General features: G+C 39.8%; 2 protein-coding genes, 2 long non-coding RNA genes and 1 other non-coding gene across 13 annotated transcripts; 2 read left to right on the forward strand and 3 right to left on the reverse strand.

Annotated features, from left to right (window-relative positions):
* Positions 1 to 32551: 32551 nt before the first annotated feature.
* Positions 32552 to 32694, forward strand: LOC120101268 (small nucleolar RNA SNORA48). Its single transcript, XR_015679332.1, has one exon. It is a non-coding gene; the product is annotated as a small nucleolar RNA SNORA48 (small nucleolar RNA).
* A 60791-nt stretch (positions 32695 to 93485) lies between these two features.
* Ntng1 (netrin G1) lies at positions 93486 to 457801 on the reverse strand. 7 transcript variants are annotated; one of them, XM_087620421.1, is made up of 10 exons: positions 457029 to 457801; positions 449538 to 450280; positions 249465 to 250105; positions 189393 to 189565; positions 168063 to 168089; positions 157669 to 157734; positions 154896 to 154955; positions 148100 to 148267; positions 143129 to 143263; positions 94551 to 96362 (listed from the first exon to the last, which is right to left on the reverse strand). In XM_087620421.1, the coding sequence occupies exons 2-10, from the start codon at positions 449781 to 449783 to the stop codon at positions 96133 to 96135; spliced, it is 1746 nt and encodes a 581-aa protein (XP_087476547.1). In that variant the 5' UTR covers positions 449784 to 450280; positions 457029 to 457801; the 3' UTR covers positions 94551 to 96132.
* LOC120100921 (uncharacterized) lies at positions 246907 to 262283 on the forward strand. Its single transcript, XR_015672442.1, has 2 exons — positions 246907 to 247155; positions 257723 to 262283. It is a non-coding gene; the product is annotated as an uncharacterized LOC120100921 (long non-coding RNA).
* A 9009-nt stretch (positions 457802 to 466810) lies between the features above and the next one.
* LOC147996492 (uncharacterized) lies at positions 466811 to 489865 on the reverse strand. Its single transcript, XR_015672443.1, has 3 exons — positions 489755 to 489865; positions 479542 to 479591; positions 466811 to 469294 (listed from the first exon to the last, which is right to left on the reverse strand). It is a non-coding gene; the product is annotated as an uncharacterized LOC147996492 (long non-coding RNA).
* Positions 489866 to 558212: 68347 nt separating this feature from the next.
* Prmt6 (protein arginine methyltransferase 6) lies at positions 558213 to 563223 on the reverse strand. 3 transcript variants are annotated; one of them, NR_172023.1, is given in 2 exon segments: positions 558213 to 559990; positions 561909 to 563223. NR_172023.1 is itself a non-coding variant. In NM_001393859.1 (2 exon segments), a coding segment is annotated over 1 exon segment (1128 nt). In that variant the 5' UTR covers positions 563205 to 563223; the 3' UTR covers positions 558213 to 559990; positions 562042 to 562076.
* Between the last annotated feature and the right edge of the window lie 13493 nt (positions 563224 to 576716).

Consider the following 576716-nt stretch of genomic DNA (forward strand, 5'->3'; position numbering starts at 1 on the left):
ACAAAAAAACCCTCATGTGATAGTGTTTCATTTAAAAAGAGAGATTCACCAACTGGAGTGGGGGCTATCCTAAAAGCTGTTGCCAATACATGGGGTATGTTCTTCTAGCTGGGCTGCCTTGCCTGGTCTCAGTGGGTGAGGAAGCACATAGCTTTGCAGAGACTTGAAGTGCTTGGGTAGGGGGTTACCTGGAGGGTTTCCAACCCTCAGTGGAGAAAAGGAGAGGAGATGGGGGAAGGAGTGTGGGAGGAGGTGACCAGGAGGGGGACAGTGAGTGGGATGTAATGTGAATAAGTTAAAAAAATTAAATTAAAAAAAAAGAGAGAGGTTCACACGTCACATAGGTCAAAGTAAGAAGTGTTTTCATAGGTGTGCCTATGCAAATTTTTCGAAGTCCAATGAAATCTGGCTACATATTTAAATAAATAAATAATATTATTATCATATGATTATACATACATATATATTAATTTATTCATTTATTGGTTGTCTTAGTTAGGGTTTTACTGCTGTGAACAAACACCATGACCAAGGCATCTCTTATAAAAGACATTTAGTTGGGGCTGGCTTACGGGTTAAGAGGTTTAGTCCATTATCATCAAGGCAGGAACATGGCAGCATCCAGGCAGACATGGTGCAGGAGGAAGTGAGAGTTCTAAATTTTCATCTGAAGGCTGCTAGGAGAAGACTGACTTCCAGGCAGCTAGAGAGTTGCTATGTGCTCAAAGTGGCAGAGCCATAGAAATGGAGCTGACTAAGCCCAGTTAAGTTCCCATCATGACACTAGAAGATCCAGACCCTATACATGGAGATGCAGGACTTAAAAGTGTGCTGTATTGGTTTCAATCTTGTTTTCCCTTGTTATCCTTTTATTAGTCCTTTTGGAAGGGGAGATATTTGTCATGTACCACTGTGTACTAGGAGTGTGTAGCTGAAATGAATACAAGGGTTCATGGATAAAAGTTTCCCTTGCACCTCGGAAAAGACATGGAACACTATATTTATCTTTAGGAGTTAAATATACTAAAAAAACAGAATTCCAGAAGGTCCACTGTGAAATAATCTTTTAAAGGAATAGTTGCATAAAGAAGATCTGAGCAATTGCAATTTTAATAGATAGGAGTGGGAAAGTCTTATGGGTCACACCCCTGGTTAAGGAACTACAGGAAACTGATGACTACTGGAAAAGAATAAGTAGCCTTGCCCTGGCATAAGCTGCCTGATTGATTGTCCAATTCAAAGTGATGAGCCCTGAAAAAATCATATATACACAAATGGACTCAGCAGTCTCTCTCTCTCTCTCTCTCTCTCTCTCTCTCTCTCTCTCTCCCTTTCCCTTTCTTCCCCCTCCCCCATTTCCTTTTCTCTTCCCCTCTCCCTCCCTCTCCTCTTCTCCTGTTCCTCTCCTCCTCCCCAGTCTCTCTCTCTCTCTATGTAACAATAATTACTAGGGAAGAAGAGGCTATCAATTTGAGAGTTGAGATGACACGGAAGGAGTTGAATAAAGGGAACTTGGGATAAGCTGGAGATAAGAAAGGAAAGGGGGAAATCATGTAATTATATTAATAAAATACATAAAATAAAAATGAGTAAAATGTAAGGAAATAAACAAAAATGTAAAACAGCAAGATGTTAAAGAGAATCAGAGTTGATGGTAGGCTGACCAGGAATGACTGCAATGGTTACTCTGGGTTGCCAACTTGACAGGTTCTGGAATCATCTAGGAGAGATGAAATCCAGAGAGAATTATTACATGAAGTGAAAAACCTATTCTCAGAGTGGATGTCACTTTTCAGAAGCCCAGATACAAAGTTCTTAGGACACAGCAGTAATGCTTTCCGTCCTTGGACTCTTCCTGAGCCAGTGGGGTGGTGCTGCTGTCTCAGTCCCCATTAACATAAGACTGAACCCCACCTTCTCAGAATGGTTCAGGCTTTCATCACCAGTTAAGGACTGCAGAGGCAGTCTTGTGATCTGAGCAGCTGCAGGGTTCTGTGTATATTGAGCATGAAGAGAGCTGGACTGTCTAGGCCTTATTGTGTAAGCCAATCTGATAAATCCTCTTTTATGAGATACGTTTATATATTATATCAGTTTTGCTCTCCTCTGGAGATCCCTGCTCAACACAATAACTCATGCTGTGTTATGCTGCATTGCTTTGATTGCTTTAAGCAACAGATTTCCCAGAATTCTATTCTCTAAGCGTTTTCAGACTCCCACTGAAAACATAAGATACTTGCATGATATCTGGAAGCCAGCAAGGAAACAATGATTGGTTCCATTGGCCTTGGTCTCCTAGTGTGCTGAGAGGTATACAGAGGAGACCGGCAAGTTCTAGCTTTCCCCCACCTTCCTTTACTTATAGCTCTTCTTTCTGCTCATAGGCTTGTAGATCAAAGGCAATGGCCAGACCTCATATTTCCCTGTGGATCCTAAGAGCTAGTGGTTACAGAGGCAGGAAACACTTTTCCATACACAATCTTCCTGAGTGTCTGTCAGTCCTTATTACTGCTGTAAGCTGATTGGCCCATTTCCAACTTCTCTCTCCAACCCTTTACAGGTGCTGTAGCATGGAGTCTAATTCCTAAAATCCGCTAGTTCCTAGTGCTCATGATGACTCCACTTTCCTGACTGACACACTGACTGAGCCACTGAAATTATCCATGAAATTATCATAACCTTCATTAACTCCTAGACATAATGGCTCTCTATGCATTATCATATAAAAATATACCAACACTTCCTGGTTGCTGCCGCTGCAGAGAGCCCATGGGCAGCACCCCACGAGCGAACTTGAGCCCCGGGACCACAGGTAAGACCAACTTTTCTGCTGCAAGAAAATTGCCTGGTGAGCTTGGGACACAGGGAAGCAGAATTCCTCTAGGACGGGGCACGTTCTGTGTTTACCGGAAGTCCCACACCCGCGGATCCCGGCCCGCAGCAGCTCTCTGACCCCAGACCCTGTGAGAGAGAGACCCAACCGCCTGATCAGGTGGGCACTCCTGAGGTTGCAGAGCGGAAGAGACCACCAACACTGCTCACCCCTGCCCACATCCCTGGCCCAAGAGGAAACTGTATAAGGCCTCTGGGCTCCCGTGGGGGAGGGCCCAGGAGCGGCAGGACCCCTGCCTGAGACACCTCCGGAACCTGAAGGAAACAGACCGGATAAACAGTTCTCCGCACCCAAATCCCGTGGGAGGGAGAGCTAAACCTTCAGAGAGGCAGACAAGCCTGGGAAACCAGAAGAGACTGCTCTCTGCACACACATCTCGGACGCCAGAGGAAAAAGCCAAAGACCATCTGGAACCTTGGTGCACTGAAGCTCCCGGAAGGGGCGGCACAGGTCTTCTTGGTTGCTGCCGCTGCAGACAGCCCGTGGGCAGCACCCCACGAGCGAACTTGAGCCCGGGGACCACAGGTAAGACCAACTTTTCTGCTGCAAGAAAGCTGCCTGGTGAACTCAAGACACAGGCCCACAGGAACAGCTGAAGACCTGTAGAGAGGAAAAACCACACGCCTGAAAGCAGAACACTCTGTCCCCATAACTGACTGAAAGAGAGGAAAACAGGTCTACAGCACTCCTGACACACAGGCTTATAGGACAGTCTAGCCACTGTCAGAAATAGCAGAACAAAGTAACACTAGAGATAATCTGATGGCGAGAGGCAAGCGCAGGAACCCAAGCAACAGAAACCAAGACTACATGGCACCATCGGAGCCCAATTCTCCCATCAAAACAAACATGGAATATCCAAACACACCAGAAAAGCAAGATCTAGTTCCAAAATCATTTTTGATCATGATGCTGGAGGACTTCAAGAAAGACGTGAAGAACTCCCTTAGAGAACAAGTAGAAGCCTACAGAGAGGAATCCCAAAAATGCCTGAAAGAATTGCAAAAATCCCTGAAAGAATTCCAGGAAAACATAAATAAACAAGTAGAAGCTCATAGAGAGGAGACACAAAAATCCCTGAAAGAATTCCAGGAAAACATAAATAAACAAGTAGAAGCCCATAGAGAGGAGACACAAAAATCCCTGAAAGAATTCCAGGAAAACACAATCAAACAGTTGAAGGAATTAAAAATGGAAATAGAAGCAATCAAGAAAGAACACATGGAAACAACCCTGGATATAGAAAACCAAAAGAAGAGACAAGGAGCTGTAGATACAAGCTTCACCAACAGAATACAAGAGATGGAAGAGAGAATCTCAGGAGCAGAAGATTCCATAGAAATCATTGACTCAACTGTCAAAGATAATGTAAAGCGGAAAAAGCTACTGGTCCAAAACATACAGGAAATCCAGGACTCAATGAGAAGATCAAACCTAAGGATAATAGGTATAGAAGAGAGTGAAGACTCCCAGCTCAAAGGACCAGTAAATATCTTCAACAAAATCATAGAAGAAAACTTCCCTACCCTAAAAAAAGAGATACCCATAGACATACAAGAAGCCTACAGAACTCCAAATAGATTGGACCAGAAAAGAAACACCTCCCGTCACCTAATTGTCAAAACACCAAACGCACAAAATAAAGAAAGAATATTAAAAGCAGTAAGGGAAAAAGGTCAAGTAACATATAAAGGGAGACCTATCAGAATCACACCAGACTTCTCGCCAGAAACTATGAAGGCCAGAAGATCCTGGACTGATGTCATACAGACCCTAAGAGAATACAAATGCCAGCCCAGGTTACTGTATCCAGCAAAACTCTCAATTAACATTGATGGAGAAACCAAGATATTCCATGACAAAACCAAATTTACATAATATTTTTCTACAAATCCAGCACTACAAAGGATAATAAATGGTAAAGCCCAACATAAGGAGGCAAGCTATACCCTAGAAGAAGCAAGAAACTAATCGTCTTGGCAACAAAACAAAGAGAATGAAAGCACACAAACATAACCTCACATCCAAATATGAATATAAAGGGAAACAATAATCACTATTCCTTAATATCTCTCAATATCAATGGCCTCAACTCCCCAATAAAAAGACATAGATTAACAAACTGGATATGCAACGAGGACCCTGCATTCTGCTGCCTACAGGAAACACACCTCAGAGACAAAGACAGACACTACCTCAGAGTGAAAGGCTGGAAAACAACTTTCCAAGCAAATGGTCAGAAGAAGCAAGCTGGAGTAGCCATTCTAATATCAAATAAAATCAATTTCCAACTAAAAGTCATCAAAAAAGATAAGGAAGGACACTTCATATTCATCAAAGGAAAAATCCACCAAGATGAACTCTCAATCCTAAATATCTATGCCCCAAATACAAGGGCACCTACATACGTAAAAGAAACCTTACTAAAGCTCAAAACACACATTGCACCTCACACAGTAATAGTGGGAGATTTCAACACCCCACTCTCATCAATGGACAGATCATGGAAACAGAAATTAAACAGTGATGTCGACAGACTAAGAGAAGTCATGAGGCAAATGGACTTAACGGATATTTATAGAACATTCTATCCTAAAGCAAAAGGATATACCTTCTTCTCAGCTCCTCATGGTACTTTCTCTAAAATTGACCATATAATTGGTCAAAAAACGAGCCTCAACAGGTACAGAAAGATAGAAATAATCCCATGCGTGCTATCGGACCACCACGGCCTAAAACTGGTCTTCAATAACAATAAGGGAAGAATGCCCACATATACGTGGAAATTGAACAATGCTCTACTCAATGATAACCTGGTCAAGGAAGAAATAAAGAAAGAAATTAAAAACTTTTTAGAATTTAATGAAAATGAAGATACAACATACCCAAACTTATGGGACACAATGAAAGCTGTGCTAAGAGGAAAACTCATAGCGCTGAGTGCCTGCAGAAAGAAACAGGAAAGAGCATATGTCAGCAGCTTGACAGCACACCTAAAAGCTCTAGAACAAAAAGAAGCAAATACACCCAGGAGGAGTAGAAGGCAGGAAATAATCAAACTCAGAGCTGAAATCAACCAAGTAGAAACAAAAAGGACCATAGAAAGAATCAACAGAACCAAAAGTTGGTTCTTAGAGAAAATCAACAAGATAGATAAACCCTTAGCCAGACTAACGAGAGGACACAGAGAGTGCGTCCAAATTAACAAAATCAGAAATGAAAAGGGAGACATAACAACAGATTCAGAGGAAATTCAAAAAATCATCAGATCTTACTATAAAAACCTATATTCAACAAAACTTGAAAATCTTCAGGAAATGGACAATTTCCTAGACAGATACCAGGTATCGAAGTTAAATCAGGAACAGATAAACCAGTTAAACAACCCCATAACTCCTAAGGAAATAGAAGCAGTCATTAAAGGTCTCCCAACAAAAAAGAGCCCAGGTCCAGACGGGTTTAGTGCAGAATTCTATCAAACCTTCATAGAAGACCTCATACCAATATTATCCAAACTATTCCACAAAATTGAAACAGATGGAGCACTACCGAATTCCTTCTACGAAGCCACAATTACTCTTATACCTAAACCACACAAAGACACAACAAAGAAAGAGAACTTCAGACCAATTTCCCTTATGAATATCGACGCAAAAATACTCAATAAAATTCTGGCAAACCGAATCCAAGAGCACATCAAAACAATCATCCACCATGATCAAGTAGGCTTCATTCCAGGCATGCAGGGATGGTTTAATATAAGGAAAACCATCAACGTGATCCATTATATAAACAAACTGAAAGAACAGAACCACATGATCATTTCATTAGATGCTGAGAAAGCATTTGACAAAATTCAACACCCCTTCATGATAAAAGTCCTGGAAAGAATAGAAATTCAAGGCCCATACCTAAACATAGTAAAAGCCATATACAGCAAACCAGTTGCTAACATTAAACTAAATGGAGAGAAACTTAAAGCAATCCCACTAAAATCAGGGACTAGACAAGGCTGCCCACTCTCTCCCTACTTATTCAATATAGTTCTTGAAGTTCTAGCCAGAGCAATCAGACAACAAAAGGAGATCAAGGGGATACAGATCGGAAAAGAAGAAGTCAAAATATCCCTATTTGCAGATGACATGATAGTATATTTAAGTGATCCCAAAAGTTCCACCAGAGAACTACTAAAGCTGATAAACAACTTCAGCAAAGTGGCTGGGTATAAAATTAACTCAAATAAATCAGTTGCCTTCCTCTATACAAAAGAGAAACAAGCCGAGAAAGAAATTAGAGAAACGACACCCTTCATAATAGACCCAAATAATATAAAGTACCTTGGTGTGACTTTAACCAAGCAAGTAAAAGATCTGTACAATAAGAACTTCAAGACACTGAGGAAAGAAATTGAAGAAGACCTCAGAAGATGGAAAGATCTCCCATGCTCATGGATTGGCAGGATTAATATAGTAAAAATGGCCATTTTACCAAAAGCAATCTACAGATTCAATGCAATCCCCATCAAAATACCAATCCAATTCTTCAAAGAGTTAGACAGAACAATTTGCAAATTCATCTGGAATAACAAAAAACCCAGGATAGCTAAAGCTATCCTCAACAATAAAAGGACTTCAGGGGGAATCACTATCCCTGAACTCAAGCAGTATTACAGAGCAATAGTGATAAAAACTGCATGGTATTGGTACAGAGACAGACAGATAGACCAATGGAATAGAATTGAAGACCCAGAAATGAACGCACACACCTATGGTCACTTGATTTTTGACAAAGGAGCCAAAACCATCCAATGGAAAAAAGATAGCATTTTCAGCAAATGGTGCTGGTTCAACTGGAGGGCAACATGTAGAAGAATGCAGATCGATCCGTCCTTATCACCCTGTACAAAGCTTAAGTCCAAGTGGATCAAGGACCTCCACATCAAACCAGACACACTCAAACTAATAGAAGAAAAACTAGGGAAGCATCTGGAACACATGGGCACTGGAAAAAATTTCCTGAACAAAACACCAATGGCTTATGCTCTAAGATCAAGAATCGACAAATGGGATCTCATAAAACTGCAAAGCTTCTGTAAGGCAAAGGACACGGTGGTTAGGATAAAATGGCAACCAACAGATTGGGAAAAGATCTTTACCAATCCTACAACAGATAGAGGCCTTATATCCAAAATATACAAAGAACTCAAGAAGTTAGACCGCAGGGAAACAAATAACCCTATTAAAAATGGGGTTCAGAGCTAAACAAAGAATTCACAGCTGAGGAATGCTGAATGGCTGAGAAACACCTAAAGGAATGTTCAACATCTTTAGTCATAAGGGAAATGCAAATCAAAACAACCCTGAGATTTCACCTCATACCAGTGAGAATGGCTAAGATCAAAAACTCAGGTGACAGCAGATGCTGGCGAGGATGTGGAGAAAGAGGAACACTCCTCCATTGTTGGTGGGATTGCAGACTGGTACAACCATTCTGGAAATCAGTCTGGAGGTTCCTCAGAAAATTGGACATTGAACTGCCTGAGGATCCAGCTATACCTCTCTTGGGCATATACCCAAAAGATTCCTCAACATATAAAAGAGACACGTGCTCCACTATGTTCATCGCAGCCTTATTTATAATAGCCAGAAAATGGAAAGAACCCAGATGCCCTTCAACAGAGGAATGGATACAGAAAATGTGGTACATCTACACAATGGAATATTACTCAGCTATCAAAAACAACGAGTTTATGAAATTCGTAGGCAAATGGTTGGAACTGGAAAATATCATCCTGAGTGAGCTAACCCAATCACAGAAAGACATACATGGTATGCACTCATTCATAAGTGGCTTTTAGCCCAAATGCTTGAATTACCCTAGATCCCTAGAACAAACGAAACTCAAGATGGATGATCAAAATGTGAATGCTTCACTCCTTCTTTAAATGAGGAAAAAGAATACCCTTGGCAGGGAAGGGAGAGGCAAAGATTAAAACAGAGACTGAAGGAACACCCATTCGGAGCCTGCCCCACATGTGGCCCATACATATACAGCCACCCAATTAGACAAGATGGATGAAGCAAAGAAGTGCAGACCGACAGGAGCCGGATGTAGATCGCTCCTGAGAGACACAGCCAGAATACAGCAAATACAGAGGCGAATGCCAGCAGCAAACCACTGAACTGAGAATAGGTCCCCCGTTGAAGGAATCAGAGAAAGAACTGGAAGAGCTTGAAGGGGCTCGAGACCCCAAAAGTACAACAATGTCAAGCAACCAGAGCTTCCAGGGACTAAGCCACTACCTAAAGACTATACATGGACTGACCCTGGACTCTGACCCCATAGGTAGCAATGAATATCCTAGTAAGAGCACCAGTGGAAGGGGAAGTCCTGGGTCCAGCTAAGACTGAACCCCCAGTGAACTAGACTATGGGGGGAGGGCGGCAATGGGGGGAGGGTTGGGATGGGAACACCCATAAGGAAGGGAAGGGGGGAGGGGGATGTTTGTCCGGAAACCGGGAAAGGGAATAACATTTGAAATGTATATAAGAAATACTCAAGTTAATAAAAAATATATATATACCAACACATTTTACCTTTATTTTTGAGGCTGCTAATAAGCAGAAGGGCAAGCATCAAATATTTCCTCAGTTAAACTTTGAGGTGTTGCTCTGTTTGAAAGCTATTTGCTTCAAGTTGGTGGTCATCCTGCCTTAGCCTCTTAAGAGCTAGGACTGGAGATGGGTAACACCCCATTACAGTTTTGTATATTTTTGTGTCAAGTTGCTAGACATTGGAAAGACCAACAAAATGTCTAGTGTTTTATCAGATGCCAGAGTGAGAATTACCAATAACCTCAGTCAATACATCTAGCAGAGTTATTTTAAAGAGGCAAAGGTAAAAAGAGAAAAAAAAGACCCTGCTGGTGACATTAACTATATTTTCTGCATTGTACTTTATTCTGTTGAGTTATAGCTTGCTGTACAACATCAAATCATCATTCATGGTCATTTGACATTTCTTCTATATCACCCTTTGCCTTGCTTGAGAACAAACCTGTGTTTCAGGATCTCATTATCCATCTCTTGGATTAGAACTAGAAAGGACAGCAAATAATGAAGAATCACATTTTGTAAAATATAAACTTCTCCGAAAGGCAAACCAAGAATTTCTCGACGAAATACAAATAAATTACCTCATAGTCACGTGTTTATGTCTTGAGTTTGAATTATGGTGAGAGTGATATTTCTTGTTTATCTGTGGGATTGCATTTTGTGCTGTTTGATGGAATATGCATGTGATGTATTGGTGAGGCTCCGCAAGTGACGGAGAGTTTGACAGAGGAGTTGTTCACAGATCTCTAGTCAGAGCAAAGTGAAAACAGCGAATGCTGATAAGGTCTCCTGAGCTAGGAAGAGTAGAGGGCAAAGATCAGACACAGGAGCAAGGAGACTGCAGGGAAGGTGAGAAGAGAATTTTGCGGTGGGTCACTGCCAACTTAAGACCCCAGAGACTCTGATCCCTAGAGACTTTAGCTTCCATGCCTCTCATGCTCAATCATTAGCAACAGGACATAGGACTGCAGTTAGTACAGCCTACACACCTGGGTCTCAGAGCAGATCTGGGAAAGGTAGAGAGTGAATCCAGGGAGCCAACCAGAAAAGGCCTGCTCCGGACACTGGATCTAAAACAACATCACCATTGTTGGTGCTATCCTTCCTGCAGCAAATGTGTCTGAAGTAGAATATCTCACTCTGTAGGGTACATTCAGGCTCTGCGTAAGTTCCACTAAGATAGTAAGTGTCCACTCAAGGGAAAAGTCACTTGGCTTGAGTTGTTCAGTGTCTATTTTATTTTTATCTTTTTAAAGATATTAAGGACATAAGTTTTTAATGTAGCCACCATATTCTATGAATCAACACTCATTACTCTTGTCAAGAGTCATCTAGTAAAAAAAACAAAAAACTAAATAAAAAATAAAAGCATTGTCATTAGGAAAATTAATTGAAGAGCACATAAAATTTGATGATGCCTACACAGACCCCTAGTCTTCTTAAATAAATTAAATTGGATATTGCCTCTCCTGCATTCAACTTTAGCATTTTCATTGAATGTCACAGCATTCTAAATATCAAATGATTCTAATGAGAAAAACAATTCAAGCCATTTTAATCAGAGAAATGGCATTCAATAATGCAAAAAGTCTATGTGGAATGATTTGTGCTGGGAATTATCAAGATTTCCCTCCGGCACAGGGTACGCAGACGCTCGCCTTCTTCTCTCTGCCCATCTGTTGGCAATGGCAGGTTGGGATTTCCCATGGCAAAGAACTGGATCCCTAGATTCTGTCTGTCAGTAGAAATGGTAGGTCACTGTTCTGTCGCAACTCCTCTGGGGTAATTTGTTTGTCCTTGTTCAACCCACCTGGTTAGTATCAAGATCTGCTTTAGCTTCCTGTTCCCTTTCGGGCTTTTTCTATTCTATGCCACTAAATAAAATTCGAGCATGAATTGTCATAGCCATTCTCTTGGACCTTCAGAAGGAGGAGGATCCTGGATAAAAAAAAAATCAATTTGGATCTTGGAAGATGGCTCGGCAGTTAAAAGCACGTAATACTCTTGCAAAGAGCCAGGTTTTGGTTTCGAGAACCAACATGGTGGCTCACGAGTGCCTCTAACTTCAGTTCTAAGGTCTCTAGGGCTCCTCCATGCTCGTGGTGCACACGTGCTCATACAGAGTCTCACACATAAAAAAGTCAGCAATTGTTAAGAACTTTATTTCTTGAAGTTTCTACCTACAGAGGAACTTTTTCCTACCAAGGAAAGTAAGCTTGGGCTTCTGGGACTTTAGGAAGGATTGGAACAAGAGGAAGACAGATGCTCCTTAAACATGGGAGTCCTCTGTAGGCCTGCGCTTCACTGACGGAGTCTGTACAGACTTTGTTGTGTGTGCCATGATATCATGAATTGTAAAAATAATAGCATTTTATAAATTTGAAAGAAATACAGCTCCATCAAAACATACCATATCTCTCTATGTGTTCTTAGAACATTGCTATTAAATTATATATGTACATAGCATATATTTATAAATCATATATATGTGTATGTGTTTATTTCTGTACACACATAGATACACACTCATGGGTACACAAATAAGATGATTATAAGAGTATGAATCATCAGAAATAAGCTTTTTAGAATGAATTTTATGAAAACCAGTCAAACTTCCATAAGCTCTGACTCTGGAGTTCGGCATCAGGGAATTACCCTAGAAACATATTCATAGATGCACATAAACACAGAGCCACAGAAGTGTTCATTGCAAAGACACCTGTCAGACTGAAACCTCAGGATGAACCTAAACATCCATCAGTGAAGAAGCTGTTGGGTACATTTTAGCAAAGCCACCACTGCCCTAAGTACCTATTGGCCGATCACTAGCAACCATTTTTCACTTTTGCTTTCTTAAAGGATCTACAGTTAGTTCTCTTAGATACTTTGAATTCACTCATTGCTGGCTGTCCAAGTTAGTGGTAAGTTTTAATGAACTGCTAATAAAAATACATATTTATTAAATGTTTGTTGTTGAATGAATAAATATATAAAGACATTAACATAAAACATATATACTTATAAAGAAATACGTTTGTTCAGAACATGAACAGACTTTTCTTCTTGCTATTATTCCCTATATCAAATGGTACAACAACTCACATAGCATAATGTATTTGGTATTATAAATAATCTAGTAATGCTTTGAAATAGTGGCATGATGTTCATAGGACACATGCAAATATTACATCAATTTATGTTAGATTATTGATCTTGTAGATATTACCACCTGAAGGGACCCCCCAAACTCCTGTGCTTAGCTCCAGAGAACCAACCACCATCTTCTGCTTTAAGACCACTATTGGTTCAGGAACCCAGGCTTAGGCCAATCAGTGCAAGCTGATTTTTCCATAATGCTCTTTACTCATTAAGTTGAACACAGTGGTGGGAAACTTGGAAGATGATTGGAAGAAACCCCAGCACTCTATGATGTCAGCCCATCTGTGTCTCTGTGGCTTCCGGCATTCTGTGTGCAGATTTGTAAGGCAGTAGAGGCACTAGACAGACCCCTTGCATGTGAGCAGCTGAGCTGCTTCTCCTGCCCTCTCTCTCCACATTTCCTGTCTTCAACGGTGTTGCTCATCTGAGAGGTCTAAGCATTCTTAGCTACAGACGATTATTTCCCTCATGACTTCTGTCAGGAATCAAGCCTCTAGTTAAAGAAACTAGCAAAGTGCATCCCAGCATGCAATTCGGATCCCACCTGCTCACACTCCAGGTCTGTGACACCATGCCTGTGGCTTCCTTATGAACCAAGTCTGACAAGATTCCAAACAATAGAGATTCAATTTTCACCCAAGAGAAACGAAATAGGGGCTGAGGGACTGGAGAGCTATTTTTGACTCTGATCCTTTCTAACCGTGACCATGGGTAAATAAATTCACCTCTCAGGACCCCTGTTAACTCATCACCGGGAGGGTCTGAAATAGGTGTTCTCAGAAGGCATGTCCAATTTTAGCAGCACTATGTATAAGTGAGACAAAATCGTTGGGAGTTTTTATGCAAACTTGATTTTTATGTAACCAAGGTCAGCCCTGAAATGTCTTTATTTCACATACATCTTTTAAAACATGCCCTTTAATAAATTTCCTACCGAGCACAAAGCATGAGGAAAAAATAACAATTAAAGTGCAGTTCTCGGAATACCAAGGTCCAGGGCATATTATAAGCTGACCTCTATGAAAAGTGCTGATATTATATCTTATTTGACCCACAAATGTGCAATTTCATGTAGCTGAGCCTAATAAAACATCAAAATAAAAAAAAAGAAATGAGCCGTATTCATCCTGAACATCAGCAAATTGGGAATAACCTAATATAGTAATTCATGTGTTTCTCTGTCTTCATGCCTTGATGCCGAAGTTGTTTGAATTTTATTTCTTTTGGTGGGAATGGTACATTTCAGTTTCTGTTTGAGACAAAAGACAGTGCTGGAAATCCCTCTTCATTCTACAACCAGAAAGCCCTCCCAGGTCATTTTCCCTGGCACAGCAGTGTTTAGCATGTGCCCAACTTGAGCTCTATGATGTTTTATCCTGCTTGTGTTTGACAGGCCTCTTCATGATAACAAACACTGAGATCCCTAAGCACTGTGGGGAATGTGTTCTACACCAGTACTTTGGGAGAATAAACACAGAACTCATGTTCATGGCAATGAGCTGATAATTCCATAGTAGCCACAGCAGTTACTATACTTGTTCTGTTCTAGGTACCAGATAAACGTGGACTGTGCATATTGAATCATTTAATCTTTATTTCGTTTTGAAATATGAACTCACTATGGTGGCCCACTTTACAGATTAGGAGACCGAAGCACAAAAATCTTTCTTGCCTAAGATCACACAGCTAGCATGAGGCCCTGAGTATACCTGTGCTGTAAGCTGATGGTCTGCTGCCCACAATCATAGCCAAGTTATTAATTCATATTAAGATGAGTAGCATGCCTGCTCACAACATTTTTGTCTCTTAATGCACTTCTTTCTGCATCTAGAGGCAGGTCAGAATTTCCAAGGTTTTGTTGCAGGGGAGGGGTGTAGTAAGATGGCTCAAGGGGTAAGAGAAAGTGCTGTGCAAGCATAAGGACCTGAGTTCTGATCCCTGGCACCCACGTAAAAACAAAACAAAACAAAACAAACAGAAGGATGACTGTGGGCTCATGTAGCAGGAAATAATAATAATAAAAAAGGAGCGCAGCAGTGTGGGGGTTTAGAAAGCAGAAAGAAAGGAGGATAAGAGGGGCTTGCTGGATATAGCTTAGCTGAGAATAGTGAACCTCAGGTTCAATGAGAGACCCTTGTGTCAAAGGGCAGAAGATGGAGAGTGATGAAGGAGGACACCTGACACCCTTCTCTGGCCTTCACATGTGCACGGAGACCCCCATGTGTATAAACAAGCATATATCTTATACACACACACATACACACACACACACACACACATCGAAATTAACTAATTAACAAATTATGTCAACTAATTTGTTAACACAAAATAATTTCCAGGTTTGTTAGAAGCCAGTTTGGATTTCATAAATAACTCCCCTCTCTCAGATGGAAAGGTTTTCTTAAGGTAGTAATATTTGAATCTCTGTCCTAGATACTAGTGATCGATTCTACTTGGAACTACTTCCATTGTTCTTCAAGGCTTAGAAAGACAAGGGAATGCCTTATTAGTTAGTAAGTTTTCTACCAAATTACTTCTTTTCTTCTTAAATTTCTACTGTTATCTACCTATTCTGCATGAAAGAACTATTAAAAACGTGAGCCTGTATTGGCTGTACCTCTCTAATGTGTGTAATTGTCTCCAAGGTGCCCCTTTGAGGAAGCTTCTTCCCATTTCATTGGTGTTAGCTATAAAGAGCTTGGAAATCTTGTCACTGATTAATCATCTGAGCTTATTTAGGACAGAGAATCCCAGCTAGTAATCTGTTGAGCATTCTTGTGTTGAGCACAAGAAAATGCTACTGTTGTATTCAAGTGTGGACACAGCAAGTGAGGCACAGTCCAGGTTGCCATGGACACTCACCTAGAACCTTGGCTCTGTGGGCACCTGAAGAAGAGGATGAATCTGCTCAAATTGAGGCATTAAATGTTTTAATTGACCCAAGATTTTTCATAAAACCGTGCAGGTGGGTGATGGACTATGTGTAGAGCTTGGCTGTTTTCCTCAGCTGAGCTTCTGAGTCTGAGAAATTTGCATATCTTTTTCCTTAGCAAGCAAGTTATTTTAAGGGAAGAAAGTTGTTTTTTTCTGCACTCATAGACAAACTTAAGGTAAAGCTTTTGTCCATTTTCAGGTTGAGATTTTGTAATTTATTTTAAAACTCTACTTGTAACGTGACAATTGCCCTCAAATTACGCACAGAATTTGTTTTGGGGACTTACTGGACTTAGGTATCCCATCCTTAAATAATAGGTGTTTCGTTACTTTGAGAAGGCCTGAAAGGACATTATCTGATGATGTCCTCAGTGGCCCAGGCACAATGATTTGAATGTGTGCCCATAGTTTTCCCTTGCCTTCTTCATCCAGACTGAAGTCCTTTCACAGCCCCATCTGGAGCTCTTGGCTCGGTGTCATAGTGGGACAGATTCCTACCAGATGGTTTATCGGAGGACCTGGCACATGCTTTGTCCAAGAAAACCTTGTCTAATACTTATGAGTTTGGGAGGCTTTAGAGGAGAGACGTAGCTCCAAGCTTCTGCACAACCAGGAGTGTTTTGCTTATTAGAATTTTGAAAAACATGCTTAAATATCTAGACAGCAGTAGTTCTAAAGACCTGGCTCCACAGACTACACTAAGATATCCTCATAGACCAACTTTGTGGCATCTATGAGAGTTGGGACGAAGCCAAAACCTTGCGTCTGAAAGAAATGAGGCTAATTCTAAACTGTATCATCCATGCTGACAACTGATAACTTAATACAGCTCTGTTCACCATGAGAGGTCTTGACTATGGTACACACTCAAGCCTACTCCTTCTACAGTTTTCTTCATGGAAACTCTTCCTATCCATTGGCCCAATCCAAGATCTTTAGAACTATGACTGAATCCTCTAAAGAAAGATTAACAGCATCCCATCTAGCCCTACTACCTGTCATCTCTCCCTCTCAAGTCTGCTGCTCGTTCAGTCTCTCTGCCACCACCCTGCTTGAAACTAATGTACCTGTCAACTGTATCACTGTAGAGGTCTACTCTGCTCCTCTGTCTCTCAGGGTTTTTTGTTTGTTTGTTTGTTTGTTTGTTTAGTCTAATGACAACAGAATAATCTAAGTGAAACTGGTAAAACTCAGAGGTCTCTGTGCTGAAACTCTTCAGTAATTTCCGTTGCTCTCCTGAAGCTCCACAGACCTACCAGGCCCGTGCATCATTTATGCATCTTCTCTCTTCATTGAGCTCTCATTGGCATCTTCTCTAGCCACACATGCCTACGTCTGGCCCATCAACTCTAAGGAATCAGGATATGCCTAGCGAGGACCTTTGGTGCTGCCCATTTTGCTGGAGGTCTCTGTCTGCAGACTTCCACCTAGGTTTTATCCATCTTCTTCTCTGTTCCCATCTAGAACTTCTCGAAAATTAGGTCTTTCCTGAGAGCTTCTTTAAAATTCCAACCTCCTCTTAACACATGGTTTTCCTTTCCCACTACTACTTAGTATTTATGACCATAAAGTGTACAAAATATACCGTTTTAAATCATGCCAAATATATTACATTCATTATATATGTTCATTTTTAACTTTGCTCTTATTTGTTTGTTTGTTTGTTTTCACAGGAACATAGACCCCTTAAATCAGGAGGTCTCCTTTTTCCAAAAAGGAGAGGATTGTTTGTTTGTTTGTATTATCAGTACCAAGAACAGAACCTGAGACACTCGACATTCAAAAGTAATTTTTGAATAAGTGAATCATGTGTCTCCCAAACATGTGGCACATATACCACTCAGTCAGCATCCAGTAGCATATAAAAGAAAACGGTACTCATTGTGACTTTATTGATTTTCCCATCAAATGGAAAACAATATTTAGAGATTAATTAATTAGACACAGAAAGGAGAAAGAGCTGAAGAATCTGAGAAACTAAAAACGTTGTTCGGGGCTGGAGAATAGAGTCCGAGAAGATGTGGGAGTGATATTAAGTCCTGCTGAGGTTAAGGTGTCATGGAAGTATTTTAAGTGGGTGAGTGACATAGGCTTGTACACATTATCACCAGCGGAGAAGTGAGAGGCGAGGAAACTATGGCCACTCAACCTGTCTGGAGGAGCAGTGGTCCAGTTTGATCATGGGAATCATGGAAGGACTATAAGTAGATGAGAGCCATATCCCTATGTACACTTTGTTCATTCTCCTCTGACTGCAGCATGATAATAGGTGGAGGAGGTAAGATGATGGATGCATGTTAAGTGGTGTTTGGTAGATTGCAAGAAAGCAATGCTAGTCATAGAACAGGAAAATCTCACACGGAGAGTGTTTCCAGCACATACTTAGATAGCATTTGGATGGGAATGAGTAGTTAGGGAATGAAGAGACAAAGATGATTGGCTATGTTCTCCCTCTGTCAGGAGGATCTGTAAAGAAGGTCTGTAATGGCAAATTGTTAAGAGTAAAGGCAGAAAGAGGTGACAGCTCGAGGGTGGCCTGTGGGCATGCAGTTCCCTTTGGAGATGTCCCTATGTCAGAACACATCTGAGCAGAAACTATTGAACAAGAGCCTTAGTTTGCACATAGATATTATTCAAGACCTTGAGGTAGATGGGGCCACCGGCCCAGAACTGAGATAAAAGATGCTAAGACAGAGCACTGACTAGCTCCAGCATTGCCAAGTTTAGTTGAACAGTAGTAAATGTCTATTGTGGATGTAGGCAACAAGCACCATGTCAAGAAAGGCAAGAGAGAGGACTGGACAGAGAAGAGTGTAACCGATTGTTCTAATTATTAGTAAAAGCCCAAGCAAAGTAGAGACTAAAAGCGAATATAAGAATTAACAATATGGAGGCTGATGGTGAGGGGGGAGTTCATGGCTGTTGGGGGAGAACAGGAGAGTTGGGACAATTTTTAGAAGGGAAGGTGAAGAAGTGGAAGCAGAAACAAATGCTCTTTGTGAAAATTAGCTGTGAGGTAAGAAGTGCACACTGCTGGGGAGCGAGAATGGAGGACTGCATTGTTTCTAAAGAAAGTGAGACTTAAATAAGCTTAAGCATCTCCAGAGATAACAATGCCCAGGGAGTGGTGGCAAACAGATTATCAGCAGCATAAAGGTCAGAGAGAAAGAACTCACCAAAGGAGAATGGCCAGGGCTTAAGCAGGATTGGATTTGGCCTGGCTGAGAAACAGAACCATCAGAAGCCTGTTGACAAAGGGATGGAGATGACCTTGACTACTTCGGCTGTACCCAGAGTGTCTTCACAACTGTAGCATGACACTTGTCTGTCTATTAACTGGGACACTAAGCCCCGGGATAATCTCCACCAGGAAGGTATAATCAAATGTCACATGAATAAAAGTGTTTGTTACATGGCTCAGGTGAGGGAAGACTTTCTGACCTCAGAGTAAGCGTCATCCTCTCTTTTAAGTGTCCCTCTATTTCTTCGGCTAACTTGAGCTCTTCAATATACTCAGATTCTCAAATTCAGAAAAGCATGCAAGACCAGCCTTGCACGGCAGTAAAGCACGCCATTCAGAGAAGGAAGGATTTGTTATGCATGTAATTGACAGAACACCGCGTGGATGCTGGAATATAAGACCACTGAAGACCACCCCTGTGGACGTAGACAGATATGACCCTCTCATTCTCTCCTGTCTGCTTCACTGATATTGAGTCAAGGTCCTTCTGACTTGAGAATTGTGGTATTCTGAGTATGCTGGGTCCATATTTAACTCAGTCTTCTCTCCCTCTGGGACAAGGGAGTTCCTGGTACCAAAGCCTAAGCCTGCAGCTCCATCTCTTTCCCTACGAATCTCCTTGGTTTTCCTCCTAACGGTACTCAGTCCTTCACCACCTTTTCCAGCATTACTAAAGTTTCAGTACTTTTAGCAGAAGTCCACTGTTCTTCGGTGTAATGTCTATTTTACTTAATCTTGCTTAATGCCTTCTCCTCCTCTGAAATTACAGCTCCATGTGGGCAGATGGTTAGATCTGGTTTCTGTACTTGTAAGTCCCTAACACTTAAAGCAGGTAAGTGGAGTTTAATTGTGCTTGAACACTTTAAGGAGCCAGTGATGAGGCTGATTTGTAACTCTGGCACATAGACAATCATTAATTAACTGCTGAGTGAATGAGCGTGTAGGCATTGGTCTGGGGTAGGAAAAAAAAGGACATCTCTTTTGTTTGTACAAGACCGGAACGGGAGGATGAGCTTAGAGATTTGGGAGAATAATTCTCAGCTGTTCTAGTTGGATGGTTTCTGCTTTCTTTGCAAAGTCAAAACGGAAGTATGGATAGAGCTGAGAGGTTGACAGAAGAATGGATGGGGAAGATTCACAGTGGGTCTGAGGGCACAAAGCAAAATTAAAAGACCATACAGATAACAGTGTTAACCGGCAGTGCCAAGGATAAGGCTGAGTCAGGGGACTGTGGGTTTATAGCAGTGCTGACGTGCTTGGTTCGGAAATGTCTTACTTGAGCAATCAGCGGGCCAGGTGCAGGTGTGCAGAAAATAAAGCACTAGAATTGTGCTGTGGAGCTGATGTGCCTGCAGTTGGTGGGAGAGAGGAGCCGTAGAGGAAAATCAGTGAGCCAGAGCTCGATTGGTAAATGCAAGAGGAGTTGGATAGAGGAGGGGCTGAAGATAGGACATTGGCTCAAGTCCTGACAATCTGACCTGTGGAGCAGAGTTTTGTCCCCTGACATCAGTGTTTGCTCTATATATTTTATGCTAGAGCCCCAAAGTTGACAAAGATATCTGGTTCTATTACACCTACATGCAACCCAACACTCTATACAGAATATAGATCAAGGGGAGTGTATAATTAGTTCAGTTGGAAAGAGATGTTTATGAGTTGCCCAGGTGGAGGTAATATACACGGGTCTTGATTATAGCAGACTACAATGCTGGGGCAAAAGATGGATATTTCTAAATTTGTATTTCATGTAGGTGGTGAAGGTGGCCAGGGGAGAGGGTCAGAAAGAGACTGGGCTAGGGCATAACCCAGAATGCTTGTGTTGATGACACATTAGAGGAACATGCAAGCAAGGAGGCTAGAGAGAAGACTTGAGAGAGGTAAGAGGAAACTGGGAATGGTGAGCCAAGACAAGGGGATGAACACTGGGCAGAAGGGAGAGAGTCAACAGGTACAATTACCACACGGGGAATTCTAACATGGGGACTGAGAGGCCAGGGCACAAGGCAAGGACCATGGAGAAGTAGACACACTGCAACTTTAGATGAGCAGCATAGATACTGCGGTAATGTCCTTCGAGTTCTACCCCCAGCTCTAGACTTGCTTCAATTTTTGTAAAGCACGAACAGGAGGACGTTGGACTTGATGGTTATTTCGTTCCTTCTGGTTCTAACAATAAAGAATTGCCCTTCTTCCACCAAATGTTTTAAAGTTGGTTCATTAGAGTCACCCTCTGAACAGCCTGATATAAAAAAACTTTGGTCTCCCAGAAGACTTTTCTATAAAGAGAGATAGTGTGAGCATTCCATTTTGTCTGGGAATGCTCTAATCTAACATCCCACCCTACCCCAGGCTGCCCCCTCTTTCTCTACTGTAAGTCTGTCCTAGGAAGCAGCGGGAACTTTAGGGGTTTCCTAAGTCATGCCATTATTGGCAACAGCTTCCACAGAAAACATGGAGCTACTGAAGAGGCATGATGACAGTCCAAAGCTGGGTTGGAAATTTTCAAGCCGTCAGTGGCATCTGGAGTAGACAAGCTTGTGTTATTTTCAATACAACAAATTGTATATCCTACAAGGGAAGCCTCATTATGGTTTCTAATTCTGTCAACTTTCCCAGGGGGCTTCTTTCACAGAAGACATCTTTCCTAGTTCACATTCAAGTTTTACTCAGCTGGTCCACTGAGAGAGGAAACAACTGACCTTGGAAGCCAGGGAATGAGTCTGTCTCTCACACGAACAGTATTAGGCAGTGTCCCTTCTTGCGTGAGTGTTCGATCACTCACTTGGCATGTTCAGGTCTAGAGTCAGAGATTAGATCTAGAGAATCACAAAGGAGGGCTTCGGGGGTTACTTTGAGGGAGGCCATGTTCATGTCCCACCAAGGAGGTGTCAGAAATCTTCTTTCGCACTTGCACTAGTCCCTGAAGGTGCTGTGTGTTTTCTGAGAACTTTTCATAGAACTTGCTCCTCCTCCCAGTGTTCTTGAGACTCATAGTGTGCTCTGCATCTATGTTCAAACACCTGGGTCAATTATTCCCAGGCACCCTGTCTAAAGGAGCACTCTCCTCACTCTGTAGCCTCATGCTGCCACACTGCTTTCTTGCTGAGTTCTTTTTTTTCTTTCCTTTCAGAAATCAGCACCAAGACCTTTAATCATCTTAAACCTAGGTGCCAAGACACCAGCATAAAAACACAATCGACAATAACCAGGACAATATGTTTCCACTAAAGACCAGTATCCTACCACAGCAGGCCCCGAGTAGTCTAACAGCGGAAACACAAGTAAAAGACTTTAAAACAGCCCGTATGAATATTATAGAGGCTCTTCTCCTTTTTATTGGGTATTTTATGTATTTACATTTCAAATGTGATCCCCTTTCCCTGTTCTCTCCTCTCCCATCACCCTTCCTCTGCTACTATGAGGATGCGCCCACTCCCACCTCAACACCCTGGCATTCCTCTAAACTGGAGAAAGGAGCCTTCACAGGACCAAGGGCTTCTCCTCCTATTGATGCCAGACAATGCCATTCTCTGCTATATATGTAGCTGGAGTCATGAGTCCCTCCCATGTGTACTCTTTTTGTTGGTGATTTAGTCCCTGGGAGCTCTGGGGAGTCTGGTTGGTTGATATTGTTATTCTTCCTATGGAGTTGCAAACCCCTTCAGCTCCTTCAGTCCTTTCTCTAACTCCTCCACAGGGGTCCCAGTGCTCAGTCTGATGGTTGACTGAAAGCATCTTAATCTGTATCAGTAAGGCTCTGGCACAGCCTCTCAGGAGGCTGAAAGAAAGACCATCCAAAGACTGTCCCACCTGGGGATCCATCCCATATGCAGCCACCAAACCCGGTCACTATTGTTGATGCCAAGAAGTGCTTGCTGACAGGAGCCTGATATGGATGTCTCTTGCTGAGTTCTTCACATTTAGTACATCACATATTTACTTCCTCACTGCATTTGGTCTGGTTCCCTACAGTTTCTGGAACTCAAATTCTAAAAAGAAGGAAGGGAGTTTGCCTGCTTTGTTCCCTGGCACATCCTGATTGCCTGAAACAGTGTATGGGACACGGAAGCTATCCTCACTAAACTGTTGACTAAATAAAATAAGTAACGAGTGAACTGTGCTATAATCTCTAAATTCCAGCTGTGAAAATATCTCCAAGGAGAAATTAGAGTGCTGTTGAAATGCATTTCAGAGGGCAGTTAGGGAATACCTTCTAATGTTCTCTATGACACACTAGAGTGAATATGGCTAACAAAAATTAGTTGAATATTTCACAATAAAGAGTAGAAAAATTTTGAATACTCCAAACACAAAGAAATGATAAGTCCCTAAAGAGGTGGAATCAAGTACTCTGATATGAACATTACATGTGGTGTACATTTACGGAAATTTTACACAATGCCACATAGGTAGAAACAATTTCTGTGTCATTCTTGTCATTCTTTAAGAGGTGTGTTTAAAACTGTTATCTCTTTTGCTCTGGAGAGAGAGAGAGAGGGAGAGAGAGAGAGAGAGAGAGAGAGAGAGAGAGAGAGAGAGAGAGAATTCAGATATAAATAGGAGGGCCTGATGAGTCACTTCTATTGAGCTGGCTTGCCAAGAAGCCTAGTCAGTGTGGGATTTGCCACTGGTGTGAGATGCTCACAATTTCCCCTGGGCTATTATATGTTTTCCCTACTTATTGTGACTCCAGGGTGTCAGCCAACAGAGGCATATTTCTATTAAGCATGAAAGTAATTAAATAAAATAAAGGTCCTTAAAATTTTATTTCTTTGTCATATGCTTCAAGTGTAACTTGATGACATTTTAAGAATTCAGAAATCACATATGGCTTGCAGCTCCCATGTGAAACAGCACTATTTGCATAGACAGTATTCTGTCATTGAAGACATTTCTATTGGGCCTTGCTGGATTAGAGTGTGGTGGAAAGCCAGCAGGTCATTGGATACTCTACTAACAGTCCTGGGTGTGGGGCTCTAACTAAAGTCTTGCATGGAATCCATCCTATGATTCTTATGAGTTTGCTCTTGCTATTGAGTTTTGGAAACAAAACAACCCTTTCCCATTTGTCTGTTGCCCCTTGCTTTAGGTATGCTCACTTACCAAAATGCCTGAACCAGCAAAAGAATCTAACAAATGCCTGCCCACAGATGCACACTTTTCTTCGGGGATGGAGAAAAATGGTGTCTTTTATATTGTCTGCATAGCAAATCAAAGTAAGAACTCACTCAGATTTTGGATGGAAACCTGTGGTGGTTTGAATAGGTTTGTCTCCCATATATTCATGTATTCGAGTTATTGGCCATAGGGAGTGGCACTATTAGGAGTTATGGCCTTATTGTTGGAGGTGTGGCTTTGTTGGAGAAAATGTGTCACTGCGTAGGTGGGATTTAAGGGCTCCTCCTGGCTCTCTTCAGATTAAGATGTAGAGCTTTCAGCTCCTTCTCTAGCACGGTGTCTGCCTGGAGGCTGCCATACTTCCTGGCATGATAATAATGGACTAAACCTCTGAAACTAAGTCATCTCCAGTTAAATGTTTGCCTTTGTAAAAGTTCCTTGGTCATAGCGTCTCTTCACAGCAATGAAACCATAACAAAGACAAAGCCTATTAAGAAGCAGTGCGGAGACAAAAGAAAATAGGGTGCATTGTTCCCTTGCAGGTTCATGTGCAGAATCCCCAGGGTAGAAAGCAATCCTTGTGCCTCCAGAGCAGAGCAATGGTGTGACTCTTTAATACAATTCCTTATGTTGTGGAGACCCCCAAACATTAAATTATTTTCTCTGCGACTTCATAACTGTAATTTTGCTACCATTATGAGTATTACTGTAAATATTTGTGGAGGTAGAGGTATGCCAACGGGGTTGCAACCCATAGGTTGAAAACTATGCTCGGAGCAGCGTTCTTGTTGTACAGGCAGGCATTTTCAGGAACTTTGGTTTCTACTTAATTCCTCTCTTATGCTCTTTGAGTACCTTAATTTTTGGTATTTTCTTAGAAGCATTTATTTTAATATGTACTATTTGTAGTATTATGTATTTTGTTACATTTTTATTATATCATTTACAGCCATGAGCGTATTTAATCTGTATTACCAAAGTAATGATCACATATATGAACATTTTGTTCTAGTATACAATTCTATCTCTCTTGTTTTTTAAAATGTAGACTCATACATTGTAGCCTAGGCTAGCTTCAAACTTATAAAAAAAATCCTCCTGTTTTGGCTTCTAAGAACGGGAATTACAGGCCTAAGTCACCGTGCTCAGCTTATACTCCTTAATTCTTATCAGCTACAAAATAGTCAGTCCTGAAAACATGCATACATGTAACATTATATAACTGAGCAGGTTGCATTTAGAAATATATTTATATGTACATGCCTATACATATGTTCACATACTGACAATTAATGACAAAGGAGGGCATACCTTTGAAAAGAGAGAAAGGAGAGTTATGTGAAAAGTTCTGGAGGGAAGAAATGGAAGGTAGAATGGTGTGATTTTGTCGAAATCTTGAAAAGAAAAGAAATAATCAAAAGTTTTTGAATAAGTAATACTATCAAATATTTTCTCAAAATGTTAAGAAACTTATACCCTTTTCTTGCCCTACCATTTTTTTTTAACAGCGATACTAAGGAAAACGAGGGATAGTGTTTTGTTTACACGTGTGCTAGAGAACTCCAAAGGCTGTAGCCATTTGTAGGGCAGGCTAGTGGGGGAATTGCTGTGGATAATTCCTGGGGTGTGGGGGTCCAGTAAACATCTGCATGAGGAATTATTCTGTCCAGACTGAAGCTTCATCTTCCTCTGGGAGGCCTAATAGGAAAGATAGTGACCATAACAGGCCCCAGGCATGAGGCCTGGTGAGGGGCACAAACCCTGTGACTTGAACCACCAGGGTTAGACATGAAAATCATGAGTTCGATGCTGTCTTGCACGACTGAGTTGTGTGGTCACAAACTAAGAGAACTCAAAAGTGATTTATTAATGCACACATGAATTATCTGTTACTACCTATTCAAAGCAAAAGACAAACTCTATTGCCAATATCAATTCATTCTTGTCCTTGAATGACTTGAGGCTGATCCTGGGAAATCCCATCCTTAATTCATTCAAGGACTAGAATGCTTAACCCTGGTGAGTTGTCAGCTCAGTTGAATCTGTAATCAACTAAGTGTTGTGTCTTTGGGCTGGCTGGTGAAGGAACAGCTCCTCCCTCAAGTAGGCAGTACTTCTTATGGAGACCCAGATATAAAGAGATGGGAGGAACGTTTCATTCTTTCCTGGTAAATGCATCTCATTTCTTGTTGTCTTGCTAAAATATCTGACATCAGAGCCCAATTTTTTGGCCTTCTAATTCAAGTGGAAGACTAGAACTTCTCTTGGAATCCTCTAGCTTGTCACGGTCAGACTAGATCTGCTAAGGCAGCCAGTCTTGTAGGCTGAACAACTACCAGGCTTTAAGTCTCTTTAGTGTATAGGCAGCCATTGTTTGCCAGCCCAACACATATTGCAAAGCCAATCTAATAAATCTTCATAGGACACATACATTCTATCACTTTTGTTCCTTGATGCCTTGATTCCTTTGTGCCTTGACTAATACAGTGACAATCTATCAATATGCTCATTGCCAGGGACCATTTTCAAGTGACAAATTCCATGTCTGCAATAGCTTTTGTCCCAGCTATTGTCTCCTATGCCTCTAAATAGGCAAGCCCCTGGTGTCACTCCAATGACCAAGGAGCACATAGGAAAAATGAACCATCAATCAACTTAATACTAGCCTTTTCTTTCACAGAAAAAACTTCCACTCAGCTGATGATGACTGACATAAAACCTAAATCCACCTGCTTTATCTCTTCTCTCCAAAAGGACAAATCTCAGAGCCGGGGAAGAGAAGAAAATATGATGGGAGATTAGTCTCACCTTTAGCTACTGGTTGCTGTTGTACTAACAATCTATCTGTACGTGAGAAGAAAGCTACAATAGTCTCTTGCTATTCTGTTCAAGTCAGTATAGAATTTGTAGATGTGAACTAAAACTAACGTTTGTGGGAACATGACATTGTGAGTATCCTGTTTAATATTACAAAAAACCACTGTAAAGTGAGTCTGACACTGTGGCCAACTCATTTGCATATTTCTTCATTTATTAAACAAGTATAATGTTAGTATCTATTAGTTCTCAAATGCACAATAAATGTTGAGCTGTGAATATGATGTGGATGGATTCTTGCTGCCCTGGATTCCGTAAACTGGTAGACAAAACAGACCTTTAAAGAGTATCACATAAGGAGATCAGCAAAATGGATATTATCCAATGAGAATAAAGGCCATTCTGAGTGTCCATAGAGTAGAATTAGCCATGGTGAGGGTAGCGGTTGATGTTGAGGGGCCCCTTTGTAAGGAAGAGATATTTAAGATGGTTCCAGAGACAAAGTAGAATTTAGGTCTTTATCAATAGATATAAGTGCATGTATGTAAATTCCAATGCAGGAGTGAATGGAAGGCATTTCAGAAATCAAAATAAAACAAGAATAGTTCAGATGAATAAATTGTCTCAGCATTGAACAGAAAAAGTTGTAAACAAGTCCTCAATAGACTTATTGACCTGGAATAATGGAAAATTATTTTATGATGGGGAAGAGGAAGCAAAGCACTTTAAGTGTAAAAAAGTAACTCTTTAGAGAGATCTCTAGTAGACTAAGATAGCTGGAATAGCAGAAAAGAGGCAAGAGGTGAAGGCAGTAGGTGAGAGCAACATGCAGGTCAGGTAATGGTAGCTTAGGATGGATTAGGAGCTCTGGGCACTTAGGGAAGTAGTAATATTCAATGGACCCTAGAGACAGACAGCAAATGTAATGATTGAGGATATAGAAGTAGAGGCAGCGAGACAAAGAAGGGCTTGAGGATGAGTCTGGGATTCTGATATAAGTGATGTGATGTGAGGTATTGTGGTCTCATGTCTGTGGCTGTGGTGAAACAACATGGTGGCCAAAAGCAACTGCGGTACAAAGGGTTTCCTTTAGCTCCAAGCTCCAGGCCTATCAGTGCTTAGAAGTCACAGCAGCAGGAGCTGGTCACATCACATCCAGAGTCAAAAGCAGGGGGAGAGAGAGAGAGAGAGAGAGAGAGAGAGAGAGAGAGAGAGAGAGAGAGAGAGAGAGAGAGAGAGAATGTGGAAGCATACATGCTTTCTTCCTTGCTTGTGCTCAGCTCAGTTTCTTTTCTCTTACACAGTTCAGGACACCATTCCTGGAGATGATATTGCCCATGCTGAACTTAGTCTTCCCCATCAAGAAACATAAGTAAGACAATCCCTAGAGACATGCCCACAGACAAACTCAGTGTAGACAATGCCTGGTTGAGATTCTCTTCCCAGATGTTTCTGTTAAGCTGTCTGTAAAAGTGAGATTAAGATTCGGGGGAGGAAAGGAGAAAGGGGAGGAGCATAGCAAAGCTTAGCTAGAAATGGAGTTCAGCTAGCTACAGGACATGTAAACAGAAACGTCCAACATCTTGTATCAACAGAAATAAGAGTGGAAATCTACTCATTTTCATCTCCATTTTTCTCTATATACCCATTTAAGCAAAGAGAGCTCACGGTTGAGGGTAGCTACCTATAAGTTGTAAAAATATATCTATGTTTTCTACCTTCCTGACTTTCTGTTTCTACCTCTGAGAATTTCTGAAACAAATTACTCAGAAAAAAATATGTTGAATTCTGGTTTGTATTTGAAATTTGAAAAGAATATTCACAATTAACACATCTTAAATAAATTATTAGTGAATAAATGGTTGGAAATATAGCATATTGATTCTAAAAACGTAAATTTGGCTTTTATAGTGGTTTAGAAAGTATTTTGTCATTTAAAAACTAGCTATGAACATTTTTTAAAAAATCTATTTATGCTAGGGTTAGAATTTTCTGAAAATGATCATACACAGGAAACTCCCAAAAGGACACCAGGGTAGGAAGATATATAATTGATTTGCTTAGAAATGGAATTAAGATGATATTATTTTATTTCTGTTTGTTAAGCTATTGTTTTGTAGAATAAATGCATTGAGCAACTAAGGTAAATATGGTTTTGTTCTTGTTTCTTTTTTTCCCAAAAGGCATAGCAGTCTTTAACTTAGAAAAACACACACTGTCTTGCTGAGCTAAGTCATGGGGTTCAGGCACTGTGTCTGGCTCACTGGACTTTGTCAAGAAGGATCATGTCTCGCAGCTCAGCCTCAGTTGCCCAGTAGTCTCACCTCTGAGCATGCCCTACTTTCTCCGTCAGAAAATAGCTCTGTGCACCTTGAGCACATAGGAGTCTCTGCTGGGATGCTGTGGGCTTGGACTTTTAGCTCAGCTCTTCTTTTATCCCAATTGCTTTCTGTTCTCAGGGACTGAACACATGATTGATCTGTTTTCACCTTTTCTCTATTCTTGACTTGCCTTAGGAACCCAGTAAGAATTAATGATCAAATGTCTAAAACAGTCCCGACTCCATTTTATCTAATGTTTTGTCATCTCCTCCTCTGCCGAAGACCTTCTCATTAAATATTTGCAAATGGTCATGTGGATGAAGTACTAACAGGTTCCAGAGGAAAGGTGTGTTGTAGATAGTGGGTGCCTGTTGTCACATTTCCTGTCTATTTAATTAGATGTCCTTTGTGATTCACCGGGGACATGCAGGTCATCGCTCCCAGGAAAAACTTGTATAATGACATTAGCAGCAAGAGCTGAGCCAGAATGCAGAATTCTTGGGTCAGAGGTCATCTGGAAATAGGCTGTGGAAAAGATCACTGTTCGGGCAGGATCCTTTGCTTTTCTTTTTTGTTTTTTGTTTTTGTTTTGTTTTGTTTTGTTTTTTAAAGAAAGATGGCTAAGAATGAGTGTGTTGGGGGGAGAATGTCAGAGGCAGTGGATAGCAAGGACAGATTTTTATGCTTTTGAAAGAAGCTGGGCTGTGTAGCAAAGCAACCAATGCCAATGGAATAATGGAACAGAAACCCTCAGCGGGAAAGGAGCTCTTTCCATCTTGAGAGGAAAAACAAAACTGAGCAAAAAAAATGGATTTAAAATGTCCTTGGCCTGTGTGTATGACAAATAGAGAAGGAAGCCGATTGGCTGGGTGGGTTTTCCTGGAAGAGATCAAAAGTGGCTGGACATGTAGCCCCCATTTTCTCCATAGGAGCCAATAAGAAAGGTGCTATGAATTCTGTAGGGGAAGGTAAGGAGAGAGAGCCCCACAGTGCAGCTAGGAAAAGCGTTGCTGCCAATGGGTTTCTTGTTCCAACTGCTCTCTTCCCCAAGATGGGGGTGATTTAATGTGCCTTCCAGAATGTGGCAGTCCCTTGGAAGGTAATGAGATAATACTCAGAAAATCTGAGAAACTTTCCCTCTTCTATATTGATTACCCTGGCCTCATGGACTAGCCGCCTCATAGTGTGGCTTTATCATGGACAAAGAGGGGGTATTTTCTTAGTGTGTGTTTAAGTGTTCATTGTATAATCCCTTGAGATTCACAGAAGAATCACAAAGACAATACTGAGAGTTCCCATACATTCCTCATTTACTTTCTGATATTTCCTTCACATTTGGACATAGTGATTAACAGTGGTACAGACTTGATTCAGATTTTCCCAATGACTGCAGTGCCCACTTCTTATTATCCTAAGGCCAGCTGAAATGCTAACCCATGATAAGATGTTCAGTTTCCTCATGATCTTCCAGATTTAGTGACGCATATATTACTTTTTCCTTGATGGCTTCAGCTGTGATACTTTTCAAAAATACTGGTCATGTATTTTCAAATATTTTATAGCAAGTCCCTCGATTTGGGTACCAAGATGTTTTCCTGTTATAAACCGGGGTTTGGGTTTTAGAGTAGAATGCTACTGACTGAAATGCTTTTCATGCCTTCTCATATCAAATGGAACACAGAACAGCAGCACTTAAGTGCCATTGACCTTGCTCCAGTTAAGTCAGCAAGCCTCAGGTAACACCACTGTAGTCCTACTGCTCTTCCCATTGATGCTTTAGTCCTAAGTCCAGCGCATCTAAAGGAGAAGGAATTATTACCCATCCTTTGAGACAGTTGTACAAACTGCTGTTTTTAAGTCATGATAGTAACAGTGTGTGTTTGTGCCTGATTGTGTGTATGAGTGGAGGGCAGATGGTTGTATTTTTAAAGATTTATTCATTTATTATATATAAGTACACTGAAGCTGTCTTCAGATACACCAGAAGAGGGCATCGAATCTCTTTAAAGATGGTTATGAGCCACCATGTGTTGCTGGGAATTGAACTCAGGACCTCTGGAAGAGCAGTCGGGTGCTCTTAACCGCTGAGCCATCTCTCCAGTCCTGTATTGCTTTTTTTTTTAACAATTGATTTAATTCTTTCTGATTGCCAAAGGATAAAGCTGAAAATATTAATCTTACAAAAGGTTCAAATTCCAACAATTACAATATATTATTGTGGTGCTATCCCTAGTTGTATATCTCAAAGGAACTCCAATGCAGAAATGGAGGGCACACCTGTGATCCAGATCTTGAGGCTGGAAGACACAGGTTTCTGACCTGGATCTAGACATATTTAAGCATAGTGGCCATGAAAAGGCCAAGGTAGTACATGCCTGTAATTCCAGGATACTGAGGCAAGCAGATCTCTGAGTTCAAGGTCAGCCTGGGACAAAGCAAGCTCCAGATCCAGGTGTGGTGGCACACACTTTTAGTCTGGGCCACATAGTTTGTTGGAGGCCTACATAAGGGAAATCCACTCTTCTTTCTACTGCTTGCATTTACTTGTCAGCACATCTTTTAGCCCCTACTTCTACAGAAGACGAGCTCAAACAACCAGCTTTGTGGGACTGAGCAACTACTAGATACTTAGGCTGCCCATTCTCAGCTGCCCATTGTTGGATTAGTCATTACAATAAATTCCTTTAATATGTAAGACATTCCATAAGTTCTGTGACTCTAGAGAACCCTGACTAATACACAAATAGTTATGTATATGTGGATGTATGTTTATGCTTATGTGTGTATATTAATGTGTATAAGCTTGTGTATGTTTGCATGAATATGTGTACATATGCATGTAATGCATATATGTGTGTGTTTATGTAGAATATGAATGTGTCGTTATGTATATGTGAATGTCTGGTAGTATTGTGTGCATATATGTGTGTATGCATAATTACAATTTGGATACTGATTATTGAACTTGGTGATTGTATTTTAATGCCAACCTAGGAAGCCTACAGAGCATGGCCTGAATTGGACAATGACTGCTGCCATCACAGTACTTCAGATCAATAGCATGGCCAGCGGTTTACAATTATGGGAGTTTCTAATGTAGAGGCAGATAATAAGCAAATCATACCTGTGATTGAGGTTGTACACACGGGGCCAGGTTTAAAGTCAACAGCATTCCAGACTCTTCTAGATCACAGACCGAAAACATCCACTCTGACTTCACAGGCACCAAGGTAGAAACCAAATGTACACTCCTTCCATGATGAAAACCAAGGCATTCAAATATTCTAGAAGACCAGCTTAAATTTCATTCAAAAATCAGTTGCTGTTCCCTGTCAGAAGAAGAAAAAGTAAAAGAAAAACAAGGGGAGGAAAAAGGGAAGGAAGAGGGGAGGGAGGGTGAAGAGGAGAGGAAAAGGAGAAAACAGCAGAAGCAATAGAAGAAAACACCCCCCCCCCCCCATGGAAATGGGCAAAGAGACACCTGGTTGGTGATATTATTCTTATAACCGACAGGGGCAGAGCAGATGGCAGTCCTTTGTTCACCCTAGCTTGATACCTGGCTTATTGGCCAAAGCTTTTTATGCCTAGGACACATAAAACTCGAATCAAACCAAACCAAATCAAATCCAGGCAGTACAGAGCAGGAAGAGAGAGAGAGACCTACAGATTGTCATGTCACCCACATCCACAAACCTGCCCTCTTGCACATGGCACAAGTGGGCCATAGACACCCGTAGCCTCCACAATAAGGAAGTATGTGGTAGACTGATGCAGAGAAGTGGAGCAGCTGGAACCTTATGAAGCAAGGTGGAACTGGAGACTCGAGAGTGGAGAGGATTAACTAGTTGTAAGTGGCCAGTTCTACTACCTGGAATCATAGTGAGGTCCCGGCCTGAGCTACTGCTGAGGGCCATGCCTAGAATCATGATCACATAGCAGCAGAGGTCAGCATTGATGTCCGTGTCTCACATTACCATTAGCCAGAGCAGTGCTGGAGAGCTCCCCCTGGTGGTAAGGAAAAATGAGAACCTGTGGGCTGACCGGCTCAGATACCACCCAGGCCCGGATCTAGGGCTCTGAGTTGGCCCATGCCAAAGTCTACATCATCTACAAATGGTTGGAATGTGTAAAAGGGCCAGTCCTGCTGATCCAAAGCTGCAGGATATCCATGGCACCGGGCAACAACAGGATATCCAAAAGGAGTCCTGGTGAGGATCCAACATTGATAATATCACAGAAGTAAGAAATCTTGAACCAGTCCAATTGAAGTGAACATTTGCAAATGAAGATGTGTGGAGAGAAGGATATACTGTGAGACACTGTGACATACACAGATTCCACAATGAGAGCTTTTTCGCTCTGTGTGTGTGTGTGTGTGTGTGTGTGTGTGTGTGTGTGTGCTATTTGGAGGGGAGGTTCCAAGAGCAAAGGGTGGATATGAGAGGACAGGGAGTTGAATGGGATTGGGCTGCATGATATGAAACTCACAAAGAATCAATAAAAAGTTTTAAAAGAGGAGGAGGAGGAAGGAGGAAGAGAGAAGGAGGAGGTGGAAGAAGAGGAGAGGAAGTGGTAGGGAAGGAAGAGGAGGGGGAGAAGGAGAGGAGGAGGAACAGGAAGAGAAAGGATGGGGAGGAGGAAGGAGGATAATATGGAGGAGGCTTTCTTTCTCATTGCAGAAGCCTTCACTCATTGTAGGAGGACTCCCAGGGATGACAATTAGGATTCATTGCTTCCACCAACTCAGAGAGAGCCTGCATCTCTCTAAACAACAGCAACAGCAGCAACAGCAACAACCACTACCACCATCACCAGATGTTGCAGTGTCTCCCTATCTTTTGTGTCTTTCCCTCTTGACCTATGTTCTTGTTACCATGTCTTAGGGTGCCAGTTGTCAAAGGGAGGGAGAAACCCAGGAATACCTGTGCTACTGAAGGTTTATGGGTAACTTATACCCCCAAAATGTATACCTGGGAATAGCATTATTCTCTTTGGTGCTATTGACAAGCATGTTGAGGACAAAAACTCACACTTAAAAACACCTGAAGAAAATTATGTCTTCCTTTTGGGGAGGTTTTATGGTGGTCAATAAAGTCACGTAAATGACCTTTGAATGGTTTCAGTAGCCACCACAACTAAGGTGACTTGATAATAGTGCTGTGCCTGGGCTCCATCATCAAAGTGTCTGATGCATTAGATCAGGAGTGAGGGCCAGTCACACTTGTAACAGATTTCTATGTGATGCTGCTGGTCTAGAGTCTGAGACCATATGAATGGCTTCAACAGTCCGAGCTACTGTGGAGACTGTTCTGCACAGGTTGCAATGCTGACTAAGTAGATGTAATAAATAAATGCAAAATGAGGACAAAATAAAATTCAGTCTGCCTCGCTATGATTTCCCTCTAATTAACATCTGCTGTCTCTTGGGTTTCTTGTACACACACACACACACACACACACACACACACACACACACACACACATGCACACAACTTATGTTTATGTCTGTAACCATCAAAATGAGCTCCATGCCAAAAATTAATCAACTGCCAAACATTTTGTTTACAATGACAAAGGATGTTCCTTTTCGCTCTACTTTTAGAGCTGTTGTGTTTTGTCTTTAGTGGTGGCTTGGCCAGGTGTTGTTTCTCCTCTCACATCTGGCAGGTTCAGTGGTTGGGGCTCTCCTCTGATCATCGCTCACCTTACCTATTTCAGAACCATGATGTTCTAGGGGCTGGGTTTTACCTTGTGTTTGGAATCCCATGCAACTCAGGCTGTGAATCTTCAATTCTTAGGGGGTAATCTGTGACTTATGCTACAAGTCCAAGTCAAGGGAAAGTGGGGTACACACTACAGGCTCTTGGCTTTCTTCAGGGATATAATCTAAGACTCTTATCAATTCATGGACTGGAGATTTCCAAATCTTGCCTTGAGGGGTCACTCCGGAAGATAGCAATAGGTAGAATAGGAAGACCAAAGAGATCTCTTGGACTCTGGTTATTGGAAATGAAATCACACAGAAGGAGGAGAAAAATGAAATGATACAAAACATTAAATAATTTTTTCTAGATGATTATGATTTCAGAGGGGATTGAAACTAGGGACTTGAAATGCCAAGGGCTTTTTTTTACTTATGACAGCACAGAAGAAAAAGCAGAACACCCCCCCCCCTTTAGGGCTATAAAAACAGCTAGTATAAAGCTTAGGGAAGAGTTTGCTATGAGACTGGGCTGGGCTAATGCCCAGTAGAAACAAGCAGGCACGTACAGCTGAGGCTAGAAATTGGTCAGACAAGTAGGGGCAGGATTGTGGTTACAGACACCTGACTAAGGCAGAGAGGTAAAAGGTGGGAGGGTTATGTATACCTGGGAGAATTCTTAGGCCTTCTTCAGGATACAATTGGAATGAGAGTACAAATGAGACTGCCCATGTAGTGGGGAGCAGGTGTGTGTGTGTGTGTGTGTGTGTGTGTGTGTGTGTGTGTGTGTGTACTAATAGTTTACTTCAGACAAAAAGGTAAGCAAGTGAAGCCTGTTGATGACCTGCCCATCAGATAAAGGACAGAAAGCAGAGTCAGTTTTTAATGTCAGGGGCACAGTAAGTATTGAGAACACACTTTCACTTAAAATCTACTTATCTAACATGTAACCGTATATCCTGAAGTTTTAGTTTGTTAAATTTGCCCATCATTAATTCAGGAGGCAAAACTGCATGAAGGCAGGTGAGTGGTGTTCTCTGGGCTTCTGGTTAGGAGTAGGATGTGTTCTTCTTGACAGCAACAAAAGACAGGAGGTCCTAGTAGTCAAGATGATGCCATCAAGCAGACACCTTAGGTATGAATGCTCCCTAGGTGGCCAGCAAATGTGACCCACTCAGAGCAGAAGTGAGGAAGCTAATGGCTGACCACTCCCAGCTACTTGGATCCGAGTTCGTTCTATTTGCTGCAGTGTTCATCCTTTCTACAATAGCACCGTGAAGAAGAAGAGTGGCATTTCCTATCGATTTCCTCACACAACATACCATATTTGATGCATTGTGGCTTGCAGCTTGAAAGTCTAGAGTGGTGCAGAAGGCATAGTAAAGTTCCCAGTGGCAGAAGAGTGTGACTTATCATGTCTGGTATGGTCATGTAATAGTTCATATCATGGATCAGAAAGCAGAGAGGGAAGGCCAGAAGTAAGGCTGGCGTAGAAACTCAAGACCTGGCCCTATATCCCTTGGGTAGTGAGTTAGTCTCATGTCCAAAGATTTACAATGTTCCCTAATAGTGTTATAAACTGGCATTAACAATTCAAAATACAGACTTATGGGGACATTTAACAGCAAAACCAAAACATGTCCCCTCTCATATGTACATATCCAGAGCCTGGACATGGCACTTCTGACTTCCTTCTATATTTGACTGTTGATTATGCTTCATCTGTAAGAAACTTTGGAAACTCTGGAATGGTTGACAGAGACTGAAGCCCTTCATTGGAGAAAGAAAAGAGAAAGTCATGGCAACTCAAGAGATCAGGCCTGCCACTCTAAGGGATTGTTGCCTACAGTGTAGAGGAAGCCAGTGCACGGGAAGCATGAAGATGTGAAAAACAGAGACAGGGGCCCATGTGGGGAAGGACAGTGGTAAATTACACTAGCTCCCAGTTCCTGCAGTCCTTCCTGTTGGCCTGACCTAGCCGTTCCTTTATAATTCATCCAGAGCTGCAGAGGAAAACATGGTTGGCTTGGGCTTTGTACTCTGGAGTCTGAAACCTAAGGTTTAAGTATGGCCACAGAAGTGTCAACATAGGAATCTGGACATAGAACGGTTGCCACTGGCTTCTTGGGAAGGCATGGAGCACCTGGTTTACAGGTAGTATCATAGCAGACACAAAATGTAGTGAAGACACCAGGCCAAGTGGTTCTACCATCTGGAAATTATAGCCTATAGGAAAAGGATATAGTAAACAAAGAACTTTAGCTAATTAACTTAGTTAATGCAGCAGAATATGAAGGAGAGGGGAGGCTAGCAGAGTAGTAGGGTGTCTATCACTCTAGTGTTAACATTATGTAGTTGAAGGGGGAGTTCTGATTCTTCCAAAATATCACTAAAGTCTTCTGGTCCTTTGGATGAGGAGTATAGAAACTCAAGACCTGGCCCTACATCTCTTGGATAGTGAGTTAGTCTCATGTCCAAAGATTTTCCTAACAGTGTTATAAGCTGGCATTAACAGTTCAAAAATACAGAGTTCATCTCCAGAGCAAAGAGACTCAGGAAAATGCAGACTAGTCTCTAATATAAGGGGGGACAGAAATGACTAAAATTAGGTACATTCTTTACCTGACCGTAGAGCATTTTCTCAGTCTTGTTGTGGGTCATGTGAAGCAAGATCAGGACCAAAGTTAGGGAGTGTAGAAAATCAAGTGCAGAAAAAGGCATACTTGGAACATGAAGTCACTGATCTGAGAATGTGGCAAGCTATATTGGAAAGAAACTCATCCAGCCTATATACAGCTAACTTTTGAGAGAATCTAAGCCTTTAAGATAGGAAGTCTAGAGAAAACATAGGAGAACTTGAGGGTTAAACAAACAATTGTTGAAACCACGACCTCGGAGAGCCATGGCTTGAAGGAATGCTATTGGGTGACTGGTTCCTTCTACAAGGAGTTATTGGAGGCATTGAGTTTTGCAGTGAATTGCTTCGTGAGAGTTGGGATCCAGACCAGATAATTCAGGGAACTCTCCTGTTTCCCTTTGATTCAATGTGTTTATTTGCCAACTCATATAGAACTGACAGAAACTCACAATGGATCTTGGGGGGGGGGTGGTAATTTACTAGAAACATATGACAAGATCATATGTTATTGAGGAAAGGACCCAGAAACCATTTCACATAATTTTACTACAGTGGATTCATAAGAGCTGCTGGGGCCCTGCTAGAGTGGTGCCACCCTTGCTTTCCTCACAAGAGACAATGATAGGTCCTCAGCCCCAAATCCCACAGTCCTCTGCAGAGGACAAGAACTGATTTGGACTAGAAGGTTAAACAAAAAGTTTAGAGAGCTGCTCAAATTGACCAAGTTAAAGACAGTTTACAAGAGCAGTTTGGAGTCAGTTTCCCAAAAATAGGGTCTGCTATTGGTTGACCAAACTGATGCCCAAGATTTGGTGTTGAGCTAGGAATGTTGTCTTCTTGTATCAACAACACAGCTTTTTTTTGAGACCTAAGAGCAAAAGTATCTACTTCTCAAATGAAGACACTTTCAAATCTCGTCTCCCCTCCCACCAGATTAACTAAGGTGCCCTCTCTGCTTTTCATCCAGAGGATGCAAGAATGCTTCTTCTCTCAATGGACAGTAGATGCGGACATATGACTGATAGAAACACAAAACCTACTGGCCAGATTGGACCCCACTTTGAAAACAGCAACGGTTGCTTAATAAATCCCACAGGGACTCATCATGAGGAGGAAGAAGAGAGTCTGGACCAAGAGCCCAGCTGAGGAGCCCTGTGGTGCTCTGTGGGCATCAAGGCTGCCTAACCTGGGCTTCTGGAGTGGGCAGGTGGGCTTCCTGCATAATGCCCTTGATCTCTCAGAGAAGTGGTGAAGAACTAAGGGGGTGGATCCCCTGCCAGTCCCTGCATCAGCTGGCTGGTGCTTGCTTCTGAGTGGTGGCTGCGGGCTGAGCTCACTGCTTTGTTCTTGAAGGATAGATGGGCCAGGCAGGGATCAGCAAGGAAACATCTGGCACAGCAGTGAATCAAACAGGCCCAGTGACTAATTTAGGAGTGTCACCTCTCCATTGTTCTTCTTGCTGCCCCACACAAAGGTCACACAGTGCCGCAGGTAGAGGATCTGCCATCCCATCTTCACCACATCCTGGGATCCAACTTACTTTCCTTAAAAGTGAGTCAATAGCTTCTTTGAGGCTAGACACTTCCGCTCCCTACCAGAGAACCCTGAATTCTCTCTGCATGGCTAGTATTTCTTTGCCAGCCCCTAGGCACCTGGATTCCTTATTAACCGTTTATCATGTTGCCTCTGAAGTTTCTCTCTCTCTCTCTCTCTCTCTCTCTCTCTCTCTCTCTCTCTCTCTCTCTCTCTCTCTCCCTCTCTCTTAAAGTACTAAATTCAAGTGCAACATGTTCTATTTTTGCAAGTGAGCCTTTTCTCCTTCTGCTTCGAATAAAAGAAATAGAACATATTAAAGAGCATGAGAGAAAAGGCACAAATGCCTACACTGTTAATAGACAAGATTGCCTGCAGTTCTGATTTTGGTAGTTTATATAATAGCTTCAAATGCTGGCAAGGAAGGCTTGGTCTTGCCAGAAATGGTCTTTAAATTAAGTATCCATTTTCTTTTAAATTATCTCTAATGGCACCTAGAACCACATCATTTTCAGCCTAAAACAAGGATTTGCAGAGATATTTGGTCCCATTCATTTCCACTCTGGGGGTCAGGAGCTCATATCATATGAGTTATTCTTAAAGCTCTCTGCTGGAAATGACCCATCTTTATCTGAGGGCTTATACTGAGGTGTTAAAGCAGTCCTGTGGTGTGGGTCAGGGCATCTGTGTTTGATGGTCTGCACCCTAGCTTGCTGATAATGCACAGCTGGTCTACAGGGTTACAATGATGCCTGTTTTACCACCTCAGTTGATGAGTTATACCCATGATCTTCTGGTTACCCAAAATTACGGGCTGGAAGGAGTAACATCTCACCACATCCTACTGCTCGGCAGTCAGAATTATTTGTTCTTCAGAAACACCTAGAAGTAGGTCCCCAGTTCTTCCCTGACTGAAGAGAAAGTATTCCATCCCCTACTCATTAAACTTGCAAGATAAACAAAGCTTCCTCTGACTTTTTATGCATCTGTGGCCTTATATCCCAGGGTTAGTTCTAGCTTGCCTTACACTTTATTCTCACCAGATTCCTTCTGGATAAAATTAGACCCCACTGTCCTCCTTTCCTAGCATGGGTGACATCCTTTAAAAGACAGGCAGCCTGGGCATCTGTGTAATATTTGAATGACAGGAAATGTAGTTTCTGGTTATAGAAGAGCTCGCTGTATGCTCAGAGGTTACCAGACCTCTTGCCCTCAGTATTGATGCCAATGGTTAGTTAGGGCTTCACATACAGATCTTCAATTTATTTCACATGAAGGAGGATGAGGAACAAATTCAGGGAAAAGAGAAATAGGAAAAGCCAGTCTTCCCAGGCAAGATCCTTACCATAATCCAGTGTGTGTTTGAAGACCTGTGAACCAGCATGGGGAGTATCCCAAAGGGTCTTCCATGTTCTAAGATATTTATACATATTCATGAGTTGAGACTTTTAATGAACTCCTGTGCCGCTTGGCAAGAAGACAATGAAAAACACTGCCTGGAGCCTGCTCCGCTTGCTTGAGTGACTCGACATTAGGACTGTCTCATGATGGCAATGTGACAGGCCCTCTAGTAATTACAAAGCACTTTGATTTTCAGCATCCTTTAATGTTCCAGTAACACTATGGAGTAAATAGTATTTCTTACATTTCAGAGATGAAATTCCTGGGGTTTCCAAAGCTTTATGACTTGTGAGAGAGTGATGAAGTGCTAAGCTGGGACTTCTGACTTCAAGTATAACACTCTAGGCTGTGCCCTCAAAGCCTGGATGGATTTGGAGGACGTAGCCCAGGAGAATGAGGGAAGCAGAGTCACTGGAACTCAGCTCCCCTGCCTCACTCAAAGCCCCTTTGGTAGACTTTTATTTTATATTTCTATGTTTCTATGCCAAATCTGGTTTTTGAGTACAATGGTTTTGATTCTTAAAGTGAGTTTTGGTTCTAAAAGACACAGCACGAGTCCACAGCAATGGTGAAAATGAGATTTTTCATCAGTCCTTCTGTCAGAAATTTGTCTCTACTCAGTGTCCCAGCAACCTCTGCTAGAAGCCACCTCTCTGAGCAGGTGACCACAGACGCTCTTTCTTCACTTGTTCTGGAGGCTGCCTTCGTCTCCATGGGTCCATCACAGGAACAGTATTCAGCAGCTGAGGGGCCTGGCACTGAGCCAGATGCCATTCATCCCAGATCAAGGTTCTTCTTTTCTTTACAAGAATTGAACCACATGTTCCAACTTGTCTCATAAATATAAAAAGAAAGGGCTAGCTTCCATTTTAATGAGTGGAAATAATTACATGTCACACAGCACCTAAGCAGTTCTGTGTTTGCTCTGACTGTAATGCTCACATTAGCATTCAAAGACGCTGCTCACACTGTGTACAGATGTGAGGTTTATAGGCTGTCATGTTTCCTGCGGCCACAAGATGTCAGGCAAATATGGTCATGGGTTGTAGGTTCAGGAAGGTGTCTTGCCTCCTGAATGCCATTGATGAGTTCATTAGCTGATTAAAATCCTCCCAATAAGCTTGTTTGGAAGAGCCCAGGGAGAGTCTATGAAATGTGTCATATTGTTATCCTGTTGATGGAGACACTGAACAGCACTAGCTGGTAATCAGATTAACATCAACAAATATTGATTGTACATGCTTGCACAATTAAATCTTGAATAATTAATGGCCACTGAGTTTCTCAGCTCTCACCATAGTGTGTGTTACCATAAGCAACAAGCACTGTTTACAGAGTACTGGGCTCCCCCCACAGAAGCAGATACCCTTGCAAGTGGCTGCTTGAAAAGCTGATAGAATAAGGAAATGTGTTTTAAGTTGACAACTATTATGTAAGCATGAGAATTTCTAGCAACTGACATATATTCCAATAACAGAGCCACAGATCTAAATGCAAGCACATATATAATGCAGATTAGTTTACTCAGTGGCTAGGAAGATCTGTCAATTAACAGTTGATCTGACTTGCCATCCCACGCTTTGCCTTTGTCTCCACAATGACTTCCTATAGCAATTTCCTTGGGGGTCTGCTGGACGGAAGCAACAATGACAAGCAAAGGTTGGAGTCAATCAATACATGGTTATTGAGTTCCTACAGAGGGCTGGGTGCTGGTGACAACCCAGCAGACCTGGAGGGCAAGGTCTCTGCCTGCTTCCCCCTTCCTCCTCATTTATCTTCCTTTCCGGAGGTTTTTTTTTTTTTTCTGTTGCTGTTTGTTCTATTCTTTAACCCTTCAAATCCTGCTTACTGCTAGGTTAGACAGTGAAGGAGGAGATATTATTCATTTGAAAACACATTGACTCCCACCATATGGTATTTGAAGATTCAAAGACAGAGTTTAAAATGGTCCTTACTTTTGTGAGTGATGTTGTGGTTTTAGGGAACACAAATACTCTACTTACCTCGTGTTGATGATGTAATCAAGTAACTCTGCCATAGGGGAGTTAGTTCTGTTTGGTACAGAGAACACTGTGTACTTTCTACAGGCAGAGAGGTAGAATCCACCAAGTGAATGGCTGATAGGGAGCTTGCAGAATTAGAATGCATGATAGTGAGTCTGGTAGCCCAAAGCGAGCTACTGCAGCAAATGCACATACAGTGCAAATTGTCAGAATAGACATTTGTCTTTCATGTAATAATGAGAAGGTAGACAGACAGTTTGGCTAGAAGTTCTACTCTATGGGGTTATCCAGGAATCACTATCCTCCGAATTTGCCTTCCCAATATCTTCTAGGCACTTATTCACACGGGTGGAACGATAGCTGGTGTGCTGCTATGCATAAGATTAAATCATGGGGGAGGAGAGAAGTCCAGGACAAAGTGTTACCTCTTGGTCAATTGATGCCGAACTTGCCCACTTCTTATAGTTCATTGGACCTGAGAATGGATACATGGCTGGGAAGGCATGTTTTGTTATGCTTTGTTTTAAATGAAGTGGCTGTGTATTTGTGACAAAGGGATGAGTGTACTAGGGGGAATGATGGCCCTAGCAAAGGTGAGTAAAGCAGAAAGGCCTGTGGCAGAGCTTACATGGAGTATTGTGCTGCTGGATCACGCTCACAGGACTTTTGAGGCAGGGCCAAGGAACGCCAAAGTCTAAATGTTGCAGTACTGAAAGAATTTAAATCAGATCCGTGAGCTGAGCTTTGTGTTTGAGCAAGAGCCTTGTATCTGGAATTGAGTTACAGTGGAAAGTATTAACAGATGGCGGTGTGGCTCCAGGTGACAGAGGATGAGAACGTTACTCAGCAGTGGGAACGGGGATCAAAGGTAGGGGTCATGTAGATCTGAGAGACATTTCACTCATAATCAAGACTGAAATGGCTAGGTTCCCACTGGTCACCTCAGATGAAAACTGTTAACCAACCTTACTGACAGTGAATCTGCCCTCAGTGGCATCTCTTCAGCAGAAATACAACCATCCCCCCGGGCTGCGGTCTTCAGTCTTTGTTAAAGGCATTACTCTACAGAAACCACATTTACAGAGTGAATCTCTTGTTACTGACCCAGTTTTGTTCTCATTCGCTGTTTAAATAATTCTCTTGACAACTTTGTGTGCTAAAACCCAGGCTATGCTGGTACACTGAAGGTGCCTGCCATTCAAGTGCTTGAGGCACATACAACAAGTTCACTGAGATTGACATGTAATTCAAAGCACCAAGGAAGCCATCTGTAATGAGAAACATGATCGGCAAGCAGACAAATTCTAACTTGGCCTGGTATAAAGAGGTACTTGGTCAGGAAGACGAATGAATAGACTATCACGTTAGGTGTTGGGAATTGAGAGCAAGGGCCAGTATATATTTGAATAGCACATGGTTTCCCACTCTGATGCTTTGGTAACTTCATTTCCAAGATGGGCAAATAGCTATCAGGGACAACTCCTTTGGTTGAACTTAGCAGGTATCCTGCCCAAGACAAATCTAGGCAGGGTTTTCTAATCTTAGAAACTTTAGCTTTTTTCCCTTTCAATATAACCATCTGGAAGACATTTGTAATTAAATGCCAGTTATGGGGTTTTTTGATAATGAACAAGGCCTTCAGCTCTATCTGGAGAACTGATGAGAATGTGTTGTATTTTTCAGATGGGCCACGAGTAATCAAAGACACATGAGAAGCTAGCAAAGGACATACTTTCCTCATTGTGGGCCAAGAGATTGAATCATAACAAACAGCTATGTCAAAGCCAGGCAGAGACAAGATGGAAACAAATATTAATGCATCATTTTTGCAAAAACAAGAGTCTGGGGAGATGGCTCCGCTGGTAAAGTGCCCATTTCTCAAACAGGAGGAACTGAGTTCAGATCCCTGCTGTTCAGGCTCTGCTTCCTCAGGGGTGGTAGCTTCAAGAAAAAGAGACCTTAGGAGGCAGTGAGAGGGGTGAGTGGGGAGGCAGCTTCAGTGAGGCAGCTTGTTTAATGGGGGTGGGGGGGAAGGGGAGGGACTTACAGGGAGAGTGTACATCATTGACCAGGGCCAAGGTGCTGGGGATGCCTGTTTGCATAAGGAGGAATATCTGGTGCTGCTGGCCATCATCTTATAAAGAGAGAAGTTTAACCTGGCTACCGGGCTATGTAACCTCCTTAGGGAGGAAGGGGCAAAGATGGGGTTGAGGGGTATTTGTATCAGGATGTAAAGGCCCTGGGCATGGGGAGTAATCCTATTCCTGCCCATCTCAGTATCTCAGGAAGAGATTTTCAGGGTTTAGACACACCTTGGCCTCACTCTTGGCCTGCTTCCCATTGCTCCAAGGCCTCATGGCTGCACAGACCCTCGGCACTCAGGTGAAATCTAAATGCAGTTCACTATATTTTCATTTTGTAGGGAGGGGGCAGAATAGACATATCTCTCAAGCTCATTAGCCAGACAGACTGAGCTGTGATGACTTGAATGAGAATGGTCCCCATATGCTCATAGATTTGAATACTTGGGTCACCAGGAGGTGGCACTATTTGAAAGAATTAGGAGGCATGGCCTTGTTGGAAGAAGTTGTCACTCATTCCAAGCCATCTCTCCGCTCCTGCTGCCTGTGGATCTGAATGTAGAACTCTCAACTACATCTCCAGCACCATGTCTGCCTGCTTGTTGCCATGGTCCGCACCATAATGGAAGGGTACTAAACCTCTGACAGTGTAAGCAAGCTCCAGTTAACTGTTTTCCTTTGTAAATGTTCCTGTGCTTATGGGGTGCCTTCACAGCAATAGAACATGGACCAGGACACTAAGCAAATCAATGGGCTTCAGGTTCAGCAAAGAACTCTGCCTCAAAAAGATGGCGAACAGTGGAGGAAGACCTAAGTTTGACCTCTTATTTCCATATGTAAATTCACATAAATGTACATGGGCACACACAAGCAAACAAGTGCAATGCACACACACACAGACACATAGACACACAGAATAGAATAAAATAGAATAGGATATGAGACAGGCTGCAAACAGGATTAACAATTTGCTTACAATTCACTGGCACCCTGGGAAGCCCTAGATTATCCATGTCCAGAAAACCTTCTTCAAAGAAGAGTCCAAACTATTGATTTTCTACAACTGAATCACAACTGTGTTCAGGCTTTTCCCGTATGCATTTCCTTAGCCACACTAGTTGTAACTTGGGGCATCTTTAAAGGAAGAACTCTTCTTTTATTTCCACAGGAGCCTGCTGAATCTGCTGCGTAGACTGCCTACTTGCACAGGAATTCCCAGAATCCAGCTGGGCTTCTTCCCAAGTTAGAGAGTAACAGTCTACTGCCCATTATACAGATGAGCAATCTGCAGCAGAGTGGGGCTAGTGTGTGGCAGGGGTGAGATTAGATGCCAAGTCATCTAACTCCATGCTCAGCATCCTTCCAGCTCTATCAGACTTTTCTGGGTTGGGGACAAATACATCGCGCTCCATAGAGAGATTATAGGGAATGTGGTGACATGGCCATGAGAGATACAATGAAAGGTAAACTCGAGTTCTTTGTCTTTATCCTCCTTATCTCTATAGCAAATGGCACCATTCCAGAACAAGAGTGCAATTTAGTCATTGAAGCTGAAACAGGTTGCGTGTCCACGCTTTGCAGTTTAATCTCTGCAGTTTACTATTTACAGCAGTGAGTAGTGCCCCCAATACTGGTGAGGGGGCACAACCAGAAATATTCCTTAGCCAGCTGCCAGTGACTTCTAAATGCTACCAGGCCCAGCACACAGGGTTCTGAAATGTTGATTTCTATGTCCCTCATTGTTACTCAGGTTGTATTTCCAATCATGGAACAATAGCCTGTTACACTTCTATGATACTCTTCCTGACCTTGAACCATACCCCTGCAGAAAGCAAGCACTCACTCTTCCCTGTCAATCCTGCTCAAAAGCTTACAACTCTTTATGAGCTTGTCTATTTATATGATTCTTCCTCTATTTCCTCTGAAGGCAAAAAACTAGGTTGGGTCTATGCTTGGAAAGGGGTCTGGGCCTTAACAGTTGTTCTATAAATATTTGATAAGAGAAAAGAGTTTCTGATACAGCTTTTCTATGCCTCTTCTAAATGAGGGGTGCATGGAAGAACATGCCTCCTTTTGCCTCCTCTCACTTTGCCTCTCTCCTCTGTGCACTAAGTTAGTGCATACCCCAGACCAAGTTTTGAGTGCTTTGTATGTCATAATTTCTGTATTGCTTTTACTGTATAGCACTATTTACTGTATAGCAAGCAGCTCTTTATGTTAGCTTGAATTGGATTCTGAGTTCATCACCATTTAGTAAAGTGACTTCTTACCTGACCCTTCATATCCAGTTTTTCTAGTCTTCGACATCATCGCAAAGCATGATGGTACTTAGTTGGAGGCCATAGGAATTTTAAATGAGTTAGTACATGCGAGACACTTAGCATAGTACCAGGTACGGAAACAAAGCTGCATCAACATTAGTTGTTAGCATTAGGCTCAAGAGATAGTACACTTATTTGCATGAGCGTGTGCGCTCGTGTGCGCATGAGCAAGCATGCATGCCCCCCCATGTGACAGCACATGAGTGGAAGTCAGAGGACAACTTGCAGGAGTTGGTTCTCTGCTTTTATCACATGAGTCTCCAGGATGAAACTCAGGCAAGTATCTCTACCTGCTCAGCCCTCTGTGTAACTGCTGAGATGGTACTAAGAAGTGAGTATGGAAGTGGAAGGTTCTGGGTTCTTTGAAAAGTCAGGTGTGTCGGATGGTGTTTTGTACAGAAAGGAGTGTTTTCCTGAAGCAGACACAGGTGAAAGGATGTTTTCCTAAGGCAAACACAGAAAGGAGGTGAAAGGATGTTTTGCTAAAGCAAGCATGTGAAAGAAGGCATGACGATGAAGGATTCTTCCCTAATGACGAGCATGTATGGTTTGCCTTACATGTGCTGTTGAGCTTCATTTGTCCTTATTCCATACAGAGAAACACCAAAAAACAAACAAACGAACGAACGAACAAACAAACAAACAAAAAGAAAACAAAACAAAACAAAAACCAAAAAACCTACTCATGGTGTTCTGGTGACTTCCTGCTGCTTCCTCAGACTCAGGCTGATTGTCAGAGTGATGTCAGCTGATACAGACTCATGTGGAGTTTTGCTAAGACAGACTCAGGTGCTGAGACAAAACTCATGGTAAAACAAGAGCTGTGGAGGCCACAGGATGTTTGGAAGGCATATAAATTGGACTCAATGGACAGTGAAGGAGGCTTATATTGCTGGTAGAGCTAGCTTCTTGGTCTCATGTCTTCGCTGATCTCTGCTTCATTGAAAGAGACACTGCAAAGAACTTGCCCAAGCATCCCTGTTGATCCTGGTTCCTCCTGCTGACTGGAGCAAATTCAGCAGAGGCCTGGCTGCTCCTGTTAGGTCAGGCCACCGCTGCTGCTATTCCGACACTACTGAACTAGACTGCTGGTATACCCATGAAGTGTTTTCGAGTGGGTCAAGCTGCTGCTGCTGACCTGTGACGTGAACTCAACTGCTGATGTACTGACAGCACAGATGGGATTTGTTCCAAAGAGCCATTTCTAAACAGGTCCACTTGTCCCGTATTCAAATAACCTTTCTTTTCTGCTACCTCTGGTAGGTAGTGGTCTTGAAGGGAGGTTAAAGTGTTTAAGAACCATCGTTAAAAGTGGGTCTTTGAAAAAAGTCTAAACTTACAGAGTTTCTTCATCTTTTCTATGGGTCATAGAATATAATGATTATTTACATCACTAATTATTCTCAATGGAGCCAAGAGTGAGTCCATCCAACAATCTTGTACTATAAGAGCACCAAGTGGATGGAGTGAGGACCAAGGGCAAAGAAGCATAAAGGGAACAGGAAAGAATAAGAATAGCAGGACTTCTCTGAATCTAAAGCGATCTACATAGATACAAGTTCTCCCATTTCTTGGACTCCCAACATGCCTGTGACTGCCGGCCAGTAAGATTGGATTCTCCCTGGTAATGGATATTGTGGCCTTCCAGACACTGCACAACATAATGGCAAGATTACAAATGTCTTACTTAGTTGCTGAAGCAGTGGGTCAATAATTATTTATTAGGTGCCTAGAAAAATCATTGTCTTGAAGGACTATACCCTCCTATCCCTTAAAAAATGGTCACACATCAGCTTTGTTATAAAGCTAACAAAAGTGGACTGGGAAGTGGCTTTCTGGCAGTGGAAGGAAGGAAGCCTTCTTGCCAGAGTGACTCCAAGGTGTAGCTCCTGGGCATGAGGCAGACTGTGGAGAGGAAATGATGACAGGGGTTAGGCATTCTACCACCGGAAGGTCTACTGACACATACCATTGAAATGGAAATGAAAACCACGACTAATTAAAGAAAATTAAAGGCTCATCTTGCTCCTTCCCACTGTGGAATAAGTTCTGCCATGCATGGCCCAGTCAGGCAGATCAGAGAGGTCAGCATTTTCCACTTCCAAATATACATCAGAGTCCCATTAAGGAGGAAGCATGCTGAGTGGTTTTAGAAGCTGAGGCATGCGGAGCAGGCTCCACCAGGATATGGTTTAGCAAACATATCCTGATGGCGGGGCCTCCCCAGCACCTCTGTCTATTGCTTCCAGCTCTGGTTCCTGCCAAACACATTCCTTTCCCAGCTTGTGTCTGGCAAGTAGTAAAATCACCTTTAATATCATATGTGGGTATTGTTACAAAGAAGCGTTCTCCCCTCCTGGCCGCACAGTTGTCAGTTCCAATATGCTATAAATAAATAATGTTTCTATAAGAGCGATGAAGAGGGGTGGGCAGTGTTTATCAGCTAGAATCCCTGCCAGTTAGAAGAATCTCCATCAAAATGTTAACACAGATTGAACAGGGAAACTTGCCGCTGGTAAGGAATGCTCAGGTGGAACCAACTCTGAAGGGGCGTTTGCCAGGCAGGCTGCCTGTAGACGGAAGGTGTGTGCTGTCTCTGGCAGGGCCATGAACAAGCTCCAAATTAGTCCAGTGCTTGCTCCATGCTGTTTTAACAATGCAGGCTGCTCTATAGGGAAATATCTCCTGCAGGGAGATAACCACAGGACTGAGGAATCTCTAGATCTCTTTGAAAATTACCCATGAGGGAAAAAAACAAAACAAAAGATGTTCAGCTAACACCTTTCACATCTGTAATAGTTTGAAAGATTTAGATCTTTGCATGTTTCTCACACCCCCTACCACACCCCATAGAAAAAAACCTCTGCTGTGCCCTTGTTTTAATGAGCTCCTGATTTCTGTTTAGAGCTGCATTCCTTCATTAATTTGTGACGACAGTTTTTTCATAGGTCTTGTGAGATATGTCTTTAAGGAAGACTGGCCAAATATACAAGGAACTCAAGAAGTTAGACTGCAGGGAGACAAATAACCCTATTAAAAATGGGGTTCAGAGCTAAACAAAGAATTCACAGCTGAGGAATGCCGAATGGCTGAGAAACACCTAAAGAAATGTTCAACAACTTTAGTCATAAGGGAAATGCAAATCAAAACAACCCTGAGATTTCACCTCACACCAGTGAGAATGGCTAAGATCAAAAACTCAGATGACAGCAGATGCTGGCGAGGATGTGGAGAAAGAACACTCCTCCATTGTTGGTGGGATTGCAGACTGGTACAACCATTCTGGAAATCAGTCTGGAGGTTCCTTAGAAAATTGGACATTGAACTACCTGAGGACCCAGCTTTACCTCTCTTGGACATATACCCAAAAGATGCCCCAACATTTAACAAAGTCACGTGCTCCACTATGTTCATCACAGCCTTATTTATAATAGCCAGAAGCTGGAAAGAACCCAGATGCCCTTCAACAGAGGAATGGATACAGAAAATGTGGTACATCTACACAATGGAATATTACACAGCTATCAAAAACAATGACTTTATGAAATTCATTGGCAAATGGAACTGGAAAATATCATCCTGAGTGAGGTAACCCAATCACAAAAAAACACACATGGTATGCACTCATTGATAAGTGGATATTAGCCCAAATGCTCAAATTACCCTAGATGCACAGAACACATGAAACTCAAGGATGACCAAAATGCGAATGCTTCACTCCTTCTTTAAAAGGGGAACAAGAATACCCTTGGGAGGGAATAGGGAGACAAAGTTTAGAGCAGAGGCAGAAGGAACACCCATTCAGAGCCTGCCCCACATGTGGCCCATACATATACAGCCACCAAACTGGATAAGATGGATGAAGCAAAGAAGTGCAGGCTGACAGGAACCAGATGTAGGTCTCTCCTGAGAGACACAGCCAGAATACAGCAAATACATAGGCGAATGCCAGCAGCAAACCACTGAACTGAGAACAGGACCCCTTTGAAGGAATCTTAGAAAGGACTGAAAGAGCTTGAAGGGGCTTGAGACCCCATATGAACAACAATGCCAACCAACCAGAGGTTCCAGGGACTAAGCCACTACCCAAAGACTATACATGGACTGACCCTGGACTCTGACCTCATAGGTAGCAATGAATAGCCTAGTAAGAGCACCAGTGGAAGGAGAAGCCCTTCGTCCTGCCAAGACTGAACCCCTAGTGAACGTGATTGTTGCGGGGAGGGCAGTAATGAGGGGAGGGTGGGGAGGGGAACACCCATAGAGAAGGGGAAGGGGAGGGGTTAGGGGGATGTTGGCCGGGAAACCAGGAAAGGGAATAACAATCGAAATGTAAATAAGAAATAACCCAAGTTAATAAAGATTAAAAAAATAAAAGATAAATGAAAAACATACAGTGATAAGCATATGCTCAAAAATAAGTATTATGGTGAAAATCACGCACAGAAGAATTGGAGTTGTGGATCAGAGATGGAGCATAGCTGACATTTTAATATAGTGGACGGAGAAAGCCTGGTGGAGGAAGTATCATTTAATCCAGGACATTACAGCCATGTGAAGGTCAGCCGTGAGGCTATCTATAGGAAGAATATACCAGGTAGAATAAGGGCTGGGAATGGAACTATCTTCTTCTTAAGACTATAGTAAGTACCGAAGGTAATAAGTTTGTAAAAGTTTGATTTTGGTTTATAGTTTTGCAGGTTCCAAGCCAATTGGTTCCATTGCTTTGGGCTTATGCCAAGGCAACATCTTTGTGAAAGAACTTGGTAGAGCAAAGCGTTTCATAGTTAGGAAGCCAAAAGATAATAAAGGTTGATAGAGCTACAATCCATTTTAATGGCATCTCAATGAATCTTCTTCACTCTACAAGGCTCCTCTCTTCCTCCTCCTCCTCCTCCTCCTCCTCCTCCTCCTCCTCCTCTTCTGCTTCCTTCTCCTCCTCCTCCTCCTCTTCTTCCTCCTCCTCTTCCCCCTTCTCCTCATCTTCTCCTCCTTTCCCTTTTCCTCCTTTATTCTTCTTTCATATATTACATCCTGATCACAGTTCCACCCCCTCCATTCCTCCCAGTTCCTTCCTCTGCCCCATTCACTCATTCATTTCTCTTCAGAAAAGAGCAGGCCTGGCAGGGATATCAACCAAATATGGCATAACAGGTACAATAAGCCTAGGTACAAACTCTCATATCAAGGTTGTATAAAGCAGGAGAAAAAGGGTGCCAAGAGCAGGCAAAGGAGTCAGAGACAACCCCAGCTCCTACTGTTAAGGGTTTCACAAGAACACTAAACTACACAACAATAACATATATGCAGAAGACCTAAGTTTTCACTAGGTCCCAATATCATCAAAATGGAAATTAAGCCTTTAAGATCAAGTACTTTAGGGGATGTTTAAAAGGCAAATCCTAACAGGGTCAGTGTGGCTGCTGAGTGAGTGAGGGTATGACAATGTGGTAGAAGATTGAGAGTTTGATCATACCTGTTTAAGCCTGACATGGGCTCTTAAAATTATGGCATGAAGGTGGCATGAGGCAGTGATTCCCTCTGACACACAACTACAGGGTTCCTCCTAATCCTGTAGTGGAAGACTCTGACTGCTGTAGAGATCAAGGTAAATGTGAGCAGACAGTGGTCAACTATTCTTAAGTAGTTTTGGTAAAACCACTAAGATGTGGCAATTTCTACCTGACAAACTAGTTTTCTCTTTTATTTAATTTTATGTGTGTTCCTATCCAAGAATCATGTTGAGGATAAAGAATAGATAAAAACTGATTTGGAACAGAACAAAAGAGGTATGAAATGTTTGGTATTCAAAAGAACTAGTTAGATATGTCAGAGTCAGTAATAAATAAAAATTAATTGATTGTTCTTGGAAGAAGCCTATCTTGTAGCAAAGTGTGCAATTGGTCAATAATTGTAAAATAAACAAAAGGGAATAGGCGAGGAGACAGAGTATGAAAGGAGGGAAAAAAGAAATAAAAGAGACAATGTGTTTAAGAATTCTTCAGTGGACTGTTGGGTTTTCCATGTTGTGTGTCTCCCATCCTAAATGCTTATTAACACATTGCTTCAAACAATGGAATGTCATCAATGTGTTTGAGATACCACTAACTTCTCATTGGTGTCCACTTGACCCCAGCAGTCTTAATTGTTTGGAACAAAAGCTTTATGAGACAACAGTGAGACTAAAGAATGCAGCTGTATGTTCCAATGTTAAGTATATTGGCTTTAGGGTAATTTGTGCAATTTTAAGACATGTTGATTTATGAACTAATTAATGGCACACAATGAAAATACATATAGAACTTGTTCGACTTCCAGCCTTGAAAACCTCCAAACAACAGGAAAATGGTTTTTGCATGTTAGAAAATTAAATTCAATATATATTTATGAGGCCATTCAGAATGTGGAGTCCTTTCCTCCTAAGTCCCGAGTAAGCAGAAATGTCCATGTATCAAAACCTAATTGTGCCAGAGAGCAAGGCTTGAGGAATAAATTAAGTCTTAAGCTACAAAAGACATTGGACATTAATTTTAAGGCTTATTATAGCTCTGATGATATGGGCATTAATAAATCCAGTAGAAAGAAAGAATGCAGCAGAACAACAAATAAGACATAGCTATTGGCTTCCTTGGCAAATGCTGATTGTTGATAATTCATTTAAACTGACATAGATATTTCTATACTTTAGGGTCATTGTTTCAGCAGCTTGTTAATGGGGATAGAATGGGGTGTTGAATATTTCATGGATTCTTAGAAGTACATTTCTTGTTTCTGAGGTGGGGAGGAATGGAGAGAATTTTAGGCTATGTAAAACATTCAAGGGGGAAGAGAGCAGACCACCCAGGAGTGCAGACATCCTGAGGCCGCAGGACAGACTGCACACCTCAGCCCATATCCCTGGTCCAAGGGGAAACTGGACAGTGCCTCTGGATAGAGGGATATAGGACCAGACAGCTGCCGGTACCTGAGGTTCTGGTCTGTGCCCAGGACTGAACTGATCTAGCAAAACAGCTCTGTGCACTCAAATCCCATCGGGGAAAGAGCTGGAACCTCAGAAGTGTGGATACTAATGAGAAGTCAGAGGAGAATACCCTCTGCCCACAGTCCAGACCAAAGAGGGAATTGCATAGTGACAACTGTGCCTGCTGGGTGTAAGGACCTACACGAGCAATAAGGGGCAGGACCCTTTGATTCCTGCCTGCGCCTAGAGCTGGAAGACAGTCTCCAGGAGCGTCACCACAGCTGAGAGTAGAGCACCTGTTCTCAGGAAAGGCTGAAAGAAAACAGGAAAACAGTTCTACAGGAGTGCTGACACAGAGGCTTACAGCAGGGCCAAGTCACTCCCAGAAACAGCAAGACAAGCAAACACCAGAGACAACCCAATGGCTAGAGGCAAGCACAGGAACCTAATCAACAGAAACCAAGACTACTTGGCATCATCAGAGCCCAGTACTCCCACCAAAGAAAATACTGGATATCCAAACACACCAGAAAAGCAAGATTTAGATTTGAAATCACATTTTTTGATAATGATGGAGGACTTTATGAAAGACATAAAGAACTCCCTTAGAGAAATGCAGGAAAGCACAAGTGAATAAGTAGAAGCCCTTAGAGAGGAAACACAAAAATTACTGAAGGAATTACAGGAAAATACAACCAAACAGGTGGAGGAATTGAAAATGGAAATAGAAACAATAAAGAAAGCACAAAGGGAGACAACCCTGGATATAGAACAAAGGAAGAAACAAGGAGCCATAGAGAGAAGCATCACCAACAGAATACAAGGGATAGAAGAGAGAATCTCAGGGGCAGAAGATACCATAGAAAACATCGACACAACTGTCAAAGATAATGTAAAATGCAAAAAGCTCCTAGCCCAAAACATACAGGAAATCCAGGACACAATGAAAAGATCAAACCTAAGGATAATAAGTATAGAAGAAAGTAAAGACTCCCAACTTAAGGGGCCAGTAAACATATTCAACAAAATTATAGAAGAAAACTTCCCTAACCTAAAGAAAGAGATGTCCATAAACATACAAGAAGCCTACAGAACTCCAAATAGATTGGACCAGAAGAGAAATTCCTTCTGCCACATAATAGTTAAAACAGTAAATGCACAAAACAAAGAAAGAATATTAAAAGCAGTAAGGAAAAGAGGTCAAATGACATACAAAGGCAGACCAATAAGAATTACACCAGACTTCTCACCAGAGACTATGAAAGCCAAGAAGATCCTGGACAGATGTCATATAGACCCTAAGAGAACACAAAAGCCAGCCCAATTTACTGTATCCAGCGAAACTTTCAATTAACATAGATGGAGAAACCAAGATATTCCATGACAAAACCAAATTTATGCAATATCTTTCTACAAATCCAACCCTACAAAAGATAATAGATGGAAAACTCCAACAGAAGGAGAGAAACTACACTGTACAGAAAGTAAGGATATAATTTCCTTGCAATGAAACCAAAAGAGAGACAAACAAACATAATTCCACCTCTAACAATGAAAATAACAGGAAGCGACAATCACTATTCCATAATATCTCTCAACTTCAATGGACTCAATTCCTGAGTAAAAAGACATAGACTAAAGACTGTATATGTAAAGAGGACCCAGCATTTTGCTGCATGCAAGAAACACAACTCAGAGACAAAGACAGACACTACCTCAGAGTAAATGGCTGGAAAACAATTTTCCAAGCAAATGGCCTGAAGAAACAAACTGGAGTTGTCATTCTAATATCAAATAAAATTGACTTTCAAGCAAGAGTCATTAAAAAGATAAGGAAGGACACTTCATATTCATCAAAGGAAAAATCCACCAAGATGAACTCTTAATCCTAAATATCTATGCTCCAAATGCAAGGGCACCTGCAGTCATAAAAGAAACCTTACTAAAACTCAAAGCACATATTGCACATCACACGATAATAGTAGGAGATTTCAACACCCCATTCTCATCACTGAACAGATCATGGAAACAGAAATTAAACAGAGACACTAACAGGAGTTATGAACCAATTGGATTTAACAAATATTTACAGAACATTCCATCCTAAAACAAAAGAATATACCTTCTTCTCAACACCTTATGGAACCTTCTCCAAAACTGACCATATAATCAGTCACAAAACAGGCCTCAACAGATACAGGAAGATAGAAATAATTCCATGCATCCTATCAGATCACCACTCACTAAGACTGATCTTCAATAACAACAATAATGACAGAAAGTCCACATATACATGGAAGTTGAAAAATGCTCTACTAAATGACAACCTGGTCAAGGAAGAAATAAAGAAAGAAATAAAAGACTTCTTAGAATTTAATGAAAATGAAGGTACAACATTCCCAAACTTATGGGACACAATGAAAGCAGTACTAAGAGGAAAAATCATAGCTCTGAGTGTCTGCAAAAAGAAACAGGAGAGAGCATATGTCAGAAGCTTGACAGCACACCTTAAAGCTTTAGAACAAAAGGAAAGAAATAAACCCAAGAGGAGGAGAAGGCAGGAAATAATCAAAATCAAATCTGAAATCAACCAAGTAGAAAAGAAAAGGACTAGACAAAGAATCAATAAAAGCAGGAGCTGGTTCTTTTAGGAAATCAACATGATAGATAAACCCTTAGCCAGACTAACCAGAGGTCACAGAGAGTGTGTCCAAATTAACAAAATCAGAAATGAAAAGGGAGACATAACAACAGAACCTGAAGAAATTAAAAAATATCATCAGATCCTACTAAAAAGCCTATATTAAAAAAAAACTGGAAAATCTGGAGGAAGTGGGAAGTATTCTAGACAGATACCAGGTACCAAAGTTAAATCCATAACAAATAAATCATCTAAACAACCACATAACTCATAAAGAAATAGAAGCAGTTATTGAAAGTCTCCCAACCAAAAAGAGCCCAGGTCCAGATGGGATCACTGCAGAATTCTATCAGACCTTCATAGAAGACCTCATACCAATACTGTCCAAACTATTCCACAAAATTGAAACAGATGGAGCACTACCGAATTCCTTCTATGAAGCCACAATTACTCTTATACCTAATCTACACAAAAACCCAACAAATAAAGAGAACTTCAGACCAATTTCCCTTATGAATATTGACACAAAAATACTCAGTAAAATTCTTGCAAATCGAATCCAAGAACACATCAAAATGATCAGCCATCATGATCAAGTAGGCTTCATCCCAGGGATGCAGGGATGGTTTAATATATGAAAATCCATCAATGTAATCCACTATATAAACAAACTCAAAGATAAGAACCACATGGTCATTTCATTAGATTCTGAGAAAGCATTTGACAGAATTCAACACCCCTCCATGATAAAAGTCCTGAAAAGATCAGGAATTCAAGGCCCATATCTAAACATAGTAAAGCAATATACAGCAAACCAGTAACTAACATCAAACTGAATGGAGAGAAACTTGAAGCAATCCCACTAAAATCAGGGACTAGACAAGGCTGCCCATTCTCTCCCTATTTATTCAATATGGTACTCGAATTCATACCCAGAGCAATCAGACAGTGAAAGGAGGTCAAAGGGATACAAATTGGGAAGGGAAGAAATCAAAATATCACTATTGGTAGATGATATGATAGTGTACTTAAGTGACCTCAAAAGTTCCACTGGAACTAACTGACCTGATAAACAACTTCAGCACAATTAAATCAAACAAATCAGTAGCTTTCCTCTACTCAAAGGATAAACAAACTGAGAAAGAAATTAAGGAGATGACACCCTTCACAATAGTCCCAAATAACATAAAATATCTTGGTGTGACTTTAACCAAGCAAGTGAAAGATCTGTATGACAAGAACTTCAAGTCTCTGAAGAAAGAATTTGAGGTAGATCTCAGAAGATAGAAAGATCTTCCAAGCTCATGGATTGGCAGGATTAATATATTAAAGACGGCCATTTTGCCAAAAGCAATCTACAGATTCAATGCAATTCCCATCAAAATTCCTACTCAATTCTTTATAGAGATAGAAAGAGCAATTTGCAAATTCATCTGGAATAACAAAAAAAAACCCAAGATAGCGAAAACGGTACTCAACAATGAAAGAACTTCTGGGGGAATCACCATTCCTGACTTCAAGCAGTATTACAGAGCAATAGTTATAAAAACTGTATGGTATTGGTACAGAGACAGACAGGTAGATCAGTGGAACAGAATTTAAGACCCAGAAATGAATTCACACACATATAGCCACTTGATCTTTGACAAAGGAGCGAAAACCATCCAATGGAAGAAAGAGAGCATTTCCAACAAATGGTGCTGGTTCAACTGGAGGTCAGCACATAGAAGAATGCAAATCAATGCATTACTATCACCATGTAGAAAGCTTAAGTCCAAGTGGATCAAGGACCTCCACATCAAACCAGATACACTCAAACTAATAGAAGAAAAAGTGGGGGAGAGTCTTGAACACATGAGCACTGGGGAATATTTCCTGAACAAAACACCAATGGCTTATGCTCTAAGATCAAGAATTGACAAATAGGACCTCATAAAACTGTAAAGCTTTTGTAAAGTAAAAAACACTGTCATTAGACAAAACGGCAACCAACTGATTGGGAAAAGATCTTTACCAATCCTACATTTGATAGAGAGCTAATATCTAAATAATACTAAGTATCGAAAATAAAAGAACTCACGAAGTTAGACTCCAGAAAGCCAAATCACCCTATTAAAAAATGGAATTTTAATTAACAAAACATTCTTAGCTGAGGATTATTGAATGGCCAAATAGCACCTAAAGAAATGTTCAACATCCTTAGTCATCAGGGAAATGCAAATCAAAACAACCCTGAGATTCCACCTCACATCTGTCAGAATGACTAAGATAAAAAACTCAGGTGACAGCAGATGCTGGTGAGGATGTGGAAAAAGAGGAACACTCCTCCATTGTTTTTGGGATTGCAGATTGGTACAACCACTCTGGAAATCAGTCTGGAGGTTCCTTAGAAAATTGGACATTGAACTACCTGAGGACCCAACTATACTTCTCTTGGGCATATACCCAAAAGATGCTCCAACATACAACAAAGACACATGCTCTACTATGTTCATAGTAGCCTTATTTATAATAGCCAGAAGCTGGAAAGAACCCAAAAGGGTACTTCAACAGAAGAATGGCTTAAAAAATGTGGTACATCTACACAATGGAGTACTTCTCAGCTATCAAAAACAATGACTTCATGACATTCATAGGCAAATGGAATGAACTAGAAAATATCATCCTGAATGAGGTAACCCAATGCCAGAAAAACAAACATGGTCTGCACTCATTGATAAGTGGATATCAGCCAAAAAACTCAAATTACCCAAGATGCAATCTGCAGACTATAGGAACTCAAGAAAAAGGGTGACCAAAATGCAGATGCTCCCTACTCCTTCTTAAAAGGGGGAAAATATAGTCATAGGAGGGGATTTGGAAGCAAAGTTTAGAGCAGTGACTCAAGGAATGGCCATTCAGAGCCTGGCACACATGTGGCCCATATACATACAGCCACCAAAACTAGATAAGATTGATGAAGCTAAAAAGTGCATGCGGAAAGGACTGGATATAGATCTCTCCTGAGAGACACATCCACAGCATGTCCAATACAGAGGTCAATGCTAGCAGCAAATCACCAAACTGAGAATAGGATACCCTTAGAGGGAATTAGAGGAAGTATTGAAAGAGCTGAAGGAGCTTGTGACCCAATATAAACAACAATGCCAACCAACCAGAGCTTCCAGGGACTAAACCACTACTGAAAGACTATAAATGGACTGATTCAGGGCTCCAACTGCATATGTAGCAGATAATAATCTTGTTGGGGCACCAGTGAAAGGGAAAGCGCTTGGTCTTGCCAAGGTTGGACCCCCAGTACAGGGGAATATGGGGGAGGGCAATAAGGGAGATGTATATGGGGAATACCCATATGGGGGAGGGGTAGAGGAAGGAATGAGGGCTTATGTATAGAAAACCAGGAAGGGGAATAACCTTGGAAATGTAAGTAAAGAAACATATAATAAAAATTAAAAAATTTCAATGTTCATCTCTTATTGAGCACTTCCTATGATAAAGTGTTTTTATAGGCTATGGGTGGAGTTTGACAGGCATTCAGGGAAGGGATATGACTGTAGAGTAGAAGGCGAGTTGTCTCCAGAATCGGCCTTGAAATCTGTGTAGATCTTTGAAAAGTCTACAGGACTTCTAGGTAGAAACTGTAATTATGAAGGAATCTGGAATAAGGGTGGAATAAGATAAAGGCAGAGGGAAAGGAAAATAAACATGCAGTAAAATTAATAATGCAGCTGTGTGATGTGATGCATAATAGGATTTAAAGCTAGAAGAGTTGTGGGCCCTAATATTGTGAAACTTGAACTTTACGTTGTGGACAACTGTTGAACTGATATTTTTTTTCCAATGAACGTGTATTTGGTCAGTGGCTTTTGAATAAAACATGCTACTGCTTATTCCCAACAAGATTTCTATTTTTGGAGGGAAGTGCTAACTACCATTATTTAAACAAGCTTATCTCCAATGAGGATATCACAAAAAAGTAAATGAAGTCTGTATGCCAGCGCACTGTCAGAGAACGTAATATATTCCTGAGGGATCAGAAAAGATTTATGGAGTAGGTGATTTTTGTTTTGAAACCTGAGAATTTGACCAAGACATTATGGAACTAAATGATGCTGTACTTGTGAAATATGGAATTATCTCTAGTAGTGTTTAGATTATGAAGTAGAGATGAAGATGCATTGGGTTAGCTTTACAGAAAACAAACCAGACAGCAGTTCGCAACTCATGACAACCTTAGTACCATTGCATTGCTGTCTTTTAAATACACAGGAGGGGGCCATGTCTCCATATCCTTTGAAATCAGACATAGCCATGTGACATACCTATAGGAAGAAAATCTGTTGCTACTGGACTCTGCATATGGCTCCTTTGTTGCCTTGAGATTGAGAAACCAGACGTTGTTATGGAAATGTAAATCCAATCCACGGAATAAAGGCAGGATTCACGGAGAGTCATTGTACCTCAGATCAAGCTCTGAAAGCATGAGAATTAAATGCATTTCTTCTGGACACTAGGCCTGGCAAAATTGATTGCCACAATTCCACCCTGTCCTAATTGAGACATGAGGTATGGTGAAGAATGTGGATTATGCTATGGAGGAAACTAGGATTAGTTTGAGTGTGTTAGACTTTTTCAATTGTCACTCAGTGAACTGTCCAACTAGCCCTCCAGGTCTTCAAAAATCTGCATCCAGATACTCAAATAACCACAGACAAAAATACAGGACTAACAAATTTACATCTGTGCTAAACATATAAAACATTTTTTTGTTATCATCTCTAGACAAAAGAGTAACAATGATTTACAGATCCTTGAATTTTGTGGGAGAACTCATACAGTTTCCATACTAATAATACAGAATTTAATATAAGACCCTTCAGCCTCTGTCTGTGGGTTTGCTATTGATTGGGAGGCAAGGTTGTAGTGTCATACAAAGTTTGTCCTGCACAGATATCAGTGATCAGCATTTAAAAATACTGCTTACATATCGGTTTATAGAAAACATAAAAAGATGTGTTTGTTCAATAATATGGGCATGGGGCAATAAGAGTAGGGACTACAGCAGTGCCAGTGGAACAAAAGAGAGATTAAACATAGGAGAAATAGTGTCATGTATGTGTCCACAAGGAACTTTAAAGGACTCAGTTAAGAAGGATGAAGGAAATGGCTAAGATGACGCTATTGCCAGCAATGAGTACAAGAACTTTCTCATCTTTGACATGACTGACTAGCAAAGTAGCACAAATGAGCTGAGAAAAATGCATTCGGTCTGTGAACCACATAGAAATTAAGAATTCACCTGTGGTTCAGGTACACTTGATCGAGATGGTAGTGGAAGCAAACAAGGAGTGAACTAAAACACTTTGGAGGCAAAAAGGAAGAGCGGTGAGAAAAGGTGCATTAGGTTGTCAAGGGCTATCTCAGGGAACTGAAGGGAAAGAGACCTCCTGGAAGGAAATAGCACTTACTGTGGAGTCACTGAAGGAATGAAGACTGTGAAAATACCTTTAGAAAGCAATAGAGCATTAGGCCTCTTTGAGGAGAGACTTTGTTGAAACAGAACAAACTCTGGGAGTCAGAGAGGTTGTCATAGTGCTTAGACTGGGAGCATTAGGGTAGAGATTAACTTTTATATAAGAAGAAAGAAAATTAGACTGAACAGATATGGGCATAAAATATAAATAAAACATTGAAGTTTATTTAGCATGTTGACTATATTGATAATGAATGGAAAGAAGGAGGCATTGCTATTGTTAAGTGTGGCCGGTTGCCCTGATCTTTTGTTTTTTGTTATTTTGTGTTTCGCTGTTTTGTTTTGTCTTGTTTTGGTCAGCTTTATAGAAGATAGAATCATCCGGGAAGAGGAAATGATTCTTAATGATTGCCTGTCAGAAAATCTGGAGGCATTTAAAATATTTTATTTATTAATTATTGATGTGAGGAGTGCCCAGTTCACTGGGAGAATTGCCACTTTTGTGCATGCAGTTCCGGGTTGTATAATAAAGTAGGCTGACCAAGCCAGGGAAATAAAGCAGTAAGTAGCGTTCCTCCATTGTTTCTGCTTCAGTTCCAGCCTCCAGATTCCTGCTTGCGGTTCCTGTCTTGGCTTCCTTGATAATGGAAAGTTTAAAAAAACCCTTCCAAGTTGCTTTTGGTCATGATGTTTATGACAATAGAAACCTAACTAGGACACCACTGAATTAGTGGGCTTAAATTTAGGCCCTACTTTTGCCAATAGCCATCTTTGTGATCTGTTGCAAGAAGACCTCATTAGAGTCCCAAATCCTCTGAGTTCCTTCCTGATGGAATCCTTGTCTGCCTATTTGATTGTATCTGAGTCTTCATTCTTCCATTTAGTAGAATTAAACCATTGGTTAGAAGGTTAAATAATCAGAATTATCATCTAAATGTTTTAAGTGTAAGCTGGGGTGGGGTTTGGAGAATTTCTGTTTTTGTATATCAAGGAAGTTTTAGAATTCTGAATTGCAACTGATAACATATGTGAGATGATGTTATTGTTATTGTTGCTGTTGTTGTTGTTGATGATGATGATGATGATGATGATAATGATGATGGGCAAAGAATCATTAAGGATGTAGAGAATCTTTCTCAAGGTCTGGCCTTGTGTTCATTGCCAATATGTACATCAAAAATAAACTTGACATAAAGAACTTAAGGGATGAAGGAATTAATTTTGGCTCACAATGTCAAAGATCACTTGGCAACATGTGTCTGGGCCTCTAGTGAAACTGTATAACATGGTGTCAGAAGTGTATGTCAGAAGTTTGTCACTCCACAGTGACCAGGTGGCAAGCTATCTTATTTTTATTTTTATTCTCTGTGGATCTCAACTATTCATATTCAGGATAACCCATTCTATGGACACATAGACAAATGGGCTTTACTGCCCTCCTGGGCATCCGTCCCTCAATTCAACTGATTTGACAAGCTTGGCTAACAACCACTGGCTTGAATGTGGCCTGGGAAGTTAGGCATTAAAATAGGATTGGCCTGATCATAGGGGAAGGGTGAGCTGAGGTAAAAGAATGTGTGCTGGTTCCCTGTCTTTGACAAGATATTGTGCCATCCCACTGTACACAGAGTTGTTTCCTGCTCAATGCAGAGCACCATGGGTTCTTTTCCAGCCATGAGAATGATGGAAATATCTCCCCAAATTGAACCTGATTTGACTGGACTTAGAAGCACATAGAAAGTAAACCTTTGGGTGTGTATGTGAAGGTGTTTCCAGACAGGTTCAACGGAGGCAGGAAGGCCCACCATGGATATAGATGGTGACATTACAGGAGCTGGGGTCCAGAGTAGATACAGCAAGGATGTTCCTAAAATAGCAGTCTTCTCATTTCTCTGCGCACAGTTTCTTGCTGACTGTAAAGACCATGGCACTCATGTTCTTGACTCTCATCTTCCCTGCTCAGGTGGACTTTATCCCTTCTAACAGAAGATTCAAGCACAACCCAGTTTCTTCATTTGTTCCCTCAGATATGTTGTCACTGTGCTAAGAGAAATAATACAAACCCTTAATTTGACATCCAGCCTTTTGGTAGGTGGATACATTTTCATAGTTTATTATGTGCCTAGATTTGGGTCAAAGTGGGAGAACTGAGATCTTGGCAATGAAGACTACAGAAGCATCTAACGTCTACGAAGTATTTCTCTGAGAGATAGAGTTTTTTTTTGGATGTAAATAACAGTGTTCTTGGTAGCTATGACAGGGACCGAGGTCTTAACTAAGGAATGGGGTGCTTTGCACCTCTGCACAGCCTAGTCTGAACCTAGACTGACCTCTGACAGTCTGGAGAGACAGGAGAGATTTAATGGTCATCAAAGCTGGATCAGGAGAGAGCACACCCTGGCAACTACTAGCTCATTACTCCTCTGATATATTCTCTCACTTAAGTGTTTCACTGGGAAACATCTACTTTATGTGAACGTTCACTAGGACATAAGGAATAATAGTTTCAGGACTCTCTTCTTAGTTATGGAAATCCTTGGTTCCATTTTTACTAGGCAGAGGTGACTAGCTGGTGTCAGTTTCACAACATGCTGATCTATATCATGTCGCAGAAGAGTATGTAGTATTGAGCCCTAAATATCACAAATGGCTTCCCAAAGGCTCCCAGCAGATATATTTTAAGACTCAGAGTTGCTGACAAGAAGGGGGAGATGTACACGGTCATGTTAAAGAACTAATTGTCCGTAGAAGGACAGGATGTGTTGTTCAGAATCTTAATTTTGGACTCACAATGGTCCCCTCCTAGAGAGAAAGGAGTTTATTTGACAAAAGGATAAGTTGTCTTTTTTGTAAAAGCAGAGTTCTCTGGGATCCTTGACAACTCTGCTCATATATCTGGGGCTTTTGTGGAGTAACAGGAGGGTAGGGACTTGTAGTCTTCTTTTTCTGTTATCTTTGCACCCTATCTTGCTAAGCCTTTATGACATTAGACTACACAGATAGCACATCTATGGATTTCTAGGTATTTACTGACCTATAATATCTTGAACACCAGAAAGCAAAATGAAACCATTTTACATTTACATTCTAAATGGGACATAAATGAGGGATGAAGTAATGCTTGTGTACACACATGCAAACACATGTACGGATATGCACAGAGGTGGGAGGGAGGGAGAGGGAGATTATGATGATCAGTGCTAAATATTATAAAGAAAAGAAAAGCAAAGGCAAAATACAAACAGCAGGTGGGGGACAACTTGCTCACATCTCTTAAGGGAGATGGCTTAGCATCAGAAGCCTCAATGACTCGAGGAAGGTACTGTGGGAGCAACTATAGGGAAAGTGTTCAAAACTAGAAAAACACTGAGTTACAAACAAGGAACCAGTACAGAGGCTTGATTGGCAGCATAGAATAAGTTCAGGGATGGGACCTTCGGGGAAACACAGTTCTCACTGCACCTGTTGTCTATGAGTGTCTATCAATCTTTCCTCCAACAGGCAAGGATTTTCACTTTCTTCTCCCCTACATTGCCTGGGACAATCACTGCCTCTGGTACACAGTCAGTCCACAAATGACACTGAGGTCAGAAAGTCTGTTTTACAGATTTTAGCTATCCACTTTATTTGCTTCCCAGGCAAACATTAGGACTTCTGTGGTGGCTTGAATACATATGGCCCTCATAGACTCATGTGTTTGAGTGTTTGGCCAATAGAGAGTGGCACTAGTAGGAAGAGGTGTTGTGTTGGAGGGGGTGTGGCCTTGTTAAAGAAACTGTGGGAGCAGGCTTTCAGGTCTCATATTCAAGCCACACTCACTGTGGCACATAATCTCCTTCTGCTGCCCTGGAATCACGATGTAGGACTCTCTCTGTTCCTTCTCCAGCACCATGTCTGCCTGGAGGGGGCCATATTCTTCATCATGACAATAATGGACTAAACCTCAGAAAGTGTAAACCAACCCAAGTGAAATGTTTTCCTTGTAAGGGTTGCTGGGGTCATAATGATTCTTCACAGCAATAAAACCCTAAATAAGACAACTCCTTAGGCATGCAATTCTAGATTTGCAAGGGCAGTAAAATGTCCCAACAAAAGATATAAGAAATGCATTAAATGCAATATATCACATGAACCCATTGGTCCAGAGCCAATATATTGTAAATTTTTGATAACTAGTGATTAAAGGTAGGCTTTAAGGAGGTGACATCTTCCAGTCCAATGTATGCTTTCCTAGGGACAAGATTCTGATCTCTAACTCATATTGCTCAGAAAACCTCCTCAACCCTTGACAGATGATTAAATTGGAAAGGCACTCTTTCTAGTTTATCACTTTGAACGTCTAGCAAGATTCCACCACTAATTAGCTCCAGTCTCTCCCTTGTTAGTAGCCACCATATGGATCATAAACTAAAATGTTTCTCAAAGTAGAATATAGCCTTTATAAAAGATCTTTTATCTGGTCCTAAACTGCTGGCTTGAGTGAACTGGAACTGGGTTTTACTGTTAATTAAACCAGTTCCTGCTATGTGCCAAGACTGAATGACATTGTCCTCTATGTGTTTCTGTGGGTAGTCCATATGTTTATTCTCTGTGTCAGCAAACAATTCATTGTGTGGTAGTTTCCGGTTAACTGGTTTGATTGAAAGCCATTTAACTGTAGAAACTGTAGGATGTTCCTTCTTACATTCCTAACGCCTGAAGGGCATTTGAAGTAGTTTGCTTCACCCTTATTTGTGTCATACTTGCTTGACAGGAAGTGGGGGATATTTAACAAAATCCACACAGGGTCTTACTTTTAGCTAAAATTGAATAAATAAGGTATTTTAACTGTAATCAATGTAACTTTTTGTACTTCATTCTCCTCTGTCACAGTTGTCCTTGCGTTGAATCCTGTTGAGGTGACTTGCAGATTTAGCTGAGAGAAGTTTGAATGTTATACCACACTCACACGCACACACACACACACACACACACACACAATTAAGTTTATGTGGCTCATGTTTACAACCTTTAGCTGTTACTGCTAACAGCTTCCAGAAACAATCCCTATTGCCTGTTTATCTTATGTTAGGATGTAATAATGAAGGACCATTTGAAGTGACTGCATTGCTGTCTTTAGGCAGAGGACACCTATGCACTTCAGAGAAGAAAGCAGCCTGAATACTGTGGTGCTTGAAGTCAGTCTAAGGAAGACTCTTCTACTCATTAGTTAGAGAAAAGTCAGCAATGATTTGGTTCTGTCACTGTAACCAAATTGGAAGAGAGGTTTTCCTCTTGATAGATATACTTTCCCAAAGTTGGTGCGGATGGTCAAGTTCAGTATTACATTTCCAATAATGAGTCATGAAAGCTAATAAAATCCTGTTCAAGCTACCAATGATCAGAAACAAGTTTTCATCAGTGACCATGAAAGAAACATCAGAATGACCTTTCTGTTTGCAGAACATTCCGTAAAATTCATGGTTTTGGAAGAGGTGATTAAGGAATGTATAGCCAGAATTACCAGGGAAGAGACATTATAGCAGTGTCCCTGACAGCAATTGGTACAACAATCATGATAATTTTATGAATTTTTCTGTGCTTGTGTTAATTTTGGGCTCTAACATTTTGATTACTTATTTTTTTCTTTTACTCTATGTGAGTGCTCACATTTGATCCACTGTCTTAGAGTTTCTATTGCTGTGAAGAGACACCATGACCAAGGCAACTCTTCTCCCCTCCCCCCAAGGCAACTGTTATAAAGGAAACCATTAACTGGGGCTGGCTTACAGTTCAAAGGTTTAGTCCATTATGATTATGGTGGGAAGGATGGCAGATGCAGAAGTAACTGAGAGTTCTACATCTGGACTGTCAGACAGCAGGGAGAGAGAAAGACATTGGGCCTAGTTTGAGTAGCTACAATCCCAAAGCCAACTCTCAGTGACACACCTCCAACAAGGCCACATCTACCCAACAAGGCCACACCTCCTAATTGTACCACTTCCTACAAGCCTACGGGAGCTATTTTTATTTAAACCACCACACCCTTTATGCATTCTTTTCTACTTTTCTGAAAATGCTTTCAACTTCAGAATCTATAAACCAGGAGACCCCTCACTTACACACACACACACACACACACACACACACACACACACACACACACCACTGTTTAGCCTGATACGAGCTCATCATACATATTCACAAAATAGTTATTGATTGACTGAAACTGTGACCAGGGATGATCTTGGACTTGTTAACTGTATTTGCAAAACCATCTTCTAGTCTCTACAGTGAGGAGATCGGTGAAGCTGCATCAGTGTCAGCAGTGTACATTCAGTGTTAATGTTTCTGCCCCACTAATTACAGCAGCTGGAGTCAAATCTTCAAGTTCTAAATAATCTTAGTACAGTCTTTACTTGTGACCGAGTGTTCATGTCAATTTCAGCGTTCCAACCTGCTACCTAAAGGACTTCTTTGTTGAGTATATTTTATCCTTATTTAAATTACCACCATACAGTCCAACTAGAAAGGTCTCAGCTACAGGATCAGATTGCAAGCTCTGTAATTCCCAGACACTTTTTGTGCACACCAGGACTGTAGGACACTGCTTTATTTCCCCAAGGAGGATCTTAAAATAGCAGCTGATACCTCTTAAAGATGACCCATAGGGACCGGAATATGACGTACGAATGAGGACTAATGTGTACATCCTAGTACAATTAGCAAACTCAACACAAGGAATCATTCCTCAGAGAAACTTGGCTAGAGGCTTTATTTATTTATTTCATTTCAATGTCAGGATTTAGCTCATGGTGAAAGCCCTATCAGAACATCCTGCACACTCTGTTCAGAGTATCCGTTGCAGTTACAATATTTTCTTTTTCTCCAGCGTTTAGCTTGTATGGTTACTTTAAGTATCAGATGGTTTCTCAGCTTCTATGATGTCTCTTCACACAATGTCAGGGGGTAGATGTAGGTTATGTGTGTATCCTGAATTGTGTCAATTGGAATTGAAAATATGCCAGTTTTCTCACTACAGAGTACTTAATTCACAGGCAGATGGTGTCAATAAAGCTGCCCAGTGGTTGCTCAAAGCCACAACTGCGAATATCTTCTTTTGCTACTTGTCTGTAGTTTCTTTAGAAGGAATTCTCAAAGTACTTAAAAAATTCCAAAGGAAGTGATTGCCTTTGTTTCTCACTAGACGACTATCTTCTACTTATTGGCTTTAATTACACTTACTATTTATGGAAAATTCTAAGTAACATTTATCATAATCTATAGTCTCATCACACTTTCAGAAGGTAATAGTAAGTTTTATTAGGACATCTAGAGGCAGTAAAATTGGGGATTGGATCATGGCATGTCATATAATTTTAGACATACAGGTACCTGAAGAGTTCGGTGTTTCTCTTCATCTGCCCTACGTAAAACACTGTGTGCCATTCATGGACTGATGGGCAGAACTTCCTTTGATACTTAACAAACAAAGACACTCTCAGAGCAGCAGGCATGAGGAGCAGTGTGGATCTATTCTTTTCTTAGTAACTTACCAGCCTGTGCTTAATGCTCACACTAATGGACGTTTGCCACAGGGGATAGGTGGAAAGAGCCTGAACTCAGTAGGAGAAGTGAAAGAGCAGAAAGAAATTTTGTCAGTTAGCAAAATAGAAGCAGCAGGAGCACATTTGATAAATAACCACACCACCACAAATGAAATCCATACTTTACTTAGATTGAAATAAACATAACAGGTCATTTGTTTTCACACGAAAATAAAAATGGTACTTTTGTCTACTGCCTCTTCTTTTCCTTCATTCTCCTAACTAGGTGCTTCCAGATAAAGCACAGGAAAGATTGCACAAGCCAAGATTACCAGTGTCTAGAGACTTGTTTATGCCTCTGTGAAACTTGTAAAGCAAATATCAAATGCCTATCTCCTCAGAATCTACAAAACACTTAGATAGCAGTTTGTATGTAGGCTCAACAAAAGGTTGGCTGCGCTAACAGTATCCAGATATGCTTTCGTCTAAGCTGAAGACTTGGCGAATGTGCAATAAATATTTATTGAGTGCACCCAGTGACCTAGAAATGAAGGTTAGAGCTCTTTCTAGATGCTTGATCATAGATATTTCCAACCACTCGAGCCGAAAACACATTTCCTAGGGTTTTTGTGTCCCTTAAAACTCTACCAAAGAAGAAAGTTTGTTTTGTTGCTATGGGAAAGTCATGAACTCTTCTACTTCAAGATTGTAAGATCAAATGATTCAGTGTTTACTAATGGGAACATAGAGACACTGTTCTTGTCCTGAGCATAGTCAACTTTCTAACTCTTAAACTGTTTGATACTTCACCCCCTGGCTTTCTCCCTGTCTACTGCCAGTGGGTTTATATGGTTCTGTCTTTATGTCTGCTTTACTGGTTGGGTGCTAAGAGTAGTAACTCAGAGGTTGTTCCAAAGTTATCTTTTATGAAGTATTAAGGACAGCAGATGTGTCACATAGGTTCTGGGGATATCAGGATCAAAAGATAGGGAGTACAGATCATAATGATCAGAGTTAGAGAGTTTTTTTTTCATTGTAGAGGTTTGGAAGGCCATGGATGTTAAACAAAGCTCCAAGTACTATCCAGTTCCACAGCTCGAACATATGTTACAAATAAACACCTAATTCATGTGTTGTGGTTCGACACCCATCCAGGGAGTCTCATTAGCAAACGCATTGATTAGGAGTCTACTTACTCTTCTGCTGTCAACTGTTGTTTGTGTGAGTTAACCTATTCTCCTCTCTTTAAAGAAAGGCAGCAGTACTCATGAACCTGCACTTCAGTTTTACAAGAAATTTAGGGCCCACGTAGGATTTGTATTTCTCTGTACTTTTCTGATCATAAAACATTTTAAAAATAGGAACAAGTACAAAAAACACCATAGGTTACCATAAGCAAAGGAACTATAAATTATATAATTTCTTATTGATATTTATATTTTTGAGTGATTCTTTTATTTGTACACATAATTGTAGGTATTAACCATAGACAAATAAATAGACATCTTCCTGTTTCTATGGAGCTTACAATCAAGTAGAGAACAGGAATGGGTGCAAACGTAAATGTGAAACGGGGAACAAGAATACTCCACCCTATCGTGTTGTGGATACTAACGATGGCAGGATTCTCTGACAATTCTAACACTCCAACACTGTGTTAGAGGGTTTCACAGTACTGCTAAAAGGCTGAATCCAATTACCATTCCTATTTGTAAGACTTTGTTTGAACACAGCCACACCTACTTGTTTCCTTGGCCTATGGTTATTTTTGTGCTGCAGTGATAGAATTAAGTAATTACAACAGAGGGGATTAAAGCCCACGAAGCCTAAAATAGCCACTACATGGTTCTTTATAGGAAATGTTTCTCTGAGACTTATTCCCAAGTCTTCTGCATATTCGGGATTTCCCTGTGCTTCTAATATTTCAGTTGTGGTCTTAACTGGGGATTTCCTTGTTGAAGAATAGGGGGTCCTTTGAGGCTAGGACTATATACCAGATACCAATCACCTCCAAACACAGGGCCCTACAACAGGATTGTGGTAGTTTGAATGAAAATGCCACCTCCCACCTAGTTTCGATATTTGAATATTTGGTCTTTAGTTGGTAGAATTGTTTTGGGAAAGATAGGCAGTGTGACCTTGTCAGAGGAGGTGTGCTACCAGAATAGGCTTTGAGGGTTCATGTCTCACATGATTGTCAATGTCCACTCCCTCTCTCTCAGCCTTGTGGTTGTGGATCAGCTGTTCCTTCACTCTGTCTTCATGGGCTCTAGCCCTGTAAAACCATAAGCCAAGTAAATAACTTCTTTTTAAGTTGTCTTGGGCATGATGCTTTATCATAGTAATAGAAAAATAATTGAAACAAGGACTATTACTATTGACGGCTTTGGGGGCCTCAAGACCATGGCTTTCACTATCTGGTTTGCATTGAGTATTAGCAAAGCATTTTTTTTTCTTTTGGTCCTTTTGTGAAACCAGACCTTGCTAACACGTCAGGGTGCTGCCAGCTAAGACAGAATAACTCCTGACAACCTTTCAAATATACGCCTAATCAAGCCATTTGAATTGACTGTTATGAGCTGACCCACTCAGCCAGTATCTCCATTTACCCTGTGACCTGGCCAAACTTGTATCCATCTGTGCCTACCTTTTACTCCTGGTGGGTCCCTCATACATCGTAAACAAAGACTCCTTTGCCTTCTGGATCCATCTAGGCTTGGCTTACAGGCACAGACCAAATTAGGAAGAGCAGAGGAAAATGAGGGGTTATTCCCTATTCCTGGCAGCCAGAAGCTGGCAGACGCTGTTCCCCTATGGATGCTCAAGTGCTTCCCTCCATTGCCAGGCGCTTTTGTTTTATAGGGATGGCTGGCTTTTCTAGGCCAAGAGGATGAGAGCTGTTTCTCCAGTCAGAAGATCTTAATATTTTCTTGCCCATGCCTTTAAACACAGCCCCTTTAAGCCATCATGCGAAGCAACCCCTTTTGAGTGAACTGTCATTTCTTGCTGGAGTCCAGGTATCTCCAGTCTTATTTCATCAAGAATTCCCTTCTGGGAGGATAATGGTTTACACCCAAAACTCTCCCCTGTAACTTAGACTGCAGGAGCAACTCCAAAGTCGTGTTTCTCTATGAATCTTTATAATCTCTCTTACAATTCGATCCTTGGTGTGAGCATCAATGCTTAGTCCTCCTAAGTCAGAAAATCAAATAGACTCAGGGATTGAAGATAAAGAAGGAAAGCGTTGCTTTCTTGCTCTCCTCGGTGATGTCTGAGCTTTGAGCACCTAGATGCCATGGGTGGTTTATATTCCAGTTCCCCAAGACACAAAGGGAGCCAGAGAGGAGGGATCTACTGTTCTGGGAAGGCATGAGGGTCAGTTCCTAATGCTGTACTTTAAAGTCAATATATCCGAGCACCACACAGCTCCGAGCCTGCTTTATCTTTTCTCTTAACACAGTGCATAGCTAGGAGGTACCTTCTGGGTACTGGTGTAGAGAGAGAAACCAGCTTTAATCACATTAACACGTCACTTATCGCATTCACCAGGACTGTGTGCAGAGGCGGAAGTGAGTGTTCGGTTGAGTGGCCACAGCCTGTCAGTGAGGGAGGACTTGGTATGACTTGTGCACACTTCTTCATTCCGTCTTCACTGCTTTCTCAGGGGAACCTCAATTCTGCTTGATTTCCCAGACTCATCCTCTGCCCCGAGGCCCAGGTCTAAGTCAGGAGGCACCTCTTGGGTTTGCCATTCTGACTGGCTTAATTTAGAGAATTTCTCTTCTTATTTATAAGGAAGTAAAGGTTACATGCCTTAGCTATCATGCTCAGGAAATATGTTTTTTTGTTGTTGTTGTCTTACAGATATGGTTCTGTAACATCGGTTGTTTCTTTTTTCTTTTTTCTTTCTACTCTGTATTTTTCTCTCTGTGATTCTTGGCCTTGAGATTATAAAGCCTTATCAAATAGTTTATGGTCATGTCTCAAAAATGCAATTCTTTTCTTAAGGCTTTTATTGATAAAGGGGATGAGATTACAAATAGCCCAGTGCATAAATCCATTCTTGTCTTCAGAGGACAATCTCTTGCTGAAAGGGACAGGCTAAGACTAGGAACCAACCAGAGAGAGGGACGTCGTGTAATCTGCAGAAATTTGGATCAAGGAGAAAAAAATCTTCATACAGGAGTGGAGGTTTGGAAATCAAGGAACACAGGTGTCATCGCTCATGACAGTGTCATTTTAAAAAGTGAACTTTTCCTGTAACTGGGAAACAGAAGAATTAGGGAAATTCCTTTGGTTATTTTAAAGCTCATTTTTCTTCTGATTTAATAACACTCCTGTGGGTCTGAGGTTTAGCTAAGTGGCAGAGGTGGTAGAGTGCTTAGTTAGCGTAGATGAGGTCCTGGGTTCAAGTCTCTGTTGAGCACATGCATGCATGCGCATGCGTACACACACACACACACACACACAAACACACACACACACACACACACACACAGAGAGAGAGAGAGAGAGAGAGAGAGAGAGAGAGAGAGAGAGAGAGAGAGAGCTATAAGGGGAAACAGAGCCTTCACTTGTGAATCCTAGAAGATGGCATATGTGCTGTATATCAGAGAATTTCTAGTTCTTACCTAAAGAAACAGGACTCTTTAGAGGTGAACCAGTCTAGATCCAATGGGCAGATCAGGAAAGGCCTTCCCTCGTTGCAAGTCTGCAAGCTACTTGATTTGTCACAGAATTTTGGAAGAAAATAGAATGTGGGTGATTGTCTTACTCAGGGTTTCTATTCCTGCCCAAACATCATGACCAAGAAGTAAGTTGGGGAGGAAAGGGTTTATTCAGCTCACACTTCCACATTGCTCTTCATCACCAAAGGAAGTCAGGACTGGAGCTCAAGCAGGGCAGGAAGCAGGAGCTGATGCAGAGGCCATGGAGGGATGTTTCATACTGGCTTGCTTCCTCTGGTTTGCTCAGCTTGGGTTCTTATAGAACCCAGACTACCAGCCCAGGGATGGCACCACCAACCAGGGGCTGAGTCCTCCCTTCTTGATCACTAATTGAGAAAATGCCTTACGGCTGGATCTCATGGAAGCATTTCCTCAAGTGAGGCTCCTTTCTCCATGATAACTCCATCTTGTGTCAAGTTGACACAGAAAACCATCCAGTACAGTGATCTTAGGCAAAATGTGTAATCTCCATCATTCTTGTGGTCTTGCCACTGTGTAGTCACTGATGGCATTTGAGTTGTGGCCTCTAATCACAGTTCCATTCTACTCAGCTGTCTCCCAAAACCCAGCTCTCTTACTCTCCATCACTTTCAGGTAGACTGTACTCCTGAACAATGAGATCAGTGTTCTAATAGCGACGTACATAGCTGCATAGAAGTGGGAGGAGCTCAGATTGAGGCCATTCTCTTGCTCTGCTCTTTGGCAGCCTCTGAGGCCTCTTTCACATGTATTCCTAAAATTATAGTAATTTCCTGATTAATGAAATTACCCAACAACCATGGCATTTAAAATGAGAATCCCTCTGTAAGCAAGCATTGCCTAATGATGTGTCTGTCTGGGTTTCTGACACACATTTCCCTTTGCCTTTGCTATGCTGCGACCAGAACTTGGTGTTCTTATTTGCCCGGTACTGAAACAGGAAGGCTGCTAAATATAGGTTTATTTAGGCAATACCCAGACTTTCTAGTGGATGTCATAAAATGGTAAGCCATATGGATTTCATTAAATATTAAAGTGAGTATCTCCAAAGGTCTTCCAAAAAGGGCATTCTTTTTTAAAAAAGTATTTTATTTATTTATTATATCTGAGTACACTGTAGCTGTGTTCAGACACAGCAGAAGAGGGGGTCAGATCTCATTACAGATGGTTGTGAGCCACCATGTGGTTGCTGGGATTTGAACTCAGGACCTCAGGAAGAGCATTCAGTGCTCTTAACCACTGAGCCATCTCTCCAGCCCCCCAAAAGGGCATTCTCACAGTATGTACCATACCTCTCCCCTGGCAGCAGGCAGCAGGGTGAGCTGATTAGGATCAGGCAGAGGCAGGGTTTTGCACCAGTTCAATAGATAGGCAAGAAAGCTCGGGCATGAGTGAAATGGATACAGTAAAAATGAAGGGGAAGAGGTCTAGACGAAAATACACAGTGGTGATCAAAGCATTAGAATGTGTTGATTGGAAGTACGTGTACGACTGACTGATGGGGCAAGCTAACAGCACTGTTGGTATAAGAATCCCCCATGGTCAAGAATGATCCCCGTGGTCAAGAGGAAACTAATTCCACTTTTGTCATTCCCTCTGCCTCCCTTCTTCATAATTCCCCGCCACTTCGCACTTAACTTAGCTCCTTAGTCTCTTGCATTTTAAGTTGTAGTGTGTATTGTCTCATATTTAAACCCCAAAAGGAAAATTTCAAGACAACTTTGATTATTTGAAAGTCAGCAAGACAAAAAGGTCTGCCACTATTTGCCTCTTTGCACTCCAGATTGTATCAGCATTAGTCTGCTCCACCTAATTCCTGCAGAGCCCCGGTCTCTGGCTCCTGCTTAAACCTACCATTCCTGGCACCTTTCAGGGGGAGGAGGTTGCATAGACTAGAGGGATGGCAGAGTTCCCTATAGAAGTGAGGTTAAAACAATAGAAGTAGGGACTGGAAAGATGGCTCACAGGTAAAAAGCATTTAATGCTTTTGTAGAGGTCCTGGGTTCGGGTTCCAGAACACACATGGTGGTTTGTAATTGTCTGCCACTTCTATTCCAGGGGGTCCAATGCCTTCTGCTGGCTTCTGCTATCACCATGAATGGGTGGGGTATACAGACATATATGTAGACAAAATATCCATATGGATAAAATAAAAATTAAAAATAGCAATATGAGTAGATAAAGCCACTAAAGAAAGTTAATAATAATACAATACAAACAATAACTAGAATGTCTAATATTTATTAAGCCCTTCTTTAGAAATATATTCATTTCTTTTAATAATATGCATTGGATATTATTGAATACATTTCACTATAAATAAATTAAGACACACTAAGGATCAGTTAATACCAAGGTCACATACCTGTAAGTAGAGAGATGAAACTACAAAGCCAGTCAGTTGGACCTTATAATATACACTCCCAACTACTTCTCCAAACAAGGGAAGAGACTTGGGATCTTGAAGGGTAGTGGAGGCCTACTGGCAGTGGCAGGCTCCTATGTCCACCTCCAGCATCTTTCTCTGAGCTCATGGGTGCTATGTCTCAGGTATACCTTGTGTCCACCTGCAGAGATATGAATTAGAAATGCTAGCAGGAGGATATGGTTCCTACCCTAGACTTGCCATTGTGCTGTGGGCCATAGAAAGTACACCAGTCCTGAAATTTAACACCTAGCTCCTCCTTCTTCCTCTGCAAAGTGGCGGAGCTGGGGAAATGAGGTCTGCAAATGTACCCAGCACAGTTCTGGTTGGTTATGCTCCTAGGATCCTGTATTCCTTGGGTAATTCTGGAACATTCAACCACTGTCGCATACTTCCTTACTTCCTCATAGTGACACTTCATGAATGGCCCCCTCTGAGAGCAGAAATCTGAATCTGAAGGAAACTCCTTGCACTTGATACGCTCTATGATATAGTGTTACCTTTTATTTCTCTCGTGTAATGTGCTGGTAATTTCATTGCATAAGTTGGTATTTCCAAATGTAACTACATTTGGAAATTGTTATAAGAGGCTATTACTAAAGAAATCAAATGTTTCTCCTCTTTATGTAAAGTGAGGATAATAATTCCTCCTAATGCTTGTGAAGGGCTCTGAGAGCCTTGGCTGAAAGAAGTTTTGCAAACACAGAGCTGGGTCCCCAGCTGCCCTGGTCTTTATTTAGCACCACTCCCAGCAGTGCTACTGAAGCACGAGGCAGTGCAGGAAGCTCTTGGGACCTGTCAGACTATCATGTCACCAGAGTGACGGAGTGTTAATGTTAGAAGACAGCAAATGTCAATTGTAAATTAAGGGTTCTTGTCACAACACAGGCAAGAGCGATATTTTCTCTAAGAGTCCTCTGTAAGCACAGGATAACATTTCTCCTCCCCCCATAACCAGGGAGAGACATCAGGCCAGAGTGGGTGGCCATATTGCTTTAGGCCATCCTGCTGGAGGAGACAGGGGCAGAGACTCTCCTGGTGTAGCTGGTTAATGATGAGTAACACGTTCCTCTTCATTCCAAACCCTCAGTGGAAATAGACGAGAACTGTGTATATTGGATGCAAATACCTTCAGAATTGAATTTGAACTACTATACTGTGGATAATTTTATACACCATGATTCTCATAGCCTTTTTCTCTACTTAAACTTGTTTGCTGAGCTCAGGTTGAGCAGAGACTTGTCATATACCTTTTAAACCCAGACTTTATTAGGTGCTTTGATTAAAGGCACTAAAAATTCTCTTTACTATTAGAACAACAAAAATTCAAACCTTTCATAGTTTTGCACAAAGCTAGCATGCTGCCCTTATTTTCTGGGTTGTAGGACTTTGGGAGTGATGATAGGTACTGGGGCACAGCTCCTAGGGTCTCAAGGCCTCTTTCAGGATCTGTAGGGAGCTACACTGGTATCAATGTCTCTTGGAGCATACCTTAGTTAATTTCCTAACTCTACAAGTATGTTTTGTGTCTTCTATAATGCTAAATGCCATTCCAGGTTCTTGGAACAAAGCAGTGAATGTGAGAGTCTTTCTGGCAGAAAAGACAGACAATAAACAGACTCTATAATGTCCATAGAGAGAAGGTGATAGGAAAAACAAAACAAAACAAAACAAAACAAAACAATAAAACAGAGCCAGACAAAGAGGTCAGAGGTGACTAGTGAGGAAGATGGGCCTATTGGATGAAGCGATATTTGAAAAAGTTCCTAAGTGAATTATAGACATTGTCTAGGGATGCAGACTCCAGAGAACAAGTGCAAAGTCTCAGAGCAGAGCACAAAGGAGAGAAGGCAGGGAATGTGTCTGCTATCTGTGAGTGAGGGCTGATTCAGTAGGAAGGCACATGGGATAGAGTGGAGGGCTATTCAAGGGCCATTTAGACGTCACCTGTGAGGAGAAGACACTAGCACAATGGAGAGGAGAGTAGAAGAAAGGAAGAAGACTGACAGTAGGGCAGCTACTACAGGCAACCCTGTGGGAGATGCACTCTTTAAGACAGGCTGTGTGACAGCAGATTTCAAATCCAGAGCTGTTGGAAATGGGGAAATAGGAAAATGGGAAAATCTGAGATGGGAACAGAGGGAGGTTGGGCGAACAGGCCTATGGGTCTGGTGCATTAAAAACCACATGTTATTACTTTTTTGTGTGTGCTTTTGTTTTTTATTAGATATTTTATGTTTTTACATTTCAAATATACCCTTTCCCGGTTCCCTCCTCTTCCATCTGCCCTCCCCCTGCTTCTATAAAGATGCTCCCACTCCCAACTCAATGACCTGGCGTTCCCCTACACTGGGAAAACCAGCCTTCACAGAACCAAGGATTTCTTTTTTTCTTTTCTTTTTTTTTTTTATTAACTTGAGTATTTCTTATTTACATTTCGAGTGTTATTCCCCTTCCCGGTTTCCGTGCCAACATCCCCCTCCCTCTTCTCCTCCCCTTCTTTATGGGTGTTCCCCTTCCCATCCTCCCCCCATTGCCACCCTCCCCCCAACAATCTAGTTCACTGGGGGTTCAGTCTTAGCAGGACCCAGGGCTTCCCCTTCCACTGGTGCTCTTACTAGGATATTCATTGCTACCTATGAGGTCAGAGTCCAGGGTCAGTCCATGTATAGTCTTTAGGTAGTGGCTTAGTCCCTGGAAGCTCTGGTTGCTTGGCATTGTTGTTCATATGGGGTCTCGAGCCCCTTCAAGCTCTTCCAGTTCTTTCTCTGATTCCTTCAACGGGGGTCCTAGAACCAAGGACTTCTATTGATGCTGGACAATGCCGTCCTCTGCCTCATATGTGCCTGGAGTCATGGGTTGCTGTTTTAGACCCTGGGAGTTCTGGGAAACTGGTTGGTTGATATTGTTGTTCTTCCTATAGGGTTGCAAACCCCTTCAGCTCCTTCAGTCCTTCCTCTAAGTCCTCCACAGGGATTCCCTTGCTCAGTCTGATGGTTGGCTGCAAGCATCCTCATCTGTATTAGTAAGGTTCTGGCAAAGCCTCTTAGGAGACATCCATATCAGGCTCCTGTCAGCAAGCACTTCTTGTCATCAGCTATAGTGAGTGGGTTTGGTGGCTGCATATGGGAAGGATCCCCAGGTGGGGCAGTCTTTGGATGACCTTTTCTTCAGTCCCTGCTCCACTCTTTGTCCCTGTATTTCCTCCTGTGAGTATTTTGTTCCCCCTTCTAAGAAGGACTGAAGCATCCATATGTTATTACTTTTATTAGGGCTCTAGGTAAATGTCACAAAAGCCTTCACACAAAGGAGACTACATTCTAGGGAAAGGTCAAATGTGGTGAGACAGTGTCCTGGGAGACTGCCAGTGACCCTCACATCTCTCCTGAAGGCTTGGTGTCCAGTTTCAGTGAGCTTTACACATTTCCTCAGATTTTTGTTTTTACATTTTTCAGTTTCTTCTTTAATTGTGGAATGCAGGCTAGAGTATAATATTTATTGGCCCTCTTTTCTCAATCAAAATCTGGTATAGTCTGAGAGATATCAATTCTTTACAATTGAGAATATCTGGAGAATATTATGGAGTTGCCTTATTCATGCATTTGTGAGTACATTCATTCTAGAAGCATTTATTGAACAATGCTTTTTTGCTACTCTTATTGTAATGTGGAACAGAAATAAGACTTGCGATGGACTCTTGTAAAGGAGTTACTTTTCTCATTTTCCCCAGAAACCTTTGCTTCAATATTTGCATAAATTTACATACCACTGTGAAGAATAATATGGATTCCTACTGTGTCTCCTCTCTTCTGCCAGTCTTTCCATTGTGCAAGTCTTCCCTTTGGCTATACTCCCTTCATGGTCATCCTAAAACACATGCCTGCATTCGGAATGCTGTCTTTCACCTGTGAGATTTCCCCCAATGTATTGGTAATAGCAATATCTTCCTTTAACTGTGTCCCCTCTGAAATGCCATTTTGTCATGACATAGTCTCAACTCCATCTCAGGCAGCAACATTATTCTCTGTTCCCAGATTATATGTCCCTTTCCACATATTGTGTCAGAACTGTGCCCATACTTGTCACCCACAGATATACTTGGAATATGAATTCCAGAAAAGTCTGTCTTTGCCTTTTGCTGTATCTTGGCACGGAATTCTAAATCATACTGAATACATAACTCCTCAGGTAATTGGAAGGGGTTTTGCATATGACTTTTATTTTAATACAAGGCCTCATGTAGCCAAGGCTACCCTTGAACTCATGACCATTCCAATTCTACCTCCCTGTCCTGGGTTACATATGTCCACTAATCCCAGATCTTTCCTCCTTTTAAAGCTTTTGTACTTGGATAGTGTGCTTGGTTTCTGCAGCTTCCATCAGAAAGTGCTAGATCGTTTCAAAAGATTTTTTTTTCCACAAGGCAAAGGACATGATAGCTGGTTTCTCCATGTTTGGTAGACACCCTTGACTTGCAGGAAGCTACTTTCTTACTGTGCCCTTCTGGCCTTCTCTCTGTACATGTATTTCCCTAAATTACCTTCTGTCCTCCCTCTGTCTTTTCCTCTGTCTCTCCCTCCCTCCATCCCTCCCTCTCTTCCTCCCTCCTTCCCTTCCATTTCTCACTCTCTTCCTCCGTTCACTCCCTCCCTTCTCTCCCTCCCTTCTCCTCTTTCTTTCTTTCTTTCTTTCTTTCTTTCTTTCTTTCTTTCTTTCTTTCTTTCTTCTTTCTTTCTTTCTTTCCTTCTTCTTTCTTTCTTTCTTTCTTTCTTTCTTTCTTAGAACTAGTCATTCAGATATGGCTTCTGTTACACACCTTTATTTAACCTTAATTATATCTTTAAAGGCCGTACCATCAAATACAATTTCAAAGGGGATTAATGTGTCAATGTCTGAATGCTAAGGGACATGATTAGTTCTCCTTTTTTTCTATTTTTCTTTTATTGAATATAGGGCTTTTTTTTCATACAAAGTATTCTGACTACAAATTCTTACTGCTTAAAATGACAGACCCTTCAACCAATCCCCTCATGATAAGGTTAGTATTATATAAAGCATTATATACATAAAACAATATATAAACAATAAATATATTTATATAAAGAACAATTTTATATAAAATGTTTATATATTGTAATACATGTATTGTTTGACATATTCATACACACACACACACACACACACACACACACACACACACACACACGCACATAGCTTCAGGAGCCTATTCTCTCATGGCTTTATCTAGCCATTGGTTAGTAGAGTAGCCATGAATCTACTTTCTGGTATGTGTGTTTTTAATTTATTTATTTATTGACTTTACATACTGATCATTGTCCCCTCTCCTCCTAGTCCCTCCCACATAGTCCCTTCCCCAGTACCCTCTCCCCATTTCCTCTGAGAGGGTGGAGGCCCCCCTGGTATCCCCTACCCTGGCATATCAAACTTCTGCAGGGCTAGGTTTATCCTTTCCTGTGGAAGCCAGAAGGTATCCCAGTTAAGAAAACAGAATCCACAGACAGGCAATAGCTTTAGGGGCAGTTCCTGCTCCAGTTGTTGGGGGACCTGCAAGAAGGCCAAGCTGCACATTCACTACATGTGAATGGGGAAGCTCGGCCTGTATATACTCTTTGGTTGGTGGTTCAGTCTCTGAGAGCCCCAAGGGTACACATTAATTGTCTCTGTTGGTCTTCCTGGAGAGTTCCCATCCCTTCCTGGGCCATCAAGCCTCTCCCCATCTCCTACATAAGATTCTCCAAGCTCTGTCTGAAAGAGTCAGAGTTGAGGTCAGTCTTAGACCAGTGGAAAAATTCCACCACAAACCTCCAAGCACAAAATACCCTTCCCTTCCAGGAGGTAGAGCTAATTTAGTTTCTGAAACAACTGCAAGCCAACTATCAGACAAAGCCACCTTTGACTTCCCAACCAACCCCCTTGGAAAGTCCTGGATGGTCCACTCCACTGACCACAAGTTAGTATGAAGGCACTTCGACCCACCAATAGTACCCTGCTTAATTACCATTGTTCTAATTCTGCCCCAATTATTTGAATTCTGCCCTTATCAAATGTATATAATTCCCTGCTAGAGTCTACTCAGGGATGTCTCTCTCTTGAAGTGAGATGACCCCAACATGTTGGAATGATTAAACTCCTCTTGCTTTTGCATTAATCACCCCCTCCGTGAGTCTCATTCAAGGGGTCCCGGAAGAGGTTTGGTTTGTACTTTACACATTCAATGTTTGGCTATGGGTCTCTACACCTGTTTCGGTCAGCTGCTGGGTGAAGCCTCTCAATGGACACTTATGCTAGATTCCTGTCTTCGTTTTCTTGTGTTTTAATTCTGGCCTCTCTAGTTTTTTTACTTAAAGGTCTTCTCCTTGCCTTGTGCCCTTGGATTGATCACAGGTGGCATTTGACTTTGATTATTCATTCCTGGAAAGGCTGTGAACTACTGTAGTCATTGATGACAAAGCTCAAAGGTCTGAGTCCATACTCTTTTGCTTACCAGGTTATTTCCTAAGAAACAATGCTATCCACAATCATGGTATGCTGGGCTGGATATGGGTTTTAATCCTTTGTGCAAGAGGTCTCTGCATCCTTGCAATGCTAAGAGACACTCATGGGAACAGTATTCAAAATAATGTCACTTGCTAACATTGTGAATAATGTCACATATGAGCTCTCCTGACTTTGTCCAGAAACCTGGTGGTCACATGTGAGTGTTTCAAGGTAGTCACACCACGAAACACATGCAATAGTCAGATTGTGTTAGAGATTGCTGCATGCAATGGTGGGCAAAGAAAGACCTTACCCTTAATGAGAGGATCAGTGAAGAAACACAATCTCCAATTATTTAATGTTTCCTACCATGAGAAGTAAAATTGATGTTCACAAATCTGGACTAATTTGGAACTTTGTTGAGCAATAGAACAACATTATTGAAATACAACTATGAGTTCTGAAACCAGATCATGAAAGATATGTTGGGTTGGGGGAGTTGAAATTAAGAAAGCTCATTGCTCTTCCAGAAACACAAGCTCAATTCTCAGCTCCCACATCAGGTGATCATAATCCCCTTTAACTCTAGATCCAAGAGATCCAAGACACATTTCTGGTCTTCATGGGTGCATGACCCATGGTGTGTACACACACAGACACACAAAGAACGACTAAAAGTCAACAGTTAAAATAAAAGGCATCTTGTTAAATGGAGTATTGCAGTGTAGATGTCTGTGGCCCTCTGTGCCGGCAAGACACGTACAGGCTGGGTAGCTGGGTAAGCTGTCCTTTGCCTTCATCCACTTCTGTTAAGGCATGAATTGTGAAAGCCAAGAAGTGATATGGAAGTGAATCCCCCAGTCCCAGCTATCAACTGCTGCCTGGTTCTGCTTCTGCCCTTGGTGTATCAGGGAATGTTTTTCACACAGGGCAGGAATAGAAGGAACAAAGAAGATTATCTGGGCAGCTTGTGTTCTGGGGAGAAAGAGTCTTCTCATAGATAGTTTTCAATAAAACTGCTCTCCTTTATTGGGGAGGCTAAGTAAGGGCTATGTAAACCCTTGGAGAGTGGATAGGTGGTTGCTGCTGTTGTTCTTGTTGTTGTTTTGTTTTGCTTTTTTTAGGGTAAGTGTACATTATCATTTGGTATCAAGGTGCTAGGAATGTTTCATTTGCATGAAGAGGAATTCCAGGACATGCTTGCTGGACATGTCCTTACAGGGAGAGTGTAGGATGATGTCACTATACAGCAAGGCAGGTTCAGGATAAGGCATGGCCTGTCATTGGATGAGAAAGAAGGGTAGGTGGGGAAAAGTCTAGGAAGGAGGGAGGAGGAGGAAGAGGAGGAGGAGGAGGAGGAGGAGGAGGAGGAGGAGGAGGAGGAGGAGGAGCAAGAAGAATCAAGATGGAGACCGGGAAGGATGACCCAGATCTGGGTGGTCTTGAATTGCCAAGGTAGTTGGAATGAATGGATTTCTGTAGGCAAATTTATCTTATCTAGGTGGGCAGTTTATATCCTTATCAATCGTTTATAAGTTTATTGTGTGGATGTATTGTGGATTGAGAATTTAACGTATATATCTGACTGGTAAATTACAAGTTTTTAGAACTTTGATTTTACTGGGTTATAGCGGGTATGAGCAAAGTTCCCAGTGGGCCGAGAGACAGCCTGGAGAGGGCAGTTATAGAATGCCTGGGGATAGTGTGGTGAGGTGCCATGCTAGAACGGCCTGCAGAACATGATGTGTGTTGTGTGTCAGGCATGATAACAACCCGCCACGGGGACAGTGTGAGAAAGTAGCTGGCAGATAGACAACTGAAGCGTGCGGCTCCCGCGGATCTGCGTGGAGTGAGGATGCGTGGGAACCGGTTCCGTCTATTTCAAATTTTTACCGCAATAGGAGAGAGGAAGTTAAACCTGTAATTTGGCCACTAGGCCACGTGAATGCCTCAAGGGTGATGGAAGTGGGGGTTGTATAGGTTATGTGCACCAGCGCATGCATGCAGACCCATAACAAGGGAGGAGCAGTCCTTACTCTTGCTGGTCTCAAAATGAGATTTTCAGGTTTTGGACACATCTCGGCCTCATTCTTGCTCCTGGCTGACTTTCCTAATCACATGGCTTTCCTGCCCCATAATCAGCTGCTAGTCTTTGGGTCATCACACCTGAAGCATCAGAGAGGATGATGATAGGATAGATAGATGAGAGATAAACCATCCTTGCTTGGTTGGTTTTGTTCTGTTTAACCCCTGATTGGTTTGTTATGTAGCAATTATAATTAGAACAGAAACTGAAACTAAAAAGTATTTCAACTGCAGTTTTAAGGGTGGGAGCTCCAGATGGGCACAATGGGCAGCAGAAACACGGACATAGAAGCATCTCGTGCACCAGAGAAAGCTGTCCTCGGGGAACTGCAGTTTCTGAACATTTCTGGAACACAAGCTCTCAAGCAAGATGAGGATAAAGAATGCACAGTGCCGGGAGGCGAGCAAGTCATCCTTCCCTTCCCATGCTGTCATCGTGCTTATAGTTTGCTATACTGATCTAAACCTGCTCTCCCTATGCTTCCTGACGACTTATCCATGCTCTGATAACTTCTGAGTGAAGTGACTGTTGGGCAATGCTTGAAGTGCTGTCTATATTATGGAAACTATAAAAGCTCTAAGGTTCCTGTGTCACTGACCGTAGACTTCCAACTCCACTGCATTTCAATCAGGAGAATAAGCAGAGAGTCAACAAATGTACAATATATTTGTCCCCACAGAAAGACAGAAAGAGAAGTGTTACCCTTCGGATTAGAAGACAGAAATGACTGCCCTTTCGTGTGTGTGTGTGTGTGTGTGTGTGTGTGTGTGTGTGTGTGTGTGCACGCACATGCATGTGCACATATGGACTCTAGAAGACAACTGGAAATGCCATTTTTCATGTGCAATCTACCTAGTTTTGTTGGGACAGTCTGTCACTGGTCTGGAACTCACTGAGTAATCTAGCCTGTCTGGCTAGCTATACATCAGGGATCTGCTGGTTTCTGTGTCCTCAGACCTGAGATTATAAGATCTCAGCAGCATGATTTTGAAAGGATATGACTTGGCCTTTCCAGATTTCAAGGCAAGCCCTTTCCCAGCTGAGCTATCATCCCAGCCCCACATTTCTTTCCCTAAGCTCATCACTCCCTTTTTTTTTTCTTGCAAGAACAAGAGCTTTTTCCCTTCCTGGGAAAGGGGCCTCCTATTCCGTCTTCTTGTTGAGGTGATTTTAGAATTGCCGTGCTCTGTGCCAGAGGATATTGTAGTACGTTTTCATAACACACTTAAAGGCTCACTTCCTAAAATTGTCACGTCTGGAGAGCCCTAGATAAGCCAGCAAGGACAGAGACGTGATCACTCTCTCCTGCCCCTCGTATTACAGGCGGCTATCAATTCTAGCTCATTTAGGCTGATCCATTCGCAGCACCAAAAGCCATTTCCATACTATTACACCAAACTGGAAATTACAGAGGCTGTGTATTTCTTGGCAAAGTCTCCAATTTGGGCTTGTAACTTAGCACTGGGTTATTAGTGACACGCATCATTATTCTCGGGATATGTGCTAGCTGCGGGATTTTGTCCTCAGATCCTCTGGAAGACCTCAGCTCTGCACAGCAGCCTCTGCACAAGGCAGGATGTTCAGGTCATGTTAATGTGCTCTTACCGCAAGCTCTAAAATTAATTTTTGATCATTGATTCCTTGCATTAACAGCCCCCTGAGCCTTTCTAGTATGGAGAGAAACTTCACAGAGTGAGTCAGTGGGCAAGCTGGAGTGAGAATGAACCAGGCTTTAATTAAGTAGAATCTCATAGGGCCTCAGAGAATCCATGTGGAAGCTACTACCATGAGCTAACAAGAAAAATGAGAATTTGATTTCTTCTTTCTTTTTTTTTTGTTCCTCCTCTCTGATGTATCTTGTTGCAGTCAAATAATTCAATTTAGGAAAACTCAAATATTCAAGTTGAAGAATGTTACTTTCAACCTGTTCGATTTTTTCTGATTGCTTTATTGAATCAAAAAAGTAAACAAAAAGATTTGACAATTTACCTGTTCCAAAACATTAAACTTCTCACGCCAGAAGCTCTCTAAGGCTTTGGCCAAGTGCACCAACCTATTTCATTGTTTTGTCATTGAACAGAGATGAAAATGTAGAGCCTAGAATTCCTAACGGGGAGTGAGAATTGCCTGAGTGGGCTCTCCAGTGAAATGAGTGATGCAGGCATAGTTTAGGGCCGAATAGGCATTGTCTGGTAGCAACTGACATTTCCTGAATGGATTAGAGAGTTTCATGTAAATGATCTCATTTAATTGTCACCTTCTCCTGTGGGGTAAGAATCCTGACTCCTGTTTTAATCTCAGGCATCGGAGCTCCAGGGGGCTTTGGATTAAATTGCAGGGAGGTTTTTAATTAGCTTATATTCCAGGGTCTCATTCCACATTTTCATGTTCTAACATGAATTTTCAACCTGAGGTCTCATTATAGTTTCCCAAGTGGCCCCCAGGGAGATGAGTGCAATGCTTTCAAGGTTTTGAATATGGCAGGTGGCTTGGTTGGACATGAAACTCATATCAGTGATTGATTCAATGAAGAAATTCTAATGCCGGTGATATAGAAGCTAAGAGCAGAAACAGCAAATACCCAGCTAACATTAGCTTTAGTCTTGGAATATGTAGAAAGTCAAGTATTCCCCACTTTACAATTCGCCAAGTCTTTCAGTCTTGTGACCTCATTATTATTTTCACATTAATTCTGGAGAATGAATACTATTAATCCCATTTTAAAGATGGGAAAATCTGATGTTCAGAGCAATACTGTTCAACAGAAATATAACATTAGCCACTTGTGTAATTTAAAGGCCCCTAGAATCCACATTAGAGTAGGAGATCGGAACAATTAAAATCAATTATAATAATATATTTTATTTAATCCAAAATATCAAAAGGGTTATTATTCTAGCATATAATTACAAAATTATTTTTAAAATGATTCAATAAGGTTTTTTTTTTGGTATGTTTTGTATGAAGACTCTGAAATTTGATATTCTTAGTCACAGGACTTGTCAGCTCGGACTAACCACATTCAAGCACTCAATAGCTGTAGGTAGGTAGCTATTGCTAATGCTTAGTTCAAGTCCAGAGGCTGTGGCATGAAATAAGAGCCTTGTATGTTCAGAGTACTGCCCATACTCACAGAAGTGTGACGATAATTAGGGAGCCCTTTGCTCCTAATCTTACACTTGTGAGCTAGAGTAACAACACCAATGGAGCAAATCAGTCAAAAAGAAAATGGCTCTGTGTTATGATATCCAAATATGTTAAGACAGCTAATGCATTTTATTTTGCTTTTTATACAATTTATGTCTAGGAGAAGATAATGTTGAAGATCTTTGTAATAAAATGTCTGCAATGGAGAAACCAGAGCAGGTTATGATTTTCTGAGCCCTGAGACCCAAAGCTGAGCATAGGTTACTTCAGAGTTGTTTTTGAGCATGTTATTTCCAGTGATGGAATATGACCTATAGAGAGGTTACTAAAGCTACACAATGTATTAGCATTCCTTAAGAATGTGCCTTAGGTCATCTGAGTACTGTCTGCCTTTAATTAAAGGTAGCCCTTAACACAGAGGCTTGTGAATGTATATATGCTATGTGTGTGCACATGAGAATTTAACATGAAATTATACTTCTAATGGGATTGGCTCAAGAATTTGATCGCTTACCATTACATCATAACAAGAGATGTGAGGGTTAGTGCGGATTGTCAAGCTGATGGACTCTGGAGTCACCTAGGAGACACACCTCTAGAAATACTTGGGAGGGATTACCTACAGTAAATTAGCTTCTGGGCATACCTATAAGGGATTATTTTAATTAGAACTTTTGAGGTGAAAACCCACCTTAAGGGAGGGAGGCATTATTCCCTGCAATTGCACCCTGGGCTACATAGAAAGAGAAATCTGGCTGAGCACAGGCACTCATTGTTCTCTCCTTGCTGACATAATATGACATTGTGCCTGAAATTCCTGCCCCCAGGGCTTCCCTGCTTCACTGAACTGTGAGCCCAAATAATCTTTCCTCTTTAAATTGCTGGATTATGCTATCACAGTGTGATGGTTTATATATGCTTGCTCGGCCCAGGGGGTGGCACTATTAGAAGGTGTGGCCCTTTTGGGATTGGCCTTTTTGGAGTGGGTGTGTCATTGTGGATGTAGGCTTTAAGACCCCCATCCTAGCTGCCTGGAAGCCAGTATTCTGTTAGCAGCCTTCAAATGAAGATGTAGAACTCTCAGCTCCTCTTTCATCATGCCTTCCTGGATGCTGCCATGTTCCTACCTTGATGATAATGGACTGAGCTTCTGAACCTGTAAGCCCGCCCCAATTAAATGTTGTCCTTATAAGAGTTGCCTTGGTCATAGTGTCTGTCATAGCAGTAAAACCCTAACTAAGACACACAGTAATATGAAAATAAACCAAGGCAAGTGGTATGAAGATTTTATGATCAAATGTTAATCAGATAGAACAGGGGTTTTCAACCTTCCTAAAAGCTGTGACCTTTTAACTCAGTTCCTCAGGTTGTGATGCCCACCAACCATAAAGTTATTTTCATTGCTACTTCATAACTTTAATTTTGCTACTGTTATGAATTGTAACATAAATATTTGTGTTTTCTGATGGTCTTAGGCAATCCTGGCGAAGGGGTTATTCATCCACGAGGGAGTTGAGACATAGAGGTTGAGAACCAATGAATGAGAGCATCTTCTAAGAGCTTTCTTGGAGACAGTTGGCTGGAACATATGCCATTCAAACTCAGAGAGGAGGTTGTTAAAGGAAACCAGAAGATGTGAATCTCCATGTTCCCTACATGGTCCTATGAAAAATATACCAAACCCATAAATATATTTAGGTATTTTGATTAGTTGGCCTCAGTCTCTAGTCCATACCTGGGCCATATTTTTTTTTCATTTTTCATTTATGCTTTGATTCTAGAGAAATAAATATAAATATGTATGAAAAAAATTGGGTAGATGTAAGGTGATTTGAGATGGAACTGATTGCTGGACAATAGTTTTGCATGTATCTGTGTGCTTGTACAATTCCTCCCATGACAACAATGTATTACTTGATGATACATATCTTCAACAGCTAGGGTAATGTGTTATACCAGTCATATTTACATTTTTATAAGCCTTTTAATGTTTAGAGAAGTGTGCTGTTTTTAATGCCCAGAAAAAAACCATTGTATTTACATACAATCTAATTCAAAACATTTCACTGTTAAGCTTCCTCTGCCTCCCTTCTTGAATTGATTTGAATTCTGGGCTTTAAAAACCACTTGCTGTGTTGTGGTATACTCAGATCTGCTTGGCAGCCTGAGAACCATTGATCAGAATGCATTTAGCTTTGACCACTCTCCCAATTATGAATTGTAATTACACAGGATATAAACAGGAGTTTAAGTGGTTGTGAACTGCTCCAATATTTGTTACCCTATTAATTTAATAAACTGAATATTTAGTGGGGGGTCTTCCTAATTACATTTCAACGGACAAATATTTTTCACAAACCTTGTCACATTAGATTGGGAGCCACCCCCTACACCCAACACCTTTCCCAAAGGGAGAGAAACCTCTGTGGGGAGAGATGACACTAATCTCTTTGCCTCTAGATGTTTATCACACCAAGAAAGTCAAAACAATTACTCAGGGCTTCATTGGGTAAATAGCAACGCTGTGTCCTTGGAGGAGGCTTCTTTTCGGGGTTTCTCCTAGGCAGTAGGAAGACAGTTCCTCAACAGGAACAGCCTCTTTAGGAACAGAAATATGAATAAAAAAATGAAATTATGTAGTTGCCTACTTTGGGGCAAAAACAAAACAAAACAAACAAAAACAAAATGAAACAAAACAAAATCACCTATTCTTAACAGAACTTCAGGTGTGTGCTTTTCTGTCACTTTCTTTTCATCAATTGGGATGGCTACCTGTGCAACAGACATGCTCTGCCGTGGTACTATTAGCATGGCATCAGGGGCGTCTTTGGTTATGATGTTTATAAGGTCCTTGACACATTTGTGCTATGCAGGAATTTCCATGTCTATTCACATAGTGGTAGGAAATATAACAAATACTTTTTTCTCTTTCCAGTTAGTTCCCCGCCCCCCCCCCATGAGGAAATTTGTAATTCTAATTAAAGAATAGTTAAAATGACACCTCTGGGGGGGGGGAATGGGACTAAGTTAAGAAAATGAGGGTTATTTTTACTTCTGATCCTCTGCAGTTTGCCTGGGCTAATCTAGCTAAGTGTTTAGTGCTAACATAATTAGGTTTTGTAGAATAATGAACCCATTTATCAGGTAGTGGTTTAGGTTATAAAACATATAGTTTTAAATGCTACTACTCCATTTTAATTCATTAATCAATTAACAGCAGCTTTGGGGTGACCAGAGAAGGCTGAGGGAAATGGGATTCTAGCAGTTACAAAAGGTTGGAATGCTTTCAAACTCCCTTCAAAATGGTTGAACTCTTCTTGTAGAATTATTTCAGAATGCACTCTAGAAGTGTATTAAGGGCACCATTTTTCTTCTGAAATAGAACTTAAGTAATTGTATATTAGTCAATATTAACTTGCTTTTCACAGATGTTATTTTCCAATTTCTAGTTAACTGCAACTGTGGGGCTTATGCAAGGGGCGCGCCTGTGGTTTTTTTTCTTGGTTCTCTGGAAGCAGAATGAAGATGGTCGCCTGTGAGTCACACTCTACCAGGTGTTGAGAAGAGCAGACGCTCTCTGTGTTCCGGAGACTGGGGAAAATTCAAAATATGGAAGTTGGCTTATTTTTTTTCTGACATCATCTTGTGTTTGTGTGCAGTTTATGTGAGGAGTTTGTTGGCTTCCACTTTAGGTAACCGAAGGAGAGAAAAAGCCACTTTTAATGTAAGAAAGTAAAAACAAAGTTTAAATAAAAGAACACTTCATATGGAAATACTCAGAACTTTTAGAATGTTTGTATCGAAGGATCGCTTCATGTTTCTTAAAAATAACACTGAGCAGCTGGAGAGGAGGCTCAGGGGTCAAGTGCACTGTTTGCTGGGGCAGAGGACCTAGGTTCTGTTTTCAGGACTCACATGGCAGCTCATAGCCACTCTCGTTCCAGGGCACCTGACTCCCTCTTCTGCTTTCCAGGGCACCAGTGTGTATGTTACACACAGACACATCCATGCAAAACATCCATACATAAGAAACAAACAAATAACATTGATTAGAAACCAGTATTGATTTCCTGAGACAAGTTATTAGACTCCAGATAAATTGTTTATAATTAGATTTTGTGTTAACATCCCGGGGTTATCTCTCTTTTTAAAAATTCTCATATATAATAAACCTTTGAAAAGCATTCCTTTTTTAGCCTCAGGTTATCCCAACTCATGGGTAAGTGGATATCATATTCTTCTTATCAATAAAGGCTGGTAGTCAAAGTGGTAGGCAAACAACTCCTTCAGATTTCTGAAGGCAGAATTGTAACTCATACTGGATGCTAAATGCATGTAGACAGTTACATATGTTATGAATAGACCATGTAACCCAAAGCTCTCTAGTGTCCTGTTCAATCCTGTGAGCACAGAAACTGCCACTGATATTTGACTTAAAATTGAACAATAGGTAACGGACAGCAGATCGATCCTTACCCAGGGTAAAGAACATCCCATTTCAGATTATGGGGTTTTTAGATTCCAAGATTACTAAATTATTGGTGGTAGGTGGTGAAGAAGATGGAAGGAAAGATTTGATTTCACAGCTTCCCTCTGAAGAGTCTTAGACTCCGGTAATGTCACAGGTTCGTAAAGGGTGAGTAGGACACAATAGAAACCACTGAACCGTGGAGTCGATATCCTCTTCTGCCCATGTGCGTAAGAGTTGCTTCTGTGCTGTCTGCCTATAGGAGGCCACTGTCTGGTGGGGACTTAGACTGGATAACTGGGCAAAGGCAGAGGAGGGTAAAGGTGGCTCTTCTAATATTTGTCCTTAGGCTGTGTGTTCAGTCATTCCCCCTTGATGGTAGGTAAGATAATTATTTAACTTCCTGTCAATAGTGAAACTTGCTAGACAGTTGACATTTTAACACCCCCCCCCCACACACACACCATTCCCTTTTGGGTTTTATACACATCAGTCATGGGAGGAATGGTGCTCCTCCTCTGTAGGGCGGATGACATGGAATAGCGGTATTGCCCACATTAAAGACCTTCCCGGAAGCAACATAAGCACCCAGGCTTCAAATGCAAGCACAACTTAGTACACCCTGTCTGTCTCAGCCTGGTCTCAGGACAGAATATTGCAGATTCACAGAATTCTAGAAAGCAGCAAAGAAAATCCTGTAGGCTGACTTCTTTAAAAAAAATGAATTGACTCTTTAAATAACCAGATTAAAAAGCACATTTCATTTACGTTTGTTATATACCTAAAAGTGAATTTTTATTAAAAGCAGATCACATCACTTCAAGAAATTCAGAGAACTATATCTAAATATACTGAATGCAAGATATTCCTCATCAATTTAGATTTTTATAGCCTCGTAGAGATAAAATGCAGATGAGTTGATTTAAATCAGGCCTTCATTAAACTTCAGAATTAGCTTTTGGAATCCCACGTATTGAATTGTGCAGTGTCTGATTCCTGATCATTGTGACAAAGCTGTGACCGGATAATGGTAAAGTGCACCATTGCCAGAAATAACACGGTCTGCCTTTGGTTTGTGCTAATAAACTATAAGACAACTTAAACTCCATTTTAATATCAGAAATCCACCTCATTAGAAGTAATCTCACACTCTGGATGCTATTAGAATTTTCATGTGTGTTCTTTGGTGAGCCGGGAATATAATTTTCTATTTATGCTTCTTATGTAAATCTGTCATTTCTAGTTGGCTACTCTGGCACTGAGCCAAAGCACTAATTTATCTCCATCTTTCCCTATTTCTTATATCAAAAGAGGATGTTGGTTTGAATAACAAACATTCAATCGACTCAGACGTGGGGTGGCAGGCAGAGCAGGAATTACCTGCTTACCTTTTATTGCCTTCTTTGAATTGGCTTTTCTGGGAACAAAACCAATAAGACACGCTGTTCCTTCATCTAGTTTTGACTCAGGTTATTTATCAGAAGACATTCCTCCCCCCCGCGGTTCAGCCGAGACTGGCAGTAGGGTGGAGAATTCAGCCTGGAATGAGGCTTCTGACCTAATACTGTCATAGGTTATTGTCCCACCAAGTCATGTAGGACTTCATTGTCTTTAATCTTCTGGTTTGGCCTCATAATTATTTCTGATTCCAAGAGATGCCCTTGCCCACACATTTGTCACCTGCAGGGTGGCAGTATGCTGGGATTGAACATACACGGTTTCAGCCCCTTCCAAAACTTCACAGTGTCTCTCTCTCCACCCCTCCACCCCCGCCCAGCTCCCTCTGCTGTCTTGTACAGTAATTGGCCTAATAAAAGGCAGAAACAAGAATTTATTACACCTTGGGCAGTACTTGAAACAGACTTTATTTCCAGGAACAGCAGTTATGTCTACTTGCTGCTCTATATTTTGATATTTCATTTAAATACTTAGAATATATTCAAAGTCAAATTGCTAATCACTCAATTTCCCTGCTGCTGCCCTGGTTCCCCAGGTGGCCTCTTATGATACTCCATGTAAACACTGTATTTGGAAGGATACATAGATCGGCATCCCTAGAGTCACATGATCACCATAAATCTGTGAAAATAGCATGACTTAAAAATAAAAGTCTCTTAGTGCTCTGCCAACAGGCTTTGGCATAATCTTGGCAATCACTTAGATACTTCTTTCTCTCTGTTTTTGTGGTTATAATTTTTTCCCAGGTGGAAAATAGTCTCATATTTTGCAGACGTTGTCCAAGCTAGTGACCATCCATCCATCTTCCTGGGTTACTAAAGTTGTCGGCCGACTGTGTTCAGTCCACACAAAATCAGTGACTTGACTGGAAAACTGTGGGTGGTTTCTCCTTTCATCTCAAGAAACGGCCATACAATTTCCTGATATCATTTCTGCAGGAAATTTTATTCTTTAAGTCTTCCAGTGTTATAAAGCAACAAGAAAACATTTAGAATGTCCTTTGGTGGAATCTTATTACACTTGCTATATGTAAACCGATATTCTTTGATGCCAGCACGCTCGTTGCCCTTACAGAGAAATCTCTGCACGACGAAACGAAACAAAACCAAAGAGGACCAAAAAAATCAAACGTCAGTCTTTGCTGATTCGAATTCGATACATTAACAGATTGTCTGGTAACATAAATTGGCAATATTACAAAAAATCTACATATTACAGTATTTCAAGAAAAATAACTTCATTTGAATACAAAAGGATAGATACACTTTCTCTTTTCCTCTAGCCACTCTTGCGAAGTGGATGGGAGCTGGCACTGGGATCGCAGTGCTGCTAAAATATACAGGGGGTATGACTGGCTTGCGCTTTGGAGGGGGCTGTTACACATGTGTATCACTAACATCAGACAAAGAAATCTTTCAACCAACAAGGGTTACAGAGCAACGTTCACTAAAGCACAGGTTGGAAGGGATTTGGGGGGAAGGGGGAGGCTGAAGCAGGCCAATATGGCAGCTTGTAACAGATTTCCTTATACCCACAATGCACCTGACAGCGAAGAATGCTCTTATTTGGTTGGTCCACACACTGGGCAGAGCGGTACTCGGGTGCACCACGGTAGAGTAGCGAATGTTTTTTAGGTTGGTTGATCAGTTTGTTGTTTGTTTGTCTTTCCTTCTGGGGGGCGCTCTCGCAGCCTTTCTAATCCGCAATCAGCTCTGCAGCTGGCGATGAGATTTGCAGTGACGATAGCGACAGCTGCCAATTCCTCTGGAGTCAGTGATGAACAGTCTTGACTCCGATGATGCGCGCTGTGCTGTCCAGTTCCGAGAGATATGGCTTAGTTCAGTTAGGCCCTCTTCTTCTATACACTGTGTTGGAGTGGGTGTGCGTGTTTTCTATGTCGGGAGCAATCGCTTGGGTTGTGTCTGCTTCCCCCACAGCACAGGCCTGTCGGAGGGCTGGGTGTGACCCCTAGAAAACCAGGGGACTGGCAGTCCCCAGCAGCACGGTCAGCAGCAGCAGTGCAGGGGAGCCCCGCGGGGGTGCTCCCTGGCCAGAGTCGGAGCCACAGCTGCCCGCCTCTTCGCACCGTAGCTTCTCACAGAGGATGCCGGTGTAGGCGTCTGGGCACACACAGCGCACATTGTTGTGGCAGGTCCCTCCATTCTGGCAGTGCAGGAGCTCATTGTCGCAGACATTAGCTGCAGAACGAGGGGAGGGTAGGGGAGGGGAGGAGAAGCAGAATCAATTTAAGTTCATCTGGAACATCATGTTTTCAGCTTTTAAAAAGAAATTCTCTATCGATCTTGTGCTCCCCCACCCCCTTCCCTCCATAAACTAAGCATGTGACTCCAATTTCCAAACAAATGTAGTCGGCTGCCTTGGTTTTGATCATATTAGGCCTTTTCATATAGGTTTTTCCCTCCCCTTTCCCCTGCAATCTTGGATATTCTCCAGTTCAGGCTATCGAATCTAATGTAGTACTCCTGGTTTGGAAATTCCTGTGTACGTGAGACCTGTTGTGACCTCCTAGGTTTTTAAAGGACGAGTGCCTGATACAAGAAAGCAGAACCTTGAAGCCAGATGAGTGCCGTTTAAAATGCAAAGCAGTGCTGCTAAAATGACCAATGACCTCTAAGGTCAGGACATCCATCCATGGTCCCTGAACCAATTCCAGCCTTTTTTGTGCATGCAAAGAGACCACAGGGAAGCAGGGAAATGCGGGTTTAGGATGTGAGAAAAGTAACATGCTCCAGGCAGGCAACAGCCAGATGGGAAGAGGAAAAGCTTGTTTCGTGGGAGGCATGTGAGGAAGAGCAGTCACATTTGTCCCTGACAGCCCATCAGAGTTTTTATTACCTTGTAAATATGGGGAGTAGAGCCCAAGGTTACCTTGATTTGGGAACAGTAATAAATGCAACGGTGAAACCCTGATTACCAAAATTTCATTACCATCCATCAAGGACTGGAAACAGGTTGGAAAATCAGGAAGCGGTTCCTGACTGAGATTCATTCACAGCCTCTGTCACAGAACTTTCACCTCTAATAATTTCTCGTATCTTCAAAATCCCCGTTATCCTCATTAATTCGATGTCTTGTATTCTCTTAGATAATCAAGGTTTCACTGATTTAGCAGAATGTTAAATAGAACCCAGGGAAATTAACGCAACAACAAAGAATAAGAGAGCCAAGAACGAACGAACACTTTCCAACAACATTTGCTGCTTAAGCACTTAACACAGACCACTCTGGACAGGGGCAGGCGGGGCACAGAGCAGAAAAAGGAGCTTTTTATAAATTATAACAGTTTTTCATTAAAAAAAGAAGTCCCGCCCCAATTTCTCCAAAGATGACATATGGATTCACACACACACACACACACACACACACACACACACACACACAAGAATGCACACACACTGCACAATGATGCTATTAAATACAAATCATTGTTGCAAAATAATCCCACCTTCCACATGATAACTATAGATAACATTTGCTTTGCCTGTTAATCGTGTTCAATACTCATGTTACCTTGAAGAGGAGCTTTGTCCTCACCCACAAACATCAGAATGCTCCTGTCCTGTGTATGGATGGTTGAGGGAAGGTGGCACTGGGTATCTGTGGAGCTAATAATAAATTTCCCTAAACAGAGTCCAGTGTGACTACATTGCTCAACATTCCAGGGAGACATAGAAGGCAGGTCCATCATACGTTGGTATAATCGGCACTGGTTAATCGTTCATGTTTGAAATGCGGGTACACCAGGCAATGTCACACGGATTAGAGGCATCAAGCAAACAAGCTGCTTCTCAGTGGGTGGGTTAGACTGAACCCAAATTATGGTAATTTGACAGTCATTTTTTGTCATGCCAACATCTGCAGCTATGAAGTAAGGTCCCCAAGCACAGGGTCATAGGTTAAGATCCTGGTGGATCTTGTTCTGTTTTGGTTTTTGTCCATTTGGAAAGTATACATGGGTTCTGTTTTGCTTACACTCGGAGAAATATCTGTTTAATTGGGGCAACATGGAATAAACCAATCCAAGTAACCATTTCCGTTTAAAGTTAAAGATTCCGAGCATTTCTCGATCTAGACAGCAGATTGCAGGATGGGATATTTCCTTTCATTTGGGCACCAGGCATAGGGAAATATCTGTTCCATCAATATCGATAATTGCTTGCCTTGAATAATTGAGAAGAAATCAATAGTTAATTAAATATCACTCCCCTCTTTTTTTCGAAGCTATTTTTCTTCCTCTTGGACTTGAATGTAAAGCAGCTCTTGAGCAGAGACTTCGGGTTTTTTCCTCCGAGAAGCCAGTGATTAAGTTAAAATTCAATACCTTCTCTACATGTAAATAACCTGCTAGTTGAGTTGGATGGTTGTGAGAATTTAATAAATACACGAGGAACAGATGTAGCCTGGGATTAATCATCTCATGGACTGGGGGAATATATCTTGGATAATATATAAACAGGAAAAAATGGAAACTAGCATACCTTTTATTAGCTTAAAATTCACTACAAAGCACATTACATTTGGGGTCTTGATGGTGCCCATCCTATTAAAATTCAACGAGTAGAGAGATTTCTACCGCATACTGTACCATCTGATGCTGAAATCACATGCTAGAAACATACTTGAGTCCAACTGGAGAACTTACCTGATATTTATAACCTCATGTTCCATTTACATGTCATCTAGTACCAAAGTTCTGTTGGTTAATGAACAAACTAGATGGTTATGTATCAAGAGCTCTTCTTCATCATGTAACACCCTGTACTAAACACCACCGAGACAATAAAACAAATGCAGAAGGGCCTCTGTTTTCATGGAGTTCTAATTTACTTACGGAGATGAGATAGATACATGCCAGAAGCGATCTAGAGTTGTTGTCCTTAAAATAACCTTATTAGTCTTATCCACTCAGCCAATGGTCCTTGCCAAGCGTCCCGCTAGGTTTTGTGGTTATCACTCTAACTACCATAAAGAAGCTCATAATTTGGTAGAAAGTCAACAAACACACTCAGAGATATTCTGACAAAGGACAAAAATGACCACAAAGTAGGTTGGTCTGAAGTGTTAGGCAAACACAAATGATGGTTATCTGTGTTTTGGAGATTAGGAACAATTATAGAAAGGGGGTTGTATTTGAACAAAGGCGCACACAAGGCAGATACTGGTTAAAGAGTATCATGGATGAGGAAACTGTGTGAGTTAAAGCAAAGAGATGCAAAAGGGGCACCTAGGTTATTAAGAAGTTATCGTTGAACACTGATCCCCTTCTCTGATGTTGATATTGATACACACACACACACACACACACACACACACACACACACATATATATATGTATATGTATATATATATATATATATATATATATATATATATATATATATATATATATATATACACACACACAACCCTACATGTTTCCTACTGGATTTCACCAACAATTGATACCAGAAGGAACAAAGAGGGAAGATGGGTGTATGTGAAGATATTTCCCTTTTCCTACTTAATGGCTTGTCTTAACAGCACTGTGTAGCAAGGCCTTCCGTTTAAGCCTTGACATTGATCCAGTCTTATCCATCTTATCCTTCTTTCCCTTATTATCTTTACTCAAAACCAGCTTCTCACTAAGCCTTGGAGACTCCTGTAGCATCCTGCTAGCATATCTCCAAGGGACTACTACAGAGGTATCAGACATCGTCCCTCCTCAGAGATATAGTTATAAGGTACCAACACTATTAGTTTCAAGAAATCCACCCCCCCCCATTCTTGTAATTTCTCAATCCCAGAGTAATAGGCACCACCTATGTGAGCAGTTACTGTCCAAGAGTTATTTTGGTGCCTCGTACTCATTTCAGTCCTCAGACACCAATTATCCTATTTCCTTTAATAGTCTTTTTCTGTTGAATACCTCGAATAGCTTATTTTCTGACTGGAACTTGATTATGTCCATAAATGATGGGTGGGCTGTGGTTGAAAGGCTAGATGCACACAGGACAAAGGAGGCTAGAATGCTAGGGGCATTCTGTCTGTAGTTGTTTTTATACAGACCTTGCAGAGTTTGGGAAATGGACAATGTGGCAGCTTTCAAATGTAAATGAGTCAGCTAGAGTTTTAAAGGAAAAGGAAAGCTGAAACTAGATGAAAATAGATTGGAGACAAGGAGACCAGATACTTATCAGAATGGGCTGGGTTGGAGCAACAGAGAGGAGAAGAGAGGGCACAACGGAAGGCTTGTTTACATAACAAATGTGAGTGATTTAAAGTGACATTTGACTATGTAGGTACATCACAAAGAAATTTATTAAGAAAAGGAAGCAGAAGAGAAATTCAGTCGGAGAAGTTAATGAGTACTTTTGGACTTATTGACTCTGCCTGTAAGTTCTCCTCAAATCTTTTGTTATTACTTGGTAAAGCTATGTCAAGGTTCAGGAGACAGTTCATTATGGAGATGGAGATGTGGAATACCGGTGGTGAAGGTCATTGTCATCAGACACAAAGTACACAGTCTCATGGTAGGAGAGTATCAATCATGCCAACGTGATGACCAAGTCTAGAGAGCTCTGAAGAGTACCAGCTTCAGCCATATGCAGAGAAAGCAACAGTATGAAAAATGGCCAGAAGGAAAATATCAACAAAATGCAGCAGTCACATGAGACCATGAAAATAATCATAAAAATGCTTTCCTGTTATGGAAGACCACCTATACATTAACAAATGAAGTGGAAGAGGAGAAGAAGAAGCAGATTTGAATTGGACAGAGCAAATGTGTGATTTAAATCTTGACTGAATCAGCCAGAAAAGGGTTGAGGTTATCACAATTTATGGAAGTCCCTGGACATCAGTTTCCTATCAGTTGATAGGAGAAGGTACCAATATTTTGGAGATTCCAGCCCCCAAAGGATATTAGGCAATGACTAGATTGCATTTATTTATTTATTTTTGTTTGTCGCAACTGGGAACAGATAGCATACTGTGGATGGGTAGGGGCCATGGATGTGCGAAATGTCCTAAATTGGCTGGGACAGCATCCTCTTCTACCTAGAAGGACTTATAATCGATATAAAGGGTAAATGATAACATGGAGTTGGAGAACAGCCATGTCAATGGAAGTAAACAGCTGTTTCTGGTGTATACTGGGAAAAAGAGCAGGGCACAGATTTGTCAGTTCTAGATCAAAATAACGAGTTTTCAGAAGCACAGCCATGGCAATGAAAGGCTTGTAGGTATGTGGGTAACGTGCATGTAGGTAACTCAGAAATGCCAGAGCAGATAGTCAATACTGCTTACAGCAGCAGAAGAGGAGGATGCAAAGGCATCCTTGCTCATCATTTGCCCTTTACTCCCATTGTGGCAATGATACCAGCACTCCTGGACACGTTTCAAACCACCGAGCCAAGATCTAGATCATATCAGTTCAGGGTAGAGCTTGAGTGTCAGTCCATGCATAGTGCACTTTATACGGAAGGGAAGTCTGGAGTAGCATAGTGAATGGTATTAGACAGCACAATATACTTATAGATACACGTATAGATACGGCTGACTCCATGCCTGGAAGTTATGGAACCATTCCTTTGACAACACATTTCCCACTACATCTCCTAGCTAATGTGATTTCAAACTACAGGGATGGGGCAGAGCTATCTGTTAATAACATTTCTGAATTGCTCCAACTCCTAGAGTTCTACTGACATATGGAGGTCCAAATTCAGATCAGGCCCCACAACAATAAAAGTAGAAATACCAAAGGTCTAGGCTGAGAGTGAGAATCCTGCTGACATCTGTAGCATCATTTCTGTCTTGCCAGGCATAGGAGACTTCTGGGATTTCAAGGTTTGGCTTCTCCAAAACTCATGTTGACAGCTTAGTTGACGTTGTAACATTGTTAAGAAGTGTGGCCTTTCCAAAGTATTATCAAGAATGAACTAATGCACACACGATGGCTAATGGGGATTTCCCTTTCAACCACGTGAAGCCTTCCAGCATTTTATGATAAAATACTAGAATTTTATGATAAGAAACTGGAACTTTAGCTCATAAATAGCTATTTTTTATTATAAATTAGTCTGTGACATTCTGCTATGGTAACACAAAATGAACTAAAATGAAATGTCGCTATTTAATAATGGAACTTTTTTATACTGAACTATAGAATCCTTTTCATCACAAAGTTCTAGGCATCCATCATTAACTTGTGGAGCTGGCGTGAGAATGAAAACCCAGTACAATGTTTATGATCTTTTATTCTGTACAGCATGAAGTTGTAGATTAAAGTGCTGGAAATTTTTACCTAATATATTTTTTCAGTTATCTCTCTTTGGTGTTTTTTTTTTTCTATATGGATCAGCTGCAAACCGAATTTAGTAAGAAACTACAGAAATGACCCCCAAAAGTATAGTCTTTCAAACTGAATTAGTTGGTGATATTTATTTTAAGTTTATCTATAATTTCTTTATTGTTATTGACTATAAAGGGGCTTCTTATTTCAGTAATCAGGAAGGCTCATTTTTAAATCCCTTATATAACCTTTTCCCAACAATTGGATGTGAATAGATACTTGGTTGATACAATTTTTTCTGTTATGGTGACATCTGAGTCAAATATAGAAAGAGCTGACATTCCTTTGGTAATAGCCTGACTGTTCCCTTTATTAAATTTTCTTTTTGCTGTTGATAAGAGTAACTTATTTATGGCATGGCCAATATAATAGCACATGACCTGATACCTTCTGATACTCCAGTCTTTGGAATGCTTTCCAATAGTGTGCCTAAGATAACCAGAAGACATTGGCAGATAAGGTTATTATATTAATGTGAGTCTGAAACCGAGTTGTGTGGCCAGAAGATGAGGTGTGAAGTCTTAGTGGATAAGTTGGAGTAAGCACGGTACCGGGAGAGCTCTGCTTACAGCTTTAGTAAGCCACAAAAGCAGACACACAAGGTCTCAGAATTGCCATGATCTCTAAAACTACTCCTAATTTCACAGGAAGGAAGAGGAGGGAATACTATTTTCTTTATTACTTCTGTTTTTTTCCTGGACTTTGGATTAGGAAAGCCAGAAGAATGTCACTAAATTTTTCAGGTTCTTAAGAGTTTTTTATTTTGTTTTGTTTTTTTTGGTGAGGCAGATTTGGTTGTGTGTGGGGGAAGGGCATGTAGGTGTGCATTCTATGTGTATATGTGTGCAAATGCATGTGATGCATGTATATGTGTGCATACATATGTGTGTATAAATATATGTATGTGCATGTGATTGGTGTCTATGCATGCACATGTATGTATGTATAAGTATGGGTGTGTTTATGTGTGCTTTGTGTATATAGATATGTGGGTGTTCTTGAACACTATATAACCTGCTCTTCCCAAAAAACAAGGTATTTTCAAAATATGAATTACAAAATCTTGAATTCTTTCCCTTCTATTAGTCTTCTCTGGAACATGTCAAAAAGCAGACCTAGAAAGTGCTCCTATATATTCAAAGACAGCAGCAAATAGGACTTAGTGTCATTCCTTGTCCTATTCATTTTTCCTTCAGAAACCAAAAGGGTCACTTATTCCCACATGGTCACAGTGATCCATCACATTACCAAAGAGATTTCTCTCTGTGTTTGTGTTTGGTTCAAAGCTATACATTTGGGCTGGCTCTGTCCGTGAGCTGCTGCTATGCTTGAGCAATGCTGGGTCTATATTTATAGACTTGAAAGTTTCTCTTTTTGGCTTTGTCTCCTATACTTCAAGGAATCCATGCAATGTGTTACCATGACAGCTTTCCTTGATGGCTGTATTAATAAAGTGACCTCTACCTTCACCACCTGAACCAAGCCCAGGATCGCTGAGGGAAAGATGTTCCAAATTGTTCCCATCCTTTGCAAAGAAACGTCAAAGAGCAAATAACTCCCACCAAACAGGGTAATAACAAAGGCACGCGCACTGCACTGAGGTCTTATGCGGGTGTTTGAGAGCTGGCAGCGGGGAGCCGAAGCGCCATGTTCTGACCCATTTACACAGTCTTTGTGCCTGTTTTACTATAATGTGAGCAAGACAGAAAATAGAACATGCAGGTTAGATCCTGCGGTCTGCAAAACTTTACAGCCTGCAGCGGAGTTTGGGAGCAAGTTCTAGACACACCAACTACATTCCCCATCTTTTACTTACCTGTGCTCATGAGAGATGGCTTGGCGTGGCAGGAAAAATGGTTGGGAGCCATTAATCCTGAATTCTGGTTCAGATAGTCACATTTTTACTTCGAGACACTTTGACCTTACCATGAACTGCCTAGTGACATCTATCCATCTGCCTTTTAACTAAATATTTTTCAGGTGGTGAGTATATATTGGGCCAGAATACTAATAATGCTAATGCTAATATACATGTGTGCTTGTGGCTTGTCATTCTGTGAAAACCAAAACATTAAGAAAGAGAGTCGCTTTTCTAAACTCCCTTGGGTTGTGTGTGTGTGTGTGTGTGTGTGTGTGTGTGTGTGTGTGTACATGTGTGCAAAGGCTAGAGGCCAGCCCCAAGTACTGTTTCTGAGGTAATGTCTACTTTTTTTTTCTGAGGCAGGGTCTCTCACTCTGTTGGAACTTTCTAAGTATGCACTGCTAACTGGCTAGGTAGCCCCATGGATCCTTTGCCTCTGCCTCCTGAGCACTGGGGTTGACAAGCTTGCATCATCATGCCTGGCCTTTTTTGAATGGATTCTGGGGAATCATATTCAGGCCATCATGCTGGCAAAGCAAGTGCTTTATTACCATATCTGTCTCCCTAGCCCTGCATGACTATTATTGATAGGAAGCCTATCAATCAAAAGAAAATAATTGGGAATTTCTCCCTCATTTGATAAGATCTCTGGCTTGATAAGATGATTGGACATGTGTATTTCTATGAGTTTTTGATGATAGACTTAGTAATTATTTTCATTTGATTTGTTTTGCCTGGGAGTCTAACTTGGCATCCCAAGGAACAAGATAGATTTTTGTTTCTCATATGGACGAATAGCATAAGGTAGGATGAGAAGAATTAGAATCTGTATTTGAGTCTCAACTCTATGGTAAATGCAGTGGGTGAACTGGAGGAAATCAGTTAACCTCTTGGAGCTCTCTTTCTTCACTTCTAAAGCAGAGATAATAGCACTTGTTCTGTTTGCCCACCTCAAGATGCTGGGAGGCTTGAGATGGATTACATAGGAATGTTCTACGAAGGGCAAAATACAGCCTAAGTAAGCTTGGTTTGGTTCGGTTCTCTCTTTAGACTAAGGTTCGAAATTCAGGGTGGATGAGCAAGGTGTTAATTCGGTCAGGCTGATGAATTCCTTACATCTCCAATCCAAGAGCCCTGAAGTGAGAAGGAAAGCGAATGCCCTCCCTTGAAGGCAGCATCTGCATACATTCTGAGGATAGGAATCGTGAGAGAGCCTGGAGTCAAAGCACATGGTTGGTGAACATTTGTATTCAGTTGCTGTGTACTCCACAGAGTCTTGCAAGGTCACTTTGGAATGGCAGTGCCCTTTCTCTCAGAGCTGAAACTTATACTCATTCAGGTGTATTCATCAGCCAGCATACAGGACTGTGGTGTGCTTCCAAAGGAGCATAGGTGTATGTTGGGGAAGCTGATGGAGAACCAGCAACCTGCGGCTCAACTCACCTTTTCCTATTTAGGGTGAAGGTTGGGGGAACCAGACAGAGACTGAAGCAACACACTGGAATCTGAAAGTCATCATATGGAAGGAACCCTGATTGCTCCCTTTCAACCTATGCTGTGTCTGTCCCCTTCAGGAGCAGTGGTGGTGCCAAGCATGGCCCTTATGTGACAGCATCCAATCTGCTTGATTTCAAAGCAACAAACCCAAGGAGCAGGGCTGAACGGTCGGTCTGTCAGGAACTGTGTGGAGGCTGTCATCTCCTTAATCGGGGACAGCAGGTTCTGACCCGAGGGAGCAGCCATCCTCTTGTGGTCCATCTGTTAGCCAAGCACTTGTTATGGGAGTGATCTTTTCTCTTGTGCCACCCAGGAAAACGCTGCTTTCAACACCATAGAAAAGCCCCATTTATTTTAAAGGAGACGTATCTACATTATTATCCCGGCAGATGTGGAGAGGTGACAGGTAACTCCAAGGCAGGAGGAACCAGCACCATCTACATACCTTAAAGGCTTTGGCTTTACAGCACACACACACACACACACACACACACACACACACACACACACACACACACACATCTCAACTGATATTGAGAAAAGAGTTAATTTGTGGCAAATCCTACAAGCCTAAGGCCGACACCTTTCCCAAAGTGATCGTTACTGGTGTATTGAAATCCTATTTAGGTCAACACTTTTGGACACAGACATAGGCAAGGTGCTCATAGAGACAGTCCTGAGAAATCACAGATTTTCTCCTTTGGTATCACAAAAGACACTTTTCTCATCTAATGAGAAGGTGCAACCTCTACTCTGGGCTGAAGGTGAAAGAAGGCTGCTGTGGGAGGCATCTTCACATGCAAGGGCAACACACATCCGGGAATAGCTCATCCTTCCCGAGTACAAGTCATTGTGTCAAGAGAAAAGCAGATGCAGACTCTTTTCCATGATGAGATGTTTACCCGTGCCCTGCTCCATCAACACAGATCTGTTGTGCCTTCCACATTTTACAGAATGAAAGCCTTAGCAAAGCAATTGGGATAAATTGTAACCAAATATGACCCATGTTTATCTCTGGTTGTTGAGAGAAGAATTGATTTTTATCAGTTTAAATTTTGTCTTTATACTATTTTATTCTTTCCAAATTTGTACTGAAGAAATATATAGTAATTTGAACATAAAGAGAATGCATTATTTTTGGAGAAAAATATTTTCACTGAAATGATAAAAGCAATTCATTTCATAAGTGACTCCCACCACCACATCCTGCAAAATTTAGTATTTGTGATATTAATGTGTATTTCTAACAATGCTGCCATTATCCTAAATGTCCCAAAATGTCTCAAAAAAATGAGTGGGATCCTATGTGGTCCCCAACTCAAAACAAGTAATCAGCATTCTGGCTCTGTCTTTTACCAAGCATTCCAGTCTCTGGCAAGAAGAGAACCAGCAGAGCTTCCAGAAAGCCTACAGTATTTGAAGACAGATGTTGTTTTGGTAACTGGCGAAGATTGAGCGAACGTCTAGACATTGTTGTCTTTGAAGATCAAGCCTCAGTAAATGCTGAGATAAAATATACTACCTCTTTTCCAGGGAGAGGGAGTCATAGTTAGAGCAACTTAAAGCCTTTTTTATGAAGCCTGAGCTTACAGGACTTCAACCTTCTACCTTTATAAAGGGTGAGCTCCCCTGGTTACCTGTTTCCCGTTCACTAGTTATATCAAGATGCAGAACTGTCTCAGGCACACACTTTCTGTTCAATAGAAATTTATTAAGTAAATACATAAAATGCATCTAGTTTTTCCTCTGCCACTTTGTGAATGATGCGTGCCTATCATTAGTAAGCAGATAATGTGTTAGGTATTGGGTCAGATGGAAAGCTTAAAGGTCAAAGGGCAAGAAATGAAATTTTCCCTTGATGGCCTCCTTTTAGTCATCTGAAATCAGAGCTACGCGTGTTTGCTAAATCAAGTTTGAGAAGATGATCACAAGGTGTGCTTTGAAGGGAGGAGCATGTGAAAGATTGACAGGGTGTGGGAGAAGCAAACCAAGAGTACTTGGGAAAATCACTTGGTGGTGTTTATCCAACTCAGATTGGACACTGTGATGTGCTAGAGGTCCCTAGTCATGGATTTTAAGGAGGAAACATTAACAATAGAAGGGCAGGGATATGTATTAAGGTTTCTTCTTTTGATGATTCAAAATATACTGGGGAAGGGATGGAAGAGAGGAGAAACAGCAAGGAAGGCTAGTATTTGAAGACGAGGGACCAGAAACATTTCTCCCACTTTTTAGTAAGCAACACACATCAGCTCTTGTTATGATCAGAGTATTGTGAGTGATATGATGGGGGAGAATAGGTGTCTTCAAGGCTCTGAAGGAAATTAGTAACCTTTTTTGTTCAGTTTTCAACTGGGAAGGTGATTAGTTAAATTTGAAGCACAGGCTAAAAGTCTGGTTGGAGTTACTTCATGAAGGAGGGAGTCACAGACCTGTTATGGGGACGTCACAAACAGGAGCAAGAAGATCTACTATTAAAATGATGTAGGGATTATGGAAGATAATCTTTATAACCCCATACTGTGTTGAATAGAAATTTGTAACCTATTGTACATCCTGAGGAGAAGAAAGAGGAGGAGGAAGGAGGAGGAGGGGGAGGAAGGGGAGAAGGTAGAGAAACTATTATGTGCCTCTGATATCCAGCACTAAGAAACACAAGTGCCATTAATATCCAAGTGTGTGTGTGTGTGTGTGTGTGTGTGTGTGTGTAGTGTAGTGTAGTGTTGTGTTTTAAAGAGAATGTTAATGTCTTTGAGTATTTTATAAATCTAAAATATAATTTGAGTTTCCTGTTTGTCAAGCTATAGCCAGATGTCTCCTTAGAGACTTAATTTTCCGATGTATACTTGGCAAGAGAGTTCTAAATATGGTCTAAGCCCTCTTAGGATTTCTAAACAGCAGGGATATTTAAGTATGAAAAATAGCTACTGAAATCACACAGCAGTAACTTTTCTTAATGACTTTTTTCTCTGGGAATCACTGTAATTCACTCTTGTCCACCTCCTGACAATGTCAAACTAAGTCTTAAGAGGTGATTTTATAATGTCAGGATGAAACAAAGCCATTTCCTTGTTAATGCCAATGTCAAAGCCAAATGAATTGGTGTCAATAAATTCAAGGTGAGGAAAACAGCATTATGGAATCAAGAGAATGTGCAAAATGATGACAGGACTCATTTAGGGATGCCTGACTCTGAGTGAAAATGATTGCTAATTTCCAAAATGCATTTGCTACTGCACTGGAGCCCAAACATTTAATTTTTCTCAAATACTTCACTGAAGTTAAGAAAGGACAAAGAGGTGACAATTATGGAGCCAGTCCTAAGCAAATCTTTTCAGTAATGTTACTGTGGATCGCAGCAGTGCACCTTGTCCTTTCCTATCTATGAATTGCAGTGACATCAAAATTTGAAATGTAAAGCTTAATGTTTAATTGCCTATAGTGGTAGCATCCAAAGGTATCCCTTTACATGTGGACACCATTACTCTGGGCTCTCGATGTGGGATTACTGACTCTCCCTTTCCCACCATTTTGTATGGCCATTGTGAACAGGAAGAACCACTTAGCTGTAGTCATCTGTAAGTGCTCTGCACCTGCTAGGCACCACTCTAGGTCCAACAATCAAAACAGAGACCCCCAGCACCTTAGAGACAGTCTGCCTCGTGGACTCTGTGCCTTCCAGTTCACCTTTATCATTAATAAATTCTAGCTTAGCTTCCTTGGTGCCTGATAAGTTCTTGCCAAACTGAAAAGGAAAGAAAATAAAATTGTCTACAATCCCTTCAGTGATAGAATTGTTTACCACTGAAGATCATTCCTGTTTCTCTAAGTGACAGAAAACCTGATAGAAGCCCTCACTTACGAAAAAGGTTTCATGGGATGCTACACCAGCTTGTGAGCTGTGCTTCCTCACTTCAAGGAATAGAACTCTTTACAAAAACTGAACTTCACGCAGGAAGGGGGAGAATAGACAGAGCTCTGTCCCGAGAGCTACAGGAGCTGTTTCCGAGCTGGTTAAGCAAAAGCTATTGAAAGTTTAACCTGAGGGGGGCAATGCAGTCCCTGAAGGGATCTGAGTGACATTTGAAAGCTCTTCCTTCCCAGAGCAAAGCTGTGGGGTGTCAAGAGGTGGGGAAGGTACTTCAATGAAGAAACTGGGTCTGGCAAGACACATGGAAAAGCTGTGTCTTCAGGGACATCAGATCCAGATGCAGAAAGAGTAAGATGGTGGATTGGTTTGGATTGAATTGGTAGCCTGCGTGTATTATTTAAAGTGCAGAGAAAAGATGTTAGTTTCTGTCTAAAGCAGGCGAAGCTTTACCAAGGTTAGGTTAAGCATGAATGAAGACGATTTGGGTTGGAGTTGGGCAAGAGTCATCACAGGACATGTTTAAAATACATTGTTCTGCACCTTTTGCTTTCTTCCATGTTTATTTTATTTTTTATGTTTTGAATCTATGCCCCTAATAAGACTAATAAGATTTTCCTAAAATGTAAACTGCTTGAAGATAAAGATTCTGCCTGTTTTGGTTTTTGGTATTCAATGCCCAGAACGGCACTTTGTAACAGACTGTGCTCAATGAATATCTGAGTATTTTCGAGTGAATGAATAAATGAAATATATAGAAAAATTCACATATTCCATATCCATCGCTTCCTTTTTGCTTCTAAAATAGCTTCCCAACTGTGTCTGTTCTTTCGCCCCTAAATTAAATTGCGCAGAAGTGCTACAGCCAGATTGCGTTTCTTCAGAAAGTGTTTTCACAGAGCTTTCCACTCTTTCTCTCACTTGCAGCCTTCGGTGGCCCCCCACTGCTAATTGGATAACAGTGTAGCCTGGGTCCCTGGGGATGTGATTAGGATCTTCCTATCATCTGCTTTGGCTCTATGAAACAGCCTTTCTTCTGCTAGCAAACTCACCTTTACAGGGGCTCGCACTGGTGTCCATACAGTTAAAATTAAAGTACCAGAAAATTTACATATGCTATAAATGTCATCTTATTGAATGTTCCAACAGCCTAGAAGAATAGACAGTACCAGTATCAGTATCATTACCAATATCAGTATTGATTAGTTCTACTTTATGGCAACCTATGGATCTTACTCGAGGACCACAGTGGAAGAGCAGCAGATACAAGACTAGGAGTATCGACTCTGGCTCTTTAGCATTGCCCATTATTCTGTTGACTCCTCAGGGATCCCAGATCATCCAGCTCTATGTGTTCTTTCCTAAACCTTTCACCCATTCATCAAGGTTCAGCTTCTCGATAAGCCCCACCAGGAAGGCATCCCTGATTGTCTGAACCCACAGAAGTTTTCCTACCTTTGAAGGCGCATAGCAGATGGTTTAGCTAGTGAGACATGCATTGACGTGTGTGTAGATGGAGTTGGAAGAGTCCGGATTTAAACTTTGGTTCCTCTGGACAGGCACTGGATGATTGTGTGTGTCAGTCAACCAATAGCTGCTTTATTCATCATATGGTTAATTTCATACCTGAAGTCTGCCTCAAAGGCTGTTATGTAGATTAAATGACTTAATATGTACAACTAGAATAGAACAATTCCTGACATATAGACAGACAGTCACTCTTTTGGGATTTTCTAAACCTGTGACAAATAGTCCTTGCCCATGTGCATTTCTTGTCTCCTGAATCACAGTTCAGGCTATCAGAGGGAGGCCATTGCTGTGCCGCTTTCTTCGTCCACACTGATCAGTTGCTCATCACCAGGGGGGGACATTTGCTGACATTTTTCAGTGAGGATAGCAGATACCTCCTTTATTTCTGTTACCTCAGGCATGTCTTTTATCTTGGAATCCTAAACATCTGGTTTTGTCTGATATGTCCTAGGAAATTCTCAGGAACTTTTCTCACTTTTCGAAACATGATTTGTTGGACAATCTCTACACTTCCAAGGCTATGGGAGGAGGACATCATTTCTAGGGCATACGTGAAAGCAATCTGAGTTTTCATCCCTGAGCCTCCAAGTGGAGGTTTTGGAGAAGTCCCTCCCCTTAGTAGCATTCTATACATTTTTCTTCTATTTTTTGACTTGTGGGAAGAAGGAGAGAAGCTTAGAGGGAAGATTAAAGCAAACAGAGAAAGATTGGAGAAACATGTTTGGGCTGGGTGACAGGGAATTACCCACAGGAACCTGCCCAGAGTGTCGAACCTGTCTTACCTGGTGAGTGTTTCAGTTCTGTTTGTCTGCAGATAGGGATCATGGTTACATTTTTACAAACTTTAAGGTCTCATAATGAATTCTATCTTGGACTTAGCTCCTGTCTAGGCTACTTTACTCTAAGGATTAAAAACATGATTGGCAGTCACATGATTCTCATGAAAAAGTGTACAGAAAAGAGAGGCAAACTCTCTCTCTCTGTCCAAATGAGCATTCTAGTTTATTTGGGCAGTAGGCAAAGCCCTGTTCTGCACAACACCAGACACTTTCTTACTAATGGATGTGATGTTTCATATTTGAGAGATCCAACTCCTGTTGGCTTATCTGATTTTATCTGCCAGGACTCCGATTGTGTTTTTATAGGACTAGTGAGTATAAGCTTATTAGTTATAGACCTAAAGCTCTCTGCTGCAACTCAACCCACATTCCCACTGTGTCTGCCTCATGGCTACATCTAGCCATTCATATGAATCCAAGTCACGGTTTTCTGGACAATCGTGCCTTTTACACCAGGTGCTTGTAACTTGACAACAATTTTTAAATATCTTTCCATTTTGTTTGGGATCTGTTTCAGGTGTAAACCAAGATTTAACTAGGTTAATGGTGTTGCAGGTTATAACCCTTTATGCATGTCAAATATACCTACAAAATTAAAGAATCTAGCCTGGAGTCTTAAGCCATGATTGGCTTGGATGGCTAGTTTATTCACTGATTGCAAGGCAAGGAAAGATTCATCTGAGCTTTAAAACTGCTTGTTTTGCAAATATGGAGGCTGTTGTGAGGCTCTTAGGACTGAAACATCCCCTTGAGGACAAAAGGGGAAAGGACTCATGAAGACTCATGAAAGGGAGTTATAAGATTCACATGACCCATTCCCAGGGAATAGGCAATAAGAAGTTGCAGTTGGGGAGGGGACTTTTCAGTGTAGCAGTCTGTAGGTTGGGCAGGGAGCACCTTGGACGCAGGTTTTGTGGATGTTACCTATGCTGGCAGAGTTTTCAATGATGTTGCCGGAGACACTCAGGCTTATGAAAGTGATCCCTTATCCACAATCCTGTAAGCAACCACAATGAATCCAGTGGTTTACTAAACTAACTGAAATGGAATCATATATTTGGTTTATTATTGGTATCCTACATGTGGCTAATAGACAATTGTTTTTCTTGCCCCTGGAAAAGTCATGCAAGAGAAGTCATGGCTAGAGAGGCTATTTGTCATCTGAGGTATCCAAGTTGTGTCTCTAGTTTGGTGTGACTAGCCAACCCTTACAAGTTCTTCAAAAGGTTTTCCTGAACACAAAGCTTATGTTTTCACGTGTGCTAAGAAGGGAGAAAGAAAAACACACCTCAGATATACTGAGTTGAGAGCAAGGCTATTGTGTGAACTTGACCATGGAAGCTTCATCCTGCTGATGTCACTCCTTTTAATTTTTGGAAAAAATGTTTTAGATGCCTCCTGTTAAACCTGTGGTTTGAGACTCCTTTGGAGGTTCAAAGGATACTTTCATGGAGGTTGTCCAAGACCATTGGGAAACAAAGATATTCACATTATGACTCATTACAGTTATGACGTACTAATGAAAATAATTTTGTGGTTGGGCCGCCACTATGTGAGGAACTGTATCAAAGGTCAGAGCATTAGACAGTTGAGAATTTTGTCTAACAGAAAAGTCTGCAGATTTAGAACTACCACAAATCTTCCAAATTCACCCCAAACATTTGATTTCCCCTGCATTATAGATCTTACTGAACTTTGGCCACTGATGAGTGCTGAAGGATACCGATTTGATAAGCATATGGCATTGAGTCCCAACGTTATCATCAGAACCCTTGCCTGGAATGGACCAGGGAGTAAAGTGTTTGAAAATCAAGTCTTGAAAAACACAGATGTACTTTTTTAAAACAACTTTCTGCTGAGAATCCTTGGATTTTGTTAGCTGTAATGTCTATACAGCTAAAACACTTTAATTAATATTATAGTTATTCACTTGCTATTTTATTCATTGTCTTGTTTGGGGGAGCCAGCGGGGAAAAAAACAAAGGAATCATAAATTGAAATTGTATCTTGTTCTTTGTAGAACTACATAACTCATACAACAAAACTTTATGACAAAGAATTCAGTCAGTAAAGAAGAATCATGCCCAAATTTCAAGATAAATGAATTTTTATGGCCAAGTGATAAACCATATAATATAGATTTAGCTTACAATGTTAACATCAATAGAGCCTAAACTACATTGCCAAGAGCAATAAAGTGAGAATAATGGGAAAAGATTGAATGACCATATGAAAAAAAAAGTTTCCAGTGATTTCCAACTCTTTTCAGTTTATTTCTTGAGAAGCCCATAATGAATTCATATTGATGTGGGTGGCTTGAGTAATGACATCAAAATGCATGATCAATACATGCTAACTAGGCTAAAGAATTTAGCTTAGAACATTCTTAATTGGAAACTAGTCCAGGCACATTGAAAACCCGAGGTGGGCATGGAGCAAGGAGAAAGGAGAAGTTTAATTTCCTGGCTGCTTTAATGATGGATTTGATCATTGGAGGTAGCCGGGTGAAGTCTGTCTATTACCCATGATTAAAGGAAATTAGGAAGGATTGTGAGTCATACAGACCAAGACTTGCATCCTAGATCACAAACTCACTAGCTTTGGATCTTAAGATGATAATTGACCTTTTTGAGTCTTGACTCCCAAGAGTGTGAAATCGGTTACAGGGGGTTATTACCCAGTTTGAGAGCTTTGGATCTGAAAACGGATACCAGTCTATTAAAAGATTGCCCACAGATGGTAACTATTTTGATTATAGAGAGGTTTATAAGAGATGAAATTAAATATGATACATCTAGTGAGTAACAAATCTTAGTTCTTTTATTTAGAAGAGATATTTAAAAATGATTTCTTTATATAGTCCCTCTGGGTTCAGTGATGGAAAGTAACCATGCTGATATATCATGATAAGCACCATAACTGTGTTAAGTGATAAAAAGATGTGAAAGCTGCCATTTGGTTTTTGAGCACTTGGTCTGTACTAACCTTTATTCTAAAGCATTTTTCCTGCTTTGACTTACTTAACTGCTCATCTTATGAGGTAGGAACCCTTGTACTGGCAGTTTCACAGGAAGACTCCAATATTGAAGGAAGGCATCTGAGCCGTCAGGCTCGCATAAGGAATGGACGGCAATGGTTGGGATCAACCTGCTTTGAGGAGATAGTCACTAGGCTCTTTTATCTGACTGACCACCACACTGGACATCAAACAAACAGTCACAACTTTGAGTGATGTTACTTGTTTTCTCATTTCTCTCTCCATGAAGCAGAATCAGGTAGAACTGACAGGACCAGGTACCTGCACGACACGGGCAATACTAAGGAAAAAGGCCCATCTCTGTTCTAACTTGCCTAGAAATTTAGATTTAGTACCAAGTGCAAAGACAGGTGCCGACTGACTTCCAGGCTCTTTTAGCTTTCTTTACCTGAACACAGCACAGTCTGCTCATACCTCTTGCCTAGAAAACAGGTCTAACTCTCTCGTATCTGACTTCCCCATTGACACATGAAATCTATTGTCCACAGTGCTATAATACTCAGGGTTATTCTTTTTAAATAAAAACGTCTACAACGTGACTCTCTCTTGCTAGATCTACTAGGCTAATAATAAAATCCATACCTCTCATCCTGACTTCACAGATAGTGAGAGATGCAATGCCAGCCTCCCTCCATCTTCTCTCCACTCTCCCTCAGAGCTCTCCAGCCATACTTGTTGTCTTCTATTTTATGAGAGGGACCAATCTTGACTTCTATCTTCAGCAGGAGGTGAAATTCTTTCTAGAATACTCGTCTTCCAGACTTTTCCCACTCTATCTCTTTATAACTCTTTTGATCTCTTGCTGAAGCAATATCCTTTCAGAGAGAACTTTTCTAAGGATACCACGTGATTTTTTTCCCCATCTCCCCAGGAGCTCAAGCTCAAGGTCTCTGTCTGTGTGTCTGTCTTTCCTATGGTGCTAACCCCAGTATCCAGCTCATGCTGCATGCATATTTATTGATTAAAATGAAGGTTGCCCAATGCAGCACACATTCTTTCGGGGCTTAAAATAGCACAGAGATAATGGGCTTTGCTGAGGCTCTTCTGATGGTTTTAAATTGTGCTTCTACCTCAAACTTAGCTAAACTCTTCGACCTTTGGCTTTAAGACCTGATACTTAAGTTTCAAGAAATGTGTTGCAGTGGTGTTTCTGTATGCAGCCTTGCTCCAGGGGAATATTATGCACTTGGCAATCCAGCAGAAAATCCCCCTCAGGGTAGAGATCATTCCTTGGTGATGGATGACCACGTTTTTGCATTCGTTTCCATGGTTGGGCCGCCTCCTAATTTCTAGTTTGGCATAACGAGGGGCTATAGGGTGTTGTGCTATGTGTGGGGGACTCTCCAATAATCAGAGCTATTCTTTTTCCACAAGGTTGAGTCTTCTCTCTTGAGCCTCCCAGCTAAGATGCCAGCTATATAAATATTTGCAAGAAGTCAATATTATACCACTAGCCATGGAGGGAATTATTTTATATCCCAAATAGGAAAGTATTGGATTTCTTTGTGTCATCTAATTGCCAAGCTTATTCCAAAGTGCAAAATTGGTCCTGCTTGCTGAAATATTATCTCTTGGAAAACAGATGTGACATCAGCTTGCTCTTCCTGAGGTGAGAGGAGAGAAACCATGTGTTTGGTAAACAAAGCAACTAATGACCCAAGCAGGGTAGGGGACCAGGAGTGAGGACCTGGGAGCAAGTTCAACTCAGGAACTAGGCACTAGACCACTCACATAGTCGTGAAGCTTTTGACAAGCACCAAACTGGCCATTTGTGACTTTGCAACTGCTTTCTCTGTAAGTAGTCTCTGCCCACTCCTGCGTACTCGCTCTTTGCACCAAGTACTCCTTTTTACAGGGTTTTAACTCCTGACCTAGGAAAGTGTTTTCTGCTCTCAATGTTTTAAACAAATCGAAAGGATCAGAGTTAAATCAGTGCAGAGGTGTATGTGTGTGTGTGTGTGTGTGTGTGTGTGTGTGTGTGTGTGAGGGAGTCACACAATAGCTTCATTTGAACTCCCAGTGTCTATCTGGATAGTTGGGGGTGGGACAAGTGTCCGATTTGTGATTTTTTTTACCACCCCCAGGAGAAAATCCTCAAAGAAATCATACTATGCCAGTAGAACCCAGCTGTTCAGCTCTGGGTTAAAATGCTACCCCCTCGACCCCTGCTCTGGAAGAGCTCTGTGCGCCATGTTGGTGGCTTCAGCCTCTATTCCAGTGACGTTTTAGCACCCACTTTCCCCTGAGAGTGAGAGTCGCTGTAGAATGGATTTTGTCAGCAGCAATGGCTGAGGATACTGCTCGGCCCCTCGCTCCACAGACTCATTAATCTTGACTGAATAATTCCTAAATACTTGACTGAATGGAAATGACCTCAAGCTTGCAAATACAGGTTTCTGTTACCCTCCCGGCGACTTATTTTCTAGCCTGCTTTGCTCCAACCCTAGCTCCTACTCTCCTGCTTTTAGGCTGACATCTCTGTTCAACAGCAGGGTATTTTGAAAGTCGATCAGACGACGGTGAACTCAGAAAAAGGAGACCTTCATAAAGTGTGTGTTCTATTTTGAGACCGAATGAATAGCATAACCTGAAGCGAGTGGCCTCTGTGTTAGGAAAGCAAAATACAGCACAACAAAACCTGGATTTTTTTTACAAAGAATATGTGAATAAAAGCTACCTAAAAGTAAAAGACTCAAATCAAATTAAAAGCATCTCTTGCTCTCTTTGAACAATACGCTTACGTCTTTGAAAAGTTGCGAAGGAAGACAAAGAAAAGAAATGGAACTTCTTCGCCTTTGATATGTTCCAGCAATAAGAGGCAGCGGCAATGCATATACAAAATCCCAGGAATGACATTTCTCAAACATAGAAGAAAATAATAAACGTAGACTAGCCACTGAGCACTGGAAAGGACGTAAAAGAGTGTCCACACAATTTCCTGTACTGATGATAGCAGAACAAAATTAGAAAAAAATTAAACCCCACCCCTTACTAGACAGTAATGTTTCCAGTTTAAAAATAAAGTTTAAGATCCCACATGTGAAGAACATAGAAACTGGAATGATAAATCAGACCCACCACTTTATTTTTGGCTGGCATCAGTTTTATGGCACAGACTATAATATGAAAAACACTAACTGTGGAAATGTGGCAGCGATAATTAATGGGAAGACAGGACATATTTCTTTCCTTCTCCCCTGCCCCTACTCCCCTGGCTTACTCAGCTTCTAAAAGGACATTAGGTCATCTTCCTCTCCCCACCCCCCAGTAATTGCTGCATGAAGATTGTTAATATATGAATTAACTGAATTTACAGGACTTTAAAAAGGAAGCAACGGACACTGCCCATTTCTGTCCATGTCTCAAATGATACCTATTTTTTAGTCTTAAACCAGATGGCCAATGAAGGCAGTGACCTCAGTAATATCCAATGTAATTACCTACTTTATTTTCACCGAAATTGAAACTTCATTGAAAATAATTTTGTCTCTCAGTTTATTTATGGTGAAAAGTGCTTTTTACCTTTTGAACTTCCAAGACTACTGGGCTGAATACAATGGCTGGAAATCTCCTTTAATCACCTCTAACAGCTCCCGAGTAGGCTGAAGTTAAATTTAAAATGATATAGAGTTCTTCTGCTCCCCCTAGACTGGCAGTCCCTAATTTTAGAAGATTGCCACTGGAGAGATTTAACAGTGGCACCAATGTGTTCCATTAATCTGACTAATAGATGGAAAGTCGGGGGCTTGTGAAACAGCTCTGTACTGTTCCATGTGTCTCATCAATGACACTCACAGATGGTGAGCAAGGCTCCCGGACTTGAAGAGACGAATAGGATGCAGTGCTGTAGATGTGCACTTTGGGGTCTTTGGGAAACTGTGGTCTTCTGTTCATGGGCTAAAACATAGCACAGTAATAATGCAGCCTTCTCAATAGATAAGGATTCTCTGGTCCAAAATGGAGAAGACATGTCTTGAGAGAAATTTCTTCATAGTACTTGTAACACACGAATGGCGGGAAATGAATGTTCTGCTTTCTGAGATATTATGGCAAAGTGGGAGATTCATAATTTTCTAATACATTAGGAAGCAAACATATCCTTATGCAATAAAGTCATAAGTCTTCCAACATAAATAATTTATTGTGGAGGCTTATGTGAGATTCAAGCTGCAATAATTTTAAAAGAACGTTGGGACTTTCTGGTTACAAAAATTTTAATAAAAATAAGTTATTACAAGAGGAAAAATGAATAGCGTTTTCTAGATCACTCAGAAGAAGGAGACAAATCCAAGATAAACCGATGTTCTTATCAGATTATTACAGGAATACCCAAGATACATATGTATCTTATAGCTGATCCTGGTATTTAAAAAATGTCCCAAGTCCTGTATGTATTGAGCTCAATGGGACATCAAATATAAGAATGTCAAGCATGTAGTCATGGGGTTATATGTAGCAATTCTATGGAAGAATCATTTATTCGTGTTTGCATCGACAATACCAAGGTTCTAATTCCACACACCTATCATCTGTCATTCCACAGTGGCCATGTGGAGGCTTTTTAAAATAGGGGACCTCTTAGAGCCAATGGCCCATGCAAACATGAATGCCGTCCCAGCTGGGGTCCAGTGTCTTGTATGATAGTGAGTAAATAATAGTATACATTGCATAGCCAAACCAAGTCATGTGCAGTTGGACATAAAACCTACTGGAGTCACTAACCCTGGGTTAGAAGGGTCCCTCTAGTTTCAACTCCCATTGAGGGCGACAGGGTAGATGAAGTACAGCATAGTAGTCCAAGGATGCTCCTAGTAAGCACACTGACCTAGCCCTCCGGTGTGTTCCCTTTCCTTTCTAGAAAGCAAAGACGGTTGACTCATTTGCCTGAGCAAGAGTGATCCTATATAGTCAGAATCCCCAGAAACAGCTGTGTATCTACAATAAGGCTGGCACCGCACGTGTCCAATTGCATTCTCCACTTCAAAGTTTCACACCAGGGACACACAGAGCAATCTATTTGATATTTAAGGAGTTTTAATTTTGTGGAACCAAGTAGTGTGCAGGCACAAAACCCTGTGGCTTGTCCAATCAGCGTTGGAGTGTGCCAGAAATTCCTGTGGGTCACCCTGTTACCTTAGTCTTTTATCTTAAGCAGGGCTGTTCACTCAAGTTCCAGTCACACATAGTTTCAGGATGCCTCCCGCTGTCCCTTTTCACAGCCCTGTCTCTCATTAGTCATCTACCTCTCACATGAACATGAAATGGCCTGTCTCCCATCAGAATGCGTCATCGTATCTTAGGCTGAAGAAACACTCCTATCCTTTCTCAAACTGGCAGATCTTTCTAAACCTGACTGAGGAGGACAAGTCCATATTTATAAAGATCCTGTTTTCAGTATTTGTAGTCAGCCTATCAAACCATCTCTATTCCTCACATACTTTTGTAGATCAGATGACAAGCATAGGCCATGGAGCTGAGACAGCATGTCTGTGACCAGCAGCTAATGATTTGATGATGAAGAGAATTCTTGCCTTTCCTTGTCTCCAGGGCAACAGAAGGAGCCTGACCATGTAAGATGGACACGGCACTGTGAAAGCTGCTACCACAATAAAGGCTCTTCCACATATTGTTCCTGCCTGGCGACTCAGGGCTGTCACCTCATTTCACAGAAATGGCTACAGTGCAACAGCAGTTAATTTCCATGTCACCACAGAGCTGCATCCTAGAGTCACTTTGTGGCTGCCCTGGCTGTCTGAGAATATTGGACCCTCCCAGTGGATCAGGAATTTATTACTTTCCACAAGCACTATCTCAGCTGTTGACAAAGCCTGTTGTTTTAGAAGATATGGAAATCTTTCTGTCCACCATCGGTCATTCAGTTCCATAGTCCCAAAGATCTCCACAGTAGGCTATTGGGCATCCCTGTGGATACTGACAATTTATTACTTCTAAAAGTCATCGTGGGAGTGTCTGATGCTTAGGAATCTTTCTCTCTGCACCTCACCTCTCTTCTGAACTCCTCCACAAGGCTTACCATGGTTGTCATAGCACAGTTCTCTGCCCACAGAATTTGAAGGATGAATGCAACTGGTGTGGAATAGAAAGGGGGAGAACTGATTTCCAAGGCTTATTCTTTGCTCTTGACATTTTTTGATTTTGCACAAGATTTTATCCCTTTCCAAGCCTTAGGGTTTGTTTTTCTTTCATCTTAAAATGCTGAACACAATATCCTGTTATAGGGACGTAGTGAAAACTAAGATGACAGCAAAAAGGACCGCCATAATGATGCTAGTAGATGGGGCGTCTTTACGTCTTACATCGGAATCTGGATTAACTATATGTAACTACTTACATGCATGACTCTCTTTTTCCTTTGGGGTGTTGGTTTGTGAAGGTCATTGTTGTGAGTTTGCCAAATGGGCTGCTATTTGGTGTTAATTTATTTGAACTTTTGACAGATGTGAGTAACCGGTCAGAAAACTCCAGTGATGTTCTCATGTGGCTAGATGTGCAGGGCTCGGGCTGACATAGCCTCAGAATGACACCTTATTGTTTGAACAGCTAGGCTTGCATGTAAACCATTGCCTACTTTTCAGTGGCATGCAGCGTCACAGGGTCTCTTCTCTGCACATACCTGAGCCTTTGGGAGCTGACCTTCTGAGCATAAGGAGTGTGCTCCAAGGGTACAAGTGTGCATTGCCTTAGGTGTTGAGTCAGAGAAAGAAAGAAATTACTGCACATAAGGCAGTAAATAAACATTTATGATTATTGGCAGAAGAAAAAATGATGAGAAAGAAACACAGAGAAAGAGAGAAAGAGAGAGAGAGGAGAGAGGAGAGAGAGACACACACAGAGAATCTTTTGTTAATACTTGTCACTGATAACTTGTTTTAAGCCAGAAAGTTCTCTCTCTCTTTTCTTAGGTGTGTGCTACTTCTCGTGCTCATGGACACTAAGACTAATGACCACTGAGCATTGTTTCTACTCCATTGAAAGCCAGGTAGACCCGAACTGTGGTCAGAACACTGTTTTCTCCCCCTTCTCAGCTGCAAAGGACGGCTGTTTGACATGGCTCTAGTTTGTAACTCATATAGTGAGTATTCTTGCTATATGAGGCAGAGTCAGATCTGGAGTTTGGATTCACAATGTCTCTACTACCTACTAGTTTGAAGAAATTAATCTCTTTAAGTTTCGTATTTCTTATCTATGAAATAAATATGTTAGGATTGCCTTGCAGGGTCGTTTGGAGAATAAATGAAATATATGTGTCATGTGTAAGCCCAACAAGGGCCCATGATACACTTGTTACTGGAATATTTTTAGTGTAATTTAATTTATAAGATGCTTATATATGAATATACATTTTCCTGCATGGCATTCTTCTTTGCTTCTTATTAGAGGCATGGCAGTTTGAAAGGAGAGACATAGTCAGCAGGAAGATCTTAGGTACATTGAAGGGAATAAAGTAGGGCTTTTGCTGTACTGAATTCTCCCTGGGGAGCTTTGGTCATGATCTCTGCTGATGTTTTCAAACGCACTCTTCAGTGAATAATGATATTCTGTGGCTGGAAACTAGGACCCTGCTGAGGGACAGAAAAGATCCCCAGTGAACTCCTGTCTTCTCATGAAAGCAAACATGCCTGCAGTGTCCTTTTTGACTGTCGGTGTCTGGATGAAGTTTTAGACAGAAATCCATGCGCTAAAGAAACGTTTTTTTTTTCTTTTCTTCTTTGTACTGGTGTTAAATTTGGAGCTAAGACCAGGTGGCTCCTGTCTTCCTGATGGCAGGGAAACAACAGACTACTTTTACCTTGCATGATATGAACAAACACAGTTGACGGTGGTGTTTCACAAATAAAATTTAAATCTAAAATGGGACACAGTTGCGAACTCTTTGTTTCACTTTGTAGATGGTTAGTGCTAGCTGTCGTTTAAGAATATGCAGTTACCCTTAGGGAAGTGAATCCGAGTGAGTGGAAGGTCTGTCTGCTCACTCCAGGGACCCAGAGGGAAGATGTACCAATCCAAAGTGGCGCTAGTGTTCATGTACTCAGTAGAACTTCATTAAACTTTTGGGGACAGAAGAGCAAACCTGTGGTGCCTGCTACCTCATGAGAAAAGGAAAGACAATGAAGTCCTCATTTCTATGACACTTCTGCATTAGAGAGACCATGCTGAGGACACTGTCTATGAGCAGCAACCTCCTACATTCCCACAATGGACACTCACGGTTAACCATCTTGAAAATCAGTTTTTGTGCCAACACTTAGTATTGCTATCTGCACTTGCAGGTTTAACAATGATAATTGACAACTGTGACTCCTTCCTAACACCCCATTAAGCTCATCTTCTGACATCTGCTTATAACGGAAGGATATTACTAATACTGTTTATTTATTTAGCTGATTACATGCCAGGAATTGTGCTCAGTAGTATATAGGCATTTAATATGAATTGGATAATAGCCCTATCAGGTATAATTTTTAATTTAGAGAAGTGAATTCTTAGGATTGATAAGTCATAATTTTTCTCTACTATATACAGTGAATAAGGGAAATGGGCAGGATTCCAAGCACTGTGTAATAAAGCTACACACTTGGAGTAGACCAAGAATAGTGCCTAATTTCTTTGTATATTTAGGGCAATTATGATGTCCTATAGCCTAGGGGCAGGGAATTCATGCTTCATTCTATGGCTTTGTGCATGTTTCTCCAGACTCCTTGAGTTTAAAAATCTCCTTTAAGGAGATCTATATTAAATATGCTTTCTCTCTTATATAGTATTTATGGTAGTGGAAGGTACAAAGGGTCAACAAATACTTGTCTATTGATTGGCATATCTTTCCCACCTTGCTCTTACAGAGTAGTGCTCCTAATATTGTTTCTGTCTTCTTTGATGACTTTTTCCCTCAACATGATTTTCAGTGATTAGCACATTTATTCTGTGCTAGTCCACATGAGAATGCCCCCCACCCTTGTAGGCTCATACATTTCAATACTTGCTCCCCAGTTGGTAGAAGTATTGGAGAAGGATAAGGAAATGTGGCCTTGTGGGAGGAGGTCTGCCGCTGAAGGTGGCCTTTAAAGTTTTGAAAGAGTTGATTGTAGCAGGAAGAGCTGGGCCACCTCTATGTAAATGCCAGGGTCCAAACAGCCTCAAAAGCATCTCCTGCTGGAGGGCCTAATTGAGGACTACCTGAAAGACCAAGCATTGCTGGTGCAGACAATGCCAGCCAATCTGGAACTGCTGTTTAGAAGAGATGCTTTCTTGGGACCAATGGCGTGACAGTGGAGGGTGTTAAAGGAGCTTGTGGGAGTGTTCAGATGAATTTGCTGTGCTTGGTGGTCTTGAACTCTAACCATCTGAAATGGAAATGCTAAAATTAATTGCTTTCTTTTATAAGTTGCCTTGGCCATGGTGTTTTGACAGAGTAAAAGGAAAAACTAACCAAGACAATGTCAAAGCCTTAAATGATGTGACCGTAGTGAAGAATACAAGACAGGGACATATTATGTCAGCCCAGGTGGCTGAACCCTGACGGTGTGACCTGTATAAGTTGCTGCAGGTGACAGGAATGCAGCTACCCTGTCACTTTCCCTCCTCTTTAGAATTTAGGCTTCCACATCTCTTTCACATTCTTTGGTGAGAGTGCCATTGTTAAGGCCACAGTAATTATAAACGTATACTCCATCACTAATGCTTTTTGATTCACTATGAAAATTCAACTTCGCTTCAAGGACAGCATGACATGTGGTTAAGTTGTTACACATGCTATTTTTAAAGATCTAGAAGAATAAACAACCTTATTCTCTTCAAAGTAAAAGTCTCAATTCGAGGCCCTTTCTAGTGTAAGGGGAGAAACCTTAACTCTGTTGAAAAATAGCACATAGCATGAACTTGCTAAGAATAGCCAAATAACCCTGCAGAAAGTCTCCTGAGGAGTTCTGAAAAAAAGAAAAAGAAAAAGAGGCTGAATGCATTTCTGACATACAAATCCTGAAGGGTGTCAATAGTCTCCAGGCTGAAAATAGCATGTATTCAATATGTCTGATGGGGACTCTAAGAATTGCAACTGTCCCACAATCACTCCTGAGAAATTGGTTTACGTCCCACAGGAGAGCCGAGACTAGTTTTGGAATGTGTAGGGATACCTTATAATTCAAGACAGGTCTGGCAGGTAGTGATTTTAGCATTAGAGTGTAATTTCTAGGATTCAGGATAGTGCTAAAATTGATAAAGAATTGCGCTGAGGTTAGGGTGTATTTCAGTGGATAAAAATTTCTAATGAAGGGTTTTATTTACTTACTTGATACTAAAAAACCTGAAGGACACTTGTTTTTAGAAAAAAACCTGCTAGATTCAATGTTGCATTTATAGGTGACAATGATAGCTTAAAATAACTACAGAAAGCCATAATGGTCATTAAATCTCATACTTTTTTTTAGACTTTCATTTTCTCAGAAATAAACTAGACTTACGTATATTATATTTTGTTTTCATTTCTTTGGAACTTGATTGTTTCTTTAAATGTGTTGATCCAAACTATTGTGAATGAGTCTGCAAAGGTGGATGCCATGTTGTACGATTAGACTGTCTCACTAAAGCCTCTTACGGTGTGTCAGAAACCAGGCTAAACACTTGAATGCATTGTGTTTTTTAACTGTCACAAATGTCCACTGATTCCACTTTTCATCTTCATTTTAATGAGCAAATTGAGGGTAAATGAGGCTTCAATTTTTTTCAACATGAAGTACTCATGTATGCAATGATAATAAATTACACTGTTCCTTGGTTCTGTAAGAATTTAGAATTATTAATCAAAGTTGATAATTTGTTTATCATCTTTAAAGTTCTGCCATAGTCTATATAAAGCCCTTACTTTTTATTATAAAAATGTGTGAATATATTTTAATAACTCCATTTATTTATAAAAATACAAATTGAAAATAAACAAATTTGTGAAGATAACTATTAGTAGTAATGAGATGTTACATATTATAGGGGTTTTTAATAAGTACTTGTCTTCTCCCTCTTGTAGAAGTTTTTTATCAAGAAAAGTAAGAAACCAAGATGTTAATTTTTAAATGGTAATTAGGAGCCTGACAACATATATATTTAGAATAGTAGTGATCATATATATTAAAATAAAGGAATTTTGGTAGCTTATGTTTTCAGTTCCCTTCAGAAAAACCAATTATAAAGCAGTTATACAGTTATGGCAGTTATGGTGATGACATGGAACAATGAATCCCTGGATTTAGCTGATGAAAAAGTTTCCAGTTTTGAAATGTTTTAGTACCCCAGAAGAAGTATATAACACTAATTTTTGAGAAAGAAGAAGCTATTTAAGTTAGATATTTTTAAATATAAACATATTCTGCATCTTAGTCTGCTTGGCTAACCAGTCCTTTGCATCTCGGGAAAATATTTTCTAGAGCTGACGTGGTCTTTGAGATGGCACTGGTGTCCACTGTGCTCTGATCGTCTCATATCCAACTCCAACTATTTTGGCAAGTTGGAGCCCAGCTTGCATTTCACTTTGGGTTCTGTCTGTCATGAGTTGACTCATGGCTGGAGTAAGTCTTTCAGAGAATGTATAAACACTAAATATATCCTGACTCCCATCCTGACTACATATTCCAATCAACTAGGGGAGGGGAGTTAATAAACTTCAGATACCTTGGGCTTGTCCCAGCAAATCATACTATGATATGCTAGAGTGGGGCCAGTAGTAACTCTTCCATTCAGTCTTGATTAACCTTTGTCTAGCTACTGATATGTTCAGTGTCTTGTCACTTTCTAGTTTGGGAAGACACTGATCTTGGTGTCATTCTTTTCTCCTTTGTTCTCATAAAACCAATGACATAAAGGTTAAAGCCACTGAGAAGGAAAGATTTTCAACAAGTACAGCCCTGCTCATCGCTTTTCAAATGAGCAATTAATAATTCATAACAATTAACTGAGTTATGTGTTTTTCTTTCAATATGTTTCTAAACATGAATAGATTAAATGATAATTGCCATCAAATTTTATGTTCTATCTCATGTTCCCAATAAAAGTTTGTCTTTGGTAGCTCACTTTGTATTTCTTTGTGATATATTCATAACCAAATGCAATATACTATATTAAAATATTTATTATTAGCCTATCAAATATTAAACACTCTTAAATTATGTGGATGAAAGAAAACAAATAGGCCACTTGTTTAAGTTTTCATGATTTTCCTTATTTTAATATGGTTTGGATTTGTAAAACAGATGCTGGTAAAAGCTGATGAGGTGAGGAGCAGATGAGCCCTTGACCTTTAGCTAAAGTTTTCCAAGCATATATACCCTCTTAATTTTCTAACAGCCATTGTTCTGTGAACACTAGTGATTAAAAATACACACACACACACACACACACACACACACACGCACACGCCTGCAATGACAGCTAAAAACAATGACAGCTTAAGAATAGTAATCTATATTCGAGGTTAAAATACCTTCTTGTCTTCTACTTCTCAATCTTTAAAATCTTTATTGTGATTAGGAATCACCCACAGATACATTCTCTCTCTCTCTCTCTCTCTCTCTCTCTCTCTCTCTCTCTCTCTCTCTCCCCCTCTCTCTCCCCCTTGTGGATAATCCTGAGATTCTGTGTTTCTAAATATTTCCCCAGCAATGTGCTTGCTATTGAGTGAAGGATCATACGTGTATTTTTCTTTATTTTGTTAATTATTGTGCATGTATGAGCACACATGACTATGTGTGTATGAACCATGTGTATTAATGTACCTATGAAAGCCAGAAGCCACAAGACCCCTTGAAACTAGAGTGACAGAGAGTGCTGAGCCCCTGGACTAGGGGCTAGGAAGCAAGCCTGGACACTGGGCTAGAACAGCCAATGCTCTTACATACTCATCCATCTTTCCAGCCCAATCATCATTTTGAATGTCACGGTGGCTCTGACTGAATTGCAAAAGTTATGCAGCTTCTCGGAGCCTGCTGTCATCAGTCTGTAAGATGAGGGTGACTGTTAGGTATGTTTCCTGTACCTTACACAAGGCTATAGATGCCTGACATATAGACAACAGTTAAAAAAACATGGTCGTTATCAGTATGAACAAAGATAATTAATGTTTGTCTTTAAAATGGCTACAATGAACTCTGTAAGGTTCCAGTTCAGATAAACTTCTAAGTATATATGTCAGAGCTGTCTATAAGCAGAAAACCAGCTAGGAAAGTAGCCCTAAGTTCATTTTCTCTGACTGGGGCCAGGCAAACATGAAGTGCTGCCGGACTGAAATTCTCAATTTGTCCGACTTTGGAGAGCAAGACTCAGATTTTATCCGACTTTGGTTTCCAAAAGTTATTTTAATTCCTGGAAAGCAAGGGGATTTCAATAGCTGGTAATCAAATGACCTTATAAATTAGTGAATAAATATGTAAACGTTTACTGAAATTTCCTCTAAGTAGAACATTTTGCTAATAATCAAGGTGATGTTATTTTTTTCTACATAATTCAAGAGTCAAAAAGTAAAAGATTTGAGTGACTCAATAACTAGGTAAGTTTTCCAGACAGGAGAATTAAAATACTGCACAAGATTCTGTAAGAAATTCTATTACCTTGTTTTCAATTACAGGATGGGGTAGGGACAGAGTGACCTGGCAGAGAATGGGGACTGGGGAGGGGGAGAGGGGAACATGACCAGGTGTTGGTTTGGTGAACAGGACTGAAGCCCCGAGGGCCAACAGAAAGAATGGAAACAGGCCACCTTGAGAGGGAGGAGTTGGAGTAACTTCCAGAATGTACCAGCCACTAGGGAAGTGAGAGACTCTCAGGACTCAAAGGGAGAGTCCTTAGATGAAATGCCTTACAGTGGGGAGAGGGATCTTGTAGAGCCCACCTCCAGCAGAAAGACAGGGCATCAAGTGAGGGATGGAATTGCCATCCCACAGTAAAAAATTCTGACCCATAATTGTTCCTGTTTGAAAGAACTCCAGGAACAAAAATGGAGAAGAGCCTAAGGAAAATGAGGTCCAGTGACAAGCTCAAATTGGGATCCAGCTCAAGGGGGAGGCCCCAAGGCCTGACACTATTAATAAGGCTATGGGGTGCTCATATGACTGCCCTTGAAAAGACCCAACAAGCAGCTGAAAGAGTCAGATGCAGATATTTACACCCAATCAATGGACAGAAGCTGTTGACCCCTGTGGCTAAATTAGGGAAAAGCTGGAAGAAGCTGAGGAGGAGGGTGACCCTGTAGGAGGACTAGCAGTCTCAATTGGACCCCTGAGATTCTCAGACACTGGATCACCAACCAGGCAGCATGCACCAGCTGAGATGAGGACTCCAACACATATAGAACAGAGGACTGCCAGGTCTGGACTCAGTCAGAAAAGATACTCCTAACCCTCAAGAGACTTAAGGTCATAGGGAGTGGGGAGGTCTGGTGGGGTGGGGAGCATGGATGGTGGTGGGGACATTCTTGTGGAGACAGGGGTGGGTAGGGGTGAGAGGTGTATGGGGACCGGGAAGGGGATGAAACTGGATTGTAAAAAAAGATTAAATAAAATTTTTTAAAAAAGAAAAAGAAAGAAATTTGATCACCTTGTTTAAATAAATGCATTCGTTTCCTTTATAGCATGATCAAACATTTCTTGTATGTGAAGGGATGCATGAATATGGCTTCATAGGATGTTTCTATCAGGTGAAACCTAATTTCCTCCATCCTAAGAATTGAGACAGTTTAGCAAAATGAAGACAGCACCGAGAATGAAGGAGGAGCTTATAAGTGGATGGGGAAGAGAGGTTTGGAAAGAAGGGGGAGTGCAGAGGGATAAGAAGTATTTGAGAAAAGGCCACATAGAAAAACACACATGGTATGCACTCATTGATAAGTGGCTATTAGCCCAAATGCTTGAATTACCCTAGATGCACAGAACACATGAAACTCAAGACAGATGATCAAAATGCGAATGCTTCACTCCTTCTTCAAAAGGGGAACAAGAATACCCTTGGCAGGGAATAGAGAGGCAAAGATTAAAACAGACACAGAAGGAACTCCCATTCAGAGCCTGCCCCACATGTGGCCCATACATATACAGCCACCCAATTAGACAAGATGGATGAAGCAAAGAAGTGCAGGCCTACAGGAGCCGGATGAAGATCTCTCCTGAGAGACACAGCCAGAATACAGCAAATACAGAGGCGAATGCCAGCAGCAAACCATTGAACTGAGAACAGGACCCCCGTTGAAGGAATCAGAGAAAGGAGTGGAAGAGCTTGAAGGGGCTTGAGACCCCATATGAACAACAATGCCAAGCAACCAGAGCTTCCAGGGACTAAGCCACTACCCAAAGACTATGCATGGACTGACCCTAGGCTCCAACCTCATAGGTAGCAATCAATGGCCTAGTAAGAGCACCAGTGGAAGGGAAGCCCTTGGTCCTGCTAAGACTGAACCCACAGTGAACGTGATTGGGGGAGGGTGGTAATGGGGGGAGGATGGGGAAGGGAACACCCAGATAGAGGGGAGGGGGATGGGTTGGGGGGATGTTGGCCTGGAAACCAGGAAAGGGAATAAAAATCGAAATGTATATAAGAAATACTCAAGTTAATAAAGAAAAAAAAAGAAATGGGGGAAAACAGGAAAAAAGACAAAATGAAGAAATGGAAGCAGAAAGGAAGGAAGAAAGGAAAAAAGAAGAGAAGATTAAGGGAAGTTAAGAAGAAAGGAAGGAACAAAGGATGGGTGAAAGGAAGGAGGGATAGAAGAAAGGAGGGAGGGGGGAAAGGAAGACTATGTTTTGGGATTGAGCAACTCAAAAATGTTAAATTTAAAACTCTTTTATTTTCTATCCAGTCCAGATACTGTTTCCTATAGTATGCTTGTGAATCCTAGACGCTACTCTGAGACTTTGCTTACAATGAATAAAATTTTAGCACAGACTGATAAACGAAAATAAGAAAAAAAAAGAAACAACATTTATAAACTCCCATATATGCTTAAATTGAGTTACCCTACTAGGGGTTTAATGCTCCTTCCAGAAGCTGTAGATTGCCAAATAAAAATCTCAGTGTCGGGTGTGTGATACCTCACATTGTCTTGGTTCTTGCTGGGTTAACAGAGACCGCAAAACAGACCATTGTTCTTGGTCTTGATAGGAACTTGATAGGAAGTCCCTATTGCTGAAGACCTCATATACTTTGATCATAGGACTGGGAGAAATAAATTTGGTACTGTCCTTGAACTCTCCACCCCAATACCTAACTTTAATAATACTGTAAGATATGTAGTATTCCGGGGAGAACAACCATCGACAGTCATACCTAGATGTGAGCCTTGAAAGCTTTGCAAAGCTTTGTTGATCAGCTTTATAGGACATGACAACAATAGCTTGAAGGTGATCGTGTAACCAACTGCTCTTTGACTGGACTTAAGACATTCAGTCTAAGAAGAAACTAATATCTGTGTACTAAGTCTAAGAACCAATGGGTAGGAAGCTTCGCGGTCCATTTTGCTAAATAAATATAGTATTGAGCTTCCTTCTAAATACACATCTCTAAAAGCATCTATTGGCGCACCTATCGGTCCTTATCAGGGAAACATTTGTGTAGTGGACAGTGAATAATGAAAACACTCGCTATTGTCCATGTATAGAGAGTACATATATACGGAATATATACGGAGTGGAGTGCTCGGGCACAAAGGGTATATATATATTACCCTAACCCCCTAATAAGAGAACCTAGTGGAAGAGAAATGGATTTTAAGAACAGGCGTTGGAGAGGAGTGTTCTGAATGTGACAGGACCATTGAACTCCTGAAATCACAGCAGCTGTGGTTGTACCCTAGGAGTCAACATTCCAGCATGAAATAAAAACGGAGGTGTGTGAGATCCAAATCTCAGATGAGGAGCAATTGACAGTTGATGACGAATACTAAAGAAAGAGTCAGTTTCCTCTTGCGGTGTAGTCTCTGGTAAGATGACTATGTTCCAGAAACAATAATTGGACAATAATCTTTAAAAAAATCAAAAAGTATGGAGTTGGGAAGGGTACATTTGGGGTTCTAGGAGGAGTTGTAGGAGGTAAATATGACTAAACTGTCTCTCTCCCTCTCTCTATATATATATATGTATATGAATGTATGTATGTACACGACGTTTTCAAAATGAATTTACATATATTAAGGCAATTTTAAAGTTTAATATAATTAAATAGGATTCTTATTTTATATACACACTTATCTGAGAATCCTTTAGGAATCTTTACTTTTCATTTTAGTTAGAAATTGCACTTCTATAAGTGTAATATTTCAAGAAACACTTTCATGTTGCCCCGAAAAGCATTGAGTCAGCAGCAGCATGACACATGGGTGGCAGTAGTGGCCTCAGTCACCAGGTGGCCGTGGGAACAGATATCCCACGAAACTCTGTGCTGTCATATTTAAAGTCATGTGAGAAACCTAATTGTCCATGTTATTGATTTCATGTTAAAGAACGTTAACATATGGACTACGTTCATAAAGGCAATGGCACTATTTTTAAAGGGTTTAACTGCAATTCTTAAAAACAGTCACAATAACACTTTGCCACTTTGTGGTGTTTCACAATTTATTACTTTTAGAAAATGTAAGTGCACTGTCCTAGTTTAACACCATGAAGTTGAGGACTAGGAAACAAAATATATCATTAAAATACACCCTAGGAATTATTTCTAATCTACTATGAAAACACGGGTGATCTTTTGACAACTTGAATAATACCTCCAGCTATAATCCATTGTGTATTTATACAAGCTGCTATTCCTTTCAACAAAGGATAACAAAATATTTACCATATTTCCCTTTCTATGTTTGGGAGCTTTTTATTTCTTGTTTAGTTTTTTTTTTAAATTAATTTTTCTTTTTTACTTACTCAGTTTACATCTTACTATTGCCCTCCTCCCAGACACCCCCTCCCACAATCCTTACCTGCTTCCCATCCCCTTATCCTCCCATACCAGGTGATGTCCCGTGGATATCCCCCAACCCTACCACTTCAAGTCTCTACTACGTGCCTACTAGGTCAAACAAGGCAGCCCAGTTAGAAGAACACATTCCACATGTAGGCAACAGCTTTTGGGACAGCCCCTGTTCCAGTTGTTCAGGACTCACATGAAGACCATAGTTCTTAAAAACAGAAAATTTGGAAAAGATGGGGTGAAAAGCATCTGTGCATGTGAATATAGATGGGTCATGGAATCATTCCCATGGGCTTGGGTTTAATAGGCTCAGTCAGACTCAAAACGAAATCTGAGCAGAAAGAGTCTGAGTTCACAACACTGACATGTGCTGTATTAAGAATAATTACTAGCAATATTAAAGGTGCTGGTAAAAAAATTCCTACATTATCTACATGTTATAAATGTCTTTTTTCCTGTGTCCTTGGCATTGGAACTCTTGGTTATTAGTGTAATTCTATCTTAGTGGTGCTTTTCTCTGATATTCAAGGTGATGGGCTCTTCCAGCAGTACGCAGCAGAATAATTCTTCCGTCTGACATGAACGGTCCTGATTATATTATGGCCACCCTGACTTCTCTTTCATTAGCTGCTGATTGAACTAAATTGACGCTAAATTGGCTTGGCTGGCTCTCAAGGCCTTTAAACAGTTGGTATCGACCATGTCTGAGACTTCGTCCTGGAAATTAAATGGTCAAAGCTTTCATGTTTCTGGGAATCTTAACCATTTTTTTCCCTTAGGGTCAATTAGGACCTTGTAAATATGAACTTGTTAGATCAACCCCCTGTGTTAGGCATGTCAAGGTTTTAATGAAAAGTCTTTCTTTTTAGGATTTCTCCTGACTCCTGCTACATGGTCTCTCCATTTATGTGCCACCACCTCTGTTTCTTTGTTGAGTTTGGACTAAATCACGCTGTAGCTACAAGACAAAGCCCAGGCTGTCTTCTTTTCTCTTGGATGATGAACAAAGAATTGTTCTTATACTTTTTTAAATAAATTAAGCAAAATGAAAAGGAATAGCATTCTTTTGACATGTGTAATTTGTGTAAGAGTCAACTTTCAGTTCAATGGATAAAGTTTCCTTGGGACATCATCACGTGAGTTCCACACGTGAATGTTGTTCGGATGTGCACTGGCAGCCAGGATAGTAGTTGGGACCCAGCTGTGTGACCCATAGAGCTTAGCGGCGGGATCATTTAGATCTTTAGAGAAAAAGTTTGCTGATTCCTGGAAGAACCCATCAGATTCTCTCTCAATCTATGAAGTAAGAATGGCAAAAAATCTTATAAACAGCCAAAATAAACATGACCACCAACAGTCCACTTGTAGCTGCTGTGCTACTTAAAATGTTTCAGCTGAAAAATGACCCCCTTAATCCTCAGCTTTGCCATCTACAAAATGAAGAAAACGAGATAATGTATGAGTGTTCCCTACACACAGAAATGGCTTCATACAATTTTATTATCTTAAAATATTACTATTCTTACCGGAAATTGATGTGCACACATAGTTCAGACCCTTTGTGAGATTTCATGATCATACGATTTCGGGAATGGAAAGTGCTCTGACTATTCAAGCCCCTGTTGCATGGGTGGCCCTGAGAAGAGTAAGGTGCATGACGTCACACTCAGTGGCAGCATAGCAGCAGTTATACCCAGAGGCAACTGTCTGGACTCTAGTGTTTGGTGTGCAAGCAGTATGACCTCAGTGGAAATCCCTGGAATCCACTCAAACGAGGATGTAGAAGCACAGGCCAATAGTCTCAGTCCTCCTACCAAGTTCTACTGTAATATGAGAGGCAGACACAGGAGAACCCCAAGACACTCTCCAGCCAGTCAGCCTGGCCTCTGCTATCATGCAAGGAGATGCCTGTCTCAAACAAGAATGAAGGCCAGGACTAGCCCCAAAGGATATCTCAACTTTGGATCTCTGAACACATGGAACTCATGTACAGTGTGCTGTCTCTACCTATGTCTCTTTCTCTCCCTCTCTTCCATCCCCCTTTGCTTTTCCTCCACCATCTCACAGAACACACACACACACACACACACACACACACACACACAAACACACACACACACACACACGGGTGAGGAGAGAGGGAGAGAGAGAGAGAGAGAGAGAGAGAGAGAGAGAGAGAGAGAGAGAGAGAAGCTTTAAAAAAAACCCTGACTTCAAATGCAAACCTCATTTTCATGAGTTGTATTGACTGCTACAATCTGCATAGCAAGAACGCTTCTAGCTATGGTTTGTAACAAGGCTCCAGTTCTATACCTAATAGCGAGTGCAGAGACTAGAGAGATGACTCAGAGGTTAAGATCACTGACTGCTCTTCCAGAGGTCCTGAGTTCAAATTCCAACAACCACATGGTGGCTCACAACCATCTGTAATGAGATCTGGTGCCCTTCTGGTGTGTCTGAAGACAGCTACAGTGTACTTATATATAATACATAAGTTAAAAAAAAAGAGTGAGTGCTAAGGATTGACTCTCTAGGAACAATTTTCTTCTGCAAGTTTCAAGTTGGGTGGCGTTGTTGTTGGGCTCGGTTTTAACACTTCTAGCTCATATCTTTGTACACACAGCTTTATAAGACTATGATACTTTGTCTTTGTCTCTCTTATTCACACACAAAATTAAATATGCATTCACTAGTGTGTGAAGAATGGCCCAAGGCGAGACCCAAATTTATTCTACCCAAAGTAAAGCAGAGCTCCAACCTTCATTTCCACTTCTCCTTCTGATCCCCTATCAGATAGGACCTGACTGTTGCATTTATTCCTGTGCATCTGAGCCTGCACTTGATAAGGGACATTGGCAGTGACAGCTCATATAGGCCTTTATTGTTAAACTTGGATAGTTTGGTGGCATGAAAATGATTATGTTTGGGTATACTTGGTATTCTCAATGTTCTGTCCAACAAAGAATAAAAAAAACAAAAACAAAAACAAACAAACATGGATTTCCAAGTCAATATTTTAAGGTTTGCTTTGCAGATGAGAACTGAGAACTCCTTTTGATTTGAGAGCAAGGTACCAAAAGCACTGGCTAGCAGGTGTGTTTTATGATGTTGAAAATGCCTGAAATTGCTCTATTGATTGTGCAGTATCTGTATTTGTCACAAGTGGACCTTTAGAAATCCAGGAATTGCAGGTTTTGAATCCATTTAGTGTAGAATCCTATACCGAGTACATTCTGAATCACTTACTCCCACCAAGCTAGCTGTGTCAGATTTGCCTCTCATGGCTTCTCTGAATGGAGCCATTAGTATGTGGAGAGCTCCAGCACTTCCCGCAGCCAGCATAATCCCTGACACCCTAGCCTCATCACTCAGGGGTGGCACTAGGTCTCTGATATGGTAGAGGTAGGTGGGCCTTGTCTGACAACTCTAAATCAAAGTTAAATATCAGGGAAAAGCAAGAAATGCAGCTGGAAAGCAACAGCTCTTAGCATGAGTGCTGAGTCAGGAGAAATTTCACAACTGGGGGCAGCTCTGAGTTTTCTCGTCTTGCTGATAAAACGGACTTTGTTCCTCTGGAGGAAGACCCAGACTATTTGTAATGCTTACACATTGCCACTTTCTATCTTCTGTTTTCCTAATATTTTCTCTTTTCAATTACCTCTGAGAGGCTCAGAATGGCTGTTTAAAGAGCACTGCTTTCCCACCCAGAGAAGATGGACAGCAGGAGTAGCAAGAGCCCTCTCAGGGTATTTACTGTTCATCATTCTGTGTGTGGTACTCAGCAAGGGAAATGACGCTGACATTCAAGTTAGTGGGAAGAAAATTAAAAGCTTGGATCCAATGAGTCATTCACTTTTTGACAAAATAAAACTTTTGGTGATAGAGATAAAAGAGTTAAATAAGTAGAATCCGCTGTCTAGGACTGTAAATGCTCTCAAGCATGACAGACACATCCACATTTAGGTGACATGCTTCCTGTCAACAGATTCAATGTGTAAGGTCATCTGGTGAAATGTGAACTGGACATTTTAATGTGACACAGCAGATACGAAGGGGCAGCAACCAGAGGCAATTGAAAAATTACAAGTTAGGTTCAAGGTATTTGTCTCGGGAGGTGTAATTTTCATCTCACAGAACCAATTGGAAGCATTGTCCTAATATCTCCATGATCACAAGTTGTCAGGCTTGCAGAAATTAATCTCCATAAAAATAAAAAAGAATGAAAGGAAAGGAAGAAATAAAAACTCCTGAATTATGGTAGCAGAAGAATTGCGATCAAAAGCTATTCGTAGAAAAAAAGGGGGGTTTTATAAATCCCTAGTTGTTGATTTTCAAAGGATTCAAAACACTCGTAGTCTGGAAGATGCTGATTCTGCTTTGATTTTGATTTTTTTGTCTGGTCTCAAAAAGAGTGAAAGGCCATGAAGTTGGGTGGCTATAGAAATGTGGAAGATCTGGAAGGAGTTATAGGAAGGAAAGAAATACCATCAAAATATACTGTATGAAAAAAAGATCACAATCTGAGTAGCTTGAGAGGAAAGCCTGGACACACAAGTAAAGAATAATTACAGAGGAAGACAGTGGAGTGGCCCAGCATGTCCCCTAAGGATAACTGAGCTGACATTCTGGGCATACTTGCCCTCTGCCCCATGGGCTTGGTCTAATGTCAACCTTGGAAAATTTGAGGCATCTTCCCTGGAATCTCTATTGACACAAGACCTTCCAGAATAACCACTAGAAAGGGCACATTCATCATCTCTTGAACTTTCTCACAGATTGAGGAACCGGTCATTTCTCAGACAGCTAGAGTTAACTGTGGTTGTAAAATGGTAACTGGCAAACAACTTCTTTCATTTTACCCCTATTTCTTATTCTGTCTCCATGAACCAACAGGTCTCGAGGTGCTGTGTTTGGCTTGAACGTGAAATGTCCCACATAGGCTTGTGTGTTTGAAAACTAACAGCTGGTGGCACTGTATGGCAAGGTTAGGGAAGCATTAGGAGCTAGACCCTGCTCACATTTCCTGTTGCCCCTCTAATTGTTGAGCACAGATGTAATGTGACTGGCTGGCTTCCTGTCCCCGCCACACGTCTTCCCTCATGCTGGTAAAATATTTTCCCTTGAACTATAAACCAAAATAAACCCTTCCTTCCTTCAATTGCTTCCTGTCAGGTACTTTGTCATAGCAATGAGAAAAATAATAAACACTGGCTGACATCTGTAATCGGCGAAATTATATGTTTGCCAATATGCTTCAACTAGTCACATGAAAAACACCTCCATCAAGGGAAGAGCTATCCTGCACCCCTGCCCTGCTATGATGGCACTGTTATAAAAACTAGATGTGTGCAGTATGCTTGATCATGACCTTTGACCTTTAGTCAACTAAAACTGTGTTAACTTCTTTGTCATATATACATCCTGACTTGAGAGTAAGATAGGGTATCTTTACCACTTAAATGTTACTACAGTTCCCTACCACCTAAGCTTTTATGATTTAATTTTCTTTTTTTAGCTTAAATGTGCATCAGAGTGTCAACACATAGCATGTGAGTGAAGTTCTTAATTATTAATTTAGATTTTAAAAGAGGCTTCCTTTTTTCTTATACACCCATTTCAAACAGTCTTATCAGTTTTTTCAAAAAATATTATGCAGCTTTTTCAATGCCTTGGACATCAGGGCATGGGATTTTAGAAGCCTTTACTCCTTTGTGTGACAGTGGCATCTCAATTGTCTTATCCCCTAAGAGTGTGAGTAAGTATTGGTAGCTTAAGGTAATAATGTGTGGTTTTAATGTATCTTACATGTGTCCTTCTAGAACACGGCATACCTCTCACTGGAGCCACTCATTCTAATGTAAAGATTCACATTGTATTTAGCTGAAAATATTTCAAGCATATCCAGTGCAGGTACTGAGTTAACCCTTCGCATCTGACAAGAGGCATCGATTTCTGCTTGCTCTTTTCAGCTTCGCTGTTTGAGACTTGGCTGTGACCTCTGATTTCAAAATGCTGTGAGTTGAAATGGTTTCTTTACTCGCAATCTCCCTTTGTTTCTTATTTTGGACAACCTTTACACTAAACTAATTGTTATCCCCAAGATCTCCTTTTTCTCCTTCTTTCCTTCCTTCTCTTCTTTTTTTGTTTTTCTATTTAGAAATGAGCTTATGTAGACAAGATTACTCTTGAGCAGTCTATAAATATTGGATGACATAAAACTCTTTATCCTCCTGCATCTACTTCTCAAGTCCTAGGATCACAGTTGTGTTTGTGTGTCACCATACTTGGTCATATATAATATATATGTATATATAAATATATATGACGACATAACATATGCATACATACACAGGCACAGTTACACACACACACACACACACACACACACACACACACACACACACGTCTATTTACTTTCAGTTCATTGTTACCAATGTCATGGCCAGCTTTACTCTACTACTCTTTTCTTCTTGGTATTGATTTTTTTTGCCAAGTTAATTTCTCTACCATTAAGATTACATCTAATCCTGGGAGAGAATAAAGGCTTTCAGATTGAGGTAAAACAAAACAAAACATTAAAAATCTGTGTGTTTAAAGGTAAATTTGAAATATGTTAAATCCAGTTTTGAACTACTTCAATCTTTCCTTTAGTGAATGCAATAATGCTTCCAAAAAGAAATCTCACTCTTACACACCTTTGTTTAATAGCATATATTGTGTCTCATATCTCTCTTATATTGGTACTTTTGGTTCTTTCAATGATGACATGAAACTTCTTGGTTAGAATTCAAGACATCACACAATCTACTTTCTATTTTTCTTTCCTTCTTTAAAAATATTTTCTGTACTACATGTGCACACACATGGCAGGGGATGGGGGGTGGGGCGAAAGAGAGAGAGAGACAGAGAGAGACAGAGAGAGAGACAGAGAGAGAGAGACAGAGAGAGAGAGACAGAGAGAGATAGAGAGAGAGACAGAGAGAGAGAGAGAGAGAGAGAGAGAGAGAGAGACCCACTGGGACACACACACACACACACACACACACACACACACACACACGCACACACACTTCCCAAGCCATTGGCTCCTGCAACTCTGCTCACAAGCCACCTTGGACAGCTCCTGCCTCAGTAGTTATCTCAGGCGTTTCTTCCTTCACAAGCCTCATTTCCAATTGGGCCTCACTAATACGTGTCCATGTACACATCTTTTTTTGTCCTGATTTCACTCTGTCATAGCTGTTACTCGGCTCCATGACCTATGTCACAGCAGCTATCTTTACGTCCTTGAAGCTTTTCTCATTAACCCAATGCCTACAATTTAGGAGGCACTCAATACCAACTCCATCATTTTTAAGGGCAATCATCCACATGAAAAGCATTAGGGTTGATGGGTGCTAAGACACAGAGGGTTTTTTTTTTTGTTTTTGCTTTTGATTATTTTTAATTGTGTATCAGAGGCTCAAATGTACTTTCTGTTTCCAGAAGAAAATCTTAGGTGATAGGATTTCTTCTGATCTTCCAATTGCTCGTGTAGTGCAGTTGACTGAAGGGTCCTATTGTCATATGATAAAATTAATTTGTAATTTGCATCCTCACAATTATTTTACTCTTGTTATAATCCAGGACTCCCCCTCCTTTTTCCGACTCATCCAACTTTATATTAGATACCAGACATAGTGACACAGGCTTCTAATGTCTGCATTCAAGAAGCTGAGGCAGTAACATAATGAGTTCAAGACCAGTCTGGGCTAGAGAGTGAGGCCTTATCTCAAACAAACAAAACCAGAAGCATTTAATGAAATTTTCTCTCAGAGACATTTATCTCAACTACAGTCTTTCTACTCTTCATATGATAAATCTTGGTACACCCAAAATTAACCTGTAAACCCCACCTGCACATGAATTAGGTAACTTCCTGGGATGCTGGGAATTGTAGTTCTGGAAAATAGCAAAGCCTCATGGCAAAGTCCAGTGGCCTACAGGTTTGTAGGCCTACAGGCCTAGAAGTGGCAGGAGACCATTCAAGCTGGGAAAGTCTGGAGGAATGGTCCTGACCAGAGTCAATCCCTTAGTCGATATTGAATGTTTAATAAATGTTGCTTTCAATTTGGTTTGAAATGATATTTTTGTTTTGTTTGTTTATTTTGTTTTTCCTGGTAAATCTCAGGATTAATAGGTACTTGTTTCTACCTTGACACACATCTCTCCTTTGCTGCTTTTGCCTGATGGCCAGTTCTGGGACTCATGTCCATCTGTTTTAGGACTGTTGAGTGCTTTCTGAATCCTATCTCGTCATGTGGTTTCAGGAATCTACTCTTAAGGATAAGTGCTTTCTGGAAAATTACAGCAGACGGGCTTTTTAATTTTTAGCCTTATCTTGAGCTACTGTTCAAGTGAGTTGCTTTTCTTTGTGCTGTCTGAGTACCTTTCACCGTTCCTCTCAGCGCCTAGCTTTTGGTCCCCCTAACATTGACCTGCCCAATGCCAAACATCCCTTCACAATGCTCCAGTCCATTTTCTCATAGCATGTCATTTTATGTTACATATACATGTAGCCACCAGATACCTAGAAATTACATGAGTGACAGATAGAAAATTAGATGAGTTTTTGTACATGTTTCTAGTGAAATCTAATGCTATTAGCTGTTGTAGTATTTATCTCCATTAATTTTATGTAGAAAATAAAATGATTGTATTATAGAGATAACATGATTTCTTGTAGAAACTGTCTCTACATTTCCTGCATGCTACCATTTTATTCAAATGAGAAATAAACACACAGATTTATAGCTGTGCAGTCCAGTAGGCCAGACATGGATCTGTTAGGGCTTGTCATATGATTATTTTGAATTGAGATGTTCTATAATTACAGAGCACTCAGATACTTCCAAAGATCCTAAAGATGGGACTATACCTCCTTAGTAATTTTTATATTAATTATATGCTCAAACGATAATTCCTTTATATTTTATGGCTAAATAGAAATCTGCTCTGAAATCTCTTTTCCATATTTCTTTCTTTCTGTCTGCCTGTCCTTCTTTCTGTCTCTCTTTCTCTCTGTCTGTCTTTCTCTCTGTTTATCTGTCTTTCTTTCTCTCTCTCTCTCTCTCTCTCTCTCTCTCTCTTTCTTTCTTTGTGGTGTGTGTGTGTGTGTGTGTGTGTGTGTGTGTGTGTATGTGTGTGTGACAGCAGTACAACTGAGGTGATCTCTATGGCTTGCTCTCTTTTTATCTGGGCATCTTTGTTTCCAAGGACATGCATTGTGGGTGTTTCACAGTACATTCATAAACATGGAAAGCAGAGTGAGTGCAGAACCACAAAGCAGAAGAAGTTACACTGGAGGCAGGAAGCTTCTGCAGAGTTTTAAATGCTTTTGATTTCACGGACACACCAACACGCCACCTGCCTGACAAGCGTCTCAGAAGACTTGAGAGTCTGCAGAGGATGAAACCAACAGTAATTGTCTAAGGTTCACTGTGTGGCACCTAACCCCAATGTCTCGAAAACGATATTGATTTTTCATTTCTTTTACCACAGCATTTCAATATGCCTTAGATTTATTCCCTTCGGGATCCAGGTTAAGATTCAGTGATGGGCATGAGAACGAGGGTGGTTATAAGTTATGCAGATATTGTTGAATTTATGAACTCTGTAGTTTCAGGGAAGCTTTCAGTTCAGGAAATATATTAACCACATACACATCACACTTCATTTCGTGGTGAGGATTTCCAAGCTGGATTCCCTACTGTGTCGCTTAATTTATGATCTGACCAGGTATATGCACTACCATACAATATTTCAATATAAGTTGTGTTAGCCATCAGAGGAGATGAGGGCAAATTTCAGAGAAGCCAGCTGGATGGCTGATGGATCACTCTCCTACACAGGCTGGGACACTACGTAGCCTATGAAGCTTGACAGCTGGATGGGTCTTTTTCTGCTCTGAGACGCTGCACAGACCAGCCTAGACAAGCAGAATCAGCCATGCTGCAGCAGGCAGAGGGCAGCTCCCAGAGTTACTTACGTTGACAGCCGTAGTACCAGGAATTTCCTGGCAGACACTCATCACATTTAGGCCCTGTCGTTCCAGTCTTACACTCACAAAATCCTGAGCCATTACAACGATCATGGATTGAGCCCAAAGGGTTACAATAACACTCTGTAGAAACAAGACAACACACAGGCTGGAGACACTTCGAGTGGCTTAGAGGTTATCAACACAGGAGCGTCACTTACTTAGAAGGATCTACTTACTTAAAGGAAGATGCCAATAATGAAATGCTTTGGCAAATGTGGCTATTTCAGGGCCATTTATTTACTAGCTCAGCCTTCCATGGCATCATTTTTATGATAGGGGAGGAAAAGAGCTGAACCATTCCAAGGAAATAAGACATCATGCTTTCACCAGTAACAGATCATAATGGAGATTCCATTTGGTAGGGCATCTTGTAGATGGTTTAATGAATGCCATGAGAAGTGTGTATATCAAGGATAAATCAATATTCCATCAGTGTAAAATCTGTTTTAAATTATTCAAATGGGTTTATCTGCTGCACTCAATATCTGGGAATGGCTGAGCATTTCAGAGTACAATATGGGTGCACTTTACTCATTTAGAGGTAGTTTTGCTTTATGATTTGGGACGGTGTCTTAACTTATTTATGTATACCGGGCTTTGAGATGAGCCCTTAGCTGTTGTGTTTGCTGGCCATGGTCACGCAGCTCTTATGTAGCTTGGGTGAATGACCATGAAAGAAAAATGAATTTCTTACTCCCAATCTGAAGGAAGATAAACTTTGAGATGTATGTTTGCCTCTGCAACTTTCTTGTCTGGGCAAGGCAATGGTTTTGCATAATAAAAAGTCAAGGGAATGCTTCCTTGATCCCTACATACTCTTAGACAGGGCATTTTAATGTCTGAAGCTTCGGTCTTTAAAGCTTAAGTCAGGAGTGGGGAAACTGTTTTGTCCCCCAACTAGGGGCACACAGGTGGTTTGGAGCAAGGGATTTCTGAGCTGCCTTTCTTTTCCGTGCTACCTTGCTGTGTGATCTTGGGCAGGTTTATTATAGCTTTCTGTTTTCAATCTTCTTTGTTTTAAGATGGGACCATTGTGAGGATCTCTCTGTAAAAGCTTGAATAAAACCATGTAGCCCACCAAAAGACCAAAGCCCCGGGTAGCTCAGCTTAATTATAACTGAGTTGTGTCATTAGCAATGAGGATTTGGAGTTATCATTGTTGACTAGACCTGGAGGTTTTGCTCAAATTTTGTCATTGGGACAGATGAAAATTTCTTAAAATAATGGGGAGGACCTTAGAATTATGATTTATGTTGTGTTAAGTCAGTCTTTAGAGCTCAGCATTCTCATGAAGCAAACAGTTATAAAATTAACAATGGTGTGTGTGTGTGTGTGTGTGTGTGTGTGTGTGTGTGTGTGTGTGTGTGTAAAATTAGAATGAAATTCCAAAACATTTCTACTTTTTCCTGGCTTGGCTTGTATTTAATAAGCAGGCTTATAAAGCAGCATCTTCTATTCTAATGTGTGTCTATGTGTGGATAGGAATAGTTTAAAATTATTTTGCTGTGGTTTTTAATTTTGTTTATACATTGGGAATGTTGATAAAAAGTTGTTGGCATTTTATAAGCCATTTGGAGTTACACCCGGGCAGTATGAACCCACACGCTGTTCCAACTATTCCACAGTGATCAACGAGATAGGCTTTTAAAAAATTTAAAGATACAACACCCAACATCTAATCCATCATAACTCCCATCCTTTTTAAGAAAGATGGACAATGTAATCTTAGTCATAAAAATAAATGGGCAAGAGGCATAACGTTTTCCCTTTTTCACCTTGTACACCTTGTACAGTTGTTAAAGATCTATCACTTATGAAGCTCTATTCAATGATAGATAGGAGTGGCTGTGAGGATAATATTTTATTACATGAAATTATAAAGAAAATACAGGGCTGTCAGATTGTAAACCAGCATAAAATACTTTGTGCAACTCAATTAAAATATTATACTACAATTTTTTTATGGGCATTAAAATTGTCTTGGGTTTCTTTGGTTCTGTGTAAGGAACCTCTCATTATCTGATTGTGGGTTTCAAGGAGAATTAAAAATAATGCATCATAACTTTGAGATATGTTTAGTAGCTGAGTCCTGTGTTTCTGATGCAAAGCTTGTTAGGGGAATTATTAACAGTGATTACTCAAGGTCAGCAACCATGCATCCTCTAGCTTCCTGCTCAAGTTTGTAGGAAGCAAAAGCATACAAGGATGCCATTTTCATGTAATTCTTGCGTCATCATGGGGAAATGTCATGTATTTCAGAAGACATGACTGTATTTCTTCTTGGAATATGTATGAAATACAAACAAATTCACCAGTAACCACAAAACAGCAATCACTCTGGCAACATGAACTACCCAGCTATATTATATATTTTCTATAATATAAAGGGACTTCAAAACATCTAGATAGAACAGAGATGTGAGCTATTCCCTCAGAGTTCGATGGTGAATTTAATTGACAATTGCAAAAAAAAAAATAGTAAAGCAACTTTTGAAAAAGTTTTTTTTTAATTTAGAGATGATGTAGATAGAGTTTAAAGCATCTGAAATTAGTGCCCAATGCTGTGAGAATGAGTTAAGCAAATGTTTTTTTCAATTCCTTTAGTTTTTTCTGCACTAAATAGCAATTAGTTCTCTATTGCTGAGGTAGATACTTACAAATTAAATAGTTAATGTTTCCCTGTAAAGTCTTCTTGCTTTGCTTTATTTAAAGTATTTAAATTTGAAATACCTTAATTTCACCTATATATGCATATACATATGAGCATGTATATATGAATATGTATATATGAATGTGTATATGTATATGTATATGTATGTGTATATGTATATGTATATGTATATGTATATGAACGGGTTAGGTTTGTTCTAGGGGTCCTAGTTACTTAACTTTTTCTGTTCTAATAACAGGGTATTTACAAGTAGCATACAGCAGAATACATTCTACATTTAAAATTAACAAAGCTGTGCATCTTTTTGTTTATATTAATATCCTCATGTCTTTGTAACCTACGTGTTAGGAAGGTAATTGGACTCCTTTTTATAAGACGACAGTAGGTTGGCAGCTGTCCTGCAAACAGCGTACTTGAGGTAAAATCTAGGCATTTTTAGTTTGCTAGCTGTGCTAGAGTGGTTAGGAGAGAGTGTTCTGTCTATAAAGTCAGGATGTTCTTTGCTAAGATTATAGAAGTTGGGGCAATATGTCTTTTTCCCCCAAAATATAAAAGAGGAAAAATTTTTTATAATACTTACCCTATTGTTTGTTAATGAGAATTAGTTGTTTTTTTTGCTTTTTAATTGCAGGTCAGGGCACGCTTTACCAATGTTTCCTGTCCACTTGCTTACGAAAAAGCCAGGAGGTTTAAATGACTTACCTAAGGCACATAGCTAGGCAATAGGAAACTGGGTCTTGAACCCAGCTCTCCAGCATCTAACTCCAGTACTTTCTCCACTAATTCACAAATAATAAATAAAGAAGCATTTTGAAAGAGATAGAAAATATTGCAGACATAAACGGTGTTGTGCAAACTTGGTCCCAATAAAGTCAAAATAACCATAGAGCTATTCAATGATAGTAGACAAGAGTGTCCATGTTTGTCACACTGAAGGCAGAAATTGGGGATCCATGACACACGGTTGAATTGAAAAACTACCTCTTTTTTTGGATAAAAAGATCACTTTTCATTTTCTGTCTACTATGTTCTAATTTTCCAACTTATCAACCCTACTGAACTTTGTCTCTGGAAAACTCTGCCTGTATAATTATTGGTGTGGTGACAAGCATCACACTTCAACTATACACATTTTTAAGAGTAAGTTATACAATGAAATTCCATTTATTGTTTCTCTATCAGGCTCTCTCACACCCCTGTTTTGAGATAGGGGCTCATGTGATACAGGCTGGTCTCTGTCCACTATGTAGCCAAAGCCTGCCTCAAATTCCTGGTTCTTTTCATTCAACTACCACTTGCACTGGTGCCCCAGCTTTCCTGGTTCCAGACTTCCTTCCTAGGAGTCAGGGTCTTCATACAGAAAGGAGAAGAAACCTTTCCAAAAGGGAAGAAAATTATTCCTGACTGAGAATATTCAGTTATGGTGGAGGGACGAGGCTCCTGGGATTTCTTTCCAAGACCCTATTTTCTATGGTTCATATACCTTATGATCTAACAGAATTTATAACCTGGAGAAGTTTTGAGAAATTACTCTTCCTCTGGGAACAATAGAAAAATCCAATAAATGGAATTTCATTACTGTAGATAGAAAAGGTAGCAAACGTTTGCATTAGACCTTTCTCGTAGCTTTCAATTTTTAATAGCAACATTTTTAATAAACCAATATTTGTAGATCATCGTCAATTATAGCTGAGTTTCTACCACAAAGTTTCTTACCTAATATAGTTAATTATCATCTTAAAGGTTGAATGTACAATTTGAGGTGAATAAAATCAGATAAAAAAATTATCAGATTTTAAGATTTCATGCAAAAAGTTAAAGGGACGAGAGAGAGAGAGAGAGAGAGAGAGAGGGGGGGGGAGAGGGAGAGAGAGAGGGAGAGGGAGAGGGAGAGGGAGAGGGAGAGGGAGAGGGAGAGAGAGAGAGAGAGAGAGAGAGAGAGAGAGAGAGAGAGAGAGAGAGAGAGAGAAGAGGAAAAAATTCGAATATTCTTCATTTCTGAAATAGGATTTCTCATGACATCGTCTTTAAAGTAACAATATAAGGAGTAAAATTCCACCCTCCCGCCAAAACCAAGTATGGCTTTATCCAAACGCAAGCGAAGTTTCAGTCCACCAAGGATATTTACTTCGTTGAGGATATTCATTCTGGCTCAGCTGTCGTGCAGTCCCCAGCTTCTTCACCCTAACCAGCTCCCCATAGCTCCAAAGGCACAGAACAAAAGCTGAAATCGTAATGGAACTGACCTATGCACACATTCTCATCGTCCAGCTGTGCAGAAGCATTTCTGAAGTAGCCCAGCCTGCATAACTCACAGTGCTGCCCTCTAGTGTTGTGTTTACAGCTCACGCAAATGACTGTGTTTAGCAGATCGATATAACTGCACCGATTGGAGTGGCCGAAGCATTCACAGTCTTGCAAGGAAGAACAGAAATGTATACGGAATGTATACGGCAGCAGAGAAATAGCACGCTACATGCTTAGGTGACATGAGGGATGAAGAGAACATGGCGGCATGGCATTACATATATGGGAACCAACGTTAACACACGGTGACGACAGGTGGCTGTTTCAAGCAGGATAGAAAGGTCGGACAAACACTACTGAAGATTGTTAATTCTTGGCAGACAAGATGAACAGAAGCATTTGCAGGTGCACACCTTTTAAAATTTTGGGAAGGCTCAGTTTCAACGGATGCAAAAGTCTAATTTTGCACATGAAAAACTTTACTGACTTTGCATCATCGTTCCTCCCATTTCTCTCTGTCTTTGCAGCCCTGAAAAGAGGTACGCATATGAGCGGCAGCAGGTGTGTGGTCTGCTGACTCCCATGGCTCTTTTGTCTCACTGTTTTTCTTTTATCTCACGACGTTGGTGGAGTTTTATAGACATCATGGCAAGTTCATAAGGATTGAGACAATGACACAGGTTTTGATTTTGTTTTTCTTCCAATCATAGGAGGATGAATACTTGTCTCTTTCACGTCAAATATATACGATTATGTGTTATAGAAAACAAAATACAGGGAGATGTTTTTTCCCATGGGAAAACACTTAAAATTTCCTTCTCTTGAGTTTCTTACTATGTCTAGTACTAGAGGGGAGTTCAGAGACCTACTGTACCCCAGATTCCTTTTCCCTTTTCTCTTTAAAATGCCAGAGATACCCAGTAGGTTGTAGGAGTGGCACGGTATGAACTATAGAGACATGAAGAGAATGGGAGAGAATTGGAGCCAGGGAGTGGTTGGACCGTCATTAGCTTTTCTCTCTTACATCTTACCGAACTCAAGAAATTGTTTTAATCTAATTCAACCTTCAAAAAGAAATGCTAAAAACAAAACAAAACAAAAAACCCAGTGACTTCATTAGAATAATTAGCTATTTAATAACCCTCAAAAATTTGGGAAGGACAGTTCAGTGGGAATCAAAGTATGAGGATTTGTTTAGCTGACATTTATAAGAAATGTGAATGATTCTGTATACTGTGTTTGTTTATAAAGATTCATCCCATTAATGCCTTATATTACCCAGCAACAAAGCCAAACAAAGTAACTATTTGAACTCACTCATTTATCCCTTCTTTCATTCAGTATTTTATTGAAACAAAACTATTAGTGGTGTTAATTTATTCAATTTTTTAGCTTACAAAAATCTTTTTTAGAAATATTACACCTTCATATCAGAGTAAAAATGTGTATATAAATTAAGAGAATAACAAGAGGTGATCTATACATACATACATACATACACATATAAATATGCCATATATACTATATTTATTATGTCTCAACTTATCAGAACAGTGTGGATTTATTAATCAGAGATCTGGTTACTGCAATAAACACTAAGATTAGAGTCAAGATCCTGATGATAAGAAATCCAGTTTGGCCAGAAGAAGGGGAGGACACAGGAGATGACGAAAAGTAGAAGAAAGCCTTTACAGCGCCAGCAACATATTGGATCTAGTTGCTTAAAGAGAAGCAAGAACAAGGCGAGAATCTGGAAGCCATGTGGCCTTTACTGGAGATCAGTTATATAGATGTGGAGGGAGTAGGGCTGTAGATGAAAACAGGAGGGACCAGGTAGAAGAAAAGGGTTGAGAGAGGCTGTGGATCTTCGGAGTGAGAGTGAAAGGATGGAAATAAAATGGAGTAAGACACATCACATCAATAACAGCACTACCAACAGCAGTCAAGTTACAGATCTGGAAGTGAGTCACTTTGGAAAACAAGTCACCCAACCCACAACACTTCATTTCTGTGGTGGCACTAACTATTCGTGGGTCCGCTTTGAAAATCAAATTATTAACTTGGTAGGAGAATTGATAATAGTTATTTGAGAAAGCATAATCTAGTATATGATTGTATGACTCTAAATGTATTTCAAAAGGTAAGTAGATAGTAAAAGTAAAAAAAAAGTTCTAGGAAGTAGGCTGGTGACAACTTGATTTTTAAAGATATTTTCTAGAACGTTTCTGAGACCTTGGAAAATCTGTCTTTTCTGGTAATATTATATTTGAGGACATAAAATTAAAAAAGTATTTGAAACTTATTTGGAAGGCATTAGAGGAATATATAGATAAACTATATATCAATTATAACCATTCATTCATTACATTATATAAAATTTGGGTGTGGTTAATTTTGGTATGTTTCAATTTATTTGGAAGTACTTTTATAAGTTTATAAAAATTACACAAAGGGATAATTCATAAATGATTATTATACTGTCCTATTATTTTTGGGCTATTAATTTACCATCCTTTACTATCTAGTTTTCTATTCATGCACAGAGCCATGCATGATCTTTACTGATACAATTTGACTTGTGCTGCACATGAAAAGACCCAAGGTATGATTCCAACAGTTTGATGACTCTTTAGTTCTTCATTCCCCTGACTAGTGCATCTTCCCTTCTTTTCTTGTGATGCCTAGAATCTATGGTATCTTCTTAGAACCTCACTTCCTTCTCTATTTTCCACTCCCTTCTTACTTCCTCTCAATCTTCTGGGGAAAACTGTTCATGACTAAATTCAATTCTCTACCTCACCATGCTAAAATGTTAACAGTCACACACAGATGGAAATATAGTTCCCAACTATTTTGGAACAAGTCTCACTTGAAGTTTCTGCTCATTAACTACAGTTGCAGCCTCTGGGTTACCTGGAAGTCCTTTCCTAAAGAGTCACAGTATCATTCTAGGCATGGATCTCTTCTTTCCACACTAATTGTTTTTGTTGTTATATATTTGATTTTTGTCTTCACACTTGTTTCAGAGTTTAGTCCTTGGGTCTTTATGCTTTCTAGATGCCCCCCACCAGGAACTTTTAAGAGTTTAAAAATCATGTATATGTAGACTTTAAAAGCATCTCTAGAACACTCCAAAATACTATTTTCCAACCTGAACCAACTCCCTAGTGAGTGAGACTCCATTCAGATGCATGTCTTACAATCGGCGACCTTCTTGCCATCTCCACTAGTAGATTTAAATAATGTCTTCACGTTAAGAAGTTTGAAACTGAGATGCTGGGGTCCCTTGCTAGCTCTGCTGCTGAATTAGTGGCCGCGTCTTAAGAAACACCAAGTCCATCTGTCCCACTGCTTATGTTGCAATGCCAGGGTTGTCCTTGGCATCTCTTCTTTTCCCTGCCCTCAACAAGTCACTGAATCAATGCACCTGGCCACGCTTTTAAATCTGTGGCAATGTTGACTTCTCACCATCTCTACCGTCTCATCCTTAGCTACACAGATAACATCACCTTTCACTGACGGTGTTGTCATCTTCTCTAAGCTGCATTTCCTGGCCGTGAGAATGACCTGATAGAAACTCAGATTAGACCAGGATGCCCCACTCCTCACCATCCTAATGGCTCCCCATCTCATTCATATTAGAAAATTCACTGCTTCTTTAGTTTACCAACCCTTGGCTTCTTTCTGACTCTTTCCACTCTTTTCTTCGTTCTTTTCTTGCTGCAGGATCCCTCCTTATTGCTCTTCAAACACACTGAACCAATTTCCATGACTATATTGTTGTCTCTTGGGTAGGTCAGATATATTCCTGGCCTGACATCCCCTCAAACACTGCTACCCCACATCACTTTGAGTCAAGTCCAGGCCATAGAAAATTCTCTGAGTACTTCACCTGAAATAATAACCCTGCCACTTAAACATACTAACCTTCCAATATCTTGATCCCTTTTATGTTTTTATTAGCATGTATAGTATCTGAAAATTGCATTTTAAAAGGTCTTGTTATCTATTCAGTGTAGAGACATGTGTGTGGACCATATCTGCTTTGCTTGAAGCTGTAACCACAGAACTTAGAGCCTTGCCTGACATACGCTAATCACTCAGAAATTCTATTGAATGTGAAAATAAATGAATGAATAAGAATCCTAAAGTACTCTCCCACAGGAGACAGAGGAAAGCACAGAGGAAAGAGAGGTTTAAATTTGTTCTTCTACTACTCAAATCCCCAGAGAGTCCATCTATGTCCTACACATTATACCGTTTAGAAAAACAGCACCACACAATAAGATATAACTGAGTTAGTGATTATATTAGCTGAGCAAATGCATCTGTGTACAGACCAGTTTAGGAAGAAAAAAAGTAGCATTCTGCACATTGCTGTGCCTTTATATATTTAAATTTCAAATCACGTTGTAATATATAACATAACAGGCATGTGTTATTGCATCGGTAAACAGAGCTGAGGTCTCTAAAGCACACATTCACGAGTACATGGTGTGACAGCGCAAGCACAGGCAACGAATTTATCAAGATTCTCGTGTACCAGGCACCTTATGTGAGGAGGTCCAGTCATTCATGAGTGTGATTGACACTTAGAGTCAGATACTTCATTGGGTTGGGCTTTACTGTGCACTGTAGGAAACATAGATGTGTCATCAACCTTAGAAACAGTGGGAAACCCCAATGTGCAACAATCAAATATGTCTTCAGATGTCTTCAACCAGGAACTAGTAATCTAATCTATACATAGCACACATTCTGTCATGCAAGGTGCTTATGATAATGAGGTACTTATTAGTGACCAGTTAAGACTTAGGCAGGCTAGAGATGCATTTGAGAGGGAAAGAGCTCATAGTTGGCTTTTTAATTGACTTGTTAATTGGCTTTCCATGGCAACCAGGCCCATGGCCCAGTCAGGTTTTTCACAAGGTTTCTTCTGACTGAAACTGGTTATGGAAAACCTTAGCAGATGGGAATCACAAAGAAAGCCAAAGGTTGGAGACAAAGTCAATTGAAGAAAAATAATATCAGGAAGAAGAGATGTTTTCTTTTGCCTTCTATGTCTTTTTTTCTTACTTACTCCTTTTGTTTGAAATTATATTATTGCATCACCTATGTGACCCTAGCAATGAGAACAATATACACTCTAGTTGTCATAGATCATTTTCTCAAACTGGGAAAGTCTACTCAAATCCAGAACTGTTGAAAATTCATTTCATTCATTTACGTAGAAAAGGTTTGGGGAAGCCACTTTAGAAAGGAGGCAAAAGAATAAAACTTTTGAGAATTCTTTTTCCTTAATTGAATTAGCAGTATGATGCTTCCCCTAGGATCTTTCCCTTGGAAGAATGAAGAACCTGTAGAATTCTCTCTTATTTTTTTTCACTCTACCCTGTTCTGCATCCTTTTGCAGGCTCTGAGCATCTTCTGCACAGTTTTAGTGATAAGTTTCCTCTCTTAGCTGGCTTCTTCCTGCTTCTGAAATATGTCTGCAACTAATTAGTACTCTGACTGAAGAAACTAGAAGTCACAGGGTTGGACTCATGTCAAGAGGCCTTTTGTATATCGGGCATAAGAGTGAATGAAAGGTTATCAGTTCTCTTGTCTCCGTTCTCTGTCTTTTTTTTTTTTTTTTTGGTTTGGTTCAACAGCATTGCTTATTATAGCTGGGAAAGCTTCTTACCACAGTTATAATGACTTCTGTGATATAGATCATGAGTCCACATCAACTTCTAACCCTTGGAACCTACCACAGGTTCATTTGTACTTATTTTCTCAAATTCCCAGCCCAGATGAAATTGCCTCCAAAGGCCATTCTTAATATTCCTTAATTCAAAATACACCACAAGGCATCAGGACATAGTTTAAATGTGATTATTTTCCCTTTTGCCATTGTGTCACCAACTTTCTCCTTTTCTTTACATGCTTCAAATATAAATTCAGCATTGACTGCCATCTTGAAAACAGTTAAATTCGTGAAGCAAGATGAAAGCTCTCCTGGTATTTCACCATGAAGATCAAACCAACTTCAAATTTTATCAAGGTATTTCATAGAAAATGAAATAAGAAACAAGGAGGAAGACACGCCCAACAGTGAAGAGTGGAAAACAAGACACACCTGGTACAGAGGACATTTAAGGAAATTTGGTGAAGGAATAAAAATAGGGTCTTTATCTTTCCTGAAAAATCTTCATTCCGCGAATGACAGATGCTAGCTGGAGTAGGCCCTTCGTGAATCTCAGATAAGCTACTGCCCATTTTAATTAAAAGAAAGTGACAGGACTATTATTTTAGAATGTGGCCAATACTTAATCCAGAACTCTTCATGGATATTTTGCACATTGTTCAAAACCAGGTTTGGAACTGTAAACTCTAATACATTTCCTTAGTCACATGCTGAAATGGGAACCATCAAAGGGGTCTGCCTTCCTGGCATCACAAAAAACAACCTTGAGACACACTGCCAGTGGTTTTTCTTATTTTTAATAAAAGGAGCATGAGTGTTAGTGCTTTCCAACTCATAAACCTAAACTCTCATAATTCCTACCCAAACATTAGTTTTTCAGAAAACAAATCTTGAGGCATCTTTAATTATGGGTGAATTTCTGAGTGAAGCCATTTTTGATATATGTAACATTCTCTGTACTCGCTGATGCACTGGCTGGGTATCAGTCGACATGATAAGCTCACCGATAAGCTGATGGGTACACTTCACAGATATTCCAGATTCATACAGTGCAATGTCTCACAACACATAACACCATGGGATCACTGTATGAATCCAAGAACTCCTACCTCGCTTGTGGTTTGCAACTTGAACAGAAGAAACTGTTGACAAAGCTAATTTGGGAGCAACTGCATAGGTTTGAAAAAATGAACAGCAAATTAGAGACAATAACGAAACGTCAAACTGTAATAAATACCTTATTACCATCCCACTCTCTGGAGCCCTAGATGAAGAAGGGACTGTTCTAACCTGCTCTTTCTGGAAATCTGTTGCGATTACAAAGGAAGGCCCCTTATTTGGCTGAAAATGTTTCAACACTGTCATTAGCACTAAAGCTTTATTTTTAGAGGTATGAAGACATAGCATTTATGTCAGGAGTCCCAGGACCAAAGCTTATCCTCTTGATAATATGGGTGCTAGGATCCCTGATCATCCTGCTTCACAAGTAACTGTTGGAATGTTGAGGTAACGAGCACTATCAGTGCCTCAGTTTACCATGTCACTCTGTCTACGTCACCACAAATCTGTCTACGTGTGAGCCAGTAGAGCATTTGTTGTTGCAGAACCAACTAGAGATCACAGAACAGAGTCAAATGGTCAACCATTTGGCAGGATTTGACCTTAGGGTCATGGTGAATTTTTTGACCTTGTGTTTCTTTTCTCAATGTGTATTGCCTCAGTGCTGCTGTCCTTTGTGAATGACAGCATTGTCTTTCTAAAATAACCTGCTGCTTCTTTTCCACTGATTCATGATGAGTTGCTTGTGCAAATAGCAAAAATAGAATAGGGTCTGGGGGTCTTTGCTGATATTGGCGAGCTAAATTATGGCTCCACAGAACTGTCCTCTGCTAGACAGTTTGTAGCACTAGTATTTTGGGTTTTGGAACTTAATCCAAGCTGTGTTACATTTTAAGTAGCTTAATTTGAGCTCCTTATCCACATTAGCCTTCTCTAATGCCGTTTCTGAAAGCTTTTGTCCCATGAATACCAAAAACAGCAAAATAATCAAGTGGGCCCATTTCATGATTTGAACAAAGCATAATCTTATTCAGTTCAAAACTCACTGTGGAGAATGGTAAGCCTTTGGTCTTTTCTTGTATATTTGTCATAGTACAGAGGTCAGTGGGAAATACTGTGTGCCATTGAAAGATGCTCTCAGTGAACTTGCAGAGGAATAAAACCACTAAAGCTTCCCCTGCCCCCATTCCTTGGGGAATTGTATTAGCAGGAATAAGCTTGAACTGTATTTCTTCTTCCATGTATGTACCCAGAAACTTGGAGAAATTCATTTAGAGCAAATGATTAAGGTAATTCTATTTGCTAGTAATGTATGTATCTAGGACAGTCTCGATTTCATCACTCTGATAGTGGACTGAAAATGCAGCCCTTCCAATTTGACTCCTCAACAAATTGCTAATATATTTTGTTTTGCTTAGTAGCTATTTCCTGGTTCCTCCTTTTGCTCATTTCCTCCTCCATCTGTATTCATTAGAGTTCAAAAGGGACATCCTGTCTATAACTAAGGAAGGCAGAAGTCGGTGATGAATGTTTTATTTTTGGAGAAAGAAGGCAAAAGAACACTGCTTTCTATTGAGATAAGCTCCTATTTATATACAAACACATGTACATACAGGCAAGATGGCAGTGTGAATCTAACATTACCTTGCAGCTTTAAAAAATCCACTTCTTCCTATGTAATCCTACTTCAGTTCTGACTCGTCCATTTTCCTGCTTCCCTTTTCCCTCTGCTTCTCCCTTCCTTCCTTCCTTCCTTCCTTCCTTCCTTCCTTCCTTCCTTCCGTCCTTCCTTCTGTCTGTCCGTCCGTCCTTCCTTCCGTCCGTCTGTCCGTCCTTCCTTCCATCCGTCCTTCCTGCCTGCCTGCCTGCCTTCCTTCCTTCCTTCCTTCCTTCCTTCCTTCCTTCCTTCCTTCCTGCCTGCCTGCCTGCCTTCCTTCCTTCCTTCCTTCCTTCCTTCCTTCCGTCCGTCCTTCCTTCCGTCCGTCCGTCCTTCCTTCCGTCCGTCCGTCCTTCCTGCCTGCCTGCCTTCCTTCCTTCCTTCTGATACCAGAAGTCATAATAAAATTACTGTTCTGAGAACAGACTGTGTATTTTTTTCTACATTGGCGAAAATAAATGTTCATGGGTAAATGGGATGGGGGGATAATCCTAACAAGGGAATTTTTAGAATGTGTATACATGCATTGATATAGATATAAGAAGGAAAGGACAGAGAGGTAGAGGCAGAAGCATAGAGAGAAAGGGAAGGAGGGCAGAAAGGAAAAGGGAAGGGGAGGGGCAGAAGGAAGGGTGGGAAGGAGGGAGAGGAAAGGAGGGAGAGGAAAGGAGGGAGAGGAAAGGAGGGAGGGAAGGGGGGGAGGGACACACAGAGAGAACCAAAGTTTTGCAAGTCAATTTGGAGCAATAGTAAACAGACCCTCTGGGAGTTTCAATGATGCCCTCACCTATTCATCGAGACCCTCAGAACAATGGAGGCGACCAGTGAGTTTATTTAAGAGCAAAAGGGAAGGAAGGAGTTTGTGGTGCCCATAAGTTTTTAAGATTTACGTCCGCTACCTTGACAATTAAACTCTAGGCTTTGCTTGGGACTCTACAAAAGTAAATTTGTTTAAGACTTATAAATTCTGTTCCATCCCATTTTCCCCTCGGTCCTCTTTTACTCCAGTATATCTGTGACTCCGTTCATATTAGAAAAAAATAAATATTCAAGTTATGAGTCATTCGAAGAGAAAGCATCCATGATAATGTTCTAGTGGTAAGATGGTATATAGGATTTCCCCCCAAACATGGGATTTTTATATCAGGAATTTTAGATGCTCCTACCTTGTTTTGGGTTAGAAACCTCAAGGGAAGAAATATTCGGCCATATCCTATTAAACTTTGAAGGAGCTGTATGCATCAGGAAAAATCAGGGAGTGTTATTTTCAGCTATGATGTCATTTGGTCTAAACAACAACAACAACAATAACAAAAATATATATATGGACAAAGACATGAACCACACACCTTGGTTTTTTTTTAACCTGGTTGTGATGCACTTAAACAAAACATGACTTCCACAGCAAACAAGAGCAAGCAACTGATGACTCCCAAAACATTGAATGGACATTATTTGTATAGCGACTTCTTTAATGAAGATTTGCCTTTACTTTGGAAATGAAGTAGAGTGTTCCTACACAAATAACCAAATAGGGACGGCAACAAGCCAAACTGATACGTAAAGCTGGTGCCTGAGGCTAGAAGATAACACTAAAGAAATAATTTCTCACTTGAAGTTTCTATTCTACTCAATTTATATTTACAGATATGAACTGGTTACATTAGTCTTTCATGAGAATCCAATGCGGTATGTTTTAAGTGTGAGCCATTATCTCTGACAGGAAGTGGATCTATTTCCTACTTTTATGCATGTAATTTCTCAGAGAAGGAAAGAGGGATTACTGGTGGTTCTTGTTAAGGAGTAGCCCAAAGGTCTTTCAATCTTATCTATGGCCTGGTACGTATGGATATATTTTCTTGATGTTTTTGCTTCAAAATGCATTTCTAAGTTACTTGTTATAAACCAGAAGTAATCAAGGATATAGTTCTATTTCATGCTATTAATTCCGTTTTAGGTCCATCAGCTACAAAACCCAAAATACTATAGAAGGCAAGAAGCACTCCATGTTTAAGACTTGATGTTCTGAATGTGGTAGTTTTATTAAGTTCAAAGACCATGGCTAGTAAAGCAACTATTTCATGATTTAAATCTCATTCATTAAAACCAGCTCAGAAACGCACGTCTTGTGCGTCATTCTTTGTGATCACCAAGTTCTCAAGGCAGCCGTGACTCTGTCCTGCCTCCGTGCATTACCTGTGAGCACTCCTGACTTCTTGCTGGCAATGTGGACTGGCCTGAGTTTTAATATTGTTAGTTAAAATTTTATAAGTCCACTTTTCATCAGCCTGATTAGATTGAATCTCTTCAAAGACAGATAAAGCCTTTGAGGGAACCTTCAGTAAGCATCTGATAATTGAGAAATTGGTATCAAGTGGCTGAGCTACTGTAAACAGGTATTATCAGATTGCTTCTTCTATCATTGGATCATAGCCAATAAAGTTCTTGGAAGACATGGAACTTTCATATTACATTGACTTGTTTGAAAAGTTAATCTCACAGATCCATTGGTGACACTGCCCTTATCTCCTCTGCTCTCATACACAAACAAAGAAAAAACTTAATATGACTATACTTATTCAAATGTATGAGTAGAAAAAGAACATCATGTTTTTCTGCATGTGCATCTTGGCATTGTTAAATAAACAAATACTTGGCCACATTATGCCAGATACATGGGCGATTCACAGGACGTTGATTCTCATCTCGCCATTTTGACAATGGGTAGGTACTGAATTAGTGGAAAAAGTCTCATTGATGATCAGCTTTGGGAAGTAGTATATTCACAGTTTGAGAGAATCATGCCAAAATTTTTTATTTAAAATGTTTTAATTATTAGATTGATTTTAGTTACTTATATTGTTAGTACCAAATTAAGATCGTATTAGCTTAGTGAGAGGAAATAAATATCATAAGTGGGGGGAGGGTTGAAACTGTAACGTTAAGTGTTTAATGAACTTGTTTTAATGAAATAAGCACAACATTTTAATTCATCATTCTGTTAATAAACTTTATCAAGAGCTTTACACAACTTTCTGAGCACCTGGGAGGTGAAGACAGGGAAATTCTCACAAATTAAATCCCAGTCTGGGCTGCATATTCAGATCCAGGCCAGACACAGGCTGTGGAGCAGAAGTCTTTCTTAAAGAATGAAAGCAATTTAATCAATTTTATAATAGCTTATAAATGAATTTTAGCAATTAACTCCATGAATGAAACTTTATTCCCTATCCCAATATATTAAAATATATATAAATTATTGGGGATAATTTAGGGTCATTTTTCCCTAGTTTTTAGTCCCCCCATCTTGCGGAGTTTGAGGTTGCAGTTTATTGACCTATCTTGAACTTTAAAAGGCGTAGACTATTTAACTGAGCAGTGTGAGATTCTCTGGGTGAACACTAGTTATGTGTTCCCCACATAGAATATCTCCCTCCATATTGTGTCACTAACTTAGTTTCTTGGGCAGTGGAAACCCTTGCTTTTGCTTGAAAATAGAATTAAACTCTTTTTCTAGTAGTTTTGTTATGTAGGGTTGTTAACATTCCCGAACAAGGTACAAATCCTTGTATAATTTTTCAGTGGGGCAAATAATATATGCTATGTGTTTTTAGGGTGTGAAAACATCCTGAGAAATGAATATTAATATCTGTGGTTTCCAAACTCTCATATCTGGCTACTGTTTATCCATATATGCTTAGATATTTGGTCAAACATGCGATTTAAAAAAAACTTGATATCTCATCTTAAATTTAAAAGATTTGTTTTATAATTACAAGGTCAACTTAGAATAAAAATTTATCATATTACTCCCTCATTCTTTTGCTTCTCTTAAGATTCTGTCATTAAGTTGAATTATCAATAAACATGAACAATTATTTAATTCCCTGAAGTAAATTAAGCACATTGGAAAGTATACAGATAACGTAATTGAAACATGTGCTATCTTATCATATCCAAGTGCAATGAAACCTCTGAGACTTCTTAGCCATTGGGCTACTTTTCACAACTAGATAAACAGTACAGATAGGCAATCTTACACTACATCAAAAGAATTTGTGTTGTATTGGGAAAACTGCTACAAATTTATTGATTTCATTTTATTTCCCCAATCAGCGAGGAGAATCTCAGAGTGGTGCTTCATTCTGAGGCAAATAGCCCTGAGAGTCATAAGATGTGGAATCTGGTCTCAGCTGTACCTCTTAGGAGCTCTCTGCCTCTTAATTTCTCCAAACTCCAGTTTCCTTACGCTTAAGACGAAGATGCTGGAGAAGTGATCGCCAGGATTTCTTTCTACAGACAAGTTCTATGATGCCCGCATTTTCTCCCTGACTTAACAAGATCGCGTTGATGTTTATGGAAGCACAATGCCTATTGGGAGGACACATTTGCCCTTTAGAGTCCCCTCTATGAGGGAAAATTCTTGTTGGTTGCATGTTTTAGTTGTGGGTCTTTTTACTCCCACAGTTACTCTTCAATCAGAGCTGCATGGCAGTGCCGGGGAGGGGTCACCACTTGCAGATGGTCAAACACTCAGGAATGGTGCTCTGTGACACAGGCCATATAGTAAAATAGACTTGTGTGTTGTTATCTTTTTAACTGGACTTTATAGACTGCCTATATACATGATAAAGAGAACATAATATACATTGCCACAAACATGTTCTTAAAAGTAATATATTAGTATCTGCACTATCCATAGGTTATGATTATTCTTTTATTATTTTAAAAACCAAATTTCATTTATTAAGAGTCTAGAAAATAACTATTTAATGGAAATTTATTTAAAATATGGGACAAACAAAAAGAACTCAGACCAGAACTCAAATTCTAATTTTACGAATTCTTAACTTCTCTAAGCTTATGTTTTTTCACTGGGAAAATGGAGACTGTGGCCTTGCTTCTCGTGGAAACTGTGTTGCAGTGAGCATTCTGTTGTGGTTACTGTGGCAACAGAGACCAAATAATATAATAAAAATATTCTTCTAGAATACTTATCAAAGTAGGGAGAAGAATGTGCTTGCCTATTTTTTTTCCAGTCGTAATATTCTGCCAAAGAGGGGCATTCTGACCGGTATTAAGCTCATTAAGATTTAGCTTTCTCTATGGAATAATCTGCTTTGAAACTGTCAATAAACTCTACTGTTTACAATGAAACAAATTACCTCTCAAACTATGGTAAATATTAGAGTTTGACCTCTCACAATGCAGGAATGCTACTTTCCAGGTTTCCATTTGGAAACACAGTAGCTTAGCATATAATTAAAATATGTAATTTTGTTGGGTTTTTTGTTTTAAAAAAAGGCCCTGTGAAAAATTATGAAACAATGCATTTGTAACACTTGAGATGAATTTTTATGAATTAGAAAAATTGAGATTCACATTATAAAGATAAGAATCTGAAAGAACATTTTTTTTTCCTTTGTGCCCCAAGAAAGGGTTCTGCACCGTAAATTCAAAAGAACCATGCTAGAATTACTAAAACTGATCATCTAGACATGGAAATCAAGCTGAAAAGCAATCTTGAAGCAGAAACCAAAGACTTTTTTATTTATATAAGCAAATTTTGAAGAGAATATTCTATCACATTCAGTAATCAGAAATGGAAAGTGAGTTTCATTTCATTTGTGAACGTCTTTAAAGACTGAACAAGCTGACTATTCTTTCCCATCAAGGAGAAAATTTAGATTTTTTTCTAGAATATTCATGACATACTATCTTCCATTGTGGTATTTTAAATAACCAGGAGGCAATTTCTTAGTAGGAAAGATTTAAGACAGGAGTTGGAAACTAGATTTTATCTGGAATTTCACCTTTGTTTAATAGGTAAGATGAAGTTGGAGGAGTTGTTCTTTAAATATATTAATTGCACTACTCTTAATATAATAGTTTGGTTCTAAAGACCCACCGAGATGGAAACTGCTACTGGAAAAATGTTGGTGAATCTTCATTAAACACCTGTCTAAGGGAATATGGAGTGAAAATTGAGTGGAAATGACAATACAGGGCCGTTTTGTATTTGTATAATCATTGCTAGTGATCCCAGGGAAATCTTGAAATAGTGCTATTGCTTTCCCTAGCAAGGGCCTATAGAAGATCCCAAAGCTCTTCAGGAGAAATTCCCTTGGAGGTAATCTTGCAATCTTCACAGATACCACTCTACTTCTGAGAAATGCCCCATCATTCAGCTGAAGGGAAGATGAGTTTAATGTCATAGTAGGAGCTCTGTCCTTGGGATGGCACAGTTAACTGTGTTTTGCTGTAAGCAACTGTTTCAAGAGATACAAAGATTGGTTCATTCTCATACAGTACATGTAAGCATCTTTCATAATTTGCATAGCTCACACACTGCTTTGTGTTCTATAATAATCCAACATTTATACACTTCCTCTCTGGTCAGTCCATTAGGGAGTGGTTCGATGGTGGAGGAGGTACGTGCTCTGATAGGACAAAGGTTCGAGATCCTTTTTCCTCAGTTGTCGTGCTTATAAGTTGTGCTGACGGTACCTTTAAGTGCCTGCAAAATAATGCCTATTTTCTTCAAAGTCTGTGGTTCTCTGCACAGAAATGGGTCAATTTGGGAATCAAGGGGTTTCTTAACTACACAGAAAGAGTTCTGGCAGGAGTCAATAAATCCAGTTTTTTTGTCTTTATGTACTCTCTTCTATTTCATTTAATGCTATGAAGTTAGATTGACAGTCCAGCTCATAATTTACTGGGAAAGTTACTTGGTCACTCTGACCTCAAATTTGTAAAGCAGAATTTTGTAGAAAGTTGGAGTATAAGGCCCTACAATTCAAAGCACATATCTTTGTATAATTTTTCCAAAGAAGCAGAATGGTCAATTGGTCACCTACCTACTGATACTTCAAGAAGATGCACACTTGAAGAAGACTTCAATTGACACACCCTGACAGGAGCTACTGCAGGGTAGGGCTACACAGTAACTTGTTTGAGGGGTCAATATAGGAATTTTAATATTATTTCTATCTAGAAAACAACCTATCCTATAAAGGGAACTAGCAAAGAAGAGATTTTAGCTCACACTTAAAAGTGGATTGGCATTCTAAAATTGACTAGGTAAAGGTTAGAACCTTAAAAACCAATTTGTTCAAGATGAGCAAATGTGGGAAATATAGATGGGTAAACCTCTCCAATTTTTCTTCTCTTAAGTGGGAGATTCCTCCCCTCTTAACTGGAGTATTTGATTTTATCCAGGATTAAATATACTCTCTTATCATCTGCAAATAGTGATATTTTGACTTCTTCCTTTCCAATCTGTATCCCTTTGACCTCCTTTTGTTGTCTGATTGCTCTGGCTAGGACTTCAAGTACTATATTGAATGGGTAAGGAGAAAGTGGGCAGCCTCGTCTAGTCCCTGATTTTAGTGGGATTGCTTCAAGTTTCTCTCCATCTAGTTTGAAAGGCAGCTATGTCCTAATGTTCATTCAATTTTAGGATAACAACAAAGTTTTCATGAATATGAAATGCTAGTTACACAAATATGAAATGGATCTGTGATGAGGATACTAGGTACACAATAAAATAGTCCCAAAAGGCATTTCACCTGAGATCTTAGCTTTCTTTCTGTAACATCAGCAAACAGTTCAAAATTAATGTGGCACACCATGCAATTTGCCATGTTGCTACACTAGCCTGATCATTTTCCCTCATTATATAAAATCTAATTAGTTAAAGGGCAATTCAATGGAACTTTTATTTGGGGGGATTTAGAAGTATTAAAACAAAGGCAGGGATATCAAACAGACACTGCAGCTCTCTGAGTAGAGCGAACATGATTATTAATAACCCTTGGGTGGGTAAGCGATTAACCTTGTCATTTTCCTTCTCGCCATTCAAGTTTCTACAACAAATCAGCACTGCACAGAAATATTTGGATGCTGAATGGAAAACAACTTTTACAAGGTCTCCAACTGGCATCAAATGTTCTCAAGTATGAAAACATCTCTAGGCTTTCTCAACAGGCTGATGGATCCCTGCAGGTAGCATTTCCCTTGTTTAATAGTCCTGCCAATTAAATCAAATTAGAGATGAATTTTTCACTCTGTGATGAAGGCAATGCTCGTTATGAAAGAAAACAGGAAAATGAGATATTTCCCTTAAGTGAATTGTTATTTCAATTTTAATTATCAGGGCATTGGGGACGAGGAATGCCAAGCCACTGTTGTATGCTCCATATACCATCGTGTCAGTCAGATGAAAGTTATTTAGGAGAGTAATCTTCAGTGAGGGTTGCAAACCAGTCATATCCCTATTTTGTGTTGTGGATTTTCTTTGGTGTTTATTTAAAAATTTCAAGATTTTAATATGGATTTTCTTGATGTCTAATGTCCTTCTCTGGAGGATATACCTTCCACATCTGACTCATCTGTCATCTGTTTTTGTGGGACATAATAATCACCCTCACAAAGCTACTAAACCTTAGGATGGTTCTTGCCAGCCTAATTATAGTCTTTGTAATATATTGTTTAACATGATTAGTCTTTGGACTGCTGGACTGAGAATTAGAAATGCATGTTAGAAGGTAATGATTGGTTCTCACTATAAGCAAAAACACCCACAAAAAGGCATTTATTAATTTGGATCATCAGCATCAACAAATGTTCACTTAGAAAAATGGTGGACTATTATATGTATATCTCATATAAATTGAGACCTGAGTGTATTATCATCATGTGAAATTATATAGAAACAATAGCCATGAGGCTCAAATGGCTACAGATCTATTTTGGGATTCATTTATTGCTGACAATACCATGAGTATTTTTTTTCAGCCATGGGTCAAAGCACATCATAATGACTGGGTTTTAGATCAAGTGCTTTGGGGAGGTTTGAGAACCCTGTTTCCTAGTAGATAGACAGCAGCAGGTACAAACAACCTTAATAGGAAATTTGTTTTCTTCAATATACTTAGTAGATGATTGGAAAGGATAGCCTCTCTGTCCATGTATTTGAATCTTAATGCCAACGTTGACAATATGAGATCTATACTGAAGTCTATTAGAGCTAAATCCCCCAGCCATTGTAAAATAATGGCATATGCATGTAAAACTTATGGTTACATACATCAATAGTCTACATCGATAATATACATCATTCATTTTTTTACAAAAACCACTTTGATGATCAGACCCTCTTGGGTGTTTCATCTGCTACAGTGGGATCTTCCTGGGTAGCTGGTGGGATTGTATTCATTGATTCCTTTTTCACAGTGAACAGAAAAGCCCTGGGACATGCCCAGACTTAGCTAAATATCCAAGCAGCTTCCTTGTCCCTGGCTTGTACCTTGAAGCCATGTACCTGTACCAACTGCATCTTCTAGGCCTGTCTGTCAATGAACCACTTAAATGTGAATTCTCACTCTTTGGAGTGGAAAGGAATTCACCAGTGCACACAACAGGCACCAGAGAAGGCCACAAAGAAGGAACTTGCTTGTGCCATTAAACACACCTGGAACACACCATTGGAGTTGATGGTGTTATTGTGAATCGCTTTACCTTAAAAGCCAGGCAACAGGCAAGCTTGTCTTTTGTGATATGGGGTGAACCCTAAATGCTCTTTCACCTTGCTGGTTAGAAACAAAACAAAACAAAACAAATTCCAAAATACCCATTGTACTTTAAGATGAAGAGCCAGAGACATTCAGACTTATAGAATATAATTTTGAGTCACAGGGTTTTTTTTCTCATAGGTATTAGCGGTAAAATTTTCTCAGGTTCCTGATCATTAAGATTTCTACATTTTTCCACAGCACAGCACAGAATCCTTTCAGGTCACCACTGATTTCAAAAGGTAACTGTGCAAAACAAAATTGGAATTTCCTGATTCAATGCATAAAAGGTCAACATCTGCTGATGCTCAGAGATGGGGGATGGGGTGGAGGCGGCCAGATGAGATGTGGAGTGAGCAGATACAGTCAGAGGTCCATGCAACACACATCTGCCTCTCGGAACAGAAACACATACCAGCACCAAAGAACTACTTTTCCATTCATCCATTTCTGAACTTCTGGATATGTCAGATCATGAGAACTGTTCTAGCTCCCTCTGCTCTAAAATTGCCCAACAGCAGTTGTCAGGGCCCAAAAGGAGCATTTTGAGGTACATACATAGGCAGAAGCAAGCACTAAAGTAGAAATACTAGTTTTCCAGAGCTGAATGTTCTCATTGGCATGGCTGTAGTCCCAATACCATGTTTGGAAGATCACAAGGACAGAGCCGCAATTGTCGATTTGTGTTAAAATGGATGCAAATGCTGCTTCTGATTACAGAGCCGCTGATTTTCATGGTATTCAACATGCTTAATGCTTAACAGATAAGTGCCTTGGCCTGTTCACAAGTTTAAGTAAACTGGGATGATTTAGAAATTAGAAGAGCCGCCCTTGCATTTATAAGAAGTGGCAAATTTCTTTCCAGATTATCAGAGTAAGGCTTTCAGAAGGGTGTTGGGTTTGGCAATGCTTCAAATGCTGTTATTTACACTGTGACCGTTATCCTTGGCACAGCTTTTATGGCAGAAGCCTTTGATGAGTGACCATCATGGGAAATATTCTTCTTTCCATTTATAGTCCATAACTAAGCTTCCCTCCATATTTTATTTCTAAATCAGGTACTCAGTTGTTGCGCCAAGATTTTTTTTTTACCATGGACATAAAGGGCATGCTGTAAAAACTGTGTAAAATTATGCTTTGAAACAGTATTGGGCTGCATGTTTGTAATGAACATTTTCAGCATGAGTAAGGCTGTACTGATTTAGACAGGAGGAGGGTTTGCAGCCTGAGTCTCTTGGAGTAGCTGGAGATGCTCAAAGTAAGGATGTTGGAAAAGGATTATCCAGAGAGTGGAGGGAAGGTTTCTCCTCAATTGATTGGATATTTGCTAAGAGATTTCTTTAGGAATGTTTAGTCCTATCCTTATACTTTGTATGTATATCCCTTTCTTATCAAAGAGAAAACAAAGAACTCCATAATGAGTGGATCACTGTAATTTAGGAGAGAAGAATTGGTGGTGCACAATCTGTATTTAATTCCTTAGGGTGATTAATAATCATAACCTTTTTCAGGCCTTCACAATACCTACATTTTAGTGCATTAAAATATTTCCTCCCAAGACTCATGATATTTTCCTGAAATTTCAATGAACACACCCAAGCTATTCATGAAGACTCCTTTGCTTATCTCAGATACATTGAAAACACACACTCGGTCCTACAGAGAGAGTGACATCTTTTGTTGGTTACTAAGTGTAATTAAATTGAATAGTATACACAGATATGAAATGTTTATCTAAGTAATTGATTCTCTGCTTAGGTGGCCGTTATGAATTCAAAGCCATCAGGAAAACTGGCATTGAACATCTTATAGAACAAGTCACCATTTTATCTGTGTTCCCAGCACACCTGTGCCTACAGCCATCAAGAAACTTGAATACCCACGGCTCATGTTCTATTGCATCAGAAATGGACACAGGAAAAGAGCTCTAAGGAGTTGAACCACAAAGCAAAGCTGGCCTAGGTTTGGTTTGGTGATTGTTTACTTACTACCAATACTGGAAATGCTGGGGATACCTGCAGAGAGAAAACAAAACAAGAAACAAGTGTTAGCTGATTACTGTGGGACATCTTTAATTTATTGTAAAAGTCTTACAAATGTGACGCTTGGTAAGTAAGACCATTAGAAATTGCTACATAAAAATTTACATGAAATCACTGTGTATGTATTTATACATAAGCGCTGGAACCAATTGCACTTAATCTCTTCAGCTCATCAGAATTGAAAAATTAATGTCCACTTTCAATCAGTGGTGCAAGGATGCTTGGTGTCACCAAACACTTTGTGCTCATTTACAATATTAACAGATTAATTCTATGTGCCTCAGAGCGGATATTGAACTAGGCTTTTGTTGGGACCACCCTACTGGATGAACCCCACGTGCACCTGCGCAAACATAGCTGCACGTGAAGCAGGTCTCTTTCAATGCCTTATGAGGTGCACGCATTAGCTGCTGAAAAGTCATTTGACAGTTTGTTTGATTCATTTCACATAGTCATCCTTCTTATGCGTCTTTCACCTGTCAGATACATGGATTAAACTCTGTAATAGAAACTTAATTGAGCAGAATAATTCAAGAATGCATTACACTGTTCATATTGATCATGGATTTACCAATGATTCAGCTTCTCATTGATTCACATTTCAGACTTTGGCCTGGTATGGTAGAAACGTGGACATACGTTTAGTCTGCATCTCCATTATGAGTCTGCCAAGCACTATAATACTTAGACCTAATGCAGAATCCCAGCAGCCAGAGCATCTAAGTTCGAAGGATGGCTCCAACATCTAAATGCTTACTAAGGGGGGTCTTGGGCAAGTTCCTTATGATCTCAGTGCTCACTTAGTTTCCTATGTCTCTATTTGTGGTGATTATTAAATCAGTCGATAGGTGGAAATCATAAAGACCACTATTTCATAAGTAATATTCTTGCAAAAGTTACTCTAACCATCTTGGTTTACTTCTAGAGCAGCAATGTGGTAGACATTATTGATTGAATACTAGAGATTTACCTCTTGACAACAAGTTTATGGTTGCTATATTGGTGACAATGAGATGGGGATCCAGCAGTCCTGTGTGAGGGTTCTGCATTGCTACTATTAACTAGTAAGGTGATTTTTGGCCACTTCAAGCCCCGTCTAGAAAGGGGCCTATCATATCTACTTCAGTGGGTTGCTGTGAGAACGGAATAAGATAACCCTGAAGCATGTTTAACATCGGGTATGTATCCAGTAAGTCAGAACTGTTAATGGGTTGGCCAGACATGTTTCTCACAGGTAGGAATGGTAAGAATTGCTAAGCTTCTATTTTAACACTAATCTTCAAGCAACCGCCATTTGCTTAATTGAACTGATCACTGGACCTTTCTTTAAGACATCTATCATTGTAGCCTTTTAAATAAAGCTTTATTTTTCTGTACCCAGGTAAGAAGTGGGAGAATAAGAAATAAAAGATTCTTATAATGCATCGAAAACATTGGAGAGTGGAAAGACAGAAATTCCTTTTTGTCTGCACATGTAGAAGGCAGAGGTCCATGTTAGGTGTCTTCCTCTATTCCTTCGAATCATATTTTTTTAAGACAGGATTTGTCACTCACTGGGCAGGTTTGCCAATGAGCCTGTGTAATCTGGCTGTCTCGTCACTGCCCAAGTACTTGGTTTTACAAGTCTTTTGTGTGGGTACTGGGGATCCGAACTCAGATTCTCATGGTTGTGTTTGAACAAATGCCTTACCCACTGAGCCATGTCCTCCGTTCCTCAATGCTTGTAGTTCACAATACTTCAGCTTAATTACTGATCTCTGTTCAATCAAAATCGGAAAACTAAATTTCCATATTTCAACTCTCTCCTATGAACTGAATTTTAAGATGACTGTGATTTCTGCAAAAGGACAGCTAGACTCCAAGCCCAACACTTGAGTCAACTATCTTCACCGCAATGTGACATTGCCTTGGTACTGAATCTTTTTTCCCCCCTTCATTTTTGCAAATTCCCCACTGGGTGAGATTCGATGGCAGCATCATAATTTCAGTATCAATTGCAGAGACTCGGAGTTTCCTCATGATTGAAAACTCTTCTCTCATGCAAGGCACTGCTTGCCCGTTGCAATCCATCAAAGAGAATGGAAGTTAAGATAGCAGGGAGAGACTCTTCATGTGTTTTCAAACTTCCATGGAGGCAGAGGGCCATGCATAAATGCAAGGTGAGCTGCTCAGGGAGTTCCACCAGACACAATAATAAACAGGCGTGTACGGCAGCTTACTGCAGTGTTTGCTGCTGTAGAATGCTTCAGAAAGATGCAAAAGGGTTTCTGTTCCTCTGGCGCCTCGAGTGCAGGAGCGTCCAGTTCATTCCAAGTACATACACAGTGCCAACCATGACTATTCTGAGATTCTCTTTTCCTCATGAAGATGCTATTACCTAACACTGCATGCTTAGAATTCAGGCTCTTTTTCATTCTGTGTGTTGTAGTTTCTTGAAGTACTGCCAGATGAGTCATGCTTTATTCCATGTCTGTAAAAATGGTAATTGCTCAGAAAAGATTTTTTAAACTGCTCATTTGAATAAAGAGTTTTGAAATTGAATATATATCTGAGCACCAAGGGATGCCCATTAATTCATTTCAAAATGTTATTTTCTCCTAATGGCTCCTATTTTAATGTCGAAAGTTCCTTGCTTGGGGTTGTCTGTAGACAGCTGAGGAACTTAGAAAGCCCACTCTAGCCACTGGAAAGGCAGTGTGTTAAGCTGTGAGAAATGCTTTAAGAACTCAAGAAAATGATGCAAGATGGGCTAAGTGTCTTCAGGCTCCATACACCTGAACCAGAGGATCCGATCCCATTCTACAACGGCCACTGCAGTCATGAGTGATGGCGTGACCAAAACTGTGCTTGGGGCAATTGTCAAGGCAAATATTGGCAGCTTTCTTTTTCTTTGTGTGCCCCATGTAAAGTGGTAACTTTCGTGTACAGAACATTTTCTGCCTTTGAAGCTGAACTCATGAATGTTACGTTCCTTTGTTTTTCAGTACCCCTGATGTTGGCTGGTCTCACCGTGATCTCATAGTACCTTGTACAGACCTCCATGGTAGATTTTTATTTTCTGTGACTCAGCTGTGATGTTTCTCTGAGAGCACGGAGGGAGCAAGCCCACTGAATGTATGTTTCTCCCATATTGTCTCGGGACAAGGTATTATACAGTGAAGTTTCACTAAGTGCGAATGTATTGGTTCTGGGGATTGAACGTGTGCTTTCACACATGCTTGGTAAATGCTTGCCACAGGGATGTATTTACAGTCCTCTTTCTACTTTATGCTTGTGATACGGTCTCATTAAGTTGCTATCCTACAACCCTATCCATGCTCCAGAAGGACCTTTATGCTGTGATTCTCCTGCCTCAGTCTTCCAAATGGCTGAGATTAAAATTCTGTTAGGAAGAAGTCTTAAATAGACTTAAGAAGTTTTAAATGACAGATTCCTGTCACTATTTTGGCATCCATGAAACTCACTGGGTCAAGCCCAACTTGGTACTTAAGCAAAGAATTTGTCCGGCATTGAATATCTGGCCTATTTTCTTTCTAGTCTTTTGCTCATCTCTTTTCTTTTAATTCCTTTTTTGAGGCACTTACTTATATTTTTTTCTAAACTACCCATGGACAAATACAGGTTTTGTGGAACTTACAGGACAGAAAATTTAAGAATTCTCTTTAAGAATAAACATATAACCTTAAGGTTTAAAGCTACATATGAAATTGAACATTTTTTTTTATTTAGAAGAAGTCCAAGGATGGGCCAGAACTTGAGATTCCATCTCTGGAACAACCACAAAGATACTTCAGAAACATACAGATGTTGTACATAATAAAAATACATTAATAAAAAAAGGGGAGAGGAAACAACATAAGCTAATTCTCAAAAATATTGGTAAAAGTTTGAGATCTAAAAGGGATTTTAAGACATCGTCTATTCAGCCCTTCATTTCACAGACTGGCATAGGGAGCTGCAGACACCAAAGCTGGTCCCTTACATACTGTGCTAGAGCTTGTGACACCCAGTCCCTGTCTGAACAGTGTAAACTCATCCTGGGAGAGGCAAACACAGGTGTGGGGGATCTCTAGCGAGAAGCTCTGCAGTAGAAAGGACGATTTCAGCACTGATGCTTCTAGCATTAAAATGTTACTTCACTAAAGAAATGCACAGAACTAAACCAGAGAGGCATTATGTCACCGCTTGCAGCAAGAGAAAGAAGGCAGGAAGATGTTGGCAATTGTTCATCCCTTTCTCTTGCCACATATATTCTAATACTTCTTATAATGGAATTTTGCTGAGGACAGAGACAAGAACATAATAGAATGTTATAGCATAATATTTTCTTCATTTTTGACTAGCTCTTCCTCTATTAGGCAAATAGCTAAAGGGTATTTACATACTAAGCTTACATAAGTAACCATGGCAGAGATCTAAAAAAACGCCCAATCTGCAGAAGCAGATTAAGGTAGTGCTTAAGCTGTAAGTCCTTTGAGAATCAGTGACAGACAGGTTTGCAGCTTTTCGTCATGGAGAAGGCAACATAATAAGGATTCAGTGTACTTTAGAATGCAAGAAAAAAAATGACCACTGTTGGGATGGATGGTTTGAAAAACCCATCAAGTATGTGAGTAGATTGTCTCCCAGTCAGAATGTAGACATTGGGAACACTTAGTCCTAAAGGACCATAAATAAGGGGTCAGAAATTGCAAGAAAATATTCTGCAGTCCCTTTCATATTCCAGAGGAATTGCTTCAGGGTCCTCCAGTCTGTGTCACTAGTCCAAGCAGTTCTTGTTAGCAGGTGTGGGGGGTTATCTCCTAGGGACTCAACGTGAGGGAGATAAGGTTCACTTCACACAACAACACTATAGACTCATCATGGAAGTTATCCAAATTGAGAGTCAACGTCACCTTTCTGTCATAGACGTGCTCTGGGACTGAAATATACATGGCAGACATAACAGAGATGACATTAACCTTACTTCCTATATTAATGTATCTGACAAATGGGAAAATAAACTCATCAATGACGGGAAGCCTAGGAAAAGGGATCTCCTGAAAAACAGGGTGGCATTATGGTGTCATTGCTGCCTGAGGAAGAGGACTGGCGACCTGGATGCCCTCAAACTCTCCCCTCCCCTTTGGAAGAAGTGAGCATCTGGTAAGATGTGGATGTCAGGATGTTTCAGCCTGATGTTATTAACATGAAAGCCATTTAAATTTCCTGCTCCTGCACTTACAATGCAGACTTTGGGAGATTATCTGACGCCATGTGCAGGTTTAATTGCAGGAAAGAGGATACACTGGTCATAAGGTTTTGACTGGTCATAATGTTGTGGCACTTATTTTGTATTGTGGATAACAACATGGTGTTTGAGCACAGTTTATCTTTCCATATAGCCTTCTCCGTGGGGAAACTTTGCTGAGCCCGTGCTAGCTCCCAGTGAGAACACAATAATTATAGCAACTAAATTCAATGTAGTATGACCCAGCACTGTCTTATGTTTATAAGTTAATTTAATCTTTATGTCAACTCTATGAATAGTCAGACTAATTTTACAGGCGGGGAACATGTAAATAGAAGAGGGTGTGCCACTTGCCCAAGATTGACCCAGTCAAATGAGAAGAAAACTGAACTTTGAACTTAGAACTCGCCAAGTTCCAAATTCTAGACCATAACCACCATGATATTCAGTCATTCTACTTATTACAGACAGAAATCTCTTATTTACCATTCTCAAATTTAAACAGAAAATGTGAAAATGAAGACCTTTTCCCAAAGTACTCCTGAAACACAGCCTCACGTGATATAAAGTAATTTGGAGAGACAGCCAATAACCATGTATTGTCTCCTTTTCTTCCCCCAGTGAGAATAATTGTGTAAAATGCTTGATTGAGTAAGGCTGTTGATATTTTACCTTGGGTATTCTCAAAACATAATATATGTGCACTGTCTTACCATTCAAAATTCCTGAAAGTGTTACATTCAAAGCCATAACTCTTCTCATGAGCTTCAGATAAGGGCTGGGACTTACACGTGAACAGTTTCGAACTCTGCTTGTGGATTTAACTTTAGAAGGTTTCTGTATGCGTAGTTGGCCCTGCACATTTCACACCGTGGTGACTGAATAGAAAATCTCAGCTTCAAGGGCTGAGGTCAGAGGCTGGAAGTAGTCCACTATCTCGGGTGTTTCCGGAATGGTGCCCATAGAAGCCTGTGAAAACCAGCCTGACAGCATGCTGGTTCTAGATGCTTGCATGAGTAGTGAGTACCAAAGAGGCTCTTTTACTATTGGATTTCCTCCAAGATCTCAGATGGTCTTTCGCTGTGGGAGACTGAAGACTGTGGTGTTAGAGCTGATGGACTGTGTAGGCCACATATTCCAGAAGATCTAAGAAGATGGATGTGAAGCCAATCTAGCCATGCATGCTTTATAGGATTAGTTAGGATTACCAAGTCTATAAACACTTGAAAGGACCAAGAATAAAACACAGCCATGCTATTAAATAGCTAATGTTTCAGATCCCGTAGATAGACAGAGCTGAGTGTAAGTCTGGCTTTTTGACATGTAATATCTTAGGAAATCTGACTCATTCTCTGCACCTGTGTTCCCTCATATTTCGAAAGGGATAATAGTAGTTCAAAACGAATGGAGATATTGGGGGGAAATTTCAGCTTGTAATGTATCTAAAGCTTTTTTTTTCTAAAATTATTTTATTTATTTACATTTCAAATGTTATCCCTCTTCCCGGTCTCCCCTTCACAAATCTCCCATCCTAGCACTCCTCCTTTGCCTCTAAGAGGGTGCTCTCCCACACACACACACACACACTCACTCCTGCCTCACCCCTCTAGAATCCACCTCTCCTGGGGCAACAAGTCTCCACACAACCAAGGGTCTCCCCTCCCACTGATGCCAAATAAAGCCATTCTCTACTTGTATACTCTTTGTTGGTGGTTTAGACCCTGAGAACTCTGCAGGGGTCCTGATATTGTTGTTCTTCCTATGGGGTTTCAATCCCCTTGAGCTCCTTCAGTCCTTCCCCTAACTCTTTCATTGGGGTCCCCAGACTCAGTCAATTGTTGGCTGTGAGTATCTTCATCTGTCTTAGTCAGATGCTGGCAGAGCCTCTCAGAGGACAGCACTTCTTGGCATCATCAGTAGGGTTGGGGTTTGGTGTCTGCAGATGAGATGAATCCCAAGGTGGGGCAGTCTCTGGATAGCCTTTCCTTCAGTCTCTGCTTCATTTTTTGTCACTGCATTTCCTTTCAACAGGGACAATTCTGGGTTGAAAATTTTGAGATGGATGGATGGCCCCATCCCTCAACTGGGGGGCCATGCCTATCTACAGGAGATGGTCTCTTCGGGTTCTATCTCCCCTCTGTGGGTATTTAAACTAATGCCATTCCCATTGGGTCCTGGGAGCATCTCACATCCCTGGTGTCTGGGACTTTCTAGTGGTTCCTCACATTCCCCATCCCCCATTGTTACTTATTTCTATTCATTCTCCAAACCCTCTGGACTTTTCTCCTGTTTCTTCCTGTACTTGATCCTGCCACCCTTTCCCCTCTTCCCTCTCTCACCTAGGTCTCTCCCACCCTTTACCTCCTGTGACTATTTTGTTCCCCCTTCTAAGTTGGATTGAAGTATCCACACTTTGGCCTTCCTTCTTGTTAAGCTTCATATGGTCTGTGAATTGTATTCTGAGCTGTGAGCTAATATCCACTTATCAGAGAGTGCATACCATGTACTTTTGGGTTTGGATTACCTCACTCAGGATGTTATTTTCTAGTTCCATACATTTGCCTGCAAAATTCATGAAGTTGTGTTTTTTAATAGCTGAGGAGTAGTATTCTATTGTGTAAATGTACCACATTTTTTGTATCCATTCCTCTGTTAAGGGACATCTGGGTTGTTTCCAGCTTTGTCTTATGATAAATAAGGCTGCTATGACTATAGTGGAACATGTGTCCTTGTTATTTGTAGGAGCATCTTTTGGGTATAATTGGTATAGCTGGGTCTTCAGAAAGAACTATTTCAAATTTTCTGAGGAACCGCCAGATTAATTTCCAAAGTGGTTATACCAGCTTGCAATCCCATCTACAATGGAGGGGTGTTCCTCTTTTTCCACATCTTTGTCAACATCTGCTGTTCCCTGAGTTTTTGATCTTAACCATTCTGATTAGTACAAGGTAGAAACTCAGGGTCATTTTGATTTGAATTTTCTGATAACCAAAGATACTGAAAATTTCTTTAGATGCTTCTTGGTCATTTGAGATTTCACAGTTGAAAATTCTTTGTTTAGCTCACTACCCTATTTTTTAATTGGGTTACTTGGTTTCCTGGGGTCTAACTTCTTGAGTTCTTTGTATATTTTGGATATTAACCCTCTATAGAGTATAGCGCCGGTAAAGAATTTTTGCCAATCTTTAGGTTGCTGTTTTGTCCTAATGACAGTGTCCTTTGCCTTAAAGAAGCTTTCCAATCTCAAGAGATCCCACTTATCAATTGTTAATCCTTTTTTTTTATGAAGTTCGAAAGCCTAAGTAAGCATCAATAGCTGTTGTTTGGACATTTTTGTTAGAAATAGCCAAGCAGTTCCATTAAGCCCAGACATGCTATAACAGAGTGAGGTGAAAGAGAAAGAGAGGACTAGCTAGCTTTGCATAGGAGAGTTTAAGTAGGCTTTATTGATGAGTTAGCACACAGTCTTCAAGGCATAAGCAGAATTTCAGTCGAGAGAAGAGAAAGTACTCTTGGAGAAAGAAAAGTGAATGTTATGATCTATAAAGAGAGGTGGTAACGTTGGTCTGAACTCACTGAAAAGTCTGGAACTAGAATTGGCTCATGACTGCTAAGCTAGGAACTAAAATAAGATGGCAGACCTGATGCTAAAGAGGGGAAAACCCGAAAATCCAAAATCAAACACCAAAACAAAACAGTCTTGCAGAATTCTCATGGACAGAGCTGGGACATTATGAACAAATGCAGGAGGGAAGGGAGGTTTCAGGGGCAAGAAATAGCAGTCAGAGTTCTGTGAAGCCAGGAGACTTAGAGAAGAGCCTCTTGTTTGAATGGATGTCAAAGTGGAGCTCTATGCCCAGTGGAGACAGAGACAGCCACTCAAAGACCCAGAGAAGTAAACATGAAATGAATAGTCATTAAAAGGAAGAAAAACCTTGGTTTACATCTTCATCTCACCCCTACTACCTGTGCAAACAGGAATCACATGAATCATAACCATATGTTTCCATATTTGAAAATATAAAACCATTGCATCAATCTGATATGACCAGTGTGCATCTAGAAGGGACTAATGCATTTGAAGTGCTTAGGAAACTGACTGGCTAATGACGCACCAATGTGTACATCTGGGACTATAGAAACTGGTCAATGCAAATTTAATATCAGGGAAAATAATATAATAGTCATCAAATTACTTCCCATTACTCAGAAGAATAGGAAATATTGTATAACAATTCCAGTTGGGTATCTGAAAAGACAAATAATGTCAATTCAGATCAATTTAATTTTCCTTATTTGAAGGACATTAGAGAAAGGTAAGATATGAACTATAACTGAACTGATTATGCCTTTGTCTGTTTCCATGGCATTCTTTTAAGGCCAGGCTGCAAGAAATTCTTTAGACCATCATGGTCACAAGATTATTTTGTAGAAAGCTATTAAGTGTTCAACGAAATAAGTAAGTTTGACAAATACCGAGTCAAACAGTTTACTTTACGGCAGAGCTTCCTAGACATTTCTAATAATATCATGTGAATATGTAGAAATTAGTAAAACAAAGTTTTCTAATTCTTATTTTGCCATAGAATTTAAAAAGATGGTGTGTGTTTTTGTGTACAGTGTGTATAGGCAGGTATTCACATGTATAAATCTTGTATGTACCTGACGTGTTGCATGTGTAGCAGTCAGAAGGCAGCCTTTGGTGTCAGAAATTGCTTTGCACAACCTTGTCTAGCTCGCTAATGAGTCTCAACAGCACAGTTTCTCAACCGTCCTAATGCCATGAGCCTTTAATAGGTGCCTCATATTGTGACGATCCACAACCATAAAATTATTCTCTCTGCTACTTCATAACTATATTTTTCTATAGTTATGAATTACAATGTAATATCTCTGTGTTCTGATGATTTTGGAACAACTCCCTTGAAAGGGCTCTTTTGACTTTAGAGTGGCCATGACCCACAGGTTTCTCCACTTTCATGTCTTCATCTCTCAGCTCAGTGTAGGAGTGCTAGGATTAAAGATGTTCACTAACATATCTGGCTTTACATTGATTTTGTGGCTCCAAACTCTGGTGCTTAAACACTTTATATGTATAAAGTGCTTTATCCACTGACCCATCTCTCAAGCCTGTCGTAGAGTTTTACTAAGGGTAGAAGTGCACCATTTGAGAAGGAGATGAACAAACATTATATTTTGTTGGAGATAAGGCTTTCGCACAGGATTATTAAATTGCATTTAGAAAAACATCATGGGTAAGAAATGAGGACTGTTATTTAATATCTTTATTCATGATCTGAATAAGAGGAATCAAGAAAATAATGAGTAGGTATTATGTTGGACAGAGTTTCTCTCTACTTAAAAAATAAAAATAAAATTCAAAGAATATATAAGAATGTATCTTTTAAAAAGAAACAAACAAAGATCATTAGGGAGACAAGAAATGATGCCTTTTCTAGGAAATATAAGCTTTTTAGGAGAAAAGAAGAAGATCGTGGTGAACATGTATATGTCTTTAAAGGCAGTGAGTCTTAAAGATAATCACAATGAAAAGCAAAAACATCAGAGAAGATCGTACTTGGCATTGGCCAAGTTTATCATAGTAAAAGCAGAGAAGTAAGATCTATCTAGCAGACCTAGGTAATTTCAGATTCAAGTGTTGGTATTCCATTCACTTCTTTCCTGATGCTGTACATGCCATGGGCGAAAGGCTTTTAAGTTGCTCTAAAATGGGATAACTTCAGAGCTCAGGGACTCCCAGCAAGGTCCCAGTTTGAGTTGTTCCTCAATGGAGCTCCTAAGGGTGAGTGTTCTTGAAAAGGAGCTTAACACAAAGATCTCCTGCCTTTCTATCTCAACCCTGTGAAGGTATACAGAATCTGACACAGTCTTGCCCCCTTGTGATTCTAAGTATAAAGATTGTGAGTGATTGGTGGCATCTCTAGGCCACCAAGCTTGGTGTTGAAGGTTGCAGTCACTTCCTTTCCATTTTAATGACTTGAAGATTTTTATGGAGACATGACATCCTCCCCCAAACAATGAAATTGCAATAAGTTCTGGAGAACAAAATGAAATTCAAAGGATTTTTTTAAATAACATTACAAAATAAAGTAGAGATAATTAGGGACACAAGAAAGATGCCTCTTCTGTAAGATTTGGAGTTGAGAAGAGCTTGGTACTTGAGTTGAAGAATGATAGTAATAGACTTCTTAGACAGGCAACCAAGTATGAGATATGAAAACACTTTCACACGATGATAAGTCAAGTGTTAGGAAATTGTTAACCTGGAATAAATAAAACCAGGACAAATAGAGTTCTTATACTACTTAGAAAGAAAGAAAGGGTTGGGTTAAAAAGACTTTCAACACTGAAATTAAAAAAGAAATTACATTAATAAAGCTGCCCCACAGAGGACAAGGCTGTCTTATATAAAAGAATCTTAAAATTATTTTGTACACTTTGTGACAGGTGTTAGGCAAAGCATATCTTGTGAATTAGCTTCTTTTTATTGGATATTTTGTTTATTTATACATTCCCCTTCCTCCTGCTTCTGGGAGGGTACTCCATCACCCACCCACTCCTGCCACCCTACCCTGGCATTTCCCTATGCTGGGGCATCGAGACTTCCCAGAACCAAAGTCCTCACCTTCCATTGATGTCCCACAAGGTCATCCTCTGCTACATATGTGGCTGCAGCCATGGGTCCCTCCATGTGTACTCTGTGGTTGGTGGTTTAGTCCCTGGGAGCTCTAAAGTTCTGGTTGATTGATATTGTTGTTCTTCCTATGTGGTTGAAACCCCTTCAGCTCCTTCAGTCCTTTCATTAACTCCTCCATTGGGGACCCTGTTGATTGGCTGTGAGCATCTGCCTCTGTATTATTGAGTGTCTGGCAGAGTCTCTCAAGTGACAACCATATCAGGCTCCTGTCAGCAAGCACTTCTTGGCAACCACAATAGTATCTGGGTTTGCCGTCTGTGTATGGGATGGATTCCCCAGGTGGAGCAGTGTCTGCTCCACTCAGTGTCCCTGTGTTTCTTCCCTTAAGTGTCCCTGTATTTGTTCCCCTCTCTAAGAAAAACTGAAGCATCCACACTTTGGTGTTCCTTCATCTTGAGCTTCATATAGTCTGTGAATTTTACCTTGAGTATTCTGAGCTTTTGGGCAAATACCCACTTATCATTGAGTATATACCATGTGTTTAATTTGTGACTGGGTTACCTACTCAGGATGATATTTTCTAATTCCATCCATTTGCCTAAGAATTTCATGAAGTCATTGGTTTTAATAGCAGAGTGGTACTCCATTGTGTAGATGCACCACATTTTCTGTATCTATTTTTCTTTTGAAGGACATCTGGGTTCTTTCCAGATCCTGGCTATTATAAATAAGGTTGCTATGGACGTAGTAGAGCATGTGTTCTTTTTATATGTTGAAGCATCTTTTGGGTATATGCCCAGGAGTGATATAGCTGGGTCCTGAGGTAGCAGTATGTCCAGTTTCTGAGGAACTGCCAGACTGATTTCCAGAGTGATTGTCCCAGCTTGCAAACCCACCAACAATGGAGGAGTGTTCCTCTTTCTCCCCATCTTCTCCAGCATCTGCTATCACGTGAGTTTTTGACCTTAGCCATTCTTACTGGTGTGAGGTGGAATCTTAGGGTTGTTGTGATTTGTATTTCCCTGATGACTAAGGATGTTGAACATTTCTTTAGGTGCTTCTTGATCATTCAGTATTCCTCACATGAGAATTCTTTGTTTAGCTCTGTGTTCCATATTTTTAGTATGGTTATTATGTCTGGAGTGTAACTTCTTGAGTTTTTTTGTATATATTGGATATTAGTTCTCTATCAAATGTAAGATTGGTAAAGATCTTTTCCCAAGTGTTGGTTGCTGTTCTGTCCTATTGACAGTATCTTTTGCCTTACAAAAAGCTTTGCAATTTTATGAGATCCCAGTTGTTGATTGTTGATCTTCGAGCATAAGTCATTGGTCTTTTACTCAGGAAATTTTCCCCTGTGCACATTTGTTCAAGGCTCTTCCCCACTTTCTCTTCTATTAGTGTCAGTCTATCTGGCTTTATGTGGAGGTCTTTGATCCACTTGGACTTGAGTTTTGTACAAGGAGATAGAATGGATCCATTTACATTCTTCTACATGCTGAAATCCAGTTAAACTAGCACCATTTGTTGAACATGTTATCTTTTTTCCCACTGGATGGCTTTAGTTTCTTTGTCAAACATCAAGTAACCATAAGTGTGTAGGTTCATTTCTGGGTTTTTAATTCTATTCTATCAGTCTACCTGCCTGTCTATGTACCAATACCATGCAGTTTTTATCACGATTGCTCTGTAATACATCTTGAGGTCAGGGATGGTGATTCCCCAAGAAGTTCTTTTATTGTTGAGAATAGTTTTTGCTATCCTGAGGGGTTTTTTTGTTATTCCAAATGAATTTGCAAATTGCTCTTTCTAACTCTATGAAGAATTGAGTTGGAATTTTGATGGGGATTGCACTGAATCTGTAGATTGCCTTCAGCAAGATGGCAATTTTACTATATTAATTCTGCCAATCCATGAGAATGGGAGGTCTTTCCATCTTCTGAGATCTTCTTTGATTTTTTTCTTCAGAGACTTGAAGTTCTTGCCATACAGATCTTTCACTTGCTTGGTTAGAGTCACACCAAGTTATTTTACATTGTTTGTGACTATTGTGAAGGGTATCATTTCCCTATTTCTTTCTGAGCCTGTTTATCCTTTGAGTAGATGAAGGCTACTGATGTGTTTGAGTTAATTTTACACCCAGCCACTTTGCTGAAGTTATTTATCAGGTTTAGAAGTTCTCTGGTAGAAATTTTGGAGTCACTTAAGTATACTATCATATCATCTGCAAATAGTGATATTTTGACTTCTTCCTTTCCAATTTGTATCCTTTGACCTCCTTTTGTCGTCTAATTACTTTGGCTAGGATTTGAGTACTGTATTGAATAGTTAAAGAGAGAGTAGGCAGCTTTGTCAGGTCCTTGATTTTACTAGGATTGCTTCAAGTTTCTCTCCATTTAGTTTGATGTTAGCTACTGATTTGCTGTATATGGCTTTTACTATGTTTAGGTATGGGCCTTGAATTCCTGATCTTTGCAAACCTTTTATCATGAAAGGGTGTTGGATTTTGTCAAACGCTTTCTCAACATCTATTGCGATAATTACGTGGTTTTTTCTTTGAGTTTGTTTATAAAGTGGACTACTTTGTTGGGTTTCAGATCCATCCCTGCTTCCTTGGGATGAAGCCTATTTGATCATGATAGATGATCATTTTGATGTGTTCTTGGATTCAGTTTGTGAAAATTATATGGAATATTTTTGCAATGATATTCATAAGTGCAACTAGCCTGAATTTCTCTTCCTTTGTTGAGTCTTTGTGTGGTTTAGGTATGAACATAATTGTGGCTTCAAAGAAAGAATTGGGTAGTGTTCCTTTTGTCTCTATTTTGTACAATAGTCTGAAGAGTATTGGAATTAGGTCTTCTTGAAGGTCTGATAGAATTCTACACTAAACCCATCTGATCCTGTGGTGTTTTTGGTTGGGTAACTCTTAATGACTTATCTTTAAGGGTTATGGGAATGTTTAGAAGGTTTATCTGATCCTGATTTAACTTTGGTATCTAGTATCTGTCTAGAGAATTGTCCATTTTATCCAGATTTTCCAGTTTTGCTGAGTAGAAGCTTTTGTAATAGGATCTGATGACTTTTTGGATTTCCTCAGTTTCTGATATGTCTTCCTTTTCATTTCTGATTTTCTTAATTTGGTTACTGTGTCTATGCCCCATGGTTAGTCTGGCTAAGCGTTTATGTATCTTGTTGATTTTCTCAAAGAACCAACTCCTGGTTTTGTTGATTATTTGTACAGATCTCATTTTTTGAATATATATATATATATATATATATATATATATATATATATATATATATATAGGGTATTTCTTATTTACATTTCAAATGTTATTCCCTTTCCCAGTTTCCTGTACATAAGCCCCTTACCCCTCTCCCTCCCTTCTATAAGGATGTCACCTCCCTCTGCTTACTGCCTCCCTCCCCTAGTTCTTTTTGTTTCTACTTGGTTGATTTTAGCCCTGAGTTTGATTATTTCCTGCCACCTATTCCTCTTGGGTATATTTTCTTCTGTTTGTTTTATATCTTTCAGGAGTGCTTCAAGCTGTGAGTAGAGTGAGTATATGATCTCTCCAGTGTCTTTTTGGAGGCAGAGCTATGAGTTTTCCTCTTAGCACTGCTCCTCATTGTGTCCCATAAGTTTGGGTATGTTGTGCCTTCATTTACATTAAATCCTAAAAAGTCTTTAATTTCTTTATTTCTTCCTTGACCAAGTTATCATTGAGTAGAGCATTTTTCACCTTCCAATTTGTATGTAGTCTTTCTGTTGTTTTTGTTGTTATTGAAGATCAGCCTTAGTCCTTGGTGGTCTGATAGAATGCATAGGATTATTTCAATCTATTTGTATCTATTGAGGCCTGTTTTGTGACCGATATATGGTCAGTTTTGGAGGGGGTAGCATAAGGTATTGAGAAGAATGTATATTCTTTTGTTTTAGGATGAAATGTTCTATAGATAACTGTTAAATTCATTTGCTTCATAACATCTGTTAGTTTCACTGTGACTGTTTAGTTTCTGTTTCCATGATCTGTCCATTGACCAAAGTGAGGTTTTGAAGTCTCCCATTATTTTATGTGTGATGGAATGTGTGCTTTGAGCTTCAGTAAAGTTTCTTTTGCATTTGGAGCATAGATGGTCAGGATTGAGCATTCATCCTGGTAGATTTTTCTTCTGGTGAAATAAAAGTGTCCTTTGGTGGTATGACATGTCCTTCCTTATTCCATTTTTGATAACTTATTGTTGGAAGTCGATTATATTCTATATTAGAATGGCTACTCTAGCTTGTTTCATGGGACCATTAGTTTGGAAATTTTTTTCCAGCCTTTTACTTGGAGGTAGTGACTGTCTTTGTCACTGAGGTATGTCTACTGCATGCAGCAAAATGCTGGGTCCTCTTTATGTATCCAGTCTGTTAGTCTATGTCTTTTTATTGGGGAATTGATCCATTGATGTTAAAGAGCTATTAAGGAAAAGTAATTGTTTCTTCCTGTTCTTTTTGTTGCTAGAGGTGGGATTATGTTTGTGTGTCTCTCTTCTTTTGGTTTTGTAGCAAGATTACTTTCTTGCTTTTTCTAGGGTGTAATTTCCCTCCTTCTGTTGCATTTTTCTATCTATTATTCTTTGTGGGGCAGGATTTGTGGAAAGATATTGTATAAATTTGGTTTTGTCATTGAATATCTTAGTTTTTCCGTCTATGGTAATTGAGAACTTTGCTGAATATAGTAGCTTGTGGTGGCATTTGTGTTCTGTTAGGGTCTGTATCACATCTGCCCAGGATCTTCTGGCTTTCATAGTCTCTGATGAGAAGTCTGGTATAATTCTGATAGGTCTGACTTTATATGTTACTTGACCATTTTCCCTTACTGTTTTTAATATTCTTTCTTTGTACATTCACTGATTTGATTATTATGTGACAGGGGGAATTTCTTTTTTGGTCCGGTCTATTTGGAGTTCTGCAGGTGTCTTGTATGTTCATGAGCATCTCTTTATTTAGGTTAGAGAAGTTTTCTTCTATAATTTTGTTGAAGATATTTACTGGCCATTTAGGTCAGGAATCTTTGCTCTCTTCTATACCTATTATCCTTGGGTTTTATCTTTTCATTGTGTCCTGGATTTCCTGGATGTTTTGGGTTAGGAGCTTTTTGCATTTTGCATTTTTTGACTGTTGTATCAATGTTTAGTATGGTATCTTCTACACCTGAGATTCTCTCTTCTAGCTCTTGTATTCTGTTGGTGATGCTTGTGTCTATGACTCCTGATCTCTTTCCTTGGTTATCTATCTCCAGGATTGTCTCCCTTTGTGCTTTCTTTATTGTTTCTATTTCCATTTTTAGATCCTGGATGGTTTGGGTTTTATTCTATTTCTTCACCTGTTTGGTTGTGTTTTCCTGTAATTCTTTAAGGGATTTTTGTGTTTCCTCTTTAAGGGCTTCCACCTGTTTACCTGCGTTTCCTGCATTTCTTGAAGGGAGTTATTTATGTCCTTCTTAATGTCATCATCATGAGTTGTGATTTTAAATCTGAATCATGCTTTTCTGGTGTGTTGGGTTATCCACGATTTGCTGTACTGGGAGAACTCGGTTCTTATGATGCCAAGTAGCCTTGGTTTCTGTTTGTTAGGTTCTTGCACTTGTCTCTCATCATCTGGTTATCTCTGGTGTTAGTTGGTTTTAATGTCTCTGACTGGAGCCTGTTTCTTCTGTGAGCCTGTGAGCCTGTGAGCCTGTGAACTTAGGAGTGACAGCACTCCTAGGAGAACAGACTTCTCCAGGTGGGATTTGTGAATTAGGTTCTTAAAGGTCTTAAAATTCCTGTTAGGAAAGTACTGTTATCTTTTATTTATTTATTTTCTTTTGGTAAGGCAAAGGACACTGTCAATAGGAAAAAACAGCATCCAACAGATACGGAAAAGATCTTTACCAATCCTACATCCAATAGAGGGCTAATATCCAATATATAAGAAGGTAGTTAGACTCCAGAGAACCAAATAATTCTATTAAAAATTGGATACAGAGCTAAACAAAGAATTCTCATGTGAGGAATACTGAATGATCAAGAAGCACCTAAAGAAATGTTCAACATCCTTAGTCATCAGGGAAATGCAAATCACAACAACCCTGAGATTCTACCTCACACCAGTCAGAATGGCTAAGGTCAAAAACTCAGGTGACAGCTGTAGAGGATGTGGAGAAATAGGAACACTCCTCCATTGTTGGTGGGTTTGCAAGCTGGGACAATCACTCTGGAAATCAGTCTGGCAGTTCCTCAGAAAACTGGACATATTGCTACCTCAGGACCCAGCTATATCACTCCTGGGCATATACCCAAAAGATGCTTCAACATATAAAAAGAACACATGCTCTACTATGTTCATAGCAGCCTTATTTATAATAGCCAGGACCTGGAAAGAACCCAGATGTCCTTCAAAAGAAAAATAGATACAGAAAATGTGATACATTTACACAATGGTATAGTGCTCAGCTATTAAAAGCAGTGACTTCATGAAATTCTTAGGCAAATGGATGGAATTAGAAAACATCATCCTGAGTAGGTAACCCAGTCACAAAAGAAACACATGGTATGCACTCAATGATAAGTATATATTTGCCCAAAAGCTTGGAATACCCAAAGTAAAATTCACAGGCGATATGAAACTCAAGATGAAGGAAGACCAAAGTGTGGATGCTTCTGTTCTTTTTAGAAGGGGTAAGATAACACTTAAGGGAAGAAATACTGGGAGGAAAAAGTAGAGCAGAGACTGAAGGAAAGGCCATCTAGAGACTACTCTCCCTTGGGGATCCATCCCATATGCAGACACCAAACCTAGACACTGTTGTGGATGCCAAGAAGTGCTTGCTGACAGAACCTGATAAAGCTGTCACCTTAGAGACTCTGCTAGACCCTTATAAATACAGAGGTAGATGCTCACAGCCAACCATTGGACTGAGGATGGGTTCCCTAATGGATTAGTTAATAAAAGGACTGAAGGAGCTGAAGGGGTTTACAACCCCATAGGAAGAACAACAATATTAACCAACCAGAACCCCCCAGAGTTCCTAGGGACTAAATCATCAACCAAAGAGTACACATGGAGGTACCCGTGGCTATGGCTGCATGTGTATGGCATTGTCTGCCATCAATAGGAAGAGAAGCTCTTGGTCCTGTGAAGGCTTGTTTCCCAGTGTAGGGGAGTGCCTTGATGTTGAGGTTTGAGTGGATGGGTGGGAGGAGTAGCATCCTCATAGAAGCAGGGGAGGGTGGATGGGAGAGGGGGGAACTGGGAAAGGTCATAACTTTGAAATGTAAATACATAATATATGCAATAAAAAACTTAAAAATAAAGGAACTGTTATCTTTTCCAACCACTAAAATGGGAAACAGGATGTTGGTGAGGATAGATTATTAGAAAATAGAGGAATGCGGACTTGATATTGCAACACACTGCCAAATTGGAAAAGGGTTCATTTCCATTTGGGGGTATTTTAATCCCAGCCTGAATTGTTAGAGAATGTGTTGATTTCAAGGCTTTTCTGAATCATTTTAAAGTCTTCCATCAAGTTTTTGCTGTATTGATGCCTGGAACATTGTATTGATTCCTTAGCCATTGGGTCCATAAGTCATTTTTTAGCTTGGACACAGTTGTGAAGAATTGCAGAAGTCCTTACAAGGCCAGTCAAATCAGGAGAGATGATATCTAATCAATTAGGGAAAGACAAAGGAGATTATGGTAACTTGGCCAGGACTAACTTGGTGGCATTTAATATGCAAGGGTTAAGGGAGTAAAATGCTCATTTCGGGAAGGGGCTTCTCAGAAACAAAGTCTTGCTAGAGAAAATATTCAGAAAATCCAATTATTTGAGGGAGAATTAGTAGAACAGGTAGAACAACGCCGTGTTAGGGTGAAACCGATGTTTTAAATAGTAGCTTAACTGTTGCCCTTCTCTTGACCTTGGCAAGTCTTGACCTCAGACATGAATCAGATGCTAGAAAGTATGTGTGTGCTTGGCTGTCCTTCCTAGTCTCCCATTTAAGGATCATCAGAACCTGGAGGTGATATGTGGACCATTACCACTTAGGGAAAGCTTTAAAGTAAGTTTGACAACTGTGATGACAGGAATTCTTAGGTAGCCAGACACCTGAGATAATCTCAGGAAATCCCTTCCAAAGTTGTGAGTTCATGGCTTCCATGAACATGGCATGTTCTTCCTGAAAAAAAGAATCAATGTCTTTGCTGAAAAGAGCTTTAATATATTAATTTTAGTAGCAAGAAGTCAGTTTCTCCTTTACACAGAGTGAAACTGAACATTCTTACAAAGGAATTCATTTTTAACCTCTGGGAGGACTCTTTTCTGCTTCATAGAAATTTATCATGATTTCAATGCCCCCACACTTCGTAGCTTGTTACCTGGTCCATTACTCCGACATGTAACTTGATAAAGCTCAGGTTCTTGTGATATTGGTTTTCAGCGCTGGCTTCTCCCAGCTGCTGCTTTGAAGTACCAGATAACATTCTTAGCCTTGCATGGAGCCTATGGCTTGCTGTTCAACTTCTCATTTGTCCTGTGGCTCTTCTGACTTCTTGCTGTGCAGTTCTATGGTAATCTTGCCCTTTCTCTGCTTTTTAAAGAGGCCAAACCTTAAGCTTTTCCAGGTGGCTAATCAGTCCATCCTCAGAATTGTGTAGATTATTCAGGAAATCGTTCTTTTACTCCTTAAGCATGTCAAATTTGGCCTTTACATATGCAAGATATCACTGGGCTATGCACATGAGTCTTAGTGGGTCCTGTGAACAAAGATACTGTCTGTGCTCTTTCACAAGCAGACAAAAGCCTGTTTTCTTCATGTGACACCCTGAGGATTACAGTCGTGCTTTATATCCAAAGGCATCCACTGCTCAGAGAATCCAGAGCAGGCACAACTCAATGGCTGGCATTTGGTAAAGCCGGGTTTCTCACTGGGCAACATTGTGGGCCACCTAGAACTGGAAGGACCAAGCATCTTTTGGGAGAACCGTCAATAGCCAAAGATTTCTGGAACTTGTTTCTGGGTAGTCAGTATTAAGAGTTTTCAAGGCCTGTGTTATTGTAATAGGATATTAACTTGGGAGAGGAAAAAAAAGTCACCTCCTGTCTCACCTACTTAGAACAAAATTGCTTCTGTTATTTTAAAGAACTATTTTGCAACACATTTAATGGGAAGGTTAGAGGACTGAATCTAACAGGCGATTAGAGTGCTAACACATGCTTACAAATGGCAAAATCAGGAATAAATCTTATTCTGTGTTTTGAAAAGGAAAGAGGCAAAGTCACAATTGAAAGTGGAACCCAGACAGAATCGACTCAGCATGCACAGAAGGTGTTGGTAATGGAGCAATGCTACTCACAGGTGTTAGCGGTGCCTTTGGGGATGGGGAGGTATGAGCCTGGACTCCACGGTCGGCCCTGGTAATTCTTCTTGCACTTCCCACAGTCTGGACCTGTAGTGTTGTGCTCGCACTCACATGTCAGTTTGCTGTTGTCATACACACACATGGTGGCATGCAGGTTGCACTTGCACCTAGGCAGAGGAGAGACCAAGAGTGCACTTCAGTCAAGTTGGTTTTAGCAGTCTACCTACAGAAGTGTCACGTGGAGCTCTCAAACCACACAGCATTTTTATGCTTTACAGAAATAAGTAGCAAAACCTGGAGACCTGCAGGCTTAGCCATAAGGAGCTATGAAACGAAGGCCTTTTGGAGAAAAGACCGTTGACATGTGCTCATCTGCAGGCTACATTCTGAGGAAGCCTAATACTAGTCCAGTCTACATGGCCTTAAGCTCTCCTAAACAGCCATTCAACATATTGTCTCCAGTGGATGGTTCATGGGTGACATCAAAAGTTTGATAATGTCATGAGTTTCTTTGGCATTAAAGAAAGATGTTGTCTTTCTTCATATCATTAAGGCGAATCTCATTTGTTGAAAAATGTGACAACCATTGAAACAACTTGCTACTCAGTATTTTTCTAAGAACTTGAAAGCTTATGATCAGGGTTTCTCATTCTTGCACTAAATAATCCCAGGAACTTTTGCATTAAGTCTTCCCCTGCCTCCAGGGGAGGTAAGGCAGCAATCTTTACACTTCCCATGCACAACGTGTATCAACCTATACGGCAATTCCATGGTCTCTCAGAAACAGACCAACTGGGCAGTAATCCTAGAAAATACAAAATAAAGAAACAAATATGTTGGTGACAGTGATTTGAGGCCACTAACTGTGGCTTATAGAGAGAAATGACAAACTAGGAGCAACAATGGAACACATGACTTCCTAACTCACTTCCATATTCAAAGTCTTTGACTGAAATTGTGAAGGCCAACTTGCTATTTGTCAAGGCAGCAGGTAGAAAATTGTCTCACATCCTTTTTAGGCCACATCCTCCTGGGGGAAAAAAACCTACCTTGACAGAATGACCATGAATAGGAATGTACCCACACAGAACAGAATGACCATGAATAGAGATATGTGCCCACACAGAGAGGACCAGGGATAAAATACCAACATACGTCAGACTTGGAAACTGAAATGTCACCTGCATGTAGGTGTGTTAAAATGAGAATCTTCTGTGAACTAGGTAAGAATAGCCAGGTCCAAGTTTCATAAAGACAAATACTGTGGTGTTTTGTGTATTTTCTTTGGAGGAAGACGTCATAAACTAGAAAAAAATAGAACATATTTTTAATGGGTGGAAAACTGAATTGTTGAACTACTGATGCTGGTTCTACTGTATCTACATAGCAATGGCTATTCTCTCTTGAGTCAAATGGGCTCCTATTCACTACAAAGAAGAAAGTGAATGGCTCTGACAGTGACCTAGAGATCCTTGGCTTTCTTCTAAGAAGGTGTACCTCTGGACGCAATAGCCATTCAGTCAAATCTCTCTGGGAAGACCAAGCCTTGGTTTTCTTTTTTTTTTATTCCAGAGCTGGGGACTGAACCCAGGGCCTTGCGCTTGCTAGGCAAACACTCTACCACTGAGTTAAATCCCCAAGAAGCCTTGGTTTTCTAATGGCTCTTCCATAATGAATAATACTCCTAGCTACATCTCCCTCTGTGTACTTACTTATGATAAGGTAGAAGAGTGGTCACATTAAAATAATAGGAATCCAACTTAAATATATAAGTAGCATTTTTTCCACCATCTGCCTAAAAGGAAAGAAGGAAGTAATTCATTTAAATAGTGTTTAGTTGTGAACCAGGCCCTAGAACAATCTCTGATAGGCAGGCAGCTACATGTGCTAGTGTATTTTATTAAAAGACCTTGTTCCTTCCTGACATTAGCACCTTTATTTATGGATGTGTTTGTACATATGGAGGATGTTTGAAACCCAAGTGTGAGAAGCACCAGCTCCCATTGATTTAACATCCTATCTGGTGCTAAAAATTTCAAATGAGGACATGACCAATGTGACCCCAAAGAATACACTTGTTTCATGTTTGGAGACTGAGAATGCAAATAGTCAGTATGAACTGGATTATATATCTTGCAACTTTTAATATGTGCATACTCATAAATGTTCTTTGAGGTCCAGGCAATTTCTATTCTAAAGACATTATGTTAGCTGGAAAAAATATTCTTTGAATAACAAAAAGGAGGTGAAAGGAGGAAAGATAGATTGTTGCTACAATTTTTCTCAAATTTCTTGCAGTAAAAGATTCATTCTTACTTGTCTAAAGCTTGTCATTGAAGGTGCAACTCAGTACATAATCCTTAACGAAGATTCATACAGATCTCCAGCATTAATTTGTTATTAATTAAGTTACTTCCACGTATCGGTTTGTTTAATCGTTATTTAAGGTTCTTTGTATTTTTCCAAGTTATTAACTCAGTCCCTTTTATCATCTGGATAGAGTAGTATCCACTGTGTACCTGAGCCCTTCCAGCTACTTTTTTGTCTTAGTTGGGGGTTTCTGTTGCTGTGATAAAATACCATGACCAAAAACAACTTAGAGCAAAGCGTTTATCTTACAGTATATAAGTCCATCATTCAGGGATCTTAAGGCTAAGCAGGGAAGAAACTGAGTGGCGAGAGCTGAAGCAGGAGCCATAGAAGATCACTGCTTACGAGCAGTATGCTCTCCTTCAGTTTGCCTTCTTTTTTACACTCCTGGGTTACTTGTTCTGGAGTGGCACCACTGACAGTGATCTAGGCCCTCCCACAACAACTGTTACTCAAGAAAATGGCCCCCATACTTGCTGACAAGCCAGTTTTATGGAAGCATTTTCTCAATTGGGATTCCTTCTTTCCCAATAACTCTAGCTTGTGTCAGGTTGACGATAGCAATACACAACGACAACGACAACGAGGAGGAGGACGACGACGACAACAACAACAACAAAACAAATCCCAGGCAGGACACTGCTTCACTCTTCTTTTTGACTTTCATGCACTTGTATCTTTTTTAACTCTCCTCTTTCTCACTCCTTCCAAGGGGCAAGCGTCTCCTGTTAGAATCATCTGTATCTTCTCTGTGGGAAATCCAATAGATATTCTCACTTGCTTTAGCTTCCTCAGATGTGTTGACTGTGGAATCCTTTCACTTGCTAGCTATCCCTACTGGATGTCTGAGCTCAATTACAGGACACTGTTTACTATCTAGTCTCTGCACAGGCTGTTCTTTTTGGCTTCTATCTTAACATTGTCAGCCCTGGACACTCTTTTTCCTTCACTTTCTTCTGTTGTCCTAAAGTTTCTTCAGTTATAGACATTTTATAACCAACTTCTTGTTCTCATCAACCCTCAAATGCAAAAATTACCCTCAAAATATGAAGAAAATGTAAGGAGACTTGAATTCTCTGTGCTACAATGGTCCACAAAGAAGCCTCTCCTATTATCAGCAGATAACAATATGTGATCGATGTGTTGATAATACCTGCATCTGTAGCTGTATCACAGGTCTCTCCCACTGGTCTTGAATGTATTTATCAAAAATGCCCTGTGGACATAGTTGAAAGGAGCCAAACCAAACTTCTGGTCTTTCTTCCCCTACTTACATCCATTTCTGAGTTTTCTGTCCCAGGAATTATTATCTGGGTCAACTGGACCTCCTTTACCTCAGTTTACCTAGAATGGTTTGTCCCTGGCACTTTCATGTACCATCTAACTGCTCATCACTCCAGATCATGCTCAATCCTCAGATGCCTGTTCCTTTGGCATCTCGTCATCCATAGTTTTAGCAGAGATTAGGTCCTTGATAGTGACTGTCAGTGTGACTTAGTCTTTTACAATAACTTCTAAACAAAAAGTGAATACTGTAGTTATACTTCTCTTTGTACAACACCAATTCTTAGTTTCAATCAGTCTTTTACTCAAATACCTTTGGCTCATTCCCAACTTAGAACTATTGTAAGATTGTATATTAGTATCAGGATAGGGTCTAAGCCCTATGGTATGCCTTCAAACCCCCCTGCAGTTTACCTCTCTTTTTCTTTTCTCACTTTCCTGTTAAAACTCCTAACTCCATTCTTGCTTCTTTGAACTCTACATGTCAGGTACTACTACAAATTATTTATTCTTGCTTCGACATTTTATTCCCCATCCCACCCTCTTTCACCTTCATAACTCTTCCATTTGGAAGTGAATTTTGAAAGCTCAGTGCCTGGTTCTTACCTGATATTCAAACACCAATTGTCAGTCAATTAAACGCACTTCCCACCATGTAGAATGTTGATCTTCAGCACATCTACATGAAGCTCATGTCTTTGCAATAGATTCAGGCTGTTTCAGTTGTTTTCCTGATATTGCCCCTACTGAGAGGCAACAGTCATGTCTGCCTATTTATTGCAACAAACTCAGCATGTAGCAAGGTGTTTGACACATTATAGGTACCCAAATGGTATTAGATGTTTAAGCAAGTGACTAGAAATTAAGGAGACCCTATGAAGGGAGAAACTTCATGTGCATATCATACTGTGTCTAGCATAGCAATGGACTGATAGCAGAGTTAGTAAGCATTAGAGCAGACCAAACACTCTATGACGTATGCTAAAAATAGTCACATGACTTGCTATTAGTTTTCACAAATATCACCCCTTATTTGGCAAAGAGAATTCTATCAAATTGGTGAGATCTTATAAACCCAATTTAATTTTATTTTTTTTATTTCTTTTTTTTTCTTTTTTCTTTTTTTTTTTTATTAACTTGAGTATTTCTTATATACATTTCGAGTGTTATTCCCTTTCCCGGTTTCCGGGCAAACATCCCCCCTCCCCCCTCCCCTTCCTTATGGGTGTTCCCCTCCCAACCCTCCCCCCATTGCCGCCCTCCCCCCATAGACTAGTTCACTGGGGGTTCAGTCTTAGCAGGACCCAGGGCTTCCCCTTCCACTGGTGCTCTTACTAGGATATTCATTGCTACCTATGGGGTCAGAGTCCAGGGTCAGTCCATGTATAGTCTTTAGGTAGTGGCTTAGTCCCTGGAAGCTCTGGTTGCTTGGCATTGTTGTACTTTTGGGGTTTCGAGCCCCTTCAAGCTCTTCCAGTTCTTTCTCTGATTCCTTCAACGGGGGACCTATTCTCAGTTCAGTGGTTTGCTGCTGGCATTCGCCTCTGTATTTGCTGTATTCTGGCTGTGTCTCTCAGGAGCGATCTACATCCGGCTCCTGTCGGTCTGCACTTCTTTGCTTCATCCATCTTGTCTAATTGGGTGGCTGTATATGTATGGGCCACATGTGGGGCAGGCTCTGAATGGGTGTTCCTTCAGTCTCTGTTTTAATCTTTGCCTCTCCCTTCCCTGCCAAGGGTATTCTTTTTCCTCATTTAAAGAAGGAGTGAAGCATTCACATTTTGATCATCCGTCTTGAGTTTCGTTTGTTCTAGGGATCTAGGGTAATTCAAGCATTTGGGCTAATAGCCACTTATCAATGAGTGCATACCATGTATGTCTTTCTGTGAGGATTTGCCAGATGACTGAAATTGAACCTAAGAGCTATCCCATGATGATCCTGAAAGATCTAGGAAAAGGACACAGCCCAAGGGAGAAGAAAAACAGGGTATAGTGTAGCATAGTCATGTATAGCATAGTCACGGTAGAGCCTTTTATTTTCAGGTCCTCATTCAGGGAAGGCAACCCTGGTTTAACTGGTGCTGTTGAAGCCTTGCTTTGGCACTGTATAATGCTTAACATGTCCCCAGAAGTAAATCTGATGATCCTGGGGGGATTTGAAGCTGTCCCTCCTACTCCTTGTGACAGTGATGTTTAAAAGCCAAGTGTTGAAAGCAGATACAATGGTGCCAGAGCTCTGGCCTGTATTTGGAAATAACTCCTTTTCCCTTCTACAGCTCACTTTATTCTCATCACTCCCGTTCCAATCAGAAGCTAAACTCCTTTATTTAGAGCCCTTGCCAACCAGAGTGACTTTTTCTCTGAAGGTAAAAAATAAATAAATAAAAAAGTAAAAAAGAAAGATAGAAAAGAAAATGGATTTCAGTGTTGGAAGATTGCTCTCAATTCTTGATGTCATGACTTCTGGCCTTGTGATGGGTGGAGGGCAGATTTCTGATCCATCCCACTTGTTTCTGACAGAGTCACTATTCATTTCCATGGTCATCCAGCTCCCAAGTCTACTGTTACCTGCCAGACAGGCAGAGATCTAAGTCTCTGCTGATAGTCAAATATCTGGTGCTCTGAAGAACGAGCCTATTCACCCATGTGGTTTCCATACAGAGAACTCATGTGAAGACACTGCAGATAGAACTAATTGACTTGCATGTACCTTGAAGATCTATTTGTATACAAGTGACAAATATCAGATGCTGTCAAATAAGAGCTTCTCTTTCCGACTTTTAAACAAAAATAAGCTCTATTTTGTGCTCCAAACTTAATGAACACCAGCATGTTCTTGCTTTCAACCAGGTCTGTACTTCCTGTGTTTTAGTGACCAGCTGTCATGAGTCAATTTAATCTTGCTTATAAAATCGCTCCAATATTTAGTTCTATGCCACCTGCCAGTAGGTATGAAAAACCCATGCAGTCTGCCCGGTTTTTCTTTATAACTTAATATATCTATTCTGGGCCAGAATTTCCTGCCAGCCAGAGGTCTGTGTAGTCTATTAGAAATGTTTCCAATAAGGACACAGGATAAAGGGGAACTTTCTATCTAAAAAGTAAAATAGAAAACAGGTCCAGGCTCTGTCTTGCAGGCTCTGTCTTGCAGCTTCTGTCTTGCATGTTCTGTCTTGCCGGTTCTGGGTTTATCTACTCTTTCTCCTGGAAAGGATTTGTCATGAAGTAAAGGAAGTTAAAGCATCATAGATATTTCAGACACAGAGTAGAACCCTAGCAATGAAGTCACATGGTCATATGGTTTCTTAAAATTTCCACATGTAAGACTGTATGTGGAAGTGGTCCTTTACTTAATGAACTGAGTCTCAGCTCGCCTCTCCGATAGCTATACAAGATATGTTTTAGCCATTACCAGAACTAATCCGGATCTGCCTTTTGTTACACTTCCTACTCTAGATTACCCTTGATTATATAAATGGTTTTAGAAAATGTGTCGGCATTGATATTGAAGCATTGTAAATATCTTTTAAAGTAGAAGAACCATCATACACAATAGGTCTGTCATGCTTTTCTGCCTCGGAAGCTCCTTATCTTGCTTCCCACCGACACAAGAATTTCTGACTCTTACCTCAATAGGTTGTTTGAAATGAAGTTTGCAATAAAGGAACTTCCAGATTTTGTGTTCTGATGTTAGCATTAAAAAAATGTGAACCCAAATGCTGACGTCTCCACTTACTTGCTATTAACCCAAAGATGAATTAATGGTGAGTCCTGATGATTAACTTGATGAGATTTAAAGCCATCATTAAAAATAAGCCTTTGGATCTGTTTGGTGAGGTAGATTCTAGACCAGAAATTCTTCCCTAAATGTGGCTGGCAGCATTCCATGGGCTGAGGTCCTGGTCTGACTACAAAAGAAGAGTGGAGCTGAGCAGTATTCCCCACTCTTTGCTTCCTGACTGCGGTTGTAATGTAATGCTTGTAATCACACACGCTCTGTGCCATGCCCACCTTGATGGAATGTACTTTAAATTGTGACTCAGAATAAGCCTTCTTCCCTTAAGTTGCTTTTGTTTGGTACTCTGTCAGAGTAAACAAGAAAACAACTATTTGCAGATGGCCAACGTAATAAACAGTGATGTTGAGCTAATGTGGACAGAATACTCCTGAGCACATGGCACTGTACCAAGTTTTGTGTGTGTTTGTTTGTAGATGTCACACAGCTTTCTACAAAACCTCATAATAATGCCAAGAGTTTGTCACTAAGAACTGCAGGTGATGCAATTGGATACTAAGGGGTTATAAAAACCTCAGACAAGATGGAGTAGTCATTCAGAGTACGGGCAGCCTGCCTCCAGAGCCCTGTTCTTAATGCATAGACGACTTCTCTTTTTAAAGTATGCTTTAGCCTCAGTTGTTTCATTGCTAACTGACAACAGATGGATGTGTTTCCGCGGACTCTTGTGGAGACTGAACAGAATAATGCATGCCAGCTGCGTAGCCCAAAAGCCCTAATAAGTGTCCTTAAACTATTAATATTTCTATAATTGCTATGTCTACTATGAACTGAGCTGCCGATTCTTCCTGTAAGTATTCTAATAGCACGTATGAAGCAGCCTGGAAATGCCTACAGGTATTCAAAAGAGAGACCATATAATCTATTGTGTAGGGAAGAGGAGACATACATGGAACATAGTCCATAAAATGTCCATGATGGAATCAGGACATAGGCTGATGAGTCCATATTGTCTCTGAGTTACAGATGATGAATTCACTTTCAGCCATCAGAGGAACTACTTCTACTGTTCAAAGAATGTGGGAGGCTAGGAGCTGCTGTGGTGTCTTCTGTGGGTCCTGGTGACAATGGCTTGCTCTTTAGGTTTCTGCTACTGGAAAGTAGAAGAATCAGGGGATGGGTGGCATAGGATGAGGAAGCCTAGCTCTCAGATTGGCTCAACTACAGTTAGGGAAAAACAGGTCAAACCTAGAGGGAGCATCTGCCTGTTCACTGAAATGACAAGAAACATCTGCTTTGTTTCAACAATATGTTTATCATAACTGCATACTAACCCATCTTTGCCTATGCACGTGGTAAGTACTTAGTCAACAGAAAGTATTATTACTACCACCATCATTATGAGTGAACACTTGTCTGGATTGATCATAATCCCACAAGGAAATAAAGAGGTCCTGACCTTTCCGGGATCTTCCTATACATTTCTTCCTTTAATAATAGACTTGAAGGCAGCTTATCACTGAAAGTACTCTTGGCAAAATATACAATATGCAAAGTGCAAGTTGAAGTAGAAAGTTGCAAATAATAAATGTTTTAAAGTAAGCTTCCCCATGCACGTGAGTGGAAGAGGAAGAGACTGGAACAGTGGGTTTGCGATTGGATGTAAGAAGATGCCAGGAGTGAAATGATTGCCCCTGCAAGACAAAGGGGCTACTTGCCATTCACTGTGAAAAGTTCTTCTGCCACAAGGGATTTGAGTATCAACCAGGGCCTTGACTAATTGGGCCTCCCTTTTTTCTTAGCTCTGTTCTTTAGAAAATAAGTTCTGTAAATAGATTCTCACAGACTTGCTTTAGAAGCACAAGTAATAGCAGCAAGTAGTTTTCTTTGGAAATTTAAAACAAAGATGAAGATCATAATCAGTCCTTCACCAACATCATGATCCTTTGGCCATTTAAAAAATATAAGGTTATTTCTTGCTTGCAGAATAACAGAATAAAGACCAGTCTTTTCTGAACTTATTAATTAAAGTGAGTTAGATACCTTGCACCTTAAATTTTTTTTAAAAGTTTCATTTAACCCTTCCTTGAGATCCTAAACTTGCTTACAGTGAATTGTCTGATTCACTGAGCTGCTGGTTATTTTCAGTGATATTAAAAATAGCCCTTTTCTTTTTCTATTCCTAAGCTAGCTTAGCAAGGGTAAAGTGCCATGACTGTAAAATTAAAAATAGGAGCTTATACATTTCAGATAATGCGCTGTCTGAGATCAGTGCAGAGAAATGATGGTCCTGTGTGACCTGTTACTAAACTCATGGGCAGCCAGCTAATGGTTAGTCCAAAGAAAAAAGGCAATACAAGATGCATCCTGCGGTCCAGGTTGCTACTCTGTTCTGAAGATTGGCAAGTAAAGAGCTTATTAAATTAAAACTAAGAGAACGCCAGGCCAGGTTATAGTTAGGAGATGGCGCCCTGATGCTTGCTTTATTCACAGAGAGAGCATACCAACACTAGGGTGTCCAGTCTCAGAGATACAAGTTCCTATAGATTACCTAGCATTCAAGCAGCTAGGCTTTGTAAGAGAGGTGACAGTGTGCTCCTAAGTGCTTGGAGTCTGGATAACCAGGATTATGAACTCATGTTTTTGGTCTGCCATGAACCTACTAACTTCCCTATGGTATTAGAACCTATAATACAAGTTTACAATGAAGACCACATTCAATAGTCTTAGCAATTAGAAGGACTTTTGATGCATTCAGGAAGTTCATACTCAACCATCCTGTGGCTACTAACGAACTCCTACTTTAAAAAACAATTCATAGAATAATACAGGAAATACTTTCTTTCACCTTGGTTTAGGCAGCTCTTCAGTGTGTATGCTCGCTTTCCTAAAACCAGGCTTATCTAAGCAGATGTATGAAAGGTAGATTACATGGAGCAGGCTAGATAAATAGCTCCATGGAAGAAACCTGAATAGCCAGCCAGTGTGCAGGAACAGCAGCCACTTCGTCAGCCTTACTCTGTACTTTCGTTTTCACTAAACATTTTGAGAGGAAATTGAATTAGATTCCCATGGGTAGTATGGAAAATTGGGGGAAATAGGTTTCTTCTAATCTCCCTTCTTGAAAAATAAGATAACATCCAGTAAAAAAGTGTGCACCTGGCACCAACTGCTTTTAGTCCCTATATTTGGTGGCCTAGTTTTATTAACCTCTAGAAAAGACAAAGTTTTAAAGGCAAAAACAAATAACCAAACAAATGATAAGAACAAAAACAAAAGACACGCCCCAAAGAGGGAAAATGGTGCCAATAAGAACCTGATTCCACTTTGTGACTGATTACCCAAATATAGCTCTACCACCTTCATTCTGCTTCATGACCAGTGATGCAAACTGACAATCGTAGAATCAAAGATTATAAAGCAAAGAAGCAAAAGCCCCTGTGACAGAATTTGAAAGAACAGTGAGCTATGACATAATCCAAGAGAAATGGCATCAACAAGAAAACACAAGTAGGCCATGGCCACTGGGTTTATCAATACCACTGGAATAGTCCACGACTTTTTGACACAGTTGAAGATCAGAAGAGGGCTCAAAACTGGAGCCATGGAAATGTCTTAGTGTAAAAAAAATGTTTTAATTAATTTAACATGGGTCAAAGTCAGACTTTACAGACAAGTGAAATATGACCAAGAAACCTGGGTTTAATTGCAAACACTGCCTAATTCTGTTCGGGTAAGTCTACTTGAGTGATGGCCAACTTGGTATTGGAAAGGTTGTATTATTTAGGAAGAGACCATCAACAACATATCCTCAAAAGGAATAGAGGGACATAGTCACCACCACGTCCTTTCTTTCAGACAAGAGGTAAAAAGTCTGTTCTTATACATTTTCATCCATGATAAGCTACCTCATCTTAGGCCCAATACAATAGAGAAAATTCATCTAGGACAACAAAGTCCAAAGCTATCGATGAAAATAAAACTAGGCAGTGGTGACACATGCCATCAATCAGAACTCAGGAAGCAGAGGCAAGCCAACCTCTGAATTTGAGGCCAATTTGGTCTTCAGAGGGAGTTTCAGGATAGCCAGGACTACACATTGTAACTCTGTCTTCAAAAACAAAACCAACCAACCAACCAACCAACCAACCAACCAACCAACCAACCAACCAAACATTTTCTCTTTATATGTTAACTTCAGCAGGCATTTTATTATAATGGAAAGTTGGTTAAAACAGTAGGCTAGGCAAACTTTTGGGAATAATTTCTCTGAGATGTAAAGGATTTGTTGCAAGTTTGACAAATGTGCCATACTGAGGACTTCACTGACCTCATCTTGTGGCAACATCTTAGCCATAATGCATGTGAAAATAAATGTAGGTCTTCAGTTCCTGCTCTGTAATATAACTTTTGTCCTAAGCCTCCTATTATCATGGTAAATTTAGGTAGAAAATTCCAACTGCCAGCTTCAGAGGTCATCAGAAAAGCCAGGTTTACTCAACCAACAGGTTTCATCTCCCTATGCAAAAATATTGGTGCAAGCATGAGAATGTGTCCCAGTCGCTGTTGAAGTTGACCTTGGGGTCCTTTTTGATATCATTAGACAGTGTCGTTTTTCTTTCATTAATATTATATTTCTAGAAGGTAAACTTGGAAGTTTTAGGGGTCACTGAGAAATCCTAGCAGAAAATAAAGTTAGAAAAGAGAGCAAAACAAGGGGTAGGGGCATGAGCTGTAAACTTCTTGGCTCCTGAGCTACAACCTGCCTGAATCCAGCTCTAACCTGGATTTCTGCTTGTGTGAATCAGAATGCTCAACCTATCTATTTTGTTTAAACTATCTTAAGTTATATTTCTACCTTCCAAAGAATTCTAACAAACACGAGTAAGCATAAATCATGTCATTTTTTTTCTGTGTTCCTACTAGCTCCTGGCAGATTCAGCTAGGCTGATCCCACTACTTCAAGTCACCGATGACAGAGAGGACATGGATAGGGAAGGTGTACTGGATGACCACTCTGTTCTGTGAAGGAGTTAGGATTAGTGAATGGAGAAACATGACCAGTCAGAGGCAGCCATTAGACCAGCTAGACAATTAGAAAGCTTTCCTTCACCTGTTGTTCTGATGTTAGATGACACTTAGATCTCCTTTCTTTTGACTTCTCCTCTTTTCCCTTTACCTCCTTATTCCTTTGCTTTGTGAAATGAGATGGCCTTTTAAAGGTAAAGTTTGAAATGATGTGTTTTTGGAGTTGGGGAGCTCTGCATTACATAGAGTTTACCCTTGACCACTCTTAAACATTTATCCTTAGGTTAGTTGCTATGCCTCTCAGAGTCTAGTACCTTACCCACAAGACAGAGACAGAGATGAGCTGTTTGCTTGCCTATAATTTCTGAATGAGGTAAGATGTCACAAGCCACCAACAAAACTTATAAGCAGGTGCCCAATAAATTGTAGTATACACCAGATATCACCAGGAGTTGTTATAAACATCTGTTAAACATTTGTCATATATGAGACTGTGATTGTATGAAACTCACAAGGAGGGACTTATTGTTTCAACCCAATTACTCCTGAGTTTCTCAATCTTGTTTTGCATATAACAAAAGAATGAGAGAAAAAAAACCTTTGCATATCAAACACCATATCTTAGAGCACAGGCACAAGACCTCTGTTGTGCAGGCCTAAACTTTCATCCCCTGAACAGGGCTTTGAATGATGCCTAGTGTGAAGTACTCTTCAATGTTTATTGGAAGGATTATCTAAAACCACTCTTTTACTATGGAAATATGAAAATACCAGTTTAGAGAAATAATTACAAGAAACTCTCCAGCCCTGCTCTTCTGGTCTATTTTGAATGTCCAGTTCTAAAGAACAGTTTCCTGATAATAATCAATTTCATAATTACAGAAGCTTTCTCAAAGACAGACAGACAGACAGACAGACAGACAGACAGACAGGAACCATTGCTCCATTTTATAGGGAAGCAAACAGGAAAACAAGAGCATAGCCCCAAACCCCAGACCTCAGTCCTAAGGAGTCTGCATGGTGTGGAATACAAAGCCAGACTCCATTTCCTTCGAGAGTTCTGCTGCTTAGCTCACTACCCCTTCCCCTCCTTCCCCCTCCTTCCCCCTCCTTCCCCCTCTTTCCCCCTCCTTCCCCTCCTTCCCCCTCCTTCCCCTTCCATTAACCACACTAAAGTAAGACATTTTTCTTTCCTCCTAGAACATAAAAATTGAGTTTATTTTGATCCTGATTTTAGTTGCCAAACATGTCTAGTCTGTATTTAAAGTGTTATCAAAACCATTTAGTGGAATAGTGGAAGAGGAGAGAGGTAAAGTTTTCTCTTTCTTCTTTTTTTCTTTTCTTTTCTTCTGTTTTTGTTTCCTTCACTTGAAAAAATAAAAAGTGTTCTACAGAATCCTGATTTTCCTTTCAATGTTGCTCTACCACTCAGACTTCTGTTTCCTTATCTGCAAGCCTGGGCAATCTCATTGGCTTACAATGCAGAACAAATTATAAACATCATCTGCCATCTTTAGAATCCCCACCATTCACTTGGTCTTCACTACGCTTGCCGTTACTTTGTTTAGGAGATGAACAGCTAACTAAACATCAAGCTTCAAACATCTCAGTGTGCACAGTTTTGCACAACACCTTTGCTTTCAGAGAGATGGTTTCCTGATACAGGAACTTAGGATCTTCCACCAATTCTAGTGCTTTTGGTGCCCACACAGATGCAATATTAAAATTTAAGGTACTTGAACGAAATCTGAAGGATGCTGTCCCTCTCAGGTGCCCAGACATGAAAATAGGTTTCCTGAAACTAAAGTAGAAGGTTCTGGAAGTCCAAAAGACTTTAGAGGTCCACTGATATGACTGTAGAAAAGAAGTGACCTGTGTTTTTCCTAATAAAAACCATGTGATGGTGGCAAGAATGGTCACAATGCAGCCCTGAGCCTTGAGGTTTGCCTTCGCTTGAGGGCCCTCCAGAAGAGCAGCCTACAACAAAAGCAAATGGAAATTGCTTCTCTGGCAGGACTGAAAATATCAAATGCGGAGCGTGGTGTAGCCTTTTAATCCACAGGGTAGCAAAGTAAAGGTCAATTACCTCACTTAGAGAAATGAAAGGCATGTAGTAAAAGTCAAATAGATACGGCTGTTAGATAATGTATTTCAAGCATGAAAATGAGGATTTTTTTATTGCAGGGTTATATTTAATGCCCTGGTAAACACAAGAGCTTTATGTCAAAGAGGGAAATAGGAGGATGACAAGGAATCTGCCCGACAGAGTGCCCTCTGCTCGATGTGTGGGTTGGTGTGGTCGTCATTGATTAGTGTCAGGACCCTGCCGGGAAGCAGGCAGACTGGCTGCAGCCACGAGACTCCAACGAACAGGTGGTGCTGTGGGTGGCACAGAGGTTTAAAGCTATGAAGGCACCCTGTGCAGTTCCATCCCTGTCTCCCCTGTCTCTGGGTTGTCTGACCTATGTTCTTTGTCACTTGGCTTGACTCCTCTTCTGACACACTCCCTGTGAATCTGACACAAGATAAGCAGCAGCTCTACTCCCTGGGATGGCTGAATAAAGTATAAAGGTCATATGTGTGTCCCACCCCCCCAGTTATGACTCTAGTCCAAGGTTGTTCCTCCACTCTTTCTGCTCCAGAATTGAATTTTCCCTTCAAACAGTATTAAGGCACATCCTTCCTGCTTTCTGCTTCTGTGGGTAATCAGATTTGGATTATTAGCTTTTTTCATTCTGATCACCCTAAAGCACCTACCTGGCTAAATCTTTGGTCATGTCTCCTCCCTGGTTAGGCCCTCTGTTTTGCTGTTAATTCATGCTATTTTACTGGAAGAAACATTGTGATTTTCTTGGCCATTATATCAGAAGACACAGCACTTTAGGCATGGTCTTCTAGTTCCGTCAGCCACACCCACCTTTGTCTCTTACATAACAAGACTGCAACATCATTTGTTCTCTGTTTATATTTTCAAAGTAAGCATTGACATCCAATGAGGATAATCTCTCTCTCTCTTTTTTTTTTTTTTGGTTCTTTTTTTCGGAGCTGGGGACCGAACCCAGGGCCTTGCGCTTCCTAGGTAAGCGCTCTACCACTGAGCTAAATCCCCAGCCCCAAGGATAATCTCTTAGTTAGAAGCTATTTTTATATTAATTATGGCTGCAAAATTCACTCGTTGGCTCTGTTAGAAATATCAACAGTGGGTCTGATAAAATGGGGGATAAAATTGATGACCTTTGTTCTAGAAATGATACTTGGGTGAATTTCTCATCCATGTGGCAATACAAACAATAATTCCTTATTCTCAGGAGAGCCCCACCTATGGAATATAATCCAAAGGCAATTATGGAGTAACACAATGTGTGTGTGTGTGTGTGTGTGTGTGTGTGTGTGTGTGTACATGTGTGCAGATGTAAATTTCTGAGGATCCTGAACATTACCACCCACATATGGGAAATTAATGTATAGTTTCTTCAACACTTGCCCATGGGAAATTAGGAGAGTCTGTGAGAAAGAACAAGTATGACCTCTTCAGAGAAAACTTTTAGCAGAGGTGTCAGGCTGAACAGAGGTGGTAGGCTTGGTGCCTACCAACTGTTCTGGACTTTGGAGCGGTAAAAATGGTGTAATGGAGGAAGGGAGAGAGTTGAGGAAGCCTTCTATTGGACAGGGCACATAAGAATATCTCCTCATCTCCAGCGAGGAGGGAGAATATTCCTTACAGAAATGCAATTTTCCAAATCATTTTTATGCTGGAAATTAGGGGGTTTGGAAGTATCACAGAGGTATTATGATGTCTCTGTATCTACAAAATTAGGAAGCCATTGGGTGAGAAGTGGCAGTGACTGGAGAGCTCCCCAGGTATTCATAGAGAAGCCCGTTCACATTGGTACCAGGCAAAGCCTTCTGGGAAATTTGCATTACACGGTAATGCTCCTCATTTATTGTCTGTGCAGTCTTTCAATGTCCCTCACACTTTCCACCAAAGGTTGCTAAATTTAACGACTTATTTTAGGGAACTCTGTGCTCACAGCTAGGAGAAAAAGTACCTAAATAGAAGCTTGATCAACCCCTTGTAATATAGCAGAGTGGGCTAGGGGAACAGGTTACACATCTCTCTAGTCCAGGGACTTCAGGTGCCCCTGGCAGAGCTGTAGATTCAGATATTGGGGCTAACATGCTATTCTGATTGAGGATATACTGCACTTGAATAAGCGGACAGCAGCTATAAGTACTTAAGGATAAAAAGCATTTCTCACATAGTTTGGGATGGACAGACCTGTGATCATGAAGCAAGAATAAAGAACCATTTTCACAGGCACTCAGGATAGAATTGAGGAAACAGCAAGAGAAGATGGCAGGACAAAGAGAAACCCAGATTGTTTAGCAGATTTCACTTGAGGTATTTTGTCTATAGCCACATTAAAAATTTCCATGTAGGGACAGATGTAGCTACACATGCCTTCACTTCCAGAGGCCAAGGCAGGCAGATATCTGTAAACTTAGAAACAGACTGGTCTACATATTGAGTTCTAGGCATCCAGGGATACACAGAGAGGCTGTCTAAAACACAAATTCCCATGATACATAAATTGAAAACCATAATAAAGATTTAAGATAGGAAACAATTCAAGGCAGATGAAAAATTCACCAGAAAGAGCTAAAATAAAATAATAGTGAATTTGTAGGCACTGCAGTAGAAATTCTTTAAAATGAAATACATAGAGGAATGGGGAAAGCATTGTGAAATATAAGCCAGCATCAAGTGACCCAGGATGCAAAGTTAGAAAATGTCCCTGTAGGGTCAAAGAGAACAACAGGCAGAACATCTGGGGGGAATTGCCAAAAATATTGTAATTACTACCAACTGCAAGATGTGATAAACGTCAAGTATTCAAAATGGCAAATATAATAAGCTCCAAGTATAAAGAAAATTATATCAAAATTTCACAAACAAACCTCCCCAGATCTGTGACAAAGAGCTCTGTAAATGTAGGAGGAGGAGAGGTGACACATTGTACTCAGGTATCTCCTTGGAAATATTACAGTTGAGAAGGCAGCGAAGCACATGAAAATTAAGCAAGTTAAAAAAAAGGTGTCAATTGAGAGTTATTTACCCAATAAGTTAAGTTTAAAAAATGAGGCAAGATTAAAAACAGGATCAAAGACCCCAAATCTTTACTATTTCTTTCCACACTATGCAAAGGTTTTTGTTGTTGTTGTTGGCTTTTTTTAAATTTACATTTCAAATGTTATCCCCTTTCCTGGTTTCCTGTCCCTAAACCTCCAATCTCATCCCCTTCCTCCTTTTTCTATGAGGGTTTTCCCCTACTCATCCACCCACCCCTTCCTCCCTCCCCACCTTGACATTCCCTTACCCTAGGTGGTTAATCCTTGGCAGAACCCAGGACTTCTCCTCCCATTGGTTCCCAACAAAGCCATCCTCTGCTACATATGCAGCTGGAGCCAAGGGTCTGTCCATGTGTACTCTTTGGATGGTGGTTTATTTCCTGGGAGTTCTGGTTGGTTGGTATAGTTGTTCTTATGGAGTTGCACACTATACAAGGTTAATGGATGTTCTCTAAGTTCTGAGGTAGAAGGAAAACAGGAGCAGATGGAAAGTCAGATGGACACCCAGACACAGACACACAGACATACAGACACAGGCAGACACAAGCACACATAGACACAGGCAGACACACACACACACACACACACACACACAGTGAGGACAACTGACTGTGTGAACCACGCTGGTTAACATGCACTGTAAAATATAAAGGTGAGAGAATTGAAATCATATGATGGTTAGTTGCTTGCCTATAGCTGGAGGGGTATGGCAACATCTGAATTCCGTGTAGGATGATACAAGGTTTGTAACGTCCTTTAAAGCAATCCCCAAATATCAGAACAAAAGGGATGCAGGTGAAGGGCAGAGAGAAGATTCCTAAACACTTCACTAATCTGAAGAATGTAAAAGGGGAGTGGAGAGTACGAGTGGGACTAATAGAAAGCAAATAAAATGTTAGATTTCAACCTAATCTATTGATAGTCATATTCAATGTAAATTATGTGGGTACACTAGTTAAGACACAAAGGTTATAAAAAGACTGATGTATGTGGTCTAAAGTATCACGTCATGTTAAAAAAAAAAACTAAAGAGGAAACTGAAATGGGACTGAGTCAGACACAACAGACTTCTGGACACAACCCAGGGAAAAGTGGGTAATTTAACACTGATAAAAGATTTAGTGACTCAAGAAAACAAAAGAGTGATCACCATTTATATCATTAAAGATGGGGCTTCAACATGCTTCTTAAAGCATCTGTTTCTTTTTTCTTTAGAATCGGACAATCATCTTAGAAGTCTAACATTCACATGGATATATGAAGCCTGAAATGGCCAAAGCGATTCTGTAAAAAGAGCAAAAATTGGAGACTAGCACTCTGTCACTCCATGACTCATGAAGCTGCATTAGTTAAAACAGTGTGATATTGGTGTAAAGATAGATTAGAGAACAGAAGTGTCCAGAAACACACACACACACACACACACATACACACACACACGGACAAGTAATTCTTCACAAGAATGCAAAGGCATTTCAGTAGATAAAGGGTACTTTTATTCCAACACTAACTGGGTCTAGAACAGTTGGTCACATAAAAATGGATTTCTATCTATATCATTTGAAAAATGATGTAAAAGTTGATCATGCAACTAAATATAAACACCCAAAACTTATCAGAAGAAAACACAGACAACATTGAGTTGGAAAATACTTTGCAATCCTAACAGTAATCTAATCAATTCCTAAGAATGAATTTTGAAATTGAAATGATCTTTTCTCTGAAAGATTATGTTCCACACATGTGCCAAACACATTGAAACACACACACACACACACACACACACACACACACACACACACACACACACACACACACACACAACACGTACACATGAAAATGGAAAAAAGAAGAAAGAACCATGTTAACAGGGAAAAAAGTGTAGTGTGGAAAGAAGTATTTATAAGATACATTGACAAAAAATGTATTCAAAATACACATCTAAATCACAAGAAGACAAACAATCTAAGTATGTAATAAGTTTACTTTTTGCACGTATAATATGTATTGTGTATGCTTATGTATGTTCATATGTGTGAGTTCACATGTGTATGGGGTGCATGTGTGTGTTCGTAGGTGGAGGCCTGAGGATGACATCGGGGATTTTTCTCTCTTGTTCTCTCTCTTCTCATGAGGCAGAGTCTCTCAAATTTCCCAGTGTGCTGGAATAAAAGGCAAGTCTCCCTTCTGCACAACATTTAAGTGGGTTCCGGAGATCTAAAATCCATTTTTCACACTTGCTTGGTAAAAGTTTTAGTCACTAAACAACTCCCTAGCCCTAATTTATTTAAAAATAAAAAAAAAATGGTTGTAAAAACCGTTAAAGATTTTAAATAATACTTAATCAAGAAATTACATGAGAACTTGGAAAATGAGTCTCAATGCCATTAATCTTTTTCTTTTCTTTTCTTTCTTTTTTTTTTTTTTTTTGAGGCAGGGTTTTTTATGTAGCTTAGTCTGTCTCGGAACTTTCCCTCTGCCTCCCGAGTACTGGGATTGAAGGCATGCACCACCACACCATGGCCTGGTGCCATTAATCATTTTTAAAGTGCTAATAAAAATCACAGTATGGGAGCACCAAGATGGCGCAGTAGGAAAATACGCTTACTGTGAAGCCTTATGACTTGAGCTCCGTCCCTGAGACCCACATGCTGGAAGGAGAGAACCCACTTTTGGAAGTTATCTTTTGACCTCTACATTCATGTTGTGGCACGCACATGTATGTCCATGTATGTGCTCACATGCACAAACATAAAAACATAAATGAAAATTTTAAAATGCATGTTGGTGTGATAATAATTTATGATAGTTAATCTTGCTGATAATCTTGGGTAGTCTCCAGAACTTAGTGGTAAGATCCTATTGCTGAAACTGAAGACACAGTATGATTGAGTCTTAGAACAAGGTGAAATCAAACTAGTACTGACCTAGAACTTTCATAGTAATGGTAGGTGCTATGGGAGTGCCAGAGGGAAAAAAATCATAACTATTACCCAATGTTATTGGCTTTATATCTTCCTATCTGTTGGCTTTAGCAAGTACCAGCCTGCCAGGATCATGTGCACTGGTACAAGAGTGTCATGAATAGTCATATGAGTAACCAAGCTCTTTCTGGTAGCATTTATGGCTGTCTTCTTGATGCCAGTTCATTCCAGGCACCCTTAGTGGATAATAATATGTAGCTGATAGGTCAAAGCCCTAGGGGATAATCTACTACCATTATTCTATTAAATAGATATAGTATTAAAATAAATCATAATGATTTATCACTATATCCATTAATTACTTAGCATATCTTTCAATCATGAGCATCTCATGTTTTTACAGTAGATAGTGATTAACACAGAGACCCATATCTGGTTTGGGTGTAGAGAATAAAAGACTGGGTTCATAGCTCAACAGTTAAGAATACTGACTGCTCTTCCAAAGGTCCTGCATTCAATTCCCAGAAACCACACAGTGGCTCACAACCATCTGTAATGGGATGTGATGCCCTCTTCTGGTGTGTCTGAAGACAGCTACAGTGTACTCAAATACATGTAGAATAAAATAAATCTTAAAAAAGGAAAATAAAGAGTGTGAAATAGTCAGTCTTAAAGGGGACATCTATATCACATCCCCACCACCAAAGCTCAGGGTGTAAGAGTCAGAGTATGTGGATGACCACGAGGAAATGGTGTTTTTCAGACACAATAGGGCAGTGGCACAAGCTCAAGCCCCATAAAATACTAGAGGCGGGGGGGGGGGGGGGGGGGAGTTGTTCATCAAGTCCTAGCTAAGGAGCAATTGGCGACTGCTGGATGATGGCAGAGGGGGAGGCAGTTTGGTTGTTTCATTGTTTGCTTTTGTTTTCTAATAGCGTGAACCTCTGGCAGGCCAGCCATGCTTCCACACTCAGAAGTCCATGAGCAGCACACCTCACACTCTGTGTTGTTTTTGAAAGGGTAAAAATGGAGGACATGAAACTGAAAGGAGTAGGGAGGAAGGGGAGGAGCTGGGAGGAGCTAAGAGGGGGTGTGATGATCTGAATACCTCGTATGAGATCCTTAAAGAATCAATGAGATGGTTTATTTCCTTTTAAATAAAAGGACAAAACATTAAGTAACTTATATAAAACTGTGGGAAACTTCAAGTAAAACAGAAAACTGATCAAGGATATGCCGTTCAAATGATAATTTCACTGAAGTGTACATAAGTCAAAAACTTCAGATTGTAGAGTGCAAGCATACAGTTTACTGCCCGTCAATTACATCTCAATACATGGATATGAAGGTTTCCAGATGCCTGGGCCTGACTCTGACACCACTATACCCCTGCTACCTGACTGTGGGCAGTGTGCTTAGCCTTTTGAGTCATGATTTCCTCATTCATCAGGCTGAGGTGCTGACCATGCAAGCATCATGAAGAGTGCAGAACAAAACAGGTACAGAACAGAAAAATACCAGTCTATTGAGAACACTCAGTCAGTTTTACCAGCACACAGTCACTTCTCTTCTGAGATTGATTCAAGGACCTATTTAGATATCCAGTCATCTATAGATACTAATATACACATATTCAATCCAGACACTTAGCTGGTGGTTTACTCTATGTCAATAAGTCAAGAAGTTGCTAGTCTGTGTGTTTTATTTCTATTTCCAGTTACTTATTAGTGTTAATTTTTACTTGTATGAATTTGTGTGTGTGTGTGTGTGTGTGTGTGTGTGTGTGTGAGTATGCGTGTGTACATGCAGGTACATAGGACTCTGAAGGCCAGAAGAGTCCTCTGATTCCTGGAGCTGGAGATTACAGGTAATTGTGGGTCACTTGACAACTTGACATGAGTGCTAGGAACGGACTCTGGTCCAATGCCAGTGCATCAAGCAGTTTTAAATGATGAGCCATTTCTCTTGTCCCTCCCTCCATTTCTTAAGGCTGTGTTTTAAAAAAAATCAATGCAAGGCAGTTAAGATGTATGTATGCTTCCTGCTTGGGACAGGAACCAGTCTAGAATAGCCAAGTGTCCATTCAGTGTGCAGACCCTTTACCCATTAGGTCCATGTGACAGGGCTGATCTATCATAGGGACTTAATATCATTAAAATTTACTAAGCACCCATAGTGTGCTAGACAGAGAGAAAATAGATAAAAGTCATCATTTCTGCTTAGCAGCCCTCTGTAAAAGACTAATGAACAAATATATGTATTCAATAGATCAAGAGAACAACATACATTTTAAGAAATTTATAAATATTTAATAAAGATTGTGTACAGTAACTGACAAACAGACTTCTTGGAACACTAAAATTGGATTCTAAATGACTGAAAATTACAGGTTCACAACTTTCATGGGCAAAAGGAAGCGTAGGGTCTTAAAATGGGTACTTCACTCTTATGCTATATTATTTTTTTTCTGGAAAAATGTTTTAAGAATCAGAACACATTCCTGAGAGACAATGTTCTAATTTTATCATTTCAAGTTCTCTATAAAGTGTGGAAAGGTTTCATTTTATTTTAGTAGCTTTTGTGTCAATATTTTGGGAAGAATTTGAAGTATGAATTCATCCTTTTATTTTAAGTGCTTTTATATATAATGCTCTCTCTCTTTCTCCCTCCCTCCCCCCCCAACACACAGAGAGAGATAGAGATAGAGATAGAGAGAGAGAGAGAGAGATCTTTATACAAAGAGAAGCTTTGTCTGCAGACCTATGACTCTCTCTATCATGTTGACGTTTTGTCCTTTGAAACATCATCCCTGACTCTGTGACCCTCCATTCTTACATTAATTTTAGCTCTGAATTCTCAGGGCTCTGGAGAGAATATGTCATAGCAAACTTTTCAACAGATTTTTGGGTTTATGTTTAATTAAAAGTGCCCTTACATCTGCTCGGATGCCACCCTGGAAACTGTCTTCTGAGATAGGAGTGATGACCTGCATCTTCGAGTCCATTTCTGTAGGTGGCGTTCCATAGCAACAGCTGCCAGCCAGTACCCTGCATGCTTCTCCCTACTGTGCCCCTAAAAGGGAAAGATTTGTTCTGTGGGAGGTCTAAAATTCTGGGGATTAAATTACCTTCTGAGTGGACTTGGTTTCAATACCATTCAAAAATATTACTTAACTCCCTGCTAGATTTCTGTTTCCCCCTCTCAGAATTATCCAGGTTAGCTGCGAAAGAGCTTGTGTCAACCGCTCCTGTTACACGGAACTCACAAGGGTAGCTGAATGTTTACTGTCATCAGCTTACTGGGGAGAAAAACTAGAAGGTACTGTGACACAGTGGGGAGGATAGTACATTTTTGAACTGAAAGAAAATTGAGGCTCTTGTTGAATTGTTTACGGGCTGCTGGAGAAACAAGAGAGGTTAATTTCACATTGGTTAATTCTTTAGAAGGATGCAAAATAAAATACTATTTAGACAGAATGGTGGTATGCTAAACAGAATGGTGGTGTGTTAAAAAAAAAGCCACCCTCCCCCCAAGCAAAATAAACTGAATGTAGTTTTAGACCTTTAAAATAGATTTTAAATTCTTATGAATTCAGATCCCAAGGGATTATGTTAAGTGGTTGTTACAAATTATATCCCATGCCAAGTGGCATATACAAAAATATGCAAAACTATGAGAGTTCATTGAAGATTCTGTCTATCCTATATTATGACTAAATTTGAATTTGTATATTTATAGGTATCATTAAATCACAAATAGTAATTGGCTGTAAAAGATGTATGTGTAAAAAATGGATCGGTTTACCTATATGCAAATGAATATACATATTCTATGTGCATGCATTTTTTTTATTATCCCTTAACTTCTTGAAAGTGCTGGAATCCAGCTGTTTCTCATGGGCCCTGTCCTGCAAAAAATAATTACTGTGTATCACAGTTCCCCATTCCCAGACTGGTAATCCTTTGAGTAGATTTCATTGCCAAGGACCATAAATTTCCTTTGTTGGGGGAAGCAGTTTCTACTTCAAGCTAGCATTTTGAGTCATAGAGTGAGTGAAGGCAAGATTCTGGGGTTGGCTTAGACCATTGTAAATAACTTTTATAGAGGAACTCCTCTCCAGGAGTCCAGGCAGTACAAGGAGTCTCAGCGCTTAGTTATTTCAGCTCTTTCGAGTAGAAATATAATTCATGCTACAGATCCAACCCGCACCGTGTTGATAAGTTTAAATATTCTGCCTACCTCCATTAAAAATCAGTAGGTAAAGTTAATTGTAACAATGTGTTTAAGCTAATATACCTAGAGCAAACATTTTGCTATATGCTCTAATGTTTCTTGGTAAGCACATACAGCTGTACAGGATATGAAGATAGAGTGTATCTCAGTGATGCTGCAAGTGCTATATTTGTGAAATTACCTTTCTTAAACAGACAGAAGGCTTACTTACCACTATAAGCCACTCTATTCTTTAAAGGGAAAATAATGATACCTGTCAGATTCAGTAAACATTCAAAGCAATTAGTGTTAGCATTCTGTCTAAGCTCCACCCCCACAGTTACCTGGCAACAGCCGGGAATGCTCCACCTCACAGTTACATGGCAAGAGCCAGGTTAGCCTGACACTAGAAAAGAGGCTGCTTGCCCCCTCCTCACTCTCTTGTTCCCTCTTGTTCTCTCTTGCTCTCTTGCTCTACCCTCTTACCCCTTTGTCCTTTCTCTCCCCATTCCCCTCCCTGCTTCTCTCCAAGTGCTCATGACTGGCCTCTCTCTCTCTCTCTCTCTCTCTCTCTCTCTCTCTCTCTCTCTCTCTCTCTCTCTCTCTCTCTCTCTCTCTCTCTTCCTGCCCTACTACCCTCTTAACTCCCCTCCCCATGCCCTGAATGAACTCTATTCTATACTATACCGTCGTGTGCCTGGTACCTCATGGGGAAGGGATATCTCAGCATGGGCCCGCTGAGGTACCCCTTTCCCATACCTCACCACACCTCCATAGAGCATAGTCCCCCTTTATTCTTTTATAAACACAACATCAGTGCTGAAACCCGGGACATATCCTCTCTTTATCATTTTATAAACACATCAATTAGCATGTTGCCTGATGTGGTACAGTGGTTCAATAAACGAGAGGAAGAAGAAGGGATGGTGATGATTCCTGGGGATGAAAGCTGAGGAAAGGTTCCCTCAGCTTTCTACACTCAGTTGATCTCCACCCTGCTGGAGAGGCTGCAAACTGCTGTTGACTTCCCTTACAAAAACATAGAGGCAAGGTAGTGGGGAAATGAAATGTGGTTTCAACACAACTAATTTCTTCAATGCATTTGAATGAAATCTCTCAAGTGAAACAAAAGATGTCATTGAAGGTTTTCACTGCACTGCTACCTGTGAAAGAAATGGAAAATGATCAAAGTTTAATAGGCACTCATTAGCTGAAGGGTAGTAAATGGACATTAAAATTCAGAATACAAAATGATGTGTGGTACAAAACAATAATATAGCAAATGTATGATTGTGATTGGTGATAGCATGGAAGATAATTTGCAAAAAATAAAACTAACAGTATTAGGCTAAATTAAGTTAAATCACGCTGTAATGTTGTTATATCATATTTTAAATAAAATAAGTAGAAGCAGTTTATCCCAGAAACGCATATAGATTTCTCTTGTTTCATTAATTAAGTATTTGTTTATGGTCTATTTTTTCTTATCTTCTTTATTGGACAGTGCCAGGAGGCAAAGCTAAGGGAATGGCCACCCTTTTCTCTTCCTAAGATTTTGCCAACAACACGAAATATTGGTGACTAAAAGTATTAATAATTATTATCTTATCTTGCTTAATAATGAAAGCTGTGCGATGTCCCAGGAAGCATGTGAGTGTAACTGTATGAGATGATTGAATGCTGTGTGGAACTGCGCTTAGGTAAGAGGCAGGAGGGAAAAGGACGATCACTATGAAGCAGGGCCTCGTGGAGATTAGCTTCTCACTTTGAAGGACAGGCAATTTTGTATAAGTGGCAGGAGAGGATCCATATTGCAGAAAGTGGGAGAGTGGATGAAAGTGTGGGGGGAATAGAATTAATCATGAGACTGGGATCATTAGGAAATTTCCTTTTTGGAGGGAAAAGATAGTGGGATAATTATTCATTCTACTTAATTACTGTTTATTAAGTGCTAACTGTAGTTCAGTAAGGAGATGAAATTCAGCATGGGATTATAAGGAGTTTCTGTGGCAAATCAAATCTCCTTTATTCTGAAGGATGACTGCAGTGGGCTGGATGCTGGGCCTTCTGAAATTCTGCCTCTCACAGTTTTTTTTTACCCTTAGACTACGAGGAAGCTCTACTCCCTTAACACACTGAGGTACAATTCTGTGTATCTGTACTCACAGCGTGGGCTTTCTTTTCCTTCAGAAAATAACACACAAAAAACAAACCTTTCGTTTACCCTTATTTTGTTGAAATTAAAATTCATTAAATGTCATTTTTGAAAAGCTTTGTTGTATTAATTTTTGTTTATGAAGAAAGTGTTATTTTAATTCTTTGGAAGTATTTGGAATTCTCACAATGGGTTTGACAAATGGCCCTCGGGACTACAGGAAGCCAAACTTTCATGTGGAAAAAAAGAAAGCTCCAGAAAAACCCAGTGACAGAATGAGCAGAGAAGAGTCCCTAAGACCGGAGCCAGACATTCACTCTGAAAGTTCTGAGCTCATTCTCAGGAGACCAACCCAAATCAAAACAGATTGCTAAAGGAGGTACAGAAACAAACAAATCTAAAAGGCCTTGAGATTTCATCTGCCCTTATTCTATTTTTGCTCACAACCCAACAGCAGCATTTGCCTTGTGATTTACAGTTTACAAAGCGTTTTAACATATACCCTATGTTTAAGTTTCACAACGACTCTGAGATTGTTAAAAATATATTTTTTCTAATTGTTTGAGAATTTAATACAGTACATTTGGATTGTGTGAGATTTTATAAATGATGTCAGAGTCTCAGAGGCAGAGGGGCCCACTCACACTCCCCATTCCAAGAAGTAGAGACGATGACTTAGGTTTCCAGAGCTAAATCTCTTGTATTTGTTTACCTCCTGCTTCTGGGATAAATACCATGACCAAAAGCTACTGCAAAAGGGTTTGCTTCAGTTCATACATCCTGATCACAGTCCATCATGGCAAGGGAAATGGGGTGGTCTGGACAGGAACTCATGCAGTAGCAGAGACGGAAATCTTGAAACAAAACTGCTTTCTAGGTCTCTCCTCAAGGCTCAGCCTGCTTGGTTATTAAACCCAGGACCACCCCTTACCAGGGGTAGTAATGCTCACAGCTGGGTTCTTCCACACCAAATACCATTAAAGGACATGTCCCACATACTTGCTTACAGGCCAGTCTGATGAAAGCATTTTCTCAATTGAGGGTCCCTCTTCCCAGATGGCTCCTACTTGGGTGAAGTTGAGAAAAACAAAACAAAACAAAAACAAAAAAAAACAAAAAAAAACTGACACAGTTCTTGCTCTTTTTTACTGCATAGGATCATGTGCCCGGCTTCACGTGCTCAAAGATAACATATATACATATTCATCTTTCTATTAATCCTTCAGTGAGGTAGTGGTGGCAGATGAGGAGTAACTGATAAGCGTCTAGCCTTCTTGTCATGAAGCCAGTAAGACAACTCTACAGGCAACCAGGGTTGTAGGCAATTATGTGTGTCCCACAACTATATGTACTGTCAGCCTCTGCTCAGGCCTGGAGTGCTGGTGCTCCAAAGAAATATGGGATTCCTCATTAATCCGCCAGTCAGCACATCTAGACCCTCTGGCATCCCAGTTACTCCATTGAGTAAGATATTAGCTTGCTTGCTTGCTTTCTTTCTTTCTTTCTTTCTTTCTTTCTTTCTTTCTTTCTTTCTTTCTTTCTCTCTCTCTCTTTCTTTCTTTCTCTCTCTTTCTTTCCTTCCTTCCTTCCTCCCTCCCTCCCTCTTTCTTTCTTTCTTTCCTTCCTTCCTCCCTCTTTCTTTCTTTCTTTCTTTCTTTCTTTCTTTCCTCCCTCCCTCTTTCCTCCTTCCTTCCTTCCTTCCTTCCTTCCTCCCTCTTTCTTTCTTTCTTTCCTCCCTCCCTCTTTCTTTCTTTCTTTCTTTCTTTCTTTCTTTCTTTCTTTCCGTCTTTCTTTCTCTCTCTCTCTCTTTCCTTCCTTCCTTCCTCCCTCCCTCCCTCCCTCCCTCTTTCTTTCTTTCTTTCTTTCTTTCTTTCTTTCTTTCTTTCCTTCCTTCCTTCCTTCCTTCCTCCCTCTTTCTTTCTTTCTTTCCTTCCTCCCTCCCTCTTTCCTCCTTCCTTCCTTCCTTCCTTCCTTCCTTCCTTCCTTCCTTCTTTTCTTTCTTTTTTGAAAACCAAACATCACTAAGGTGGAAAATGCATGGCCCATAGACTGGGTAAAACTTAGGAGAGAAGAAGAGAAAAGGGGAGATGAAGAGGCAAGGGCAGGAAGGGGGAGGACAGAAGGAGTCAGAAGGGAAAGAAGAGTAAAGGAGAGAGCCTGTAGGAAAACTGAACGAAGTCACTAAGTTCCCTGAGTGGCTACACCACAAGGAAGCGAGGCCTGGGTGAGGGAGGGGCGGAGCTGAGACAGAGCTAGGACTTCCTGGAACTGTGCTCAGGGAGAGCCCCTCTCCTGCCCTAGTTGCTGTCATATTCAAACCAGCCTGTTCTTTCTGAATGTACCACAGATCCACCAGTCACATAGTTTCTACCAAATAGCTTTCACAGAAGCCATGATGCTTACTGGAAATGGCTCTACAATTATTAAAATAGTAAACAATCTTTCATGGGGTTGTTATAGTTGAGCTTTTTTTCTCCTCCCATACAAACATTGTTTTCTGAGTGTCAAAAATGATCTCAGCTTTCAACAGAGTGAGGAGGTGTTGTCGGTAGGGACTAAAATATTTGTTTTTCATATCCATTTCCAGAACCTTTCATCTTTTCCTTCCTGGAGCTGTGAATTCCCATAATGCAGCATGAGAATTTAATTATCTTTAAAAATGATGTAATGAATAAAAGAATTAAAGAATTGAACCAGAACTTCCACTAAAATTAGACATATGCACAATGTATATTAATTGCTCACAAAGTTAATATTTTAAGGCCCCTTTTGAAAATCATGGTCAGAAAAATAACATTCACTGGTGATCAGAGATTAAAGAAATGGCTAAATTCCTTGGGCAAAAACTCAAAAAAATTAATTGATCCTTAGACCCTAATCAAATTAACACAACTTTATATATAGTATATGTACAATAGGTATTATCTAGTCTATACTGATAATCTGAGTGTATTAGAAATGCAAACTAAACTTCAGGAGCATTACTTAATTTTGAAAATACTTCAAAAGTTAAAATATTTATGCATCGCTTATAAATTAGAAATTACCTGTCTATTATCATATAAATTAAATTGCTTGATTTCTCTGCCCTAAATTTTCCAGTAGATTCTCAATCCCTCAAATTAGCCTACAAGATGTAATAATACGGCATTGAAACTCCCCACCCCAATTTCAACTCACCCACCTTTCTCTTTAGGATCATGCCCCTTGCTGTGTCTCCCTTAGAAACAGATATTTGCACACTCCATTCATTCACATCACATGCTTTTTGCCCTGATACTCTACATTCGCTAACCTTTCTAAACTGGCTATATTCTTGATCTTTTTGTTTTATCCTAATTTGCTAGTATTTATGGTATCCCTGGTTACATTTATAATATTTGTTGTTCTTATTGTGTCAACTTCTGACAAGCCTTATTTCCAGTAAAGCACCCAATAATTTCACAGAAAATCAGTGTTTTCTTATCAGTCTTCTGGTTAGAGCAGACCAAGAGGTGCAAACTCAGATACTTTCAGTGTCAAGACAAATATGGTGGGATTGAGATCCATGTGGAGTTCATGCTCCATAAGAATTCATTTAAATAAAACTATAACCAAAACACCATGTTCCTTTCCCCACTGGGGCCCTCAATCATTTCCCCAACTCTTCCATAAGAGTCCCCAATTTCTATCCAGTGTTTAGCTGTGGTTCTTTGCATCTGTTTTAGTCAGCTACTGGATAGAACTCTCAGAGGATACTTATGCTAGGCTCCTGTCTACAAACATAATAGAGTATCATTAATAATGTCAGGGATTGGTGCTTGCCCATGAAATGAGTCTCAAATTGGGCCGGTTATTGGATGGCCATTCCCCCAGTCTCTGCTCCATTTTTGTTTCTACATTTCTTGTGGAGAGGATGAATTTTGGGTCAAAAGTTTTGTGAATAGATTGGTGTCCTCATCTTTCCACTGGGAGTCCTGCCTGGCTACAGGAGGTGGCCTCTTAGGACAGGAAGATCAACAGAATCAACTAATCTGGACTCTTGGGGGCTCTCAGAAATTGAACCACCAAGCAAAGAACATAAAATGGCCTAACCTTATAGAGATTTGCCAGGGTGAGGGTGGGGAGCATATCCAGGGCATACTCCTACCTCTCCGAGGAGAAAGGGAAGGGGCAATGGAGGGATGGACTGTGTGAAGAGGGATCCGGAGAAGTACATCAATCATAATATAAAATGAATAAATAAATGAATGAACAAAACCCCAAACCACCACCACCACCATCATCACCAACAACAGCAACAGCAACAACAACAGCAGCAACACCATATTGACCAATTACAATGCATCTAAGAACCACAGCATGGCCAAATATTTCCAATCTACATGATGTCAAGAGCGATAGTCATTGAGGAGAATTTTGCAGAATGCACTTCCATTATTATTTATTTCTGTTTCTTTCCATCCCTTGTATCTGTTCTTACATCCTCAACATGTCTCTCTAAGATCCAAAGGTCAATTAACCAGCCCGTGTTCAATCCTGACCCTTTAGCTCCCAAACAATGGGAACAATGAATGTAAAAACCCCATCTCAGCTCAGACACAAGAAATGGCAAACTTAAGAAGCCAAGCTAGTGGTGAGCATGGGCAGTAGAATGCATTGCTAAGGACAGGAGGAAAAACCAAAAATTCTATCCTCCGGTTCTGATGCTCACTGAAGTCTGTAGAGGGGTGAATTCTAGAGGTGTTCATCCTTTGACTGGATGGGGTGAATAAGGTAACAAAGCCTTTACTTGCCCACTGTACCTGTCAGCTCTGCGCTTTCTTTCTGGGACACTTTGGGTGAGTCTATGTAATTCTCTGTTCCCAGAGTCCTAACTGGTCTGTGACAGGGTTCAGATTCAGTCAATATATTACCACCCACTATTTATATTTTTGTGCAATCAATGTCCCTGTTACGTTGCCTCAGGCTGTGATTCGCAGTCATAAACTGTAGTTTATATTTATCAATTTCAGCTACGAGAAAAATTGGGCAGGCAGGATGTAATTACATTGTCACGAGTTACTAGGAAACAAACACTGAGCCTCACACATCAGTGACCACAGAACTCGGGAACATTCTCCCTTGTGGCTCACTGTGTGTGTTTCAACCTCTTAAGCTGGAGTTTTTTTTTTTCTTCGTTACCTTATTCAGATTTCTGCTAAATTGCAGGAACATTTTGTGATAGAGATGTCAGCAATTTCAGTGGAACTTTATGAGACAATGATCATCCTTGAAGAAGCTTGCTATAATTTAGATTAATTTATGGTCAAGCTGTCAAGCCTGGAATTAACAGAGAAAACCTAGTGAAAAGTAATCTGTCAGTTCAAGGCAGAGCCTTGAATTCTTTAATCACAGCTAAACTCTTTTACTTCTGGGGCAACAAAGCTGTCGTCACAGCAGGGAGCTATGCCATGTTTGTAATGTCTAAAGGGTAGAAATATGCTCAAACTGCAGTTCAAATAGTGTCTTCTTAAGCAATAGCAGTTCATAGAGGCTGTTAAATTCTCTGCCTCCCCTCCACCCCATGCTGGGATGATTTGACTAGTGCCTTAAGGTATTCATGGAATTGATTACTTTCAAAATAGATATCATAATTTAGGCTTAGAAAAATAAAATACCAGTTTAAGAAAAATGGCCCAAATGTTCAACGGGCTAGTCCAGGGCAGGAATGCAGCCAATGAATCCACAACTGAAAACTATTATCTGAGACTCGTCCAGACAAACAAAATAAGCCAGGCAGAAACCCCTCATTGTGGCCAAACTTGAGTGGTCATTTGCTGTTGATTCATTCTATGATCTTCAAAGGGAGGATCACGAATGGCAAGAGCACAAACCCTGCATGCCATCTCCTCACACAGGTCTATCCCTGCACTCAGCCTTGGAGTGGAACTCAGCCTTAGAAATGATCTGAACGCAATGGTGGCCAACAGCTCTCAGGGAGGAAGGGGAATTTTCTATCACATTCTTAATGACAGATAATTACTTCCAGATTTTGCATATTGTTTTTATATAAGGCATGTAAGTGTGTTTCTTCAGAGGCAGCGATGAAATGAGAGCCATACACAAATATGAGAACACATGGCCTGGGCTAACCCCAGAGGGTTTCCTTTTGTGTTCTAGCTGTCCTTTGGCCTAGCCTGAGTGCTTCTGGTTTCTATGCAATCTAATCTTCCAAGCTGATTGGCCCAATTAGGCTTTTCTCAGTCTCTGACTGAATTGCTTTGCCTGGTCTCATACTAACTTTGGCAATCTGTTCCCATCTTGTGACTCTGTTTTCACCTGTGTCTAGATTGTTCTCTCTGTACCTGTCTCTGTAAAACTGTCTCACTAAAACTGTCTCACTAAAACTGTCACACACACACATACACACAGACACACACACACACACACACACACACACACACACACACACACACACCTCCAACCACCCACACCTTTGTTCTCTCTTGCTGCTTTGGAGTTGCCTTTCTTCCTCTGCTGTTCTTGTGAGAGTTGGGCATATCCTCTCTCTGACTCATTCTGTCAAATCTTTCTCTGGTTTGTCACCTTGTCTGGTCCTCCATTAGATGTCACATTTAAACATGGCTGCTGCTGACTTCTACAAACTAACCTTGCCCTCATTGTTAAGGATTAAAGGTGCATACTAAGGGCATGTTTATATTCCATCCATTTTATACTATAATCCAGAGCTTGACTGCATTTTGGTAGGATCATGTCTTTGAAGTGAGCCCTTGCTAGAGCAACCATGTTCCTGAATTAAAATTCCTCTACGTTCCCATTCATGGGTTATGCAGATATTTTCTCATATTGTTTTAAGCATGAGAATTCCTGCCTATAATCACAGCATTTGGGAGGCTGAAGTATGAGGAATAGCCTGAATTCAGTGCTAGCCTCAGCTACATGGTGACATCTAGGCCAGTCTAGGCTCAAGAGTAAGACCCTATTTCCAAAAGTGGTGGTATAATGCAAGTATTATGGAATTTAATGCTTTTCAACATCATCATTATATATTTGAATAGAATAATCAATTATTTCAGAGTACTTAGAACTTCTAAGGAAGCAATTTGACTTATATAGTCAAATAGTATGAACTGCTCTAAATCCTGTCAAAATGATCCTTGAACGTCCAAAACAAAGTAAAACTCCATCAGCATTTCAAATGTTTCTAATTAATATCTTCACTTCTTATCAACTTGCCATTGTAACCAACTATAATTGAAAAGGCTAACACCATAGAACTCATTATAGATAATTTACAACTGTCATGAAAAACTAATTGTTAGATACCATTGACAAAGTAGTGTTGATTTTTTTTTTTGGCTGTGTTGAAAGTATGTTTTATCCCAGCTTCTCTCCTACTTTCTTAGTTTTACAATCCAGCCCATCTTCTTTCCTCCAGTGTGAATTTTAGATACCATAATTTTTGGTCAGTCAAGTCAAGGAGGACATTTTATAAGGACGTATGAACTATTTTTGGAAGACATGAACTAGTTAAAATTAAAATGGGAAGTCACATATCTGCAGGAAATTCAGGGCCTATGCTTTTAACACAGGGATGTTAGGACCAAGGTACCCAGAAAACAAGAATTTTCCCTGAGTTAATCACCATTTAGTTTTATTCCTCATTCTTTTGCATGCTGTCTCTTTTTCTCCATGTAATTTAAGTATAAATTTAGGTATTTGTTTTAGTTGAGATCATTTCTCAGTAAAAATAACTTCTGCAACAGATCCCTCCTTCCTCATGTTGGCCTTTTATACCTATACTCACAGGACAGACACAGTGACATGACTCTGTTCAAGAAATAGCACATTGGTCCCTAAAATAATTTTATTATTTTAAAAAGACATTAAATCATTCTATAATATTTGTTGAAGGCATTTTGTCCAACCAGTATGTTGTAAGCTAATGTTTTTCTACCTTAGCTACTCATGAACATTTCCTAAAGAGCTGTTAAAATATACCTAGGGTGGGCCGCTTGCCATCTGCGCAGTAGTTGAATGTGTTTCTGGTATGAACAGGAGGGTAAGGCTCTTTACAGGCGGTGGAGATGTTAGGTTCCTTCTCTCCTGGTACTTGTGCTTGGTGAAAGAAACAATCTAAACAGGTAAGCATTTGTTTCTGCCTTTATGGCAGTCTAGAACACATAGAACCTTCTTATGGCACACTACTTATGGAACACCTTTAGACTATGAAAGCATAGAACAGTTACTGAGGTCAACAACAGACCATTAAACCAGAGAAATGGGTGAATAGGGAAGGCACTGATTACTTGGTGTCTGAGACTCACAGATTGCAGTGGAGGTACTGGGCTAAGTAGAGTGTTGCTGAAGGTTTAAAGACAAAGGTTAACTTAACATGGGTGTTCACAGTCATCCCCATATCCCCACTGCTTATAAATGCTCTAGGGATGCTTGGCAGCTGGTGAGGTTATCCATCTTGGCTTATTTCTAGTGGTCAGAATAAACAAATATTGTTATTATTTGTGCTTCTTGCTCAGCCTCCATGGGCTCCAAAAATTAATATACCTATTACAGTTTTGTTACTTAATACTACAGTCTAGGAATTATCATTTTATGTAGAATCAATTTATGCTGCCTTTAGATACCAGAAAAAATTGAAATGCATGTTATTATTTAAAAAGTTGATACAAAGTTCTATCATTTTAGAGAAGAACTGAGAAAAGCTATCACCATCCAAATAGTAAATCACATTTGAAAATCCAGGAAAGTGGTAAAAAGAGTCATGGGAATGAAGGGAACTAAGTTGCCAATTAAACAACAACAACAACAACAACAACAACAACAACAACAACAACAAAGTTAAAAGGAATTAGACCTGCAGAGATTTCAGAAACAGAAGTAATCAGAACAGGTATCTGATAATGCACTGAAGGTTGGTGAGATGGCACAGTGGGTAAGGTGCTTGCTCCCAAGCCTGATGGCCTAAGCTCCATTTTTGGGATCCACACAATAGAAGGAGAGAGCCAATCCTCAGGCTGCTCTATGGCCCTCACACACTAACCATGAAGTATATGTGTCCTCACAGTAAAGAAATAAAATCTCATATGTAAGTACACATGCTGAGAACCTTCAGAAGAGAAAATTGGAAACAGTAAGTTCTTGTCCAAAGGGTGTGATGTCGTCTGCAATAAGTGCCTGCCTTCTGTTTTGGAAAGTAACCAAGAACAACAATGCCCTATATTGATTTGGGAGATGCTTGGACTCCCCTGAACAGCAGCTTACAAGGAGCGTCTTGTGGGCCTGTATGTGTATGTGAGTTATGTTAAGGGGTGACAGGTACTCTCTCCATAATTTTAGGTTTACGATGCTGTATTCCCACTAGTTGAGCATTAGATCCTCAGCCTTCATTCATTCGGAATAACAGACTGCACCCTTGACTATGCCCTTTGAGCGCCCTTTTCTCACTTCATGACTTTCTAGCAACCATTTCACCTTCTGCTCCTGTGATATATGAGGTTGTAGTATTTATCGGGCGTGTGCCACTGTCCTCAGAACATAACACAGCCCTTTGCCATATTAATCAGAGCAGCGCTGATCAGTCACAGACACCCCAACCAACAAGGGTATGCCTGATGCCACCTCTTCATGGAAGAAGAGGTGCGTGGAGGAGTACGAGATGCTCATCTGACGTTCTAGGAACCCGCTCTCTCTGGTTTCCCTTTTTAGCTGCTTATCACTCCACCTGTTGCGCATGCTCTCTAGAGGGGCTAGTACTTGAGAGGGGACTATCACCTCCACAGATTTCGGAGGTTGTCATCCCAACTGGTCAGACATTTGGGTGATATCGATATTCTGAAGACACACACACACTCTTATAGGGGACATCTCCCCAATGTTTTAGAAGTCCAAGAAACCTCGTGGTTTACCATGACAGACTTGGATGGAGAAATTTATTTGCTATTGGCATTTTATATGAAATAAGTAGACATTTGCTCACATCTCCCTGGGACTTAATTAGAAAAATGTTTTGCAGGCTCATTTTTGTTGTGGCAGAGCTTCTGTAGTTTTAAGGCAGAATACTACTCAGTTGTGTGTAGTATGGAAACCATGTGTGTCTTATGTATGTATATTTTCTTTATTCATTTGCTGTTGGACACTGTGGTTGATTCAATATTTTAAAAGTGTGCAATACCTCAATGAACAGTAAAATGCTGTTGACCGAAATACCGATCTCACGTCTCTCTGTTCTGTATTCTCATAAATGGTACTGCTTGATCGTATGACAGTTAAACAAAGATTGGATTTCTTAAGTGAAATCTTAAGTGTGCCATCCATAAAGGAAACTATTTAATATACTCGATTCATTAACATTTATGAACACGTGATCATTAAAAGTCACTGTAAAGGGAATGAAAGTTCAAGCCATAAACTGGGGCAGGAAAAGCAAAACCGAGGGAAGATTAAAATCAAGGAGTACATATTCCCAGGAGTCAATTAAAAATGAAAGAAAATGATTTCATAAAGAATGGTCGAAACACAGCAGAAGTCATTTCTCCAAATACACGTGAGTGATAAACATTTGAGGTGAGGCTTGTCTTCATCAGTAAAGAAACTGTTAATTAAAAACACGAGTTACCATTTATAGTCAAGAGACAGAAAAAAAATCAGTAAGTTTAAAAATAGCTGGTGTTTATGAGGCTGTAAAACTTTTAGCCTGCTAGTGGAGAAATAAATTAGGTGCAGCTATTCAGGGCAGAATGGAGCTGGCCTTATTCTATTGACTCTGGGCTATGTACCCTACAGTAAATCATTCTCTTCCAAGGTACTCACTCCCTACATAACTTTCTCCATGCAGAATGTTTTTAACAGGAGCATCAGTAAAAGCTGTAGTTGAAAATAATCCAGTGTCCATTAACGAGACAGTGGACAGAGTAGCAGTTTTGGCTTCTCCAGAGTGGGGTACGATTTGATTGTTTATAAATCCCAGGAGCAAATACTGAGTGAAAAAAGGTACCACAGAACTATGTATTCACTGTGGCACTAGAAACTAACTGAACCGGACATTGGTCGAGCTAAATATTTATGTTTCAAAATACAGACCAAAAGAAGAGAATGAAAAAAATAGTATTTCAAGATAACTATTGCTCCAGAATTGTGTACAGAAGTTTTAAGTAGTCAGGGGCGTGGCAACTCTCTTGTTGCTGTTGGAAGGCCGAGACAAAGGATGCACGTAACATTGAGTGCTTGATTTCTCAGGTCCTGTGGAAGCTGTACAGGTAAATAAATTTCTTCTTCATCCCCCCAACTTAGTCGCATTTCTCATATTTTCTCTGCATGTCGTCATTCTTGAGCATTTCCTATGTATTTTTCAGTTACATAAATGTATAACATCTAGAATAGGCTTTATTGTTACACACTCAGTGAATAGACCATTCCCTAAAACATGGCAGATAAGAGAATACAATTTCACTTGCCATTTTTAACTCTATCACTGGGTTCCCAGCTTACTCTATGCAGAGCATGCCTGTGCCACTCCAATAGTTTAAAATCACATTCGATTCAGGCAGGGTGGTTCACATGTGTAAGTGCAGTGACTTGCATGGCTGAAACAGCAGCATCTCAAGTTCAAAGTCTTTCTGAGCAACTTAATGAGACTCCATCCCCAAGTAAAAGGCACAAAGAGAGCTGGGGGAGAAGGTGAGTGGTAAAATGCTCATCAAGCAAGTGGGAGGCCCTGCCTTCAGACATCACTCAACCTTAATGTAGGAAAATGGTAATGAACAGTAGATACCGAAAACCACAGAAATATTTAGTATGTTTCTTTTCTGAGTGATAAGAAATATGTATCACAGTTTCATTAAATGTTTACATATTTGGCGGTCAATATTGGCTAAAATTTGACTTTAAGTTTTTTGTTTGTTTTGTTCTGTTTTTGGTTTTGTCTCTATTTTCAAGACAGCGTTGTTTCTCTGTGCAGTCCTGTCTGTCCTGGAACTAATTCTGTAGACCATGTTGGCCTCAACTCACAGAGATCCACCTCCCTCTGCCTCCAGAGTGATTAAAGGGCTGACCCACCACTGCATGGCTCAGTATGCTTTGAAGGCTTGGTATTTTTTTGATAAAAATGAAGTTTTATGCATAAAGTTAAATTATATTATCTGGAAGGAGTCAAATAAATATATATAAAGAAAACAGATAGTGAAGATCATTACTGCATATGTAGCAGTGTGAGGATGGGACTAGGAATGTGTCTCCATTGGTGATGTCTCTCCTGGGAATGTGTCTCTCTTGGGGATATGTCTCTGCTGAGAGTGTCTCTCTCTTGGGGATGTGTCTCTGCTGGGAGTGTTTCTCCTGGGGATGTGTCTCTGCTGGGAATGTGTCTTTCCTGGGGATGTGTCTATTTGGTGGTGGTATCTGATCTGCTGTGGAAGGTCCTGTGAATGCCAGCGGGTTACAGAATCCTGAAGAACAAGGTTGACATTTGAGGAACCGAAGGTTCTGTGACTAAGTAAGTCAAGCTAAGGAATCAATGGGCAAATACCATTGGAAGAGGCCAGAAGTGAGAGGCAGGGCCAGAGTGCTAGATGTCAGAGGTCAGTGTGTGTTATCTCAGATACTGGGGGCCACTGAAGGGTGTTAAGTATAAACACATTGTGATTTAAGTTCCTGAGAGAGAACTCCGGCTGCATAGTAGAACACTGATTTTCTACTGAAAATCAGTGAGTTCCAAGCCTTACTGACAGGGATAACAACAGCAACCAGGTTTTGCCGTGAGCTTTTTATGCACTGGACTTATGCCACATCCCCAAATCCCTTACGGGATGCAAAGTTTTTCTACATCACCATGACATGAACTGATATGCTTGAACTAAGTCATTAGATGACTATCACCTGTGGCCATCGTCAGAAGCAATGAGAGAAGTGTGAACACCATGAATAGAGGAGGAAGGAGCGAGCTGGCTTGATGGCAGGAGGCAGTGGGGGTACCCACTGACAATGGAGGTTTACAACAGTAGACAATATTTGATAAGAACACAGTCATACACAGAACCTGGGGAAAGTGAGGTAATAATAAGGCATTTATTAAGGATCCTAGTTAAGGGATAGACAGTGTTGGGAAAAGAGGAAAAGCATGACCCCGTCACAGACGAGCTATAACAGATCTCAGCTGTATGCCATGCACTGGCCTGGCACCTTCTGAATGTTTCTAAGCTATCTATTAACTCTCCCGTGTGAGAGATAAAGACATCTTCCCTAGATGCACAGATGGAGAGACAGGTTAAGGTCGCTCTGCCTGAGCATGAAGGTTCCTGGCAGAGGCTGAGATGCTCCTGATGGAACCATTTTGGTCTCACTATGAGTCTACCTTTCTGGCTTTTCCCTTCCTCGCTCTTCCTCATTGGCTCTTGTCTTCAAACCATATGATGCTGCTTCTGCCATGCCTTTCCAGGATCAGCGCAAGTCCCCGGAACAAAACTCAAGTTTTCCAGGGTCGGAAAGAGGAGACAGGGAACTAAAATAGGATTGCTCTACTCCTATTATTTAAAAAAAAAGTCTGACTATGTTTTGGTTCTTTATACATGAACATACAATATAAAATCCTAGCTATCATAGGGCAACGTCAAAGAGATCTTTAAGTGATTTTGAGGGAATTTGTAAAAAATAAGGGGTGCTTTGCAATCAATCCCCAAATGCTATTCTAGTTTCCTAAGCTAGATCGGCTGCATCTTAAACCTGTTACTGAACATTTATCTCAGATATAAATATTTCACTTGTTTTGACATCTCTGAAGAGCCTTTTTTAACTCACCAAAAGGGGGAAAAATCTAAATATATATAACGTATTTGTGAGACTACCTTAAAAGAAATGTGTTTGAGATTCAGAGCAGACACCACAGCCTGCGTAGGCAGGATGTCAATCAGAGAAAGAACCAGAGGCCATGTCTGGGCCACTGACTGGAACATTCTTCCTGGGAGAAGTCTCTCTCAGCATCAGGCTTGGTCTGAAATGAATGATCTTTTACTCCAACCTACGTGGACTCCAAATATTTTATAGGATCCCCTTCATGTCCCTGACCCGCCCATCCTATCAAACTTTTACTCCAATAAAAGGAGATTTTCCTTAGAGAATTGAAGTGTCCAGGGAGCAATCTTCCCCCAAAGCCACATTCTCTAAGGAGGAAAAAAAAAAAACACAAAACACAAAAACCTCCATTCATTCCCAGTTGGCCTTAGGTCTTAGCGCAGGGTCATACTTTCTCTTGTTCAAGCCTGTAGCCAATCAAATGCAGGAGCCTGACAAATCATGGTGGAACACATCAGTCACACAAACAGACACACTGCAGACTGCAGCGCCAGTCAAGGCTTTGTGGCTCGCTACTGGCATTATTACAGCTGTTCGTCCACGGGTATAAGGTGAGCTAGGAAGATGTCTGAAGACCATTTTCAGAGAGCAGGTCTGCCAGACTAGTGAACTGGTGAACAGCCTGACTCTGAAAAGACTCTATCCCTGGTCTTAATAACAGATACAGCGTGAGGAATGAAAAGCTTCCTGAATGTTTTTGGGGCAAAAGAAAGAATAGCAGAAGCCCCAAGCAGGTAGCCCAGTTTTCATGTGGGGTTTCACTGGGCACAAGGGCTCTCCACAGTGCTCTGAAGGTTGCATATAAAACAGAGGATGATATTCAGGATAAGAACTGTTATCAGTCTGCTGGAGGTTTTTCTAGAACAATAGATCGGGAATGATGGGCTACCCTCATGAATAATGTGAAATACCATTCTTCCTGCCCCAGGGAAGGCAATGCCTTTTCCAACAAGAAAGCTAAACAACCACACTTTCCCAGGATGCAGAAATATCTGTGCCACCGCAGCTCACATCTGACTATCGGCCCCTGAGTATTCTTCCTTCCAGCACAGTCTACAGACTTTGAAAGTCACCCTCTGGGTTCTTCAGTGTCACACAAAGAACAATAAATATATGTTTGTTATTCAGAGCATTCACTAGTGAGTGATTCCAGTCTACACCCTGCTTCAAAATATTAACTCCTTTCCATTTTAATAATGTATTGTGGTACCCAGCAGTGCAGACATTAGATATCTGATACTACCTGGGTTTTCCATAGAACTCTTGAACATTACGTTTCATTTCTCAGGTACATACCTGAGGCTAACTCAAACATGTGGAGGGATTTTCTTAATCAGACTTACAACACAACGGCATCCCCATTCTCTCTTGGAATTTTTGAGTCTTATCCTTCTTAGAAAGACAGATATATTTGTTTCTAAATGGTATTTTGAAACTATTCCAGCAGTAGCAATGCTTGACAATGTGAGGTGGCTTTGTTTTTAACCTGACAGCAAACAATAAAATACATATTTTTCATTCATATTAAGGAAAGTCATACTTTATCCATAGGTCAAACTTATTCTTAGAAGAAGCCAAATTTAGCCACATTATTTTTAAGCTGGGGATGTACTCACTGCCCAGCAGTTTACAAAAAAAGTCTCCTTTTTTTGTTTCTTTTGGGTATTTATGTGTGTGTATATGTTTGTATTGTGTCTAGTGTCTTTCTCAATGGTCTCCACCTTATTATTGAGATGAGGTCTCTCTGTAAACCCCAAGCTTGGGAATTCAGCAACAGTAGCTGTTCAGCAAACCCCAGGGATCCTCTGTCTCCACCCCACTGGCACTGGGATTGCAGATACATACCACCACACCCAGAATTTACAACATGTTTTCCGTGTGACTGAATTTGGGTCCCCTTCTTAATGTGGTAAGCATTTTCCTAACAGAACCTTCCTGGCATTCTCGGAGTAGGTAATAAATACCTGCCCTCCTTTGCTCAATGGCACAGATGGAACTTTCCAACCAGAAAAAAGGATGAGGGTTTTGGAATTAAGGGCTCAGACATATGCATACATATTAAAGGAGGGTTTGAAGTTCCTCAAATCACTGGGCTATCACTGGGCATGAGACAGTGGCCCAGTCCTCTAAAATGCAGCGACTGACAATTTTGCTGACAAGGAACTTATCAAATGGATTTGAAACAAAAATTAAAGCACCAACAGATGGGATATGTTTAGATTCCCTCCCTGCTGGTATTATATGTGTCACTAAATATCAGCAGAATGCACCAAGGAGGCCCCACAGGATCCTGCCATGACAGCAGTGACCCCAATCCGCCTCCCTTTGCAGAGGGCTCAAGGTTGATGAATGCAGCTGGCTTCTGTTGGCTTTGCATATCTCTCTAGGTGGTCTGTCCTATTCTTTAAAATAAAAAATCAAACCATAATTTTTAGATCAAAGAAACTGTCCATTTATATTTCCATAAGTACTTAGGTAAATATCATCTGTAGGTTCTAAGAATCAATCCTCCTGTTCCTTGTAATTAAGTGGGAAAATGAATTAGTGAATGTTTCCAAACACAAACATGGAAAAACAATAAATATGCCTCTGTGGTGAAGTTATACTTTTGGAGGGGAAGAAGTAACAAAATCTAAATTAAATTAAAGTGGTGTTCTGGGAACCAGAGAGGTAATACAGCTCAATAAACGAATGTAATTAGACAGCGTAAGAGGTTTTTTTCTTTCTTTCTTTCTTTCTTTCTTTCTTTCTTTCTTTCTTTCTTTCTTTCTTTCTTTCTTTCTTTCCAGCTACAATCTAAAACATGGACTGTATCCCTGCTCGGGATCACTGTTAGAAGCCAATGCAATATTTGAGCTCAAATTCAGAGCTAGCATGTTCTGCCTTTTAGGTATTGCTTGTCTGATTGTGCTCTAGCCTCTCCGTCTCCGAATGGTTTTGTGTAACTTTCAAGTGAAGCAGCCCCGTTTGGAAATAGACAAGTGTTCGTTTTGAAATGGAGTCATCAAATGTGGGCAGCCTTCATGAGGCTCTTCTTTTCATGAGAACAAACAAAGGGAAATGTTTTTAGTACAAAAATCCCCTTTTAACAAATACAGGGCTTATATTGCACTGCAGGGCTGCCCACCTCCACAAAGCCCTGGCTCTTTTTTGGTGGCCCTCAGAAGCAGCTTTCATTGTATAATTCGTCCAGGGATAGAACATCTGCTGAGCTAATGAGCTCTCCTGCAGCCTCTTCTCCCGCAGGCGAATCCCCAAAAGCACAGTCTTAAATCAGATACTATAAAAGCAAAAAGAAGAAAAAAATGGGTGGGATGAAAGAGAAAAAAGTAAGGTCAAGAAAGCCAAGTTAGCAGTGTGCCAAGAATCATACCTGTATCTGGCTTCAGAGAAGTTGTGTGCCTGGAGATTTTCATCCCCATAGTTAATTCCTAAACTCGTTTTTTCATGGCCAAGATTCTGTTTCACCATTACATCATTTGAGTACACTTCCAATGGGGATTAATATAATAGATCATCATGGCATCTTGCTCTTAAATATCCGGAGAGCGACCTTGACCAGGGGCTGATTAGAAAGGGCAGGATTGAGGTTTGCTTTTTTCTGCAGCAAAGTGGCGCATGACATTGGGAACCTGAAGACTTTGATTCCTGTCCTAGCGCTAATGTTTCCATGTTTTACAGTGTCACCGGTGAGTCCGATGGACATTATTAGGATGCTCTGTGACAGCATCTAATAAAGCATGTTGGGAAAGAAATCATCGCTCCCCTCTACCCTGATGATCTTTTGGAGAAATACAGTATTGTAGGTGGAGGTTGCAAACCCTGATGATACCCATGGTAATTCATCATGAGCCAGCAGCGTGCCAGTGATCTACAGCTTTAAATGAGTAGCTTCCAGGAGGGATGTGGATGGAGAGCCTGTGTTATTCATGGTAGCAGAGATGCTTTGGAGAGGACAGTTCGATTATTTACTGGTTGTTCTAAATTTCTGAGCACAATTTTAAGACGTCTCAAGTGTCTGTGCTGTGTGATACATGTGTCGGTGAGGTAAGCTGCCTTTAGAAGTAGCCTGTGGTGTTGCTTTAAACAGCACAGACTGTGAGGAGTCATTCTGGGATTGCATCGGTAGAACTTGAAAGGCCGGGAGAGTATTAGTAATGTTGGGGTTAACAGAGGCAGCTCATTTTAGAAATTTGATATTTGAGTTTTTCAACATTATCCAAAGTAGGCTCGCCACATTCTTTTGAACAAACTCTCCGGCTCGGAGCAGATGGTTCCTCTATTAACAGCCATTTGCATTTAACATATTGCAATGATTTATGTACCACATGCCACCGAGCAAAGCAAAAACATTCAGTAGCGACTAATTAGTTGAGTGTAAAGACGCATATCTCAATGTGCAGAGCCCTCCTCTAACTATGTTTTACAGTTTTTATAGTTTAGCATTTTATTTGTGCAAAGCAGTTAAATCTGAACTGTGACATTCCTCTTATGATTATGGTAATGCCTCTGCAATTATGGTTCTATTAATGCCTCAGTCAACCTTGTTCCTTTATTCATCCAGGAAGCAAAAGCATTGGCAGGTTAGAATTTCCCAGGCACCGATAGGTCAGTCGCAGTTACTGTTCAATGGTTTAGATGGCTTGTAACTTATCACCAGGCTCTCACGAGAGCTTGTTTACGAGGAGGCCACTGCACCTGCAAAGTGGGCTATCCTTTGCACAAAATGGATGTGAGGTAAGACCGCTAATGAAAAAGCAAAGTAAAAGAATGGCTCATTTTAATTGGGTTTTAAATGTCACATTTATTAACAGCATAATTCCTTCTTAATCTTATTAGTTGTACGCTTTAGTTGACCCACATAATTGTACCCTGTCACCTGCTCAAACTACGTTGCAATTCTCTCATACCTCCCGGATTCTCCTCTAACCTGGACTTGCTTCTCAAACTAGTAACCTCTGACTCTCCCTTAGACACTGGGGTTTTGCTGCCTATTATAGGAATCTTAAAGCCAAAGGAGAAACAGAACTAAAAATTGCCTTAGTTATTATATCCTGTGGGAAAGAAACTCTATTTCTCTCTCAGAGGGACCCTGAGACATTTCCTACCCCTTTGAAATGACCATCAGGGTCAATGAATATCATGATACTGTCACTATGAGTCAAGGTGACAATGTAAGAACTGTAGAATGAACCAATGAATCTTTTATAAGTATGATTTTCATTCTCAAGAGCCATCCATGCAAAATGTCAAAGGAGCCCATCCATCATCCGTTAGGATAAATGCTCGCCTGTGACCCGGAGGAAATAGGATATGACTTAACAGTATTCACTCAGGACCCAGGAGCCATCTTACAAAAATGACTGCTCTACTCTCTTGGTCCCTGAAAGTTTTAATTTCACAGAAATTTCTACCTATTGAGCAATCAATAGTGATTAATCTGGAAACACACAAGATGACATTAATGACAACTCGGTAGAGTATGAATCAATATGAATTATTATATATTAGTATAGTTATGAACTCAGCCCGTGGGGTGAAAGGTAAAAGTAGTGCTAAAGAAAACAATAATTATCTGGTGGAGATAAAGACGACGTGTTGTAGGTCTTGGAAGAAATAATATTAACAATAAACACAGTTTCTTTCAATGTGATGATGCCACATTCTGGCTGCATTCATGAGGGTTACAGTTAAGATAAAATATGTATTTAGTATGTATTTTCATTTCACTTATGTTAATAAGCTCCCACCTGTTGTTTACGGTAGGCTTTGTCTGTCTTATAGTTGAAGGGACTAAGGCACTGAGACAAAATTTAAGTTAATAATTTTCTACATTTTATCTATCAGTGGATAGAGGGTTTAGCTAGCAAAAAGCCACTGCGGCCTTTTCATGAGAAGGAGAGCTGGTTAACAAACATGGCACACGTGTGGTGATATTTTCTTATTTTACTATGTGTCAAAAATTCACCTGTGGCATGTGATTTCCTTCGGCATCTTATTTTGGAAGTAAAACCCTACAGGAATCTTTACTTCCGCTGTTGTTCGTGGGAAAGGTAATGGAATAATCAATATCGAGGACAAGATGAAGCATTGCAAGAAGCTTCTTGTTTTAAACCCGTTGCTTCTAAACAAAGAGGCAACATGTAACCCTGAGAGAGATCCCTCTGCTTCTGAAGGACATTTGTCTTCCATAAAGAACATTTATATTTAATGAAAACGGGATTAACTTTGTATTGGAAGTTGAGCCTGCCATTCAGTGTGATTACACAGTGTGCATGCAAGCTTGCCAATCTACACTTGACTCGATTCTTCCCTATGTCTGAGACAAATCTACTGTGGACTAATTTTTGAGATACGCTTATATTATAGAAATGAGAAGAAAAATGTGTCTAATGTGTTGTATATTTACTTGGTACCATAGCATGTGTTTGAATTGCTATACAATGTTGACTTTTTTTTATTAATCATGATCACTTCAAATACCTTTGCTTCACTACAGTAGTAGTCAATTGTGATAGCCTTGATGGGGCAGGATGTCTTTTGGCTAGCTTCTCTCTTCCCAGAAGTATGGACTGGCACCCTTCATCCTGTCCAATGTTGCCACAGAAACCTTATCATGTTGTTTTGTAATTTTCCTTTTGAAGTATCTGTCAGTCCATGCAGATGGCAGCATCTTGAAGACAGGAGCTACCACCATTCATCTTTCTCTGGAGGAAAGGCACAGTACCACAAAGTAGCAAGCACAAACTAGGCAACTGCTTACATCTGGTTTTTCCTTTCTTCTTCCTCCTTTTACATCGTTACACATAAAAAACTCACCAGAAATACACAGGGAAGAGATTATTACCTTTCCACATTACAGTTCTGGGACTAGATGTCACGGAGTCTGTCTGAGCCTCGGCTCATTCCTTCGTAATACACCAACTACTGTGTTCCCACGTTTATTATAATATCATTTCAAGTAAACTAAAAGTAATGGGTTACTTTTTTGATTCTTAACCCCAGACTAAGTTATTCTCTTTTGTGTATACTATGGTGTATATGAGTTTATGTAGGTGTGTCTGAATACATGTCAGTTCATGTGTATGCCAGTACATATGAGAGGCCCAAAGTTGATTTCAAGTATTTTCTTCCACCCATCTCCTTGAGATACACTGAGGTGGGGTCTCTCACTAAATTCCCTTGGCTAATTTATATATCTAGCTTGCTTTTGGGACTCTCTGTCTCCTCAACAAGAACATTATATTAGATAGGCGACCACACTTACCTGCCTTTCATTTAGGTTTTGGGGATGCAAACTGGACTTACGGCCTGTGGAGTAGCGCCTTGCCCTCTGAGCTATCTTACTCCAAAGTTATTCTTAAGATAGAAAAAGAGCCGGAGATGGCTCAGAAGTCAAGAGCACTGACTGCTCTTCCGGAAATACTGAGTTCAAGTCCCAGCAACCACATGGTGGCTCACAGCCATCTGTAATGGGATCCGATGCCCTCTTCTGGTGTGCCTGGTGACAGCCACAGTGCTCTCACATAAATAAAATTAATCTTTTTCTAAAAGGATAGAAAAAAATGGTTATTGCAGTGTGTAAAATGGACCCCATTCTTTTCACAATTACAGACCATTCCAGACTTCCCATCCTATTTTTCTCATAATTCTATTACACATTTCAGGATTTTATTTATTTAACATCCTTTTAGTGCTGAGATGAATAATCTGCTCACCATATTATTTGATATCAACACTAACACACTTTTAACAGGTTTTATCTTATTCTCGCAATGAGTCTCCCTGGGGCATAGAAAAGCCTCATCTCAAAGTCTGGTACCTGATGACTCCCCAAATCTCCAGTGGCAGAAGTGACAGGCGGAGCTCTGAGAACTGGAGCGTATCCGAGAAGCCCTAGTGGAGCTGGAGACCCACCACTGCCTCAAGACCTTCATTCTATTGGCTGATTTTCTACCCTATTCATAATGTTTTTTTTTTTTGAAACACACAGATATTTAACTTGGCAAAATTCAAGCTGCTTCTTTTGTTGACTGTTTAGTATCTGGTCTAAGACATTTTTGCTGGATTTGACGTCATGAAATTTTACCCTGTGTTTTTCTCTAAAGGCTTAATACTTTCAGCACTAACCTTTAGATCTTTGATCCATTTAAAATTAGTTATGTGGTTTAAGGCACTCTCTCCTTCCTTCCCTTTCCTCCTCTTCTTCATACTTCTGTCTTTCTATCTGTTAGTGTCTAGTTTTTCGAACCCATTTGTTGGAGATTGTCCCATCCTCACTGAGTATTCTAGAAAGGACCAGAAACACAAATAGTTTGTAGCTGTGTGTCATGGTATTCACTTATCCTCTTGTTATGACATTTATATTGGTACCTGAGATAATTAAATTATATTCCTTAAGTTTGGACAGTGGTTGAAATCTGAAGCTTTGTGTGTTTGGTGAAGTTGGGTGAAATAGCATTATCAACTCATCCCCTGAGGAAAAAAACAGGATTTTCTCCTATTCCTTTGCTCTTATGTGTGAAATAAGCAAAGACTGGCACGGGATGACAAAAGGACAGCGTCCCGATATGCCAAATGAATATGTGATGCATGAAGAGTGCTCCACAAAATTGCCCTCAGGTCTCTACTAGTCCTTCACTGAGTTTCTAATAGGCATCGGCCCTAGTTCTAGGTACAGGTCAACCAGTAAAACACCAATACATTCTGGGCCTAGATTCTAGTTATACAACAATATTGTTCCTAGCCAATTCACTCAACTATTTTCTGTTTCAGTCTGAAAAGGGAGTTAGATGAAATTATTTCTGTGATTTCTTTCAGTTCTAAAATAAGTGATTTTGTAATGTTATGACTCCCTATTTGGCACACACACTGCCTATATAAAACACAGTACAGGAGTTCATCATGCTGTCTCTCTCCAACCTGCCAAATCTTTGACCTCTTAGACTCCCCCTCCCGTCCTTTCTTGGCCCACCCTCCCCCCCATCTGTTCTCTGTTCCCAGCAGCTCTGAAGGATCTATAATTACACATGGATGTCACCAATATGTTGTAACAGCATTGCTCGCCTGATATTCTGGTAGCTTCAAATGAGTAAAAGCAACCAGGACAGCAACAGGAGTCTGAGACAAGGTAATAACCCTTAGCTCTGTCTTACTGGGCTCGAACTTGTTCATTTAACTAAAAATACTCCGTAAGCTTAAGAATATCACCCAAACAAATGGAAATATATATTAGCTACTAGCTAATCTTAATTTCCTTTAAGTGCATGGTTTTAACTCACTGTATAGAGTATAAAGAACTCACAGCCTGAGAGATCGAAAGCTGTTAGCATCTCTATTTATCTCAGAGCACACCACATTGCTCCACTTGATAGTTCATATTTTACATGCTAAGGCTCCCGCCATAATTTCTCTAGCCTAAACCAAAACAGAAAAAAATCCTTCTTATCTATTCCAACTCGGTACTTAATTCTTATGATTCCTAAAAGACACATGGCACTTTGTGAGATTAAAAAAAAAAAGATGCAGCAAAAATTGATCAAAGTCCATATCAAAGCTAGCCTTTACCTATGGTAGTAACAGTGTAGAGAGGATGAGAGCTAAAATTAGTTTGCTCTGAAAAATCAATCTGTTCTTTTGCACTGTTTACACACCCAGGCATGTGTGCAAGCACACATACACATATTCTAACACACATGTGCATACTCAAGCACAAATGCAAACATACACGTGCATATTCACACACATGTATGCTCACTCACACAGCCCACAGATGCTTTAATTTATTTTGTATTATCACAATAAAAGTTTAATTATCTAGTTTAATAATGAGAAATTTTGCTACCCCAACACATATTTCTAAATGTACATGCATGTATAAGAACATGCCCATGCGTGCACACACCCCTTCCATACATACACTTCAATCAAGTGTGCTTTTAAAGACTCTGACTTAAATAAAATGGTAATATTTATTGTCCAACAGCCCAGAGACTTTAATTTGTATTCAGTATTGTGGTTTTTACAGAAGAAAATATGTGTGAGGGTTTCTCAAAAGTATTTGAGCATTAGGATATTTGAGGATTAATTCTGAGGAGTATATGAAAATACCCCATTTTGTAGAAGGGGGATGCTACTTCTGTTTCTTTTGACTGACTCTGAGCTCTTCAGTTGTCATTAGTACAGGACTTACTTCTCTTGACTCATAGCCAATAAATCATTAAGATTGATAATTATTTTGAAACCTTAATAGTTTCACTTATTTACTCTCATTGTGTTTCCAACAGAATATCTATTATTTTTGGCACAACTGCAGTGTTAATGAGAACCATCAGAGTACCTATCTCAACTTTAATGCATTGGGTCAGGATCTTTGAATTGACATGATTTTTTTGAGGGTGCACTTGAACAAACATGCACCCATGTGCGCGCGCGCGCGCACACACACACACACACAGACACAGACACACACACACACACGCACACGCACACACACACACACACAGACACACACACACACACACACACGCGCGCGCACACACACACACCCTCTGACTGCAACACTGTTGGGGGATAATGTCAACCACTAAATTAGGAATTAAAACACAGAATATGGCTCTACACATTAGACAGGAGCCCCAAGTTCATACCTGGCTGTTTTTCAGATCTGTCAATGTGGTTGTATCTTCCCATACAAATGCTAGGTTAATTTCTTTTACCACTTTATTAAGTGGTAGTTTCTTCAAATATCTTTGTTTATTTTTTTAAAAAAAGACATTTTTTAATGATCTACTATCTTAAGAAGAATCTTTAGCATTTGGGAAGGAAGAATAAAAAGACAAGTTCTTAGACTGTGCTGCATTCCTGCATCCTAATGAAGTCCACAGTTTAAATAAAGGCATCATTAGGTACATCCTCTGCTTTTAATGGCAGAAATCTCAAAGGAAAAGGAGATGTTTGTGTGTAGATTCTCTTTACAGTTCAAATTTTCAAGGATTTAAAAAATATGCTTCAAGTCAGACTGCCCCCTCCCTACTGTCTCCCAAAGCGAGTGCTCAAACCAGCTGTTCTCTCTCAAGCATTCTCACTGCCTGAGTGATCGACTGATCAGTGCTGACTTTTATTTTTATTTTGTGGTCATCGCATCTTTATTTAGTTATTCTTAGCTATGGAGCTTCGTTCCCCCTTTAAAAAGAAAGCGAGTGAAAATGTTGATGCTAGTAGAATGGTGAAAAATCCATTTAGCTTGGAAAAAACACCCGTGTGATAGGGTCATTTAATGTAACCGTATACAATTGCATGTTACAAAACGGGCAGTGCACTTCTTCAGGGAGCTTCTAAAGGACAGATAGTGCTGTACAGCATCAACAGGAAAGCTGGAGGCCCTCACGTAAAAGGTGAGATTGCTTTTAAAAGGGCTAGTAATGACTCACCATTTCCAATTTCATCCATTAATATCAGTGACCTGTTGTATTTCTGATTATTTAATAATTTTCTGTTTTTATTTTAATGAAATACAGTTGTAGGTACTTAAATTTTCAGAGAAACATAGAAGAAAATATTCAGAAGATTCAACTCATTTCTTCTCCAAGGAAGTAAGATAGTATCATAATTTTACTTTGGCAGTAAAATCGCTACATCTAATATAGTAGCGTAATTTAGCTCAGTTTCACCTTGACAATGGATCAAAGTAAAACTAAGAAGCCAGAAAGCAGATAAGCAGAGAACAACCTGGTGTAGTGCTAGAGCAAGCAGCAAAAACCATGGAGTCTGTGACCCCTCAACACACCAAAAATGGCAGAGATGTAATGGTTTGTTCTGCTGTACAGTGGTATATCCTTTAGGGATTTCCTGAGTCTTCTGAGTTTATTAAGCTCCATGTAGGCCACTGTGGATGCAAAAGCTTGGACTACAGACCATCGCTGACTGATAACTTTATATGTGAGTGATGTCAGAAAAAACAAAGCCATGAACCATCCTCGATTTTCTCGCCAGTGAACAAAGTTAGATCCATGTGTCTTGCAAGTCTTTTGTGAGGACCAATAGAAGTAAACAAACAGCAAGAATCTTAGAAGCTGAAGCTTGTACAAATGCTAAGAGTCATTACTCACATTTTGTCAAGGAGCACATTTGCCTCTAACTTGATTTTTCTTTTAAGATTATGTCTCAGTTTCCTTTGGACAGCACCTTTAGACATCAGTGTAAATGATTTATACATGACTTTTTAAAAAAAAATAAAGGTGATCCATTGCCCAAGTTTTACTCCCTCCATATAGTTGGAGAATTTCTAATCTACACCTCTTTGGAACAGTAGAGTGCCTGTTTAAAAGTCTGAACTGGAATCTCAACTTGGTTTCCTACTGTGAAACATGGAGTGGTATAATACAAAGACGTAACTAACCCACTGATTGCATAAAAACCTGCTTCAGTAGTTCAGTAGCATGACATCGCTTCAGCGGATTAAGGAATCTCTCCCCCAGTCTTTGCTCAGACTGTAATTGCTTTTGAAGCCCTACCGCCTCTACAAGAGAATCTCAAACCATCACTCTGTGCTGACTTCCAAGGATTTGAAGAGCCTTTCTTGACTCTCAACTTGAGCACCAGGTCTGGGAGTCATAATTGCTTCTAAGTTAAACAAATGTTACAGCTCTCAGTATTTGCACAATGGAATATTTTCTACTACCGCCTTAAAGCGTTTCTCCTCTGTGTTCAACTCTCATGTGAAAATTCATAAATTTAGATGTATTATAACATGAGCAACTGCAAGAGTAAGATGTAGAAATTCTTTAGCACTTCTTAAAGATGATGATGATCCGCTGGGAGAAGATGGGAAGGAATCTCCCAGGATTCTGCACTTCATTTCCTGTCTGGAATTCCTCAACAAGCTGTGCTGGGCCGTGCATAATTTGTCTGCCTAGAATATCCATCCACCTAGGCTGCTTGGCACACTGCACCACACATTTCAAGATATTGTACAAATGTCAAACTTTTTAGTAGTCTTCTCTCATTAAATTAGTAGTTCTTTTATCTAAAAGGGTTCATGCAGTGCTATGAATTAGATGTGATTTGGATGTATCGCCAGGAAGTTCGTGTACTGAACTTTAACCCACTGTGCAGTATTAAGAGGATAGAAATAACTTGATGATGGCTTTTAATGATAATAATAATTAAATAATTTCATGAGGCCTTGGAAGCGGTTAGGATTAAATAAGGTGACCAAAGTGAGTGTCCTCAATTTAATTCTATTGGCTTTAGAGAATAGCAGGACCAGAAGATTCACACCCTGGGCTGCCTTGGGACCATGCCCTCCAAGAAGTCATCAGATACAGCTCTGTGAGCCCTCAGAACAGAGATATAAACAAGCCTGTTTTGTTTAAAAGTTACCCAATTTTAAATTTGTTGTAATAATGAAAAACACAAGAAGCAAAGACTAGGAACCCTTGGCTAATGTTGCCTATGCCCTTCCAGGCATAGCCTTTTGCAAGAAGAGGCTTTGCTGTGTGCATTGCTGTGTGTCCACTGCATCTGTCCCATGATGGACGATAAATAAATGTAAGTTGATAACAGAGAAAAGGGAGATGCTATATAAGCAGAATCTGCTAAGTGGGTACAAAGCCCAGGTTCAACGATTAGAACTAATCGCGGACGAGAAAACAAAGGTGTCTGCTCTTCTCGAAGTGTATGGCATGATGCTTTCAACATGAGAAGGGAGATGTAAAGATTTTGGCAATTTATTTTAACTTTGGCTAAGAATGACATTTAGGGAACCTGCACAAAAACTGACCTTTTGTAGCTTTGAAAGTAGAGGCTTTAGTATGACACTATGTTTTCCAAATATTTTTAAAATTCAAAATTGTCTATATATTTGAAACATTTATAAATATTTTTAAATGGGCACTTCGTTTGCATTTATGTTAACATACCATGTGTGTCTCTGGTGCCCATAGGGGTCAAAAAAGAGGGCATGGTTTGCCTCAAAGTGGAATTATCAATACTTCTTAGCTGTCTAGAAGGAATCAAACCTTAGGACCTCTGGAAGAATAGTCAGTGCTCTGAACTGCTGAGATATCTCTCTAGTACCATTCACAAATGTTTCTGCTTACTCAAGAATATATAGTTTGGGTACTAACTTCTTGGCCTTGTTCTACTTACATAAACTCCAAGATGGTGATATTTCATTGGTTATGGTTCTGAGTGCTAAGTATGACTCCTGGGAGTGGGAAGATATGGAGCTGTTCTCCCTGTGACACCCTGGTAATATAGTTAGCTTTGTCACTGTCCTGTTTCATACCCTGTCTTCTGGCAAAGGAGACAGGGTTGGCCAGGCCTGACCTAAGCCCTCCACATATATTTTACAGTTGTCCCAACAGTGGGAGCGGAAGCTGTCTCTGACTCTATTGCCAGCCTCTGGGATGCTTTCCTCCTACTGGAGTGCCTTGTCTGGTCTCCATAGGAGAAGACGCACCAGGCTCACTACAACTTGATATGCCATGGCTGGTTGATCTCCATGGAGGCCATCTCTTTTCTGAAGTGAAAGGGAGGAGGAATGGATGGGGTCTGAAGGAGGGGAGTTGGGTGGTGGGGCTTGGAGGAGAGGAGGGGCAGGAAACTATGGTCAGGATATATATGTTAAAATAGGGCTTCTGTCCTAATATCCTTAGAGTCATTCCTAGGGGAAAGCACCACTGGAAACAGGAAAGAAAGTAAGTAAATTGACAATTAATTTATTAATTAATTAATAAAATATTTGATTTCTGTAACTGGGAAAAGGTTACATTTCAAAACTTTCAGGGGGTGTCTGAAATCAAAGAGAGCACTGAGTCCCACACATACTATGTTTATCTTATGTGTACATATCTGTAATGTTTAAGTTAGAAATTTATCACAGTGTCTAACATATTATATATTCCATGGCAAATGTAGTTATAACTACAGCATTTAACAAAATCCACTTGAAACTTATTAATTACATATTTCTGATACTTTCTAAAATCTTTGCACTGGACTCAATGTAAACTTGAGAAAGCTAAGCTACAGAGAAGAATACTGGAGAGTATTCGTTACTGTGCCAGCCAGCATGTAAAGGAAGGAGAGCAGGCACCGGATGGGATGAGAACAGCATTCACTACATCGAAAGGTGTGGGTCACTGCTAGGAATGGACTTTCAAATACAAGAAACTGGGATGCTGATCAGATGTGAATACTTCCTTTAAGTCTACCTTCCTGTTTATGCTGTTAAGAGACATTCTATTATCCAATGTCCAAAGCCAGTAGTTTGATACATTGCTGATCATACATCTCAAAAACAAATGAGCTTATTATCAAATGCTCATTTATCTTTCAGATTTAAAAAAAACTATTATAATAAATCACACTACTTCCTCAATCTTACCTCCAGGAAGCACAGAAGAATATGGACTTTATATTCTGATAGAAACCCGTGCATCTGACAAGGATTCAGGTTTAGTTAACTTAATTGCGGAAAGAGTGCTCAGACAGAAACACGGTGTTTGAAAACCTAAGCCTCCCACTGTGTAACTCAGAAACATTTTGGACACTATAGACTGAATGACTTTTGAATTTAACCCTGTCTGTATGGGGAAAAATGTTCAGAACAAACATGTCCTCTTCGTTTCTCCTCTCACCTCTCGTTCAGGTACGCTTTATTTCTGCACTGGACGAACTCTTGGCCATTAGAACCATCTTCCTTCAGCAGTTAATTAACGCAAGTACCATAATTTAATACAGTTAATGCTACTTGATGCCCTTTAATGTACCTTCCATTAGTGATATTATTGTAGTATTACCCTGTAAATTAAAATGAGATCAAGACTAAGAGAGTGGCTCTTTAATTAAGGTCCTGGCACACCGAACTCCTCTATTATTCACTAGAGAAAATCACCCTGATTTACTGAAGCGGACAGCCATAAGTCAGAATTAGCCCATGAAGATTATTAGGTTTATTGAACAATGTAAGTGCCATGGAGTTGCTGAGATTGCCAGTAGCACTGCTTCTTCTGTTTCCTCTATTATCTTAATAAATACTCGGCGAGAAGAGGCAACTGAAAGCAGAAAAGGCATGTGGCAAGAGAGAAATACATTTTATAATAATATCATAGTTTTTGTCATCAGCTCAATAGATACTGGATATATCACATGGTAGCAAGAGCCTAAAGGATCCGTTAATCTAATGACAGTCAAAACATTGCTTTTAGGTGGAATAACACTAGTCAATCTCATAGTTTAATATGTTGAGATGGAAAATATATTTTCTGTTGCCGGTTTTGCAAACATTTATATCTGGTTTCCATCCACATTTTATACAATAGTTCATATAAATTCCCACATTTTGCTTGGGTGGTATTGGAAGTGACAACAGGAAAATATCATTATTAATCCTGGATACAAACACATATAGACATATAAGATTCCATGACTGTGTGGTCATGGGATGATGGTATAGGTAAGGTGTGGGAAACAACATCCTTGCTTATATTTTGGAAAATTTAGAACTTTCTCTTAGACATCATCGTCTAGCAGGCAAGCTTTGTATAGATGGCTTGTCATTTAAGGGAGAGATAACGGAGGACATTAATCCTGAAAGCTTCAAGGGAAAATAATCATGATGGTTCTAGGCTGGGAGGCCTCACGAACCACCATTGTTCAGCTTTCTGTTTACTGGTTCCATCATAGGCAAATATTCCTTACATAACTTGAAAGCTGGAGACATGCCGGAGCCATCAGGCCTTGCTTCTTTGGTCCCTCCCCCAGGACTAAAAATACTCCAGCCATCTGGTGCCTAGTGCAGTACATGCCAGCATCAGTTTGCCCTGAGGAGTTTGGACAGAGGGTGGAGGTGACAGAGCAGCACCGTATGGAAGAACCTCACCTCTACTGGACCTTTCTTTTTTTGCCCAGCTGCTTCTCCCTAGCTCACAGCGATCTGCTGAACAGAATGACAGTGGAGGTGAGACCAGGGAAGGCAGCTTGATAGAATCTGGGTCCAGCTCAACCCTCCCAGCCAGTGAAAAGCAGCTGGAGGTCATTGGTAAGGCGAGGCTTAAGAGAAAGGTGAGAAGTCTGGAGGGATTCAGTGTTCTTGGCATGCCACCTTTAGGAGATGGCCTGTCTAACTCCAGTGGAGCATGCATAAAGCTGTCCTTAGCTCGAAAACGTGTTGTACACTTTCTTTCAAAAGAATCAGAGAATAGAAAAATGAATTTTCAATGCAGAAAATAAGCTCTAACACTGGTTATTTCATAACTGAAAACCTCTGAAAGGTTGCCTTTCTGACAAGGCCAAATCAAAGCTTTTGGGGTATAGTGATCTCTAGAAACTCAAGTACACATTAAGGAGTCTTCAAAATGCCAGAAACTGGCCTACCTGGATTTAATATAACAAAATCACATAAATCTCTGGCTATTAATTTTGAGCTTTATTCTTTTAGTCATTGTATTTGTCACTTGTTGTTGTTGTGCTATTGTTAAAATATCAAATATTTTCATAGAGTATATGTAAACAAGAATAAATAAGATCACACTTTAAATTGATAGTCTTTGACAAAGTTGTTCCTGGATGTAATGGAGCATTTTGGTAGCACGCACACTCAACTCAGAGAGGACAGTCTCCCATCGTGCTGTCATATCGTGCTGTCATAATCTCCTGCTGATCCATGCACTCTTCTCTTAACACCAGGGGACCCAAGCTCAGTGCGGGTATCAATATACCAGGGCATAAATTTCTCAAAAATATTAACTTGCTTTTAAGATATTGTCATCATACATCACTGAGACCTTGGTCAAAAGTTGACAGTAAGGCCCAGAGATAAAGACTCTTCACTGGCCATGAGGAACACAGCACTAAACAGAGGGGACACCCACAAATTCACGCTATTTTTTTTCCAAAATTAACATCCTGTAACCTTAGATGCCTCTCTAAGCAGTAATTACCACTGCATCTTTTTTTTATCACTGTGACACTCAACAACAACAAATGCCTATTCATTAACATGTGGCAGACAACTCTCTGAAGGACCAGAGTCTCAGCACCTCCAGTCTCTGAGGACTAGACAGACCTAAGAGAATCTGAAAGCCAGCCAACTGAACGAAGCCTGATTTATCTGGGCTTGTTCAATTGCTTGTTTACATCCATATGCCAGGTGTAACATTTATACACTTATCCTCCTATAGTTTCACAGTTTAGAAATGATTATGTTGTTGTTTATATTTCTTTATTTCCCAGCCATTACCTCATGCTTCCGTTCCCATCATGCATTGCTGAATGAAAACTCTCTATGTTGATAGTTTTTGTTCTCATTATTGGAGTTTTTTCCTCAAACATCTTCAAATTTTTGTAACTTAATTGTAGTTTTTTTTTAATTTCTAAAACCAGGTATCCCCAATTGTAACCAGTGATGTTGCAACTCTCAACCATCTATACTTGACCTATAAAGAGTCTCAAGTCCGTATTTTATAAGAGAAATATTGTTTATTACAATAGAGGGAAACTTACCATTCTTAAAGAAATAGATTTTACTTCTCAGATGCTTTTGAGTCTAACACTGCACAGTGATTCTTGCTTGCATTGGGAAATGCAAGCTATAGCCTTGTTTCCTTTAACCTTCCAACAGATCAACCAGCTTCACTATGTTGATGAATTTAGCATCACCTCTCCTAGGGAGTTCATTTGCTTCAGATAAGATACTTATGTTTTCCTTTGTTTAAATTCTAAAGACTGCCTGAAGAGTGACAGCCAATGTGGGTTTACAAATCATCATTGAGCCAAAGGGTCTCAAATGCCTTTAGAACTTGCTAAGAGGCTCTGCCAGAGCGTGGCAAATACAGAAGCACTTGCAGCAAACCACTGAACTGAGAACTGGTCCCCAGTGGAGGAGTCAGAGAAAGGATTGAAGGAGCTGAAGGGGCTTGCGACCCGTAAGAACAACAATGCCAACCAACCAGAGTTCCCAGGGACTAAACCACTATCCAAGAGTACACATGGGCAGACCCATGGCTCCAGCTGCATATGTAGCAGAGGATGGCCTTGTTGGGCACCAATGGGTGGAGAGGCCCTTGGTTCTGCCAAGGTTCTACTGGCCACTGTAGGGAATGTCAGGGTGGGGAGGCAGGGGTGGGTGGGTGGGGGAACACCCTCACAGAAGCAGAAGGAAGGGTTTGGGATAGGGAGTTTTAAGTACTGGGAAACCGGAAAAAGGATAACATTTGATTTAAAAAAAAATCCAATAAAAAAAGAGAACCTACTTGCTTAATGATGCTCCTCAGAAATAAGGAAAAAATGACTTAAGTCATTTTATAACAGTGGGCATAATTTTTGGACATGGTCATTTTTTTTCCATTTACGATGGACAGGTGTTCTCTTACCTTCCTCGCACCTTTATGTCTGAGATCGCATAAAAGTAACGTGCCAAATGTAGTTCATCTACAAATATTTCCCCAACGGCGGGTCTCAACAGCCTGATCCTCAGGTCCGTGACTGTGAAGAAATCTCTGAGTTTCTTGGTTGTATCCAGCTGTCCATAGAGGGAAGCCATATTTCGTAGCCGAGGTCCAGCAAAAAATGCAAACCTGTCTTTGATCTCGAAGTGGATTATTTTGCTATTTGTGGAGTACCCAGTGGAGTACTCTTCTGTGCAAATGATTTCTAAGACCGTGTGCTGGGATAAATCCTTCACGGATTTCGGGTCCATGTGGAATGCATGTAGGCAGTCCGTGGCGTAATACTGATAGGGCTGCCATGTTCGTCCGTAATCCAGAGATTTCTCTAGGATCATTTGATCTGGACGCCCCGATTCAAAGGTAATAACTATGTTGTCTGTGAGTTCAATGGTTTTGCTCCAAGACAGAGTGATGTTAACCTGGAGAGGTTTGGGGTATTCCTTCCAAGTAGCAGACTGCCAAAATGTGGAGGGATGTCTTCCTTCAAAATCAAACATCAGCTCAGGAGGGTGTGCCAGTTCAGGGGTACTCGCATCACACTCATTATTGCACATGTAAGGGTTGCCCTATGGAAGACAAAGAAAGGAGGGCACATTAAATACTCATTGCTAGCAAGCTAGGACAGAAAACAATAACAAAAATCACTAAACATTTCACTTTCCCTAACTGGATTTTCCTCTAAAATGGCCTCTAAAGAAAGTACTTTGCGACTTTTTTCAGTGTTCAATTCTTAGCACCTATGTGGCATTTCACAGCTGTCTGGAACTCCGATGGACCATTCTGACCTCCACAGGCGCTAGGCACACCAGAGGCACACGGACAAACAAAACACATACAAACATAACATATAAAAATAAATCTTGCAAAATTAATATAGTAATGGTTTGTCTTGCTCTGGACTTCAAAGTACGAGAACAGTTTCTTTATCCCATGTGTGTTAGACCCAGAGTGTGACCACAGAGACTCATAATTGCCTGATGCCTCAAGCCTTCTACTTCCTCCTAGGAAGGTAGGGGGAATCCTTTCTTGACTTGACATTCCTTAGAACATGGTTTCTTTTTATTATTCATTTTTGCAGTTAGCATATAATTATAGCATTTCTCTCTTTTCCTTTCTTCCTCCAACTCCTCCGATATATGTTCCTTGCTCTCTCTTAAATTCAGGGCTTAAAAAATTGTGTGTGTGTGTGTGTGTGTGTGTGTGCGCACGCTTGCGCGTGTGTATTCCTAAATACATCAATTCAATCTGTTCAGTACCTATGATGTTACTTGTATATAAGTTTTTAGGGCTCATTATTTGGTACTGGATGATCAATTAGTGTGTTTTTCCCAGGGAAGATTATTTCTTCCACTCTCAGGATTCCTTAGTTGCCTGTAGTTCTTTGTCTACTGATGTCATCCTGATCCAGGTCTTAGTAAGTCATGGTTCTTTAACAGCTCATGTTTCAAGCAGGGTTTTAGAATTAACCATGAATGCCTAGCCCATGTCCTCTACAGTCATGGATACCCTCATTAACATTCAGCTTCCTCTTGGCTTTGCCCCCAGTCCATCATACTGAACTGGGTCCCTGCTTCATAAAATCTGGTTTTAAAACATTTACTTTATTCACCACAAATCATTAAAATGTGGTACACTGCAGGCTCTGGGGCTTGGTCCAAACATCTGGCATCCTAATAGCTAGAGATGAGAGGAGAGCGCAGGAATGTCTTGGACTGAGAATGTGTTCCAAGCAATGGGGCACAGAAGCCCACTATAGTTATGCCGCAGTATTCTCAAAGGATTGGTTCCAGGTCCTCCATGGATACCCAAATCTGCCTAATCTAAAATCCAAAGCATTTGCATATACCCTCCACATACTTTAGATCATCTGGAGATGATTTAAATGTAAATGTTATGTAAATAGTTACTACATCGCATTCTTTTGGGAACATTGACAAGGAATAATCTGTATGTTTGCAGTGCTGAGCTAACCATTCTGGTCTTGACTATGCAGCACATGAAACCATCAAACAGAGAACATTTGCAGAATGAGGACCTGTAAATGGCAGGAGGCTGCGACACAGGGTACCTTCAAGTTGCTTATTCTAATGAATCAACACAGTACTCTACAGGGGCAGAGTCATGTTTTGCCATTGGTAACTTTCTGTATACTGCCCCCCCCCAACCCTCATGTCTTCTTTCTACTACTCCTGGCTGACTGCAGATGTTGACGGTAGATGTGGACCCTTGATGGTTGATGGTAGGTTGTGGGGCACCAGCTCTAGGCGATGAAGAAGGTGCTGTACCAAACTTGACACTTGTATGTTTATTTCTTTGCACCAGCTAGGCAGCTCCCAGTGAATGTTGATTATTATTTTCCTTACAAATGCTGCTTCCTTTACAACCCACTCAAACAAGAAGCTGGAAATAGAGCTTCTTGTCATGTCACAAGTTGTAATACTGTTTCTGCTACCCTAAATGTTTCTTCTATGTTGTAATGCTGCTTCTGCTACCCTAAATGCTTCTTCTATGTTGTAATACTGTTTCTGATACCCTAAATGCTTCTTCTATGTTGTAATGCTGTTTCTGATACCCTAAATGCTTCTTCTCAGCTTCCAACAGCAGAATCTATAGAGAGGGACACAGTATTTCTTAATTCTTCTTTACAAAGAAAAGCAAAGTATAACATACAAAGTCTGCTATTCGGGTACAATATATAGTCTTCCTTATTTTCAGGGGATATATTACAAGACCCTTAGGGAATACTGAAAAACTTCTGGTATATATGTTTTCCCCTTACCTATGAAAAAAGTATTTATAATTTTGTACAGTAAAAAATTAACGATGACTCATAATTAAACAGAACAACATGTTAAAAATAAAAGCTATGTAAATGAGGTCACTCTTAAAATATTTTTACATTCTCTTCCTTCTTAGGCAGATATGGACTGCACAGTGTCCATGTGATGAAATGCCTTAAATGGGGGATATGAGTGGATGTTCTTGATATAGTGCTAGGCTAGTGGGATATGAATACTATGAGGCTGGGGATTGCTGCTCTGAGAACTGAGCCTGCTACTCAGTGACTAATCAGCGGGCAGTATCTGCTGTGTGAATACACAGACAATGCTATTCTTATCCTCCAAGGGTGGGATGGATTCAGACAGTAAGAGATTTCATCACGCCACTTACATCAGTGCACAATGTGAATCTGTAACACATTGTCTATTTCTAGGTTTTCCCATCTAACATTTTGGACCCCAGTTGACCACAAGTAGCTGACACTATGCAAAAAGAAACTATGGAGAAGAGGGGTTACTATAGTTCCCTCATTCTGTTCTGGGCATTGGTGAGCATCATTGGCTGGAAGAATTAACATTCTCATATGGTCCTCAGTCTTTCTCTTGGAATTACACTTAGAACTCCTTTCTTATTCTTTTCATGAAACTGTGAGCTTTTGATCATATCGTCTGTTGGATGTGTGAGATGGATCTCAAGCAATTAATTTACACTGTAGATATAGACACTCAGTTACCTGCTGACTCTCGTGAAATACAAGATGGAGACTGAAGAGTTGCTGTCTTCCCTAGAGGCAGCCTGCCCTACCGAGTCAGCCAATATTTTCCCCCAATTCCCCATTAAAGCAATTGAATCCGAACATTGGCAACAGGTGTGGGGGACTCAGGTCTAATTGAGATGAGGCAGGAGAAAGGAGAGAAGGGATATTATGTGAGGAACAGAAGTGTTTTAAAAATATACTCAAGAAATCAGTGATAATGGAAATGTTGCTGTACTTCTTTCTCAAATTTCAGTTCCCTATTCCTGATCCCAGCGTCTGCGCCACTATTTATAGGCCTCCCCTTCAAAATGAGCTGGGGCGGGAGGAGGGTGGGAGTGGGGGCGGGTAACTTTCTGTTCCAGGTGGAATAAATCACCAAATTTATTATTATTTAAACTCTCTTAAGCATACCGGAGCGCCAAATGCAAAGCTCTGCAAACTGGCAAAGGCTTTTTATGGAGGGCTATAAATATTGTGGAATCTGTCAGGATTTATAAATTCCAAATAGATGTAAATGCACACTTTACTGGAAGGGGTCAGATTTACAAAGATCATACCTTTATTTGAAATCTACTTTTAAAATATGGTGGCTTCAACACCTGTCAGCAGGCAGCCATCTCTATAACCTCAAATGTGGATGCTAACTCCTTCTTCCTGACTGGAGCACCTTCACTTGTGGCCAGGAGTGAGAACAAAAGAAGGTGGCTTTGTTAGATTCACTGGAGGGAATAATCGTGCCTTAGTATTAACTGTTGGTGGAAGACAGCACATGTTCACCTTCAGCCTTCATGTGCAAAGATTCTCAGATGGGGGTCAAGGAATTAGGACCAAAGGAAGTAGAGGCACTTCAGTCTGATTCTGGGGATGCATAAATACTAACAAATCCCTTCTAAAATAGGTTGTTGAAGACGTCTGTCTAAAAGGCACTCACCCATTCATGGAATTAAAGGTCAGGTCAATACCCAGGCCCATTCAGTTGGCAAAGGCACTTTGCATATCCTGTCATTTCCTCCCTCGGAGTAGAGGGGAATCAAGCATAGAAAAGTGTTGGGAAACTTGCCAAAATCACTTGAAGAGTGTAAGAAGCAGAGCCAGGAAGAACCCCTGATATCTACACCCAAGTTCCCATCTTACAACTTTGCCTTAGAAGCAGTGCTGACCAGTCCTGAGAAAGAGCCCAAAACCCAGTGAGTTGTTTTTAATTTTTTAATTTTGAAAGGCAGCTTAAGATTGTGTTTTAGCTTGGATGAGCATCATGCACATCTGAGACACCTTGAAATGAGAAACCTTGTCTAAGGATGCTTGAGCCTCACTTGGAGGAATGGAATGGTAATGAAGGAAGAAGGAGGGAGAGAACTGGGTGGGAGGGGTGCAGGGGGAGGGGGGCTCAATGGCCTTGAGAACAAATGGAAATCTACAACCAAGGGGGGAGCTAGGATGTGTCTCCAGGAAGAGACAGAGACTTCAGATAGGGGAGGGACCCAAGAATCAATGCAGGTGTCCTAACCTGTGACTCACAGAATTGGGGATATAGAGCCCGAAGAGAAGAGGCTGCCTCCTATGGCCAGGCAGAAACTCTGGCAGATAGATAGGGACATTAACTTTTCACCCAAAATTTATCCTGTCTACAGAAAATGCAGGGATTTGGGATGGAGAAGAGACTAAAAGAATGCCAACCAACAACCAGGACAACGTGAGGCCTATCCCATGTTCAAACAGCAAACCCTGATACTGTTAATGATATTACTCTGTTAAACTTGCAGACAGGAGTCTAACACGGCTGTCCTCTAAGAGGCCCCACCCACCAACTGACTCAAACAGAGGCACACACCCACGGCCAAACATTGATTATAGCTTGGGGAATTTTATGAAAGAACAGGAGGAAAAATTGTGGCCTCTAAGGGAAAGGGAATTCTACAGAAAGACGAGCAGAATCAACTAACCTGAACCAATGGGGCTCTCAGAGACTATCAACCAAAGAACATACGTAGGTTGAACCTAGGCCTCTCCCCACATGTGTAACAGACATGCAGCTTGGCCTTCATGTGGGTCCTGAACAAGTGGAGCAAGGGCTGTCCCCAAAGCTGTTTGTTGTTGCATGTGTGATGTGTTCTTCTACCTGGGTTGCCTTGTCTGGCCTCAGTGGGAGAGGAAGCACCTAGCCAACAGATCTGAAGTGCCAAAGCGGGGAAACAACCAGGAGGTTCCTACTTGATCAGAGGAGAAGGGGAGAGGGGAGATAGAGGACTGATTGTAGGAGAGGGTGACAGGGAAGAGGGCAGTGAGCAGGATGTAAAGTAAATAAATAAATAAATAAATAAATAAATAAATTAATTAATTAATTAATTTTAAAAAAGCTGAGGGTTCAAGAGACAAGCAACAGTAGCAGCAGCAGCAGCAGCAGCAGCAGCAACAACAACAACAGAAACCTTGCCTAGTTTCACCAGCTTTATCTACTGTCACTCAAGCCCCTCTTGAGCTAAATAACCTCTTTGTATCCTAAAAAGCTAGTGCCATCCTTTGAGATCCTCTATGTTATTCTTAGTATTGTAAGCATGCTAGGTTCAGAGGACATCTCACACCTCTACTTTAGTCCTTTCCTAAAGGCCACAGAAAGCCTGGGCTGTGATTTGTCTTTTGGGAAGTAGTTTTTGGTTTTGTTTGTTTGTTTTCTTTTTAAAATTTTTTCATTATATATTTCTTTACTTACATTTCAAAGGTTATTCCCCTTCCTGGTTTCCTGTCCATAAGCCCCCATTCCTTCCCCTGCCCCTCCCCCAGACGGGTATTCCCCCTATACATCCCCCTTATTGCCCTCCCCCATATTCCCCTGCACTGGGGGTCCAACCTTGGCAAGACCAAGGGCTATCCCTTACACTGGTGTCCCAACAAGGCTATTCTCTCTGCTACATATGCAGTTGGAGCCCTGGGTCAGTCCATGTATAGTCTTTAGGTAGTGGTTTAGTCCCTGGAAGCTCTGGTTGGTTGACATTGTTGTTCTTATGGGGTGGCAAGCTCCTTCAACTCTTTAATACTTCCTCTAATTCCCCCCAAGGGGATCCTGTTCTCAGTTCAGTGGTTTGCTGCTAGCATTGACCTCTGTATTGGACATGCTCTGGATGTGTCTCTTCAGGAGAGATCTATATCCAGTCTCTTTCTGCATGCATTTTTTAGCTTCATCAATCTTATCTAGTTTTGGTGGCTGTATATATATATATATATATATATATATATATATATATATATACCACATTGGCCTCGACAGCACAGCCAGCTCTGTGGGAAGGCTGACAAAACATAGTTTCTCATAGCTTCACATAGACCTGGTGTTTCAGGTACCTGAAAGGTGAGAGAAAAATTTCATATGTTCAACAATTCATATCGATCGCCCACTATATGACTGTACTAAAGGGGCTTGTCTGGGTTCCTAAGAGACAGCAGTGAACAAATTCTGGTCTTTGCTTTCTGTGGCGTTTCCTTCCCAGGTGGAGGGGAGGGACTAAGCAAATAAGTACACAGGCAACGCTGTATAACGCTATGTGGTGATAGGGACTATGGGATAATGAAGCCAACTGAAGGAGAGCGGCCTTGGGGGAGGAATGTTGATTGTAATTTTATCCTTCGAGGTCAGAGAAGGTCTCACTGATAACATGACATTTGAGCAGATTAAGAACAATTTGTAATTTACACAGGGGATCATCAGAGGAGGTGACCAGAATGACAGGTTCGTCCTTCATCTGACTCTACTCTTAGGGGTATTTTCAGCAGCACAGCAAATTTATTGCAATCGATGGGTAAACAAATCATCTGAAATGGGAATCTACAGCAAATGACTGCTGATACCAAAATAAATAAATAAATGAATAAAAATACAACAAACCCATCCACTCTTCCTCTTACTTCGCAGCACTCACACTCCGTGAGGGGATTGATGGTTTGATAGCTATTAACATAATTTACCCAGAGACAGGGACAGCAGGAGAAAATTAGCAGAGGATGAAATAAAGGGGAGGTAGGTAAGAAAGAAAACAAAGACAGCTAAAGGAATCAAAAATCTTACCAGCCCCGATAGAGCTGAAGGAAAGATTATTTGCGAAAATATTTAGTGTAAATATTTCACGTGGTTGTGATCTATAATACTGTTGTTACAGAGAATTATCAGTATGAAAACAATTCTTGTTAAAAGGATTAGGTTAATTAAATTTTAGACGCGCCAACTCCACCCTAATCCCTTCTAATAACATCAAGAATGAAATTTATGTAAGAAAATGCAACTTTTCCCTACTTATGAAAACAAAGACCCGTGTTTCTTGCTATTAAATCTCACAGATGCAGGCCTCTACATTGTAAGTAGTTACTCTGTGGCCCAGCAGGCAGCCTTAAGTAGTTCTTAATTTAAGATCCTTTGTCTATGGGAAAGCAGGAAAGATGTATGACTGGGTAGATAGTATTTACATCACTATGAGGTTTTAAATAATTAAACTCATGTCAGTATTAAATATCTTTATAACAATTAGAACATCACATGTAATACTTCCATTTTCAAAATATTAATATTTCACCTCTGGGAGAATTGAAATTACTTATTAATTAGCAATGTGTTGGCACAGTATAATGTTGTTATTTTTTCTCAATGTGCTTTCAGAATTCAAAGGACCAGTATGGCTGCTGATACGTGTCCCCTGTTTCAGTGGTTGGGGGCCCTTTCTTCTGCCAATTGGTATTTTGAAAGACCATCTTTTCACCTAAGCTCTGTGAGGCCTTTCAGAGTTAAAAAGAAATCGTACGTGCCCAGTATGGACTTGAAGAATTATCAGTTTGACTTTTTCTCTCAAGGATTTACCTATCATCAAACAACTGGGAATTACAGCTGGAAATGGAAATCGTACTCAGGGCCGATTGGTTGGTTGATGTTACTGGAAGTTCCATGCTGAACAGCACGTGCTTGCAGAAGGCTGTGGGAAACATTTGGGTTTACACTCAAAACTATCTTGGAAAACAGAGAGCTCTATTGACATTTTTGTCTGGCTTATCTTTACTCATATTGACCAGTGAAAGTCAAACAGAAAAAAGCAAGAAGCAGCGCTGTGGGATGGCCCACCCACTCGATTGCTGCCGTGTTTTAGAAATAGACATCACTAGCTATTTGCCGAGGTAAGACCTTTCCAAAGATTCCAGAACTGGCAGATTCACAGAGGAGCCATGATCCTAGAGTATGTTCTAACTGCCAGACTGTGGCACCATCTCGGGCAGACACTTCCTGTTTTACTTTCGCTTGTCTGCTTGGAGCCTAGGCTACCAGCTTCAGAGAGGCTGGTGATTGACGTCTTTATATGAGAGCTGTAATTATTGTAGTTTCCCCTGCCCCTTCTTGGAACTTCTCTGTCTCAGCCTCCTTCTGCCTCAGATGATTTCATGATTCACACATGGAGGACCCAGGTTTTCTGTTTTTTCTGAAGATATCAAGATATCCCTGAAATGGAACATGGGACTCAGGCTATTTTGAGCTTCCCTCTTTTGGTCCAGTAGCTCTACTACTGGCACTGGGAAGAAGCAGAAAGAAATTAGAAGCAGAGTAGTAAGATCCAAGAGAGAGGATATCTTTACCAGAAATCAGAAGAACATTTATTGGTACCACCAACATGAACACACTTTCAAGCCCTGGTGAGCACAGACATAGAGGAGAGGCCTATAAGGTAGCATGTTCCCATTGCCTGAAGGTCATTAAGAAATGAAGTGTTATGATACTGCAAGCGGAAGGAAAATCTCAACTAGTAAGACATCAGAGTTAGTACACTGGGTCTTGACATCGGGTGGATTGATGACAGTATAGCCTGTTATACTCTGAGTCTTCGAGATATTAGATATGCAAAACCTTTAGAACAAAATCATCTATGTATTTGTAAATGCATGAATCTCAGATTTTAGTTTGCAAAATATAGCACTCCAAGAATAATAGGAGACAAAAGGGTTTGTTTTTATAACTGTTGTTGTTTTTGAGAGAAGGGCCATCGTAGGTAGCACAGGCTGTTCTGGAAATATCCATGTAGCTTAGGCTGGCCTCAAACTCATGATCCTTCTGTCTCAGCCTTCAAAACTGTTAGTTTTATAACTTTGGAGTTTGAAAGTGATTGCTCCATTTTCTAAGGAACCCCTTTGTTCACGGTGGAGTCTCCTCTCCAGAGCAGGCACAGGCTTAATGTCTGATTGAAGTTACAGCTTGTTTCAGTCTGTTCTCTGACAGTACTAACACCTTGTGGACATTTTCACTCGAAAAATAAAGTCAGGACAGCTTAACCTTACCATAGTGAGAACACTGGGAGCCGCATCACAGATTGTGGGCCATAATAGACACCTGCACTAATCCCCACAGAAGATTATGTTCTGGCCTTTCAAACTGGCGAAGGTCACAGGGGTCAAGCAGACACATTTCTAAAAAGGAGCCAAGTGTGCTCTTCCCTCACAAGCCACACAAATGAATGGAACCTAAACCAATGTTTCCAGTGTTCTGGGGAGGAACAAAATCTCAACAGAACCAAGCCAAGAGGAAAAGGGATGTCTATAGGTAAACATTGTAATAAGGCAATATGGTGAAGGTGGTTGGAAAATGGCTTTTTAAAAGTTACTGTCTTAAAAATGCACAAATACTGGGTGAACTATTTTGCTTTATACGAAATCAGAACAGAGGTACAAAATAGAAATAGCTCAAGAGGGCAGAGGACACTTCAGTTAGAGCAGTTTATGGAAAACAAGGGTGGTTAGACACCACGCAGTGAGAGGTGCCATCCTGAAGGCACTGTAAGAGATGGCTGACTTGAGCCAAAAGCTCTGGTGCGATGCTCAAAACCATGTTCCTTCCTTTCTTCATGAAATGAACGGTCTAAGGCCAGCGAAGCCTGTTTTCTGGAGGCCACCAGGTGTGAGAGAATTTGAGAGGAACAATGCTATCCTTTGCTGATCATAAGAAGGAGGAAGGGATTCCTAATTTATGGACATCCAAAAGGATTAACTTGTCATGTGAATTCCTCATACTCCTCATTGATTTCAATCTCTTCCAAACTCTTCCCTTGCTTATGGGATACTAATTAAAGAAGAATGTTCACAACATTCTTTGTGAACATTGTGAACAACACGAAAATAGCAACATGGCAAGAACAGGGAGGGTGCACATTACACAACGAGCAAGCCCCACCCCCAGAAACAGCACTCTGTCCCTAGCAAGTAAACAGAGGCGTGGTGGACACCACAGTGCAGATCTGTGGGTTGGGGGTTGGCTTGTGCTAAACCCACATGATGGAGGAGGAGGAGGACTCTGAGGCTCTACAGCGGCATGATAATTTGCAGCCTGCTTCTGCCTCTGCTTGTTTCATACAATTTAACTTCAGAATTATGAGTTTATCTATCCCAACATTGAATCTCTAGTCAGCAAAAAAACAAAACAAAAACAAAAACAAAAACAAAAACAAAAAACAAACAAACAAAAAAACCCCAAACAAACAAAAAACCTGTTGCCTTTGACCCTTTAGCAGTCCTAGTAGCTCTCCACAGAATAAGGCACGGAACCTGGAGGCCAGCCACCCCTTGCCTCCCCCTTGCTCTCACTAGTGTTCATCCTCATGGTAATGGGCCTTGATGTCATCTTCATAATATTGATCTGCACACTCTACCCCAAGGACCTCTGATAATTTGTCTCTGAGGATAGGTATTGGCATTTTCATGGCAGACACCAGAGAAACATGTTTATTAAATTGTAAGGTGATCAGGGTGTCTCAATTCAGGAATACTGGATTGGATATTCTCACTAGGCAAATGGTAGACTTAAGCTTATGTAGTCAGTGACCCTCCTAAAAAGAGAATATTTCTTTTTAATCTTCAGCTCCCGAGGACTCTGTAGAGCCTAAAGCACTTGTTCATCTGTACCTCTGTCTTTTCCTCATCCATTTGAGAATTATGTTTGAATGTGTCACTGTGTTGTATGCCAAGAGAGAAACACAGTCCCTATTTCAACGAGACTTGAAGTTTAGTTGGAAAGGCAGACTCTAAAAAATAAATAATTATGATCAATGGAATGAATCACTTCGAGGGATAATTTAGTTTTGTGGAAGAAAATAGGGTCAAGGTCACTTGATCAAGGTGGTTCTCGACCTTCCTAATGCTATAACCCTTTAATCTAGTTCCTCCTGTTTTGGTGAACCCCACCCATGAAATTATTTCCTTGCTACTTCATAACTGTAATTTTGCTACTGTTATGAACTGTAATGTAAACTTTTGATCTTTGATATGGAATAGGATATCTGATATGAGAATCTCCAAATGGTTGTGACCTATGAGCCCCAGATTGAGAAACGCCATTTTAGAGGATCATACTTAACTCAAAACTTAAAAGTAAAACCAACAAAGAGAGAGAGACAGAGAGAGAAGGAGGGAGGGAGGAAGGGAGAGAGAGAGGGAGGGAGGGAGGGAGAGGGATATAGCAGATGCCAGACCTGAGCTTGGATAGAACATGAGGACCTGCAGCAACCACTGAGAAGTGATTGTTGTAACTAGATATTTGGCGGTCATTTTTACTGAGCTGTGAAATACTAGATTTGAAATTGTAAGGTGATCAGGATGTCTAAATTCAGAAACGCTGGACTTGATATTCTCATTGGACAAACGGTAGAGTTAAGCTTACATATCGCTCACTGTGTGTTCAACACTATTCTAAATGCTTACATTAACACGTTGGGATCTTCATAACAGTAATGGAGGTCAGCACTTTGCTCCTATTGTTTTGTAGATGCTGGAACGGAAGCACAAATCATTTAAATAGCTTGCTCAGAATCACAGAGTCACTAACCTTCACAGTGATTGTAAAACCCAATTAGTCAAAGGAGTCAAACATGAAACTGTTGTGCTGTATGCTGCTGTCCCTGTCTCTCTCTCTCTCTCCATCTTCATGATCATGAGTCAATATGAGTCTGGACCCCTGGGGCAGATATAGTCAATGCTTGAGACATTGGCTTAAGAAGATATTTGAAACTGAGGATGAATGAGGATGCTGGAGGTGGAAGAATTGAGATGAGGACTGTGTTCCAGTAAGATCAATGGCCAGTACTTGTTTGTTAGCTTCAAGGGTACTATATAGCTCTTTCTGGAAAAAATCATCTCAACAAATGCATATGACTCATTCTTTACTTTAAAAAATAAAAGATTTTTAAATTTTATGTCTATGGGTATTTTGCCTACATGCACAGGCATGTGCATCCCATGCATGCCTGGTGCCATGAATGTCCTGCAACTGGAGTTCCAGACAGTTGTGAGCGGCTGTGTGGTTGCTGAGAATTGAATCCAAGTCCTCTGCAAAAGCAGCCAACACAGCTGAGCCACGTCTCCAGCCCCTTAGTCTTTACTTTTTAAGTTGGTTTGAGTGGAGCAATTCTAGAATAAATGAGATGTTAAAATACACAAAGGGTAAATTTTAATTTTAAAACCATTGGTTTTCCTTTGGTATTAGGAGAAGATATTCTTCTAGCAAAGCGTTAATGCCTAGTGAGTAAAATCATAGTACAGTGCTTGCTAGAGGGAAGGAAAAAGCATTTGAAGATAAACTGTCTGTAAATGTACCTTTCTTTTATTAGTTTATTTAGAGCTGTGAGAAAATGAGCAACCCTCCCTCAAAAGAAAAATTCTTTAAAAAAAATCCATATCATCATTTAAAGTGGAATTACAGCAAGGGGTTAATTAGAGTGGAAAGATGATGACTTTTCTTCGCCTGATGTAATCCTTGTCTGGAGGCTCACTGCCTCAGTCTGCTAACCTAGGCTCAGTCCTGGAAGCTTCCAGCCTCCATACAGTCTTATCCAGGCCTAGGATGTTTTCAGCCTCTGAGACTTGCTGCTGAGTAAGCTCACCCTTCCTTGTTGCTTCTGGTCTCTGGTTGGCTGATTCAACTTAGCTTTTCTGGCTCAAAAGTCCTCTTCAAGCTGACTGATTCAATCTGGCTTCTCTATCCTTCTCTGATGCTCTGCTCTGCTTGGCCTCAAACTAATTCAAGCATGGAATTCTGCTGGGGCTGAAACTTTCCTACTGATCTGTTCCCCTAATCATAGTTAATGATTTTAGTCTCCCAGCATCTTTTCCTTTTTGCTTCCTTTACATGTTCTTCTTCCTTCAGATCCTTACAATTAAGATTTCCTCATGGCCCAATCTTTTGGTGTTTTTTTGCTTCCATTTCTCTTGTATTTCTTAGATATTTCATGCTGCAACTTCAACTGTCACTTGTTCTTTGATGAGCCTATGGTTCTGTCTCTAGTTCTTATTTCCCAGATACATTTCAGACACATCTATTCAACTTCCTATCTGAATATCATCAAAATTCTGATTCATTCATAGGAATCCCAAACACAACACATTGAAAAGTTAACTTTTTCTTTTCTTCTCCTTCCTGGAAATTACATGGATGCGGTGGCTTGAATGTGAAATATTTATCAATGTGAACATGATGCTATTTTGGTAGATTGTGGAATAATTAGCTGGAGGCATCCATTTTTTTATAATCTGATCCTTCTTTTTGTCTCCTCTTGCTTCTTGACTGTACATGCAATGTGACCAGCTATCTCATAGTCTCTAGCATTGTGGACTCTTCCCCTTAAATTATAAGCAAAGACAAACCCTTTCTTCCTTAAGCTGCTCCTTGTCAGGTATTTGATCACAGCGATGATGAATTTGACCAATACGATTGCTCTAAGCAAGGATGGCTTGACTTGGATAGTATTGGTACTAATGATATTTAATCTGAATCCAGCAGTGAGAACGTATCAGACAAACTGAAACTGAGGAGGCTTTATACCAATGAACTGCTCTTACAAAAAGTAAGCCTTCATTAAAGACAGAGGAGCAGGGCCAGATGCCAGATTTACAAAGTAAACAGGTGCTAATGCCACCCCCTTCCCCCAAAAACCATTTTATTTAAACCTGTAAAGAGACATGTGATAGAACTAGAATAGTGGTTGAGTATTATATCCCAGCAGAAGGTCCATATTAATTTTCCACTTGAGGTGGTGTAAGTATAATTATGTAGGAGCATGTCACCACTTGTGAGAGATTACAAGGCATTAAGGTGACAACTTCTGCTCAAGTGATTCTGTGAAAAAAATGCTTTTTATATCACACACACACACACACACACACACACAAAACTTCTGTACGTTTGAGATGTAGACAAATGCAATGATGGTTATTAGGTATCAAGCCAAGAAAGCAAATTCATAATTTTAAAAATCAAGTATCAGTATTAAAAAGGATTTTCCCCCAACAAGTCTGTAGCCTATATTTCAAAATGTATAAGAAATAGTTGACGAGTTCAATCCCTCCATTCCAGGGATTAGATCCTTGTGTCCTCAGCCGTGTTTAGTACCATGTATTTGTTACATCCTTACATGGAACTCACTCAGGTCCCTCTGGTTCTCACTTCATTAGGATCGACATGATGCTTCTCTATAACTGAGGGTCCTGTTTGATTGGTTTTTGTCTAAATTCAGCTCCTTTTCACTATGTAATGTTTCACAAGCAAGTTTTTCAAACCCTGATTTTGTCGTTTTTAAAAGCCAATGACACAATGACAGTCTGTCCTTTATGATATCAACTTGATAAAACAGTACAGAAAGCATGTTAAATGCTTAATGTTTCCTTTGAATGCAGTTATGCTCGATAAATATTAGTTAGCATGAATATGCTCTACTTGCTTCCCTTGGCTAACAGAATAGTACCTGTTTGCCAAACAGGTTCCCAAGGCACAGCCCACTGTTACTGAAGGAGGAGTGTTCCTACCTCCACTATGCCTTTCATTTTCTAAACTGATAATTGCCTTAAAATTTTCTCCCGCTGTAGATCTTTAGAATTTTATAATCTGTTATCTGTGGAGCTGCTAAACAGATCTTTTAAAAATACAAATCTGCCTGTGTATCATGTTCTCTCTTAAAGGACAATTAGGGACAATTCAAATTCCTTAGCTGCATGTAAGCTCTTCCCAGGCGTGGCCTCTGAAAGCATCTTTTGTCTTGTCCATATTTGTTCATGTTCCATGCACGAGTCATCCCAATGTGGGGGAAAGGCAGTTATATTAAATTGCAATTATTTTTTTTATTAACTTGAGTATTTCTTATTTACGTTTCAAATGTTATTCCCTTTCCCGTTTTCCGGGCAAACATCCCCCTAATCCCTCCCCCTCCCCTTCTTTATGGGTGTTCTCCTCCCCACCCTCCCCCATTGCCGCCCTCCCCCCAACAATCACGTTCACTGGGGGTTCAGTCTTAGCAGGACCCAGGGCTTCCCCTTCCACTGGTGCTCTTACTAGGATATTCATTGCTACCTATGAGGTCAGAGTCCAGGGTCAGTCCATGTATAGTCTTTAGGTAGTGGCTTAGTCCCTGGAAGCTCTGGTTGCTTGGCATTGTTGTTCATAAGGGGTCTCGAGCCCCTTCAAGCTCTTCCAGTTCTTTCTCTGATTCCTTCAACGGGGGTCCTATTCTCAGTTCAGTGGTTTAAATTGCAATTATTTTTAAGTTTCCTTCCATATAGAAGAATAATTAACACATATATTCACAGGAAAATATTTACTCATTTGAAAGAGTAAGAGAGACAAACAGAAAAGGAGAATGAATGTTTGATAGTATGGGATGAATGGATGGGAATTAAGAATTAAAGAGATAACCACGTTTAAAGAATTAACTGACCTCTCTAAGTTGTGTATAGAATTTATATGAAGATAGACACATTGTAAATAGGAAAAAGAAGTCTTGCTTCAAGTGCCCTGTCTCTATGTGATTGATATAGTCACTCCAGTTTCTGGTGAGGTTAGAGGACAATGACAGATTACAAAGCTGTAACTATATCCTAGTCCTTTCCTGGTGTTCACTTTCTCTTCATTTCCTCCATCAGTCAAAGCAGCGCTGTGTCTGTTGGTCTCAGAGTGGAACATCTCTTTTCCTGATCCCATCCTATTCAAGAAGCAGAACACCAAGAACTTGATTCGTTCTTGAGTGGCTGCAAACTGTGATGAAGGTGGGTGGGTGTAGCTTTCTAATGCCCAGTTATGAAGAGACTCAGTAGGAATGAGCCCATGTAAAGCCTGAAGTGAATGGCCATAGAGACAAAGGCCAGGCACGATTTGCTGCGGAGGAGGAAGGTGATCTTTGTTTCTGGTGGCCAATTAGAAGGACCTTCAAAGTTCTACTTAAATCCAGGGTTTGGTTCTTGACAAGTTAAATTTAACTCTTGAGGCCACTAAATTAGGAGAGCTGCTTCACAAGCTTATAAGCTGCATTCTATATATAGTTCTGTCTTTCTTTCTTTTTTCTTTTTTTCCTTTTAAACATGCGTTTGCTACCTGTATAGGTGAAGGCACAGAAATCATCATCTTCCCACTACCTGGTACATGAATAGCATATTCCAGGGACATGTGAGTTTACCAAATTTTCATTTTAAACCCTCTTTCCACCTCTTTTTTAAACTTTTTTTCTTTGTTCAGTTTTGGAGAGAGAGTGCAGTTGTGTAACCCAGTCTTGCTTCAAACTCACAGCAGTCTTTGTGCCTTAGCTCTTAGCTCTGATGTGATTTCGGTTCTGTGTGATACAGCTGAAATACAGACATGTCTTTAGTATGTACCTTCAATCTCTCTGGCTGGAATCCTTTAGTATACACCTTCAATTACAAACAGTAACATATATTTGAGGTGCAAAAAAGTGACAAATCAGAGACAGATTTGATAGAATGAACCAGAGATAGACATGTCCAACTCTAAGGAGCAAACCTATTTAAGAGCATTGCAGGGAGAGTGAAGGGATGTAGTCAGGTTAGTTGGGAGTCATTAAAGTGAGTGCCGTGCAGCAGAGTTGGGTTCCTGAGTTCGTGCAGTTCGGTGCAGGTCAGCAGAGGCAGTTGAAGGCAGAGAATAAGAAGGATCCAGAAGGTTAGAACAAATGGCCACAGTTAGTTTGAAGCCAAGCAGAGCAATTCAGTGAGAAGCTGAGAGAAGCCAGATTGAATCTGTGAGCTTGGAGAGAAGTTGGAGCCAGAACAGCTGACTTTAACCAGCCAATCAGAGTTCAGAAAGAACTAGAAAGGGTGAGCGTCTTCAGCAGTCAGCCTCCAAGACAATTACATCTGGTAAATAAAAGATACATTCACAAACTTTCTTTTCCGATGTAACTATTATTCCCTGTGGAGTTCGAATAGGTTCACCTATTTGAATGGTTAGCCTATGAGAGTGGCACTTGAGGTCTTATATATGCTTAAGCTTATATATGCCCAGTGTGGCATATAGTCTTCTTGTGTTGCCTTGGGATCAAGATATAGAACTCTGAATTTCTTCTCCCAGCAACCACATCTGTCTGCATGTTGCCATGGCATTATCAACATTATCAACCCTGATGATATGGACTAAACCTCTGAAACTATGGCCAGCTCCAATGAAATGCTTTCCTTTATAAGAGTTGTCGTGGTCAGGTTTCTCTTCACAGCGGTAGAACCCTAAGAGACTCTCTTACCCCAAATATTCCATTCTTAACATTTTTAACAGTGAAATAAATTCCCTTTAAATCTATTGTTTGTTTTTACATTCACCTTTCAGAATTTCCCGTTTTAAAGTTCATTCATAATTCATAGTATACTAATATGTCCTTAAAATAGGAGCATATTTTATATGGATTAATGGACACATCCTGGTGCATTAACAGCAACAGGTACCACCTTCACCTATTTGTAAAGGTGGTTGTTATTTTACCAGGGCCACCATCATGAACTGGAATAAATCAAACGACAAACAGTATTAAGCAACTGGCATGTGCCAGACACGCTCAACATTACAGATTAACTGAAGATAAGGTTAATTTATCTTGCGGTTGTGGTGCAGTAACATGACAAGAAGGAGAGAATACATCCTCTTAAAACAGGAAAACAGGTATGAGAGGGCATTGGGTTTTATGGTAATAAAATGATTGCCAATTTCTGTTAGCAGACCATATGTACAAATGTCTACTGTTAAAGAGGCATTTTATTAGACAGCCATTGTGAAGTATTTAAATGAGGTAAAGCCTAGGTTTTAGAAAATGTCTGTGCATTATCTAGGTGAAGAGGAGGGCTGTTATGTGTGTCAGTTTAATACAATTCCTTAAAACTCATGTCTTCACTCTACTGAGAAGAAACTGAGCTTCACAATGTCATGAATGTAGTAAAGGCGAGCTATCGAATCAGGTATACTTTATTTGGAAGTTCATAGTCATGCTGAAATAGGGAATCCATTTAAATATATAGTGGAAGCTGGGTTTAGATAGCACAAAAAGCTAGGTAGAAATTCTTTGAATTTAATGAATTAGAGAAAATAAAATCATCAGTGTTTTCTAGAAGCAGACATCATACATGGTTAGACTTTTTAAAAATTAGTTTTACAGATTTTCGTCTAGAGAGAGAGAAAAAAATCACTCAAGGTGAATTGAATTTTAGGAGTCGCTTAAGTTATGGAGAATAATTGAAAGTATGATTACAATCAAATTCTACTTATGGACATGTACAGAATTCAAGATATTGTCTCTGTATGTATCCTAATTTATACAACAAATGATGAAAAGTGAATGAATGCAAGCTATTTTGTGATTAATTTTTCTATTTAATAAAGTATGAATATTCCACAATATTGGAAGAGCAACTAAACGTCTTTGACATGTAATTGTCTATTTGTTGTATAAACTGATTAGAAATCAATTATAAATATGCACCCATTTTATTACAAATCTAAATGGTCCCTTCACATAAATACGCTACACTTGATCTTAGCCATTAGTCTTCAAACATTAGTTCATCAAATTGAAGTCATGTATGTATCAATTATACACGGAGAGATACTGTAGGCTAAGAATGGTGAAAAATCAGTCTAGAGCTGGTAACCTAGCCAAAGCTCAAGGAAGTAGGGAGTCTTTGTAAGAGAATGTCATGGTTACTGCTTCCTACAAACGGGGGTAGAGTGAAGGAAGGAAGGCTAACTAGGAACTAGTTTTAACTAAATGGGTATCAGAACATGTGGCTGGTGTATGTCAATTAAAACGAGATGACATACATTCAGCAAGTATTAGATTGATTGGAAGTAGAGAACAAAGAGAAGGCAAGAATCAGTGGTGTCTAGAAGATGAAATGCCCAAGAAGCATCAAAAATGGCGGTGATGAAGCTTCTATTTGAGCCTAGTGTAAAACTGGGACTCATTGCCCCATCCCAGCAGTTCTATTTGAGAAACATTAGTTTGACATCCAATGTAATTGAAAATGAGGAAAATGCCATGGAGATTCAATTTATAATGCACAACAAAGCAGTTTAAAATTCTCCATCCTCCTTTTCTCTCTAAATATCCCGCATGCATAATTACTGACCTGTAAATCTTCCCTTTCTCACTCAAAGCTCCCATTAGCTCAGTCCCAGGATCAGCTTGCACAGGCTCATTTCTGTCTCCTGCTTTCTTCTTCCTCCTCTTTTTTATCTCCTCTTAGTCTGTTCACCCATTTTATTACAAATCCAAATGGTCCCTTCTGTTTCTTTATATAGTCTCATTACACATTACTCGTTTATTAAAATACGGCTCAGGAGCCAAAGAGACAAAGCAAAACCTCCAGAAATTGGTGCAAGCAGCTGTAAACCTTTTAAGGAGATAAGTGGGTACAGTGGTGTTTTGAAGGTGAGGCAGTAGCTAGATACTAAAAATCTAGGTGAAGGACAAGGTGTGTGTCCTTCCCTACAGTAGTTACAAGAAGGTTGAAGGCCAAGAATAAATAACAAGACGAGCTTGAGAGAGAGAGAATGTGTGAACAGGGCTAAGAGTTTGTAAAAGCAAATAGAAACCCTTAAAAGGCAGAAGCAGATTAGGAAGAAGCTAAGTATGATCCACATTAGAGAGAGATTAGTAAGGCTGCTGTATGGATACTGGCTCTGGGCAAAGATGGAGCGATGTAAGCCTGGTCAGCTGGAATAAATGATGAACTACTGAGGACTATAATTCTCTCCTTTACTAAACACACAGGAATGCCTTGGTCAAGGTTTACCTTTCCATCTTGTAATACTGCCTGTGCCTCAGTTTTCTTATCCATACAATAGGACCAGTAAAGGCTCAAGTTTCATAGAACTTCTGAGGGAACTGAATGAATTAACCAGCAAAAAAAGTTAAACGGAATGTCTCCAACGTGACAGGATCTCAATAAATGCCTGTAAGTACTGCCATCAAGGTCACCTTTATCATTTATATTTGTGCATCTACAGCTTTTCCAACTCTGTCATCTCAAGAGTCTCTACCAACCTATAGCGCTCTCTTTCTCTCTATCTCTATTTCTCCCTCTCCCTCTCCTTCCCCTGCTCCCACACCTCTCTGACTCTCTCTAGATATATATATCTCAAACTCAAGGACCAACATTTGATACTACATTAAGAGAATGGACAACACTCCAGCTGCTATGAGGATGGACAACACTCGAGCTGTATGTGGAGGAATTTTATCTGTGTGTACAAAATTAATTTAGAAATTCTTGAACCATGATCTTTTTTTATTGGAGAGTTTATGTATTTATATTTCGAATGCTATCTCCTTTCCAGGTCCACCCCTCCCCATCCTCCCTTCCCCTGCTTCTATAAGGACGCTCTCCCTTTCCATTCACCACCTGCCACCTCAACACCCTGGTGTTCCCCTACACTGGGGAAACAAGCCTTCACAGGACCAAGGGCTTCTCCTCCTATTGATGCCAGACAATGTCATCCTCTCCTACATATGTAGCTGGAGCCTTGGGTCCACTCCCCCACCTCCCATGTGTACTCTTTGCTTGATGGTTTAATCCCTGGGAGCTCTGGGGATGAATCTGGCTGATTGATGTTGTTGTTCTTCCTATGGAGTTGCAAACTCCTTCAGCTCCTTCAGTCCTTTCTCTAATTCCTCCACTGGGGTCCCCATGCTCAATCTGATGGTTAGCTGTAACCATCCTTACCTATATCATCAGTAAGGCTCTGGCAGAGCCTCTCAGGAGACATACATATCAGGATCCTGTCAGCAAGCTCTTCTTGGCATCAGCAATAATGACTGGGTTTGGTGGTTGTATATGGGATGGATCCCCAGGTGGGACAGTCTCTAAATGGCCTTTCCTTCAGTCTCTGCTCCACTCTTTGTCCCTATATTTCCCTGTGAGTATTTTGTTCCCCCTTTTAATAGAAGGACTGGTCCATCTACAGTTTGGTCTTCCTTCTTGTTGAGCTTCATATGGTCTGTAAATTGTATCTTGGGTATTCCAAGTTTTTGGCTAATATCAGTGAGTGCATAGAAGAGGGCCACTCTAGAAGTGCCTTTCTTAGATCTACTGTTTAGATAGTTGGTCATGGTCAGCTCATCTAATAGGAGTCTGTGCATCTAGTCATAAATGTGAAAATGGTAAACTTGGTTATAGCTGACTTTATTGACAGCTAACAGCCAATATTTGAGCTCCTGTATATAATTTAGGGCACTCTAGATAGTTGAACGTCTGTACACAGAGAAAAATAAAAATTTAATCTGACCTCTAAAAAGAATGAAAAGGCAATTCAAATACTAGAGAATAGAGAGGGAAAATTCTTTTGAAATGTCAGAAGGGAAAAAAGTATGTGTGCGATCAATAGTGCCAGATATTTGAGAAAAGATAAGGAGTGAGAAAAATCTCTCTATTTGTCTTGAAAGTGGGTGTCAAAGTCCTGGAAGTGTGTGTTATAATAGGGTGCTGAGACCGAAGCCATTTTACTAGAGAATGCTGTAATGATCTCTTTTTTAAAGGGAAGCAGGGGTTCCAAACACTCATTACAGAAGCTGGAAAATGAAGGCAGGGGAAAACGGGACAGTAGTTTCAATTGTGCCCTAGATGAAGTAACACGCTTGTCAGACTGATCAATGTCTGATGACAGTTCAAAGAAACACCAAGAGAGAAGAGAAATGTACTCGTGGTAGAAGGGTTAAGTGTGTGTCTGAGTTGGTAGAATCTACGTTGTAACTGGAATTGCAGGATGCATTTCTAATATAAAACCTCTCTTATTTCCTGGCTAAGTTATTTTAGTTAGGAGCCAGCATACTCCATGGCTAAAATTATTGGGTAAATGTCCCTGGTTTCTTCACCTTCTAATCTCATTAATCTGCTTTGGTTAACTCTCACTAACGGGAACCAATATAAGGATTGATTTTAGGCAATTTTAAATCCTCCTCAATATTAGTTCAGGTCCATACCAGGAGAAAATCCACTTGTCCTGAATGGATTGCACAAGGCTACTCAAGTGATTTCAAAAATGGGAAATCAGAAGATATTGAATTTTAAATATTAGATTATTTTATATTGGACTTTGGATCTAATATTAGATATTAAAGTGTAAAATCACATTGCCCTTATTGCTAGCCTTCTTCTTTATCTTGCTGAAGGATCAGTATTGTTTTAGTACAGTATTTGATGGCTCTGGAGCCTACAGCACAAGGGAAAATATTTTCACTACTTATTGAATGGTGGACAGCCGGAGCTTTAAAACAAATGTTGCCCAAGTTTAAATACTGTAATTTATTAACACGTGATAGCAAAAACATAGTTTACTATGGTAGCAAAAGAAATCTAAAGCAAAACAAAATGGAGTGAAATCCTAAGCTCATCTACAAAGAAGAAAGGAATTCTGTTTGTGCGTCCTCTGCAATGCTGCCTTCAAAGAAACAGCCCTCCAAGGAGGATGCGCTATACAGCTGGGTGAGCTGACACCACAGCAAAGCCAACAGGAAACAAAGCAAACAGACAGAAGACCATCGGACTCACCCACTGGCTTATCACTATTTTTCAACTATACTATTTTTACATATGTTACCTTAGTCATTATTTGGGTAATACTTTGAAAACTCTGTAAAATCAGAAACATCATATATGCCATTGAGCCCTTTAATAAAACACACATTTGCCCCCAGTAGCATCTACCTTGTTATTTTATAATACATATGTTCTTCCATGCACACGTTTTTGAACTTGAATTGTAAGATGATTCACTCCCAAGTAACTCCTCCATGCATGCTTCCTTTTATTGAAGCTTTTACCTGGCCCCTCATTTCCTTATCCCTGTCACTTCACTACCTGTTTGAAGCCTTCTGTGACCAGTACTCTCCCCTCTCTCCTGCTATTACACCTAGACTCTCTATTGCCCTCAGTGCATCCTGCCTACTGAGGGCCTGCTTCTAGTTTCCATATGTACTCCATGGTTAACACAAAACACAAGATTTAAATCTCATATGAGATAGAGAGAGAGAGAGAGAGAGAGAGAGAGAGAGAGAGAGAGAGAGCAGGTAGCATTGGTTTGGGGGGACCTGTATGATCTTACTAAGCATACTGGTTTCCAGTTTCATCCATTTACGTGAGAATTTCATGCTTTTATTTGTCTGGATAAGTGAGTGATATTCCAATGTTTATATATACTTCATTTTCATTATGATTAGAGAGAAGGGAGCCTCAGTTGAAAAGATGTTTGATGGATATAGGTTGATTCCATTTACTAGGTATTGTAAATAAAGCAGCAGTGTACAAATGTATAAGTATCTCTGTAGTAAGATGCCGTGTTATTTGGGTATATTCTTAAGAGTGGTATAGCTATGACATGTTAGACCTATCTCTAGGTTTTTGTGAAAACTTCAGGCTGATTTCTACAATGGCTTCATCAATTTATATTCTCATCAACAATATAGAAGGCTTTCCCTCTCCAGATACCCACACCAGCATTTATTCAGATGTCCTTTTGTCTTCCTGAAGTATTTACTAGTCAGTTACATTTTTCTTCTGAGAACTTTCTGTTCAGTTCCATAGCTCCTTAATTTTTTTTCTTGTCAACTCAGTTTCTGTATATTCTAGACTCTTACCCAATGTTTGACGTTGTCTTAGTTGGGGTTACTATGACTATTCTGTAAGACCATGACCAAAGCAAATTGGGAAGGAAAGCATTATATTTAGCTTATACTTCCACATCATAGTCCATCACTGGGGGAAGTTGGGACAGAAACTCAAACACAGCCAGAATCTTGAGGCAGGGCTGATGTAGAAGCCACAGAGGGATATTGCTTACTGGTTTGCTCCCCACGATTATAGAATCCAGAAACAACTGTTCAGGGGAAGCCCCACCTAAAATTAGCTGAGTACTCACACATCAATTCCTAATTAGAAAAACGTCCACAAGCTTGCTTATAACCCAGTCTTACAGAGATATTTTCTCAATTGAGGCTTCCTCTTTCTGATAACTCTAGCATTCATCAACTTGACATGAAACTAACTAGAACAGATAAATAACAAGCAAGGACTTTTCTGCTACTCTGTGGGCTACTTGTTCACATTAGTAACAGTTTCCTTCTGAACAGGTGCTTTTGATTTTCCTGTGATCCAATTTTTTAGTTGTCTTATTCCCTGAAATTCCAGTGTCATATTTAGAAAATATTTTGCACGCATCTTTACATAGAAGTATACTTTTTACTTTTTTCATAGTTTCAGGATATCAGGTTTTAGGTCGGATTTGAATGTATGCAAGGTAAAAGTCTAGTTTCACTTTTCTGAATGTTGAAATCCAACTTTCCCAGCACCATTTGTTGAAGATGCTGGTTATTGTCCCAGTGTTTAAGATGGGGTTGGGAGGAAGGGAAAGCAGGCATAGGGTGTGGGTTAGCCAGAGCTAAGAATGCATGTTATAAAGAAACCTTATGGAAACCCACTAGTTTAAAAGCTAATTAAAAATATAACTTGTTATGAAAAGTATGAACAGATATACTGCATATTAGTGTGAACAATGTTACTCCCAGAAGACATAGGATGTAAAATGACTATCTTTCTGCTGGGGACAGGTATAACAGCAGTAAGTTATTAGACAAAGAGGACTCAGAAGCCCCCCAAAGCATCATTGGCTGTTGCCATTGCTCTTGACTTTCCCTTATAACTACATGGTAAGATCCTATTGCTGAAGACATCACACACATTCATTGCAGACACAGAGAAATTCATCCTGAACTAACCATCTCTCTGCTGACTAGTTTTCCTGGTGCTGAAAGATACCGCAGAGGATACTGGGAGAGGAAAATTTATCAATGATCCTTTCCAGAGTTGGAATGTACCTACAACAATAATGAAGAGAAATACTAAGCCCATCTTCAAAGAAATAAGGTATTCTGTTTGGGAGTCATCTGCAACCCTGCCTTCAAAAGAAACAGTCCCCCAAGGAGGCTCTTGTGTGCAGCCGGTTGTGCTGACATCGCTAACAGGCAGTGTGAAACAAAAGAACACAGAAAGGAAGATGATGGGGACTCATACTCATTTGGTCACTTGTCATGCAAGATGCAAGATGTGCCCACTGGGTCAACTGTGGCAAGACTGGTTCTAGAGATAACCAACTGTGCTATTGATTGCATTTGAAGCAAGGAAAATCACACCTGGTATTGTAAACCTGGTCAAAATCCCTTGCTAGAAATATTATAGTTCCTAGGGGAGAGAGAATCTACTGATGTTTTCTATAAGAGGTCATTTCTTCAAATCATCTACTAAATACAACCATGACCACTACTGCCACCACACTGAAGTCTCATAGATTATTGTGAAAGAGGAGACTGAAAGCATGAAAGGACCGGAGGACGAGGGAGAGTCTTATGAGATGCTGTCCAGTGGCTAAGACATGGCTGCTGTATACATGAACCCATGTACTGTGGTCATCAAGACATGATTGGAAGAAGATCAAGACAGGCAAAAACTTCAAAATGGATAGAAGAGGCTCTCCCAAGGCCATACCCCAAGCTGAGCTATTGGTAGTTAATGGTTACCAGAGGAGTCACTGTTCATGGTAAGGCCTCTAGCACATTTTCTATTCCTCAGTAAATGACACTGCAACCATATGCATATGGCCAGCACCAATTGGATGCAGAGAGTTAATTACTTAATTGTAAAAGGAAAATTCACATATTTAATTTCGTGGATTTATAAATGAGGTTCAACTTTTTTAAAAGAAAAAGATCTATTGCATTTATTTAAAACAGTAATATTAATAACAGTAAACAGTCAGATAATATATATTCTTACCCTTTATATATTGAGGCCATTCTAAGTTCTTTACCCCCAGGTACTTTTTCCTGTATTAAATAATCTCAAAGTGAACAAAGAACACAGCTAGGGCTATACCATGCTTTTTTCCTAGGTTTACACATGAGGAAGCTGGACTGAAATGACAGTCAAGGCCTCAATATTTATAAGCTGCAGGATATAAAGTTTCCGATGTGACTTTCTTTCATGGATCAGACTGGTTCACCACAGTTGACTGGCACAGAACCTAGCTGATGTTTTCATACTCATATTCTCTGAAGAGCAAAAGCATAAAATGTTCGTAGTCTGGTCAGGTGTCAGATAGGTGAGTAATAATCTGATCACTACCAACCGAGTACAAACTGGAGACTCTTCCCTGGGAAGATAGTTGGAATTCGGATTTTAATATACGACCAAAATGAAAAGGAAGAGTGATGGCTGAGATGCACATTACTGGAGTCCATTTAATGCAAAATAGGTATTTATTCTAAATACAGTAGCAAAAGCAGTTGGGCAATTTAAAGATACCCTAGTTCCATGTGCTAGGAGGAAACCAAGGCTTAGATAGAACTTATCCATAAGGATTATAGTTTCTGGAAGCAGGAAAATGGACACAGGTCCTAAGGAAGAAAAAAATACTGCAAGCTAAAACTGTAACGTAGCCAGAGTGAAGAGTGGCTGGTCTTCCCTGAGATTACGTAGACACCCCCTGGGAGGAAATGCTAAGCAGGGAGAAAAGACAACCTTCAGAGAAATAGAGTGGAGCAGGATTTGCCAAATTGATCTCACAGAAATATTAGTTACAAGGGTCCTCTCCATCAAAGGCATTCACAACAAGATTCTGAATTTAAAATGAGAAGACACATGACGAGGACACTTGCCTCATTATGACCTAGTATTTCTCCGGCCCTCTTGACGAGTTAAACCCCTTGTCATGCAATGGTTATTTCAATGGCATTGATCTGACAGTCATTGCCCAGAATAAATGCTGCAAAACAGCTGGGAAAGAAACAATGTAAAAGAAACACAAAGAAACCCACTGTGGATAGGGGGAGTGAAGAAAATATCAGAACATCTATTTTTGCTTTTGTTATCTCATCCTTTAAAATTCATCATTTCAATACGTATCTGCACAATAGCATTTCTTCTGTAAGTAGATGTGCATGTCCTGCAGAACTGCCCATCAAACACATTTGGAAATTATGAGGGTAGAAAGATGACTATTGAGCGGGGTAGACATTCCCAGACAGAATGCAGCCCTACTCTTTACAAACCTGGAGGTTGTTTCATGGTTCTCCACTGCTTTAGTTCCTTTCCGTGTTTGTCCAAGATCAATTTTAGCTCCTGTAGTATCATGCTACCCATTGAGAACTGCCCCTTGTAAGCACCAATGGTATATGAAGAAGTTCAAAGCTAATTCAAGTGCTTTCTACTTCACAGTAAATAGGAAGACAAATCTAGGCAATTGTTGGATATTTTTATTGCTATCAAAAAAGTTTTAAAAAGTATACAACAATTCACATGTAGGTAGGTCTTTGAAGCGTAAACCAACAATTATTTTAGGTCTAATATTGAATCTATTTGATTTCAAATAGATTTTTAAAAGCCCTCCACCCCCCCCCCCCCAGCTACCATTCCCAAAGAATTGATCTCAAAAAGCTCTCAGTTTTCAGGTAGAAAAACACGAAGAAAGAAGAGAGGAGAAAAGCCATTCAGTCACTGTAGTTATTGGGATTTATAAAATCCTTTTCTGCAAAGCCCTTAAAATTCTCTCTAAATAAGTTTGTGAATTTAAAAATAAAATCTGGATTTGCTAAAATATTATTAACCTTAAAATACCCAATCTTGGGTCTTCCTGGTTGCTGCCGCCGCAGAGAGCCTGTGGGCAGCACCCCGCGAGCAAACTTGAGCCTCGGGACCACAGGTAAGACCAACTTGTCTGCTGCAAGAGAGCTGCCTGGTGAGATCGGGACACACAGAGGCAGAGTTCATCTAGGACCGGGCACGTCCTGTGTTTGCCGGAGGTCCCACACCCGTGGATCCCGGCCTGCAGCAGCTCTCTGCTCCCAGACCCCGTGGGAAAGAGACCTCACCGCCTGGTCAGGTGGGCAATCCTGAGGCGGCAGAGCAGAAGAGACCACCAACACTGCTCACCCCTGCCCACATCATGGCCCAAGAGGAAACTGTATAAGGCCTCTGGGCACCCTTGGGGGAGGGCCCAGGAGCAGCAGGACCCCTGCCTGAGACACCGCTGGAACCTGAGGGAAACAGACCGGATAAACAGTTCTCTGCACCCAAATCCCGTGGGAGGGAGAGCTGAACCTTCAGAGAGGCAGACAAGCCTGGGAAACCAGAAGAGACTGCTCTCTGTACATACATCTGGGACGCCAGAGGAAAAAGCCAAAGACCATCTGGAACCCTGGTGCACTGAAGCTCCCGGAAGGGGCGGCACAGGTCTTCCTGGTTGCTGCTGCCGCAGAGAGCCCATGGGCAGCACCCCACGAGCGAACTTGAGCCTTGGGACCACAGGTAAGACCAACTTTTCTGCTGCAAGAAAGCTGCCTGGTGAACTCAAGACACAGGCCCACAGGAACAGCTGAAGACCTGTAGAGAGGAAAAACTACACACCCGAAAGCAGAACACTCTGTCCCCATAACTGACTGAAAGAGAGGAAAACAGGTCTACAGCACTCCTGACACACAGGCTTATAGGACAGTCTAGCCACTGTCAGAAATAGCAGAACAAAGTAACACTAGAGATAATCTGATGGCGAGAGGCAAGCACAGGAACCCAAGCAACAGAAACCAAGACTACATGGCACCATCGGACCCCAATTCTCCCACCAAAACAAACATGGAATATCCAAACACACCAGAAAAGCAAGATCTAGTTTCAAAATCATTTTTGATCATGATGCTGGAGGACTTCAAGAAAGACGTGAAGAACTCCCTGAGAGAACAAGTAGAAGCCTACAGAGAGGAATCGCAAAAATGCCTGAAAGAATTCCAGGAAAACATAAATAAACAAGCAGAAGCCCATAGAGAGGAGACACAAAAATCCCTGAAAGAATTCCAGGAAAACACAATCAAACAGTTGAAGGAATTGAGGATGGAAATAGAAGCAATCAAGAAAGAACACAGGGAAACAGCCCTGGATATAGAAAACCAAGAGAAGAGACAAGGAGCTGTAGATACAAGCTTCACCAACAGAATACAAGAGATGGAAGAGAGAATCTCAGGAGCAGAAGATTCCATAGAGATCATTGACTCAACTGTCAAGGATAATGTAAAGCAGAAAAAGCTACTGGTCCAAAACATACAGGAAATCCAGGACTCAATGAGAAGATCAAACCTAAGGATAATAGGTATAGAAGAGAGTGAAGACTCCCAGCTCAAAGGACCAGTAAATATCTTCAACAAAATCATAGAAGAAAACTTCCCTAACCTAAAAAAAGAGATACCCATAGACATACAAGAAGCCTACAGAACTCCAAATAGATTGGACCAGAAAAGAAACACCTCCCGTCACATAATTGTCAAAACACAAAACGCACAAAATAAAGAAAGAATATTAAAAGCAGTAAGGGAAAAAGGTCAAGTAACATATAAAGGCAGACCTATCAGAATCACACCAGACTTCTCGCCAGAAACTATGAAGGCCAGAAGATCCTGGACTGATGTCATACAGACCCTAAGAGAACACAAATGCCAGCCCAGGTTACTGTATCCAGCAAAACTCTCAATTAACATTGATGGAGAAACCAAGATATTCCATGACAAAACCAAATTTACACAATATCTTTCTACAAATCCAGCACTACAAAGGATAATAAATGGTAAAGCCCAACATAAGGAGGCAAGCTATACCCTAGAAGAAGCAAGAAACTATTCGTCTTGGCAACAAAACAAAGAGAATGAAAGCACACAAACATAACCTTACATCCAAATATGAATATAACGGGAAGCAATAATCACTATTCCTTAATATCTCTCAATATCAATGGCCTCAACTCCCCAATAAAAAGACATAGATTAACAAACTGGATACGCAACGAGGACCCTGCATTCTGCTGCCTACAGGAAACACACCTCAGAGACAAAGACAGACACTACCTCAGAGTGAAAGGCTGGAAAACAACATTCCAAGCAAATGGTCAGAAGAAGCAAGCTGGCGTAGCCATTCTAATATCAAATAAAATCAATTTCCAACTAAAAGTCATCAAAAAAGATAAGGAAGGACACTTCATATTCATCAAAGGAAAAATCCACCAAGATGAACTCTCAATCCTAAATATCTATGCCCCAAATACAAGGGCACCTACATATGTAAAAGAAACCTTACTAAAGCTCAAAACACACATTGCACCTCACACAATAATAGTGGGAGATTTCAACACCCCACTCTCATCAATGGACAGATCATGGAAACAGAAATTAAACAGTGATGTCGACAGACTAAGAGAAGTCATGAGCCAAATGGACTTAACGGATATTTATAGAACATTCTATCCTAAAGCAAAAGGATATACCTTCTTCTCAGCTCCTCATGGCACTTTCTCCAAAATTGACCATATAATTGGTCAAAAAACGGGCCTCAACAGGTACAGAAAGATAGAAATAATCCCATGCGTGCTATCGGACCACCACGGCCTAAAACTGGTCTTCAATAACAATAAGGGAAGAATGCCCACATATACGTGGAAATTGAACAATGCTCTACTCAATGATAACCTGGTCAAGGAAGAAATAAAGAAAGAAATTAAAAACTTTTTAGAATTTAATGAAAATGAAGGTACAACATACCCAAACTTATGGGACACAATGAAAGCTGTGCTAAGAGGAAAACTCATAGCGCTGAGTGCCTGCAGAAAGAAACAGGAAAGAGCATATGTCAGCAGCTTGACAGCACACCTAAAAGCTCTAGAACAAAAAGAAGCAAATACAACCAGGAGGAGTAGAAGGCAGGAAATAATCAAACTCAGAGCTGAAATCAACCAAGTAGAAACAAAAAGGACCATAGAAAGAATCAACAGAACCAAAAGCTGGTTCTTTGAGAAAATCAACAAGATAGATAAACCCTTAGCCAGACTAACGAGAGGACACAGAGAGTGCGTCCAAATTAACAAAATCAGAAATGAAAAGGGAGACATAACTACAGATTCAGAGGAAATTCAAAAAATCATCAGATCTTACTATAAAAACCTATATTCAACAAAATTTGAAAATCTTCAGGAAATGGACAATTTCCTAGACAGATACCAGGTATCAAAGTTAAATCAGGAACAGATAAACCAGTTAAACAACCCCATAACTCCTAAGGAAATAGAAGCAGTCATTAAAGGTCTCCCAACCAAAAAGAGCCCAGGTCCAGACGGGTTTAGTGCAGAATTCTATCAAACCTTCATAGAAGACCTCATACCAATATTATCCAAACTATTCCACAAAATTGAAACAGATGGATCACTACCGAATTCCTTCTATGAAGCCACAATTACTCTTATACCTAAACCACACAAAGACACAACAAAGAAAGAGAACTTCAGACCAATTTCCCTTATGAATATCGACGCAAAAATACTCAATAAAATTCTGGCAAACCGAATTCAAGAGCACATCAAAACAATCATCCACCATGATCAAGTAGGCTTCATCCCAGGCGTGCAGGGATGGTTTAATATACGGAAAACCATCAACGTGATCCATTATATAAACAAACTGAAAGAACAGAACCACATGATCATTTCACTAGATGCTGAGAAAGCATTTGACAAAATTCAATACCCCTTCATGATAAAAGTCCTGGAAAAAATAGGAATTCAAGGCCCATACCTGAACATAGTAAAAGCCATATACAGCAAACCAGTTGCTAACATTAAACTAAATGGAGAGAAACTTGAAGCAATCCCACTAAAATCCGGGACTAGACAAGGCTGCCCACTCTCTCCCTACTTATTCAATATAGTTCTTGAAGTTCTAGCCAGAGCAATCAGACAACAAAAGGAGATCAAGGGGATACAGATCGGAAAAGAAGAGGTCAAAATATCACTATTTGCAGATGACATGATAGTATATTTAAGTGATCCCAAACGTTCCACCAGAGAACTACTAAAGCTGATAAACAACTTCAGCAAAGTGGCTGGGTATAAAATTAACACAAATAAATCAGTTGCCTTCCTCTATACAAAAGAGAAACAAGCCGAGAAAGAAATTAGGGAAATGACACCCTTCATAATAGACCCAAATAATATAAAGTACCTCGGAGTGACTTTAACCAAGCAAGTAAAAGATCTGTACAATAAGAACTTCAAGACACTGAGGAAAGTAATTGAAGAAGACCTCAGAAGATGGAAAGATCTCCCATGCTCATGGATTGGCAGGATTAATTTAGTAAAAATGGCCATTTTACCAAAAGCAATCTACAGATTCAATGCAATCCCCATCAAAATACCAATTCAATTCTTCAAAGAGTTAGACAGAACAATTTGCAAATTCATCTGGAATAACAAAAAACCCAGGATAGCTAAAGCTATCCTCAACAATAAAAGGACTTCAGGGGGAATCACTATCCCTGAACTCAAGCAGTATTACAGAGCAATAGTGATAAAAACTGCATGGTATTGGTACAGAGACAGACAGATAGACCAATGGAATAGAATTGAAGACCCAGAAATGAACCCACACACCTATGGTCACTTGATTTTTGACAAAGGAGCCAAAACCATCCAATGGAAAAAAGATAGCATTTTCAGCAAATGGTGCTGGTTCAACTGGAGGGCAACATGTAGAAGAATGCAGATCGATCCATGCTTATCACCCTGTACAAAGCTTAAGTCCAAGTGGATCAAGGACCTCCACATCAAACCAGACACACTCAAACTAATAGAAGAAAAACTAGGGAAGCATCTGGAACACATGGGCACTGGAAAAAATTTCCTGAACAAAACACCAATGGCTTATGCTCTAAGATCAAGAATCGACAAATGGGATCTCATAAAACTGCAAAGCTTCTGTAAGGCAAAGGACACTGTGGTTAGGACAAAACGGCAACCAACAGATTGGGAAAAGATCTTTACCAATCCTATAACAGATAGAGGCCTTATATCCAAAATATACAAAGAACTCAAGAAGTTAGACCGCAGGGAAACAAATAACCCTATTAAAAAATGGGGTTCAGAGCTAAACAAAGAATTCACAGCTGAGGAATGCCGAATGGCTGAGAAACACCTAAAGAAATGTTCAACATCTTTAGTCATAAGGGAAATGCAAATCAAAACAACCCTGAGATTTCACCTCACACCAGTGAGAATGGCTAAGATCAAAAACTCAGGTGACAGCAGATGCTGGCGAGGATGTGGAGAAAGAGGAACACTCCTCCATTGTTGGTGGGATTGCAGACTGGTACAACCATTCTGGAAATCAGTCTGGAGGTTCCTCAGAAAATTGGACATTGAACTGCCTGAGGATCCAGCTATACATCTCTTGGGCATATACCCAAAAGATTCCTCAACATACAAAGAGACACGGGCTCCACTATGTTCATCGCAGCCTTATTTATAATAGCCAGAAACTGGAAAGAACCCAGATGCCCTTCAACAGAGGAATGGATTCAGAAAATGTGGTACATCTACACAATGGAATATTACTCAGCTATCAAAAACAACGAGTTTATGAAATTCGTAGGCAAATGGTTGGAACTGGAAAATATCATCCTGAGTGAGCTAACCCATTCACAGAAAGACATACATGGTATGCACTCATTGATAAGTGGCTATTAGCCCAAATGCTTGAATTACCCTAGATCCCTAGAACAAACGAAACTCAAGACGGATGATCAAAATGTGAATGCTTCACTCCTTCTTTAAATGAGGAAAAAGAATACCCTTGTCAGGGAAGGGAGAGGCAAAGATTAAAACAGAGACTGAAGGAACACCCATTCAGAGCCTGCCCCACATATGACCCATACATATACAGCCACCCAATTAGAGAAGATGGACGAAGCAAAGAAGTGCAGGCCTACAGGAACCGTATGTAGATCGCTCTTGAGAGACACAGCCAGAATACAGCAAATACAGAGACGAATGCCAGCAGCAAACCACTGAACTGAGAATAGGTCCCCTATTGAAGGAATCAGAGAAAGAACTGGAAGAGCTTGAAGGGGCTCGAGACCCCAAAAGTACAACAATGCCAAGCAACCAGAGCTTCCAGGGACTAAGCCACTACCTAAAGACTATACATGGACTGACCCTGGACTCTGACCCCATAGGTAGCAATGAATATCCTAGTAAGAGCACCAGTGGAAGGGGAAGCCCTGGGTCCTGCTAAGACTGAACCCCCAGTGAACTAGACTATGGGGGGAGGGCGGCAATGGGGGGAGGGTTGGGAGGGGAACACCCATAAGGAAGGGGAGAGGGGAGGGGGATGTTTGCCCGGAAACCGGGAAAGGGAATAACACTTGAAATGTATATAAGAAATACTCAAGTTAATAAAAAAAAAAAAGACAAATATGACAGTAAAATGTTACATTTTGAAGCACAAACATGACTTCCATCCCTAGAAAGTAAGGAGGCCGTTTCTTAATATAGATTCTTTTCTAACAGACAGGAAGTATTAATTCTGGTCACAAAACAGATCAAAATACTAATCCCTAATTTTAAAATCCTCATAGGTTTCTATAAGGACTACACTGCAGTGTTCTTGAGTGGCTGTCTTAATGATAACACTCACGTAAGAACTAAAGCCACGGTTTTAAATCTTGAAAGAACCAGGTAGGCAGAGGTGCTCTGCGTAAATGGGATGAACTGAAGGCATCTAGAAGAAATCCCTGAGTTTATACTTCAGAGAAGGGAGCCAAAGGTACCCATTAGAAGTTCATATCCAGTTCTGACACATTCTATGATTGTATTTTTCAAGGGGAAGCTTGAAAGCCCTAAGTTTAGGTGACCATATCTAAGGGTAAAGTCAAGTCACAATTTCCAGTGGAATTTGTGCTGTAGCAACAAGCTTCCTTTCAGTGATCAGTTTGATTATTGTTGGCAAAATCAGAGTCCAGGCTTCCCAGGCAAGTCTGCCTTTGGTTTGACTTTTGTTTTGTCACCAGAGAAAGCTAAACCTTGGCACAAAGTTCTTGATCTCCTCAAGGTTTTCAGCTGCTACACAGATCCCAGAGGCAATAGCCTTGAAGCATTATTATGATGGTTACATGATGTAAACAAAGAGCCAGGCTCCCTTCTAATAATACTAAATGATTTCTTTACTGTTGTTGCCAAAGGATGAGAAGCAAAGCAACTGTGTGAAGTTGGCGCCTCCTCTGTAAGCTTTCTGCGTTGTTCTCAGGATGTGCTTTGGGTTCTGGTTTGTGAAAGGATGTAGAAAGGGAAAAGTCTGCAAATTGTCAGTACCTACCCACTTGCTTCCTGAGAAGCCTCTGCAGCTCAGGTTTCTAAAGTCAGTCCAGGAAACTGGTCTACTGGTTAAGAGTTGAGAGCAGTGGCGTCAGACCGGTTTTAAATCCCAAGGGATGCCCTCTGAGAGGCATGGGATATATAATATCATAATGAAATAGAGATAATATGACCTACCTTATAGGGTTCTAATAAAAAACGACATGAAACCTTTAGAAGTATGTCTGGAAAATGGCAACCGTATATGAAACTATGGCTATTTCAGTAGCTCAGGCTCTGATAAACCATCTATTATTAAAAGTACCATTGTAAGTCCTACCCAGGAAAGAAAAAAACATTTAAAATTATAATGCTTTATTTGTAGAAAATCTATTTTATAAATAAATAAAAAGTCTCTAGGCCTTTACATACAATTTCATAGAAACTATTTGTATACATATATGAAAAGGACAATGAATCTTTAATTGATTGTATTATCTTTGCTGAACACTTTGCGATTTGGTGCTATCTATACCACCATATTTCTGTCCAATATGAGCCGACAATTGGGAGGGTTGAAATACACCATGATAATTTCCTCTTTCTCTCTCCCTCCTCCTCTCTCTTCCCTTCAAAAACAAAGAATTTAATTTCAAATTTTTACAAGACACATATTAGTATAGAGAATAATATAGTATGCTCATAACCCAAGGTGACCCTTTCCAGGAAAACACAAAATCTAGGGCAGCAATCTTCATAAAAGGGTTTTTTTTTCCCCATCTGCAGGTTTTTTTCCTCCCAAGCTGCTAACATCATTTTGTAAGTTTTGATGCTTACATTTTCTTTATATTAGCACAAAACCTTCAAAGGAAGGTTCTCAGGCAAGAATCTGGATTTCTATTTTTTCCCAGTCACCCTGATATGATTTATTTTTCAAATATCAAGGAGCTGTCCTTGTTCAGTCATGTCATAAGCATTCTAGCCCGGCTTGTGCACATGTAGATAATGACAAAGAGTCACCTCTGCCCCTGTCAAGCAATGACCATAGGACACTAAGGATAGGAAGGAACATCTTGCCTTAGCTATGTGGAAATGACAGGCAGAGCTGTACCTTCAGTTTGACACAACAGAACAACATCACAAAACAACCCAGGAGATTTAAGAACTTGATTTCTCTTTCAATGGCATTAATTGTATTTACAAATGACTTCACCAAAACAAACTCTTGAACGGCATATTGTCTGCTATGTAATATCCCAGGATGCCTTTTCATATCAAAAGCAATTTAAAAATCACCTATCCTCCTCCCAAACACTTCCACTCTCTCTGAGCCTAGAATGATGCAATTAAGAACTAAGAAAACAATTAACCAGTAAAGATATGATCCTACAGAGGAGATCAGGGTTTTCTCTGCTTAAAGGTGGACTTCATTCTTACTATATTCTATAACTTAGAAATAATAAAAAGGTGTTCCTGTTTTATAAAACCGATTTACTAATGTTATCTGAGCATCATAAATATATAATGCTATATTATATCTCTAAAATTTAAATTTTACTTTATTGTATCTTTACTGAGTAATTAAGAAATTGTACAGTTTATTGTTTTGATCTTCATGACTAACCTCTCTGCTCATTATATTCAGAATGATTTTTTTTTAATTCTTGATTTCATTGTCTCAATATCCTGCATCTGGGTGATTTGATTAGCTGCAATGTTGGGTCTGCTCTTTCCTATTTTCAAATAAGAGTTTTATTTCAGTTATTGTCATTTGTATTCTAGAACTTGCTCTGCTTCCCCAGGTCTGCTTTTACTCCATGATGGCACTGACCTCTCTAATTTCATTAGGAGTAAATCATAGGTAATTTCTGAAAGTATGCCTTCCATCTCACGAAACCGACAGCCACATCTCTAAGCATTTGTACGCCAACTCTGCTGTGATGCAGAATTACTGCAGTCGTTTTCATGTTTGAGACTGATGTCTTGATATCGTTGCCCTTGGCGTTAAGTTTTTCTTGAGTACCTTAAACAGTAGCAATGGTTCTTTTGGGGAGAGAAGGATTTATTAGAGAGTTGATTCTGCCAACTGAAATCTCAACTGGTAGCACTCAAACTTCAGAACAGATAAGAATGTTTTTAAGGATCTAGACTCTAGGACCTATGCCCCTCTGTTTGTAGCTCAGTGTAAGGCTAATTGTGTGTCCAGACTCATCACTTGTTATGGGGGTAATATGAAAATTTTAGATATGCACAAAATTAAAACAGTGACACAGTGATCCACTATACATCTATCATTGTTTCGGACAACATCTATATTTTGCTAGTCAGGATTCTTCCCTCATCATAGCTCACATTTTTCTTCATTTTGATAAGGAATATTTTGGTGTAATATTGTAAAATATATCTTAAGTGCTGTATCATCCATCCTTAAATCTGTAAAACCTTTCCCATCTGTTGAGATCCTTTTCTTTAGACAATTACAATTGATATTATCACATATAGTGCATGTAAAAGTAATTTCCAATAGCTCATCAGGACAGTCCATTTCCAACATCTAGTAATCCAAGAGCTCTTCTGTAGTTTGACTGATGACTCAGCTTCATGCAGTGTCTATGTATATGACCGAACATGGTGGCATTGCTCATCTGTGTACCGTTCTGTTCCTTATGTTGAAGGAGCATTTTAAAGACTTGTTCTCTAGGTTCTAGACTAGATTTCAGCTTTTGATCTTTCCCAGAGTGAAGCTGTTTTACCCACACATACTGGAACCATTCTATCTTATAGCAATGGTGGATGGAGATGAACATGGATTGCCTTAACTGTGGGTCAGGAAACGAAATCTAGAACTAAAAGCAAACTCGTAGTACAGCTTTGCACTATAACGCTAAGGATACTCACTGTTTAACATTCACATAGTTAAATATATAGTATGTAAATGCCTAAAGATAGCTGACATAAGATAACCTTTTATTAAAGGCAAGATATTGTTATAGTTACTTAGTCATATAGAGTCTTATTTGGAGACAGTCAGTCATTGAAGGCAGAAAAAAAAAACCCTAACATTTATAAATGTTTTCTGATACAATGCAGAATGTTGTGGCAGGTGACAAAGAAGAAATGCAGAAATGGAGCTGAATAGCAAGAAGAAATGATGGGCCAGGCAGGACAACATGCTCAATGCAGGCCTTCCTCAATGGTGACCATAGCTGATGCAGTTGTGTTGTAAACACAGGAGAGATCGAACTTAACCTCCATTAACTTTTTAATTCTTCCTTATAGATCTTGTTTACTTCACTTGGGTAAAATAGAATAAGAAAAATAGAAAAATGTAATTAATATGTAGAACTTCATACTTTCTTGGCACTGTTAGAAGTGTATGGTGGAAAGAAAAATGAGATAAAATGTATGTTTTCCAAGCTCTAGTGGTCTAGTGAGAGACTCGGTGAAATGGAAGTTTGTGAAATAATTACCATTTAAAAACATCGAGGGGGCTGGGGATTTAGCTCAGTGGTAGAGCGCTTACCTAGGCAGCGCAAGGCCCTGGGTTCGGTCCCCAGCTCCGAAAAAAAGAACCAAAAAAAAAAAAAGATCGAGATATAAAGCAGACAGGGGACGGGGAGAGCTATAGACACAGACGATACTGATGTCTCAATGTATCCTTTGAGAATGAAAGGTATTATTGCCAATACTCACAGAAAGTTTCCAGGTGTGAGGTATTCAGAACAATCTAGGCAGCTTATGTGAATCCTGTGTTCATCAGGGAATTTGACAATCAAATTCACGAAAGACTGTGGGACTGTAATGATCCAGGATTAAAGGAGGAAGTTGGCCACCCTACTATCAACCCTAGAAGAATTTACTACCTTGACACTTATCAGACTTTACTCCTTTTTACACTTGATAAGGTTTTACCCCAGACCCCACAACCCCTGAGTACATGTATGAAGTGTCTTCCAATACTCCTGTTCTGGCTAATTGTACACAGCCACATAAACCTTGCCCCAGAGACCCTGACCACCTCCCTAGGGACATAAATACCCCTTTCTCTCATCTATCCCCCACCCCATTAACCTGAACCAATTCTCTGAAGCTGTTCAGGGGTAGGGAGAGTTCTTTATCCAAGTACTCACTATCAACCAAGTGCCTGCATTGCACCCACCCACCCTGGGCCAAGAGCAATGGGCTAGGCTATGCTGAGGGGGAAAAGCATAGACAAGCATCAAACGGCTATAGAAATAGCCAGATCAGATGACTGAAGATGAAATCTGAATAATATCACTATTAACGGGGTAAATACAGATGAAAAAGGCATAGGGATGGATAGGCTGAAAGAAGTGAGAGGCAAATGAGAGTGGATAAAGGTAACAGATAGTTCCAGTAGTCAACAAGGACCAATGAATAGTAACAGCCCAGTGAAAAAAAGATGTTAGGGAAATATCTACTGAATTCAGCAATTAATCATCCACTTCTGGACTCTAAATTGAATATTTGTTAAATATTTGTTTGAAAGTGTTTGGTTCTGGAAATTGACCCAAGGGCATTTTACATGCTATGTAGCAACTTTAGGGTGAGGTCTACCCCCAACTTGCTTTCTCTTTATAATTTGGAATGGGTCTAATTAAGTGACTCAAATTGGCCTCATCCAAGCTCTGTAACTCCAGAGGGCCTTGAACTTGCAGTCCTTCTGTCCTAGCCTTCTGATTAGCTGGTATTACAGGCCGTCTATACTCTGCCATTCCTTATACTAGCTAATAGTTCCTGTTCACATCATCTGAATATGCTATATATGTATATACATGCTGAATATGCTATATATATATTTCTTTTGTTTGCATTTATAGCAATAACTATAAATGACAATCCTGAGTTTTACACACATTGTACACATAAATCGTCCATTTACAGACCTGTAAAACCTGCATGGTCACTGTTGTTTTAAAATGGAAAAATAATGTTTTTCTTGTTGTAATGAAATACAGATCTGAGGCTAAATCATGAAGATGCCAAGCCCCATTCACTTTTTGCTAACACCACAAACACACAGTGGGAGTGGGTATATGTGGGAAAGTCAGGGATGTAATTCACTCCACCAGGTCAAATTCACAAAGCAAGAGTTCAAACAGAGCTTCTTATACTTCCCAAACAACTCCAGTGTAATCATACAATTTCTTTCTGACATTGAACAACTGAATACAGTGAAAAATTCTGAGGACGATTTTAATTAAAAAGTATTTTCAAAAGCAAACATGAATGGAATTTGCATAAGGGCCAGTGAAAATCAGATGTCTGAGTGTTGCAGAGACTGCATCTTGGATGCTCTTAGGTTGGCATTACTTTGGGTAAAAGGACTTTTGACTTAAATATGGTCAATTGATCCTATGCGTTGGGACACTCTGAACTTCAGATGAATTCAGAATTCAAAATATTCAATGTATTTTAGGCAAAGTTATACATTATAGATAAGTAAATGGAACCAACATAAAGGAAACGCTGAGGGAGATTATGTACAAACACTAACTGTGGGCTCTGACCAACATCTATAAGCATCTCTAGGAAAAGCAAAACTATTCTGTCCTCTCAAATATCAATCCCACCACAGTGACCAGCTTTTCAGATTATCTGCTTTCAAAACATGTCTTTGTTTGGCCTGGCAAAGACGATGGTACCGGTTCACTGACAGAAGCCCCTGCATTTTGAGTTATTGGCTTAGTAGAGACAGAAATGCAGATAAAGAGAATATCACCCTCCCATTCATGCTCTAACCTGGCTCTGGCATACTGAGACATATGGTGCTAAACATGCCTTTAGCCTGCAGGTCCTCAAACACGCTCCTTGTGAAAGTCCCTTGGGGATGCAGCATGGGACTTTGGCTGCATTCAGACCACAGTGTCGCCCAAGGGTTTTTCAATTTTTGGTGTGAGTTAGAATCACAGGTGGAGGTGTTATTAAAAATTAAATTTCTTGGATTCCACTTTAGTCCTATTACATGAAAATCTCTGGAGATAGGCCCCTGGCAATTCTGCTGCCCTCAGCTCTGGTCCTGGTTCTGATACCAATCACAACTACAGAACCATTTCTCTGGCCCTCAGCCCCCTTCTAGCCTGGACTGTAATCATTTGCTGTGTGGCAGATGGTGCTAATGGCGGAGGCTCCAGCCTGGTAGCCTAGGTGTTGGCAGTGGCTGCTGCCTGTCAAATCTACTCTCCTTAAAATCCTTCGTCTTTCTTCCACTTAGAAACAAAGAAAAACTAAAAGCCAAACCAGCATACTTTTAAAAACATAGAAGTAGAGACATCTAGAAAACGTACACGTGAAAGATAATCTCTGATTACCATACTGGTCCATGGTAGCTGTTGTTCATCTTGTAGTATGTTACCTGCATTGTGTTTTTAAACAGTTATAGCAATTTACGGAATCATGTTCATTAGTATTGAATACATGTCTATGGATTAATTAATGAAATTATGTGATCTTTACATCATTACATTCTTATATGGAATAAATCATTACGTACTACTGTTGTAGTTTATGAAGCTGGGGCTTAGAGAGGCCATAGAGATAATGACTGATTCTTGGTTTGGTCATAAAGAATATCATCTTTCCTTCTTACTTGCTCAAATAGGCATATTTCCCAGATATTACAAACCATTAGAAGAAGCACTCATGGTGATCACATATTCTTGGAATTAAGACTCTTCCATGTGCTCACCAAATGCTCATAATCCAAAAATGGATTACACTTAGATGAATATATGATTTACCTTTATATGTATTCCCAATTCCGTCCTTGGGAGAAAGTCCCAGAAAATAAATCAACATGCCAAAGAATAAAAATATATTTTAAATGTAATATTTTATTTAATGTAATTCTTGATATGCAGTGCCAAATTATTTTTTAAAAAGGTTATAGAAACTATTTTTAATTCTTAAAACTATCCTGACCAAAATAATAAGCCAGCCAACTTTCATTTTTCCTGCCAGTTTACTACAGATGATCATATCCATTCATGCATCTGTGGTAACATTTCTCATTGTTTCTTGAGGGTAATTCCTAAAGGGATTGCTGAATCAATAAGTACACACATTTTCAAAGCTGTTAATATTTGAGAACATTTCTAAGCTGTCTGTTGTAAAGGGCACCTTTTTACTCCCATCAGCAAAAGCTGTGAATGGCTGCTTCCTTAAACTCTGGTCAACATGGAACATCTTTCAATCTATATGTTGAAGAGGTAACCAATTAGATCATCTTTTCATGTTTGTTGACTCGCCACTTTTAATTTTCATTTCCCAACTTTCCTGTGGTGTCTTACAATTATTTACAAAGTATTTTAGATATGAATATTTTTCTCACTAATTCAAAGGAGTCATATATTACAATGATTAACTTATACAAGTCGTTAAATGCCTCTAGTCTGTCATCTCTGCCATTTTGAGGTAACTAAGTACAAATTTAAATATGGTTGTGTCTATAAATATTTTCCTTTGCACATCTAACTTTGGGTTTAGATAGAATTTAGAAAATTTATTCCCTTTGTACCAAATATAAATATTCATATATACTTTTCAGTATCATTTATATATGTCGAATCACTACCTTTGGTACATTTGCAGCATAACTTAAGGGTAGACAATATAAAAACTATTTTATATTTGTTCTTCGGTCATACAATTAATCAGCTAAGTCAGCAATATTTCTTGAATAATTCATTCTTTCCTCTGTGAAAGTTTGCCCTTGAATACATGTACTGTTTACCTCTGAAAGATTTTTAAATATCCCTTCAAATACAATCAATAAGCAATCTAATTTATTGATTGATCCATCTGGTATCATTTACCCAGTTTATGCATATTTATGAACAATTTAACAGACAAAGGACAGAGTTAAAATTTTTCTCAATTTTATTATTATTATTATATATTTAAGTAAGACTCTCCTCTTTATTAGGCAGTTAGCTATCTCACATACAAAAGCATGTTTTTGTGTAATTTTGGAGCCATTTTATTTGTGTCCATATGAAAAACAGAAGCTGTGGATAGATGCAGGTTGTGCCTATTCTTAGCAATACCTTTCACACTACTTAACAAATTATGTATCTGAGTCATCCAGTAAATCACTGACTGTGTTAGCTATGTTAGGTTCACGTCCAAGAACTCCCCCTCATAATCTCAAGGCTCTCACTGTGACATTTTTTCTCTAATAGTGTCCCATTTGAATCTCTTCTGCTGTGCATGTTGATATTAAGGTGGGTCCTTAGAGCTCTTGAGTGTAAGTTTAGGTAAATTAGGAAGTCATAGACAAACTCAGTTTGAGAAATAGTTCTCCATACATTTATTTACACATTGTCTGTCTGTCTGAATGAGTACCCAATGAAATAGGAGAATTGAATACAGAAAATGAACACACATGGCAAAAAATAATGCTCACTGAATTAAATACAAAAAAAGTTGAAGATTGTTTTACCAAATATTGAGGTCAAAACTTGTTTAGTGTAGACATATCTGCAGGTATAATTGTTTTCCATTGGAATGTGATTTCATACAAAATATTCTTTTCTTTATTGTTAAATCAATGCATGAAAATTAACGTAAAAATCAATTGAATACAAATCTATTCTTTAGGCAAATTATATCATAATATATGAGCCGGAAACCCTATCTACTAATAAGAATGTGCGATAAACATCAACACAACATTTTAAAGAAATTACTCCTTGCTAGGCTATATATAGCATTCATCATATAAGAATGAGCAAAAAGAAGTAAAAGAGGTCTTAGGCAGGGGTTAAAGTAGAGTTCATGTGACATGCGGGAGTACAGCACTCCTGTAGATGAAAATATTTACGCAGGGAGAGGGTAAGGGAAAGGGGTAGAAGAGAAGAAAGGGCAAGCGGTTAATCAAAACTGACAATGTTTGAAAAGCTTAAGACACCTACTATTTTGTAAGCGTGTAAACACATTTCCAGCAGTTAAATGTAAATATGGGTAGGTCATTTGACTCCCCAGAGCTGAGATGGGTTATTAAATAAAAGTCACAGTGCCAGACATAGAATATCTCCCTAGGAATATTGACCATAAATATTCTAAAAGCCCCTTTCCCCCAAACAATGCTGGGTATTGCTGTGGCTGTGGGTTACCCACCATAACTAGAAAGAAAGATGACGACTGCTGAAGACATGACACTATTTACTTCCTGGATATAGAGAAACCTTTTCCTTGATACCCTCCATGGTGCTGGAAGGAAGAGAAAAATCATCAACCACATTATTCTGTAAAACACACTGCATGCTACAATATTGACCTTCCTGGCAAGATGTCACCACTGGTGCCATAGTGAAATTAGTGTTATGTGGTTAAGCAACCACTTGCTGGTTGTACTTAAAACCTACTCTATGGGTGGGAATTCATTTCTGGTAATATAACCTAGTCCAGTACCCGTGGTTGAAAGGTTACAGGGCCCAGGGACGACTTATTACTATTGTTTTGCCAAATGGGGATGTTGTCAAATTGTCTTCTAAATACTTCTGCTTAAATCTACAGATCAGCGCTGCTCTCAGTTTCAATCAGGAAAGTTTATGTCTGCACTGTGCAATGGTTAGACACTCAAAATTGATCAAAGGGCTTAGAATGAGTGACTGGTGAGTGCTTAGTACTAAATAGAGCATCTGTATTCCTGCCCCTTCCACAACTTCAGGGCTCAATGAACATCATAGAAGAGGGCAGAAAGAATTCAGGAACCAAAGGATGGGAAAGTCCTACAAAATTGTGTCTTTTAGACATGACATAGCTATTCATAAACTCATAGTAGCAGAAATAACTTGCACAATACCTGTATAAGAGCCAGCTTTTCACATTTCAGCATGAGTGTTGGTGGGGATATAAAATCTCACCCCTAGGTGAGGAGCATTTAGCATTCATAGCTGCTAGGAAAGGGAGAATCATTCTTCTTTCTCAAGTGTATAGTAACTTATAAGTTACTCATGACCCAGGAAATTATAACATATACATACATGTGCAAACAAGCTTAATTTAACTCATTTAAGACATGAAAACAGGAAGAGAATATGTTTGGAAGAAAAATAGTCCCAGAGCAAGTTGGAATACATCAAGCATTATGTATAATACCACATGTGTGTATGTATGTATGAATATGTACCTATATATATGTAAAAATTTCAAAGAAAATAAAAATGATGTTTAAAGGAAAAAAATAAAAGAAAGGAAGACAGATCATTTCTCCACCAAGAAATTTTACTATATTTTAGTTCAGAAATCCAAAATATAATCTGAAGTGTGACAGTTTATAAATACAAAAAAGATCACCTTGAGGAACGTTATCCTACAGAAGCGACATTGAACTGAGACTGAAGAGATGGGGGAATCTCAGGGGGAAGAAGCATATGAGACAGAATGGTCAACGCAGAGGAACTTGCAAATACAAAAGGGTGGTGAAAGAGGTTTTCCAAAAGTTAGCAGAGGGCTGAGCTTACTTGATTACTGACATGAAGGCGTCAAGGAAAACACAAGGGTAAAACTGAGGCGAGAAGTGAGCGTGCAGAGTTCTTAAGGAAGAGAAAGGGAGATTAAAGCCTAGAGCACCAGGCAAAGAGATTGACTTCCTCTAATTTAAAACAGCATGGAGAACACTGCCTTTGCAGACCATACACGTTTTAAATTCATGCTTCAATGATGCAAGAATTATCGTATCTGGTGGTTTGCATTCTTACTGAGAAGACTGAAGGGAAGGAAAGCATGGGAGACTTGTTTGGAAGAATGGGATGTTTGTGAAATTGTCATTGAGGACAATGAAGAAACAGCTGACGTTTCACTAATAAAAGCAAGTCTCTTATGTATAAACTTGGATTATATAAATCATCTTGAATTTTGTATTGAAGCCACTTGAGAAATTAGACAAGGGAAGCTAGGACAAAGAAAATTGGTGAACCCTGATTCAAATAAGACTTCAGTTAAAACAATTAGTCAAGTAAAATTGACTATTTGTGAATGCTAGGCTGAATCCATGACAGATTTCAAATTGGCAGTTAAAGAGACTAGGCCTAAAAATGGGCAAGTCCAGGCAAGCCCAGTCTCCAGCCTTCCTTGTCCAGGTAATAGAGTGTCCCAGCCACCTGGCCTGAAGCAAAAACAATGGGTAGGTAGCAGTTTCTAGGCTTCCTCAGCTACTTCCTCAGGAACAGTTTCCAGTTCTCCCCTGCAAGTTTCCAGCCCCCGTACCCTGGTAGAAATGAAATGTCTATAGAGATGGACCCAACAGATTAATATAGGGGTCACCTACTCCAGAATTCCCTAATGTGCTTCAAATCAGGCCTACAAGCTCACTTGGGTGTAACTTTATTTTGGTAATGGGGAGACCCCAGCGTGCTGGACTTCTGCAGAATAAAACACTCTTTGCATTTACATACTATTTGAGTCTGGGGTGTCATTCTTCAGTGAATCATAGACCCTTAACATTTTAATCTTCCAATACAAGAAACAAATTAGACCTCAGAAAATGGAGCTTTCTTGAGTTCTACTCAGTATTAAAACTCATAGTTTCACACTAGTTTCCTGTCAATCATCTACTTACTTTCACTCCTAGCTAAAACAAAGCAGCAGCAGCAACAACAACAACAACAATAACAAAAACACTTGACGCTTCAGAGAACTAAGGTTTCATTGACAACTTCTTGGCTTCATCTTGTTTAGGCTTTGCTCTGAGTGTGATATCTTTGAAGCCCTTCCCCTACTGCCCTCTTAAAATGCTTTCATTGACTCTTGGGATAACTGCCATTTCTTTTTAATTCTCTTCCTGCTCTGTCAAAATCATTGAAATATCTCACTGTTGTGATTTGGGAATTTTTCTTTTTCCTCATACAATTGCAAGTTTTCATGTTATATGTTCTGCATTTCATTGTAGATCCTTCCCAAATATACAACTCAAAAAGTAAGCTAGTCAAGTCCCCCAGGTCTTTGTCTCTTAATGGCCTATCTAGATTGTCTGCTGTGGCTGTGCATAGAAAATGCCCAAGCTCTACTTCTTTTCATTTGACTTTGCTAATTCCTGTTGTCAACTTTCTTCTAATTCCTTACTTTGTAATTTTTACTTCCATATCAATGACCCAACCTCAACTGATTCTTTGCTTTTTTGGCACATCTATCTGACTGCATATAGTTTCTGCAGCCTTTCAGAAACAATTGGTTTAATAATTATAGCAGTATTTATATTCCTGCTTTTTTTTCTTCCCTCAAAACTTTTTCCACTGTCTCTATATTGTCAGGTTCATTTTCCTAAGATACAGGTATGATTCCTTTCTCATGCTTAAAATTCTTTCATGTGTAAGAGCTGTCATTTCTTAAGTTCTTCATAAGTGGGCCTATTGTACACACTTTTCCTGTGTATCCTTCTCTCATTGTTGTAATCTGAGACAGGAGCACTGTCCCTGCTTTATAACTGGGTGCTGTAGGACTCAGACATTAACAACTGTTACAGCCATGACTTGAGCAGAATGTTCCTCACCATTGTTTTCCTATCAAGACAGGCAAGGTCAGACTCTGGCTTCACACAAAGTGTCATCAAGATTTATCCCAAAAATCTATCTATACTGTTTTGTAGATGCTAATGCTACAAAGGACATGGCCTTAGTTTGTCAGGGGCTGTGTGACTTTTATGGTGTTTGCAGCATTTAATTAAATAAGTAGGAATGCCTTGACAACAGACTGCATTGTTTAATAATTTTTAAAGTTGGTTTATGTGTATAGGTATTTTTGCCTGTATGTATACAACACTTCTATGCATGGTGCCTGTGGAAGTCAGAAAAAGGTATTAGATTCCTTTAAACTGAACTTGCAGATGGTTGTGGGTTACCGTGTGAGTGCTAGGAATCAAATCAGTAAGACCCATTGGTGCTCTTAACTGCTGGGCCATCTTTCTAGCCCCAAGATTACATTTTGAGGCCATTCTTTTTGGTAAACTATCTCTAATTTATTTGGGAGGGCAATGAAGAAAATATTTCAAAATATGTTGTAAATAACGTACTGATATAATTTATGTAAAGCCATATGTTTGCTATTTATAACTTGCTGGGGGGTTCAGCTTCCCAATGAGCACAACTTAGTTTTATGTTTCTGAATAACTCTGTGATTCCTTTGAATTTCGTATATTAGAAGCTCTATAAAAGTACAAGGGAAAGGCATCTTCACAATCACTCAGAAAAACAAATACAATGATGAATGCAAAGCTTTGTGCACCATCTTAATCATTTAAATGTATAAAAGCCCTGTACTACATAATGAAAACAGTAGTGTTATTACATATTTCACATTGCTGTTGGTCCGAGAAGTATAGTGACCCATTTCACCAGTTTACATGAAGAGATTCACACTCTTAGGAAAATCTTTGGAGTTGCAGGTCTTAGGCCTCACTGTGACCAGCATCACTTACCAGGAAACAATAATTACTTGAAAGGACTTTTTTTAGATTATATTAAAAGCAGGTTTATTGGGAAGTTGTTCTCCAGAGACTTCACTGGGTTCAAAGAAGGAGGCCGGGGAAGTTCCCACAGAGAAAAAGGTGTGGCAGGAGGAGAAAGAGAAAGGGTGCAGAGAGAGGAAAGAACAGACTTTCTTTTAATGCCAAGAAACCTACTATTAGCAAACAAATGCTAGCTAGTATATTTGGAAAGGTGCATACTTTGTTGAAGAGTTCTAAAATGGTGAGCTTCAACTCGTTTCCCCTTCTTCCTTCCACCTGTTTATGAAATAACGCTAATTGCTTCTCTGATGATACAGCTACAACAAATATTCACACAATGCCTCCGTATAATGTTTTGAAAACCAGGTATAAAGTGCAGATACAAAGACTGGGGAGCCTAAGTTCCTTCATGCTAGCCATTAATTGCTGTTGGGGACAAGATGCTGTCAGCTTCCGTTTACTAATCTTTCCTTGAATGGTTCTTGTTTTCTCAGCAGAAGGCTTCAGGATCATTAGGAGATCTCACCACTGGACTCAACAGCGAAGCGATTTGCTTGTCAGACATGCTGCAAAGCATAGGGTTTGGATGGGAAATACAAATGAGGTCCTCAGGTTTAATCATTTAGTGAGGACCTGAAAATTACCACACCAAATTAGATGATACCCCCTTTTACACCTTCAACCATTTCCATACCATTGAGGGTTTGTCCCTTTTCCCATGGCATCTGGATAATTAAGGACTTAAGTGTTTAGGGGAGGCTTTTAGATGAATTTAGATATGGAAGCTAAAATATAAATAGCTCTCTCAACCTTATACACCTGCTTAAGGGAATTTGTAGCAAACACCTTCACAAATGACAAAGTGACTGCAGGTCTCCCACAGCTGCTTCCTAGCCTCTTTGATGTGTTTCCTTCTTTGTCTTTGCCGAAGGAAGGCTGACATTTATTTTTTATTTTTAATTCTATTGCTAATTCCACGGGGTGAGGTGAGGAGCCACAAATCAAGTTTAAAAAAAAAAAAAAAACGAAGACAACGGCCAAAACAACCAATGAAGACTCTTTTCTCATTTGGGATCTCTGGAAAGTGATCCCGCAATTGTGAGCATCATTTATCAGCTATTGATCGGATACCTGTGGATTCCATGCAAAAGACAGATTCATATGACAATCAACACTTTGAGGTTAATACTAATGCTGTCATTGTGTTTGACAGTTTCTGACCAGCTTCTGTGCTGCCAGTGTGTCTGCTGCCATTTTTAATAAGCTTGAGAGTTGGTGGATTAACTGAAAGTTGAGCACTACAATTAGAATATCTGTTTGAATGCAGAGATGCTGCATTATTTATTAAAACATGTCTTATTCATATCATAAAATTCCATCCTCCCTTTATTGAATGTGATCATTCCTTGCATCTCTCAGCTCTCAGTCCTTGTGAACAGAGCCATTGAACGATGGTTGCTTAACATTGAATACAAATGAAAATTTTAGGTGGAGCCTAACTTTTCACTTTTGTAAGAAAATCCACTCAGCTGTTTATTTTTGGAGCTATACATAATCAACAATTACAGGATCTGAAACCTTTGACAGAGAATGTTAGAACTCTGGACACAACAAAGCAAAATGGACCTCCCACTACTGAGATGATGCTAGACTTTCCTGTGCTCTCAAACGATGAAGCAAAACCCTTAGGAAGAAACTATGTTATTATCTAATCTTCCTTGTCTTATACTAGATAGTTATGAAGACTCATGCCTTAATTTAGCTTTTGTTTTCCTACAGGATCAAGTAACAAAAACCAAATTTTTAGAAAACCCAGTACTTCCTAATTAGCCTACAAAAATGTAAGATATGTCAAAATATTTTATGTATGTGAGTAGCAATCAACAAGATAAAAATGACACATTGAGATGTATCTATGACTAACCAAATTAAAATTATGGTCCATGAAGAAATTTTTGCTGCTCCTAAAAGTACATACACCATTTCCTATTCTCTATTCCAAGCCAAAAGGCCATTGAGCCACCAACAGTTACTAATGAGTTGGATTTCATTCTGTTGGTACTTTTCTATTCATTTTTAATTAATCATTTTATGTACAGTATTACTGTATCTTCATCAAATAAAATGTAGAATGCATTAAATAAAATTACTTAGAATCTGGGACCCATAGTTATAGTGGAGTAACCATCATTCTCTACCATTTGGTAGCTGATTGAATTAGTCCCTCAATTCTTATCATACACATATTATTTTAAAAACTACAGGCCACTGGAAGAGAAACCTGAACACCAAGTTAGCCTCAAAACCCTTGACCTATATACACTCTCTCCTGCCTGCACAATGCACTCTGCAGGGGTAGCAGAGAACCTATGGGAGAGTCCAGCCAAGATCTGGTTTAACTTGAAGCCCATACCAGGAGAGGAGCCCATGTCCTACATTGCCTGGATGGCCAGGAACAAAACACTGGATAGTCAAATGACCTAAAATAGAATCAATCAAGTTTAATTCATCAAAAGTGGTTCCATTCTTTTTGTCAAAGTCCATCTCATACTTTTATAAATTATCTTTACGAAGCAACTACTTTATACTTTCTTAGCCCTTTCTTGATATATAATAATTACTTATTTGCTATTTATCACCAGCTATATGAAAATTTTGTTTTAGTATCTGTAGCAAAACATCGACTGATGAAGGAGCATCATTTATTTTCAGGCAGCCAATATCAAGAAGATGAGAGAGAAATAATGATAGAGTAATAGTAACTAAAATAGAAGTTAAAAAAAATGTAGGTCATACTTGGTCACAATTATTAACGTGTTCCAAAGAGAGCTCATATTGTGTGGGTTTTAAAAGATAAAAATAGAAACAACAAAATGTAATAAGACTTCTAACATTTAGATTAGTATCTAACCATTAGAACAAAATTAAAAGCAACAATTAAAGATGTATTACTGGATAATTGAAAGACGTAAAAGTCAATGTCTTACATAATGACATAGCTTAATCATCAGGAGGTAGTTTTGGGATGGTATCTGGTTTTGCTCTAAGAGGTCATTCATTATAGATCCTTCAATACAGGTATGAGAAATTATGCAGAAAACGGAAGAACCAAAGTGTCACATTTTAGGACTGAATTGGATGAGAGTGAGTAACAAGGTATCTGGGTCAGAGCTGCTAAAATGGTCTAGCCCAGACAAGGACAACTCATTGAAAATTGCAGTATAACAATAAATTTGACATGTTCATTCCAAGGTACCATTGCATACAGAAAAATAATATTGATGTATTGGGGTTACCTCACTAACATGAGCCAGGATTATTGATGGGCATTGTCTCAAGGCTTGGACAGAGTGATGCTTGCAGGTAAAGTCCAGCAGAGCTATAACAATCTTCCAAGAAATCCTAACAGCAGACCACCAGTAAAGGAAGAGTGAAATGCTCCTAAAAGAGAATAGAACTTTGGTGGATGTAGAAAGCTATAGAGATTCTAGCTAAGCTGCTAATGGAATATTCTCTCTAGCACAAAGGATATCTCTATGGAGGAGGAATGGGTATTATCTTGGAGTATGAAATAAAGAGGACCACATCCTCCTACAGTCTATATGTTTGTGCTCCCACAACTATAATCTGAAAACAACTTCCTATCTGATGGATTTTAGATCTGGGGGGCTCTGAGATATGAGGGAGGAAGCCTCAGAAACATGATCAAAACTTAAAAAGAAGACCTGGAAAGAGTTGTCTCCACTACCTAGCTCAGAGAGTTACAGTGAGAGAAAGGACCATCTATGGTTCATTTTGGTCATCTATGAACCAGAAAGTGGCCACTTAGCAGTTTCCAAGTCTGCTGGCAGATAGATGTGAGATTTTCAGCCTCCAGAGGTGTGAAAAATAGGTTTTGTTGTTTTTAAGATGCTCAGTTTTCAATATTTATTTGGTTATTTTACAGTAGCCTTAAGACACTAAAGCAAATTTTACCTGGAAACCCATCTATTATATAAGAAAGTTGTTCCAAATGAGATTGAAGAACAAAGCTATGACATGACTGATGAAATCTAGAGCTTGCTGGAACCAATGGTTAGCTGGGACAAGACACTTAGCTAGGGCTAGGGTCTCATTCTGAGCCATAATGCTAAGGAAAGAAGCCAAAGAACCCATCTTATCTACAAAAGGATGTGGACCAAATGGTATTCAGGACACAGTGCACATTAGGAGATAACACCTCAGAGGCATTGCATAAACTGTGGTTTTTACTGAAAAAACATACAAATGAAGACAGTATTTCCAAATTAGGTGGGGGGGTGTTATAAAAAACAAATCTCAATATATTTATTTATTACCCATCTTGATAGCAAAAATACACCTGTTTACAGCCTCCAGGATATTAATTGGAATCAGCTGGCATGACGTTGGAGCATGAACACTCTGGACTGGAGCTAGAATGGACAGGCAAGATTTTGGCAAGGAGGAGACATTTGAAACAGTTTTGGCTATTGTTTTCTTGGCGACTGGGATTGTTTCTATTGAATAAACCAAGAGAGTTTCTGGATTTCTTTCTTTTCTTTTTTCTTTTTTTTTTAAAACTACATTTAAAAAAAAAAAAACAGAAACACAAATATTCCACCGTGGGAAACTAGTCAAATTTCTTTTTACTACTTTAGTTTAAAATAAAAAACCCACAAGCAACCATCCTGTGCTTTTTTATGATTGTTTTGAATTTAATTCCAGAATTACGTGTGTCTTAATGAACTAACATCTCATCCAGCAGTTTCTCTGACATTTCTCATGCTAAGTGATATCTACCAGTGTTCTCAATGTGTGCTTTAAAGGCTGTACTGATCCCCAAACCATTACCTATCTACAGTATGGTATGTAACTTTTGTCAAAATGTTAATTAATTCACCATTTCTTTCATTGTGAGAGTTTCACCAGAAAAAAAAAATGTCAGCCAATAATGGAGGGTGCTTAGTAGTTTCTCCTGGTTTGCAAGTTTCTTTTCTTGTACATGGAACAGCTCAAAGAATGCAGAATGTACAGCACACATTCTAGGCAAAACAGAGTTTTATATACCCTTGGAACAGGTACAGAAGTCAAAAGTGATATGTGATATGTAGCTGAGGGAAAGACGGTCAGCAGTTACTGAATTTAAGATTGGATCATTACCACACCATCTTACATTAACAACCTGAAAATCATACAGCTCTCAAATAGTTGTGAACTATCTCGAATTCTTGAAGATTCTTGACCAAAGCCATCAAGATTTATGGAGGTTAGACAAAACCAAAAAGTACATCCTTCTTTTGTTTGAGAAAGTGTTAGTTATTCATGCACAAGTATAGGCTATTTAGTATATGAAAATATATGCATAATAGTTTACTCACTATAAATTTTAAAGTCACCAAATGGGCTCATGAGAGAAGGCAGGCTGAGGTTAGTCACTCATCTCTAAGTTCTGGTAGGAAACTAGAGAGAGAGAGTATTATACTGTATGTATAATTATATGGAATTACAGTTGTACGGAACTACAAAATGGCAAAGATAACAACATGGGTTCACTAGATGTGTACAGGATTGCGGCATTTTTTTTAAGAATTATTTATTTATTTTAGGAATGCGAATACACTGTAGCTATCCTCAGACACAGCAGAAAAGGGCATCCAATCCCTTTACAGATGATTGTGAGCCACCATGTGATTCCTGGGAATTGAACTCAGGACCTCTGGAAGAGCAGTCAGTGCTCTTAACCGCTGAGCCATCTCTCCAACCCCTGATTGTAGCATTATTAAAGAAGACAATAGAAGGAAATTATAAGAGATAAGAGAAAAAGAATTTCAAGGGAGTTAAGGATGTGAGAGTGTTGGAAACACAATGGCTCCAGGCTAGGGCTAGGGGATTAGATGAGAGGAAAGATAAGAATAGGGGCTTGAAATTGGAAATTGAATAATGGCTTCATAAAGAGCAACTGGACTCTCTTACACTGCAAAGGTCCCTGGCATTGGTCCCTAATAACTATTTATGTATGTATGTATGTATGTATGTATGTATGTATGTATGTATGTATGTTTGTTTGTCCAAGACAGGGTTTCTCTATATATCCTTGGCTGTCCTGGAACTCTCTCTGTAGAACAGACTGGTCTTGAACTCACAGAGATCTGCCTGTCTCTGCCTCCCAAGTATGAGATTAAAGGCATGCGCCACCACTGCCTGGATTCTAATCACATTTTAAAAATAATTTAATAAATAAACAAAATAAGACTTCTTTTAATTAAATAAACCTAGTGTCCTGGGTTTTAAAACTCAAGTGAAAATCCCTTCTTACTTTGGCATTTATGGTCCTGAGAATTGCACGTTGCAGGTCATTCTTGATTCCTTATCAATTAGCCTAAACAAAGGCTACTAGTTGGGAATACCTGTCCAATAACAGGGAGAGCTCTAAATCAGAGTTTGAAAGAACTGTATAGGGTGATATACTCAACAAGAAGTCAAAGGGAACTGTGCCAACTTCCCAAATCTTGGTCCTTATGTAAGGATGAAGAACCAAAAATCAGGAGACATTAGAGAAAAATAACTAGAGAATTTGAGGTAAACAAAAAGAAAACTGACCTTTAAGGAAACAAAATAATTCAGGGAGCAAAGACCAGGATAAAAATTATAATCACTGTGCCCATAGATGAAAAAAAAGTTACACACACACAGGAAAACACATATACACACACAGTCACCCACAATCACACACACACACACACACACACACACACACACACACACACACACAGAGAGAGAGAGAGAGAGAGAGAGTGAGAGAGAGAGAGAGGGGTGATGCAGTAATACAGAGATCAGATATGGATCAGATACAGAATAAATGATTTTTTTTGAGGAAAAGAGCAGGGAATATGCAGAATAAGAAATGATCAAAAATTAAAACAATTTTTATAAATAAAGAATGAAACTAATTTTGGTTTGAAAAGACTTATAGAAAAAAAATGTGGTTTTGTTGTTTGTTTGTTTGTTTTAATGGTCAAGACAATACTCATCTTTAGCAAGTTGAAGGAAACATTGTAGACCATAATGAAGTTTGTGGTAAGACTGTATTTCGGCAATATGAGACGCTACATCCACAAAGCCTCAGTAGCACAACAATAGACATGCCAAAGTAGATTGGGAAAAGACCATGATGTCATGTTCTCACACAAAGAGCTACATGCAACTAACTAAGGAATGCTGAGAGCAAAGGACATTGTCTTCCCCCAGAATTGGTTACCCAATAGTAAATGGTCAGCCCTAAAAACACACGTAGAAGAAATATTATAGAGATCGAGCATGTTGTATTTATGAATGTAGAAACAACTAATATGAAAGTGGCCTTGAGTTTGAATAGAGCAAGAAAGGGTATAAGGGGGTTAGGGCAGTGGTTCTCAGTCTTTAACCACCATGACACTTTAATACAGTTCCTCATGCTGTGGTGGCCCCCAACCATAAAATCATGTTACTACTTCATAACTGTAATTTTGCTACTCTTATGGATTGTAGTGCAAATGTTTGATGTATAGGATATCTGATATGCAATCCTGTGAAAAGGTCGGAGGAATCCAAAGGGGTCGAGACCCATAGGTTGAAAACCACTGTTTTAGTCCATAATCTCAAAAAGAAAAAGAAAAAAGGGTTTCAATCACTGCTAATCTTTTACAAGTCTAAGAAAACAAGGATTATAATTCAAAAAGGTAAGTAAAAATTATATATGGATATATATATATATATATATATATATATGTAGAGAGAGAGAGACAGAGACGGAGACAGACAGAGACAGACAATTAGACAGACAGAAGCACATGTCTATTGAGGAAGAGGGGTTCAGAAAGCAACTTTTTATCAGCACTTAGAAATCAAAAGTTAATACAACAGTGGTTTAAAATACTATAATAATATTGTTTTGAATCCAGAATTCCATTTCTAGCCAATTATTGACCAAAAGGGAGATAGAGACTTTCATTCTTATAAGATTAAAGTCCCATTTTACCTTTTAAGGCAGCTGAAGTAGTATTCCAGAAAATGAAGGAGAAAGCAGGACACAAGAAAGTTTGGACATTGTTAAATTAGCCCAGATGAACTGGAATGAGGAATGCCAGGATTGTGTCCAGTAGCTGGCTCTAGGAAAACAGGGCTGCTGGTCATATACCTAGGTCATATGCCTTCGTTGGCATCCTGATTGGTCGGTGAACTCTGCCTTGGTTGATAAGCAATGCTGTACTGTTTGTTGTTTACAATTCTACTTCAGTGTGGATTTAAGAACGAAATCATTTATAAAAAAGAAAACAATAACAATAGATTTTAACGTGAGTAGACAAAACTTGAGATTATGGTGAAATCACATGCCATTATCAGTAAGAACACAGGAAAGAACGAGAGCCGTTATTTAGAAGGTAGAAATTTTATATGAAGTAGATACGGATCAAAAATCCTACATGGCGTGCTTTGAACCAGTTAGACGTTTTATTAGCCTGATCAATTTGACTTTGGTGATTTTGAGTGATTAGCGTCAAGGTATTGGTAGTATAGATAATAAAATATATCCTTAGTATTCAATTCTACCATAAAACCAAAGTTGACACTATTACAGTGTAGGGATGGGAGGGGGACAGCGACCACTTCCTGGGATATAAGGAAGGTATTAAATATTGATTTAAACAAAACAGCATAAAAACTTAAATCACTCATTCATTGTGGTAGTTCCTTAAGTTTTATTGTAGGTATTTCTGACATCCATTTCTTGTAAATAAGCAAGTGTGCTAGGATAGAGCACAGTTTAACTTCTTCATTGGCAGCGGTATGTCTCTGTCTGGTTGCTCAAAGACTCTCAGTCACACAGCACAGCATCCCACCACAATGACCACCACAAAGAGTTCCGAGATACATTCAGAGAACTATCCAACCATCCCAGCTAATGAGTCCAGCTCTAGAGGCCACACGTTCAATTAGGACTGTTTTAATTTTTTTTTAAACTGGGCTTTTTGTTCTCACACCTCAGTGAAGTCTAGATAACCCTGCAATCACTTCCACATCAGTCAGACCTTGGTGACATAGCAGAGGGACATTGTGGCTTGTGCTAAAGAAAATATGGGGTGACTGGGGAAGCACAAACCTTCATTAGCATTTGAGAGTTCCCATGACTGGTACAAATATGTTTTCTCCGGCTCTGTAAGCAGTCTGCTTCCTCACTTGGCCAGGGAGCAAGGAGACAGTTTTCTCTGCTTTTTCCTGTAATATTGGAACATTAGGCCCAATTAAAGGCTTCTCCAGAGTCTGCCTCTTTCTAGCAGAGCCTCCAAAGCTGAAATGGGAAGCTGCAGAAACAGCAAAGAGGCAGCGGGAGCAGTAGCAGCCGGCAGTGGTGACAGTATGCCAAGATGAGGATGCTGCGGACAGGCTGGCTCTTTGGAAGCTGAAGAAGAGGTGAAGCTGAACAGATGGCAGCCCACGCTGTGTAAGTGTCAGAGTGGCTAACTACATGGACAGCTGCAAAAAGAGGTCAGGCTAAAAGAAAGTACAGAAACAATAAAAAAACCAACAGTAGCCGCCTCTCTCCAGCAGCAACTGTGACAGAGGCCACAGCAACAAGAGGCGGCTGAACAGTTAAAGGAAGTTAGAGCAGGAACACGGAGAGGTGGGCAGGAAGAGAGAGAAGACAAGGCTGGAAAAGGACAGAAGGCTACGAATGGCCAGTGGAGGAAAAACTACAGGATCTGGCCCTAGGAGTTCCAAAGAGTAGTCAAACATTCAGAATTGAGGTTCTCAGACACCTCCAGGCCTGAGAGCTGTGACAGTCTCCACTACCAAGGGCTGATGATCCTGATGAGCTAGGCCTTCCCAGGAAGCTGGAAAAGCAGCTGCTGTCAAGGGCTAAGGAGTTCTATGACCCCAGGCCTGTATCAGTGTTATAACGCATAGAATTCAGGGCCTCTCTGCCAGAGCCTGAACAAGAGCTGGACCACTAAAGGGGATCACCAGCACCTGTTCCTTCACACGTGCTGCTGTCCATTGCCAGAAATTACAAAACGATGCGGAAAAAAAATCAGGGAAGAGCCTGCCTATCCATGATCTGTGTAGAGCAAAGGGCAAAACATGGAGTCTTGACAACATAAGAATAATTGAGAAGCTGGTCAGCGGGATGAAGAAAGGGAAAAGAACATGTATGGGCATGGGAGCTTTTCTGTAAGGAAATCACATTCACTAAAGTTGGCAGAGCAAGAAATAAGAGATAGTTTCTTTTAACGCTACCAAAACCATTAGTAGAAGGCTTAACACCAGTACTGATCAAATAGTGGGGAAAGGAGAATTAGTCAAAATAGTAGCATGTCCTTATTTTTTTTTCTCACATTTCATAGCGGAGAGCCAGCAGATATGTAAAAGTGCTAACGAAGAAAGCACGATAAATGCACATTAGGATAGAAATGCCATAAAATCAAAGCCCTGAAATAATTAAGAGGTTGGCTCTGGGCAGTGAGAATGAATAAATGAAACATCTCTCAATCTTGGGTTTTCTTTTCTTGATCACTCATATGGGGTTTTAAAGAGGGAATAGAAGAAGCAGATAGGTGAAGATTTTGTTGTGAATGAAGAAGAGGAAAAAGAAGTAATCAGTTATGCCCCCCCCCCAATCTTCCCTCTTCAACTTTAGGAAAGCATAGGAAGTCAACACAGACCTAGTGCTGTGTACTCAGTACACCTGTGGAAGACCTGGGGGAACCGAGACAGTGTTATCTCATCGTTTCTATAACCATAAAATAGTTCTTCAGGAAAGGGGCTAGCCTTTACCAACTCAAGGTATCCTTGAAGAAATAATGGACTCACAGAGGAGGGAAAGAAATGTAAAAGGCTTTTGCCCACGAGATGAAACTCATGAGAAAATATCCAAACAGGTAAACTGTGGTCAAGAGCAGGGTTGCCAGGTTGCGTGGACACTGAGCAGAGAAATCATGCTAAGTAGCGACTCATCTAGCTGCCTTCTGGAAGCTATGCCATGCATTATCTTGAATCATTTCTCTCTGGCATGAAAATTGCTGTATGAAATAACTGTTGGTCTTTTGTTTATTTAAGTTCGCTTCTATGAGAAACTGGTTTATTTATAAGAATGCAAATTTCAAAAGTCTTCTGGAATTTAGAGACGGCTTGTCATTTAACCTCCTGTAAATTAGATATGCTCTGCCCCACACAATGGACTTCCACATGTCCTTTCTCACAAGGTACACAGCATCTAAAGTTTGTTAAATGTGTTCCCTTTGAAGAAGTCATTTAAATTTAACCTCTAAGACCCAAAATACATTTGACCTAAGTCAAATTCTACTCATGAAAAAAGGGAATGTTAAAGCGGAAACCCTTGATTATTTTTCTCTGACAGTTATCCTTGCTCTGAACTTCCTGCAGTATTTTAATTTTGTTCAATGTAGTATTTTTCTAAACTGTCAGAATTAGGTAATAGCTACAGCTTACCTAGACCTCCAGTGCCTTCAAGTGGCTTTAATATCCGTATCCACACCGCTTAACGTGTCTTGAGTAGCGCTCCTTTGTAGAAGAATTTTTTTTTTTAAAAAAAGGACCATTCCTGCCTCAAGACATTCAAGTTATTGAGACCCCATAATAATGTGAATTCTCAGATCTCTAGATGCAGAGAGTATCATTGGCTAGGCACTGCAGTCACCAGAGGGGTGGTCAAGAAGTTTCCTGAAGCAGGCTGTAAACTGATAGGATGTTAAGCAGTTGAGGCTTCGCAGTCCTCCCATGCTCACATGCAGCCAAGTGTTGATATTTTAGCACTTACTGTCTCCTAGCCATAGACAATAATTTGTTTCCAGAGTTTCCCTGCCCACTGCTTAGATTGAAAGGCCATTCAGTGAGCACAGGGTGCTTGGCCTATTTCTAGAGTTCCCAACACATCTCTCTCTGCATCTGGATATCCTATGCCCACTTGGGCTGACTTGCACTAGCAGGGAGGCCCGGGTAGGCTATCTAACCACTGTGCTTCTGAGTCCTCATCTGAAAAGTGAAAGGAAGATCAGTGCCTCCATCGAGTGCATGTTTTGAGGCACACATGACTGTTATAAACAAATGGTCGCAACACAGGCTGAGTCTCCTCAAGAATTTGTAACCGCGTTCCTGCTCATAGCTGTTCAAGCTCAAGTTCTGCCCAATCTGTCAGTCCTGTTCAAAGAGCAACCTTGTATAAATCTTTTGGGTTCCTATATGTGATTATCCACTCGAAACTGTGTGGGCACATAGCACAGAATCTCTTGCCATTCTCCTAGCTGGTGTCCCAGAATGGCCCCTGAAGAAAGCCCACTTGTGGACTTGGAAAAATTTGATTCCTAAGTTCTAATCCCTCTGATTTGTAAATTGTGATTAGTATTAGCTATCTATGTGGGTTTAATTTACAACCTCAGTGGCAGAGAGAGAGAGAGAGAGAGAGAGAGAGAGAGAGAGAGAGGAGAGAAGTAAGACATTGGTGGTCTTTAGCGAGGAAGGGAGCACTTAGCAAATGGTTGCTAAATGCTTGATATTGGTAAGTTTTAAGCTTCTAGCACACAGACAGAGCTTTGACAGGGTTCTCATATTCACAGCACGTAATCCAGTCACCAGATCCTAATGATGAATCACTGTAGAAATTTGTAAGAGAAGAAAACACCAGGAAATAAAATATTACTGTAGTATAACTCTACAAAACATGGAGGCTTCTACTGCTCACTCTCAGTTTGCTGAACACAGCCATGAAGCAGTAGCTTCATACTTGTCTACATGAGTACAGGTGGTCACCAGGAAGGCCGTAAACAGGAGCAGTGACACATATAGCACAACCATTATAAGCAAGTATGGAATTCATAGTGTCAAGTCTAGAGGAGGGAGAAAAGTTTCTGTTCTTTCTTCAAATACATATCCCATACATTTTGGGCACAAAATAGTGAGGTAAGCAGTCCCATGCAAGCTCTCAAAGACAGCAGTTGAGAGGGGGACAGAAAACTAACAGTGCTCCACAAGGCAGCAACAACAAACAGCCATTGATTTACATTTGCATTTTCTAGTTCTCTGAGGCTGAGGGGTGTGTGTGTGTGTGTGTGTGTGTGTGTGTACACTCATGTGTGTATGAAGGAGCATGTGCATGCATGTATGTGTGCAGAAAATGGTCTTAAGAACACGTCACCCTTTCTTTTGGAGATAGACTCTCTCCCTAGCCCTGACACCCCACATTGCACGCTTATTGTTCATTTGAGTTCTGGAGACCGAAGCAGGGTCCTTATGCTTGTGTGAACTATTGAACTATTCCCCTAAGGGCCGAAGGCTGACATTCTAACCATTCATAAAGTTTATAAAAGTTCCCTTTGTTTCACTAACCAACAAACTCGTCCATCAAGATTTAAACACCCAGGCATCCAATTCCTTCTCACTTGCAGTTCCATTCAGTTTCTGCCACAGGGCTCAGCTGCTCTCTTCTCCTGCTTCTGTCCCTGCTGGGCCACACCTTGCTATGGCTATCAGGCACTCTTTACCTTGACTTCAGCTTCTGAGTTACCCATAACAAGACTCGATTCAGTTCAGTAAATAAATATCATAGCCAAAAACAATAGCCCTCACAGAGGAGGAAAACCCAGCCACATTTGCTTTTCTTTACCAACGAAGAGGAAAATCATTGGTGTTTGCAGGAATGATTGTTCATGCAAAAGAAAATTATTTGAAAACAATGCTAGGAAGAATATGCAAAGTAACTGTTAAGTATTTATGATGCTTCAGACTAGCTTGTAGGATCGACAACTTTAATAGGACTTCTAAGTGCTTCTGGCTTTAGTGCTTCAAATGACTTAAGCTTTTATACTAAATGGTTACACCATGATACAGCCTGCTTTCTTAATACATCAGCACAGGAAGCCAATTTTATATACTGCATCTGATTTTGAAGGGTTTTTTCCCCATATGACTTGCTAAATACTATCAAATCTCAGCACCGTCCCTCAATGACTTTGCCTCAGATCCATATTATATTATACTTGCTTAACCGTGTGTATATATACGTGCACACGTGCATGCACACACATACAACACACACACACACACACACACACACACACACACACACACGAACATGGTTTATTGAGGGTTGATGGCTGCCTCCGAGGATTTTCAGCTATTCTCTCCAGCTAGGCTGAAGCACATAAATTACCTTCCCAAGGGAAATTCCCAAGGGAGCATTTTCATCTTCCAGATTCCACATACCTGAGGGAACTCACTGGAACAAAACGCCCTGGAGGTCTTATTTGAGTATCAATTTCTTAGTGGATATTTTTCCTAAAGTGCTCATTTATTGACTGCCAAAGATTCTGATGCTTGAATCAGTCCAGCAGAGAGTTAAAAAGTCATCCCTTGTTACATGTGAAGAATGGCTAATTTGTAAGATAAACTCAGAGGAGGAAAGCTGCTGATTATTCTGTTCTTAAATGCTTTGACACAAAGAAAAAGAAATGCTAGCTAAAAGGACCAAGTGTGCCCCTTCTAATCCCTTCAACAACGTTATTAGTCATACTGTTAATGACATTATTCAAAACTACACAGTGCTGTTGTAATTGAGTCGTTTGGAAAGCAGGACACTGTTTCAAGATGGTACTCATTAAGTATTTGTCAGTCACTGAGAAAACCCAAAGATACTTCAGCAAAGCTGACTTCCATTTGACTTTTAAATGTTCTTTGCATTGGTGTTTGGTCAGAAGGAAATTTAACTAGAAGAGACGATTTTAGCTTAAAATTCAGAATCATTGTTTTTAGAAGAGGTACCAAACTTGACAGAACAAGGTCTTACCTCCCCATAATTCCCTCTTTTCATTAATGTCAGTTTTTTCAATGTATTGAAAAGACAGCTCATGCCCTACATTCTAGAGTCACTAATATATATTCATGAGGTAAACACGATCGGAACTGTTATCTGCAGTGCTCTGTGCCTTGTTTTATTCTTGTCATAGATTAGCATCATTTTTGACCTAAAGATGAGGATATATCTTTCTAAAAATACCCTGAGAGTCAACAATCCTTCTCCATGCAGGACATTTATATATAAGCCTATCTTTATTATCTGCTTATATTTAAATAACAATGCACAGAAGAAAAGCTTTCAATAGAGTGTATCACTTTGGGATTGCAGTCAGTTGTTTAGGGGGTTTATTCATATACTCATCGGATTTATTGAAGTGTTTCATGTCTGCCAGTTAGCAACATGCTGTTGTCATTTAATATACAACTTTCGAGTATATAATGTTAATCATTCATAAGCTGGAACAAAGTGTGAAAAAAACATAGAGGTCATAAACAAACAAACAGATAGATCCATGTTTAAAGAGTATATATTGGTTGAGACTGGATTTATTGACACCTCCCAATTAAAATGTATTTGAGAGTGATAATATCATCTGAAATCCCCAAATCACAATCACAATAGAATTTTAGATTGACTTTTAGTATTTGGAAATTCAAACTTTCAACAGATATTTTTGACAAAGCTGTTGGAACTAAATTTTCTTAGCCTTACAATTTGTGTCTAAACAAGTACTTTTTGTGGTACTTGGTTTGATTTTCATATCTTTAAATTGGGCATGTTTATGTTTGAAATTATCATAATTCCTTCTCTACTGAGTGTATGTAGTTCATTTTCTTAGTATTGAAACTAATGAAACATTGTATATATCTAATATTTTTGTGGACAAGTGGCATTTGAGCAATATAAGTGTTATTACTTAAAATCTAAATAATATTAAAAGCTAGGATGTAGCTCAGTGTTAGAACTGTTTCCTGCCATGCTCAAGGTTTTATACTTAGCCCTAGTACTATAAACTTAGTAATCATAGTGGCAACAATAGCAACATATGCTAAACAGCATATCATATCATGGTAACTTAACTTTCTCCTATAATGTGTTATCACTGAAAAAAATTTAATTTTATTTCAAGAAATTTGGTCAGATGTCCACTAGGAGAAACCAGCAAACACTTCAGTCTTGAGAGGTAATCCTACAAACTTGGAATCATAGGTTTCCTTTACAAAGTGTATCCTGCAGAAATAGAGCTCCCAATTAAAGACCAATAGTGAATAGCTCTAATATAGTATAATAGAATCATTGATATTAATAGAATAGTAGTAAATACGTATTGAATGTAAAGCATGAATTGCTTATTTCAATGACCATAAAACATTATTATTCCTGTTTCCCAAATTCTGAAATCACCATAATAAATGAACAAATAAGCCTGGGAATACAGCTTTGTGGTAAGGTCCTGGGTTCAATCATCAGCCAGTGAGGGAGAGGAGAAAAGCGGAGAGGCAGGGAGAGAGAAGAGGCAGGAAAGAGGAGTTCCCTAGATCAACCATGACTATCTAAAATGAACTTTCAATGTTCATTTTTATTTAGAAATTATGACATAATTTTGACTATTCAATCAAAGCTCAACTCAAGTGATGACTCAGAAAAATACCCAGAAGACACTAGGATAATATGGTGCTCCCACTGCTAAACACTGTTTTCTGTTTTAAAAAGTCAGTGTTTTGTGTTTGTTTTTCTGTTTAAGGTGACTTGGATTTGCTTCTCTCCACATTTGGAACAGTCTGCTGCACAGAAGCCCAGTTTGAGATGAAATGGCAGTTGATGATATTTCTCACACTGGCATACTTTGTGTAATATTCAGTGGCTTTTCAATGGCATTTGGAGCATAAATAGAAATTCCCAAGCCAGCTATACTAAATAAAAACAAAACAATTGCTTGGGCCACCATTGTGAGACCATCAAGATGAAATCTTGTTAGAGCTGCAGATGTCATGTGTTTGATTAAGTGTGTGATTCTTAAAGGTGAGGTTTGAATATGAAAGAAATGCCCAAAAAAGTCAGAAAAAAATGTACTCTAAAACTGTACAGTACCATACACATGGTCTCAAGCACATCTTCCTCTGAGCCAGCACATTTGAGCATGGTGCTCTAAGGGAGGAGCCTGTCTAAGCTTTCCACATAGAACTCAAGGGCTCATTCATTCTCTTGGTTACTCAGTACACATTTTCTTAAACCTGTTCCATGTAAAGACAAATGTAGGCAGAGGCCTGAGGTGTACGTGCTATCCCAGAGCTACTGCCATGCAGCTAATGGTAGCCAATAAGCAAACTAATAGGCACCCTTGATTGAAGAGTAGTGAATGCTACAATGGGGAAAAATATAGCAGAGCAAGTAGGATTGGAAATGCCAAGGGTTGAGTAGAGGTATTCTTTTTCTTAGGTGCTAAGGCAAAATTTCATTGAAATGGTGGACAATCAGCAGAGAATTGAGGGAAATTAGTGCGAGTCACTTAGACTCGGGGGAAAAAAATTCAGATAGAAGAACATGCAGAAGGTATATAATAAAAGCCTTCCCCCATAAAAGAAGGTTATATAATTTGTAAACTAAGCAGATAGGACAATAGAAGAACACAAAGTCAGGGTGTGTTCTTGGTTAGTTTCTGATCAATGATACAAATGACAGTCATTTGGGATTGAGAATTGCTTCCAATTGAGAAAATGCTTCCCTCAGACTGCCCTGTGGGAAAATTTGTGAATCACTTTCTTGAATAGTAATTGAAGTGGAAGGGCCCAGACAATTGTGGGCACTGCCATCCCTAGGGAGGTAGTCCAGAGTTATATTAGAAAGCAGACTGAGAAAGCCACAGCCACAAACTAGTAGGCAGTATTCTTTCATGGCATCTATTTCAGTCCCTACCTCCAGGTTCCTGCCTTGAGTTCTAGCCTTGAGTTCCTTTCATGATGGAGTATAAGCTGTAAAATGAAATAATCCCTTCCCTACCCAAGTTGCTTTGGGCCACAGAATTTATCACAGCAATAGAAATGTAACTGAGCCTGGTGGAAAGCTCCCTACGTAATTAGCTTCTCACATCAGTGATACTAAAGGAAAGTATCTTAACAAAGGAACAACACAGTCTGACTTGTTTTATAAGAAATGTTCTGAACCTATTTATATTGAAAGTCTATAGGAAACAAGAGTAGAGATGGAAACTCACCCTTTCTGAACATACCAAATGGGAGATTATAACAGCTTAGATACATGGATTGATAATATGTGGAATGATACGAAGAAGATATGCCAAGTCACTATTCTGTATGTAGTAATGATGTAATGATGTATGATGTAATGATGTAGGCTGTAACAGTAGCTCAGTAGCACAAGGGCTTCAAGGGCTTGGGTTTCATTGGCAGTAACACACACACACACACACAGAGAGAGAGAGAGAGAGAGAGAGAGAGAGAGAGAGAGAGAGAGAGAGAGAGAGAAAGAGAGAGAGAGAGAGAGAGAGAGAGAGAGAGAGACTTGAAGAATGTTTTTTGTAAGCAGCAAGGAGAACGAAATGAGATTGACATGCGAGTGTCAGTAAATGAAATGGTTTGGAGTAGGATGTGGGAATAAGTTTGCTTTTTAAGTAAGTGAGTCTTGACTGCCTACTTCATAGATAGTGAGCAAAACGAAGTAAGCAGTGGATCTAGAGTTCAGAGGTGGGAAGTCAGACAGAATTATCAACAAAGACTTCACTTTTAAAGCTAGGAGACTAGATGACTAGAAATGTAGGTAGTAAAGAGAAAACACTGCCTCTTATGAGTCTCAGAACTTCAGTGATGTCATTAAAAGGCAACAAAAAATGAGCGACTGGAAAGAATCAAGGCCACAGGAGCCACAAAAAGCACAAGGGCTGGGTATCCCAATGGTGAAAGAGAAAAAAATCACGGTACAGTGTGTGTCAACCAAAAAGATGAGTCTTAATTCCCACCAGTGCGTTTGACACTGCGAAGAGCAGACAGGTTTTGTCAAGAGTCGTCTTCTTAGAGTTTTGAGAGGAAAGTATAGTTACATTGGTGACAGTGAGGTTTGGATTATAGGTGGTAGAAAATGAAGGTGTGAGCAATCCTTCAGGATTTTATTATGATGATTAGAGGAACAGGGTGCTGGTGAGAAGCTGTGACATGAAGGGCAGTTTTGGATTTCCTTTCTTTGTAGGGCTAATTATCTTTTTCCTTTCGAATAAATGATATATTTAAGAAGGGAAATAATATGAGCTTCAATGATGAAGCTCACTTTATTGAGGGATGGTATTCAGTACAAAGAAATAAAACAGACAAACAAACAAAAAACCAGGAGGCTGTTCTTAGAAAGAGGACTGAAGAACCAGTTGTGGGAGCTGCATGGAGGGAGACTCCAGGTAACTCAGGAATTGCAAACAGAGGTCTTTGGACTGCAAGGAACAGGCAATGCAATATTGGGCTTGACAGTGCAAAGGCAGGATAGGCCTTGGAGGGGAATAGAAGGCTAAGGGTTAACACACATGTAATCGAGAGGGAAGGAGAGCCAGTCAGCACTCTATGCCACCTGTGAAATATGTCCAAACACCTCAGGGCAAGACAGTGAGTGACGGTTGGGAAAGAGAGTGGCTAGAGGGTTTGTGGCTGGAGAAAAGTGCTGTCAAGGGGAAAATACAGTGAGCACTGAACACCTTATGTAGGACTGAATGATATATGGAAGTCAGAGGTGCTAGAATTGGGTGGTAACATGAAGGTGAGGAGTAAATATGAGACAAAGGAACAACCTATAGTTGATAACAGCTTCTGGTATGTATGATGTGGATTTATGCTGGTGGCATGAAGTCTTTATTCATTCTTGAGCTCCATTTTCACATGTATCTATATATGGTTTGTGTGGCGCTGATTGTATTGGGGTATGGTTATATATGTTCACATGTATAACCATGTCCATATGAAGACCTAAGGTTGGTGTCAGAATTTTTCTCAATGGTTCATTCATCTTCTTCTCTCAGGCAGTGTGTCTCAAGGAATCCCCAAGCTATCTAATAAGGGTAGAGGCTGGCAAGCCATCTTGCTCAGAATATCCCATTTGAACATTCACATCTTGATCCATTCCCTCTCCCTGAGTGGCTCCCTGCTACTCTCACAGCCCACAGCCCACACTTAATTCTCTCTTCTTATAGTAATGATCAAATTTGTTGAAAGTCTTCTGACTACCAAGTGATGTGTTTATGATGTTTAAAATATATCATCTTTCGAATCTCCAAAACCGTCCCATAAGCAGTGTCTTACCTTTTTCTTCCAAAATGAAAAACAGCTGGAGGCTCAGTGTACACATTTTACATGTCTCTGCACTGTTGGTAATGCAGATGAGAGACAGTTTCTGAACTTCTGTGTGCTATATTTTCTGTACATTGTACTGTCATGTGCTGTGATCTAGTGATACTGTAATTTCTAATGGTAGAATCAATACCCTTTCAACTCCTTAATCTTTTGATGCTTTAAACACACGAAGAAAGACAATTAGTGTTGATATGAGGTGAAAGAAAGTTGTAGATAAGACACATAATTTGGGTAAACTCAGAGCAAACTAGTGGTTTTCACTAGAGATGCTCGCAGAAGGGAGGGAGACCAAAGAGTCCTCCCAGAGTCTAAAACGCCAACATAATACAAGTAGTAGAACAGCCTTTTACAGATGGCGGGCAGCCCACACACCATCTCCATTTGATTTTTCTCTGTGACTTTTCTCATCATCTTATGAATAAGAAACTAGGTCAGAGGGTTAAATGACTTTATCAATGTCATCCACTTGGAACACTGACTCTAAAGTAAGGGGAAAATAGGGATTCTATCCTGGTCTCCTGATATCACTGTTAGAGAGGGTGTTTCTTGCCTTCTGCATTTCTGCTCACACATGCGGGAAGTTTCATTAGTGGCTTAGAGAAAGAAGATAAATGAGGCAGGTGGCTTCCGGTCTCATAAAAGAAGGAAGGCAAGGAATGAAAATGTTCAGGAAAAGGAGCTGCATGTGATTAGAACTGAGAAGACTATGCTGAGGGAGCTTGGGGTTGGAACAATTAATTTTAAATAAGGAGAGAGCAGAGAAATTAAAGAGATTTCAATATTTAAATTTAAATTATGTTTCTTAAGTATGTCAATCACTACTAGATATTAAATTAAGTAGATACACCCAATCAGAATACCAGTAGAGTGCTCTGGCCTTGTCTTTGCCCTGACTATCTCAGGTCTGCTTAATTCCTTATATTTCTTTTTTTTTTTTTTTTGGTTCTTTTTTTTTTTCGGAGCTGGGGACCGAACCCAGGGCCTTGCGCTTCCTAGGCAAGCGCTCTGCCACTGAGCCAAATCCCCAACCCCAATTCCTTATATTTCTTAAGCAACCCTTTTCTTATACTTGCAACAAAAATTATACTTCAAGTGTTATATTAGCATATGATTTGAACCATAATTCTTAGTCCTAATATTTAAAGTTTAGCAGACTATGTAATTTAGGATAAGTAAACATATGGCTTCAAAAATTAGTCAAAAGGAAGAACTCATTGCTTTTCAGAAATCTCAGTGTAACATTGGTCTCCTCATCTAGGCATTGTGAAGTTGCAAATCTTAATACTGGATGGAAATTTTTCAGTACCTAATAATTATCCTATTAATCATATTTGACTATTAGTTGACTTCCTTTTGGCGAGTTCTTCCACTCTACCTTTTCCCACTGTTGCATCTCATGGTCTGACTAACAGAATCAAAGATTAAGTAACACCACTGTTAAATTTCACTAGTGGAAATTCTTTCTATTCTAGGAGGGATGAATTTATTATAACCATATGCCAAAGCTTCTGGATTTCCTTCCTTATTCCAACATACATTTATTAGAGAATTTTTTTCTGTTTCCTCTATTCTGTAATTTTTGAGGGAAGTCAAGGATGCATTTTCCCAAGAAAGCCTATTGAGTACTGAAGCAATGAGGAAAACAAGATAACATGACAAGACTAGTCCTTCAAGCGACACCCTTTTAGGTACACATTGGCTTACTCAGCAGATACTTGTTGGTGTCTGCTACAAGAAGTACTAGAAAATAGAGTAGTGACTAAAAACACAGACAAGAGGGTCAACATCAGGTGTGGTGGACAAAACAGGCAAAATTTCTTACTCTACCTAAGTCTAAGGAAGCATCCTTTTGTGTTTAATCAAAGAGTTCATTTTACTGGAGACATGAGCTCTTTGTACGTGTCCTAGAAGCAAGAACGCTTGACCAAACTCACAGTGAGAAAAGTGATCAAGAAGATTTGGTTCAGCTTCTGCCTTAATCCTTGCTAATCATGTGTGGAGTCCAACATCCAGTCCAAAGAGAAAAGCAAAGAGAAAAGAAAGTGGTGCAGTGGCATGTTAACCAAGTATAAATATATAAAATATTGATATCAGCTCAAGATCTTAAAAGTGTGTTTTTTTTGTTTTAAATTGCCAATATATAAGGATATAAAAACAAGGAGATATAAAGAAGAATTCTTCTCAGAGCTATAGGATTATATAAAAGCCAACTAAAAGGCACTTACAAAAATCAAAGAAAAATCTATATATATATAGGCTTTTAACTTCATAGGGAAGGATGGGAAACATCGATTGTCATAAGCCTGCAGAGGATTTGACTCTGTGGCTAAATGGCTTAATCCACTAGAAGTTTGGAGTTGCTGTTTTAATGAAGCCATCTCTATAATGAATGGACCCTTCAGCCTCCACAAAGGGAAAAAAATGGCAGGAGTGTGTCAACCTCCAATAAATTGTGTAGGAGGTAGGGGATCAATAAAATGTCTCCCTCACTGTCACCTTAAGGAGTGACCAACTTCTGAAATGTCCAACAGGGTGAGAAGCTGTGGAGGTAGATGAGAAAACGGTTATAAATTCTGAAAAAGTATTGCGTACGTGTGCGCGCGCGCGCCCGTGTGCGTGTGCGTGCGCGCGCTCCTGTGCGCTCTACTGCTCTGCAGGCAGAAAGGAACGACAGGAACCTAAATATGTTCAAATAAATTCTAAGAAACCTCAAGACAATCTTTTTTTACCTACTGACAGCTATCAATTACAAGGTAATCTAGTATCAATAATTCTTTTAGATGTGGCAGTGAATTGTGATATTTCTGCCCTACAATAAATGATATGTATTTTAAAGATTTATTTAAGAACATTTAATCAGTGTTAATCAAAACACATTTGAGTCATGATCTGTGGTCTTATAATACTTTATATTTGTAAAATATAATATAATAAAATCTAAATCCAAATAACAAATTCTTGGCTATCAAAATATAAGAATAAACGTTAAAATTGTGGGATTTTTTTTTCTCATAAAATTAGTAAAGGCAAGTGCCTTAAGCATAGCTTTCAAACACATCTTTCCCACAGGGAGTATTGTGGATTGCCTCAGGTTATATGGCTTGTAAAGAGACAAGAAATGCTAAGTGGGAAGTTACACCGTACAAGACTTGGAAAGAATTTTTTTTAACTTGCCTTGTTAAGGCTAATTACCATGGATGAAAGGAGCTGGATAACTTAAGAGTATTCATTAGCTCTTTCCCTCCACTAAGCAGCTGTCCCCAAAGTGCTAATATCTTTCCTGTTACATTCTTAAAATGCCTCATATTCACTATTCATGATTCACACTTCTAAAAGACCAACTTCCTGATTAATGTCTAAATGGAAAGAGTACAAAATGTATCCTGAAAATTAGCCCAGGCCTTAGGATTTCAGCTTGCCTAGCTTAGGACTTTAGAAGGCATGTAAAGCAAGAGGAAAGGAAGGGGCAGAGGCAAAGAAAGGGATAGAGGAGGAGGAGTAAGGAAGGGAAGGGGGCAGACCTAGAATTGTAATTATCTTCAATCCCACCTCCATTCCCATTCCCTAATCTCTCTAAAGAACTGTGATAGTGTAGTCACATGGTCTGGGTGCGCACAAGAGAATTTGCCGCATTTGACAGCCTTGTGGTTCTGTGCACTCCCATTTCCCTTCAGGATAAAGACAATATCGGGTCTATGGCTTGCCCTACCTTTCAGCAATGTTCTTCGTTCAGTGAGCCATGAATGTACAAGCAGCCCACACCGCGGCATTTTATGGTACAGAATGAACTCGTTCCTTTGCCCCTAGATCCCTCAAGTTTCTCCCTTCCGTTCTTAATACAGCTGTGTTTCTAAAGATAAACATTCACGGTTATAGTTAAAGTTGTGCATCAGAAAAAAAAAGCCAAACAATGTTGACCACCCACACACAGCATCCAATAGACCACAAGTGACTCCTTTTGTCTTCTTCCCTCAACTGCATTTGGTCGGTGAAGGAAAGGAGTAATTTTCATTTGTCTTTGTTCATCAGAAGGGAAGTACCAGGAAGTACACATGCCCTTGTCCCAATCCAACAGTACAGTGACCACAATTGTAGGCTTCAGGTATTTATTTTCTTAACTACCAGCAACTACTTTTGGTAACTTATAGTCCCCATTGTTTGGCCAGACTGGTTTCTACTTTGATCTCACACCCACTTGGTGCTGAGCCTTCGCTGGCAATGTTCGGAGACAGTTTCCTGAGTCCAGTCATCTCAGGAATCAGCTCCACTTTGCTAAGAGGATCAAAACTTTTTGATCACGCTCTCCGGTGCCAGAACCCAGCTACTATCCTGCTACTTCAGATGTTTCATACTTGTTTGTTAACCTATAAGGGATGTAGAGGGAGGAGGATGCTGTTGTCCTGTTATCTAAACCAAGGTTCATAAGTCAAAAACATGCTCTCACACTTCACTTAATGGACTTTGTGCAACTTGCCCACTCCTTTGTTCCTTGGCAATCTAGGTTCCGGGCCAGAGTCCCGGAGGGGACCTAACTGCAAAAGTTGGCTGCAGGATCCTGAAACCGGGTGACCTGGACACTGTTAACTTCCTTGTTTTGCCTCTTTTGCCAAGTGTCAAGTGTTCCCATCCTATAAAAATGTCGTACATTCTCCCTTCAGGGACCCAGTTCAGATCCGGAACTGACCACCTCCCTGAGCGTTCAGAAAATAAAGCTTTCATTTTCAAGCTTCCATCTCTAAAGTGAGTTTTCTCAGCTTCCACTCAGGACCCAACACCATAAACTAGAAAATAAAATCCAAACCCCATAGTTAGGCCTTCAAAACCCACACTGAGCTTACTTTACTTTCTTTACAATAAACAATATCTCCCGTTTAGTGAAATAACCCATGTCTAGCCCTCCACACACACCTTATTCTTCTGTATTCCTTAAAACACCCATGTTGGTGCCTTCTCCTCTCTGAGATGGCTTCAGTGCCTACCATTCCGGCCTTCCAGTCAGTCTGTCCTGTCTCTCCCAGTCTCCCAGTCTTCTTTCACGTGTTAGGAATAGTCTGGAAACATTCAGATTTCAGTTCTCTTGCTGATTGTACTACAACAAGGCTTTTGAGAATAGATTTATACATCCTTTATGGAAACTTTAGTTTAGAATAAATCAAACCATCTCATAAATTTTAACCACCAAAACATGTAAAGAGCACTCGGATACACGGACCTCCATGCATAGGCTTCACCTTATATTCTTATTTGGTGACCTTTTTACTGCATACCTTAGTTCTCCTCCATACAATTAAATGCCAAGGGTGAAATTTCCTTGTAGTTCAGCAGCAGGCTAATTAAATCTTGTGCTTACTTTACGTTTTTGAATGCTGATACGTTGCTATCCATTTGTTACTAAATGACTTAGATGGCTGATAATAAAACTGATATATAAAATCAATTTCAGATAATATTTTATGAATTTTAAATTTTTTTTACTTCTATAGAAAAGAATTTGAACTGCCAGCATTTTCTGTCTGGTATAACCTAATTCACTTCTTGCTATCCCTCTGGCTCCTGAGAAGTGTATGATCACCTCACGTGTATACGTAACATTTAACACATGTCTGATTAAATAAACACGTCATATCTGTCTGGCGTCTTTATTCTCTTGTAGAGTGTCAACTTCCTGGCAGCAGAGACTTAGTCTATGTTGCTCAGTTTCATGCTGTCAAGGATTACATGTCTGTCACACGGCAGGAATTTAGCAAATATTTTTTGGGTCAATGAACTAAAGGAATCCTAACTTATAAATAAGTTAAAAATAACTAAGATCACTTTTTCCACTTCTTTGGCTTCTGACCCATCATAACTATCTGGTGCTTTGAATATAATTACCTGAGCTGTAAATCACTGAAGATTTCTCTGGAACATTTCCTTAGCTCGTTAATTAGGCATTGTGTTATTAGTTGAAATCTCCTTTCTCTATGCAAAGGACTATCTGTGAATCAGAGTCTCCCATCTGCCAGGCCTGTCAACAAAGAAAGTGGAAATGCACACAGGAAAAAAAACCCAACAGCAAAACAGTGTGCTCACACAACAGCTCACAGTGTGTACACTCACACGAGTGTACATGTGTGTGTGTGTCTGTATGTGTGTATGTGTGTGTGTACATATAGTATTGTAAGGGTCTGTGTATTGCCAAAGAATGATACCCCCAAATCAAATAGTATGCAAAAGCAAAGAATGTTTTATTCTGCAGAAAGCCAGCATACAGGGGTCAACCATTCATCAAAATGGTGACCCTAGAGTGAGCTCACAGGCTCAATTTAAGGCCTATCAGGGAATTCCCAGCATGGGTGCCTGACGTTTATCCTGATTGGTATCCTCGATTTCTAGTATAAGTGTTTCTAGGATTGTCTAGGACTCAGGGGTCTTTCCAGAACTGTTGTTGACTAACTCTTCTTGGCTTAGGCCAGGTGGTGGGGCAGTTTCTGATTGGCTGGCTGCTGACTGTGGTTTTCCAAGAACTGGTCTGTTCACTTCTGAAAAATAGAAATTTTCATTTGTCTTTGTTCAACAGAAGGGAAGTACAAGGAAGTACACATGCCCTTGTCCCAATCCAACAGTACAGTGACCACAATTGTAGGCTTCAGGTATTTATTTTCTTAACTACCAGCAACTACTTTTGGCAACTTATAGTCCCCATTGTTTGACCAGACTGGTTTCTACTTTGATCTCGCACCCACTTGCTGCCGAGCCTTCACTGGCAATGTTTGGAGACAGTTTCCTGAGTCCAGTCATCTCATGAATCAGTTCCACTTTGCTGAGAGGATCAAAACTTTTTGATCACGCTCTCCGGTGCCAGAACCCAGCTACTATCCTGCTACTTCAGATGTTTCATATTTGTCTGTTAAGCTGTAAGGGATGTAGAGGGAGGAGGATGCTGTTGTCCTGTTATCTAAACCAAGGTTCATAAGTCGAAAATGTGCTCTCACGCTTCACTTAATGGACTTTGTGCAACTTGCCCACTCCTTTGTTCCTTGGCAATCTAGGTTCCGGGCCAGAGTCCCAGAGGGGGCTTCTCCCAAGGGTAGTTCTTATAGGGTGTCTGCAAAGCTGAGAAAACCAAGGAGCTAACTGGCTTTTATGTGATGTGGTCATAGAAAACTACAATTGTAAAAGGCACAAATGAGTGTTTTCACTTCTCAATCATTGTTTACTATACCGGGGGCAAAACAACGCGCTAATCTCCAGTGTACGTCTCCTTGTTCATCCCAGAATCCTTTTATACCTAACCTATAATTTGCATTCAAAAGAAGAGAATGGAATGCCTGCACAATCATAGTTCTGCCGTGTGCCTTTAACCTAGCTCAGTATTTATAGCTAGTTTTTGACCTAAATAGCAAATTTCCATTATTCTGGAATTTGAATCAGCAGGACAATGTTAAAATGACAGAATGCTGGATTGCATTTATCATTCAAGATGTAAAGAAAACTATAAAGATAATGAAGCTCTATTAAAGATGAAAATAGTTACCCAATAAAACTCTGCAGCTTAGACCTAACATATACCTCTCACAGTCTAGAGAGAAGTAGTTAATATGGGAGTGAAGTAAATAGGAGGTCTAGATATTTTTATTGTGAAGAAAAGAACATATAATAGTGGTCAAAGAAGAGTACAAAGTATAGATCATTCATGGAAAGCAGAATAATATTTTGGGGAGGAAAAGCAGAGTCCAGCTTGAGGGAATCATAGTAGAAATGAATTTCAATAGTTTTTATATATTTGAACATTAGCCAAAACAAGTTCAGAATTGAACTAAGTGACTTCTAAGGCATTTTGTGTGTGTGTGTGTGTGTGTGTGTGTGTGTGTGTGTGTGTGTGTGTGTGATTCTGGTTGTAATATGATCTATTAACTCTAACATATTTACATTGATTCCTTCCATAGACTACTTCCTACCACCAATAATACTTTCAGAGACCCTTGCTAGTGTCTTCCTGTTACTAAGAGTTCTGACTCTATTAAAAATGAGGAACAGAGCTTAACAGAGAATTCTCAACTGAGGAAATTTGAATGGCCAAGAAGTGCCTAAAGAAATGTTCAACATCTTTAGTCATAAGGGAAATGCAAATCAAAACAACCCTGAGATTTCACCTCACACCAGTCAGGATGGCTAAGATCAAAAACTCAGGTGACAGCAGATGCTGGCGAGGATGTGGAGAAAGGAATATTCCTCCATTTCTGGTGGGATTGTAAGCTGGTACAACCACTCTGGAAATCAGTCTGGCAGTTCCTCAGAAAATTGGACATAGTACTACGTGAGGACCCAGCTATACCCCTTCTGGGAATATACCCAAAATATGCTCCAACATACAACAAAGACACATGATCCACTATGTTCATAGCAGCCATATTTATAACAGCCAAAAGCTGGAAAGAACCCAGATGCCCTTCAATAGAGGAATGGATACAGAAAATGTGGTACATTTACACAATGGAGTACCACTCAGCTATTAAAGACAATGAAATTCACAGGCAAATGGGTTGATCTAGAAAATACCTTCCTGAGTGAGGTAACTCAGTCACAAAAGAACACACATTGTATGTACTCACTCATAAGTGGATATTAGGCAAAGAATTTGGAATACCCATGATACAACTCATGGACCACATGAAGCTTAAGAGGAAGGAAGACCAAAGAATGGATGTTTCAGTCCTACTTAGAAGAGGGAACAAAATAATCAAGGGAAGTTGAGGGTAGGAGGTACTTAGGGGGAAGAGAGGAAGAGGAGGGGAAAAAGAGGGACAGAATCAGGTGTGGGAGGAAATGGAGGAGATGTACAGAGGGTCAGGAAATTGAACAGAGGTGTGTAGTAATGGAAGATGGGAACTGGGGATAGCAACCAGAAAGCCCTAGATGCCAGGAAAGCAAGAGGAAACGCAGGGGCAAAGTGTGGAGGGGAGACTGAAGGAAAGGCCATCCACAGACACTATTGCTGATGCCAAGAAATGCTGGCTGACAGGAGACTGATACAGCTGTCTCCTCAGAGCCTCTGCCAGCTCCTGACTAATATAGATGCAGACGAGAAGCCAACCATCAGACTGATCACAGGGACCCCAGTGGAGGAGTTAGGGGAAGGACTGAAGTAGCTGAATGGGCCTCATCTGGCAACAATGGGAGGGGATGCCCTGGATCCTGTGAAGGCTTGAAGCCCCAGTGTAGAGGAATGTTAGGGCAGTGAGGCAGGAGTGGGTGTGTGGGTGGGAAGAGCAGCCTCATAGAAGCAGGGTAAGGGGGGATGGGACAAGGGTTTTCAGATGGGAAACTGGGAAAGGGGATAACATTTGAAATGTAAATAAATAAAATATCCAATTTAAAAATGAGTCACTATTCTACCACCTCCAAAGAGAATTTTGAATTTTTTCCAAAACTTGTTTGCTAGACCGTGTATAAGGATCATGAAAACAGTGAGAAGACCTTAAAGATGTTAGTTTTAGACTGTTTTAAAGTTTCAGATGCATAAAAACTATACCAAGAAAATAATCTGAAAAAACAGAGGAAGAAGAAAATTGGAACCCGGAAATTAATATAATAATATTGGTCCACACAAAAGGAAATAGATATGATTAATTTGGGGATACACCTGTTGCATTGGTCCTCTTAGAAAAAATTATTTGTAATTTTGTATTGTGGAAGTGGTTTTCTATTTTTATTTATTTACTTTGTTTAATGATTTCACATATACTGCCTAAAATTTTTCTCTTTTTTTGTTCTTGTTATTAAAACTCTATTAAATCATAATATACTAAGCAACATGCACACACACACACACACACACACACACACACACACACACAATCCACTAAATTTAGGTGTAAATTTATTGATAGGTAAAATAAACAAAATCATTGAGATGTATAGACACTGGCGCTTTCAATCTTGATAGCTTTCTGATTTCTACTCAGTCATTTCAAAGATCCGTTGCACAAGATCAGTGTTTCCTTTAAATACTTTTAAATCCCTTTAATTAGGACTTCTTTCAAGTATTATGTTACTTTGTTGTTTTCTGTTTTCCTTGTGGACTTTGCACATGAAATATGTTGCATTTCAGGTAATTATAATTTTCCTTCTTCTAGGACTTAAAATAAGTAACAACAAAATGCTATATTCTCCTAAGTTCAAGGCAGAACTGAAGCCTATTCTTCCTGAGACTGGGCTGTCAAAGTGCACCCAGTGAGGGGAATCCCAAACCACTCCTTCAAGGAAGGCCTCCTGGATTGTGACCATGCAGACCCTATGGAGAAGGGCAACAGATGTTGTGGGCATCTGTATAACTATAAATTCAGGTGGGTTACTGTGTTTCCATGTCTTCAGTTTCTTAGTTTATAAAAGAAGATCGTGGTAGTGTCATGAAAGAGACACAGGAAAGCCCCGAACACACTAATGCTTCTTTCAGGGTGTTTGCCATATTTATGAACCACACCTGAATAACTGAGCAGGCCACTGTAAAGGTCTAAGTTGATGCTGGTGAGATGCTGAGCGGTTGAATCCGTTTAGATCTTCCCGAGGACCTAAATTTGGTTTCTAACTTTGTTTGGTAGCATACAATGCCTGTAGCTTTGACTTTAGAGGATCCAACATTCTCATCTGGATTCTCTAGGTGCCTGAGCTGCTGGTATTCATATATCTTCACACAGAGGCACATACTCAAACATAAAATATAGCATGCCTCAAAATATCTAAATTGATATTCCATTTTATGTGCCCTCTTCAACAGAATGCATTATACGAAACCTATTATACAGTGAGGTTTTTCTTCTTTCACTCAGTTTTGTCTAGTTCAAGTAAGACTTGCTAACTCAGAGACATACCCTGCATTATTTAAATGTAATGACATTTTTTCCAGCAACGTCATGTGATTTTCCCCCTCGACCTCTATTAAAGTGAAACAAGTACTTTTTAGACCATTAAAGTGCTTATCAAGAATAACCCTGGGCAAACATTAACTATAAGAATATTTAATCCTACAAGAGCGGTCAACTTAATGAATTTCATCCTATGAGTTCAACGTAGATGAGCTTATCGGCATGGGGTAAGATGCCAGTGTCTTGGTAGGGTAAGGGATTAACCTAAGTGTCTAGTTTCCATAATGTTTTAATCTCATTTGTTCAAAAAATTTAAATGATATAAGAGGTCCTTATATCACTGGCAGTGTTCTAATAATAAGATGATAGTGAATAAAGAAGTTTCCGGGGTTGGGGATTTAGCTCAGTGGTAGAGCGCTTGCCTAGCAAGCGCAAGGCCCTGGGTTCGGTCCCCAGCTCCAAAAAAAAAAAAAAAAAAAAAAAGAAGTTTTCCTAGGTTCCTCTGATACCAAGGCTCCTAAAATAGAAAGAACAGGAGGGAAGTGAGACCAAGACTGAGGTGGGAATCTAAAACACTTCTGGGGTCACAGGAGAAAAAAAATACTTTCTAGTTCTGATGTGACAAACTGTGGCCTAAATTTGCTTCTACACTACCTCTTTGATCCAAGCAGCAGATGTCATAGGAATAATGTTTTATTTCACTTTAGCTAATGTACAATTATGTTCCGAGACAGATTTACCTTCTAAGTAAGCCTGAAGAATAGATGTCTAACAGGTAGTTCCAGAAGGAAAATAGAAGTCAGAAGTTCAGACCTGAGAGGGAAATCTCTGTGCCTTTGAGAAGCCAAAACATTTCAAAGTCAAGTCTGTCATAATGGAAGCTATCTCAGAGTAGACAATGAAGAAAATAACAGTTTGGACATGTTGACAGGCATACAGTGTGGCTGATTACTTCTGTTAGAATATGACACTAATTAGACAGAAGCCATTCTCTTGATTAAACCCATCATTTACATTTTTTTCAAGGAAAAGCTGGTTCAATAGCTTGCACAGCCCATCTAAAGGCCTCTGCCCAGCCTTCCTCTCTCACCTCCAGTCCCTCTCTTCTCCCTCACTGTGCTTAAGGAAATACTTGAACAGAGACTTCTCTGTAGCTATCCGCCCACTGAGCTGTTCTAGCATGGATATTCCCTCAGCCTTTCTGACCTCTTGCTCACTCTCCCTTCAGAAAGGTTCTAGCCTACCTCAGATACCTTTGTTAGCTTTAGATATTCTTTTCTAATTTATCTATATATTTATTTGTGTGTATATGTGTGTGTGTTTGTGGTATGTTCAGTATGTGATGTATGTGTGTGTTATATGATGTTTGGATGTGATATGGTATGATGTTTGTATTTAGTGTGGTATGTGTGAGGGTATATGTGCATAGCACGGTGTATGTATGTTTGTGTGTGTGTGTGTGTGTGTGCGTGCGTATGTGTGTGTGTGTGTGTGTGTGTTTCCAGGCATTGAACTCTGAGCCTTGAAATGACTAGATAAGTATCCTACCACTGAGCTACATCCCCTAGTTTCAAGTCTCCTTAGTGTTAATTGTTTGTTCTCTTATGAAGCCTTGATATCTTTGGAAGCTTCAGAGGGATTACGCCTTTCATTCATACACATAAATGAAAATGAAGACTTAGGATAGAGGTTCTAGTAAGAGTCATAACACAGAGCATGTGTGTTTATTCTTTAAATTACAGTGAGTGAGAATTATTAGCAACTTGTGGTTCTAGAAAATGTCTAGTACCTCACACCCAAGACACACCTGGAGTTCCATGATGACATTGACAACAGACTAATGGAGATAAAAGCTGCTTGAGCTAAGCTTGGATTGGGAGTGACAATGGATCAGCAATGCCTTCTCCTTTCTGAAGGACAGCCACCAGCCACATCACGCTACGAAATACAAAGGCCTTTAGATGGTTGAGGCCTGATCCTATGTAGTAAAAAGATGTAATAAACACCACATGGAAGCAGGTTTAATAATAGTAAGTCACATCATCACAGAGAGATTTAGTATGCTGCCGTTACAATTAGACAATAACAGCGATGAACAATCCAATGACTTCCCAGATGGATGGATGGTTTTTTTTATTTTCTCAAGACTTACCAATATTTTTGGAGCAATGTTATGGGCTACTTACTTTGGTCATAAGCTATCCATTTTAGTGGAATGGATTTTAGTTAAAAAAAAAAAGACACAATCATGTATGAGAAAGCCAAGGAAAGTAGGAATCTGGGATATTTTGAAAAGAACTTGAGTTAATTTCTCTGGGTTCATGTTAATTCTCAACATGCTGGATTTGAACTTCCAAACCACTCAAAACTTGTTTCGTAGGCAACTCTATTGTCACACTAGTCTCATCTCAGCTCCTCAAGGAAGTGACAAGATGGAGGGATGGCGTAATTGTGTATAAACTCGAGTAAGCAGAACTTCACATTGGTGTTGAACTCAGGCCTGTGGCCTCAAGACAACAACACAGTTAATGAGAAAGGAAGCCACTTACAGAATTCACCCCAGTCCAATTCTCGCTTTCCAGTCACAAGGAAAAGAAAAATTCAATCAAAAAGGCTTTAAATACTTTTTTCAGCTGGACAAATGTATTTTCCTTTATTTCTGTGCTTTGCACAACCATACAAAAGCAGCTACCTCAGAAACAAATGTCACATCTCTGTCATCCTCTCATTTTTCACTATCCCACTATCAGTGATCTGGGCTGTTTTCTGTTTTTCCTCCTGGGCAATACCCGTACTGTTATAGCATGGTGGTCATTCATAGTTGAGAATCTAAATGCAAAATTATTTTAAATACTAAAGAGTATTTCATTGTTTTGTGTCTGCAAATGGTTTTTCTTCTGACATCTCTATCTACACAGGAAAGGCCAACTAAAAAAGAATTTACTTCAGTTTGAGCATTTTATTTTTTGTGTTATTTTATGTTGGTTGGGAAGAATATTAGTTAAAATGCTCTCTTCATTTAATCCATACTATTAAAAGCCTAATTGTTTTTAAGCCTATTTCTAAATATCTACTATTATTGTTGTCATTTAAAATTATGATTAATGGCCCTAAATGACTATGAGCCTAATGTCTGGTAAACAGGAATATTCTTAAGCCTTTCTCTTCTGGGTGAAGTTATAATATTTTCCTTCTAAGGATGTCTAGGAATGCACGGAGCTGGTTTGAATTCCCATACTTTTCCTCGAATACAACCACACACATTCAGGGTCACAGATGAGCATTAATGTACACTATTGCCTAAGTAGTCTATATTTTGTGGCCCATCCTTGAGAGCTCAGTCTAACATTTCACAGAACAAAAGGCATTTCTATTTTCAACCCATAACTCATGTCTTTCAAAAGTGTTCTTCATTTAAATGCTCAGGATTCCTAAGATCGTAAGCCTTTCCCTACTGCTGACTGTTAGTCCTTGAATATATGACACAACCTTCGTCTGGCTGTCCTGTGAACACCTCAGAAGGATCCTTCACAGAGCATCCTGGAAGAAAAAGAAGTAGCAACAGCAGTCCTTTGGTGACTGACAGCCACCAGGAAGTGGGTACCCAGTGGTCAAAAACAAACAAAAAAATAATAACTGTTGTCATGCTATTTTTACCTCCTGTATACTGAGGTGATCCCTGTGTTTATTCACCTCAGCCTTACAGTTGAAGTGGTGCGCTGGGTGTTCAAACTGTTGGGCTCACATTAACTCAATTTTATCATTGATTGTTTCTCCTGATGTTAAACAGATGTGATGGCTACTCTAGCTACCACTGTAGGTGTTTATTTAAAGAACTCATTTCCCACAGTCGGTTCTCTTGTTTTACAGCTCTCCTACAGCATTCTCAGGTCAACCCAGCCCCCTGGGCTTTTCGAAGTGATGAATCCTTAAAAAGATGTTTTCCCCACAGAAACCACAAGGTACATGTAACAAGTAATCAGTCTTCCAGGCAGCAATCAGGCAGCCACTTAACAAACATACCACACAAACAAAATAATTAATCTAAGCACTGGCCTGAAAGGTAATTAATCTAATTCGCTCCAAGTGACGTTTGTTCACTGTACAGTGTTTTGTTTCATAGTTGTCATAGTTAAGGGTGTCAGAGACGGTACAAATGTGTTAACCAGTTTAAAAGAATACTAATTTCAAGAGGGAAGTGTGACACAAATGTTTATTCAGTGTGGGAATGACTGTTCCTTTGTTTGCAGAAGGGGAACAACACAGATAGCTGTCAGAGTGGAGCAGAAAGGCGACAGCCATAGACTAAAACACTAGAAAAGATTAGGTACAAGACTACAGGACCGAGAAAAGTATATGAGCTAGACAAATGTTCGTGTTCCACCAGGGAAGGGCTGGTGAAATTAATCACAACTATCCCCATGAATGAAATTAAAGTGGGAAGCAGAGGCAAAAGACAATGCCTCCCTGGAACCTGTGCCCACGCAAGTGGACAAGAGTCAGCTGACTGTCAAAAGTGGGCTATCATAAGGAAGCTAATTCTCATCATTTCCAACCATCCCTCTCAGCTAGTTCTGTTTCGGGATCCTGAGTTCAATAATTCCAGATGCTAAGAGTTACATCTTGTCAATAAATTTCAAGACATGGAGGACAGACCTTAATGCTGGTGACTACAAATCAAAAGACTGGAATGTTCTTATGTCTGAAGTAGGGCTCATGAGTACCACAGATAATGATATTCAGCCTCCTCTCGGGTCAGAACTTACTGGTTAACAACTACTTTTTGAGACTGAGTTTTCATTCTATAGAAACTGAGTGAGACCACCTTCTGTTTGGAGAAGTATCCTTGAAGTTTAGACACTGTTTTTCAAAATGCTTGATCAGAAAACATTTTTGTTCTTGGTTGGGAAAAGATTATAAGCAAAATAGACATGTTCTTGAAGAAAAGAGTAAAATATTTCCAAGGTATCTTTTGACCACAGTGCCTGCGAGAGCATGTGTGGCAGTTTTGTCTGTACTTGACCTAGCTATGTATCCTCAATGATGTCCACAAATCAGCTTCACAGGAAGGCTTTTTAAGGTGGTCATAGTGATAACCAAATATAGATATATCTTTGACAATAGCTGATCCAAATTGGAGTGGATACATAGGCCAGGAGATTAAAGACCACTTAAGAGGTCTTTTCTATAATTCTGGAAGTCAGTTCACTGAGACTGTGGTTTATAAGTCAGGGTTTACTGATGCAAATCCAAATGGAGTTAATGCAGGGATTATAGCTGGACAACTCAAGTCCATTTCCTATGTGCAAGAAGAATAGAGAGAAATAGCAAATCTGAGTATAGAAGATGGATCTTCTAAGACATCTAGGATACAAGTCAGAGGCAGGTCAAGGAATAAAGAGTACGTCCAGGACTTAAAGGGATAACCTCAATCCACCTCTTATTATTTAGCTGTGTATGATACTAGCATGACTGTTTCTTGGTTCCAATTAAATTGGGTAAACATTGTGTTGATAGACATACGTGTCTATGTCTTTGAATACAACACAGTTATTATAGAGAAGAATCTATTTTTGTTGGTGATTTTCTGGCACAAAAATTTTTTAAAAAGAAAAATAATTCAGGCACCAGACACCTAAGGGCCAAGCAGCAAATTGATTATTAAACTTTTTTAAAAAGCCCTTGGCGAGGTAAGATAGTGGAAGTCTATAATCTCAATATTGGGGAAGCAGTTTTTGGAGGATTACAGCAAGTTCTTAGTCACCTTGGTCTGTTTAGAAAGTTCTGGGCCAGCCATGGCTACACAGTTAAGACCCTGTCTCAAACAACAAAACAAAAACAAAAATAAAACAGAACAACGGCAAAACAATACAGCAACATGACATTATGTTTTCTTATAAGATTCTTATTAAAAGACAACATTTCACAAAGGATTACTACTATAGTTTGGGTCTTGTATATCCCTTAAAGTTCCATGTGCTAAGGTTTTGTCACTAGCCCGTGGCTCTATTGGGAAGTGCTTGAGGTCTCTGAAGGTGGGGTTTACTTGGATATGGGTATGTTCTTAAAGAGATATTGAAGTCCTGGTCCCTTCTCTTTTCAATTTCTGACTACTTTAAAAGAAGTTCTCTGCCAGGCAGTCACTCCAGGAGGCACTGGGCCACCACAGGACCATAGCAACGGGGCTGAGTAGTCATGCACATCAACCTCTAAAAGTCAATCAAGTCAATATTTCCTCCTTTGAAGCTGTCTATTGCAGGTACCAGTCACAGCAATGGGAACTGGTTTGACATGCTTACTATGAGCCAATCATTACTTTAATCTTTAAACAACTTCATGTAGGGGCCATTCAATTTCTTTTATATGCCTTTTAATGCCAGTGATATTAGTCCCACTTTGCAAGCAAACAAACCATAGATAAATCAATTAAATGGTCACACAGCTAAGTCAAAGTGAGCCATGAAAGCCACTCCTAGGAAGGGTCACCTTCCTAAATAAGTGCTTCTGTCCTCGGCATTGTAATATGTGGACCTTGAAGGGCACAGGAGATGTAAACAATGAAGATGGAAAAGTGTAAGCTGTGTTCATGGAATAGCAAGGATAGGCAAGTTTTGCTTAAAAACAGGGGGAGAGCATTGGGATGAGCAAAAGAGAATAAATGGCCTTCTATGCCATGGCAAGGATTCTGAGCAGTAGAGGGGCAAGATCAGGTTTGAATGATAGGTGGTTGGCTTATGGAGACAGCCTCAACTATGTATGCTGATCTTAATATAAGTATACTAGCTTGAGTAGAGTTTTAACAGTCTTCCACTGAAACCAGGGAATAGATAGAAAGTACAGATCATAGAGACAGTAAAATTGTGGAATCTGTGGGATTGTTAAACAACTTGGCTATTTGCCACTAAAGTGGGGAGGTCTGCAGGGAAGTGAAGTTCCTTCTCGGATTAAAAGTCTAAGGGAGTTTGCAAACTGAGAGTCTAATAAAAGGGTGAAAAACCCAGGAGAAAGCTTGTTTTTCATAAAATACACACACAAAGAGATCAACGAAGGGTCCTGTGCTGAAATGAGTTCCCCATTTTATCTGAGGGTTCATACCAAAAGGAATATTTCTCCATCGTGGAGTATTCTATTTTGCTTAATTCCCTATTTTTATTAAGATGTAGATTTGTGAGAAATATTTTAGTAACAGTACCATTAAAATAGTTTTTTTTTCAGAGCTGAGGACCGAACCCAGGGCCTTGCGCTTGCTAGGCAAGCGCTCTACCACTGAGCTAAATCCCCAACTCCCCATTAAAATAGTTTTTAAAAGTGTTGGCACTTCCAAGATAAAACCACCTTGGAAAGATCAATCGTGCTGACCATGCTCTTTCCTCAGTGATTTTATGTAATCTGAAGCATGACTGCATATAAACCTCTTTTCTGTATTCTTTTAACATGAATACATATAATAATACATTAAATTAATATATATAATTATATATAAATATATGATATATCCTAATATATTACTTGACTATAGACATCATTGAAGACCTGCATAAGATAACCACTTATTTAGATACTTTTCTTAATATAGACATTTGATTTAATAAACAAAAATTTGCCAATACCATCTGCAGACTGCCCCATTTGGGGATCCATTCCATATACAGACACCAAGCCCAGACACTATTGCTGATGCTAAGAAGTACTTGCTGACAGGAGCCTGATATAGTTGTCTCCAGAGAGACTCTGCCAGAGCCTGACAAATACAGAGGAGGATGCTTAGAGCCAACCATTAGACTCAGCATGGGGTCCCTTTATGGAGGAGGTAAAGAAAGAACTGAAGGAGCTGAAGGGGTTTGCTAACACCCATAGGAAGAACAACCATGTTAACCAATCAGACACCCCAGAGCTCCCAGGGACTTAACCATCAACCAAAGAGTACACATGGAGCAACCCATGGCTCCAGCCACATATGTAGCAGAGGATGGCCTTGTCGGACATCAATGGGAGGAGAGACCTTTGGTCTTGGGAAGGCTCGATGCCCAGTATAGGGGATGTCAGGGGAGGGAAGTGGGAGTGGGGTAGGAGGAGCTTGCTCATAGAAGCAGGGGGAGAGAGGAGGGGATAGGGGTTTTCTGTAGGGGAAACCAGGAAACGGGATAACATTTTAAATGTAAATAAATAAAATATCTAATTAAAAAATTGCCAGTAGAGGTAAGGCCTTGGAAAGTTATAAGGAAATCCTATCCAGGACTAAGCGGGACATTACACCCATTGCCTGGAAGTTGGTTCCTTTATCAGGGTCTCTCTGCCTCCCAGAGCAGCTCACATCTAGTGAAGGGCTCATGCAGAAGTGCTAACACCTGCTGACCTTTATGCTTGAATTCTGAAATGGCTAGAGGATCTGGGATGTTAGGTCAAAATCAGTTTTACAAAGGTATTATAATTCAATATTTCCAATTCCCGTTTCTTCTCTTGATCCCCAGTGCCTGTCTGTCTTCCTTTCTTGTTTCTGTGCTTCCTTCTTCCCGTTTTCCCTCCTTTTGTTTCATTGTTCCATCTTTTCTTTTGTTTTCATTGTTTTTGGAGACAAGGCCTTACTTGAAACTCAGGCTAATCTAAAGCTTACTATGTAGCCCACAGTGGTCTCAGACTCATGGCAAACTTTCGGTTTCAGTATCCTAAGTACTGGGATTATGGGTCATAGAAGTCATCATGCCCTTCAGAGGGTGAACTCCTTGAGAAGATTCCACAGGTTTTTATATCATGTCCTAGTAACTCCTACCTCCACCCCTGCCAGCACTAATCATCATCCTAAAACTTTGATATTTAAAGCTTCTATACAATCCACTGTGTTTTACCATTAGAAGTTTCTGTTTTCTATATCACTTCAAAAACCATCATCCTGAACCTACAATCAAATTAGGAATTCCCACTGTGAAAATAATTTGAATTAAATCTACAGAGCAAGCAACAATATGAGCATAGTTTTCAAAGTATAAACAGAGCCAATGAGCATTTACTCAAAGATGGGGGAGAAGTGAATTTCGGGAACATATACACAATAAGAAAGGCACTCTCTGGGGTTGGGGATTTAGCTCAGTGGTAGAGCACTTGCCTAGCAAGCACAAGGCCCTGGGTTCGGTCCTCAGCTCCAAAAAAAAAGAAAAAAGAAAAAAAAAAAGAAAGAAAGAAAGGCACTCTCCATTTCTCCCCAACATCACAGTTCCACACCGAAAGAAAAGGCCACTGGAATGACTTGATCCATGAAAGAATATGTCTCTTGGACTTCTACAAAAGCACCAGGAACTCATGTTTGAAAATAGGTGATGTAAAAGAAAATGCATATCGTAGTAACATTTCCCAAAGTGTATCTCATAAACTACTAGCTTCCAGAAGATGCTTGTAGTTTTTTATTATGTAGCTCTTGACAAGTAGATAAATTTGTAAAATTCCACATCAAAAAATGTAAAATAAGCTCTGTTTCTCTGTATAAAACGAAGCCTTTCATGTGCTAACATAAAGCATAGATTTTCGAGAGGAAGTGTTTTATATAGTTCTTTCAATCCTATTTGAATATAGAAGACTTTTCAGGGTAGCCCAGCTAAAATAATAGACTCTTCTTGGATATAGGATGTAATCAGGAGAAGTTACTGAATAATAATTAACAGGTCAGTAAAATTATTGATATATTTGTTGTCATTACAGATACAATGAGCTCAGCTTGATGTCCAAAAGTTTGACATTTGCCTTAAGTCCCAGACTGGAGAAGGAGAGCAGTAAAGGTCTCCATAGTGAGGGCTTACAGATGACTATGCATAATCCTAGTTCCTTGGGGAGATTAACTCTGTTACTTCCCATATCTGCTATGCTGACAAATGTATAGTCACAGCTGAGAATCCCAGACTTTTCAAAAACAAAAACTGGTTTCTCCATCTGTTCTCCACTCTTGACAATGAAAGAAAACATGGTATTCTAAAGTCAGTTCTTCACTTAGCACTGGGTGCAGTCATTGACCATTACTGAAGTGATCATGAACACCCAGCATTCTTATTTTGCAGTCAAATACTCAGCAGTAACCCTCATTAACAAAGTCAAGATCACAGACTGTGTGACTGCCAAGAGGCCTTGAAAACTCTTATTTCCCTTTATTAACCCCTTAAACACACAAAGACAAGACACTATTGCTTACATTTCACTCCACAGTATTTCTCTTTCAATGGAAATAGCAAAATAACATGATCACAATACTTAGGAGGTAAAAGCAAGAGTCAAGATTTCAAAACTAATCTAGGCCACACAGTGAGTTGGAGAGCATCATGTACTACACGGGACTCTATCTCAGAAAGATAGATAGATAGATAATTAGATAGATAGATAGATAGATAGATAGATAGATAGATAGATAGATAAAAAGATAGAAGGCTGATGGGTGTGTGATAGATGGGTGGATAGATACATAGATAGGCACATAGATGGATGGATGGATGATGGTTGGATGATGGATCGATAGATAATATATTGGTTGCTAATGATAATAATAGAATATATAAAAGGACAATAGTCCATATCAGTTGTAAGAGACCATTTTGATTGACAACCCCTAATTCAGTTCATAAAACTGACTACAATAATAGTCTTGTTATTTAGTCATTTGAGGCTGTTTTTACTCAAGGACTCCCTTGGGAAGAATTCATCTTTGACCTTGTTGTGTGTCCCACACTTGAGTAAATTATGCCAGTCAAATGTACACTGAGCAGAGAACAGAAATGGTTTCTGATAGCTGGAAGACCAGTGGAGCCCCAGAAATGGCCTTCCTGCTCAATTGTTTCTCTGGTAAGAGGAGTTGTTTGTCATTAGTAATATCATTTCAAGGTAAATGTTTTTCATTCCATAACTTGAGGAAGAACTACTAATTATGAATCCAAACTTAGAATTTTTTAGGCAGAAATGAGAAGACACTGTTCATGGTCCTTGTGCAGAGCAACCTACAGGTCGCCAACGTACACAGAGAAAGGCATTAACTAGTATAGGAGACTACAGAGTGCCTCGCGTAACTCACTCCACAAAAGAAGAAATGCATTTTAGGTATCGCTTAGAGCTCATGAACTATGGGAGAGCCTGGCCTCTCTGACTCTAACCTCTGTGTTAGCATGGAATGATTACTTTTGGTATTTCCGTAGCATTCATGGATGGCTCTGTGACATCACTTTTAACACATTCCTGAAAATGATGAGGGGCAGGAGGGAGGACAAAAGACCAGCAATTGAAATGGCGGTGGTGTCTCTCTCTCTCTCTCTCTCTCTCTCTCTCTCTCTCTCTCTCTCTCTCTCTCTCTCTCTCTCTCTCTGGATTCAGGTGCTACTGCAGCGTGAGCAGTGGCTCAGCGTCTCCTACTTGATATGCAGGAACTGAGCAGCCTCCTGTGCACATGGGAAACCTCAGAGTCATGGCTTTGTTCTTATGGAAAGTCGCCTTTTTGGCTTTACCAATGCCACCCCGTGGTCTCCCGAAAGGTACCTCAGCGAATAGAATAGGCAAGCAGAAAACCAGCCTCGTTTCCCAATTCACTAGGTTTCTAGGGTGACAGGCACATCAATAAAACCAGAGAGAAGTGGCAGGGGATGTGATATGCCTTTCTAGGAACCACCTGGCTGAAAGCTGTAATTCTCACCAAAAGAAGCACGGAATAGATTTTACAATTTACCTCTGGGTGCTATGTGATATGAAAAAAAAAATAGACTCATTCTAGAGCTATGTTTACCTCTGTTCCAGGAAGATAAGGGATTTGATAAGATTCACTGAAGAGCAGCAAGTAGCCAATTTGCCATATTTAAATGTATTTGTAATATTACACAGTGCTTCTGAGATAGGAAACTCTGAGCCATTAGCATTTAGTATCTACTGCAATCAAATCTCAGCGTAAATAAAATACTTTTAAATTGTAATATATTAAGGGGAACACGGTAGATAGGAAAATCAAATTTAAACTCCGCGTCTTAAGGTTACGTTTACTATATTAATTGAAATCTAGATGTGTTTCTTTATTTGCGCAACAGGGATTGATAAATTTGAAATAGAATGCTTTTACAAACAATTGCATTTATACTTTTATTCCTCAGAAGGGCCTTCCTTTTTCCTTAAACAAAGAGAACAGAACTGAGAGATTATGAGGTGAGACAGTGGACACACCTAATAGCACTTGTGTCTCCTCCTGTACATGAACATGTACATGTCGAAGAGTCACAGGCAAAAACTCTAATGCGAACAGTCTTTTTTTTTCTGGATGCTTTGAGCTCAGAAGACAAGAATTAAATACATTTATATATAACAATAAAAAGCCCGAATTATTAATTTCAATACTTAGAAACTGTTAATTTATACAAAGTAAATTTTGCCTTAATAAAAAAGTTACAGAATGTGTATCACTCACCGCTCACTTAGTATTGCCCTTAGTTATTGCCGTCTCTGAATTAGGTTTTATTTTTACACACATCAGAATTGTATGAGGTGTGAACCATTCTGGGATAGGATTCTTATTCCCAGTTTGTAGATGGTTAAAGAGGGACTTCACACTAATACCCAATTACTCAAAGCACGCTCGTGTTAACATGTGACAGGGTATTCAAGACCTGGTGTCTTTCTGTGACAATTATTCCCTACTTTGTGCTCCTTGCCTCTTTCAACATAAAAGAGCTGCAGTGGAAGTATTTGCCTAGATTAATATTCCACTAATCATTCAAATTAGAACAAAACACCCAGCATTGACTACACACAATTGTAAAAATCAACACAATGCATGTTAATGAAAAGAAATACATACAGATGGCCAAAAAAAAGCAAATTAAACTTGAAAAATCATTTCAATTTAAAAATTGAGCAGTGGTGGTAAATGTGGAGATTTTTTTCCCCTCTCTCTTTCCCTCCCTCATAATAGCCAAATAGGCTGATGGCTCATTTCACTGTGCGGCAATATTCTGACTTTTCTCCTAGAGCTGAAAATGTCTATTTACCAGAATGAGAAAAATACTTACACTCATGTAAACTGCAGTGGTAAATTATGCATGCACAATTAATCCACAAGTACAGCCTTGGGTTTGCTTAAAGTTCCTGAGGCATAAGATGCAGGTGCTATGATGATAATTTATCAACCCCTGGATTTTTAGAAGTCTGTTCAGATCAAGCCGATTGTGTAGAAAATGTTCACTGTTTAAAAGGAATCGTGGAGATGAATTCTTCAGCTTCCCCTCCCTCGAACATGCTATTCATTACTGAGCTCCCAAGATGTGAAAGACGTACACTTCTGGGTCTTTTTTGATATAGTTCTGAGAAAGTACTGTTAGCTAACAAATCCAGCCCATAATAAATCTTCTTTATTTACTGCCCACATGGCTGTAGCTCTGTCAGGATCAGCAGGAGAAAAGATAAAATCTTATCAGTGAACTGTGCTGACACCACATGCAATTTCCTTTTCAAGACTTGGGGACGTGAATAGCACACGAGTTCTTTCAGACTCCCAAGTGACAGGTGCATTTTCCAGGGTAAGGTGCACTGTCCAGAGAGAGAGCTGTTTAACTAAGGCTTCTCCATCCTCTCCTCATTCTTTACCTGACTCAGAAAAGCTGCGAATGGCACGAGGAACATTCAAGATAGGGAGGCGGACAGAGACACAGAGATCAGGCAGCTTGACTCAAAGGGGAAGGGAAAAATAAGAAACCTCAGAAATATCACAAAGCCCCAAACCACCCAAAATAATGGTTCATTTATTCCAGAAACTGAAAACAGGGAGTGAAGAAACTCCACTTTCTAACACAGGCTCACACAATTGCAGTCTACATTAAAGAGTGAAAGCGACCCTATTATTTCCAAGACGGCAGCCCTGGTTTGTATGGTGCAGCAGATGTGGGAACACAATAGAAGACATGTCATGTGGCCCACTGCTGAGGGTGCACTTGGGAAACCAAATTGTCAAGCTTTCACATATTTTCAGACAAGGAGCTTTGGAATTTAGAGCAACACAAAACGGACTAGTACAAACCTTTGAATTTGATCTATTTGGATAAGAGTTTTGTCAACACAGGCTAAATAAATGGAGACAGTTGGCTTATGACTTTATAGTCAATAATCAAATTCACACATGAGGATAATAGCCAGAATATAAGTTGCTTGTAATAGTAAGTTAATTTTCAAATTGACTTTTGTGCCAAACTCTTTTTAACCTTTTAGTCATTAGATACATGAGTTCAATGGTGGTCAACTGATAGTTTACCTACACGTTTGCTAGTAAATGCAAATAATTTTATTTCGAAATAAGCCAAGGTTTACACTTCATTGATCAAAATGTGTAGTTTAGGTGGAAATGTAAGTAACACATTTAAGCAAATTAAGGAATTCAATGGCTCTTTTATTTGGTCATTCATGTAGCCTTATATTGAAATGATTGAATAGAAAGGATCATATAGAGAAAATCAAATCTCTTAATCTCTGAAAAGTGTCCCTTCTACAAAAGTATTATTGTCAACTGTATCAATCACTGTTTCATGGCTTTGATGAAATACCTGACCAAAACAATGAAAGGAAAGAGGGTTTATTTTGTCTCATGGTTGGAAGAGTCTGAGTCAATTACAGCAAGGAAGCCATAGCAGTGTTCATGGTGCCAGGAGCAAGGGGCTCACATCGGAGCAGACCAGGAAGCAGACAGGCAGATGTGAAGAGAGTGCAGCCTTGCAGGGAATTTCTCTTTTTCTGGCTTTTGGTCCCAGCTCCTGGGACAGTTATATCCACATTTAGGGTAGCCTATTCCTCCTCAGTAAACCTTTCTGGGTTTCCTTAAAGACACTCTCAGAGGTATATCTCCTTGAGATTCCAAATCCAGTGATGCTGATAATACCAATTGATTACCACCTTCCTTTGCTATGCAATTCTTCCAAACATTTTCTTTGTATATGGACATGAAAATAATGTAGCCAATGTGTTTAACTCTGAAAGCCCTTTGTTTTGAATGTTTATATGCAATCCATCCTGAGTGTGATCTTGTAAATGGGTAACTATAATTCTAGTTTATGGTTTTGTCATACTTCAGTCGAACACTCCCTATTTTTACTTAAGTTAGTCATACTTCTTTTCAAGCTTTAAACATTTCTAGAGCCAACTTTCGAGGTCACTTTTCCTCTCCTAAAACGTAGTACTTTCTCAGGAATGTCCAAATTCAATTCATCCACTGGAATTATACATACGAAGCCTGCACAGGAATAGCTACAAAGGCTATAGGAAGGGGAGCGATGTATTGAATGTAAATGTGGGCAAAAATATTTTGTATAATTTTTCAAAGGAATAAAAGTCAAGATCACAAGTTATGACAATTTTCAACAAACCCCTTGATGCAGTGATCAAGCCTTAGAAATTTAAATGAGAGCCCTCTGGCAACCTTACCTCTAAGTAATCAAATGCTCACTTTCTCTGTCTATGACACATTGACATATAGTAGCCTCTTATTCCAAAGAATCATTTCTTCTCTAATAAAGCTTTTCATTATTTCTTTCCCTGGTTGCACTTCATCCTTCAATGTATATAATCCAACTCCTCTCCTTTCACTCGGAACTCAGCAAAACAAAGGTGATTTGAAGCAACAGATTCTTGCTATAGCAACTCTGAGAACCATCACCGAGGAGGAGCGGTGGGCAAGTGGTGAAGGGAAATGAGGTTTTGGATTTTGCACAAGCTAACAACGTTTCTGTTCACTTTTAATAGAAAAGTACAGCAACTACTTTATAGGTATAGAGCGGTGGTTTTTCACAGGAGTTATATATTAGATAATCTTCATATCCTATATTTTATATTATGATTCATAATGGTAGGGAAATTAGTTATGACTTAGCAATAAAAATAAACCTATGACTGTGAGTTACCACAACATAAGGAACTCGGTGAAAGGATAAAAGCATCAGGAAGGTTGAAAACCATTGGTAAAGAGCAATGCTATAATCAGAGTCTTGACTTTTAGGTACGTACAATTTGTAGCCTGCAAAGGGGAGTGCATGAGCTGTCCTGCTGTTTTATCCACACGATTTTATCTGGTGCTCTGATAATAGGTGGATAACTCTGAAGTGGCTGATGCATATTTATTATACTGTTTACTTCAGTCATGTCAGAGAATGAGTTTCTCTTACCACTAACTTTTAATGTCCTTAACTCTTAACATTTGCATTTTCTTCAAAGAAAAATATTTCCCATGCATGCATATATATGTTAATGTCTATAGTCACTGATTGAGGCCAGCTCCCATAGGCCCATATATTTGTTATTTATTTATATTTATTTATTTATTTATTTATTTATTTATTGGATTTTTAAATTTACATTTCAAATATCCATAAACTCCCTATCCCATGCCCCCTCCCCTTGCTTCTATGAGGGTGTTCCCCCACCCACCAGTCCTCACCTTCCTGCCCTGACATTCCCCTACACTGGGGCATCAAGCCTTGTCAGGACCAAGGGCTTCTGCTTCCATTGGTGCCTAACAAGGCCATCCTCTGCTACATGTGCAGTTGGACCATGAATCTGTCCATGTGTACTCTTTGGATGGTGGTTTAACTCAGGCTCATATAATTGAATGCTTGGTTCTACATTGGTGGACTGTTTAGGAAGGAATAGGAGGTGTGGTTGTGTTGAAGAAGGTGTGTCATTGGGGGTGGGCTTTGAAGATTCAAAAGTTCACCCTAAGCTCAGTCTCTGCCCCCTGATTGTGAATCAGATAGACATAAGCTCTCAGCTACTGCTTGCCATGTCTGGCTGCCTCCTGGCCCAATTCCCACCACAATAGTCAAGGTTTTACCCTTTGAAACTGTAAGCAAATGCCCAGTTAAATGCTTTCTTTTATATGTTGCCTTACTCCTGATGTCTCTTCACAGTTCTGGGACAGTAATTAGGATGAGTCGTCGAATGTGTTCATTGTTAAAAATCAAAGTTTCACTCACAAGGCAATGAGCATTGATATATGGACCAATGCCAGGCTTGCTCTAAGATACATTCATGGCGCCATGCTAACTCCCAAATCAAGTGAGCAGTACGGTTTCTTTCAATGTGATACAAGATTGATGTCTTTTAATATTTCCTGAGTAAATGGGTTTTCTACAGAGAATTAGGTGTAGAATAGTATTAACCAGTTTACTTAGCTTACATAGATCACTGGGTCTTTGCTAAGTTCTCTTACTTACTGAACATGAGAGTTGACCAAAATGCCATGGTTCCAAAGAAATGGATTAAAGTTTTTTCTCTGGCCTCTAATGTCCTTTCATAAGGAAGACTCAGTTACATTTTGACATAATCTGTGGAGAACATTAACTGGGGACATTTTTTTCTGTGCTGTAAACATCATGGCTTTATCCCATCCATTTATGCCCAGTTTCAGCCTTTCCAGGCGGCCTCTTGGCCAAGAACCCATTAGTAATTTATCAAAAGAGCAAATGTCATTATGCAGGAAGCCAGGGGGACTATTTTGCATTTGATTTCTGGTTCTGATAGCATTACTATTGATTTAGTATTCTCCAGCATGACATGGCTAGACACAACAGATCATTGCACTTTTGAACTGTCAATCAAGTGATCGAAGATTTCCCAAGATATTTGAGCTCATGACAGTCGAGGGTCCATCTCATAGCCTGAATTTTCTCTGTTCTTACGTCAAAATATTCATTAGGATATGGATGCCTTATTACTAAATAAGGAAGATTTTTAATGAGGAAAATTTGGTGATTAGTTCCAAAGGCATTTGAAGTGAAATTTGAGCAAGGTAGAAAGGATATGAGAAAAATCATATGATATAATTAACACTAAAAAAAAAAAAAACAAATCCTAAGTGACTTTAAGGGAGGATATATATAATCTCTGTTATCTGCCAAAAGAAAAGGGTAAAAACAAAGGGGTATAGATGACAGGATAAAGTCATCTTGAAACCATTGAGAAAGAGATTTTTCAAGAAATCTTTTATTTGCTTAAATTTTCACCAGCTCAAACTATGTACTTAATGTGTTTATATTATGAAAAATGCGATTATACTTTCACTAATTGATTAAAAGAAGATCAGTTGGACTAATGAAAAACCAAATAATTGTTTGGTTATTGATGAAAAGCACTGAAGGCACACGATGTTATCCCAAAACACTTGATGGTACAAGCCTAGCAAATTAATGATTTGAAGCCTCCCTTGAGAAACACAGTGAAAATCCATCTCAAATGAAAGTCATGAAACACAGGGGGAGAGTACTTGCCTAGGACAAGCAATGCCTTGAGTTCAGTTCCAAGTACAAGAGGAGCAGAAGCCATAAATGTTTGGGCAGAAGCAACATCACAGAAACATCTAACAATTGCAGGACGCCATCACAGGTCAAACTGACCACAAACAGCCAGAGCTTCCACCTCTGGTTCTGGAGTGCTTGGCACGCAGGGTTAAGTAAACACACTTGGGAGATAAGCTCTCTGACTTTACCAATCTTTACTACAAGTATAAAGCATGCAACTAAGTGGTTGACAAAGTTGCGTGATAATGTTGCCAGAGGCTTACAGTTCTCACTAAAAAAAAGAAAAATTAATGGATCAAATAATTTGCCAAAACCTATCTGTGGTTGTTTCTGGGACAGATGAACTATATTTTTCTGTTGTATCATCTGATCCCATACACTATAGCAATTTCTTAGCTTTCATTTCTAGCATTATGTGTTCTGGACTTAGTTTTCCTCATAAGGCATCTCGTATTGAGTTCCACCTCCACTGTTAAGCATCTGCATTTTCGTTTTATACATGAACCACCAGTTTCAAGCTATTGTCTTAAGCTCTTGTGCCCCACACACTGCAAATTTAACCCACTTCACCATCATGTTGTTGATGACCTCAGATTGTATCTCCAGTATTACTTCATAGCTCTGTTCTAATGGTTTCACAAAGCATCAGTGTCTGGTCTACTGGGCTTAATAATACACACTGAGTACTCATTGGTGGTCTTTCATCCCACACAACTCAGAAATTATTTTCTATAAGTCACTATGGTTTCAGAGGAATGGGGGCCAACTCACTGACTAAAAATTATCATTTTTTTCTGAACTGAACTTCTTCCTCTCGGGTTAAGAACATTAATGTTCTAAGGATGTACTCATTTGGTAGAATTCCTACTTAGCATGCATGAGGAACTGGGTTTGATACCCAGTACCCCATAGACTGTAATACACACACCCAGGAAGTGTGGAGGCAGGGGCATCAGAACTTTAAGATCTTCAGGGCAGATACTTAACCTCCAAACGAAATGCCAGATACTAGTCTAGCCTTTCTCCCTGTTCCAGAATAGTGTTTAACAGCCTCATCTGGCAACCCGGCCTTGAGTGATATAATCTATGGAGCTGAGTTGAGACAAACAAAGTCGCATTCATTAAAGATCCAATCCGCTTCGAACATGTTAGGGCTTCCTGTCTGACATTCAGTGATTCTCCTTCTTGCAGTCTGGGCTACTGATTTTTATTTTGTTTCTGTTCCTTCTCTGTTTGACTCTGCTTTGTAAAACAACCCTTTACTCAACATTGGCAGGTTTTCTTTACCAGTGCTCTTCACCACTGGATATTTGTTCTCTCATTTGTGGTGTCTTTACCTTTGCAACGTCTACATGGCTTTCTCTAGGTGTTCAACGAGTACATATTTAATTCATGAATGAGCTAGATTATAGCTGTTGATTGTTTACGTCATATGGATTACAAGTTATGTATCCTTTTTCCATTAGTTAAAAAGTATTCCTCAAACACAGGAAGAATGAAAAGACATCTCTTCTCATAGAACACATGCTGAGGCCATTTTTACTCTGCCCATACCCTGACTAGATTTCTCAACCTCTGGGTATCTAGTTCAACCTTTGCTTTTATATTTTTTCTTTATGCTTCTAACCTTTGGACCTAAACTTTAATAACGTGCATATTTTAAGTTTGTCTGATTATCAAGAACTCTTACCTGTCATGTGACATAATAAAAAGAATTTTTTATTTTAGGGTTATTTAAAGAAACTCATTAATATTCTATAATAACTTCCAATTATGGGCTACATTGTAGTTTTAAACCATGTTGATTAGCATCTACACTAACAATATAGATTAGCATTTCTCTTTTCCTTTCATACATGGCTGGATCCAGATGCCCACTCTTCCCATACCCATTATCCCATTGTACTCTGCCTTCAAATAGTGTTTTTCTGTCTATTACTTCTGTGAGTCTATCTACTTATCACTCATTAATACATGTATTTATGTATTGTACTAGAGATTGAAACTAGGGCCTTCCCAGGCAAGACAAGCATTCTACTACTGAGTCACACGTCAAGCCTGTCTACCTTACTTGGAACCAGGTTCTTACTAAACTGCCTATTTTGGTTTGAACTTCCTCAGTATCCCAGACTGACTTTGAACTTGTAATCTTACTGCCTCAATGTGTCAAACAGTGGAGGTGACAGGCCTGAGACAGCAGGTGACACCCAACAAATATTGCCAAAGTGTCTGCTTTATGCCACGAGACATACACACTTGGCATTGGTGACAAGCAGATCAACCTATTTTATCCAGCAAGAGCTTAAAAATATGATGCCTCTGTTCTGCCTTTGTTGAATGTTTTTCTGTTTTATTTAATTAGGTATGCTGGCTCTGTCTTAGTTGCGAGTTTCTGGAGAAATAAAATAGAGAGCAAGTGTTCCTGTGATGAGCTCTGTGTCTCCTGCCTGACCCTCCGTCCTTTTGCAAATTATTGTCTGCCTTCTCTGTTGTTAAAGGAGCTGTTTTCTGTAATCATATGTTCTATCCTTTCAGTGTATTAATTATGTATATTTTAAATGAATTTAGTGATGGCCCTAGACTTTATGATACACATTTTAAAGTGATCTAAGTCTATCTTTAAACCAAACTATCTAGCTTCATACACAGAGCCTTACTTCAGTGCTCCTCATTGCCCACACCTGTCCCTGTTTGTTCTGCTACCATTCACCTCACTGATCCATGTGTTGCATATAGTCGCCCTGTACACTGCTACTACTGGAGCCTGACAGAGTTATCCCATAGCAGTTAAGAGAAAAATAAAGCTGAAGACATATTTACCTTCTATGTTATTTATGGTTACTGTGGCTGTGATGAAACACCATGACCAAAGCAACTTGGAGAGAAAAGGGTTTCTTTTTCTCACAGTTCAAATGTGATGAGGAGAGGAACTCACATAGGGGCAGAAACCTGGAGACAGGAGATGAGGCCAAGACCATGAATGGTAGGGTGCTGCTTAATGGCTTACTCTCCATGGCTTCCTCAGTCTGTTTTCTTATAGATCCTAAGACCACCATGGATGGAACCACACACAATGGGCTAAGCCCGGTCCTATTGGTCACTGACTTAACAAAGAAATGCCTTACAGCTGGACCTTATGGGTACATCTTCTCAGTAAAGGCTCCCGTCTCTTTGAAGACTCCAGCATCTGTCAAGTTGACATAAAACTAGCCAGTGAACCGTCTTTTATCCCTGCTTTGATGTTTTTCCATCAAAATATTTCACATTTCTACTCACATCCACTTCCTGCTGCCTAGAGAATTTTTATCTTTAATTTTGAAGCATAGGGTTGAAGAACACTGAATTCTATGCTCCTTTTCTTTTCACTCCACATTTTTAATATTTCATTCTGATTTTGATGCTTGATCCTAATCAGAGGCTCGCAGTAATTATTATATATAGTATACATTTCTCTGTGAGTAAGGCATTTCACACTTCTGGATTTTTTTTCAATTTTATATCTGTTAATGGTTTTCCAAAAATTTAATGTGGTGTGCCTTGAGTGTGCAGGGTGTATGTAAAATGCTTTTGTTTTGACTTCAAGAGTCTGCATCCTGGGGCTGTTTAAATTGTAACTTTCTTGGATGGGTGGCAAGCCATAAGACAAAGGGTAATTCTATGAGTTTTGGTTAAATTTCAATATTTTCATGGGATCTTCTTTCCCACTTGTATTCTTCTTAACATTACATCCACACACAACTAATGGTCCCCTATCTATATTTGCTTGCTTACAACATTGCTAATGCATTTCCGTGTATACCTACCACTAGCATCCCAGTCTTTTTTTTCTTTTTCCCCATTTGGTGACATTGGCAGGTGGAAGTTGTTGGTGATGGTAGACCTGAAGGGGAAGACATGCCTTTTCCTTAGCTGATGAAAGAGCCAATTATAGAAGCATAATGATTAAGTCCGTATTTTAGAGAAGGTAAATCTTTTTACCTATGAAAAGTGTGTGTGGTGGGGGCAGGGGGTATTTGTACGTCCTCTGAAGCTATTTTTCTGAATTTCTCTTACCTGTGTTAATTTATACTGGATAACCAATAGCTCATCAAACTCTGCCTTGATATGTTTCTACCAGTTCATTCCCAGAAGCCTGGTCCCCATGTATACAGATCTTACCTGCTTCTCTGAGTGTATCTATCTCTGAAGAACTTGGGTGGGGATTTCCACAGCAATCTCATTTCGGAGGGGCCCAGTGAAAGCGTTTGATTTTCAGTTTAACCAGATCTTTCTCCTAAAAAGTACAGGAACCCTGATCTCAAAGATCTTCCCACATTGAAATTGAAGCCAGAAGGCTGAGAGCAAGCCCTGAGAGTTCAACAGAGTTTGAATTCTGCTGTTGTCATTAGGAGCTATGCAACCCTGGGAAATTACCTAACCTTTTAAACCCCAGCTGCACACTGGCAAACTTAGAATAATTATAAGAAGCTTAAATTAAACAAGGCATTGCCTTGCATCGGGTCTAGCACGCACAAAGTGCTCAACAAAAGTTAGCTGATGTTATTTCCCCAAGGTCATTTTCTTTTCTGCTTATGCCTGGTCCTCAGCTGGAGGCTTGCCCAGATCTCTGTGCCTTCCTCTGTGCTGTGTTTGTCCCACATCTGAACTTGGTACTGTGTGGAAAGTCCAGATAATGAAAAGTTAGAAGCCATAAGTGAAATAGCACCTGTCCATTTGAATACCTGCACTTCCTTCAATGGATGATAAGAATTTTGAAATGCCAGTGTTTTGTTCATGGGATCAGCTAAACCTGAACTTGTATGACAGCCAGAGTTCATTGAAACTGGGTAGGATAGACCTCAGATGTTTTGTTTTTCATTTCTCAGCTACATCACCCCAAGTATATTTCTTTCCCTGGCCCTACAATAGTTTTCTTAATCTAAACAAGAAGTATGGAATGTTTCCAACCTCACAGAATAGCTGTGCAGATCAAAGGATGGACCCCATTCAAAGGGGACAGTGACAGTGCTTAACGCACAGGCACTCATTCAGAGTTACGCGTGATTACCATTGATCACACAGATATGAAAACAGTTACAATGCTTTCCTTGACCATTTCCACAGTGGCAGGTCTTTATTTTATTATGCTTTGAAATATCTAAGTCATTCTTTCTCTATTACAATATTTTATCTATAAAGATACAAAAATATGTCAATGCGCAAAGTACCTGTCCCCTAAGTCACAGAACAACCCAGCCAAAATGAGTGCAGGTCAATCTCTGTGCCCCCTTTCTTCTAATGTACTTCTTGCTTGGAAGTAAATAGTCTGTCCTGCTTTAGAGTAGGAACTAGAGAAGACAGGCATGTGAGAGGAGAATGGCAGATAAAATCACACAGGTTCTAGTGAGACAAACTTCGGATAAGGAGGAAATATTTTTTTAAAACATTAAAAGCCAATATATATAAACATCAAGAAACAAATATTCCATAGTTGAAATCTGCAAACGAAATTCCATTCCTAGGCAAACTGCTAATCACTGTATCCATAGAGGAAATGCGATTACCAGGTATAGCGGATGGTAAAAGACCATGATTCTCAGGGAATTTACTAAAAGAACCTGATTACTATCCTGAATGCTTTTCAAAATGCCATGAGCACATTTCTTTCTCAGTAGAGGATACAATTCATCAATTGTTAAAATTGATTTTCTAAGCAAAGCACTCCAGATAGGTTCTGAAATTGTACACACTGCATTTCCTTTTTAGAGCCATAATCAAAGATGCTTACTTAAGGACCTAAAAGTTTGAGCATCTTTGAAGGATCTAAAATACTGGAAAGGTACCCCAGTGAGATGCTAGTGTTTAACAGACTTTTGTCCTGGGGTGGGTCATTGTTTTGGAAATATTTATTTTCAATGAAATATCTTTATGAGAAATACAAATGCTTAAAATAGTTGACCAAGTCTCTGATCATCTAGTAATATATTCTCTGCATGTATATTTGAATATATATATGTGTGTGTGTCTGGTATTGTATACGTGTGTTTGTACATGTGTCTGTGTGGATAGACATGTCAGTGTGTGTGTTTGTGTCTGTTGTATGTGTGTGTGAGTTATGTGTATGCCTATGTATATATGTGTGCACATGTTCGTATGTGGACGTGTGTGTGTGAGTAACCCAGGCTTGTCTTCAACTGGGGATCTTCATGGGTTGACTTTCTGAGTTCTAGAACTATAGATCTTTACCACCGCACTTAGTTTTAGCTGGTAATATTTTTTTTGTCTCCAAGACTCTTCTGATTTATGTAGAGCTGAAGTTGTAAAGTATTATTCTCAGTACAGGTATATGAGTTTTAATGTTTCCTTGCTCTTATATTAATAAACTTTAGGTCATACATTTGTTTTATTAGAGACAAGCTTGAAACAAATGTAAACTAGTATTCATAGTCTCTGAAAGGGAAAGCAATTAAAATGATAAAAAGTTAATAAAATTATATGATTACGCATAAAACTGTAAAAACATTCTATGATAGTGGGAAATAAAGCCTATCCTACATAAAGTACAAAATTTAAGTTTCCAGTTTTATTTTTCTCAATTGTGATCTGAACTCTACACACTATCATTACCAGGTAAAGTTTATGGAGCTAAATCCTCAGTTTTGACTAGACTCATATTATAAAACATGGGATGAGGTAATTTTTATATCTACTCCTCTTATTGATTCTAACTAGTAACTAGGCAATCAATGGTGATTATGAGATTCAAGAATTCTAGAACAGAATGAAAATCAAATTTGGCTCATCATGTCTCTTAACTACATAAAGATAATAACCTCAAGATGAACAGCAGGCAAACTTTAATATAAATAAATATACCATTTATGATCTCAAATCAGCAACAAAATTTATAAGACCACTTCAGAATGATGATGCATTTATAGGAAGATTGTATTTTCAAAGGAACTACTCTACCTAATACTGTTAGTATAATTAGTGGGTGAACATACACAGGGAATATTTATTAAAAGAAAATGGAAAAACTGGAGAAGGTACAATATGGAGAATTTCTAGTTTCTATAGAAGTATGGAAAGATTCCCAGGGGAGAATGTAGTACAACAACTGCCTGTAAATTTGTGATTTCTCTAAGAATTGTTAAGAGCCAGTGTTTTGTTGGATATTTTTCACTTACAAAGTACTCTTCGTTAAGTGTTCTTTATACACTATTATTCTGGATTTGTACTTGCCTTTGATAGAATAAATACTATTATAGTAAAATTAGATATGGCCTTGAAACATTTTAGTATCTAGAAAAGGGAAGTTACATATTGAACTTGTTAGTTTTATGTCAGTTTGATATACAAACTAAAGGTATCTAAAAAGGAAAGAATCTTAGTTAAGAAAATGCCTCCAGAAGATCCATCTATATGGAATTTTGTTACTTAGTTGTTGATGGGGAAGAGCCCAGCCTATTGTCAGTGGTCCTAAGTTCTATAAGAAAGCAGGCTGAGCAAGCCTTGGGGAGCAAGCCAGTAGGCAGCATCCCTACATGGCCTCTGTAGCAGCTTTTGCTTCCAGGTTCCTGTCCTGTTGGTGTTTCTATTCTGACTTCCTTTGGTGATGTACAGCAATATTGAAGCCAAACAAAACCTTTCTTCTCCAAACATTTGGTAATGGTGTTTTGTTGCAGCAATAAAGACTCTAACTAGACATACATAGAATCCTTTATTCCTTTCGTGTTGACTTAAGGCAAAAAGACCAAATGGCATTAACTGTGGAATTTGGACTTCAGTCATGTAACACTAGATACTATTTGGAGTTTCTGATACACAGGCCCTCACTGTCCTTTTCCTCTGAGAAAACAAAACAAAACACCAAACATTTGGTAATGCTGTTTTATTACAGCAGTAAAAACTCTAACTAGACACACATAGTTATGTGTATGAATTCCCATGGCTAAGCTACTCACAACTGCCTGTAATTCTAGTTGCAAGGGATCTGACATCCTATCCTCTTCTGGTATCTGCAGACACACACACACACACACACACACACACACACACACACACACACACAATCTTCAAAATATGTATTCCCCACACATATATTAGAAACAGCGAATTTTCAGTCTAGTGTTCTTTAAGAATTATTACTTAAACAGATTAACATATGTATGAATCTTGTTTTCCCCCTACATCCATATAATAAAGTCACCATATCCTCTCAGCCTCGTCTTCACAGCTTAACATTACTCGTGATAATGAAGAAATGGGTATCACTGTGAACCAACTCAAAATTACTGAGATTTTGCCCCATTTAATCTGAAGCCTCCGTTGAGCTGAATTTGATATGTACAATTCCACATTCATCATTTACCCCTTTCTGCAATGTGATGTGAACTAACAAGGATTGAAGTTTTCAGAAAGAAACCTCAGACCTGGAGAGATTGCTCAGTTGTTAAAAGCATGTACCATTCTTCCAGAGGACCCCAGCTTAATTCCCATTTTCCACATCAGGAAGCTTACAACCACCTGTAATTCCAGAACCGGGTGAATCTGACTCCTCTGTCTTCTGAGAGCACTGCCTGCTCACACTCCCCTTTCCAACACACAACAATTTAAATAACAACAACAAAGTGAAATGTAAGGGTAACAGCAAAAAGAAGAAGAAGGTGAGAATTCAGAATTTTACGAGACTTTATTGGTTAATATGTTGATAATATGATATTAAACTCTACCTGGTTGATTAACCAGTATTCTAAAGAAAATCTCTGGTTCAGCTTCTAGATGGCCACTACAGTATCTTCAGGCTCTTCTCTGGAGTCCTCTGAGAAGAAATTTCTCTAGGTCTAGTGATGGTATTCAGCTTCCAGATAGATAAGAATCTATATTAAAGAGTCTGAGAGGTGTCCTTTTCTTCACCCTGTCATAGTTATGTTCTAGGATGTCCAGGACACAAAATATCTTAGATGTCTGTGTTTTCCAGAGATATGATTTTAAGTGTATTTTAATTACTTATAAAAGTAATACAGTAAGCATAGAATATAATGTAGCAGACAATAAAGTACTCCCAGTTTTAGGCAGAGAACCATGCTTTCATTGATTGATGACACACTCAGTTTTCTCAATTTATATTTTGGGCTTTGTCTCAGAGATGAATTCTCAAACTAGTCTTCTCCATGCTTAAAAGCAAAAGAAATCCCAGAGATTATACCATACTTTTATCTAGGGAAATAAATTCCAGTTTCAAGGTCATTAATATATTCCCATAGGTCTACAGAGCCGAGCAACTGTGGGGAAGATACATTTTTTTGTTCTGTCCCCTCCCATAGGATCATCATCATTTCCAATAGAGCTCACAGTAAATGTAGAAGAACTCAACAATATGCCTAGAGTAAAGGAATCACTTGGGACTTTGGGAAGAATATTTTAAACCTAACAAACATCCCCAAAAGTTTCTGCAAACTGTCATGACATAGCAAACTTTTTAGAAATGGGAAGGAAAAATAAGATATTACTGAGGTCTGCTTGCTAAGTCCCCATAGGACAGCCTGACACAATGGTATCTCTTCCTCTAAGTCTTTTTCCAAGCTGTAATTTTTTTCCATAGCAAAACTTTCTTAGAACTGTTCATTTAAAATATGTAAACACAACTTGGAGAAACGGTAAGCACAACATAAATTCTTGTGATATAAATGAGGTGCTCTGAAAAAACAGGAGTTAAGAGCCTGCAAAGACAGTAAAAAAGTCTTCTCACAGTGGCTTTGCATTGTGTTCTGTCCCTTGTTTCAGTAAAACCATTCTTAATGAGAAATTTTCAGCAAAAGTATGTGATGTGGCAATTAAAGGATGATGCCAGACGAACTAAGGGCATACATGTAGTAAACAAAAAAATGAATGCCCTTCAGTTGATTAGTGTGTAATCCATCCAAGAAGTCTCTGCTCATGTATGATATTCTGAAATCCCAAGGTCTGCAGTAGCAATTCCAACCTGTTCATTTATATCCAATGGGGGGACCTTGAAAGTTACCTCTAGTGAAGTTCCTCTGCAGTTCTATTTCAGGTATACTCAGGACCTTCTTATCCATTTCCTGTTTGAGAGGAACATCATTGGTCCACTAAGTTATGCTAATGTTCTTAATCATAGTCAGAGCACCAGAGTAGGTGGGGTCAGAGATACCACTCTTAGGAGGAGCACTACAGCACATGGCTTCATTCATTACAATCTTGCCTTGATGTCTACATATAGAGTATGGTTTAGTTTTAAGGCTGACATGAAATGTTAAGATCTCGGTGAAATGTTAAGGCCTAGGTAGCTGTCACCTGGCTAGCCTTGTCACCTGGCTAGCCTACCATTTTGTGCTGGTCCTAATGTCATTAGGAAACGTTTTCATATGCTCTCACAGCTGTGACTAGGATGCTCTGAAGTTTGGTGTTCTTGGAAACAAATCACAACAGAAGTCAGTCAGGAGTGCTTTGGATAGCTAGCCACAAGAAGCTTGGATCTGAACCAACTACCCAGCAGCGGGTCTGCTCTATACCTGTGTACATGTGTTTTTATGGTGTTTGCTTTTATAAGCTGCCCTGGCATGGAATGCGAGGTGACTGACATCCTACTTGGCATCAGGAGACATGTACATAGTCAACTGACATCTAGGTTGGCAGGATAAGACATGGCTGCTAGAAGACTCCCATCCTGGTTGGTTGACAAGTTAGGACATGAATGCTAGACATGGCAAGTCCCCTGCCACAGTTGAATATCCCAACCAATGCGAGTAGGATAAATGTACAACAAAGACATGCTCACAAGGAAATCCCCCACCCCTAAATCCAGATTGGTAAAATAACCCGACAGAGTTGTTTGCAGATTTCAGGATCATAAAGCACATAGGGTCTTGACTCAATGCTCCCATGGCCCTGATGCATCAATCTCGGGGTTTGGTATTCAATAAACCACCCCAGTTTGGCTAAGATTGGCCTCTAAATGGTTTGCATTGCAATTCCCAGACCCAACAGACTAAGATGCCTAACTGGTGACACTGGTGAGTTGTGTGTGTGTGTGTGTGTGTGTGTGTGTGTGTGTGTGTGTGTGTGTGTGTTAGGATCCTGGTCTTTAGTAGTCTCATTGGAGTAGGAGAACACTATTGCTTCTAGACATAAAGCCATATTAGTGCCATATATATTTTTCCTAAAGCTCAGTTTTTCATTTCTTTTAGATTTATTTTATGTAATTACACTGTTGTTCTTTTCAGACACAAGGGAAGAGGACATCAAATCCTATTACAAGTGGTTGTGAGCCACCATGTGGCTGCTGGGAACTGAACTCAGGACCTTGGAAAGAGGAGTCAGTGCTCTTAACCACTGAGCCATCTCTCTAGGCTCAGGTTTTCTTATTTGTAAAACTGAAATAAAAATGAAATTTGTGAAGTTATTCTAAATTACCTAGTCCAGAGGCTGCCATGTGGTCATCATTTAGTCAGTATGACTGATTGATAGCATAGTTTCTCAGCTTCTCAAAGGATGTGCTGACCTCAAGCCTCTCAGATGCCTGAACATAGAAGTGACTGACTGCCATGCACCAATCAGGAGGGAGCATTTGGCTGTTGTACACATAAAAGGCATTTACTCTAACCTACACTAGGAATTTTCCGACGAATTAGATAAATAAATGAAGATATGTGTGTATTTTAGAATGCACAGCTTATTACTTGGCTCTGACATTGTAAGTTTAAATTTTCCTGCCATGTAATAAGTTCTGAGAAGCTTTTCAATATTGAGAGAAATCAAGAAGGAGAGGAGTAACAAATAGATATTTCAATCCACATGAGTTATGAGTGAAAAGGCAATGCATTTGTTTCTATCTTGGGGGTGTTCTTTCAATTTTTCCTTTCTAAAAGAATCCTAGTGATTTATTGTACAGCTAAGAAAATAAATTAAATCTCTTAAAGTTGATAAAAGAACAGATTCGTTTGGATGCCTTGGTGCTTCTACAGTGGATGAGTGAGTGCAGAAGAAGCATAGACAATTGACTGTGAGGAGCTTACAGAAGTGGATATCCTTTAATAAATACCTGAAGGGAATATTTTCACTAGGCAACATTTGTTGAGTTCTGGTTTCAATAACTGAAAAAGAAACAATTAATATTATGGACAGATTGTTGGAAAGTTTCATGTAAAATACAAATATCTCGCAATGCTTTGTTGAAACTTTAAGAACAAAAATATCTTGGAATAGGATTTAATAAGAATTCAAGAATAACTAAGTTAATATGACAGTAATAGTATCAGCAATGGTAATGGGAGGTTCAGGAGCTGAAACATGAATTTAGTGTGTGTGTGTGTGTGTGTGTGTGTGTGTGTGTGTGTGTGTGTGAGAGAGAGAGAGAGAGAGAGAGAGAGAGAGGAAAGAAGAGGGAGGAAGAGGAAGAAAAGTGGGTTGGGGATATGATTGCTTATTTATAGCTTGGGTCAAAGTTCAACTTAGCCAATAATTGCAACATCTGATATCTTGGTGATTTGGATGTTTCGAGATATTTTTAGGCAGTTCCAATAGGAATAATTTTTTCAAGGAACTGGGGAGCCAGTAAGGAAAGAGTAAATCCCAATGAAGGAATAACTAAGGTCCACAAATGTTATTTAAGGTTAGAGATGAATTGAATAGAAGCTATCCACATAATACTAGTAACACACACACATGTGTGCTCATGCACACACACACACACACACACACACACACACACACACACACACACTTGTGGTAAGTACCAAGGAAAATGGCTGTAAATACAATTCCAAAGAGTCAAAGAGTGGAATGAGTGACCTATCTATTCTCACCTGAAGGCCCTGAGTGTTTGCATTCCCATATAGTACCAACAATGGGCAACACAGGCCAAGCCTCACCTTTAATTAGGTTCACCACCATACAGGGAATGTTTCCATCAATCCCAGTTTACAGATCAGAAAGCCATCAAGGAGGAAAGAGAGACTGAGAGTTGTCCGAGGTTGCACTGCAACCAGAAATAATGAGGCAGAGACACATGGATGAGGGGGCCTGACTCTGTACCCTTACTCTCATCCACAACTGTTTATGGAGCACAGTGTTGGGTAAAGAAATTGATTTTTTTCTATCACAATTTGAAGCATACAGAAAAAGAGTCAAGGTTTCAAAAATTCCAGAGAATACTGCAAGCTACTGATGGACCATGACATTTCTTAGAAACTTACCTTTTATCTATCATTTATCTATCTACCTACCTCCTTCCCTCCCTCTCTCCCTCCCTCCCTACCTACCTATTACTCAATACACCAAGAGTAGAGTCCAAAGGAAAGATTGCCAAGGTCCACAGTGGGGAAAGAAGTATGCATCAGAAAGAACAGCTGTCCTATCTGGGAAGATTCTGTTTTGTGAACAATTCTCCGTGGAATAGCTCAGGAAATCTTTACATAAGGATGACTTGAGAGCACTAAGTAACAAATGGCCAATCAAAAAATTATTGCTTGTTACTATCAGCCTCTCAGTCTGTCACCCCAGGCTGATGTAGCTTGAGGAAACCCCCTGAGGTTCTAAGGAAAGCAGATGACTGAAAATTGAAGTCAGAAAGGAACCTGCCATTTAGGTACCTGCTGGGTGCTCAGTTCGGCACCTGCACAGGATTGCCCTGGAGGCATGCGAATCTACATGTATTTCATTCCTGAGAAATAAAACTTCTGTCACATTAATCCCTAAATTCTCCTCTTACACAATGAAAGAGAGAGAGCGAGGAGAAGTAACAGGAACACAGCATTTATCTCAGATACAGCATTTTGCTTTCTGACTGTGTGAATGGCTGCGTGTGAATAGCAGGGAGAGAGACAAAGACCCGAAGCAGTGGCTCACATTTAGCATTTAACATCTGGGATCAATTCAGTCAAATTAAGATTCACAAGACTGCACCGGTGCATGCCGGGAGTCCCGCTGTTGTTTTTCTACACCGAAGTCATAACTGATATGACTTGTTTACGTACCACACAACTAACACTGGATGCAAAGCTGCTTTGCAGAGAGTAGACCAGGGTCTAGGTCCTGCCTCTGCTCAGGAGAAGGGAAAGTTTGGCCAAAATGCTTTAAGCTTTCTGACATTTGACTATCAATGCAGATGCTTGACAGCTGCTTATTTAGAACAATCACAAAAGGTTTTGCGTAATAAATGATTATCTGGATGTCTGTTGGGTACACAGACTGTGGTTCTAGAGCTCTGGTCCACCCACATCTTAGGTGTCTGGAGTTTCGTCTCTAGTAGCCATTTCAACCATTCAGATACTAGCTATTTGGAAAAGGTCTAGAGAAATTATTTTTTTAAACTCTTGGCTATTCCAGTTTCTATATTAATAGCATAATTGAGAGTTGAAAAGAAGTTCTCCACTTCATCTTTACCCACATGAGAATTTTCTTGGTATAAAAAGGTTTTGTCTGGCTGGATATACTCCAAGGTCATGTTCTCATATGTAGTAAATATAACATTTATTGATTACTTAGCTCATACCACACTCTCTGTTAATTTATTTTCAGTATTTAAATTATTTCCCACAGAAGGAAGAAGAGATGGTTTGAAGAAGGTTCTGTATCTTGCTTATGGACCCATAGCCATAAAGTGACTTGTCTGGGATTCAAACCAAGATCTGTGTAATCCCAAAGCAACACTTGAATTGCCACTCATGTTGTCTTAATTAGGCAGAAAACTTTGTAGAGCTCTTTCCTATATTTCCACCCAGCATTCACTGTTGAAGATAAGGAGTGGTTTAATGTGCACCCCAGTTTTCTTTTGTCCGATGGAAAGGTGCTTCTCACACACCTTGGCCTACTAACGGCACATACACAGCATTGATTGTGATACCTGTCAAGCCCACAGAACATCTTTCCAAGTCAAGTTTCTATCCTCAGTCCCCAAGCACCGGAAGGAAATTGCTACTCATCCACTTCCGTCCCACTTAATTCTCAGGTTCTGGTTGAATTCATGTTTTGTTTGTTACAAACTTTTAATTGCTTAGAGCTGTGGTGTGGTTGTGTGAACTAAGAACAGCAGCGAGAGTAGTGATTAGTAACCACTAACCTTTATTAAGTTTTATATGATAGATATTAGGTTAAGTAACAAATGTGTTTTGTTTCATTTGCCTTATAAAAGATGTGGTGGAGATGCCCATGGTCTGCAGGGTAGTTTTCAAATTAGCTTCTCTTATACCAACATCAATACCTTTCAGGTATGTGTACATGCTTGTGTGTGTGTGTGTGTGTGTGTGTGTGTGTGTGTGTGCATGTATGCTATACAAGCATATATGTACATGTGGAAGCCAGAAGACAGCCTCTGTTATTATTCTCAGAAATGTACACTCTTTTACACTCTTTTCCTTGAGGTGGGATCTTCATTGATTTAGAAGTCATGGATTAGGCTAGACTGGCTGGCCAGAACTCCATAGATACTCATATCTGCACCTCTCAAGCACTGAGATCACAAGTGCACCAGGTCTGGCACAGCTTCATGGGTACTTGGGCTCAAATTCAGGTATTTGTGCTTATTAAGGCTGCCACTGTAGGCAGGGTCCATACTCTCAGTCCACCAAGGCTTACATCTTTAATCATTATAGATTCAGCTCACAAATAAAACAAAAATTCAGATGTAATTTAATTTTATTCATCCTAATAATGAATCCAAATTAAAGAATACACTAAAACCCTACAGCTTCTGTTAAACAGCACATAATGCCACAAAATAAAAGCAGACAGAAATACAGGAGGGAGCACTTTGAACAGCAGTACCCCATGTAGGAGTACTGAATCAAATCCCATTTAGCAAAATCTTTGGGGACCTAGAAATATCTTGCCACAGAATCTTTCCAAATAGTTTCTTCACAGGGGTGTGTACTCTGAGATCCTCTTGGGAAATTGTGCAAGGAAGATATCGACAAGGGAAAATAGCCTGAATATCCAGAAAACCTAGGGCTCATTACATGAGAGATCATGTCATAAATCACCAGTCTTATAGTTTAGTAACCAACCCATTCAAATGTCAGATAAGCATCTGTTTTCTTAAAAATGTGTTTCTTAGTTCTCCATGAGAAAATAACTTTACTTCAATCCCTGTCAGGGACAGAAACTTCATGTGGACCCTGGTTTAGGATTTTGAATCCTAGCACACAGATCTTCATGTAAAACTAACTTACTTTAATATCAGTGGGTTCACACACATTTCCTTATAAAATTCCAATAAGCTTGAAGTGACCTGCTCACCATTGAATCCAGGTGTCCTTATGGCCCTTGGCACTTTCCTGCAAAACAGGTGTATTATGGTTTAATCTGAGATATTTCCCAAGGGTTCCTGTGTTAAAAGGCTCAGCTGCAAGCCTAAAGGCTTTTGGGAAATCATTGCATCATTAGGGATCTATCTTAATCAGTGGGTTAATGCATTGATGAATCCATGCACTGATGGCATCATTGGAGAATTGGGTAAACCAGATGCTAGAGAGTAGTGGGCAAAAGTTGGTCAGTGGAGACCTTCTTGCCTATCTTGCCCTAGGCCCCTTTGCTCTTGATCTTTTTTCTTGTCCACCATTAGGTGAGTAGTCACTACATGATCTTCTGCCTTGGCAGAAGCCTACACGGATGGCTAAGTAACTGTAGCAGAGCCGCTGAAATGGTGAGAGATAGTAAATCTGTCCTTCCTTCTCAGATATTAGGGCACAGTGACTGAAAGGAGACAAATACAAGGTGTTCTTGCATAAAGGGTAAGCTATAGAGCCCAAAAATGACAAGTCAGAGGTTTGGGAATCAAATCTATGACTTCTTTCTCTAATAGAAACCATTTAAAGCAACATTTTCGACTTAAATTTACCAAGTTGCCAAGAAAGGAATAACATCATTTATTCCTCTAACCATTAATAGTTAATCGTCATCAAGTCTCTGGGCTTCTGTTATCTCCTTCCCTCCTTTCAAAGAATTCAGACTCAAAAGCCCCTATAGAAAATTTGAGAAACACAATTGAATGAATGAATGAAATTAAAAGTTTCATAACATTCAAAATACAGAAACATGTTACAACAAAATGGGGCCATTCTAATATCATTCTTTAACTTAAAATATTAATAAAGTTTTGGTGTATCGTTACATATTCTCCTTTACTGGAAATACATGTGCCTCTGGCCTCAGACTCCATGTGTCCCAATGTCGTTCATGGCCTTATCAGACTCATCAGTACCTTATGCACCTTCCTTTCTCTTCTTTTATGAGCATGATAGCCATGGAGTAGTGATGACGATGCTTCCAGATATCCTTCATTCACCTCACTCTCCCCACACATGCTTACACACACATACACACAATAAACAAATAAAATGAAAAAATTACAGTAAATGCAAGCAAATACTACCTTAACCTGTGAAGCAGAATAATGATCTTTCTATTAACATCCTATAACTTTGGATGCTCCCAAGTGAGTCTAAATTAACCCGTCTCTTCACCATATCTATTCCTATTGTAAACGCCACTGCTCGCCCACCCTCATGTCTCATGGGCTCAGGTCAACAGATAGAGGCGGCGCTATTTGTTTTGTCGTTTCCCCACTCTTTAAATTAGGTAGGCTTTGGAGTTCCATGAGCTTCATTGTTAAAACATTCTTCACACCAACATCTTCATTCCAAGGCACGTTTTCATGCATCTGGCAATATCTGGCACAAGTTCCATGCCTAACAGTGCATAGCTTTGGAGCCCACTGAGATACAATTATGACTATTGGCTACAATGCTTTAATGACAAAAATGTGTTAATGAATACTTGCCATGCCTTAGTTATATTCCAAGTACTGTCCTAGGAATTTGCCTGTGATACCACATTTAATTCTCACATCAGCCTTAGATGTTAGGTCCTAGTGTTATTCGGACAGTAGATATGAGCATCAGCTTTCCAAGGTCCTGATAGCAGAATTAATACAGACGTGAGTTTTCTACTTTGTATATTGCCTGAATCTTGTTCCATTATTATATTTTACTTTGTGGTGTTTTATATACATATACATATACACATACACATACACATACACATACACATAAACATACACTTACACATACACATACACATACACACACATATACATATACATATACATACATACACACACACATATATATATGTATATATATATATGCAAGCATGGAAGCAACAATAGAGCGAGCGTTGGATCTAGTTACACATATTTACAAACCATCTAGCTTCTGAGACAGAATTGCTCACTGGACATTTGGTCACCAAGTATGCTAGGAAAGTGTAGCTGGCTAGTGAGCCACGAGGGATATGCCTGTGTCTGTCTCTCCTGTGTCTCAGTATGCACAGCTTTTCTCTTTCCTCATGAGCATTCAGGATGAGACTCAGGTCCTCTGAATTAACATGTGTCTACTCCTCAGTCTATTGTTCACTGATAGCTTCCACTGAGCAATTGGCATTCACCAACTCAACCTTCCAAAGAATGGCACTGATAATTTCACTTCCTCACTAAAAGATGCTTCAGTATCTTTGCTTATTGAGCACATCTCACATCTCTTAAGAAACTCTAGGTTGAGGACCACCAGAGCCAGGTACTGTGCTGGATGGTGATACAAGCTCAAAGGCAGACATTGGCAATGGATTTGTGGAAAGAAAATCTTGAGAAGACAGGACCCCTATTTGTGTAGGCTGATAAGGTATAAGAATTCTCTATCTCCTACTGTCATGGTAAAGCATTGCTTTAAAAACTAAAACCCTGCCTTTACTTTGAGCAATAGATCATCTTAATTCAGAGATCCAGGATATTAGTCCCTAGGCCTAAAGCTGTCTCTTAAAGAGGGTACACATGAGGTAGCCAACAAAACTGCAGTTGTAACTTGGGAGTCCTGTCTCCTGGTGACCAGGATGCTCCTTTATGATATCATTTACCTGAGGCTGCAGATAAACTCTTCCTTCTGTATCAAAAACTAAGACACCACAATGAAGGCATACATTTTTGCAACCTGCTTTTAATAATGGTTCAGCCTCTCCACTAGCCCACCACCCTGTAGAGGTTGTAGAAGAGAAAAGTTATTAGGATATGGGGAAAGTGGACCTGTTCAACAATAGTTCTTTGGGGGGTGAGCTCGATCTTCTTGGGCAGCAGTTCAGGCCTGTAGCAAACACCAAATATGATTCAGCAGCTGCAGACCAGTCCTCAAGGGAGGCAGACACCAGGCACGAACCATCAGTTACAGTCAAGTCCTTTCAGCAAGCAAACACCAGGCAACTATAGTTCTCAGCAACCAGCCTAAGGTGAGAGCAAGAAGGCAGCAACCTGCCGCCAGAACCTCACAAGCAGTTCTTGGATGAGTTTCTTTCAATGGCAGTATTAGGAAAAGTTGAGCTCAATAACGCTATGTAAGGTGAACCAATACATGTGTGTCATTAGTGAAGAATAGTGAGGTGGAGCAAACAAAAACCAATGCTCAGTGCTCGTCTCCCTCTGTCTGTGGGGTTATACTTATATTCCTTCATCAAGAGTCCTTCCATGTGTTTGCTATATCAAAACATCCTTTTATGTGTCTGCTTCAGGAAAACAGCCTTTTGTGTGTTTGCTTTAGCAAGACGTCCTTTCATCTGTGTGTCCTAGCATAACCTCATTTGACAGAACCAACTTTCCAAAGAAACTAGAAGTTTCCACTTCACCACAGTGTTTTCCCACACATCCACTAGTGGAGGGTCTGTATGCTCCACAGACCTCAGCTTCACTGTATCATTTACCTCATGGTTTTGACCCTCCTCATTTACCTTGTGGTTTTGACTTGCCTTTTCAGAGATTTATGGGAGGAAACGCCCTAAAAGGCTATGCACTTCATCGTGATTTCAGATGAAAAATAGGTCCACGAGTACAGCTCCCAATTCATAAACACCCATTTCAAATCTACAATATAAAACTCACTATGCTGCTATTGTCCCCTCCCTGGCCCACTTTGGGACGGTCCTGTTTAATCTTTCTTTGGAGTGCTTTGCTTTGTTAAGTAAACTTCTGTTTAAACTGTGTCCCTCAACTGACTCCTTTTCTGCAAGATGAGAACACAGACACTCAGCAGTATAACCCAGATGGACTTTGACTTCCTCCTCCATCTTCATGCATACCCTGTATCATAACCAAATGCATTCTCAGTTGATCTATTACCTGAACTTCAGATTTGGGTCCAAATGACACTCTGCCACAGACATCAGGAGTCCTTCCTGGGAGTGATAATCTACTGTCCTTGGAATATTCTGACACATTATCTTTGCCTTTATTAAGAACTGTCAGTTTTGTTTTAGGCTCCTAAGGACTGAGGACTCAAGTCATCTTCCTCTCTGCCATCGCAGGCCTACATCATCTTATCCTAAAATATACAGAGCTTTTCTCACTGATTTGGACTAAAGGAAAGATTCCACACTGGAGAGTATTGGCAATTTCATGTGGCTTAACCTAAATATATCTATACCAACTATTGAGCTAGCAACTTAAAAGGGTATCTCAATCTTTGCAATAGCCTGTGATGTAAGTGCTGTTATTAATTCCATTTTATAGACACAATAACAAAAGCATGAAGAAGTCTAGTAATTTGTTCAAGGCTCCATGACAAAGATTGGAGGTGTTTGGGTTTTAAAAAAATTGAAGTGAAATACACCAAAATGTAACAAAAATTGCCTCTTTGTGGCGAAATGAAGGAATGCATATTGTTTTAACTAGTTTTTCCTATTTTTAACCACACATGTGTCATGTCTAGTTATGAATTAAAATAATATTAAAATCACTAAAATGCATAACATGTCAAGAATAAAGACTTATCAGGGACTTACCATGTGTCCAACATTGTTCTAATTTCCTCAGATCATTTGATGTTCACAGTAGTTTATGAAATATAGCCTCGGGAAATGAAGAAACTGAGGCAAAGAGAGCTGAAAAGCATTATCTAAGGCAATGGAGTGAAATACTGGAGCCAGGACTCAGTGAGTAGCTTCACTGCAGACCCTTTTCTCTACTTTCACACCACATATATTCACAAGAGCTGAAACTACATATAAAGGATGTATTTAAAATGGTGAGAAATACACACATATGTTAATCTAAATCAAAGTTAAGAGCGCATGCAAAAATGTGAATGAATTTGGTACCTTAATACTTGTTCTGACTGCCATGAAAATCACAGGCTGGCTCTTTTTAAAATGCCGCATTTTCAAAGGCAGTTGTTTACAAGCTTGTTCAAAGAATGATTAGGAGAGCACAGGCGTAGAACCCTACAGAAACACATCTGATGATGCGTCAGAAGAAGAAAGGTATCTTGAGTCTCTGACACAAATTGTTAGCTAGATCTAATTAGCTTCAAAATAACACTAAGAAACTACTCACAGTTAATTCAGTAGCTGGCCTCAGACAAACCAGTCAGGGAGATGGGGAGCAGCAAGGCATAGTTACGAAGAAAAAAATGTATTTTGGGAAAAGCTATTCCCAAGTAGCTTTTAGGAGCTGCCTTTCGCGGCGCATGCTCCATCCCTATGGCAGCGGGCAGGAGCTGTAGAGCCAATGGTTAGTCAAGTCTTAATAATGTGTCCTCGTACAGTATTTCTTGTGACAGTCTCTTTAGACAGGCAGCTCTGCTTTTCATCGCTTCCAGATGTTAAAGCCATGATGCAAAAAATTGAAACAAGTGTAATGGGCTTGATGGTGCAAAGTCAAATCGATCCAGATTAGTTTACGAGCCCAGTAAATGTTAGAATTCAATGAGTCTACAAGAGATTAAAACTGAAAACAGCACTAACTACGGTATTTCACGACAGAATGAGGACTATTTATTGAAAATTGATTTTTTTCATACACTGTACACTGATTATGGTTTTTCCTCCCCACCTTTACTCTTCCTAGTTCTTCCCCATCCATGCCCTTTCTATCTTCCATTAGAAAACAAACAGGAAATGAACAAATTATAAAATAGAATAATGGAACTGGAAAATATCATCCTGAGTGAGCTAACCCAATCACAGAAAGACATACATGGTATGCACTCATTGATAAGTGGCTATTAGCCCAAATGCTTGAATTACCCTAGATCCCTAGAACAAACGAAACTCAAGACGGATGATCAAAATGTGAATGCTTCACTCCTTCTTTAAATGAGGAAAAAGAATACCCTTGGCTGGGAAGGGAGAGGCAAAGATTAAAACAGAGACTGAAGGAACACCCATTCAGAGCCTGCCCCACATGTGGCCCATACGTATACAGCCACCCAATTAGACAAGATGGATGAAGCAAAGAAGTGCAGACCGACAGGAGCCGGATGTAGATCGCTCCTGAGAGACACAGCCAGAATACAGTAAATACAGAGGCGAATGCCAGCAGCAAACCACTGAACTGAGAATAGGACCCCCGTTGAAGGAATCAGAGAAAGAACTGGAAGAGCTTGAAGGGGCTTGAGACCCCATATGTACAACAATGCCAAGCAACCAGAGCTTCCAGGGACTAAGCCACTACCTAAAGACTATACATGGACTGACCCTGGACTCTGACCTCATAAGTAGCAATGAATATCCTAGTAAGAGCACCAGTGGAAGGGGAAGCCCTGGGTCCTGCTAAGACTGAACCCCCAGTGAACTAGACTGTTGCGGGGAGGGCGGCAATGGGGGGAGGGTGGGGAGGGGAACACCCATAAGGAAGGGGAGGGGGAGGGGGATGTTTGCCCGGAAACCGGGAAAGGGAATAACACTCGAAATGTATATAAGAAATACTCAAGTTAATAATAATAATAATAAAAGAAATGTTTAACAAAAAAAGAAAAAATATAAAATAGAATAAAACAAAAACAAAAAATCAGATTAGGACAAAACGGACAGAAGACAAATAGTCCAAGGAAATACACAAAAAACCATACATAGACACAGAGATGCGTGCGTTTGCACATACAGGCATCCCTCAAAAATGCAAACCAGAAGCCATGATGTATATGTATATGTAGATAATGTTATGTATATTGCTTTATATTGGCCATCAGAATGAGGAGTCTAACCACTAGAGTAAAAATAGTTCACTTAACTTTGATCTACTAGACATTTTGAAATTTCCTTGGAAAACATTCAATAAGAATCATGGCAGACGGGTTGGGGATTTAGCTCAGTGGTAGAGCGCTTGCCTAGGAAGCTCAAGGCCCTGGGTTCGGTCCCCAGCTCCAGCTCCGAAAAAAAAAAAAAAAATCTCAGTAAGAATCATGGCAGACACCACTGTTTCTTTAAGGCAAAATTCTAAGGGAATGGGCAGCACTGTCCTAAGGCGTTCCTATTGCGCATTGTCCCATAAGATGTCTGGCCTCTAATTTATCATTTCCATTATCATATAGCTTGTCTGAAAGGAGTCAATATCCACACAAACCTGGACATCAAGGGCGCACAGTAGGTCTTTATCATGTGATACTTTCCATTTTTTCTTACGTCACAAGATGTAAAGAACATTGTGCCTTACTTACTGTAGGATCAAATGAACATGACAAGAATATTTTAGGTGAAATGGCCTTGGGCACAGCTGGAGTATAATGTGGGTTCTGGAGAAGGCACATCAGCTGGGTCCAGAAGCCCCCATGAGTAATTCACTGTACAAAACTCAATACCATCGTGATTCTTTTAAGAAAACAAGTTTAAGAAAACTTTAAGAAACAAAGTTTGGTATTGAGCTTTTCATATGTTCAGCAACACCTGATCTAACAAGGAGAAACAGACTGACATTTCTGTGCATGTGACACAGTTAAACAAACACAGATATTAGAGCCAATGACCTGGATTTGAATCTTCGTTTCAATGTTTCCTGACTATGTGACCTTGAGTAAATCCCTTAATCTCACTTGGAATCATTGTAGAAGAAACATTACTTACTTTTAGAGTGCTGTAATTGGTATTCAAGGTAAAATGTATAAAGTACAGGCAGAGTGCCTGGAAAAGTTGCAAGCCCTCATTAAATGATATAGTAGTATTTCAATGGATATGCGAGCTCATGTATTCATTGTGATTAGAGTTTATTTAAAAACAACAGTAATATCGTAGAAAGATAGATAACAAAACAGGTAGTCATGTTACAGCAACAGAAAGGAAGTTTCTTGCTCCATGGATTTAACTGATCCTCATGAACCTTTGAGTTCCCAGACAGTGTTCTCCTCCAGGAAAACAATAATATCTAGTTCGGAGTTCTCCTTGGAGGTTTATGACTATTAAATACATTTTAATACATCTATAAAGAGATTCAAGTTCTTTGTGGAAATAAAGCTGAAGGGCCATTGATCAGAGTTTGACATGGGAATAATTCCACTCCTGAGCTACACTGTTCCAAACACATTTCTTGCCACAAACTGATGTGAAATTTGGTATTTCATTTTCTGAATATTGCCCCCAATGAATTGTGGAAGTCCGGCATAAAGTGCTGATCATACTTTCATTAGACTTCTTTTCCTTTAGGCCATACAGGTGCAATGAATGAAGAAAGAAAATTAATTAAATTTATGGGCATGTTTATACCCTCCAGGTGTCATAAAATGTACTGGCTCAGACATTTTTCAAGTAATTAAGCAGACATCCCTGTGTTTCCTAATGAGCTGCTGCCCTTACCTTTTTAATCTGGTGAGAGATCTCATCACCTGCTTTTGTCAGGTGACAGGCTTATTCCCTTCTGAGCTCGCCCTTCTCCTCCTGCTGTACTGTGCTAATGGGACTCTGTGGATACAGATGTGAACTCATCTTCCCTGCAAAATCTTTCCAAGAGTTGACTAATCATTACACCGGGCATGGTGGGAGCTTAGGAATATTAAAATGACCCGTTTGCCTCTATATCAGTATCATTGGAGATACATCTTTTTTATTATCTGAGAAATGTTATGATTGGATATGCCCAAATATTCAAATCAAATATATATACATACATATATGTATATATATATGCACATACACTCACATACATATATACACATAGAAAAAGAGGAAAGGGAAGCAAGAGACAAGGGGAGGGAAGGAGGAGGGGAAATTAATTCAGTCTGGAGCTTAGCTTCACAGACAAGATAAAATTCAAAGTGCTTTTTAAAGGATGCATCAATGAAATTTCTCCTGAATAAAGCAAGACTCGGGGGAGGATTTGTGTAGAAGGGAAGACAGCATATAACTGTTTTATATGATGCTTTTAGAATTCAGCTACCAGGATTCCTGACACCAAAGACACCTGACACAAGATACTAACTTCAACAGAAAAGCAAGCTCACCTTTGTGAAATTTTCGGGACACTCTATTATAGGGATAGTAACAATAGATTGATTTTATTATATAGAAGTTTAGTGCCAGTGGATGCTTGGAGAACATGAATGGAGTCTACAATTCACATCGCACTATATAGAAGGAAGTAATCCCACAGGAAAAGAGGACCGAGGTTCACCAGAGGATAAAGAGAGGGAAAGGAGAAGGGAGATCAAGAAAGTTAATGAACCCAGCCTCTACAGAATCTTTGGAGGAACTGCCTTGTCTGGAGCAGGAAGTGTAGCGTGGGAATCATCTGTAAACAAGATTAGAGAGGCGCAGGGAGGCCAAATTAAAATGGAAGGAGGCTTAAAATCCAGCAAGAAAAGTTGGAATTTGAACCTTGGGGCAGATTCCTTTGCAGTGACATATAATCAATTCTTCTTTAAGCAAAAATCACTTCAAATCTTAAAGAGACACTAATCTAAACCCATCCTTCCTGCTTTATTTTGTAGATGAAGAACCATATTAAAAATGGTATTTTATTAAGATCCATCTAGCAATGACACACTTGCAATCAAGATTGTGTAAGCTAATGACACACTTTCCTTCAGATACACTCCTCCTTCTGTATTCCATCTCAGGGAATTGATACCTCTAATCCCAGGATGGCTGGAGATCCCCTGACTGGTTCCCCCATGCATTCCCTCCTGAACCTGCCCCTGTCATCTGTCTTCAGGACCATGGCCTTCAGGCCTTTATTATTCCTGAGTGGACAAATGTAGAAACATTTTAGTTTTTGTTCTTGTTTTCATTTTTTATTCCCATCCCAAGTCAATTTTATAACTAGCTGAATCAAAAAAGAAAAAAAACACAGATTATAGAATTAAGGTCATCTGCCTAAAATGCAGTATTAATTTTGTCTTCAGAGCAAACCCTAAAGTTGTCTACATGGTCTAACCATGCAAAGGTTTTCCTATATCCTTGCAAAGCTGAGTCTCATTTCATACTCCAATGGATGCCCTAACCATTTGAATTCCCACATCATGTATATCATATTACTATATGCATGCCATCACAGTCTTTGTTCAGTGTGGCCCTAACTTCTATAATGCTCTTCTCCAGTACTCCATTCTACCATTATCTCCATTGGCATATATTTAAGTCATATCTTTAAGTTGCCATTGACTGAAATCCTAAGCATTGGTCTTCCACCAACCTCATCAAAGGAGGGCCACACTGACGGGAAGAACAGTGATGGAACTGAGTACAGACACTGCCTGATCTAGTGATTCCACCTGTGTCGGGTCTCTTTGTCCCTTCTCCTCCTCCCTATCCCACAATTCAATGCCTCCATTCATTCCTTCAATAGACAGGCTTCCTGTGTGTAGACAATTGACTTTATGGCAGAGGAAAGGACACTCATAGCAAAATTGCAGAAGGATGATTTTAGCAGGTCAAAGTTAAGTCAAATGTCTTTATGAGAACAGATAAGTATGGGAAGCGGAACATAATTGACTCAATGGCTGGGAGAAGGCAGGGACCAACTTAGTGCCATCCTGCCAAGTCTCCAAAAACAGTAGCTGACTGAAGATGACTTTGCTTACCTGTAAACACTATCACCCCTCATGGCTGCTGCTGCACTGGGATGTTTTACATTGCTGTCTCGAATTATCATCACAGCCTTATCTCCTTAGTTCTCTGTCTTTGTCAAGGATAAACTGGGAGGCATGTCGCCATTCCTAAAGTGCTTGGCACAGTTAGAGATGTTTTGAAAACACTCAGGGAATAACACCCCCCCCTCAAAAGTCATAATCTATGACTATCCAAAAGTGAAGAGAACAATTACCAAAAGTGGTAATCAAAACACTGGGTGGATTTTCACACGGGGACAAGGCAGACTACCAGAGTAAGAATTCAGTACCAATGCCACAGGGGTCTCTGCAGTTAGACAGTGCACGGAATACAAATGAAGCCAAGGATGAGAACAACCAGAAGGGTGGAAAAGTAACAAAGGTGCTTGGAATCTTAAAAGGGAGAGTGTTATATGCACAAAGCATACACTTTACTTTTGCAGGATACTGAGAAAAAAGGACTATTTTCTATTTTTTTTAAATAAATGTATTTCTGGCGAGTGATAGGAAACCACAAGTAAGTGCCATGTCCTGAGGGCAGGTGTAGGTAACAGTAGTTTGAGTGGGCACCGGGTGCCAACAAAAACCTGAAATTGGTTGATAGCAGATTTGTCTGCCCAGATAAATTGGAGGGTGAGGGTTCTGATAGCCATGAATAGCACCTTGACGATTATAAAGGGCTGTCTTAGTAAGGGTCTTATTGCTGTAAGCAGACACCATGACCAATGTAAGTTTTATAAAGGACAACATTTAATTGGGGCTGGCTTACAGGTTCAAAGATTCAGTCTATTATCATCAAGCAGGAGCATGGCAGCATCCAGGCAGGTCTGGTGCAGGAAGAGCTGAGTTCAACCGAAGGAAGCCAGGAACAGACTGTGCATACCCAGGCAGCTAGGAGGAGGGTCTCCAAGCCCACTCCCACAGTGACACACTTCCTCCAACAAGGCCATGCCTTCTAATAGTGCCAATCCCTGGGCCAAGCATATGCAAACCATCGAAAGGGGAGATGAACATAACATGGCATTGGTCACCTCTGTCTTCAATCAGGGGTTTAAGGATAGGGACAACAAATGAGAATGTAAATTTCCCCACTAGACCTTCAGCCAAGTGACATTACATGTCCATAATTCCACCTAGAGGAAGAGAGGTAAGTGGATCCTTGGTTTTAGACTAGCCTATACTACATAGGGAGTCCCCATCTCAAGACTAAGACAAAAGCAAATGTAATACAACTCAGTGAGACACTGAGGTCGGGAGTAAGGTCTGCTACTACAGACTATCTCTTAGGCTCCACACGAAGCAGACTATGATATTGGTGAACTGAGTCACTGGAGAACAGCGTGCGTTTTTGTTCCTAGATCGTTTCAGACTCAGCCCTGTCCCCAGAACAAGGCAGACAGATAGGTTAGTGGCACCAAAGCTGATAGCCACAGAGCGACTGGAACCAGGCCCAGGGTGTAAAGGAAAGAAACTTCATCTGCAAGGCTCTATAAAGAAAGGTCCACAGTGGGTTCAAGGCTACAGTATTAGACACCTCCTTGAGGACTCCATACTACAGTGGCTTGTGGGAGAGTCCATGAAGCTGTAGACTCCAAAAGAAGTTAATGTGTAAGAAGCCATGCAGCAGCAGTCATGAAAGCGTGATGTTTTAATGGACATGGAAGGATGGGCAGGAAACTGACGTTGTGGTAGCCACAACACTTCATCTTGAACAGGTGGAAGGCTTTGAAGCATTTGCATGTTAAAAAAAATACAATAAAAATAATCTGGCGAATGCAGTTTCTCCATGAAACTGTTCTTTTTGTTCTTAGCTTTTAGAAAAATTGACCAAAAGAAATGCAGAGTGAAGAGAGTAGTTGAAAGATTAGTGTGTAATGAGGGCTTTCTTAAACCAACATATAAACCAGGCTTTAAAATTAATCCTCTGTGCGTGCGTGCGTGTGTGCGTGCGTGTGTCACAGCATGTATGAGACTGTCAGAGAATGGCCCAAGGGGACTGGTTCTCTCCTTTCACCATGTAAATCCTGGGGTTGGGTTGCAGGTCATCGAGCTTGGCAGTGAACCATGTTTGTGGCCCGGAAACTTGGCTTTTTGCTGTCATCATTTCAGTTTGTCTTCCTCTTTGGGGAAGTGGCTATGTGAGGTCTGAAAGGCATTGTTTTCCAACCTGAATTCCTACTGCATAAAGTATCCATTTCCAGAGCCCACCTTTTCAAAGATGTGGAAAGAAGATGAGGACTGGTTTGAAGCAGAGTGTCATCTCAAAGTGTCAGAAGAGCCTCCAGCAAGAGTGCTTCTTCAGGGTGTGGGGTTTCCACTTCATGTTCCAGGGGGTAATAAAGCTGTCCCAGACAAGGAAATGGGTTCTTTAATGAAGCCCGCACTGCCACTCGAGACTGACTAAGGTACATGGGGAATAAGGAATGGAGTAATTGGCTGTTTTCATCACCCAAACAAGTCTCATACTACTTAAAAAATGTCACAGAAGCATCTGGTTTTTTTTTTCCCTCCTGTAAAATTACTAGGCAGAAATTTCTCAAAGCCATTATTTCAAAGCAGTCCCCATGTTCATATCCTTAAAACGCAATATATCAGTTTTTGACCATCCAATTGCACACAAAGGCTGGAAGAATAGACACTGAATTTCTACATTTAGAAAGGGTCATTAAGAACCAGCACTCACTCTAGGTTGCCTCAGAGTCTAGATGCTTCCTGATAAAACACATGCCTTCTTATTCACTTCAAATTGCTCTTCATATGTAGCCTCATATATTTACCAATAAATATTTATTGCTATTTTAGGGCTTAAAAATTAAGACTTGCATACTTGATTCTCTAAGAATAACCCTTGCAGTTTATGATATCGAAGTTGAACACCCTACCTATTATGTTTCTTCCATTAAGCAGGGTCCTATACAGCACATTAGGAAAAGAAACCTATGGCAAATATTGAGATATTCCAAGGTGCATGCTATCAGCTTATCTATAAATAATTTTCAGGAGATCTAGGAAGAAGGGTTTGATTAACAATTAATTCATCATAAAAAGTACTATGGTGAAATAGTAAACCTGAAGAAATGTTCGACCTCACTATATTCAAGAGAATAGAACATTTAAAATAGCAAAACCTCCATCTAAACTCTCGAACAGTAGAGGAGAAAATGAATGCCGCTCAGTGTTAAAAAAAAAAAAAAGATGTAAACCACCCAGGTGGCATGAGGATGGTCAGGGACAAGGGAGGGAAAACAGGAGGTCCAATTCAGAGAAGCTTTCTTCATTCTTAGGAGAGGCAAAATAAGCAGACATTATGACCCAATAATTGGAACTCTCTGAAGTATATACCTAATGGGAAAAAAAGGGAAAAAAGGGAAACAACATGTTGTATGAGCCAAAAGAAAAAAAAAAGAGTACATTACCTGTATTACCTGAAAGTTCTGGAAATTGCAAATTTTTATCGTAAGATAGATAGAGCATCACAATGAGATCAAAAGTGTTATAGTTACCTATGGTAGTGCAGGTTAATTAAAAAGAACATTAAAGAGGTAAGTTAGATGTAAAGAGCATATATCATATGATTACATTTATGTAGAGTTCAAAAAGAAATTAATCCAAACTATGTAGCAGAACACCGGAATTGTAGCTGTATTGTGGGATTTGGAGTAATTGCTGGGATTGAAATAGTGTTACAAATGGCATGACAGCCACTTCTGGTATGTAAAATGTTCCTAATGTGGGTTCTAGTTGTACAGGTAACTTTCAGTTTCTGAAAAATCCCTGATCTATACACTTAGGATCAGGTCACATTTCTGTGTGCTATTAGAGCTGTCAAGCCGTTTAACCAAAGATGGGTTTACATACTGAAGGAGAATACAAAGGAACTCTCCAAGATGTGTAGACAAGAGGCCACTGTAACGTCAGAATTTGAGGCCCTCAAACCCTGTCCAAACTTTTGGCAATGATAGACATTTTATAATGACTACCATAACTTCTTAAAATGTAAAAGGTTTTGACTGACTTCTGGTAGGTGCTCTGCCATGCAGCCAGCCTGCTGTCACCACTCCCCTTGTTATTGGAAGGCAATGATGAGTACTTGAAATATTGCTGTCTTTTCCGTAAACTCTCAGAGTTTCAGGCTGTTATGGTTTGGATGTTAAATGGCCTCCATGAGAATGTGGCACCAAACTAATGGCATTATTTTGGAAACAAGGTGGTAGGGCGTAGCTGAAGTAAGCTGGTCAGTGAGTGAATGCCTTTGTAGAGCTTCCTTTCCCTGATTCAGCCCCACCACTTCTTTGGTTTGCAGATACCATGGGATCAAAAGCCCTCTCCTCCCAACACCTTGGCCATCTGCCTCATCTTAGACCTGAAGCAACAGAGCCAGTTGCCCAAACAAACCTCTGAAATCAAGCCAGAACAAATCTCTCCTCCCTTAAATAACCTTAGGTTTTTTAGCTGCTAATGCAAACCACCCTCATTATCTAGAAGAGAAGATGGTAGAGACACGACTTAGAACATGTAAATAGGGATCTTGATAGATTATTGAGCACTGACTAGTTTGAAACTGAGACACTCCTTGGGGACACAATCTTAATGGGGCTCCACATTTATGGCCTTAATTTCCAGAAATCCCATACTTTTTCACTATAGTAATTCCTAATAGCTTTCACAGGGCAGAGAATGGCACAGGGGATACCATATGGAAGCCAAGACTCACGCTGCTTTTCACTCAAGACCCCAGGCTGCAACGTCTGTAGAATCACCTGAAGGTGGCTCTATGATTTATGCTTGGACTGGAAGATCTAAAAACAGCTAGTAGGGGTATATACCATGATTGTGGGAGAGTAGGTAGGATGCAGAAAAATAGGTTTAAAATGTCTATTGTTGTATAGCAAAACACTCTAAAATGCTAGTCACTCAAAGCAATGAATAGTGTACTGAGTTTTTGAGTCAAGATTTTGAGCTTGCCAGAATTAAGTGATTCTTCTGCTTCACCTGATATCTCTGGGTTGATATTCAGATGGTAACTGGCTTAAATATGAAGGTTCAAAGAACTTTATTCATATATCGGATCCCTTAAACTAAGTGGTTCTCAACTTCCCTAATGTTGGGACCCTTTGATACGATTCCTCAGGTTGTGGTGATCCTCAACCAAAAAATTATTTTGTTGCTACTTCATATCTGGAATTTAGCTACTGCCATGAATCATAATGTAAATAACTGTTATGAAAGATATCTGATATATGCCCCTCAAAGGGGTTGAACCCACAGGTTGAGAATTGCTTAATGGCATGGTTATAAACTACCCTGTGTTCATGGAGTATAAGGCTTTGCCATAGGGTCTTATGCATGACCGTCAGGCTAATCATAAGATGGTTCAGGGCTCTCATGTGACTGACACAGGAGATAAAGAGGCATCATTTCTACTGATGTCTTCCTCTCCAGATTAAAGATTCACACCCTCAGTGGGAATATTGGCAAATAATTTGTGATGATCTTTATTCTATAATAATTCTAGAGCCCAAACTCCAAAAGTAGTGATAATAATTAATGCTGAAAATTCTACCCCTCTTCCAGATTGATGATTGGGAAATAAATATATTCCAAATGAAATAAAATTTTACAATTTCAACATAAAAATGCTAAGAATGTTCAAAGATACATAGGGGAGCAATAATAAAAATGTTTGTAACACATTGCAAAATATAAACGAGTAACTGCGAAGACTAAGTGTATTAGAAATTATAGATATTAAAAATAGAGCTATCAATATTTTATGAAGCACATTAATTTGTACAATTAATATATACTAATAAACAACATAAAGCACAACCTTTCTACCAGCTAATATACACTAATTAAAAATTAGAGACTAAATGAAATGAACTTTAAATGGGTTGTAGTAAATGATGTCAATTAGTAAATGGGCATATGACCCTGAAAATCTCACCTAAAATACAATGAAGAAAAATAGTTTTAAAAATACACACAAGAGCAGGTAAGAGATAGAGGTCTGTCAAAACTCTCAAGTATACTTGAAAATAACAAACACTAATCCAAGGCATAAAGCATAGAAAATGGATAAAATTTTCTAAGCCCATGTTAGCATATCTGTTGGTGTTATATTTGTTCAGACCTTGGAGTGTCATTAGTGAAGCTTTTTTGTCCCTTCTAGGAGACACAATATCACAATTGCTCAGCCCTGAAACCATATAGATACAAACAACACTAAATAGTTAGAGCAAGTTTGTATGTGTGTGTGTGTGTGTGTGTGTTTGTGTGTGTGCATGTATGTGTGTTGTGTATAATAACCAATAGAGGCCATGAATTTGAGAGGAAGAAAAATGTTAATGAGATAGAATGGGTACCTATACATATGTGTTTACATGTACATGTAAATAAATATGAAAATCTCTCAGAAATAAAATATCTTTGCTATCATAAAAAATAAAACAGAAAAATGTAGTAAGCTGTTTTTCACAACAGTAAGTTCAGATATAATAGGAAGTACCTAGTAAAACTTATGTGAAAATTAATACCCATTGGCCTTTTGAGTGTGGGTATTGTAGATTAAAGATGCAGGGGAAAACTATAAGCTGACATGGAGGTGGCACATGCACAGAACACCAGACTCTTAGCAGCTGAGTCCGGAGGCCCATTTGTAGCCAGAGGTCTGCAGACAGGAAAATTCAGTCATCCCAGTCATAATGAGAATATTTATACTACCCTCTCTCAGGGTCACGGTACAGTAGGATAGAGGGCTACACAATTAAATAAAAGACTGTGATGGTAATCTTCTAAACTAGGAACAAGCATCGTACTAATTAACTCATAACAACTCTGGCTATCAGCATTGGGTCCACATGGACATTCTCTACCATCTACCAGTTGAAGAAGCAGGAAGTGTTTCCAAGGCCCTACACTTAATCTCTGAACTGTTGGTTACCATTAGGTTCTAGGCCAGAAAAAAAAATTATTGTCTTTATCTGTGTTCCCACTCACTACTGAGCCCGCCAAGCTCCATTGCATAGCTCTAAACCCACAGACACAGAAATAGCCCTGCTTCACCTTGGCAGGTCATAAAACAAAATGAATAGACAAGTACCGGAGAGGGTGAGATTTGTGGAAAGAAAACATATAGATTTGGATTGCAGAAGGGAAGAGGGGACTGGTCGGTATGCTTAGTTCACTTGTGCAAAATGTATAAGGACAAATTTAATTCAACAATTAATTCTAGAATGGCAACCAACAGATTGGGAAAAGATCTTTACCAATCCTACAACTGATAGAGGGCTTATATCCAAAATATACAAAGAAGTCAAGAAGTTAGACCGCAGGGAGACAAATACCCTATTAAAAAATGGGGTTCAGAGCTAAACAAAGAATTCACAGCTGAGGAATGCCAAATGGCTAAGAAGCACCTAACGCAATGTTCAACATCTTTAGTCATAAGGGAAATGCAAATCAAAACAACCCTGAGATTATTCCTCACACCAGTGAGAATGGCTAAGATCAAAAACTCAGGTGACAGCAAATGCTGGCGAGGATGTGGAGAAAGAGGAACACTCCTCCATTGTTGTTGGGATTGCAGACTGGTACAACCATTCTGGAAATCAGTCTGGAGGATCCTCAGAAAATTGGACATTGAACTACCTGAGGACCCAGCTATACTTCTCTTGGGCATATACCCAAAAGATGTCCCAACATATAAAAAAGACACATGCTCCACTATGTCCATAGCAGCCTTATTTATAATAGCCAGAACCTGGAAAGAATCCAGATGCCCTTCAACAGAGGAATGGATACAGAAAATGTGCTACATCTACACAATGTAGTACTACTACTCAGCTATCAAAAACAATGACTTTATGAAATTCATAGTCAAATGGAGGGAACTGGAAAATATCATCCTGAGTGAGGTAACCCAATCACAGAAAAACACACATGGTATGCACTCATTGATAAGTGAATATTAGCCCGAATGCTCTAATTACCCTAGATGCACAGGACACATGGAAATCAAGAAGGATGACCAAAATGCGAATGCTTCACTACTTTTTTAAAAGGGGAACAAGAATACCTTTGGGAGGGAATAGGGAGGCAAAGTTTAGAACAGAGGCAGAAGGAACACCCATTCAGAGCCTGCCCCACATGTGGCCCATACATATACAGCGACCAAACTAGATAAGATGGATGAAGCAAAGAAGTGCAGGCTGACAGGAACCGGATGTAGATCTCTCCTGAGAAACACAGCCAGAATAGAGCAAATACATCGGCGAATGCCATCATTAAACCACTGAACTGAGAACGGGACCCCCGTTGAAGGAATCTTAGAAAGGACTGAAAGAGCTTAAAGGGGCTTGAGACCCCATATGTACAACAATGCCAAGCAACCAGAGCTTCCAGGAACTAAGCCACTACCCAAAGACTATACATGGACTGACCCTGGGCTCCAACTGCATAGGTAGCAATGAATAGCCTAGTAAGAGCACCAGTGGAAGGGGAAGCCCTTGGTCCTGCCAAGACTGAACCCCCAGTGAATGTAATTGTTGGGGGAAGGGCGCTAATGGGGAGAGGGTGGGGAGGGGAACACCCATAGAGAAGGGGAGGAGGATGGATTAGGGGGATGTTGGCCTGGAAACCGGGAAAGTGAATAACAATCAAAATGTAAATAAGAAATATCCAACTAATAAAGATGAAAAAAAAAGAAACAATAAAAAAGTAAGTAAATAAATATTTATTTAATTTTCTATTAAATTAAGTAAGGAAATCCAAGAATAGGAGTAGACAAAAGAATTGAAAAACATTCTTGTCATATTTAATTCCATCCAAAAAATATGATTTTAGAATTAAAATTGAGGTAATAGGAACAAAAGAAGTAAGATGAAGGTACTATGTTAACAACTACATTGATTCCTTAAGTGTGTAGTCATACCGAATAACATTTAATTTGGACTGAATTGTTGATACTAGTATTTGATATATTGATCTCCAAATAGATTCATGTCACATAAATTATTCTATGTAAAAGAAATCGATCTCACAAAAATATAGATGAAAGTCAAATATTTTTGTGTTTTTTATTTTCTTTAATTCCATGTTTGTGTTTTACACGGGGACTTGCTACATAGCTGAGGCTGTTAGGAGCTCACAGTCTGCTGCCTCAGCTCACTGTGCCTTGGTACAATGGGCATTTACAACTCTACCTGGCTCCAAAAGCAAAATTGTTTGAAATGGAAAACATCTGTAGTTGCCAAGTTACAATTAGAGGTAAAAAGACTCTGCCTGTATAGGTTACCACAAGGAAGATCCGTAAACACTGGAAGCCCTTCAGAATTCTGATTGGCATAGCTATAATAGTCCTTGTGGGCACTAGGCTGCAAATAGCAAATAGAAAAGTATCATTATAAGTAAATAAAATGTAGAAAACCAAACAATTACAACAAAAACCATCACGAATAAAATCTGCACTGTCAAATTAGCAAAAAGGTGAAAAAAATAAGTTAAAAACTAACCTAAGATAGGACAAGTGTAGCAGAGTTTAACCACTCCCTGTCTGTAGGCGTTGACCACACCTGCTTGGCCACAGGGATGTAGATTTCAAAAGAAGTCACAGTGATCTTTCCAAGTAATGGAGTTTTGAATGGTTTTACATTTTTATTTTGCTATTTTAAAGTTCTTAATGAATATGTATTGCATTTCTACTCACTGATGGGCTATGGATAATTGATAGCTTCTAGGAGAGAGTTGGATATCTTTAAAACTCTGGCCTCTGATAACTAGCCCTTAGTTTAGAGGAAAATCGCACACTCAAAATTATTAAGGGTAGCACAAATTAGACTTGATCTATAGAAGAGGAAGATGAGGAGAAGGAGGATGAAGAGGAGGAGAAACAGGAGGAAGAGGAAAAAGAAAAAAATGTGTGGGTAGGCAAGGAAAATGTTGAACTGGGGGAATTGGGGAGGAGGATATTGTGGTAAAATACACTGTGCAAATAATTGATGTTAAATAACAATAAAGGTAAGGTGGTCTTATGAAATAGACAGCACAATAGCAGTGGTGGTAATAAGAGTGTTTGTTAGGGACTTACTATGCACTACTTGTGCATTTTACATGTTCACAGTAATGCCAACTTCACAGTAAGGAAAATGTTATTATTATAACAAGTCCTTTTCCAATTAACAAGGGAAGGTATATGTAGGCTAAGCACAGAACCCAAATTACACTGTCTATAAGGATTAAAGTAAACATATATATTCATTATAATAATGATATGATAAATACATGAATCATTTGCTTTGTTATAATGAACAAAATATTAGAATGATTTGCACTACCCAAAATTAACCTTAGACAAGACAAATAGAAATATTCTAAGGGTCAGTACACATGTGACTCAAGAGAGGGATACCAACAACAAAAGTACTACTTGTCAGAGAAAATGAATCAGAGGCATTTTAAGAAAAATCATGCTACTCAGTTTATAACAAATCAGTGAAGTCACCAATGAGCATTTGATGATAAGTATTTGTTGGATGAGTGAATAGCAGTCAGTTTCGCTGATGATAGCCACAAAGAACCCCTGGAAGAAAGGCAATTGGTTTTGAAGTTGGAAATAAAGTTGTCTTTTCAGGAACAGGTTATGTGACAAATTAGAGAACTATGACAACAAGGAAAGCAGCAATTCTAAATATTTTTAACAACAACAGCAACATGCTTTAAGATAATCCTCTCTGAAAAGTATTTAAAAAGAAAGAAAGAAAATAATGTAAGCATAATGTTACTGTGTCCTGTGTAAAGTTTACCCAAGTATTATTCAAATGCTGATTTCTGTACCACCATATCTGGTTGCAATCTTTATTCTGAGAATCTTATCTCAATGTGTAAACAGTGTTCTCCAATTCTTTCCTGATTGGTCAATAAAGAAGTTGATCAGCCAATAATTGAACAATAGGAAGTGCTGGACTTGCTCCTAGCCAGGGTAGGGGGGCAGGAGAGAGAGGAAGTAGGGATTCCTCATGGAGAGTCTAGGAGACACAATGAGTAGAATGCCTTGAGCAGAGAAAGTCATAGACTGCAAGTATCTTGGGGATTTTGCCAGAGGTAGTCAGATTCCTTTAGAGGATTAAAATAAAGTAATACTATTCAACTATTGTGACTGTAAAGCATATAAATAAATGTTATAGTCCAGTCTCAATTATTTAGGAGCTAACTGGGTTAAGAGAAAAACTACAACAAACACTTATTGAAATGCCACTAACAAATCACCCAAGGATTGGCCATGAAAAGGCAATGATTTCGTCAAAAACTTTCTGAATTTTAATGCTCTTCCATAGCTTGATAGGAATCCTGGTTACAATAGCCAGAGACTCAAAAGGAATATATGATACTATGAACAGGGTGTTTAACCCAACCATAAAGCATATGATTAGTGAATAATCCATCAAATTGTAACAAAGATGTGTCATGTGGTGGGGGCTGCCAGGGTCATTTCAGCACATTTCTTATTTGACCTAATACAGAGGGGATGCCCAAAAACATTATTGTAAAGATGAATGGGTGAATACTGATATCTAATGATGGTGCATTAGTCAGAAATTACATGACAAGGAGACAAAAATCACAGTTAAGAATATGAAACGGGGGTTGGGGATTTAGCTCAGTGGTAGAGTGCTTGCCTAGCAAGCACAAGGCCCTGGGTTCGGTCCCCAGCTCCGAAAAAAAGAAAAGAAAAAAAAGAAGAACATGAAACGGTTATTGAAACATGACTAAAGAATGTCTGAAGATGGTTAAGGAATGTCTAAAGAAGAAATGGCAAATATTACTTGTTGGCTTTCAATACCAATACATAGTTACAGAAAATTCTCAGTCTTTATGAAATCAAATGAAACTTAGCTTCAAAAGACTTTGGGAAAAAGAAGGAGAAGGACAAGAAAGAAGAAGAAGAATAGAAGGAGGAGGAGGAGGAGGAGGAGGAGGAGGAGGAGGAGGAGGAGGAGCAGGAGAAAATGCCACCATTTTTGTTACTTGACAAAACAACTTAGGTAAGACCTTATAGATCTTGCAGCATGGCCTGTTCTTATCTAGATGGACCAGGAAACAGAGTTCATGTGGGAAATGGGGCCAGGCTTTAACCCATAGAGCCGTCTAACAACCTATTTCCCTTAGTTGTGTTCTACTTCTTAAAGTTTCTATAACTTTTAAAAATAGCAACAGCTGAGGGCAGGACTGTTCAAATATGTAAAGCCTGTGAGGAACATTTTGCATTTAAATAATATTCCACTCCTAGCCTCCGTGGCCATTCATAAAATAAAACACATGATGTCAACGTCAATATCTCCATAGTCTTTGACAGTCCCAGTAGTGTTCAAAAGTCCAAAGCCTAAAGTCCTTTCTAAATATTCATGATTTCTTGCAATGTTTTGGAAACGCAAATTGCATACTTCCAATTACAATGGCACAGGATAAATGTTCCTCTTCTAAAAGGAAAGAATGGGCAAAGGTAGGACCAAAGATAGACTGAAGCCCAGGAGGACAAACACCATTCCTGCAGCTTGATGTCTAGCATCTGGAGTTTATGATAGCATCATATGGCCCCCAACAGGCTTGAGCAACCCCATCCCCAAAGCTCTGTTCACAGCAGCATAAGAGGATTTGCTCTTGGATCAGCTCCAGTGAATGTCTACAGGTGTTTTCCCCAGTGAAACTGTATCATTCTTGGATTCACCAAAATCCTAGTATCTCCACTACAAATAAGTCTTTACTTTTGTAACTTCACGCACAGCATACTCGACAGATCTATGCTCGGAATCTGAGCCTCCTACACGGTGTACAGCCTAAGGAATTCCTGGAGTCTTGGTGCAAGTGCCTATGACGCAATAACTTTTGCATTTTGCACAATCATGACTATGTGAACGATGATGCCAAGTTATATTACAAGCTCATGATGTAGCTTGGGCCACTTGGACCACATCTGCAGCAGCTTCTGTATGCATTTGTGCTGAACTGGAAAATACTTCTGTAGATGGTAGCTGGGCATCCTGGAGGCTCTTTTTTAAATCAGGTACTCTTCTTTCAAATAAATAATTTTCAAATCATTTCTCAGTTTTAGCCCCTACATTTGTCAACGGAAGGATCTTGCCTCTGAAGTGTTTTTCCTGTTAGGATGCAAATGCCCAGCTTCTCTTTAACAACTGAAGGCAATGCTTGGTCTTCATCAGCCTCGGTTGTCTACTTCCTCAAGTCAATGCTCCTTTTCTCATTAAATTATACATTTTTCACATCTTTCTCCCCACTTTCTGATTCCGCTCACTGTAATCCTAGCTAAAAGCATTGAACACTAACTATGCCATCGTTCAACTCTTATGCTATCTTGAAATTTTCTCTTCCAAGCAAATAGGTCCATTAGTTTTTAATTCAGCCTCATTCAAAATTTCAGGACAAAGATAGAATGTAGGCAGTCAATGCAGTAATATAGCACAAGTGGCCTCAGGCCCAATCCTCAATAACAACCCATTACCCTCTAAACCATTGTTAACGTGGTCTTTTAATTAATTTTTAGTTCTTTACATATAATTCGTGTGTGTGTGTGTGTGTGTGTGTGTGTGTGTGTGTGTGTGTGTCAGGAGTGGGGATATGTGAACATGAGTGCAGGTACTCACCAGGCCAGAAGAGAATAGCAGACTCCCTAGGGTGAGAATTACCAGAGATTGTGAGCTCTACAACATGGGTGTGGGGAAGTACACGTAAGTCCTCTGCAAGGCACAGATTAAGTATATACAAAATATATAATTTAATTCATGAACTATCTCTCTACCCATCAGCACAGGCTTTTCTGTCTTGTGTTCTGCCTTCTTTCTGGCCAAACACGCGTCCACCAGGACAGCATACCAAGTTCTGCTTCGGTATTCTCGGGCTGCTCGTCAATACCTCCACACTTTTACACGTTCCTCCAGTAGACCAATCCCTCTAAGCCTATACACCGCATAGTTAGTTTTGTCCCAGTAAAGACGCCACACTATCTAAAACATTTTCTGTATCCGTGTTGTAATTGTTCTTATTATGGTGACAGAATATGTAACAGAAACAGCCTAAGGGAAAAAGCATTTATTTGGGCTCATGTTTTGAAACGGGATAACTTGCTATGGTAGGGAAGGCGGGGAGGCCGGAGGTACTGTGTGTGATGGCAGACGCTTGTAGCATGGCTGAGTCACATCTTAAAAGGCCAGAAAGCAAAATGCCTGAACCTACACCATGGTCAGGCTGTGATGCATATGCCAGCAATCTGCTTTGTTGAGCTAGATCCCACCTCCAAAAACTCACACAGCCTCACACAGCCTTTGAGAACAGTGCTACCAGCTACTTCAAATCCATGAGCCTCTGGCAGGCATTTCATATCTAAACCATAATAATCATTACGCAGAGAACAAAGAAACAAATTCATGCCCAGAAGGTTATTGATTGAAAGCAACAAAATAACCACAATGATACTGAGTATGTAGAGATCTGTTTTGAAAACAGTTCATAAAAAGTTTCTGAAGGATACTACCATTATGGCTATTATAGTGTGCACTAAGACAGTCACTTCACTTTATGAAGGCCAGAGTTGGGGCTCTGGATTAATTATGTTAATTTTAAAGTATTTATGCAAAAGGAGCTCTCTGTGTATGAATAAGTAAGTGGGTCGCAGTAACATTTTCTGATGAATAAATCAATTTAAAATTGGAAATCTATGTCCTCTGGTAATTGCTTCTAAGTCTTTTTTTTTTTTACTATGAAATCCCCTGTCAAAATTAACACACCTAGAAGACATTCATAAAACATTTGTTGAATGGATGGATTTTGAAGTGACATTAAGATAATACTGTCAGTTTCATATTACTATGAAGTAATGCACGTTTGCTTTTCATAGGCAACTGTTTTGCAATGACTTCAGAACTGCAAAGAAATAGAAATTACAAAGACACGGGCCTAATGTGAGGTAGTATTAGTGTGTCACATATTCCAAAGCCCCTCCTGTTTTACAAAAGGACATAAATCCAACCTGCAGTATATATGTCCAACTGTAGAAGCAAGAATGAAGACAGACTCCCATTGGATGAGAAATATGAAATAATTCATTTTATACACCTAGGGATAAATAAAATGGTAAGTGCTGGATAAATAAAGTACTATGAAGATAAGTTTGGAATAATAGTTACTGAAATAGTCTTTGAATCAGGAAATAATTAATTTTGGTCACATCAAAGATACCAGTGTTTCAAAGAAATTTTTTTATAATTCGTTGTTGATTAGATAATATTAGTAAATTATATCAACCAATTTGAGGTAATTAAGTAATAAATTCATTGTACATGAACTTTCTAAGAAGCAAACAGTGTCTGGTGTTTTACTCCCAGTATCTTTAAGTCCAATCAGCTGCTCCCTGACTGTAGCCCATTGCGCCTGTAATGGGACTTCACACAAAACCAAACGCATACAGAGCCAGTTTTACAGTGGAGTTTTACCACCCACGTGTGATGGCAAATTAGGTAATTTCAGAGCTGAACCTCTATGCAACTACATAATACGATGTTCTCATTTTACATAATGAGAAAACTGAGGCCTGGAGATATTATCTGGCCTGATGCTTGCACAGTCAACAAAGAACAGAAGACTGCCTGTACCTAGACACTGGATCACAGCTTCTAGGCTCCTTCTGCTGCATGCTGACTCTCTCACAGAAGAGGAAATGAGAAGACAAGTCTGGCGACAAAAACTGTTCTTATCCTTTAAATGTGAACATTAACATTGTGTGTTTCTTATACTATATTTTTTTAAGTTTTGTTTAAGCAGACTTAAGTTTGGAGATCAGAATTTACTTTTAACTGTCTGTTCTGGAAAATTTTTTAAGTGTATACAAAAGCAGATATAACAATATAGTAGTTTGGATTATAGAACTTTTAACCAAATTCAAGAATTTCATTCGTAAGTATATTAGCTTGTGTTCTTAAGTGTAATTACATGCATGTAACACACTTAATAATGGTGGTTCAATGTTCCTGTTAAAGTCAATGTACAAATTCTGACTTCTCTGATAAATATTAGAACTTTAAGAAAAATTAGAGTAATTTAAATTGAACCAAATTGCTGAAAACAAAGGAAAACAAAATAATTTGAGTCATGAAAGTCACATTATCATCTGCTGTAGATATTGCCTCATGAAATATGGTGAGAAATTTGCAAGAAGATGAGTACCTGGGGATATAATCATTACATTAGGATAATCATGCTAAGTGACCCAATTTCAGTGAGTATTTTAATAGAGATGAGTTTGTAATGAAAATAGATTGGCCAGGTAGGCAGCAGTGTTTACCAAATTACCAATTACATGCACACATCCGGATGATCTTAGATAAGGACTTCCATTCTATAGGGAGCTGCTAGCTGGACTAGAGTCAAGGTCTCAAAGTCTGATGCTGGTTCTGCTAGAGTGGAGATGGACACAAACTTGCTAGACTCTGTGTGTCAGGGCCTTCTCTCCTTCAATGACGGAATGGTCAAGATGACCTATGGAATCCTTTCATATTTAATAGTCAGTGGTTATAAACATTGATTGAATTTCAAAGGTTTCATTGTTCTATTAAATGTTGATGTCTCATCTGTAATACACATATATTCTGGAGGACAATCCCAAAGTGGCGGCCAATTTCTGTTTCATACTAGATTTTGTCTAATGGGAATTTCTGTGACTGAGTAGGTTGTATTGCAAAGGGTAGAATTTAAGGTAAGAGTAAGCAGAGGCTGCCTAAGCCTTCATCATCTCCTGCATCAATCACACTGAGACACACTAGTGCTCCTGTAGGTTGCTCAGATTTAGTATGCTTAAAATTTGAGTTTCAAACAATAGGGAATTATTAGAGTTAAACTGGTCAAAAAACAATAGTTATTATTAATATAAAATGCAACATGTACATGCACATACACACACACACAGGCACATGTACACACGTCAATTTTCAGTGAAATTAGAGGGGATTGGGGGTTAGGGATAAAGACAGGAGCATGAAAGTCATGGAGGAAACCTCTACTCTAGAGTCTACAGTAATGCAGGTGCTGATGGTTACTGGGACAGAGGAAGAGAAACTGTATTCTGTATGTGTTTTGATGATAGAGAATGCATGGTTTAGTAATAGAGCTGATTCAGGAAGTGTGAAGATTGAAGCAATTTGAAATTCAACTGATTTCCATGAAGAAACAGTTACACACACTCTCTCTCTCTCTCTCTCTCTCTCTCTCTCTCTCTCTCTCTCTCTCTCTCTCTCTCAGGGAAAATGGTGCCAAGGGAATCTAAATCTAGATGGTTTACCCCAAGTAAAACATACATTTTTCATTTTGTTCTTATTATTCCCTAAACACATTTGGAAAAGCCATTTAAATTTTCTTTAAATATACACTGAAATCTCAACAAATTCGAATGTTAGAAGGCTACAGCAACCAGAGGGGTTAGGTCTCAAAGTAAGACAGATATTTCAGTTTTAGATACCAAATTTCTCCCTTGCATGATTAAAATGATTTATTTGTTTCACTGTTAATCTATAAATACTTATGTAGTTTATATTCTACCTGAATCTTGAAGAAAGATTTAAATAAATTATACCAAACACCGAGCACATTGCAATAGTGATGACCAACAAGTACAAAGATACTAGCGAATGTACTCATCTATGTTTTCATGAGGTTAGGGAAGATGAAGCTCATATACTAAGAGAGGGCAAAAGGTATTGGAAAACTGTAGGAGAATTTTAAAAAGAAGGGGGAAACATATGTTTTTTATTCCTATAAGGAGATACTGAGTAAAGTTGCCAGTAATAATAAAAAAAAACAATTCAATAATGATCAAGAAATACTCTGCTACAAATGGCAGAAAGAATGAGATGGAAAATTGGTGGCAGACGGGAGAGGCCCCAGGGAGTCTACGGGGGCGACTCTAGCTAAGACTCCCAGCAGTGGGGCAATATAGACCCCGAGCCATGTCTTGTAGCCAGTTAGGCCTTCAAGTGGAAGGTTAAAGACAGCAAATCACCCACAAAACCTTTGACTCAAAACATGTCCTGCCTACAGATGTGTAAGGATGACAATGGAGCAGAGATGGAGGGAATGGCCGACCGATGACTGGCTCAAGTCAGGCCCATTCCCTGGGCAAGAACCAATCCCTCAAACTGTGAACAATTCTCTGTTATGCTAGCAGACAAGAGCCTAGCATAACTGTCCTCTGAGAGGCTCCACCCAGCAGCTAATGGAAACAGATGCAGAGACCCACAGCTAAACATTAGAGGGAGTTCTGTAGTCTTATGGAAGAGTTGGGGGAAGGACTGAGGAACCTAAAGAATATAGGGACTCCACAGGAAGACCAACAGAGTCAACTAACCTCAACTCTTGGGGATTCCCAGCTATTGAGCCAACAACCAAAGAGCTAGCATGGGCTGAACCTAGCTATCCAAGCCCACCCCATGTACATACATAGCAGTAGGCAGCTTAGTCTTCATGAGGGTCCCCCAGCAACTGATGTGGGTCTGTCTCTGAATCTGTTGCTTGTCTGTGGATCTCATTTTCCAACTTGGGCTGCCTTGCCTGGCCTCAGTGGGAGAGAATGTGCCTAGTCCTTCAGAGATGTGATGTGCCAAGGTTGGGCAATACCGCGGGTGGGAGGCAGCTCCCTTTCTCAGAGGAGAAGGAGAGAGAGAATGAGAGAAGAGCTGTGGAAAGGGTGGACTGGGAGGAGAGGGGGTGGAATCCTGGGTTGTAAAGTGAATAAATATATAAATTAATGGGGAAAAAAGAATAGGTAACATGGTGAAAAGGCTCAGGCTCCAGTGAAATCGCAATTTATTGTTGTGTGGAACTGTTTGGATGGCACAATAATAAAACAAAATAGGTTGGAGTTCAAGAAAAGACAGGAGTTAGATGGAACAGAAAATTGTGCTAGGAAGACTACGGGAAATAAGGAGAATAGCAAAGGAAAACTGATGGCATTGAAACTGAAGATGCTGAGGAAGGCTTTCACACAGAGGGGAGAAGACAGAAAAGAATGGGGGAGAACATTTTACCATCTGGCAAGGCTGTGAGCCACCCATCAAGGTGCTTTGCTCTCAGAATTTACCCAGTACTCAAAGAGCATCCATTCATAACAGTTAAAAGTTCACTATCATTCTAGTATATTTTGAATTACATTTCTTTTTTTTTTTTTTTTTGGTTCTTTTTTTCAGAGCTGGGGACCGAACCCAGGGCCTTGCGCTTCCTAGGTAAGCGTTCTACCACTGAGCTAAATCCCCAGCCCCTTGAATTACATTTCTTCTGCAACTTAACTCATCTTGCCTATGTGTCTCTATTTACTTTGTTTATGAAATGCATGAAAGTTTTAAAAAGAACAGTTTCATTATTTCCAACATTAGTCAATGATCCCCCGCCCCTCTTGCTTTTTTTTTTTTTTTTTTTTTTGTGAAAGCAGTCATCTAACTTTTATTGTTACTCAGAATCAGTCGGGTTTTATTTTATAATGTGAACCAACTGAATTAAAAGGAGCATTACAATCAAATCCCATGGCATCTCTGGTAATTTCCAAGCATGTCCAAGGTCCACACATACAGAATGGTAATTGTAGGGAAGTTGACTGCACCTGCCCAGGAAAACCTGTGTATCTTATACTTTGTAATAAGATAGGGAAAGATAGGTTCAAAGCAGAGCAAGTGTGTGGAAAGAAGAGGGGATCCAGGTAATACATGATACATGTGTCTCCATGGTCTACTTACTTGGAAAGAGGAAGGTAGGGACTATATTGGCAACAAAATAACTGCAAAAATGTCTAGACTGGCATTTCAGAGAAACAACTGGGATTCTGGGGCCATCAGGTTATGAAAAGACTCTTGACAGCCTTTGGGATAAAGACTATGAAAAGAGTACCCTCAGTTTCTCATAGAAAGTGCACTGAGCAAGCATGTCCCTCCAGAATTGTTATGTTCAGGGGAAACAAGAAGGACACAGGAGAAGTCAGACATACAAAGTGCTCTGTGATACAGAAAAATGCTCCTGATTTTCTGGCTTCTTCCAAGACATTTTGCTTTTGTGGCTCTGATTTTGTTTTGGTTCTCATTGTTGGTAGATAGCTTAGTGGAATTAAATACATTTGCACTGTTATACAGTCATTACCAGAACCTCTTTTCTAAATTTTACTTTTAAAGTTTTTACTTTTCTAAACTGGAATCTATTGTCAATAACACTTCTATTGTCTCAGATGAGGGGACGAGATGAGAGCCATACCCAAGCTGTGCAAATGCATAGCTTGACCTGGGTCCACAGCATTTATCTCTCTGTTTAAACTATTTCTGGGCCTAGGCCTAGGAACTTCTAGCCTTCATACAATCTATTCTTTCAAGCCAACTGATTCATTCTGGTTCCTTTTGGCTTCTCACTGAATTGCTCTGCCTGGCTTCATACTAACTTTGGCAGTACATTCTAATCTTCTAGCTTCTCCCCATTCTCTGGCTTGTTCTGTCTTCACCTGGGTCTAGCTTGTTCTCTCTGCCACCTGTCTCTGTACAACTGTCCCACTAAGACTGACATGTACACATTCTCTCTCTGAGCCACTCTAAATAACCTCTCCTTCCTGTGCTGCTCTCCTGTAAGTTGGGCATATCTATCAAATATTTCTCTGATTCATTACTTTAACTGTCCCTCAATTATACATCACTTTCACATATAGCTGCTTTTTTCTACAAACTAACCTTGCCTTCATTGTTAAGTATTAAAAGTGTTTACTAAAAGGGTGTGTTTCCAGCCAGATTATACTGTAACAAGGGATGTCTGCATTCTGACTGGATAACATTGACTTAGAAGGTCTTTGGATGTGATCTCTTACCAGAGCAGACATGTTGCTGGATTAAGATTCCTCTACACTCATTAAACAACAACTCCTTAGACCAGAGAGATGGTTTAGTAGGTAAGATGATTGCTAACCAAACCAGACTGCCAGGGAAGGAAAGAAACAATTCCTAGAAGTAATCCTTTGGCCTCACATGTATGAATACACACACACACACACACACACACACACACACACAGAGAGAGAGAGAGAGAGAGAGAGAGAGAGAGAGAGAGAGACTATAAATAAAGGTAAAAAAATTAAAAATATACTTGAAAATATTATCTTAATCTACTTTTTATTTTACTGGAAACCACCACTCAACTTTTTTCCTTAGGGATTTAATGACTGATTGTGGCGTTTGCATGAGTAGTACCACACAGGATTTATTTTGAGTCCAGCTTATTTGGGCTAGCATGCCATCTGAGAGGAGGAGACACAAAATCAGGGCTGAAATCAACCAAGTAGAAACAAAAATAACTATACAAGGAATCAACAAAAGCACGAGCCAGTTCTTTGAGAAAATCAACAAGATAGATAAACCCTTAGCCAGACTAACCAGAGGTCACAGAGAGTGTATTCAAATTAACAAAATCAGAAATGAAAAGGGAGACATAACAACAGAATCAGAGGAAATTAAAAAAAATCATCAGATCCTACTACAAAAGTCTATAGTCAACAAAACTGGAAAATCTGGATCAAATGAACAATTTTCTAGACAGATACCAAGTACTAATGTTAACTCAGGATCAGATAAACTATGTAAACAGTCCCATAATTCCTAAAGAGATAGAAACAGTTATTAAAAGTCTCTCAACCAAAAAAATCCCAGGACCAGATGGGTTTAGTAGAGAATCCTATCTGACCTCCATAGAAGACCTGATACCATTACTGTCCAAACTATTCCACAAAATAGAAACAGAAGGAATACTACCCAATTCCTTCTATGAAACCACATTTATGCTTATACCTAATCCATACAAAGACCAAATAAAGAAAGAGAACTTCAGATCAATTTCCCTCATGAATATTGATGTAAAAATACTCAATAAAATTCTTGCAAACTGAATCCAAGAACTCACCAAAACAATCATTCACCATCACCAGGTAGGCTTATTCAATATAGTACTTGAAGTCCTAGCCAGAGCAATCAGACAACAAAAGAAGGCTAAAGTGATACAAATTGGAAAGGAATAAGTCAAAATATCACTATTTGCAGATGTTATGATAGTACACTTAAGTGACCCCAAAAATTCCATCAGAGAACTACTAAACCTGATAAACAGCTTCAGCAAAGTGCCTGGATATAAAATGAACTCAAACGAATCAGTAGCCTTCCTCCACTCAAAGGAAAAAAAGGCTGAGAAAGAATTTAAAGAAACAACACCCTTTACAATAGTCACAAAAAACATAAAATACATTGCTGTGACTCTAACCAAGGAAGTGAAAAATGTGTATGACAGGAACTTCAAATCTCGGAAAACATTGAAGAAGATCTCAGAAGATAGAAAGACCTTCCATGCTCATGGATTGGCAGAATTAATATAGTAAAAATGGCCATTTTGCCAAAAGCAATCTATAGATTCAATGCAATCCCCATCAAAATTCCAACTCAATTCTTCATAGAGTTAGAAGGAGCAATTTGCAAATTCATTTGGAATAACAAAAACCCAGGATAGTAAAAACTCTCCTCAACAATAAAAGAACTTCTGGGGGAATCACCATCCTTGACCTCAAGCAGTACTACAGAGCAATAGTGATAAAAAAAAACTGTATGGTATTGGTACAGAAACAAGCAGGTAGATCAGTGGAGTTGAAGACCCAGAAATGAACCCATACACCTATGGTCAATTGATCTTTGACAAAGGAACTAAAACCATCCAATAGAAAAAACGATAGCATTTTCAACAAATGGTGCTAGTTCAACTGGAGGTCAGCATGAAGAAGAATGCAAATTGACACATTCTTATCACCCTGTACAAAGAGTAAGTCCAAGTGGATCAAGGACCTCCACATCAAACCAGATACACTCAAACTAATAGAAGAAAAGTGGGGAAGAGCCTTGAGCACATGGGGACTGAGGAAATTTTCCTGAACAAGACACCAATGGCTTATGCTCTAAGATCAAGAATCGACAAATGGAACCTCATAAAACTACAAAGTTTCTGTAAGGCGAAGGATACTCAATAGGACAAAATGACAACCAACAGATTGGGAAAAGATCTTTACTAATCCTACAACTGATAGAGGGCTAATATCCAATGTATACAAAGAACTCAAACAGTTAGACTCCAGACAATCAAACAACCCTATTAAAAAATGTGGTACAGAGGTAAACAAAGAGTTCTCAGGTGAGGAATATCAAATGGCTGAGAAGTACCTAAAGAAATGTTCAACATTTGTTCAACAATGTTCTTAGTCATTAGGGAAATGAAAATCAAAACAACCCTGAGATTCCACCTCACACCAGTGAGAATGGCTAAGATAAAAATCTCAGGTGACAGCAGATGCTGGCGAGGATGTGGAGAAAGAGGAAAATGTCTCCATTATTGGTGGGATTGTAAGCTATTACAACTACTCTGGAAATCAGTCTGGAGGCTCCTCAGAAAATTGGACATAGTACTACCTGAGGACCCAGCTACACCACTCCTAGGCATATACCCAAAAGACGCTCCAACATATAACAAGGACACATGCTCCACTATGTTCATAGCAGCCTTATTTACAATAGCCAGAAGCTGGAAAGAAATCAGATGTCCTTGAAACAGAGGAATGGATACAGAAAAGTTGATACATCTACACAATGGAGTACTACTCAGCTATTAAAAACAATAACTTTATGAGATTTATAGTCAAATGAATAGAACTAGAGGTAACCCAATCCCCCCCCCAAAAAAACCAAAAAACAAAAAAACAAACAAACAAAAACCACATGGTATGCACTCACTAATAAGCAGATATTAGCCCAAAAGCTGGAATTACCCAATATACAAGACAATATGAAGCTCAAGAAGGTCAACAAAGTGCAGATTCTTCAGTTCTTACAAGGGGGAACAAAAATATTCATAGGGTGATATATGGAGACAAAAAATGGAGCAGAAACTGAAGGAATAGCCAGTCAGAGCCTGCCGCACTTGGGGATCATATACATATACATGCAGCCACCAAACCCTGACAATATTTCTGATGCCAAAAGTGCATGTTATCAGGAGCCTGATATAGCTATCTCCTGAGAGGCTCTGCCAGATCATGACAAAAACAGCGGCAAATGCTAACACTCAACCATTGAACTGAGGACGGGGTTCCCATAGGAAGAGTTGGAGAAAGGACTAAAGGAGCTGAAGGGGTTTGCAACCCCATAAGAACAACAATACCAACCAACCAGAGTCCCAGGGACTAAACCACCATCCAAAGGGTGCACATGGACAGACCCATATGTAACATACGTAGCAGAGGATGGCTTTGTTGGGCATTAATGGGAAGAGAACCCCTTGGTCCTGCCAAGACTGGAGCCCTCAGTATAGGGGAATGTCAGGGTGAGGAGATGGGAAGGGGTGGGTGGTTGGGGGGGGGTGACACACTTATAAAAGAAGGGGGGGTGGAATTGGAGGGTTATGGACGGGAAACCGGGAAAGGAGATAGATAACATTTGCAATGTAAATTAAAAAATATCCAATAAAAAATAAAGACTTAGATATGTTGTGAATCTGTATCTAACTTTCCTTACATTTAAGAATGAATCATATTCTATTCTATGTACCCATTACATCTGTCTATTCACCTTTAGGTGGAGGAAGACTTGACTGTTCCTCCCTTTAATGTTTTTGAATAATGCTGATGTGAACATTGGTACCTGTTTGTGGAAACCACCTTGAAACTTACAAAGCCATTTTTAACTTTGGACTTGTTAAGCATGCCTGTTTATTTCTTCTCTCTCTGAGCACTGAGAATGTCTTATCGTTAGGTGTATTTGAACTAAAGCTCTGTGGTGTACAGAATAATCCATAGAGTTCTGATGACACATGGATGGAGACCAACCGACTAACGGTACACTTAAAGTAGTTTTGAGTGTAGGTTATTAAAAGAAAATTATCTCAAAGGTTAGTGAACAAAAGTGATTGTAGACTAAAGAATAATTTAACAGGGCTAGACATTTTGATTCAAACTTCCTTTATAAAGAATATGGGCTGCTTATGGTCCACTAACAAAGAAAAACAAAAAAAGGATGCTTGTTTGGTTTTTTTCTTTGCATAAACCCTTTCTACACCCCCAAATATGACCAGAAACCAACATTCACTCTTTCATATATTGAGAGGTAGCCCCTCAAATGAGATAGAATTAATACTCTTGCAAATTCAATTGATTTATATGCCACTATTCAAAATGAGATTACCAGAAAGGACTATTTTAAATTTAAATGAAGGCTGCCTTGGATGGAATAACTTACTCTTGATCCTCAGGTTTGTAATCAATAGGGAACTCTGGCTGAATCTGATTTTTTTGCGTTTTTCAGCAAAGTCAGGAATCCTAATGCAAAAATCTGCTCTGTTATGTGGATTTGTGGACTGTCTGGAGGGTTCTGGGTCCATTAACCAAAGGATAGATTACCCAGAGACACAAATGTAATGTTTTTGTCTCCCACTGAGACAGTCTTACTCCAATATTATTCATGTGATTTCAAGAAAAGTGGTTTCTGTTTTCTTTAGGTTCACACCTGAACATTTATAAACAGAAAGGCATTCTCTTGGTGTTAATTTAAAATTCTACAGGAAAATTAATTGCACATGCACTTTTAAAACTCTGGGTCCTGGAGCTGGCAATGAGGACATTTTAGAATTTATTCATTCGAGCTCACAGATTAAATGACCATAATACAATGTGGTGTTTATGCATAATGTGAAGGACTTCAGCACCTGCGGCCAAGGAACAAACCTGCCAGTGAAATGAAAGATACTCTATACCCTAGCCATGAACTGGACAAGACATCCAAATATCAGCTCTGGACATATCATCCTGGTGCTGCAGCCAGCTAACACATGCCTGATTTTCAGAAGCAGTCTAGTAAGCACAAGCCTACTTATGATGCTTCTGTTTCCTGTTTGTGCACAGTGTATGTGTTTGTTCATGTGTGGGTGGGCACACATATGTATGCAGATACATGTGTGTTTGCATTGTGTTTATGTACTAGTGAAGGCAAACAGATAAGGTCTGATCCTCGGGAATTCTGTCTACTTCCTTTGAGGCAGAATCTCTTGCCTGGTAGCTACCCGATTACATGCCATTGGGTGCTCAGTGAGTTCCAGGGGTCCTGCCCAGTGCTGAAATTACAAGTGCATGACACAGCACCCACACCTAGCACTGCACTGGGGTGCTGGGGATTGAACTCAGGTCTTCATACTCTAAGACAAGCACTTTTTTAATTTATCATTTTCCCTAAAAGGATTTTTGATTTACGTTTTAATGGTATTGGACTCAGGGCTCTGCACATGCTGGGCAGATGCTTTCTGTCACTGATCTACATTCTTGTGATGGTTAATTTTAATTGTCAACAAGACTGGCTTAAGAAACGCCATAGGGTTGTAATGTAGCCTACCCTTAGGTGAGTCTGTGAGCACATCTCTAGAGAGGTTTTACTGAGAAGGAACAACTCACTCTGAGTGTAAGCGGTATCATCCCATGGGCAGGAGTTCCAAACTGAACAAGAAAAGAAAAACAGGAGAGTGAGTTGAGCCTTGACATTTTTTTTCTCTGATGCTTGGTTTGCACTCTGGACCAAGGCACTTCTGCCTCCATACCCTCGCCATGGACTGTCTTCCTCTGAACTGCGAGCCAAAATTGCTTTTGTCAAGAATTTGATAACTCAGATGAGAGAAAAAAAACCTTACATACACACCAAGTCCCTAAAGCTCATTCAGATCTATTGTTGGGCTCACATCAATCAGAACTACAGTCTGCTGAAAAATAAAACAAACATTCAGTTTTATAATTAAGAATTATTAAATAAGATACTGTCAAGCATGCTAAGCAGCAAATGCTTTCTTTAGGAAAAAATTGTGTCATTCCTTATTATTCACAGAGGTAAACAACCAGAGCACTTATAAATCAGCCCTTTGTCTGGACATGCAATAAAAATCCAAACTAATATTCTCAAGGAAATTTCTCCTCCTAGCCAGAGCTATAATCGAGCATTTTAAGCATAATATGAAATATTAATGGCTTTTCCTTTCCCTACTCTCTTTTCATTCTTTTCTGCTCCAATCCTGTCCATCTTCGCTCTGTAAAGGGTAAAACAAAGTCATTCTGCCCTTGCTTCTGAATCCCGTGTCCTCGCCAACACCTGAGGCAGAGGCAAAAAGATGAAGAAATGACAGTATCTGGTCTCGCTGACTCTCACTACATGTTGGAGATATTTAGGAGTTCAGACACAGTTTTAACTCTTCCTTGTCCTGGTGCAGCCCAACGACAGCTAGGCTCTGGCCCTGCTCATCAATGTGTGCTGCTTGCTCAGAGCTAAAACTACGAGGACTAGAGGAGACAGGAAGTAGCCTGCCTTCTTGGAAACCAGTTACTGTACGGGAGCTGCATTCATTCATTCATTTGTTCCGAGATATGTGAGTGTTTGATTCATGAATCCCGTAATCTTGGTCAGCTGATTATGGATTAAAATTAGCTGGAGGTAGGGATGTAAACATTCAAAGAAGGTTTAAATCTTCCCCCACCCGCATTCTTCCAATGTGCATTGAATACCTACTGTATGCCACATACTCTGTTGGTGATGGGATGTAAAGCAATGCTCACCTTAACCTACTAAAAAGAGCAGGTTTTTTTCCCTTCCCAAAAGTTAACGATACAACGTGAAAAACTACATAGGGGAAAGAGGCAGCTGCAGCCACAGGCTAACACAGGAGGCAAGCTCTTCTTCAAGGGCTGCTCACTGCAGTGGTTTAGAATGCAGTCCCCAGAGTCAGTCTAGGGTGTAATTCTGAACTCTGGGGTACAGGATAGATGGAATGTAGTTTGTGTGCTAGTGATGTGCCCTTAAGAACAGTGTTTAATATGGCTAAAGCTTTCTGAATATAATGCTTAACTCTAGAATCTGACATTTCTTTTGAACTAATTCAAAAGAATGTTTATTATTATTATTGCAGTATTGTACTATTGTTATTAAATATAAGTAACATTTACAATGGAACTTGGAACATACCAAGTGGAAGAGTCACGAAGAAGCAAGAAAGGACTTTCCTAGGCAGGACAATGTCTTTAAGTCACAAATGTTCTTGTTTCAAGAACTATTGGGAGGTTTGGATGGCCAAAGAGTCAAACACAAGGAAAGAAGGGCTTTCTTAAAGTATAGTGAAAGAGCTAGGAAGAGATCATGCAGTTGCCGCTAAGGACACTGGAAGGTACCTAGATTTTGCTCTATAAACACCTGGGAGACCCCAAAGAGATTCAACCAAAGGAATGATAATAAATGATGCAATGCATAGTTTGAACAACTCTCTCCTCTCAGTGTGGTGGTGAGTGGGTTAGAAAAGTCAAATGGAGGAGTTGAACGATGTTGAGATGATGCTGGTTAAGAGCACTGGCTATTCTTCCAGAAGACCTAGACTCAATCCTCAGCTCCTTATGGTCATTCACAAGTGTGAGAAATGCCAGTTCCAGGGGCTCTGACACCCTCTGTAGCTGCCATGGGTATCAGACATGCACATGACGTACTTACATACAAGCAGGCAAAATGATCATGCATCTAAAAAAGATAAACGGATATTTTAAAGTCAAAAGCGGATGTAGAAAGATGAAGTGCCATCATTCACATGAAAGACGCTGGTAGGTTGCATGTCTAGGTAACAAGGAAAATAAGCAAACATATTTTGGATATATTTTCAAAGAAAAGTCAATTGATTATGATCAGAACTGGATAAAGACATGGTAAGCTGCATATTTCATAAATGACCATAGCACTTCATGTTCCCGAAATACAATCTTGGATATCTCCCATCTGTAAATTCGATTGAATTTTTGTTGTGATTGAAACTGCACCAGCATTAATCAAACTATGTTGTGCAAATCTTCAAGGTTCAGTTATGGGCTTCTGACCTTGGACTGACATGAATAATGTTCCAGAAAAACTCACATTTGCCCAAGCCTCAGAATAAGACCTTATTTAGAAATGTTTTCTGCAGATGTAAATAGTTAATTCAAATGCATTAAATTAGCAAAAAAAATTTATTATAATCTGTCTGCGCAAGTATAAGAAAAGAGGCACAAAAATGTAGATACACCCAGAGCAAAGAAGTCTCTGTGATAACAAAAAGTGACATTGGAGGGATGAAGCTGCAAATCAAAGAATTCTGAGGATTACCAGGAACCAACAGATGCTAGGAACTTCAAAAAAGGATTCATCTCTGGAGTCTTTAGAAGGATTTCAGTCTTGAACTTGACATTGCTATATAGTGACAAAATGTTTAACAACTTCACTGGTGTCACTGATATGAGAATTTGAACATGAGCTATTAGAGCTTTTTTCTAATTATGTGCTTTTAGGCATGGATGTTATGTGCATGTGTGTGAAAATGCACATGGATCCCAGAAGTAGCCACTATCTGGGTACTAGGAGAATGAAATTCATTTCTCCAGCAAGAGCAGGACTTGCCCTTAACAATTCCGTGCTAGTGAATTCGGTGTCTCAAACAGAGCACCAAAAAGGCCAACCAACCAGTTTCCTTTAACATTTATACATCACAGGAAGATATATGGAAAAAAAATTGTTCAGCTTTTGGTCAAAATGTAAAATCTTTTTTAAAATCCTTAATGAATTGGGGAAAAACAAATGAAGAATGAAATGAGGCCAGTGTTCATTACATGTCCAGTGTCTGGGAGCAGAAGAACCTCAAAGAGAGAGCCAGAGTGCAGAATTCAAATGCAGGGCTTAGTAGGAAACTGTGTCAATGTTTGAATGAAGACAAGAGTCTGAGTCTAAAACCCACCACTAAAGTGTCAGGAAGATTTAAGGTAGCACCTCATAAACCCTTCAGACACACACAGAGGCGTTAGGATTTGAGTCTGCCTTTTAAATCAATGAGCAACAAAGCTTAAGGGTTGATGCCTACAGCAGCACACAGGAAGCCTATGATAGAAAAAAGGCTCGCACTAAAAATATCTATGGGAGGTCTTTTGTCTAATAGAGCAGATTTATAAGCAGACATATGTGAATTCCAAACATTGCTATAGGAATTTCATGAACTTGGACCGAACGGAACAGGTAAATCATACAATGAAAAGGCAGGAGTGCGATGGGGTCTCTTAATACGTGAACTATTTTGGACATAAAGCAAAATTTAAAAAATTACCCAACTTCCAAATCTGATCCACTTTGGAAGAGAAGCCAGGGGATGTAGTCAAAGATCAAGAAATGAGAGTCCACTGGCCAGGAAAAGCATCATCTAGCAAGTAGTTCTGAGCCTTTAATAATGAACACCTAGATTTCAGAAGTCCGGATTGGCCATAAGTGTTGTCTTCAATATCTCCCTCTTTTTGAATGACAATGTGGTTGTTCTGTACTGGACTCTCCCTTGTATGTTGGGTGTGTGGGAGATAGATAATTAGAGTATTTTGGTCAAACTCTTGATATATTAAGGAAAATCATGCTGAAAATCTGAATTCAAACAGCACCAGAAACACTGGATATTATTTGAACTTTAATAGATAGATGATACCTTGGGTATCTTTACATGATGGGGCATTGGGCATGTGGAAATGATGGGGTGAAGAGCAGACAAAAGACAGGTAGTGGGTTACTTTATTTACTAAAGGCAGCTATGCTGAGACCTTTTGTTCTTGACTCTTTGACACTGTTATAGAGTGATATGTTATATAAAATAATATGGTCATAAGGATGAGAGAAAGGGCTGGGCTACTAGGCTTGTAGCTAACTTGTTCAGTGAATAGTGATACTGAGTGACATTATTTGCTAGGATGATCAGTAGTAGTTTTGGGAAGGAGAAGAGAGTGTAAATGAGTAGATGTCCCAGTTGTCATTGACTAAGTTAACTTGGATATATATATATATATATATCGAGAGAGATAGATATAGATATAGATATATGAATTTCAAATGAAATCTGTTCAGTTCATTCAGAGTTTGAAAACCACAACATGCCTTCTACCGAGGAAATAGTTCAGCAGTGACATTTTTATGAAGCGTGATACTAGAAGCCCACTGTGACATTAAGAACAGTGGATCGATGGCCTTTAAATGGAATAATCATCCCATACCAGCACAACTCAGCATAAGCTTACCCAAAATTTTAATGCTCATATTTGTTACAATGAAAGAACACCATTTGACGCCATTAAAACAAGTGAAAGAAAACTTTATTCTTTGAAAATATGAGCATTTAAAATTATATATATATGAATTATAAATAATATATCTGAGGCATTATCCTTGTAGGAAAAATAGAATTTGAATTTGATCTGATCACTTGCCAAAATTGAAATCTTGGTAGAGATTCCAGTTGCTGTCCAATGCAAATGAGGACTATTACAAAATGGTGTTCTCATGGAGGTGCCAAGAGACCTTAAACACCTCAGTGTGCCAGATACAGTCAGGAAAAGAAAAGGCAGTCATTTTGCAAAACTGTTAATCATAGGAACCAGTATGAGCAAGCAGCATTTGGGTGAAAGACACCCATGTAATAAATGTCTTCAGTCTCCTTCTACCACTGAATTAAAGGCTTGGAGAATCAGGGCAAAGAAGAGGGACAAACCAATTCACTCCTCTCTGACCTGAGTAGAGGAAACAGTGTGTGAGTTGCAGGAAATCTCTCTTTAAAACAAACAATCCCAGCATACCAGAAAGGATGGTTCTGAGTAAACCCTGGTGTCCTTGGAATTCTTTCAGTTTGGAATGTGTGGCTTCAACAGAATACCATGATGTATTTAAAACACAACTGGGTAACACTGAAACAAGGGCAACCTCTGCCTCCTGTGTCACCACCTCTCCGGAAAAAGATCAAGAAGAGTGCTATCTATAATGTGTCCTGCTTCTTTTTGTGAACAGGTCAAGGCTTCCAACTGAACGCGTAATTATGGATCAGTTTTCTGTGCAGTTTACTTCTCAAAAACTCAAAAACCTGCTAGACGACATGTAATAAATCCCTGTGGACCTGGAAATGCTAAATGTTTAGAAACGGATAATATAGAGCATCAAAGAAACCCACCACTTAATTACTGTTTCATACTCAGTGTGAGAACTCTAGGGCGCAGTGCAGAGTTCTGCATAAAGTAGAACATCAATGACTGCATTTTTATAGCGATGAGGCTACAGGTTACATGAATTAATCTTAATTTGCAGAGCAATTAATAAAATATGGTACAGAGCAACGTTTCAACATCTGGGTGTGACCATCAACAATGGTTTGTTACTGGTTGTAGCTTCTAAACTGTGATGTGCTTCTCTGGCTGGGACTCTATCTCAAATGAAATTTAGGGACTCATAAATGCTGTACTTGTGACTCTTCTTGTTTTTCCCACTTCCTCCGCCTTCCAATTCCTAATGTTAGATATGATACACATCATAAATGCCTCATTTTGCATTTCAATAAAATGTATTTATGCATTCAGATCTATCATCAAATGTTAAAGCTTCAAATATCTTAAACACAAAGAGGGGGATACACACATTGGTTCGGGAGTTTAAAATGTTTAGTTTTGGAATTTTTTTGTTTGTCCACTTATTTATATTTTGAGAAACTACAAACCTACTGGACAAAATTTAAGACAACAGCCAAGCCTAACTCCCTTAATAATTATAACTAACATAAAACTTTGGGAGAGTGTGGAGAATTCTCTGGCGCTTTTTTCACCTAAGGAAGAAAACCAGAATGAGATGCAAATCAGTACTCTTATCTAATGAATAATGCAAATGAGTGTTCTGCATATAGCAAGTCAGTCTGCAGAAATTCTCTCTGCCTCACCTCACATTTCTTAAGGGTTTAAGTGCTGTGTGTCACAAGAAATTAGACGGAAGGATTGCCAAGTAATGGCAGAGTCTTGGAGCCCCAAGTTAGTCTAGACAATAATTAGGCTGCACTGGACAGCATAGAGGAAGTTGATAAAACAAAAATATTGCTATTTTTCTTCTGCCTAGTTAGTAGAGTTATATGGCACTATAAACTGTAATTCTTTGTGTGACTATTACTTAAAAAGACTCAGCAATACCTTTTTGCAAGGTTTGAGACTAACCACGAAAACCCAGCTTTCTCCCAACCCCCGGAGCGTGCAAAAAGAACGTTACTAAGACTATTTACTTTCTTTTTCACACACCCTAACACTTAAGATTTTTTTCAGTAGCATGACAGAATCCCCTTAAAACTGCACTTTATGCAACTTTCTAGCTCGGAGAAAGGTACTCAATTCTTCAAACAGTAACTGCAAACAAATCCTCATTTATGAAACACATAATCAATTGATATTAACCATGGGTGTGCTCAGAGTTACTTTTCAGTCATGGGTTAGTTCACTAAAATGTATTTCTTATTTAGAATTCACTGCCATTGTGTCTGGTTTTGTTAAAAAAAAACAGAAAAGCAGCTTTGAATACAGAATTATTTTTCTTGTGTATAAAAACTGCACATGCCTTTTCTTTGTCACTGTTGATGTTAAATGCTTTTCTCCTTTACTCCCGTCTGAGTGAGTGCCCAACTAACCTTATGATAGTGTGACAGACTCTGTTTTTCACCAAATATTTAGCAGATTACTTGCTTCTCTTGATGCTGTGAAAAACTGCCTAACAAAACAACTCAAAGGGGAAAAGAATGGGCTCCCAGTTCAAGGGTAGAGCTCATCATGGTGAGGATGGCATGACAGCCAAAGCCTGAGAAAGCTCGTCATGTTGTATCATCAATGAGAAAGCAGGGAAAGATGAATGCCAGAGCTCAGTTTACTTTCTCCTATTTATGCAATCCAGGACCCCAACCCATGGACTTGTACCACCCATTTCTAGAATGAGTCTTCCTACATCAATTGGACTATATTAAAGTCCTTCACTAAGCTGTACAAAGGATATTTATATAGCACAGTGATACACAGATGCCCAGTGGTTTGTTTCCATGGTGAGGCTTTTGGCATAGCTGAGAATCAGCTATACGAATGCCCTATTGTTCTGAAGCTGTTGAGAGCCATATTTAGAGAGCTCTCTAAACACAGAGTGGATGAAGTCAAGCTACAAAGGTTAAAATTTTGATTGGGAGTTTAAAATGTGTTTACATTTTATACCATTATAAAACAGGTTATAGTAACCATACAATATCCATATGAGAACAATAATCAAAACTGATTTATTATTATACCAAAGAATCACTGAATTAGTTCTGCAGTTTAATTTTTGTGCTTTTCTTCTAAGTTTTCATTTTGGAGGCGACAAACGCTGCTAAGCTTTCTCCTAATACTCATACCTAGGCTCTTATTTTTTAAAAAGTAGTGTTCAAAAGTAAAGTTAATGCCTTTAGCATAGGGGTTTGGTGACACTTATTGGAAAACCCAGAGAGGATTCTTATTTCCTTCTCAAGACCAGGCTTTGCAGTACCTTTTATTCTATAAAATTATCAGTAAATCACAAGATCGGTAGAATAAGACCTGATCAGAACATTCCTAAGGTAAGGCACTTTGTGTGCTCTATTCTAGTTAACTATATATTTCTGCTTATACGTGTTTATTCAGCCTTTACACTGTCTTTAATTTTCAATTAAAATGGACTGGAAACTTGAGCACTGGGGTCCTTTATCAAATCACTTAACACTCACAATGGATTGGAAAGGAGGGTAGAATTCGGACCAACTTGATTATTACACTTACTAAATAAAGGGTTGCCTGGGACTTCTCTTCTGATAGGCAAAACAAGCTCTGTGAAATTTACAACCTTATAGAGATGCAAATAGATTTTCATTTCCTAATGGGCCCTAGAAAGAGAAGCATAGATTTTATTACAGTTCCTAGATTGTTGCCACAGGTGGGCATCAATCCACAATTATGTTTTCAGACAGGAAATCGTAAAGTGCTCTCCATCCTGTAGCTGGTACTAGGCAAAGGTAAGACTCTCTTGTTAATATAATAGAGCTTCAAAGCGCAGCCTTTGCATTCTGGCGGATCAGACAGCCATCTCCTGACATGCTACTCTCTAAAGCAAAGCCAGACTCTTCTCTCACAGTATCTCTTGTCAGAAACTGCTACGGGTTGAAGAGATCAGTCAGTTGTTCAGTGTTCAGTGTTCATCATAGAGGAGCGGAGTTTGCATCTCAGCACCTACATGGGAGCTCACAGCTCACAACCACCTGCAACTCCAATTCCAAGACATCAATGCCCTCTTCAGGTTTCTATTGGCTCCTGCATGTACATGTACATAGTGTACACACACACACACACACACACACACACACACACACACCAAAGTAGCAAAATTTTTATAAAAGGAACTAATTCTTTTCTTTCACTTTCCCCCTTTTTCTTTCTTTCTGACTAAAGACTGAACTCTTGTGTATGCTAAGCATGTACTCTGTCACTGATCTCCAAACTAAGCCCAACAGGCAGGATTTTTTTAAAGCAGTGCTGAGATTTGAACCCAGTTCCCCAATCAAATAGGATACCACCAAAACACACCCCTACGCAAATCAGAAACCCTTGTGAAGAGAACCAAAATAATCACATAGAAAATTTCATCACGAGGGAAACAGATATAACTGAAAAAATGTAAAACAACATTCAAGTAAACCAACTGTTCAGTCTGGGGATATGACTCAGTGGTTAGGTGTTTGCTTAGGATGCATAAATCCCTGGGTTCAGTCCCCAATACAAGAAGATATATCATTTGCCTAATGTCTACAAATCCCTGAGTTCAGTCCTAAGCATAGAAGAAAATAAGACAATTGTTCTATTCAGAAAAGCTTAAGATCGTTCCATATTCTTAAAACATAAACAAAATATCTTGAGTAAAAAGAATTATTATTAAAATTTTACAAATCTATTTAAGTGTATATGCCTGGGAAATTTCATACAATGAAACCATTAAAATAAAATAGAATAGACATGCAAAAATAAATTCAGATGTTCTCCCTTTTAGAAAGAAAGAAAGAACAGGAAGTAATTATTTAAAAAGAGAATCAGGAAACATTTGGAAGGTTTGTATTAAGAACGTTCAACAATATCCAGAATATTCAATAGATTAAAGAGTTGTCTGAACCCGTCATCATGACAAATGTTCAAAAAATCCAAAGTAAGAAAAAGGTCCTTCAATCTCTATACAGTGTGGTGCTCTGGACTGTTGACTCTGGTTATTCAATATTTCTTGACATAAGGCTGGTCTCCAGGGCCTATACCTGGGCATTGTTTTGGTATAAATGATAGAACTTGGAGACGAAGAGACTGGGAGGGAATATTTCCTACTCCTTTTGTATTAAGCTAGAACATGTGATTGACTGGTATACTCAGTGTCCAAGCAACTTTAAGTGTCATTGTGCACTGCTCTCCACATTCTTTTCCTTTTTACAGCTTAAATATTCCTAGGACAAGCTAACCCTTTAGTCTAGACAAAGACTTCTAAAAACACAACTTGATCAAGCTAGGGGCAGCCCACAGCTAATACATTAAAAGCCTAAAAGATTAAGGGGTTGTATGTCATTGTGACCTAACAGTAAAACCTAATATAAAAGAATAAAAATTATCACTAGAAAAGAAAAAGGGGGCATACATTTTTCTCAGCAGTATCAAACCTAATTGTGCCTTTGGAAATGTGAAAATTTTAACTTAGAATTCTAGGTATAACTGTCAATTAAGGTAAGGGGTATAATAGAGACAGTTTTTATTATATAAGGATCTGTTCAAAGTTTGTTTTAATTATACTTTGTTAGTTGCTAGAACCTATGCCTTAGGAAAATGGAAATAAAACCAAAATTACAAATATATAGTATACAGGAAGTTGTGGGTCCTAACTAGGAGAAGCATGAAGAGAAGTGCCAGGATGGGGGAGAGTTGAAATCTAAGAGAACAGGTTAAAAGACATATGTGAGTCTATAAAGAAGAAACATAGGTAAGTATAGCAAGACAAGGCACATAGAAGCTCACAGGAAGCTGCACGTTACTAATGAATCAGTGTAAAATAGCATGTGATCTTTTGCAGCCAATAAAAGTTATTGAAGAGGAAGGCGGGGAACATCCTCATGGAGATAGGGGGAGGTGAAGGTGGGAAGGAGGCATGGAATCTCAAACAGTTGAAGGGTGAACCAGCAGATGAGTAAAATCTAGAGTGTAAAATACATACATACATATATACATACATGCATACATACATACTACATACACACATACATAAAAATATTGAAGGCTTTCTCTTACACTGACCTTAATGAGATATTCTTCAGCTGAGGCCAGGTAATGCTTTGGGTGTGGATAAAGAATAACAGAACTCTACTAGACCTGATTCTGAAAAAATGTTTGCACAGCTGTAATAATGAATTTGGTCTAATGGGATTTGACTAATGATGGAGCTCAAAGGACTTCTTGTATTTTTAAGTAATAATGGAAATCTCAATACACTTCGAATAAAAAACATGCTTGAGGACCCGCGGATCCCGGCCCCCAGCAGCTCTCTGCTCCCAGACCCGGTGAGAGAGAGACCCAACCGCCTGGTCAGGTGGGCACTCCTGAGGCTGCAGAGCGGAAGAGACCACCAACACTGCTCACCCCTGCCCACATCCCTGGCCCAAGAGGAAACTGTATAAGGCCTCTGGGCTCCCATGGGGGAGGGCCCAGGAGCGGCAGGACCCCTGCCAGAGACACCGCCGGAACCTGAAAGAAACAGACCGGATAAACAGTTCTCTGCACCCAAATCCCGTGGGAGGGAGAGCTAAACCTTCAGAGAGGCAGACAAGCCTGGGAAACCAGAAGAGACTGCTCCCTGCACACACATCTCGGACGCCAGAGGAAAAAGCCAAAGACCATCTGGAACCCTGGTGCACTGAAGCTCCCGGAAGGGGCGGCACAGGTCTTCCTGGTTGCTGCCACTGCAGAGAGCCCCTGGGCAGCACCCCACGAGCGAACCAGAGCCTCGGGACCACAGGTAAGACCAAATTTTCTGCTGCAAGAAAGCTGCCTGGTGAGCTTGGGACACACGGAAGCAGAATTTCTCTAGGACCGGGCACGTTCTGTGTTTACCGGAAGTCCCACACCCGCGGATCCCGGCCCGCAGCAGCTCTCTGCTCCCAGACCCGGTGAGAGAGAGACCCAACCGCCTGGTCAGGTGGGCACTCCTGAGGCTGCAGAGCAGAAGAGACCACCAACACTGCTCACCCCTGCCCACATCCCTGGCCCAAGAGGAAACTGTATAAGGCCTCTGGGCTCCCGTGGGGGAGGGCCCAGGAGCGGCAGGACCCCTGCCAGAGACACCGCCGGAACCTGAAAGAAACAGACCGGATAAACAGTTCTCTGCACCCAAATCCCGTGGGAGGGAGAGCTAAACCTTCAGAGAGGCAGACAAGCCTGGGAAACCAGAAGAGACTGCTCCCTGCACACACATCTCAGACGCCAGAGGAAAAAGCCAAAGACCATCTGGAACCCTGGTGCACTGAAGCTCCCGGAAGGGGCGGCACAGGTCTTCCTGGTTGCTGCCGCTGCAGAGAGCCCCTGGGCAGCACCCCACGAGCAAACCTGAGCCTCGGGACCACAGGTAAGACCAAATTTTCTGCTGCAAGAAAGCTGCCTGGTGAACTCAAGACACAGGCCCACAGGAACAGCTGAAGACCTGTAGAGAGGAAAAACTACACACCCGAAAGCAGAACACTCTGTCCCCATAACTGACTGAAAGAGAGGAAAACAGGTCTACAGCACTCCTGACACACAGGCTTATAGGACAGTCTAGCCACTGTCAGAAATAGCAGAACAAAGTAACACTAGAGATAATCTGATGGCGAGAGGCAAGCGCAGGAACCCAAGCAACAGAAACCAAGACTACATGCCATCATCGGAGCCCAATTCTCCCACCAAAACAAACATGGAATATCCAAACACACCAGAAAAGCAAGATCTAGTTTCAAAATCATATTTGATCATGATGCTGGAGGACTTCAAGAAAGACATGAACACACTTAGGGAAGCACAGGAAAACATTAATAAACAAGTAAAAGCCTACAGAGAGGAATCGCAAAAATCCCTGAAAGAATTCCAGGAAAACACAATCAAACAGTTGAAGGAATTAAAAATGGAAATAGAAGCAATCAAGAAAGAACACATGGAAACAACCCTGGATATAGAAAACCAAAAGAAGAGACAAGGAGCTGTAGATACAAGCTTCACCAACAGAATACAAGAGATGGAAGAGAGAATCTCAGGAGCAGAAGATTCCATAGAAATCATTGACTCAACTGTCAAAGATAATGTAAAGCGGAAAAAGCTACTGGTCCAAAACATACAGGAAATCCAGGACTCAATGAGAAGATCAAACCTAAGGATAATAGGTATAGAAGAGAGTGAAGACTCCCAGCTCAAAGGACCAGTAAATATCTTCAACAAAATCATAGAAGAAAACTTCCCTAACCTAAAAAAAGAGATACCCATAGACATACAAGAAGCCTACAGAACTCCAAATAGATTGGACCAGAAAAGAAACACCTCCCGTCACATAATTGTCAAAACACCAAACGCACAAAATAAAGAAAGAATATTAAAAGCAGTAAGGGAAAAAGGTCAAGTAACATATAAAGGGAGACCTATCAGAATCACACCAGACTTCTCGCCAGAAACTATGAAGGCCAGAAGATCCTGGACTGATGTCATACAGACCCTAAGAGAACACAAATGCCAGCCCAGGTTACTGTATCCAGCAAAACTCTCAATTAACATTGATGGAGAAACCAAGATATTCCATGACAAAACCAAATTTACACAATATCTTTCTACAAATCCAGCACTACAAAGGATAATAAATGGTAAAGCCCAACATAAGGAGGCAAGCTATACCCTAGAAGAAGCAAGAAACTAATCGTCTTGGCAACAAAACAAAGAGAATGAAAGCACACAAACATAACCTCACATCCAAATATGAATATAACGGGAAGCAATAATCACTATTCCTTAATATCTCTCAATATCAATGGCCTCAGCTCCCCAATAAAAAGACATAGATTAACAAACTGGATACGCAACGAGGACCCTGCTTTCTGCTGCCTACAGGAAACACACCTCAGAGACAAAGACAGACACTACCTCAGAGTGAAAGGCTGGAAAACAACTTTCCAAGCAAATGGTCAGAAGAAGCAAGCTGGCGTAGCCATTCTAATATCAAATAAAATCAATTTCCAACTAAAAGTCATCAAAAAAGATAAGGAAGGACACTTCATATTCATCAAAAGAAAAATCAACCAAGATGAACTCTCAATCCTAAATATCTATGCCCCAAAAACAAGGGCACCTACATACGTAAAAGAAACCTTACTAAAGCTCAAAACACACATTGCACCTCACACAATAATAGTGGGAGATTTCAACACCCCACTCTCATCAATGGACAGATCATGGAAACAGAAATTAAACAGTGATGTACACAGACTAAGAGAAGTCATGAGCCAAATGGACTTAACGGATATTTATAGAACATTCTATCCTAAAGCAAAAGGATATACCTTCTTCTCAGCTCCTCATGGTACTTTCTCCAAAATTGACCATATAATTGGTCAAAAAATGGGCCTCAACAGGTACAGAAAGATAGAAATAATCCCATGCGTGCTATCGGACCACCACGGCCTAAAACTGGTCTTCAATAACAATAAGGGAAGAATGCCCACATATACGTGGAAATTGAACAATGCTCTACTCCATGATAACCTGGACAAGGAAGAAATAAAGAAAGAAATTAAAAACTTTTTAGAATTTAATGAAAATGAAGATACAACATACTCAAACTTATGGGACACAATGAAAGCTGTGCTAAGAGGAAAACTCATAGCGCTGAGTGCCTGCAGAAAGAAACAGGAAAGAGCATATGTCAGCAGCTTGACAGCACACCTAAAAGCTCTAGAACAAAAAGAAGCAAATACACCCAGGAGGAGTAGAAGGCAGGAAATAATCAAACTCAGAGCTGAAATCAACCAAGTAGAAACAAAAAGGGACATAGAAAGAATCAACAGAACCAAAAGTTGGTTCTTTGAGAAAATCAACAAGATAGATAAACCCTTAGCCAGACTAACGAGAGGACACAGAGAGTGTGTCCAAATTAACAAAATCAGAAATGAAAAGGGAGACATAACTACAGATTCGGAGGAAATTCAAAAAATCATCAGATCTTACTATAAAAACCTATATTCAACAAAATTTGAAAATCATCTGGAAATGGACAATTTCCTAGACAGATACCAGGTATCGAAGTTAAATCAGGAACAGATAAACCAGTTAAACAACCCCATAACTCCTAAGGAAATAGAAGCAGTCATTAAAGGTCTCCCAACCAAAAAGAGCCCAGGTCCAGACGGGTTTAGTGCAGAATTCTATCAAACCTTCATAGAAGACCTCATACCAATATTATCCAAACTATTCCACAAAATTGAAACAGATGGAGCACTACCGAATTCCTTCTACGAAGCCACAATTACTCTTATACCTAAACCACACAAAGACACAACAAAGAAAGAGAACTTCAGACCAATTTCCCTTATGAATATCGACGCAAAAATACTCAATAAAATTCTGGCAAACCGAATTCAAGAGCACATCAAAACAATCATCCACCATGATCAAGTAGGCTTCATCCCAGGCATGCAGGGATGGTTTAATATACGGAAAACCATCAACGTGATCCATTATATAAACAAACTGAAAGAACAGAACCACATGATCATTTCATTAGATGCTGAGAAAGCATTTGACAAAATTCAACACCCCTTCATGATAAAAGTCCTGGAAAGAATAGGAATTCAAGGCCCATACCTAAACATAGTAAAAGCCATATACAGCAAACCAGTTGCTAACATTAAACTAAATGGAGAGAAACTTGAAGCAATCCCACTAAAATCAGGGACTAGACAAGGCTGCCCACTCTCTCCCTACTTATTCAATATAGTTCTTGAAGTTCTAGCCAGAGCAATCAGACAACAAAAGGAGATCAAAGGGATACAGATTGGAAAAGAAGAGGTCAAAATATCACTATTTGCAGATGACATGATAGTATATTTAAGTGATCCTAAACGTTCCACCAGAGAACTACTAAAGCTGATAAACAACTTCAGCAAAGTGGCTGGGTATAAAATTAACTCAAATAAATCAGTTGCCTTCCTCTATACAAAAGAGAAACAAGCCGAGAAAGAAATTAGGGAAACGACACCCTTCATAATAGACCCAAATAATATAAAGTACCTCGGTGTGACTTTAACCAAGCAAGTAAAAGATCTGTACAATAAGAACTTCAAGACACTGAGGAAAGAAATTGAAGAAGACCTCAGAAGATGGAAAGATCTCCCATGCTCATGGATTGGCAGGATTAATATAGTAAAAATGGCCATTTTACCAAAAGCAATCTACAGATTCAATGCAATCCCCATCAAAATACCAATCCAATTCTTCAAAGAGGTAGACAGAACAATTTGCAAATTCATCTGGAATAACAAAAAACCCAGGATAGCTAAAGCTATCCTCAACAATAAAAGGACTTCAGGGGGAATCACTATCCCTGAACTCAAGCAGTATTACAGAGCAATAGTGATAAAAACTGCATGGTATTGGTACAGAGACAGACAGATAGACCAATGGAATAGAATTGAAGACCCAGAAATGAACCCACACACCTATGGTCACTTGATTTTTGACAAAGGAGCCAAAACCATCCAATGGAAAAAAGATAGCATTTTCAGCAAATGGTGCTGGTTCAACTGGAGGGCAACATGTAGAAGAATGCAGATCGATCCATGCTTATCACCCTGTACAAAGCTTAAGTCCAAGTGGATCAAGGACCTCCACATCAAGCCAGACACACTCAAACTAATAGAAGAAAAGCTAGTGAAAGATCTGGACCACATGGGCACTGGAAAAAATTTCCTGAACAAAACACCAATGGCTTATGCTCTAAGATCAAGAATCGACAAATGGGATCTCATAAAACTGCAAAGCTCCTGTAAGGCAAAGGACACTGTGGTTAGGACAAAATGGCAACCAACAGATTGGGAAAAGATCTTTACCAATCCTACAACAGATAGAGGCCTTATATCCAAAATATACAAAGAACTCAAGAAGTTAGACCGCAGGGAAACAAATAACCCTATTAAAAAATGGGGTTCAGAGCTAAACAAAGAATTCACAGCTGAGGAATGCCGAATGGCTGAGAAACACCTAAAGAAATGTTCAACATCTTTAGTCATAAGGGAAATGCAAATCAAAACAACCCTGAGATTTCACCTCACACCAGTGCGATTGGCTAAGATCAAAAACTCAGGTGACAGCAGATGCTGGCGAGGATGTGGAGAAAGAGGAACACTCCTCCATTGTTGGTGGGATTGCAGACTGGTAAAACCATTCTGGAAATCAGTCTGGAGGTTCCTCAGAAAATTGGACATTGAACTGCCTGAGGATCCAGCTATACCTCTCTTGGGCATATACCCAAAAGATGCCTCAACATATAAAAGAGACACGTGCTCCACTATGTTCATCGCAGCCTTATTTATAATAGCCAGAAAATGGAAAGAACCCAGATGCCCTTCAACAGAGGAATGGATACAGAAAATGTGGTACATCTACACAATGGAATATTACTCAGCTATCAAAAACAACGAGTTTATGAAATTCGTAGGCAAATGGTTGGAACTGGAAAATATCATCCTGAGTGAGCTAACCCACTCACAGAAAGACATACATGGTATGCACTCATTGATAAGTGGCTATTAGCCCAAATGCTTGAATTACCCTAGATCCCTAGAACAAACGAAACTCAAGACGGATGATCAAAATGTGAATGCTTCACTCCTTCTTTAAATGAGGAAAAAGAATACCCTTGGCAGGGAAGGGAGAGGCAAAGATTAAAACAGAGACTGAAGGAACACCCATTCAGAGCCTGCCCCACATGCGGCCCATACATATACAGCCACCCAATTAGACAAGATGGATGAAGCAAAGAAGTGCAGACCGACAGGAGCCGGATGTAGATCGCTCCTGAGAGACACAGCCAGAATACAGCAAATATAGAGGCGAATGCCAGCAGCAAACCACTGAACTGAGAATAGGTCCCCTATTGAAGGAATCAGAGAAAGAACTGGAAGAGCTTGAAGGGGCTCGAGACCCCAAAAGTACAACAATGCCAAGCAACCAGAGCTTCCAGGGACTAAGCCACTACCTAAAGACTATACATGGACTGACCCTGTACTCTGACCCCATAGGTAGCAATGAATATCCTAGTAAGAGCACCAGTGGAAGGGGAAGCCCTGGGTCCTGCTAAGACTGAACCCCCAGTGAACTAGTCTATTGGGGGAGGGCGGCAATGGGGGGAGGGTTGGGAAGGGAACACCCATAAGGAAGGGGAGGGGGGAGGGGGATGTTTGCCCGGAAACCGGGAAAGGGAATAACACTCGAAATGTATATAAGAAATACTCAAGTTAATTAAAAAAAAAAACATGCTTGAGAAGATATGGATATAGAGGAAAGCGTAAAAGAGAAAGCTTTCAACTTACTGGGGAAGAAAGCTCAAAGATTATCTCCTCAGCCTCATCCTACCCAACTTCAAGAGTATAAAATTATCATCTGTAAAGACAGTTGACCAATAGTAATTGTTTTTGAAATATTTCTCCAAGGGATAAAGATCACCTAAGCATCAAAAACTGGAAGGTTAAGAAGCGGAAAGGCAAATTACACTATTGGGTTATGATATCTTTCAAACAGAGCAAGAATCGATACTTCCCTGACATTCCCTATTGTTTCTTGGCCAAACGAGTATGAGCATTTCTGCATGGCCAAATAAGTATAAACGTATCTAGATTTATGGAGAAAACTGCTGGAGATAAACCAAAAACATTCTCTTAGATGACAGTAGAGAAGAGACACAGACAACTTGGTTTTCAAAGCTTTCCTGTACAGCTTTTTACATGTTAGTGCTTGCTGAAAAACTAATCAGAGAAGACAAGGTGGAGTCAGTAAGCTGTGGGATGATGTCAGAGGTGAGGCAGATACAGGATAGAAGGAGGCCTGTCATTGGACAAGAAGGAAGGATGGGCGGGAGAAAAGTTTGAAGGAAGGGGAGGAGACAGGAACGGAAGAGGGAGGAGACAGAGAGTAGCGGGGAGACAACATGGAAGCCGACGTTAAGATTCCACGCTGTACTTTGACAGGTTGTTAAGAATGTTTTTAAGAGATGGATGTGTATAGGGCTTTGTATGTTTAGGTGGGCAATTATATCTTATCAGTTGGATTAAAGGGTATTGTGTTGTGTGTTCTTTCTTGTGCAGATTTAAGTATAAGAAAGTGTGTGGTGGCAGGGAGTGTGGGCTGACAAAGAGTTGGGACGTGTGTTTCTGGCATGGAAACCTGCCTTGGGAACTAGATAGGTAGAGAGATTGTTGCCAGGCTCAGAGAGAGGCCTTTGGCAGTATGATATGGGATGGAGCAGAGCCGGTGAGACGCTTTGCTGGCTGAGACTAAGATATCTAGCAAATATCTTGGGGACCTAGTGGGGGATAAAAGACAGCATTTTATTTTTTATAGTTTTACAACAATAGTAAGGGGTCTAGGATATTAATTGAAGAGATCACTGAACATTTGTGGGTAGAGGAGTGACATACAGACTTGGCCGACGTGATTTTTAAAAATTGTTTACACAGAATCTATGAAGAGAGAGGCTGCATCGTGTCAAGGTTCAGAAACCTTGCCTTTTGCTGTTGAGGAATGATAAAGGAAAGCAAGCTGGCAATTGTCAGAAGAGAGTGAATGAAAGATTAGAGGGAGTGAACAAAAGAGCAAAAGATGATTAGGAAGAGATGCGAAGGGCCAAAGAGATACAGTGAATGAAAATGAAAAGAAACCTTGAAAATCTGGCTTGTGGGGAAGTGTATTCTGTTTACCTCGGTCAGTGAGTTGCCTAATGTGGCACAGCCATGCATTTAACAATGCAGTTTTCCAGGCACTCACAAGGCTTCCTGAAGCCTCTTGTGAGTGCATCTGCAATTCATTCTTGCCAGCCCATGCACTTAACAATGATGTTAATATTTGTGCTTTACTAGGCAATCCTTGAATTCCTCAGCTGGTGATCAATACGACTGACTTATTTATAAGGGTTAATGTAATGAGTCTCTCCTAAGCAGCTCAGATTTGGAGAGAGTGGAATTTCTTCTTCATCCCTACAAAAATAGATGGAAAATTTTCCTAATTCCAGGGACAAATAAAGTACACATATTTTTCATCCAAACTTCTTTTAGCAAACGTAGTTAAATGGAGGGGAAAGAATATTCAAAGAAACCGGATTCAGTTAATTTTGCCCCCTTCCCCCAATATTGTCTAAAATTGTGCTACTCTGTAAACGTAGCTTCCTTCTGATAAGACTTTCTTTTTCTAATCGAAAGCTTCAGGATTCTTACAAAATAGTAAGACTCTTGAAGGTCGGAACCTTGTCTGGTTCAAGTTTCTTCCATTCTAAATGCCAGTTCTCAAAATAATGAGACCCCAACAAGTAACTATTGATTTATATGGAGTTGCTGGATTTAACTTCAGAGCGCCCCCAGCAAGAATTTGTGCTTCTCGACACTAAGATTTCTTAGGATCATATACTGAGATATACCCAACTTAAAAATGTATAAATTGTTACCATGCTTCCTTCAATACCACTACATTTTCTGCAGTGCCTATGCTAAATGAAATGTGGTGCTCTACGGAAAGTCTACCATTGGTCACATGTAAATGTCTTCTCCTTGTCTTCACCATTCCATTATTATGGAAGATTGACCTGTCTTGCAAATTTTGAAGTAGCTTTTCATGTAACACCTATCTTACAACTTGCTTAACTGTCTTAGTTAAAAACAGAAAGCAAATGGGAAACAATATTTTGGTGGCATTTATTACACCAACATGTTTTCTAGTACTTTGAATGGAGGACTCTGGCATTGACTGCCAGTACAACTTGACCTGGATATTTGACAGCCCTGAAAAAACCAGCACACTATTCTTAGGGAGCTAAGAAATCTAGTAATATCCTGGCAGCTACCTAGAGAAAGAATCGATCTCTCCTATGAAGTAGCCCAAGGCCGTAGCCTGCTGTGTGCTGGTGCCAGGATCTCTCACAGTTTGTTGAATTCTAAAATGCCTCTTGTTCTCTGATACTAAATTTAACCATGATACAACATACCAGGAAGCAACGGTCCTTCAAATCCCAGATAAACATGCAAAGAAATCTCATTCTGATTGTACTACTGTTAAATATAATTCCCCTCAATAAAATGTTTTTTCCTGAGTTTGGGAACTTCTTAGGAAGCATTACAGAAAGACGCTGTGTCAAGATCCAGTAGACAAATACAACGTGGTTGTACAAATCAGAGCGTTCATTAGTATTATAAATATTGTTCAATATTTGATAATAATCTGCCATTCATACATTCCTTGACTACATATTGATCAGAAAATAAGTAAAATAAAATGCAAAAAATGCAATGCAACAAAAGTAAAACACAAAAATATATGGAAAGTTGGTATTTAATAGTTTTAGTTGTGAGCCTAGGCTTTAATGGTAAGTCATCTCTCCAGCATCATATAACAACACTTTAGATCAATGTTCAAATTGGTGTTTTTGAAATTCATTCATTCATTTACTTATTCGTTTATTAATTCAACTGACAACTGTTTATTATTAATCACTTGTTATAATTGTGTTATGAAAATATGATTGACTTATCCTTTTCCCCATGAATTAATAAACTAAATTCTTGAAAACTTTGTAATCGCTTAGGTTTATTCCCAAAAATAGTCATGTGAGTTTTACTCCTAAAGATGAGTCCTAAACATTGACATTTCCTTATAGCACTCTGGAAGATTCTTGTGTAGATCTAGAAACAAAAGCTCTAATGCTAACAGGTGAACTGCATAAACAAGCCAGAAAACACAGCAGTGTGTTCAAATGCCATGACAAGAATAGATGTAATCTAAACACTGTAGAAAGGCAAAAACCTCAGTCTTTGGAGGACACTGGTTAGCAAACAATTCTACAGGTTCCTTAAGGCTCCAAAGTGAAAAATGATCAGGGAATGAGGGTGAAGAAAGAAACATAATATTACCATCACAACTATTGGCCACCAATTACCCAAAATGTTGCATTTCATAACAGGGACCAAATATCCATGTGTGTCCATGGGAAGGCTACTGACTTTCTTGAGTCTTATTTCCACTGATACAATGAGGATAATAATAAATACCTCACAAAGTGTTCCTAAAGAATAGAAAGAAAATATGACATGAGCTAGCTCATTCATGGCCATCATTCAGTCTGTTTGATTCTACCCCAGAAACTATGTTTAAAATTTTCTGGAGTAGTGGTTGGATTAGGTGAATAGTTTATGCTTGTTTAATGCCATCAATACTAACATATATTTTATTTATTTGGTTATTTATTTATTCATTCTTTTATTTATTCATTTTTTTCATTCATTCATTCATTTTTGCTGTGGGATAGAGCAAACATTCTTTGGTATGCTACATTAACCCACTCCCAGTAGGGATATTGACTAGTATAGAATGCTCCCTAATCAATACCAAGAAATCAAGATGAATTTTAAATTGATTTAAAAAAAAAGAAATCCCAAAATTCCAATCTCTCTCCCAGGAGAGAGAAACCATTCTCTTTACTGCTCTAACTAAGCTACAAAAATCACCTCACTATTCTCCAGTTGAGTATAGTCTTTTATAAGAACAGAGAGCTATAAAACTTCTCTTGCAAGATGTCAAAGGAAATGAGATTTAGCATACAAGACTGTCAGGCAAACCAGAGAGACTCTTGTCAGGGTCATAACTGGTTTTCAGAAGAACTTTGACTCAATCCTTGGTTCCTTCTCTGGTTTGAGAAAAAAGAAAAATGTTAAAGATTATCCAATTTATCTATTATTGAAAGCAGAGTAATGAAATACCGAAAATGTGGTACATTTACACAATGGAGTACTACTCAGCTATTAAAAACAATGACTTCATGAAATTCTTAGGCACATGGATGGGACTAGAAAATGTCATCCTGAGTGAGGTAAGCCAGTCACAGAAAAACACACATGGTATGCACTCACTGATAAAAGGATATTAGCCCAAAAGTTCGGAATACCCAAGAAACAATTCACAGACCACATGAAGCTCAAGAAGGAAGACCAAAATGTGGATGCTTCAGTCCTTCTTAGAAGGGAGAACAAAATACTCAGGGGAGGAAATATAGGGACAAAGAATGGAGCAGAGACTGAAGGGAAGGCTATTCAGAGTCTGCCCCACCTGGAGAACCATCCCATATGCAGCCACCAAATCCAGTCACAATTGCTAATGCCTAGAAGTACTTGCTGACAGGAGCCTGATAAGAATGTTTCCTGAGAGGGTCTGCCAGAGCTTTACTGATACAGATGAGGATGCTTGCAGCTAACCATCAAACTGAACACAGGGACCCCAATGAAGGAGTTAGAGAAAGGACTGAAGGAGCTGAAGGAGTCTGCAACCCCTTAGGAAAAACAACAATATCAACCAACCAGACTCCCCAGAGCTCCCAGGGACTAAACTACCAGCCAAAGAGTACACATGGAGGGACCCATGGCTCCAACTGCATATGTAGCAAAGAATGGCATTGTCTGGCATCAATAGGAGGAGAAGTACTTAGTCCTGTGAAGGCTTGTTTCCCCAGTGTCGGGGAATGTGAGGGTGTTGAGGTGGGAATGGGTAGTTGGGAGGGGGAACATTTTCATGGAAGCACGGGGAGGGGGAGGGGATGAGAGAGAGAGGAACCAGGAAAAGGGATGACATTTGAAATGTAAATATATAAAATACCCGATAAAAACAAAACAAAAGAAAACCAAAAACACCAAAAGAAAATGAGAAATATCCACCCCTTTCAACCAGGATTTTCTAAAGATGTGCCAGTCGTTCTGTGTCCTAGGTCAGAGTATATCTGACTGTGGGTGGGTAAAATGGAGCACAGAGGGAAGAAAGAACTCAAAATGGAAAAGAGCACTCAACCAGTGGACTGGTAGGACATGTTATGGTACACTGGGCAAAGGAAAGTATTGAAAAAAAGGGCAACATCTTGAGTGTGTGTATCTCAATTAATCTCAGAAATAGTGCTGTATGATTCTTAGACTCATATCACACAATGGCTTGCAAGTGAAGTATAATTTCAGTCCCTAATAGAGAGCTATTATGCTGTCCTTGTGGGCTGGTTAATTCATTACTGGGCTCTCCTGTACCAATTTCACACACCAATTTGAAACATAAAAGCCATCTATCCTGAGTGGTATGATATCTCTAGAAATCATAGTTATTCTTAAGAGTCAAGTTCAGGACATGATAATTGTGGAAGGATAATTCCAAATCCTCTCTTCTAGAGTTTAATAGAAAAACTACTTTCTTATCTTGAAAAAGGTACAAGGCATGGAATGTTTTAAAATGCCAGGTTCCTTTATTTTTCAGTGTAACTCAATGAATTTGTTTTCACTGGAATCCCACTTTGGAGTCTTCTCCCTTCCCCCACCAAAGAACCCAATGACTTCCCTGGCCAGGTGCCTGAAAAGGGAAACCTGAATCTTAAGGTTGAAAACTCTCTCTGTGCCTTCTGCCACTGACTTCCAGAAGAGGCAGCAAGGCTTGGGAAGAAGGAGACACAAAACCTGACGCCATGACACTTTGAAAATCAACCCATAAAAAAGGCAAACTCCTAATTGGGTTGATTTTTTTTTTAATTTTTACTTCTTTTTCAGACAACTTTTAAAGGCAAAGACAGTATCTGTCACCTTTTAGGAATGCCTTAACCAAATCATACTTGCTTTGTGCCTAGTGACAGTTGTGAAGACAATTCTAAATCCTAAGTTCTGAAACTTGACTCCATACATTACAGCATACATGTTCAATGTGGTACTTTTGTGAAATAGATTGTGAAGAATTTTCATAATTATGTAAAGTTGGACAAATTCTATAGGTTGCTTTGGTTTGGTTGGTTGGTTGGCTGTCTGCTTTTTTTCCCAGATTCCTAATTTAGATAGTAGAGCAATAATTGTCCTGGGATATTGAGATCACTACAAATGAACACATGTAGGTTGACCTCTTGACACTGTTCAACAGAAATAAGCTCTCTATGCTTTACTGCAGAGTTCCCAAAGTCCTCTCAGCACATTATGCTTTGGAATTGGGTATGGATCCTTCAGTAGCTTTTTAAATGCTGTGCATTTGGACCATTCCTTCTCTCTCAGCTTCAATGTTCTTAAACGCAAAGCTAGAACAAAAACACCAACATCGTATAATTGATGAAAACAAGCCCTGAGCAGAATGCCTGGAACGTGCAGTCTAGTGAACATAGCACTCGTTGCTCTACCGAACAGATGAGAAGATGGGTAAGTAATTATGTCATTCTAAAGAAAGCTACTCTGTCCGTTGTCACTTCTGCCCCCAACCCACCACACCCTCCCCCAAAAATCCCAAAACAAAACCAAAACTACAAACGTAGTTAAAGCTAGTTTTTTATGTGTCAACATAAATCTGAGGTGAGGAAATTGGATGACCATGACTGGGATATGATTAGCAATTGTCACTTCAGTTTCCAGACGTACTGTGAGTTCTCAGTGAGTGGATGAGTAGCTCTGCCTACAAGGAGCAGGAAATTGAAGTTTACAGCAATAAACACTGCGGGTGCCCAGCACCTGCACTGAGAATGGCTACAGTTGAAGAATCCCTGTGGTTTACTTGGCCCAGAGCAGCCAGGAAGCCTGTTAAGTCCCTGCTGGGACACACAATGGCAGACCATTGCCACCTAGGGGACCAAAATAGGAACCCAGGGTTTTTAATGTGAATCCCAAGTCAAAGATCTCTCTTTCTCAGTATCTTCTGCCACTGGCTTCCAAAAATTCTGCAAAGGAAGAAAAGAAAATACCTGTTTGCTGGGAGATGCAGACTCCAAACCAGTATGTAGGCTTGTGAGTATATATGTATGTATTCAAATACATATGTGTATATGTGTATGTATCACCTCATATATATATATATATATTGGTGTATATATTGTCTATATATAATCTCTATATGTGTATATATGTATGTATATATGTTTATATGTATCTTGCTAGTTCTCTCTATGTATTGTGTATATATATTACATCTATATATACATATATCATGTATACATAATATATACACTCATAAATATACATATATAAACATATACAGAAAGAACTAGCTAGCAAAAGAATGTTATAAACATATACACAAAGAAATGAGGTACAAAAGAAAAATATATATCAGACATTAGTATATTAAAGTAATGAGACACAATGTGTTGATTCAAAATATAGAAAATGCTATATATATATATATATATATATATATGTATATGTATGTCCATAAACACACACACACACACACACACACACACACACACACACATCCACACACATTGACTAAACATAGTCAGACTAATTGATCTAATTTCACATCACACTAAAGGCCAGAATCAATACAGGGACACATGTCTGAACATGGTTTGAAGCACTGACTGCCTGTGTGGGCTACAAGTAAAGATGTCCTACATATAAAGGTACAGAGAATGAATTCCTTGCTTATAACCTCCCACTTATGTTAAAGAGTTTCAAAGCAGAGAATTGAAATTTGAAAATATCTTTCAATATAAAAAAATTGGCTAACTGTATTTGAGCATGAGATCAGCAGCGATAACTGTAAATTATAATGTGTTTTCGGAACCTGACCCAGTAGCTGCTGTTAAAACATTGAAATAATACCAAATAATCTGTTCTATCATTTAATTTCCAAATGTGTTAAACAATCAGCACCAATAATTATGCTCAGTTTGCACCTGCTTATGAATCTTTATAATAATAAATCTGCCACTTAAATAATAATTTGTACTAGTGTCACCATAATAACACTCTTTGATTGTTATTAGTTGATTTACGATTTACAAAGACAGTTAATCAATTTTGTACCATGCTCCTTAAACTTAGTAAATTATCCTGTATAAGATTACTAAAGAATACTAAATATATTGAATCGATACTAAAGTTTCTTTCTTGTATAAATAACAGGACAAAGTTGTGGCCCAAGGGAAAAAAAAAGTATCTTACTTTTCTTTCTTAAACTCGAATCCTCTTTTGATCTAATTTTATTTCTTTAGGTCTGAAGGGTATTTTAAGTGAGAATCCTAAATAGTTAACTGAATGGGAAAATGGCTCAGTCAGCAAAGTACTTTCTAGCAAAGCGTGGGGATCTGATTTTTGAAGCCCAGGACCCATATAACATTCAAGGTCTAATGGCATATGTCTGTAGTCCTAACAATAACAAGGTAACAAGAGGACGTCTGAGGCTTGCAGGATGAGATGGTGAGCCTCAGGTTTGATGAGAGACTGACTAGGCATAAGGTGGAGAGATTGAGGAGGACACCTGATGTTGATGTCTGGCATCCACACACACACAAAAATATGCATCCATGAAAACACACACAAACACACACGTGAGCATTGAACACATGTCACATATGCACATACACCGAAGAAAAGGAAGCATAGTTAATATACTTGGAAAACAGTTTAGTACCCATATAAGGCAGATATGACGGTAATTTGATATGTAAACGTTTCTAGGCTACCACTTTCCTTAAACATTAATCTGGCTGTATCTATGACAACATCCCATAGAAGTGATTAAAGTTGCTTGTCAGTTGACTTTAAACAATAGATATTATTTCAGGCCATGCAATAAGTGTAATTCAGCTGGTTGTTTATTATTGTTGTTTCTGTTATTTTTGAATTGTCAAGCCAGGATGTCTTTGTGTAGTCCTGGCTGTCAGGGAACTCATACTGTAGACCAGGCTGGCCTCAAACTCAGAGATCTGCCTGTCTCTGCCTCCTGAGTGCTCGGAGTAAAGACAAGCACTACCTGTGCCTGGCTGATTTGGTTAGTTTAAAGACTTTAAAGAGCATAACCGAGGTCTTTATGAATAGGATGATAATATTCCAGCTGTAGATAACAGCTTCAGATCATCCCACCACCCTTTCTGACAGGCCATCTTATCAAATTTGGAACATTCTAGCCATCCCCACAATATTATAAGATGATTACTTGTAATGCATCTTGTAACATGTGTCTATTAGTTCTGCTTTTACAGCTATAGAGGAAAACAATCAGTTGAAATACAGAGGGGTTATCAGAGAATAGAGAAAGCAGAAATGTATTTCTTAGATTAGAATCTACACCACAGCATTTTAAATTTCATCACTGTTCATTCACCTTCTTTCAAGAAATAATAAAATGCATATTTTTCTAAATGGAGCAATGGCATTAAATATTCCTGTGAAGGCCTTCATTATGAGGGCTTTCTGCTCCTGCGTGAGGAATGAGAAAGTGGAACCCACAAGGAAGAAATTCTAGACCAAGAGAAGAGGAGTAAGCAGACAGTGCCTGATTTTCCCTCTTAAACTCTACTAGATTCTCTCCCTTTTCTCTAGAATAAACAGCAGCCCACCCAGAACCAAAATTCTCCATCTACATGTCATTAGAGTCCTGCTCATTATAATCCTGCCTACTTCCAAAAGTTAAGACTTGCCCAGAATGTTCACCTCATATGATTTCATTATGGAAAGGGTAGAGGCTCTACAATGACCTTTCATTCTTCGAAAAAAAGTCTACAAACTCAAGCAATCAGATTGGGATGAAACACCTGTTTTTAATTTTTAAAATACCTATAAATGTAACTTATGAAAAAGAAATGAAGAAAAAGTTATGAAGTTGGTCCCTATCCATTTCAGTCTATCAAATACAAGTATGGTATATAATGTAATTTGGTAACCAGTTCAATCAAATTTTCAAGCTCTCAAGAGGTCTCCAAATATATCCCATGATTCCCAGGTTGTTTTTTATTTTTAGTTACTGTTGCTTTATTGTTTCTGTGAGTCAGATTTCTGTGACTGAGGAACAAATAAACCCAATCTGAGCAGAAAAGACCACGATAAACACCCATGGGCTCACATATATGAAAACACTCTTGCTCTCTTGCTAATTCAGGAGGCACCTCGAATTATAATTATTTAAGAACTGATCCAACTTGCAAGATATGCTAGGCAATGGTGGCACGAAGCTAGTGAGAGTAGTCAACTAGCATCTGGTTTGACTGAAGCCCCACTTCACAAGATGGCATGCATATCAGACACTGTTTGGATAACCAAAAACCAAAGAATAGATAGACCGGGACCTGGGCTGAAACCAAATACTACCAGACTGAAAAATTAAAGTGATAAAATGACCTTCTATTATATTCATACATCAGTGCCTTGCTCGACCATCACCAGTGAAGCTTTCTCCTGCAGCAGACAGGAACAAATGCACATCCCCATAGCCGGACATGATGCAGAGAGTAAGAAATCTTGGGGCACTCAGTCCTGAATGGGATATCCCCACCAAAATTGCTCCCTTTAGGGCTCAAAGAACCCCATAGAAAAGGAGGCAGAATGAATGTAGAGGCCTAAAAGGATGGAGAACACCAAAAAAAAAAAGCCCTCTAAATCAAGGCAATGTCACATGGGTCTGCATCTGTTGAAGACCTAGAGCCAAAGAAAGAGCAGACACATGCTTCCATCCATAACCTAAAGCAATTTCCAGCTGATAACCACATGCAAATGAAAATTCAGTCTCCTCAGAAGGGAGTCTCACTGGGGAACCAAAGTACTCTGTCTGCATGCTCAGCAGTAAATGGCCAACAGAACATGAACTGAGAGGATCTCCGGAGGTTCTTTATCTCCCAACGTCAAGGCTATTCTTTTTTTTTATTTTACTCTTATTTCATTTTATTTCATTTTATTTATACATATATTCTCTCTTTTCACCCTACATGCCCTCTGTGTGTGTACTTATGGCTTCCAGTTTAGTGCTTTTATGGGATTTTCAAGTGTGAGAATAAGTGGATGTCAGTTTTTTATGGCTTCTCTTGGGCTCCTTTCTGTCTGTTTGTTTTGTCTAAATAGTTTTTGTTTTATCTTATTATATTTTATTATTATCTTATAGAAATCTCATATTATCTCATGCTAAATGTCTCCTCAAAGTAGATACATTTCTATTTTTAAGGGGATGAGTGGAGAGGCTCATGAGCAAAATCAGACACAAGATACTGGCAATTTCTACTTAGAGAGAAATACTGTTGCCTAACATATTAAAAAACAAATTGGATTTACCTATCAAAAATTATCTTATGGATGTAGTATCTCATTATGTAGGCTAATAACTATTTAATTAAAACACGAATTTACAGATTCCTGACATCATTTTTATTTGAATCTTGAGCTAAGGTCCTTTCTTGCCTGGATTACTATAAAATGAATTGAGGGCGTTGCCAGTGGCGTGCTATGTACATAATAAAGAGACCGAGGTTGAGAGAGTACACAGTAGAGTCACATTTAAGAACTGCCTTGTTCATTTCAGAGTGTAGACACATGAATCATCTTCTGATTGCACAATAAAGTTCCCATCAGTTATTCTGTAAAATTTCATAGTACTCTACCGTCAGAGATATCAAAGCTCTCTTCTGGTATCCATTTGTCAATAGCCCAATGCTACTGATCTGTGGTTACCCAGAGGAGTCTATTCTAGCATTCATTCTGTAGAAGGTTTTCATAAGCCTTATGACAGCCCAAGGTAAGAAGCATCAATAATAACTCCAACGTTCTTTTGCCAAGTGCTTACTTTGCTAAGGAGCAGCATGTATATGAAAAGAACAAAGATTGCTTTAAAGGAAATGGCAAACGCAGGGATAACATATTTACATCCTTCTGAAATCTACTCAAGGACTTAGTTAATCATGCAGGGCACTTAGTGCCTGCTACAATATACTCAATAAAGGTGAAGTATATGTTATAGTACATATGGTAATCCAACAACACCCTTTATTAGTTATTGTGACTTAGAACAAACAATTTATCTTACCAACTCTTGGTTCTATTTCTAAAAAAATAGGATAATTTCCACCTCTATATGTTAGGACTAATGAGTCAAGACACGGGAAAGCATTTAAAATTGTTTACTCAACATGAATTATTAGTTTAAAAATATCATCTTTAGATTTAGAACTTAATAATGTTAAGGATGATAATGAATCATGTGTTTTCCTACATATTTAATAAACTAGGTAAAAAGAATACTCGTGTCTCATAAGTTATGGTTAGATTCTTCTGGAGTAAACTTTTTTTTTAGTATAATCATAGCTTTGGGCCAAACAAAAGAGTAGTGAAGGCAGACTCAGAGTTTGAAAGTTTTGATTTTGAATAATGTCCTAGTGACTTTTATCTTATTGTGATAAAACCTTCACCAAACACAAGTTGGGGAGGGAAGAGTTTATTTTAGCTTACAGGTTACAGTCTGCCATCGAGGGAAACAAAAGCAGGAGCTTAAGGCAGGAACCTGGAGGTAATGAAGAAAAGATCACAAAGCAAAGGGACTCACTGGCTTGCTCAGCTAACTCTCTTATATAGCCCAAACATGCTTCCCCTGGGATGGCACTGTCCACAGTGAGATGTATCTTCCTACATCAATCAGCAGTCAAGAAAATGCCCCTAAAAACATGCCACAGGCTATCTGGTAAAGGCTATTCCTCCATTGAGTCCTCTTTCCTAGGTATGTCTAGTGTCCAGTTGACAAAAACTCATCAGTTCAAACACAATAGGGCAAATCAGATGATAGTTAAGGAATTTTATAAATGTTTCTTATTAGAAAGCAATAGGTCATAAAAGAAAAATATCACACTTGTACCAACCAAAACATTTCCTTCCTATTGACTAGCACTCTCAGAGCTAGAAGTTTCCACGTAAGTTACAGTGGAGAAAAGGTATCAGTAGACTTATCAAGCTGTGAATTGTGCAAAATATCCTGAAGACTGGTATGGTAAGGTAAGATATAGTCACATACCATGCAATATGCAATAATGGCATGTATGTTATAGCAGTAGTCAACCACTTTGTGATTTCATTTAAAGCTCATACGACAAGATAGGACCTGTGCTTGGCACCATTCACCAGGCTAAAACGTCATGGCTTGCTCAGCTAGGAAAGAACCCACTATTATGGTTTTGCTAAATGAACATAGCAATAAACTACCCCTATATTTTTATCTTTCTACCCATAGGTTTGTACGTCTTTCAACCCTCATCAGAAAAGTTTTATACAGTAGAAAGTGATTAATACAGAGGCCTACTGTGGGTTAGTGTTTCAGGGAACAAGAAGCTGGGGAGTGTTCAGTTTAAATGGGATGTCTGTATTACGAAGCCTTCCCATAAGGCTCTGTAATTATCACAGAAAAAGACTAAGGAACACTGTAAGAACCAGAAGCGATAGATGTCTGTAGTAAAAGAGTACATGCCTGACATAACAGAGCAGTTTTGCACATGTGACTGGGATGACACAGAGTGAATGGGACAACAGCCACCTGACTTGTACAAGACCAAGCCAACCAAATGCAAGCATGAATAGGGGAGGGGTTCATGAAGGTGCACCCCTATTTAAGGATCTATTGGCAGCTGGTGGGGAAGAGAAAGAGTCAGTTTTCTTTAGGGATTTCAGGCCGTGAGGAGCTAACCATGATCCAATATGTGTTTCTACACCCATGCACCTATAGTAAATGCTAAATGGGGAATGGAGTTTAGAGTTAAATGGAGAAAAGTAAGGGACTACAGGAACAATTGGATGGGAGACAGTAGGTGGTAGATTAATAGTATATTTGAACTGGACTAACCTATGATGGGAGCACCATTAAGTTAGAGAAGATATGATTAAGGGAGAAATGTAAGCAAATCCATCAACGTTTTGCTAGCATAATGATATATCTCAGGGCTTCATAATGAAGAAAATTAGTTTTATTTAATCCCATTAATCAGAGTTCCATGAGAAAATACTTCATTGCTTTCAAAGGCAAGGCCACATGGTCTGAAGACTCCCCGCCCACATCCCCTATCTCTTAAAAGTCCACATCATCTTTCATTATTGTCACAACATGAAACAAATCTCCAACATGTGGACCACTGGGAACAGCAACACCATGTCTAAACTGGGACATAACACAAAAAATTGTTGCTGAGTCTCCATCTGTGAGAGGCTTCAGAATAACAGAAAAAAAGTGCAAAAATTAAAAATCAAAGAATAAAACTTGGTATAGTAGAAGTGTTAGGAATCAGGCTGGTAGGATTCTTCAGTTCACGGCCATATATTAAAAGCACCTATGTTCCAGACACTATATTAATTTCTAGGGACACAACAGAGAAAAGACCCTACTGTTATTGTTTTCGTGGACATTATAATCTGCTGGGGGAAGCAGAGTAGAAACTAAAAACTACAAAATGAGGTGTAGGGGGTACATTGCTATGGAAAACTGCCTACCACAACAGGGCAAAGAAACTTGCTTTTAAATTGCTGGAAAAGTATAGTTCACAAAGAATTCGGGGATCAGTGGCTACATTTTTACTCCTGAGAGCAAAGCCATTTTATTGTGGAAATATCAGTGATGAAACTGGACTTGCTAAGAGCTTTAAGAAGCAAAGTGTATAATTAAAAGCACCTTTGAACAAGTTAGGCATTTGAAAATGTGTGAACTTCCCTTAAGTTGAATGGTCTTTCCTTTCCTCGCTTCCCCAGTGTTATGCATAATATACTCTCCTAGGCATGTATATGTCTCCTCTATCCTTGTTTCTCTACCTCAACACATTGCTCATAGCTGGCATTCAGTGAGGTAAATTATGAGCACCAGTTACTTTGTGTCATCCAACGTTCTATCAGTGAAGTTTCTCTATAGCCTGCCAAAGGATTTTCTCCTATGTGGTACTCATTCCAAAAGGCAGTGTGAGTCCTGAGGAAGATCTAGTCTTATCTGAGGCAGCTTCATAACTCACAGGACCTGTAGGCACAGTTGGATAGGTTGTGTTAAACCCAGGTCTCCTCAGGTAGCTGCAGGTCTACACAACTTTCCCTTTTTAAGCCATAATGCAAGGTACAGTATTTAAAGGAAACCACAGCACTTCTCAATTCACGTAGTCGTCTTGATAGTACAACATGTTGGTATCTCTAAGTGAACACATTATGTTTAAATAGGAACAATAAAGAAACAAAATGGAACAAAGTAGAATTTACAGAGCCAAGGTTTGAACCAACAGTGTTCTATTGTACAGATAGGGATATCAGTAGAGATCTGTGGATGCTTTGCACAAAACGCGGGAGATGAATAATATGGTCTCCAAATATTAACCAATGCGAGACCAAGCATTTCGATCTACCATCTAGAATTTCTCGGCCTTGCTGAGCTTCTGAATTCTTCCCAAATTGCTATTAACAAAACGAGCCTTTATTTATTTGCACAGAAAATTATTTTAATAGAATTCTTGTCCTAGAAATTGTGGTGTTTGTAGCCAGGCCCGGTGCAGTTGGTAACACAGGAAAGCATTCTAATCTCAGTGCAAATGCCACTGCACCCATGAATGATTATTTTAATACTGTGTTATTTAGAATACATTTCATTTACTTTAAAACCACAGTTCTGAAATCATTCTGATTTTAAAAACCAGGCTTGGAGCCTGAACCTCATAAGCACTTAGTTATTAAATGCCATTAGCAACATCAGGGAAAGCCAGGCAGTTCACAGAAAGGGGAGCTACAGGAAAACATTCGGAAGACACTTTCACAGTAGAAATGGAGACTGAATAACCTGAAGCTTTGAGCAGTGGTCATAACAAAGATAAAGACAATTACTATGCACCAAACCTTAAGAAATTCCCAGACACACCTCCTAAACATGCCCCAGACACACCTCCTAAACATGCCACAGACACACCTCCTAAACACCCCAGACATACCTCCTAAACATGCCCCAGACACACCTCCTAAACATGCCACAGACACACCTCCTAAACATGCCACAGACACACCTTCTAAACACCCCAGACATACCTCCTAAACATGCCCCAGACACACCTCCTAAACACCCCAGACACACCTTCTAAACATGCCCCAGACACACCTCCTAAACACCCCAGACACACCTTCTAAACATGCCCCAGACACACCTTCTAAACACCCCAGACATACCTCCTAAACATGCCCCAGACACACCTCCTAAACATGCCCCAGACACACCTCCTAAACATGCCACAGACACACCTCCTAAACACCCCAGACACACCTCCTAAACATGCCCCAGACACACCTCCTAAACATGCCCCAGACACACCTTCTAAACACCCCAGACATACCTCCTAAACATACCCCAGACACACCTCCTAAACATGCCACAGACACACCTCCTAAACATGCCACAGACACACCTCCTAAACATGCCACAGACACACCTCCTAAACATGCCCCAGACACACCTTCTAAACACCCCAGACACACCTCCTAAACATGCCCCAGACACACCTCCTAAACACCCCAGACACACCTCCTAAACATGCCCCAGACACACCTCCTAAACACCCCAGACACACCTTCTAAACATGCCCCAGACACACCTCCTAAACATGCCACAGACACACCTCCTAAGCATGCCATAGACACACCTCCTAAATACCCCAGACACACCTCCTAAACATGCCACAGACACACCTCCTAAACATGCCATCTTATTCCTCAGAACAAAGAAATGAAGTAGCTTCATTAAACTTCAAATTGAACCTTTGTGGTTAATTTGAATCCAAATAAAATAACCTTCAAGGCATGTATGTACTTTTTCACATTAGCATCCCTATTCGAGGATACCTATTTTTAAATGGCTAAAACTCAGAGTTCCGAAAGGCAACCAGCCATTCAAAAGTGAGCACAGAGAAAGCTAAAGCCTACTGACAATACTGCTATCCTAGCTCCAATCCCTCCCTCCCCAAACAAACCAGAAAATATTAAAAATGCATTCTGGTCTACCTCTCTGTCAGGTTAAATGGAAACTTCCTGCCTGTGGTTTTAATTGGAAAGGGAACCTTTCCCTTGCTGTCCAAATTTATTACAGTCACACCTCACCCCCAGATTTTCATCTAGGAGACAAGTCATTCTAGTGATGATAGATGAGGCAGTGTTTGTATATCATCTTGCAAAGTAAGCAGTGGGACTTCCAGTTAAATAGCACTACAGGCCTATTGTTAGATTCCATTAACCAAGGCAGTGGATTTGGAAAAATAATTATGTATGGCTAACCACTAGCCATAATTTAAAAACTGTACACTTTAAATTTTAAAACTGTGAAAAATATATAAAGGTCCTAGCACACTTTCTATTCAGATGGTCAGTTTCGAGGGGGCAATCATAAAATGTGTTGTCCTTGTATGAAGACCCTGATCAAGTTTGAATCCGTTCAGCTGTCCCAATATCACCCTTCTTGCCTGTTGACTTAGCATGATGAATATTTATTAGAGATGCTATACAACCTCTGAGTGATTTACTATTAAATAATTTAAACATATGAAAAATCAATACCTATGGTACATACAGGTCTATCAAGAATTCTGAGTTGATTGTGCTTTCTGTGAGAGTTCATGAGCTGTGGCTGTGAGTGGCTCCCAGAGTTAAGGAAATACATGAAGCATAATTTTCTCTCTCTATTGAATGGCGTAAGAGTGAGCAGCATATAAGTAAAGAATGCAGAACAATGCTTAGATCTTTTGTTAAGGAATACACAACAGGCTACTATAGAGTGATGAAAGTATGCATGGTCTCCAGCTCAACACACTAGGTTCAGGGTACATACTTCAGAAAAACAAAACTAAACTAAAATCTTTCCAAGATGCTACAAAGGTCTAGTGAAGGTCGTGCGTGCGTGCGTGCGTGCGTGCGTGTGTGTGTATTTTTAATCCAGAAAAACAAACACTATGCTATCATTGTGAATTTTAAGTGGTATTTGCACATGTACTGATTTTATTGATTAGGTATTTTTAATTAAAATAATAAAATGTTCATGATTTTTTTTAAAAATTAAGTACCTTCAAATGTTAAGAACTCACAGACCAGCCAATTCTCTTCCAACAAGCAGATATGTATTAAATGATAATCTTAGATATAGTTACATTACCAAACCCACATTTTAATTTACTTCATTTCTTCAACACATGTATATTAATTAAAGCCACTGTGCTGTGAGCATATACAAGACCCAATTCCTGCCCTTAGGAATGTATACTCTGGAAAGGAAAAAATTGGTCAATACACTACATAGACAGTAGTTAACTATAGCTGGACTAACATCAGTCAGAAAAACACAGCATGGCCTCTAACCATCTGTCTGGTTGACTGGGCTGTCTTGGATATTGAATGTTCTTAATCAAATTCTATAAGAAATAGAATGCAAAAAAAATATCAAGTATGCTCTGTAACTGATAAAGGATGTGGAGAAGAATGTTAGAGATGAGGGTCAGACAAGCTCCTTCGAGAGGATTTAAAAAAAAAATTGACCTGAATTAATAGTAAGAAGCAGCTATGGGAAGATGCTTAGAAGGCAGAACCAAGCCATGGGCATATCATCCTGAACACGCCAGATCTCCTAGAAGCTTGAAAGTCAAGCGAGCATCATTCTGATTGTAATAGGAAAACATCCTCTTCAGAGCTCTCATGATCTGGGACCACCTAAGCTGAATTACATCCCATGGTGTAGTTTGGGATGCAGGCAGAGCCAAGTGGGTCATCTGCCAATGCTGACAAGCATCCCTGGGTCCCCAGATCCCAGTCCCATCAAAGATACAGAAATAAACTGTTAAAGGGGACTTGAGGAGAGGCTAGTGAGAAAAGGCCTAGTGAGGAGAGACCAGCATTACAGAGGGCAGAGCTCTAGGAGGTTATGTACAGCCTTGGTAGTGGGAACAGGCTAGAATTCTTTTTGAATGAGTACCATGCTACGGGATAAAATAGAATGGAGAAAGGATAGAAAGAATCAAATTTTTAAGGTTGTAGTCATCCCTCTAAATCCATGAGAACTGGTTCTAGGATTCTTCGTGAGTACCAAAATCTATGGATACATATACCCACTCTGTGAAATGGTGTGTTTAACTAATCACAGTTCTCTGTGTGTTTAAATCAGCTTTAGATTAGCCACTACCAGGGGATACTGTGTAGGTAACTGTTCTTAGGTAATTACTTAGGGAATAATGATGGGAAAGTATCTGTACATATTTAGGAAAGACAAGATCTTTGGCAGGTTCTTTTTAAAATCCCAGTTGGTTGGTTAATTATTTAGATGTGCAATCTTAAGATATAGAGAGCCAAATATACATAAAACTACACATTTACAGATTATATCACATATCATGGTATGCTACAAAATGTGTATAATTGTGTTACTATGACCAGGGATAAAAACATGGAGGAGAATTAAGAGATACCACAGACTTTAGCCTAACCCTGAGGACTGGTTGAGACTAGTTCTTGACAATGGGAATGATGAAAAATGGTCAGATTTGCAATATACTTTGAAGCATTCGCTAACAGGTGTGTGCTACTACAGAGGAGTTGAGGAGGACTCCTAGACTGTTTACTCTGAGCAGTAGATGAACATAAACTTCCATTTACAGATATGGAACAAATGAAAGCAGAATCGATTTGGGAAGAAAAAAAAATCAAGACTTCTTTAATAAGCCTGCTAGACTTTAAATGCCTAGCAGAACATCCAAATAGAAACACCTTGTTGGCAGTCTGCTCTAGGACAGAGGCTCTCATTGAGACTGTAAAACAAACAGAAGCTCGGGACAACCACTTTTCTCAATACCTCAGTGATATGATGTTGCTAACTAGTCAGCAACTGCTGACTTATTCTGGTGTGAGACGGTGTGAGTACGGCGTGTTCTTAGCTCTCTTTGCTTTTCTAACAGCCAGTTTCCATTTTTTTTTATGAACACGTTAATGGAGAAGAAAGCAAGAATGGAAACAAACACTGCTGATTGGCTGTCTTATCCCTGAACAAAGACTCTCATCACATTATGTGCGTTTCCAACATTCGGTGCTCTCTGTTTACGGAATCCAATTTTCTGAGTTTATTTCAGATAAAAGGCTTTTTAAATAATAAAATCATAGCATTGTAACACACAGTCTACATCAGAAATGTAATTTTTAAAGGGAGTTCATAGTGGCTCTGTCGAATATGCTACAAATAAAATTAAGAAGGAATAAAATAGTTTAAGAGGGGGCATGGGTGTCAAGTCGGGGTGCCTGCATTTATTGCATTGCTCCTCCCCCGATGAAAATAATTGCTTAACCTCATGCTTCTCTTACTTTACCTGGTAAATAAGGATAATGTCACAATTGAAGATTAGAGGAACAAGTCATGGCAGGTGTTTAATACAAAGCTGGGCACCAATAAGCTCTTTATCAGATCACTATCAGCTATAAGCCATATTTGTAAAATACATTATACATATCACAGTGTATCATCCATTTAGAAAGCACCAACTCTCATGATGGCTGAGCACATTAATGTGAACCAGATAATACTCGTATTAATATGAATACCTTATATAAGAGACTCTGTCAAAACTTTGGAGTAAAAATCCATTTGACATAGTCTGTATCTACACAAACAACCTTGCATTAAGTGTAAGTCATTAGCTTATAAGTATAATACATCAGTATCAGTCATTTTGTCTATGTCATATGCATGTCTTTTTCTGTAACAAGTGTAGAATCTTCTCCTGATACGGAGACTTCAAGTGGTCCATAGTTTGAATGACCACACTCTACCTGATTCATCAAGCCATTCAGAGCTTTTGAATTTACTTGCAGAAGGAATGAGGAACACTACTGTAAATTTAAAATGACCTACAGACCTCAGCTCTCCATGTCTGACAGTCAACATTTGCTTCTACACATCCGATGCTCTTGTCATCTAGCACCTATACACGCCATAAAATAACTTTCTTGGAAATAAAGAATCCGTTCTCTAGGATGGTCTGTTGTCTTCTCAGCTGGTTTTATCTTCCTCACACTTATTGGATCTTCCCTCAGACAAATCAACACAAAGGAAGCACAGCAAAGCTGAAACACAGGATTAACTTCTAGAACCTATGTGGAAGTATATTTGATCTCTTCATTGTACCATTTCTAAGGAAGAACAGGATCCACAGCAAAGGAACATTTTTTGTTCCATGAGAAGGTAGAGAACTATTGGCTGACACGACCTGGTGCTAATGCCAGAAGCTGGACCTCTCAGTGGACATTGACCTTCTAGAAGCAAGGGGCTGTTTCTTTGTATGGGAGCAACACTCAGCTCTACTCTTCACTTAATGTTTTAGAAGTCAGCTTCAAAGTAGGTCAAAAAATGAAAACCAATTCTGGCTTCTTCCTCAGCTCACACCTTCAATTGCCATGGACTAGACACTATGTGAATCTATCTATTCCCAGCAAGGAGAGAAGGAACTGACCACCCACCAATGTCAGGAACTTATTTTCAAATATGAGGCTTGAAAAACTTTTGGCACTTCCCCACAAGTGTATGAAAAGAAATTCTGAAAATTAAAAAATGAAAAATGTCGCTTGGAAAAAGATCTGTATTCCCACTGATCTGGTAAATTAAATCCTAAACAAATTTCACACAAGCAGCTTTATACGAAGAATATGTTATTGTTTGCAATTGCTTCCAACAACACAGATTCTAGGAGAAAATAAACTCTTTGCTTAAGGAAAGTATCGACTTTGTGAAGTTTTGACATTGTGAACCGTGGAGACATAGATGAGGGCTCTTAGAAGGATCTTCACTAGCCCAGAACTGTGGAAGCCTGCCATCAAAATCCAAGGCAGAAATTTGGGGTGTTTCTAGATTGGAGAGCATGGAAAAATCCCTGAAGGAAACCCTTGCCTTTAGGCAAGAAGGATGCTCACACTTGGAACAGATAACAAAACTGAAGTTTGGGAGTGGAAAGGCTCATGTTTACACGTGTGTATACACACATATCATTTTAAATTGGTGACTTCTGGAGGGAAAAAAAGATAAAATGACAAGCAACAAAACTCCCTTAGTTAGAAATTCAGGCACCAGTCTTCACACTAGGAAAATAAATGCAGCAAAGGCATGTTTACTAAAATGAAGTGCCACTTGCTCTCCAAAATATGTCCTCATGTCATGGTGAAAAATTTAAACATTCTAACAGTAGAGGAAAGAGTAGAAGAAATGTGGGTAATCTGATCCACATTTTCTTAGCTAATTGTATCTCCTTTTCTATGGGAAAGCCTTGTAATAAAAAATTTTAAGAATACTGTTAAAGCTCTGATGGTTTGTACATTTTCATAGCATGTGAATGACATTGGTGACAGTCCTTAAGTAACTTTCTGGTGGGCAATTTGCCAGCATTGCCAAGGGTTTCCAGGTGTAAAAACCAAACCACCTAAATGCCCGTAAATAGAAGGATAAATGTAAAAAAGTTCATAGAGTAAAATTATAATGTTGAGTTAAGAACTTATGCAAGGATATATACACTATTTTCATAAATGTTTAAGCCTATAAGAGAGTTCCAAAGACCAATAATACCACACATATTCTGAGGCTCACATTCAGGGTAAGAAATAGCATAGCACACCCAAAGAGTAGAGCCTATATCGTGAAACTTCTGCTCTGGCTACGATATGAATAATGTATGTTTACTGAATTCTAATATAAAATGCGGTTATCATTGTGGGTCAGTTTAAAGCCACAGACTCCCAGTGCACATGGCATAGTTAATTTGTCTTCAGCATTTTGTTTGAAAAATGGTCTTGGTAGTCAAGCTCATCTTGCCTCTCCCTCTGTGGGATCCTGAAGTCCAACAAAAGGGAGCAAGGCTCAGGGACAAGGACCTGCCTGATTCCCAGGACACTTTCTCATGACTGACATACAGGTTGCCTCTCCGGTGAGTGACCATTCTGTCCTTGGGAACACAAGAAGATGGTCCCACCTCTTGATTTCAACTCAACGATGCACAGAAACTCTCTCACTTAACCCTGAAGTCTCAGTCTGTGGGAGAGAGGGCTGTTTATTCATACCGTTCTGATGAGCATAGAAGCATGCGTTTTTCTAGGTAGGAAGATACACTATGGTAAAGCTATATAGTGGGGTATCCAGAGCTGATAAAATCACAGTTTAAAGAGTGGATAACAACTGAATGATGAATGTATAATACAGAAAAACAAATGGTGAAAATATAGGTGCTACATGATTACAATTTTTTAAAGTAAAACATATGAAATATCTAAGGAGAGACGCTTAGAGTCTTTTTTGTTCCAAAAGGATTTCAGTGTTGTATGTTATATTTTAGTGTCTCTTCCAAATTACCTATGGTAATTAACAATTATTAATCTCATTTTTTAGTGGTCTTGGGAATGAATCCAGGGCTTTGTACACTGTAAGAAAGCACTCTACCACTGAGCTACAGTTTCAGCCCTCCTCACACTCGTGAAGTGGTACAAGGTGACTTTTCATTTCTCATGTGTCCTGGAGGATAGGAAATATCCTCTGGTTATTTGCCAGGTCAACAGACTGTTGAAATTCAACAGGGACTCTCTCTTCCAGCCAGCCTTTCTTCCACTTTCTTTTCTGATAGAGTTAAACATTACATATTTAGCTACCAAATGGTGTTTTCTAAGTAGTTCTTTGACATTGTGGAAGAATACATTCGGCCTTTAAATTCTGACTCCTGTTTTTCTCTGTCTTCTCTTTCCCTGGCTCCATACATGCACTTTGTGTTCACACCATTCCAGACTATGCCCTTTGAGAATAGCCTGCACCTAGGACTTGATGTAATTCTCACCACGACCACTAGGGTCCGCATGGGCTATTTGTACTTCCTACTGCTTCTAGTGATCTGGAATAGTATGGGTAACACACGTTATTAACACAACGGAGACAAGAGCACTTACACACAAGAATTACAAACCCAGTGTGGGCCACATGGCTCAGTGGCTCCGTGGGTAAAAGCACCTGCTGAGAAAGCCTAAGGACCTTTGTTTACTCCCAGGGACCCACGGTGGAAGGACAGACGCAATACTCAAAAGTTGTCCTTAGACTTCCACATGCATGCCCATGTGTTCCCCCTCCCCCGAATAGTCATAATAATACTAAATAAATGAACTTGTTTTTTCTGAAAAGGAATCCAACTGGGTCATGGTAAATAGCATGTAGTTGTATTAGTTTTGCTGCCCTGGCCGTAATTCCAGTCTCCTTCTCATGATCTCCTCAATGCCATAAACGAGGGATGCTATAGCAAGCCAATGCAGCTTCAACTCAGGGGTAGAAGTTCCTTTCCATCAGGTTGATAGGTTTAAGTCTACTACAGATGCTGTGAGGACGTAATGGGAAGCTTTATGAAGCAGTTGAACACGTTACACTCGACGCCTCACAGAAAAAGGAGCTGCCCTGAGGTCCTCGACAGAGGTTACTTGATGAAGCAATATATGAGAAACACTGGTATCTGTGGCACTTAATCACTTCAACACGAATTAGGCATCCCGGAGAAATAAGTCTAAATAATGAACTAATAACCAAGACGTGTTAATGAAAAAAAAAGTTTTTAAAAAAAACCTCCATTCTGCCATAATTTAAGGGGTAAACTAGTTCCAATGAAAGATGTCACCATTATTAAAACTTCATTGACTTATCAAATTATGATAAGACCAGATTTTGGAAAATTGATATTAATCCCTTTGCACTGAAAAATGTAATTGAGTTTATCAAATTACTTCCTCAAAGGCCACTTGATAGCCACCACATGGGAACCTGGGATGCTGTCAAATCAGAAACTTAAGCTGAGGATAGCCTGGATAACACTGACTTAAGCTGAGGATAGCCCCGAGAACACTGACTTAAGCTGAGGATAGCCCCGAGAACACTCTTTTGCCAACTGTTTGCCCCACTGGTTCCTTTGAAAACAGAAAACAAAAGTTTCCTATTATTTTATAAATTTTCTTTGACTCTAATGAAATATGCTCTATCCACAATGCTTTCAATAATTATTTTCTTTCTTAATAGGAGTCTATCCGGAAATCACACAATACGGAACGATCATTAGCAGACCTGTTAAGGTCCTTGAACGAGTGCCTACCGAGAACACAGGAACACATTAGTAAATTTTCTCAAGAAAATCCATTTCCATTTGAAGGTCTGACATTTTATTTAGAAAAATTATGCCCTTTCTTTTAATTATTCCACTAAACATAATGAGGGTGTCGCTAAGTACACCTCAGAGGACTGTATTTTCCCCATTTTTTAGTCATATGAGTGTATTTGTAATTAAGGGCATGCTGCATTAATGATGCTGAAAGTCTCTGTGGTAAATGGTTAATGTCCACCTCATAACATTATGCCAAAATTACATGCACAAAAGACTTTTTAATAATCTTTGTTTTCTCATTTCGCTTTGATTGGCTCTGAAATCCACGGCAGGCAGCACTCGAGGGCTCCCGTTTCCACAGCCATCAGCACTTCTGCCCTGTGAATTGTTTAAATGTGCACAGCATCTTTCATCTGTAGGCCTCTTTTTCAATGCTCCTGTTTAAGTTATACAGAAAACTGGCTGCAAGCTGCAGATAATTGCAGATAATTTTTCCATTTTTTAAGCCACTGGGGTGTTGCCTGGGGGACATGGCAGCTATGTTTATCTAAACACAAAGGCCAAGTCACAGCTCTCTGTTGTCACTTGAGCTTTACACACAGGATCAGATGATCCTATCTGCTCCTTATGCAAATGAAGTCATTGTCACCAGCCAACCTGTGTCATCTGACAGAGGTGTGCCACCTGAAGCTTGTACTGTGGCTGAAGGGACGCAATGGAAGCAAAGAGGTTACCTCTGAGGTAAAAGCAAAACTAATCAGCCCTGTGCCTTCCAGTTTCCTCCCCATTAGCAAAAACAGTGCTCCAGGGTTTTTTGTTTGTTTGTTTGTTTGCCATTGACACATATATGAAATTGAAAATAAAACAAATCATTTTCAAAGTAAATAATTCACATGCGTGCATATATGTATAGGCTCTTCATATTCATATGCCCTATATTCGTATATAGTCTCAACTGACACCGTCACAGACAGACAAAATTTTTCCCATTACACTCTTGCTCACAAATGTTTGCACAACTAATGTACAAGCATTTTAGATCACTTGGCATAGAAGACTTATTAGCTAGGACATTCAGGCAAGCAAGCAGAATCATAAGCTATTTTACCCCCCCTCAAAATTCACTCCCTCTTAAAATGGATGTGAAATTCCTGGGTGGTCCAGGGCACACACCGAAAGGACGAAAACAGAGAGCAGCACCACAGATTTTCTGCGCAATCCCCATGAACTTCCACTTTATGTTAATAACATTCTCCGGGAATTACAGAACCTTCTCAGGACTGAATGTATTCTCAGTGTCCAGAATCCCTGGAGTCATTGTTAATAAGGGTGTCACACTGGATGGGGAGGCAGAGCCACTTTACAGCAAACATTTACATATAGGGGCTAAGTAGTGCTGGTGTCGATTTGGCATCTCCAGTCTCCGGTGATGTAATAGGTCATAATGACTGGAGGAGCTGACATGGAAGCAAGTGTCAGGGAGCGTAGGACCTGGAAGCCCTAGCATAAGTGACTTTATGGGCTCCCATTAGACTTTGGGCTAAGGGGCTCCTCAACAGGCCTGATGTGACAGCATCCTGAGATGCTTTTGTACAGCCCGTGTCAAGAACTCTTACACTAAGGTGTTTTATAGAAAATCCACAATTGTAAAAGGGAGGTTTTGCTGTATTAGGCCATTATCGTGGACTTGGTATATAATATGCACACCGGTAGTCCTAATTTAAAGGAGAGGATTAAATCTGTTGTGCCAATCATATGCACATTGAGGAATACAAATTAATGACTGGTAGGTAACTCCAAAATCTTGCACCCAGTCCAGTGGTATATTTAAGCCTACCAAGCCTTCTGTGTACCTCTACTATGCTGCAGGGTGGCCTGGGTGGGGCTTTCTGTGAACGCCTGTCTAGAACACAGTTGTACTTAGGGCTAGCCTATTCCTTCCTCTCTTCTCATGGTACCTCTACCATCATTTAGCCACTGGATTAATAAAATAGGCTTGCTTAGGAGCCTTAGACCATGTCCCTGTGAAAGACTGGCCTGGGAAGACCCGTAATATGCTCTTTCCTGTTTCTGTTGGGAGACAGTAAGTGTGTTGAACATGTCGGGCAGGAGAGACGCTGAGCAAGTGTTCTCTGGCCAAAGCTGAGTTCACTGAAAAAGTACATACAAATCATACCTCAAACTCATCCTACCACACCTGTGTGAGCAGAACCTGCACCCTGGCAAAGGACATTAGCTATTTCACTTCAATGGGCAAGTCACTAAGTAATTCCAGAGGAGGCACATTATTCTGCAGGTTGCAGAAACCATTTGCGAGAGCTAGAGTGCTCTCGATAAGAAAAACTGACCCAGAATGCATGGCAGTGCTCTGCTGTAAGGAATGGAAGCTTGTACAACCTACAACCAAACAGAAATTTCACACCACATTTGCAATGAGATTTTGAGATTTGACCTTTCGTAAAAAATTACTAAAGACCTTCTAGAAAGGTAACAGATATCTCTGCTCTTTTACAGATTTGCTGGAGTTTTACTGATACGTTTGAATAAACTCCACTGGAAGCCCACAGTTTCTAAAATGCAACTTCTTTCAGAACTATATACCTGTTACCCAGAGAGCTGGGTCCTTTCTTTGAAATATTTAGCCATTTAGGGCACTTTAGTCATAGTGACACCTAATAGCCAAGATCTTTTTCTCACTCTCCACAAAAATCAGGTTTAGACTATAATTCAAAGCAGTCCCCAAAGGCTCTTCTGAAAAATGGCAAGCCCTTTGCTTTTAGGTGAAAACACTCTTTATTGCTCAAAATGTTTGCCTGTTACAGAACCCTTTCTATAGTGCTCTGACTGAGGCAATCTTATGTTAATTTAACTCACTGGGGACTGTGAGCAGATGCTCCTTTGATTAATAGTTTCACGAGCTGGAAAATGCCAGGCCAGGTTCAAGATAATAAAGTCAGGTAAGATACTATTAAAATCTGCTACATGGTTATATCTGTTATGAGGAGAAAAATGGGGTCGTGGTTCTTATATCAAATAGAGACTTCCTATAATAAAAACCAACATCATAAACTAAATGAACACCCTGACTCAATTCCTTACAACATTAACTGACGCCTTATTAATCACTCATCTCTTCAATAACACTTTGCAGGTGTGTTTTCTGCTGTGGTTTTATGGAAATACAACATACCCCTCCAACCCTACCTTCCTCCTAATATACTTTCCACATGGAAAAGGCTTCGAATAGACCTCAAGAATAATGAATGCTATAACTCTTACTGTTGTCTAAACTTACATGCCCCCGACCATTGCTCCTCAGCAAATATGTTTTAACATTTCATCTGGTAAATAAGCTTTCTGGAAAAGTTCCTCAAAAAGTCTACTATCCTTCTTCTTGTTTTCCTTCTTGCTGGTCCTTTTCCCGAGGCTCCCCTCCCGATCAGGGAGGCTGCCTGATAAAGGGAACAGGAGATTTCAGCAGCTATTCTTGAGCTAGAGAATTTGGGCCTGGCTTCATCTGTGTAGAAGAATAAAACCTTGTCTCCTTAAAACTGATTTACCAATGGATTTTCATCTTTCACATAACCCACCTCACCAGGGCATGGTGGTGGCGCACACCTTTGATCCCAATAATGGGAAGGCAGAGGCGGATGGGTCTCTGAGTTTGGGTCTGGTTTGGTCTACAGGGTGAGTTCCAGGACAGCCAGGTCAACACAGAGAAACCCAGACTCACATAAAAAAATAAAGAAAAGGAAAAAAATCAAACAAATAAAAGTATAACCCAGCTGACCAAACATTCCAGTTTCTCTTCTAAAATTTAACCATTAATGTAGCTTTTTGATCTATGATGTATATACACATATTCACATCATATATATCATATATGATGATATATGATATATAGGATGATATATGTAGGTGATATATATATGTATATGTATATCACCTGCCTTGGTTTATTATCTTTTGGCTTTCTGGCAAGCAGGAAGTTCCCATCCACCAATCACATCTTGTAACCCACATAGGACAAGCTTCCACTAAAAAGGAAGCTAGGCTCTCAGCACAAATCTGCTACCTGCAGATTTGGCTCTGCCAAACCGAGCCTTCACACGCACCACATCTGTTTGCCTATGAGATACAATGCCATTTGTGTGAAATACTCTGCTCAAAAGCACTGCCTCACCATTGCACAGAATGACTCTGGCGGGTCTCCACAGGTAATATCCGGAGGATCCAGTTTCACTTTCAGATATTTTGTCATGTCCGTGGATTCTGGCTGGCAGGCCATGTAATCCCAAACTTTCCCTTCTTCCGTGTAAATCTGAGTTTTACACACATCATAATGTCCCCACACTAAAGGGTAAGGCTGCATCACAGAGGACACTGTAACCCACAGGGCATGAATCGACAGGAATCTTGACAAATACATCTCTAAAATCTTGGCAGTCTTCGTGTCTTATATGCAATCAGTGTCTCTTTTAAATATACATGAGTATATGATATATGTGCCTCTATACGTGTCTTTATGTAGGTAGGTCTGTATATTAAAAAAAAAATAGGCTGAGGTCTCAAAGCAGATTCCAAAACCAAACGTGACAGATTGGGAATATTGTGCGTGGTCAGGTATGCCGAGGACTTTGGTCGAAACCTAACATGCTTATCTGTTAGGCGTTAACAGCTTGCAGCCTCTTCTCCTCGTAGAACATATCTATTAGACTTTTGTGAAAGATGTCCAGGAGCAGGTAATAATTCAGCAAAGCGATGGCTCGCCTGTTGTACATCCGATAATCCTGAGTGATCCTCGGTGTTCAGGGTTCACCAGGGCTGCTCAGATGCACTGACGTACCAAAAGCAAAGGGATGCGTGTCTATGGTCCTGTGTCTGTCTCCCATCAATCTTTTCTTTTCCCCTTCTGGCACCAGCAACCTTTTGGAAACAATAAGAGTAAGAGTTACGGCCCTAGAATCAATGCATTAGGAAATGTATGGTAGGTTGACATTTTAGAGGCTCAGTATGATAGAAAGCAAGTTGGCGTGATAGGGATAAACTTCCGTTAGAAACCTTGCTAGGATGACCAGGGTACCCATTCACGCCCGGGAGCATTTTGATGGGAAAGATCTGACTCTTCCACAAGAAAGGCAGATGAATATGTTCTAGGTGAGCTAACAGGAGAAGCAAGCTTCTGGATTTAAACAGCTCTCTCAGAGCCAGCTAAAAATCTCCCATTGTTAGGGGATAAAGAGAACCTTTATAAGGAAGATGACAACTACTTGTATGCCTTTTGTCTCTTGGCAGAGACCCTAAAATTCTCCAAATTCCTTGTATATTTCTTAGCTTTTGTTAGGGGTAGGTGAATGGAAACTGATCTTCTGTCTCAGGATGTGTTCATTATACTGAAAGAATTTAACATCTTTCTTTGGTTCTATTTATTGAAAAAGATGATTAGCTTCACTGAAAATACTCAAAAAATAAAACCAAATAGGGCGAATATTCCCTTCATAAGAGTCTTCTATCTTCTTACGTCTTTTTATAGCCATCACATCTGCATTTGCAGTTACTTTCTGTAACAGAAGAGAATTTGTCCCAAAGGTGAATTTTATAGGCCAGTTTAAAATCGAAAGCGCCATAGTAAAGCCTACAATTTAAAATGCACATATAAAAATAGCTGAGGGTGAGTTAACAGGCCATGAAGCACAATCACAGGGCACTAATTCTAAGAGAAAATAAAATTTCCATTTCAAAGTACTTTGGGTAAACTGAGAAGCAGCCTATGTAACATGTAACAGACAGATACAAGTCAATGGTAAGTTCTATTTAGTAACTACTTAACTATTCAAATCTTTACCAATGTTCCTGTTTGGATCCCAGGTATGAAAAATATACTTTCTTAGTTATTGGTTCATCTTCCTAGCTCAAATTATTAAACACTTTTCAGTTTTAAAGTGACAAAATAAAAAGCCTACAGCGTTAGGAAAATCCATTATAGACGCTTCAATTCATATTAAACAGTTTAAATAAGGAAGTTTCCCATCTTCAAGCAATCTTATAAAGGGAATTCACTATATTTAAATAATGCACCATCTTAAAATGAACTAAGCCACAGAGACTATGAAATGCCAACAGATGGTTGAATTGTGTTTCCATAGCAGAGTAATTTATAATAATTGCTTTATGGATGCAAGTGCGATTTTCATTATATTCGATTCATAAAACGTTATCATACAGCTGCAATTTGTGATATTTTCTATTAGGAAAAGTGTTGAATATTTGAGTTCTCAGGAAGCAATAATTAGCAGTAAGTCTAAACATGTACAAACTGCAGACTTAAATTTGCTTCTTCTTTGTGACTTTGACATTGTTCAGTGGCGTGCATTTTGAAATCTTAAACAAAAAGAAAATACAGGAGCATGTGTTGTGGCTACTCAAGCCTTTCTGCTTTTGTTTGTTTGTTTTCAAATTCATTAAGCTAATATTTTCAGAAACATCCAACACATTTACTATTAATAAACTGAAAAGGTGTTAAGATGAAGGAAATGGATATTTCCTAGATTCATTTTTTTCAACTACATTTACTACATCCCTGTCATAGGAAGCAAACACTTTGGAAAGCAAAAAGAAAAGAGCACTAGAGGCGAGGTTGTACGAGATTTACTAGTCCCAAAATTATTAACGTCACCTTTTTAGTTTCAAAAACTGCAATTTGTATTCCGGGAACAATATAATCTAAAACACTTGGATCCAATGGGTTTGAGTTTGAGTTGAATGAATATTTAATTAATTTCTAATATTATTTCTAAAAGACTCTTTCAAGTTGTCTAGGTTTAAGTGACCCTTGAGATTAGTCTTAACCCTTTTTTAGCCAATACTGTTCCCTCAACCATCCATTCTTTGTTACTCTGTCCTTGTGCCTCTTTTACTCCAGTGACATCATCTGGTATATTTCTACATGATAACTGTGGACAGGAAGGAAATGCTATGGAAAAGATTGTCACTGTTATCACCTCCTGAAACAGAACAGTACTTCCAGTGCAAGGGATTCTCATTAAAGTCTACCAGAACTGTAATGACGGCCATTACACAGAATTATGGACTACGTCATTGATTGAAGTTAGAGAATTGACAGGGGAAAATGCAGAGGGTTGCAAGATATTTGAATATGAGGCAGTTGCAGGACTGTGCGACAGACATTCTTGACAAGAAGCAGCCAATTATAGCTTAAATTTCTGGCACCTAACCAGTTGTGATTAATAGTTTTCCATTACATTACAGACATATTATTAATGTATTAAAAATGTCAAGCTTTGGCAAGCACTAATATGGCGTGGCCCAGTTGGTCTGCAGAATTTACATTTAATGAGCTCTCATTGACACAGAAAAAGGTATTGACCACAGCATAATGCAAATCAGTGTATAATCATAAGCTATTCTTTAGTACAATTATTTTTCCCTTTTTAACATTGAAGTCTGAAGCATCCCCTCTTTAGGACCCTGCCTATGGAAGCCTCCTTACTTCTCATTATCACATAGGCTACCTACTAAATCCTTCACCGTTCATTTTCAAGGAAATTAAATCGATGAACTTTAGTGACAAAGATGCCTTATGAGAATCAGGGATTGGTTACAAAAGCACAATTATGGAATTCTCAAAGAAAACAAATGTTGTGCAGAGAGAATATTGTTTACACCACCACTTTCGATGCTTAATGCTGCTGGCTTCCAGCTGGCTGTCCTCTCAACCAGGTTAAACATATCAATATCTTTTTAAAAGCTAGGCCATGACTGCAAATGGCTAGACAAACTGATTAGGTGAAGGGCAGCCAATGACATGTTTGGGGACTTAGCATCCTAAATGCATCCCTTCCGGCACATAATTGAACTAACTCCAAACTATTGTGAATTTGTCTCAAGTGTTGGCGTCACTGGGACAAAGGCAACTTCAGAAGGGCTCTGAGAAGCTCAAGCTCCAAATTCGCATTTTTCCCACCTTGGGAATCTCAGAACAATCAAAGGCTGCCACCATCTACATAGGAAATGAAATAGTAAAAAGTCCTTTTTCATGAAAAAGTTTTCCCATTAATATGCTACAAGTCCATGGAACTCTGGTGTATGAATTTGCAGAGCTAATAAAAAATGCAAAATTACATAATGGATCTCAGGCTGATAGGTATTATTGATTAGGGTTAAAAATAGGCTACCCAATGGCTTTGCATCCACAGAACGTGCATTTTCCCAGGACTGTGTAGCTGACTTCCTGCCACCTTGGATTAGCTGTGCAGAGCAGAGTTCACAAACCTGCTCATCAGAAAAAAAAAAAAAAAAGAAAAGAAAAGAAAAGAAATGCCTCCAAAATATTACTCAAAATTAGTAATAATTAAAATGATAAGCCATTATAGTCCCAAAGCGATTGCCAACGTCATCATCATCTGAGAGGAAAATATTGCCGGCAAATCTACCAACTCTCGTTGGAGTTTAGGATTCTTTTTATTATATAATCTCACTAGGAAGTGGGGGTGTGGTAATAGGCTAAATATTCCATAAATATACAGCTCATCGGGGGCACCTGAAATAGACAGCCATTGACTCATTCTTTTCCAGGCATTACGACTTTTATAGAACTACATGCTTCTGAATGAATATGAACAGAAGGAAAATTGAAAATAATCACATTTCATTGACTAAAGAAAATACAGAGGAGGCAACACACAAAGCCCGTAAGCTGTCGAGATTAGCAGCTCTGAACAGTCACAGTGAGGTCACATGAGACCCATCTGCATTCCTTCAGTGTTCTTTGCACATGCCTGTCTGTTGTGAAAATAGGATCTTTGGGTTTCTTCACGAGAAACAGAGGCTCCTGTCTTTTTGCTAACTATCCCAAAATCAAAATGTAATTCAGAAATTTTGACAGATCTTACTCATAAGCAAGTCTGACTGGGTGTTATTTAAAGAGTTTAGAAAAACCAGTGCCACACATTAGTATTTTGAAGATTCCTATTTTTGTCAATAGAAGATCAATGATGGACGTCAGTACATATTTTCCGGAATGTTTGTGGAGGGGTAATGCACAAAAATTTCTTCAGAATTCACTAAGCCTAAAAGAAACCCGGTATTCTGCTGTCATGCGAACAATAGATCCTTCCTTCTAATATAAGGAAGTTCAGAAATACAAACTTCCACATACACAGCTGAAAAATTCTACGCCCACTTGAAGTTTGAAACAGAACTCTAGATTCTAAAATTAAAAACACTTTCTGAAAATATGTTAAGCTACTTACTTCCCCATCACACAACATAATTCACATACACACACGTGTACACGTTTCAGTACTAACATATCCCTGCTCTCCTGAGTCCTGTGAGATTTCATTTCCTTCCCAGTGACTTGAGGCTTTTGTCACTCAGAAACTCTCTTCAAATCCTTACGTACAATATCTACCAGCCAAATGCACAGTGGTTTAATTGTTTAAACATACTGTCTGGTGTTCCGCAGAGTAATAAGGGTAGCTAAGAGAGAGATTTGCTCCTGATGGTAAATAGATGAAGGAGACTTCAACATGGGTTAGCTGCCTTCTAAAACAAACTGAAGAAGGCAACACAAACACAAAACAAACCAAAGCACAACGCTAGCCTGAATCACTTGAACCCATGGCCGGTGAAAGCAGACAAAACAAAACTCTAATGAGAATACAGTTATGTCCAAATAAAATAGTTCCTTTTAAAATAATTGTGATGATTCCCTTTAAATTCAGACTGTAGGAAATGCCAACAAATTAGAAGCCAAATACATGAAATGCTTCATGCTCTCATGTTGGTATTGAGTGATAAAAGATATCTCATGTCATGGATGGTATCTAGAGGGGAAAACATCTCCCTTCTAAGTGCAAAAGCATGGCATGAGGGGTGCCTTCTTTGCACCCTGATTTCCTTGCAAGGATCCAGGTTCTAATGAAAGACTGAAAGTTTCTTATGCTTAAAAATAGTCTTGGAAAGTTACTGAACCGATTTCATCTGCTAAAGAGAAAAGCTGGTGGGTAGGGCATTCAGAGAGACAAAATAAAAGATCCTTGCAGACCTTGCTGGTAAGAGATACTTTACTCTCCAAGAACCACACAATTCAGAAACGCCTTGCCCTTGTCACACATAGACGCAAAACTTTCTAGCAAGCTTAATCACTATGCGTATTTGAACAAATTATTTTGAAGGAAACATCTTTCTTTCTTTCTTTCTGTCTGTTAAGATAGGAAAACTTTTAGTATTTTCAGTCATAAAACGAGGCCTAATTTCCAGAGCAAAGCGGCTGCCAGATTCACCATATGTTTAGTGGAATTCTAAGTCTTGCTCAGAATTTTCCACTGTGAAGAGTGATAAGTTGCTTGATTATTCCTTAGGTAAAGAAACGGGCACAAAAGAGACAGCTAAAGGACCTATTATCTAAAAATCGACACCTGGTACAATTGTAGGGACTCTGCCTGACACCTTTTCAAGTAAAGTTGCTTTAAAATCCGCCACCCACCCGCCTCCCCTCTAAGGATTTTCCTTCCATGCCCTTGTAAAATGACAGCTACTCTTAGGGGATTACAGGAGATGGGGGGGAAAGGTCCCTGGATGAGGTTACCAAAACAAACAGGAGAGGGCGCAGTTTCTTTTTTTAAATCTAAGTTTCTCTCCTATGAATCACTTAATTGGTTATTTTGGGCCCAATAATATTCAGTATTATTTGTATTATATACAGATATCCACAGATCCATAGCAGAGAGAAACTCCATGTCCCTAGCCGAATCCATCAACTGATAATGCGAAATCAGTATGGGAGGAAAAGCTCCCACCAGCTTTCCAACGCTGAGTCTTTCCCTCCTTCCACGTTCTTCTCTCCCCAGCTGCACGTTGTGTGGTAGTAACGCTTTAATCTCGCACCAATAAAGGAGATTAAAAGAGGGACTTCAAAGCTCTCCACAGGGCGAGCAACAAGGCAAGTTTTTATTTATTTTTCCCCCAGATGAGAAAACTGGAAAAAGAAAAATTAAATTTAAAAAAAAAATAAGAAAAGCTTGTGCGATGCGTGTGGTCAGGTGTGTGTGGGAGACTTAGAGCGCGGCGCGTTGCGGGTGGGTGGATGGAGGCTCAGGATGCAACAGCCAGCGACCCGTGCTGGGCGCACGCCTGGGATGTAGTGTGGGTGTGAGCGGTGCGAGCTCGGGAGTGCGCACAGGCTCCGCACTACCTCCTTAAGGCGCTTTCCAAAGTTCCTCACCCACCCGGATCTCCCCTCCCGCCCTCGGTGGGCACCGGGGGTTGGCAGAGGGAGGGATAGCAGGAGGGAGGGAACTGATGGAGAAGAGCCACCCAGAGAGACGCGGGTCGCTGGAGGAGAGGGGAGACAGCTGCATTTACCCGGGCCCCCCGCTGGCCCTGCGCGGGGCGGGAGCCCAGCCGTCGGCGCCGGGCGGCGGCCCAGCCCAGCTTGGTCCCGCGTGGGGCGGTGACCGTGGCTTCGGGGACCCACTGGCGGCGCACGGGGCGCGGGTGGAATGGGAACGCAGCGGGTGTGGACCCGAGCCGCCGCCACCGTAGCCCCGGGGTATCCCGCCTTGCAGGCGCCCTGTTGGCGGCGGGAAGGAGGAGTCCACGGCTCCAGACCCCACAGCACCCGGCACCCGGAGCCCCCCGCCCGGGTTACCTTGGTTTCTTGCCTCTGGGGCAGCCTTGTCGCGCGTCGCCCCCTCTCGGAACCGGGACCCTGACGGGGGGAATTCCTTCCCGTTGACGTCCTCTTCCAAAATGCAAAAGATCAGTGACTTTGACAGGTAGATGAGGGGGAGGGAGAGGGGTGGGCGGAGAGGAAGGGAGGATGAGAAAGGTGCCTCTCCCTCCAAAAATACAGTGGGATTAGAAACCAAATCGCCGCCTTCCGAGGTCTCGGCAGCCTTCTCTGCTCACAGCCTCCCCGCGCCGCCGCCGCCACCACTTCTCGCCTTAAACTTTTACTGTGTGTTTTTTTTTTCTTTATCTCTTTCTCCTCTGTTTCTATTCCTTTCTTTTTTGAGCCGCAGAACGATTTTTTCCCCCTGGATCCCAGGGGATCAGAACCAGCGGCCGGGAGGCTCTATCCCGCTTGGCACCGCTTTCATTTTATTTCAGATGAAGACGTTAGGTCTTTTTTTTTTCTTTTTGGTCAGAAGCGACATAAATCAGGACAATTAGCCTTGGCGCCAAGAAGATCCTCTTGAAGCAATTTCGCCCCGGTTTTCTTCGCGCATTCCTCCACTCAAGTCAGAAATGTCACTGTACATAGCGTTGATGGCTGCGAGACGCGACGCACCCAAAGTCCGTTTGATGAAATATACATGGCCCCAAGATGCTTCTGGATTGCGGTTCGCGGCTTCCCAGCCCCCGCCCGCGGCGCCCGGCCGGGACCCTGCTCCCAGCCCGCAGCCAGCTCTCGGCAAACTTAGGGGCGCGGGCGAATTAGAGAGTGAGCGCCAGGGGCCGGCCAAGCGACGAGCGACGAAACAACCCCGGGAAGCCGCAGCCCTCGGAGGGGTGGCGTGTTCTTCTCACTTAAAAAGCAGATCTTCTGCAACTGCCAGCGAGTGGAAGGATTGCAAAAAACCTTACACTACCTCGAGACCTGGGCGCTCCGAGCGGTCCTAACTCCGTCCCGCTCGCTGCTTCTATTGCTGCTGCTCTGGCCACCGCTGCCACCGTACTGGGACCTCCAGCTACTGGGACAACAAGACCACCCACCCTTATCTCCCGCTTTTGTTGATATTCAGAAGCATGGTTGCTACTGGCTCCCCCTCTACCCTCTACTTCTGCCCCCTCCCCTTACCTTCCCCACTTACACCCAAGCACACCCTCTTCACCCTAACTGGGAGCACGGTGGGTGGTATTTTTGAACTTGAAATTAGTTTGTCTAGCCAGAGCTTCCAACCTCCTTGGTGTGAAACCCATCCCACTTTAAAAAGTTGAAGTCCAAGTAGGAGCTCTGTATCCCTGGCTTCCTTGGTTTTCCCTGATGACAGACAAAAGCCACCTGACCCCAGGGCTTCCTTCTCCCATTAGTAAGTCTCAGACTCTCCTAAGATTCCCCCCTAGCTACTTGTTAATGTGAACTGCAAATCAATCCGACTTACATAGAAAGGGAGAGATTTTAATTAGAAAAAGGACATTGTAAAGAAGAAAACACTGATCTCAGGAACACATAAGCATCTTAATGGCAGCCCCGAAACGGGGCTTTTCCTATACAGGAAAGAGAATAAACCATGCAAAAGGGTGGGCACACATGGGCTGATGAGCTGGTGTCTTGACTAACACGTGATTTGATTTGACAAGCAACCTGTCTCTGTGGTTCAAGGATTTGAGGGAAAAACTGACAAGGAGATGCTCGCTCAGGATGGTGGGGGTAGGAGGACAACGAGCTAGTGGAGTAGAGATGTTCCCTCAGTGTAAAACAAAGGGTCAGAAATGGGTACTTGTGTGCAGCAAGTCACCAGCTAAATACCGGAAATGAAGGCAGGCAACTGAAAGGGGACATTTCCCAGCCATGGCTGGGAATGATGTTGGCTGTGTGTGTGTGTGTGTGTGTGTGTGTGTGTGTGTGTGTGTGTGTGTGTGTGTGTCCAGAAGGCTAATAATTTGAGGCTTGGAAAGGAAGGGGGATTCCAAACACCAGGACCTGTCCATCCCCTTGACATCCATCCCCTCAACCCCAGAGGAGACAGGGAACCCTCCCAGCCTTCCTCCCAGGGCTGGAGCCTGAACTTTCTCCCCCCTGTTCCTTTCTCTTTGTTCTTTGACCCTGAAATTTCAAGAAAGGAGTCTTACCCTTGGGGGATGAAGCTGCTGGCAAGCTGGCAGCCATTGCTGGCTCTGCCCCTAGCCTGGCTCCTCCAGGATCTAAGCATATTGGTACTGTGGAAATACTCTGCACCCACCAACCCACCCACCCGCTAATCCTACCTCTCTGGCCCCAGAGCCAAGTCTTTTCCCGAGGTGCCTATGCCAGAAGGACTGATACAACATCCACAGTGGCCATCTCACCTCTTAACTTACTGTGGCCTGGACCCTGGCTATGAGCCTTTCCTCTCCTCACTGCTCTTTGCAACCAGGCCAAAAGAGCCCTTTGTAAGTTCTGAATTTCAACATCATCTGATGCTTCGAGATATTTCTCCAGTACAACAAAAACAGATTTACACAGGAAAAAAGAGAATTCTCTCCCCAGATATATTGGGTAATCCCTCCCTTAATTTTGATTGATTCCCTCATTCTCAGGATTCTGGGTTCTGTTGAGCAGTCTTTTGTGACTTGTAGACATCTCACTACTCCTTGAAGCAGATAACAGCCCCACATAGATCTGCTGGGGAGATGGGCCCATTTCATGCCTTCCATGGAAAGAGTAGATCTTCCAAGGCTGACTTTTCACCCGAACATGTGCCTGACCTTTGCAGAGACTCAGAAAACAACTAGCTGAACACTTAGGTCTGAACTCTGGGGAGCACATTAGACTCTTCAGAGACTTTAAGCAACTAATTCAGTTCTTCTCCAGTCTGTGTCCTCCTGTCTTCCAATGGGGATAGAAGTGGGAAGAGTTATGGTTCTCAGGAGAGGTATATTTTCTCTTGATTCTCCAAAGCAGAATCTTGGGTAGATGTGACACACCAAAACCGAGTATCCATGAACTAATGCATGCACAAATTAAACTTGCTTTCCTAAATATATCCTTTCATATTCGTATGTGCTAAGAGCCAATCAGAAACTTACTTGAGTTATTTCATTAACATCATAGAAAATAATATAGGACATACTTTACTTTTGGCCTTTAGCAACTGCACACACACACACACACACACACACACACACACACACACACACACACACATTTATATATTTAGCTTGCTTTGGACAGAATTATTTTCTGTTTTTATTTAGCCTTCCATCTCTTTTTCCTCTCTTCTTTTAGAGGTAAACAGTTTGATCTTTCAGCTGTCTCGCTTTGGCTCTCTGGCTGGTTTCCACGCAGCCCTCATTCTTCTTCAATTTAGATATCCATTTATTTGTAATCCAGTTAGATCTCTAACTGTTGCTCTTTTTTTTCTAGGTTCTTAGCTTCCCAAAATCACTTTAGAGAGTTGGCAGGGTATGTGAAGACTTGTAACTCCAGTGTGCCAAACTGCTAGTGATGGCAGATTTGCTATGTACCTGGTCCAAGAAGACACATGTCTTTTTATAACTACTATATGGCACCAGATATAAAGTGGATAAAAGATAAATGTTCATTGCTGGTGTGAATAAATTTTGGGCATTCTTGGTAATGAGAACTGATCTCCACCAATTAAATTAGGACTTGGTTATAGAATTATCCAAATCATGGGTATCAGGGATTTATGGTGACTGTAAAGGAAATTCCACAGAGTTAGTGGTATGATGATGATGATGATGATGGTGATGATGATGATGATAATTAACAATTAATTTTCACATGGCTTGAGGACAAACAAGATTGGAGTGCCAGAATAGTTGGGTTCTAGTTAGAGAAGATGTTGAAGATACCTGGATGTTTGAATTGTCATGTAGTTGGGAGGAGGGCTAGTGAGCTCTGGAATCTTTTTAATAAATGAACTAATTTCATTAATAAGAGGTCTACACTTGTGACCTCCTTAAAGTTCCACCTCCAAATGCCATCACATCATTAAGGTGGGGATTAGAATTTAAATATGGGGTTGGGGATTTAGCTCAGTGGTAGAGCACTTGCCTAGGAAGTGCAAGGCCCTGGGTTCAGTCCCCAGCTCCAAAAAAAAAGAACCAAAAAAAAAAAAAAAAGAATTTAAATATGTCATGGGAGTGGACAGAAAATTTCAGTTAATGACTAGGGGTAAGGTCTATTTGAATAATTATATACTGTCACAGTATATAATGTAATATATACTAGTATTATTATTACAGTTGCTGCTTGTGTCCAGTAAAATTATCTACCCAGCAGTTATCAAGCCTTGGCTCTTTCCTGGCTTCCGCTTATGCTCGGGGGCATGTTTTGTTACAGAACCATTAGCAGCCTCATTTTGACAGGTTTCAAAGTTCTTTTACCTAATGTTTTAAATGCTTAAATATTTTGACATTCAAACCTCAAGCATGCTCTAAACATCGGACCCAGGCTCTATCATTAGAATATGTTGGTATTGCCTTGCTATAGTGTTAAAGATATAGCCAGGAAGCTGTGTTTCAAAGCTGCACCTTGAGAAAACAATCTCGTTGTTTCTCTCAGGGCTAGAGACCACAGGAAGTATTATGTAAAAATAAAGCAAACTTCACACACTTAGTAACACTGGAACGCAAAGACTAAACCAATGCTATAAACCATTGGCGGTTAATGTCTGATGCAGGGAACACAATCCCCAGTGAGCATGCACTTTTTAATATATGGTGCTGCATACAAGAATGTGGAAATAATAAAACTTGTATTTAAAAAAATATAGCATTGGATTCCTTTTAAGAGAAGGCACAATGACTTAAAAAGATGGGTTTTAGTCACATATTTCACCAATCATTTCTATCTGGTCTGAGAACACCAGAAGTGTTTTTAAAGTGTTTGTATGTTTGCTTGCTCTCTCTGGTCCCTATAAAGACAATAGCCATTATTCCTCAATTAATATATGACCCTAGACATTGTAATTCAACCATTTAATTCGTTGAGAGGAGGACATCCTAAGATGCCACCATCTGCTTTTGGCCTTTCTTTCTTCTTTGCTCCCTCCCTCCCTTTCCTTCATTCTTTCTTGTAAGGAATTGTTTCAACCCTTCATTTTTCTTCAAAGTAGGTAAGACAAGCGTTGCACCAGCAGGTGTGGATTATGCTATGGTCTCTACAAACTAAGTAAGATCCTGAGAGCTCTTTCATTATGTCATTATGTCTAGTTTGCCAACCAAAAGCCATTAATCTATTTCTTAAAAAATAAAAAGATGAGATGCCATCATGAATTGGATATTTTGCCTGAAAACATTCATTGTCAACAGTCAGGAACTTGAACATTACCTCAAAGGAAATCTCCATGCTCAGTTACTTTACAACAACAGTGACAGAAAAGCAGTTTTATGTAGTCGAGGAAACTACTGCAGTGAGAGTATCCATGATATGGGCTAAGCAGCTACAGGGGAAGCTGAAAGCTCAGGGCAGCATCTGGTTGGAGGTGTGTTTCATCCAGACAAGTGTTCTTTCTTTTCTTTTTTCTTTTTTTCCCCATCTTTATTAAATTGGGTATTTCTTATTTACATTTCAAATGTTATTCCCTTTCCCCGGTTCCATGCAAACATCCCCCTAGCCCCTCCCCCTCCCTTCTGTATGGCTGTTCCCCTCCCCATCCTTCCCCCCTTACAGCCCTTCCCACAAGAATCCCTTTCACTGAGGGTCCAGCCTTGGCAGGACCAAGGGCTTCCCCTTCCACTGGTGCTCTTACTAGGCCATTCATTGCTACCTATGCAGTTGGAGCCCAGAGTTAGTCCATGTATAATCTTTGGGTACTGGCTTAGTCCCTGGAAGCATTGTTGTTCATATGGGGTCTCAAGCCCCTTCAGCTCTTTCAGTCCTTTCTCTGATTCCTTCAACGGGAGTCCCATTCTCAGTTCAGTGGTTTGCTTCTGGCATTCGCCTCTGTATTTGCTGTATTCTGGCTGTGTCTTTAAGGAGAGATCTACATCCAGATCCTGTCAGCAGCCACTTCTTTGCTTCATACATCTTATCTAGTTTGGTGGCTGTATATATATATATATATGGACAACATGTGGGGCTGGCTCTGAATGGGCGTTCCTTCAGTCTCTGTTCTAAACTTTGCCTCACTATCCCCTCCCAAGGGTATTCTTGTTCCCCTTTTAATGAAGGAATAAAGCATCTGCATTTTGGCCATCTTTCTTGAGTTCTATGTGTTCTATGCATTTAGGGTAATTCAAGCATTTGGGCTAATATCCACTTATCAATGAGTGCACACCATGTGTGTTTTTCTGTGATTGGGTTAGCTGACTCAGGATGATATTTTCCAGTTCCAACCATTTGCCTACGAATTTCATAAAGTCATTGTTTTTGATAGCTGAGTAATATTCCATTGTGTAGATGTACCACATTTTCTGTATCCATTCCTCTGTTGAAGGGCATCTGGGTTCTTTCCAGCTTCTGGCTATTATAAATAAGGCTGCTATGAACATAGTGGAGCATGTGTCTTTGTTATATGCTGGGGCATCTTTGGGTATATGCCCAAGAGAGGTATAGCTGAGTCCTCAGGTAGTTCAATTTCCAATTTTCTAATGAACCTCCAGAGTGTTCCTCTTTCTCCACATCCTCGCCAGCATCTGCTGTCACCGGAGTTTTTGATCTTAGCCACTCTGACTGGTGTGAGGTAGAATCTCAGGGTTGTTTTGATTTGCATTTCCCTTATGACTAAAGATGTTGAACATTGGTTTAGGTGCTTCTCAGCCATTCAGCATTCCTCAGCTGTAAATTCTTTGTTTAGTTCTGAACCCCATTGTTTAATAGGGTTATATGTCTCCCTTCGGTCTAACTTCTTGAGGTCATTGTATATTTTGGATATAAGCCCTCTATCTGTTGTAGGATTGGTAACAATCTTTTTCCCAATCTGTTGGTTGCTGTTTTGTCCTAACAACAGTGTCCTTTGCCTTACAGAAGCTTTGCAGTTTTATGAGATCCCATTTGTCTATTCTTGATCTTAGAGCATAAGCCATTGGTGTTTTGTTCAGGAAGTTTTCTCCAGTGCCCATGTGTTCGAGATGCTTCCCCTCTTTTTCTTTTATTAGTTTGAATGTATCTGGTTTGATGTGGAGGAGGTCCTTGATCCACTTGGACTTAAGCTTTGTACAAGGTAATAAGCATGGATCGATCTGCATTCTTCTACATGTTGCCCTCCAGTTGAACCAGCACCATTTGCTGAAAATGCTATCTTTTTTCCATTGGATGGTTTTGGCTCCTTTGTCAAAAATCAAGTGACCATAGGTGTGTGGGTTCATTTCTGGGTCTTCAGTTCTATTCCACTGGTCTATCTGCCTGTCTCTGTACCAATACCATACAGGTTTTTTCACTATTGCTCTGTAATACTGCTTGAGTTCAGGGTTAGTGATTCCCCCAGAATTCCTTTTATTGTTGAGGATAGTTTTAGCTATCCTGGACTTTTTGTTATTCCAGATGAATTTGCAAATTGTTCTGTCTAACTCTATGAAGAATTGGGTTGGAATTTTGATGGGGATTGCATTGAATCTGTAGATTGCTTTTGGTAAAATGGCCATTTTTACTATATTAATCCCGCCAATCCATGAGCATGGGAGATCTTTCCATCTTCTGAGGTCTTCTTCAATTTCTTTGTTCAGAGGCTTGAAGTTCTTATCATACAGATCTTTCACTTGCTTGGTTAAAGTCACACTGAGGTATTTTATATTATTTGGGACTATTATGAAGTGTGTCATTTCCCTAATTTATTTCTCAGCTTGTTTCTCTTTTGTGTAGAGGAAGACTACTGATTTATTTGAGTTAATTTTATACCCAGCCACTTTGATGAAGTTGTTTATCAGCTTTAGTAGTTCTCTGGTGGAACTTTTGGGGTAACTTAAGTATACTATCATGTCATCTGCAAATAGTGATATTTTGACTTCTTCCTTTCCAGTCTGTATCCCTTGATCTCCTTTCTTTTCTGATTGCTCTGGCTAGGAATTCGATTACTACATTGAGTAAGTAGGGAGAGAGTGGGTGGCCTTGTCTAGTCCCTGATTTTAGTGGGATTGCTTCAAGTTTCTCTCCATTTAGTTTAATGTTAGCAACTGGTTTGCTGTATATGGCTTTTACTATGTTTAGGTATGGGCCTTGAATTCCTGTTCTTTCCAGGACTTTTATCATGAAGGGGTGTTGAATTTTATCAAATGCTTTCTCAGCACCTAATGAAATGATCATGTGGTTTTTATCTTTCAGTTTGTTTATATAGTGGATTAAGTTGATGGTTTTCCATATATTAAACCATCCCTGCATGCCTGGGATGAAGACTACTTGATCATGTTGGATGATGGTTTTGATGTGCTCTTGGATTCAGTTTGCCAGAATTTTATTGCGTATTTTTGCATCAATATTCATAAGGGAAATTGGTCTGAAGTTCTCTTTCTTTGTTGGGTCTTTGTGTGGTTTAGGTATAAGAGTAATTGTGGCTTCATAGAAGGAATTCGGTAGGGCTCCGTCCATTTCAATTTTGTGGAATAGTTTGGATAATATTGGTATGAGGTCTTCTATGAAGGTCTGATAGAATTCTGCACTAAACCCGTCTGGACCTGGGCTCTTTTTGGTTGGGAGACTTTTAATGACTGCTTCTATTTCTTTAGGAGTTATGGGGTTGTTGAAATGGTTTATCTGTTCCTGATTTAACTTTGGTACCTGGTATCTGTCTAGGAAATTGTCCATTTCCTGCAGATTTTCAAGTTTTGTTGAATATAGGCTTTTGTAGTAGGATCTGGTGATTTTTTGAATTTCCTGATTCTGTTGTTATGTCTACCTTTTCATTTCTGGTTTTGTTAATTTGTACACACTCTCTGTGTCCTCTCGTTAGTCTGGCTAAGGGTTTATCTATCTTGTTGATTTTCTCAAAGAACCAGCTTTTGGTTCTATTGATTCTTTGAATAGTTCTTTTTGTTTCTACTTAATTGATTTCAGCTCTGAGTTTGATTATTTCCTGCCTTCTACTCCTCCTGGGTGTATTTGCTTCTTTTTGTTCTAGAGCTTTTAGGTGTGCTGTTAAGCTGATGATGTATGCTCTTTCCTGTTTCTTTCTGCAGGCACTCAGAGCTATGAATTTTCCTCTTAGCACAGCTTTCATTGTGTCCCATAAGTTTGGGTATGTTGTACCTTCATTTTCATTAAATTCTAAGAAGTGTTTAATTTCTTTTTTTATTTCTTTCTTGACCAGGTTATCATTGAGTAGAGCATTGTTCAACTTCCACGTGTATGTGGGCTTTCTTCTCTTGTTTTTGTTGAAGAACAGTTTTAGGCCGTGGTGGTCTGATAGGATGCATGCGATTATTTCTACCTTTCTGTCTGTTGAGGCCTGTTTTGTGCCTGATTATATGGTCAATTTTGGAGAAAGTACCATGAGGTGGTGAGAAGAAGGTATATCCTTTTGTTTTAGGATAGAATGTTCTATAAATATCTGTTAAATCCATTTGGTTCATGACTTCTCTTAGTTTGTCTATGTCTCTGTTTAATTTCTGTTTCCATGATCTGTCCATTGATGAGAGTGGGGTGTTGAAATCTCCTACTATTATTGTGTGAGGTGCAGTGTGTGCTTCGAGCTTTAGTAAGGTTTCTTTTATGTATGTACATGCTCTTGTATTTGGAGCATATATATTTAGGATTGAGAGTTCATCTTGGTGAGTTTTTCCTTTGATGAATGTGAAGTGTCCTTCTTTATCTTTTTTGAGACTTTTAGTTGAAAATCGATTTTATTCGATATTAGAATGGCTACTCCAGCTGGCTTCTTCAGACCATTTGCTTGGAAAGTTGTTTTCTAGTCTTTTACTCTGAGATAGTGTTTGTCTTTGTCTCTGAGGTGTGTTTCCTGTAGGTAGCAAAATGCTGGGTCCTCATTACATATCCCATTTGTTAATCTGAGTCTTCTTATTGGGGAATTGAATCCATTGATATTGAGAGATATTAAGGAATAGTGATTGTTGCTTCCATTATCTTTGTATTTGGAGTTGAGATTATGTTTGTGTACTTGTTTTCCCTTTGTTTTGTTGCAAAATAATTAGTTTCTTGCTTTTTCTAGGGTGTAGCTTATCTCCTTGTGTTGGACTTTACCATTTATTATCCTTTGTATGGCTGGATTTGTAGAAAGATATTGTGTAAATTTGGTTTTGTCATGGAATATCTTGGTTTCTCCATCTATGTTAATTGAGAGTTTTGCTGGATACAGTAACATGGGCTGGCATTTGTGTTCTCTTAGGGTCTGTATGACATCTGTCAAGGATCTTCTGGCTTTCATAGTTTCTGGCGAAAAGTCTGGTGTGATTCTGATAGGTCTGCCTTCATATGTTACTTGGCCTTTTTCCCTTACTGCTTTTAATATTCTTTCTTTATTTTGTGCATTTGGTGTTTTGACAATTATGTGACGGGAGGTGTTTCTTTTCTGGTCCAATCTATTTGGAGTTCTGTAGGCTTCTTGTATGCCTATGGGTATCTCTTTTTTTAGGTTAGGGAAGTTTTCTTCTATGATTTTGTTGAACATATTTACTGGTCCTTTGAGCTGGGAGTCTTCACTCTCTTCTATACCTATTATCCTTAGGTTTGATCTTCTCATTGAGTCCTGGATTTCCTGTATGTTTTGGGCCAGTAACTTTTTCCGTTTTACATTATCTTTGACAGTTGTGTCAATGATTTCTATGGAATCTTCTGCTCCTGAGATTCTCTCTTCTTTCTCTTGTATTTTGTTGGTGATGCTTGTATGTAAGGCTCCTTGTCTCTTCCTTTGGTTTTCTAAATCCAGGGTTGTCTCTCTTTGTGCTTTCTTTATTGTTTGTATTTCCATTTTCAATTCCTTCATCTGTTTGATTGTGTTTTCCTGTAATTCTTTCAGGGATTTTGTGTTTCCTCTCTAAGGGCTTCTACTTGTTTACTTGTGTTTTCCTGCATTTCTTTAAGGGAGTTTTTTGTCCTTTTAAAATTCAACATCATCATGATCAAATATGATTTTAAATCTAGCTCTTGCTTTTCTAGTGTGTTTGCATATTCAGTGTTTGCTTTGGTGGGAGAATTGGGCTCTGATGATGCCATGTAGTCTTGGTTTCTGTTGCTTGGGTTCCTGCACTTGCCTCTCGCCATCAGGCTGTCTCTGGTGTTACTTTGTTCTGCTATTTCTGACAGTGGCTTGGCCGTCCTATAGGCCTGTGTGTCAGGAGTGCTGTAGACCTGTTTTCCTGTTTTCTTTCAGCCAGTTATTGGAACAGAGTGTTCTGCTTTCAGGCATGTAGTAATTCCTGTCCACTGGTTTTCAGCTGTTCCTGTGGGTGTGTGTCCTGAGTCCACCAGGCAGGTTACTTGCAGCAGAAAAGTTGGTCTTACCTCTGGTCTCGGTCCTGAAGTTGCTCCTTGGGGCTGGGTTTCAGCTCTCTGTGAGGGCAGCAACCAGAAGGGCCTGCCCCTACTTCTGGGTCCCTGTGTGCAGGGGGCCCTGATGGCACTAGGTGTTTTCCTCTAGAGTCAGAAAGGTGGGCAGAGAGTAGTCTCCTCTGGTTTCCCAGCCATGTCTGCCCCTCTGGAGATCTAGCTCTCCCTCCCATGAGATTTGGGTGCAGGGAGCTGTTTGACCCGGTCCATTCAGATCTGGGTGCAGTCTGGACTGCAGTGCTCCTGCAGCTTGACTGCCCCCTATCTTCCTGTTCCCAGAGGCCCTATACAGTTTCCTTGTGGGCCATGGATGTGCGCAAAGGTGGGCAGAAGTGGTGGTCTCTCCTGCCCTGTAGTCTCAGGACTGCCCACACGTCTGGGAGATGAGCTCTCTCTCCCATGGGTTTGGGAGCAGCAGCTGTGTGCAGGGATTAGCAAGGTTCCTCCTCCCTTTTTTGATTTCTTACTTCTGAGTTCAGGTTGAGGTTTACCAGTCTCCAGTCATCCTTCTCACTGCTCTGGTTGCTTCTGCACTGCTCCATCCTTCAACCTGAATGGCAGTAGTGGGTGGGAGTTGGCTGCTGGCTGCTGGTGAGTAAGGCCGATTCATGCCAAGTGGCCTTTACTTCCTAGTGGGTTGCCTTCTTCCTTTGCATTATGGTTCCCGTTGCTGAGAAAATGACTAAGTCTCTTAAATCCTGCCTCCATTTGTAAGGCAAAGGAATGAGAGCAGAGGCATTATGAAGCCTTCTTACTTCAATAAGCCAGCAAGACACCCAATTGTCAGTTCTCTGAACTCTGAAATCCTATAGAAAATAACATAATTGTCAAATTCCTATGATCTCATAGAATACATTTTTCCGTTCTCATCCCCTGTTCTTATTCTTCTTCCTTAGACATGAATTTCATGTCTACCCTGTGCTAGAGACTGCACTGGAAATAAAATCCCTATGGCAGTATCTTGTGTGGCTTATAACGTGTTTAGTAAAGCAAACTTGTGAACAGAGAACAGTGTATTGCCCCAGGAATGGAATAAGAAGCCCACAAGAATCAAAGGAGCTCTAAGATCGTTCTTGGGGGCCCTGGACGAAGCTGGGTAGAGTGAGTGATTCATGCAGCATACCTCAGGGGAGAAATAGTTACCCATCAAACACACAGAAGAGTACAAGGATTCATCGAGATCAAGGACCAAGGGTAGGAAAGCCTGGAATGTAATCTAAGAGAAACTATTTTGGGATATCCAAATAGTTGTGACTGCAGCTTACAACACAAAAAGGTGTCCCTTGTGATGAAGAACCATTACCTGTAACTATTTTAACAACAAAAACCCAAGACAATAATTGAAGACAATAGAGGAAAATAGCAAGGAAACAAGTTGTCTTAGGTAATTTACATCAAGGCCTATAAACATGCATACAATTTGCCACTATTGATCTAAAAATGGAAACTTCATATGTCCCAACCTTACATGACCAAATATCTCCCACTCTGTTCTTAAAACTTTGCATTGAGAACAGAATGATTTTAACCATTAAATTATTTTATTTAAACTACTTTGCTTTTAGGGTAATCATGTGCTTTTTATTTCTTTTAAGCAGGCAATATGGCTTCCTAGTGGATTTGTGTGCTTATATTGGCATTAAAATTAGCTGGACTTTCCTGAAAAGGTGGCAGTAGCACATAGCTGTGATTGAAGAGCAGATTGCGGACTATGAAGCTAAGGTCCAAGCATAGCTGTTAGGTAACAGACGACTGAATCATGCACAGCCGCAGTCTCCGGTTATGCCGTAGATGAAATGACCAGGCTCTGCTCACTCTTCTGTTCTTTGCTTATTTGTCATCCTGAGTAACTGTGCTTCATGACAACTTCACATTCAAAAACGCTATCAGCCCGTCATTGCACACTTTCAGTGCGAGCACTCAGGAAGCATAGGCAGGCAGATCTCAAAGATTTTGAGGCCAGCCTGGCCTACATAGAAAATTCCAGACTAGCCAGGGTTGTATAGTGAAACCCTGTCTCAAAAAACAAACAAACAAACAAACAAACAAAATAAGAAACAGTTGTTTCTTAAAAACCTGTTCATTGAAACAAAAAGAAGAAAACATTAAATTCCAGAAGATAATGGGGAAAACAAAAAGAAAAGCAGGAATCATTTGTAGTGGAAGGAAGTGGAGATTAATTGATTAATAATAGTAAGCAGTGTTTCTTTAAACCAAAACAGAATGCAGAATTCTTTTTCTCTTTCGTGGCAGAGAGCTAACTAGGCTCTTACGCAATCTCTGACCTAGACGTTGGGAGCTGTACATATTGTCACTGTGGATAAAAACGGAATCATCTTTTATGTTTTACCTGCCCTCCTCACATACACCCACTGTCTTCCACCTTTACAAACTTGAATTTTTCTTGGTAGCTATGAAAAATGAGACTTTAGAATCAGCCTGAAATTATATCTGTGCCTACCACCATGAAAGGGAGTCTGCAACAAGAGTGCTTGCTAGCTGTCAGTTAGGATACAACATCACACGCACGCACGCATGCACGCACGCACGCACGCGCACACACACACACACACACACACACACACACACACACACACACCTGTATTGCTGACATGATCTTACAACAACTCGTTAAGAACTGATAGGCAAAGAAAGTTAGATGTTCAAGACTCCTTAAAATATTTAAAAGTATAAACTTTTTATCCAACACAAAAATATCAGATACAGGAAGCTTAGCTTGAAGTCTAGACAGACAGACAGACATGGAAAGAGATAGACATATTTCAAGAGGACTTTTTCCCCAGAAATTCCAACATGATTTAAAAAATAAGCAGATTGAAAAACAGAAGTAAATGAGGGAGATCCAGCCAGCCTGTGTTGTTCGACTCTCACACTGGGTGAAGTTACATAAGTCATTTTCACTTCTTTACTCTCTCAGGGATAAAATGAGGGACTGAGTTTGATGAATCAAAAAGCAGTCTGCAGGCTCCTGGCCTCTGGAGGACCTTGGGGACCTGTTACAAAGCAGGTAGCTGGGCACATCTCATAGCAAGTGAATCAGCATCCACTCGGGTGACTCCTGATGAACCACAGTGAAAGTTTGCGTCTCAAGCTTAAAGTATGCTTCACACTTGTACATTTAGAGTCTTGCTTTGAGATTGGGATTAATTTAAATGAAAGCTAAGGTAAAAAAGAAATCTAGTCCTCATATTCTTGGATAATGGATAGAATCTCTGACTTTAAAAAGCTGTATGTAAATTTCTATATATTAGAACTAAGTGGGATATAAGTTTGGTTCCCTGAAAGATTAGTTAGAATAAAGGCCAAGGACTTTGAGATCATATTTTTAAGGCAGAAAGAAATCAGGCATTTGCCTCATAATACAGTTAATTTGTAGCTATGCTCACTGAGGCCCAGTTTCTAGAACATATGCATTAGCTATAAGCTGCCATAATCTCTCCTAGAAATTTATTCCTATACTAGTAAATACCAGGTCCCTGAAAATGACCAGAGAATCCAGGCAGGAGGTATAAGACGCTCTTTGAACACTTCATTCTGGCTGAGGTTTTCAAAATCACTCTGTGGTTATCAGATTTTCTTCATCAGCATTAAATAATTCGTGAATGCAAAATGCCTTTGCAGTTATTTCACTGTCTGTGGACTTCCGCTCAGGCCAGACACTCCAAAGCATTTCACACTCAAGCGTGATGGCTGTGTTTAACATATGCACATTTATAAATATATTGTCCCTTTTGAAATTAAAGGTGTTGTAAAACGTATATACACAGGGGTCAACGACCCAGAGTTCATGCTCTTGGTGCAAGGCTTTGTAGAGGTACAGCCCCAGTTAGCTGGTTTCACCCTTCTCAGCCCCGTTTTTCTCAGCTGCTAAATAGAAACAATGGGAATGAGGTGGAGAATCCTGTGAGACTGTCGTGAGGATTAAATGTGACATTTAGTTTTTTTTTTTTAAAGATGCTTTACAAGTTTTTGCTATGGTTTGTGTGACACATTATGCCACCAAAACTTCTACTGATGCTGACCTTAATCCTGACATGTATTAATTTTCTTAACAAACATTTTAGGTCATCTATTATACAAACAATGCACCAATTACTCTGAAAAATAGATTCAGAAGATCAGATATAATCTCTCTATTAAAGAATTCATATTTTACTTGAGGACAAACATCACACAGTGTAAGCATGAAACTTACTGAGAATAAATGTTCTAAGATTGGGATTATTTCCCTGAAGCCTATGGGACAGCGGGTTATCTGTTCTAGGGTTAGAAGGCAAATCTCAGAGGGAGCTCACCAGGAACCAGGGCAAATTCAGAGGAGCTGATGAAGGCAAACCGAAGGAGGCTACTGTAGGTGAACTTCAGAATGGTTCCAACTATAGACTATGTTAGAACATGTGTGACCCCCATTTGAAAAATTACATAAGCAAATAGAACCATGCTCCTTGAATTTCCCAGTGAAAAGGTGGAAAGGTAACCAGAAGATAATATAGGTCAAATAAAGTTCCCAGGAGAATCCCCACTATTCCTGGTACAGCTAAGGTCACTGGACAGAGAATGCTAGAACCAGCTAACCAAGGCTGTACCAGCCTCTGGAAGGCATGGGCCAAGAATTTGAACTCTGATCTTCTATACGTTCCAATATACTAGATAACATTTCACAATAACTCTGATTTAAACACATGGAAATACATTTTATAAATGTTCACATAAATTATCTTATAGATTTTATGGAAGTAATATTCTTTTTTAAAAAATTAGATGCTAGAACAATGAGATGATGCTGAGATTTCTCATAAAAATTGTTTACAAGCCACTACCTAAAGACTATACATGGACTGACCCTGGACTCTGACCTCATAGGTAGCAATGAATATCCTAGTAAGAGCACCAGTGGAAGGGGAAGCCCTGGGTCCTGCTAAGACTGAACGTGATTGTTGGGGGGAGGGCGGCAATGGGGGGAGGATGGGGAGGGGAACACCCATACAGAAGGGGAGGGGGAGGGATTAGGGGGATGTTGGCCCGGAAACCGGGAAAGGGAATAACACTCGAAATGTGAATAAGAAATACTCAAGTTTAAAAAAAAATAAATAAAAAAATTGTTTACAGGAGCTACAACCCTAGAAAGCTCCCAGGAGTGCACAAGGGTGAGCCTGGCTAAGGCTCCTAAGGATGGGGGATACGGAGTCTGAAATGGGTATTTCTTGTAAGTAGGCAAAACTTCCAATGGAAGGATTGGGACACCAAGAGAGCCACAGAACCACATTTTTTCCTGCCTGAAAGAGGTGCAGGGGTAAAAGATGGAGCAGAAATTGAGGCAATGGGCAACCAATGACTGACCCAGGTTGAGATCCATGCCACGAGAAAGAGATCACTCCAGACACTATTAATGATACTCTGCTACTTGTAGACTTGCAGATATGAACCTAGCATAACTGTCATCAGAGATGCTTCAGCTAGCAACCAAAAAAAAAAAAAAGTCAAATTCAGAGGCTCACAGCCAAATATTGTGGAAAGCATAGGGGAATACTGGGAAAGAGGGTGATGAAAGTTTGAAGAATTCAGGGGACAAGGACACTACAAGAAAATCTACAATATCAACTACTTTGGGCCCATAGGGGTTGACAGAGTTTGAACCACCAGCATACATGGGGTAGGCTACATATGTAACAGTTGTGAGGCTGGGTCTTCTGTAATACTCTTAATGGCAGGAACAGAGGCTGTCTCTGATTCCATTGTCTGCCTTTGGGTCTCTTTCTTGTAGTTGGGCTGCCTAGTCTAGCCTCAGTAGAAGAGACTACTCTTACTGCAGCTTCATATATGAAGGCTGGTTGATACCCATGGAGGCCTCTTCTTTTCTGAGGAGAAAAGTAGGAATGGATAATGAAGGAAGGAGAGGTGAGAGGGTGGGACTGGGACAAGAGGAGGGAGGGGAAGCTGCAATTGGGATGCAAAGTAAGTAACTAATTAACAATAAAAATTCCTTTCCTTAAAAAATACTTTGCAGAAAAAATTATTTTAAGTTGAATACCCCCTTTTGCTCTTCCCCCTTTTCTGAGACAGAATTTCTTGGCTTAGCTATGGCTGTCTTGGAACTCCCTGTCTAGTTAGGGATGGTCTTGAACTCAGAGATCTGCCTGCCTCTTCCTCCCAACTTCTGGAATTAAAGGCATGCTGCACCACTACCTGGCCAAATATTCTTTTTAAGAGAATGACAATAAAACCAGTCTCATGTAAGTCCTAATATTTTCACTTTTAATCAACTGTTCGAAATACACAAAACTGTCACTCATTTAACTGAATGCGATCTGAACGCATTGTGTATGAGGTGTTCTGGGAAGCTGATGTTTATCGATGGGTGAGATGCAATCAACTAAGGGAGCTCACAGCACAGGTGGGGAGCAAAGGATAGGAACAACATCATAGCAAATGACATTATATTTTCAAAAGAAATACATATGCAAGTGAGAGAAGCAGAAAAGGATAACAGGATTTGGAGTGAATTGCAGAAGGAAATGTGTGTTTAGAGTGGACATCACAGAGAGGAATGCACTGTGCAAAGGCTTATTGCAGAACAAAGCCTGGGCCTATGGAGAAAGGAATGCTCTTCTGGAGGAGACCAGGAGACAAGAGTCCACAAGTCAGTGTGGATAGAGCTGAAGGGACTCATGTTAAAAATTGGTGGAAATTTATAGAAAATCACATTTCAGATTCATGCTTATATTGTTCTTTTAAGCATAGTCAAATTTGGGCCTTGAGTGTGTATCATGTAGCCTTCTGGAAGACAACATTTTCCTTTAAGGAAAATTACATATTTCTGAATCTCATTTGAAATTATATATTTCAAAATCTCATATATACACATATAGATTTATATGCAGACAGAGACACATGTGTGCAGGCACAAGCATAAATAAGCACAAACCATGAAAAATAGCATTTTTAAAAAAATTTGTAATATTGGCTGGTATTATTGAGCTTATTAAAATCTGGAGATTTCATTTTTTTGCAAGTTTTGGGTTTATTTTTTTCCTCTCGTTTTAGTTTTTAATCTGTCCTATTATCATTAGCCATCATGGATTTTAAAGCCATCTATAAGATGCACACAAAATATGACTTCTACCAAAAGAACAGCAGAAATAAATTAGATCGAATTGGGGATAAAGCTGAAAATGCACATCCTTGTGATCATGAGAGACAACTGATTACATCTGTGAGATTGTAAACCGTCCTAGGAGTACGAAGACAACATAGCCATATGGTGGTTCGTCCCTGAAATCTCAGCCCTTAGGAGAGCGAAGGGGAAGACTGAGAGCCAAAGTTACCTGGGCTTACAGTGAGGTCCTGTCTAAAACAACAAAGTATAATTTTCATTGTGGTATGAATATAATCAAACTTTTCTTGGACTCCTTCCAAAGTAAACATGGAATGGTAGAGCAATATTTTTACCACATTCCTGTAATAGACACAAATAATAAGAGAAACTATTTCATGTGGACAGAGTTCAATTTATAATTTCCTTTGATTGCCTTGAGCATCTCTGGAAAAGGCATTGGATGCACACAAAGTATCTGTCTGAGAAGAAAAGAATCACATTTTCTTATTTACAGTGTCATAGAAGCTTGGGTTTACAAGCTCAGCAAATTAAAACTCTACTCTTTGTTTCATAGATGTAAATTCAGACCAAGTTAACGTGGGCAGGGCTTCTCATTTTATTAGATGTCTTTATTAGGAAGCCTGAGAATGAGAGCCTATGGTTTGGAACCCAGCTCCTGTTCAGTGTGCTCCAGAGAAAAATCAACAATAAACCACACTTTCGGTTTTGGATGAGTTGCTATTATTGCAAGCAAATGTAAAAGAATATCTAGAAATGGCACATAAATATAAAAAACATTATCATATCAGTTCTTGGTAAACCCACTGAGCTCTGTCTCTCGAGTGCTGAAGTTAAAGGCACGTGCCTGGACTTTATTTGCTTGTTTATTTATTTACTTATTTATATTTGTTTAGTTTTCAAAGACAGGGTCTCATTTAGCCCACGCTTGTCTAGAAATGGCTCTGAATCCAAGAATGACCTTGAACCTCCAATCCTTCCTTTTTCGTCTCTCAAATGCCCGAGTTACAGTTGCACACCATAATATTCAGTTTCTGCCATGCCAGGAATAGAACCTGGGCCCTCGAGCACTGTAGGAAAGTTCGACATTGGTGGTGTGCACCGTTCTGGAGTCGCTCTTCATCATATATACTGGGGCAAGTTCTCTTGTTAGAACCTGGAGTTTGTCTGGTCAGCTAACCTTGACAACTTGCTCCTGAGATGTTCTGTGTCTACTTCCTACGAGCATGGATTACAAGAAGGTAACCGTCTCTGCTGGGTATTCGTGTGAGTGCTAAGAGTTCAGACTCCTGTCCCCATGCTTCCATAATAAGCAGTTGGCCCACTATGCCATCTTCTCAGCCCCGTGGTCGCTTTTTTAATATATAAAGATAATTGCTACTAATTAATAATACTATTTTAACAGTGTCAGTTTTTAAAAATGCTATCTGTCGCTTGGAGAGATGGATTAGAGCATTTTGCTGGTTTTGCAGAGGATATAAGTTTATTTCCCAGAACCCACATTGGGTGACTCACACATATGGTTCTAATTCTTGGGGAATCTAGAACTTAAATCAAGGAATCTAGCCACCATGGGCAACTCCATTCATGTGCACATACCTCTACAGACAAACATAAAAGTAAATAAAATAAAATGATGTAAACAAATATTGAAAATGTATTACTGAGATTGAAAACAAAAGAATATTCACATTTTATATTAATATCAGCATTCATATCAATAAGTATTGTTCTCAACTTGATAAACACTCTTTTTGGCTTTTATTTCCATTACTGGCTTGATTTCTTCTTCTGCCATAGATTAATATTGCAAATGAAAGGATCAAAGCAACTTTCACCCTCTGCTGTAGTTTCTGATAAACTTAATTTGTCACCACTATATTCTTCAAGGTGTGGGAAGGAAGATGTGCATCACAAGTGATTAAAATAGTATTGAGAAGGAAAGGAGGTGGGTGCGATCGCTCCACATTTGGAATAACACTGTGCACTTCCTTTCTTTCCTGAAGTACACACATGTTGTTAAGGTTTTAATGGCCTTAAAATATGCTAGAACTGCTGCTGAGAAGAGAGTCTAACGAGGGAGGCTTCTTACAGGTGACATAAATTTCCAGAGGCAGAAGACTTTGATATGACCTCCAAGTTTCTTACTTAATAGCCATGATAACTGATTTCAATCTCCCTGACCTTGAGGAGATAATTCACAGTTAAAACTCATACAGTTACTGGAAGGGCTAAATGTACTTGGAAGGGGCAGCAGAGCCAGCTCTTTTCAACAGGGTCCTTGGGAACAGCGTGCTCCTGAGTAAGCGTTATTTTACTCTATTTGGTCCAGGAATGGGGTATGGAAATCTCTATAGGGTTCCCTCTCTTTGATGGTTGAAGTGCTCAGTAAATACTTTATAGGTCTCTAGCCGGAAAACAGAAGAAGAAATAGAAGAAACACAACCAGAAGAGTAAGGCTAAGTACCTAAGTGGTAGTCAGTAAAACTGGTCCACACTGCTTCAGAGAAACCCTGAAGAAGTTCCCAAAGAAGATATCAGTAGACATAGCATAACACAGTTTGAGCGCTCCAACAATTTGAGCGCTCCTCTTTCTCCTTAGTGACCTCAAGTGAAGCTGGATCCTTGGGTGTGACACTGAAATAGTTTCAGGATAAGACAAATGGAAGAAAATCAATGTGTTTATTGTGTTTAGTTAGAATTAAGTACCAAATTCTAAGACATGAGTGTAAGCTTCTTAAGAATCAAGACAGATAGACAGACAGACACACACACACTATCTATCTATCTATCTATCTATCTATCTATCTATCTATCTATCTATCATTTATCTATCTATCTATCATTTATTATCTATCTATCTATCTATCTATCTATCTATCATCTATCTATCTACCTACCTACCTATATATCTATCTTATGGATTTCCATAAGTTTTAAAGATTGAGCAAAGTTTAAACTTCAAATTTAATTTTTAAAAGGTAAGGGAAGGACTGAAGGAGCTGAAGGAGATTGCAACTCCATAAGAGGAACAACAATATAAACTAACCCAGACCCCTCAGAGCTCCCAGAGAATAAGCCACCAACCAAAGAGCACACATGGACTGGTCCATGGCCAACACATAAGTAGCAGAGGACTGCCTTGTCTGGCCTCAGTGGGAAATGATGAACTTAATCTTGTAGAAACTTGGCACACTAGAGAAGGGGGATGCTGGTGGAGAGGTGGGGGTGGGTAGGTGGGGAGAGCACCCCCTCAGAAGCAAAAGGGAGTGGGGAGGGGGTTAAGAACTCAGAAAGGAGGGACCTGGAAGAGGACAAATTTAGAATGTAAATAAATAAAATATTTTAATAAAATTTGCCTATGAAAATGTTGTTTCACATAAACATGTCAGGCGAACCGATAATAGTCTGCTTAATTATGAGACCGATCGCTTTGTATTGTGCATATCTGGCCCTATAAATGCATTAAACATTTCACAAGCTTTACATCTAATTATAATATTAGAATAAAAATATTCCATATATTATTTTTAAAGAAGTATTACTGAACCTTTTCTTTTTTAAATTGTCAATCTTGAAGCTGAAATGATATCTTCATAGTTAAGAGTACCAATGCTCTTCCAGGGGATCAGGGTTCAGTTCCCGGCACTCTCATGATAGCTAAGAACTGACTGTAACTCCAGTTCCAGAGAATCTGACCCCTTCTTCTGGCTTCCATCAATACTGTGTGCACATGGTGCTCAGAGGTACGCGCTGATGAAACACTCATTCACATAAATAAAACATCCACAAAATTTTTTTCTTTTAAAATTGGCCATCTTAAGGTATTCATCTTCATCGTTCTTCAATTGTAATGACTTCCTGAAAGCCATTCCTTTGCAACAATGCACAAGGGTCCTCTAGCTGCTGTAGTCTTACCTTACTTTAGGACATTTCTTTTCATTAGGGGTCCATGCCAGGAAGATGTCCTGCAAAGGAAAACATCTCATAAAACTGGTAAAATTTTGCAATTCGAAGTAACTTCTGAGGGGGTGACTTTCAACATTCGCCATTAAGATTCAGATCCCAAAGTGCATTCTGCCTGTCCTATGTGTTCCCACCACCCATTCTTCACTTCTGTTCTATCATCAGAATTCTCACTGAGAGCATTTCACATCCTTAAGAAAAAAATGTATATAAACCTTCCACGAGATATCCTTAATGGAAAGAATCTGCTTCCCTCATCCCTATTCTCCTTCCCATTAAATACAGAGATGACCTCAGGTGCTAGGTCAGCCATCCTAAATTCCCTTGGAAGAATTCAAGAATGACATGGAAGGCTGAAAAATAATGAGAAACAACCCTGTCTTCCTGGTGTAAAAGGCCACCACATCAGCTCACAGCTGCTGTGTTCACATGGTGACATGAAGTTATTTGTTGCAGTTGGACAAATGTAGCTTACAAAAGACAACTTCTCTGACATCAGTCCCAAATTTGAATGAATTGACCAAATCCATCACCTCCCATGTTAATTATGCCACACCGTGTCTCCATTACTACTACTACTACTACTACTACTACTACTAATAATAATAATAATAATAATAATAATAATAATAATAATTTGGGAGCTGGGAGATGATTCAGTGGTTAATGTGCTTGAGTGCTGGAGTTTGGATGTCTTTACATGAAAGTTAGGAGGAGATTGAAACTTAGAGCTAAGTGCTCAGGAGACAGAAGCAGGCGGTCCTTAGCTGGCTGGCCAGACTAGAGGAGACAGTGAGCCCTGGTTTCAAGAGAGAGGTGCTGCCTCCATTTAGTCCAGAGCAAGCCGACTCCAAAGTCCTTGAGCCTTCACTCATGTGGGCACACAAATAGAAGCAGAGCTGCACACAAATGTGTACATGCACGTGAGCATGCATGCATCTATACCACAAATACATGAAGAAAATAAAAGAAAGAACAATTACACTCAAACTTCTGGATTCATTTTTGTGTTTGGACTTCCTAATACACACTGCAGTACAATGCGTTCTTCTTACTCTCCATATTCTCTTTAATTAATTTCTTTTTATCTAGTTCTTATTCTTTAGTAAAGTTGTATGATAATGAAAGGGAAAACTAATAATAGCTTTTTGTAGTGACCTAATTCTAGACTCTGAATTAAAAAAAAACTGATTAAAGCAATAGTTTAGTCAGTTAAGTGTTTGTGATGCAAGCATGAGGACCTACGTTCAGTTGATGTCCTGGGAGAGAAAAAGCCACAAACGGTGACATATGACTTGTATCCAAATGCTGGAGGCACAAAGACAGTTGAGCTACCCAGCCTAGACTCCTTTTCAAGCTCCAGGACAAAATAAAGAAGTAATATGGGTCACCCCTAAGTCAAGATACTCAAGGTTGACCTCTGACTTCCATGAGCACAGTGCATAATGACCTTTACACACACACACACACACACACACACACACACACACACACACACACACACTAGTGTGCATACAAATATAGAATTATACATGAACAGTTGTACAGCATAGCTTTAACCATAGCACCCACTGCCAATGTCCAGATTTCTATTACCCTACTTTCTCTTACTAAGGGATTCATTTGATCAGATTCATCCAGCATATGTTAAGGAGAAATACTGGGAAGGTATGAGCAGAAAGAAGCCAGCTAAAGTGTAACCTCCAAAGCCAGATATGTCTGTCTTTAAACCTTGCCACCAACACTACCCCAATTCTTTTGGTTTATATCTTTGGCAATCCTCACCCCGTATCTGTGAATTGGGGTAATGACATCTAGTTCATAAGCCACAGTTCGTGGACTTCATTCCTGGTGTGTACTCAATAAATGCTGACTGCTAGTTGCTTCAAGAATATTTTATTGTAAAACCACAAGTGCATGAAAAATTTGACTCTCGCTAGTGAATAGTTAGCAATTGTTGAAACTGAGGATATTTCTGGCCCTGCTGACAGAGTTGAAGCATTCACCTACTTTTGAGTTATGCTCATTTGACCCTCTATGGAGCCAGACAATTACATAGAAATAAATATTTAGGAAAACACGCCTCTGCATTGGTATATGGGCTGTTTTGCTATTATTATCAACTGAACACCACGATATGATAGCATTTTCATACTACTTATATTGTATTAACAGTTATCAGGGATTGGGAGATAGTATAAAGTATATGAAAAGGTGTTTACAGGGCTTTAAATAATACATACATATATATTATATATATTATATGTATATATATGGAAGTTGGGTGTTCATAGGGGTATCTACAACCCTATTACATAGATACCCAGAGCCAACTGAACAATAGGATTCCTGATGAACCAAACAGCAGCCTTCAGCACTGAGAGGCTGCAGTTCTAGCATCTTCTGCTTTCCATTTCTTCTCTCCACCCAGTTGCCTTTCAGTTGAATTTGGAGAAACCTGCCCGGCTGCTTGGCTGTGGAAAGAATGCCTTGGAGTTAGCTGATAGTTAGACTGGCAATCGTGCACGCCTGCACTCCTGGGCCGTGGTGGGCAGCGGCAGTAGAATCGCTTCAAGTTCCACATCAGCTTGGTCTACACCACGAATTCCAGACTAAGTAAGGATCTACTGCGAGGTTCTCATAAAACTACAACCAAAAGTTGTAGGTCCTTTGAGTTAGGGAAACCACAGCCCAGCCCATTCAGGTACTGATTAAATGGAACCAAAAGCCTCTACGATCTTTCCATTGATTAGAGGTACTGACAAGGAAATGAGGCCAAACGGTGTACCCTGAGAGCTCCCTATGTACCTTGTCACCACCAGACATGGTGGCATTACACAATACCAAACTTAACAGCTTCATGTTTGACCAAAAAAGGCTCTCCTGCAGTGTCACTTGCCCTGCCCTGACTGCCCTGTGCTGTGCTGAACGATGGTGTCACACCTCACTGAATCTGGCCCTGTCTGTCTGCAAAGCTCTGCCCTTATGGTTCGAAGAATGTTACCCCTTTGAACTAAAGGAGTCTCTTTCGTCTTTCTGCAAAGTGCACTGCGATGGTTGTGCTCCAAGGATCCTTATTATTGCAAATCCCATAATTCTACCCTCCTTAAGTGTCCAAAGATAAATCTTACTAAGCTTTTTAAAAGCTTAATAAGGCATTCTCCAAAAGAAATGTTCACATTACGGTTGACTCATCATTGTAGATCCTTTGAAAAGTCAAGGATACCCAAAGAATAAATACGTATACAATTTGGGCTAGGAAGTAAGGAATAAGGTACTTGTCATTTTCTATTAATATTGGGTTTGGGTTGTTTTTTCATTAAACGCCTTCTTAAAACTAAATACTCTTATCGGTGTATTTTATTTTTAAAATTCTGATTATCTAACAGAACACAAATGAAACAATTGAGAATGCATGCTGTGTCTAAAGAAGAAAGATACTCAACAGACACAATTGAGTCCCACAGGAGACACAGTTACAGATGTTCTAGCACTGAAGGAGGCTTGAGTACAGACGATTATTAACGTCACTCGGTTTTAGTCTTCCTGAGCTGGCTAGATAACCAACACAACAATATCTAACCCTCATTGTCCTTCATTTGTAGCACTTTTCAAGTTCAAAGAGGTGAGTCTCATAGTAATGTGGAATGTGGAGGGAGGGAGAGGGAGGGACGGGGGGGGGGGGAGAGAGAGAGAGAGAGAGAGAGAGAGAGAGAGAGAGAGAGAGAGAGAGAGAGAGAGAGATCATCTTTGTTTTCTTTGGTACCATAACTTGCAACATTTTTCCTCTTCTGAAGAAAAAAAAGTCAATTCAGGCAGAGCTTATGTGATTGCACTGAGGCTGAACTAGAATAGCCTTCAAGTACCCCAAAACTCTTTCCAGTTAGCAGACACAGTTGCCTTAGTCATAATGGGAAATCTCCTTTCTGGGACACCAAGCAAAGTTGCATTTGGTTGGGACTTATTATCTCTACTTGTTACTTTGTGTATGAATATGAACAATAAGAGCTGCATTCTTTACTTTCCTCTTTATTATCACCAGGGCTAGGCTTCTATAAAGCACGTTGGAATTTTCCATTTGCTTAAGTTGCTAATAGCACAATTTTGGAAGAGACTGGGAATTAAACATGTAAATGATATATGCAGAGGACATTTTCTCAGTGACTCAGTAGTCTATACAGACAGGTTCCTGAGGGAATGAACGGGCTTTTAGGTACGGTGGCAGAGGCGCACAGGTCCCAGCTTTTGAGGCAGATGTTCTGTGAAAACATAACTTGGTTCATTTCCCTGCAGTTTCTTGAAAAGTACTATTTATGATATATTCCGGCTAACTCATTTTATAGACCCTTTTTTCAATGTAAAGTCTACATGTTGGTTCTATATTTTATTGGCAACTGGACCTCTGTGGCACAGGGTACAGTTGCCATGCATATGAGGTTTCCAGTAGACTCTCCCGTGTTGTGAATTCCAGGCAAGAATATATGACTCAGCTATCCCTACAAGTGGGATTGTGGATTCCCTACCTCCCTTCCAAATGCTGCAACAAATCAACTCCACACACGTGTTTTGAGTATATTTTTCCTGCAAGGGCACAGTCAGTGTAGAATGGTTTTTGGGGTCACTTGACTTATTGACAACTAATTTGAATTCTTTCTAGTTTTCTTCCAAGTTTTGATTTAATTACACATCTTTCTTTCTTTCTTTCTTTCTTTCTTTCTTTCTTTCTTTCTTTCTTCCTTCCTTCCTTCCTTCCTTCCTTCCTTCCGTCTTTCTTTTTTCTTTCTTTCTTCTTTTTTTACATTCCAGACTTTTAACACCGATGGTGGGGCTAGGAGGCAACACCTTAGGTGTATGAGCCAATGGAAAGGTAAAAGAGTCAGTAACTTTTCCTCTTGCTAATCTGTCATTCCTGCATGTGCTATGGAAGGCTTCCACATACCACTCACTCACATAGTTTTTATATGTACATAGGCGCTCACATTGGTGCTGGCCTTCTAAAATCATTGCTTTTATTTTTTATTTTAATAATGAAGCCAAATAATAATAAAACTAAGATTTAAGCTTCTCTTAACAACCGCCTCTACCAGCAACATAGAGTGAGACTTTATACTATACTAAGTGTAGTTCTAAGCCTTTTATTAATATCTTCACGCTTAAATATCCTAGAAGCCCACGCAGGGGGAGGCTAAGTTGAGACAACTTGAGCATGGCCTTGCTACCTCCCTATGGGTAAGGACCCACTTCCCTCATAGCTACTATTAGGAGTAATTGTAATTTGTCCCCATTTCAAATGTAGAAATGGAATGGGAGAAGCTACAATGGCAGCCTAGATTTCAGTTGTCTTCTGAAAGGAAATGTCATGATTTGTCCCCAGCTCCCCACTTCTGCCACCATGACAACCACAGACAGTTATGTTTTTCACCAAACCACTGAAACAATGTTCAATTCTCTTCATGTGTTCTTTTGTCTAAGCTCCTGCCATTATGACAGCCAGGGTGAGCATATGTAATTATAGATGAGATTTCACTTAACAACCCTTGGGGTTCTGACTTGCTCTGTGTGTGAAAACAGAATCTTCAACATGACCTGTCAGGTTAGGAATACCCTGGCCACCTGTCTCCCCAGTCAGACTGACCTTTTAACCTTTTGCCTCTTAGTTTATCTAATAGAGAAAGAAAGGAAAGAAATGAGGACATTATGTTACCTGAGTCACTTTCCAAAGAGCCGCCTAGTACAGATATAATTGACTCCTTGGTTCGCACCACACACTACCTGATTCAGACTGTCCCTTCTAAATGTGCACATTTGCCCCTACAGCTATGAACTGGTGACTTGAGACAGGAAATGCAGTTTTGTAAGCTTTAGTTTTATAAGAGTCGGTTAAGTTCCAAGCCTATCTTGCCTACAAACTAGCAATGCTATTCTATAGAAGTATTATAGCTCTTCATTTGACAAAATAAAAATACATGATTTAACATTTGCTAAAATAATAATGATAGATATCTACTTACTTATTCAGCAGCAGGTATATGGTCAGCATTCGTGTGTCATCTTTCCTGCCATATTTATTAGGTACTTACTTTTAAAGTTCCCAATGTTCAAATTAAAATATGAGTCCCGTGTTCATTCCAGTGAGGAAAAAATATTTCTAGTTGAGGTAAATGACTATCCTAGAATCTAAAGGGAAAGCCATGTTTTCATGCCTTGTTCAATTTCTTTCACAAGAGCAGCACACTCACCCGAGAGTCAGTGACCAATTTTGGACTATTTCTTGCCCCGTATTCTATACTTTGAAAAGACAACAACAAAACAGAACTGCTTTCTAACTACAGATTTGATGTTGGGTGTCAGCCTTGGAAAATTCTCCCAAGACAATATGACAGCCCCAGCTTTTAACTGAGTTATATTTTGTTATATTCTCTGGGATCAAATCTCTGAGAGCCACCATTCTGCTCTGCTCGTCGAATGCTTTCTATTGTTTGAGTAGCTGATAAAAAAAATCAAAAGAAACATGTACATGGTTCAAAATCCCCCAAGTGTAGAGTCCGTGTGCAATGTGATCACTTAGTGCTCTTGAGTACACAGAAGTGATGGTTGTACATCGTGTGACAGCCTTCTTTCTTCTCATGCCACACTGGCATTGAGCTTTATAATGTGTGTCTAAATCTCTGTTTGGCTTCTTTTGTTTTGAGAAGCTTAAGAAGATTCCACATGTTTAAAAAGATCAGAACTTGGGTTATTAATATTTGAGCAACTGCAAAAAAATTAAGCTAAGATTTCAGGCAGCATCGTTGATTCATTTCCATCTCTTGCTTTTGTTGTTTCACACTTCTGGGAATATTTGGCTGGGCTCTCTTTGAAAGAATTATTAAAAAGTGTTTTTATTGTCTACAGTGATTTTTAATATTAGGTCAGCAAATGAAGGGATTAAAATACATGTTTTATTGAAAACATAATGTTTTGTAGATTCAAAGGGATTCTTGAATACAAAGGGAAAGCTCTTAAAGATGCAGAAGTTTGGAGCTATGAATTAATATAAGCAAGGCATATAATTGTATACTGTTTATATAGTTGGTATTCTCAGTGTGAATTGTAACCAGGGAAACAGCGTCTAAGTCTTTCTTTCCACCTATTGGCCTACTTGTTCCTTAACATTGTTTCCACCAAGCTGTCCTTCAACTAAATATTATAGAACATGTAACGAATCATGCTGCAAAAGAAATGTTAGTATGTAGTTAAAAATAAAGCAAATAGACTTCAATATGTGTAATATGTTGTAAAAATCAATTAGGTATTTTCTTTTATACTGTTCGTTTGTTGGTTTGTTATTTGGAGTCACAGTTTCAATGTGCAGACCTAGCTTGCCTGAAATTCACTATGTAGACCAGACTGGTCTGAAACTCACAGATATCTTCTGCCTCTACCTGCTGAATGGTGGAATTAAAGCTACATACCACCACTTGTGTCTTATTTACATTTTTTCAATGAGCTTGATATACTAAGATGTTTCCAAATATCAAAGAAGTTGAACAACTAGTACAGCCCAACTCTATTGATCAGAAGCAGCATGCAACAGGCTTCTGTTTGATGTTGTGGGATATTACCAATTACATATGCAGTTGCTCATTACAATATGACACCAATATCTACAAAGTTCACACTCAAGAGCCAGGCAATTGAATTAAAACAAACAAGCAAACAGAACTCAAAAAGTAAAACCTCTAATTCCTCCACAAACAAAAAATCCAAGAAACTTGCAAAGCAAAATCATAATGTCTTAGTTAACTTTACCGTTCTGTCTTGGTCTGTTCTCTGGTATATGTGACAGGCAACACATTGCAAATACTTGATAGTATCAATATAATAATTTAATGAACCAAATATCTATATAGTAAAAATGGCAATCACAAGAGTGAGAACAGTTGTAAATATTCAGCCTAGGAAACCCAAATACTTTGCTTCCCATGTTAAGATATTGTTTTTGTATTGCAATTGAGGTCAGCCTTTTGTGATGATGCTATCAGCCCTGGCTTGGAGGAATCACATCCAGTGAGCTACACATCATACCAATGGCCTTGTCACTAGTCTGCTCTGGTTGCTTGTGTAAAAGGAATGTCTCAGATGATGTGCAGACACTAGGCTTTATGAAATATATTGCCTCCTGTCTGCCCCTAATTGAGTACTTTATTTCTTTCTATTTTTCTACTATGGTTGTTCGATCTTATTCTGATGTCGTGTGAGCACTCCTCTTCCTAGAGCAGAGGGCTAGGCATGGTGGTACAAATCTTTAATTCGTGTACTCCACTCAGGAGGCAGAGGCAGGTGAATCTCTGTGAGTTTAAGGCCAGTTTGGTCTACAGAATGAGTTCCAGGACAGCCAGAGTTACACTGAGAAACTGTCACACACACACACAACAACAACAACAAAAGACAAAACAGAAATACAGAAAGAAAGAAAGAAAGAAAGAAAGAAAGGAAGGAAGGAAGAAAGAAAGAAGGAGGAAGAAAAGAAAGGAAGAAAGAAAAAAGAAAGAAAGAAAATACAGAAAGATAAAAAGAAAGAAAGCCTTGTAAGTGTATGAGTCTCACCAAGTTGGACTTTTTTGAAATCATGCTCTGGCCTGTCATTGATATGCCTCAATCATTTGGGGTGACTGAATGTTCATATGTGTCACTTTCGAAAAAGTGAGCCAAGTAGTGCCTTGCTTGTTGATATCATTAGGATGATGTCATCTAGGATTGTAGGTTCAGATCCTTTTTCTTGGGCAATGCAAAAATGAAAAAACAGGAAAAGCAAGATTTCAACTCAGGAAGACTTTGGTGAAAGTGAAAGCACACACACACGGGGGGGGGGAGAGACAGAGAGAGAGAGAGAGAGAGAGAGAGAGAGAGAGAGAGAGAGCAGATAGGTAGGTAGATAGATACATAGAAAGATACATAGATAGATAAAGACAGAGCTCTCTGATGAGGAAGAAGAATCAGGAAGTCACTATCTTACATTTCTAAATGATAAGCACATTAGTTGGCCTAGACCCTCTTTTCACTGACCTATCAGGGGTATCTGTGACTGGTATTCCTTCAATTTTGCCAGCCCCAAAAATAGCATATTTTATTGGGTCAAGAATTTAATCTTTGAGACTGGATTGAGGGCTTAGTGTTTAAGTATGCTAATCTACCAGAGGACCCATATTTGATTCTTTTGTATTTATTTATTTTTATTGGATATTTTACGTATTTACATTTCAAACATTGTCCCCTTTCCCTCCTCTCCCATCCTCTCTCTCCCCCTCTCCCCGCTTCTGTGAAGATGTTCTCAGTCTTACCCACCCATTTTCACCTCAACACCCTGGTGTTTCTCTACACTGGGGAAATGAGCCTTCACAGGACCAAGGGCTTTTCCTCCTATTGATGCTGGACAATGCCATCCTCTGCTACATATGTGTCTGGAGCCATAGGTCTGTCCATGTGTACTCATTGGTTGGTGGTTTAGTTCCTGGGAGCTCTGGGGGATCTGGTTGGTTTATACTGTTGTTGTTCTTATGAGGTTGCAAACCCCTTCAGTCCTTTCTCTAACTCCTCCATTAGGGTTTCTGTGCTCAGTCTGCTGCTTAGCTGCAAGCATCCTCATCTGTATCAGTAAGGTTCTGGCAGAGCCTGACATTCATATCAGGCTTCTGTCAGCAAGCACTTCTTGGCATTAGCAATAGTGACTGAGTTTGGTGGCTGTGTATGGGATGAATCCCCAAGTGGGGCAGTATCTAGAAGGCCTTTTCTTCAGTCCCTGCTCCACTCTTTGTCCCTGTATTTTCTTCTGCGAGTATTTTGTTCCCCTGTTTAAGAAGGACTGAAGCATCCCGACTTTGGTCTCCCTTCTTGAGCTTCATATGGTCTGTGAATTGTTTTTTGGGTATTCTGAACACTTGGGTTAATATCCACTTATCAGTGAGTGCATACCAAATGTGTTCTTTTGTGACTGGATTACCTCACTCAGGATGGTATTTTTTAGTTTCATCCATTTGCCTAAGAATTCCTTAACACTGATATCAGGGAGTATACAATACATTAGAACAAGGACAGGATGGAAAACCTTTTCCTGGGTCCCACAAATAGATAAACCCTTAAAAATCCACACACAACCACTCCACCTAGGATGCTGAGGACCTACCTGTGGCCAGGGTTTGGGATGATCTGAGGACTTCTAATTCAGAGAGGCATTGGTGTGCATGCCGAAGTCTGAGGACTCAACTTGTCTCAGTCTTCTACTGTTGACAAATCTAGTTAAATCATATCTAGCTACCTGTTTGCATATCTATAAATGGATCTGGCCCTCTGTTTCCTGCTTCAGATTGTTTCAGCTTACTTCACAGCTGAACTCAGTAGTTTCACTACCAAACCTGACACCAGCAACAGCTCCTTCCTGGCATTGGTCTGGTTTGTTTTCTTATTGATACAGTCTACAGTTCTCAGCCCATACAGTTCTCAGCCCATTTCTGAAACCTCTAGAACTCTGCTGCCACTGTTTAACTTGTATTAATTTTATAACCCATACATAGTATGCATACATGCATATAGAAACATATTTACTATTTGCTATGTGACAATGACATAACACTTCATATTAGTAATTATGTCATACCACCACAACCAAAACAGGTGGTTTCTATATAAAATTGCTATTATTAAAAGTGTTAAATCTAGATAATGAATCATTAAAAAATTATAAAAATGTAGAAAGATAGAAACTTATCTTTGTTTCTGGCATAGTGTGCTCATCAAACACATATACACTTGCTCACACAAATAGAAATAAATATTAAAAAATTCAACTTTCTTTGAAGGTCTAGTACTTAAAAATTCTAAATGCTCTTAACATTTGTTTTTGGCATCATGTTTTAAGGTATATGAATCCATTTATATTGCCAAAGTGGACGCTGAGCTTTGATATTTACCAGAGAGTTGCTGGTTAACTACTCTTAACCTTTTATTATCTTTTTGAAAGTATCAGCTCGGGGTTGGGGATTTAGCTCAGTGGTAGAGCGCTTGCCTAGCAAGCACAAGGCCCTGGGTTCGGTCCCCAGCTCCAAAAAAAAAAAAAAAAAAAAAAAGTATCAGCTTTCCCCCATCCAATACCAAAATAATTCCATTTTCCTTTGTTACCCAGATTCCTCAGACTCTGCTATGTTATACCTGGCAATACAACCTCTCTTCATAGTTACGTCAATCCCATTTACTAGCAGTGAATGGAACAATTTCATTATTGCCTTTATCGGAGCCCACGTATCCCCAGTGATGAGTTGACATAGCCAGGAGACGGGTGGGGGATCAACCTCCAATGCTCTCTTTAGCATCTGCCTTCTCTGGCCACACCTGTCCTGCTCTTGGCCTAGTTCGGGCTTTTTCCTCAGTTTAACTCTGCAGCTTCACTCTCAAACCATCTCTAACAGCTCTAGCCACGCCCCTTGCCAGCATTGATCTGGTTTGTTATCTTATCAATATCAGTGTCACCTGAGGCATGAAACCTGAGATGGAGATTAGTTCTCAGGGCAAATATCCATAAAAAGCAGAGCTGGAACAGCAGAACAGGTAGTCTATCTCTCCTACAGTCAGAACGTGTCTTGGCCGACACACGAGCAGTGCTCAAGCTGAAACCTTTCAGGTCCTTACACGTTTAGATAAAAGGATGTAGAAAAAAAGGCTTTAGGGTTCAGGTAGTTGTTACTAGTTGAGGCCACGGTTCTCGCACTGAGCAGGTATCACACCTGACCTTCAGAAGCACCTCAAAGGAATCTAGGTCTCCTCGCCAGCACTTGGATTGAGCTACCTTGGGGACAGTGAACTTGCCTTTTTAATAATTTCTCAAATGATACTGATACTGATATCCAGAGGTTGCCCCCTTCAAGAATCACTTCCATGGTCATTTCTAGAAGGGTCCACCAGCTGACATCTTTCTGGAAAAATAGGTTCATTTATCTTGCTGGGTGTCTGGAGAGCATTTCATCAAATCTGCCACCAGCAGAAGGTCAGAGTGAATAGCAGATACAACCCCACAGACATCACTTAAGTTCTTTTCACCTCACAAAGGCGTTTGGTGTCTCTGAGCTCACTTCTGAAATGGGCGTAATAAAACCCAGTTTGGGGGATTTTATGTGCAAAAGTTACCACTCCTTATTAATTCCTAACTACTCCAATCACTTAGTAAAGATAATGTGAGAAGCCATTGTTTTTGACATCTTGTTACTACATGAAAGCTTGACAAATCTGTCATCCTGGAGTCTTCTGGGCTGTTTATTCACATTTAAGACCACTACTAATGTCTTGAGAATTATCTAATCAACCTCTATCTGTGAACTGGCCCTCCTGGCACCATTTTTTCTGTTCATGTTATTTTGTGTAGGCATCCCCATTGATTTTCCTAAGACAGCTTATCACGACCCTCCTCATACTTAGTAACCTTCAATGACTCTCTATTGTTTTGGGATACAGGGCACACAAGCATGTCTCTGCCTGCTTTAAAGAACCAGCTCTCCTTTCTCTCCTTGAATAACTATCTGCACTGTTTGTCTGTTTACAGCTTCTTTCCAAATTGCTTTTAGTTTTTGCCTTATAGACTGCCTTTCTCTTCATCACACCTCACTCAAAGTCATCCTTCAGGTCTAGTTGAACTGAAAACATTTCTTTTAACTCACCATCCTTGTGTGCATGCCAAGCCTATGAACTCCTGGGCATATCTCTTCCTCTTGATGTTACTATGTTGCCTCCACCTTTATTTTTCTCCTCCTTGCTTTACCTGCCCACAGGGTTGGATTGATCTAGAAACCAATCCTAGGTAAGAACAACTCATAGAGCTCCTCACGTCCCACTATTGGCAATGTCCATAACATATGAAAATCACTCAGGAGATGGCAGTGAATTCCCTTGGAGTTGGAGAGAAATAAATATGAGAAAAAAATAGAACATGCAAGAAGCTATTTATAAGTGAAAAGTAAGTAATTCAGGCAGTGTCAATATTGCTTACCTACCAAACACACAAATGTTTTAAAAACTTTAACCTTTTCTAATATTCGTTTTTACATTAATGTTGTTTATAGAGATATTATTAGCATACATTTAATTTCTTATAATTTAAAATGGAAATGAAAATCACAAATAACAGTTTAAGGACTACAACAGTCTTTCTTTCTTTCTTTCTTTCTTTCTTTCTTTCTTTCTTTCTTTCTTTCTTTACATCTTATTGTAGTTCTAAGGATTCAACCCAAGGCATGGACCACACAAAGGCTGTACCACCAAATTCTATCACCAGACTATATGTCATGGCTAATTTACCTTTTAAGTATTAACATGTTTTATAAAATGGTATATTTAGAAAAGTATCAAAAATGATATATAGTTAAACCTATTACTAATTTTTAAAATGAAGAAGTATTTATTTAGGAATACATTATAGGAAAAAAAAAGGCGGAAACCAAAGTCTGATTTTTTTTTAGCCACAGGATTCACACACATCACCTACAACAATGAGGGGGAAAATATCTTTAAAGTAATATGTGGAAAATAAGCATGTGTTATCATTTTAGTTAAGATATCACTATAGGGAATTAGAGGTTGGTATGTTGTCATTGTAATCTGGTATAGTAATATAATATGTGTTTTGACTCACAGAAGGTCCTTACTCAGCCTAGATTCTTTATTAAAAATATTTGCCATTTGGTTTTCTGTCTTTTGAGCCACATGGAACTTCCTATCAATTGTTAAAAGTCTTTTTAACAGCAACTCAGAGGCTAGGCTAGGTTCAAAGATGGAAAGTTTGGGCACAGCTTGGGAAACATAGCCAGCTACCCCAAGACATTTTCTACCATAGTATTCTAGTATATGAGGTTTTGAAAATGACAGAAAACATTCAGTTGAATTTTCACTAATTTTTCCTGTGTTTTTGGTTGTTCGTCAACCAAAAGAAGGATGGCTGCTTCTTTGAGTAGTGGAGGACAGCAGTGATGATGGTAGCCATGGGATACCTGTCCATCGCCCATCCTCACCTGCTGACAAGAGGGAGTGGCAGCGATTTCCACTGCTGCATCTCTCCCTGGGTTTTCCTGGTGCTTCTCTGACCCATGAGGTGGGTTGAAGCCTAGCTCCTGGAAGACGCTTCTGACTCCTATAGGATGTTCATCCAGTTAATCAAAGGCAATGAGAAATTAAGTAGAAACTCAAGGGTTCTTTAGAAAGTCAGTTGTGTTGGATTGTGTCTTGCTGGGGTAATCACATGAGGGCGCGTTTTCTTAAAATGGATACAGGTCAAAGGCTAAGACAGACTCGTGAAGGAATGATTTACTGAAGCAGACATAGGAGAAAGAATGTTCTGCTAGAGCAAGCACGTGAAGGAACACATGATGAAAGATTCTTCACTAAGTACATGCATGTATTGGTTGGCTTTACATTTCGTAGTTGAGCTCCTTTTGTTGGGACCCCACAGAGAAAATGCACCACACATCTGGGGGTTATGCTGTGACCTTTTGTTGCTTCAGTGGACTCAGCAGAGTGAAACAGACTCATGTGCTTAGGCAAGACCCGTTGAGGACATGTAATGTCGAAGGGAGTTTAAAAAGGACTCAAAAGACAGTGATGGAGGCTGAGTTAGGCTTGCTTATAGAACTACCTGTGCAATGCTTGTTGGTTTCACTGATCTTTGATTTGCTGAGAGCAGCACAGTTGAGAACTTCTGGTGCCTCTCTAGGTTCCTCCTGCTGACTTGTGCTAAGGCTGAGGTCTGGCTGTCTCTGCTAGGTAGTGTCACTGCTGTTGATGTGTGTTTGCTATCCAGCCTCTACTGAATGGCGGGTATCATGGTGAGTCAGTAGAACGAGTCGCCTCTGCTGACTCCTATGAACTGCTGATTTCCTGACAACACAAGATTTGCTCCAAAGAACTCTTCCAAAACAGGTCCACTTCCCTTGTATCTTTTCTTTTCCACTATAACTGGTAGGTGGTAGGCTAGAAGGGATATTAAAGTATTTAAGTACCATCATTAAAAGCAGTGTTAAAAAAATTAAAGTTTGAGAAATACTCCTGAAATCTGATTCTCATGAAGCAGATCTGCCTCACATTTGTAGATTCCAATTTATTTCATGGGTTCTAACTTCGTATACTTCTATGTTTTATAGCTGTATTTTCTATGATACTCTCTGCCTTATAAACTTAAGAATCACTCATCAGATGTGAAGAATAAAGTCTCACAGAATCTGCTTAAACTTCAACTCTCACAATTGGATGGGATCAAATTCTTAGAATCTATCTATCTCTTACATGATCTATCTACCCATTTATTTGTTTATCAGTCATATGTTAACTATCCACTATGCCTAAACCTGACTGATTCTGATATCATCAACAAAGTTGCCCATGGATGAGTTTAGATTTTAAATATGCTCTGAAATTGGGAAAGGGGAGGAGATTGCTTAGAAGACTTTGGTCATTGTGTCTTCCATGGGGATATTGCCCTAGATCCTTCATGTGTTTCTTTTTGCTTCCTGGCAGTCATGAGACACATATTCCCCTCTCCTGGTAAATGTCTTGTCATAGAATCAAAGTGATGAATCCAATCACTTGTGGATAGAAACCTTTGAAACTATTAACCAAAATAAGTATTTCCTCTTTTAAATTGTTCAAGTATTTGTCTTATCTATGAATATAGTATCTATGTATCTCTAGATGCTTTTATTTCTTCTATCAAACACTTTTAGTAGTGAAAATGGGCTAAGTTCTGAGGAACAAACTCTCAAGAATGAGTTCTTTATGTTGGTTCTAGGCTGTCAAAATAGTTTTCTGCTGTGATTAAGTTTAAGGGCATTGATGACAACGTATTTCATGTCAAAATGACACCCATCATCCATGGCATTCATGAGAAACCTAGTTATTCAATCTATGAATCAAAAGTGTTTAGAAGCCAAGGCATGTCTTGGCATCCAAAGTCTCAGAACAGGTTAGTGAAAATGTATAGCATAATAGGGTTTACTGGCTGCTTCTAACTATACCAGAGAATATAAATCAAGGAAACAAGCTTAGTGACTTAAATTCCCACCTTAAGATCTGTATAAAGGATTTGAAAACTTTATGACTATTCTGAGAGAAATTCATTTACCTGTCATTGCGGGGCCCTGACTTCCTAAAGAACAAATCCGAAGGCAAATGCTACAGACAGGTGGTAGAGATATAAGTGGATTTCTCCAACCATTTAGCATTCCCGTACTCCCAGTCTCTAAGAAGGAAAGAAACCCTGAAAGTTGACATAATTGATAAATTATGATGACTTAATATCCTCCCACAAAATAATCTTCCTGACTTTAATGAAAACAACCTCCTCTCTCCTGTTTGGTTATGTCATATTCCTTTTTGCCAAGGAATTAGTGAAGGCTTCTCTTGATGCATAGTTACCTTTCAAGGCATTGCCATGCAGCCTCCAAACTCCAGCTTGCACTCAATTCCCAGCAAGCATAAAAGAAAAGGTGTAAATTGCGACTTGCAATAGGTAGAATATTCACCAAGATGTATGACTGACCTATTTATTTTGAACAAACTTGGAGAGTGTGAAAAGTATCTTAATGATATAAGAACAGAGTGGAAAATATAAAGTTACACTAGACCTAATATATTGCCAGAGACCAACTAATGAAAGATTGCATATTTCATATAAATACAAGGGGGACTCTTCAGAAGATGTGGTGGTTTGAGAAATAGCTAACATCTCATATAAAGTGAAAGAAACAATTGTATAAGGCCACTAAGAAAGATGCATATCGTTTAGTGAAACCCTTTGGACTAGGAAAGACATGCATTTGATTTGGGTGTGTATCTCTGATTTGTGAATGACTGAAAACCTGCTCACGATCAGAGCAGGAGACCTGTGAAAGGTTCAGACTGCTGTGGCAGCTCTCTGTCGCTTAGATTATATACTAAAAAATTCAGCAGAAGTGTCAGTGGGAAATAGGGATGTCATTCAAACCCTTTCTCAGAACCCTCCCTCAGTATTTATCCTTAGGATGTTGGGATAAACAGATGTCATCTTCTATCTGCTGCTCTTTCTCATGGCAATCTCATATTTTTGTTTTTAATTTATTAATATTACTTTAAATGTATTGATAATTTAAATGTATGTAATGAAATATGATCATTTCCAACCCATTTCCATTCTCCAATACTCCCACTCTCTACGCATTCTTCTTTCTCATTTTTTCACAGTCCATTTGTTTAATCAGTATTTCCCATATGCACATGTATGTGCAGCAACCACACAAATATATGTAGTCCACCAGGCACATATCTCCTCAAAAGTACCATTTTCCATCCCCTAGAAGCTACCAACTGCCAACAACTCTTTATCAGGGGTAGATCCTCATGAGCTCCTCTTATGCTCATGCTGCACTTTTGAGTAGATTGCTCTTGGGCAGGCTTTGTGCAAATCACCACAGCTGATGTGGGCTTATGAGTGCAATGCCCAAACTTCTCTTTAAAAATTAAAACAAGATCAGATTTAAAAATAAAAGAAAAACCTTTTTGGCTCTACCGTCTATGGTAACCCTTGAATACTGACTATCGGATTACCATATAAACTGAACCTGTGAATACCCTATTATGAACAACCTGTGACCGTCATCCACCAAATATGAAGTTGAATGTATGGAACTATATTCCATTATCAAGTGAAAACACTACATCTAAGATCATATATTGAGTCACTGTAAACAAAGTAAACTATATGAGGAAATGACCAAAGTACAATTTTCCATCCTATTAGCTTCTTATTTTATCTTTAAACTTCTTGTATCTGGGGGAATTTAAATATAATAAAAGGGAAATAGATCATTTCCTCTTTCCCTTTGCACTCTCCAAATTTTATGGTGCTGCTCTCTTTCCAGTCTCCCTCCCCTTTCCAAGTACATAAATGCTCAGTCTATGCAATGTTACTTGCATGTGTATATTCAGGGCTGTGTGCTTGGTGTTGGATAACCAGTTGGAGCTTCCTTTTCTAGGGAAGACTATGTTCCCATCTGTCAGCACCCAGTCTTGCTCAGTGCATGCGTCTGTCCCCAGAGGGAGTACTGAATGCCCATCTGATAGAGAAAGAAAGATCCTGCACTGTGGCACATATGGCTCTCCAACTGCAGCATCACAGTCCCAGCAGTTGGAACTGCAACATTACCAATGGCTACTCATTCTTCCTGCATGAAAGATTAACATATGAGAGGCTATATCATTTTATGAACTGTGCTTTATAGTTTGGCAGGCTGGTCAAGGATGTTAGAGAAATATATTTGGAAGCTTGGTTGTTAGTAGAACTGGGGGGTGTGTAAGTGAATGACTTTTAAAAAGAAGCAGAAGTTGATACTTTGTGTCCTTCGTGAGTACTCAACAAAGGATGACCTCAATAGGTAATGGTTTTCATAATCACAGGATAGAAGAAACTATTCTGCTGCAGAATTAACCTACTTCTATAGCCAGGCCTGTTGTTACCCAGAGTACTCATGAGCAAATGACCCTGATAATAGAAATGTAGATACTAAGTAAACTTGGCATTGTCAACTTGTCTTCAAGGCTAATTTGGTTACACTTACTGTTTGTTACCAAGTAGCGCAAAGAACAGATACAAAGATCAATATGCACCTCTGAAACTCTTTATAGAGCACTGTTCCCACAGAAGATCATGTCCCAGTATTTACATTCAATGACTTCCACCATAATAGGGTAGCATCTATTTCTATTAAAATAATCACACACTCTAGGTACAGAATTGCCTTCATCCAATGTAAGGGAAAGCTAATAGTTATTACATGATATTCCACTAATAGATACAAGCATAAGAATTTTACGGAGACTTCTTAACTTATATAAGCATATATGTTGTGTAAGGTCATATCCATGAAGTAATACTGTGTATTGCCTGGTTATCTATCTACCTATCTATCTATCTATCTATCTATCTATCTATCTATCTATCTATCTATCTCTCTATCTATCTTTTGAACTAATCTATGTTAAATAGTTATATCTATTTAGCTATCTAGCTACCTATTATCTGTTATACTATATATGTCTGTTTCTTTTACTGAATCTTAACTGATAAGGTTTATAAAAATAAATGAGTTCAAATAAATTAACTTTCTTATTAATTCAATCCTTAAGAAAAGTGAGAAATGCTTTTGGAAGGAAGCTTTGCGTTAAGTTACTACTAAGGTCAGATTATCAGGAAGAACAGATGTTTACCCAGGAGCTACCAGCACATGTTTTCCCACAAAACAATATACATTAACTTAACAGCCCTACAACTTTATTTGTTAAAGAGTAAAGATACTGCAGTGTAACTTTAATTAGGCTGATGGTACTAACCTTAGGAAAATGTGTTCCAAGTCTTAAAAATATGTCTACTTGTTGGAACTTTAATACCTTTCATTTTATATTGAGGATTGCTTTTCTGAAGCAATTGAGGAAAAGAGCCAACAGGGTGATTGTTTAATAGAAAGAATAAAATAGAAATGAATTTTTGAGGACAATCTTTTCCCCCTATTAAATTGTATAGTAATAGGTTTTGGACTAACTGAGATTGTTTGTGTATATTGAACTTTTAGGTCTGTAAATGATATGGGTGTGGTCAATTATAATTACTTGATAAGACAGACCTTCTTAAAATCTTAATATAAAGAACGTTTTCGCCCTTCTTCGAGTGCACATGCAGGTGTGTACCCTAGAGGAGGCTGGAAGACGAGCTCATGTCATTCTCCTCAACACTGTCTCTCTCCTTTGATATAAATGCTTTCAGTGACTTTGAACTCACTAACCAGGCTAAACTGACTGGCCAAAAAGCCCCTGCTGGCTCTGTTTTCCCAGCTCTGGAATTACAAATGTACACTACCAAAACCCTTAACGTTTAGATGGTTTCTGGGGACTCAACCTCAGGTCCTTGTGCTTGCGATGAAAGCACTTACTGATGGAACAACCCCGAAGCCCTTTGTAAGAAGTTTGAATCTACATTTTATAGTGTCCGTGAATATTCAGATGCATGCAGTTTTCCTAACAAAAGTCATATGACCATTGAAACAGTACATACGAGATATTTGATGGCCTTATAACTCCTACTTCAGAATGTTCTTTGTGATAATAAATAAACAAGGCCATCTAATTTCACCTCAGCCTCACAGCCACTTTGCAGATGCAGTTATTTTAACTAAAAATTCATGAAAACAGCTTATTTTTGTCATTTCACACATTAATGTTCAATTTTCAGACACCTAGTTTTACGGGTTTCTAGGGCATTTCTGCTCAGAATAGGAGCAAAGTTGTACATGCTACATTCAGCCTCTCTCCATCAAGACGACCTTCCGATCAATCAACCGACTCTGGGATTAGCATCATGTGGTGAATTACAAATTATGTACAGAAGATAAGATGCTGGGAACTTTGGATACATCGACACTTATGATCACAATACATATCCCTCTTCTTTTCACAGGCTCCTTGAGTCAATGAAACTGTCAAAGCTCACTAGCCTCTGGATGATACAGCCAAAGGGATTTCATTGTCAAAGAATGCCAGAATGGCCTCCAACCTGCAGGAATTTCATCTCCAGAACCCTATTTTCAATAAGAGTTACAGCATTATTTTTTTTTCACAAGCCTCCTTACCATATGTCTTTGAATACTGTATCCCCAGGTATTTTGCTTTCCACTTCAATTCTGAGGAACAAATATATTTTCTTTATTTGGTTGGTTGGTTTTTACTCCAAGTTATTTTCACAGCAGTGAGCTGCTTTGGTTGTTGACAAAAGTAGTTGCTGCTCTGAAAGAGGCACGAAAGCCCTATTTGCTGAAAGAGAAAGTGAGAGTGTGTATGGACTTAGCAACAATGCTTGAGTGATTTGATATGAAGGAAATTTAGCTGGAAATTGCTGGAGCCATAGTTCCTGAGGCAGCCATAATGTGTTCCGCTAACTTCTGTCTTCTACTGACCATCTTCCCCCGGCCCCCTTTCCTGATTTAGGAATGATGTCAGAGAGATTAAGCCCGATATAAATAGGGACAGGGTCACATGCTGTTCAGACTCTGGGCTGCTCTCAGTTTGGAGATTGTTGAAACGACTGCAAGCAAATTGCAAGCTTGGCTAACATGTGCATTTTAAAACTTTGGGTTTTTTTTTTGTTTGTTGCATGTATGCATGCTTTTACTTATTAACATGGATAGTGTTTCAACAGCACATATGTCTGTGCATCATAAGCATTCAGTGTCCATGGAAAGGCCAGACCCACACATAGTTTGTGAGCTTTCATGTGGGTGCTAGAAATTAAACCCAGCTCCCTGAAAGAGAAACGAGTGCTCTTAAGAGCTGGACCATCTCTTCAGCCCCTCTCCTCTGCAAAATTTTAAGGACTCAGAGGGCGACTTTATCAGCATGAAGGATGTAAAACACATCTGGAAATTAAATCGTTAAAATTATTGTCTTCTAATATATTTTATAGCTTATCCATGTTGAATAATGTTTACAAAAAAGATTACAATGAGGAGAAAATAACAACCAAATGGGTTTTTTCCTCCAAGATTATGTCGGTAATTAGACTATCATGAAGCTGGCGAATGATTTGAAGGGGAGTTGCCAGCTCCACTGCAGTCTGGCCACATTACTGAGCAGTGAGGTGCTGCTGCATTTATTTAAGTTGCTAATTGAAATCACAACTACTGTCAGACAAAATATATATCACATGACAGCTTAATGGTCAAAGTCATTCTCTGAAGGATGTAAGAGGGAATTTTAAAGAAATACTTTTGAGGTGTCTTTTTTTCACCAATGAAATATGAATGTAATATAGCATGAAAAATGAGTAAAGACAAGATGATTTTGCTGTGGAGAGAACAAAAAGATATTTCTGCCTCATTGGAACCCATTTGCCTGTTTGGAATTACACTGATGTTCTGGGAATTCACCAAATCAAAGATATTTCTGAGTGGCAAACATCCTTTTTTTTCTGTTTTATATTGCCATTTAAAAGATTGCTTGCCTCTGAATTTACCCAGTTCACATATTTAATAAATAAATCATGAAATTGTATTAAAATTATTCTTTTGTGTTCAAGAGTAATTAATAGGGTTTGGTGTGCTTCTTTGGAACACTGGGCCATGATGGAAAACCCAGCTCTCAGACTTATGGTACTGCAAGTCAGGTAGATGATGCTGGGCCAATGTCTTGGTCTTCCTGTCCTTGTCCTCTTTGTCTGAATAATGGGACTAAAGCAACCAACTCTATTCATAAAGTTGCACAAAAGTTAAGTGATGTATTACATAAAATGCTTAGCACAATGTCTGGCACATAATAAAAGCTCAATAAATGTTTGCTATTTTTAAAGTTGCAAGCTTTTACAACCTTGCAATATTCGTAGTGAGCTTATCAGATTTAAATCTATAATTGGTTGGGTTTTTTTAATGTAGAACAAAGATACACGATTTTAGGTATACTATGACTATGTAAAGGAGTTTTGGACAGGGTCATATGAGACGGAAGGGGACTTCCAGAATTCGGCAGAAAGGTAGATCTGCTGACAATCTGAGACAATGGAGATATAGCAAAATAGGAATTCCTTTTAAGGCGAGCAAGGATCTTGAGAGATTGAAATTAAGACACATGGAAAGTGATACAGAATCTCCAAGGTCATTATAAGGAAGAATGCTATACTGATCCTGATGAATATTAAGTCAGGTTCTAGTTATCAATTATAGTGTCAGTGAATATTCAGATGCACGTAGTTTTCCTAACAAAAGTCATATGACCATTGAAACAGTACATACGAGGTATTTAATGGCCTTATAAATCTTAATTGTCAACTTGGTAGGAATTAGAATCACCTGACATGCACCTTTGACTGTGTCTGTGATGCTGTTTCCAGGCAGGTCTGCCTGAAGTTAGAGATACACTCCAGGTATAGGCTTGGGTTCTTAGGCTGGGATCCAGGACTAAATAAGAAGACAAGACAAGCTAAGCACCAGCATTCATCTCTCTCTGTCATGTGACTGGGCACATGATAAAACAGCTGCCTCATTGTCCTGCCACCATCATCTTACTCATGTCATGGTGGACTATTTCTTCCAATTCTGAGCCACAATGAACCTGCTTCCTCTTCATTACTTCATATAAGGCATTCCATCACAGTAACACTTAAACAATGACAACACCCAAAGAGCCATCAGGTAGTTTGGGAAAGGCGCAAACAAATAATGGAACTAGATCAAAGGTCAGATGAGCCACACCAAGTTCTAAGGGGCATTTGGAGGGTATAATTTACCTATTCACATGCTGTGGGCCACAATGTAAGTCATAACGATTAGACTAGGTAGTAAGTAGGCAGAGAGAATGAACTGGAACTCAGAATTAACTCCTTTCTGATGATTCATGCATTGTTCAAAAATGTTTACTATGTAATACTCTAAGCAGAAATCCGTCTGTCACAGGGCTTAGTTTCTAGTTATACTGAGATCGTCAAGGAGACCACCAGTTCATGACCCAAGTCAGACAATAAATCAGGGATATGTGGCCAGAAACGGGAGTCATAGTGTCAGCTGGACTAGTATTTCCCTTACAGTGCCAATTTCACAGGAAGTTGTCTTCTGAGTACAACCACTTGACCAGACAACTTCAGAGGAAGAAGCACAGAAATGATGCTTTTCTCTAAATATTTTTACCTAAAAAAGCTGCACCCTGTAAAACTCACCCCATGTCATATTATTTAATTTGTTATAAGTAAGTTGTGCATGAATGTTATCATTATTTGAATAGTGAATGCCTCCTATTGGTCTTTCATATACGTCTCCCAGGCAGTGATGCTATGAGGAGAGCCAGGAAATATTTAAAACTCTGGTGTAGTTAGCAGAAGTAGGTCATCAGGGGTGGGTCTGGATGGCACCATTGTCTGGTTCTCCTTTAGTTTCTCTTCTTTCTGTTTCTTCAAGGTGTGAAGAGTTGCCAACTCACGCTCCTGCTACTATGGCCTGACCAGCCTCACTGCTTCACTTTCCATACCAAAGATCATCTAGGTCCTCTGAAAACGTGTGTCCAAATAAATCTTCCCTCTCTTTAGTTGTCGGTTAGATTTTTGTTAACAGTGATGAGAAATGTAGCAAATCCAAATTCTCCAATTAGTAATGTATTAAAGTAAAATATGTGTTTATTTTTCCATACTTCCCCTAAACCTTCCAATAGCATCAGTAAGAACCAATACAGTGGAAGACTTCCGGATTTTACCTGAGTAAACCAGAGCCTACTGCACTTACAACACCAAAGGAAAAATATAGCAATGTGTTTCTTCAACTGCCACTTAGAAGATAGATATGTGAGTGATTGTTCACATTTTTCTGAGTTAGTTTTAATTGACTGATTTTCCCCCACGAACACTTTCTCATTTGACGACTTTTTCTGTTCTTGCTCCAAAATATTTTGAAAATGAGCTGTTCTAACAGCAGAGGTAAGGAACAAATATTACTTTATACATCCAGTCTTCTACCAGTCATCTGAGGAACATGGCCTCCAACTGCTGATTATGTAACCCTAAGAGAAGCTTCTGGAGAGGTTATAATCATAATTCTAAAATATTGGGGAAATTAACAGTTTCATCTTGACCAGATGTGGAGTCACCTACAGAACAATCACCTAGATATCTCTGTAAGGGAATTTCTAGGTTGGGCTAACCAAGGAGGCAAGATGTAGCATAAACATCAGTGGTCCTACTTCTTGGCCTGGAGTCCTGTCGGAAAGAAAGGGAAGCAGTGTCCTGAGCAACAGTATGAATCTCTTGCTTCTTGACTGCAGATGCAATGAGACCAACTGCCTCACTCCTGTTGCTATGATGAACTGTATGCCCAAGCCACGAGTCAAAGGAAACCTTCCCTTCTTATTTACTTTTAGAAAATTGCTTTGGTGCTTTTAACTTTGGTCAGTGAACTTCATTCGTGCATTTGTCATCAAATAATATTCTATTTTATATCTTGACTGTTAATACTAGCCCATATGGAACTCCTATATGTCAATGATGCTTAAAGCCTATATATGTAAGTGCCAATTTTGGATTGGTTTTAGATAGTCGACCAGCCTTCCTGGTAAGAGTCAGCATTTCTTTCATTTTAGAGCACTGTGTATTTACAGTTAAGGGCGGTGGCAGCAGGGATCCTGTTTTCTGTGTTGTGGGGAATCCCTGAGATCTTGGAAAGCTCATATGTGAAATGATGCTGGATCCTGAGAAGACTTTTAGTGCTGTGTAAGCATTCTGATATTGAAGTCCATGGTGCTGGACCTCAGTGGAGATGGACGATATTCGCTGCCTGCTGCTCTATGTCTTGAAGGTACCCAGGCCCTTAGGAGCAATTAAATTTATTTTTACCATTCAACACCTCTAAATTGGGAAACTCTATAAAAACAGATGGAATCTTTATTAAATATGGGTTTGCATTCAGAGTAGATAAGAAAAGTCTTATCTGAGAGTGACCTAGGAATAAGGTATGGACAGCCTTTGACTGCATGAAATTTCACAAAACTTTGTCTTCTGAATTGGAGTTGAGGCAAGCATTGTAACTACCATGAGGCTATGTAAACCACAGGGCTTTTCTTAGAGTCTCTAAACTAGGGGGTAGGTTTGGAACTTTTGGAAACCTCAAGAAGTCTACAGATATCACAGGAGATTAAACAGGTTCTGGTACAAATTGTGCTGTGCTACAGTCAATTTAGCTACCAGAACCCTGTGGATGCTGACAGACACACTTTGTCCCTCTGCGTTGTCTGTGGCCTTTGAGACATTCAGAAGAAAGCTGAAATCTCACATTTATACCACAACTACCCATTGAGTTAAGGTTTATTACAGTGTTTTCTCTCTTCTTCGAATGTTTTGCTATGTTATTTCAACCTATTAAGATATTTCTGCTCATGTATCAGCAATATATTTCCAGTACAGCTCTTATTAAATATTTATAAAATACTTATAAAAGCAAACACATTCTATTTCTCTATACATAGTTATTAGATATTTTCTTGGTATATATTAAACGATAGGCACTTTTTTAAGTTATGAGAATATAGACCTAAACTTATGCTAATGTTCTTGAAGGAGAGAGATTAAAACTCATATTCCAACTCTGTTTGAGAAGACTGACATATTTTATGTTTCTTAATTATCTTTAAAGTTCCCAATTGCATTACTGTTGAAAAGACTCAATTTACTATGTGCTGATGAAAGAATAAAAGAACCTCCCAGACAACTGCTATTTCAGATGAGAAAGTATTTCACTCTTTTGTGCTGTCAGAATATAAAACTTTCATGTGAAGGGCGGTTTTGACCTTCTTTTGTTCTGTTCAAAGTCATAGCATCATCGGGTCAAGATTGACATTCAATACAAGTATAAAATATTAATTTAGTAAAAAAAATTTAGTATAAAGATTCTCTGTATTTATTAATTGGCAATGTCTTTACCCCTTTGTCTCTTAAAATATTTTACAATATATGAATGCAGTCTCAAAACGAGCTTGACAAAATGGATCCATCTCCTGAGGTTTTTATTAGCCTACTGAGATTTTACTTTAACCCTTCTCCCAAATTTCCTGTTCTTTCTCTGAAGGGTCATTTCATTCAAAATCTTATTCTGTACCCTTTATGACCTTTTCGACTATGTGACTTTTGGAACTACTGTGGAGAGGCCGGTCAATCAATAATAGCCAGAAGGAAAGGCTGGTGCGCGCTTTGTTCGTCTGAACAGGATCGGGAACAGAAAGCCGGCTCCGTCTTACATTTGCCTGCTATTCAGTCTTTCACACTCACAGGTTTTGCAACCTATTTACATATTTCATATGATTTTTGTATGTGCATGTATACGTGAGTGTGCTTGTGTGGGAGCATGTGGATGAATGTGTGTAACATGGAGTATTTGTCGGAGCATGTGTTTGTACCTGTTGCTCCTCAGAAAACAGCCAGCTTGCTTTGTGAGATAGGGTATTGCACACTATAATATATATGTATATATGGATATAGATTAAAATAATTGTTTATAATTTTTTAAACCTGGTTTAGATAGTAGTGAACAGAACTGTGGTCTAAATACATGATGTATCGCCATCTACTAGTCCTCATTGTACTTTGTTTAATGGTTACTTTCTCAGCAGTCATTTGTAAATTCTTTGCTCGCCCTCTCATTTCATCTATTCTAAGCATTGAAATGATATATCAATTTGTACACATTAGCTTTTTAAAATATTATTTTGTTTCTTTAAATTTTACATTAAAATCTTTTATTTCGCATCTTTGTATTACTATTATTATTATTATTAGTTGTTGTTGTTGTTATAGTAGTAAATTTAAAATTTTCAAATTGATTCTCTGAGAATTTCATGTAAACAATGTACTATGATCATATTAATACCCCACTCCTCTCCAACTCCGTACAGACCATCCCTATCATGCTCCCTTACCAACATCATATCATTTTTCATAACATACTAACTTCAATAAGTACTGTTCATAAATGCATGGGTGTAGAACCATACAAAAATTTTTAAACTTCAGAAATATTCTAATTTCCATCCATGCCATGTATGCTGTGGTAGTTTGATTGAGAATGGTCCCTATAGGCTCATATACTCAAACGCTTGGTCTCTAGTTGGTGGCCCATTTGAGGAAGGATTAGAAGGTGTGGCCTCATTGGGGGACTTTTATTACCGTGAATTCGCTTTGAGATTTCAGGAGCCTATACCAGATCCAGTTTTTCTTGTTCCCTGGCTCCAACTTGTAGATCGGAGATAAGATCTTGGCTATGCTCCACTGCAGTGCTTACTTGTCTACTAACAGGCTCTCCACCATGAAGGTTATGGACTTACCATGAAGTAAGATTCCTATTGAACGCTTCCTTTTACAACTTGTGTTGAACACAGTATCTCTTCACTGCAGTAGAAAAGTAACTAAGATAAATGCACATCTAATTTCCTCTTCCTAACTATTTCACAAATGCTCACCATGCATCCATCATAATTAATTTTCCATTCTTACATCCAGGTAGTCTTATGTGTGTGCCATAACTCCTTTGTTCTTTGGGGAGAAGTAAGAGAAAGCTATGCATAAAGATGTTTTAGGAGCTGAACTGTCTATGTGCATATATCATTGTGTTCTTTGTAGCCTGTGTTTTTGAATGTTGCTGTTTCAGCTCTACTAACCTGTCCCTATTTCTCAGAGAGAAGAAAACATCTCTCCAGAGATATCTGTTGGTCATTAATTTTCCAGTGAGGAATTTTATTTCACTCCTATGGCATATCAAAGCATTGGATTTCAATAAAGACATGTAGCAACCTGTACTAATTTCATTTTCAAGAGATGAGAATCTAGAGCTATTTTTAGAGATATTCTCGTGTTTCTGTGTGAAGATGTTGGGCATCTGGGAAATGCAAGCATGAGATCATACTTTCACTGGTCACAGTGAACATATGTAATGCTGAATTGCTATCTACGTTAAATAAATATTTGGGCTATTAACCACATTAAGAGCCACAAACCTCACAGGAAAGAATTAATGGCTCTACAAATGACCAAAGATTTATTTGAAGTTCTGAGGAAAAATTGACTCTGGGGGAAAGATTAAGCCACATTGTTGCAGCGATATGTTTTCTGGTCATGTTCTCATCTTCCAAGCCGTGTTTGATCTTTGTGATTTCTTTTTTTCTCTTTGATCTCACTCTTTTAAATGTCTCCTTTCTCTTGGCGTGGGGAGCAGGAACTGACGTACAAGCATTCACTTTTCTCTACTTGGTAAGCCCTCCCAGACCACTGAAATGTGACTCAGAACCTTACAGAATGAGAAAAACAAAACAAAACAAAACACAATGCAAACAAAACTAAAGTGGAATAAGCAACTTTCCTTGACCGTCTGTGTCACCTCAGTTAATATCTTACATTCTCCTCAACAAGAATTTTGCAAAGAGATGTTTTACCTTTCCAGTGTAACCCACCCTTAACACTCCACTAGTGCTAATGCTGTCCTGGCGGCTAAATTCAACACGTTTTATTTTTTTGTTCTACTTTTTCTCCTGTCAGCAAATGACGTGTAAGCAACCCCTTCCATCACTTCTTGGCCTTTTGGCGAAGACCAAGTGTAAACAACCTGTACACCTCAAAAATCTTCTGAACTGCTGTCTTGTTCAATTTTAATTTCTAACCCTCCAGGAAATTCTTCTGTTTCCTTGGCTCACAGCATGCCAACTTTGAATACCCTTTAGTTCTATTAAATACTCCCTCTCTCCCTCTCCCTTCCTCCCTCCCTCTTGCCCCTCTTGCCCTCTTGCTCTTCCTTGGTAAGCAATTACATGACTTCATTTACCAAGCATCAATTTATTGGAAATCTTCTAATCTATATCTTCATTATAGATGTCTTTGCTAACTCCACCATAACCCCCACCTTGAACTCCTTAGATAGTCTATGAATACCTCAGAGTAAATGTGGTCCAACTGCATGTATGACTCTCCAAGCTTTTATTCCCTCTTGAACCATCCTCCTACTTCTATTTTGATTTGTTTCGACTCTGTTTTTTTTTTATTTTATACTTTGACAATTTCATGCATATAACGAATTTTGGCCATTTTCTCCTCCACAATTTCCCTTCCATTAACCCTCCCATCTCTTACTGAAACCCTTCTTCCCAACAAGTCTCCTTTCACAGGGTTTGTTTGCTCTTTGGTTCGTTTTGTCTGTGTGTGTTAGTGTGTTGGGGGACCTCAATGAATTTAATAAACTTACTGTATAGGTATGGATATGGCATTACTTACTGGAGTGTGGAAGACTAATCAGTGGCTACATCACTGAAGAAAATAACATCCTTTTCCCTAGTAACCATTAACTGAAAATAGTTCTTTGGGGATTTGAATTTTATGAGTCCCTTTTTCATCTTTGGAAAAGTGTTGATGGACCTAATTTTAAGCTAGTCATATGTGGGTAGCTGTATCTGCAGTACATTCATGAGTGTAATAGACACAGTATGTTCAGAATACAGTGTTCTATAACATTTCTTACCCACTGTTTATATATATACTATTATATATATATATATAATAAAACATTATACTAATTTATATATAAAGGAAACTTATATATAATATACATTATATATTATATTTTTCCTACTTCCTCTTCTACCATGTTCCCTGGGCCTTGACCTTGATTTAGATGTCAGGTTTCAGGCTGAGTACTCAGTAGCTACTTATATCCATCATGTTGGCCGATTACTACTCTTAAATTTATCATGGCCTCACTGCAGCAAGAAAGACTGAGAACCACACTAATCTCTGGGGATAAAATGCATGCTTGAAAGGCAGTTTAACAGCATTCCACTTAACATAACAACAAGGGAGGGTAACCCCTAATTCCCAAGACCTCTTTGGCCTCAAATCTGTTCAGAAAGCAATTGGTTACCTCAGTAATATTCATGCCACTATTGTACAAATAGGCACATTCTGACTGCAAGTTCAGTGTTGTAGCAAGTAGAATCCATTGCTGGGTAAAGCTGTTGTTTACTTTTCTCCCCAAATAGTTTGCATTGTACCTTCTGTTACTATGAAACCAGGCCAAAAGGGAGGAAATTTCTAGATCAGTTGAGAGTTTTTTGCAACCAAAGTATGTGGATCATGTAGATCTGGTGGGCAACCAAGAGCAATAGCCTTTTTATGTGTAAGGCCTCTAGGACCTCCCAAAATAAAAAGTACTCATTCATGCAGACTAGGAAGAGGTAAACTGATTTTAGTTTGCCTTTTATCTTCTCAGCACTGATATGTAATTAATTGCCAAATCTTAATAATCATATTTCCAAAATATATTTAAAATTCTACTCAATTTACCACTGTTTGACCACTTCTGTTCTGTCCCAGAAGCCCCAGTGAACTGTGAAAATCCCAAATGAGACTCTAAATATCTTTACCTGGTCAAACAGCCCAGGCAAGCCACTAAACTTCTCCTTGGCTACTTCCATTCATCAGACTGATAGTTCTGCTTGTCACCCTTGTTATTGTCAAAGTCAGTGAGTTTCAGTTCTTTGTGTGTTCACCCACCGGTCTGCAAGTATTTTTACTTTCTTTGTGACTGGAATGTGCTTCTTACACCACACGCCCTCAATTATTTGACTAACTTTTAACTATAAGGACTTGACTGAAACTTTACTTTCATAGATTCATTCTTTTGAAGACATTGTGTAGAGCTATGTGCTTTTTCTACTGTTATTTAATCTTGTAATTATTTTTTATTTTAATTACTACAAAACGTGTTTCAAATGAACAAAAACACAGCATTCAGTCTCCCAACATACTGCCATATATCTTAAGTATTCAAGAATATTGGACGACTGAATGAATGAATGAATGAATGAATGCTTCAAGAAAGAAATTCAGCCTTTGAGACTCATTCCTGAATAATCTCAAGAAAGTATTTATTTAGCTTTCTATTTTTATCTAACCATCCTACTCACTATACTCCATACACTCTCTCACATTTTTCTTTATTAACCTTGCAGAACAGAGTTAAATTGTTCCCAGGATCTACCATTGCTCAGGTCTCTTTTAGAATCCACAGTATTGATTTCAACTCACCTGGGTTAGCTAGAATTCTGGATCTACCACCAAATACCTGCATAATTTGTCATGGTCTCTTTGTCAGTCTCCCCTTGTGTAAAAAAAGGGGGATGGGAGTGATTCTTACAACATAGTTTATTAAGAAGATAACACACAGTAGGCTTAATAAATGTTACCATTATTAATAACTATGTAGACTATTTTGTATATTCTAGGATACACTGTTTTTCTACGAATGATAAGGTAAATTGCCTAAGGCAGCAGAGGACAAGAATGAGAAATGAAATTACAATTTAAATTAATCCATTTATTCTTTCATATAAAATATGTATTAATGTACCTATTTCAGGTTCATTCCAATTCATCTTCCACATGGAAATAAAATTGTATTGTAAAATGCACGTTTTCTTGCTATTTCCCTAATGAAATTTTCTCCAATGATTCCTTATCACCTATAGGAAAACACAGTGTAAAAGCTTTGGCATCAGAGGAGATGATCCATGCCAGCCTTCCTGCGTCTCCTCCCTGGGTTCTTTGCCCCATCCCATCACTTCCATGCTTCAGCCATGCTTATTGTGACAAAAAATGAAATGCATAAGTAATGTCCCAAACATCTGAAACTTAACAAGACAAAGAAAATTCTTTGGTAAACTGACTGTGTGTCCCATACTCATTGAAAACATGGTATTTTCATTATTGGTATATATCGGTAACTGACATCTTTAAATTCTGGACTGCCTTGCTGAGCAGTGGACAAGAAGCAACTCTAAATTCAAGATTGCATGTAACACAGTTCAACAATGCTTAATGTATAGACATGGAGGAAGAAGACACATTGATCTTTAGCGTGGTGTTTGGTGTCCATGATGTATCCACACCCAGGAGTATCTCAAGGAATGATACTTCTGTCCTGTTCAGTCTAGCAGATGCGGGTTAAATAAATCCGTTTCCACTGTGTAAATATCAGGGATGTGGTTCATTCAGTTGTTTGTTTACTGTGTAATTGGTTTTATTTATCACTTAAACTAAATATTGTCAAGAGCATACATGTTCAATTTTCCTATTGATTGCATCTGGTTATGTTTAAATAAAAATGAGCACAAATAATCCCTGTATAAAATGTATGCAAACATTAAAAATAGATAGAAATTCTACATGAATGAGAGGCAGTCTAACATTCCTGAGTTCTTGCTAGTAGGGAGGTAGGCATAGCACTTTGGTGAGGATTTTAAAGCATTTCAAGAAGATATTTGCTTATTACATTTATTAGCTATGTGCTAAATATAGGAGAAAGTGAAATGTCTATTTATATGTCATTTAACTTTCTGCCAGAATGAGCTGATATATATGTGCAATCTCTCACCTCTTCTGTCTTCAGTCAAAAACAAAAGAGCTTGTCCGTTACACATTGTATCATCTTTGAAGACCAGTTGGAACTTGTTTGACCTCAAAACAAGATTAAAGAAAGCAAGCTCCTCAAACTTCTTTAACTTCTTTAAGTTTCTCAGAAGTCTTGAGTTTACTTTAATATATAAATGCTTGATTATGTCTATATGTATGTATCTATAAGCATGTGTACACACATACACCTATTCTAAGAGTTAACATCAAGGCCAATTTGATAATTAAGTGAGTAAAATCTCTTGCTGATAATCCTTGAGTTTGATTCCCGAATTGTCTTCTGACTTCCCCACATATACCATGGTGTATGCTCTTACCTTCCACATAAATAAATGAACATGATAAAAACTTTAAACTTTTAATATCGGAGCACAAACTTTCCACTACTCAAATACAGTTTTTTGTTATATTTCTTCTTCTGGACAGTTGTCAAAATACTTTTGATAAACAGCTTCTAGTTTACAGCTTGCCTGGAGGTGCTATACAGGGAAGGAAGATATTAATGGTCTTATCAAGTTCTGGAAGCCACATGTTAGTATATTGAGCCACCTGGCAATATGTGCCCACTGGTGCAGGAGTGGCACGAGAAGTGGTTACGGGACAACTAACCACTTTATGATTCGATATGTTGCCTGCACCACAGGAAGGACTTCGTGTCTGGTGCTATAAACTCGGTTAAAAGTTCCTAACTTGGGAGATCATAGCCCTAACAGGAAACCTGGTGTTTTATTTGTGGTGAACGGTTATACTATCAAACTGCCTTCTAAATATTTATGTCCATAGAATTAAGTTGCCCTCATCTTTTGTCCAGGAAGATTTTTTTTTTCTTCCCCACAATGGTTCATGGTTGATTCAGTCTCCTAACACTTCAAAGAGTTCAGCTATGGATGAGTCATCTATTTCAACTGCTTCCCATGCAAATGTCAGGGAACATCCCAGAAGAGTGGCAGAAAGAATCATAGAGACAAAAGACAATGGGGATAATATGAAAGGCTGATTTCTGGACATGGCACCTGTTGTGTCTCACAGAAACTGGCTATCTGCACAAAATCTGAACAATATCAAGTCAGTCAGAATTTAAAAGCAAATTAGAAAGGGGCCCAGAAGTCTCATCCATGTTGGAGGAGTTATTAACAATGGGTGGGCAACAGATATTGACTGAGATGAGAGTCACCATTTTTTGAAGATATGACTACTAATATTTTATCCATTGCTCAGTGGATGGCCTCCACCTAAGTACATACAGGCAGAACTAATTGAATTCATCAATAATACACATACACACACAAATAGAAGACATGAAGTTGGGAGGGAGATGGGTTGGAAGACACCAATGAGAGTTAGAATTAGCTAGTAATGAATATGGTCAAAATATTTCCTATAAGTGTAAGACATTTAGAATAAAGAGATTATTTAAAAGAAAGCCTTATTCATGTGAACTTTCTTTTTTTTTAATTTATTAAGTTGAGTGTTTCTTATTTACATTTCGAGTGTTATTCCCTTTCCCGGTTTCCGGGCAAACATCCACCTAATCCCTCCCCCTCCCCTTCTTTATGGGTGTTCCCTTCCCCATCCTCCCCCCATTGCCGCCCTCCCTCCAACAATCACATTCACTGGGGGTTCAGTCTTAGCAGGACCAAGGGCTTCCCCTTCCACTGGTGATCTTACTAGAATATTCATTGCTACCTATGAGGTCAGAGTCCAGGATCAGTCCATGTATAGTCCTTAGGTAGTGGCTTAGTCCCTGGAAACTCTGGTTGCTTGGCATTGTTGTTCATAAGGGGTCTCGAGCCCCTTCAAGCTCTTCCAGTTCTTTCTCTGATTCCTTCAACGGGGGTCCTATTCTCAGTTCAGTGGTTTGCTGCTGGCATTCGCCTCTGTATTTGCTGTATTCTGGCTGTGTCTCTCAGGAGCGATCTACATCCGGCTCCTGTCAGTCTGCACTTCTTTGCTTCATCCATCTTGTCTAATTGGATGGCTGTATATGTATGGGCCATCATGTGAACTTTCTAAACTCATTCTTGACCCTGTTTGTTTTGAGCATTGCTGCTGAGCAGCCTGGGGAACTAGGTACCCTCTCCTGCTTTCAACTTCCTCTGAGGTGCAGTTTTCTCTTGAGGTGTAGTGGATGGCATGTGCTCTACCTTCATTTTATATTGTGGGGGGCATAATTATATGTACAGTTACCAGCTGAAGGGGTAAGATTATATGATACCGTGTCAGAAACACCAGCAGAGTATTCTTGCTGTAGAAAGACAACCAAAGTCAATGTAGGAAAGATCTCAGCTGTAAAGTACCTGCCCCGTGACGAGAAGGGCCTGAGCTGGGTAGAAAACTGCACACGGTGGTATATGTTTGCAATCTCAGCACTGGGAAGGAGGCACACGCAGATCTCTGACACTCACTGGCTATCCAGCTTAGCCTCCTTGGTAACTTGCAGGCTAGATGAGAGATTCTGTCTTATAAACAGGGTAGACAGAGCCTGCGAGCAATGACACCTGGGATCATACTCTGGCCTCCACTTGGTTGCACACACATGAAACTCCCCCACCACACACATCCGCAGTGAAGGGGAAAAAGACAGTCAAAACCATTGTAATAGAACAGCAAGCTCTTTTCAAATTCATCTCTAATTCTTGATGCTGACTGCATTTTATTTGCCTATTAGTCTTTAATGACCAGCAGAAAAAAATGCTAAAAGAAAACTGAGTAAGAGAAAACACTCTCAAGGTCAAACAACTTCAAGGCTAGTCAGATGGACAGAAGAGATTCTTGGACACTGATTTTGAAAAAGAGAAAACAATGCCTATGCTCCTCAGAACTAGGAGAGCCCCTAGAGGCTGTGTACCAAAGCTTAGGTCTCCATCATTGACTTAAGCATGAAGATGACCTTGTTGTGAAGTTCCTTTGTCACCTCTAACTGTCTCTTCTTCACTGATTCAAGTATGCAACAAATTCACGCAAGCTTCCACTTAGTTGAGTTATGTAGGTTTTTTTAAGAATCATAGTTCTTTGAAGGCCAGAACTCTCGTGTATTTTGCCTCCCAACAACTACTCAACATAAAACTAGAACAGGTTAACAAAAAGTAATTGTTGCTATGCTTGCTATATGTGTGTCTAAATATAAAGAAATAAAAAGTGAAAACATTGACTTGTTTACATAGGTTTGAGCTACAAATTTCTCGGTGACAAGAAGAGATTAGCATTTTCTCATGCATTGTGTGCTAATTGTGTTCACAATGCTTTAAAGACAGTGATAAACATTGGCGTTATAGCAGTTATTTCTATTACAAAACAGATGCGGGCAATTATTACAAGTTAAGTTGATAAAACTAACTTGTATTCATCATACTACAGTTGCCTAGTCCTAAAGTATAGAATGAGTCTCAATAGATCAAAATTAAGATACCATTAAGGGAGTGGCTCTAACAGTTTATTGGCAGCCCAGAGTGGGGAAGCCACAGAGGGGGAGGGGAGCTCAGCCCAAGACATGCAGAAGATGGGGATCCCAGAGTGGGAGGAAGTCGGGGTGAGGTGGACAGGGCCTGGGGGCTCGGTTGTATTATATCCCAGCCCTTAAATACAAAGTATATATACAACTTGGGGCTTGGGCAGGGCGACAGGACCTGGGGTTCTCCAAGGGGTCACAGGTCTGAGCAGCGCTCCTGCTTGCTATGGTGGACAAACTGGTTCTTCCAATGCACCATGTAGGAGGAGCTCCAGCGGAGGAACTAGACCTTCCACTGGTGCTCCTCTTTGTCCAGCAAGCCTGCAGCCAGGAAACCCCGCAAGAGTAGGAGGGAAAAACGGAACAGGTCGGGTAGTGGAGGTCGTGAGTGTACCGGCATACACGCATTGTCGGAGGCTGAGTGGAATGGTGGAAAGAGAACAGTAAATGAAGGTAGAGGTGAAGTATAGTAGGAAGGAAAGGGGAGGAGAACAATAACCAGAAGACAGAGGGGAGGGACAGGATCAGAATGGGAGGGTCCATGGGTTGGTGGGGAAAAGAGAGAAGATACAGAAATGGTTGGCGATTATAAGGCCCATTGGCTGGTGCCAAGTAGGTCCGGATCCTTCTCCCCTAAATAAAAATCACTGAGACCCACTTCTCTGCCCTACTCAGCCATGTTAAAAGTCCTTCTGATCATACTGAGTCTGTTCACGTAGTCCAGAATGATCTCATTGAAAGGTCAGTTGATCAGCAACTTACTTTAGGCAATCTAAATTTTCTTTTTTCTATATAACCAAGCATATCACAGGTTCAGAGAAGTAGGGTTCAGGCTTCTTTGTGGGGTTCATACTCTTTCTATCAAAGATAACACATACTAGGATTGAATGTATTCTTCTGTACTCCTGTCTGTAGCATATTGCCATTCATTGTCACGTCTACCTCTTGTGAACTATTTAGAGTTGGAATCATATGAAAATGAACATCAGCAAGATTTGAATGTCTTCTTAGTTTTGTACCTTTGGCCAAGATTGCTTGTCTTTCTCTGTTTCATTGCACAACTTCAAAATAGCGTGTGTTTCCGGACTTCTGTGAGGACAGAGAATAAATATATAGTTGAAGGCCTATTACATTATTAATTTATTCTCTGTGTCTTGAAATAATAGAAAAAAATAAAGTAGGAGATTGATTGTCTTTGGTCTTGATGCTTTTGTGTCAGTGATGATGCTTAATAATGATTCTACAAATAAGAATTCTAAAGATCTATCTGAAACACCTTAAAACTTTTGTTAAGAAGGGAGATGAGAGTATGCAGAGCAGGGAGAAAATAAAGTGGATTATCTGAGGGGATAGATAGCATCTAGTTTTGAGCTTAGGAAAACATAAGTTTTGCTGGGCCAACACAAGAATTACCTTTTCCATTTGTACCAACATGTGAACCCAGCTGCTTATGTACTTACCTTGGAGGGTAATATTCTGGACAAGAATTCTTATGCACAGCAGTAAAACTTACAAATGTCCTGAAAATTGCACAAGATCTAGATGTAGCAAAGCAGCAGGGTAGTTCTTGTACACTTGGACTTGAGTATGAAGTGGATGGAATTATAGAAGTAGAGATGAATGGAAAAAATTTAGATTTTCCAAAGTAAGAGTATTTGACATTTCGTCCATTTTAAAGTCTAAAATGTAAGGAGCCGAAAAACTATGATTGTTATTATTCAATTTTCAATGTGTATAATATAACTTGATTACAAACATAATGTGTGTAATAAATCCCCTTATTAATTTGTATGCTTTGTTTCAATGTACTACATAAATAAAAATTTATGAAAATCAAATCACTATAGGTTTCAGATTTTTCACTCCTCGTGTATACACTAAAGTAATATTCTCTATTCATTGGAGAGCATTTCCACAGTTCCTGGCACTGGTTATTTCTAAGGTCCAATTTTCTACTTGTAATAAAACACTAAAGCAACTCTTCCAAAAAGCTTACTTGATCTAATGAGAAATGTATTTGAATGACCCAAAATACACTTATTCCATTTAACCAAAGTGCATATACATTTGATATTATTTGTTTTAATTTTTCAATATGTCTCATATAGCCAACCAATTTGAGCTATTCTAGGATGCATTCACTTATGAATGCTTTTACAATTCCAAATGGCTCATAATAGTATATTTGAAACTATGAGAGCTGATACTCTAAGTGGATGTTAAGACTCATAATACAAATGAAAAGCTGTTACTGCACAAAACTCAAGTCATTTCCCAGAGCATAATATCCCAGCAATTTAAAAGACTTACTCAAAACACGAAGAGAAATTAGACAATATGGTGACAACTCCTATGCAAACTTAGATTGCTGAAATCATTTTGAAATTAACCTTCTGGAAAAGATCAGCCAACTAAACATGCAAACAATTATGTGTGTGACAATCAATACACCTTTGACTATGAAAATAAAACTACTGAATTACCAATAGCCAGAGAACAGTGTCTTCCAATAACAAAGTGAACCCCTTTCAGATATATTTTTACAAATGTATTTTAATTTAATTTAATTTAATTTAATTTCTTAGATATATTTCTTTACTTACATTTCAAATGTTATTCCCTTTCCCGGTTGCCTGTCCATAAGCCCCCCCATCCCGTCCTCCTCCCTTGTATGGATATTCTCTTCATCCATCCCCCTTATTGCCCCCCCATCTTCCCCTGCACTGGGGGGTTTAACCTTGGCAGGACCAAGGGCTTCCCCTTCCATTGTTGCCCCAACAAGGCTATTCTCTGCTACACATGCAGTTGGAGCTCTGGGTCAGTCCATGTATAGTCTTTTGATAGTAGTTTAGTCCCTGGAGGCTCTGGTTGGTTGACATTGTTGTTCTTATAGGGTTGCAAGCTCCTTCGACTCTTTCAATCCTTCCTCTAATTCTGCCCAAGGGGGTCCTGTTCTCGGTTCAGTGTTTTGCTGCTAGCATTGACCTCTGTATTGGACATGCTCTGGATATGTCTCTCAGGAGAGATCTATATCCGGTTCCTTTCAGCATGTGTTTTTTAGCTTCATCAATCTTATCTAGTTTTGGCGGCTGTATATGTGTGGGCCACATGTGGGGTAGGCTTTGAATGGCTGTTCCTTTGAATGGCTTTGGTCGCTGCTCTAAACTTTGCTTCCATATCCCCTTCTATGGATATGTTTTTCCCCTTTTAAGAAGGAGTGGGAGCATCCGCATTTTGGTCATCCTTCTTCTTGAGCTTCCTATGGTCTGTGGATTGCATCTAGGGTAGAGAAAGAGGAAGTATAAATCTCTTATATAGATGTATATGGACTGGTGTACCAATTAATTTGGAATGTGTTGTTAGAGGTTGTGGTATAGTTTTTGGAACACCATATATTTTATTAGCTTTGTTCTATAGAGCAAGTGACATTATTTGACAATACAAATATTTTGTAAACAAGTTTACTTAATTACTTTATGGTGTACTTTTATTCTGGAGTGCATTTTTATACTAATCTGAAATCGAGACCTTTGTGTATGTCTTAGTTAGGGTTTTACTATTGTGAACAGTTACCATGACCAAGGCAAGTCTTATAAAAGACAGCATTTAATTGGAACTGGCTTACAGGTTCAGAGGCTCAGTCCAGTATCATCAAGGCAGGGACATGGAAGCATCCAGGCAGGCAGGGTGCAGGAGGAGCTGAGAGGCTTCAGAATCATCTGAAGGCTGATGTAGAAGACTGGTTTCCAGATAGCAAAGATGAGGGTCTTAAAGACCACACCCACAATGACACACCTATTCCATAAGGCCACACCTACTCCAGTAGGGCCACACCTTCTAATAATTGGAGTCTCTGGCCTGAGCATATACAAATTGCCACAGTGTACATCTTTCATTCTAAATACTTTTTTTTTAGAGAGCTAACAATTGTCAGAGAGCAGCATAAAGTCTCTCAGACTGGGTGCATTTCATTCTTCCTGTACCTATGCCTGACATTCAGCAATGTTTGAACACACTGGTGATTATAAACCTAAATTGAGGAGCTGCAACTGGGATTAAGTGTGAAGAAATGAGAAGATTTGCTGAATAGCCTTTAATACACACAGACAGCCCTCTGTAGTAAGGGGATATCTAGATAAAACCACGCATGATAGCACACACTTAAAATCCCAATACTCAGGAGGCAGAGGCAGGTGACTGAGTCTGAGGCAAGCTTGGTTTCCATAGTGAGACCCAATATTTGTTTGTGTTTAGAAAAAAAGAGTATATAACCGAAGCCTTGCCATTAATGCCAAGGTTGAGAAGCCCTGCTCTAAATTAAACAATAATAACAACTCTAACACCCTCTCTCTCTCTCTCTCCCTCTCTCTCTCTCTCTCTCTCTCTCTCTCTCTCTCTCTGTTTCTTTCTCTCTCTGTCTCTGTCTTTCTCTGTCTCTCTGTTTTATATATATATATATATATATATATATATATATATATATATGTAGTACTGCTTTTAGTTAAGAAAATTTGAAAAAGTAAGTAGACTCTTCCTTTGGACATTGTAATTTCAAAAAGATCGTTGACTTAAAATTTGGCCAACAAATAAAGTTAACTCAAGCAGGCATGCAGGAGTGTGTACACACACAGAGAATTCAATTATCTATCCACGTTAGTAAGTACATGTAGGTGAGTATTTAGCAAAAATCTATTCAGCATCTATTCCATTCATCCTTAGCAGGATTATAGCAAACTCATGAAATTAAGGAATTTTTTATTCTAGTGAAAGAAAAGTGGCAGTTAGCACATAAGTGAAATTTGAAGAGAGAATAGAGTGGAAACAGAATGAAAACTGAGCCGGAATGCAAATTGCCTCATATGATGCAGAAACTGGAGTTTTAGAGAAAATAGCCCTAGAGCTATCTGATAGGGTTATGGAGAATGGCCTAGAGTGCTGGGTACGCTCTTGTAGAAATGTTTAACCCCCAAATTAAGAGTACCACAATTAAGGAGGAGAATGCATAGGTAGTAAACTACCAGTGGCATGGAGTTAAGCACTCTGGATGATTGACAGCCAGAAGCAGAATTAGGAGATCAATGAGAAAGAAGAGCTATCCAGGATGTCACGGTTTGAACATGTTCTCCTGTAATTCACATGTTAAAAACTAATGGCCAGTGGGATGACATCAGGAGATAAGGCCTTTATAAAGTGATATGATTGTAAGGGCTTTTTCCTTGTAGAGAGGATCTGGGCCTTTTTAAAGCTCATGCAGAATTTGATCCTGTTTGTCACCTACTCTTTACCACATGAGAACACAGATTTTTCTTACCCCTGGAAAGACTAACAAGGTGCCATCTTGGCATTGTTGTGGGAATCCTTCTGGAGTAAGCATTCCGACACCAATGAGAGTGGAAGAGAAGACACGACACTCTACACTACCAAAATCAGGATAGATCCAAAAAGGCTTTAATACTGAGGCCAGTTGGCATTCTCCTTTTACAGGCTAGAACTACCAGGTGTGGCAGGCAAGTGAGATTTTACAAAGGCAGGTGGTAGTCAGCAGGTTGTTAAGGGCAATGACCAAGTGTTACGAGCTATTTCTCTATGTCATTCTGTTCTAGGTAGCAAGGGAAGCCAAGCTTGGAAACTGGGCAGTCCAAGCAGTGATTTAAATAAAATGCCAAGTAAATCAATAAATCCATATCTAATAATTAGTCTTTTTCACCTTATTCTTCTTTGGTATCAGAGAACAGAGCTTACCAGATGCTGAAGCTGTCAGTCCTTCACTTGAGTTTGTACAATAGTCACAGTCAATTTTCTCTGTGACAGCAGCTAGGTGAACATTTTCTGAACAGCTTGACCAGGAATGGTGAGACATTAGGTTGAGGAAATTGACCTGGCCATGAAACCCTGGGCATCTGTGCTTTGATATCTAACTGCTGGTCTTGAAACAGAAACAAAACTATAACATTCACAACTCTGAGTAGTTTGTTTCCTTAGAGAAAATAATTCAAACTTAGACAATGAGAACAAAACATCTAGAAAATGCTTACAGATGAGCTTACAGAAGCGCAAGAGTGAAATTATTACAAACCAAAAATATAGACACAGCAAAAATACTCATAAATAGAAAGACATTAAAACAAAGAAAGTTCTCAAATGACAAACTTCAAATGTACACACTGAGGAACTGTAATAAGAGACTAAATCAAAGTTAACACAAAGAAGAAAATAATATAGAGTAGAGAAAAAAGAAATAAACTTTAGAAAAGATAAAATCAATAGATAACAAAACAACAGATAGCATTTTAACTGTGCGGACTAAAGAGAATATTCAAATTCCTGAGATTGGTGATGAAGTTTAAGGGACCAATACTGTAGGAATAAAGGTACCTGTAAGAAATGACAATGAAAACATCCTTAATTGTATCCCCAAATAGTTTATGACCTATATAAAATGGACAAATGTCCAGAAGCAGAAAGTCTACCAAGACCAAATGACAAAGGCAAATCTGAATAAACCCAGAATTGTTAAGAATATTGAATCACTTGTTAAAGTAACTTTTATTTAAAAATAAAAATAAAACTATCTTTCAGCAAAGAATTCTGTACTCTAATAAGTGTAATGGTAAATTTCACCCACATTTAAAAAAGCAATATAAATTATTCTCAAACTTTCCTCCAAAACTAAAAAGAATCTACCATTCTAGTTAATTCAGTGCAACCAGCATTTCCCTGAAACCGTGCGGAAGACATACAATGAAGTCCATGTATCTGTGATCACTGGAGATTTGGCCTGTATGGTAGTTTGAATATAATCAGCCCCAAAAGGCCCACAGGGAGTGGCATTATTAGGAGGTGTGGCCTTGTTGGAATAGGTGTGGCCTTGATGAAGGAAGTCTTTCATTATTGGAGATGAGTGGGTTTGCAACCCCATAGGGAGCACAAAAACATCAACCAACCAGACCCCCAGAACTCCCAGGGACTAAACCACAAACCAATGAGTACACATGGAGGGACCTACGGCTCCAGTCACATTTGTAGCAGAAGATGGTCTTATCTGGCATCAACAGGAGGAGAAGCCCTGGGTTCCATGAAAGCTCAGTTTCCCGGTGTAGGTAAATGCCAGGGTTATGAGATGGTGAGGGTGGGTGGGAGGGGGAGCATCCTCATAGATTTGGAGGTGGGAGGAGTTGGGAGGGGGGTTGGGAGAGAGGGGAACCGGGAAAAGGGATAACGTTTGAAATGTAAATACATAAAATATCCAATAAAAAAATAAAAAAAGAAGCCCAAGCTGAGCCCAGAATGGCACACAATCTTTTTCTGCTGCCTGTGGATCAAGATGTAGAACTCTTAGCTCCTTCTCCAGCACCTTGTTCACCTGCTGTGCTGTTCACCTTGTGGCTGTGCTGGCCACAAGGATGCCAATGGAGTAGACCTCTGAAACTGAAAGCTAGCTCCAATGAGTTCTTCACCCTAGCACCCCCGCCTCTGAGAGGGTGCTCCCACACTTACCCACCCAACCCTACCTTACTCCCACCAGCATCTCCCTGTGGGGTAATCAAATTTCCACAGGATTAAGTGCATTCTCACCCACTGAGGCCATACAAGGCAGTCCTCTGCTACACATGTGCCTGGAGACTTCATAATCATCAATGAAAAAAATACACTAAGATGACATCTCAATTCTTAACATATATGCCTCAAACAAAAGGGCTCTCATATTTATAAAAGAGATATTACTAAATCTTAAATCACACATGGAGCCCCACATATCAATAGTGGGAGATTTCAATAATCCACTCTTACCCATGAACAGGACATCCAGACAGAAACTAAACAGAAAAATAATAAAGCTAACAGATACTATGAACCAACTTGACCAACAGATATCTACAGTACGTTTCACCCAAATACAATAGATTATGCCTTCTCAGCACCAGCACAGAACTTTCTACAAAACTGACCACATACTCAGCCACAAAGCAAGCAGATACAAAAAAACAAAAAACAAAAAACAAAAACAAAAACAAAACCAAAACAAAAACAAAAAAACCTTTGAGCCTGGGACAAAAATCCTGCCTGCAGAGAGCTGGTCTGCCAGGAGCACTCTCCTTCCTAAGCCTACAGGCCACAGGTGGAACCCCTCTTTCGCTCTACTGACTGTCCAAGGAGAGACATGCCAAGAGCTCACAGGACACCAGAGCCACAGGGCAGCCTAGAACAGGACATTCCATTCTCCATCTGCATCCAGAGCTGGGGCTGTTCCACACCTCTCAGACACAAAACCTGCCCTGAGAGAGCTGGCCTTTCAGGAGCACTCTCCCTCCTAAGATCACAGGCTCATAGGCTCACAGGCCCAGTGGAGGGACAAACTCCAGTCAGAGACAGCAAGACCAACTAACATCACAAATAACCAGATGACGAGCGGCAAGTACAAGAACCTAAGCCACAGAAACCAAGGCTACTTGGCATCATTAGAGCCCAGTTCTCCCACAACAGCAAACACACCAGGAAAGCAAGATTGGACTTAAAATCACATCTGATGATGATGATAGAGGACTTTAAGAAGGACATAAATAACTCCCTCGAAGAAATACAGGACAACACAGGTAAACACAAAAATCCCTTAAAGAATTATGGGAAAACACAACCAAACAGGTGTAGGAATTGAACAAAACCATCCAGGATCTAAAAATGGAAATAAAAACAATAAAGAAAGCACAAAAGGTGACAACCCTGGAGATAAAATCCTAGGAAAGCGATCAGGAGTTATAGATGCAAGCAAACTTCACCAACAGAATATAAGTGATAGAAGAGAGAATCTCAGGGACAGAAGATACCATAGAAAACATTGACACAATAGTTAAAGGAAATGCAAAATGCAAAAAGCTCCTAATCCAAAACATCCAGGAAATCCAGGACACAATGAGAACACCAAACCTAAGTATGATAGATATTGAGAGTGAAGATTCCTAACTTAAAGGGCCAGTAAATGTCTTCAACAAAATTATAGAAGAAAAGTTCCTAACCTAAAGAAAGAGATGCCAGTGAACATACAAGAAGCCTACTGGATTCCAAATAGATTGGACAGGAAATAATAATATCATATAATAATCAAAACACTGAATGCTCAAAACAAAGAAAGAATATTAAAAGCAGTAAGGGAAAAAGGTCAAGTAACATATAAAGGCACCTATCAGAATTACACCAGACTTTTCACCAGAGTCTATGAAAGCCAGAAGATCCTGGGCAGGTGTCATGAAGATCCTAAGAGAACACAAATGCCAGCCCAGGCTACTGTATCCAGTAAAACTCTCAATTACCACAGATGGAGAAACTAAGATATTCCATAACAAAAAAAATTTACACAATATCTTTCCACAAAACCAGCCCCACAAAGAATAATAGATGGAAAACTCCAACACAAGGAGGGAAACTACACCCTAGAAAAAGCAAAAAACATAGTCTTTTTGCAACAAACCCAAAGAAGAGAGCCACACACACATAATTCCACCTCTAACAACAAAAATAACAGGAAACAACAATCACTATTACTTAATATCTCTTAACATCAATGGACTCAATCCTCCAATAAAAAGACATGTAGATTAACAGACTGGATACATAAAAAGGACCCAGCATTTTGTTGCATACAGGAACAAAGGCAGTGACAAAGGCAGACACTACCTCAGAATAAAAGGTTGGAAAAAGTTTCCAAGCAATTGGTCCCAAGAAGCAAGCTGGACTAGCCTTTCTAATATCTAATAAAGTCGACTTTCAACCAAAAGTTATCAAAAAAGTTAAGGAAGGACACTCCATACTCATTCAAGGAAACATCTATCAAGATGAACTTTCAATTCTTAACATCTATGCTCCAAATGCAAGGGCACCCACATTCAGAAAAGAAACTTTACTAAAGCTCAAAGCACACATTGTTCCATACACCAAAGTAATAGGAGACTTCAATACCCCACTCTCATTAATGGACAGATCATAAAAGCAGAAACTAATTAGAGTTGGAATTTTGAGGGGAGTTGCATTGAATCTATAGATTACTCTGGCAAGATGGTCATTTTTACAATATTAATCCTGATAATTCATGAGCAGGGGAGATGTTTCCATTTTCTGAGATCTTCTTCAATTTCTTTCTTCAGAGACTTGAAGTTCTTATCATACACATCTTTCACTTGCTTGGCTAGAGTCACACCAAGGTATTTTATATTATTTCTGGCTATTGTGAAGGGTGGCCATGCAGAGATCACCTCACTTAGAGATTCATCCCATCTGCAGCCACCAAACACTGACATTATTACTGATGCTGAAAAGCACTTGCTGACTGGATGCTGGTATGACTGTCCCCTGAAAGGCCCTGCCAGCATTGAGTAATACAGATGCAGATATTCACAGCCTACCATTGGATTGAGCCTGGAGACCCCAATGGAAGAGCCAGGGGAAGAACTGAAGGAGCTGAAGGGGTTTGCAACCCCATAGGAAGAACAACAATATCAACTAACTGGACCTCCAGAGTCCCCCCAGTCTAAACCATCAACCAAAGAGTATATGTGGAGGGATCCATGGCTCAACCTAGATATGTAGCAGTGGATTGCCTTATCTGATATCAGTGGGAGGGGAGGCCATTGGTCTTGTGGAGGCTTGATGTCCCAGCATAGGGAGATGTTAGAGTGGTGTGGCAGGAGTAGGCAGAGGCACACCCTCATAGAGGCAAAGGGGAAGGGGATAGGTTAGGGGGTTTGTGGAGGAGAGACAGGAAGGAAGACAACATTGGAAATGTAAATAAATAAAATAACCAATTTAAAAAAAGAAGCATTTTACTATGAATTTTATAATTAAAGTAGTTTTGGTAGCATTACCCTATTTTCATAGTGTTGACATTTATTGTGTCAATTAATATAATTTAGCTTAACCTACTACTTGTACATTTTATCTTTTTACTTTTCTCAATGACCCATAATTCTTTTTTTTTTAATTGTTGTAGGGTTTTTGTGCTTCTTTTTTTTTTTTTTTTTATTAACTTGAGTATTTCTTATATACATTTCGAGTATTATTCCCTTTCCCGGTTTCCGGGCAAACATCCCCCTACCCCCTCCCCTTCCTTATGGGTGTTCCCCTCCCAACCCTCCCCCCATTGCCGCCCTCCCCCCATAGACTAGTTCACTGGGGGTTCAGTCTTAGCAGGACCCAGAGCTTCCCATTCCACTGGTGCTCTTACTAGGATATTCATTGCTACCTATGGGGTCAGAGTCCAGGGTCAGTCCATGTATAGTCTTTAGGTAGTGGCTTAGTCCCTGGAAGCTCTGGTTGCTTGGCATTGTTGTACTTTTGGGGTCTCGAGCCCCTTCAAGCTCTTCCAGTTCTTTCTCTGATTCCTTCAATAGGGGACCTATTCTCAGTTCAGTGGTTTGCTGCTGGCATTCGCCTCTGTATTTGCTGTATTCTGGCTGTGTCTCTCAGGAGCGATCTACATCCGGCTCCTGTCGGTCTGCACTTCTTTGCTTCATCCATCTTGTCTAATTGGGTGGCTGTATATGTATGGGCCACATGTGGGGCAGGCTCTGAATGGGTGTTCCTTAAGTCTCTGTTTTAATCTTTGCCTCTCCCTTCCCTGCCAAGGGTATTCTTTTTCCTCATTTAAAGAAGGAGTGAAGCATTCACATTTTGATCATCCGTCTTGAGTTTCGTTTGTTCTAGGGATCTAGGGTAATTCAAGCATTTGGGCTAATAGCCACTTATCAATGAGTGCATACCATGTATGTCTTTCTGTGATTGGGTTAGCTCACTCAGGATGATATTTTCCAGTTCCAACCATTTGCCTACGAATTTCATAAACTCGTTGTTTTTGATAGCTGAGTAATATTCCATTGTGTAGATGTACCACATTTTCTGTATCCATTCCTCTGTTGAAGGGCATCTGGGTTCTTTCCATTTTCTGGCTATTATAAATAAGGCTGCGATGAACATAGTGGAGCACGTGTCTCTTTTATATGTTGAGGCATCTTTTGGGTATATGCCCAAGAGAGGTATAGCTGGATCCTCAGGCAGTTCAATGTCCAATTTTCTGAGGAACCTCCAGACTGATTTCCAGAATGGTTTTACCAGTCTGCAATCCCACCAACAATGGAGGAGTGTTCCTCTTTCTCCACATCCTCGCCAGCATCTGCTGTCACCTGAGTTTTTGATCTTAGCCATTCTCACTGGTGTGAGGTGAAATCTCAGGGTTGTTTTGATTTGCATTTCCCTTATGACTAAAGATGTTGAACATTTCTTTAGGTGTTTCTCAGCCATTCGGCATTCCTCAGCTGTGAATTCTTTGTTTAGCTCTGAACCCCATTTTTTAATAGGGTTATTTGTTTCCCTGCGGTCTAACTTCTTGAGTTCTTTGTATATTTTGGATATAAGGCCTCTATCTGTTGTAGGATTGGTAAAGATCTTTTCCCAATCTGTTGGTTGCCGTTTTGTCCTAACAACAGTGTCCTTTGCCTTACAGAAGCTTTGCAGTTTTATGAGATCCCATTTGTCGATTCTTGATCTTAGAGCACAAGCCATTGGTGTTTTGTTCAGGAAATTTTTTCCAGTGCCCATGTGTTCCAGATGTTTCCCTAGTTTTTCTTCTATTAGTTTGAGTGTGTCTGGTTTGATGTGGAGGTCCTTGATCCACTTGGACTTAAGCTTTGTACAGGGTGATAAGCATGGATCGATCTGCATTCTTCTACATGTTGCCCTCCAGTTGAACCAGCACCATTTGCTGAAAATGCTATCTTTTTTCCATTGGATGGTTTTGGCTCCTTTGTCAAAAATCAAGTGACCATAGGTGTGTGGGTTCATTTCTGGGTCTTCAATTCTATTCCATTGGTCTATCTGTCTGTCTCTGTACCAATACCATGCAGTTTTTATCACTATTGCTCTGTAATACTGCTTGAGTTCAGGGATAGTGATTCCCCCTGAAGTCCTTTTATTGTTGAGGATAGCTTTAGCTATCCTGGGTTTTTTGTTATTCCAGATGAATTTGCAAATTGTTCTGTCTAACTCTTTGAAGAATTGGATTGGTATTTTGATGGGGATTGCATTGAATCTGTAGATTGCTTTTGGTAAAATGGCCATTTTTACTATATTAATCCTGCCAATCCATGAGCATGGGAGATCTTTCCATCTTTTGAGGTCTTCTTCAATTTCTTTCCTCAGTGTCTTGAAGTTCTTATTGTACAGATCTTTTACTTGCTTGGTTAAAGTCACACCGAGGTACTTTATATTATTTGGGTCTATTATGAAGGGTGTCGTTTCCCTAATTTCTTTCTCGGCTTGTTTCTCTTTTGTATAGAGGAAGGCAACTGATTTATTTGAGTTAATTTTATACCCAGCCACTTTGCTGAAGTTGTTTATCAGCTTTAGTAGTTCTGTGGTGGAACTTTTGGGATCACTTAAATATACTATCATGTCATCTGCAAATAGTGATATTTTGACCTCTTCTTTTCCGATCTGTATCCCTTTGATCTCCTTTTGTTGTCTGATTGCTCTGGCTAGAACTTCAAGTACTATATTGAATAAGTAGGGAGAGAGTGGGCAGCCTTGTCTAGTCCCTGATATTAGTGGGATTGCTTCAAGTTTCTCTAAATTTAGTTTAATGTTAGCAACTGGTTTGCTGTATATGGCTTTTACTATGTTTAGGTATGGGCCTTGAATTCCTATTCTTTCCAGGACTTTTATCATGAAGGGGTGTTGAATTTTGTCAAATGCTTTCTCAGCATCTAATGAAATGATCATGTGGTTCTGTTCTTTCAGTTTGTTTATATAATGGATCACGTTGATGGTTTTCCGTATATTAAACCATCCCTGCATGCCTGGGATGAAGCCTACTTGATCATGGTGGATGATTGTTTTGATGTGCTCTTGAATTCGGTTTGCCAGAATTTTATTGAGTATTTTTGCGTCGATATTCATAAGGGAAATTGGTCTGAAGTTCTCTTTCTTTGTTGTGTCTTTGTGTGGTTTAGGTATAAGAGTAATTGTGGCTTCGTAGAAGGAATTCGGTAGGGCTCCATCTGTTTCAATTTTGTGGAATAGTTTGGATAATATTGGTATGAGGTCTTCTATGAAGGTTTGATAGAAATCTGCACTAAACCCGTCTGGACCTGGGCTCTTTTTGGTTGGGAGACCTTTAATGACTGCTTCTATTTCCTTAGGAGTTATGGGGTTGTTTAACTGGTTTATCTGTTCCTGATTTAACTTCGATACCTGGTATCTGTCTAGGAAATTGTCCATTTCCTCAAGATTTTTAAATTTTGTTGAATATAGGTTTTTATAGTAAGATCTGATGATTTTTTGAATTTCCCCTGAATCTGTAGTTATGTCTCCCTTTTCATTTCTGATTTTGTTAATTTGGACGCACTCTCTGTGTCCTCTCGTTAGTCTGGCTAAGGGTTTATCTATCTTGTTGATTTTCTCAAAGAACCAACTTTTGGTTCTGTTGATTCTTTCGATGGTCCTTTTTGTTTCTACTTGGTTGATTTCAGCTCTGAGTTTGATTATTTCCTGCCTTCTACTCCTCCTGGGTGTATTTGCTTCTTTTTGTTCTAGAGCTTTTAGGTGTGCTGTCAAGCTGCTGACATATGCTCTTTCCTGGTTCTTTCTGCAGGCACTCAGCGCTATGAGTTTTCCTCTTAGCACAGCTTTCATTGTGTCCCATAAGTTTGAGTATGTTGTATCTTCATTTTCATTAAATTCTAAAAAGTTTTTAATTTCTTTCGTTATTTCTTCCTTGACCAGGTTATCATTGAGTAGAGCATTGTTCAATTTCCACGTATATGTGGGCATTCTTCCCTTATTGTTATTGAAGACCAGTTTTAGGCCGTGGTGGTTCGATAGCACGCATGGGATTATTTCTATCTTTCTGTACCTGCTGAGGCCCGTTTTTTGACCAATTATATGGTCAATTTTGGAGAAAGTACCATGAGGAGCTGAGAAGAAGGTATATCCTTTTGCTTTAGGATAGAATGTTCTATAAATATCCGTTAAGTCCATTTGCCTCATGACTTCTCTTAGTCTGTCGACTTCACTGTTTAATTTCTGTTTCCATGATCTGTCCATTGATGAGAGTGGTGTGTTGAAATCTCCCACTATTATTGTGTGAGTTGCAATGTGTGTTTTGAGCTTTAGTAAGGTTTCTTTTACGTATGTAGGTGCCCTTGTATTTGGGGCATAGATATTTAGGATTGAGAGTTCATCTTGGTGGATTTTTCCTTTGATGAATATGAAGTGTCCTTCCTTATCTTTTTTCATGACTTTTAGTTGGAAATTGATTTTATTTGATATTAGAATGGCTACTCCAGCTTGCTTCTTCTGACCATTTGCTTGGAAAGTTGTTTTCCAGCCTTTCACTCTGAGGTAGTGTCTGTCTTTGTCTCTGAGGTGTGTTTCCTGTAGGCAGCAGAATGCAGGGTCCTCGTTGCGTATCCAGTTTGTTAATCTATGTCTTTTTATTGGGGAGTTGAGGCCATTGATATTGAGAGATATTAAGGAATAGTGATTATTGTTTCCCTTTATATTCATATTTGGATGTGAGGTTATGTTTGTGTGCTTTCATTCTCTTTGTTTTTTTGCCAAGACGATTAGTTTCTTGCTTCTTCTAGGGTATAGCTTGCCTCCTTATGTTGGGCTTTACCATTTATTATCCTTTGTAGTGCTGGATTTGTAGAAAGATATTGTGTAAATTTGGTTTTGTCATGGAATATCTTGGTTTCTCCATCAATGTTAATTGAGAGTTTTGCTGGATACAGTAACCTGGGCTGGCATTTGTGTTCTCTTAGGGTCTGTATGACATCAGTCCAGGATCTTCTGGCCTTCATAGTTTCTGGCGAGAAGTCTGGTGTGATTCTGATAGGTCTGCCTTTATATGTTACTTGACCTTTTTCCCTTACTGCTTTTAATATTCTTTCTTTATTTTGTGCGTTTGGTGTTTTGACAATTATGTGACGGGAGGTGTTTCTTTTCTGGTCCAATCTATTTGGAGTTCTGTAGGCTTCTTGTATGTCTATGGGTATCTCTTTTTTTAGGTTAGGGAAGTTTTCTTCTATGATTTTGTTGAAGATATTTACTGGTCCTTTGAGCTGGGAGTCTTCACTCTCTTCTATACCTATTATCCTTAGGTTTGATCTTCTCATTGAGTCCTGGATTTCCTGTATGTTTTGGACCAGTAGCTTTTTCCGCTTTACATTATCTTTGACAGTTGAGTCAATGATTTCTATGGAATCTTCTGCTCCTGAGATTCTCTCTTCCATCTCTTGTATTCTGTTGGTGAAGCTTGTATCTACAGCTCCTTGTCTCTTCTTTTGGTTTTCTATATCCAGGGTTGTTTCCATGTGTTCTTTCTTGATTGCTTCTATTTCCATTTTTAATTCCTTCAACTGTTTGATTGTGTTTTCCTGGAATTCTTTCAGGGATTTTTGCGATTCCTCTCTGTAGGCTTCTACTTGTTTATTAATGTTTTCCTGTGTTTCCCTAAGTGTGTTCATGTCTTTCTTGAAGTCCTCCAGCATCATGATCAAATATGGTTTTGAAACTAGATCTTGCTTTTCTGGTGTGTTTGGATATTCCGTGTTTGTTTTGGTGGGAGAATTGGGCTCCAATGATGGCATGTAGTCTTGGTTTCTGTTGCTTGGGTTCCTGCGCTTGCCTCTCGCCATCAGATTATCTCTAGTGTTACTTTGTTCTGCTATTTCTGACAGTGGCTAGACTGTCCTATAAGCCTGTGTGTCAGGAGTGCTGTAGACCTGTTTTCCTCTCTTTCAGTCAGTTATGGGGACAGAGTGTTCTGCTTTCGTGCGTGTAGTTTTTCCTCTCTACAGGTCTTCAGCTGTTCCTGTGGGCCTGCGTCTTGAGTTCACCAGGCAGCTTTCTTGCAGCAGAAAATTTGGTCTTACCTGTGGTCCCGAGGCTCAAGTTCGCTCGTGGGGTGCTGCCCAGGGGCTCTCTGCAGCGGCAGCAACCAGGAAGACCTGTGCCGCCCCTTCCGGGAGCTTCAGTGCACCAGGGTTCCAGATGGTCTTTGGCTTTTTCCTCTGGCGTCCGAGATGTGTGTGCAGAGAGCAGTCTCTTCTGGTTTCCCAGGCTTGTCTGCCTCTGTGAAGGTTTAGCTCTCCCTCCCATGGGATTTGGGTGCAGAGAACTGTTTATCCGGTCTGTTTCTTTCAGGTTCCGGTGGTGTCTCAGGCAGGTGTCCTGCCGCTCCTGGGCCCTCCCCCACGGGAGCCCAGAGGCCTTATACAGTTTCCTCTTGGGCCAGGGATGTGGGCAGGGGTGAGCAGTGTTGGTGGTCTCTTCCGCTCTGCAGCCTCAGGAGTGCCCACCTGACCAGGCGGTTGGGTCTCTCTCTCACCGGGTCTGGGAGCAGAGAGCTGCTGCGGGCCGGGATCCGCGGGTGTGGGACTTCTGGTAAACACAGAACGTGCCCGGTCCTAGAGAAATTCTGCTTCCGTGTGTCCCAAGCTCACCAGGCAGCTTTCTTGCAGCAGAAAATTTGGTCTTACCTGTGGTCCCGAGGCTCAGGTTCGCTCGTGGGGTGCTGCCCAGGGGCTCTCTGCAGCGGCAGCAACCAGGAAGTTGACCCATAATTCTTACTATTAGAAATTGTTAACATCTAGTCATATGGTGAGAATTAGTTTAACCACTTTCCTATCCATTGTTCTGTCTTATTTACTATGGCAATTTGCAGTAAAAATGTAACGTTTTATGTTATAAAATAACAAAATCAGGCTTAAGAACCTGCACCGGCCATAGCATATAAATTGCCCAAACTGTTTGGCAGTTTCTCTTGTCAAGTTTTCATGCCTGGATTTTGAGATCCAAAGACCTTGTGACTTGTCAAAGCTAGTAGAGTTAAGCAAAAGGCTGTAAGACTTTTGAGCAAGGGCTCAAAGCTCTTGCAGTTTCTCCTTTTGCCCTTTTGAAACCTCAGAGCTGCTAAGCTCAAAGAAGGCTAGTTTAGCCACCTCAGAGTTTAAAACAGTCATCCTTCTTCTCTTCCAAGCATTAGACAAACTCCTTTTGACCTGTGGTCAATAAGCAGACTCTTGAGAAATCCCAATTAAAACCAGATTAAGAATGTCTCAGCCAAGCCTGGTATTAAGAGAAAATGAATCATTGTTGAAATCCACCAGGTGTGAATTGTCATTCAGAATAAGTAACTGATAAAGGCCATTGTTTATGATCAGATAATTTTCTATCAATTCATCCCATAAAAATGTCTTTTCTTGTTTATTTGACCCCCCGCCCATATTTATAGCTTATTTTTGTGGGATATAGAATTCCAACATGATTTTCATCCAAATCATTCATTAAATAAGTTACATTTTTTTTCATGCACTTTGTTTATTTGTGTGTTTCGGTGTATGTGTACATGTGTGTGTAGAGACCAGAAGACGACGGCAGATGCCATTCCTCAGGTGTTACCCAACTTAATTTGTGACAGGGTTCCTTATAGGTCTGGAACTCGCCAGGTGGATTAGGTTTTCTAGGAAGCTAATACCAAAGCCCCAGGTTCTGAGCTTGCTCTGCCTCATCAGCACTGGGATTGCAAGATTTTACTGTCCTGCCTGCCTCCTGGCTGCCCATGGGTACTGGGTTGTGAGACCTGAGTACATATCTCTCTAAGGCAAGCTCTTTCCTGACTGAGAGTCTTCGCAGCTCTCACCTCACCCATTTTAATGCCACCTCTATTGTAAAACTTCCCAAAATTTGAAACTACTTGATAACCCAAAATTATTTTAAAATTATTTGTTTGTTCTGCTCAACAATAAATGCAGATTGATGTTCTGTTTTGAGAAGCCTGAGAGAATTGTCTGAGACTAAATTGGGGTCTTTGGATTCTCCTCATTCTGCCACAGTACTCAGATGATCACCCCTCACACTTCATTTGTATCTACCACAAATGATCCTTCAAATATTTTATTTTCCAATTCAGATAGTTTTAAATTCAAGTTGTTAAAATCAAAAGATTTCAGTTAAGAGCTGACATTTTAATTTATCCTAAAATGTGGCTGACCTGGCTGGACTGGCCTAGATTACCACATGCCAGCAGTCATGTCAAAATAAGTATCAGGCACCTCTGTCTGTAGTCCAGACCTCCTTATGGTATAGAAATTGCTTTTATTTTTGCTTTTTTAAAAAAATCTGTTGCTGCAAAGAAAGCACCTGGGAACAACTGGTTTTTCTTTCTTTTTCTCCTTTTTTTCTCTTTTCGTTTTCTTTTTTTCTTTTTTCTTTTTTTTTTTTTTTACTTTTTGTATTGTTTTGTTTAGCATGAAACCTACTTATTCTCCCTGAATGGGGCAGGGGAAATCCTTTATAGAACATAAACACTACCACTAAATCCCACAACATACAAGGCCAAATGAAAAGGTTGGTTTAACCACTCTTTACCCAGGTCTATGACTCCAACATCTTTCTAAAGTGGGAAACATTGAAGATTTTGCAGTTGCTTTAGTTAATTCATAAGCCACTGAATGACTACCCTTAGAAAAACAATTCAATTAAAATTATAGTGTTCAATTCCAATTTTTTCAGTTGGTACTGCTCTAAAAGATGCTGTATAAAGATTCTGGTAGAGATTTCAAAGTATCCCATAGTTTCAAACGTCTTTTCTAATTTTGGAGATTTCAGAAAGGGATGAGTGAAAAAGTATCACTTATTCCTGTATCATTGCTGGAAACACCAACACTTAATGATCCCTGTGCATGATAGACTACATGCTTCATTAGGCATGTAAAGGTAACACTGTGATAACAAGGATTTTTTTTCAACCTTAAAAGAGTTTCATTTCAAACATAAAATACATGCATAATATGTTAATGTTGGATGAAGTGAACCACATAAGAGAATCGGTTCAAGAGAGACAAGATCCAGTATATAAGGAGGAGTGAGGCAGAAGGTTCCACTCTCTAGCTGAGGATCTATTGATAGTTAATAATGACAAGAGGAGCATGTTAATTTTGTTGAGTGGTGTGGCCACTAATAGGTTGAGTACACAATCAAGAGTTTCTACATACTGGTAGAATAGCTATATACCCAAGAGTTTATAGGCACCACAAATTGTAATCGATGGGTTAGAAGAAAGAAGGCATTCAATAGGGTGGGTATAGGGATAGGGAGCATATCTGAGAGAAGCTGGGAAAATCAATAATACGATCAAAATAAAATGTCTAAAACTCTCAAATTTTATTTTTCTTGGATATTTTATGTATTTACATTAAAAATGCTAATCCCTTTCCCCCCCTCTCCCTTACCTTCCTCCCCTCAACCTGCTTCTATGAGGATGCTCCCACCCCAACCCATGCACTCCCACCTCAATTTGAGGGAACAAACCTTCAAAGGACCAAGGGCTTTTCCTCCTATTGTTGATGGACAGTGCCATCCTCTGCCACATATGAGGCAGTTATGAAGAAGAAAATCTAAGATGATCTCAAAAGATGGAAAGATCTCCCATACTCATTAATTAGTAGGATTAATATAGTAAAAATAGCCATTTTGCCAAAAGCAATCTACAGATTCAATGCAATTCCCATCAAAATCCCAACTTGATTCTTCATAGAGTTAGAAAGAGCATTTTGCAAATTCATTTGGAAAAGCAAAAAACCCAGGACAATGAAAACTATTCTCAACAATAAAAGAACTTCTGGGGGAATCACCATCCCTGACCCCAAGCTGTAGTACAGAACAAAAGTGATTAAAAAAAAACAAAAACACTGCATGGTATTGGTTCAGAGACAGGCAGGTAGATCGATGGAATAGAAATGAAGACACAGAAATGAACCCACACACCTATGGGCACTTCATCTTTGACAAAAGAGCTAAAACTGCCCATTGGGAAAAAGACAGAATTTCTAATAAATGGTTATGGTTCAACTAGAGGTTAGCATGGAGAAGATTGCAAATTGACCCATTCTTATCTCTGTACAAAGTTCAAGGCCAAGTGTATCAAAGACCTCCATATAAAACCAGATACACTGAAACGAATAGAAAAAAGTGGGGGAGGGGAAGAGCCTCCAACATGTAGGCACAGGGGGAAATTTCCTGAACAGAACAAAAATGGCTTATCCTCAAAGATCAAGAATGAACAAATGAGACCTCATAAAATTGTCAACCTTCTTTAAGCAAAGGACACTGTCAATAGGACAAAACACAACCAACAGATTGAGAAAAGGTCTTTACTAATCCTGCATCTGATAGAGAGCTAATGTCTAATATATACAAAGAATTCAAGAAGTTGGACTCCAGGGAATCAAATAATCCTATTAAAAATGGGGTACAAAGCTAAAAAAAAAGAATTCATAGCTGAGGAATACTGAATAGGTGAGACACACCTAAAAAATGTTCAACATCCTTAGTCATCAGGGAAATGCATATCCTAACAACTCTGAGATTCTACCTTACACCAGTCAGAATGGCTAAGATTAACAAGTAACCTGACAGTAGGTGCTGGCGAGTATGTGGAAAAATAGGAACACTTCTCCATTGTTGTTGGGATTGCAAGCTGGTTAAACACTCTGAAAATCAGTCTGGAGGTTCCTCAGAAAATTGGACATTCCTCTACCTGAGGACCCAGCTACACCACTCCTGAGCATATACCCAAAAGATGCTCCAACATATAACAAGGACACGTGCTCCACTATGTTCATAGCAGCCTTATTTATAACAGCCAGAAGCTGGAAAGAACCCACATGCCCTTCAACAGAGGAATGGATACAGAAAATGTGGTACATTTATACAATGGAGCACTACTGAGCTATTAAAAACAATGAGTTCATTAAATTCTTGGCAAATGGATGGTACTAGAAAATATCATCCTGAGTAGGGTAACACAGTCACAAAAGAACACACATGGTATGTAATCACGATAAGTGGATATTCGTCCAAAAGCTTGAAATACCTAAGAAAAATTCACAAATCATATGCAGCTCAAGAAGAAGAAAGACCAAAGTGTGGATGCTTCAGTCCTTCTTAAAAGGGAGAACAAAATACTCATGGGAGGAAATACAGGGACAAAGAGTAGAACAGAGACTGAAGGAAAGGCCATCCAGAGACTATTTCACCTGGGGATCCATCCCATATGCAGCTATCAAACCTAGTCACTATTGCTGATACCAAGAAGTCCTTGCTGACAGGAGTCTGATATGGATGTCTCCTCAGAGGCACTGCCAAATCCTTACTGATACAGATGAGGATGCATGCAGCTAACCATTGGACTGAGCACAGGGACCCCAATGGAAGAGTTGGAGAAAGGACTGAAGGAGCTGAAGGGGTTTGCAACCCCATAGTAAGAACAATAATATCAACTAACCAGATCCCACCAGAGCTCCCAGGGACTAAACCAACAACTCAAGAGTACACATTGAGGGACCCACGGCTCAAACCTCATATGTAGCAGAGGATGGCATTGTCTGGCATCAGTAGGAGGAAAAGCCCTTGGTCCTGTGGAGGCCTGTTTCCCCAATGTAGGGGAGTGCTAGTGTGTTAAGGTGGGAGTGGGTGGGTAGGAATGGGAGTGGGTGCACCTTATAGATGCAGGGGAAGTGGGAGGGGGAAATGAGAGGGGGAATGGGAGAGGGGAAAGGGGGATATTTGAAATGTAAATACATAAAATATCCAAGAAAAATAAAATTAAAAAATAACAATTCTGGGTTAAAAATTTTTAATGGGTGGGTGGCCCATTCCTCAACTGTGGGCTGTGCCTATCCACTGATGTTCTCTACAGGTTCTCTCTCTCCCCTGTTTTTGTTCTTTTCTCAGCCAATATCATCCCTGTTCTGCTAGAAATTAACAAAAAAAATCAAGATTTATGATTCTCATCAGAAGCTATATGAAAAGAGGCAAATTTATATTTTCTATGAAAAATGTAATTTTGAGTTTCTATTCAGAATAAAATCCTTAGATTCTATTTACAGTCATCAAAACTGTGCATATTTAATATTTATTTGTAACAAATTATCTTAAAAAGCTAGACTGATTTTTTAAAAAGTAAGGCTTTTCTTTATAAAGTTGATTACAATAATTTCAAATAACAATTTATGCATTCATGCAATACATATTTAGCTAAAGAATGGTATATGTAGTTATGTAAGCCCAGTGTCCCTGAAGTCCTGATACCTATGTGACGTCGAGAAAACAAAAAATATGGCTACTGTATTCAGAATATTATCAGGCAAAATAACTTGAACACTCACTAGAACTAGTCTATCATGGTGAGTGACCTCACCAAGCTTTATATTAAAATTGTGTGTGTGCAAACTTGTAATAAGCAAGTGAAAACAAAGATTCCTCAGGCCTTAAACCATTCTCAGTATTATGTAATTGTAGTATTCTTGTGCAACACTGACACTCAAAGTATATATTTGGATGCTATTTCACTTGCTCCTTGTCTGGCTGAGTTTGGACTCAATAGTAGGTCTTTCCTGGAGTCAACCAAACGTGTGGTATCCTTGGAATGACTTGTAGAACATTCCTCTAGGCTGTCCTCAGATTCCCATCTTTTGTGTTCAGCGTTACTGTCTCATTAATCACTCAACGATTCAGAAGTCCTGCAGAGCATTAGTTTTTGAGTAGCAACATTTGTGTTATAGACAAACTCAAGTAAATAGCCTTCTCTGATATTGCAAAGCCGCTTTCTCTAAAAGCAGTCAGTTGGTTTGTTTCTTCTTTTTTTTTTCTGTATTTTTCTTGCTTTTAAAATCACTTCCAGTCTGCATTCAGTCTTCTATGTGTGGAGGGTGTGAATGTATGTGTGCTTGTTAGTGCATCTGTGAGCCTGTGTGTGTGCAGGCCAGAGGTTGCCTTCCTTTACTGCTGTTAACTTTTTTGAGGCAGGGTTTCTCGCTGAATCTGGGTCTCCCTGATTTGGCTGCTGTTTCTCAAGAGCTGCAGACATGGCCACCCCTAGCAATTTTTTGAATACTGAAGGTCAGAGTGAGATTCCATGCTTTCTAGTCCTGCTTAGCCAGCTCTCCAATTCTCTCTTGGCTCTTTAAATGGTTTAATTGCCATTTAATTTTTGGTTTAATTGCCATCAATTACCCAAGTTCTCGCCTCTTACATAATTCTTATGTCACTAGAAATGTTTGAATTAAATTCTGATTTATCGATATTTGCTGAGTGCCTCCTACATCTAAAAAGTCGTAGTAGTTAGTGACATGAAGAAATAAAACAAGAGTATTTGCCTAATATTAGCTGAACATGTGTCCGTGGAAAAAACCCACAGCTTTCATTGTAAAAGGATTAAGAGACAGTTTATTCTAGAGCCATTTTCAGTGACCATGGCCTGAGACCAGAGATTAAGGTCACCCCAAATGCCATGTTCCAACATGGAAGCCGTTTCATTAAGGTTTGATAGTGTTTCAAAACAAATAAATTAGTAAATTCGGGCAAGTTTAAAATACACCAGAGAGGGAAGTCTAGAGTGATGGGCGGATCTTTTCTGTAGCCCTAAGATACTGAGCTTTTGGTTGGGTGGAAGCAAGTGGGTTGCTAAGTTAACAAACTCCAAAAGGTTTTTTATTTAGTATTCACCAGATGTTAGTTCTGACACAGAGGTGCAAAGAATGGCTGTTCCAGAGGACTTGCCTATCTAAAGGCCAACTAGCCCAAGATAAGCTAACTGGCCTTTGGATCTGCAACATTGCAATCTCTCCACAGTACTGAAATTCTTATCAGCAAATTCACTTTTTCGAAGGGAGCTTCTTTCCAGGAATCTTTGTTCCCACATTCAAACAGAACTAGTTTGTCAAGTGGTAGAGAAAAGATGTTACCCAGAGGTATGACAGTTGTTGATTTCCCTTTCTATGGTGAAATGTACAGCATGTAATTTAAACTGCTTATATTTTTCTGCTGTTGGGCTTTGTGTTAGTCAGGGTTTTACTGCTGTAAACAGACACCATGACCAAGGCAACTCTCATAAGGACAATGTTTGCTAGGGGCTGGCTTCCAGATTCAGTCCATTATCATCAATGGCAGAAACATGGCAGCCTCCAGGCAGGCGTGGTGCAGGAGGAGCCGAGAGTTCTCCATCCTCATCTGAAGGCTGCTAGCAGAATACTGGCTTCCAGGCAGCTAGGACTAGGCTATTAAAGCCCACACCCACAGCGACACACCCACTCCAACAAGATCACACCCTCTAATAATGCCACTCCCTGGCCCAAGCATACACAAACCATCACAATCTTGCTTCAGCTGGACAGGAAATTTGAACAATTCCAGCGTTTCATGGAAAAACAATAATCTAGAAATAAGTCTTATTGTTAGCAAAACTACAGTGGAAGCAGCATCAAAACCTGTTAAGATTAACAGCATCAAGAAAAGCAGGAACTGTCATTCTCAATTCTGGGGGTGGGGAATGAGCCATTGAATGACATTGATATTTTGGATTATTAATTCAAAGGGCCGTTAAGAGAATTTAGTTCTTCATTCTCACAAAATTCTACATACGTACATGGCATATTTTCAGTCTATGTTAGTTATCCTCAACTCAGTCTCAGAAATAAAGAGAGAATGGAGGTAGAAATAGAATTTTATTTCTGTGACTCCCAAAATACTTCACTTGTTTTATTTAGAGTTTCATATTTATACTACAAATTTGATAACATTACAAATAACAATTTTAAGCGTACAGTATAAGAAATTACCTGGTAGATATACAGATATCATTATCATCATCATTTATATCATTATATCATCATTAAAGTAGGATGACAGGAAAGACAGCAGTAGCTTGTTTTGCCATTTCACTGTATTATGAAGGTCTGGAAACATCTGGGATTAAGATTGGGAAAATTTGAGAGGAAAGAGGTTAGAGAGAGTCTCAGACACTAGGAAAGGCCAGGGAATAAAGACTGGAGTCATCTAAACTGGAAGCCCACCAGTGCTCAGAAATCCTCCGGAATTCCTGGAGCTCTGCCGGACAGCACGGGGCATGGGCCAAACCTAATAGCCTACCCAGTACCTTCCCTAAACTGTTAAATTTAAGGAGTAGCCCTAACGTAGGAAGGGATAATAGGACTGGCTTCCTAAATTAGAGCTGTATATCCTATCTAGTACAGTTTCCAAGGTGTTAAGTCCTTAAATTCCTTCCCTCTAAGCTCTGATATCCCTAACTTGCAAGGCTATAAAATATAAGGAATTTCCATTGTTCTCTCGGTTGATGTTAGACTTGGTCATTAAAGACCCCGTTACCCAAAATACATCCCTGGTACCTCTCAACTAAACCTAGAGGGGATTTTTATTATTTAATGGCTCAACATTTTTATTATTATTATTAATTTTTTACACTCCAGATTTTATTTCTCTTCTGGTCCACCGTCCAACTATTCCACATCTCATGCCTCCTTCCCCTCTCCAAAATCCCCTACTCTCATCTCCATGACCACCCAACCCACCCAATCAGACCTCTAAACTCCCTGGGGCCTCCAATGTCTTAACGGTTAAGTGCATCTTCTCTGACTGAACCCAGACCCAGTAGTTGTCTGCTGTATATGTGTTGCGGACCTCATATCAGCTACTGTATGCTGCCTGGTTGGTGGTCTAGTGTCTGAGAAGGCTCAGGGATCTAGGTTTAATTGAGACTGCTGGTCCTCCTACAGTGTCACCCTCCTCCTCAGCTTCTTTCAGCTTCTCCCTAATTCAACCACAGTGGTCAGCAGCTTCTGTCCATTGGTTGGGTGCAAATATCAGCATCTGACTCTTTCAGCTGCTTGTTGGGTCTTTTGGAGGCAGATATAATAGGTCCCTTTTTGTGAGCACTACATAGCCTCAGTAATGGTGTCAGGCCTTGAGTGCCACCCCCCTTTGAGCTGGATCCCACTTTGGTCCTGTGGCTGGACCATCTTTTCCTCAGGCTCTTGTCTCTTTCTGTCTCTGAAGTTCTTTCAGACAGGAACAATTATGGGTCAGAGCTTTGACTGTGGGATAGCAGTCCCATCCCTCACTTGATGCCCTGTCTTTCTGCTGGAGGTGGGTTGTACAAGTTTCCTCTCCTCACTGGAGGGCATTTCATCTAGGGTCCCTCCCTTTGAATTTTTCAGGCAAATAGATGGAACCAGAAAATATTGTCCTGAATGAGGCAACTCAGTCCCAAAAGGACATGCATGGTATGTTCATACTAATAAGTGGATATTAGCCAAAAAAAAAAAAAGTATAGAATACCCAAGATACAGCCCACAGAACTCAAAATGTCAACAAGATGAAAAGCCCAAGTGAGGACGCCTCAGTGCCACTTGGGAGGGAGAAGAAAACAACCACAGTGGGGATCAAGGGAGTGACCTGGGAGATAAAGGGGATGGGGGAGGGGAACATGATCTGGTATTGGGTGGGGGAAAAGGACTAAAGCCCTGAAAGCCATCAGAAAGAATGGAAACAGGCAACCTCAGGAGGAAGGAGGGTGGGAGGACCCTCCAGAATGTACCAGGGACCTGAGAAGTGAGAGACTTTCAGGACTTAACAGCAAGACTGCCCCAACTTGGGGAGGCTCTCAATCACCTACAACTCAAGGGTATCATTGCTCTCTTCTAGCCTCCACAATGGTATCTCCCAACACACACACACACACACACACACACACACACACACACACACACACACACACACTGGAATGTAAAGATCAGTTAAAAAGTAAAATTAAAACCCCATGTCATTATCGGCCCAAAGGGATTCACATTTATAATAACTGAATATCACTCCGTTATATCATTCATGTCCCAGCAAACCCTGTGCTTTAGAAACACTCCTCAACTCTTCACCAGTACTTCATTAACTGGTGTGTTGGTGTGTGTGTGTGTGTGTGTGTGTGTGTGTGTGTGTGTGTGTGAGAGAGAGAGAGAGAGAGAGAGAGAGAGAGAGAGAGAGAGAGAGCACAACAATATTCTTTAAAATACAAGAACGTCCTATTTCCAAATTAATCCCTAAGGCAGGCTGGGGGTATGGCTCAGCAGTGAGAAGTGCTTATTGCTTTTGCAGAGAAGCAGGGGTTAGTTCCCAGCAGGCACATCAGCTGGATAATAACTATTTGTCAATCCAGTTCCAGGAACCTGACCTGACACCTTCTAGGCTCTGTGAGCACATGTACAAATGTGGTGCACATAAAAACTAATGCGCATATTCATGGATAGAAATAAATAAATCTTAAGAACAATATCCCTGGTGTGACTTCTTTGCAAGAAATATGCTTGCTTTCTCAACTTTGAGAGACCATGATGAATGAAAAGTGGGAGATGTCTTTGCATATTTACTAGCTAGAACTTTGGTCTGAGCCATCAATTTCTAGAACGTCTTCATTGTCTGCGCCTCTAGAGTGGATAGAGGAAAAAGAATTCACAGTTTATTACTCCTTTTTTTTCTGATTGGCTTCTTAGCCTTTGGCTTGGATTCAGGGGGCTGAAATAGGAAGAGAGAGCATCTTATGCTTGGCTTCCCCGAATCCCATAATTCCTGGCTGCTAAAGTAATGGTGGTTACAAACTTCAAATTGTCAGGGTTGGAGTTAGAAAGACAGCGCTTGGTGGGCAGACCATATAAAAGGAAAACCTGAAAACTCTTCTCTCTCTCTCTCTTTCTCTCTCTCTCTCTCTCTCTCTCTCTCTCTCTCTCTCTCTCTGCGTGTGCACTATTTTGTATGGCTATGTTTGAGTAGGTGTGTGGGCCACAGAATGTGTATAGGAGTCAGAATTCTAGGGAAATGCAAACCATCCAATCACAGGTATTTCAAGGAACATTTTTTTATTATATTTCCAGAAAAAAGTGGGCTCTGATTTTAATCCACCTTGTTTGAGGCAGGGTCTATGGTTGTTCATGGGTACATATATACCACTAGCTAGGCTAGAAACTTCAGAAGATTAGCCTCTCTTACCCTCCCATCTTCCACAGGGGACCAGGGATTACAGAAGTCTCTGCTTCTGGTTTGTACACAATGTCTGGGAACCAAATAGTCGTTAAGCACTTTACCCTTTCAGCCATTTCACTAGCCTATGGTAATACTTTTTTAGAAAACATTTTATTCATTTACTTTTATTTTTTATATTTATGAGTATTTTGTCTGTGTGTACTATGTTTGTTCTTGATGCCTCAGAAACCAGATCAGACTGTCAAATCCCCTGGAACTAGAGTTGTAAGCTCCCCCGAGGGTGCTGGGAATCAAACTGAGGTCATCTGGATAAGCAGCAGTGTTCTTAACTATCGAGCCCTCCACCCCAACCCTGATAGTGATTCTTTTTCTTAAACAAAGTCTCTCAATGCAGCCCTGGCTGACCTGGAGTTTGCTAGGGAGGCCAGGCTGACCTCAAAATGGCACAGAGACCCTCTTGCCTCTACCTCCCAAGTTCTAGGATTAATGTTATAAACCACCACCCACCCCAGCTCTGATAGTGGTTTTGTTTGTTCGTTTGTTTGTTTGTTTTTAGTATCTGGTTTTTTTGCATGAAAATAATTAAATTTTTTTCTTCTAACAAAGAGGTGATAGGAAAAAAATTTTTAAAGGAGCTTTGCATTGTTCAGAGATAAAACAGTGTTATTACTTGTGGTACACAGACAATCACAATATACAATATCAAAAATAAAGAGATACAATCTGGTATTAGCCAATTAAAGCAAAATTAGTAAGAGAAAAAGAAAACAAAAAACAAACCAACCTGCAGGTGATGATATTAATCACAACTTTATGTAATCCTCAGTATGCATTAGGGGTGCTTTATTAATCCTCTTGGATCAAGTTATTTTCTGGATTAAGATCAGAACCCAAATTATTTCTAGGAATGTAATCAAAAATGTTCCTTGAAAAACCTACGACCTGGTTGTTTGCATTTCACCAGGAAAATTGCACTGTAGTTTCCCAGCGAATTCAGTTGCTTCATACCTCTTACTGCCAAATAAAATCATTTCATGTGGTATACACCTCTCCTAGGAGAAAATGTAGTTCTGCCCCTTGGGCTGCATTGTAAGAGACAATCCCAGAGGCTATTCTCCTAACTCTCTGTTGCAGACACTTGCAGTCCTCCATCCCTGATTCTTAGGACAGCAGAGAAGAATCTTACTTCAGAACCAATAGAACTTTTTCCTTGTTGATCTTTAGAGAGGCAGAGAAAAATGCAAACGTTGGGATTCAGCTTCAGAGAGGCTAGGCAAAATGCTGTCCAGTCCTGGAAGCAAGATTGTAAAGATAGAGATTTTCATGAGGGCAGTTACCTTACAAGGCACAGGTGTTACCTGGTGCTAATATTTAGAGTCAAAAATTCCAATGCAGTAGTATAACATTTCTATTATTTCCTGTGCTTTCAGACCTACATTAACAGTTCGTTTACAAATGAGTGTTTATGTGACATAGAGTCAAGAGCAACATTAGTTCAAAGGCGGTGTCTCAACTATATAGTAAGTTACATAAGACTGTCTCCACAAACAAATATTTAAATCTGACAACATGGTCAGTTTCAGCCAAGGGGACATTCTCTTCCTCAGTTAGCTCACTGATACAACATTATTTAATGGTTGCTTGAAAACGTGTTCTGGGTATCGGTCTTATGGAATTGACCTCTCAGACACTCCTAGGCACAAGTGAAGGCTCCACCTTAGCCTTAGCCCCTCCCCTTTCTCCCGTTTTTGGAGACAGACTCTCACTATGTAGCTCTGGCTGGCTTGGAACTTGAGAGCAGAATACTCTCAAATCTGTAGAAAGTTACATAGTCAGATCTTTAGAAGAGATGGGGGAAGGGAGGAAGATAAAATGTAGAGTCCATTATAAACAGGTTACTAATATCACGCATCATGCCAGATGGTAAAGATTAAATGATTTGGATCGGAAAGCAGACACAATGGTAATTGGCACACCACAAATGCTCGGCAAAACATTAGCCATTATTAATCATTGTTACATAAAAATCATCCTCGTAATTAGTGCTTTCAAACACCTTGCTGGACAAAAAGAAAATGATGCATTGTGAGTAAAATAAACATGCTGTGTCTCCTTGTGATGCTCAGAGTTCTGTAAAAGAAAAAGTGAAGTGAAATATTTGATACTAAACGGTGCGAATGAAATGATTAGGTTCTTTAGAATGTATAGTCATGGAGGAAGTGTGTGCACTTGGGTGGGTAGGATGTCTCTGCACAAATGGCATTGAAAGTTAGACCTAATGAAAGAAGTCAGAGTGTTTTAAGTGAAAATACAGAGGCCAGGAGAGAGTGCCATATTTGCTGTATCCTAAGCACCACCGACCATCATGGCGGCAGTGTTTTAGGAAGTGCCAGCTGCTGAGGACTGAGGGAGCGGACCTGGGGATACAGACCGAAAAGATCTCATACATCAGGACGTGAAGGCAGGGTGCTTGCTTTAACCTAGGAAACTATTGTGATGGGCTTGACCAGAGGTTATTTTGGTGTAGACTAAAGTGATCGCAACAACGAAGAAAAGGCATGATCATTTCAAATCCATTTCGGCAGAAAAGCTCTCAGTATTTACAGTGGATCAGCTGTAAGGAGAAGTTATGCTGGGAACTAGGACTGACCTTTGGCTTTCTGGCTTAAACGAAGGGACAAAGGCCAGTTCAGACAGGAAATCTCTGTGGAAAAACCAATCTAGAGAAAGCATGGGACCACCCGGAGATGGACAAGGAAAGGAGAAGGGAAAGAGGAGAGGGAGGAAGAGATAGAGGAAAAGTGGGTCAACGGAGGGGGGAAAGAAGGAAGACCCTTCATGCATGTTCTCTACCTCAATGTTTTGTTTGAGAGAGAAAAAGAGTTTGCAAAGCACAAAATGAACTTTTTAGAAACTTAGAGACACGGGAAGATGTTTTAGCATGTTTCCACCAGTACTGTATCTGAAATGCCACGTGTAGCCCTATAGTTGAGCTGTTACAGCGACTGTAGAAGCACCAGGAAATGTTATTACAACAGCGTATTAGTTCTTCTCAAAGTTAAAGGTCTGTCAGTATTCCCATTACAAACTCCAATTTTCAGGGGTTTATAACTTGGCTATTTTAAAATTACTTCAGGCTGAAACTTGCAGGCAATCAAACATTTTTTAAAAATAGACTTAATACATTTTTTGTCAAAATCTAGTTAAAATATTGCCTAATTTTTCTGAGATAAACTGACTTTTAGGTAGTATATTGTGAGGCAAATGTTTAATTAAAAACACTGTATTTTAACGTTTCTGAAAACAATTACTCTGATAATTGATATTGGTTCCTGTGCACATAAGACATGTGGAATCATATATGCTGTAGCAATGTTAAGACATTACATAAAACGAGACACACATTACTGTTTTGGATGAACTTTTTTCCAATAAGACCTTCTATAAATTGGTTATGGTATTTCTGAGACAATAACATGTTCAAAATGTCACTTTACAAAGAGATATTTTGTTACTTTACCTGCCAGAATTCAGCTTCAACATTGTTGTTCAATTAAGAATAAACCGCCTTCAGCTTAGATGCAATACTTTGATTTCCTTTGAGACAAGGTCTCCTATAGGTCTGGCTGGCCTTTAACTCCCTAAATATCACCCTGATTTTCCCTCCTGTACCTACCAAGTACTGAGACGACACACATGCCATACCATGTTTCTTTTTGGTAATATAATTAATTGATCAATATCTGAATGCCAATTTCACTTAAGACCTTCAATGAAATCAGTATAGATAGTGCTGTAATTTAACTTTAGATTTGTCCCAAAGGCCTGTCTCATAAATGTCAGCTTCCCTGAATGGTGATGTTGGAGAACTACTTTTTCTTTTAAATTTATATTTGGTGTATGTATCTTTAGCAGCCATATAAATCTGTGTCTCAGAAGAGGGTGTCAGATCCTCTAGGAGTGGAGTTACAGACAGTTGTGACCTGCCCAGTAGGAGCTAGAATTGAACCAGGGTCGCCTGTTAGAGTAGCAAGTGTTCTTAGTTACTTTACTATAACTCCAGTCCCATTGTAGAACTCTTAAGATGTAAGATCTACAAGTTGGTATTTAGGCCACTGGGAGCGTGGCGAGCATGCTCTCTGGTCTTCAGGGGGTAGGTCCCCCCTCCTCTACCTCCTTTTCACATCTCAGCTGGGAGGTGAGGAACAGATTGGCTTTGCCATATGCTATTGCCATGATATAGCAATGCACCCCCAGTAAGAGGGCCAACTGGCCATGGACTGAGTTCTCAACCTTGAGTCAAAATAAACCTTTTCCTCTTTATAAGTTGATTATCTCAGTTACTTCTCCTGTGAACAGAAGGTGACTAACTCAGCCAGAAAAAATCTGACTGAAGTTACAAAACCACTCTCTTCCCTTGTGAAGAACATGAAGAAACACAGAAAATGCCTTGGAATAAAAACAATCAAGTACTTCATGCCAGAAAAATGGGGGCGGGGGCGCACTGATGAGTAAGGAATGTGCTCTTCCTTTAACAGACAACATAACCAGAGAACAGGGACACACAAGGCTCAGGCTTAGAGGGGACACAGGGGAGCGGGAGATCGTGGGTGACTTTCATAAAAGGTGAGGAGATACTTAACATTAAGCAAGGCCTCTCGACACAGATGTAGCAGATGTGCACCTTGGTCTTCATGTGGGTCCAGAACAACTGGAACACGGACGATCCCAAAAGCTGTTCCCTGTACACGTACAGGATATACTCTTCTCCTGGGAAGCCTCGTATGGCCTCAGTGGGGGGAGGATGCCCCTAGTCTTGCAGAGACTTGATGTGCCAGGGGATGGGGATGGGGGATAAGCAGGGGAACCCTACTTGCGCAGAGAAGAAGGGGAGGGGGGACACGGGGAAGAATTGTGGGAGGGGGTGACTGGGAAGCGGCAGTGAGTGGGATATAAAGTGAGTAAGTTTAGAAAAAGATCTTCAGTGGTTGGACACAAAAGGGGAAGAAGAGCAGATGGGTAGTGTAGCAAGGCAAGAGGAGGCAGCATACACACAATACGGAAACGGGGAATCGCATGACATTTATCGGGATGATATCATGACAGTTTTCAGGAATTGAGTCACAGTTGCTCTACGGATGGCATTGTCGGGGCCTTTCTCAAGCGTTTCTTAGAAGTGTGGGAGCCGAGCATTTGAGCGCTTTTTACGAATGTGCGTAGCTGACTAAAAGGGTTAAATTAGTTGGTTGCGAAGTAAACTCTCCTGAATTGGTTCCTCATTAAGTGAATTGAGCACAAGGAAGCAACCCTCCTAAGGGGTGAGGGGGTTGTTTATAGTTGCTTCTCGGTAGCGATAAAAATACTCAAGTCTAATATCATGAACAAAACAACTGGTAATAAAAAGTATGTGATTTTAAAAACAAGTGCAGCACTGGCAATATAAGCTAAGTGGCTTTTTATATAAATTGCCTCTTCCCTTCTATTTAGATAATGCAGTCTCGAGTTGTTCTCTCTTTCCTCTGTGGTTCCTGGGATCAAACTCTGATAGTCTCTCAGAGCAAGTGCTCTCTGCCTCCTCTGCCTTCCCTCTTTGCAATATTGTTTCACTCCCATCTTATCTGACAGTAAAATTCATGTTTCTGAAATGCCAATGTATCTCATCCAATATCCAACATATGCCAAAAAGCAAAACCCTGCGGTGGCCAATAAGTGCATTTGATAGCTTCACATTGAAAGCAAAAGAATCTTTATTTCAAAATGCTAAATTTTGGGTGTATTTAATATTTAAATCCTAAATTATGGAACGGGAGATAATTTGAGTATATTTCTCTCACACTTGACAAGTAAAGGTTTTCTTTTAAAATTATTTTTATTAATTCCTCGAGTACTTCTAACAATGTATTCTAATCCTTCTCATTCCTCACTCCTTCCCAACTCCTCCTGGCGTCACCTCCTCTTTTCAGCTCCTCCCACACTCATGTCTCTTCTTTTATTGCCACCATTTTATTTTTAATTAAAATGTATCACTCAAATATGCCTCGCCAGTATAATTTCTGAGTACATTTTAAATGCTTACCCTTATACTCCCAGGTAACTCTCACCCTACAACAAAGTCTTTGGACAGCACATAGAGTCCATGTCAGAAAGACACAACTATTTATGTGCTAAGAGCGGCTGACAGTGGGGTGCCCAGCCCTAGCGGTTACATGTACAACTAAACTGTTACACTCATGCACACTTTTCTTTGAGTATTCCGCCGAGTCCAGTTTGTGCTCGCCATATACTCCTGGATGTCTGGATATCAGGACATCTACTAGGGCATGGTTGACTTATGACATCCCTGACTCTCCCTCTTCAGAAGTCATTAATGGTCAATAGCACCCCAGTTAGGGGGGATGTGTTTGTGGTAAATAGTTTTGTAATTAGAAAAGAAATTTAAAAAATAATACACAGATTAATCGATTGCAAGTAATAAAAGTACATTATTTTTGCCAAAATTAATGTATTCAAATATTAAAATTAAATGAAAACTATATAGCACAGATGATTAAAACTTCCAGAAAGCAAAATTCCCCTACAAAGTAAAAATTTAATGTATATATATATATATATATATATATATATATATATATGGAGAGAGAGAGAGAGAGAGAGAGAGAGAGAGGAAAAATGAAAACATAAATGGCCAGAGAACATAAGGAAAGATGTCCAATGTCCTAGGATGTAGAATAATAGAAACAAAAAAATCAACTAGTGGCTTTTACTCGCAATGTTCACAAAAAGCTGCTTGATAAAATCCAGATAAGTGACCATCTTAGCTACTTTTCTATGGCTGTCATAAGTACCGCTTCAGAAGCAGCTTGTTGAAGGGAGCATTTAATTGGGACTTATAGTTTCAGAGAGGTTAGAACCCATCATAAGTGGGAGGATGGTAGCAAGCAGGCATGGTGCAGCAGCTCAGGGCTCTCATCCTGCTTTATAGATGGAAGCAGGAACACACACTGGGTACAACCCGAGTCTTTTGAAACCTCGAAGCCCACGCCCAATGACACGCCTCTTCAAACAAGTCCACAAAACCTAATCCTTCCCAAACAGTTCCACCAACTGAGGAACAAGCATTCAAATCTATGAGGCTATCGGATCTTCCTCAAGCCACCACAGTGACATTGGAATACAAACTCTCTTATGTATCATTAAAGAGAATATGAATTGCTGGGGCTTTTCAGAAAGCAAACTGCCAAGATTCATGGGAGGAGAGCAAATACTTAGGAAAGGCTGCCTTAAACATAGGGCAACACAGCAGCTCATGGGGTCTGGTGGTTTGAAGCAGAATGGTTCCCATAGCCTAGTATATTTGAATGTTTGGTTCTCAATTGGTGGGCTCACAGCAAATATTGGGATGTGTGACCTTGATGGAGAAGGTCTGTCCTTGTTGGAGGAGGATTTTCACTGGGGGAGGGGGGGGTGGAAGTGGGGAAGGCTTTGAGGTTTGAAGAGTCCAAGGTCTAATCACTGCTTGTTACTCTCCAGGACCCTGTCTCTCTGTCTGTCTGCTGCCATGCTTCCTTCTATAATAATGAAGTAATCCTCTGATACTCTGAGCAAGCCCTCAACTAATTTTTTTCTTAAATAAGAATTAAGCCAGAGACTCCCAGATGAGGGAGGCTCCCAGGTGTCAATGAAGGTGACCGTAGCTGGAATGCATATCCATGGGGATGTGGAACCTGAAGAGGCCACCTCCTGTAGTCAGGCAGGACCCCCCAGTGAAGGGATAAGGACACCAACCTACCCACAAAAATGCCAACTCAATTTTTGTCCTGTCTAAAGGAAATGCTGGGACAAAGACAGAGCAGAGACTAAGGGAATGGCCAACCAATTACTGGCTCAACTTGAGACCCATCCCATGAGAAAGTTCCAATCCCTGACACCGTTAATGATACTCTGTTGTGCCTGCAGACAGGAGCCCAGTGTAACTGTCCTTTGAGAGGCTCCACCCAGCAGCTGACTGAAACAGATGCAGAGACTCAAAGTCAAACATTGGACAGAACTTGGGGACTCTTATAGAAGAGTTGGGGGAAGGTGTGAAGGTTATCCACCCTCTCAGAGGAGGGAGGTGTGGGAGAGACTCTGTGAGAAAGAAACTGGGAGCAAGGGCAGTGATCCGGTGTGAATGAATGAATGAATAAATGAATGAATGAATAAATAAATAAATAAATGGAGGGAAAAATAAGCATTGACTTGGCCATGATGTGTATTGACAGCAACAATAACTTTAACTAAGAAATGATGTGTCAGTAGTAAATATTTCCTAATTTCTGGAATGCAAAAGAGGATTGTGTTTTCTATATTTGAAGAGAGTCCATGTCAAAATAAAGAAGTGAACTAACTTCGGTTGTTGCAATTTGGAAAAGAGAAATGGTGAGAAGGTGTCTTAGTTAGGGTTTTACTGCTGTGAACAGACACTATGACCAAGGCAATTCTTATAAGCAAACACTAATTGGGGCTGCTTACAGATTCAGAGGTTTAGTCCATTATTATCAAGGCAGGAGCATGGCAGCATCCAGGAAGGCCTGGTGCAGGAGGAGCTGAGTTCTACATCTTCATCTGAATACTGCCTTCCAGGCAGGTAGGATGAGGGTCTTAAAGCCCACAACCACAGTGACACACCTAATCCAACAGGTCCACACCTTCTAACAGTGCCACTCCCTGGTCGAGCATATACAAACCATCACTGATGGTAAATCCATTTATTCTTAAAGAACATGGTAGCACAGGGTTTTATAAAATTCCAAAATAAAACAGAAATAAGCCATCTAGAGATAACATATATGGTAACATTTTATACATAATTACATATACAGATTTATATTTGTATTATATAAAAATTATACTACATACATTGTTTCTTTATATTAAGCTTGAAATACCTATTATATTCAAAAGCTAATGACAACTGATGTACTTCTAGCATAATAGAAATGTCAAGATAATATAAATTTGGAGTTGAGTGTGCTTCCATGGTGCTCTAATACATTTACAGGATAAAGTTGGGTGTGGTGATGCACACCTTCAATCTCAACACTTGTTAGGGCAGAGGCAGGGTGATCTCTGTGAGTTCAATGCTAGCCTTGTCTACATAATTCCAGGCCAGCTAGAGCTACATAGTGAGACCATAGTGAGATCCAGCTGTAAGGCATTATCTCAATCAGTGATCAGGTGGTGGTGGGGTTGTGGGGTGGTGGGGTGGTTGGGGGTGGGATGGGCAGCCTATTGTGGGTGGTGCCATCCCTGGGCTGGCAGTCCTGGGTTCAATAAGAAGACATGCCGAGCAAGCCAGGGAAAGCAATCCAGTAAGCGGCACTCCTCCATGGCCTCTGAGCTACATAGTCTCAAAAACAAACAAACAAACAAACAAACAAACAAACAAAACCAACAACAACAGAAATGACGTTATAGAACTTGGTAAGATCGTCTAGAAGAAGACTGAGAGAACAGGGTAAGTAAAGTGATGGCAATAAGGATTGCAAACATTGTCTACAGATAGAAACTTAGTTGAATATGCATATTATCAGTAGCCATATTGCTTTCAGGACGAATAAGCGATATGTACATGTATTGTCTTGTTATAACACAAGATGAACTACATGAATATATGTACATGTGTTATAAAATGTACATAAATATATCTTTATTTATTAGAACATAAACTCTGAATTGTACAGAATAGAGGATCATTTTCTATGCTAAATTTCTTTTATGTTTGTACTTTATTACTGCAGCTTAGAAAATCACATCGAATTTTGGGGACATGGTTCAGTGGGTAGATTGTACAGTGGATAATGTCATACAGGCATGAGAACCTGAGCTTGGAGGCCCAGAGTCCATGTAAAAGCTGGGAAGGTGTGACAACTGTCTGTGAGGGAGATAGCCAATCCATGGAGCAAGCTGGCTAGCTAGATGTACTGGCTGGTTTTGTGCTTCAACTTGACACAAGCTGGAGTTATCACAGAGAAAGGAGCCTCCATTGTGAAAATGCCTCCATGAGATCCAGTTGTAAGGCATTTTCTCAATTATTCATTAAGAGGGGAGGGCCCAGTCCATTGTGGGTGGTGCTGTCCTTGGGCTCATGGCCCTGGGTTCTACAAGAAAGCAAGCTGAGAAAGGTAGGGAAAGCAAGCCAGTAAGCAGCACCCCTCCATGGACTCTGCATCAGCTCCTGCCTCCAAGTTCCTGCCCTGTGTGAGTTCCAGTCCTGACTTCCTTTGGTGATGAAGAGCAATGTGGAAGTGTAAGCTGAATAAACCCTTTCCTCTCCAACTTGTTTCTTGGTCATGATGTTTTGTGCAAGAAAACAGACCCTGACTAAGACACTAGACTAGTCTGAATTGCTAGCTTAGGGGCAGGAAGAGACTCTGCCTAAATAAAATAAAGTGGAGAGCGATTGAAGAAAATGCTTGACTCAAGTTTTGTCCTCCACAAACACATGCGTTCAAACGCCAATATACATATGTGTATACATGCACACCACAGTGCATATGTATTAAAAAATTAAATATATAATAAAATTTAACAAAGTAATGACTTGGTATAATGAAAATTAACCAAAATTGAAAAATGTCCTATTAATAATTATGATCCATATTTTATCTCTAAATAATGTCACAAATTACTATTTACATGGATAGTAAAGTTAACGTATACTTTTGGGGCTCCTCTTACTTTGTTTAACAGCATTTGGGCATTTTATCTACATAAGGACTTACACTTGGCAGCTATCTCATGTGTTTTTGACCCTGTATTATGGAATATATTTGTGTATCGTCTTACCTTATCAGAAGGCTCAGACTCTGTAAGATCACCTTGGCAGAAGATTCAAGGAAAGGCAACTGACAGTTTAATTCTATTACAAACAGCACATACCCTGGTGGTTTCCAATTCCATCCTGTATTCAAATCCCTTTGTTGTAATTGCTCTCATTCTCTCCTTGTTTTTCTCTAATTATTCTGACTGTAGAAAATTCTCAATTAATCATAGACTGTGTATTTAATCTTAGGATTTCCTAAATCCTCTCTTTAAAATTCTATCTTTTAGTGTGTATTCATAACCACTTAAATATTTCCTATTTTTGATTGGATGATGAATGATCGGAGAATTTAAAAGTTCCCATTAAAATAGGCATCTTGGTATTTTTATAAATTATTTTTTGTGAAAGTCTGATGTCAATGGATATACAAAATCAATTTTTTTAACCATTTATGGATCTGAATCATTTACCCATCAATATGTATAACTAAAAGTAAAAGAATCTATAACTTGTCCTTATAAAATTTTATAATTAGTATGTTAATATTATATAATTACAATGTGTGTAATTTATAATAAATCTGATTTTTTAAAATAAAGCTTAATACTTACATTACTCTGTACCCCATAATACTACGTTGCACATAGAGTGTGAAAAATTTTATTGACAAGGGAAGATTGAGTAGTTCTTTTACACAGGGAGTCCTGAAATTGCCTAGAAAGTAAGCTAAGAGGGCACACAGTTCCTAGGCTAGCCTGGACTACATAGTGAAGGGAGATCTTATCTCAAAGTCAAAATAAATAAGAAAACAAACAAATGGCATATATTAACGTAAACAGTAATAAACCACGAGTCTAAGCATAGCTATTTTATAAACAGATGTTTTCAGAAAAGCCCTAAGGTAATGGTGATTGAGAGTAAGGTGTGTAGTGGCAATACTAATCGTTAACTTCAAGTTCCTCTGGCCTTAAGACAGTTTTATGTCACTGGAGCAATGCTATTGTCACTGACCTCATCGAGCAAGACACCAGGTATCTTTTGAGTTCAGCTATTTCCTGAACTCACCTATTTCCCTTGGGTTTCATCACTGGGTTTCATCCCTCAGCCCTTGTATTCCTCTTCCTTATTCACCTCAGAAAGCAATGACCTGTATGAATTCATACTCAAGTGTAGTTGTAACTAGCTTTCCACTCCACTTCCCTTCAAGAAACTTTGCCTTGACAAACTCCAGGAACACAGTATCATTTCAAGTTAATTTCTGAAGCTGAACAAAACCCAGAATATTTTGCTACAATGTATACAACATTCATTGGTCATTCGAAATGTATCCTCAGACAGTGTGGAAGTTGATCCAGGCCAGATCATTCCAGTCTTTAATATTTGATGCTAAGAGCTGACAACCACTGAACACAAAGCACCCTTGCTGAGTGCATCAAACCTTAGAAGAGGGCATCTCATGCTAGACCCACAGATGCTTTGCACTGGGTCCCCTTGGCCAGTCTCATCCTAGAATTGCGCAGTAAATCTCCCCCATCTTTATGTATTTTGTTCTTAACGTCTTCCTTAGTCCTTCGCATCAAGATGATTGCTTCTATTTATTTCAGTGTTGGTTGGGAATTTCTCCTTTGAATTATTTTTATTTGGATTTGTGGTTTTGTTAATATTCTCAGTGACCAAACTGAATAGGTTTTATTTACTATCTCCCTCACTGCTTTATTTCTCATCATATTGTTGTGGATCTCTTGGAGCTAGAGTCACAGATGGTTGTGAACCAAGATATGGATGCTGGAAATTGAATTTGGGTCCTTTGCAAGAGCTCTCAGTCACTGAGCCATACCTCTCGTCTGTGCTAAGTCTTTAAAACCTTTTAGTTGACGGAATGATTTCACTCATCTTTCCCTATATCTTTTATGAAATTAATTATAAAAGGTTCCAAAAGACCACAACTGTTACTGTTCATGTGCTAATATTGAAAGTCTTTTTAGTATTAAATTCTCTGATTTTTCCCACAAATACATATAACTGGAGATGTAGTTTAATTATGCAATCTTTCCTATTTTTAAGCTATTTTGATGCATTCTGAAAAATGTTTAGAAATCTCTTCCTTACTGGTATATACAATTTACTGGGGTCTGGTTTAAGCTTAGAAAAAAACAGCTTAACATGTTTCACACACATCTTTAGAAATTTTGATCCCTTAAAATATTAACATCTGTAAAACTGGCTAAAAAGATGGGATCAAACCAGCTACCCATCCAGATGGCAAACCTCAGCCAGCCATATTTTATTGGAAACAAAAGTGTCATGCTTAGACTCTTCTGGCCCTTTATCTGAATGAAACCTTTCATCTTCATAACTTTGCTTTCCTCCAGAAAGCTAGTTATGAAATTCAAGGACTTGCCTGCACAGGTTATGTATTGAACCAGAGTCACACTCCAGCTCTCCAAAAATACTTTAATGCCCCAAAGAATTGACCAGGCTACAAATTCAAAAAATACATGTAATATTTATTAAAAGTGAGAGGATAAATCATAAACAAATTGAAGCATGAAAATCACACAGAAAGTTGGGGAAGATACAAGCAAATGTGCACATGCACACACTCGCGCACACAGTATACACACAGTATACACACAGACACACAGACGACCCATAAACTTGGCTTAGAGTCTTTGTTTTAGTAGCTGGGGATTACCTATTTAATATAGTTGGTCTATTATGGAACAGACTAGTATTTTGGGGAATACTGTCTAATTCTAGAACATCAGATGGGAGTTTCTCAGGTGTTCACAATCTTCCTGCTGATAGGAATCAGACTTTTGATCCTCAGAGAGCCTTAAAGGGTGACAGCACCCTTTCCATACTCACTCAGCAGAGCTAAGAGCTGGGAAGGATTTCCAGGCTTACGAATGCATGAGAACAACTGATGCTGCTTTACTGCTCCCACTGTACCCTGTTCTCTGAAGGGCAGATGTGCTCAGTTATTACAGTGCTTAGCTATTATGTAGCTGTTGATAATGAAATTAATGGAGAGACATATACAGAGATGAACATGTGGAGGAGTGGGGCCTGTTAGTAAATGCTCCTTAGGAGCCATCTTTCCTCAGCACTAGGTAAACTGTGGGGATAAGAGCAAAGCTGGCAGTAAAGAAGACGGCAGGCAGCTGTTCGCAGCAGGTGCTTTTCACATTCACTTTCTTGAACTCCATTTTCTTGTCTCTTTTACATCCCTGCCCAAATGACAGGGAGTTCACTTGTCTTTGCTACTGTCATGCATTCAGTTTTCTGGAGACCCTAGAAAGTGTCCCATTTGACTATTGTTACAGAAATAAACATAAGGGCTGTTGAAATGAGTGCCCACTATGTCAAACTCAAGTTACACACTGCAGATGTTTCTTTTGGGCAGGTCTAAGAGCCTTTCTAGTACTAAACACTTTCCCGTCATCATCAAATAATAAAGCCCTTGTTACTATTAAGGTGGCACATAGTCTCCTGTTTTTAAGTGAAGCATGTGGGATTAATATGAGAGTAAATTTTTGTTTACCTTTGAAAAGTCGAGAATTGTGGGTAAGGGTCAGCCAAAAACTGGGTCTATGCTGGGCACAGTGGTACAGAGCTATTAACTCCAGAATGTGGAAGGTGGAGGAAAGAGTTCAAAGTCATCCTCAGCTATATCCTGGGTTCCAATTTAGCCTTGCACAATGTATGATCACATTTCCAAACCAGGAAGAATTATGTATGTAACTTTCTGTCAGCATCTACGAAACCTTTTTCACTTAGTGTGTAAAACAAATAATCCATCTTTTCTGACACTAAAACCACCCAGGTCCTAACTAACCTAAAATTATGGCCTTTACTTCCTTTAGTGTAGACATCTACTTATGGGCAGAGTTCAAGTAGCATGTAATCCCAAATACCTACCACAGTGACCTTTAGAATGTATTATGCTCATTGGTTTAATAAATTAGCGACAAAATTGGGAAATTTGGGAGGGCTAAATAAAGGTAAGGTGTGAGGGAGGTAGGTGGGACTTTACCATGATGCTCTCTCTAGGGTCTAATAATCCAGGCCTGTGGCCCTAAGGGTTTCAGTTACCAGTCCCAATCCACATAACACATCAGATAGTGCCTGGGTGTCCACACACCTCAGGCTTTCCTCTTTCCCAGGTGTCTTCATCCCAAAGACTGTGGTGCTTCTTTGGATCATCTGGTACCCTGTGGCATACGTTGTTCTTCATGTATAGCCAAGGCGATGCTGTCAGTGCCTGTGGGGGTTAAAAAAAAACAAAACACAAAACCACAAATGAGTATTTGTTCTGCAGCTCATTTTGTATGCAGCATTAGACTGCTCTAGGTTTACCTTTCACACAAATTCAGCATCACGGTGCCGGAAGCTTACTTCTAGGTTATTTAATTACTTGTATCCCCAATTCTCTATGGAGTAGGTAAGTGCTATAGTTATCCCCAGTTTGCATGAGGGCTTTGAAAAAAAGTGGGGGGCATGGGCTGGTTTGCCCGAGGACACAGAGTGTTTTGTCTGGCTCCTGAGACCTGGTTCTTAAGCACAACACTATGCTTCCTGCCTTTAGCTTCTGCTCCCACATTACCTAATTCATTTTTGAGAAAATGGTAACTAGAATTTTGAAACTTTTTGCTCAGTCAGGAAAATCTAGTCTCCATTTACACCCTCCCTCCCAAGTTTTAACTGGATTTTCCTTTATGTCTTTTTTTAGGGGTGGGGAGGATATATAGTACTTGTATTTATAGAATTATGCAGAAAAGTGGGATTCCACAGATGTTTAAATACTAAGGGAATTGTTATAGAAAGGTCAATCAGAATCACCAGCAATTACTACAGGTGAAAGGTTAATTAAAAACATACAGAATCCCAAAGGAACTACTTTTCAAACCTTTAAACCAAGCATTTATAAAAGATGTTAGGTATTCTGACATCAAAATATGCTTGTTTTGTGAAACTAATGGTTTTATATGTGTATGTTTCCTTCAAAATAGAGCCCCAGCAAATTAGTTTTAATACTTTAGCAATTTAATATACAATGAATATCTTTAAAAAGCCAAAACAGAACCAAGGTTACAAAAAGTGAAATTCAAGGGCAGTTAAGAACAGCAGTTTTTCACACCCATTAAGTCTTACAAAGCTAGAATTCAAAACCCTGTTAATCATAATTTGAGCTGTCCTCAAGCTGTGTTCTGCAGGAGCTGTAACACTTAGGAACTGAGACCATGAGAAAGGTAACAGCATTATCATAAACTCACAGAGGGGACACAAAGTCTAAAGACCTCGACTATAAAAAGTGAGAATGCCATTTTATTTGCCACAGAAAGGAGGAAAGCTCCGTCAGTGAAATAAATCTGACAATGTGACTCGTACTTCATTAAAACTAACTTCCCCAAATTCACCATGTTCACATTTGGCTGAACTAAAAAGAACCGAAGACAGGAACTTTACTAGATGTACGCAGGGTGCTCGTGTACCTTTCTATACCTGTGCTTAAATAAAGCAAGCACAGAGGTAAAGGGTTTACCCATGCGATAGGTTCAAGCAATCTTCCCTATTACACTGCTTTACAAGAATGACAAAAATATTATAAAACATAGATTTTCTTGGCTCAGTCTTTAAAATAAAAATATTTAAACCCCATATTATTTCACTTTTAGATTATTTTTTTCTCCTGTCACTTTTAGAATTGCCTAGACAGGCTGTAAAATTAAGCCACTTTACTAAGGTTAAGTGTTCATCAAATTTAGCATGCCGTAAATTAAGAGTAAAGAGAATGGGGTTATTTATAAGTACTTCACCTGTGCTCCACTTCCTTACTAACAGGAGGAATTTTATTTAGAATATAAGGAAATACAGGTACCATATCCTACAGGCACCGGAGACTTGAGAGAATTTAGACTAAAAAAAAATACAGCTCTAAAAAATAATGCTGCAAGTTTCTGAAATGTAATCAAAACATTTTGCCTTTCTCCCAGTTTCATATTGATAAGGGATGAGTTGTCAGATTAGCGCGTGGACCAATTATAATCTCGCGTTTACTGCCCCCACCCCTGCAGTTAAACAAAAGAAACAGTAATACAAGAGTTTCACACTACATGCTTTCCAGGTTTAAAAGCCCATTAATAAGCACACTGCATCAGTCCTTGGTCAGGAATGCTCACTTTTAAAATAAACATTGCCAGAAGAATGTCCTCAAATGAAGTCTGGTCACTCCCTTTCTCAGAAGTGGTGAGGTAAAAGAGACAGATACGTCCCCTACTTGCATAGGAGATTGATTTCCCTTTCTCTTCTGACCTTCCTAAGAAGGTAGATGGGAGAAAAGGCAACGCTCAGTCCTCCATGGCAAAGTCTTTGGTCTTTTCCTCATGGTCCCCCACTTTGTAGCGCAGAAGTACGCGCAGACGCCGGGGGTTGTCCCGGGAGGGCAGCAGGGTGATCTCTCCAGAAATGTCTGTATCTTGTTCCACCGGCACCGGCTCATTCAAGTAGAGGAGCGCCTGCTTCCAGTGCGTGGCCGGGTGGAAAGGTGAGGTGGACAGCACCAGAGGTTTCTCCGAGTCCCCTCCAGGAAAGGTTACCTGAAACCAGATGGCAAAACCATGTAGAGGCGCGGAGCCATAGCAGCTGCAGCGGAAGCGCCCGCCCACACCGGCCTCCAGCTCCTGCTCCAGGCCAGCGCGGGCCAGCTCGAGCTGGGCAAAGCGCTGTGGCCGGGCCAGCACGTCCTCTCCGGACAGACCCTGCACCACGATCTCCGAATGGCCCATGAGGCAGCGCGTGGCGAAGCTTTCCATGCAGCTCATATCCACGCCATAGTGCTGCTTCACTTGGCTCCAGAAACCCAAGCGCCATTCCAGCATCTGGTCGCTAATCGGGGCCACGAAGAGCTCAGCGGAATCTGGCAGGAGGAGACCGCCCTCCTTCAGCCATTTGGTCCGCGCGTGGAGCACGGAGCTCAGCATGGACTCGTGCAGTAGTCCGTAGCCCATCCACTCGCTTACGATGGCGTCCACTTGCTCCGGCAGCTCCACCGTCTCCACCGGGCCTGGCAGGATGTGCACGCGGTCCTCCAACCCGTTGAGCCGCACCACCTCCTGGGCCTGTTGCCAGATGGCGCTGGCCTCCACAGCGTATACGCGCCGGGCCCCGGCCTGGGCGCAGAAGATGCTAAGAATGCCGGTGCCTGCGCCCACGTCCAGCACGGTCTTGCCTCGCAGAGCGGCCCAGTTCCTCAGGATGCCTAGGCGGTAGGCGTCGGTGCGGACGCGGTCGGCGATCATCTCCTCGTGGACCGATACGTCGGAGTAGCACTCGTAGTACAGCTGGTCCCGCTCGCGCTTGGTCCTCCGGGGTCGTGGCGGGGCTGCCTCCTGCTCCCCGCCATTTTCCTCCTCAGCTCCCTCCCCTCCTGCGCCGCCGCCCCCCGACTCAAGCTTTCTTTTCTTGCTCAGCGACATCTTGGTCCCGGCAGCCGACCTCCAGCACGCGTTGCGCGGTGCGGCGCGCAGGCTCAGAGTCCCGGGGCCTGCTGGGATTTGTAGTCCGTGCTCTTCATCCCACGTCCTGCTCTCTGAGGTTCACCCAGAGTCTCCTTGTCATTTTGTTCTGCTCCTCTAACGCCTTGACATACTGTTTCTCTAAGACCACACTATTATCCCGAGATCCTTTCAGTTTTTGCTCTTTCTTTTTACCCCTCACTCTTTCTTTTGCACACATTCTTGAAGCAGGAACATTACTTAATAACTACAGGTCTATGCCCCTGTCACAAGATCCCAACCACCACTACTGAATCATGGAGGCACAATTCTTGTCCCTTCCCTGACACTTGAACATATCAAGCTCTCTGTTCTAACTGGAGTTAGGATACAAAGAATATGTAAATGAGGCAAAGTGAAAACCTAATAATAGAAAATCTTGGTTCTGAGTCCAAAGTGATCCCAAGGTACTGAAAGACCCAGGCCAAGTACTGAAGAACTGCTGTGGCCATGAAATGTACTATCAGCCACCATTGTGTTTCTGGAGAATAGTTTACTTGGTCTTGAGTACTGTTCTGAAAATTCTGTAGTTCAAACTAAAGAACAATTAACATCAGTGGTGTGAAACTCTCAAACCCATTACCAGTGTATTTGGTAACCATTTTATATATACACACATTCATACACACAGAAATCTATGTTTCTCTATTAAACATTTGCTTAGAGAAATGGTGGAACTCCTATCTTTTTTGACTACTTTCACAATGCAATTCACTTTTTTAAACATTGATATATTTCCTTGTAAAGGCAGAATTGATACCCACAGGCACAGTTATTTTGTTATTTTTTCTGTCAGTCAAGAAGAAGCTTGACTGACAATGAATTAATTTCTTCTTTGGCCATAACATAAAAACAGTAATTTAAAGAATATGTACTGGTCTCTGGAATAGGAGAAATAGCTCAGAAATTGACATCACTGGCTGCTCTTCCAGAAGACCCAGGTTAGATTAACAGCCCCACATGAAGGCTCACAATTGCTTTAACTGAAGTCCCAGGAGACCCGTTGCCTTCTGGCCTCCAGGAGTATCAAGTATGTATGTGATGTACAAACACAGAGGCCAAAAATAAAATACAATTAATATATGAAAGGATGTTTAAAATAACTATTCTCCTAATAAGAATATTTTTTCAAGCTTAAACTGATCACACAAAAGAAATGGGTTTTTTCTTTGTTTGTGTGTTTGTGTGTTTGTGTGTGTATGTTTAACCACACTAAACTTCTGGGCAATAGAATTACTTTCTCCTTTCTCTCTATTAGTGTCGCTAATGAAATTGGTTTATTAATGTGGAATCCTCAGCTGTATTTCTAATCTCAAGACTCTCGGTCCTGGCTCATTAGAAACCTCCAAGGAGCTTTATTGAAATACCTATGCTAGGGTCCACCTCAATCCAGTTAAACGAGAATCACTCAGGGGAACTCAAGCATCTAGTTTTTAAAGCTCCTGGGGATCCTAATGTGAAACCAGGTGATTATGGCTAATTTTGATTTAATTAAACCTAACATCATTATTTTCAATAGTCAGGGCTCAGCAACCTAGAACTTAAAGTCTGCAAAGTAGATATTCTTCCTTTTTGCCTGGGTTTCATATCTTATTTTAATGAAGCAATGTCTAGAATAGGACATGAGATTAGTTATAAATGTGAGATTTTGATAACACACATTGGGCTTTCCTTTATCCTATACTTATCCCACTCTGTTCTCAAACTACCAATTTTCCTTTTGGGTCTGTTCAGTGCTTCATTTTTGAAATGTTAATTAATTAATTAAATTTGTTATTATGTACCTGTAGTACACACAAGTGCTGTAAGATGCTTTTAGAGGTCAAAGGGCAGCTAAGGAGGTTGGTGCTCTCCTTATCACGTGGTAATTAGCATCCAACTCGAGTCTTCAGGCTTGGCTGTAAGTGTTTTTCCTACTGAGCCATCTCCCTGACCCAGAATGTGTTTATTGTTCACCCAATTTTTCATTTACTTCTTTGCAGTTTCTTGTAAAAAAAAATTTCTAAATAAATGTCTGTCAGCTCATCCATTTCTTACTAGCAAAGTCCAATTCTACAGAAGATGAAGTTGTCTTTCTAGCCAGGCAGCTCTGATGAAAGCTCACTGCAGCTAGCCACACCCCCAACTAATCCTTCTCCACATAGTTGCCAATGTGGGTTTTACAAAAATCCATGTAAGGTCATATCACTTGAGGGGTTTCCCTTTCTCTGACTGGAAGACTCAAGTAACCTCAGATGACTTCCCTTCCTACCCCATCCCATCCCATCCCATCCCATCCCATCCCATCCCATCCCATCCCATCCCATCCCATCTCATCTCATTTCAGAAATCCTAACTCTTTAGTGGGATCAAGATATACTACCCTTTTTACACCAATGCTTCTCTTCTGGCATACATACTCGCTTATGAGTGGTCAAATTCTAGAAAAGAATTCCCTCATTTCACCTCACATCAATGGTTTTCCAATGGCCTTCCTTGGTTATATGGTATCTGTTCACAGCAGTAAAACCCAAACTAATACAGAAGTTTTATTTAATTATTGCTGTGATAGACCTGGCTATGCTTTTGTTTGGAAGAATGTGGATTTGGGGACTTTGGATTGGGAAAGTAGTGGAATGCTTTAAATGGGGCTTAATGGGCTATCCTAGTAGGAATATGGAAGGCTGTGTTATTGAGAGTGATTTGAATTTTGCAGTCCTGGCCCAAGAGGTTTCAGTGGAGAATTTCAGTCTGTGGCCTACAGACTATTTTTGTGCTATTTTGATGAAGAATATGGCTATGTTTTGCCCTTGTTTGAAGAGTCTGCCTGGGGCCAAGGTGACAAGACTCAGAAGTCTCAGAGACACCCATCGTAAACTTAGTTCTCTGGTTAAGTATCGTGAAGAGCATTTTAAACAAGCATAGCAAGCTGAGAAAGAAAAAAAAATAAACTATATGGTTCAAATATTAAAGGGGCATCAGGTAGTGAAATAGATCTGAATCCTGCGTTCAAGGATACTAAATTGAATTAAGGGAGTAGTGACTTTGGGACAAGATATCACCAAACTAATTTTAGATCCAGGCATGGTAGTACAAGCCTTTAATCATAGGAGGCAAAGACAAGGCTGGCCTTGAACAGAGCAAGTTCTAGGTGAAGAAAAGCTTAAATCCAGGCTTGGTAGATCACACCTTTAATCCCAGTGTTTAGGAGACAGGCATGAAGATCTCTGATTTCAAAGTCAGTCTACGACAAGTTCCAAGTCAGCCAGGCTTAGGCAGTGAAGGAGTTGGAAAACAGAAAGCTGGTGATAACGTAATAGAACAAGGGGCCATGTTCCAGCACCAGCAAGCTGCAGATGTTGGCAATTTAGTCATGTGGCTCTGGCTTTAGAGTCCAGAATAGAAAGGACTACTGGGAAAATTGATGCTGGTTAGCTAGAAATTAATAGTGAGTAAAAGACCAGCATTACTGAGGTAAAATCTTCTGGGAACTTTTTTTCTGAGAGCACAAAGAAGCTGTGTCCCAGAGATAGCTAAGGTTGCATGTTGTGCTGCAGCTGTACTTGGTAATGTGTATGAGTTACCCAGGTGATACTGGTTTTGAAGGAATGAAGGGGTCATGAAAAGCAGCTGAGGCTTGGCACTATGAGGGGCCATGGAAGGTTACAGGTAAAGGTGCAGCCTCAGTTTTAATTATGTCCCAGGACTGAAGGGGTCATGCAAAGGAGTTGAGGCTTGGCACCATGAAGAGAGGTGAGCCTATGAAAGGCTATTGGTGAAGCCTAGTTGTAGCAGAAGACCCCAGTGTATTGGAGATCCCAGTAACATGGGCTGATCATTAAGAACTGCAGCAGCAGTAGAGTGGAGTCAACCAAACCAAGGGTGCTACAGATTACAGATCTGGAGAAGTGACCCAATGCTTAGAGGATCCCAGAAGATCATGTGTGCATCCCAAACATTGGAACAAGAAGCTGTAATGTTAAAGTTGATGTAGAGACCCCAACTTTTTTTTTTATCTTTATTAACTTGAGTGTTTCTTATTTACATTTCGATTGTTATTCCCCTTCCTGGTTTCCGAGCCAACATTCCCCTAACCCCTCTCCCTCCTCTTCTCTATGGGCTTCCCCTCCCCATCCTTCCCCACAACAATCACATTCACTGGGGGTTCAGTCTTGGCAGGACCAAGGGCTTTCCCTTCCACTGGTGCTCTTACTAGGCCATTCATTGCTACCTATGAGGTTGGAGCCCAGGGTCAGTCCATGTATATAGTCTTTGGGTAGTGGCTTAGTCCCTGGAAGCTCTGGTTGGTTGGCATTGTTGTTCATATGGGGTCTCAAGCCTCTTCAAGCTCTTCCACTCCTTTCTCTGATTCCTTCAATGGGGGTCCTGTTCTCAGTTCAGTGGTTTAATGATGGCATTTGCCTATGTATTTGCTGTATTCTGGCTGTGTCTTCCAGGAGAGACCTACATGCGGTTCCTGTCAGCCTGCACTTCTTTGCTTCATCCATCTTATCTAATTGGGTGGCTGTATATGTATGGGCCACATGTGGGGCAGGCTCTGAATGGGTGTTCCTTCAGCCTGTGTTCTAAACTTTGCCTGCCTATTTCCTCCCAAGGGTATTCTTGTTCCCCTTTTAAAGAAGGAGTAAAGCATCCGCATTTTGGTCATCCTTCTTGACTTTCATGTGTTCTGTGAATATAGGGTAATTCAAGCATTTGGGCTAATAGCCACTTATCAATGAGTGCATACCATGTGTGTATTTCTGTGATTGGGTTACCTCACTCAGGATGATATTTTCCAGTTCCATCCATTTACCTATGAATTTCATAAAGTCATTGTTTTTGATAGCTGAGTAATATTCCATTGTGTAGATGTACTACATTTTCTGTATCCATTCCTCTGTTGAAGGGCATCTGGGTTCTTTCCAGCATCTGGCTATTATAAATAAGGCTGTTATGAACATAGTGGAGCATGTGTCTTTGTTATATGTTGGGGCATCTTTTGGGTATATGCCCTAGAGAGGTATAGCTGAGTCCTCAGGTAGTTCAATGTCCACTTTTCTAATTAACCTCCAGAGTGTTCCTCTTTCTCCGCATCCTCGCCAGCATCTGCTGTCACCTGAGTTTTTGATCTTAGCCATTCTCACTGGTGTGAGGTGAAATCTCAGGGTTGTTTTGATTTGCATTTCTCTTATGACTAAAGATGTTTAACATTTCTTTAGGTGTTCTCAGCCATATGGCATTCCTCAGCTGTGAATTCTTTGTTTAGTTCTGAACCCCATTTTTCAATAGGGTTATTTGTCTCCCTGCAGTCTAACTTCTTGAGTTCTTTGTATATTTTGGATATAAGCCCTCTATCAGTTGTAGGATTGGTAAAGATCTTTTCCCAATCTGTTGGTTGCCGTTTTGTCCTAACCACAGTGTCCTTTGCCTTACAGAAGCTTTGCAGTTTTATGAGATCCCATTTGTCGATTCTTGATCTTAGAGCATAAGCCATTGGTGTTTTGTTCAGGAAATTTTCTCCAGTGCCCATGTGTTCGAGATCCTTCCCCACTTTTTCTTCTGTTAGTTTGAGTGTATCTGGTTTGATGTGGAGGTCCTTGATCCACTTGGACTTAAGCTTTGTACAGGGTGATAAGCATGGATCGATCTGCATTCTTCTACATGCTGACCTCCAGTTGAACCAGCACCATTTGCTGAAAATGCTATCTTTTTTCCATCGGATGGTTTTGGCTCCTTTGTCAAAAATCAAGTGCCCATAGGTATGTGGGTTCATTTCTGGATCTTCACTTCTATTCTACTGGTCTGTCTATCTCTGTACCAATACCATACAGTTTTTATCACTATTGCTCTGTAATACTGCTTGAGTTCAGGGATAGTGATTCCCCCAGAAGTCCTTTTATTTCTGAGGATAGTTTTAACTATCCTGGGTTTTTTGTTATTCCAGATGAATTTGCAAATTGTTCTGTCTAACTCTGTGAAGAATTGGATTGGTATTTTGATGGGGATTGCATTGAATCTGTAAATCGCTTTTGGTAAAATGGCCATTTTTACTATGTTAATCCTGCCAATCCATAAGCGTTGGAGATCTTTCCATCTTCTGAGGTCTTCTTCAGTTTCTTTCTTCAGAGGTTTCAAGTTGAGACCCCAACTTGTTAAAGATGCCAGAGCCTTGGGATCCCTGCTGGGGAAAGCTGCTAACAGGGAGTGGAACCATCCCAGAAGAAAGCAGTTTGTTACAATCAACAAAGATGAAAAAGTAATTGGAGATGTGAAGACCCCTTTGACATTAGACATGGAGATGCAGAGTTTGGAGTTTGTCCAACTGGTTTCTTGTCTTTCTTTGGGGATTATAGTTAAGTGATTAGATGAATTTCAAAAGAGATTTTGAACTTTGGACTTCTAAAACTGTTGAGATTTTTATAGACTACAGGGACTTTTGAAGTTGGACTAAATGTTTTAGCATTATGCTATGTTTAGTTATGGCCACCATAGACTCATGTTTAAATAAGCCTCTGGTGTCAGGGTATGTAGTGGTTTGAATATGTTTGGCAGAGAAGTGACACTATTTGGAGGTTTAGCCTTAGAGTAGGTGTGTCACTGTGAGCGTGGGCTTTAAGACCCTCTTCCTAGGTGCCTGGAAGCTAGTCTTTTCTTATTTGCCTTGGGATTAAGATGTAGACCTCTCAGCTCCTGCTATACCAGGCCTACCTGGATGCTACCATGATCCTGCTTTAATGATACTGGACTGAACCTCTGAACCTTTAAGCCCGCCCCAATTAAATGTTGTTTTTATAAGCTTTGCCTTGGTCATGGTGTCTGTTCACAGCAGTAAAACCCAAACTAATATACTGCTTGTATTTTATCATATTACCGTAGATTAAAGCTGGATTTCAACAACAACAACAGAAAGCTCACATACTCATGGAAAGTGAACAACTCACTACTCAGTGATCACTGAGTCAGACAAATTCAAGTATAGATTGAACTCAACATCTCAGAAGTGAGATGAGTTTAATTTTACCTTCTCTTGTAGGTAGAATGATGATAAGGTCAGAAATACAACATCCACAGAAGAAAAGGCCTGTGACAATTCCCTTTGCTATAACTTGGCTTAATATAGAGAGTGAATTCATTACTTATTCTACCACACGGAGTAGTTTGGAGTGGGAAAGGGATCCAGATCTTAGCTTCCTCAGTACTAAATTTCAGCAGCAACTCTTGTATTACCCATCTCCTTAAGATAGGAGGAGAGTTACAGCTGTTCTGGTGGAATATTCTGTTTCTTTTGTTGTGGAATACCCTTACAAACATCTAGTGATGAAACTCAATATTTTTCAAACAAATGGACCTTGAATCTATGAATTTGGGCTAGCAATTAAGAAGAGATAAAGTGGATTAGAAGATATTAAAACTATGAAATTGTAAAAGCTAGGTATCGTTTCATAAAACTTGTTTTAGCTGAGTATACTCTATTTGTTTCTTGGTTTAGCATAAAGTCAAAAACTTAAGCATTCACAGTTTACTGTTCTCCCTGACCTTTGAACTTTAATATGTCCACAGTCTTCATTCTAGGGTTGTGTGACAGCTAATCTTGGTTGTCAACATGATGGTATCTGGAATTAAAACCCAAGCAGCTGAGTACACTGTGAGGGCTATTTCCATACTGGATCGTCAAGAAGATCTATACTAAACCTCCTTTGAGGTTGGAAGACCCACCCTAATTCTGGGCCACACCTTCTGGCGGCAGCTCACATAAACGGCATGGAAAATGGAAGGTTTGTTTTTTGCCTACTTGCACTCAGTCTGGATACCAAGTTCATTAATCCTGTTGCTGAACTAGGTATCTTGGGTGTCGATTAGGCATTAAATATTATAACATCAGGGACCATCCCAGAAAACAAAAAGAGAGAAACCTCACCTCTGCTGGAGGAGCTTGCATTTTATTGAGGGTATTCATATGATTTCTTGTTTGCAAATTAATATGCCACTTAAATGCCAGCTCTCTTTCCTGTACAGCTTTAATCTTAAATTTCCTGATGTGTTTTACCCCCACAAATACTTATTTCTTATTTTCTCCCAGATGTAGGATCTACAGTCTAAAAATGTATTTTAAAACCTACTATAAAGATTGGACAGATTTCCTCTATGGTTTCAAGAATTCATTGTAAATCCTAAACTAAAGAAGGATAAATCAGCATTAATATGAAAAATGTTATACACATGACTTTGATATGATTATTCAGTAAGTCATGAAGTCCTTGCCACTCTAAAATTACTCCAAAGCTTCCAGCATCAAAAGAAGCACTTCTGTCAAGAAAAAGAAAATTCTCTGTAGAAATAACAAAGAAAGGTGATTTTTGTGTTTGAGTAGGAATGTCAAACATAAAAACCTAGGTATATGTGATATTCTTGATGTATATAGTGTCTTTTAGGTCCATGGTGTGTTGGCCCAGCTGTTAATCTCGATAATAAAACAAACGAATAACAAGTTGATATGTATCCAATGATGCTTTTATGAGTAGACATGATTAAAAAAAGAGCTTATCTTAAACAAGAAGCTAATGAATTTTATTTATGTAGTATAACAGATATTCTGAACTAACTCCACTTTATCAATTTAGTTCATATTTATTGACCTCTGCTAGTACATAACATAGCATTTTAACAATTTCAAGTATCCATATTGGATAGGCTGTTCTTACTATTTCTGTTGTAAACCAGACCACCAAAATGGATGCAGTAGGAAAATGGGAATTTACTTTACAACATGGGGAAAAGCACTGTGTCTGGGACTGCATGGAATGAGCAATGTGCAACAAAGCCCTAAGCATAATAAAGATGAGGCAGCTTAATGAAAATCAGGTATTAAGATTAATAAATATCACTTAATGAGATAGCTCCCACTCTTGTGAAAATCTTTCCCGTGAAAGAAAATAAGAATTAGCTTCTATTGGATGTTTATGCTCTTACTGGATCATAGTTTGTGGCTGAGGGTAATTAGAGAGCCTAGAGATGATGCTTGGGATGGTAGAGTGGTACAGTGGTAGAGTGCTTGCTTACCAAAAACAAGGCAGGGTTCTATCCACCACACTGGAAAAAATAAAGAGAAGGGGATTTTAACAATGATGACCCAGTGATTCGGTATAGTCTGTCTTCTCTAGATTAACAGCAACAGCAGCAGCACACACTGGCTTATGACTTAGACTTCTTAGGTAGTGTAATACAGACTAAACTTTGAGAGCCACCACATAGACAATTTGAAAAGGACCAGAAGCATAACCCTTCTACAGGTTACTACAAACTTAGCAGCCAGCACAGCCGCTACCAGCAACAGCAGCAGCAACAACAACAATACATTGAATTCAGGAACTGAGACAATAATTTTTCTGCTCTGGAAGGCTGCAATCAATTGATTATTGAAGCAGATAATTCTCTCTTGATCTCATGAGATTGTCAGAATTCAGTTCTTTCGAAGTTGTATATCTGAGGTTCCTCTTTCATGGAGACATCTTTCATCATGAGTCTTCTGTTATGACTTCTTCATCATGTGACACTGTCCTTGGGCTTTCTCAGCGTGGCTAGGGTATTTCTTCAAGGTTACCCGAGAGGCTTCCAAATTTGATTTGGGACCTCAAGTGTACCTGTAAAATAAATGTTCATCTGGAAAAAATGGCTCAGCGTACAGTGACTGAAGGTTTGTTTCCATTGAGGGCGACAAGCACAAAATACCTGTACAAAGTGTGTTGGAATGCCAAGGATGGCCCAGCCTCTGCTTGGGGAGGGGCATCTGGGAGTGGTGAAACAAAGGACTTAATGTCAAATCCTGGGTTAAAAGTGCGTGGCCTATGTCCTGCTGAGATGGCTTCTCAGATTGCTTGCTCTGGGTGCTCTGCTCTGCTCTAGACAGCCTTTTCTTACTCTTCTAATACTCCCCTGTTGAAACAGCTAGCTTTCTGATCAAGACAGCTCACTCTCCTATTAAAAATTCTAAAAGCTCTCTGGATAGCTCATGGGTTTTCTGACCAAAGTAAAAAACGCTGCCATAAAAAAAAAAAATCTTTAAGTGCTTCTCTGCCATTCGAGATTCCTCTGTTGTGAATTCTCTGTTTAGATCTATACCCCATTTGATTACATTGTTTGGTTATTTGGAGGTTCGCTTCTTTAATATCCAATATATATATATATATATTTATTGGATATTAACCCTTTATCAGATGTGCAGTTAATGAAGATTTTTTCCCCCAATCTGTAGGTTCCCTACTTGTCCTATTGACTATGTTCTTTGCTTTATAGAAGTTTTCAGTTTCATGAGGTGGCATTTATCAATTCTTGATCATAGAGCCTGAGCCATTGGAGTTCTGTGTAGGAAATCCCCTCCCCTGCCCCCCATCATGCCAATGAGTTTGAGGCTCTTTCCTACTTTCTTTTCTATTAGATTCAGTTTATCTGGTTTTATGTTGAGGTCCTTGATCCACTTGGATTTGAGCTTTGTGCATGGTGACAAATGTGCACCTATTTTCATTTTTCTACATACAGACATCCAGTCAGACCAGCACCATTTATTGAAGATGCTTTCTTTTTTCCAATGTGTATTTTTGGCTTCTTTGTCAAAGATCAAGTGTGCATAAAAGTGTGGGTTTATTTCTTGGTCTTCAATTCTATTCCATTGATCAACCTGTCTGTCTCTGTACCAATACCATGCAGTTTATCACAATTGCTCTATAGTAGAGCTTGAAGTCAGGAATGGTGATTCTCCCAGCCATTCTTTCACAAGGATTGTTTTCACTACTCTGGGTTTTTTGCCTTTCCAGATGATTTTGTGAATTGTGCTTTCCATGTCTTTAAGGATTGTATTGGGATTTTGATGGGGATTGCACAGAATCTGTAGATTGCTTTTGGTAGGATGGCCATTTTTACTATGTTAATTCTGCCAATCCATGAGCATGGGAGATCTCTCTATTTTCTGAGATCTTCTCCATCTCTTTCTTGAGAGACTTGAAGTTCTTATCATAAGAATGTTTTACTTGTTTGGTTACAGTTACCACAAGGCATTTTATATTATCTGTGGCTGTTGTAAAGGGAGTGGTTTCCCTAATTTCTTTCTTGGCCTTTTTGTCATTTGTGTAAAGGAAAGCTACTGATTTATTTGAATTAATTTTATATCCAGCCACTTTGCTGAAGTTGTTTATCAGCTGGAAAGGTTCTCTGGTAGAATTTTTGGGGTGACTTAAGTAAGCTATCATACCATCTGCAAATAGTGTTACCTTTAATTCTTCTTTGCCAATTTTTCCCCTTGATCTCTTTTTGTTGTCATATAGCACTTTGAGTACTATATTGAATAGATATGAGGAAAGTGGGCATCCTTGTCTTGTCCCCAATTTTAAAGAGATTGCTTCAAGTATCTCTCCATTTAACTTGATATTGGCTGTTGGTTTGCAGTAAATTGCTTTTATTGTGTTTAAGTATGGGCCTTGAACTCCTGATCTCTTCAATACTTTTAACATGAAGGAATGTTGTATTTTTTTTTCAAATGCTTTTTCTGCATCTAAGGAGACAATAATGTGATTTTTTTCTTGAAATTTGTTTATATGGTGGATTATGTTAATGAATTTTCAAAAATATTGAACCAACCTTGCATCACTTGGATGGAGCCTACTTGGTCATGGTGAATAATGGTTTTGATGAGTTCTTGGATTCAGTTTGCAAGAATTGAATATTTATGCATAAATATTCATAAGCAAGATTGGCCTTAAGTCCTCTTTTTTGGTAGGGTTCTTGTATGGTTTAGGAATCAGAGTAATTGTGGCTTCCTAGAATAGAATTAGGTAGTATTCCTTCTGTTTCTATTTTATGGAATAACTTGAGGAATATTGGTTTCAGGTCCCCTTTGAAGGTATGGCAGAATTCTGAACTAAATCCATCTGGCCCTGGGTCTTTTTTTTGTTTGTTTGTTTTGTTTTGTTTTGTTTTGTTTTGGTTTGGTTTGGTTTTTTGGTTGGGAGGTTTTTAATGACTTTTTCTATTTCCTTATGGGATATGGGCCTGTTTAGAAAGTTGTCTTGCTCTTGATCTCACTTTGGTATGTGGTATCTGTCTAGAAAACCATCCATGTCATGTAGATTTTGCAGTTTTGTTGAGTATTTCCTTTTGAAGTAGGATCTGATGATTTTTTGAATTTCCTCCATTTCTGTTGTTATGTCTCCCTTTTCATTTCTGACTTTGTTAATTTGGATACTGCTTATGGGCCCTTCAATTAGTTTGGTTAGGGGTTTATCTATCTTGTTGATTCTCTCAAAGAACTAGCTTTTGGTTTTGATGATTCTTTGAATATTTCTCTTTGTTTCTATTTGGTTGACTTCAGCCCTGAGTTTGACTATTTCCTCCCTTCTACTCCTCTTGGGTGAGTTTGCTTCTTTTTTGTTCTAGAATTCTCAGGTGTGCTATTATCTCATTCATTCAATTTTACCAATGAAGACTTGGGAGCCAGATTCCGGAGTGAAAGCCAACTAGGTCAGAGAGGCAGAGGAAGCATTCCAATGACCTTCCTCATTAGCTGACATCTTAAAAAGAAGTTCCATCTCAAAAACTTCTCAAACTCAATGCCCCTCCCTTCTCTTACCAGTGGGTATGGTTCATCTCTCTATCTATCCTCCTGAAGTGTCCATAAGTATGGGATTTTATATGTAGGTCTTTAATTCTCTTCCATTGGTCAAGCTATCTGTCTCTGTGCCAACACCATGCAGTTTTTATTGCTATTGTTCTGTAGTATAGATTGAAGTCAGGGATGGTGATTCTTCCAGAAGTTCTTTTATTGTTAAGAGTTGTTTTCGCTATCCTGGGTTTTTTGTTTTTGCTTATGAATTTGAGAATTGCTCTTTCAATGTCTTTGCCAAATTGTGTTGGGATTTTGATGGGGATTGCATTGTAGACTGCTTTTCGTAGGATGGTCATTTTTTACTATGTTAATCCTACCAATCCAGGAGCATGGGAAATATCTCCATTTTCTGAGGTCTTTGATTTCTTTCTTGATTAACTTGCAGTTATTGTCATACAGTGCTTTCATTTGTTGTTTAGAGTTATCCCAAGAGATTATATATTATTTGTGACTATTGTGAAGGGTGTTATTTCCTATTTTTTTCCTCAGCCCATCTGTCATTTGTATAAAGAAAGGCTACTGATTTTTTTCAGTTAATTTTATATCCAGTCACTTTGCTGGAGTCATTTATTGGCTGTAAAAGTTCTCTGGTAGAATTTTTGGGGTCTCTTGAGTATACTGTCATATCATGTGCAATGGTGATACCTTGACTTCTTCCTTTCCAATTTGTATCTCCTTTATTCTTTTTATTGTCTTATTACTCTAGCTAGAACTTTGAATATAAATAGGTAAGGGGAGAGTGGGTACATATACAGGAGAGGTCTGGTCTCAGTGAGACAATGAGCACCTAACCCTCA

The sequence above is a fragment of the Rattus norvegicus genome, chromosome 2 (assembly GCF_021556685.1).
Source record: "Rattus norvegicus strain SHRSP/BbbUtx chromosome 2, alternate assembly SHRSP_T2T, whole genome shotgun sequence".
Classification (NCBI taxonomy): domain Eukaryota; kingdom Metazoa; phylum Chordata; class Mammalia; order Rodentia; family Muridae; genus Rattus; species Rattus norvegicus.

Excerpts from the sequence above, each read along its gene's own strand:
- Ntng1 (XM_087620421.1), bottom strand. The coding sequence starts at position 449,783 with ATGTATTTGTCAAGATTCCTGTCGATTCATGCCCTGTGGGTTACAGTG. Across the intron at positions 250,106-449,537 it reads CAGAGTCATTCTGTGCAATG|GGCAACCCTTACATGTGCAA; the intron begins GTGAGGCAGTGC and ends TGTCTTCCATAG. Across the intron at positions 189,566-249,464 it reads GACATAAAGGTGCGAGGAAG|GTGCAAGTGCAACCTGCATG; the intron begins GTAAGAGAACAC and ends TCCTCTGCCTAG.